Source organism: Vidua macroura, chromosome 5 (genome assembly GCF_024509145.1).
Source record: "Vidua macroura isolate BioBank_ID:100142 chromosome 5, ASM2450914v1, whole genome shotgun sequence".
Lineage (NCBI taxonomy): Eukaryota > Metazoa > Chordata > Aves > Passeriformes > Viduidae > Vidua > Vidua macroura.
The window spans coordinates 24,721,899-25,234,223 of record NC_071575.1 but is presented as its reverse complement, the minus strand read 5'-3'; the positions used below and the strand labels follow the sequence as shown (position 1 = coordinate 25,234,223).

The window sequence follows — 512,325 nt, the reverse complement described above, 5'->3', positions numbered from 1 at the left end:
AACAAAACCTCGGGCTGTGATCCTGCATTTGCAGCCGTCTGGATCTGCCTGCCTGGAGCTCCTTACAGATGAACAGTTTGGGACTGGACCGGTGAAGACGTAACTCCCTTTGTGCCGGCTGTTACTGCTGATCCCCCAAAACGCTGCCTCTCGCTGCTGCTGGTGCCACCCAGACCTCTGCCACCGCAGCACTTGGTCGCAGCAGGGCTCAACACCCGGCTACTCCCACTGATGTCTCGAGGGCGAGGCAAGAGGTAACTTTTACTTGGGGATTTCAGTGCGAGTCAAGCGCTCCAGCCAGCGTGGCCCTTGTCTCGGGGTGCTGCGGGTGCCTACGCCGGCAGACAAAAGCAGGTCAGGGAACAACCCATGCTGACCAGCCGATGGAGCAGGATGGCCACGGCTGCACTGCGGAGGATGTGATCCCCAGGCTCCTGTGGGCCATCTTTGTTTGCAAGGTATCTTCAATGTTTTGCATGATTTTTCTCCCTCCCCTGAAAAATGCCTGAATCTACAGGAAAGATGTCTCACGCTCCATTAGCATTCTGTTTGCAACATGAAGCTGAGGATACATTTTAAATGTGTCAGGGAGTGCCACGCAGGGCTGGTGGAGGTGATTGAGGGCTCAAAAGTGGGCTGGGATGGCACTAGAGGAGTATGTACAGCAGAGGGAGCAAAACCTGCTCCCGTCTCATCCCTGCTTCATTTTGAGAAGTGATCCCGAGATCAACCATCACTATATCTTGGAAAGAAATGGATCTGCCTTCAGCTGGACCACTGGATCTGCCTTCAGCTGGTCACCACGCCAGAGATGGAGGGCAAGCGTGCAGATGACAGCAGACACAGTATTTGAACGTTTCTTGTCCCTCTTTTATTTAGCTATGGCCACCCTCGGGGTTCAGCTCTAGGCATGAGTTGAAAGCCTCATATTTTACTAAAACGTGTTTCTGGTCATTGTAATTCTGCACTGCTGCCTTCTTTATGATGGAGAACTTTATCTGCTCTCCAAGGCTACTGATACTTCTGGTCCCAGCCTGCCTCCCTGCAGGGGGAGACACAAGAAGAGATGTGGAGAAGTGTTGGAGAAGTGTTGGAGAAGAGCAGAGGACAAACCTAGAGGAGCAGGCTGCTACAGGAACCAGCTTCACTTCTTGTCGTTGCATTCTGTTGCAGCATGGCTCCAGGTCAGTCGCATCAGCCTCATTCTCCTCAGCTGCAGAATGGGGGCAGATGTACCAGTCTTTGCTGTGTGAGACTGCACTGATAGTTTCTTCTCCCTTTCTTTCACCCTGGTCTATCGCATAGCCTGTGGAGTCTGTGTTAACTCCACATCCATCAAAACTGGCACGACACAGGAGCTTAAAATAGAAACCAAACCCACTCCTTGCCAGAAGAAAAGGAGAAAGGGGTCATCAGAGATGTCTGCAGGACTCACCATGTGTGGCCTGGGCATGGAAGTGGTGCCCCCGGCCCTGTGGCTGGTGGGTGGAGCATGAAGGGTGACACAGGAACATCCAAACCTGTGTGTGACATACTTAGGGAAATGCTAAAGCTGTTGGCTTCAAAGCACAGGTTAATCTGCTTGCCTTAGGGAAAAGGTGCTGAACTTGATGGACTGCTTGGCTGGTTCAGGACAGCAATTCCTGAATGCCTCTCAGGTTCAGTATCGCCAAAGACATTATAGACTCTCATCCACTTACAATTTCTCCCAAGATAGGAAAATTAATGGGTATGTTTTCACCAACAAGGACTGTTATGATCTTACATGTTTTTAAATGTTGTTGCCAAATGAAGCAACATAAATAAAACCCAGCCCCAACAGGTCCTGATCTCAGCCCCAGACTGGCTGTGAAAACATGGTGCATAGACAATGCTGGTGTTTTCTGGGCACATAGAGAGAGCAGGGATTTGCACAACCAGGCACAGCCTTCCTCTCCAGGGGCCTCCTCCTGAGTGTCTATTTCGGAGAGGACTCAGGGCACGTGACTGGAGCTAAGGGGGTACAACCCCTTGCTCTACTTCCCCACTGCTGTGAACAGATGGGGATGCACTCTGGAGATGGCCCAGCTCTCAGCCTACAACCTTCCTTCCATTCTCCCCAAAACTGAGCACCCATGCAAGGTTGTTACACCCTTTGTCATCTGGGTCCCTGAGCCAAGACCAGAGCTGTGATGTGAACATAGCTGTGGTGTGAACATATCTGTCAGGAGCCAGTCAGTCAGCAGGGCAGCTGCAACAGCCCTGGGGCAAGGCTGTTCTGCTGGAGACATTATGGTCCACTCTCTTCCTGCCTGAGACTGCAGGGGGTGTCACTGAAATTTTGAATCCTGAGAGACTTTTCCCACCTCAAGGGGCAACTCTTCTCTTTGTCCCCTTCACTTTGTGGGAGGATGGCAAGCCAGCACTGGAGAAGCACCTTTTAATGCCTTATCTGAAGGTTTTTTCATTTCTCCATTTGCATATTTGGGTCTCCCATGAACACAGCCCTAGTCTGGGTGCAGGTACGTGGCATGCTCAGCTGTGTCATGGAGCATCACGTGCCACCAAGGCAGCAGCATGCCCAGCTATGTCCGACATGGCTGCCGGGTGGTGGTGGCAGGCACTAAGCCAGGGACAGGAGGGGTGGCCTTTTTACAGCACTGGGCTGGCACTCAAAGGATCTCCATTTCTGCCCCACATATGCAAATCTTGGTGGTCTTGGTATGTAACTCCTCCAAAAAGGCACCTGGTGTTTCACTCAGGGGCCTGCTGGTAACAACCTGAGCCTATACTTAATTGCAGTGGGAGCAGCAGGAGTTACTGTTTCTTGCTGGAATTGGAGAGAGTCTGGGCTTCTTTTTCTTTTCCATTAGAAATTATTACAGATTTTAAAAGTCAAGTTTAAGAAGAAAGGCAGATGAGTTTTAAAACATAAGTTTTGGTCATCATTCCCATTTTAGGGGGCATGTGTGAGTGGACACAAGATGTTCTTTGGTCTCTCAGAGCCAGAAACGCTATGGTGGTATCACCTCCTCTTCTTTAGTGCTTCTGCCAGACCCTGCCTGTGGGGCATTGCCAGAGGTGCCTGCTGTTGAGATGCAATTTATTCCTCTTCCCTCCAAAGCTGAGGGGTCTCTGGCTCCCAGCTTTCTTGGTTCAGTGTCCATCCACTGCATTTATTTCTTTGGAGAGATTGAGCCTAAAACTGTACTAATAAAAGATTGTACAGTACATTAGAAACAACAACACCACCAACAAAAACGTAACAAAAAAAACCACCCAAAAACAAAATCAAAAATAAACAAAGAAACAAAAAGCCAAAAAAAAAAAAAAAAGCAGAAGAGAAAGGCTGTAAGCACACAGGGTGAGCATGTCCCCTTCAGTGACAACCTTTCATACCTGTTTGCCTTCACAGTGGAGCTGAAATGCAGCAAGTTGTTAATAAGGATCAGGCCCCAAATCTTTCACATTAAGCAAAGCAAAATATTTTTTTTGAACACCAGGGGAAGGTTTCCCAGTGAAATACACACAGTTGTTTTCTTTCTAAATGTAAATCAGTGAGGGAATGGGCAGTTTAATTAAAAGCAAAATTATTAGGTAAGTGCTGAGGGAATCTACATTATTTGCTGGGTACACTCACATATTTTTACTGGTGAGTCAATTGCAATTTTTAATTTCTTTCCACCTAGTAAGACTAGCTCAGACAGTAGCCACTGTGATGTGGAATATTTGGGGAATGATTTTTCCACGGATAGCAGGAATGTCTGTCCTGTGTACAAGTTGTGGATGCCCAGGCAGCCTGCTATGGTATGCCCATTAAATCTCTGCTAAGCAGAGAATATTCTGAGTTGGAAGGGACCTACAAGGATCATCATTAGCAAACATTTACTGTAGGCTACCTTTTGGCATTACCTGAAGAAAATCCTGTCCCTTGTGACAGGGATTTAGATTGCTGCTAGTGTCACCTATCCCTCCACACACAAGCCTTTTTGCAGGCAGGTGTTTTGTGGAAGCCTCCCTGCCCCTTCCCTCAAGCCCATGCGTTTCTCTTCCTCACAGCAAATGATCCAGATGGACTTCCAAGCACACCAGAAAACAGCCAGCGTACCGGGCTGGGACTATGACTGCTTATTTTGTAAAGTTCTGAGGAAAGGCCATTATCTTTGAACACATATGGAAAATATGCTGCATACTTGAGTAGGGCTGGGGTCTGATGGTTCTGTCACAGCTGAAGCTGAAAATAACACCACAAAAACCTACAGCACAAATATCCCATGCACCAGCAAGTGGGGCTTTATAGGAACTCAGATATTTTTACTCAGTCTGAACATCAGTGGCTTCCTCAATGCAGCTCATGTGATGTAAATGCCCCTTTCAGGGGGTAACAAATGGATCTACAGTGCAGGCATACAGAGGGATGAGACTTAATTCCCACTATGATACCAGATGATGCTGATAAAGCCTCAGTGGCTTCAACAGATGTACCCTGATGGACTCAGGAGTGTGGTGACGAGAAACAGGACAGATGTTGTAAAATGCTTTGGGTATCATGGATAGAGGGAAGGTGCGATGCAAGCGCACAGCCTGATCAGGGCCCCGGGGAAGACAGAGATCTGGGTCACCTCTCCTCAGCCTAACACCACATCTGATCACATTCCTCAGCTTGCTTCCCCATCAGGAATATCGCTGAAATAAACGCCCTAAAAATGATGTGGCCTCTCCATTTGAGGGGTTAAACACAATTTCCCATCATCGAGCTTTTGCAGTTGGCTCAGGTATTGTTGCAGGATCTTGGATCCCTTTCTTCTTATTAATAAAAGAAACTTTGAAATATATTTTAAAGAAAAGTGCTTATCAGATAATGAAATTCTAGCTGTGGTTGTCTTTCAAACAACCAGGGCCATGATTTAATTGGAAGTAATTATAGACTTTTCTGAAGTATAATTTTTAGGGTATTTTTCCCCCTGACATTTGCAGTGTGGAAATTAAAAATAAAACGATGTCAGAAGCACAAGATTTCAATCTTTCTTCAAACAATAATGTGGGCTAGTGTCAGAGGTTTGTCCTTGGCTGGAAGAGAAAAAAACTCACAGAATAAAATCCTTCTGGTGAAAATACCAATAGCACCTACTGGTACATTTGCTGTGCTGAGAAATTCCTGAGAGACTCCTGCTTCCCTGAGCTCACTGGAAAGCCTCCTACCTCTGCTGCAGTGGGAAAGGACACATCAGTACCTAGCTCCTGAGAGCACCACATTTGTAATGCAGGCTTTGTTAATTATTCTGCAGGTAAAGCTGTATTAAAAGGCACACTTAGAGCAAGGAAAAATATTTCCTAGTCTATACAACAAAAAATTAAATGTAGTCCTTGTATCCTGCTGAAAACAAAGTTATCTCCATACTTCTTTTTCCCTCAATATTTTCTTTCACATTTTTAAACAGGAATTTTTTCAAATGATCTGTTTCTAAATTTTACCCTGTTTGCACTTTGCAATTCCTCATCCTCCTTTGGCGAAATCATCAGTGTGTCCTCTAAACTTTGACTCACACTGTCTTACTGAAAGTGCCATTTCCAAGGGAGGGACAGTCTCTGCCAGCATGAACTTAACCTTCTTAATGACTAGTGGCATCATCAGGGCCCCGTGGGCAGAGCCTGAGCTCCTACCAGCCTGTGTGGCTCTGCTGGTACTGGTGATGCTGTGATGCCCCTGGACACATATGCAACCACTCAGTGGACAGTTTGGCTCAGCCTCCTAAAACACATTCTCCAGACTTGAAATCATTTCTCTAGGGATGTGGATGCACACGTGATGAAGCATTTTGCACTCCGAATTCTCTGCTTCTGGATCTGAAATTTTATAACTAATGCCCATTTAAAATCCATTCCCAAACACCAGTCAAAGGGAAAGGAAGGGACTATTTCAGATTAAAAGGGCAACACATATGAAAAGAAAAAGTTCCATACTTTTCCTGTATTGAATCTGCTGTGATTCACTCTATAAAGTGCTGTAGGGGGTTGTATGAGTTCTGCGAAGTGTGTTGACTTTTTGATGAGGCATTAGGTGAGGTTCCCTATCATTACAGGCTCTATGGAGTTATTAACAGGATGATTTACAAGCTGAATTCCTACTGGGCAATGCCTGCCTGGCCCCCTCAGGTACCCCACCTCACTGTTCAGCTTTATTCCACTTTGCTCTCCACCTTGAAAATCCCATTGCGTGGCCTTTCCAGTGAAGAGCAGCTATATTTCATCTCAGACATGCCTTCAGCACAAGGGAAGGGATTTCCCTCTACTCTTCAGCCTCTGAAAAAGCCTTTTCAAAGAGATGCATTTTATTATATAGGAAAAAAATGTATACAGACTGAGGTAAAAATTTTGGTCAGGCTTTATAAAACAAAGACAGTGTCTTTAAAGTAATAAAACTTTCTGTGGCACTTTGCCAGAGCTGATCTTCTATGCTATACTTCAGGGATAAGTATGGATGTGCTGACAGAAACCTCGTGGCTTCCAACCTGTGCAATGTGTAGAGCCTCAAGGGATTTTCTGGAAAGCAACTGCTTTTCCAAAGTTAAACATTTTTATCCCCCCTCCCAAAATGGTCATCAGACCAGCAGTGTTTCAAAGACAAGCACACGTGTCTACTTCCACACATTTTATGCCATCAACAGAAAATATTTGAAATTGCAGGCAAAGTTTCCAAGAAAGCAGAGATGGAGATTTTCTTTGCTTTAAATTTCTGAGTACCTTCCAGCAGTCCTTCCCCCGTCTTTGCACCACTCCCTTGCTCACCTGGGAGCCTGGAGATCTGAGCCCATGACCTGACCACTGTCTGGGGACTCTGTGTGCTCAGGTACTGTAGGCCAAGGAGTACATTTGGTACAGGCAGCGCCAGCCACAACAGAGCCCTGAGCTTGGTGGGAGCCTTCTGTCCAGGGTGGAAAACTCTTCTAGTATTTACTTATTTGGCTATGCAGTGGATATTTTCCTTTTTTCCAGCCCAGATCTCTATGAGAGCCAAACCTGGCCATGATGTCCATCACTGTTAATGCTGTACCAAAAGATATACTATTGGTGAAAGCTGGACAGAAAAGCATTGTGCTTTGCTGATTAGTCACAACCTGTGACTATCACAGCTTGAAAAATTGTCATCTTGAGGTCTTGTCTTGCGCCCCTGCTGCCCACCCTCTTCCACACAGAGAGAGAAGAATAAATATTTACTACTTCTCAAAATAACACCCAGCCACACTCACCCTTACTGCTGCAATGTAGTTCATCTAATTGAAATAAGAACATAAGTAAATTGTTTGTCAAGGCAGTTTATTAGAAAGAGATTGCTGTGTCAGGAGCTTCCTCGCTGCGAGAGATGCTGTGTTGTCTCTCTTAATATTTAATGTCATTTTAATAATATTTCCCAGTTAGGGGTGCAGGCTGATGCTATAGATTAAAGCCTGCCAAAGTGGGGAGGAATAAAAGCTTGAGGTCAGCTTCATTCCATTGAATTTTCCACCTGGAGGCTAGGCAAAGAGCAATGCTGCACTTTTGCCAAAGGACTCAACCACTACCTGGCACTTCTTTCAGCAGCTTTATCTCAGATTTGTGGATTTTGCCTTTCACTCACTCAGAAGGACACTTTAAAAGATGAGGACCACATCCTGAGGAGGTAGAGATAAGAAACCCACCTTTTTTTCCTTTGACAAACCCATTTCTCTTTACGATGCTGCTCCACTTGGGCTCATTATTCAGACAGTACCATAAACTACTGAATTTCTCCCAAGCTCATGATTGCATCTGCAGCTACAGCACTCTTGACCCTCAGTGACAAGCCTTGTTTTGGAAACCTCCGGGTTAAAGTCAGAAATGTTTTAGCCCAATGAGTGGGGATCTGCAGCTTAAGTACCAAAGGTCCCTGCTCATAAAGCATCCACTGATGCTGCCACGGTATCACCCTCCAGCCCTCACAGACCTGCCTTGGCTGCAAAGCTGCTGCACTGATGGTGCCTCAGCCCCCATGCCATCCCTCCACACATCTCCTGCCAGTAATGCCCAGCTCAGGCTCTTCCTTGTTGTGAAAGATTCCTGGTTGAAGGACCATGGAGTCAGATCCTTTTGAAGCTGCTGCATTCTTTTCCCAAACATCACTAGACAGTTCAATAATTACATGAACTTTGTAATCGGCCAAACCAGCATAGCCATCTACCTGATGTACATGTAGCACTTGTGAGTAATTTTACATCAAGGGCAGGTACTTTTGTACTTAGTGCACAAGCCTTGTGCACAAACAGCTATAGAAGGAGGGCCCAGTTATAAATAAACTGTCCTTAGTTGTCACTTTGCTGTCTCTGACTTCCCACGCATTCAAATGGTAAGACTGATTCATTTAATCTTACTCTAAAGCAGCAAGCCACAGAGTCAGTTTCCTGACAGTTGCTTTAAAAAGCGTAGCTGAGCTCCCTTGAATTGTCTTCCCTTGTATTATATTTAGACTTTGTGATTAGAGTAGCTGTCATGATATGCTTTTACTTTAAGGCAGAAGTTCAAGCCGCTTCCTGAAAACAGAGATGCTCCTGGGAGCCGAAGGGGCACAAGCGCTGGGGTTCAGCATCTGGGAGCAGAGATCTCCAGCACCACTTGTGCTGCTGGCTCCCCTGCACAACCAGCCTCATGAAAACCTGAGCTTTCAAATAAGTGCAACATTACTTACCATAATGAGACTACTGGGTAGGGTGGAGGCAGCAAAAGACTTAGCGGCTGTTTCCAAGGGTTTTAGAAATATCAGCTCAGCAATTCTTACGATCTTCCCTTCTCCCCTCCTTCCCTCTTCTCCCCTCCAAATCTTGACAAAGGCTTGGATGGAAAATCTGGACACTCCTGTCATATGAACATGGCTTTTATATGTTTGTGTCATTGCAAAGCAGATTATAATGACTACACTTCATGCATTTTACCCTAATTAAGTCAGTGGAGGTTTCAATGCAGATACAAACTCAACATGCAGCTCTGCCCTTGACAATTGCCTACCAAAGAGAATACCTGAAAGCTTTTGTTTTGCTAAATATACGATTTAATATTTTGTAATGCTTGGGTAAATGCAGACAGTGAATGCAGTAGAGTCTTCTATGTTTCTGTAGTATTGTGGAGGAGGTTATTAGAGTTATGTTGAAGGAGGTTTCCTTGTTCCATGACTTGCTTTGACAGAGCACTTGTCAGATACTGAACTGAAGGTTCCAGTCCTGCTGACCACCATCCATGATGAGGAGACCCCCAGACTCCAGCAGATTCTCAGCCACTGCTCTGATGGCAGGAGCTCTCCAGCAGCCTGGCAAATGTGACCAGGAGCTGGCAGACAGGACAAAGTCAAAGACCTGCTGGGCTTTAAGGTGCAAGGAGGGGATGGGAAGGGATTTAACACACTGAATTGAAAGGTGAGTTTCTCCCATGTGCCTTTTGTAGGATGCCTGTCTCCCCTAGCTGATCTACAGAGATTTGTAAATCTATTATTGTTTCCACATACCCTCAGAGAAACTTGTGCTTTAGGTTTAGTGTGTAGAAAACTTTAGGCCCTAGGTTCACATTCAAGTGATTGTCCAAATGTGATTGGATTACCATTCCTTTAAGAGTAGTCATATTCCTTTTCCTCAGATAAAATTGTCATGCTAGAAGTTTTCCACCATCCCTGTGTCTCCAGAGAGAATCTTGGAGACTTGAAGGTGACTTTTCTGAAAAATGGTCTCAATATAATTCCAAAAATACTTTATAATTTGGAGCCTGTTCCTCAACCTCCAGCAGAGATCAAAGAGATCCCAGAAAAAAATATTAAGCACCATGCATTCCTAGGAGCTGAGCCTTTGGCTGTAATGAATCAATCAACTACCCTTTTATCAGCCAGATATAAACTGACTTAAGGCATTTTGGAGCCAAAGGCTGCTAGTACAAGGCTGCTGGTTTAGGCTTTGTTTTCATTTAAAAGTTTGACTCCAAAGGAAGATCTTTGTTTTCAAACAGTGTTTTTTACATCTTCCTATTATTTTCACCTTCAAGCTTGCTCAGCCAGTTGGGTATGAAAAACTTGTTCTTGCTTCCTAGTGGCAAGATCATGTGTTGGTGGTATGTATGGGGTGCTAATTACTATCTGTCATTGGTATTTATGGGGTTCCAATCACTACATCACGGTGGTGCCAGGTACAATATTGAGATAAGCAGGTAAGTTATGGACTGTGGACTCTGCTCTTCCCACCCATAGTGCTTGGTCCCTTCGACTTGGAGACTTTGTCCTCTCGCTCATGCTCAGATGCAGGGCACCTGAGAAGAAGTCAGGTTTGTGCTTTGCTGTGGAACAACGCCGGCCTGTGAGCCCAGCCAGGCTGTATCCGGTACCCGTGGCTCCATCTCAGATCACATCCTGCTTCCATCCCTCATGCTGGCGTGTGACCCAAGGCACTGGCGCTGTGACTGGTGGCACTGGGAGCCCACAGAGCTCCCGCAGAGCCTGTGTCCTGCACAAGAGCTGCTGCTGAACTCTTTTCCATAGAATGTTTCCCAAAATCCAGCAAACTGTGTCAACTGGGAGAGCGGAAATCAATTGAAATGCTGCTTCCCAGCCTGTGCAGGGTCATGGAAAGTGTCCCAGTCAAACAGCATGGAAAGCTTTGATCTCTTTGGAGAAAGAAACTGCCATGAAGCAGTGGGCTGCTGGAGCCTGGCTGGTATTAATGGGAAGAATTTCTTCTGGCTACTGGCACTAAAGAGACAGTTTGCTTCTCAGACAAACTCAACCCTTTGACCAACTTGACCAAAGCTGTGGCCAGAGAGTCAGTCTCAGCCTGAGGCTCAGGAAAAGCACATGCCTGGAACTCCATTTCTACCACTACAGAGAAATTAATATGAACCCACAAGAAAGTGGAGATGAGATGAAAAAATGCAGGTCACGGTAGCAGCTAGTTCTTAAGTGGGACAGGCATAAATTTCTTTAATGTGGATATAGAAGGGGATGTATTTTGGTTTTATTATTACTTGATTGTGGGAAGCTAAAGGGAAATTTTCTCACAACCCCAAGAAATAAGTGTTCAAAACTAGTTTTTAAAATGTGAAAATTGAAAACAAGAAATTAGAAAGGAAATTGTGATGCAGGATCTGTGTAAAATTTTTTCCCCTTCTTTTTGATCAGCTCTGATGGTTTTAATTGATGTCCAAGGAGAAAGCTTGGTGATTTAGAGATGAAGAAGAAAGGAATCACACCCTTGGTAAGCTCTGCCTATGGGACAGCAATCCCGGGACATTCTGAAAATATTTGAATAAGGAATGTGCCATGAACCAACATTTATTTCCTGCTTACCCTTACGGCTATTTCCTTACCCTAAAATTTTCAGGAATGAAAAGCTGTAAGAATCAGCAATTATGCTGAGACTTTTCCTTTATGTACCACTGCTCACTCAAGAATTTCAGCCCATTACACAAATAGCAGTGATGTGCTTGTCGGGGGCCCTTTGAACCACAAAGTGCCATTGCTGCCAGCTTGGTTTCCTCAGCGGAAGAGTGGCGGCAGAGGGAGATGAAGGGATGGAGACTGCAATGCTGGGATGCCCTACCCTTCCTTGCCCCCCCAAATTGCTCATGCCCCTCCTGCTTTGCCCCCATGGGGTTTTCTGGCCTCACAACCCACCTGAGGCCAGGCTCTTTTGGGATGACTGAGCATTTCCAGATACTTGGGTGCACCTGGCATACAGGGAAGGGGCACCCAGCACCCAGTGCTCAGCGCCCAGAGCCAAGCAAGCCAGTGATCCTACCCGTGGATTGCTGAGAGCTGCTCTGTGATGCCAGGAGGTTCACAGAGAGCAAGCAGGGCTGGAGTCAGGTTACACTGACTCCCAAGGACCAGGCAGCGACTTCCCAGGGAGAATACATGCCCGTAAATATTACGTAAATATTTACGTAAATAAAGAGGGAAATAATTATAAATGAGTAATTAACTGAGCAGAAGTGAAAACGGGAAGCTGAAAGACTGAAAGAAAAGGCATGAGCTTTCGTGTAAATGCAGAGGCTTGCATTTTGCATCTAAAGAAATGGAGGAAGAAATTTAAATGCACATTTAGAAAAAAAAACATCAAATTGGAAATATGAAAAGAACCACTTTTATGAGGAAGCCTCTGAAGAGACAAAGCTATAAATGCACAATTCCAAATATCAACCATTTCTTCTTCAACAGTAAAAATCCCCAAGTAATTCATTCTGTACAGAGTTAAAGCAAACTTTTAGAAAAGCACCTGGGAACAATGCTGGGAATTGCCCACCCTATGATTTTTGCTCCTGTCACAGGGCAGTATAAGTGAAGTGTTATTTATGCAGGAAACATTGCATTCCTTTCTTCTCACCACTATTTTGCTTATAGTTGGGTGTATTTATAGAAACCTGCTCTAAGACCTGAGGCACTGCCACCAGTCTCCCAGCACCGTCCACTCAGCGGTCAGTGGAAGGATACATCCACTCCTCTCCATGGAAATACCCCTTCCCATTGAATCATAGAATGCTTTGTGTTGGAAGGCACCTTTAAACGTCATCTGCTTCAACTCCCTTTCCACTGAAAGGGACATTTTCATCTAGATCATGTTGCTCAGAGACCTGTCCAACCTAACCTTGAATATTTCCAGGAATGGGGCCTCTATCACCCTCTCTGGGCAACCTTTGCTAGTGTTTCACCACCTTAATTGTAAAAAAAAAAAAACTGTTTATCAATTCTGAATCTACACTGTTATAATTTAAAACCCTTACTCCTTGTCCTGTTGCTATTGTCCCTCCTAAAAAGTCAGTCTCCATCATTCTAATAAGCCCCCTTCAGGTACTGGAAGGCCACTATAAGGTCTCCCAGGTGCCCTCTCTTATCCAGTTGAACAACCCCAAATCTCTCAGCCTTTCCTCATGGAAGAGGTGTTCCAGCCCTCTAATCATCTTCAGATTAAGCGGAAAATGGCTTATCAGGGAGGCAGGATTTCACTTAGAGAGCTCCAGACTGAAAACCCAGTCTTTAACTTTCTCTGAAAGACAAGAAGGAAAACAAATCTAAATAGACTTTGCTCAACCACCACAAGCTACCTTGTGTACCTTGCTGACATGTTTCCAGCTGAAGGAAAATTCAGTGGGCAATTTGTCACCAAATTAAAGTCACCACTATCAAATTAATTCTGGATCCAAAAGAGCCAAGTAAATTTGATTGTACTTGTAGAAATGTATTTTGGGCAATATAAAGAACATAGGCCAGCTGCTGCTCACTTAGCTCTTATGTAGGCAACACTTGCATGGATTGCAATTGGGGACGGCTGAATGAGGGCTGGATGGGGTAATGGCACTGAGCTGGTGATGGAGGGGCTGGTGCTTGGAGACCAAATGACATTCCTCAGCCTGGGATAATTCAGAATCCCCAGAGACAGGGCAAACAGGTACCTGCTGCCTTTTTTTCCAGTTAGGAGATAACTGCAGTGACACTGTAGGGAAAAGATTAAGGCAATGTGATTGAAAAAAAAAAAAAAGGAAATAAAGTTCCTTTATGATTCCTCTACGATTCTGTGGCTCGTAGAGCGTGCTAGGTGGTGGGACTGGAAGTGTGTGGAAGCACAGCACACAGACAGACTTTATTAACTTGACAAACTAGAAAGACTGATGTGTTTTGGTACTCCATCACTGTTACTGGCCTTTGGTGAGGCAGTGCCTTTGGCCAATGCTCTTTCCAGGGAGGGTTTCTCTGGCCTTATGTATCCTTTGCCTGTTGGGCACATGAGAGCTGTGCTATTTAACCCTCCTTCCCCTTGTTTATGTTCCTCATTCCCACACAATCCATAGGCAATGTTGTATAGTGTCACTCCCCTCCCCCAAACTTTCCCTGTTTCAATTGGTGTCACCACAAAGGAATAGATTATTACTGACACTTATCCCAATTTAATCCTTCCAATAATCTGATTTTCCCAAGCCTATTTATATCCGTGAAATGACAGTAGAGTTTAAAGTGATACAAATACCTGAGCCTAAATGCTGGTACTATCCACAGCAGTCTGGTCCAGTTTTGACCCTTCAGAATAAAATGTAACCCCAAATATTATTTGATAAATCCCTTCCCAAGTGTTTGTAGTGCTAGACTGGTCCTTGATTCCTCTTTTTGACTAGCTTTTTCACATTAGAGATTTATTTTCCTATACACTAGTACCAAGCTGAAGTCCCAAAATAAGTTTTAAAACCCATATAAATGTAGAATTTCTTTTCCTTTTGTGAAATTTAATAGCTGTCTAGTGTCTGGAAATGATCTAGAAGTAAAGCTTTCATAGCAGTGCAAGAAGTATAAACCTGTTCTAATTTGTTATTGCACCCAGCAACCTGGGAACTTTTTTTATTTTCCTGGGATTTAAGGTGATCAGCCAATGTTTTCTCCCATCCCCATTGTCCTTAAGAAGCTTATTAATGCTTTACATTGAAAATAAAGACAAACCAATCTGAAAACAAAATCATCCTTAGCGCTAGATATTGTAAATGTTCTTGCTGGACGATTTCCACTATTAGTAACCAATTCATTTTAATATTGCTCCTGCTTCTTGCTAGATCTGCACAACCTCAGTTCACACGTAGCCAAGGAGTAGTTCAACCAGCAGTCAGCAGGTTTTTGTTCTTTTTTTCCCACTCTTATAATTCAGTGCAGTGACTTGTTTATATAACCAAATCCTTTTGTTTCTCCAAAAGGGACTTGGCTATTTCACTTGAGCGACAACATCCGTGGTAGGTGAGGGCCTATTTATTCCAGAGCAGAGGCCTCAGTTTTCAGCAGAATTTACATTCCAGTAATAAATATTTAAAGGAATTATAATGGAACTGAAGCAAAGAATGTCCCTCTGAAGTGCACACACACACACACACACACACACACGTGTACACACACACAAAGACATGCACACTCACAGTCAGTTAGTCTGGGGTCACTCTGGTGCAGATGGTGCCTTTGTTCAATCCCTGAGATATTTTGCTTTTTCTCTTAGGAAACTTGGCCACCTTGGACTTTTAATACCTCATTAAAACCTTATAAAATATTATGCTTTACTGTCTATATAGCAGATCACTCAAACATCTATCTCAAAGGCATTTTCTGAAAAAAAAAAAAATCTTTCTGCCTCCAAAGAAGTGTAAGAAAGAGTACAATCCATGCTGATTTCTTGATGTCCTTTCTCAGGTATGAGCTTTAGGATTTTCAATCATCTCTGTTTTATTCTATAACAGACAAAAATAAATTACACCATACCAGGGATACACAACCACCATTTGGCTTCAAATGAGTAGACTATTATACAGCAAATGAGACACTGATGTACTTTTCCATTTACAGAAGCTTGGACTTTCCTCTAAGGGCATAACATTAGATGATGTCTTAATTAATGATGGCAAAGATCGTATGTGTGACATAAACAAAAGAGATGCTTTTTAACAACAATTAAAAAAAAAGAGAAGAAAAAAATATTCAGAATCTTTTGAGAAATAATTAACTGATTCCAAAAAGTAGAATAATGGAAACCAAAAGGCAAAAGAAGGATGTGATGTACATATTGGAGTTACCTGCAAATGTCTCCCTTTGCCAACCAGAAAGTATTTATTCTATATAGTTTGCTGTATCCTTGTCTCTTCATGTACACTGAGTGATGCCCTACCAGCAGCACTACATCTGTGTTAAACTGCCTGATAATAATGCTCACTGAGCACTGCCCACCCATCAGAACCTGCTTGTCCTTTCTCAAGCCAGTGCACGTGCAATATTCATAAAATGACACATGGATCACCCACTTTGTCCACATTTACTATAAATAAATATAAATATAAATATAAATATAAATATAAATATAAATATAAATATAAATATAAATATATATGGAAAAAATAGGCATTGAGTCTTAACTGTAAGTGCACAGAAGGGCAGCTTTGCCATGAGGAGGCCTGCTACCTGCATGTCCTTTTCAAACTGGCAGACAAAAATGCAGTGGCCAATGCTCTTTTTGTTCTCACCCCTGTGTGACCCACACCTGCAGTAATCTTGGGATGGGAACAACACGCTGGTGGGCGCTTATCAAGGGACAACCATGATTATCTCTGACTTTAAAAGCCTGAAACATATAGGATGTGTGGGAGCTGCAAAAGGACCTGTGTCTCACAGTCTGACCAAAAAAGGAAATTAAAGGAATGAAGAAATGGGTGCTGGGGTAAGGGGAATTTGTCGTGGAGAGGGGCTCTCCAAGGGGAGGTGGAGGGTTACATGGGGTTTTTTTCCATTCAGTCCTGTGCCCAGGGCTCAGCAGGAAAACAGTATTTCTCCATTTCTACCCTATCTCTATTTTTTTACCTTTGGAATCTGGTTATTCTTAGCTCACTAGGTTTAATTTGCTGACCTGACATGAACATATCCATCTTTCATGTTGATCCTGGCTTAGACTCAGCAGAAACACAAGAGTGGAAAATAACCCTTCTGACAGCTAGACAATGACACTGAACCAGTTCAGGAGAAATGGAAGGTGGTCATGGGTATGTAGAAGGTCTCTGTCTACTCTGTCTACAGTAGTCCACAGTTTAAGAGCAAAAGAGTGGGTGCTTGTGGACATGTGAGTATGGACATCAAGACACCAGTGGAGAAGTAGAGATAGATGCTTTTCTACTCATCAGCTCTCATTGCTGCACTCAGCTCTCTGCAGGCATCACTGCAGGGAGGCAGCCCTGGCAAAAGATTACCTTCATCGGGAGAGACCTTTGGAATGGATCCGCTGGCCAGGAGAGGGAAGGAGAAACCTCCTGCAGGAAAGGGGAGACAGTCTAGCTCAGGAGAAGCTCCTGGGAGAGAGACAGGCATAGATGGAGGCAGGAAGGCCTCCCACTCCTGTCGCTCACCCTTCTCGTGCCAGTCCTGCTCCATCTGCTGGCAAGAACAATGCGGAGCCGCTGCCGTTTGCCCGCCGGGATCCAGCCCCTCCTGTCCTCCTCCCCAGCCCAGATTCCCTCCACGTCTTCATTTCATCTGCCACAAGTGCAGGGAGAGAAGAGCAGAGCCTCCCCCAGACACAGGAGGGAGAACAACCCTTATTTTTGGATCCCTGCTTTCCCATGAGTTTCCCTCTATTTTAGCCTCTAATATGTCATCAAAGTTACGAATTAAGTACTCTGTATGCCTTGTATTTACTATCTGATCTGATCGCTGGGAAGCTGATTCCTCTGCTCGCCTGTGGTCAGTCAAACCCAATGGAAATACCCTGCAATCCCGTGAGACTGCACATGGGAATACTGATGGGAATGAGTGAGATGGCAGCACCAGCTGCTGCCTCAGCCAAGTGCCCAGGAAACCAGGGTGCAGCTCTGAAATGTGTTCAGGGGAAACAGGAGTCCTTTGGCTCTTTGCTTTGCTGCTCAGCACTTTGTAAGGGTATTATTTTGGCTCTGCCTCCATTTTTCCCTTGCCTACTAAGTGTTTAAGAGACCAGGCTGAGGAAAGCTCTGATTTTTTCAAAATATGAAAACAATATGGAAAGCTTTTGCCATGTATGAGCCTGCATGGCATTGTGAATTTGACTCACTCTTCTCTGTACCTGGTGATGCACGGTGATCACAGCTCCCCTATGAAAGGGTTTTTCAGCTCTGGCAGCATGGACATTAAAAGCTTTTTCCTCTTGTCTTGCCTTCTGCTTTTGGGAAATCATCTGCACCTGGAATTTGCATCTCTTTTCCATATGGGAAAAGAAGTATGTTTATCCTGCTGTGGTCCTTACATATGGCAAGTCTTTCAGCTCTGGGTTACAGGCAGTCAGGTGAACGGGGTGGGCTGAGCTTCCCCACAGCAGCTGGCTCCTCAGGGAGGGAAGGAGGGCAGCCAGCGTCAGACCAGTGTTTACAGAAAGTTTAGTCTCCAGTGGATTTCCCTATTCCAGTGAAACAATAGGAGGGTCTTGTGCTGTAATATCCATGCTTCCTCTTTATTCTGATATTATCTGTGAATTCTTGCAAATAATAGATGACTGAGACCATTGTTGTTTTGGGAAGTAGGAAGATGAAAACATTAGATGGACCTTAGCAGTTTCTATAGAGTTATTCATGGTGTTTGTAGTTATGCAAGTCAGAAATGAGCAAAATACCTGTTGGAATAAGTAACCCTGTGCATTCTTAAAAACAGTTCTCTTACACCCCACTTTTAATAAGAGAGACTATCTCAGTCAAACAAGTGCTAGAGAGTTCAAAACAAAAAAGGAAAGCAAACATTACTCCACTCTTAATACCACAAGATTTTGGGAAGCAATCCATTCCAGCTCTTCCATGTATCTGCTTTAATACAGGCATGCTGATATAAATTGCATGATGGTGATTAACAAATCTTCTATCAATTGAACTTGAAGTCAAAAGAATTTTTTTTTTTTTTTTTTTTTTTCCTAAACCTGCATTAAAATAGATTATTCAGAACTCTTGGAATGAAAAGTGCTAGGTCAAAACTCACATTTTTCTAGCAAGTCTATGAAAATTTACTATAAAAAGTCACATACTGTAGAATCTCAATTATCCTGGAAGGCTTATCTGGGTTATGGCTTAAGTGTGCTATTCATGTGCTGCCAATTTGCTCTAGAAGTACAAGATGAGCTGTAGTGCCTTGCAAAGCAGCTGAACAGTTCCCTGGGCCAGATGGAATCCAGAAGCCATTCAATGGATTGATTTGGGTGCAGAAGCCCTGCAGCTTCCCTGCAGTCCCATGCAGAGCTTCTCAGAGCTGGAAGCCACAGTGCAGTATGGGTCCTCTGCAGCTCTGGCAGGACTCAGAATCTGTCTCTACATCACGTGCTCCTCATCTGGGAAGTCTTCTTGGTTTAGAAACCTTGCCCTGCAACTGCACAGAGATGGCTGTGGTGTGGGCCTGCACAGAAGCCAAGAAGGCTTTATGGGTACCAACTGTCTGGACACTAAAACCTCCTGCATCACTCATGTATTATTATTTCCTGTTACTTAGGATCTTTCCTTCTCCTCTTCTTCACCTCAAGTAAAGGGGACCTGTTGATATATCCATGGGTGTAATACCTACTGGTCTTGGTAGAAATTCTCTGGCTCATTGTACATTAACATTGTTGATATTTTTTATGCATATGCAATTAATAAAAATTGGGCAAAACTTTAAAGATTTTGCTATATTCTGGACAGATCATGAATTTTTTGTTCTCTGTGAAGTATTGTTAAGACTTGCTACCCACAAAGACTAATTACTAAGAGCAGATTTTACTCTGAAAGGAGAACTTTCTTTAGTTTGCACAGCCTTGTGTTAGAAAAACAAACATTCACAGTTAGGCAAATAGGGCCATGCTCCCAAAGGGTTTTTTTGTGAGTCTCATGGCATTTAGTGATCTTACTGATCTCCCAAATTCAGGGCAGAAGGCACTGTGTGAGAAACTTCACCTCTAGTTTTCAAAAGAAATACCTAGCTTTTGGGAGCAAATGCCTAAATGAATGCTTGAACACAAGGGTAAAAACAGAACATGCAATTTAGGCTCATCTTGCATGTGTCTGTTAATGTGGGCAAAGGTAGCTTGTAAACTGAAAGCCTGAATATGGCAAACTAGTTCAGAATAAAGCAATGTTAGTGTGAAATACATGTCCAGCACAGGGAAGGGGAGTTACACAAGAGAAGCTACTCTGCAGCAACTCCCAATGTGGATAAGCCCTTAATTACTTTTAAAATCTCAGCATTACTAAGCCGTGCTTATAATTTCTAGAGGCCTTGAGTTTCTGGAACAACTGGAGTATGAGATTCAATTGCATTCACTTCAGTGGAGGATACAGTTAAGTATCAGCACGTTTGCAGGCTTGAGGCCAGTCATTAACTAATTAGAGTATGGGAACATTTAAGTTTTTCCCATCTGATTTTGCAAAGCTATTTAGCAACACTTGCTTATGAGCTTTTATTTTTCACTCTTTCCCTTCTCCCTTCACAGAAACCAAAGAACCCCCACCAGAAGCAGAAAGAGAACTGGAAGTACACTAACTTCCAATTTCCCCTTGCTGGAGATAAAAATATTTGCTGAGTTTTACACAATTTTTTTTATTATTTTTAATGCAGACATACACACATATACTTTTTAAAAAAGAAACATATGAAAGGTCTCAGAGTGTTAACTTCCTTTGCGGCCACGCAAAGCCTCCTGTCCCAGCAAGAGATTATCAGCCGAGAAGGGTGGGGGTGGTGGTGGAACTACAGCCCCCAGAGGGCGTGGCAGGGGGAGTCCATGGAGACCAGGCAGGGAGGAGCGGGGACTCCTGGGAGTTGTAGTCCCGCGGCCCTACCTGGCAGCTGTCCCAGCACCTGTCTGTCGCGTGGGAGGCGGCGATGGCTCCGCGCCCCACTACTGCCCCCAGGCTGCTGCAGGGCAGCTGCGGCTGGCACCCCAACCAGGAACCGCTGGAGGAGGCACGGGAGACCTCTGAAGGTAAGGATCTCCTGGGATTTTCTGTGTAAGTCCTGTGCTCCATGCTAGTCCTCCTTGCCCCGTGATTTTGGCTGGGAAGCTTTGCCGTGCCGTTCCTGTGGCACATCCTTAGGCAAAGGCAGCGGAGTTTGGCTTGGCTGGCGCTGTCTGCAGAGTCAGCGTGTGCGGTCAGGGAGAGGTGCTATTCTCTCCCCTGCAGCCATGGTTAGATGTGTTGGCTCCTTTAGGTAAAGGTTAGTGGGATAAAAAATCATTCAGTCTTAGAAAAAGTGAGAGTTGGAATCCCACTGCCCTAGAGGGGCTGTAAATCTTTCTCTAGTGAATAAGGATCTTATAGCATCCAGCTTTTTGCTAAGTTCAAGCTTGCTTTTTAAGTTTTTTTTTCCTTTTAAGTTGACTTTATTGGTCTTAGTAGAGAGAAATTGACAAATACACGTTTTGCATATGTGGCTGCAATAGACTCTGCCTTTGTACATTTCCTTCTTCCAATGTATCTGCTGTTTGCTCAACTGGAGGCAACTCAAACTTTCAGGCTGTTAAGACCACTACAGTGAAAATCCTTGGAAATACTTCCATTTTACCCTGCTGCTTAATAAAACAGAGCAGTGGTGGGATAGCAGAGGGAGGAAAAATGGTTTTGTGTGCTTCCTGGGTAAGGTAAAACACTTCTGAACATTTTGGCTGTGACCATCTGCCAAGCAGGCACCTGGGAAACTATTCCAGCCTTGCTGTTGGTCCTTACACCTGAGTGTAAATTTGCCAGAGAGTTGTGGTAAATACCTTGCAAAAGGACACACTGCAGACTTCCCAGGGCTAAGTGTACATGAGATAGTAATGCCCTGTGCGGAGAGACTCGGTTCAATGACACAATTATACCCTTGTGGTCCTTTCCTACAAATAATTTACTTATTATTCTGTAGACCATAGGTTTGTTGTATGCATTACTTATGGTCAGACTGGTTCTCAGCTACTGGTGCTGGGGTGAAGTAGCAGGCAGTGGGCAGGCTGAAAACTGTGGGAGCAGAGTGGAAGTTTTTAGCTAAGTCTACTGGTGTAAGACCCTATTTAAATAAAAAAGGTGGAAGTGAAAGCAGGAGACCCTCCTAATAAAGGTGTCACCCAAGAGAATATGTGGAAGGCAGTTCTCAGTTCTGCTGGGAATTGTGTTGCCCTTTTAATGGCAATTAACTAGCTTTGCTGCTGGTCTCTGCAGAAGTTGCCAAATGCTGAACTGAACAGGCCTGGACAAGCAGGCAATTCCCTTCCTGTTGAGAGGCTTGGCAGCTCTGGGTCAGTGAGAGGTATGGTTTTGGGTGTGTGGGGTTTGCACACCATGGCATCAGGACTGCTGTCATGCAGAAAGCTGAAGATCTGGTGTCTTTCATGAATCAAACATGCAGAAAGGTTAAACGCAGTGCCCTCAGGTCTGAAATGAGGATGATGTAGCCAGTGTTAGAGGTGTTGGTAAGAAGTTCTAAACCTTCTACCAATTAATCCATTACCTTAAAAATCCTAGCAGCTGTAATGGAGAGGTCTCATGGGCTGCTTTCCAGGTGAAGTTTTTAATGTCCCTCATAGACCAATTAGTCACACTGCTGATATATTTGTAATAGAAAATAACTTATGGGCACATCTGAATTGGAATAGAAATTAGTTTATAGGGGCATCTCAATCTGACAGCATTCCCTACACATTCAAAAAACTTTCTAAAGTGTGAACAAGACTAATATAAAAACCAGAGATCATACCTGCACGCAGCCTTGCTGAGCTTTGAGTGTTTCTCTGTACATGGACAGTACACATGGCAGCATAAGCCAGGGGGTCAGAACTCCTACAGGAATGTCTCCAGACAAGTGTGACGGCTGAGGATGCCGCTGAAACCCTGAGGCAGGGCAGGCGACCGAGGAGGAGGATGGTGGTGGTGGTACCAAGCCCTGTGCAGGCAGCAGCAGTGGTGGGGGCCTCTGCCCTCTCCCTCCTGGTGCTGAAGGAGGATGGACCTCCCTACTTTACCTTTGCCCATCGGACAATCAGGCTGCACTATTTAAAACAGGCATGGATTTCCCTGTTTAGCCAACATCAGCACTCCTCCCAAATGGCAATTGTGTCAGTTTAGTTTTCCTTTCCCCATACACATCAGAAATCACACAGCATGATATGGCTAATGGGATTATATTGACCCACCTCTGCAGTTGCTATTAATATCTGAAGAAATCCCCAAATGCCTCAGTGGTAGTACAGTTGCCTGCCCATCTTTCTCTTGCCAAACAGAACAGGGTTTTTTACAGTAAGAAATTCAGTAATTACAAGCAAATTTTGCTTCTTGGTAGTGTTAAGAAGATAGGGACCAGATTATATACAGAAGAGAATATATATAGAATATCTGTTTTTGCATGGATAGCAAGCTGATTTGCAATGTCATTTAAACAGAATCCTAACAGCCAAGTCTTTTTTAAAAACAAAGAAGGCTGAAGGGGTTTGAGTGGGTTTATGTATTTTTCTTGCTGACCATAGAAACATAACCCACCCTTTCTAAAAAAAGTGCATTCAAAATTCAGCCCTGGTGCACAGGGCACTAAATTTCAATTGCTGGGTTTATGTCATCATTGCAGTTGCAGTAACTCTGTAAAACCCAAGATGAAAGGTTGCTCTTTCCACTCTGAGCTCTTTCCATCCTCCACCTTTACAGCAAAGGTTACCCTGAGCAGTGTGTGCGTCTGTCTGCTGTAAGTGTAGAAATACGTATTATTCATAACTTGCCAATGTGTATGCTGGAAAAGAAAAGCTGAATTTATAGCTATATTTCCTCTCTGCCAGGGTTTTTAAAGTTGTGTGTTTCAATGTTTCCATTATAAACCCCTGTTTTCTGAGGTTTATAACAGTCTTGAAGAGCGGAGTGGTCTTGAACCATAATAGAAAGCGTGTAATGTTGCATTTACAGTACAGCTGTAACTGCACATTATGGAGTGTAATCTTCTCCGTGTACCCTCAGTGCACCAATAAGGTTCATTGGAGTTACACATACTGAGAGAAAAACAATATTTTATGCTTGGAGTTGGTGCTCTCCATCCACAGAGCTGAGTGCATCACATGAGGGCAGAGAGAATCTACCTGCACCAGACTTCCAAAAATTCTTTGCTACACCCTTAAAATACTCATGCACCTGCGGGGACTCTATCTGAATTACAGCTCATCATAACCTCCCTTTGTCCCTAGGAATTTCTAGTGAGCTTGAGCTGCCACACACAGAGCTGGGACTCTTGAGAAGAAAGTTCCCCATACCCTGAGAAACATATTTTCTTCTTGTACTAGCCCAGCTACAATATAAGGCTAGGCTTATCCACCACTTGGTGGAAGGCATCAAGGTAGGAAGGAGGTTGGACACTGTAAACTTTAGGCTCAGATCCCAACTACAGTGCACTTTGACAGATGAATTTGAAAGGAGTGTCATCAGGACTGAAGTCTTGTTGAGACTAAGTTTTTCTTGCTGTTTCAACTCATAACATCAGGTTATTTAGTCTTCCACTTAACCTTTCTTCCCTTGGCTAACAGGTCAGCTTATTGAGTTCATGCCCTTTTGTAAGTATTGCTAGCTTCAAGCATTCTGAAATCACAGATTTACTCTCAGAGCCATGAGACTGCAGGAAAAACATGCAATTTTTTAATTGAGCAATTAAAATAGTTTAATTAGTATTTTAGCCCTGATCCTTTGAGTTTCACAGCTTCTGAGCACTTTTTTCCTAGCTTGGAGCTTGACAGTCTTTGCCCCCAGTAAAACCTGCATTTATCACAATTGCATAAATGAATAACCAGCGCTGTAGCAAAAAACTCAACTAAACCAAGAGTTCAGAAAGAGCTTGAGGTTTGGAAGTGCTGGGTTTATGATTGCATTTTTTTTCCCACTTTTTGTTTTTTTTTTTTTTCTCTCCCCTCACCAGTTATGCATGTCTGTGTTACAGCGTATCTGCTGAGGATTAAGCTGAAGGGGTTTCTGATTTGGTGAATTAGTGTACAAGTGGTCAGAAGAAAAGTCTGCAGTAAGAAAGTCCAATGAATGGGAAGGCACAAAAGGCTGAACCAGAATAAAGCTGCCCATATGTTGCATGTGCTTCTCTGGCATGTACAAGGGGGCTGCAATTTGCACATTAGTTATCTGTGCTCCCTTTCATATGGGTAAGAAGGCCTTTGGGAATATTTGGCACAATCTACCAAGAATTATTCATCATGTGATGCATACATTTAGGCAGCAGATACACTCTGTACAGGGGCATGAATGAAAATATGGCATTTCAAGGTACTTTATACTGTCCCTGCGTTTGCCCCATAGAGTGAAGGTTTGATGTGTCTTCCTGCCCCAGCTTGCTTTGTTCCATCCAGCACCCCACACATTTTGTGTTCTTACTGCCATCTGAGAATATTCATCATGGTCCTGCAGTTACTCTCATTTTGAAATGCTTATCATGGGGAACATTTTCAAAGGCAAGAGAGGCAACAGGGCAACAGCTTCCCCTGCCACATCTGCAGGAGTCAGAGCAGCATTCCGAAACCCTGCATGTAGTGATCTCCAGGAGAGTGTCCTGGGAAGGGATGTTTCTGCATCTTAACAAGTGGTTCTGTAGATGCCGTTAAAGAATTGCTGAGGAACTGGTCCTCAGTGATTCCTTTTGGTACCAGTTTGAGTTTCTTTGCAGTCAGGTTGCATTTCTACATGTGGATGCAAACTAAGAGCTTCTGGGCTTTTTGAGGTATGAGAACTATTGCTGTGGCAATAGTATTAGTCTGACTTGCTTCATTGCCACCTTTCTTCTTCCTTTTTTGCCAGTTTACTGCCTCTTCCATGCAGAGACTAGTGGCAGTAGTAGATGTAGTACCTGTTCTGGTTTTGGCATGTTTGTATAATCTAATACATTCATTTGCTCTCTCTTTTTGCTGTCTTATTCATCTCAGAGGGACAATTGCATCCAAACCCTCTGGTTTTAGACAGTTAGAGATAAGGCATAAAGGGACAGCTGATACTGCCCACAGTTCCCAGATGGGAAGAATTCTACCATTCTTGTCAGGTTGAAGGCCATAACCCATGGGCACATTCTCCATTCATATTTATGGAGTTTCTTCTAAGAGCATGAGATATTAGAAAAAAAAAAGAATGGTAGTCCTTAGGTGAAGAATAGTTTTTTACCTTGTCTGAGGTTCAAGGTTTTTGAGACTTTCTGTGCATTTCCCTTCTGTCATTTTGAATTTTGACAGGGTACTGATAAATGCATTGTATTAGTCTGTAAGTTTGTTTAATTAAGTTATAGAACAAGGTACTTCTGTCAAGTTTTTCACAGGTTTTTTGACCTGCAATCCAGCACCAAAACACAATTTGGAGAATTCGAGCCAGGAATTTGTCATCTAGAGTAGCTTTTCAATCAGACAGAGAAGGTTAGGCATTTTTCATGGTGTTTAAAAACTGAGCTTCAGAAAAAAAATTGGTAACTTCACAGCTCTTACCGTAGTATTTTTGCAAACATTTATATGTATGTCTCTCTGCAGCTACAAGACTAGTCTAGGCAGGTTTTTTTGGCTTTTGCTGTGAATGTGGAGCTATTGATCTGTGAACATAAATCCATATTTATCTCCAGTCAAGTTTATAGGACAATGAAATTATAGGATTGCTTGAATCAATCAATGTTTCTAAAGCAAACTATAGAAATATAAAGAAGTTACCAATTATTTAATAAAGTCAATTAGCTTAGAAATGCCTGGTGATGGGCAGCAGATGTTATACTAATTTCTGCTTTCTCTGGAATTTCACAGGGGCTGCAAGATCTTAATGCCACTATTAGCAAAGGTAACTTTATTTTAGAAACTCATTCTGAACTCTCACAGCAAGAAGAAGGAACTGCCATTGCTTTTGACTACAAAATCTGTGCTATTTCTAAGAGGAGTTCTTTGAAATAACTAGGATATCTCACAGCTTGTTGCTTTAGAGGGGACTTAGTACAGTGGCACTACATTTAGTTAGCATAATGAGTTTTTTAGCCTCTAAGATACTGACTGTGTTTGAAGTACCATAACTTTTAGGCAGCTAAGATTAAATTTGTTAGTGAAGTACAAGTTTGCATAATATTTTAGCTCTCCTAGAATTTTAAATTGTATGTCTGTTTCCTGAGAAGCATTGAGGTTAATATAACCAGGTTCTCACTTGGCGAAACAATTTAAGTGTAAAAGTGTGTCTTTCTGCTTCTCAGTCGGAAGTGTCATGAAAGTGGCCTCCTCAGTGTGGTTTTACAGTCACTGTGTTTGCCTTTTGAGATCCACTTTATTGGAGTGACTTTATTCAAGGTGACTCAAGAATCTCCCATGAGCTGATGGTATCCTTTTGGTGCTCCTGTCTGTTCTGAATGTAGAGCAGGATGTTTATTAGTAGGCTCTGATGCCTTGGTAGTCTGTCTGTGGGTAGTTTGTCATAGTTTATCATGCAGGAGTACAGAATCATCTGATTAAACTGCTTAATCAATCCTTGAACAGGGATAGCAATAATTAAGTCACAGATGGCCATTGTAAATCCCTCTATTCCAATGCATTTTTATTCCCAGTACGTTGAATATTAAGGTTGTTTTACATTAAAAAAAAAAACAAAAAAAAAACAACAAAAAAACAAAACAAAAAAAACCTCTTGAAATGTGCCTCTGGATTTTTTTTTTTTTTTAAATCAGTCTACCTTCTAGATGTTGAGAATTCATTTTGGCTCTGGAAAGGTTTTTGCTTTAAGATAAATTATCATCATATATACTTACACATTTTGTTACATGGGCTTTGCTAAAGCTTATACATAAACTAGTCCCTGATTAATCTCTTTTTTAAGCTGTTCTGTGGTATTTTGTCTGCAGTATTTTGTGGCTAAGCTGTTTGTAGCAGAATTTTGTTGATCAGAAGACTGTGCTATAAATTTCTATAGACACAAACTGCTATAAAATTAAAATGTAACATCTTCCTGGACTTCCTTCATCTATCATAAAGTTGGTGTGGCTCAGCTTTAATTAGATTATTATAAACCTAAAATATATGAGGTAGAATAGCAGAAGAGGAATTGAATTTGGTCATTAACAGGAGTATGTGGTTAGTCTAGCTGGTGTAGTCAGTAGCTCCTGAAATATGACACTACACTTTCCATTTGATATGCTTTGAAGACAGGTCAAAATCCTTAATGTGATTTAGGTTTACTGGGAAGGTCTATAATTGTGCTTTTTAATAAACTCTGTATTTCTTCTTGGAACAATATTTGTGTATGTCAAGCATTGCTGAGGCTCACAGCCACAGCTGTATTCCTTTGGAAGTTGAAATGCATTGTTTTGGAAGAGCATTTACAGAAAATATTACTGGACTCAGACAGGGCTGTAAGGCACGAAGGCTTCTTGTAAAACCTGCGTTGTCTGGGTGCCAGGTTTTTGTTCTTTTTCACTTGAGGAACAATTCAGCCTCTCAGACTTTGAATGCTATTGTGTACTTCCCTGTTCAGTAGCTACTGCTATGAGTGTGTGTGCAGACTGCAACCCTGGCTGCTCAGCACTGAACTCCTGTTATTTGCTGGGAAGCTCCCAGGCAGTGGTGGGGAATGAAGGGTGAGATGGGTCCCTTCAGTGTAGGTTTTAGTCAACATCTGTTTGTGATGAACGAGGTGGTGATCTGTGGATTTTAATTGCTACGGAAGAGAAGGGCGTGGATGGCACCGTGTCAAGGAGCTGCAAACCTTGGTAGATGCAGTCTTGAGGGAAGCCTTGTGGATGCAAAGTCACTGCTGCTGACTCACAGCAGTCTGACAGGAAAAGGCTCTCTTCTGCTTGTCTCTGACTTCCTCCAGCCTGCGGTTAGGGACGACTTTGTCTCCCTAGTTCTTTGATACTGTTACCATACTGGCCAGCGTGACTCCACAAAAGGAACTTGGAGGTTGGTGAAAAATATCTGTGCTATTAAGACTTAATTAGGATGATATTTGTCACATAAAAAAATTTGTAAAGGGAATTCTCAGGATTGATAAATATCTTGTTTTCATTGCTCTCTTCATCCCTGACTCCTTTTCCCCCCACAAATGTCATGTGGATTTATGTGACTCTTCACAGACCTGAGGTCCCTAACTCCAAGATGATAACTGTAAGTGCCTCTGTCTGTGACGAGGAGTGCTCCAGGTAGGTTTTGGAGTCAATGCTTGCCACCCTTCTTAATGGTCGGAGGTGCCACGTTAAAATCCCTCATCAAGAAACAGGTGATGAGGCTGTAAAACAAAACAAGTAAAACAAAACAGACCCCACCATCAACAGCAGAAAAGGATGAAAAGAAGCAAAAAAAGGCTTATGTGTTCTTTTCCAAACTGGATTCTGATGTGAGACCCTATTTTCTTTCTTAAGCATATGTTTAAGAACTATTCATACCTCCTGTCTCAGTGTGATTGGGAAAAGACCCCAGTGCTTCTTAAAAAACACATGAGGTCTCTACTTGACCTGTGTGTGCTGATAGGAGTCGTGCAGTTGATTTTAATAAGAGAACATCTGTCCTCTATGTGCAGAAAAATGTCTTTTATTAAAAAGTCAAATAAATTAAAGTGAAATTGGAATATTATTTCTTGTCTTCTACCCTTGTGGTAGAAGAAGAAAAGACAAGTCTTATAGAAAAGAAAGAAGAAAAGTCTTTTAGAAAAGACTTTGATGTATATCAATGTTTGATTTTTTTTCTTTTTCTGGAAGTCCCACAGGATTGGTTGTTAGTTGGGATTAGCTTGCACCCACTGATTAATTCCTTGTGTCACTGGTGTTGAATCTTGTTGCAGTTGTTCTTGCAGAACTTTCCAGCAGCAGCAGCAAACCAGCAGAGCTGTTATTGACCTAGAATAGCAGTAGAGTTGTTAATACCTGAAGCAAGGTTTTCTGTGAGCTTCGTCGCTATTCTGCAGAGCTGATGAGCTGGTTAACACCTTTTACTTATTCTGTAAGGATCTGAGGCTGGACAGGAATTAATGCAGTTGTGAAGTACGGAGAACCAAAACAGCAGTGATTCACTTAGAGAAGAGCCAAATCTTTTTAAAGTTCATCGTGTTAAAGACTTTACTTTTTTGATACCTATAATATTAACTTCTCTGATAAAAGCAGGAAGTGTAATAGAGTGATATTGGAGAAGCCTTGTACATTAAATCTAAGCTATTGTCTTGGGGTAGTAAGAGAAGAAACCACTCTTCATCAGGTATGTTATGAGAATCAGATTTTACAGAATTTCTGGTTCTCAAGGTTGCTATATAATTCACAAACCAAGTTTTTGCATAACATTGATTTCCTTATCTTTCAAATAGGTTGTTTAGGATGGGTGGAAACTCTGAAGCACATATATGAAAATTTATAGTTTCATAAGTGACAAACAATAGTGGACAGTTCAGGGAATTTTGTCATGGGCAGAGGTATTTACGTGCAAGCTGCTGCTTCTGTTGTTGTTGCCCTGAAGATTTTTTTGATCATGGAATGGTTACTTTAGTGTATAACAGGTTGGTGGACTTCTCCTGAAGAAGTGCTTCAAGGTGTGTTCATTGGTTTACCTTTCTAATTGGATTGGATCAGATGCTTAAAACAGGCATGAGGTTTGCAGGCAGGAAAATATGGAAGAAAGCTGAAGAATTCATATACAGTGAACAAACCATTTCCAGAACTGCAGTCAAAACTTGATTGTTGTGTGCAGGTTGTTCTAGGGACTGTGGCAGCCTGACTGTGCCACAGTGCAGAGATAGTAGATTTGACCATATTGGTGTTAAACCTGATACTAGAAATACGATGTAGGGGTAGCCAAAGTATCTCTGGAGAGACTGCTTAGTGATACCTCCAAGGGGGACAGTGCACTGAGCCAGGAAAATTTGCTGTAGCCCTCATGAACTTGAGATGATACAGCCAAGCAGTGCTGTTTGTGTGGACTCACTAGCATGGCAGATGCTGACTTATGGATCTGGTACTTCCCCAAAAAATTGGGGTTTTCTGCTCATTTGGTCCTTTTTTATATGCATTCTAGAAGTCACATTAGACCAGCTTTCCTCTAATTCCTCCTTTTATTTGTGATAGTTTAAGTTTGTTCCATTCTTACAAGGTATGACCAGCTTGGAAATTAAGTGCCAATGAAGTTTCATATTGCAAAAATGCTCTATTTTAGTTACGTTAGAGAACTCTACTGTTTGTATGTCAGGGCACCCCTGAAGCGCCTTTATATTTTTCTTCCATGATCTGTAACATGGTCAGGCTGTCTTCCCCATTTATTTTACCCACACATTCCCCAGATTCCCATACTTGAGGTCTAAAAACCTACTCAGCAACGCTGATGTCTCAAGTGGTGGATATGTAAATATTTACTGGCATGACAGTCAGCAACAGTGGGAGGGGGGAAATTGCTACATTCTGCCATTCAAGGAACCTTGAGTTCTGTTTCAGAGTGTGCAGTCGATGAGAAGAAGAAAGGTTTGCAGTCTGTGCTTGACATGTTTTTGCTCTCGGTTCCTGTTCTGTTGCAGATGTCATTCATTTAGCTGTGGAAGGTTTTATCAGCCCTTGTGGAGGCTTTCCCCTGCACACAGCACTCAAGGCTGGAGCTGTAGTGGAGGAAAATGGAGCCTGTAGATCTTCTGGCACTTGCCTCCCTAGAAATGAACAGTACCACGGTCACCCTGGCTTTGCTGGCAATCTTTCTGGTCCTGCTGTATTGGTAAGTTATAGTGGTGAGATGGGTTGCACATCAGACACAAACCCTGCTGAAACCCAGCATCTGTAGAGTCTCATCCATGAGGGGAAACTGGAAGGTAATTTCCTAGGAGGGAAACGGAGGGGGAGTTGGTTTGGAACAAGAGACTGCAATAAATACTCACAAAACTCATTATGCTTTTAGAGAGTTTTCTCCTTGCAATATTGTCTTGTAAGTGCTTTACCAAATGCTAACAAAAATTGTCTTCTAAGTTAACAACTTATTTGTTGGTTTCCTATTAATTTCTTTGGGCAGCAGGAACGTTGGTCCCGGTCAAAAAGAAACCAAGTACTTGTTGGACCTCTTCTCTCTACTGTGCTGCACACTTGTTCTTTGGCTTAAGTGCACAGACACTTACTTTAACTGCTGCTTGAATTTCCTTTCTTGTTCTTTCCACACTGACTTGTAGACACAAATCAGAACAACAGCAACTGTAATGGTTAGCACAGTAGGCAATGCAGTGAGCTGTGCTGAAAAAAAAAACAAACAAAAAAACAATCTCCCCCCTGTCCTGACAATTTCTTTCAGAAATTATATTAGCTGAACTGGGAGTGTTTTTCTGACTTTTCACTTGCATTTCTCTTCAAATCCTGCCTCCCAGTAAAATAATGGGGCTTTTTGCAATTGTATGGGTGTTCAAGAAAAGGTTTTAGGGACTGTTGCAGAAAAAAAAAAAAAATCCAGCAAAAATCCAAAGCTATCCTAGAAGAGAATAGTGATGGCACCATTAGTTTAGCACAATGGTTGTAGCAATGTAAAAGACAGATCACTTTGCATCTATTTTGTCATTCTTTCACCCTGTTGAGCTTTGTTCAACTTTATTCTGTGTTCAGAGAAGGCCTAGAGAGACTAAAAAGAGTCAAACCCATACTTGATGTGTGTTGCTGTATCAAATAGGTGGGTGAGCCTGCTTTCTTAACAAGATCTGCCCAAATAATTGCAAACATACAATTCCTACCTCCTCTGAATTTTATTGGGAAAAAGAACAGTAGCTCTAGATCATTGTTTAGCTGTAGACCTGTGCATCTCTATGAGATTACGGGGGAGAGAGGGAGGACAGAGGCACATCCACAGTTCAGAAAAGCTGCAGATCAGTTGAGATCTGGCCACCTGTGAATCATTTGAAATAGCCTGATACTTCCACATAGCTCATGTCCAGATGTGCTGAGATCTCCAAAGACCTGGAACTGATCTTGTAAATCTTAGGTACTGTCTGGTGTGTGTTTGCCCAGGGCCTCATTTTCTGGTTCAGTTTAGGAAAGGCTGTTCCTCCCCTTGAAGTTAAGACATGGTGGTTTAGTGCACATTTGGTCTTGCCATTAACAAAGCTAACTCTAATTGCAGAGTTAAACCAGACTTGTGGCTGTGGTCAGTTACTGCTAAACTGAGGGCCTACCATAAAAGTTTCAAAAAGTTCAACTTAGCAGTGAGATGGGAAATTGTCTAACAGTAGAGACACCCCATTCAGTATCTCTGCTTTCCTGGCTGAAGGTGAGTTCTGTGAAAGCATCAAGAAAAGGCAGCAGAAGTTTTATATGGGAAAAGTGTTTTATATTTGTAGCTGCCAATGCTTATACTAATCCATCTTGTTGATCTACAGATTCAAGTTTATTTTTAAGTAGCTTGTTAAATATGGATGCCTATAGATCATTCTTCCAATGGGCAGCTGGCAATGATTAAACTTGCAATGAAATAAGCTATGGGCTGTTGGTAGGTTTGCCTGGTGGCTGAGCTGTTCACATCTCTTTATCTCAGTAAAATGCAATGCCTGAGCCTGTAAGGTTAAAGTCTTGAAGCACATCTGCAAGTGTGGTAGTTGTTCAAACTTGCCAACTTTCTAATTTGAATCTATTTTTTTTGAATTTTTTATACTACCTGTGTGTTTAAACAAATCAGTAAAACTCAAAGCATGCTCACATCTTCCTTTATTCATGCCTGAAACCTTGGGTTCAAGGAATTATTTGAACAGTGTGTAAAATAGTTACTAATAGAAATGCAGGTCTCTAATTCTAGAGAATGTTTTTATTACAATCATGTTGTGTACTTGATTATCTGGCTCTTCTAGGAGTTAGAAAACAGGAGTATTGTGTATGGCAGGAGTAATAATAATGTAATAACTCTTAAGGTTCCTTTGAGGTTTTCTTTATAAGCCTTATCCTAATTTTTTAATAACTGCTTATTTTTTTTTTTTCTTTTAGCTTTTTCTTCCAGGATTGTGTCTTTTCAGAAGGGCAGTCCTGGGGAAAGGGAGGAATGAATATTTGCTGTTGTAAATTTTGTTAGCTTATGATTGATTGGGGTCATGTTGTGTCATCTGTTATGTGAGTACAAAGAACGGGCAGTTTGTCCACCTTGTTGGCTGTAAAAGACTTAGTAAGGCTCAACAGAAGGCAGTTGCAGGTAGAGGAGAGAGTAATAAGATCTAATGCACACTAGAATAGGAACGTGGTCATGGCAACATTCATGTTATTGAGCTCTTCCTTAGCACGATTTTTGTGGATGAGGGTACTCAGTGGTTTAAATGACAGCCTTGAGCTGCTGTCCATCGGCTCAGCCTCAGTCCCTGTGAGTGTGTGTATTGTAAGGCCAGCTGGGATTTGTCACAGTTCAGCTGCAGGTGGTATCTTGCTAAACTGTGATGAAACCAATCTCTTCACATTTTTGGGTATGGTGAGGTCATATGAAAGAGGGAGAGAAGAAAGGGTTGATTGGGAAAGGGAGGAAGGCTGTAGCTGCATAAAAATAAACTTACAGGGAAGATGCAAGTATTAGGAAGAAACTTGGATGATTTGATCATTTTTAGGCTGTTATTTATGGTACAATGAAGATCATCAATAACTCTTTATAACAAATTTTGTAATAGCACATCTCTGATTTCTCATGCATTGTCATCAGTGTAATATGAAGATGATGCATGTAGTGTAATGTGTCAATTTTAAATCAGTGGAAGCAACTATAACCTCTCAGTGTTTGTCTTCTACATGACCTTAGGTCAGCTCTAAGGAGAGGCTTTGTAAGGGAGTTGATGAAATGTTGGGAGTAGAAAGACCTGTGAAGCTTTCTGGGTACACAGTCTATTTGGATTTGATTGGGAAGTTGGTTTTTTGGTAATCTGTTAAATTAAGAGGCTGCTCAAGCCTCTTCACTATCCCCCATTCCTGAAGGATTTAGTCATCTGCTAGCCTCCCCATTCTTGCTATTTGTTCTCTGTAGGTAAAGGTCTCTTCTTGCAGATTTCTTATCATGGATTCTTGGATGTCTGCTACTATATCATTATTATTGTGATAGACAGGTTGCTGTTTTATTGACCACAAAAGGGCATAATATGGCTAACTACCAAAGTTCAGTAATACCAGTGGCATAACACTTAGTGCTCTTAAAAAATGTCTTGTCTGTGTCCTCTGCTGTGATTTCTTCCACCCAAACTGATTATCAGAACAGTTTCTTTTAAGAGCACTTTTTTCCTCAATTGCAAGCACTGCTGTCTCTATTTGCCTAATCTCTGTGAATCTCAGGGTTTTTTTTTTTAGGTATGAAAGAAAACCAAACTCTTAAGGGAAGAAAGAGGTTAACATTTACAAACCCCAGTGATATTCTCTATTGAAAAATACAGTAGTATATCTATGCAACATATTGTTCATTTTCATTTCAAACATATGCTGAGTTGGATATCCCATGCTTGGCTGTGGCTGCAAACATTGCTTTGTATCTTTCCTTTTGCTGTCTGGGTAGATGTTTGATAAAATGAAAGCAGGAGTTTATCTTGCTTTAAAGTTTAATGTACCATAAGCTGAGCATTATGAAGAAGCTGTCACAGCATTCAGATACCTGTGTTCAAACTGGATTATCAACCTCTTGTCTAAACAAACCTGGGGTTTTTTAGAAACATGTTCGTTGGATGGGAGTGTTTGTTTATGTTTGTAAGATCCATGTCTAATTGCATGCTTTCAAACATAGCAAAACATAAACTAGTGGTGTTCTGTCTGTTTCTGAAAAGCTAAGTAATTCAGAAAGATGTCATTTTTACATTGAAGTAATATTAATGATTACTTGTGCTAGAGACAAGTATAGAGAGACTTAGAGATTGGGGTCTCCCTAGATCAAGGTACTACCCACCCAGTGCAGAACAAGTAAATTCTGACCCAAAGAATTTGCAGTCTCTGATAAAAAAGAATGAAAACTAAACTTAATATTTTTCCTCCTCTGATCTTAAGTCATTTGCATACAGTTGGATGAGGACAGGCAATGGGGCACATGTGTTAGAGTTTATCAGTTGGTGCCATACCTGCACTAAACCACATCAGAAGTTGATCTCAGGACAAGGTAGTATTTCCATACAGGTCACTTCAACACCATTGCTTGTTTGGCATTACTTTGCATCTGTGGTTTTGGAAAGGGCTCTAAAGGGAGAGTTTAGAGGTCATCTTTCTCCAGGAAAAACTTCAGTCTGGTTTTAAGGTTTTGCATTCTGGTCATAAGGTTTTGCAGAACCTTACTGTTTGGGATTGAGTTAGCTAAAACTTCTTTTTTCTTTTTCCTAAAGTAAATGCCACCTAATACTAGATCTTGGACCAACTTTTGCCCCTCAAAAGATCACTATTTACAAAAGTTATTTGGCATCTAGAGCTCTAGGTTTATGGTCTAAGTGCAGTTATAAGGGAAGTAGATTATTCTCCCTAACACATAATACTTCTGAATAGACTCAGGGACAGGCATGTGACGTTTGCTTTGTTCTCCCCGGGAGCTTGGCTGTGGCGTAGCTTCCACGTGCTGCCGGGGTTTCGGCTGCGGGTTCCCGGACACGGCTCCATGTCTCGGGTGCGTGGGCTGGCCAGCCTCTGTTACTGTGCGCTAGGGATCTGGTAAAGAGGTAAGGAATTTGTCCATTTACTCCGTGCTTGGCAGGAACGGTTTATTGGTCACGCCGCGTGGTTCGGTGGAAAGACGCGACTGCTCCCGGCACTCACATGGGAGAAAATGGCACCAGGGTTCCGGTGGGGTAGGATTTTATGGGGGGCGGGATGAGAGAACGCACAGCCTCCCGCCCAGTAGAGGCGGCTGCCATGGTGGTGACGTCGACCACAGCGACCAACTGAGACGGGGCTGGGGTGGTTACCAGGTCCCTGGGCTAATGGGGATGCGGGATCGGGGTGACTGGCAGGGAACTCTCTGGACAGGATGGGGAGTGTCTGCAGGAGTGACTGGGGTAAGCTCCAATAGCACGCAGCGAGGAGCGAACCACCGCGGGGAGGGGAAAACATGGGGGGTGTGCGGGATTACAGAACTTGGCTATCTAACACAAATTAAAAACCCCTAATCTAAACCTGAACCCCAGGATGCAACACAGGCACTATAAAACTTGCATCCTTTCTAGGTAGGTAGGCCTAACTTTTTCACCTGCCACTGCTGCCATCAAAGGCACAGGGCTGTTAAGACCACTATGGCTGGAAACAGGCCTGGGTGTGGAGCATCAACAAACAGAAGGATGTACAGCTCTGCTCTTCTATCAGGCTCTTCGAGGTGAGAGGTTCAGAGAGGCATCCTAATGCTCAGGTGTCAAAGCCTCTCATTTTCCTTTCTGGCAGAAGGCACAGCTCTGTAGACACAGAGTGCTCAGGGGCTGGTGCTCCTGTACTGCTGCTGGACTCTGGCTGCTGGACTTGTCTCTGTCTCCCACATCCTTCTAACCAGCAAAGCCTGACCTCTGAGCTGAAATCTCAGGCTATGGTCCCTAATGAGGCTTCCCCTATTACATCCTTGTAGCTTCTCAGTTTGCAGTAAGCCCGGCATCAGGTTTACAGGGTCAGAAGGCTGGGGAATTTTGGGGTTTTTAATCTTCTGTTAACCCCAGCTGGTGTTTCTATTTTTTAAATTTTTTTCCTAAAATGGCCATTATCAGTGGAAATCATTCTGCTTCCCTCCCCTTCATTTGAATGTCCCATCAGAAAAGCTAGAAGGATCTGACTCAACAGGAAACATCAGCAAACCACTGTTGATGATAGAAGAAAATCTAAAAGATTCTGAATTGTCTTTGTCATGCAGTTTCACATCAAGCAAATCTGTAATTCCCACTAATGTGTCAAACATAATTTGATCCCACAGCTGTGCAATATATGGCCTTGTCTAAATCAAGCATCTCTAGGTGAGCTTGAGAAGGAACAGAATAAATTACTGAATTATAATTGGGAAAGGTGCCATACCACATATGACTAAATACTTTATTCCTCTGAAAACAAAGTAGATTCGTGTAGATTTGATCATCCAGAATGAAGTTCACTCAGTGCCCTGATGATGCTGCTTTTAAGTAAACAAAGTTATCTTACTTTTGGGGGAAGAAGCAGAGCAGTTTTCTCTTGTTGCTATTGCAGCTTCAGTCCCTAGGTTCTCTGGGGTATACTCAGAGGCTGTTATAACCCCTTGGTTATCCAGACAAGTGTTGGGCCTTTCATGCTGTGCAGTTGTGGTGTTGCTTTGTTGCACTGCACTACAAAACTCAGAAACTGTCTCTGCTCATTTTGTTTTGTTTTCAATTTAGGGATTACATGCCCAGCAGTGTTTATTTGAAGGCACTCAAGTGGTTGTTGCGTTTTTTGCTTTTGTGAAGGTGCACTTTATCCTAAAAAATCTGTAAAAAACTCAATCTCCAGCCTATTCATTCCTTGTGGTTTTTGTTTTTCCCTGAATTTTTTTCATGCCTTTCTCCATTAAATCCCAAATTAAAGTATAGTTTGATTTTAGTGAGTGGAGATTGGAGCCTAAATAGTATGTAAAGGCAGACCTTCAGGGATAGGATGGCTTCCTTTCACAAACCTGGTATATTTATCTGTGTTCTGCTATGGTCTCTAGATCCATGTCCAATGGAGTGAGCTGCAAAGCTGGATAATGCACACAAATAGCTCAAGAGCAAACAGGAGCTGAACTCAGCCCCTGAGCCGTCCAATTTCTGCTTCCACCTCCCATGGGGCTTGGAATGGCCTGGGTCTAGTCTCAGCTGGGTTGTGTAGGCAGGAGGGACCAGCAAGGGATGGAAGTACTCTGACTTCTCCATCAGGCAACTTCTGCCTGAGAGCCTGCTCTGGAGTTTTACTCAGCTCTTCTGGACCTACAGTTTGGTTCTAACTTTTGATCTGGTCTTTGCCTTTGGGTAGGTTGCTTTGTTTAACTTGGGGATATGTGGGCCCCTCTCAAATTGATTTTGGGTACTCTAAATTATCTTCTAGGAGCTCCTGCCTCCATCTACTGACAGTATTAGGAACATGAAGGACTTAATACCCTGCTGGTGGTGCTTTAAATGGAATTGAAATTAGATGATGGGAGAAGGCAATGTAAACAAGTTCCTCAGAGAGAAGGCTCTGCAAGCAGTGCAGCACTCCATCCATTGCACTGGGGCTGTCTCTTGCTGTGTCTTTGCATTTAATTGCCAGACTCAGAGGGGCCTCTCAGGTCTGCTGCAAAGTCTTCAAACACTGCCATGAGCTCTGCTCTTCCCTGAACCCCAGGGGTGCATACTGCAGTTCCTGTAACTGCCCTGCACTGGGGGGACTTGTTGTTCCTCCTGTGCTCCAGGGTGTGTGGATTTTTGTCACTCCACTTTCAGATAGCACACAAAGTGTCCTGCCAGCCTGCCTTTGCTCCCTCTTAAATGAAAAGTTAAAACAATTTGTAGTTTTGACAGGTTAGAAGTCCTCAGAATGCTGAAATACAGATCTATGCTCTCTTTTTTTTCTTGTCTCCTTTAACATTGCTCCCATCATTTTAAAAAATTGCCCATATTCTTCTTCACTCCTTTTTGTCTTTGCATTAGATTTCATCCATACCAATGTTTGTTTTGTCCTCACTGCTGGCTCACAGGTAATTTATGCCTTTGATTGCCATGCCTTGCTTTTCTGTAGGGGAGTTTTATATAGTATTTAATGGAGCTGTCTAAAAACTATTTTAAAATATTGACATATTATTGAGAAATTGTTTTTTATCAGTTCCCCTTGATACACCCAAAATCTTTAGATGGATTTTTCTCTCTCTTATCTCCCTAGTTCTCTTTTTGTTTTTTTTTCCCTATTGAAAACAAAATTTACTGTTCCATGAGCTCAGTATGTGCTAACTGCTATGAAGCAGCTGAAAGAGCTCAAAATATTTTCTGGTTTGGGTTTGGATATGCATTTATTTCACTTTCCCAGGAATAGCAGAGGAGCTTGAGAAAATGATGTTCCATGTCTGCCTCTTCCTTCTCTTGCTTTATATGCCATTGCTTACATTGGTGACAATTTTTTTTTAAGCTTTACTTGTTTATTTGACATGTGTTATCTATGATTGGAGTGATGTGCAGGCCAATAGGAATACGAGAGTTTTAATGAAGGGATCATCTAGCATGAGGGAGATTCTTCATTTCCATTCCTTTGGTAGTTTCTTTCCTGGCTAGGTGCTGTTTTCATGGTTCTGCAGAACCTGTGAAGTTGTTGGGGGAGCAAGGAAGCAGCAAACAAGGAAAAGGGCAAAACTTGTAATATTATTTTTTTTTACTTGGGTAGGAAAAGAAGATGGATGCCCAGCAATAGCAGGGAAAAGACTGGAAAGAATGACTGGGGACAGCGAGATATGACTCCATAAATTTGCAGATGGTTGCTACAGATTGAGGTCAAGTACATGAGGGCAAATTGAGGCTGGAAGAAAGGAGCTGAACTGAGATATGTGTTGGGAGTAGGAAATGGGGTGATGTCTGTGTGCTTGCTTATATGGACAAAGTAAAGTCTACTTCCTTGGAAAGAATAGTTCTTTTCAGCCACTAAAAACCTTGTGATGCTTTTTATGAGTTGAGGGCATCGGAAGGATGAAAAGGCAGTAGACTTTAGAGGAGATGAGTAGTTGGTAATTGTATGATCACAAGCTCCTGCTGAATGAATGCTCTTGGATGAGAACTCTTGGCAGAATTCTGAACCTATAACCCTCGTTATTGTTTTAGTTTACTTGGTGGCAATAAATCTGATGTAATCTGTGCATGCATGTTTGTGGTTTGTCATCCAAAAAGCTCCAAAGAGCTTTTATGTAAACACCCTTTCAGTAGAGCTACAACAATTGAAGAGGTTGTCGAGGCACGTGGTTTGAAATGTGGGAAAGACATGAAATAAAGCCATCCTGGGAGAGGAAGGAGCAGCTAAAGCATCTTCAGTGGAATGCATGCTAGCATGACAGACAGAGAGTTATGGTGGTCAAAAACTGCAAGGGCCCTCTTCCATCTTTAAAATATTGATATGATCTGTTTGTTCTCCAAAGACTTTAACAAATCTCAGTTTTAAGATTTTCTGAAATACTCATCATGGCTTATGATGAAGCAATCTTTCCCAAAAAGTTCTCAGTACAAGCTTCATAGTAGCAAAACTGAGAAGCTGCATATTTATGTTAGGATAGATTTCAGTGAGTGTAACCTTATTGTACTGGACTGATTAATGTCTCTGAATGCTATGATGAACTGTACTCAGTATGGGACCCTGAGTTGACCAATAGTTGCTTAGTAGCCATTCAGGTCAGAGCTCTGGCCAGCAGCTTCAGGAAAGAGCAAACATCTCTTGGTGGGTCCAGAAAGGCTTCAGATCCCCTCTTGTAGCTCGTGAAACAGGGTTGTTCTGGAGTAACATTCAGTAGCCTTCACTTCTGTGTATCTGGCTTGCTCTCTCTCATCCCCTCTTCAGAGGTAGGAATTGGTGGTACAAAGATAAAGAATCCTCAGTTTTACGAGAACTATTCCTAGATATGGCAACAAACCTTGAGTCTTTCCTATTTCAGAAGAATCGTATTTTAAAATTTGTTTGTCTACTAGAAAGTTTTAGACTTCACGTAATTTCTCACAGATTGTGTAGTTGTGTCTCTTGGCAGTTGTGTCTCTTGGTAGTTGTGTTTTAAATTTTTAAAAAGTTTAAATTTTTAGGAGTAGTTAAGTATTCAGTGATTTCACAATATATTTTCTTTCCTGAGTTGTAACTTTTGTTTAATATGAATGGAAGTGCTCTCAATTTGAGTGGAAAAGCAGCCATCTGGTGTTCTCCTAGGACACAGAGATGTTGTCTGTTATTAACTGAAAGAGACCATCAGATCCTGGGTGTCAGGCACAGAGGAGTGAGGGACCTCCCCAAGCAAGGCTGCAGAGCGAGCTTGGAATTTTAATGGTGGGCACAAGATGGTGGAAGGACTGCAGGAACCTGTGCCTTCTCAGGCCATGAATCTCATAAGGACCGGTGTATTTACAATGTAAGTATGTTCATCCTGCCAGGACTCAGTCTGGGATTTGAAAATTGGGATTTGGGTAGTTTATCCCTAACCTGCCTCCTCAGCTTGAGGAGACTCTAACCATTAACAAGCATGGTAAGAAGGCCTTTATTTCCATGGTAGCTTGGTGGCTTAGTTCCTCTTTCAGGCTTTAACTGTGTCACTGGTGGACATTTTCTATTTAATTTTTGACATTGCTAGGATTCTGTGCAGTAAAGCCTTTTTCTTCCTCATTCTCCCCCTTTTTATTTATGTTCCTGAGTGAGAGCATAGCCAAGCAGTGAGCTCAGTGCCATGGAAGCATTTTATATTTTGAGCAGAGATAAAAATCTCATTCCTTCTATAAACAAAACAAATCAACAGATGATGCCCAGGAGAACCATTTCTCTATAGCCATTTTCCTCCAGCTGCTTTCTATTCCATGCAGCTTGCAATGCACCATATCAAATACGTGCGTGCCTTTCCATGTCTGCAAAGCACAAGTTTCCTCCTGACAGTGGCAGCTTCATCATAAAAAAAATAAACAAAAACCCCACTTTTTTTTTTTTTCTTTTACAATGCTGTAATAATAAGATTACTAATAAAGTTGAGATGCTTGGTTGTTTAACAGTGTGTAATTTAGCAATGCTAGAGGATATACTGGAGGAACTCTGCAGTCACAGCCACTGCATCTTCCCTCTGAATGGGTTTGGACTATTTGTCCATGGGAGAATGAGGGACAGAAATAATCTGAGGGAGGCTGAGTGCCTCATAAACATGGCAGAGATGAGAATACAACAAAAAAAAGGCTCATTTAGAGTTTGCTGCCCTGTGTGTGCTTGCATGTGTCCCTGTGTCAGTGAGGAGATCCCCTCCAGTGCTGCAGCAGCTTTGAGGCTGGGCACAAGCTTGTTGCAGGCATGAGATTGGTGGAAGGCAATAGGAATTGGCCCCTTAAGCCTGTTGTAAGCCCTTGGCTGATGGCACCTCTTGCTTCCCTTTAGTTTGGCCATGGTGAACACCTCAAAGGCTGAGGTGGATGGCCAAAAGTTGCAGAAGTGGTGGGGTTGACACCCCGAGGTGCCATGGAAGGAGATCTTGCAAGGGAAAGAGCAGAGGGTTGTCTGGATGAAGAGCTGGTAGGTAAAGTGTATGGCAGGATCTCAAGAAGCTTGGGAATAGTCACAGGTCAGCCCTTGGCAGAGGTGTAGCTGCAAGTATATCTTATCTCAGCAGAATCTTTCTGCTCAACTCCCTCTCCTGAGACATGCTTCTGTACAGGAGGAGGGTGGCCAAGCCAGATGTTCCTAAACTGGAGCCTGGGGGAGTAGTTTCTATCCTTGCAGGGGCAGAGAAAGGTGATACAAGTTTGAACATTGCTAGGTTAATGGGCTGTCTTTTTGTCATAAAGAGTAGCCTCTGAGATGTGAAGGAACCTGGAACTAGTGGGGGAACAGGAGGACAGTAAAATTTGGCAATGTTACTTTTGGTCATCTTGATAAAGCACAGCTTAGAATTGAAGGAAAATAATGTGGTTTCACATCCCAAAAGCTCCTGAGATCTTTCATGTAAACACCTTGCAAGTATCCACATATGAATACACTGACATTTAAAAATAAACACATAGCAAGTGATTCAGGGCAAACAACTTCTAAATGAGCAACCAAACATAACTGATCTGATCGTTGGAGGATCATGTTCAGTGCCCAAAGCAACCCCCTTATCCCATCTCTAGCCAAATGACTCCTGGCAGCTAAGGAAATAACTTTGGGTAAAACCAATAGAATTTTTATAACAGAGACGTCAGCTATTGACCCTGAGTGTATTTTATGACACTGCCTCAGTTTTACCTTGTATATCTTCATTCTGGTGTTGATGTGTTGTTCTGTGTTTTTGAAAAACTGCAGTCTCTCCGCAGCCCTCCAGGATCTGTTACTGCAGCACCAGGCTGTGGGTTCACACTCATCAGCACCAGATCATTCTCTGAGGCAGAGATCATCAGGACAGGGCTGGGCACATGAGACAATTTTGATTTATCTAACTGGGGTGCAAGACAGGTAATTGATACCATCTCTGCTATGCTACTGGGAGAACAAAGGCTGTACCTGGTTTGAAGTTCACTTTTCCATATTAACAAATTTAAGTTAAAAGAACTTTTTTTCTACCAAATCAATTCTTTGTGTGGTATGGCTGAGATGGTTTTAATCAGAGGCTTCTTGCCCTAAATCTGAGTTTACTGAATCGTCAAAACACGGTCTCAAACTTGTGTGAGAACCAAGTTCTGTTACTTTGCTAAATTGCCCTGGTAAAGTTAGGGAGTAGCAAAAAAATTTCAATAGAAATTTCCCTGACTGACAAGTGCACATGAATATTTTTTTTTCCAAAAAAACTTATATTTGTGAAAGTGTTTCCCAAGGTTATTTGCTTATGTCTGAGCATTTAGGCTTGCAGTATCTATGGAGCTTGAACTCAGAGCTTTAAGGAAATGAAAGCTGTGTTATAACATAGCTGATTTTTTTTCCCCCCCCACAGAAGTGAAATATTTTAGGTGCTTAGTTCTTTTGAAAATCTGGATTTAAAGGGGATGGTTCACAACGGGAAATCTTGTCGCAATTTTTGGTAGCTGTGTCTGATTGTTTTTCTGGGTGGCACTCTTTAGGGTCAAGTTATAGAGCTGACTGTAAGATGTAAAACCATTTTGGTAAAGTTTACATGGACAGCCTGTCTCATTAATTATCCAAGGAATTCTGAACTCTTAAATAACAGCTCTAAGCTGATTTACTAGTGCAAGCCCTTTAAATTCATAGGCTGAATTTGCTTTGCATTGCTTAGACTAGCGATAAAACAGTATTGTGGGTTTTTTTCTTTGTTACCTGAGAACATTATTCTCCCACCTTTCAACTTTCACACGGACATTTTTCTGACTGAAAAATGTTGTTAAACATAATATTGATACAGTAAAAGAGCAACCCACACAGAAACCCAAGCTGCACCATAAATCCTTCTCTGAAGTTGCTCACACTGGTTATGTAAATAAAAGAAAATTGATGCTGTTTGCAGAATGTGATGATATAGGGGAAATTTCTCTTATGTGATAGAAATTGTGTGTGTCCATGTGTGCCCCTGTACCTGTCCCCCCACCCAGCTCTTTGTTGTTTTGGTTAGCTCTGTAGATGATATTGACACCAGAAAACCACCCCCGACCCCCACCCCCAGGCGGAAAATGTCCTTTCTCAAGGTTTCACAGAGTATCATTACAGTGACGGTTTTGTCTTTTCCTTGCTTAGGAAAGACCTTTTGACTGAAAAATATATTGCTCAGTTCAGGAGGAATTACTGTATATAACCAAACACTAATGACTTCCTTTGAATGTGGTGGGTTTTGGTTCCAATTCTAAATAATGAATTGTATCTCCACAAACTAAGGGATGCTTCAACCCCTGTGACTGTTGATCCCCAAGGAGGCAGCTGATCCATCTATGGGAGTTTTAATTTTAAATTGCATTGCATTTGTAAATAGCTGGTGGCCAAAATCATTATCATTGTGTTCATTTAAAGATCAGTCAGCATTTTCAAGGGCTAGGCAGTTTCAAAGCTTTCTCTGAGCAAGTTGGAGGCTTTGTCTTGTAGGCTGTGAGCAAATTGTTATAAAACACAAGAGAGCTGGTTGGAGTTTGTGGAATCATAATTAATTGACAATGGTTTTTCAAAAATGACATTTTTCAATTTAAAATAAGCTGTTAAAACAATTTAGAAGAGTGTTGTGATAGTCCCTTGACACATGTGGGGAGCTGTGGGTTAAACATATAAATAATGCTGAAAAGACTATATTTAGTTCCAGACCGATCCAAGGACAACTGAAAAATTGAAGGTCAAATAACAAAACGAAGAAAAGAAAATTATAGCCCTCCTTGTTCTGTTGTGCAGCATGCTGCTTGGCAGCCGTGAAGGTTCAATACTGAGGAATTTGTCACATACAACTATTTATGATTTGTACTTTAGGCAAAGCAAGTAAGCATGAAGTGTATGTACTTATTGACAGCAGCACATCACTGACTCCTGTCACACTGAATCTGGAGAGCTGCTCTGGAGTACTGCAGAATTTTGGGGGGCTGGATATCAAAAGATCTATGACAACCCAATTAAACATTCAATCAATCACAGCTTCCCCCCTGCTCTTGACCCTTAGGCTCTAGCAGTTTCTGCTTGGAACTGAGCTGAAGTGCAACAGGTGCTAAACGGTGGGTCAAGACCATGGCTTGTTTTACTATTTTTATTCGTACAAGCTTTTAAAACTATGGAACGGGGAGAACTCCAGTTCGCAACTAGCTTGGGAGAACTTTCAGTCTGTGCTTGAGCAGGAGTTTTTTCAAACAGCCCAAGTATAGAGCTCAGTGCTTCCAACTGCAGAGACAAGGCCATGGCTTCAACCCATCTAAGTTAACCCTCTGATGGTGGTAATGACTTTTTTCCTTCCTTGTGGAGACACCTCCTGTATTGCTGATCTGGTCAGGATCTGAGGTAGGTGCCAGCTTGGTAGGTGCCAGGTGTTCCCTTCATGTAAGAGTAGTATCTCACTTGAGTGGCTGCATGTAGCACAGGCGCTGCTGGAGCCACAGGACCACAGCTCAGCAGGTCATGCCTATTTATTCAGCTGAGGATCTGCACAATGATGGTGAAACTCTGAATGCTCAGCCTGCTGATACATTGATGGAGATTGTCAGTGATGTGATTTCTGCAATCATGTTTCTGCGATGTTTCACTTGACCTAATCTTGCCAAGCCTGATCATGCCTGCCTGTCCTCTTGCACAGCTCCCAGCATGCCCAGAGCACTTTCCTACTGGCCAACCAGGCCACAGTCCTGGGGCCAGATCCATTCCCTGGAGTATCTGCTGGCCACTTTGCTTGAGACTTGTTCTGACTGTTCTGTTTTTATTAGGTTTTGGGAGTACATGGTATAATTAATTATTTTCACAGGCTTTATTTCATTTAAACTAGTCTCCCACTAGCCTTCTTCTCCTTGAACTGCTTATGAAACCTTATTCTGTTGAAACTACAGGGTATTAACTCACTGAGTAGTGCAGTTTTCAATTGACTAATATACTTTAAATTAAATGCGTGCATTGCATGGACAATGTCTATTTAGACAAAGCTTTGGCTACCAGTTGTGTGAAAATCAAATGCATTTTTTGCAGTGTTAAAAAATTGGTGGGAATACATGTGGTCCAGCTTGGCTAGCAGCTTGTCCCAAGATGAGTGCACTCAACTCTGAAACTGCAACATTCAGAGAAACAGACTTCTTTTGCTTAGATGGAAACCATGTCTTGCATAATTTGTGTTTTTGCAATTTCACTTTAAATCTAGGCTTTGCCTGTCAGAGATAATGGGAAACAATTATTTCTTTCAATTACTAGCTGGCTGTTGTTTACATTTCCTATGAGCATCTCTCTGTCTCTCTTTCTCTCTCTTTCCCCCTCCCCTTTCCCTCTCTCTCCCCCTCTCCTCCCCCCCTTCCCTCCCTCCCTCTCTCTCCCCCTTAAAAATATTTTTATACATGCTGTATCTAAAAAAAAATTCAAAGTGGAGGTCCAGTAATTAGGGTCATTCATTTAGCAATGAGTTTATATCTTTGCAGAAACAAAAAACAAATTGGGATTGTCCTCAGCTGAAGTCCCAGATGATAAATCAGTTTTTGGTCTTGTTTCTTCAGCTCCTGAATTTATTATATACTTAATCTTGACTGTTTTTCAGAATAAGGTGAAAACTCAGTTATGGTTTAGAAGACTGGTCGAAGTCTTAACCTGGTGAAGGACCATATAAACTGAAATTGAAATTTGGCCAAAGAAAGTTGTGTAAAACACTGATTCTTGTAAATGTGTCTCTTAATAGACATGTTTTTAACAAGTGTGTGTCCATTCTTTTTTTTTCTTTCAATATTACAAGAGCAGTGACATGAACAGTGTATCTTTTCAGTAGCTCATTTGTTGTGCTATTTATAGCTTCATTTCCTTTACCTCCAACATTTACACATTATTTACAGACTCATTCTAAGTTAATAAACTTGGATATGCAAGCATATAATATTATTTTAACCACCAAGATATTAATGATTTATGTGAGGAATCCCTGGGTAAAACAGGGAGTTCAGCAGTGGCACAGATGAATATGGGTACAGCTCTAGCTTTGCTTTAGTATATAAAGTTTGACACTTGGATATGCATGTATAAGAAGAGGGAGATGAATTACTGAAACCATCATTTCCCTTACTGTTGACTACCAAAAAAGAAATTAAAAGGGAACTCCCAGCCCTCACTGTTCATGGAATGTCACCACAGCATATTTTGGAGTTGTTTTTGAAGGGTCATTAACCTCACTATCTAAAAGCAAGCAAGCAACCAGCATTCTTCTAGCTGTCAAATACAAGTTAAATGGATTCTTTTAAATTAGTTTTTGCCTCTGAAAAGCATTTTGTTGTTTATGCTTAGTCTGTAAGGGTGCTCAAATGCCCCAGTTAAGGTCAGAGCCAGCCACATCAGGAGAAATAATCTTTACACAACGTGGTATCTAGCTACGCATGCCTTTGTGATGAGAGGAATATACCTTTCCCAACATGATCGAGTAAGAAATACCTTAGCAGCATACAAGGCTTGATTATGATCTTTATTACCTTGCTGTAAAGCAAGAGCAGCACTGCTGAACTCCATGGAATTGCTCTAAATTGAAGTGTGAACTCTGAAATACAGAGCAGAATAAATTCACTTTATACACTTTAACTTGGAGAAGACAAGTCAGTGTGGCAGTCCCAGCAGGATTAACTGCATTCAATCAGTTTCAGGGCTTGTATATCCCAGCATTGTAGGTAGGCTTGGGAAGCTTAGTTAGCAGTAGAAATGTCACTGCTCTTCCACAGAATGCTCTGGTAACAGCCAAACCTCCTAAATAATCATCATCCCTACTGTTCAGTGTGTGAATGCTGGGAACAGAAGTGTTGGGGGAATCTTTCACAGTTCTGGCAGGAAACGTGTCTCTTGGAGAACAGGAGACTTTCCACTGGCGCAAGTCCTTGCTTTTCAAGACCTGTCTCTTTGCTGAGACAGCCATCTGGCCATCTCAGTGGGATGGCAGTTTGTGGTGCAGTGCTGCTGGGGGTGGGTGTTATCTTTCCAGGTGGCAAGGAAAGCCTCTCATGCTTGCATGCCATTGCCGTCGGCAGAATGCACAACTGCAGGGTTTTGAATGCTTAGATTCATTATTCAAACTCCAAAACATTGTGCAGCCTTTTAGCAGAAGTTTTTGTTGTTTTTTTTTTTTTTAATTTTGGCAAGGCGTGGAGGTAACCCTAACCCTGGTGACTCTCACTTTTGCTATTCAAGCCATAAGCGTGTCTTTACTTGCTCACAGGTTTCAAGACTTTGAGATTGCTTTTGGGTCTACGAAGCAACGACAAGCCTAGAAATAAACTCTGGTTGGGCCTCTTTATCTGTGCCCAAACTTCACTTCCTTATGCAATCATGCAATTTTAATATTGATGCTTTCGGAAAAATCCAAATAATGAGGGATTCGCGAAAAAGCTGTGAGATTTTGTTGCCAGGTTTATTTTTGTGCAGCAGAACTAATAAAACTTTAAGGAAGAAGCCTTAGCCAAGTTTTTAAAAGTAGGTTATTTTTTTATTGTGTAAAACAAAATTAAAAACAAAGAAAGAAACCCAAAGCTTGGAGATTGAAACTCAGTTTAATTTGTGTGGCCAGTGTAGACTTTTTGGTGAGCTGGAACCAGGCAAACACGTGTCAGGTGCATAGAAAACAAAGTAGTATCAGTATGTTGGCTATGAACTGATCTTGGCTTCCTCCTCCTTGCTTGCATGATATTACAATGAAAGTTGGCAAAAGGAAATACAATTGCACATGATTAGATGTTGACAGCCAAGGAGCCTGACTTTCTGTTTACAGTGGGGAAAATGAGGAAAAAAAACCTGGGGAGTAAAGCTTCCTATATGTCTTTACACAGTCCTGGAAAACATGAGCTAAAAAAATGTAAGAGAGCCTGTAATACCAATCTGATTGAAGAAAAAAATCTCCAGAATGTTCTAATGAAAAAAATACTCTGATTCAAATTGCAAAGGAAAATCCGTATTCCCTCTGTGTGTGTGCTGTATTCCAGAGCAATTGAAAAATGTATGCTAACAGGAAAGGGGGGACAAGTATTCCCCTTTCCTGGACTTTTGATATAATTATTTAGCCAACTCTGAGAGAATCTCTGCATACTCTAAAACTTCAGTCATTTCTGAAATATTGATCTGGGAAGGTCACTAAATTCCAGAGCTGGTGAGATCAGGGTAGTGAGATCAGGTGACAGGCCCGATGGTACCCACTGATTTAGTTGTTTAGACACTTTAACCAAACCATGACCTTCTTGATCCAGAGGCTCTTTGATCTAACTGTGTGAAAACACAGCTGCTTTTACTGCGTATTGCATGCTAGTGTGCATGAAGGCATTATGGGAACTTCTCGTGACACTTCTGTTAATTATTCTGGTGTCAGTTTATAAAAATGAGTATTTCCCACTGGCGGGGCACTGGAATGGGAAGTGGTCACAGCACTGAGCCTGACAGAGTTCAAGAAGAATTTGGACAATACTCTCAGGCACATGGTGTGACTTTTGGAGATGGTCCTGTGCAGGGCCAGGAGCTGGACTCCATGATCCTTGTAGGTCCCTTCCAACTCAGCATATTCTGTGACTATCTGGCGATCAAAGTCTCTTCTAATAGTGACTTCAGGTTGCTGTGACTCGTGGTGTGCAGTGGCAGAGAACCCTCTGGCTCCCAGGCTCTGCATGCAGAGACTGACGGATGCCCCATTCCCATGCTCAGTGCCAATTCCTCAATGCCTACTTTCCTCTGCACCTCTGTACCACCTGTGCAGTGCAGCCCACGGTACTGGTGTCAAGCAAACAGAGCTTCCAGTGTGGGATCCGGGTCTGCCCTGGGTTCCACTTCTGTATAAAACTGCCTGTGGTCTGGGTCTGTTCAGGGATGAACTTGTGCTTTGCTATTTTTTTGTCAAAATGTATATTTCTCTCAATTTTGGGTAGCTGTTTGGTTTTCGACATCTCTATAACACAGTGGTTCTCTCTGGAGATACTCTGCCATCAGTTCTCCACTGTCTGTGCCAGAGTCCACATGGCATTTCCTTCCCCAGCAGAAAAATAGGTATGGAGCAGAAATTAAGCCTGCGAAAGCTGTACTATGGTCCCATGGAATTATATGCCCAGATCCATATGAGATCATACACTGGAGCCCAGCTGCTTCCTGCCCCAAGTTTAAATACCGTGAGCACAATAGTAAAGCTCCATGATGTATGGATGTGACCTGGAATCACTTAGAGCAGAGGAGCGGGATGGAGAATTTATGTCTAGCCCAGGGCAGAGCACGTGGGCTCCTGGCTATTGTGTACTGTTGCCTTTTCACTTGCACACAAGCTTATCAAAATGTTTTTGCAGGCTTGCTCCAACTTTCCTGTGCAGCTTTTAACTCTTCATTTGAGGATCTTTGTGAACTCAGCAGTAGCAGGCAGTGCTCAGAGAGAGTGAGTAGTGAGAGCTCAGTTGGAGCCAGGCAAAAAACCCAGGCTGCTGCAGAGCTTGGCAGGAGCTGGGAGCCCACAACACTGTCTCTGCAGGCATGCTGGCTTGTCTCCTTTCCCCACAGGCATAAGAGTAGAAGCATTTAAAAATAAAGAGGAAGACAGTGTGGAGTGCCAGTGTTGTGTCCCTCTGAATATGATCTGAAAGTATATTCTAGGGAGGTTTAAAGCTGATTAGACATGTGAACTGGAATTAGAAATATAAAGTGCATCCAGAGAGGCATCACAACTCCTTATAAAGTCAAGCAAAAATAATTCCATGATGCTTTCTCTCCCCATAAACAAACACTTCCATGGAGACTGTCTTTGGGGTAAGCAAACCTGGCCCCACAGTACTGAGTGCTAAACTAAAGATGAAAAGATGGTTGCTGGCCCAATAATCTTGAATACATTGAAATGAAGGTTAGTTCATACTCTCTTTCATGTGTACAGTAAGCAACAAATTACAAATCCTTAAAGTATGTTTTGTGTTTAGTAGAGAAATGGTTGTGTTTTTTGAGGCAGACAGACAATACCTCAAGCTTTCATCCAAACTGAAGTAAAGAATTGAAGCACCTCCTTTTTATGATTTTTCTGTTTTTAAAAAATGCTTTTACCCACTTTGTATGTAGCATTTGCACAGTGCAGGCATAAAAAGTGATCAGGGGAACAGTCTCTGCAGGCACTGGCAGGTTTTTACAGTGTGTACAAAGCTCTGGAAGAAGCACTTTTGGGAACTTTTTCCTCTGGCCACAGAATGGTCCTTAGCTGCAGAAAAATAAATTACTTTAAGATGGGAACTTTTTATTTTTTTCATGAGTGTGTAGATGTTTTATGGTAAAATTAGATAATTGAAATGCTCTGGGTTGTTTTTTTTTTTTTTTTTCCTCCTTGTGTTTGTTTGTTTCTTGCTGTGGTTACCTATTGAGCACCAAACCAAATTGCTAAATATTTGCTAAACATAGTATAACACCAAAGCAAGACTGTCAAACATAGTCCAAATTCATAGCAAGGCAACAAGTAAATTTTTTAATTTTATTGTGAATATCTGAGGAATCAGCTGAGCATTTGTAAAGTACCTGAGCTCTTATCAGGCTGACTTCTAATGTGGTTTTATATCAGAATTTGTATAATGGAGGAGTGTGGAAGGAATTATTTCATCTGCTTAGCACTATCTATATGAAATACTCACCTAGAACAGCAGATCTAGTTGAACATTTCAAAGAAAAATAGCTTTCAAAGTATGCACTTTCTCTCTTCTAGGTTAAAAGAATTATGTAGAGGCTTAAGCAGTTAGCTGTATTCTGCCCTTTCATATAATGCAATAGGGAATGATAATTTACTTTTGTGTTTAATATTATGCAGCTGTGGGCTGGCTGTAAAGTCTGGAAACATGCTTACACCCGTATGAGAGGCGTGCTCCACTTCCACTGTCTGTTAGAGAGATGGAAGAAGTATTGCTAGAAAACTCCACAGAGTGCTATAAAACTGTGTCAGGAGTGCGTTGCTGCAGGGATCAAATAACAACCTGCAAAAAGCTGCTGTCTGTTTTTCTGGTAGGATGCACATAGAAAATAGTGTACTTTTCAAAGGAAATTTTTAAAAGGCCAAATTTGACTGGGACTGGAAAGTCACCTTGAAAAGTAACGAGCACTTTGCATTCACTTGCTTTATTACTTGTATGCAAATTGGATACACACACATACAGCAGGAAAGGTATGGCCAGAGCATTTTCTTTCACATGTGACTCTTGAGGTGTTAAATCAGCCAGCACTGTTAAATGGCTGCAGGGCAGGAAATTGGAGCTGGGTCCTGGAGCAGCGGAGAGTGAGCCTGGGCTGCCTAGGGGACTTCTCACTGGACCTAGAGGGAGCTTTTGTGGAACTCTCTGTAGCACATGGTGTCATGGCACAGTATGAGTCAAGGAAATGGATTTCAAAGATGGTGTAGTCAAGGGAAAATTGGGAGAATCAAGGAAGGAAGGAAATCAGTCAATATTGAGGTGCCTGAGCAAGTCACTGAGAAAATGGTGTTTCGGTAGAGGGTGTTGGGTAACTGTGGGGAATGCTGGTAGTATTTTCTGCTCTACTAAAGATGGAAACACTTTGTTAAATTTAAACTCGTCTAACTTTCAGCTATCTGGTTCTTATAGCAACCCTGTGAAGTGCATATGTGATATTGAAATGGATTTGATGGCTTGTGATGGAGTCTGTGAGATTAGAGTTCACTTTCCCACAATGATCCTCTCTCCCTGGGCTGCATTTTTGCATCCAGTACAGCTGTACTTGGCTATGGGTGTGCTTCTGCTGAAACCCTCCCTGGAGTTCAAAATGCCACAGTCTTGCTGGCATAACACTGCTAGCCGTGGGCATGTGTCAGCCCAGCAGGCTGTTGGTATACCTCTCCTTTCTTGGGATCCTGGTGTTAGGCAAAAAGTAAACACACAGTGGGGGCCAGGCAGGAGAGAGAGGGATGCTCAGAAGGGAGAGGGTGATGCCATGAGAGGTCACATTTCTGTAGGCTTTTCTGTACACTTTGTTCCTCCCCAGTTTACAAGCTGTGCTGGAGAAAAGGACTGATGTACAGAGATGTCAGACTGTGCCAGAGCAGAGCTGTGTTCTTACATAGCTCAATATAATGCTGTATCTGGGAAGAAAGCCTGAATTATTCACTCACTTGCATAACTGCATGTAAGAGTGTTTATAATCAAGGACTTGTGCTCTGTCCATATTTATGAATGACCAGGGCTGAATCTGGGCATAATTCCAGCACTGATACTGTGTATGAGTTGCACAACTGTTGTGAGTACATGACATTGCTGCTCCATGCGAGGCCATGGGACTGATGGGACATCTGGCAGAGTTTGTGCTCCCTGCTTTGAGCAGCTCATGTGCAGAGGGGACTGCTACTGTGCAAGCACAAAACTCGGCACACTTAGAAGTCCTTCCACTGATTTGGCCCCTGTCTTTGGCCAAAGCAGAGGTCCTTCTCCCCCAGACAATTTAACTAGTTATGAGCCACCCCTTGAATTTACCAGGATTCTGTCTCCAGCAAAAATGGTAACTCCCTTACTCCAGTTATTAACACCCTTGAGTACTAATTGTTCACTCTTTCTGACTTTTATTAATGGCATATGGATATAGTGTCTTCATTGTAGTTGATGAATTATTGGGCAAAGTGTTGCAATTAGTTTCACAGCTGCTTTGATCATTGATGTGAAACACTTGTACTTCTCTGGAGGCCACTTTAAATGGGAATCTGATCCAGACCATCATTACCAACCCCTTTTGCTTTCACCTTCAGGTGAAGGAATAAAAGCCTTGATGTTACCTTGGGAGAAAATTAGCAAAACTGCCGTGTTTGTTTCACTCACACTTCAAGATTCTGCTCCATACTGTGTTCTTCCCACACCCCAACTGGACTCCCCTCACAGGGGATCATTCACCCTCTAGTTACCACTTTGTAATGATCTAGTCACAGGCAGTCTGCTTGTTCTATTTTCCTCCTCTTCAAGGTCCCCTGTGTCAGGTGGCTGGGTCAGAGCCTCTGCTGACAGGACTAGTCCCAGAGTGGGTCTCCAGTCCCTCCTGGAAGTAATGAGAATCCTGTCAGTCCCCTGTGTCTGATTGTGTGAGGCACAAAGCAGTGAGACCTTCTTGCTCTGCAGATCCATGGTCTGGAGCAGAGGACTGCTGCTGCTGTTGTGTTCACTATCAGCCAATAGCTGCTGGCCAGTGTTCTGGATAAGGTTCTGCCTGCTGTACTGACATCCATCCAATTTGGGTAAATGCTGGATTAAGCAAGAGAGGCAGTGAGAAAATGTCATGCTGATTTCCCAGGAACAGCGTGTGATGTATAACTTCCTTGCCTCGTCCTAAATGAATTAACACTGCTGTAGAAAATGGAAAAAACCCAAGCCTCTCTATTCTTTCTCCTTGCACATACTAGGAGAGGGAATTTGCCTCCCTGACCACATGCTGGCAGGTCAGTAGATCCCTTCTGAAATTACACAGAATTAAGGATCTAAAATAATGTTCCTGTGGTTGCATCACATACTCTAATTTCACTTCCCTGCCCAAAGTAATCTTTTCTCTTAGGAAATGCAATTTCAAGTTAGTGAGCAGTTATTCTACTTTTTTCTAGCAACTATGTGTAACTTTGGACAACATGAAGAGTTTGTTTTGAGGAGGAAGCATGGTTCCCAATTGTAACATGTCATGGGTCACTTGGTCATAAAAATATTCTGTTGTTTCTCTTTTGGAGATACAACAGAGTTCCCTCTGTTGCTTCTAGAAATGTGCATATACAAAACACACAGCAGTAGAGCTCTGAAAGAACTCACCTTCCAAACTAGTTGTTTACTCAACTCCTTTTCAAGTGTATTTTTGTCCAAAGCCAGGATACAGCATGTTGTTCATAAGCTCTGCTTGAGGAGTTAGATTCTTCGTTGTTCTCCAATGGCTGGACCAGGGAATCATGGCATTGTCTGTATCTGGCAGCAAGAACACAGTCCAACCCTAAATGGTTAACTTCTTTGGGACAGTCTGTCACCAATTACCAGGAATGGTTAGTTTTCTCTTTGAAGACTAACTCTCTTTGGGAGGAAGATGGTGGCTGCTGTTTTTAGAAAGCAAAAAAAAAAAAAAAAAAAAAAAAAAAAAAAAAAAAAAAAAAAAAAAAAAAAAATTGCAATTACCTTTACTGAAGGAAGAGAGCAGCTCTAATAGGATTTTTTTATCAGACTATTTTTTTAGACTATTTGGGTATTTCAGTGATTATTACTACACTGCTCTTTTTCCTCAGGGGATGCTAGACTGTTCCAAAAGCATTTGTTAGTTTACTTGGGCATTAAAGGAGTCCTTATGAATTTCGATTTTCCTAAAGTACTTCAAAGTGTTCCTAGAGGCTCAAGCTGATTTGAACTTAACCTTTTCTGCCCAGTCTTGTCATATGTGTGAGCCCAAAGATTTTAAGCAAGAGGTCAGTGATTCTTAGTATTTTTAAATACTTTGACCCGCATTATAAGAGGAAAAAATAAGCAAACCAGATTCATTCTGATCTACTCAGGAAGAAAGAGAGGAGATGGTTCCAGTGGGCCTTTTGTCACCCTCTCCTTAACCTGCTAGCTCTCCTGACCCAACTAGAACAAGCAGGAACAAAAACCAACAAATCCCAACTTTTAATACTCATTGCCTTGCTTCTAATAGTTTTTCTTTAAAATGTCTTTGGTCCTCAGGGCACCTTGAGATCTTAATGGTTTCTTTATATAAAAGTTAAATAATGAAGCATGTGAGACACTTGCAATTGGAAAAAATATGAACTTCAATAAAGCTGGTCACACTACTTGTGAGCTGTGTATATCACACAAAAATGTGTGGTGAGATCCTCCTCTGGGACTGTTCAAAATAACTGCAGTGACTCCAGCAGTGCTCTGCTGATGTATGTGAGGTGAAAATCTGGCTCACATCCTGTATTATCTTGCAATGTGACTGTGCAGCCATAACACAATCTTATTCAGCTCTTTGGGTTCAGGGGCAAAAGAAGTGCCCATGGTTATTTTTGGAAAAACACGTCATCAGAGGGGCTCATGTGATTCTCCCTCTCGTATATTTATTTTTTATTGCTGTTGACCTATTGTTGTGGTTTAACCCCAGCTGGCACCTAAGCCCTGAGCAGCCACTTGCTCTTTCCTCCACTGGTGGGACGGGGAAAGAATCAGAGGAGTAAAAGTGGGAAAACTCGTGGGCTGAGATAAAGACAGTTTAACAGGTAAAACAAAAGCCACACACACAGCAAAGCAGAAAAGGGAATTAATTCACCCTTTCCCATGGGCCTGCAGGTGTTCAGCCATCCCCAGGACAGCAGGGCCCCAGCACACACAGCAGTGCCTTGGGAAGACAAACACCATCACTCCCAACATCCTCCCCTTCCTCCTCCTTCCCCCAGCTCTACACACTGAGCATGGCACCCTGTGTCATGGAATGTTCTTGGGTCAGTTGGGCTCAGCTGTCCTGGCTGTGTCCCCTCCCAGCTTCTTGTGCACCTCCAACCTCTTGATGCTGGGCTGGTGTGAGGGGCAGAAAAGGCCTTGACTCTGTGCAAGCACTACTCAGCAATAATCAAAACATCCCTGAGTTATCAACACTGTTTTCAGCACAAATCCAAAACACAGACCCATACCAGCTACTGTGAAGAAAATAAACTCTATCCCAGTCAAAGCCAGCACACCTACATGAATTATTTTGATGTTTGGAGACTTTGAGAAGACTATTTCAGTATTTTTCTTCCCTTAATGGAACTGGATATTTTGTATTTTCCTCTTTCTATTGTTTCATGGTGTTGGTAGCTATACAGATAAGGCATTATTTTGCACATGATGCAATACAGCTCTTGCTTTTCTTGAAAGGTATGCCTGACCACACCTCTTTTCACTTTCTAGGTGTCTCTACACAGCCTGCATTCTTCTTCACTATTTAAAATAGAAATTGGTCTGCTTGAGGGTTTTGTGGGTCACATACTTCTCATTTTCCCTGAAATCTGAGCCCTCAGACCTTACAATCAGCTACAGTTCTGACAGTTCTTTTTCCCTTTTTGACCCTTTGCTTCAGTCCCTGTGCTACAAAGGAGCATGAGGGCTATTGGTGTCCCTGATATCAGGGTCTGCTACTGATCCAAAAAGCCCCTTGAACATATTCATCCTGTTTATATGCCAGTGTCTCTTCCGATAGCGTTAGGCAGGAGGAAATTTGGAGAGTAATTTATTTTTATAAGCACAGAGCACTGCCTGTTTTCCTGTAAGGCACAAGCAGCTCTAAAAGACTGTTTGGGAGCATGAAGCAACAAGGTACAACTGGACGTTATCACCAGCATTCTTCTTTAAACTATTTTTATTTGCACACACTTTATCTCCAGCATTTCTCCAGTCTAAGAAGATCAAGCAGATGCCACATGTACAGTGTAGCCCAGACAGCCAGATGACACAGTACTGTTTTGATTTGAAAGTCAGACTTCTGCTAAGCATCAAGGGGCAAAACTTTATCTCTGCACGTAGTGCTGAGGGGTGTGGGAAGAATTCATTCCCTCTGTCAGTGGAGCTAATCTAGATTTTCCATTGCAGTCTTTAACTGCAAGTCTACTTGCTACAGGGGTCTTTTCTCCAAAGCAGCTCTCAGACCTTGCCATGAAATGGTAGATCCACCAGCACTGTACAGGTTCCTCTCCCTCATTTGTTTCTCCTCTGAAATTCCCTTGCTGTGAAGCAAGTGCAGAAGCCTTTCCTTGGTGCTCACATAAAGGCAAATGAAAAGGCTTTGTGTTCTTTTACTATCCCATGTTCTAATGAAGTGCAGTTGCGACCTTGGTCCTGTGGGAATGAAGATTGCCAGTGCCCCAAGTTACTGGCTTGCTCCCAAGAAATATGTAAACCATAAAGGTGGTTCTTGAAATGAAGAGCTTTGAAATAAGACATTGTCAGTAGATTGTAATGTAGTTAGTCATCTGGACTGACATAGGTTTGGGGTTGCAGCTTGCTGTTAAGGGCAAAGTCTTGTCCCTTACAAAAATTCTTAAAATAAAATTTCTTTTAAAAGCATGAGGTCATCTCATTCAGTGGAAAATTAGGTTCATTTGTCTTCCCTGCTGCAAGGTGTGCATAAATCAGGCTGTGTTATGATAGAGGTGCTCACTGAAACAAATTCCTAATAAAAGAATAAACATGGAAGCAATCCATCTGTACCTTCCACATTCCTCAGTGACACCTTCCTAGAAACACAGCCTGGAAGGGGACTGGTGCGGTTGATGGGGCCTACCACTTGCTAGTAAGCACTGAGAAATTAGGAGATATCTTTAAGTTAATTCTGTTTCCCAAAAAGTAAATCAGATTCCCAGTATACTTTTATTTTGTCAAGCTAATCCAGCCCGCACAGGTCTTTCCTTCAAAAGCTGGGGCACTAAAGCAATGTGGAGAGCTCCTTCCATTAGCTCAGGTGTGTGTCATCTGGTCTTGTTGGTTGCAGTACAGTCCTGAATTTAGCTGTTGAAGCTGGCAACCCAGCATGTTTATAAATACCTTTGTTAACCTCCTTCCCTGCTTCCTCTTTCTTCACTTCCAAGAAAATCCTGCTGTCAAAAAACCCACCTTGTAACATGTCCAAATACAAGCATGCCGTTCTATCTAGGTTAAATTTTGCATAGGCTTTGCCTGGGTTTGTTTCTGGATTGCAGTCTGTCTCAACCAACTAGATTATATTTTAATAACACTTGATAAATGGATGCTTATGACAAATGTCAAGAGCTTACAAGGTATTCCTTGTAAGACATGGAGGAAGCATAGGAGAGGCTTGACTGGTTCCATCCACATTTCCAAGTTACTGATCCTAAAAATTGAATTGAATACTGAAAAGTGTTTAGATTTGAGAGTGTGGTGATTGAGAAAGAAGAGAGAAGTGCTTGTCCTTTAGGGAAGAGGCGTTACTCTAAAGGAGCTTTAGCATAGAATTTTACTTCTTATACAGTGCCTTTTGCTTTAAGTCTTCTAAAGCTCAATAGACAAACCAGGAATTCTTGCAAGAGTGGGGTTTTTCCCATCTAAGGGTGGGAGAGCTTGAAAACAGAGAAATTATTTGACACTGATGCACAAGTCCACATCAGAGCTAAGAATGGACCCAAAATTCAGGCTTTCTTGGCAGTGTGCTAGCCCTTAAGCACTAAATTGGGCTTGTGTGAAGAAGGAGTAGCATGAAACTATCTCTCTCCAGTGTAGCTGCAGTGCTTCCTGCACATTGACAAAAAAGTGAGCCCTCTATAATAAATTCCAGGAACCTCATTTCGGTTGTTCTGCAGATAGTGATTACAGAATGAGGGAAAAGTTGTGGTAGCAATTAATGCCTTGTCACTGTCTGAAAGCTGCCTTGGCTTGTCTATGCCTTTCCTGCCCTGCATCATAAGGAATCAGGCAAGTTCCTAGTGGGTTTGATGCATATTTGGTCTCCATGTAAATGATGTGAACTGCAAGGGAGGATACACAGTACTCATCCAAACTTAATGCCCATCCTAGGTTGTTTTTGAAAAGGCATTGCCAGCATTAAATGGCTGCTGTTAGAGAAAACAGATTTTTCTGATATTTCACTGCCTGCTCATCTGCTGCTGCTCTGTGTAGCTTGTTTCCCCACAAGACCCCTGTGTTGAATGATTAACACAGGCATTTGTCCTGGCAATCTGGGGCAGGTACCCAGAAGAGGTGGTCTGGAATAATGATGGGAAAAGGAGGAGGCTTTGTGCTTTTTCACCTGTGTGAGTTGCCCAGGGGAGCCACCACAGACCCTCCAAGGTGTCATTTGTGCCACGTCTGTGTCCTCGCTGGCTCTTAGAGCTCTGGCACAGCAGTGCCTGTCCCTCAGCACCAAGGTGTGACTTGCAGCTGGGCGTGAATCCTGCTTCACCAGTCCCTTCCTTAGTAGGATCTGCTGGTGCACTTCCAGCCATGCCTCACAGTACTGAGAAACCTTTCAGAAACAGCATCTGTATAGGATCGGGGGTGTGGAGTGAGAGGTGGGGAGGGTTGTGTAAACCATCTCTAAATAAAGATTTGCTCCTGCTGTCTGTGGTTAATATTGATTTAACATATTTTTGCTACAACTCAATTTAGTCTTTACTCTCATCCAGCTGTGGGAGCTCTGGTTTGCAATTGCCTGTGCGATTAATCCTTTTGTGCATTTCTTTCATTGTGTGCATAGTGTCAACTCTCACCTAGCACATCACATGCTGAAAAAATCCAGAAACCTGCCTTGTTTTCATTTGCTCTGTTGCACATACACATCAGTGTTTTGGGGTTTTTTTCCCAACAAAATTATCCATGAAAACAATGCTGTAGTGTTAAACTTACATCCCTCCTTCCTTCCCCTTCTCCCACACCCTTCCATCCTTCCTAAACCCGTTAAAGGTATATATAATAATTTGGCTTTCCTGGCTTACTGCCCTATTTTTTACACAAACAGCAAGGCACAAGAGCACCTGTGGGCTTTATAAAGGTCTCATTCATCTGATGGGCTTGTGCAGCACTCGGCATGGGGAGGAGGAATACATGCAAACAGAGCAGGAGGAAATACTGAAGGTGTGCTTATGGGAGAAACTACAAGGAGCACAGGAGGTAGAGTGAGGGTTTTTTTGAGTTGAAGCCTTCTTTATGTACTTTGTGCTGACTGAGGAAGGCGAGTGCTCACCCCAGGCACCAGCCTCAACTCTGCCACAGAATGCACATTTGTGTCTGTAGATCATCGCCCCCTCTTGTCCTGTCAGCTCTGACTTCTGTCCTGTGCCTGCTGGGCAGGGACTGTCCTCTTGCTGCCTCTTGTGCTTGAGGGAGGTGGCAGTGGGACACGATGTTTGACTTCACGTGCACAGTCACGCTGGTGTGTCAGCAGTCCAACAGGACAGTAATATTTGTTGTGTTTTACTCTCCCCCCCGCTTTTTTTTTTTTTGGGCAAATAAGTAAGGGATCATATGGACAGGAAAAGCAGTTTGTGGAAACTTTCTATTCCTGTGAATATGCACATCCTGCACAGGTTTATCTTGAAGTTTGATGTTCTTTATGCTGAGTAATTAAAATAGTTTCACCTTTTTTTTTTTTTTTTGTAATTTTGAGAAAAGTTCTTGCAATTTTTTTGTCTGTCCCTTTATAGAAAGCCAAAGTAGTGTAAATTAATCTAGAACTGGTATGAAGGTGCCTATACTATCTTGTCTGTAATGAATTTACTCAGTGAAAGGTTTATGTGAAGGACAAGACCTACTGAAATTAAATGCTCAACACTCCTCCTGTATTCTGCTCTGCTCTCACTGTTTACATGTAGGTGACCCTTATTTTAAGATCAGTGAGATTCTCTTGCTTGCAGAGAACATGATTAATTAACTAAGGGGCAGTAATTCTGTAATCAGTAACCTGTGCAGTGTTACCAGCCCAGATGAATCAGCCTCGTTGTGCATCCACAAAAGCACCATAATGGACATTTCTCCTTCCACAAAGGGAGGCTGTGCTGGTCCTCCCGGGCACAGAGTCCGTTTCTGGAAGGGGCAGTGAGAGCTTGTGGTAATGAAATGCCTGAGGCAGACACTGGCTTTGCCAATGGGAAGCTGGGCCTGAGTCTGAAGCTCTGCAGAGATGTGTCACCCCTCTAGAGTGAGTTCAAACTTTGGTGGAGGAGTACTTTAATTTGAGACAAAGTGATTAAAGGAGCTCTGGATTTTTCTTCCCCTCTGCCAGAAGAGAAGCACCATGTGGCCAGGGTAGGATGTATGTCCCACCTTTTCATATCAGTGCTGCTATCATGCTCTTGGAGAAATAAACTGTGTATGATTCTGTACTGCAAGATGGTGATGTGCAGGGAGGATGAAGATGTTTGGTCCTTGATGGATACAGCTCTGCTGGCAGAGCTTTGTGTGCTCTGGTTCCCTTAGCAGAGCTCCCCTTGCTCCTGGGCAGGTGACTTGGCTATGCTGCAGTGATACACAGGGCAGGGTGTGTGGTCAGTTTTGCATACAGGTCATCCTGTAACAGTATGGATTCTGTCCTGCAGTCATACTTTTGCCACGGCTGTATGCAGGACAACAGGAAAACGGTGTAGGTTGCCTTCCTCCCACCCCAGGGTCAGGCCAGCTGTAGTTCTGGGTTAAATCCTCAACAGAAAACAGCAGAGTTAGATAATATGAGGTTGTAGAGTTTTTAAGAAGCTGTTATGTATTTTTTTTTCCTTTAAAAACGTATCAGGTAAAATTTATTTCCACAGAAGTCAGTGAAGCTCTGTTGCTATAAAATCATATTAAGAAAGATCATACTTGAACTCTGGCTTATGGTGTTAGTGGGGTTTTCCAGGTCTTTCTTAAGATTGTGTTCCTGTTGATATGTCAGTAACAGATGAGCATTTAGAATTTCATGTAGTTTAAGAAGCCTTGGAGGTATTTTCCACTCGATAAGGTCTGTTTTTGAGAACATATTGTGTTTATCACAGGTTATCTGATCACATCCCTTATAACTTTCTCAAAAAAAAAAAAAAATCAAATTCTTAGAATAAAACAGCACTGAAAAAAACCCATTTGAGTGTTTCCTATTATAGTGCCCCTTAACCTATCTGTCAAAGTCTTTTTTTCCTTGTAATATATATTTGCATAGTGCCTAAGTGCTGAAGTGCATTTTCCTGGTGTTATGGCTTGCATGAAATGTAACTCAAAAAAAGTGCAGCACACCTTCTACAAAGGCTTAATACATGACTTAAGCGCTACTTAGAGTTTAATGTAAGCCCTGTTTTGATGGGCTGAAGTAGGATACCTGCTGATTCTTTGCACAGTGATTAATTTCACCTCTGAGGTTGGAGTCGCAATTGATGTTAATAAAGGGGTGGCTTACAGGGAAAGCAGGCAGCATGAGGACAAGTGTGGAGGCCCTGCCTTCAGCTGGAAATGGTAATAAGTGTGGTGGGCTAAATTTGACATGGCTTTTTTATAGCTTGTGAAATATAGGAATGGGTATGGTTGTGAAAAATATAAATGAAGGCATGTTTTCTGCTTTCCACTGCTTAGAATGCAGTAATAAACAGCAGTAGGAAAGTCAAAGGTATGGATGGGAAAGAGAGTGTCAGGGTCAGTCTGGGAATCTCCCGAGATGCTGAGCCCAATCCCCAGTGACTGCAGGCACATAAGTCTTTCCATAAACTCATAAAACTTTAAGGCTCCATCTTATTCGGTGAATTTGGCTTCTCTATGCAAATAAGCTCAGTTAACACGTCCTTGTCTTCATGCCTCAAACCTCATTAATTTGAGGCGATTTATTTAGGAGACCAGTAAGAGATGTGGTTAGGAAAGAAGTAAAAGGGCCAAAATATTCAGCATAGTGGGTGGATTTTGTGAAAACTTTTGCAGAGTTGTAGATTTCTTTCTCATATCTATGGAAACAGGAAAAAAAAAAGATGGGAAGACTGATGCCTTCGGTAGAAAAGAGACAAGACACAAAAAGAGAGTCAGTGAAAGATGTAAGAAAGTGTTGTGTGATTTTTCAGTCCATAAAAACAAAGATGAGAAGACTTAAATTTTTAATTCTGTTTGCAGAATATAAATACCATGTTGAAGGGGAGGGGGTTTTTAATTCACTGATTATAGCTGGAAATTCAGGCACGGTCTCATGAAAGCTGAGTAGTGAGCAGAAGCCAGCACTGTGGAGCAGTTGTGTGATATGTGACAGCCAGCAGATGCAAAAAGCAAACATCTGTTATATTGCCCAGCACCCATGAGCAGCTTTGTGCCTGAAGAACAGGGCAGGGTCTGCATGTATATGTTAAGACTTTGAAATGTCACTGGCAGTAGGGAAGGGAACACATCTGAGGCTTCTTTGTCACCTCCATAGATTGGTACCAAAGTGAGGAGTGTGTACCCCAAAGGATATACAAAATAATCCATTAGAGTGCATGAAGAAAATATTTTTGTATCTCTAATTAAAAAAAAAAAAAAGGATTAATGCATCTTTATCTCACCCTTTTTCAATTTCCATTTTTGCATATGCTTTATAATGTACATAATTTGTTAATGATGTACTACATGTATATAATTTATAAATATGTACATACCATATGTTGGGGGATGTGATCAGAAATGTTGTACTCAGAAACAGAAGTAACTAATTGGTAAGATACAGTATGACAAGTTGGACAATGCATTTTTTAATGCAGATCTGCAGTGTGCTGTGGACATTACTTCTCTGAAAGTCTTGCATAGGGATGTTCATCAATCAGAGAAGCCCAGAGCTAAAATGGCTTCTTCAAAATGTTTTGGGATATGGCTGAGCACAGAGGTGAAACTGGAGTGCTGGCATTGTCCATTTCTACATCAGGTTAAAGCATGTATAAAGTAGGAGGTATTGGGAATATGATCAGTGTTGTCACAGTAAATTTAAGAAGTGGGTTAAATCACTTATTTGTTAATTAATAAGTAATATTCATGTTGCCCAAGTTATTAACGTGCTTCACCCTCAGACACTCTACCACCTCTACACCAAGGGCAAAATCCTTATATTGCCTTTATGATGCTAAAGCTTATTGCTGCTTTCCAGAAATCAGATTTTGTCAGACCTTTTTATTCTAGCAGTACAGCCAATTAACAAAACCATATCAAATGAGATTATGTGCAGAGTGGGTCTGATCCAAACCCCACTGAGGTCAGGGCTGGAACTCCTACGGTCTTCAGCATATTTGCTGTAAAGCCCAGGATACAGAGCTTGTTGAAATAGGGTGGTTGAGTGAGTCCCTATCCTTTTTCAATAGGTTTGATTGAGCTGTGCTAACAATTTTCCCCCAAATGGGAAAAAACAGATAGCAGCGTGTTTGCATACGCGCCTGTGCTCCCCTCCTGCCTCTCCCCCTCCTCCCTGCGCGCACATGTATTTAGCGCAGAGGCAGACGCGTGGTTGTGTCAACTCACTGACATGAAGCAGCATATCTCTGATAAAACTGGGACTCTGTTTGATGTAGTTACAGTCAAATGTGCTTGATTTGAATAAGAGATTTTTTTTTTAAATCTATTTTTATGCAGATTTTTAAAGCTTGTAAGGTAATGAGTCAATAAGACAGCTATTAACACTTCAATCTTTCTGATACCCAGAATAAGAGAAAGAGATGGATGAGATCTGGCTGTTGTAGATTTAGTCAGCTTTTCATGCTTCAGTTCAGTTAGCCTTGGTTTTATATGCTGAGTTTTGTGTTTGAGTAGTTCCAGATTTTTGCAAATGTGAGGTTCAACTACATGAAAACTGTTTAGGTGTGCTGAGATGTGCTTCCTTCCTCCATTTCCACCTTTATATTTCTCTCATGATGTTTGTTTTTTGAGATAATTGCACAATAACTTTCAGTAACCTAAAAAATCATGTGATAGGACTGCTGCTCATGACTGTCCTCATGTTTCTCTGTATTGATCACAGCAGGCTTGAATAATGAGCTTCAATTTTTCTCTTCAGTACAAGCCATGGAAACACTGCGTCCAACTATTTGAGAGAAAAAACCCATAGAAAACACTTGATTATATATTTTAGAAAGAATTTTTCTTTTTTTCTTAATGTATGGTCCTGGCATAAATGACAGACACTAAATCTTTTGTTTATTTTGCTTGCCCCTTTCAGCATATGATCGTAGCTATACTCTCTGGGAGTTGCCTGTGTACAAACACAGGGTGCTATTGAATGTATGAAGTGTGCCTAACATTCACATATTGATGAATACTACATGTTCAGACTCACTAATTACACATGACAGTGCAGATAATTAGGGGTTTGTGTAGGCACGCACTTGGTGGAGTGGTACAGACAGTTGTGAGTTTCAGCTGTGTGAAAATTGAGTCTCTACTCTTCAAATTACAGCTTTTGAGGGCTAAAGAAATTCTGTACACAGAGCAGGTAGGGCAAACCCAGCAGTTCACTTGTTGCCTTACAGACACTCGACAGACAGGCAGCATTCTGCTTCCTGCTGACTCGGCATTTCTCAGGGGTGACCTACAGGCCTGTGATTTGGTGGGATGCTTTCTCAAAGCCCTGTCCCCCTTTCTCAGATGCAGACAAATCCTTCATTGTTCATCTCATGCTTCCTCTCTTGCATTTCCTCTTCCTTCTATACATATTATTTCTTCCTTGTATTACAAGTGCAGCGGCCAGAGGTTACATCTGGGTGTTTCTGTCAACTCTTCTGGCCAATGTGATAGAAAGTTACTCCCTCTGCTACCTTCAGGTTCCTGTATTTGGGCACATACATGTACCTAACATGATGATTTCTTTTTTTCTTTAGAAAAAGTTGTGTGCCTGCCACTTCCCTTTGTTTCTTGAGAATTCCTGTTCAATATCTGATTAAGAGAGAGCCTCTTTATTTGGGTAGCGGAGTGTTGCTTTAGGAGCTTTGTCTTTTGACACCCATGTTTTAAAAACGTGGCTGCAGGCAGCGATGCAAACTATATAATTTTTCTCCTTTATAATGAGAGAAACACTGAAATACGTTTCTAATAAATGGGGATAATGTGATGTGGAATATGCAGCCTCTGGGTTATTTCTTGTTGTTTTTTAATTAAATCCAGAAAAGTTTGTTTTGCTTAAGATCTTTGTAAGCTGAGAATTGTGGTGTGCCATTTGTGTGCAGAATTGCTCTTCTGCTGCCTGAACAGAAAAAAGACCGCATCCAATTCACTGGCAAGGTGGGTAAGCTGGGGCAGCTAATATGGATGCTGTAATTACTGCATACCCGGAGTTCCTTGGCTTCCTGAGCTGCCATGCCATCTTCCATAAGCACTAAATTATCTTTAAGAACAAAGAAAAGCTGCCACATGCTTGCAGCATTTGAGAGATGCAACCCATTTTATCACCAGCCACAACTTGCTAATGGAACAATAGGAACCACAGCAGCCTTGGATGACTGGTCTGAGGATGTTTTGTAGGGCCTCTGAGTCATCTCCCATCTATTTGTTGTAATGTTTCACCAACCAGGTGCAGGCAAGTCCCAGACACCCTTTGACCAACATGCCAACTGCCATAACTGTAAAAAACTCTTTTTGTAAGCTGAGCCACAAGCAATTCAGATAAGCTGGTCCCCAAATTTTGCCCCACTGCCGTATACTGCCATCAAACTCTTCCTTTTTTTCCTTCTCAGATGCTGGTTTCTAACATCACAGGTCAGTCTTTTACTGCTGTGCTCCATAGCAAGAAAAGCTATAATGGGCTGGGTGCCTTTGAAAGCCTGTACTCAAGCAACCAGAGGCAAACCTGAAAAAAAAACGGCTGGGCTCTGCCATAAAATACAACTCTGTTCAAACAGACTTGCTCCAGAATAAAAAGCAGCTCTTCTTCTGCCTTTGACCTGTCAGGAGAGAAGAGTAATAACTCAAGTTAAATTTTCAGGAGGTTTAAGCCCACAGATGGCCTGGCCATAGTAACAAGTCTCAGGTGCAATACATGCTGCTATTGAATAATTAATCTTGCTTGCCTGTGTCTCCTAAAGTAGTAAACCAGTGCAGGCATGGGTGCTGAAGGATATGTGGTCTCCCCTGGATGCTCGTGTCTTGAAGGTGAGACTAAGCCTTCTTAATGTCTAGTATTATGAGCCAGTTAGACAAATGAGCTGTTTCTTGGTTTATATTGGAGGGGAAAGTTTGTTAGAGATTCACTATATCAATATGTCTTTTAGAAAGTGCTCTGTGTACTGAAGAGTGTGTTTGGGTGGCTGACTTTGAAATACTCAGTTCTTTCTGCTTTTTCCCCCTTCCTTAAAAGATGCTTTATGTTACTGGTAGTTACTGTAAGTTGGAAATGATCCTGTTCATACATCCATACATGCTCATTCATCTGTGCATCTAGAGGGCTGTATAGTATCCTCTGATGATGATGTGCTGGATTTGTAAACATCAAAATGGTTACTACATTGTGGTCTGGCATCTCTGTAACTTTGCCCTTTAATAATAATATTTCCCTGTAAGCATGAAGTTTCTTTTTTTTCCTTTCAAAGAATTACTATTTCCAGTTGTTGCATGTGTTTTTTTTTTTTGTTTTTGTTTTTTTTTTTTTTTTCAGATTTGATAATTATTTTTGATTTATTTATGAAGAGAGTGAAAGACTTGTGGAATGGTTTGTATCCCAAATACACTTTATTTGTATAAGGAAGAGAGACTTGACTTTCCTTCTAGAGGTTTTTCTGTTGTTTTTTGATAGAAGACTGCTTGTCCTGAAATATATTTAATGAAAGTGTGGTAGGACAAGGTAACAAATGCTAGATTCTAATAAACATTTCAATACTGAAAAGCCTAAATGTGTCTGGGACTGCTTGGCTAATTGTTAGCTGGCTTGGTGTCCTTGCTTAGGCTTCCATTCAAAGAGGCAAAGTATTTGTCTTTGCAGATAATCTGTGGGCAATTTCTATCCAAAGTCTTTTTGTAGCTGCCTTTAGCTGTGTGACTGTATTGCTGTGGAAGAGGCCAGTGCCATGACTTTGTCACTGATTTCTATTGGTAGCACAAATCCCTCTCTGATGGGAGAGGAGGAAAATAGTCCCTCTTCCATCAACAGTAAACAACAACTAGAGCAATAGTTCATCACTTGTTTATTTATAGACCAGAATGAGCTATGCTTCTATCTAGTTTGACTTCCTGGTTTTTAAGGCTCTGTATTTTTCTTTAGACTTTGTAGGGGGAATTTGCTGTGTGGTGTGGGGCTTTTTTGGTTTTACTTTTTTGTTGTGGTTGCTTGTTTAAGAAATAGAGAGGATTCTTCTAAAAGCTGAAAGCTGCAGTGAGTCCATTAGCTTTCCTGGTAGACTGTTTTAATCTTTACATGCCCTCAGCCCCAGGAAATGGCATCTGAATCCAGGATTTCATTTCTGAAATGTATATACCCCACTCTGTGAATATTTTGGTTTTGTCCTGGAAGATGGGGAACTGCTTGCTGTTAGAGCTCGTTCAAAGTAAGTATTTGTAGGCAGCAGTCTGCAGGCACTTCTGTTGAATATACTGCACTGACATTTAAAAGCTTGCTTTATTTTCTCTTCCCCATCCTTAGATCTCTTTCAAAATGTCCTTTGAGCTCCACCCACTACTTCCATGTTTTTCCTAACAGTACTTTGTGTAGCAGTAGTTTCCCCAATGCTCCATGTGTTGTTTCCTCACATGCACATGGTGGCCCCTTTTTGAGAGGAGGTTGTGGTGGGATGGGGATCAGTCTGTTCTCTCAAGGAACAAATGATAGGACAAGAGGAAATGGCCTCAGGTTGTGCCAGAGGAGGTTTAGGTTGGGTATTAGGAGCTACTTCTTCATTGAAAGGATTGCCAAGCACTGGAACTGGCTGCCCAAGGAAGAGTCACCATCCCTGGAGGAATTTGAAAGGCATAGACAGGGTACTTAGGTATATGGCTGGGGGTGAGATTGGTGGTGGTAGTTTGAGGGACAGTTTGGTGGTTTAGTTGCTGCATCAGCTTGAGCAGGGATCAGATGAACATAGAGAAAGCAGCAAGAGGGAATATGGGGAGGTGGGTTGTAGGGAGAAGGTTGCACTTTTTTTCAGCAGCAGTCAGCTCTCTGATTGCTTGGGCTGCCTCCTGAAGTCCTACTGTAATAGATGACCTGCTGCCTGAATTGTACCCTTAGAAATGCATGGCCAGGGTGGATTGGTCACTGTTCAGGTGAGTGGGACCATTGCTGGTGATGTTTGATGCCCAACAGCTATCAAACAGCTGTTGGAACAGATTTCTGACAATGAGTCCTATGGCCATGCCTATGTCCATGGCAGCAGGATGCTACAGAGAGGTTGTGGACACATTCCTTAGCACAGAAAATCTGGGGTCAGATTTAAGCAGCTATAATTCATTATTTCTGTTACTTGTAAGTAAGAAACTATGTCTGTAAATCCTCCTAGTAAGAGTCCTGTGGATCAATACCTCATGAAAGTCCCATTTTGTGGTCAAGCACTGAGCCACTTTTAGCTTGTCTAGGTTGGTGTCATGTTAGTTCTCAGTGTAGTGTGTAAAATGTCCTTCTGCGAGATGTTATGTGGTCTTGTGTTTCTAGCGCATTGGACTAGCCCAAGCAGATGCTGTTGGGAGAGTTGTAGTTATCATCCATACCCATACACCTGTCAAGAAAACTAACCCTAAAGCCACTCCAACTCAAAATGAAAGGCTTGTTTGACAATATTGAAATGCATTTAATTACATTCTCCTCAGTTATTTCTTCTTACACGTCTTGTTAATGGCATTCTAAAATGATAGTTCCATTATTTCTCCTAAGGATGATGTCAGGTTTATCGTTACCTCTGTTTCCCTCTTGCCCCTTTAGATTTTGGCATTATGCTGCTCATCCTTCAAATGTTCTGAATTGTGCTAGTGTTAAAAATCAGTATTGTTGGTACAGAGAACCTTAGACATTTTGTTAGGTGTATGTTATGTGATGCTACTTAATTTTGAAAATGTTCATCTTCAGCAGGATGCTGCCTTGTTTTTTCTTCAGTTATGAGTTGTACCTTTTCTATTGTATAAGTGCAAGAAATTATTTTTGGAAGTTTTGTCTGAATACTGATGCCTGTAGATGCAAAAGAGAAATCAATCAATTTTCTAAATCAGTTCATCAAGTCATCCACCCAATTCCTTCCTCACATAGCTTCCATTTTCCCCCTTTTCACTTCTGAGAATTGTTAAGGTTTGTGTTTTTTTTTTTTTTTTTTTTTTTTTTTTTTTTTCCTCTATTTTATCTCGAGGACAGGGAGGTTGCCACTGTAGGGAGCCTTTACTCCAACTTTCAGATCCTAGGCTAATGTGTAGTCATGGATTGGTTCTGGTCCTTTGCCTGGGTTGGAAATATCAGGAATTGAGAAGGATTAGGTTCTCCAGTGGGACAGCCCAAAGAATAGAATAGAACAAAACTAACTGGAACTGGTGGGACCGTAGCACAGAAGATCTTCAGCCTTGCATATTAAGCTTTCCTTGAACAGTGTTCAGTAAGGGAGCTCCCCAAGGAGGGATTGGGGATCCCAATGGATTCCAGTCCATTCTGGAGGGGAATGGTGTGAATGACATATAGCAGAGTATCATCCACACCTCTGCTGCAGATGCATCTATGAGGAATAGATTAATGTTAAAGATGGATGTTCAGAGTGAAAAACCCATCAATGGTGTATAGTAACTCTTGTGGAAAAAACATAAAAAATGGTTGAGTGTTAATTTTGCTCTGTGGGAAAATGAACAGATTTAGAGTGTGTGTATGTATGCACATGCATGTAAATATACAGATACATAAATAAATATAGAAGTACGGTTTCCTAAGGGATTCACAAGTATCTCAGCTCGAGTTAGCTATTCCTAGTGTAGTGTCAAGGTAAATAAAGCAGCCACTGTGCAGTGTGGTGTGCCAGTATGGGACTGCACCACCTTATGTGGGCCTTTTCATTGCAGCCCCAGTTCTCACTTATCACTTGGGGAAGACATTAAAAGTAAAGATTATCTTCAGAGCTCTGGTAGTGGCAAGGGAAGGTCACCTTCTTCCAGGTTGCACATGGTGTATTAGACCTGTGCACCACTGTGCTTTACATGGTTTGAGCAGATTTTGCTAATGCTTTCCTAAGTGTCTTTTTTCATATTCCTCCAATTCAAAGTTTTCTGTCCATTGCGTTTTTTTTGGCCATCATTGGATCTTCCTATCTAGCCTCCCTTACAGCAGACACTAAACTTCAACTCCCCAGAGAGATGTAAAAGTGTTTTTCTTCAGGCATCCAACTTCAGGTCTTGCAGTTAGCTCCTTGGAGACAAAGTAAAGCTGGAAATAATGATGCAGATCTGTAATGAGCCTTAAAAAGAAAAAAAAAAAAAATCATTGTTTTAGTTAGGAAAAGAAATACACAAATTCAACTGCAGTAATTCATGTATTTCATAATATCAGTCTCTTCCTCATATCTTGCTCAAGGTGGTGTTGAGATCTTGTGCTGCCTGGCAGGTGACTTCTCCGATACTTTATCTGCCTAAGAGGCCCTTTCCTTTCCCACAACGAGCCTCTTGCTTCCTGCTAGGATTTCTGTCATTTGTATCACATCTTGCTCTCATTCTCTTCTGCTCTCAATCCTAGTTCTGTTGTTAGTCTTTTTATTTTTTATAAACTTTCTAATCTCTTTTAAAACCCCTGTGTAGCATCATCTAGTGTCTTTTTTCTGCCTTGGAAAAGATCACTGATCTGCACCCAGATACTTGCAGAGAGAGTGAAGAAAACCAGCTTCTCTGGGCTTCAGCTCTCCTCTTACCTCTCTTTGAAGGTGAATTGCTCATGCTAATGACTCTAAAATTCCCTGTGGAATTTTAGTTCCTTGTGTTACTTAAAAAGTAATCGAATGACAGTGCACAGGACTTCCCTCCACTTCAGGGGACCTGATGCTAATGATTTATTTATCATTTTTGTTTCAGCAGAAGCAGCGAACCCCTGTCAAAGATCAGGGCTCTGCTGTGCACATGAAGGGTGTGAGATGTAATGGGAAGATGGTCTCTGTCTCGGTGAATTTGCAGTTGAGGCGTTGAAGTGTTTTGCTTTCATGTGCCAGGAGCGTTTGAGGCTGTTTAACTGCAGGAGAGAGGGTGAGCTGGGACAGGGGTGCAATAGCAGATCCTTTAAGAGATGCTGGGAAGGGGGTCTTTAATGGATTAGTACGCTACATTACTCGTGCAGCGGTATGTCAGATGCTAAAAACCCCGGAGTCAAAGGGACAGCCAACAGTAATAGACTTTTCCATTGTTAGCAGGGAGAAATGATTACAAATTGCATCCAGGAGCCTGCCAGATACACAGGTTGAGAGAGAACATGGCCAATAGAAGAGCAAAGACTCTGCATTAAAATTAGTTCTTCCTGTCATGTGCACAACTGCTTCACAGAGAGGGGACTGCAGCTGTCTGGATTATGGAAGATCCAGACAAGTGGGCTGTGGAGTAAGCTGTCATGTGCTGTGACACCGAGTAATGCAAATTAACTCTGTTCCAGGAAAGCCATTTCCATGTCAGCCTCTACATGAAAATTATCTGACTTGAACAAGGGTTTCTTTTATGAAGTTAAGAGAATTATTCCTAAGGATTGGAATTTGTCTCTGTCATAGAGAAATGGCCAGAATGGACTTCGAAGTGTAGTCAAAAGATTATATAATGTGAAACAAGCACTTCTTTTTTTTGATACCAAACAGCCCAGAGAGAGGAGCATACCAGATTAAAAAGTTTATTTCTGTCTGAACCATCCAACCTGCTGTTTTACAAGTAATGCACAGCGTTACTGCATTTTTCAGTGATTAAAGTAAAACACCTCTCAGTCCATTCTGCTCTGGGTTTGACATTTTATGCATACCCAGTGGTGCTATTCCTGTGGGTAGTCAGATGATCAGTCTCCCTAGGCTTGAATGGGTGATTCAGAGCTCCAGGAAACCCCAATTGCCTTTGTTTTGCTTTTAATCTGGATGGCACTTGGGAGTAACACTTGAGCCTGCTTTTTTTAGGCAGTTTTTCAAGTTCAGAGGATCTCCTTGAAGTTTGCTTCCTGCAATCCTTTCATCCAGTCTGTTTGAAATTCTGCTTTTCCTTTGGCTTTGTTTGGCATCTATTCAACTATCTTCTGTTTTGTAGGAACAATTTTCTGCCTTTGTTAGTGGCCCATGATACTTACTCGGGATGGTGATGGTGGTAGACTGCTCAAGCACACAGAAGGGTGATTGAAATAATTTCACTGTTCTTCCTGTCTCATGCCTGTGGTTGCTCAAGAGTGTTCTGCTTGTTTTGGGCTAGGGAATATGCTATACATATTCCTTGCTCTATCTACTGTGTCTCTTTATAAGGTGAGGTCACTTTATGGAAGGGATGGAATTACTTGTCTTTTCTGTGAGCTCAACTCTTGTCAGTCCACAGGTACTCGAGAAGTCGTGAATAAGATGCAAAGGAAAAAAGGAGGCTGAGTTCATTTTTTGTATTGCCACAAGGCTTTGAACCCCACTTCTGTGCTTCTTCTCACTGTTAATGTGTGCATGAGCCCTGAGGTTGGGAGGATTTTCTCTTCTTCCCTTCAGAAACTAATGTTTCTCCCTGGTGACTCCAATGCTGTGCTTTGCTTTTCATGAAAGGAGCTCCATACACCCTTTCCTTTAATTCTAGTGGTATTAAATCATGTAGCAAAGCAGAGCTCTGGCCTTGTACTATTTAGACGCATGTGTGGTAGCTACTCTTGTTCAATTCTGAGGCTTTGCAGCCAGCACCAGTGCTATTTCATGATGTAGCAGATTGTCATTTGTTCCTTGAAACAGTCTCACTTCCAGTAGTTCTTTCTATGCTGTTTCGTGTGACTGGGTCAGCCACCTGCCAGGACATGGGATCACTCCTCCAGAGGTGCTAGTGCTTCCTCTGTACTCTAAAGATTTGAAAATGAAACGTGTCTGTGTGAAGTACAATTTAATTTTTTGTGGTAGTGGGTTTTTTTTTTTGTAGTTGTTGTTATATGGAAAGATGAGAGAAATGGGGGAATGAAAATCTGAGCAATAAAGATAAACATCTTATCTCCTCATGGCATCACACTGCTCCTGGTTTTCAAGTCATGGGGAGCAGGCAGTGTCTCCATTACTAATTTCAAGTTTATCATATGCTGTCTGGTATGTACAGACATTATAACATCTTTCCTGTAATTAAGGGTCAGATAACGTTGTCATTGTCACCCCTGTGCTATAATGGATTAGACCCTGCATAAAATAACTAGATATAAGCTGAGATTTTATGTGTGCTCTCAGACTGAGAGTCAGCACCTCCTTTATTTTAAGTCGGGCTTACTTAATTATAGGTAGGTCTGCGAGCACCACAAATTAAAATTGTGTGATGCTCCTGTTATACAACTCTATTTTAAATTGCTTATTGCTTTATCAAACTCCAAGGAGCTAGGATTGAGTTTTCTGTGGTGAAATTACTGAAAATTTTCAGTTAAAATGAGCTCCATAATTTCTGAGATAAATGCAAAAGAAAAATGTTTGGTTTTATTTTGGGAATCTCTTGGGGGTTGAGGTTTTTTTAATTATCTTATTATTCTTAAAAAGTGATATTCTGATTTTTATATTAGCTTTAAAGCAGGGTTTCAATATTTGCTGAGAGGAGGTGGGCTTTTGTCACTGGATGTACTTTTTGCCTTTCTCATGCAAATTTGGGCAAATTGTAAGTGTTTGAAAAATTACAGTTAGCACACGTTCACTGGAATCTTTTCTGTTGATATATAATTTTAAGCTAATGTTTCCGATTCTGTCTTTGCTAAGCATAGTCCCACCCTCTGTATGTGTGGAGGGCTGACCAGGCAGCAGGTCCCTGAGAGCAGTTGGTTGCTCTGAGTGCAGGGACTGAGAGAAGCCTTTCTCTAGTGGGACTGTGTTGGGATGTCATAGCAGCAATGAGATTTGGGCACAAGAGCTGCAAGTGGGGAGCCTGTGCAAACAGTCTGATAGGAATGAGGTTAGGCAAGGAGAATCTGGGGTAAGTTGCTGCTTGAAGGAGGGTGAATGGATGATACAAACCAGTGTGGGACTGTGTTGGGAAGGGATCATTTGGGGAGCTCATGATAGGAGGTGATGCAGGGTCTGGGTGAGGGTAGCAGTGCAGTCAGCTCCAGTGAGAAGTAGAGGCTGGGACTGGTGGCAGGTCCATGGATGCAGAACAGGGTGTAGCCATGCTGCCAGAGGAGCAGATGAGGGCTCACTGGTAAGATGTTAGCACCCAGAAAGAAGCCTAGCATTTTGGTTTAGGAACTCTTAAATTTTGCTGTTTTTCTCTTTGAGGAAGTATTGAGAGACTCTCTGGCAGGCTGTACCTCGCAGCTCCCTTGTGTGAAAGAGAACCTGCCTCTTCCATCAGCTCTTCCATTAGCTCACTTGGCAAAGGTCTCTGCCATAGTCTAGGGTCTTTTGATGACCCTGTGGATGCAAAATGATGCAATGTGATGTATTTTTAATGAGTTTTTTTTTTTTCTTTAAATGAGAACTTGCAAAGAAAATTGCATTACAGATATGCTATTGAGGTTGTGAAGTCAAGCCCACACAAGTTAGAAAGTGCCAGAACCGAGTCGGGCTGTGGACCATTAATTGAGGCTCTCTGAGCACCATGAAATGATCTCTGGTGCTCTGATCACGTATGTCTCTGGTCGATAAGACCTCTGCCACATTCAGTGCACTAGATGGATGGTGTCTCCTTGGTGTTAACTTAAAAATAAATAAATAGAATTAGTTCATGTGCTGTGTAATCATGAGGTCTGAGCATTTATCCAGAACTGTCTCTAGGGAGGTGAGTTGTCCCTGCAGTCTGTATTGCTGCTCATTTGAGATTACAGGGGAGAAAATGCCTGGAGTTTGTTCTAGTTACTTTGTCCCTCCTTTGGTACCTGCCACATGTATGCTGATGGGCTGGTCTCAAAAAAGGGCATAGGACTGTGTTCCTCACCTTCAGTTAAGGGAGATGTCTCTGGCCCTGATGCACTGGGAGGCATTGAGCCTCTTGAAGCAATTTTTTTTTCCCCAGGGCTTTCCTGGCAGGGTGTGACATCATGCAAACCTTGTGCCAGTTGGTTCCTAAAGGCACTGAGTGGCTCTGCATGTGCTGTTGTGGAATGTGGTACAAGAGCTGAACTCTAAAACCAGTTCCCTGACAGCAACAGGCACCAGGCAAGTTGTGTGATAGACCACAAGTCCGTGGAATAAAACATGAGGTTTTAAAACAGCTGAGGTTGGTGGGCTCTAGAGGGAATGCAATGTGGGTTTGCCTGCACCCACACCACTACTTGATGTGTTGCTAAATAACATTTTGGGACTTCAACCACCACAACACTGCAATCCCTTTTCAGCCCTATGAAATAATGGGCCAGTGGCCTAATAAGTGTCTTTTTCATGTCAATGAATAGCCAGAATGGTCAGGCTCCCAAGCAGAATTTTCTCCCTCAATTTAAATATGAAACTGCTTCCTGCATCTATACAATTCTTCTTGGTGTGTAGGAATAGCTGAAGTGCATACAAAAACTGATGCCATGTTTTCTGCAAATGGAGTTGCATCACTAGGACATGAACTTGCATAACAATTAGGAAGGCTGATAAGGTTGAAACTTCATGTCCTTTTAATTGAGGTGTCCATTTGCAAAATTAAGAGATGTAATTAGTTGAAGAGAGAGAAAAAAAAAAAAAAGTAATGAAATTTTACTATTTTCTGAACACGGTGTTTCTAGCAATGCACCTGTTTTTGCAAACTTCAGTCTTCCTGGCTGAAACAAGAACATCTATGGCCTTGAGGTGGTATCATTTTCTTCTGTATGCCCCACAGTATCTGTCTGACTAAACAGGCACTTGGAAGAAACTACTCCTTAATAAAGGTATGGTGCCAGTGGTCCTAGGGAATAAAAGGATAGCTTGGTGTGTGGTTAAGGCAGCAGGGCTGGGACATGAGCTGAGCTTAGCTGTCAGCTCTGACCCAGCTGTTCCTGCAGACGTCATGTATGGCCTCATGGATGCACCAGACCTCAGATCTGCTGTGGACAATCCTCCTGGTGAGGAGACTCCTCTTTGTGGTCACGTGGGATGGAGCTCCCACCTCCTTTCCCAAGGTTATATATTGCTATAAGGAGCCAAGAGCCTCTGCTGCTGTTGACCTCCATCATTTTGTTTAAAGGTGTTGAGCCAACAAAGAAGGGCTGAAGCTGTGGATTCATGACTCTTGTTCATTTGCTCTTTATTTAGAAAAGTCACCGCCCAGTGTGAAGAGGTTGCACTCTGAGAGAGGTGATGAAATATTGTCACTGACCTGCTGTACAGACCATCTGTCTCTCACAGGGCTACTCAGGAATATGGTGAAGAGTGTTGCTTTTTCATTTAATTGGCCTTGATTCACTGCTAATTTTTTAGAACTTAAATCAAAGCAACCCCCAAAACTTTAAATACACTGTGACAACCTGAAGCCTTATTATAACCAATTTCTTGATACTATCAGTTCTCTTAAGAGACATGAAGGAAATTGTTTGACAGACCAGAACAGTATGGATTAAAAGATGATTGTTAGCAGATAGATGAGGCATAAATTTAATATTGGGCATATAATCTTGCATTTTCTGCACACTATTCCTGATGTATTAGCAAATATTTCAATGAAATAACGTCCTATGATAATTTAGGTTTTGCAGCTGGAAAACATCTGCCCCTGTGCAGGCAGATGGTGCAAGTGTGTGCAATGTCTTTCTTTTTCTTGTGCAATTGTGTCAAAATTAAGGCTCTGTGAGTGCATGCAAGTCATTAAAGACAGCAAGTGTTACATGGAAGTCCTCATTATCCCTGAAACTGTTATTACAGTCCTACAAATTCATGGTTAAAAAGTACAGATTTGTTGAGCTTGAAAATCAAATTGCAGTATTCAAATACCCTTATCCCAAACTGACTAAAGTGTCTCTTGAAGATTAAATTCAGCTCATTCTTAGAGGCATACTTGTGGATATTTGGTATCTGGTTTTGGAGGTATAATAATAATTCTATACTCTGAGCTTGATATTCTACACATCCGAGTGTATTTTCTTTCAGCAAATCTCTCCTTTTCCACCAGAGATACTGCTGGGTAACAGTAAAGGGCAATTTAGTAGCCTGTGTTGACTAAGGAAAAGGGATTTACCTTCCCCATTTTTGTCTCCTGTTTTCTGAGAGATTGTCTTTTGGGGATGGACAGCTGACTTAATTTTGTGGTTTTGTTTTGTTTTTTTCTTTCAGTGAGTACACTTTCTGGAGGTAATAATCAGCACAGGCTGTATCCTGGGATGGTATCCACTTTGGCTGCAATACTCACCCACTTGCAAGACTTGTTTTCTGTGTGTTCCTTTGTCAGAATGGGACACGATAATGATTTTCTACCTTAAATATTCTGAGGAGCAGACAAGAGGAAAGACTTATGTGATGGCAGCTCTCCAGTGACCGTGCTGCAGTATTCATAATGCAAAATTTCGCAGAGAGGGCTGAGAGCTGAAAGTCTGTAGCCAGCTTTGGGATGATGTTTTGGTGAGATTGGGCTCCCAGAGATGCTTGTATATTTTGTATATTTTTTTGCAAGATGTCATTGTAATGCTGGGGAGGGTACCTTTATTTTGTGCATTATCACTACTTTGCAAGCAAAATATGTGCCAGTGTTAACTGGAATCTGGTACGGGAATACGTAAATAGAGGCAAATAGGTAAAAATACATGGCGATTGTCTCTCGTTTGGCAGGAATGATTTCCATTATCTCAGCAAAATACTTTGTTTTCCCAGTCAGTCTTGCAGCATAACACAGCTCCCAATTCCCAACAATGAGATTAAATAACATCTCTGTGTCCCAGCTTATAGCTTTTTAGTTATTATTAGGTTGTGTATTACTTAGATGTAGAAGGAATGATACACTTTCTGTATTGGGAGAAATCTGGGGTGATTTCAACAGGATGTTGAACTGGAATCAGAATTGGATGCAGAATTGGAAACTCTGTAATCTTGAATGCTGCACAGATTGATCACCCTTAATGGTAGATGGCATAATACTACTTCTATCAGTACTGACCTGGCTGGACAGATGGCTGGTTCTGTTGGTTATATATCCTTCACAACTTATATTATTTATCTGTTTCTCTTTTTTATATTTTTTAATGGTGTTTTGTGGAGAGAAGTTAGTATTTCAGAGAGTTAGTATCTGCCCTGCTGGCCTACAGGAATGCATTTGGCAAGTTAACTTTCTTTTAACAGTTATGTTTAATATATACAGAGAGTATTTTGCTCTCAGAGGCCATCCAATGTCTTCAAGGGGTTTCTGAATCGTTTATTGATCTACTTCATTGCTGCTGTTCCTCTGGTTCTTTTTGATGTCTTGTCACTTAATTCAAAATATAATGCCAAGCTTTTAAATTAAAGGTTGTGCAGGAAGCCGTACTTGTGTAAATATTAGGGTCTGTTTCTCTTTTGAGTGAGAATGTACTAGATTGTCCAGTAAATGTTGCTGCCATCAGAGTTTTATCTGTTTCATGCCCCTCACTTCACATAGACTCATTCCTCTATTCTTCTTAAGAAAGATTAAGTGTCTGGGGTTTTATCTTTTAGGTCTTATAAAAGTCTAATTTCTTATTATGCAATTAGAAGCTTACAGACTAGTTCCCTGATTAAGAAAAAAAATTATTAATTTTTTTCCCTTTCCTTTAATGTTTTCCATATATTTCTCTTACATTTGTTAAATTTACTAGTTAAAAGTGTCTGTGGATTCCCTCCCTCCACCCCCCATTAGTTCATTCTAACACCTTTTGAAGCTTTTTAAACTTCTGGAGTAGAAAATCGTCACTGGTAAGAAGTTCCATAGTTAGTATACTTATTTCTTGGAAAAGTGTTTCATTTTTAATCCTGCCACCTGAATACTCCTTTGTGGATTTTCATACTGTATTTTAAATTTTTGGGTAATAACTCTTAATTTATTTTTTAAGCCTTGCATGATTTTAAATATATTTGTCATAACCTGCATCAGTTGTTTTTTTTCCCCCAGGATTAAGATCATAACCTGTTAGCTTATTTCTTGTACGGAAGTGGTTCCATGTCTTGGTTATCTTGGTCACCTCTTAGTATCTTTTTATTACCTCTTTTATTTCTAGGTTTTGCATTTGATTTAGCCTTTCTAGTCCATTGGCTGATCTTCTACTGTCACTGTGTACCCACAGCAACAGCAGGGGGTTTCCTGATACCAGATTATTTTTTGTGATAAAGAAAGTAATGTAGAAGTGTATTAAGTGGCAGAGTGAGAAATAAGACTTCCCACTGGTCATAAGGCAGGCTTGGAGCTGTTTCATTTAGATGTACAGCTTCTCCAGACAAATGGCTTTGCCTCCAAGGCCACGCTGCCTGTTTGCCCTTGCCCAGCTTCTAGCCCACCTTGCCCTTCCAGCAACAAAACCTGGACACTGTTTTCCCAGTGCCCTTAGGATGCAGCTCTGAATTACTGGCCAAGAGTGTGTCATGGAGTTGCTGAGTGACCAAATCACATAAATTGGCCTGTTTGAATTATCAGCCTCTTCTGGCTCAAAAGGCAGAGGTTTGTGCTACAAAGCTGTCAGATTCATGTATTGCTGGTGTTCACTGTGTGTTATACAGGAAAATTTTGCTTTTCCTTTTTTTAAAGAAGTCCATAAGTCACTCTTTCCTCTCTCTCTCCCCCACCCAAAATACTGAGAATGAGTGGAAATATTGCAGAGATGGGGGGAAGCTTTTAATATTTAAGGCTGCAGAAAGTAAGCTGTTGCATTAGAAATGGCCAAAGTCTACATGTGCAGTGTTAGATCCTTCTTCTGTGCCTGCTGCCCTGTCAGTCTTTGGCCACTTGCATACTATTTTCTTTTCTGTAAAACATCAGGTGTTTAAACAACACCCGAAATGTTGTAAAATCATAGAGTAGGGCTAGATATATTTATTGATGAGATTCTTTTTTTTCTCCTGCTGGCTTCACCCTTTTGTTGTTTTATAGCTTGTAGCGTCTGTAGCTTGACAACACTGCTTCTCTCTCCCACCTCATTGTAAACTGTCGCTCCCTACCTTTCAAAAACCTACTTCAAATGCAACTGAATAAAAAGCAGTAGAGAAAACCATGTTAGGAGGGGAAAAGAAAAGCAAATCGTCAGCTGTATGAGGCTGCCAGTAATGTTCAGAAGCTGACAATGATGAACTGTTCATCTAAGTATAAACAGTCTTCACAGTCTCTGTGTTTCTTGCCTTGTGAAAGGGTACTCATTATTTTTTTTTCCTTTTAAAATATTTGGTGATCATATAATTTACTTTGTGTAGTGTAAACCTCTGTTGCAGTCATTCTTCACTTTGCTGTACATGAAAACCAAGAGTCTACAGATCGTCTGGTGTGTGGTGAAATGAGCAGTTAACTGTAGCCCAGCCTGGTGTTTTGTGATCTGCCATGTGTTTTACAGTGAAAACATCAGGATAGAATACTGCAAAATTGACAGGTTTTCAATGACAGGGATTTTAATCTTTTTTACTGTTTACATACTGAAGATGAGGACTTTGCTATGACACAAAGACACTTCAGGAAGATTTCAAACAGCGGCAGCAGCAAAAAAAAATCCTCTCTTTGGGGATGAAAATATATCATGTAGGCTGTTTTGTCATGTTAAAGTTAAAACATTTCTTTTCCCAAGTGTATTAGCTGAGGAAAATCTCATATTTTTTAAAGCAGTTAAGTAGCCAAAAAATCAATAATATGTATAAAATGTGTAATAAATGTTGACTTCTGTGCCTTTACTTCACGATACCTTGTCATACTTGACACAATGTCCTTGCATAGACTGAATACGCATAATTTCTATTGGGCTTGTGAAAGGGTTTGAGTTTGTGAAGGTTTGTACTGCCCCATTAAAAAAAGAAAATTCTTGCTATTTAAAAATTATTAAACCTCTATCTCCTGATTATGATTTTTGTAAAATAACTTCACAAAAGAAAATTCATTAAGAAAATAAGTACTGTGCTGCAGGAAATCTCAGCAAACAGAACTGCACAACGAAAGTTGTGTCTTTGGGTAATCAAAGCTGCTGCTGCTGGCTCCTGCTCTTTCAGGTTTCACTAATTGAAGTTCATTGACTTAAATCCATTGTTTGTATTAAGAAAGGGGGAAGGGAGGAAAAAGAAAGGCTCTGGGGTTGGGTTTTTCTTTTTTCCTTTTTCCAGTATTTTCCCTGTCAACATGCCGCTGTTTCATCTGAAACAAGGGATGCATGAAGCTTTTCGGTCTGGGTTTTGTTTCCCTGTATTTTTTATATTTGTTTAATTTGCTGACTAGCAGCTCTTAAAAAAATCACTCAATCAGCATATCTGGCCCAAATACTAGGCTTGACTTGAACATACTGACAGTGTCTTGGCTCGTGGACAACTGAGACTGGTTTGAATTTTTGTTCTGTGATCTGTATAGGTAGAGGTGATGGAAGAAGAAAATAATAATCTGAAAATCTGTCTTGTTTCTTTCCCAGCAGTGCCATAGAAGTCAAACCTCAAATGCTTATTTTGATCTCATTTGTAACCTCATGTAGCTTTGGAGAGTCACTTCTGACTTACAAGACGCTCTGTGGGAAGAGGAGCAGCTCTCTCATTCCACTGCTCAATCTTGCAGGCTTGTGTTTGAGTCACTTGGTCCTTTTGCCCTCTCTGAAGCACCAATGTATTGCATTTACTTTTGTGACCTGAGGAGCTGCCAAGCAATGTAACCACATTGGCAGTTCTGTCTGACCAACATAGAAAGCTTCTTCTCCCTCTCTGAATCCAGGGAAGTCATCTGAACTAGTTACTGTGGCAAGTCCTATCATGGCAAGATCCAAAATTAAATTACTACCTTATTTTTTCCAGGTACTCCACATCTGCATTCTCCAAACTAAGCAGAGTAGGGATCCGACATCCTCCACCTCTTCCTTTCATTGGAAACCTGCTCTTTTTCCGTGAGGTAGGATACATTTTCCTTTGTATCAATCAAAGTGATGGGAAGAGTGGACAGGAGGCAGGAGGAATTGAAGGCAATCCCACAGTTCACTGGTACCACCTCTTCAAGTATGTCCCTCTGGAGAGGACAAGCAAGATTCGACTTTTTGAATGATTTGGTAGAAGCAGTTGTGTGTAAGCAGCTCTAATTCTAGGGTAAACCTGGGGGAAAGAAAATGTGTAAGCTCCTGCAGTTAATTACTTGAGCTTTTCCAAGAAAGTTCATGCCCTCAGTGAAACAAACTTAGTTATGTGAATAGAGCAGATTATGTTAACTAGCCTCAACTGGATTGTTCTGAGTGGATTTGGCTTCTACAACCTTTCTGTTTGTTTGCACTTTTGCCGATTGTACACATTTATTTTAAAGCCTTTAATGTTCCTTGCTCTGAAGCAGTAACTGGAATTAGGTACTGCTGAATGTTGTTGCTCTGTGCTGCAAATATTAGGGCTGTGAGGAAGAGGAAGTAGTGACATTTTGCTTCCAGATTTTATTCCCTTATTTTTCTCACCCATCGTCTTTCAATAGACTGCTAATGCTGTGTTTTGTTCCTTGTTCCATTTCAGTGGTATTGCTGAGGGTCCAAGATACCTCATTAATGAGGAGCTGCCATTTCTCTGGCTGGATCTTACAGTAAGATCTCTCCAGTGTGTCTCTGTTGCAGCCCAACAACTTTTCAGGAAATCTGGGCCAGCTCCAGCTGCTGCCCAGTTTTCCCTGTTAAGTGCATGGTCATCAATATCCATGCTGAGATTTGAATTATTAATGAGAATATATTGCATCTTACCTTGCTCTTCATGGTGATTGTTCTATCAATACCTAACTCATTATTAGCTAAAACCCTTTTAAATAACTGTTTTACATGTACATCCGATTTCATTTAGAAAATAGCATAAAAGGTAGACTTAATCCACTCTAGATTAATTTGAACTGGAATTGGCAGGATGACTTTAACTTACAAGGGATTCTGGTGGTATGGGATGCTGACCTGTTCACCTTCACTCTTCAGGTTTCAATTCAGCTGGGTGGCAGAAAGCCACTCATTCTGTAGCTTCTTAGTGGTGAAATCCAGATATCATTGGATAATGATTGCTAACACTTGCTGTTAGGTAAAGGTGCCTGAAGACTAAGTTATTTTGGTATGTTTTAGATAGGCTTGCCCTGTACCAGGGTAGAAGTGCAAAGGTTTTGGGAAATTACTCAAAATGGTCATATGATCTCTTAGGCAAATTTCATGACTAGAATAGCATTCATTAAGTTAACTTAAATCAGACTAATGCAAAAAATTTAACCTTGATTTTGCTACCTTTTAGGAAGAAAAATTAATTAAAGGTAGCTGAGAAATTGTATCTTGGGATACCAAAAAATGGAGTTAAGTGGTGCAAAGCCACGAGCACTGCCAGGCTTTATGTCCAGCACTCTGGCATTTCACCACCCATCCTCCCTACCATGCTATCACTGCCAGTAGGATCGAGCAGGGAGGAGCCCAGGCTCTTGGTAATTTTTCTACCTTCTCTCATGTATTTTACCATTTTCTGGATCTGTTCCTGGGGCTGCTTTCCTAGAACAGTGCCCATAGCAGAGAGCCAGTAATGGGAGCTGTGCTTTTATAATGCAAGCTCTTGTCTGTGAGAGTGTTTTCAGGGACACAAGTGCCCTCACTGCAGTCAGTAGAGGACGTTGTCCACTTTCCCTTTCCCACAGGGGAGAACCAGGGCCTGCCCATCACCCTACTGGGAATAGGGATGGTTTTAGGTGCTTAGCTGTGAGGAACACTGCTGTGCATGAGTAGGGGTTGGGTTTATTTTATATACTTTTTTTTTACAGGAAGTAAAAAAATGTTGATTTGTTCTGTTGCTCCATCTATAATATTAAGAAGTTCTTGCCCTTCCATGTTTATGCAACCATTCTCTTTCCACCAAAATAGCTGTTTGGAGAGTCTCCCTTTTAAACAGGCTGGCTCTTTCTTAGTATTGCTAATGTTGTGCAGGGAAAACACATGAGCCACACTCCCATTAAATCATCAAACTAGTGCTTTTCAACCATGAACATTTATTTCAAAGGAATTAATGAATGGTGACTAAGGGGAATGAATTGATATGTGCCGTAAGGGAATCTGCATATATGTAATTCGTACATTTCCAGTGTTGAATTTGGTCTGCAAATTAACACAGGTTGAAAAGCCCTGAACACAAGTGAGATCTGGAAGATAAAAGGAAATCAAGGCTTGCAGTCCAAAAAGTGTCCTCATCTTATGAATTCAGGCTTTTTTCCTAGAATATGATTGCCAGAAATGCAAGGAAAAGAAATAAAGCAGGAGAGGAAGTCCCTTTGACATAATAGAGTAAATCTATGACCTGGGAATTTAAGAAAAAACATTAAATGTCAAAAAATCCCACCAAGATTGTGTAAGCAGTATTTTACAATTTGTAATGGTATAAATTCAAGGGTTTGCTTGCCTTCTCCCTTACTTGAGCATAAATCACTTCTACTGAAATAAATGGAGTTTCCTGTTTTGCTGCACTGTGCATGTAAACAGAGCTTCAGGCCTCATCCTTTTTTTGCAATTCTTCTTCTTCAAATGTGCCTGAAAACAAAGGAACAGTACAAGCAGGATTTTACCAGTAGTGCTGGGTTGTAGGGTATTTAATAAGCTTTCAAAGGTATTCTAAACAAGAAAATATTTTGTTAATGAGATTTTATTTGTTTTTAAGAATTATTTCAAGGATTTCTTGAACAGTATATTTTCTTTCAGTAAAATAATAGTAGCTGTTAATATAGTGTCTCTGAGGAAGGAAGAGGAAGTGTGGAAAGTAAAGGGGCTAAGGACAGTGCAACAGGAAAGACACAGAAAAGGAGAGTTTAAGATCTGGCTTGGGGAAAACAAAGTTATTTTACTGTAAGTAACCCTTCTCTCTCACGTAAAATAAAGGGAGATAATCACACTCTGAAAGTAAAACATATCCAAGTTAATCGGCTTATCTCAGCAATGGGAAGATGGGAAATTATTGCAGTTCTGCAGCTGGGAAATTATCTGAGTCCAAGATATTAGATTAAAAATTCTTCCATTGCATGAGAACAATTTGCAGTGGGTAAGTCTGATGTAATAGTAAATATGATTAAGCTGCTTTAAAAAAGCAGCATGTTCAATTTTTTCCAATAACTGAGCAGAATTGCAGCCGACAGGCTGCTGTTTTGCTACAAATTCCTGACTGTTTGCTCACCTCTGCATGTGCTGCATTTTTCCTATGAGTCTGGAAAAACGTGAGGGTTGCTTGTGATAGCTGTGTAATGGTTGACGCAGGGGTATACACAGCATGGACTTTCACACATGGATCTGCATGGGCTTTATAGCAGCAGGATGCAGAAAAAACTAAACCAAACTCTTTCATCAATTCCCAGACTAATGATTTTATTACGTGACAAATGCTCTGAAAACTGAGAAGCTACATATCTGCATCACCCTTTCTCTCTGGCAAACACTTGACCTGTTGCTATGGCTGTGCTGTGCTTTTCTCCCCCTTTCCCATTCCTTTCCTAAAATGACAGCTATGCTGTTTTTAAATGTCATTGGCTCTGACATTTGCATGGCCCTGGTCGCCTGGTACTGTACCTGTGTGCACTGCTCCCTGCCCAGCCTCCTGGAGAGCCACACTGTGCTGCAGCAGCTTTGGGGCTGCTCCTGATGTTTTGGGGTGGTGGTGGGTGCGCGGGTTGCCTTGTTTTGGTCCTTGGTAGGTGGGATATGCAGTTGCGTGCAGCTGAGTGATGTGCTTTGGGTCCTTACAGTGGTGTGATCATGTGCTGCTTTCCTCCTATTACTCCTAGCAAGCTCCAGTGATGCTTTTGACTTTCTGTGTGCTTGCATCCCTGCCTTGCATGTTAATGAAAGACATCCCTCTCTTTAGCCCCTCTCAGCTTGGACAGGATACCCTTTGTTTACTCTGTTTATTCCAGTCTGGCCTACTTGTAGATCCTGGGCTACCCTGGAGCGGCCCATTTCTGCTGAATGGAAGTGGGGGCTGTGTGGGTGCTTTGTCTTGCTTTCAGTTTGGGATCTGGCTGGGCTCTGTTGTTTTATGCCTGATGGGTGGGAGTGGAAAAGGGGGGAGTGAAGGGAGGAAGCAGAGAGCAAACATTTTTTTTTTTTTCTTCACTACGCATCTGCCAAAAGCATCCTTCAAGCTGGATGTAAAGGAAAATAAAAGGCAGAGTCCTTGCAGGAATGAAATTACCCCATGTTTAATTTTTAGCCTAGAAAGCACTGTGTGGGTGCATAGAGAGGCTGCAGTGTTTACTGCTCTGGAATTTAATGACACAGCATTCAAACCTAAACAAGGTTGGAGGGAGGCAAACGGTGAGGGGAGCAAAAAGGGGGTAAAGGGAGGAAAAGGAGCTCTCAGGCTCTGGACCTGGATTGAATTACAAGAATAAAATGACTTATATTGACAGTGAAAGCCTACATATGGTTTTGTGTTTCTTTGTGCAGATAAACAACAGAAGAATGAGATAGGGAGTGTGTGTTTTGCAACTTGATAGCTGTTTGTGTGGAACCAGAAAGGTTGGCTGTGGCATCACCAACCAACCTGTCTCTGTCTCCCCCAGATGCTTGTGTGCGTCTGCTGTGGGCTGCTGACTGCCAGAACGGACCTCTTGGGGTGATCCAGGTCTTCTCTCACGTCCTCAGAATGCCACCACCCTAGACTGGGAGGCATGTATATGTATGTGGTGCATACATATAGATCTAAACCTAGCTATTTCACTGTCTGCAACATTACAGAAAACCTGGGGTTAGATGTGGGTCTGTGTGTATATTTCTACATCTATAAAGCCAGTCTTTCTCCCCTTTTAAGATGTATATTTTCCTAGTTTCATCTGATAGTCTGTGTTACCTCCTTTGATCAGATGTTAGGATTGTCAGATAACCTGACAATGTTGGTGCAGTGTCTCTTTGTGGGAACCTAAAGCAGGAACTCAAGACATCGAGACAACTGGCTGTCTCTCACATGACTAAATGCTATTTGCAGCCTTCAGCGAGGGCTGGACCTCAGTTTCTGAGATAAGCATCAGGTAGAGTTGTGCTGTATCTCACCCCAGCTTGTCCGTGCACTGGTGGGGGTCTCAGTAGGGTGAGCCTGTGTCTGGGGAGCAGTGTGTGCACCTCAGAGATTCTTCTGGAGAGACATGATGCCCTTGGCTTCTTTGCACTTGCCGTGTTTCCCATAAATGTGTTTGCAAGATACACCTGAATGTGGAGCCAACTTTAAATAACATTTATGGATGCTGAGACAGTATTAGGGTGCACAAAGCAACTGGTAGGTTTCATGTGATAGAAAAAGGGGATGAATCAAAACTGCCTTACTGGTGAATAATGGTGACCCATGCAATGAAGGTAGTAAGATGCCTTTGCTCTTCTGGATTTTACCATTTTTTCTGTTGAGGGAAGAAACAATTCCTTTTTGTATTATAAGGAATGGTGTACTGATGGTGTGGCTTTTTCCTAGAGCAGCTCTAACATTTATTTTTATGCATTTATTTTTGTTCATCTGTGTGAACGCTTCCCACGGATCTCAGCAGTTGCTGCTAGAAGGAGATGTAGACTTCATTGATGAGCATCATCATGGTTTTGGTATCCCTAAACCCATGCTTTGGTTGTTCTTTTTGACACACTTCATGCTTGCCTTATTAAATGCTGCATGGAGGGGAAGAGGCGGCTGGTAGCTCTTAAGTGGAAAGGGGATGATGTTGTCTGAGGCAGCACATCGAGTGAGAAGAGACTCTCTAAACATGCTTCTGGCTTTCCTCAGACTCCCAGTGTGATTTTTGGCAAATCTGACTGGGGCAAAGCTTTCTTCTTTTCTGGGTAAGCAAATCTCTTTCTTTTGCTTCACCTTGGGCCTCTTTTATCCACCTGCAAAACGGTAAAGGTGATGTTCTGGAATTGATAGGTCTACTTTTTGATCAGGTTATGGTGAAATATTTTGGACACTTCTCTGGGGCCTGTTAGACTTGGGGAGGGTGATATCACTGCTGTCTTGAATGGACTGGGACAGTCCAAGGCCAGAGGGCGTTTATATGTTTTTTTGCAATATTCACAGAGCAACTGGGCTTATGAATTAATGTCAGGCCTGAGTTCTGGCCTATGAATGAAGATATTTGAGTGAGGTGGTCCCCAAGATAACAGTGCTGAAGGATACTTCCCTTCTATGCCATCCTTGACCACTGTCCTGTGATGGGTTTTTGGTGGCAGCCGCCAAATGACTACCCAAGATCAATGGGAGCAGAGGTCAGCATCATTAAAATGACACCTGGCTCGTGAGAATGATCTAGGGACATTTGCCATGTATTATGTCTTTTGGACAGTATATTTGCACATTCATCATCATCATTTGCATGTTCCAGAGGGTTGCACATATCACTCTGGAATTTGCTATGCAGCCAGCTCTTCAAGCAGTGTGTACTGCTAAATTAAACCCAGCTCTGGCCTGACATGCAGCAGCAGTGAACCCAAACAGCTGAGCTACACAGTGTTTGGGCTGCAAGAATGGGATAATGTGTAGTTGCAAAGGTAGTAGCATACAGGTAGAGCTAGTGTAGTCACAAACTGGATTTTACCTTAGGCTCCAGATGTAGGGATCCTCATCTTGAAAAGCAGCAAAGTAGGGATGTTTGAACAGGATTCCAATAACTGTTGTAGTAAACTCAATGGGCTTTTACATGTGAGCTTAAAAAAGCAGGATTATTTCTTGGGTGTGACTGTCTTCTCTTCAGTTTTGCCTGTAGTTGCACTGGCCTGGAAGGAGAGGGGTTGGAGTAGATAAAATCTTTTAGTCCTTGAAATTAGGAAAGAAAGCAACAGAGTCAGGGATACTGTGAATAACAGCAACTCTGTTATTTTACATGAAATTGTAACTCACTCACATTACTGTCAATTTGGAGTTTGGAAGCATCCTATGTTGTTCACCTTCTTATTGCATGTGGAGAACCCCACATCCAGATATCCAGTTCTTCTATGTCAGAAAGACCAGTATGTATAATAATGGCCAGGTATCAGTTGTAATTCTAAAATTATAGAAGGCTCAGATTGGGTATTGTGAACAGTTGTTATCCATGAGCCAACAAATTTAGCACAGTCTTAACTTCATTAGCAGTGTCTAAATGCATTAGCCATATGCTCTTCAGCATATGGGTAAATACATAACAATTTATTTTCATTAGGGTTTTCTTACAAGTGCTACTAACCCAAGCTCCACTAGAAATGTTTACAGCATGACATGTCTTTTCAGATAAGAAGCTGGCTTTCAGTACAGCAAGTCATCCTGAAAGGCTGACAAGCAAGATACTTCCCTGTCCTTTCTGGGAATAGGCGGGTACAGCTGCTGTGGGTCTGATCTGCTGCATCTAGCTAGGCTTGGTTTCTGTAAGGCTTTGTATTAAAATGAATAATAGAAAGCTTTGGAGAACTGCCTGTTCAAACACATGCTGGTAAATCACTGGTATTCATTGTGTTCCTGCCTTCTGGTTGCCTGTGATGTACCTTGGATGGTGTCACCACTGGGTAGCTTTATAAGACTCATGACCTTCTGGGTTCTTCCCACTTTCCCCCTTCCCAGGCAGATGTAGAGTTGAAATAGAACTTTTCCTAAGAGGTAATGAGTGTGAAATTAGGTCATACTCATGGCCTCTAGTCAAATGGATGTGGTGATGGAAAGGCAAGGCAAGTTTGTAGAGTGGGCACTGTGCAGGGCTGTGAGGGCTTCAGTAGCTACAAAGTAGCACGGGTGTAAGTTGACTATTGTGTGCTCAGTGTTCTCCTAATTTCTCAGAAATAAATGAAAAGCTACTTTTCTTGAGAGCTTTTTATTTTGAATTTTTTTTTTTTTTTTTTTTGGTAAGCATGTCTGCAGCTTGATCCAGAAACATGAGTTGCCTAGAAAGACACTGAAGAGTAAGAAAGGACCGATCTTATCGGAGAGGTAGAAAGTTCAAAAGTTAATTTGTTTCTCCACAGCCTCAGATGTCTCGGTGCATTTCTAAATTTAGATGGTAATGTGAAACAAGAATCAAGTAGAGTTGGAATCTAATCAGGTTTTTTTGAGACTTGACTGGGTTTTCTGTTGTGGTTGGGTGGTTTTTTGATTGGTTGGTTTTTAGAAAAGAAAAATTAACAGAAAGCCTAAACAAACCTGTGTGCTTTAAAAAGAAATGTATTTCAAATTGCTGTATTTTCTTTCTGTCTTTGTCATCGTACAATGCTGATGAATGGATGAGTGAATTGGGTGAATCTTGGGTTGTCCTTGGACTTTCTAGTTGTTCATTTTGTTTATTAACTATTAGCCTTTTCTCCTGCTTAGATTTTGTAATTTTGTAATATATTATGAATTTTAGGAGATTTATAATAAGGCAGAGGGAAAAGTGAAGTGTTCTTTGGACAGTTGCCCTGGGGCAGTTTTAAATATTCAGGTAGCAAAAACAACTCACTGAACTTGTTGGTAACTTGTTTTACCTTGCTACAAGAAAATTGAAAATTATAAACAAGAGAAAAAGAAACTGAGCTATGTGTTTCAAAATATTTTCAACTATGTATTTTCATGATAAAGTATGCAAGAAAGAAACATTAAAATAATTGCAAATTAGTCTTTGCTGTTTGTTGAATTTTCATAGTTTCTGTGTATTACATCTGATGGCATTTTTTTTTCTGTGAGTCTAGAAAACTGTTAACTTTCATTGGCAGGATGATGCCTGCATTGATTTAGGTAGAATTAGTGAAAGTTAGGGTAAAGGAGCCATAAGAAGTCACATACAATGGTGAGTTGAAATGTTCTCTGCGAAGTTGAGTGGGACTTTAAACATGGTTGTTATTCCTCTGCTGAATGATGCTTTTCCTGTTCCACTCAAAAGGGAAAAAATGGGGATTTTTCAAGGAATTTTGAAAGAGAGACAGGACCTCTGAGTTTTTAAATGATGTGGTTTATTTTTCTTATCTTCTACATAGATAGGAAGGGTGAGTTCAGCTTACATTCAGCTTACATTATTTTATGGTTCAGAAGGTCATAAGACCCCTAGTTATAAGACTTTTAAAGGATTTATTGACTAATAAAACACTCTTAATAAGGATATTTATGTTTTTGATCCAATCCTTAAATATTTAGTCTTATGGACTAATGTTACAGTGTAAGTTCTCTTAGTTAATCATGTTATGATATACAAAGCTACAGTATTGTATTCTAAGCTTCTTGCTTACCTTTGTAACTACTTTTATTTTTTTCTATGTCTTAAACTCTAAACCTGTACATTTTCTTAACTTGTTTCTGCTTTAAACTACAAATCCACATTCTCGTTTCTAGTACCTACCTTTTCTAAGGATTCAGATCAAATCCAGTGTTTAATTCTAAGCTTTGGCTTACAGGCCCAAAGTTCTGAGAATTCTCTGCATTTTGGATTCCAAAAATTCTCCCCCTTCTTTTTGTATTAAGAATATTCCTTTGATATTTTTGTTAATTATCTTTTGTATGTATTGGAATAGGTAAAGTATTGTTATAATTATGATGATAATTATATACTAATACTTATACTAATATACACACACATATTTTAAATTTTGTTTTATTACAGTGTAAGGTTTAATTTATCGAGTAGGTCATTTAATTATATTTTATCGTCAATTCTGATTTTAGTTATATTTTCCTTTAATTGTTGTATGTTCTTATGAATGGATTTTGAATGATTAGATAGGTTTATGTAATACATTCCATCAAAATTTTCACACCTATGTTTACGTACTAGTAAAAGAAAATTTATTGTTGTTCTGTTTTGTAGAGTTGTATGTCTTACATTTTTTATATCAGTTAATAAACTACTTAATGTAAGAGAATTAGTATTGGTTTGCTTACTTAACTAGTACCCTAACTGATTTAATTGTTTTAGGGTTATTGTCGAGGTAAGTTGGGGTAAAAATATAGATGTTGAAAAGATGTTGAGGGAAGCCTCTCTTTGGACACACAGAGAAAGGGGATTGTGAGCCCCAAAGTCTTCCCTGATTTGCCTCTATTTACTTTTATTTCTTTATATTGAGAGGAAGCAGTGGGTGATAAGCCCAAGATAGGATAAGGGATGTTGTGGCTTTAGAGAGTAGTCTAGGAAAGAAGCACAAAGGGGTATGAATAAGAAATTGGTGATTGATGCCTGATTTTTGCAGAGACGTGAACACATCTGCCTTGATCTGTTAATATGCTGCAACATGTGGTACATTATGAAAAGTGTGTGATGAGGCAGAAGGAGGAAGAGTAGCACTTGATTTATCCTTATTTTTGTTCCACTTCTGAAGGCAATCTAGGGCAGAAGCACCTTGCAGCCATGGTGGACTGGAAAAGGCACTTGATCACAGAGAAGGGGGAAATGGGAGAGCTTTCGGGGAAAAAAAGTTGCTGGCGACCTTATACCAAAGGTCTCTATTTTAATAAAGAGTCTCATAAAGTTCATCACAGATAGAATTAGGCACCTTGCAAGTATCTTGTAGTTATATTTGTGTTTATATTTCCCTACCTCTTTTTTCCCCTCCTCAGTGCCCCAGGGAGCCATCTCTGAGACCTCATAAACGTGAGATTTCATTTTCTAATGCTATTTCATTTCCTGGATGGAGGACCTGCCACAAGAAGACCAGACCTCAAATTATAATAGCCCTATAAATAACTCCCTAAGGCAAAGAGAAAAAAGAAAGCCTTTAAAAGACAACCGCAAATGCAAAAATGGAGGTTTTGGGTTCTTGCAGAACCAGCCTAAGCAGGTCTGGTTAGAACATGGTTAATTTTTGGGTTTCCCTGTTTATCTCTTTGCATTGTTTACGTACAAAATTATATCTCAAAAGTCTTCAGAGGTCTTTGGCTTGAGCTTAATTTTCTACAGTGTTTTGATGCCTTTTGGCCTGTCTTTAGATCCTGCTAAAAAAATGGAATTTATAGGTAAAATTGAAAACAATCCAACAAACTTACTAAAACAAATACAATGATGGATTGAGTAAAAATAGTCTGAAAACGCAACTTTTTCTTCTTTCTGGGTGAAGTCGTTTTAATTCAGCAGACCCAGACAGTCTGCCTGCTTTCTGCTGGAAATCTGTGCAGAATTGGCACATCGACTAGAATAAAAACATTCCCGAGGAATCGGCGTCTTCTGTCAAAACATTTGAACAGCTCCTGTCTCCCAGAGCACAGCACTGCTCTGGAGCCGGCAAGGGAGCTCTGCAATGTGTGGTGCAGGCTTCCCCTCCAACCTCCCATCTCAAATCTACCTTTTTGCATAAGCATGGGCCAAGTGCTTCAGGTTCTATTATATTTAGGTGTGGAGGCGGTAGAGAAAGCAGTTTACAGGAGCCTTTTGCAGCATGGTTGGACCTGTGTAAAGCTGTCCTTCCTCTGTTCTCACTAAGGCTGTGTTGTACATGGAGTCTTTTAGGTTGCAAAAGATTCTCGAGTCCAACCGTTAACCCAGCAGTGCCAAATCCACCACCATGTCTCTAAGTGTCTCATCTACATGTCTTTTAAATACCTCCAGGGATGGTGACTCAAATACTTCCCTAGGTAGCCTGCTCAGTGCTTGACAGTCCTTTTGGTGCAGAAATTTTTCCTAGTGAAGGAAAAGTCGTGGAGTTAAGGTTGGAGGATCCCAGTATCTTCCTGGGTCAATATGGTGTCTGGGGACAGGTAGGTTGGCAAATCTGAGCTCCAGGAGAAGTCCTGCTGTGCAGGGATGGGACTTCTCTCCAACAGATGTCTCAGTGCCATGCCTTTTGCTGCTGCATGACTCTGCTACATGTGAGGTTACCCTCCAACAGCAAAGTTCAACCTCTGTGTTGTGTAATAACAATAATAACAACAATAATAATAACAATAATAATAATAATTTTCATTATTTGATCAATTTAAAAAGTGGCTAGAAAGAGGCACTCAGCAATTACAGTGTTTAACTGAGCAAAGTGAGATGAAACTCAGCATTTTCAGCTTGACATTGATTGCTTTACTTTTGCTAAGTAGTATCTTAGTCCCTCAGCACTGAGATGAAGGAGGTCTTGCTAGTAGGCTCTGCTCAGTATGAATAAGACTGGTAAAATCTGGCCTGCAGACAATTTACTAGAGATACTGTCTGTCTGTTATTGAGACTAATTGCTCAGGAATGTAATTGTATCATTCCTGTTACCAAAACTGATATTCCCTGCCTGACTCCAGCTAAATGAATTTTTATTTTTGCAGAATTTCTGGGCTGCTGCATGCTAAGGCATTGTGGGGACAGCAGGCAGTCAGTGTTCGAAACAAATGAGGTTTTTCTTTTTACTTGAGAGAGGTGTGTCTTAAGCAGTACTTTACTGTGTGGATGCACTAGCAGATGGTGTCCTTTAAGGCTGTACATGTGACAGTAGCCTGTTTGAATAAGTATCCATGCTAGTTTTAGCACCAGGAGGAAATTAAAGTCCAAATAAGCCGCTTCCCTTCCCCCGCTCCTTCCGGGAAGGGAGGGACCAGAAAGGTGCCTGACTTTTGCTGCTGAGAGCACTCCTCACAGTGATGTCACACCCACACACTGCTGAAACTCCACACCTTTTCTGTAACCAGGGCAGTCTCTAGCGTGCTTGTCTAAGCCCTGTCCAGCAGAAAAAACACTTATAAATCAGCGTAAAAATAGACAAGGTGGGAAGGCAAGCAACTCAATGTATGTGGTTATTTTGTACACTGTGGCACATGCCCAGATAGCAATGGTATTGTTTGGAATACAAGTGGCATCACTGAGAAATGTGATGGAAGACAATTGACGTGTGCCAGTCTGAGCAGGGAGGGCAGAGGTGGCTCACAAACCAGCCCTAGATCTGCATGGATTAGTGTCAGCACAGCAGACTTGCAGGGGATGGGCTGTGCATGTGCATTCCTAACTCTATGACTTATCCCCTGGGCCAGAAGGGCCAGATGTGTTGTATTGCATAGGCAGCATATTTAATCTGTGAATGATCATTCCTGATGGATCTCCTCCAGACAGTCCAAAAGTTACATTACTAAGCCCCAGCCTATTTTATGTAGAAGGACAAGACCACCCAATCCTTTAGGGCCTTTAGGGAAGGGAGAAGGTGGAGTTGCTGTGATTTCACATTTTATCAAGCATCTGTACCCTCCATGGACAAAATGCTTGTGTACTGGTGTCTAACCCAAGGCAGCTAAAGCCATACTTTGGTACCCAAAAGTGTTACCATAGGATTTGTCACAGGAGTTAACAGGTGTTGGTACTTCTAAATGTTGCTACAACTCCTTTTATTTAGTTATGCAAAGTCTAGCCTGCTGCACTTAATTTTGTCTTAAGCATATACTATGCTGAAAAAATACGGTAGCCTTTGGGACTCAGGTTTCTGGAAACTGAGGTTTCCCATCCCTAAAAACTTTGGACAGGGCTCTGAGCAACCTGATCCTGTTGAAGGTGTCCCTCCTGATTGAAGGGGGGTTGGACTAGAAAGCCTTTAAAGATCCCTTCCAACCCAAGCTATTCTATGACCAAAAAGTTGACAAAGTAATTCATCACAGTATGGCCATATGGGGGGGGGAAACATGATAAAATCCTTCTCTGAACAATTATAGCAAATATATGTTAAAAGGCTTTAAGACGTTTCACAGTGATGAGCCCTTTTTTTGATAGGCAACTTAACAGACTGGAACAAGTGTCAGAATTGAAGCCTCTTAATTGAAGTCTATTATATTACTGTCTTGCAAAGGTCTGAGACTTGGGTTTGTGTGGACTTACCACTGTCCTAACACAGGAGCATTCCCTTGATACGCTGAAAGTTTATCATCTGGAGAGGGGGACTTAAAAGACAGGAAGTGTGCTTGCAGATTTATGGGCAAGGAAACTGAGGGCTGTGGCTGTAACAATTTTGCCTCCCCACTCATTGAAACCAAAAGCCAAGTGCCCTCTGTGTTCACTGGGTGTGGGAGAAGGTATCCAGCAATTCCTGAGCTTGTGCAGGAAGAGGTTGTGACAAGGGCTGTGGACTGCTTAGTCACCCAGTGGGCTCTGGCACAGTGCTGTAATCAACTGAGCAAAGTGAGATGAAACCACCCAGAGTCCCTGTTGCTGCAGGAAAAGCTTATGTTACATGTAGGAGGATAATGCCTCAAAACATCCCCACTGGAATAAATAAGTACCTTAAGTTGAGAGTTCAAACCCAACTTGATTTTCTACTACTTTTGTAGTTGGTTTGGTAATTTGCATTTGGTTTAGGAAAAATAGAAATAAGTGTTAAATTCATGCTTAAAAGATTGCATCTCTTCAGACAGATTTGTTATCCCTTTTCTCATTTTCAACAAGTAAACTTGCTTTTGCAGCAGAGATTTTGACATTAAGTGTCTTGATAGAATAATAGGCATGAGATGGATTGCAATCTATTGCCTCAAGACTTTGCCAATCATAAACTAAAATCAGTTAATGCATTGAGTTAAATCTTGCTATATTGGGCAGTGTGCTAGTAGTATTAAAAATATCAATCCAGAAAATATATTGATTATATTATCTCCATAGCAACAAACAATAATAGGATAATGTTAGCTTAATAATTGTGCTTTGTGAAAACCTTTCAGAATAATTACTGCATTGTGGTCTTTTCACAATGTGGAATGCAATAATGCTTCTTCCTTGACTGCAGACACCATCAGCACTGCGTCAAGAGATGTTGTTTTTGTGTGCATGCATATGTATTCATGAGTAATTTTGCTCCGGGTGAAACAATTCAGCAGACTATTTTGGGATCCATTTTTAAATGGTCAAGACCACAAATTGGCAATTGTTTTCCGTGTGGCCTGTTTTCTCCCACCCTCTCTGACAACTGCCTACTGTAAAAAGAGGTCGTTAACATTCCTTTTCCTGCCTCTTTCTTTACAAGGCACAAAGATTTTGGCATGTAACAAAAAGTCCAGCTACTCTGTTAAGGATTTGTGGGAGAGAGGAACTCTGCTCTAAAGACACTGCTTCATATCTGTTCCTTTAATTGAATTTAATCTATCATCCTCTAGAAATGACTTGTTCTGAGGGAGCTGAGGTATTTGCCTGTATTTTAGGGGACCTGGCTCTCTTGTGCATCCTACATTGTCGTATAAATAATAACCTGAGGTTGTTATGAATATATAGAGATACTTTCCTATATGTAAGTAAGGAGATGTATGTATAACATTTTTAGCCTGAAATTTTGGCAGGAGAATCAGAGGACTGATATACACACTCTTCATCTGGATCTTGCTCTTTACTTCCACATCAACCCTGTAATTTATATCTTGAGTTAAAAAGAGGCAGTAACACAAATCCATGATGAAGGACCCAAGTTTTTAGAGTGGCTCTGTGCAAGCTCTGCTCAGCAACAACAAAAACATCTCTATATTATCAACCCTGTGTTCAGCACAAATCCAAAACATAGCCCTATTCTAGCCACTGTGAAGGAAAATAACTCTACCCTATCCAAAACCAGCACAATTGGTAAAACCTCCCAGTTCAATCCATGAAGTTTAAGCAGCTAAACCATTCTGTGTCTATGAAAGGTTTTTGGGGTCCTGGCAGTAAATCTGGAATCCCTTCTCCTTCTGGTCAGTATTTCATGTTGAGCGAGAGCTGGGTTTAGAGATCAGCTAGCCCTACTGCTAAATGTTGCGCTGGCAGGAGCTTCCCCATGGCTTTTGTAGGGTGCCCCATGCTATTCACAGTTGTATGATGGGATTGCCCCTTTACTTCCAAGGACATGAATGGATGTCACATTGCTTAGTGGTCACTCCTCCATGCCTTTTCCTATGGGACAAACACTATTGTCAGACAGATTAAACTTTGAGCACCTCTTCTAACTGCACATCATTTTATTTTGATTCTTACTTCTGGAGAGATGTAGTCATTCAAATGTCCCATAATTTGTCTTCTTACTGTTTACCAAACAGGGGTCCCCTTTCCTTTGAGGACCTTAAGAAGAAAGCCCCTGCTTTGAAAGCACTACCTAAAATAAGTGACCCTCTTGGGCCTGGGAATGTATAGACCCTCTGCTCTGTACAGGTGTACCATGTACATAAGAAAAGCAGGAGAGTGAAAAAGTGCTGACAGTTTTCCATCTGAGATGATGTCTTCATCAGGAGCTTGGTTGTGCTGTTTTCCTCTCCCGTCCCTCCAGGTGGTTGCTTTATGGGGACAATGTGATGGAAAGGTTGTTTTATATCCCTGGCAGTGGTTACTTTCTGCCAGTGGCCTGGTCTCTTAGGGATGTGGTTAATTCACAGGGATATGGAGGAGGAGTTGTTGCCCTTGACTTTGGCCTTATGCTGAGCATCTAGGCCTGCGTAAGTGTTGTACTGAATGAGGGTGCCAATTCACCTTTCTCCTTTCCCATGTGCGGATTAATTCAGTTATGAAAGGACAGCTAAATGCATTGGTTCCTCTGGAAAATATCTGGTGTTTGCAGGTGTGCAGCATCATTCATTAAAAAAAGAAGCAAGCCCAGATGGCTTAACAAGTTTTGGTGTTGTTTTTTTTTTTCTGGTGCTGCTGCAGAATCCAGCCCTGAGTGATGATCTAGAAACAGAAATGAATGGCTGACAGGAGCCAATTGAATCCCCATCTCCAAACCTGAGTTCTTCTGTTTATGAAATTGTCACAGTTGAAACTCTGACTGTGCTTCACACATCCTGTACTAGCCAGTGATCTTACTGATTGCCAGAGCTCCCAAATTCTCATTCCACTGCAGCCTCCTGTTTAGTTTCCTTGTGCTATATGAGCTCCTGATGCTCTCTGGAATCCTCTCTCCAGCCCACACAGGAATTGGCATAGTGTGTTTCTGTCTGCCTCTTCCTAATCCCTTTCCAGGGAGGCCTGATATGGTTTTCTGGTGTTTCTGGTTTTTGTGCTCAGCTCCTACAAGCTACCACATGGGTGGCTTGGGTCTTAAGCAGTGTTTGGCTTCAAGACAGAACACGAAGAGTAACTTCCCTTATGAAAACAAGGAGATTTTGCTGGAACGGTTATTTTAAAATAGGTGAAGAGTCAACTGCCGGCAGTAATGTGGCTGTTGGGGCTACAGTTTGTTGTATTCCCAAAGAGATAAAAGCATTCTGTACAGGATCTTGCAGCCCATCTCTGACCACAGTGCTTTGGGTAGGTCTGTCCTACCTGGTACCATGTCACTCTGGGAGCAGGATGAAGCACTGGGAGTGTTTGTTCCCATGGCTAGGCTGAAGATGCTGCGCTGCAGACACATTCCCCCTCCTGCCCTGCTGAATGTATGGGCTCGCCTCAAGCCTTGTGTGTGTCAAGCTGACGTGTCTGCCCTTAACCTTGTGGCTTTTACAGAGGTGCCATGTGATAGATGGGAGCAAAAGGGACCTGTCATGCCTATGCCTGGCCTGTCCGTGCTGCAGATAGCAGCATGCTCTGCTCTCCATCAGAGGCCACTACAATCTATGGGGACGTTTTTCTCTTTTCGTGCTTGAGAGCTGTATCCATACAAGGTGGGAATTAGGCAAGAGGAAGCTGAGCTTGTCTGGCCATGTTAAAATACAGAAATAGTCCTGGTATCTTTCAGTAATGTATTAAGTGGCATGACTAATTCTGTCCCATGTAGTGATCTTTCCAGGTCTCTTCCCTCGATGCAGGACTCTGTGTGCTGTTTAGTGCTTTGGTTTGGATACTGTTCTGTGTCTTAGCGTCATCACAATAAAAGATCAAAATTTGAGAGCTGCATTTGTGATTATCTTCTTTCACTTGTGATTACCTTAAGTGTATGTTTCATAGTTTTAAACTTGGTGGTCACAGAAAATTAGGTGGCATGGATTTTATAAAGAGTTCGTAAACAATGGCAGAGACCCCTAGCACTATATGAGGGGAATGTCTCTGAGGAGGCCAAGATACTGCTCACTGAATGAGTTATCTTGTGTCCCATAGATGAGGTTTTCTTGAAGCCCATCTAAATAGTGCCCACTTAGGTACTAGTGAGCAGTATGAGATGGCCCAGAGTTTACATCAGAAAAGAAAGCTTAATCATTGTCATCCTAATTCTGTAGGTGAAGGTGCAAAATTTGCACACGGATGTGTGCAATTTTTTTATTTCAAAGTTAATTTTTTTATTTCAAATGTTTGCACTCTGTGGCACCCAAGACAGACTTTGTCACAATGGGTTTGGTTAATATATTTTATCCTTTAAAATGACATTTTCATGGTCTGAGAAGGAAGGGGACACTCTTCTGAAGTGGAAAAGCTCCTTGGAGGAAGGAGTCCCATTCTTGGTAAAGAATTCAACTCTCATTTCTTTGAATGCCACCGGAAACTGTGTTGTGTGTTGCTGTGTTGTTACAGTACTCCCCAAATCTTTGTTTTCCTTAGATTTAGCTGCCATGTCTGTATGTCCTACAAGAAGTTGTTTCCATTTCTTCAAATTATGCAATGACTGTTTTACTTCTCTTAAGGAAGGCCAGCAAAGAAAATGAATAAAGTTCATTCACTGTTAGTGAGATGTGCTGAATGCTTATGCTAAGCCATCTGAGACATTGAGCTCACAGTGAAAATCCACATTACAGTGGTCCTCTATTGTACAATGAACTCCCTCCTATAGAGAGCACTGTAATTCTCTGCTTTCCTGCTGTAATTTGAGGATGCAGTAATATTAAGTCAGCAAAGGTTGTTAGCGATCCAGTGGAATTACATGTACGTAGAGATTGTGTAGGAGAGAATTACACTTGGTTTGGAAGGAAGACAACTTAGAAGACTTTTAGTGGAAATTACATACTTTAGTAAAAAGAAATAAATCCATTGTTCCTTTCTATTTTTTTTCTAGTTTCTTGACTTACTATAAATATATGTTTATCAAAGGATCAGAAACTGCAGTGAGTCTGTAAGACCTCATATGGAGCCTTTCATGAACACACATTGAACAAATTGTAATTCTCTTTGTACATGTCTTCATAATGACATGTTTTCTGGTTTGGACGAAGGCTCCTAGAAGCCTGAATAGGTGTCATCTATGACATTTACTATGAAGTAAAATAAGGGCCTAGCAGGGGTAAGTGTTATTTAGACAATAGTCCTAGTAAAAATAGTAAGTTTGCAATTATATCTCTATACTAGATATAAACAAGGTCTAAGCTAACAGCAGGTAACTTTCACATAGATAAAAAGAAATATTATTCTAGCCAGTGTAATCACACTGGAGAATTCATCATTGCAATAATCAGAGAATTGAATACAGCAGCTGGAATAATTTGAGGGTCTGGATCATTTTATGACTTAATTACATTTGTAGCTATGCATACTATAAGAGTAACTCAAGCTAATAGTTGGGTGAGGAAGAAACCTCCCTCTACTTAAAGCATTTTAGAGTTAGCCGTGCATATACGGTTCTTTTCCTCATGCCTTTCTTCAAAGCCTCAGGCATGTGATATGTCTGAAAGCTCAGAAACAGATCAAATTTGTTGTTATTCCTTTCCTCTCTCATATACTGTCTGTATTTCTGTGGCAGAGAAGGAATGTTTTTGTAAGCTACCAAGGAGGAGGATTGTGAAACCTTCAGCTTGTCTCTGGGTCTACCATTGACTTCTTGTGTGGCATTTGGCAAATTGCTTAATCTTGTGTACTTCCAACTCCCCACCTGTGACAGATTGGCATTTAACAGCCCAGAGATGTTGAGGAAATCAAGTCTCTAAAGTGAACTGAGATTGAAAAAAGAGACAAAAAGAATTAATGTATGAGACTATATCTATATGAGAGTGAGTTGGAAAGTTGAGTCAACTAGAAGTGTGAATGCAGTGTGCACATGTGAAAGTGTAGTAAATCTTTTCCATGAGAAGAGTCCCTCTTATTCTAGAAGTGACTGTAGATCTCCTTCAGGGGCTGGTGTAGATGACCTGGGTTATTCATCCTATATTTCATTTTTATAAGCATCCACATCTTGGTTTCTGTCCCCACTGTCCTGACTAAAAGGCTTCTAAAATCTTGCAACTTCAATAGTCAATAATTTTTATCTAATTTCAAGCAACATTTATCCACAGCCAGTTTATATGACTTTGATCTTTTAGTAATGTAGACCTTTATATTAAATAGATATTTTTCTCTCCCTGGTGATTCCTCCCAGTACAGTTCTAGACAGCAAGCATGTTTTCTCCCTTTGGTCTGCTAAAACGAACCTTTGGTTAGCTAAAATGGACTCTCCTAATTATGACTTGTAAGACAGGCCTTCTATTCCCCAAAGATCCTTGTAACCCTTTTTTTCAGTTGTTCCATTCTTAATTCATTCCTTTTGAATGTGGCAGCTCATCAGATTTACACGCAGCATTCCAGAGAAAGCCTATCCCAGATACTCTACATCTGTAGTTCCCATCACACTTTTTTCCATCATACATTTTCCATCATCCTTATCTTATGGTTAATGTGTCCATCCAGGTTTTTCACTTCTGTCTTATTTTCAAGCATTCGTCTACTACTACAGAAATTCTTGGAGTTAAAATAGTCTCTCTCTAAGGGCATGAAGCTTTGGTTTCAACTAGACTCCTCTGGTGCAGTTGTTCAGGACATCCAGTTCTTCTGGTATGACAATCTCAGTCTCTCTGCTTGCTGAGGAAAGGATCTGTCTTTTCAGAACCATGTACTTCACTGAAATCTGACTCCCTTTTGTGCCAAACTCAGTCCTCCAAACATTGAACAAGGTTTGTCCCAGGATTGACCCTTGAGAAAACTCTGGATTTCCCCCTTTCCTGGCTGTACCTTTTCTTTCTACTCTATTCATACTCACTTCCCTACAGCTTTGATGTTTACTGTTTTTTGGTTTTTTTGTCCCGATTTTCATCCTTTTTGGTGTGGCAATGGTTCCCCAGCCACCAGACCAAACGCATTACTGAAATCTCTGTTTATCTTCCATTGTTGCCTCTCCTAGAAATATGTTACTTTCCTAAAGAAAGTAAACAAGCAGTATATCCCATTTTCCATTCCTGTGACCCTCTTTCCATTAAGTATTTGCCATGGGGCACCTGAGGGACTGTGAACTGGGTGGAACTCCATCCAGCCATCCACTTGGGCAGTGCAGATGGTTTCAACTCTGATGCTAAAGACATATGGTGGGTTTTGCGAGGAAAGCTTGAGGACTCAGGGTCCCAAGCACTGAGAAATCTTGCATGCTGTTGAGGTCAGGCTTTCCACTGGGTGTTTGCTTCCTTGGCTCCCCCTCCCTCCAACTCTTCAGTTACCAGCTTATTAGAATGAGCCATTAACCTGGCTAATGGGGAGAAACAGCAAACACCAGAAAAGATGATGTGCTTTTCTTGATTCCCATTTGGAAACTTGACTGGTTTAAACAGTAAATATCTCAAGAAAAGACAAACCTCGGAAAAGGGTCCAAAGCCTGTCTTACTTTTGTAAAGCTGGCACATCCAGGTGGACAAGGATGAGATGAGTACTTCACTGTTGAGTGGTCCTTGGGGGCATAGAGGTAGTGCCCTGCCGAAGCTGCCAAGGTGGCTTTAAGCTGGGGTGCTGAATGGGCATGACTGAATTGTATTGTCCCATCTGATCCTTTTGGTGATATGGTTAAGGTGATATCTGGATGCCTTCTTATCCTTTGTGTGATATGACTTGAGCCCAAGAACCTTTGTCCTCTCTGAGTAGGAGAGGTGACAGAAGACAAAGGGGGCAATGAAGGGCATGGGGTAAGAGAGAAAGGAAGAGCTCATGCAAGAGGGGAAATATCCATGTTTCAGAGAGGGACTAAAGCTGTTTCTCTCAAGTGAGATAACAGCTCTTTGTTAAGGACAACAAGGACTAATACAGCACACAGAAATAACCTGCCCACTTAATTTTTATTAAAGATCTGAAAAGGTAGAAGGAAAGAAATTTACAATTTGTTTGGTATTTAGCTCAGGTAATTTTTTAAAAATTGTGTAATGAGAACACATTGTCCAAATTTTCATATGTAGATTCAATTAGTGTTCAGTTAATTAGCCTTTACAGATGAGATTAACTTAATTATATAACACTAACCTCTCTTAATAACTATTAAGGGTACGAAGGCTGCCTTTAATAAATTTAGAAGGGCTATATGTGTTTTTTAAAATCGGAAATGACACACACATAAATTAAGCCAAATTACACACAGAGGACAACCATTAATGGTAATGATCAAAGGAAACAAACTATGTACATAGCTCAGAATCAGGCTGCTTAGAAGTTCATGCTGTGTTCCTCCTCTTGTCTGCTGGCATCCTAGTGATTTCACTAGGATTATTACTGGAGCTGATGTACAGTCTGGGGTCATTCCTTCAAAGAGGGTTGGAGACAGATACAAGGTTACTTTAATTAAATGTTAGCTTGTGTTAAAAAAATCATTTTGGGTACTAGGTTATTAGCAATTTTCTTTTTCAGATGGTCTAAGGAAAAAGGATGTGCAAAAGCCCATTGAATGCTAAAAATCTGATCCAAAAATATTTATTGTCATTATGTACCGTAAATAACTGTATAGATTTTTTTATCTCTTGATATGAGATGTGCACTTGAACAATGATGCTGTGATTATTAATATCACAGTGAAACAGAGCATCCCATCTGATATAGGGTGATAAAGCTGGAGCATATATGGGACTAGTTATGGGATGTGGCATCTTTGGTTTCTGAGTCACAAGTTTGAATCCAGGGTGTCTTGGTAAAGTCACTGACATCAGATCATATCTGATACTTTTCAGAAGGGTGGAACAAAAGAAGCCTTTTTCCCTTGGTTGATCTTGCATGGGTAATATTTCCCACTTGCAATGAATTTTAATGGGCTCATCACATCCATCTCCACAGAGCTCAGTAGCTTTTGTGACATTCAGTACACTACAGAATTTGAGGGCTACCCTCATTGCATTCTCTAGGACCTGTTTTGGAGTCCAGATTTTGAGTTACTGTCAGGGGCAGGCATCTGCTGGATCCCAGCTTTGTGGCTCTCTTCAAACCATTTTATCTCATGACCCCAAAGGAACACAGCGAAGTTCATAAGCCACATCATTTGTTTTCCACTTGCAGTAAGCTGAAATGTTCAAAGCGTCTTCCATACAATCTGAGTCATTTTCCATTTGATGCCATGAGATCTGCAGGTATCGAGCAACTAAAATGAATAGGTTGGATATGCCTCATGTTAAACACCCCAAAATTCAAAGTGCTTTGCTTCTCTCTGAAATACTGCCTCTTTCTGAAAACTTTGGCTTAGTGCCTACAACCATTTTCAGCAAGGAGGGAAGATGACATTGCCGCAGATTTTTTGCTTGCTGTGAGGAACTAGCAAGGTGAATATGCAATGAGGAGGAAATTGCTGAAGTATCTGTCTTGGAGTGGCAGAGTCTATTGAAAAAAAAGGAGAGGGGATACTTGAGCAATTTCAGTCCTTTCATGTATGCAGCTCAAGCTGAATCTTCAACATTCAGTATCTCAAGAAAAATGGTTGGCACTGACCAGACTTTGCTTTGTTTGATGCAGACCCAAATCTTGTTCTGTTCCATGGGGTTTGTGCCTGTACCCCTGAGAGCAGGATTTGGCCTTGTGAGTGGTTCTATCCACAGATGCAGCCGATGATACACACTCAGAGGAAGGGGAAGAATGCAAATTCCCTGCAGGGAGGCAACTGCCAGATATGTAAACAAAGAACCTTCTGGGTGTGCAGCAGTCAGCCCACTTGAGCTGCTGTTTCCATGGTACACCAGATGCTGTAAAATATGCTTTCTTCAGGGGAAGAAGCTTTCCTACTCCTGCATTATCCTGTTTGATGATGGACTGTCCTCAGGCTGGTACCTCACTGTATGGGCCACACGTGACAAGTCCCCCTGGCCCAACCATTTTCTGGGTTGATGATGATAGCTCATCTTCTGCAGCTTCCAAAGAAAGAAAACCCTAAGTGATTTTTTTTAAACCTGGAACATCATTACTAACTATGTTTTTAATTTTTACAACTGAGTGTTTAATGCACAACAATTCTTCCTGATACACATGGTGTCATACCATAATAACTGGGTGTTTTTGCTTTTCTGTTTCTTTCTGTTTTTCAAAAAAACCCAGAATACATATGTTTCCATTTTCCCCTGATTATTCTTTTCCTAATCACCCTGTTGCTCTGTTATAATTTCTGGAATAGGGAGATTAAAGCCACTGGGTTCTAGTCAGCAGGTGCCATTTTTGAGTTTGACTGTGGGTCACCCAGTGGATAAATATAAGGAAAGGAAGAAAATATAGGTGGTCTCTACTCCTATTTTCTTGTAAAACAGCAGCTGATTTTGAGCAGATGCTTGGTTGTATCATAGATCCTAAGTACAAATGCAATTATCAAACATGGACAAGTCTGCAATAATTGGTTGAAGCAAACCAAACTCAGCCAGTGTAACTAAGTTACCAAAAGCACTTATGAGGCTTTCTGTGCTTCAAACATGACTTAGGGGAGGAGGAGGAGGGTGTTTTCAGGGTACCTGTCTACTGGAGGCCGTGTTTGGAGATGATGCTGCAAAACTGGCACAGCTGTGTGGATGTGACATATCCCCTCACTCTGAGACCATTCAGGTTCATTGGCTTTCCTTGTGGCCATCAAGAGCAAACACAGGGGCCTTTTTATGGCTCCAGCTTCCTCCAACTGAAAGGTGTACCTCGGTATGTAAGGGATACATGCACATGCTCTCTGCCTTGCCTACAGTCCAGCCAACACAGCTCCATAGGGTCCTGTGTGTGCTGTTGGCTTCTCTTTCCCAGGCCTGCTGCCACAAGACCTGCTACCAGGTCCTTACCAGGCCCTGAAGTAGGCAGGACAGCAGTGGGTCCCAGGAGTGAACAATGGAGGCTGGTAGTGGCAAGTATGTGTGTGCAGTGCTGCACGGCATGAGAAAGTGTCCTGGAGTGTAGAGAATTAAAGCTTCTTTTACTCCGGAGATGCTTTCTCACAGTCTTTCCTAGGTGCTTTTCAACTCCTTCTCTTCCCCTACCCTGCAGGCTAGTACTTCTCACTTTAGGGATAAAAAATTAATTGTGGTTAATTTTAAGCCAGTGCAATTATTTAGGAGTCCTGGAGGTGGAAAACCAGTTACTGGTTAACAGATCAGATTTGAAATGTGTTCTGTCTGACCCCCCTAATGTAGTGAGCCAGAAGCAGTTCTTCCAAGGAGCTGGCTTTCTGGAAAGCTTTTTCACTGAATCATTTAAAGTCTAGGCTTCTTGAAAATGTTAATATCCTGCTGGCTCACTGGAATGCAGCTGGTGGGTACAGCAAGTGCAATACCTATGTGCGTGCTTGCAATCCAAAGCACAGCGAGCAGGCAGGGTTCAGGCTGCAGTGTGGGTGTCCTTGCTGAAGGCTCAGGCTGGGAGGGAAGTGGGCTGGAGAGCAGACCTGATTTGGCATCGTCCCACAGGACTGGATGTTCCTCTGCCCTGCCCAAGCATTGCAGCTGTGGTACAGCAGTGCTTTGCACCCTGGTGGGGCTGTGCCCGGTGACCTCGAGCCCTGCCCTGCGTGGCTGGAAATGTCAGCTGTGTTTGTGCAGCCTGGGGCTGCTCTCCTGGGCACAGTGGTCAGAGTGTGCCCGTGGGCTGAGCCTGCTGGACCAGCCTGAAATGGCCACCTGGAGAATCTGACCCCAGCATTTCCCCCTGCATCAGTAGACAGTGTTTATAATGCTGAAATTACAGCAATTGCAGGCTGGAGTCCTGCAATGGCTGGAGTGTCTCTATAGCTAAAATGCAGGTTGGTGTGAATGTATATGTGCCTTTTCCCCTCCCATGGTGTCTCCAGGCAAAAGCCTTTTTGAGCTAGCTGTCTCCATTTGTGGTATTACAAAGGCTTTGTAATACCACAAAAACAGAAACCTTAGTTTCTGTGTGCTAACGCGTGAGGCTTTTCTGCTTACCTTAGTAGTGAAGAATTTTTCAGGTGAGAATATATATTCTTTTCAGGCAATATACGTTCTCCTCAGGCTGTCATCTAATCCACCTCTTTCATAATTTTATCTTTAGCATGTTTTCTTACACATCATCCCGTGGTTTTTGTAGCTAAAGGAGAACCTGGAGTTCTTGCCTTAAACTGGGGACATATTGTCCTGCAGAATAAAAGTATTATAAGTCCAGGATTAAAAAAAAAAAAAAAAGAAAAAGAAAAAGAAAATGCACTATAAGAATAAAAAAATAATTGAGGGACTCTATGAGAGGAGGTTTGTAGGTGGTGGCAAGTGCTTTGCTAATTTGGACAATGAGTTAGCACCCAAGGATGTTAAGTCGGATCATTTCCAGATTTTCTCTTGCTTAGTGTGGCAAAATACTCTCAAAGCATACACACATTACATGGGGTGGTTTATTTATGTCAGCAGCAGATGTATTTACAGTAGTTGTATTGTTCTAGCTAATATTCTGTGCTATGTCATAAAAACAAGAAAGATTCAATATGAGACATAAGTATTTTACTTTTTTAGTGAATTTTCTCTTAAGAATGAAAATAGATCATGATAGTCTGTCTTCCATTAATATAAATGCAGATAATGCAATCAAATGGGTTACTTCTTCCATAGACAAGTTGCAAACACAATGGAGCACAGTCCTCAAATATTGTGGTTTCATTAAAACAATTTTTTTATCGTTCATTTTCAGGGATATATTTTGCACACCTTCTTTAGATTGATCAATTTGAATTCATTTAAGACACTAACAATTGAGTATAGTGACAGGTTTTTTTAGATAAATGGATATGAATTTTCTTCAATTATGAAAATCAAAGACAGTAAAAATGGTAAAAATTTAAAAAATAAATCTGTTTACTATTCTGTGGAATATACCAGCTGACTGCCTTGTGCTGAGCTCTGACTTAGCAGGTTTGGGGCTTTTTTTGATAATATGACTAAAACCAAAACAAGATGACCTTGTCATATTCCCTGTTCTTCCCTTTTGTGTAGTAAGTCATATACTTATCCTCGTATTAATTTCTGTATTGGTTTTCCATCCATTTGCATATCTGAAAAAAACTAAGTCAGGACCAAAATGATGCAGTTAGTTTAAAAATAATAAATCATGAAATGGTAACAAAGTTTGGAGAATAAATGTTGATGAAAACATGTTTTGTGGCTGTCCAGATATTTTTTCGGGTTGGGATTTGTTTTTCCAGCCATCCTTTCTAGACTCTATGTTCATCATATATGGCCAATATTCGAAAGGTGAGGTTATGGGTTAATACCATGGTTCTCCTGGCTGAGGTTCAAAGGTTTGTGTGAGTGGTACAAACAGTGTGTAATAGAGCTTCTGCTAAGCACTTCTCTAAAATACTGTGGTTTTTTTTTTTCTTTCTTCCAGGGTTTTTGGGAAAACCACACAAAACTCATAAAAGAGTATGGACCTGTTTGTGGGTAAGCTTAGCGGTGCTGTCAGCTTTCTTCTTTCTGGCTCTTGCTCTTTGAGATTGTTGGGTGGGAGAGGAGAAAATACCAAGGTAAGGTGTTTGTCAAAATGCAGAGTGCAGTGTTTCAGTTTGGAGGACAGAGGTGGAGGTGGTTTGATTGCATGCACCAAATACTCTTGGCTTATTTTAGTTCAGCATTTGGGATTGGACTTCATTGTTCGCTCTCTTATTTTAATTATGCACATAAAGTTTAGTCCTTTTCAGAACTGTACAAAGCTACCAGCCTTCAATATTCTCTTTTCATCTGCATATTCTTTATACTTACAGTGAACAGTGGAAATAATAATTTGTCATCTTAAAAAACTCTCAGTTTATGGAACAGTATGAATTTGTTTCAGCTGTTGCTATCTATATTTATGCAAAATTCCTAAACTTAAAATACAATGAAGTACAGATTAGAAATGAGGCATTCCTCTCTATATAGCTCAGCTGTGCTATCTTAGCAGTTTGTTAGAAATAAAGAGGTTTTAAGCAGTATATCACTTCGTAGAAGCCCTTCCACATTTCCATGAATGTCATTTCTGTTCCAAGAACTAATTACTTCCCAGTTGTCATCATTTTAAGTATAAATGCAGTTGTCCTGTGGTATCTTCTATTGTTGTGGTCAGTTGGTGTTGGTAGCATAACTATTATTTCAATATATAAGTATCAGGCAATATCCACAAATTATGAAAATGTCAATTTTTTTCCCCCGTGGTCTGCAAGGAGTTTAAGATACTTGTAAGAGAGCACATATGAATGTCTGTGTGTATACATATATGATTACAAAAGATACCAATGAGCTCTGTATGCTCTTTCAGCAAAAATGCTCTAGCAGAAAGTCAGGCTCAGGCATTTGATGCTTCAGTCACAGCCACCTTGTGGCATTTATGATCAACCCTAAGGACAAAGTGCTGCAAGAAGTGATGGAAATAATGAATTCCAAGGGTTGGGTACTTGTCTAGGAGGAAATAATGCAGTGTCTTGGCTGGCCAGGAATGGGAGAAGATATTCATTAATGCTGTGGAAATTTCTATGTTGTGTAACAAATGGAAAGTGACTGAGGCTTATTATCTCTGTGACCTTTGGTGTGATGCCCTTAAATGACAATAATGTAAGAACACTGGCATTTATTTCTCAGTATACTTCCCTCCTTATTAATATCATGCTTTTTTTTTTTTTTTTCCTAAGCTGAATTTGAGACAAGTTGCTATTTAGTCATCTGCTCACTCAGCCAGGCAAGGCTATGCCATTGGAGAAAGAGATGTATAATTACAGCGTGTGAGCAGATAGAAAGTTTCATTTCTCCAATCTACTTACAGACTGTTAGGGAATGAAACTTCTGTGAGACTTGCATGGACTGCAAAGCTGGATGGTGGTGGTTGTGGTCAGCCAGGATAGTTCTGACTCTTTGGAATTCTCTGAGTAGGAAGAGTGAGCATAGGTAAACTTCATTTATTGCATGCATGGAAAAACTCCATTTTTGAGAGATCTAGGAGGCTGGCAGAGAAAAAAAAATTGCTGGTCTTTCATGTCTCCCAGGAAAACAAAGCTGGATGCAAACAATGCGGTGTTCAAGGTAAGGTTTATTTGAAGTAGGATGTTTCAAAACCTGGCTTGCAAGCTGCTGTTCAATAGGTGGGGTATGTGTCAGGGGGTATTTATCACAGTCCTGTCAATTAAAGAAATTCTTTCTCCTTCCCTATGAGTCTTCAGTGTGAGTCTTTCTGTGGTTCTTTGAAACAGGCAAATAAATGGTAGGTGTGTTTACGTGTATATTGCCAGCAAAGTATTGGATCTGGCAGATGGAAGATGATGTGGCATTTTTCTTTTCCCAGATTGAAAACTGCTTTCCAATAAGCATAAAGAGCAATGATCTTTATTTCTACAGCGGTGAAGTGAGTTGAATACAAATCTTTGGAACTGAAGCCTTTTTTTCTTCCTAAGGTCACTTGAATAGTCTGAATGATACCATCACAACTGTTTTCTTTTGTGTGTGAATTGGTTTCCTTGACAACAGGATGTCAAATCAACTTTTCAGCTTTAATCAAGTCAAAACAATATATCCCTTCCATTCCAAAAGGCCTCAAGTCGGAGAGAATTATTTCAAGTAAGGCTTTTGTAGGTCACAAAAAGCTTTTTTTCCCTTCGCTCCCGTGTGCAAATCCAAAGGAGAGGTGATGGTACTGATATTTTAAAAAGACAGACAATGGAAATAGTCATCAGTTGTGAGTTTGTACTGTGTAAACTGTTTGTTTTCATACAAAGGTGGCCCAAGATGGAAGCCAAGGCAGAAACAAACAGCTCTGGTTTGGTGCAAAAGCAGAGATGGAGCATTTCTATTCAACAGGGTGATCCAAGCCACTGACGTGACTTCTGAAGAGGTCCTGCAGCAGTGGAAATCTTTGATTTAGCTGTAATTTGGAGTACCTTCTATAAAAATGCTTCCTCTAAAATATGTGTGCTATTTCTCCATAACAAAAATGAAGTTGAAAACAATCCTATTTGGAAAAGAGTGGACTAATACATTATAAGATATGCCTTGAATATTCCCCTATTCACATAAGAATTCTGCAGGAGAGTAGCCCTGTTTGCTGTGGAACTTAGTGATTTGCACCACTCATTTTTTGGATGAATATTAATGCTATGTTACTTTATTTTCATCTCCATTATATCCAGTTGTTCCATTTCAATTGTAGGTTAATAACTACTGATTGGAAATAGGTGATAAAAGCAGACAGAGAAATAAAGAGGGACAACATATTTTGTGGAATCAGAAAAGCAACTTCTACAGTGAGAGAGGAAGTTAGTTTTGCTTTCTATATGCACTTAATATGCATTTGACTGCTCTGCTGCAATTGCATCATTATGGCTTTACAGAACTGATTTGGAGTAAAAGAAATCTGCCAAAGTAAGTAATATATTCTTGGCCCAACAATATACTACCTGTGATTGCAGAAAATATGACACAGCCCCAAGCAGGCAGTTGAGTGCCCTGGGATGAAGGAACTTACTCTGCCTTTGACTGTAGCAATGCATTTGGATGTGAGGGGAAGAATGTAAGAGGTCATTACGTAGACCTCACTGTGTATAACCAAAGAGTGAGAACAGATTGAAATTCTGTGCCATTTGTGGGGTGACACTCTTTCTTCTTGTTGTTTTCAATTTGAAATAGCTTGCAGCAGGTCAAACCCTATTCTTACTCTGCCTTGACTTAGACATTCAACTTCATCTTGCTGTGAGAAGTCTGAAGATGTCTGTAGTAGAAGCTCTGGTTTGTCAGCGTGGGGGATTGGGGCTTTCCCCTTTTGTGGATGGAAGAGGGACATGCATTTCTGGGATTTGGGCATGTGGAACTTTACTCAAAGCCTTTTTCTTCCTTTTGCTGTCATCAAATACCTTGGGACAAACCTAAGATGGATAGGGCAGGATCTCCTCCCGCAGGGAGCAGCTGATGTCTTCATCATGGGCTGATGAACTGAAGAAACAACGTCTTTATTGCTATTTTAATGTCACAAAGTTTTTTAACCCCTCTATTTCTAGCCTCATTCTGCTTTCTGTGGAAAAAGTGATTCCAGGAAAAATATTTTCATCTTTGTTTCTGAAGGCTCATGGAAAGAAATAATTCAGTTTTATGGAAAAAATCATATCCTGTTTAATTTTCTCTTTTACACTGGTGGTGGTGGGGGTCTGCTGGACTTACTACCTCTCTTGGGATACTTCCTTTATTTTGTTGTTTTAAAGAATTTACTTTATATATTTCTGCTAGAGAAAATCATACCTGGACAATGATAGGGAAAAACAAGCTTCCTGTTGCTGTTTTATAGCTCCTCATAATCTGTTACTCATGTAACAGATAGGGAATTTTGGTAGCCTCACTTGCCTGGATTTTTGTCTTCTTAGAGAGCAGTATATTTTTTGGCTGATGTCAGGTCTTTCATATTTCATCAAGATTTATTTTCTTCTCGTTGCTTTCTCCTTTATGTGTTGTGATAAGGTTCTTTGACTCTATAAAATTGTTGACCGGTCCCAGAATTGCTGATGTGGGTTAGAGTTATCTCTTTTTTTCCATTAACTACCTGCAAATTGTACAGTACAGCAGAACCCCTAACTTTGAGCACATGAGTAATCACATTAAAGTCAATGGTATTACTCAACATGCTTCAAGTTAACCAGAAGTCTGTCTACCTTGCTGAATCAGGGTCATAAAAAAACAATTGCATTTGTGCCTTAAAAATATTTTTAGTGCTGTTAGTACACATAAACTCCTAGTGCTATTGTACCTGGAAGAAGTTAATGGGGAGAAAAATATTTCTTCTCCCTCCCCACCCTCTCTTTTGATAGCACTTTGCATGTAGACAATTTAGTTGCTCTTCTGTGAAACGTGTTAGCCATTCCCTCTGAAATGGAAAATATTATTGCATTAATGGAGAGAACAATAGGACAATCTTCATGTTTTTATGTTAAACTTTCAGGAGCCTTTTTTTATCACTATGAGAATTTGTAAATAGTAATCTATTTGGTTTTTTTTGTTTTTCAAAAAAGAGCTGAAACCCAACAATAATCCTGGCAGAAACTCCAGGGCAGAATTCATGGTACAATGCTGCATCTCCATCTGAATTCCTACAGGTAAACATAATTAGGTATTGGTTATAGTTGGCTCCAGTGGTTAAATCAAGCTGCTAGAACAAGTCTTGTGAGTTACTTTTGGGTATATCATCACCAGTTTCTCCTCTTGTCTCTAGAGTTAATTGGTCCTGAAAACATAGCCTTCTGTGGGACTGAGGCCTAAAGACTTGCCCAAAAGGTGGCATACCACACTGTTCTGAGAGCTGGAATCTGTGCCACTGTTACAGGTGGAATAGTTTTTGTGGCTGCCTGATCACTATTGGAGTATTTTACATTCTGCTTGCGCGGATCTATGGGCTACAGATTATTGGCAAAATTTACAGTAAATTAGTTGACCAGTTTAATTCTAGCATGTTTCAGCTGTACTTAGGTCTCTGGAACATTGCAAATTGATACGTACTGTACTAGTAATGTCAAAGGTATTTATCAATGAGCACCTCACTGCCATGGACAAATCTGCTGTGTGGACTATGACCTCCCATGAGAACCGTGCAGCTTGAGCTTGTGTACTCTGTGATGGTTCTTGATTTGGTACTGTAGCCTCTGGCTGCCCCAGGAAGGTCCAGGGATATTTGTGTTCTATATGTTCACAGACAGAACTCAAAAGCCTATAGAAATTTCACAGTTCCAGCCCTCAGTGCAGACAAAGCCATTTGGATTGAAACCTTTGGTGCAAGTGGTAGTCTCTTCTGTATGCAAAGCTCTCCCACTCCTCTCTGAGGCTCCAGACATTGCCCTGGGGTGGCTGAGCTGCAGGCATGTGCTCACTGTTGTGCTTTATCCCAACTTTCCTCCATCCAATCCCTCTGTGACTACTGCAGCTGTTTAAGCCAATGTAAGTCAAAGATCTGATGTAATCTTTTACACCTCTGGAAAGAGAGTGTGAAATCCAACCATATGAGGCAGACAGCATTTTATGTACTCTTGGCAAGGCAACAAAGGACACTGCCTGTCACCTGCACCACGTTCCTGATGCTTGTTTCTGTGCTCATGGCGTGTGCAAACTGCTGTGATCGTAGCTCCAGCAAATGGCTGTTTGTGTAGAGGAACATCTCCTGCCTGGTATGGCTTCACTGACAGATTTGGCCAGACGTGGAACAGCTCTGAGAGACTGGCCAAAACTGTGTCAGCTCCTAAGATTGACAGTGGAAGCAGGAGCAGGCTCTTGTACCATATTTAAGCATCTGAGGAACCTGATTAAATCTTGGTCTGTTTCTGTGTGTATGCATATAGCAGCCTTGGCTAGGAGAAGGTTTCACCTCCATTTCCTCCTGCAGAAGTGTTCCTTTTTGGTTCTTTGCATGCTGTTTAAGAAGCATTTAGCTGTTGAAGCATAGTCCTTGTAAGCTTCATCCTAGGATTATTTGAAAAGTAAAGCTTCTTTTGAAAACGTGCTACCTGAGGAGTGTTTTACAGCTAATATACAGCACAGGTGATCTTTGATCTCTGCTGCCTGCTTCTTTGCTAATTAATGGTTAAAATGATAGTTTTAAAGGGAATGAAACTGCTGAACAGATTGCTTCTTATCATATTACACCTGCATACCACAATATGTCATCCTCATTCAAGGAAGGGGGGGAGGAAATATTCGGAGTTAGAAAATCTAGTTCCTTAGACACAATTTCACATTGCTCTGCTACCTTCATTATCTACTGGAGCCTGTATTTGTTAAACTTTTTAACAAACTGTAAAGTCCACCTTCTAATTCCCCCCCCCCCCCCCCATCCCTTTCTACCATTTGGAAAGAAGCAGGTGGAGAGCTTCTAAAAGACTGAAAAATCTGAAGCATTATTTCAATATATCAATCCTAGAAAGTATGGGAAAACAGCAGTGTTGTAGATTTTGCTGTGCATATTAAATGCTTTCATTAGAATTTCTTACAGCACTCCAGAAGTATTGATGCAAACCTAAAGCAGATACATGCAATATGCAATGTTCAGTAGCTATTAATGGTCTCTGACTTCACTCACTATGTATCTGATTATGAACTGCTGTTCCCAGTGTCATGCATGGTAATTTTTAAATGCATTTCTTGAATAATTTCCCCTCACACTATATGTAGAGGGAGGCAAATGCATCATGCCTCCCAACCTCTGTGTGTGTGTGTGTGTGTGTGTCCCCTTTCTTGGCAGCCTTTGAAGCAGATCAGTTTTAATGCTCAGTTCAGGAACTTCTCCTGCCTGCCTTGGTCACTTCACAGGAGAGTCAAATTACTGCCTCTCCAGGTCACTCCCTAATGCCAGTTTCCCCTTCTTTCTGGCAGCCCAAAGAAATCCAAAAGCAGCTTGTTACTGTATTGTGACTGTGCTATGAGAAGCACTGAACAAAACGGATTTCCCTTTTCCACAGATCCCTCACTGGGTCTGGAGAAGGATCCAGAGCAGAAACTGCAGATCAGCAGCCTGTTGTATGTGCCTGTTGCCTGCAAGCCTAGCATGGGCTGGAGCATCCATGGCTCTGTCCCTTTCTCATGCCACCAGTTAGGAGCCCCAGGATGCAGGTGCTGCTTAGACCCTCTCTGCCCATGCTGGGGAGCCCTTAGTGGGGCCTCTGCCCCTTAGGCTACCAAAGCATTGCACAGGAATGGATTTGGGATGTCTATTACTTAGTTTCTTAAAAATAGTAAGTAATATTTTCCTTTGTGAGGATGACTACACTTTGCCAGGTATCTACAAAGGTATTTCCTATCAAGTGCTGCCTTCAATGTTGTTCAATTGGTGCCAACGCTTTGTTGGGGTTTGTTCTGGTTTTGGTTTTTTCCATTCATGACCTTGACTTGTAGGCTCGGTGTTTATGTTTTTCGTACTTCCTTCCTTCACCCCTTTAAATATTTGCTCTGGGTTTTTCTTTCTCTTACTTCTGTCTACCATCTATAGATATATAGATAGCTCTATTCTATCTTTCCTCCATGCTCTGATTTTTATTCCTCCCTGTTTTTCTTATCCATGTTGAATTGAAAACAGTAACATGACCTGACAATTTTAACATCATTCCAAGATTTTTATGTAATTCCATAAATCTCTTCATTACTTTTTTATTGTTTTGTCATATATAGGTTTTAGTTTTTTCCCTCTCCCTTATTAGTCTGGGGATCAATTTTAGTCTACTACATTTTATTAGTAGAAAGGGGAACAAAATATCTCCTTTTTCTTTCTGATTTGGCACCATGCTAAAATTATCCTTTTTCTGTTTGACTACCTCTTTTCTTTTCCTGAAGAGTCTACTTTATGTCAGACCTGCTGGCACTGAACTGGATATGATTTCATCAGGCAATAGGCAAAAGTATACCCCACTGCACAGGAAGAAGTTGTTTTCAGTTGTTACTATGTTCATTTTTTATTTCCTATCTCAGGGAACATGGGACAAGCTGAGCCACCATTACCCTGGGGATTGTGAATCTTTCTTTCCTTCCAGTAAATTTAGTGGCTAAACCTGAAGGCTGGTCTTGAAGGAGGATTTGTTTTAGTCATACCAATAAAATTCTACAAGTATAGTTAAAAAGCTGTAGTAATGTCAAAGAAACCTCTCTTGCAGAGACACTGCAGCTCTGCAAAGACAGTTACTGCATCAGGGAAAAGACTGACCATGTCCTCCAGCAATTATTGGGGTATACTCCCATAGGAGTTTTTTCTAGTCTAACTTTATTGAGATTAAATCTTGTCTTGTCCCAGAATCTCCTCTCTTCCCATGCAAAGAAGCCTGAAAATAGTGGTCTGGATCTTCAAGCTGTTAACTTCAGCGTAGCTTCATTACAGGCATAGAGTCATGACTTCTTGAAGATCTTGGCCCAATGTTTAGGTTTTTCTCATGTTATATAACTTTAGCTTTTGGATGATTGTACCTACTGAATAAAATTAGGTTTTGTGCAGCAAATCTGAAGACATACCCAGACCTCTTAAAGTAGTTTACAGAAAAAGGAGTGAGTTGGGAGCAATGTTCTGACTCTGTAAGGTCTAGCAGCAGACATTTTATCACTCAGCAATAATCCAAGCTTTTCTGTCAATGTTGGAATCTATTTTATTGAAAAAAGATCTTGGCAAGGACACTGGGGATTTGCTGCAGAGTCTTTCAAAGTGACATTATGAGAGGATCTTGGTTCTTTGGGACCTTTTATTGTATGGAACATCTTATGAAATACTTTGTGTGAAGGGCCAAAGTAAAATGTTACCAAAGCAGCCTAACAATTTTATATGTTCACCAGCTGTCCATTTAGGCCAGTAGGAAATAAGCTATGTTTGGGGCAGGAGACAGAGAAAGTAGGTCTCCAAGTGCAGTACAGAGACAAATGTTAAAGTAGGTCAGATGGTAATGTAACATCACATGGAAAGGCATTAGTTTTTAAATATTAAATTCCATTAAAATAATTTAAATTTTTATTTTTGAAATAGAGAAGTATATTACAAAATGGGAAGATTAATATTTGAAATACCTAAACTTATTCTTACTACAAAGCCATATTTTCTCCTGTCTCAGTGGCATTTTATTTGTACCATTGGATTTTCACCAGTAGTCAAGAACAGAAGTTTGTGAAACTACCATAATTTTCATCCTGGTCATTTCCTTAGCAAAATATTTAAACAATGACACAACTTGTAAGCCTTGGAGCAGACCCCTTAGATACACCACTGTGTTTATACCTACCCATGGGACTGCTCTGGGCATTGCACTTAGTGTATTTCCCAGTCTTTGCCTCTTCTGGGCTCACCATTTTGGATACTGGATTTCTGCAGGCAGCTGTACTCGCACTTTCAAAGGCTGGCACCTCTAAAATCCACAGGCTGTCCCTACTGCCAGAGGAGTGGAAGTAGAGGATTACACTGAGGTCAGAGGATGAGGGGTGTTGCTGGCAGTACTGACCCTGCCATGCAGGCAGCACTGCCTATATACTGGAAGATCTCTGCTGGATTTAAAAGGCTCCAGGTGAGAAGAGCATAATCAATAATTGCAGATATCAAAAGTGGTGCCTTCTCGAGCTTTCCTACCTTTTTCCCCTTCCTTCTTTGCCTACAGGACACGAAGCCTCTGAAACCCCCAGACGATTGCTCATGCATTTACATTTTCATTTGCTTGGTTTATAGCAGGATTGTTCCAGCTTTTGGGAGGGGCAGCTATCAAAGATGTACAGGCACTGCCATTGTGTTTTATTGTTCCAGTCTATTTTTCGCTGTGAATGTAGGTGGGAGTTTTTCAGTGGGTTGGTTTTGTGCTTTTTGCTTTCTCTTTCTTCTAAGAATTTATAACCCTTTTATTGTCAGTCTTCAATCATTTTTGATAGATCAATATATTTACTTCAATGATGGTTCATCCTACAGTTGTGCTTGTATTTTTTTTTTGCTTTGTTTATAGGGGTTATGAATAGATTCAGGGGGTTGTATCTCTTCTATACCTCTGTTGTTGCATGAGGATCAAGTTGCTTGAAAGTGGCCCAATGCATTTATATTTAGAAGGAATGTGAGGTGTTTACATTGGTTTGTCTTCAAATTTACTGTTTTTCTCCCCTTTTCAAGTAAACTTTGAGCAATTAGAAATGCTGTTTTTTTCAGAACTGTTCTCAGAAATCTTAATCATGACTAGTGGTGTTTCATGTACTTTGAACTGTTTGGAGGCAAGGGTTCTAGTAAACTGCTCTAGCAGACTCCAGAGACTCAGAGGGTTTGGGGAGTAGCTTAGCAAGGCAGAATAATAACATGGACTCAAAAATGAGGCAGGTCCATGGGAATCCTGTGGTCTTCAGCCAAGCAGCTGTGACTGAGGCAGAGAGGAGAAATTCTTGAGTCTACATCTCACTCATATCGCCAGACAGCCAGATGTGGACCTGGGACAGCTGTTTAGTGCAGCTGTGAAGAGAGCTCACACATGTGCAGAGCAGTGTCAGTGTGATTTGCTGTGCTCTAGCTGGAGGTCAGTAGAAGGAGAGGGAGAACAGTCAATGAAGGTGAGAGGATATGGCTGTGGAGGAGAGGGCTTCATGTACTATTCCATCCTCAGGGATTTGGGTTGTTTCGTTATAAAGTGATGTATATGCTGTTTGTTATGCAATTGCCCCCTTTCTCCCACCACAAAGAAAGGAGCAGCAAAGGAAGTGTGTTTGTTACAACTGATGATATGTAGAACATGGTAAATGGAAAATAGGTCAACTAGGCAGTGCTCTCACAAGTATTACAGTCTGAAACATGATCTGTATCTTATGACTACACATTAAATATGGGAAAAAAAACCCTGAACGTGCATGGATTTCAGCAAGATTTAATAATTTAAACCAGGTGAGCATATTAGCTGTTTGTATGTTGCAATCCCCATAGTTGCCTTACCAGAGCCATGTACACCCTGGGGTTGGGTACATTGATTCTTAGGCTGAAATAATTTGCCATGTTGTGAAAGCTGTGACTCAACTACTTCTCAGCAGCACATTGTCCATTTGCAACAGCAGATTTTCCTGGAAATCATTACTTTGGAGTGCCATTGTCAGCTGTACACATCATTCCTGCTCTTCTTGTCCTTTGTGGTATAGATTTGTTCGTTGTTGTTAGTGAGGATGTTACTGCTGATACACAAGCTATCAGGTTTTTCTGTTATTTTCTTTCTTTTCTATCTCTGTTGAATTGCAGTTTCCTTTGTCTTCTGTGTGGTGCACTGAAAGAGGTTGGGAAATTTATCACGGTTATTTTTAATGGGCTTTTAGAGTCTTGCACGACACAGATTGAATTGATTCAGGAAAATTTCCTGGAGCTGTAACATTGTTCTATTAAAAATAATTTTATCATTGCAAATTTTCTGTAAGAAAATACATCTATTTTTCTCCTTCTATCCTATAACAAAACCCTGCTTTCTAATGTTTCTGCGTGGTCAGATATTAGCCATTTCCCTAGATAATTTAGGTGGGCCATGTGTACTGCTAGCATTTTTATTGTAAGGAATTCTGCTAGTGGTTTCATGATAAATACATCAAGCATTGGGAAATTACTTTTATTAGTGTACATTTAATAATGCATTAACAAAATAAATGGGTTTGTGAGTGTGTTTATCTTAAGAATTTATAGAAAAAGTATATGCTGCTATAGGTAAAAAATTAGTCTTTCCTGTTGCATTTTGTATGCTGTAGCATAAAAAAGTACATTCCCAAGAGCTCAGTAGGTGGTTACTATCTTTTTTTCTTTTGTTTAGGCATATTTTTTTTAGGCAGATTGTGCAAGAAAAGGGAGTCCCAGTGACTGTCCCCCTCATGGCTTGTCTGACAAGCCTTTCCTTCCCTGAGTAAGGCTGTCCATTGTTGGCTGGGATCTGTGTCGTTATTGCACACAAACCAAACAAATGAGTGGCTCGTGGCTTCCCACTTACGAAACCCCGCTTTCAGTTGCTTGAAGATATTTTCAGGCTAGTAACCATGACCAAGTCAAAGTGTCACTTCTTATTCTTCAAGATGGTCTATTGCATGTGTAGTTACATGAAATTCAAATTGGCTTACTCATTCCATCATGCTATGTTCATGATGCAAAAAAAACCCACCCCAGTCTATTTAGTCCTATCTATTATTGAAGAATTAAAATATTCTAATATCAAGACAGTATTATTTCAGAAATGCATGCATGTGCATTAACATAAGCAGAGCAAAGGTATTAAGAGGGATAGTGTACAATATAATGTAACTCTCTCATTGATTTAAAACCAAAATTCCAGTAAGAAGGAGTAGACTGAAAGAAAATTATGTACATGTTTATTTCAGATACATTCAAAAATAAAATATTGTTTTGTCCACCACTGCTGATCCTATTTACAGGAGGCAGATGAGCTGTCTTGCCTATAAAGAAATGAAAGATAAAGTGCAGAATTAAAACAAGCAGAAACAGCCTACTGATTTTGAATGTCTCTGTTCTGAATGCTGCTTTTGAAGATATATATGAGGACATGTCTTTTCAGCAGATAGGGATACTCGGTGTGTTCTGAGAGCCTTTTCTTTCCTCCAGGGCTAAAATGGCTACGCAAAACTGGAGAAGTGAAGAACTCCAGTCGCACTTGAGTTCTGGCCATGATAAGTAAAGCATACATGAGATGAAGCTTGCAGAAAGGCAGAGTTATAGATGGCTTTTCTGTGTACCCTGACGTCAGGTCTCGGGGAGGAAAAATAACACAAACTTCAATTTTATCATGGTCAAAAAGGCTTTGAGAGGCAGCAGTCCGATGACACAGGTTTTGTTTTAGTCACCCTGGAATGCTTGCTTATATGAGGTTTAGTGACGGGTGTGTGACTATAAACTTTATTACACTTCTGCTTGTATTATAGTCAACCTGCTTTATTGCCTGCTGTATCTTGTGATGTTGTAGTATCACAAATTATATTTAAACCCTTTGACCACCTTCCTGTCTCATTTTCTCTGTATGGTTGCACATATGCTCTCCTCCTTTTGTCTCCTGTCCCCAAAATTTTCTTGGATCCTGCGGTGTGACGCACACATGCTCCCCTGTTTTCTGGGACACAGCATCCTCTTTGGCTCCATGGATGTGTGTTCAGACAAGTCCCCCATACTTTACTAGAAAGCAGCCCTGCATTGTATTCCCCTCCTCCACATGTTCTCTCAGCCATATTATTCAATGTAGCATCACAGTCGCATCCCTCATCTTCTGCAAGTTTGCTGCTCTGTCTCCATTTATCTTGTATGAAATGGCTTTAGCCCTGCCACGGTAATGCTGCCTGTTGTTTCCCAGAAATTGTTTACCTGTCTGTCAAAGGAAGCTGCTTAAAGCTCTTAACTAGAAATCAGGATAAACATTCAGCAGATCCCTATCCCTTCCTTAGGTTAGGGGGGGTGAAAAAAAAAAAAAATGGAAAAAATGTTACCCTTGTTTAGACCAAGTAACATTGTCTGCTTACCCTCCTCAGCCATCTTGTAAGTTTTTTTCTTTCTGTTCCACTGTAAAAATGGGTAGCACTGTTGAATATAAATAATAGGCTCATACAAATCCATACAAATGAACTCTGTGTTCATAGTAGCAAGTAAAGTTTGGAGACACAGAAAGTTTGCTATCTTCCAGAGGTAGCCTTCCCTAGAAATAATAATCCAGTGTTCTGGAAAAAGTAACCTGATGGTTTTTCCCTCAAGGTATGGCAAAGGAGTAGTGAATTAAGTACAAAGACCAAGAGATGAGACTGTTCTCACGCTGCATCTCGAAAGGCCTCAGAAAGGCCAGGCACAGAAATACGCTGAAACCCACAGGAAACGCCTGCTGCACTGTCACATGAGGTCAGTCAGGCATAGCGCGCTTTAGTGAGTGCAGACAAAACAAGCTCTGGTGAAAATACCACAGTCTAAACAGAAGTAACAAAACACAGACTAATACAGCCCAACTTGGTGGGAAGCACCATGGGAAAAGATTTAGAAACATTGTTCTGGCACTCTTGCTGAGGTGAAGAGCTGTGCGGACTTTCAGTGTCAGGCGGTCATGGTAGCACCACCCACCCACGCAGGAGGAATGACTGGTTTCTTATTAATATCACAGTACTTCTCATTTCCAGTAGCATCCTGTAAGAGCAGTACCTTATTTACAGCTTTCATTTGGCATTAATGAAGTGGAATACTGATGTAGCTAATCAGTGCTAGTGGTGTGATGCAAGCACGCAGAGCGGCGGCAGCAGTGGTAATCATCTTAGCCCAGTTGGCAGGATAAAAATAACCCCTGCCGGCACTGGGAAGTGGCAGCTCCCCGGCTGTGGAGGAGCACAGCCCACGACCCTGTGGCTCTGCGCTGCCCTGGAACCCAGCTTCTGCTGCAGGCCACCTGAACAGAGAAAAAAAACAATTGCTATCCCTGTCCATCCCTTTTGCTGCTTCTCTCCCCAGCTCCTGAACACAGGCTTGAGCTTTTGTATTTGCACTTAGGTCCGGACTCAGATTGCCTCCAAAAACCGAATGGATATAGATTGCCGAATATGCATGTATAATTTTGAGGTAGTTTTTTTTTCCTCTTCGTGGCACTTTGTGAGCTTAATTTAATCTCTGTCATTTCTTATATGTGGGTAAATGTCATCTACTTCATTTCATGAATGAATTAACACAGCCATGCAGAGGCTGTTTCTCCTGCACTGCTCACTTGGAAAGGGGAAGGGATTGGTAAATCTGTGTGACACCCTCAAGTTGCTAAACCCTGGGGTTAGAGATGCTCAGAAACAGATTTCCTTTGCACCCTGCTCTAAGTTACTTGAAAGATTCTAGCAACTCTGTACATTATAATGATCTCAATCAGCCCTCCTTCACTTCGTTGTTGACATTAAATGTATTACTTTCATACCACAAGTCTCTTACTACACCTGATGAGGGAGGAACTCCTTTAAAAATAGCTGTGCTTTTAGTGGTGGGGAGAAGATAAATAATCCTGGAATTTTCTTCCTTCTTATTGATACTTCTTTAAGCATGTCAGAAGGCAGAGGCCTTCTGGCAAGGTGCGAGTTTGAGATAGCACAGAGGTTCTTGGTGTGTAGAAGATAGCATTTTTAATCCCAGGTGTATGGACAAAGAGTTGGGTGTATAACCGTACAGAGCGCAGGAAGTATGTGTGAGCAAGAATTTTATGTTACATGATATTTTTAATGCACCCAGGAATTAAATTAATAGTCCTATGTGCTTCTTTTAAAGTTTTCACAACATGGAAAGAAATGTAGTTCATTGAAAAAGGAAATGAGGAGCCATTTATTCTTAAATAGAAATGAGTGTGGCCATGCCTCTTCTTTTCATGAATTTACACAATGGGTTAGATTAGTTTCTGGATGAGGTGTGTGTATGTGTGTTGGTAGAGCTGTGCTTTGAAACTTTTCTCTGTGCCTGAGACTTCTCAGTACTACTGGGGCTTCATTTTCAGCAGCAATTTCACCTGTTTCTAGGGTGTTGTGTTTTTGGGGTGTTTTGTTTTTTTTGTTTTGGTTTTTTTTTTTTTTTTGTTTTGTTTTGTTTGGTTTTTTTTCTTCTCTTAAGTGTTAATGGGTTTTTCATGGTTTTCTAATCTGCAGATACTCAACTTGTGAGGACTTTATAAAAGCAATTTCACCTGTTTCTAGGGTGTTGTGGTTTTGGGGTGGTTTTTTTTTTTTGTTTTTTCTTCTCTTAAGTGTTAATGGGTTTTTCATAGTTCTCTAATCTGGAGATACTCAACTTTTGAGGGCTTTATAAAAGTAGTCCAGGGAAGCACCTTGCCAACTAGAGTCACAGCGCCTAGGATGCAGAACAAATGACACAGGAGTTAGTTCCCAACCTTCCCAAAGAAAGCTGGCATGAGATTTCCAGGTGTACATAGCAGCTGAGAAGCTCTGTTCTCACAAGGTGTCAACAGAAAAGAAAAAGGTGATTGCTGGCAATTCCCATCTCCTCCATACCTGACTGTCCCCCAGTTCCTCAGACGGAAAATGGAAGATGTTATTTGTTTTCCGCACTGTCACTTCAAGTTATTTAAGTTGTAAACAACAGGCCTAGAATAAGATTTCTATGTATGAATATCTCCTGTCAAATTAGGATGTGGGGCTCTTGGAGACCTTTAGCTGCTAATATAACACAAATAATACTTGTGGTACTTGACAAATTTGTCCGACTACTTTCCTTTCCTCTCAGTCCAAACTGACCCTTTCTGTGCAGATTGTGTTGGGGTTTTGCAGCTGTTCATTATATATTGCGTAGTCCTACCACATCTGAATTGCCTTTGAGCACTGAAAGGGGACAGTGCTATGACAAATCAATTTGCTGGCCTCTGAAATAATTAAATAAGTAAGGCAGGGCTTCAGGCCTCTTTTAAACAAGCATTGTGCTATTTGTTTTTATGTTTCTCTGCCTGCAATGAACGGGTATCTCTAAACAAAAGAGGCAGAGTGATCGAGGAACTTCTTTTGAGGAAAAATTGCCTAAGGAAATGAGCCTTTTCCCGCTGTATCTCTGTGTCTTTGTACACCTCTCCTTCTTCCCCCACTGCCTTTCTTTTTTCTTTGCTCTTCCCTGAAGAAAATAGTGATAATAAAAAATTCTATTTTCATATGGCTTTACAGGTGATCTTTGTGTACTTAACCAGACCACAGCATAGAAAACAAAGCCTTGCTTATTGCCTAACAGCATATATATGTTTTAAATTTTATGTGGTTATAATACATGGGGCTGATAATAGATAGGAAGATCAAAGTCTTCTGTGAATTGACAGCAGCACTGTAAACAAGGTGAAAGGGTTGCAGGTGCTTCCCACATGGATGTTATACAAAAACATATGGCCCTTTGCCATAAATTACTGTATGTACTTCCACCTTCTCCTGTGCAGCAAGGCAATGTTACTGTGGGCTTTGCCCAGAGAGCAAGGCCAAGGCACAGGAGCTGGGAGATGCTGTCAGCAGCAGATGACCATGCAGTGTGGCCAGGATGATAGTGGGAGCATGATGCTAAATTGGTCTTTCAAATTAAAAGTAGCTGATTAATCCTCTGTGTCATCTGAGAGCAAAAAACTGCATTCTGGGGCGATCCCTGTCAAACATTGGGAAGGAAGGAAAGTGATGGGCTGAAGTGTTTTAGGAGAGACTGGGCAGTCCAATGTGCCTCTTGTCTCATCGCTCCTACTTCAGCTCAGAGTTGGGCTTGGTAGGCATCTCTTGCCTTCATGGGTTATCTTCTGTGGCCCTGGCCATGGCAGGCACTAGGTGTGGGGTTCAGACACCTAAGCCACATCTCTGCAGAAAGCAACAGTGGTGCATGAGCAAACCTCAGGATATCATTGCTGGATTGCTGCTTATTCTAGTGGATAAAAGAAAAGATGTGTTTAGTGAATGACTAAATCATTGTAAAGAGGACTCCAACATCCTGGGTGAACCCTGAACACAAGGTAGTCATCTCTGTCTGTCCCATTAATTGCCTTAAGAGGGGTGCTTGTCTGCTCTTAGGAGTGAAACTGCTGCAGCTGAGTGTGGAGGGTGTTTGTAACCTCTTCAATTATCGAAGCACTTCTGATGAAGTTTGGCTTATTTTGTTCAATACCCTGTGACATAACCACCTCCTTGACCTGCAGGCCCTTTGGCAATCTTTACTTTTTTCACAGCTTCTGGGAATAGACCCATGCCCTCTGCTGAATGCTTGTGAAAGCCCTTTTGCCTGCCCTTCCTGGGGATGATGCTGCACAAGGCTGCTGGTTTGTGCACTGGCAGCCTGCTGGGACAATGGCTTCTCATCCACATTTTCATCTGCTGGAGGAAGCTCACACTGTACTTGTGCTGTTTATGTGCTGGTATCAGGTCTTTCCTACCTCACTTTCCAATGGAGCTAAAGCTATTGGTCTAAAATGTGAATTTCTTTTGCTGTTCTGGAGGGCTGCAGTTTAAACTGAAATATAGTAGAAATTGCCTCAACAAAATAACTTAATTAACCAATGCCTTGTCTATACAGGAAAATTTGTCTCCTTGTGTGGGTCATGAAATTTATTTTTGCTGGTGTGGTAGTGTTACAACTGATTTCCATGTGGACAGAGGTGCATCACCCCAAGGGTGTCATACTACATGCATGAATTCTTGCTTCTCTGCAGGAGCGGGCCAGGTATTCCCAAGTATTTGCTTTACATCCTAAAAGCCCTAGATGAAAATATTATAAAATGTTGGGTCAAGCAGTGTAATGGTACTGTAGCTAAAGGTAGGATTTCTATGTGTGAATGAGCCCTGTGGAAAGATTAACCTAGGAAAAGTTAATAAAAAACACTGTCCTAAATTATTCATGAATCCATTTGCAATGTACTTGCCCAGAGGCTTTTGTTTTTCTCAAACTCTTATTTATTAAAATCTGACAAGAATATCAGGTTTTGTTCAATAATAAATCTAAATCTATGTGAGACTAGTGATATCCTCATCCAGTAATACAGAATCAAAATGAAGTTACATAGCAGGGGTGAATATGTTATTTACTTGGGAAGAATAGATTATTGTTCAGGAGGATTTTATCTTTTACTTGCTATTTTGAAAGAGGTGAAAAAAAACCCAAAACACCTAGTTGGGAGATAGCCTCTTGTTTTGTGATTGAGACCTTGATCCTGCAAAGGATTTAAAATATATTAAAACTCAGTTAAGCATCTTGCTGGCAGCTTTTCAGGTTCCAAACCTGTGTTTGCTGAATGAAATAGCTCAGGTGATCTTGTTTCACACTTAGTTCTACTTGTCCTTTTTCCTTAACTTCAGGGAAAGTCCATGGAAGTAATGCCTTTGGCTTATGGATTTTGACTTCCAAAGTATGCCCATACACAGCCTCATCTTTTTGTGTCCTATAAAAGATTAGAAAGACTGTATAGAGAAAGTAGGAGAATGGAAAAAAGGCAGGAAGAGAGCTTTTGCTGGTTGAGAGCCGATAATGTGTGTGCTTTATAGCAATAATTCCTTAAAAAAAGGCAGAACTTATCTTAAAAATCAATTTAAGTAGTTTCTTGTTTTTTTTTTTTTTCCGCTAGCATTTTCAATTTACTTGGTGTAGAGGATTTTTCCCCTTTCTTTTACTTCTCTGCCCTAATTTATAACTGCATAAAGAAATAAGAAGCAGGTGCCTATAGCTAGAAAGTTAGCAAAGAGTAAATAAAAAAGAGCGAGCTTAGCGGTGGAAACAGAGCTGAGAGTTCGGGTGACTGGTCTGAGTTGGAGGATGATGAATAGATTTTGTTTGCATAAGCTTGGCTTGTGAGTCACTTTCTCATAAAAGCAGCTTGAGTAGGAGATGCTCCTGTCCCAAATTTTTAGTCCTGAATGCTTTCAAGCACAAAGTGCACTGTGATATAAAGACTCCTGCTGTGAGTAGCGTCCTGTTATCCCAGTGGACAGGAGCTGGAGCTTTGCAGTTTCCCAGGTTTGAAATAAACTAAAAGTGTGTCTCTGTTTCTCTGTTACACACACGTGCTTTTTCTGATGTATCATGCGGTGCCCCTTGCTGGTCAGAGTTAAGCTGTCTGGGTAGACATAACCAGCTTCTGATTCAGATTTGGAATCTGATGTCATGAAGTTGGTCCCTGTGAAAAGCTGTTTGTTGCAGGACCATCAGTCACTAACCAATAATTGTGACAAGGAACTTGCTAAACTTGGAGGGAGAAAAAGAAAAGCCAGGTGTGAGCATGAGAGGTCAGTATTAGGTGGGTTCAGAGCAGCACATGTCTTTGCCTTGAGAGCTTGAGTTGCCTCTCTAATGCCAGAAATACTGTACAAAGTACACACAAAAGTTGCATGTAGGGCATTATCCTCTTCTGCTAAAGTCTGTGATCAAAGCCCTCTTTAATCTGAGGCATCAGCTCTTTTTTATGCACCTATGAGGATTCTGAATAAAAGTTTGACTATTACAGGCTGCTACTTTTGCTGTGATTGAGTAAACTGGGAGGGGTGAAAATGGTTTACCCTCATAGACCACACCACCCATATCTAATGTTCCAGTAGAGCCTGTGGGTTGCATTTGGGAAATAAAAGTTCCTTCTGGAAACCCACAAGAGAAGAAAAGATGATGTCTTCCTTCCTTCCTGTTCTTCTCTGCCATTTTTTTCTTACAAGTTTTGGTGGTAGGGAGGTCAAATTGGACTGTGAAACCTTGCTTTGGAATCAAGATATGTCTCATCTGTTTGCCCTTGAAGAAAACAGCCTGCTGCAGCTTTATTGCCATGGGAACCCCTAGTTACTATATTTAATTCAGTCCAGGGTTTGCTTGTCTATTCAGTTGTTGCCGTGTAGACAGGTGATAAGCAATATATCGATACTGAGCTGTATCATACCAAAATGATTAGGCATGGATATTACTGTGGTATTGCAGCATCTGTGCTATTGCTCTTGTATTCTGCTATGAGCTGCCTGACCCCCCTGTGTCTGCCTCCAACCTCTTCTTCCTCTCTCCTGCTGGAGAAAAGACAGCGCTGCCTGAGTACATTTTCTGGTCCAGTGATCAACAAAGGTAGGGACTGCAAGCGACCTCTGCTTGCTGGTCATGCTTCTTCCTCCCCCAGCAGAGCAGCCAACCATCGAGTGCCTGTGGGCCTTGGCAGAAATGCTGCTGGAGAAGGGAGCTCTGCACCCCTAGAAATTGGAGGGTTGGGACAGGTCCCAGTGACTCTGCAGCATCCACAATGGTGTGAAGACCCAGAAGGGCAGACCCTGGCTCCACAAGGTCATATTGAAATGGGAGCAGGGAGATAAAGGGTGTACAGGCAGAGACACCCCTATCACCTGTTCTTTTTCTGAAGTTTTACTAATTCCCTTAGACTTGGTAAAACTTTTGTTCTCCCTTTTTCCCCCCCCCCTTTTTTCCTCCTCCCTTTTAGTGTAATGTAAGGTTTGTCCTTGGCAATGCAGAGTCTGAGATGCACTCAGTTCCAGTGCTAATAGATGTGGTGGAAATGTGCTTAACTACAGTCATGTTGGGAGGACTCATTAGAGGCAGGGCTTAGCCATGAAAAGACATTTCATGTGGCTGATGTCAAGAAATGCAATTTTGTAGGACTTTCATGATTGTTTCAGTTGGCTTCTAATGTTTTGCTCCTCTGCAGTTTGGTTTAGTGATACTACATCACTTTGCACAGAATTCAGAGTGAGCATAGAGTATGTAAACCTTTCTGTTAAAATGTTGGCTGAGTATTGATTAATCAGTAAAAGATTTTAAGCTGTTTCCTTTAAATTCCAGGTCCATGCATCTTAATCTAACAGTTGGGAGGGCTGGAAAGATACTGCTTTACCCAAGGAAATACATTTTCTCTGATATTTGTTCACTGCAAGTATATCCAAGCAAAAAGAGATATTTTAGGGAAGGAAATCGTTCTCTGTGGTCACCATCTGCTAAAATGATTCTTTTTTTCTTTCTAGGTATTATATTGGTCGCCAGGTGTTTGTGGTGGTCTCCTCACCAGACATGATCAAGCAAATCTTAGTGGCAGATTTTAGTAACTTCACCAACAGAACTGTAAGTACTTATAAAAGTTGGCTTTGTGGATGGAGTTGGTAGCACTGCTAATTTCAGCTCAGACCAGAAGTGGCTACAAGGAAGCCAGAAATAGAGGCAAAATTACAACATGGTTCAATAAGACCTGAAGCTGTATACACTCAATAAACATATTCAATCAAAGATTCTTGATACCAGAACACTCTGAGGATGAAAGAGAGTGTCCTTAGAAGAGACACACTGTCCTTGTGACTGAAGCACCAGATGAATGTTGAAGAAGGGGTTTCCATATCCAGTTTTGCCACTGACTTATGTGGAATCTTGGGAAAATCACTTACTATCTCTCTTCCTCAGTTCTCAATCTGTAACATGGAGATGGTTTGCTTTTATTTGATTATTTGCTTTCTCCCGCACATGATCTGTTTTGTGCTTTTAGGCTTCACATGGCAGGAGTAGTCTGCTTGGGACCAGGACATGCCTCCCACAGCTATTGTATATTAGTCATACCTGAAAACAATAAATTTTCAAGGCAAAGAAGGAAGTTTGAGTTAGCAAGAATTTATACATATGCTCTTGATTATAATCACCTTGGAAAGCTCATTTTCAGGAGGTGGTTAGAATAAATAAATAATGAGGGTGAATGACCAGAGTTCCAGCAGTTGCTCACCATTTTACAAGGAAATACTGCCACTGCGTGCTGCCTCGGTCCCATCCATTCCCTACTTCTCTCTGGACCCTTTGTATGCTCAAACCTGCTCAAACAAACTCACATGTATTTAGGAGGAGTTTTTGTGCCCTTGAGGAACATTTTTTCTCTGATCAGCTGTCTGTCTCCTCTGTCCCTCTGATCCTCTTTGCAACCAGTCAGTCTGTTTGTAAACTGCTCATCACCTTTGCTTGCTTCTTTTGGTACATGAATTTCACCTTGTGACTGCCTATATCTTACTTAATAAGTGCTGGTACCAGCTGCCCCTCCATTCTGCCCATGGCTCACATTTGAAAGGAAGAATTTATTTTTAGACTTCTTAGGCTGAAGTTGTTATATGTGACATATGCCTTTTCCCCATTTTCTCTATACCTGAAGAAATTTTCCATCCCTTCCCTTCTTCCACCCCAAGCAGGAACCCTATTTCTTCCTGTCTGTAACTTTCCCATGCTTTTCTTCTTTATGTTTGGTAGTAATAGACTGTACCCACTACACCTAGCAGTAACTGGTGATCAAGTAACACTTCACTGAAATTAGAAAGCTTTTCTTTGAGGGGACCCTCAGAGATTTGTTCTGCTCTTAACTTTAGTCAGCCTGGTCATTTGGATATATCTTTCTCTATATTGTCACACTTCTCAGTTGGTGAAATTTTTCTTCCTCTCCAGGCCTTTTTTGTTCAGAGGTTTCTCTCTCTTTCTTGTGGTTGTGTGTCCATCTGTCATGGTCTGTCTGTAACATCGGTGTTCCTCTCTAAAATTCAGGTAGGTTGTGTCACTATAGGCCCTCTCTCTCTCTCTCTCTCCCCTTTTCTTGTTCTTCATTAGGGATCTGTTAGGTCGAGCTGTCTCTGCAGGTTCACATAGTGCCCTTATTACTTGACTGTCCCCTGAATCATTTGTGGCTTTTCTGTACAACATCCTGCTTTATTGATGAGGAACTGAGACATAGACGGAGTGGCATCCCTGCCACTAACCAGAAAGCCTGTCAGATGAGAAAATTTAACTCCTAGCCCTCCCTTTAGCAAAATTAGCAGTTCCCCCACCCCGTGCAGGGTTGCTATTTCTGGCTTGCTTAATGTCCATGAGTCTAAATCAAATGAACTTCCTTCATCTTACATGCTCTCATCTGCTTGTTCTATGGTCTTCTCACATAGCCACAATCTTTGATAATTTCTCACTTTCCACTTTGTTCTCCCCTCTTCCAGCCATTGCTTTTCACTTATTGAAGATAAGCAGCCTTCTGTTTCTGGGTCTTTCCACATCTAACCTGGGGATCCTTCCTCCTCTAGAGTTTTCCCACAGGAAGCTCTCTCCTCTTTAATTTGCAGTCAGCTCTCTTGGGAAAGTATTTGGTTATCCTGTACACTAGTAATCCTACATGAATATAAATAATGCTGGATGGTACGTAAGGAAGGCCAGTGGAATTTATTCAGATGTGATTTGGGTTGTATGCAAATAATGATTGAAAGGTGAGAGTGAGAAAAGCACTTTCCAAGTAATAGAATTCTTTCTTATCACATTGACTGAATAAATGTCATTTTAAGACTTTTAATAGGGTTGCTTCTGTTTGTATATTTTAAAATTAGTTGAAGCAAGCTCCTCTACTTTGAGTGAAGGCTTCTATTTGCTAGTGGAGAATTCAAAATGCTAAAAAGATCCTCCTGCTTTATTTTATGAATTCCTTCCCCAGTGAAGAGTGTTTATAGAACTGACTTTGGAGTCAGTACTGTTTACAAAGCTAGGCCAATATATTCCAGTCCAGACATGGCACATACCTATTGTTTCAACCCAAAGCCTTTTTTTTAAGTTTAAGAGTATCAGCCTTTTAGGCTGAGAGGATGGGAAAGCAACTGAGACCACAGGGTTTGAACAGGTCTTAGGAAAACGCACTTGTGCTTTTCTTTTCCAGCCTCCCCATGTGCATTTCCAAAATCAAGATTTGTCCTTCATCCACCAGAGTGAATTGTGAGTTATCTAAGCTAGAATGCCTCGAAGAGAGATTATTCTCTCTGTAGCAGTTGTAGAAACTGTATGTTAACAAATAGTCACCGAGTTTCAGGATGTTCAGGATGAATTCTAAAAGCGAAGTGTAGAAAAGCTTATATTCCATGTTTATTTTGCTGCTTTTTCAATTAATTGTAAAATATATACATATTTGATTAAGAAACAATGGGAAATCAAACTTGTGAAGGGCTAAAACCAGTGGATTTATTAGTAGAAGCCAGTTAGATGATGAATCAGTGAATTATGACAGCTTTTATTAAAGCTGTCTGTAATGCGATGTCATGCCTTTGAGTGCTCGTAAGTAGGATGACCTTAATCTGGGATTGTGCACTTGTGGACTCCCTTCTGGGAAGTCATCAGAAGGCCTTTATGGAATGACAGTGGTTTTAATCTGCTGAGAGGATTCTTTTGGAAGCATCTTGTGTCCTGTCTCTGCATCCTGATAGACCTATACCATTTGTGCTCTTCTCACACATTGAACCTGTCTGCTCACTCATTATATAGACAAAGTAGATCTTGCATGTGAACACAAGCTAAACTACTCTTCATTTTATGTTTTCCTTTGATACTATATGTTTCACATCTTTACTATGGCTATCTTTAGAAAATTGCTATAAAAAGTCTTTTATATTCCCCTACCATCTTCTCTTGCTTCTGAATTACTGGTTAATAATTCTTGCAAAAGAAGTGTTTGGTGACTGCAGATCAAATCTGCATTAAGGTTCACTTCCTTTTAAAGCAAGCAACCAAGTCTAGCACACAGGCTGTTGCTGCCTTGTAGGCACAGGGTATATGTATTGTTAACAGTATAATCTCAGGAAAGCAATAATGACACTCTGCTTTCCCATTTAATTTAGTCTCAATTAACATAAGCATTAGAGCCATTCAAAACCAAAACTGTCTGCTGTAATATACCTTCATACTTGAGGCATATGAAGCCTTTTCCCCATGCTTTTAATTATGGTTGAAGAAGAAAATATGAAAATTACTTTATATACCTTCTGTCAAAAAATATGGAATTAATTTTAATTTAGGTTAACCATGGAAACCTCAGCCAGCATTTAGGCAGGGATGTGCTGGAGTAAATGATACCTTCTTCTCACTACTGTGTTGTCTCTTGAACAGAAGCTTCCTTTTAAGAGCACTAAGACCATTTTTAACTTGATTACTGTGTTGCAAGTGTGATAGGATTATGATGTTTGTTGCATTCTTCCAGGTGGGATAATGATACATAATCTGTTTTCAGATTGTTTTTAATTCTGCATTGAAATTTTTTTTTTCAATTAGTACTTGAGAATCATTAAAGTGTACTTTTAAAAATGTAGGAGCAGAATGTTAAGATGGAACAATGTGAAAAGAAACATTACCTGGTACATAATTAAAATAATTCAGATGGCTGTAAAAATATTTCCTAGAAATGTGGATTCAGTGAGCTCTAAGGCAAAGATAGGTACTGGCTAGGCTTGCCAGGAGTTGGTGCTCTGCCAGGATTCATGTGGCCATCACAAGTGGAAACTAGTGGTTGATTCAGACCAAATCCTTAAATCTACCTGCCAACCAGCTGGAGGAGAGTGACACTTTTAAATTCAAAAATCTACACCAATTCCAGTCGCTCTAAGTAAACATCGTTTTCTGATCTGAAGCTTTGCTGCTACAGTGGTACAAGCTGGATTAACAGCAAACAACAATGAGGTGGTAAAAATAAGAATAAAAAAGTACCGGGAATAGAATGTGATACAAAATCCTTGTATCCCTTTTGAAGGAAAATTGAGTTGCTTGAGCTTCTTTTCTTCTTGCTTGTCTATTTTTTCTCTTCATCTTTGAGTTGATCCACATAAGATCTGATTGTTCTTTTCACATGTATAATTTGTCTGTTACACTAAGCTGTTTCATCATCATCATCCATATATTAGTAAACCTATAAAGCTTCAGGCTTACCTAGAGCATTAAACAAATAAAATGCAACCACCAAGTAGGAAGGAACCTATTTTCTGCATTTTGTTCACTTGTGGTCCAGGATGCCTGACATATCCCTGAACTGGCTGTTCTTTCTGGTCTCTTGCTAGAAGAAAGAAAACTGTATATTACTGTATCAAAAGATCTAAATTTGATACAAGATGCCCTCCAGAGGTCCTTTCTAAACTCAGCCGTCCTATAATTCTGTGAATTTTGGGTCAGGACCTCAGTCAGCAGAAATCAACATATTAAGTTCAGATGACTCTAAACTGACTGATAATTATTAAGTGTCTCCAGAGCTGGACTGGGATGTTACAACTGGCTTCAAACAGCTCTGCTCAGGAACTGGATGGTGTACATACATCTGTGTTCTTCACCTTTTGCAAGTAAAGGATCACTTGCATGTCCCGTGCAAGAACTTTCTTGTAGCCTTCTGCCTTGACTTTTAGAGAACAGGCATCAGCCCCACTGATGTGCTGACTTTCAGTAAACAGTGATAATTCAGTTGTGTATCCAAACCCAGAGTCTTATCCAGCTTATGGACTGGGCTGTTTCTTCCATCTCTCTCACAAATACAGTTTTATTTTGAAAAATGAACCCACCAACATACTCATTTGGAGGCATGTAATGTAAAAACAGTTAAGGGATGAAAAGTTCTACAGTGTTGCCAAAAGACACATATGCATGTTGCCTTGACCCTGTACCCTTTGGTTGTTTGGTTTAGAAATGTTTCTTTTCTTCAAGTTAAACTTCCTAGGATTATTTCCGGTTGTGTCAATGTCATTGTCATCCTTTCATGTGAATTTCTTTGTTTACTTTGAAATTATTATTGTAAAGTTCAATGAACTCAGTTTGTAAACAGATGATGAATGAACTTTGCTGGAAGCTTACCTTTGCATGGGCACATGGTTTGGAGCACCAGTGACACAGTGTGACAGCAGGCAAGTCAGTACTTGGAAAATGATTCAAACAAATGAGAAAACATGGCATATATATTTTATATATAAATATATAAAATGAGATCTTCATTTTTCCACGCTTTAAAATGACCATTCAGTGGGATGGCTTAGTACACAAGTGATGATCTGGTGTGTGCAAATGGTTTGATTACTTTGATTGTGATATTTACTTTTGAATACATGCTGGGTTTTGTGGCTGCAGAGAGAAGGATTGTGCTTTAAATTTTTTCACTGCTTCATTCTGTTTAGATTTTTTTTTTCCACTCCTTCATCCTGTTTCATCTTGTTTTTTGTTTGGTTAATATAGGACATGGAAGGTGACTGGCATAACACCTCTGGAGCCAACATGTTCCATGATTAGTTGCTACGTCTGCATGTGAGCTTGAATACATATGTGTGTGTATTTATGGATGCATACAGATGCACATATATTGATTTGGGATCTCCTTGCGATTGGAGGAGAGGCTGAGTCTCTATTCCATTCTCTAGAGCTCTGTAGACATCAATTGTGCCATATCTTATTACGGAAATGTACAAAATATGCCTCTTTGTGCATGGCATGGTGTCATTTCAGTTCCTGATGCAGTAAAGCCATCATGCCTGATGGCAGGCTGTGCCTTGAACATCCAGTTGTTTGTGATACAGAGCTGTGATGTTCTTCCCTCCCCTCCCTGGCTTTGTAGGACAAATCCAAGCATCAATCCTGCCACATGTGCAGTAAGCCTTGGTCTCACTGAGCTGAGAATATTCGGTGCTTCCAAAAATCATTCTGTGCCTTGGGAGGATAAGTGAAAATGTGTCCAACCAGTGAATTTATTAAGATTTACTTTTTTTGCCTACCAGTTTCATACAGCTTCTAGATCATAGCTGGTTTGAAATCTTGTCTGGTACAGCATCAGTATAGAAAGGGAATCATGTTAGCAGGGAATGAGTTTGGCTGTATGGCACTTTTCTATTTAATATTGATTAGTTTGACTGCATATTTGTGGGTGCTGTTGTACAGCCACGTGAGCCCAGATGCCTGAATGGTTTTCCAGTGCCAGGAAGCGAAGCAAGGGCTCTTATCCTTGTTTTGGCCTGATGGTTCAGGACCACTGAGGGTAACTGAGGGTAAACAACCCTAACATCTGCTTTCTTTCCCAAGTGTGTCTCCATGGCTGTCTTCTAGATATACTAGAATACCTTTCTAGCTTGTCCAATGTATATGTAACTATTTTACTGCCTTCTATACCTCATAAAATCGCTTTTAATTCTGGATTTCCTTTTTCCTTTCCCCTTTTTGCTTTGAGAGCTTGCAGATTAATTTTTCTGAGCAATTAGATTCAGTTTTCTTTACATGTTTTAAAGTAACAGTGCATGTGCTTGTAGTAGACGCTTGACAATTAAAATAATAAATATTGAGAGGGTCATTTCTTTCACACTGTGTAAGTCTTTTTATGCATGCACAGCAAATTGTCCCTTATTCCCCATATGCTGAAGCTAATAGCACAAAACTAATGTTGTCAAATAATCACTGCTATTGACTATAAAATTAATCAGACTTTGGCTTCAGTTACCCTTAAAGAAAGGACTGTGGCCACCTGATCCTCTGAATCCCAGTTGAGAAGAGGTCTGGTTTTGTGACTAGGGCTCTAGGTCAGGATTTAGGAGCTCTGAGCTCCTTACTACAGAATTCCTGTCTTCACAAGGGCAAAGCATTTAGGAAGTGCTTTTTCACCTTAATAAATGTAAAAGAGTATCTTGGGAATTTCCAGTGGAAGAGTATCATTAGTGAATGTGAGTGCTTCAGGACTGATGGCAATGGGTTGGGATTTGGTTTTTCTGTTAATTCAAATGATTGTGGTGGGAGGGATTTTGTTTGTTCTTAAAAGAAGCTTCAGAAATGCAGATTAAAAAGTTTTAATGAAAAGCTTTTTTTTTTCCCTTTTTAAGTAAGTTTCTACTTTGAAGTATTAAAAAAAGCTAAGGTAGAAAAGTTAATATTATCAGATTTAATTGAGTGTATTTGAGGATCATCATCTCAAGTTTGTAATTTTTATTTGTGATTCCAATTTAGAACAGGAAACCAAGTGAAACCTGTGTCCTGTGAAGTAGGAGAGCTCACTTGTCTTTACCTTTGGAACACCTGGCACCTGCTTCTGCTGACCTCTGGTCCTGGTTCTGGCCAGGACAGGGTTAAGTTTTTTGAATAGCTGGTAGGGGGCATGGCCAGGACCCTGAGGTTATTCTATGCCACACCATTGCCAGGGGTGGAGGAAAGGGACTCTATTCTGGGGAGAAGGGGTTCCTTCTGGTCAAATAAACGTGGTGGAAGGAGCCATCCGGTATTGTTTATTTTCAGGATGTTTCTGTGTGAATTCTTTCTTTTCTTGTACCCTCTCACTCGTATTGTTGCTGTTACTGTTCATTTTCTTATATCACTGCTGTTTCCAGTATCTCAACCCATGATTTTTACCTTTCCTGCCTCCAGTTCCACTCTCCATCCTGCTGCAGGGAGAGGGAGAGGGTTTTGAAAGCAGGGGAGCAGGAGGGTGGCAGCGTGGTTTGGGGAATCTCAGTGGGGGCACAGAACTGGGGAGTACCACTCCTAAACCACAACTCCACAATTCATAAAGAGATGTCAGCATTTGCTTACATGTATGCACATTCTTACTTCTCATTTAATTCAGTGGGCCATTACTGTGTATTTACACAAGAATGTTTATTCTGTCTGGAATTGGGATATTCCCTTAAATGAGAGATTTTGTTTTCTCTTTGCCTCTCATAGAAAAGAGGGTGAACACAGTCTCTTCTCAAACATTTGAGTATTCAATAAAGACTTGTGGAAGTTTAGGAAGATGTAAATAACAGTACGCTGGAGTACCACAGAACAGCTTTACAGCTTAAATCAATCTTTAAACACTGACTGTAGTCAAGTCCAATTAATTTGAGGATGATCTTGTTGACTGACTTGAAGATACGCTCTAACTGACAATGTATTTCCATTGAGTGGTGACTTAGGCAGTTTGCCATTTGAGGAAGGTTTCCTGTGTTATTGTGGCTGGAGGAAGCTCTCAGCCTATTCTCCAGCAGTGGGTGCCAGACTGTAGCTGGGTTTGGAGAAAGCCACTCTTCCAGTGAGACTGATATTTTTACTGGCTAGTAAAAATTGTTGTCTAGGTAGGTCATACGAATTTGTTTTCTAAAGAGTTACGAATCTCTAATTGAGTAAACAAACAATAATATTTTTCACATTTCCAGGTAAGATTGCAAATAAAACTGATTCCTCCTGTGTGAAGGGCTGGTGGTGATGGTGGAAACGGATCGGTTACACACAGATGGAATACAAAATGAAAACTTTCTACTTTTTCTTTTTTCCAGGCATGGGTTGTCTGTTTTCAAATGCTATGGGCCATAAACCTTGGCAATATAAAAGCAATGCAGTTGACTGTAAGGAGGCTAGAAGTCTTAAAAACAAGTTTCCTCTTTCCTTGCCCCCCATGGAGAAATGATGAGTCAGCATGTTGAGACCACAGCTGATGCTGAGATGCACAGTCATGTTATTTTTCACAGGAGTTATTATGAAATGAGTTCTTTTTCAGCATGGTTCTAAGTATTTGAATCCATCCCTGAGTATTTCTCTGGTTTATTAATGGGCTGCAGTGCTGCCATCACCATGGTATCCTGCTACCTCTTCCCCTGTGAAGACAGCAAAAGCACATGATGAAATTTACATTTTTAATTCTCCACTCTCCATGCCTGTACACATAAAAATGCTTTACAAAACCATGGGAGAACACAAATGCAAGGACAATCCAGCATCAAGAAATGACTTGGGTTGCTGTGTTGCTTTGTTACTTTTTAACTCTCTCCCTCTCTGCTGTTACACTGCAGCCATCAGTGGTTCAATACCTGCTCCTAGGTAGACACCACAACACCAGATGGATTACGTACTTTACAGCACTAATGATAGTGGCTGATAATGTGTGCAAATCTCCCTTTCACTGCTTGTTCAAGGCAGTCAAGAAATACTGAATACAGCTGTACATAATTACACTTCTTTTGGAGCTAAATCAGCCTGTGAAATTTCTGTTCCTGGAAAATGGTCAAAATTAGTCAATAAAAAACCCAGCAAAACAAACAAACAACAAAACCCCACACCCTTTGCATGTGCTTAGTTAATGGTATTCTGTGACATTCTGTTGTCTAAATGCAAGGCTTCCCTGCCAAACTATTGAGATTTGAAAGGGTGGGGTGGGGGTGGGAAATACTGAATAATGAAACTATGAAGAGGTGATTTTGCTGCAGGTGCATGAAGATGTTGATTTGACAATATGAACTGCATATGCATTGTTTGTGCCATGAGGAGTTAGTGTAGGACCAAGTATGTGAGTGTCTTTATGTGTTGCAGGTATGTGAAAGGTCCCTCTTTTTACCCACTCCCTGTTTATTCTCACCTCTGTTTTCTTCCTTATTCAATAGATCTGCAAGATTTCCTTTTCTAAACAACTGAAGAGGACAAGATCAGAGTATTATTAGGTTTTGCCTTCCCTTCCCCCAGTTTTTTCTCCTGTTGAAACTTGCCAATCACTTTTGAAGCCTACATTCCGCTTTTCTGCAGCACAGGAGATATCATTAAGGCTTTAAACCCACTAATGAGGGAAATGTGCGCTGCTTGAAGGCTCCTGCAATATTAACTACATCCAATTATGTTAGGTAAATGTATGAGTATAGTCAAAACAGGATGAAAGCATATCTTTCTATTCAGGCCAAAAGCAGTCTTCTGAGCCAATCTTTCATCAAACCTACATTGGCTATTTATTTACTGGGTTTGCAGCACTTTTTTTTTAATACTGAATAATAACATTGAAGGGAAACAACACAGGCAGGAAAGAACTATCTATTCCTAGGGCTCTGTTCCTTGTTTAAAGAACATGTTTTACTGTTGGATAAAATATGTGAAATATTAAGTCTGATGAATATTTTTTTCTTGTTTAAATACATTATTGCTTCCTTATCTAATCCTGCTCTTAGCTGACTGTGTTATGAGTAGGTAGAGTGCAAATGCAGTTTTTGCTGGTCCTGACCTTTGATTTCTGTTGATTTGTTGGTTTTTTTTAAAGGGAAATTCAACTTATCCTACTTCTTTGTACATCTGCTATTAGAATATTTTTTTGGAAACTTATTCAGTTTAATATCACAGGTTTTTAACAGTCCCTCATTTCTGACTTTTGAAACTGTTACCTGACAGTAGTAGATTGGTTGTTTTGTTTACAATTTTCTTCATTTTCCTTATTTTTGACATATTGTAGGGTGTCATGTCCTTTGATTCTTGCCTTTCCCAGTCTGCTTTTGTTTAGAAGAGTAATTAGTTTGTCACTTGTTCCAGAACTGACATAGGCTCAGATCACAGCATCTGAGTTGGCCTTTTTACATGCTTGAGCAGTCAGAGTTCAGACCCAGTACTTTGCTTTGTTTTCATGTCTTTAACCACATTTGGAGTCAACTGGTCTGCTCATGTACAAAAAGTCCTTTTGAAGCATCTGATGATACAGGAACCCTCTGAAGTCTATAGAAGTGACGTTTCACAGCCCAGGGAAGTGATTTACCTGCACGTACCTGGGAATCTGGTAGTTCAGCACTGGAGTAGATGTGATATGGCAATATGTAATATTTGAACGGTTGTCATGTATCATGCCTAAGATCTGTTTAACCTGGTTGAGTGTCCTCTTTCAAAGGTGGCCAGCAGCAAAATTCAAAACACAGCAGCAGGACAGACAGTGACAGTAATCTTCCTTGTGGCTTATCTGCCCAGCCTCTCCAGCACCCTGTGCTGTGGTGACTTCCAGTGCCAGAGAATGCATCTGAGCATCATTTCTTTCATTCATTCCATTGGCCACAAATCTGTTCCCATCCCACCCCATCCCATTTTGAATTCTTTCTTTTAACTCTTATGCCAGCAGGTGGGGGATTTTGGTTTGGGTTATTATTTTTTTATTTCCAGGCGTAAGCTTTTTGTTTTGTCTGTGATAGTTCTGTCTGGGGGCTCTTGTGTGTGCACAAGTCCATTCCTCTTCAGTGAGAGTTAATGTGATACATGTGGGCAATTATTATGCTAATCCTTGCAAGATTTTGCTTTTCATTTAAAGTAATTTAAAGGTAGCATTATATCTTCAAAATAGTGGGAATAGTTCTCTCCTTAGACATTCATTCAGATATCTTAATCCATTTGCCTGCCTTTATATTTCTATTTGAACTTAAAAGTATGAAAGGTCCTTTTTTATTTTTTCTTTTTTGATATAATGATAATGTTCTTACCTAGCATAATGCTAACAACTTTTTGTTAAGATGTCTTAACTGGATTCGCCGTTTCCACAGCAAGGCCTACAACATGAGCATTCCTCCTCTGGTTCAGCTCAGAAGCTAATTCATCTTAGTTTGTATCAGTGTAGACTTTTTCAAAACCATGCAGGCTGACTTAGCGCTGAAGCAGACGAGTCCCCACAAGGGCTCTCCACCAGCTCTGTTTCAATGGTGGTTATCTCCAATAGAGGGGGAATGATGAGCAGTTGATGGGGGGTCATAGCATCTTATATTGATGCAGCTGCTTTGCTGTGGTCCTCTGACCGCAGCCTGGAAAGTTCTCTTCTACCTAGCAATTAACTGGTAGATCTGTGCTAAGTGAAAATTTCTGCCACTCTGTTTTCTTTGCTTGTGACCTACACTATGTAAGTTTCATTCTGCAAGAATGAAACCTCCACAGGAAAGGGTGTTCAGAGACTGTGCACTCCTCAGCGCTGACTACATGTAACGGAGGATCACAAGTGAAGAATGAGTTGGCAGGTATTGTTTTACTCTCTAGTGAGAATTCCCCTTTATATAGTAACCACGTATCTTGGCACCATTTGTTGTAAATAATTGATAGCAAATAGTTGGCTGATCTGAGCCTTGGGAAGGGAAAGTGCTGCTGTGTGTTGTGGGGGTGCCATGGAAGCGCCGTGCTGTGAGCACACAGCTCGTGACCACAACCAAGGAAAGTCACAGGACACTTGCCACAGCTGCTGATGAATTGTCAGCATTTAATTCACCACACTCAGAAGGGAAAGGGAAGAGGATGAAGGGTGTAAAATTCAAGTTTTTACACTGCAAGTTTATAGTAAAAACATGGCAAAGCCCGGATGAGGGAAGAAATTATGATGTCTGCTCCAGATCAGAAGGCTGAAGGATCTGCTGTATTAAAACTATACTGTATTACATTCATATACTATTTAAAGAGATACTATACTATTCTACATACTTACTTCTTACTTACTTACCTAACTAACAAAACTCGTGACACTCTGCTGAGAGTCCGAGACACAGCTGGATCCGATTGTTCATTGAACCCAAACAACCTTCACCAGAATCCAATCCAGCAATCACTTCAGGTAAACAATCTCCATACCACATTCCACATGGGGAAAACAAAGGAGCAGAGATAAAGATTGTTTTCTCTTCTCTCTGTGCTTCTCCTGAGAGACAGAATTATATCTTTCTGTCCAGAGAATGTGAATGTTACACATGTCTCACAGCTCTCCAGTGTAGTGAGCGCTCCTTACTTTGAGCACACCTGGCCACTGCACATTTCCATGTTCATTCATCTGTTTCTGGAGGCTCAGTGGTGGCTCAAGGAGACTCAATTTAGCCTCACAGACACACATTCAGCAGCAGATATAGTGAGATCAGGAAACAGCTGTCCTGCAGCAAAAGTTAAGGCCTGTTGATTATTAATTATTTACTCCTGCCAACCTCTTCTCACTGGTGTTAAGCAACAGAAACAAAAATAATTATGTTCTTTACTGAAATAATGTTTCATTCCTCTTCTTTGTCTTTCGTGCTTGCTCTTGGAGTAAAGGGTTTGGGGAAATAAGTAGTAAAAACAAGAACTGTCTTGCAGTCTTCTGCTATATTAATTCTAAGTTGAAGGTACACAAGTTATTATTTTTTTTCCCTTTTCAAGGCAATTGCAACTGACAGTTTCCCCATTTCCTTTTCCATTCTCAGTGTGTGCATTTAGATGAAGCTAAAACTGCACTCTTGCACTTTTTATGCAGCTTTCCTAAAATAATTCTGAATAATTTAACAGTGGCTCAGAAACATTCCAGTTTAACCAGTCATTGACCTTCAGTCAAGTTTAAATGTCATCAGGCCTATATTGGTATTTCATGAGTTCCAAAGAAGCTGTATTGTTGCAGAGGCAATGGTGAGCTCTATAATTAAAATTGCCCAATGTCTCCCATTACAATGTTTTCCTTTCTGTAGATTATCATTGTTTAACTGCTTCAATTAGTATTTTCCATTTAGAATTTTTCAGTCAAAATGGTCTTGCTATTTTGGAGATGATGCCTAGGGAAAAGTTAGGGTTATTTATCGATTGTGAGGAAAATAAACCCAGAGTCTATTTCTTTGGCTTTGGCTTTGTTCCCTCTAGTGTTAAGGGCTGGATATAAAAACCACTTTGAAAATTTGACCAAACTGCTTAAGTTTATAAGCCCCTGAAGAATCTGAGTAAACACAGACTCAACAAAAAATTATTAAAGGAGACTGACTTACTGCTATCGCTCTCTGCTGACAGAATTCTACAAATGACTACGAATTTCTAGAGGTCATCATGTGAGCTTTATGTCTGAAGGAGGAGAATCGAGTTTGTGACTGATTGATTTCACATGAAAATTTTCACATGAAAAGTTTTTTATTTGCAATGTTAAAACCTTTCAGGATATTATTTCCTCTAGAAATCTTAAATTTGAGAAATCAAATAGAGATCCTGTGGGGAGAAAAATGGTATATGTGATAACATAACTAAAGAATCCATTTGGATCCATTTCTGCATATGCTTTAGAATACGAAGACTGCACTAAGCCTAAGATTTTCAAACCTCTTAATGTTTTATTTTGCTCTCTAGTATCCTCCTGATATAATTGTAATTGACTGCAGTAGAAATTGATGGCATCCTATGTGGTCAGAAGTAAGAATTTAGGAAAAAAAAAAAAACAACCCAAAACCTTTGCCCTAGCGATTTCTGAAATTTCATTAGGAAATATGTGGAAAACAGAATTTTCATGTCATGTTTGATTTTGAACAGTTTAAAGCCAAAATAAAAATAAAAAGTTCATTGTAATAATTTTTTTCAGTTACAGTTTTTAGTCTAACGAAAACGTCATTTCAATTTACAACGTAAAGTTATTTTGTTGTGAGAACACCTATAAAGGTGTAAAAAGGTAAAGGTATAAAGGTGTAAAGGTATAAAGGTGTAAAAGAACCTCTATAAAGAGGTAGTTTCTAGAACTTTTTTCCTTCTTTTCTTCCAGAAAGCCCAGAGAAAGAAATTGATTTTGCAATATTGACAGTTTCTTGCAAACCTCATGGCTTTATTTAAGTTTCTCTAACCAGCTCTGGTTTTATTTTTGTTTAATGCTTGATTTGAATTTTTAAAAAGAATGTACCCTCCCTAGCTGGTGTTTCACTGTGTCACCTTACAAGTTCTTTAAGTGCCCTGGCTGCTGGATGGCTCTCCCTTGTATTGCCCTCCTTGTAGTCAAGTGAGGCAGCTCTCATTTTTTCCACTTTTTTTCAGCTCTTCCCTTTGTGCTTGTGGTAATATTTATCTTATATTGGCAGTGACAGTCACTTTTGGTTATAAAAACTTATGTTTGTCCTAGGGTTAAGATTTATTCTAAATAAAAAAAAATCAGCATGGTTTTAGACATGTCACAGAGGGTTGTTTTTTTCAGTTTCAAGATACCTTTTATTTTTCCGGCTGCTGGATGCTGGGGGTGTTCAGCATGAACCTCAAGTGTGAGAGAAGCAGCTGTACAGATGCAAAATGAGTTCTTGTGATGTGGGAGTGTGTGCTGTGCTGGTCAACACTGATGGTTGGGAACTACCACTCTCACCCACCAATAAAGCTGGGCTTGGAAGTGCAGATTCTAATAACTTGCAAGTAAAAATAACATGCTGGGTGCATGCAGTCAAGTGTGATGCATGTGCTGAGTATGGGTACAACTTGGCAATGTCACTGGTCCTTCCAGAGAGTGAAGCCTCTTTCCTTTTCCACACAGGAAATCCCAGCAGGCTGAACCTCCAGCCAGGTTACTCATTGCCATTCCATGTGGGCCTGGCTGTTGGGGGTTAACCCTCAGTGCAAGGTTGCAGGTGTATTGTTCTCATGGCTGGCACACATTCCTTCCCTGGGCACTCGATAAAAGAGACTCTAAATCCCAAATCTTGCTCTGTCCTCATGTGTGTTTGCTGAGCTCCAGCTTGTCTGTGCCCGAAATGCTGGTGCTGGCTTTTGGGGCACTGTGAGTGGGAAGAATTTGGGCTCTGATCCATCCCTCTGGTTTCATGTCATGGTAACAGTGCACTAAAACTGAAGCAAGAGTGGTGAAACAGGGCCTCTAAATGCTGCATCATGTGAAGGAGGCCTATTAGGCCACAAAGGGATCTGTGAGCTCTGTGGTGTGGACTCCACTTTGTGGGGTTTTGTTGTTTTTGTTGGTTTTAACATTTTATCTTATCCTAGAACTCTTGTTTTTAACATTTTGTTGTTTTTAACATTTTATCTTATCCTAGAACTCTTACGATATGGTGACATGCTTAATGTTTCATAATCCACACTGCTTCATATTACAAGTCTAAATGTTTAAGAATACAAAAGTAGCTAATATTGTTAATTTATTTGGATAAGGTACTGGTTGATACTCAGAGGAGTGTTTCAACTTCTCTCCTTGGAGAAATCAGTAGGAGTGATGTAAGCAACACTCTGCTTACAGGTGGTTTGTGAATTAAAGCTGTTTTACAGAAATTGTGAGCTCCAGGGAACTCATGATAAGTCCTGTAATGTTATCTGTGCACAATAGGACTTTATTATAGTTGAAATTATCTTATGACAAACATTTAATTCTAGATATGCTCAAATTAATTTGTAAGAGGCAAAAGCACAAACGTTATTTCATATAAGCCTGTCAAAACATGTTTTCATAAATTAGGATTTTTAAAATTTGATTGAAACTAGGTAATAACCACAAATATGAAATCTTGGAAGATAAAATGCTGAAAGTGTGCTGTGCAACTCCTGAGAAAGTTTTATAGCCTAGCTCTTCTTGAGGGACAAATAAATGAGGAATGAAACCAGCTACTGCTATCAGGAAAATACATTAATGTTTTGACAGATAGATGTGGAAATCTTACTATATGAAATTTGGATTTTTTTTTTCCCCTGATGTGTAAATATCCACTTAATGTAATTAGAAAGAATTGTGAAGTAGCAGGCAGGGAATCCAAATTCTTCAGCTGAGCAGGTACTGCAAATGTGATTTGTTGACATCTTGTCATTCTGCCATTACAGCTGACCCTGGAGTTTTCTTTCTGAATGACTTTTCAAAGGAAAAGTAACATAAAAATTAAAGTATTTAACCAGGGAGTGTTCTGAGTATGACTAGTAGCATATGCTTTGAGAAGGAACAGAAGAGCAGAGCAGTATTTCCTGTAAAATGTCCCCCTAACATCTGACTGCCCGTGGTTGACTTCCTAAGCTAAAAGCTGTATTCGTGTTTTTAATTTTTAATAGCCCTTTTCTTCCAGTAGTTTGATTTAAATATCATCTTGAACCCATTTTTTGTTTTTTAAACCATTAGGAGGCCTCGCAAGAAAACTTTTATTGGCTTTGTTTGACATTGTTTTGAAATTTTCTTCTTGGCTTTGGGGGGAAAAGGTGAAATACTTTTTCCTTGGGTTGTTTTGCACATATTGGAGATCATCAGTTTGCTATATTAATCCCAAATTTTCTGTTTCAAATTAGATAAATGGCAGTTTGAAGTATATTTTGCATATCAGGATGTTGTCACATGGGAAATGTGACAACAAGTTTTAGGTGCTACATGGCAGCTTGGAAGACTGATAGAAACCCTTTGAAATGTCTTTCACCTTTAGGTCATAGTTAGCTACTTAGCCACTTGTTTATTTTCAGTGTTTCTTGGTGCTTTGAGATTTTAAGCTATACAGGCCTGTATATAATTTTATTTCTGTATTGCAACACCTGAGTGGAAGAGGTCAAACTAAAATTGTCAATAAAATATGAAGTACATGAAGAAGTGACATTTCTTATATATACACTTTCTCCAAATAAGAATGTGATATTTTAAACTAAGCCATTGGTAAGCCTCCCCTTCACCTGCCTTGCTTACCTCTGCTAGTGACCAGAAGGTCCTAAGCATTTAACCCCTATCTGAGGAGCTTAATTTGGCAGTACAGATTTAAAACTCTTGCTCAGCCATAGCTAATTTCTGAGGTGTCTTGAATCCCTTGGAGCTGCTGATTTCAGCAGCTGAAATCACCAAATGGAAGCTTAGCAGTTTTGAACCTTGTCCAAGGTAGGAGATCTGATGTTTTGAGAGAGAGATGGCCTTCACGTGTGCCTTTGAAATGGGCTGGCAACTCAGACACTGCAGAAAATGTAGGAGCAATAAACATGGTTCTTTGAATCACAAAGGGGTGGAGCCAGGCTGCTCCAGTGCAGTCCCCCATGACAAATTGCCCAGAGTGCAAGAGAAAGGTTTTCATGTATTTACCTGCTGGAAATTATTTCAAGGCACACCTCTCATCTCTCTGTGACATACCCCATCTAGAAACTTACAGGTGATTCTTTGAGAAGATGCACTTGCAACCTTATTTGTTGAATCAATGCCAAATTCTATGTGTCCATGGCATTCGTGAAAGAGAAGTTAGTGAATCTCTGCAGCCTAACAGGCCTCAGACTATCCCTCCCTCCCCCTAACCTGTACTCCCGCTGTAATAATTCTTTCCTTCATTATTCTTATTTCCTTATTTTTCTTCCTATCTTTATCCACAGGAAGGAATTACAAGGTTTTCCCCCACTGTGCATTTTGTTCTGTCAGTGATTGTTTGAAAGCAGGTTACTACCATGACTTCTTTCACTCTGCTGTGGTAAAAAAGGGAGTCATCCCTGATCACACCTTTCTTCTGGAATATGTTTTGTTATGTCCATGAGAAGAAAGGTGGTGAGACCTTAAGGAAGCGTAGGACTCTTCCTACATTGCTGTCATGGCAGCTTGGACAACTCTGTGCTCATTTTGGGTGAACTTTTCCTGAGGTATCTAGCTGCATACCCAAGGCATTTGAGTCAGCAGCCAAGGGGACATGCAGTGGGATGGTGAGTGGTACTTATAATCTCTCTTGGAATTCTCCAGAAGATTTAAGGTTACTGCAGGCATGTCTCTGGATGAGCAGAGCATGGAATACAATGGTCCTGTGTAAATAAAAGATCTAGCCAATGTTCTTATAGGCATTGCCTGTCATTCCTACATATGCCAAAGACCGAAAGCATGGCAATATATGTGTACCAAAAGTTATTAGGGACTGCTTTTTTCCAAATACTCTTTACATACTGTAAAAGGAACTTTCTGGTCCTCAACCTTTCCTTTAGAAGAAGTCTGTATAAACAGAGAGGCTTTTAATAGTCTTATAACTTTATCCAATATTAAAAAGTACAGTTATGTCAGCTGGAAAGTGGATTTAAACATGTTTAAAAACTGCTTCTCAGCAGAAACTGTCTATAGAGTATGGATTCTCTAGTACAACCTGAATTTGTTTATAATACCAAAATTCTTAATTAATTAAGAGCAAATACCTTTTTCTTTGCTTTGATTGCTTTGATCCCAAATGTGCAAACTGACCACCATATGCAAACTCATGAATGCATGGACTTAATTTTGGTGTTGCTTACACCAACAAATGGAAGGTGTGACTTGCATCAGTTTGGGTCAGACTGCAGGAGGCCATATGTGTTTATTTTAGCAGTTATGGATGGTTATATTTACCTCATTGCAATGACTCGCTTTGGTTTCTATTGACAAAACCATGACTTAAGAGAATGTTTGCGGAGACAAGAACAGATGTTTCCAGGCTGCTTGCCACAGAGGGGAAAATAGCCAGTATTTGCTTGTAAACTGCGGTTGGCTGTGCCATTTTTCCAATGAGTAATTAGGAATAGTAGTTATTAGTTGCTGAAGATCTGACTTGATGACAAAAGAACCTGCTTGGAGATGCCTTTTTGTATAGTCTGATAGAGTAGAATGAAAGACAATTGCTGTAATCACTGAAACCAATTCTACCCTGTCACACTCTTTTGAAGAACCCTAATGACCAAGGAGAACCTAAAAGCTTAATGAAATAGATAATCCATGGACATTTTCTCCTCTTCTCTGCAGGCATGTTGATTTCAAATTAAGCTGAAAACTTTTACTGGACACTTTTATGAAATCACAAAGCAATATGTGCATTTTGGTATAAGTTTGGTGATTTTTTTTTTTTTCCCCTCTCTGAAGCTGTAAGATCACCTTCTGGATCACACATACTAAACTCAAACTTGCTTTAGACTAATAAAGAAGAGAGCTAATAGTCTCTCTGTAGCAAAGAGACTGTTAGCAGAGTTGGTGATCTGGGAGGGTTTTGAGCAATGTGTTTGTGGAGCAGTATCTGTGTCCATAGTTTTAATGGGCAAGGAAGGATTGATTTCAGCTGCTTGGGAGCAGCAGTGTGGGATATGTGGCATCTGAGGATTTGGAAATGGAGTTTTGGGAGGGCAAAGGAAGAGCGAGCCTGCTTTGGGAGAGACAGCTCCTGTCTGTAACGATTCCCTCGGATGTTTCATGGATGGAAGGCCCCTCACAGTCACAGCAGAGGGATGAGAGAGACCCAGTGGTCTCCCACACTGGCACACAGCGCTCAGTGGGCAGTGCCAGCCCTTTGCCCTCTGTGAAGGCTTTGGTCTTGGGGTGAGGAGTTGGTCTTGCTCCATTATGAGATAATGATTTGTGCAGAGAAAAATTTTACATGCTTTGAAGAGATGTGGCTATAACATCTGTGTATGCAAGGGCCTTCCAGATGGAAACAGCAATGAACTACAGGGTATATGACATAAATGAGCTCTATTTTGGGTTTTGAAAACATGCAATGCAGTGCTTTCCTGGCTCAGTCAAAAGCCACTGCACAATATGTCGTTGGATATCATGAATACAGGGAGAGCTGAGCATGACTTAAAACACCAAGGAAGTTGGAAGGAATATATTGTATCCGTTTACCAACAGGAAGTTTTTAAAGCTAATATATGGAGACATCTCCTCCCTTCCCACTTTCATGATCCACTTACTGCAAGCTTAGTGAGATGTATTCCTGGAGATATCTCAGGGATTTTTTTTTTTTTTCTGTTGCTTCTTTTAAGAGCAAGTGTTATGTTGATCTGTTAAGTGTCACGCCACTGCCACTGACTGGATGAAATACCATATGGGCAGTTCATGGGTTTACTGGTTCCACCTGCTGGCTGAACTGGTGGTGATGACCTGTCAGTCAAGGGGAGTTGAATGAGTAATCTTAACAAGAGATTTTATTATAATTCCTGTCTGAGGTATGGGGATAGTGTCTTGTCTTCAAGCTACAAACTTTCTATCTCATTTTTTATTAACTTTCATTTCATTTCATTAAATTTAGTTTAAAAATGCAATTTCTTAAACAGGATGGTAATGCCTAATCACAAGGGCATTTTTAGCAAGAAAAGGACATCAACCCTTTTTGAAAATAGGAAGATGAACAAGTCAACCCAGTGATGTGCAAGCACTGCTGCCTGCTCATTGCTTCTGGAACTTGCCCTTGGGAAAAAGCCATCCCCCACTAGAGCAAATACAGATAACTGCATGGCATTCATGAAGGCTAGGAGAAAGATGACCCCTCACTCTGGGAATATACCCCAAAAATTTCCCTTAAAAGGGAAAATGGAAGGAACCTGGATATTGGAGTCCCCATGGGTACTGAAGAAAGGCTGAAGGAGTGAGGAGCAAATGGCTCTCATTAGTGTGGGTTGTTGGGTTGAGATTGGGGCTAAAGTTCAGGGGAGTGTGGACATGGAATTTCAGTCAAAGCTGGGTCCTGCAGGACTAGAAGAAAGCTTACATGAAGGCGAATGCTGTTTGCTAGGGATGACTTAATGCCAGAATTAGTGTTGGAGTTACTGTTTGGATTTGGGATTTTGGGTGCTCTAGAGCTTATTTCCTTGTTGTGAATCTGAGCAGACTGAGTACTGATGTTTGACTCCTGTAAAAGTAAATTGTTTTTGATTGGTTTTGTTAGGAGTGGGCTATGATTAAGTCTAAGTTTAAAATAACAAAGTGTCTGAGATATTGTTTTTTATAGAATTTTGTTTCTCACTGTGCTGTCAAAGCATATGGAGAAGATTAGCAGCTGGTTCTGTGGAGGTGAGTGTGTTTTAAAGGTCTTTAAAAGTACCCTTTAGCTTCTTTGAAGATTCATCTCTTCACAATATTTAAAGAGTGCATGGCTGCATTAACTGCCTTCTGCTGGGAAAACTTTATCCCTCATTTTTTCTGCCAAAGAAATAAGAAGAGGTGTCTAAGGGAACATAAAGGTGCTGTTACCCTTCTTTCTGCTCTAGGCAGTCATTGCTGTCTGCCTGAGGTTCAGTCTAGCCTCCTAGTGACAAACTTGGGAAAGGAACAAATACTGTATGAATCACAGAAGGCTACAGTATTACTCCAAGATACAGGGTCAGGATATTAGTGCATGATTATGTCCTACAGATATCCATTTGACATGCTTCTTAGCACAGTTTTGTTATATATTGATTAGTTGTCTCCCAGGCATGGTATGGGCACGGTTCAAGAGAAGAACATGTACCATGACCAGAAGCAGTTTGGATATCTCCATTGTTTTTGGGAAAGGGATTTAACTTTGGGGAGAGGGGGTGTTCCGTTCCACTTGGCCTCAGAGCCAAAGATTCACTTGCCTGAATTATTTAGTAACACAGAGGAAGCTAAATTGAACTCATGACAAACAAGCCAATTACTGGGTCTGAGGGGTCATCCTGAGGAACACCTTATAAGGGGAGGGAATTTTTGCATTAATTGCAGAGATGCCACTCATCTGCAAATATTATTTTATTTCCTCTTTTAAAAGCAGTGGTGTTTTAAAGGATTTGTTTGCAAGCAAATCAATCAAATTTTCCTTGTTGTGGTTGATGGTATGTCTGTGATTGTGGGAACTCAGCAGCACTGGTAGGTACACTGCAAGAAATTACTATGCTGCCAGTAGTTTTAATGGAGCATTGCTGTACCAGAAATGGTTGATTACACAGGAGAAAGAAGCACAGAGCAGTTATGTTGCATCCTGGGATTGGGTTTTAGGGGTTCTCATTTGTGTTAGCTAGCAGAGTCCGGTGTACCCCCCACGTGCTTCCCCCGTGTTGTTCACCCCCCCGCGGTTTCTGGCCCTGTGTCCGCCGCCCCATCCCCACAATCCCACTCAGCCCGAGGCTCAGTGTCCGCCCCTGCGGTTCCCTGGTTGGTCGCTGTCTTACGTCATCACTGCGGCACCCGCACAGATTGGAGGGGCGGCGTCTGCCCTCCCTATCACATCCCCTGTATCATCCCACTCCCTCCCGGGTTCTGGCGCCATTTCCCCCATGTGGAGTGGGAAGCGCAGGTCGCTACCCCCCCACTGCAGCTCTCAGAGACAATAAAGCCTTCCCACTTTCCTTCGTGGGTGATTTGGACATTCCTCCCTCTTTGCCTCGGACCCTCGTGTGGGCGAAAGAACCCGGCAGACCCCGACCGGCACGCCAGCCGCTGCAGCATGCAGGAGAGAAGCAGTGGACCCGGAAGTCTGGGCGGGGGCGGCGCCAGAGGGCACTGGAGCTGCCCCGGACCTGGGAGAAAGAGTGCGACGCCGCACAGTTGTTCAGTATTTAGATTATGCTAGATGGAACATGATCCTGATTGCCTTTGACTTAAAGATAACCTCCTTTGCTGCCCAAAAACCAAAATACCGCCCCTGAAAATATTACAGCTGCCTCCTATGGTAATTTATTTGGTGATTTTTATAAGTTCAAGATTTTTTAGATACATCCAGTACTTTGTCCATTTGGAAAGAGATGACACTTCATCTTTCACTGAGATACTTCAGGCTCATTCTCATACCAAATCCATTTTCATTCCTGCTATATGAACCTGTAACACAGGTTATACAATTAGGAGGAAAGTGTTTGCAGAAATAATAAGGAAAACCTGATAAATGAAATTTGCTATACACTGTCAGTCATGCTGATGGTATTCCAATAAACACAAACATATTTTTGCCTGTCCAGTTTTAAAGATGCAGAGTAAAATAATTTATGGCCAAAGCTAGTTTTCCCTCCTTGCAGCATTTATATGTATGTAATACTGTGCACACCAAAATTATGTTAAGGGAGCATTACTGTCATAAAGTAGAGTGCTAAAAAGGCAATGCTATAGTTAGTGTTGTAGTTATAATATTATAGTTAACAGGCTTTTTGTTCAGTAACTGGGTCCCTCTGTGAATGTGCTGTATACAGTCTTTATGCAATTAGGAGCACTTTTTAGGGTGAATGTTTGGTTTTAGGAAGGGAATTTGCTTTCAAGACAAATGCAGTGAGATTTATATCACATCTGTTATTATCTAAGTGGAGCTTTGTCTTGCAAAGAAGATTTGTCTTATAGAGTGCACAGTTTGGGCAGCCTTCAGTTTGGGACTGATGCAAAATACTTTTCCAAGTGTTGCCCTGTAATTTTTTGTGGTTTTCTTTTTTTTTTTCTTTTTTTTTCTGTATGCTATTTAAACCTTGCTTGGAAGACAAAATTGGTCATTTCCTTGTGGGAATTGTTATTCTGCTCTTTCATTGTATTTCTGCTATTTCATTCTGAGTGCCTCAGAAATGTTAATGTATCGTTAGCATTTCTGAAGAGGTGATGTGATATAGCCACTTTATAAAGCAGAAGTGAAGGCTGGTGGTTGAAACACAGGTCTGAGAGTGTTTGCTAATTTGGGGGCTGCACTCAATGACCTGATTTCTTGGACTAATGCATTTCACAGGATCAAGGCACTTTCCCTGTTGTTGATTTCAGTGAGCACTCAGGAGCACTGCAATCTGGGTGTCAGGGTTTGAAATGAAGACTGAAGATATAAGGAATACTCGTTTAGTGACCTGCTGAGTCAAGATCTAGTGTAAATGGCTGCCCTAGCAGCACAGAAGAACTGTGAAGCAGAGGGTAGCATACAGGACTTTCTGACAGGATATTGCTTCTGCTGGGAAGCATCATCCAACTGTCTAGAGGCTCTTCTGATTCTACTGAGCCTTTGAATATCTGTAACAAATGACAGAGCGCTCCCCTGAGTGATGGTCTTTCAAGCTGCCCTTGTGATCTTCAGGAAAGATACCTACTGACAAGTTAGAAAACAGATTATTTATTTAAAGAGGCTAGTCAGAGAAAATAGTCCAAGATATTTCAACTCTGACAGCCTGTCCAAGGTTTTCCCTGTTATTGTACCAAATAGACTAGTCTATACATACATTTTAAAAGTGCCCTTATTTTGTTTTACAGTAGTCATCTGATGACAGTACCTAAGTCAATCTCTTCCTTCAGCTTAATATATACTTTTCTACTTGAAAGCTGCTCATCTTTGCTCAAAACTGGTTTGTAGTGTTGTTCCAGTGACATTAGTTTACTACACTGGATGGTGTTGCTGAGAATGTTAAACTATCCCATTAGCCTGTTTGTAATATAAAATAGGCTTCTGCATTTTACAAGCTTATGCAGTGTAGTAAGAATTTGGCAAGTGTAAAGGAAAAAGGTGTTAAGGAGAGCTGGCAGCTCCTTAAAGAAATGATATTAAGTGCAAGCTCTTCCAATAAGGAGGAAAGTTGAGGAAGTGCAGTGGAAGACCAGCATAGCTAAATTGCCAGTTCTTCATGGCTCCTGAAGAGAAGTTCTTTTTTTTAGAGAGTGGAAAGTAGGTCAGATTTCCAAGAAAAATGATAAAGAAAATAGCATGTAGTGGCAATGAAATCAGAAATAGTGAGGCACAAAATGATATTAAAGTATCCAAGTGTGTAAGAGGTTGTAAGAATTCATTTTTCATGTACTGTAGTAATGAAAGAAAGACTGAAAGGAAAGGTCAGAGGACAAAAGGGATCAACAGATGGCATTGGGGTGGTCAAAGCATCATTGGTTTGTTTGCCAGTAAAATGGATACTGTTTCTACTGATAACATGGGGAACTGTACTGCTGCTGCAGTATCCAGAAGATCTCACATGCACAAATGAATGTCTCTGTACCTCCTGGTAACCAGAGAAGTGTAGACCTCACCATACCCACCAATCTTAGAGTGTTTTTTTCTGGAGGACATTGCTGTACAATGCCTGAAATGTATTTTGGAACACTCCACTGTTGGAAGGGAAGGGAAGAGCACAGGGTGACTTCTTTGCAAGAATTGTTCTGTAATTTTGTTAATGATTTAGATGATGGCACTGAGTATGCTAACAATTTATGTAGAAAGCTGGTAAGGATGAAAGACGCTATGAAAGAAAGGGCTAAAATTCGAGGTGGTGTTATTCAGTTGAACAAATAATCTTAAAGGGAATGGTCGTAGTTCAAAGGGACATGTTCTACATATGACTCTGGGGAATAACCAGCTTTAAGGATAAAGGCCAGCGAATAACTTCCTAGGGGGTGATTGTTCAGAAAAAAGTCTGAAAGTTGCAGGCAGCCACAAACCAGTTCATGAGTACAGTGCCATGCTGTGGTATGTAATATTCCAGGGTGAATAGAGAGGAATATAGCTTGCAGAATGTCTAGGGTGCGGGAGGGGAAGTAAAATCCTTTCTTGCCTGGAGTACTATGTTGGGTCACAGGGACTGTACCTTAAGAAAGAAGTAAATCAGCAAGACTATGCAGAGGAGCAATACCAACACTGAGCAAACAGTCCTAGATAGCATAACTGATAAGTATGTATTGAGTGAAATGCTGTTATGTGGGGTAGATGGCTGCGGTATGTCTAGTGGTTGTTATAGCCTTCTGTATGTATGGGCTGCTACAAAGATAGGGAGAATAACCCGACTTCTATGCCTGGACAGCACAAAGACAAAAGTTCCAGCAGAGAGAGATTGTGCTACCATGGTAAAAGTAGTACAGTACTGGAAGAGTTTGAGAGGGGAGGTTATTGAATTTCTGCTATTGGAGGTCTTCAGGAACAATTAGGAAACATCTTCTGACATAGTATAAAATGTAATATTTTGTGCTGTGGGACTGGACATCTCCTGATTCTTCTTCCAGGCAGAAGTGTGTTGTTTTCTGATGTGCTTTCTCTTTTGTCTTTTATATCCTTTTACTCCTTGGTGAATGTCAGTGTTTTCTGGACAAGAATTTCTTAGAGGACGGGGAAGCTTTAGTAGTTTCAGAGTAGTCATTTTGGTACAGAACTTCATGGAGCAGTGCTTTTAGCTACTATATTTGACCAACAGCTGCAGCTGTAAGAATGACAGGCCACAATGTTTTAGTGAGTGTGTTCCTTATAAACAGAGTAAGGACTGGGACTTGCTTTCTAATGAACATATTTTCTGAAGACTTTTAAAATGCATGTAACAGTCTGACATACCAGCTGTCACCAGAAATTGTGTCCCCCACCAACACCGGCATGCGGTGCGTTGGCACTCATGTCACACGGAGAGGGAGTGTTGACAAGTCCTCTTGCCTTAGAAAGATAGGGAAGAAGCCAGGGTTCAGTGAAGGCGATCTCAGGAGAACACCAGGAACATCAGAATCAGAGCAGTCTGAGAAAGGAGTTGGTCCAGGATTTTTAAAGCCAAAGAGAAAATGAGTGCAGTAAAAGAGAAATTTTCTCCAGCCTCATCCATATTAGGTTGGTGTTTGGGACTGACTTGAACCTCTCTTCATGGGACAGCAGTGCAATGCCATTCCTGAGCAATCTTCCCAAGTTCCAGAGTCTTGAGTAGCTGTAGTTGCATTTGTGTTAAAATTGAATTATGTTTTCTTTCAACTTAGAAACCAAACTTGATATCCAAGCCAATGCTTGATAGCATCCTTTGTCTTCGTGATGACAGATGGAAGTATGTGCGGAGCCTCTTGACCCCAGCCTTCAGCGATACCAAACTGAAAGAGGTAAGGTGTAGACATTGCTGCTTTCATAATTTAGAAGACTTGTGCAGGCATCTGCTTTATGTAGGTCCATATTAAGGATAGGTAAAACCTGCTACTTTGTGCCACTTTATTTAGACCTGAAGAGCACATGCAGCAGAGCTTCCATATGGCAGATCATAGACTGGTGAAAATCCAAATATCTCATCTGAAGATATGATTATCTGTCTTCCTCTGTTTAAGTCAGTTTGTCCATGAAAGTGTAGTATACTCAAGGACCCTTACCGCTTCCTCTCCCCTGCCCTATTAGGAGTAAGCTTAAGTCCAGGAAAGGTTATTGCTCCCAGCTGGAACATAGCTTTTCTTGATGTGCAGAGTCAGCAACTCTCATGTTAACATAGGAACTGCTGTCAGTCTGTTTTTATTTCTCCATCTTCTTCCCCTTCCCTCCTCCTTTTATTCTTTAATCCTTTCATATAATAAAATAAGTCACTGGAACAGAATGTCATTGCCAGATAAATACCTCTGACTGAAAATAAACGTCTCTGTGCTGACCTGCTGCTAATTTTCTATAAATGTATCAGCATTTGCTCAGCCATGGGAACCCATTACCCAGTAACAAAATCCTGTTCCAGTGATACGATATCTCTTAATTAAATGTATATAAATTATTGACTGGTTAAAGTCTTCTTTCAAGGAGAACTGCAAAAAACAACCCCACAACAAAAAAAATCACCTCTTCCTTTTTATGTTTTATTCTGAAAGGGAATCATGCCTCACTCCGGTGCCCAGTCCTGGGTTGTAAAATTTTCCACTGGGCAGACGCTTGTGTTGTTTTGACATGCCGCTGTCGAGATCCACAGTAACATCTAAATGTGTCTGGCTCTCCCAGCTCTATAGACAGCGGTCGCCTAGCAACACCGGCTGTCACCTCCTTATTATGGTAAATTCTAATTGGCCGCGAGCCTGGCGGAGATGCTGATTAATCATGACTGACAATGCCATTGGTTATGCGCCCTGACATTTGCTCTGTCACCAACTCCATCACGAAATTTCAGCAAGGCAAGGGTGTTTAAATATGCAAGCGATTAGTTGCACATGGCATGGTGGGGAGAGGAGAGTTTTGCATTTTGCTGGTGGAAATTAATCTGCCTTACTGCAGGTCATCGGCTCGTTGCTCGTGGACTAACAAAAGATAACGCTGCACTCCCTTCAATTTGTGGAGAGCAACCTCTGCTGGCACCTGCCGGGCAGGCTTGGCTGAGGAGCACAGTGAGGGCAAGAGAGTGGAGCCTCAGGGATCCTGCTCTGGGGCTGGGCATATACAGCTTTGCAGGGTCTGGCTGATCCAACCAGGCTGGGAGGAGAAGTCGTGGCACTCCCTTTGCACAGCTTGTTGGTGGAGGTGGACTGCAGGAATAATGGTAGGAGGTAAAATGGAGGGCTGGCCAGTGCCTGGTAGCTGTCTTGCCTGCAAAGATTGAGATATTTATTTTTAGCCTGATAATCAGCTTTGCCCATGCTGCCTCTTCCAAGCTCTGTGGGAAGACGTGTGACTGTGCATGGGCTTAGGGTGACCTGGAAATTGTCACTTTCTCCTCCCATTCAACAGCAAGTGGGAAAAAGAGGAGTGGGGCAGGTCTTCCTGAAAGGTTCAACTTTGCTTTTCTCCCCCACGCCTTCACCAGAAGTCTGTCCATCCCTACACAGACAGATATTTGCAGTAAGCCCATGTGAGATTAAGAACCACTGTTGAATGGATGTGCTCCTCAGCCTTGCATTTCATTTTCTATCCAAATATGTTAGCAATCCTGGGATTTGAAGTTAATGCAACTTAAGTCCTTGCCCATGTGCTTTTCCTGCTGTTGCTTAATTTAGAAGCTATACCAACACTTCACAAAGGAAATTAATGCTCATTAATTATGATCTCACTTTTTAACTCTCCCATATTTGGTACTCTCTCAGAACCCCTACAGCAGCATGGAAACAAAAATGCCATGTTCTAGTATTGGCCATACTACAGAGTATCCAGCATTATCTGCAAGACATCCTGTTTATAATAAACCCTTCCTCTCTGCTGTGAATTACAAACAGAAATTTGGTGCTAATTTATTGCATAAGAACCTAGATATGATATTTTATGTATATTTATACATATTACTAGGACATTCCTTATTTCTCCTTCCAAGATACCAATTTCTTTGACAAAATCCCACACCAAAGTCTTCCACTCTGTTCACTCTGGATGACTGCCTTAACTTTGTTCCTCTATGCAGAGTCCACGGTGATGCTGGAGAGACTGCAGACCTCATGAGTGTCTTTGGAGAGTGGTTCCCCTTGAGTGCTGCAGCCCCTAGTGCCACTCCAAACATAGGCTTGTCTGTCTGGATGCTCTGAGAGAATTGGGAGCTGTTAGCCTGTGACAGAGCAATAAATGCTAACAACTCCTTGCGCTCCCCATAGCAATCACTTCAGACAAAAGATGCACCAAGGGACAGAGAGTTCAGAGACACAGGTTCCTGATATCTCCATTTCAGAAACCCAAGAAAGGACAGTTTCAGGGCTAGCAAGAGTGACAAGTGAGAAGCCACTTTGGCCTGGCTGCTGGAGGACAGGACTCAAGACAGAGCTAATGTGTGTTGCTGAGATTTAACCTGCAGTGCTCTACAGAGGCACCTGGGGCTGTAGGCAGAGGCGAGCTTTGCCCTTGTCACTTCAAAGAAGCAGTGTAATGTCACTGAGAAGTTCACTGAGCTTGAGGAATTTCCCCGTAGTATGGCAAATATCTCCAACAGCCAGCTAGCAAATGATGAAAAGGTGATTCCAGAAATTTTGAATTTTTCGAAGTTACAGGTAATGAACTGAAACTAGAGATTATAGAGTTGTTGGGTAGTGATTTCTGTGTGTCTGCATAGAATTGTTTTAGTAACATTTTTCAAGAGTTTCTGACATTGTCTCCAGCTTTCTCTTTTCTCAATTTGTCTTTAAAAGCTGTGCACCATTTCACTGTTGCTTTCATGGATTTCTTTGTCTTGGGTGTTCTCCCTTTTTAAGTCTCTTTTTCTAACAAGCATGTAAAGATTACTAAAGGAATTCACTTCAGCTGAAGGAAGGTTTGGCTCTGGATAACATGGAACACAAATACTGTAGTGGTGTTGAATAAAGCAATAGACTTGTGAGCTTGATCCTGCAGTAAGATTGGGGAGCATCCCATGTGAGATGCCACTGGAGTTGGTAGCAGATCTAATAAGCTCTTTCCAGTAAGACCCCTGAATAAACCTCATAGTGCCACTGCAGTGGGAGCACTAAGAATGAGAAATGAGAGACAGGAGGCAGGAAACCCAAGAAATGTCACTTCCAGCTCTGCCACTGACTGCCTGTGGGTGATCTGACAGAAGCTACTTAAATTCTCTGCACATGAAACAACTTTTATCTGTTAAGTGGGAACACCACCAATCACTGAAAGTTGATCCAAGATCTAATTCATGAGGAATTGGTGAATTATAATACCTAGAGTCTCTAAATAACAGAAACATTTCCCAGTGTTCCTGTCATGCTCTCCTCAGCTGTTACTTATTGAAACAAGCTGACATGTTAGTGATCTTGCTGTACCAACCTTGATTTCCTATTTAGTATTTCTTATTTTGTTCCTCTTCTTTTTGCTGTGGTGCCTATGATGATCCTGCAGTTCTGGACCCCTTGTCAGACTTGATAAATAGCTTTACTCTCTTTTACAGCCAACACCAGCAGAAAACCTATTGATTTTTATTTATTCTGATGGTGCTGCAGTAGTCTTGTCATCTCCTATCAGTATGCTAGGGATCTGTTCCTCCATTAACAAACCATTTAAACAAAACAGAACACAAAAATTAACAAAGAGAGCACAGTTAAAGTAGCATTGTCCTAAATAACCTGTGAAGTGGAGTTTGTGTTGAGGCATTTCTTTCAAACAAAGGGAGACAGAAAGCAGAGCTTGTAATAGCATGGCAGAACAGTGCAGAAAATCCTCTAGTGTCACTCTCAGGCATGCAGATCTTTCATGTCCCACTAGGACATAAGATCTGACAGTCCAGCCATTAAGGTTTCCTTGATTTGCTGTTAGTCTGTGCACATTGGTCAAAGGCATTTTAGGAGTGTCTCTGCAAACTCCTTCTGTTGCTGGACAAAGCAAGTGTGCTCACATAAGGCAAAGCAAAACACTAATGTAAAAACTGGTGCATAAACTTGAGCCTCAGGCCAATATCTTGTTGAGTTGCTCATTTTGGTAAGTTGTGCCCAGGAATAGCACAGCTGCACTCTCAGGTGGTGGAAACAAATCCTCTCACAAAACATCTTTCTGACGGTCTGCTTTTCCTGGTTTTATTCAGGGACTTGACCTCTGGAAGAGAAGCCATTCTTGTGTTAGGGATGTATTGTTTCTCCTTCTCCCTCCTTTCTAGTTCATAACATTTGTGGGACAAGAGGCCCAACACGACTTCTGTTTGCTCTCTGTGAACAGTAAAGTCTCTATTGTGTCTGCCTATAGTGAATATGATCCAGCCTTCTACTTTTTAGTTTGGATGCTAATAATAAGGGGAATAATAATACTGATAAATACTGAGGGCCACATCTAACTAGAGGAATGTGACTCTGATGCCTTTGAATAGTGCAAAGATCCACGTGCACTGTGCATATGCAGAATCAGAAGCTAATTGTTCTTATGTGCCAAATAGCATATTGGCAGGATTTATACAGCAAAGCCCCTGGCATCATGAAAACCCTAACCCCAAATGCTCTTCTTTGGCAGAAAGAAAGAAATTTGGACTCTGGGCTACTCTTGCTATTAGATAACTGTCAGATCAAATATTTACAGGGACCATATTGTTTAGATTTTTCTTCATCCTGTTACTCTCAGCCAATCTGAACACAAAGCAGCTGGGGTTTATTTGCCCACCAAGAACTGAAACTCAGGCAGGTTATGCAGGTTTTATGTTCTGACTGGCAAATCAGAATGGATGGGAAGTAACTGATACCCAAGGCAGTGTAGATCAACACGTCAAGTTTCTATACTTGGTATAGTTCACCTCCCCTGACACTACTTTTTTTTTTTTTTTTTTTGACAATCGGACAAAGATTTTGAGGTGTTATGAGACTTGAGAATGTTCCAGTCTGTGGTCTTTGTAGTTTGCAATCTTGCACTAATTTATGTCTCCCCCAGGGGAATAAAAAGTCCAAACCCAACCTGAGGTTCCAGAGTAGATATCCCCTGTAGCTTTCATATACAAATGACTGTCTTATTGACATGACTCTGTTATTATCATGCTAACAGTAAATCAAATCCATGTGCCCCCCTCTCTGTTTTCCTGGTTAGATTGACTAATAAAAATGCCTTATGGCTAGGAATGAATTGCAACAGTATTTCTAAAGGCTGGTGGAATGTGCAAAGTGCAGAGGTGCTGTGGGATGCCCTGGCCAGACGTACGTGCCCCTGATGTCTCTGCCAGCTGTTGAAAAGTGATAGCAACCAGCTGGCTGGTTACAGATCTGGTGATGTGATGAAGAATAAAAGAGAAAATAAGGCAATAAAAGGAAAATCTGAAATGATCACCATCTGTTTCAGAAACATCATACCTGTTAAAAAACTGATTTTCATTTTGTTCTCCTTGGCTGGTTCGGTTCATTGGGGGAGCCTGGACCCAGAGATTATGAAGTATTTCACGTTGGTTCAATCTGTTGAACAGAGTTATATTAATTTGGTTGAAGCTTCTTTTGAGAAGAAGTTTGCTGCAGGGGACCTTCTTTGGAAAGCCAAAAGATGAAGAAGGCTGCCACATAACTGCGATGTGCACCTCCCAAAAGTGTAACAGCTACTTTTACCAAACACGAATCTGACACCAGAGTTGTCTTGTAAGACTGTGGCAAAGCCCAAATCGACCTGGCTTTGCAATATAATTTCTCTCATATAGGCATGAGACCTCAAGAGCAGCTAGACACATTCTTGAGTCAGACTTGTGCCTTTGGAAAACATATTGGATGCTCCCGCGTTGGCCTTTTGACTGCGTTTAGTCTTGCCCATGTGTTAAGATGGCAATGTGCCTGTGCACAAAGTGTTATGCCAGTTTCACAGAGGTAGAAGTGCCAAGCAAAATGGACTTGGCTGGGCAGGCTGCATAGCTCTCAGAGTATGCTGCAAGGCTGCAGTAAGTCTTTTTTGGTAACAAGAATGTCAGAGGAGTAGGATAAGTCTGTTCTCATGTTTGTTGACATCCGTATGCTGAAGGAGGTAGTTCAGGAAGGAAAGGCAAGTTTCTGTGTGTACATTGCTGATGCTTGACATAGTTGTTGAGGCAAGACTCTGATATTAAGTTGTAGGCTGCTCTTCGTAATCTATATGGGAAAGAGCTGTAGGATATAATTCCTTTTGGTTCATGGCTGGATTGCTGCTACCCCCTTCCTCTGTCCCCCCATTTGATGTAATCAGGGAAGTGTCTGATTCCTCATATGTAGGAAGCTAGAGACAGAAGGTGAGACTTTAATGAGGGCTTGATGTTTGCCTGTGCTATGGTTTCCATGAAGCCCTAAAGAAGAGACTATTGCACTCTTGGCTACAGCCAAGCTGTGGTTAAGTCTACCTGACCAGCATGTGTCAGTGACTGGAAAGAACCCTTAGATGAATAAATTCACACAAATGTCCATTTAATGGCTTCACCACTTGAGAAAGGCCTTTCCTTGTGTACCAATACCAGTTTGCCCTCAGCAGCTTGTAGTGGTATCCCGGGTCATTTTCCAGTTACGTTTTAAGTCCCTCAAACTGAGAGACGGCAGGATAGAACTGATGCCGATGCTTTTACAGGACTTTGGAATGCATTATTCCTTCTGCCCTGGAGCATATGTAACCTAAATGTGGTGTAGTGCAAATGAAGATCATGATAAATCATTGTTTGGAATGATTAAACAGAGAGGGGGATATATTTGCCTGATATGTCTCTGTGTATGTAGCCACAGTGGGGCAAGAATTATTGGTCTGGTAGGTAACACAGCCTCTTGCATTTAGGCCCAGAGCTGGAGAAGGGCATCCCTGTAACGTGTAGGTTCATTTTGAGCAGAAAGTGCCAATATTTCATCTTCCCTGTATATAAGTGCCTAACAACACCTGCAGAGGAACCTGAGAGCTCTATCCCATTTATCGGATAAAAGATAATTTAAAATAATTGTTTCTGTTTGGTGTTTTTTTCTTAACATTTTAATGGTTTTTTACAATTCAATATGTTCCTTTCCAGATGACACCACTGATAAACCAGGCCTGTGACATCCTGCTGTGTAACTTGAAAGTCTATGCAGATTCCGGCAAAGCTTTTGATATCCAGAGGTATGTTCAACATGCCAAAAATTAGTAGCAAATTATATTAAAAAAAAAAAAAAAAAAAACAGTCAATAGCAGCAGTTATTCTAAATTCACACTTACTGTAGGAAAGATATTTTTTTTTTCTTCCCTCACTTTAAAAAATGGAGATCATAGTTTAATGGAGAGTGTGTCTGATAAAAGCCTTTTCTTCCTGGGACAGCCATTGCATACTGGAAAAGTAATTTTGGTAAAGCATCTAATGTATTTCTGGCAGTTATTTAATGAAGTTTTAACAGCTGGAAGGACAAAGGAAGGCTGCATCAGTCCCTGTCCAATCTGTTCTCTGCAGGCTGTCAATAATGTACAAACATAAGAATTGGTCTAGTATCAAATATATCCAGTCCATCACTGGTTTTTTTTTTTTTTTTTTATATATATGGGGTTTTTTCGAGCATTTAATCATTCTTACCACATTCTTCATAACCCCCTCTCATGGCATGCTAGCTTTTGGGGAAGCAACAGGATCAGTACTCCAGATGAAAATGCACCATTGATTTATCAAATGACATTTTAATATTTTCCATATTGTACTTTCTCTCATTTGTTATGCATTTAATATCCTATTATCTTTTCTGTTGTTCTTTCATCAGAGGTCTTCATTGAACTGTTTGCAACACTGTCTAGTCCCTTCTCTGAGTAGCTGCATTTCCTCTAAGATTCTGTGTAGTAGTCCAAACACATTCTTTCTAACAGGCACTATTTTTGCTTCATTTTGCTTAAACTTTGTTTGCTGGGTTGGTCAGTGCCCTCTGAAGTTCTTCATAATTTTCCCAAACTGAAGCAGCACAAATAATATTGTTTCATCAGAAGAAATGGATATTTAGGCACAATTTATTAATCTTTTTTTAAGTACATGTGCACAGGCAAGTGTGCGTGTGCGCACAGAGATCTCTTTTATAAACAGCAGAAGAGATGCTATGAAAGATACAGTATCCTTGCCTAGTGCTGTGATGAAAATTGACCTTTTCAGTCCTTCCAGTCTTTTCCATTTTTCCATTTGTCCTTTGTCTTTGAGTGGTCTTTTAGCTATTGATCCATTATAGAGTTTCACCTCTCAAGAGACACTTTGGAAAAGACCCTTTGAAAGTATAAATGAATGATGTTGACCATCTGGGAACATGATATTTCCAGTTGTTTTACCATACTACCATTTCAGCAGGTTTGATGTATTTATAAATGTGATTCTCATTCCACTGCAGTTTTACAGAATTGCCCTGGGAGCTGTTTTTTTTGGATGAAAAGACCTATCTGTAACCTCCTATGACCTTAGTTGTCTTTAGCTGTTTTGTGTTTTGTCAACAACTCAAAATTTAGTTTTTAATATTGTTTTCTCTTTCAGTACCTTGGAGAGGTAGATGATTGAGTCCTTCTGAAATTATTGTTTTGTAGCAGTGCCCCCCCCCCTTTAACATTTGAACTTCTAATGATGCTTTTTGTGTGTGTATGTGTTTGTGTGTAAGAGTTGAAGACCAAAATAAGTGAGTTTTGCATTATTTTTGTTACCTTTTAAGTATTCTCTGGTGTGATCACAATGACAGGTCACAAAGATCGTAGTTTAGAAATACTGATTCACATAATATATGCAGGATATAATGGGCCTGGCTCCTGTTCTTCTCTTCATACTTCCTCGCTCAGATTAAAACACCAGAGACTGATATTAGCCTTTTGTAATGCTCATGGAAGTACAGACATTGCTTACTTCACCATGGATCAGAGGAATTAAATTCTAAGGATATTTTACATTCTCAGTCCACTTATCTCAAAACTTAATAAAGCTGCTAAAGCCCACTAGAAAAATAAAGATGGTAAGACAACTGGATAGATGGTGAGATATGCAGGGAGCCATTTAGTAAGTTCTGAAGTGTCTATGTCATGGTACACAGATCTTTTGGAGTTCTCAAAGCACTGGCAGTTCCTCTGCAGAGGTACAGATTTCACTTGGCATCAGTTTCTCTTGATTTTGTCCACAGAGTTACATTACAAAGGAGGTATGAGGAAGAAGAAGAAGGAAATCCTTCAGGACCTTAATTTTACCTAAGAACCTCTTGTCTCTGAGAGTTCAGACTGGACTGGAAATAGGTGTGGTTTTTGCAGTTAAAAATGAGAAAGGAATGGTCTCATTTATTAGGATGCATACTAAGAAAATGCCTATGCATCTCTGATGTGTTGCATTTGATTTCTAGGTCATAACAAATTAAATTGTTTTTAATGAAGTTTTAGTGGAATTACTGAGCTGTATGAAAATACATTCACTTTGTAGGTATGGAGAAAGTGATCATTATCAAGTATCACCATTTGTCAGAATGATGGAAACATCTCTTGTTGGCAAAGCTCAAATCTAAAAGCAAAAGGAAACTTGGTGGCAAAAATGAATGCTATGTGATGTTTGTAGAAGCAAGATATTAATGGATGTAGATATTTGTAGATAGATAATAATTTGTCATTCTTCAATTAAATGCAGGTGTTACAACTGCTTTACCTTGGATGTCGTCGGTAGTGTAGCTTTTGGTACTGAAGTGGATTCTCAGAAGAATCCTGATGACCCCTTTGTTAAGAATTGCAGAACATTCTTTGAAATGTCTTTGTTTAAGCCTCTTCTCATTCTAATCCGTGAGTATAGTCTACATTTGTCTGCTTTCTCGTGGTAATTTCTTAAAAGTCATTCTCAAATTGCAAAACATGCTGAAGCAAGGGTAGGAAGTATTATAGCTGACATTATTTCAGAGGGATTCAGAATGCAACCCACAGGCCACTTCTACCCTTGAGATTTCCACCACATGCTCTACAGGTCTTGTCACCATTAATGAAACTTACTCCAGAAACTGAGAGTCCAGAAACACAATGCTCCTGGTTCATCTGACAGGAAGGTTTGTGGATCCTGCCATTTCTACAATACTTTTTTTAGTATACTTCTCACTAAAACAGCATAATTGCCCTTTGGGACCTAAGCGTAAAGTTTTTGTGCACTTGGTTTGCTTAGTAGAGATTGAAATTCCACCATAACAACCCACTAAAGAAAAGCGGTGGAAGAGTATAAACAGATGGTGTAAGTACTCCCAATTCTTTTTTGAACACTGTCTAGAGCTTGGTTGATGGCTCTGAAGGTTAAAGAACACAAGTGTCCTGAAGAGAATGCATTTATTTTAGATTAATAGATAGGCAATGCAAGAGTGGGGCATAAAACCATGTAGTTCTAAGGCATGAAAGCTTGGGCTTCATGGTGGTGATGATCAAGGGCAGTAAGAATCACAGCTGAGGAAGCCACAGCATAATCAAGGCTTTTGAGGTTTTATCATCTTGTTATCTAGACTGCACACGGTAGTATCAGGTGGCGCAGTGGCAAAGTTTCCTGTGCCCATCTGATCCTGCTGGCATTACAGATTGCACCTGTACTTGCAGCACATCAACTGTTTCCTTCTGGAGTTGTGTATCCAAATTGCCCTGGGGTTAACATTTAACCTGATTGCAAAATGTGGTTTGTAACCAATTTCTTAAGGGACAGAAATGTCCCCCTATACATCCAAGAGCAATGTGTCCTTTATTAAAGAAAAGTTTCTGTAGTGTTTGGAGTTGGATGCCTTGATTCATCTCTTTCTGCTCATTCATTAAAGTGGTGAGAATTTCCACGTTGTAGTTGCCTGTTGCCAGGACAGGGTTTATCCAGTTATTGATTTATTAGTCTTAAGTTGCTCATAAGTTAATGAGGGATTTATTAGTATATAAGACTTCACTCAGGTTTCTATAAAAGTATGGACTGGAGACCATCCCTGTGATAATATCCCACTTCCTGAATCTGTGGCCTGTTTAGAGAAGCAAAATAAATACAATCACACAATAGTCTATGTTGGAAGAGACCTTAAAAAGTCATCTAGTCCAATCCCCTGCAATAAGCAGGGATGTCTTCAGCCAGGTCAGTTTGCTCAGAATCCTGTCCATCCTGACCTTGATTGTTCCTGGGGATGGGGCATCCACCACCTCCCTGGGCAACCTTGTGCCCCTGTTTTACAAGCTTCATTGTAAAGAACTTCTTCCTTATATCTAATCCGAATTGGCTCTCTTTTAGTTTAAACCCCATAGTCTTTGTCCTGTTGCAAGAGACCCTGCTAAAGAGCCCCATCATTCATATAAGTCCCTAATACTGGAGAGTCCTAGGGACCTATATGAATTCCTGTTCATTCCTGTTAAACAGGAATGATAAGTACCCAGTTTCACGTGTGGGTGCCATAAGCTGCTAGGCCAGTTCAAGATTCCCCACTTTCCCTATGTAATTATCTGAGCAGGTAGGGGAAATAATGTTGTTGTGGTGGCTCTGTGACACCAAAAATCTGAACCAAAATCCTGAGGCATTGTGGAAACAAGCTTGGAAGGCATCCGTCTGGAAAGTGAGTCATGGCCAGCAGGACATCTCCAAAAGGGAATCCTCTTTTTCTTCCACCCTCACAGGTTGCTAAAGGAAGAGGAAGAAAGGAAAAATCAGTTTTAATAAAAGGAACACATCCCACTTGATAAGTTTTATAATATTAAGGAAGAGCAAGGGGGACAATTATATGCCCTCACAGTCTGATTCAATATTTTCTTCTTTAAAATCTCTTACAGTTTCTTTCCCATTCATAATGATCCCATTGCTACGCATTTTCCCCAACAAGAAACAAAAGGAACTGAATGGATTTTTTATCCAAACCATAAAAAATGCAATTGTCTACAGACGTCAGCAAGATGCAGCTCAGGTAAGACTATTTCTGTGATAAATATATGGATAAGCAAACGTTTTCAGGAAAAACTGGAAGTAGCATAAGCCTCTGTTTGAAAAACAAACTCAGTCTCTCTGAACATTCCAAGTGTTTTAGTCAAGATTTGATTGATTTTTAGCTTTATGTATCATCAGGCAGAATTGTTAACACATTCCAATATTGCTTCTCTTAGTATTTCTCTCCAAGTAAGGATGCAGAAAAGTTACATCTACGATGATTTCTCAGCCTAGTTTCTAGACCCAGAAGGAAGGATTCAGCCTGTGGAATTTTTTCTCATCCTAAAGTCATGTGTCATGTCTACAATACTTTTCCTCAAGGACCAGAGGGAAAAAAATCCCCCACTGAGTGTCTCAACCCAGTCTCTCCCTAAGAGGTGAAGCAGGTTTCACAGAGTCCTGTGCCAGTTCCTGCTGCTTTGGAACATGGGAAGAATCTAAATGTCTGGTTTGAGCAGTTACTGAGCTGAGATGGCTAAATAGAAAGCTAGTAAATACCACCTGAAGTGTGCAAATAAATGGCTACCCATTGTTAGCAAATCATATGTTACCTCTTTTTTTTTTTTTTTTTTTTTGACATAAGGCACTCTGAGGAGGTTTTTTGTGTTTGTTTTTAGTCACTCTTGTTTTATGAAGTATGTGACGGCACGTCCCCTTTAATGAAAGTCTCTCTATTTTTGGTATATGAAGAATTTGTAACATAGGCCTGTGCTTTGGTTCCATGATACAAAAGTTCTTCTTTTGTCCAAAACAATCAAGCATGACATGAAATTAAATCCCAAGATTTCTTTAATTTTATTTTATTTTTCCTTTTTTTTCTTTTTTTCCATTAAGTTTCATTTCATTTCATTTCATTTCATTTCATTTCATTTCATTTCATTTCATGAAATCCCAAGATTTCATTTAATTTAATTTTGTTACATTTCATATAATTTCATTTTTTAATTTCAGCTTTTAAATTTCATTTCATTTCAGTCTTTGATTTGGCATGTCATTTCCTTTCACGAAATGAAAGCTCATTTTGTGAAAGGAAAGGAAAAGAAATCTCAAGATTTCATCTAATTCCATTTTGGTATGTTTCCTTTAATTTCTTTTAATTTAACTTCATTTCATTCCATTTCATTTCCATTCATTCCATTGAATTTCATTTAATTTCATTCCTTGACTTTTCATTTCATTTTCATTCATGACATGAAATCCCAAGATTTCATTTAATTTATTTGTTTCATTTAATTTATTTTCATTTTTTAGTTTGTTTTTTATAAAATTTCATTTCCCTTTATCCCATTATGTTTAATTTAATTTGATTTTAATTATTTGATTTTAATTATTTGATTTTTCATTTTATTTCATTAAACGAATTTTCCTTTCATGAAAGGATATGAATTCTCAAGATCTCATTTCTTTAGGTTTCCTTTCATTTCTTTTCATATTTTTTCACTTAATTTTTGTTTTTTCATTCCACTTTAATTTCCTTTCATTGCATAAAGTTTCATTTAATTTCTTTTCATGGAGGAATATGGATGTGTAGTGAGAAACAAAGAATAGCAGTGAGAATTCCATTTTTGAGGTAACTGAAACAAATTTTTGCGTAACAGTTGGCATGAAACACACAGCATCCACATGAAGGATGCTGTTAATACTGAGGTGTAAGAGATGCTTCTTACCCCTCTAAGATGAAGAGTAATGCTGATGGAGTAACAGCACAGGTGAGAATGGATCCTGCCAATCTTATTCTCACAGCTTTACCCCACAGCTGCCATTTTTCAGGATAAAATGGATTTTGGTTTACCCTACATTACTTTCAGAACACATTTAAAAATAAAATTTATATTCAAATACATTGCTGCCCTTTGACTTTTTCTGCAGTGATGTCTCCCTTCTACATTTGTTGCAGTTTATCACTATATGCTTCTTGTTGTTCTTTCAGCTCACCTTCATCAGTCTTTGATTTTCTTTTCATCTGAAGGATGGTAAGCACCACTGAGTGGCCACAAACAACTTGTGATTCATAAACAAGGTTCCTGGCCCAGGCTGAGTGCTGCAGGAATATTTTCTGGCAGTGATGATATGTATAAACTGCTTGCAGGCACCTCATTTCTACTGCATAGGTCCAGTGTGAACTTTTAATGGCCTACAGATGTGGCTGTAGGTATGGACAGTTTTTAATCAAATATTCATGCCAAAGGGGTCTGCATGGAAAGTCTATTATGTGTATGAATTATGAAAAGATAAAAGGGACAATGAAACAACCTAATGTGGATTAAAAGTGGTTGCTGTATTAACTGTTATTAATGAAATGCAGTGTGTTTCTGTGGCCCTAGCACTGAGGGGATCAATCATGGGCTAAACCCTTCACTGTGCTAGACCTGGTCACTCCTTTAAACAAGGGACAGCACAGAAAAAAGCAAAGTTGTAGTGACAAGATCAGGAGGCAGAAATCTGCATAATGCAGCCTGTTTGCAGGTTACAGCAGCTGATGGACCAGAGGCTCTGGTTTCTATTGGAAGGGATATTGGGAGGTGCTGTAAGAGATAACACATGGCAGTAGGTGCCCAACACCAGGACAATGTGGGGGAAAGTGCAAGGTCCGTGTTTGCCTTAGCAGTGTATGCACAGTTCCAGGGCTGCCTGCAGACCCATCCGTCTGCTCCTGGACTTTTGCTTAGTTTGCAAAATTAGCATACGGGAGCTGTTTCAAGTGCTAGGAGTTAGACTGTTAGGGACAGATTTCTTAATGCAAATTAAGTCTCCTTTGCAGTTCAGGATTACTATTGTTCAAAAGTGACTGGAAAGTTTGGAGCATTCTTTTTTTCCCTTTTCACTGCCTGTCTTGTTACACACTTTTAGAATTTTGAATGTTTTAGATTGGTGGCACATGAGTCTTGTTACAAATATAGGCAACTAATATTTATGCCAGAGACATAAAAATGGTGTGTGAAACAGAACAAAATGTAGCTTTTTTCAATTTAATGCAGAAATTAAATCTGTAGAGATGAGGTGTCCCAGATAGCCCTGCACATCTCCCTCTCTGTGAAGGAGAATTACATCCTCTGTTCTAGGTCTCAAATGATGAAATCTACCCACTGAAACTGGTTGGAGTTTTGACGCTGAATTTTAATAAGGCCAAGATATAACTAGCAGCCACTGGTTCTTGGTGCTAATAATGAGAGCTATAAGCAAAGTCTTATGGTCTCCCTGAGGTGCATTAGGCCAATGGGTATTCCTTAGTTTGCCACATTCCTGGATGTTGCATTGTGTGCATCTTTTACTCCCCATTGATTTTATCACCATTAAAAATGCTTTGGGGTTCTTTTCTTGAGGGGAGGGGGCAGGGAGGATAAAAAAAGCCTTTGGAACAAACTGAAAAACAATGAAAAGCTCCATGACAGTGATTCAGCTGAAACTTGTCTTCCTCTTATCTACAGCTAATGTGAACAAAGAATAAAGAAAGACCAAAAAACAATGTGACAAGCAAAGTCAGCCTGTTATCATCCCTGTTCTATCAGTAAATGAAACAATGCTTCTGAATGCCTTAAGATAATCCCTTGGGTAGATAGTAATTTTACAGCCAGGTTTAGATCTAATAATAAGCTTGGAGCTTATATGAGATCTGTGATGTCACTTTCTCTCATCCCCTCAGTTAGTGGTGCAGATGTCATTTTAATTATATATTATCTTTCTGTGGTCACTTAAATAATTCCAGTCCTGGATATTCCATTCATTTGGCTTATGTACAAAAACATTTAATGCCTGTACTTTAGAAATTTGAATACATTTATTCATGGATTCAAATTATTGTAAAAGGCTTTCCCCACTATTTACAGAAGAGCAAATTTACCCAGCTCAGAGGAAACAGCACAAATTTAATGCACCACTTAACACCTACTTTAAAGAATCCAGCAAGATTTAAATGTTCAAATACCTTACCCTGATTATCTGCCCAGGTTTGAGTTTTTCCCTGAGGCAAAATATTTCCAGAGACAGGGTAGATAGACTATTTGTTTACTTCAATAAATGATACTTTGATAGTTTTTCCTTTAATAATCTGATATGCAAATTGGATTTGTGTTAGAGTTATTTTTATATCCTCACTTCTTAACCTACTGCTCGCTTCTTAACCTACTGCTTTCTTTTAAATTGTGATGTCTAGATGAAGGAGTCTTACATAGTGCTCAAAACTGAGACTCCTTTCTAAAACTGTGGGTTGAAACTAAGCCCCCTGTCAGCAGATGGAAGTCCAGAGTTTCATTTGTAATCTGAAGTAATAACAACAACTGTATTATAACAATTTAAGGCTATTGATCGTTTTTGGAAAATCACAACTGATCTGTGGGAAAATCCACTATTGAAAATAAGCATCCTTTAACAAGGAGAATTGGAGAATTCATACAGAATTCAACACATTCTTCTGATATTTCCTGGTTTTTCCAGTCATACTGTCTGCTGTGAATGCATAATTCAAGGTCACATAATCCATGCCAGTAGTGATCTGATGATGTTTCTGATGACCATCAGCTACTTCTTGGTGTTCTCAAGACAATTTGGAATGAGAGGGTGACAAAGGACAGGGAAGTATCACCAGAACTATTCAATGGCATCTCAGTTTGCTTTTCAGTCAGTCTGGCTGGAGACTCACAGACTACTTGAGTGCTTTTAATGCAAACACAGAGCAGACAGAAGGAACAACATGAGAAGAGTGGGAAGGCTGTGCTGCTGGGAGCCATGCTTCCATTTGAGCCCTGTGGTGTAAAGTCACACTGAAACTGTACAGTGGCATCAGTCCTGGTGATGATTTAGCCTCCTTTTAATTGGTGTGGCTCTGGGATGCTCTGTAGTCTGCTGTGCCAGGTATAGATCAAAAGAGGTTGTCCTCTGGTCAACAATTGCAACCTCCTCCTGCTTCCATCCGCTTTCCTGGCCAGTCATCATCCCTGATCACCAGTAGCTACAGTCAGTGGGTCTGCTTTTCCCTGGTTGCCTGTACACCTGGGCAAGCATGAGAGATTCCTAGTGAGTGGAAAAAAAAATGCTGAAAATCCTTTGGTTTTTCAGGATCTGCCATGGGAGCCTAAAAAGGTCAGAAGACTGAATTTTGAGTAACTCTGAAACTAAAGTATTTAAATACCTGCAAAGGGGGATAGGCTTCTCTTGCTCTACGGACTAGCTAAGGAAATGTGCTATAAAGAAGAGGTAACTTTTAGTGTCTTTGTGGGAAATTATGACTGGGTTAGAGTTTTAATCTCTGGTACATTGATTCCCAGGGATAAACATGCAATGATCTCCCCTAAGGGGAAGAGGGACATGTGTGTGTGTACCTGCGTTCTGGAGGATAAGCGACAATCTGAAAACCTAATTTCTGTGACACTCTATTCTTTTCTCTTCCTTCCCCAGTAGTTCCCTGGAGTCTTTCCTTTTCATGAACTAATGAACTATTTTATTCAAGAGCTGCTTGAAATGAGTTGAGCAGAGGTAATCCTCCTGAAAAAGTCTGATCCTCTCCTTGTCAAGGGAAAACTATACAATTACAAAGAAAAGTTAGTTAAAAATTTGCTAAATACTATGTACATTCCAGGAGCTATGTGTGTGTTTGAACTGTGTAAATGCAATACAGATGTTTAAAAGTAAATATTTTTCTACGGTAATAGGAGATGGGAGGATTAGACACCTTCTAATAGTGTGCAGTATTCTTGCCTTTCTAGAAAATCAAGCAAAATTTGTGTTGGGAAGAAGGTGGTGTCCATTTAAGGATAGATACTATATGGCAATATTAAATAGTCATTTTTAATTGATTAATAAAGTCAGTAAAAAAAAAGGATCAGTCTGGTCCTTTTGTTTTTCAAAGTCTGTTGCAGGGGTGCTGTGATTTTGTTCTGCTGGGCTTTTTCCTCACAGTTTGATCATCCCATTATCCAGTGCCTTTGTCAGGTGGAAGTGTGGACTTTCCAGAAAGGTAAATATGTGTTTTAAAGAAATAGAGGAATTGTGGGGTAAATATGGAGTTGAGCACAGTTCTCAAAGCTCTATTTCTGCTTCTTTTAGCAGAAGGATATAATTGCTCTAGAATATGTTAAAAATCTTTTGAACCTTAAATCTGGTGTCTGTGCTTGGGCAGCATACAGTGATTCTGAGGAAAAAAATTACTAGCATTATATTAAAAGGAATTTTGGTTATTCACCTTCTTTTAAAAGTCAAGCCATTTGCTTATGGTTTGTCTTCCTTCCTTCCAACATTTGAAGAAAAAAAAAATTTAAAAATATTTATTTTATTTTTCTTAAAGATGTAATGAGTTTTATAACTTTCTCAGGATTTCTGAAGTGGGTATTTAAACATAACAAAGCCACAAAACCTTGAATGGAAATGAACTGGAAATCCCTATTATTTTTGGGCACCTGTTGAAATTTCTTGCTGTTATCTTTCCAAGAAGGAACTGCAGGCTTACCAAATGTGATCTTTGGGTTTCAGACCTGGGCTGAAGTGTCTGGCTGAAGTTCTTTCATCATGAAATGCAGCTCTGCTGTCTCTCTGCTCAAAAGAGCTCAAGGACAGAATATGTAACAAGAGTGGTGCCTTTCTTGCCTCCCTGAGGTGTGCAGGAAGAGTTTTGCATTACTGCTGCATCTGTCCCAGTTCTACAGCTCAGAACACCTGTGAGCCCAGGGCTTTATGGGTACTATGGCCACACAAAGTTAGCAAATGTCTGCTGGCTACCTGCTGCCAGCAAGCACAAGCAGCTCTGCTTGCTGTTGCTGACCCTTTGCTCTAAGGCAGTGTTTTACTGTCTCCTTGGTCATGGCTCTAGATAAGGAATAGGCACATGGTATTATGTATATATTATCTGCCCCACTCCAGCAAACTCTGCAGCAACTCTAACAACATAATCTTGGCATCTGTGATTCTTTCTCTGATGCCTCCACCTCTCTCCATTCCCTTTTGGTCTTTCTCAAGCACTGCAGTGTATCTCCACTTCTTCTTCAGGAGGTGACAAGAACGATGTCCCTATCTCATAATTCACACATGCTACCTCAGCTACACTCTGGGGTTCAAAGTGCCATCTCCATGACTTCTTGGAGCACTGCCCACACATAATCACAGAATCATTTAGATTATAAAAGGTCTTAAAGGTTCGTTAAGTCCAACCCATAAACCCAGCATTGTCAAGTCCACCGCTCAACCATGTCCACCAAGTGCCACATCTACATGACTTTTACATACCTTCAGGATTAGTAATTGAGTCCCTTCCCTGGGCAACATATTACAACAACTGACCACCCTTTTGGCAAAGAGATTTTTCCTAATATCCAATCAAAAACCTTCTTTGGCACAACTTGAGGCCATTTCCTCTTATTGTATTACTTGGGAAAAAAAGACCAACCCCCACCTAACTCCAACCTCCCTTCAGGTGGTTGTAGGGAGTGATAAGGTTCCCCCTGAGCCTCCTTTTCTCCAGGCTAAATAACCCCAGCTCCCTCAGCTGCTTCTCATCAGACCAGTGCTCCAGACCCTTCCCCAGCTCCAGTGCCCTTTTCCTCAATGTCTTTCCTGTAGTGAGTGGCCCAGAACTGAACACAGCACTCGAGGTGCAGCCTCAGCAGCGCCAAGCACAGGCGATGACCGTGCTTCAGTTTGCAAGAACACAGACTTGTGCTAATGGACAGAAGTTAAATTGAAGCACCAGGGTGTTCATGATGATTAATCTGGTTAAGTCTTTGCCTGTCCACAGCTGCCAAGAATGATCTTGCAGATAGTACCAGGAAAATGTGAGTATCTATGCAGGAAAAGCTAACTTCACTTTCCAAGAGGTGTGTGGTGGAGGTGCTTTAGAGGGCCTTTAAAAAAATTGTAAGTTTGGCCCTTTCTGGGCAGAACAGGGAAGGTTCAGCTCCCTGTAGCAGCATTAATCTGCAGGAAGTCACTAAGCTAACAGGATGCCTTCAGAGGTAAAAGGAGGAAGGACTTAAGTGCTTCTGTCAATAAGTTTTGCGTGTATTTTCCTTTTGTTTTCACCAGCTATTGTGGGAAGTGAAGATGGACATTTGGCTTTGCCTATCTACAGCATATGAGAAACATCTTTTATTTGAGAAGGGTGGGATCTTTAGCACTGAAAAAAGGCTTTTTCATCTAGAGTGAAAATAAACTCACATGTTCAGTTGTTGGTAATGTCAAGGTTTTTAATGACTTTTAAGAATTGTGTTTGCATGGTAAAATCAATCTCTTAAAATACTGTTTATTGATAATCCAGGTCAAAAGATAGCTTAAGGACTTTTCCAAATAATGTTTGCAGTAAAATTTCTCTGAAAAACTGGAAGAGGAAAGAATTGAAAAGCAAACCTGCCTTTTCAAAGAAGCCACCTCCATCACTGAAGGAGAGATGAAAAGTCCTCTTTTTTTTTTTTTTTTCCTTCTTCTGGGTGCTGGTTATTGTGGCTATATCCTATTTTTCCTCTTTTTGATACAGAAGGGCATGGAATGGTCACAGCTCTATGTTATGTGTCCAGTAAAATAAGGTGAGCAAGAGCTCATTGTGCTTTGAAGGTGAGAAAACTGGCCTTTGTCACTGAGTTTTGTGGTGGTGTGACAAGTACAAGCAAAAAAACAGAGGATAAGAAAGCAAATGAAATTAGCAGGCTGCTTCTTATAAAGGCCTGGGTCTCTGCAATGTAGACCTGGCTCACCTCATCATAAATTTTTTCCTTTACCCTCCTTTATGATCACGAAGGGACCCTGTGCTTGCTATCCAGAGTGAGGTTCAAACATTGCAAATCCTGTTTATGCCTGTGGTAATTCCCTGTAGGCAATAACGTCAGTGCTGGCCACTTGTCCCAGCCTGATCCTGTGCTAGTAATGAGTATTCGCAGCATGCATTTCAGTGTCTGATTAAATCTTTCTGAAAGGCCATCTGTTTGAGGAGGATGTGGCATTGGCTTTAATACTTTTTATACCTAGTACTCAATGCTGCTCTTTCATGACCTTAGACATAAAGTTTGTCCCCTTGGTTAGTTAGAAACTTTCCTGATACTCTTATCAGAGAAAATAATTGAACCAGGGCTGTTGCAACCTGGTGGGTCACTGAATATATTTGGGGAAATGTTCCTGGATACTGAAGCCACAGAAATTTCATGTAACCAATGAGGCTTTGTTGTGTCCAGGGCTCAGAAAAAGGTCTCTGTTTTCTGGAAAGGGAGTAAAGCACATCCAGCTGCCTCTCTTTTATAGCACTCCGAGTAGAATCTGATGTGGTCATATATCTGTTGGTACATGCCAAATCAGTAAGCAGTCTGGCCTTTCTGCTGCATGTTTCATCTGTGCAAAATAGCCAGCCTAAGCAGTGTTAAATTTGTCTTTCAGGGTCATCTTTCTATGGGCTTGGAAGCACAGTTTCTCTTTGTGATTCTGTTGGCATAAAGCAAATCTTGCCCAGCCTATCTTTTCCTGCTTCCTGTCGTTTGTTTTCCTTCATGGTATGGTCTCAGTATTCACCCCTTCAGCTGAAAGAGAAAATTGTTACCCTGAGGTTGTGCACATCCCCTTTCTTTTGTAACTTGTCTCTCTTACTGTTCTTCATCTCTTCTTTATGATACCCTTACAGTGTGCTCCCACAAGTTTCTCAGAAGGTTCTATTTGAGGTCTCTGAAAGCCCTTACTTTTCCTGCTTCGTCTGTGCTCTGAGTGTTGAGTTTTCAAACCAGCAAGCAAAAGGAATCTTGCATTAAATCAAATAATCTGGAGATTAGCTTTCTGCACAGCAGAGCAGTGGTCTTTAATGCCAAGGTGAGATATAAGATCTAATCTTTGTTTACATGGTCTTTTTTTTTTTTTTTTTTTTTACTTACTTTTGATCTCAATCTGCAAGGGGCCTATTGACTGGGACCGGGAATTTCATATATTAATTTTACCTTTGTGTTCAGAGCAATAGCATGGTTGGGTACTTTCCCACTACAAGCAGGCTTTCCTCTGACACGTGTAACTAGAGCATAGCATCAAAATCTTAATTTAGAAAAAATCACAGATTTACTGACCTAATTGTAGTAACAGAGCTTTCCCTTTCTCTGTTGGTTTTAACAATTTCAGTTTTATCTTTCACATGTCATCCTTTTTTTTTCCCTTTTATATGCTGTTAGTTCACCATTCTTCCTTCCTGAGTCGCTTCCAGAGCTAGAAGGGGAGTTGCAGCATTTGTGGTATTAGTGGGTGATCTTTGAATTTTTCTCTTAATCTCCCTGTGTCTCTGTTTGCCTACAGTGACCTCTCTCAGCCCCACGCACTACCTTCTTTTTGCAATACAGTATGACCTTTTCCAAAGCAGTTATGAAAAAGCTGTCCCATGATATTTCATTCTTGTTCAACCATCTTGTCCATCTTTTGGTGTGTTTTGATCTCTGGAGGTTTTTCTCTTGATCTGCCTCAGCTGTTGCCATCTACTTTGCGCTCCTTTGATATTCTCCCTTTTCTGTCGTGTCTACTTACCTTAGCAGATCCATACTCCTACTTATAAGAGACACTGACAGTCCATCTTCCCAGCAGGAGAACCATTTAAATGGCCAGCATTTGGATGCCAAGTGTATGAAGTCGCTTTTCTTTTTAACTGGTGAGGAGTCAGTCTGACCATCTCCATGCACAAAGGCAACCAGCTTTGTTTGCCTGGGGCAATTCCCTTTTTGCCACCATGTCCAGGCTGCGCCAGGGGCTGCCTCTCCCTACCTGTCCGCAGCCTTCTGGAGCCAGCAGAGCCAGAGGCTTTCGCTAGACCCCGTCTGCTCATGACCTTATCTGGATTTTAAGGAGAATTTAATATTAGAGTTACTTATTATGGAAAACCACAGATTATCTGTCACTGGTAACCTCGAGGAGAGGCTTGCTGAAATGTGCCCTCCATGTCAGCTGGCTACAAGGCAGGAATCCCTGCATGGTGTTTTCTGTCTGCCTTTTGTTCAGAGCAGCCTGAACGGTGGTTGCGATTCCTTTGCCTCCTGAAAATCCACCTAGAAAATCGTGCATCTGTGGCAGACAATGCTGCCTTGCCCTGGCTTCACAGCCTGTGAGTGTTCAGGGCTTTCTCCTCTTCCTTCACAGCATCTACCCTTCATTTTTCCCACCCGCTGGGATAAGCAAGCTATATCTAAGGGAGACAGAGACTAAAGGGGAGCTGAGCACCTCCTTTCTCTCTTCAACAGAAATTTACACTTTTTAATAATGTAATCTCAATTAAAAACATACCAATTAAAATGGGCTTTTTAGTAGCTCTCTGGGGAGAGGGAGCTATAATTCACATTAAAATGTAAAGCTTCAGAAGCAGGGAGAGCTAGGTGCATTGCAAGTGCCCGAATATTCAGTGATTTTAATTACAGCGGAAACTTGATAAATTGCTTTGTGCCACAATCCATTATTAACAGCTTAATGAATATCATTGCTGCTTCTTTTAAACTGCTGCATGGTGAAAATGATTGTCAGTATTTCAGTTGTGAACTCTGATTTTTTGACGTGCCCATATATTTGCCCCTTAAAGAGAGATAAGGTGGCTGAAAGTCTGCAAGCTTGGCTTTGGGGCTAGGTGAGTTCTGCTGGCTGCAGTGTCCTGGGAGAGAGAGCCAAGTGGGAAAATGGAGCTTGGAATGACTGGGACTTGCCAGGGTTTAAATCTGCTCCATGCAGTTTAAGACCAATGTCTTTGAGCATGCAAAGAGGGATCACCAGATCATAAGGCTGCCTTTACACGTTCTGTTTCTCTGCATAATGCACATCAAGGATAGAGGGCTGCTTGGGGTGTCTGCTCAGGGCTAAAGGAGAGCAACAGTGTCACAGCCCATGGTAAAGCATGCTGCTGCTGAGCCTTTTTTGGAGCAACCAAGGTGCCAGCTGGTTTGAATTTTCCAGGTTTTAGCCAGCAAAAAGCTGACTTGAGACATGGAATTAGGCAAGTCCTTTTGGAATGCTGAAATGAGACCAGTGATTGTGCTCAGCTTTGAACAGGGATGAGACAGTTACATTTTTCTTGATGTTATTATGGCTGTAATATGCTAATGTTATGATGCTACATATTTATATGTATATTTGTAGTAAAATGGTACCTTTCCCCCACTTTTCAAAACAGCTTAAGATTTCAAGGATAAAGGTTATTATTAGGAATGACGTTATTTTAGATGCTAACAGCAGGTATAGGGGGCTTGTACTTGTGCCCCACTGAAGTGTTAAATCATGGGAATTTAAACAGCCATGGTCTGGCTTCTATGCAATTTATTATTTATTGTGGGTGTTCTGTTTTCTGTTGATCATGTGGTCAGACCAGAGGGTCACAATCCCAAAATGGGGTTACTGCCAGGTTTTGACAGAGTCTTGACAAGATCTGACTGAGATGCAGGACAGATCTCAGGACAGAAATGACTGGGAACTACTCTTCTGATTCAGAGAAGTGTCTATATATAAGATAAACCTGATTTTCTTGGGGGTTATTATTCTAATTATATTTTTCTGTAAAACAACAAAAATGTATTCATTTCACTGTCTCAGAAATGTTTACCTTACTCATGATGATGCTAACTTGCACCCTGCCAATTACACAGAACCCTTCTGAGTCACTATATCAATAATTACACATAGGATTTTATTTTTTTCTTGTGAAAAATATTTTGTTGACAGAGTAGTAATGATGCCTGTAAGTTCCTTAAGTATTGCTCAGTCAGGGATATGTAAGATGTGGGAGATGTCCTCATATTTTTGGGGAGAAAGCTTGTATTTGGCACGCTGTTAATGTTTCTATAGTCATATTTTTTTAATTTTTATTTTTAGTTTGACTTTAGGAAGCATTCCAGGCTATCATTTTTCATGCATCCCTGTACTAGCAGAGGACAAAGTGGCAGGCAGTAATATAAAATGTCATCTAATTTTTCTTTTGTTCTCTAATTCACACACACGTGCTGCTTCTGTGTGTTTATCGGTGTGCACACAACGCCTATATTTGCAAGATAATAGCTGTGTAAATATTAGAAAGTCATATTGAAACTCCATGAAGGAAAGGAGAGCAAGGGGAGAATCCTTCCTGCTACTGAGGAGCCATCTATTGGATAAAACCCATAACTGAACCGAACACCCATGAAGCTGTGGAGGATAACACAGTTTGTTATTGGTCACTGGTTAGCTGAAAATAATCCTTTCCTTCCCAGTGCTTTCACCCACTGTGTTAGAAGCCTGTATTCCTTCATGCACACAAGTCATGAGAGTCAGATATAGATGTGATTTATGTACTTTAGGTAAAAGCCAGTTTAATATAGCTGAAAATCCAGGATAAATCCTAATGTAGGGTGTAGGTGTGATCATGAATGGATAAGCTGGCAGTGGGATTGCCTGCCAGCAGTGGAAAGCAGTTGCTTGAAGAAGTGATAATGACAATTTTTCCCATATTGTTAATACAAAATATAAATAACATTAGCTGTACTTTTTTTTTTTTTTTTTTTTTTTTTTTTAGCAGTGCACGCCATTTATGTCAGTCTCAAAACCATGATTATTTAGTTAAAAGAAACATTTTTTTTTTTGGTTTCCTGAAATTACTCTTCCTTCCCTCAAAACATATGCAATCTATATGTTGTGTGATGCAGAAAGAAAGGATCTTGAAGAAACCCTGAGAAAAGATGAGGGAGAGCAGGATGTGAGCAGTAAATTCCCCGAATGGCCCCGAAATGTCCTGATGGTTCTTCAAAGTGAGTGGTGGAGCTTTACAAGAATGTTAAAAGGAGCATATGGGGCTGGAAGAACAAAGAGTAAGAAAGAAATAATGAGATTCCTGTGCATTTTTTTGAATGTGAGTCAGCTGCTAAAACAAGAAATTATTATTAATCGGGAATTACATTTAAGCAAATAAAATAGTAATCTGTGGCAAGTGGAAAAGAACAGAGGGCTGCCTGCAACAGCAGCCTTTAGTCAGCAATTTGAGTCAGCAGAAGGTCAAGCTTCTGGGTGTCAGACACTTAGCCTAAAACACTCCCTTCCTGCATCCTCCCTTCCTCGTGCAAATAACGGAGGGAGGAGTGTCAGATGGTTCAGTGGGAGGCCAGATGAGCTTTGGGAGAGACTGCATGTATGCAGTATGAAGTATGGTGGACAGCTTGCTGCTGGTTTGGGGATGGGTGTGGATATTCTCAGCTCAGTAAGAGAGAAAAGAAAAGGTTTTCTAACCAGGCGAGAGCCTGGAAAGCAGTTGGAAAGAATGTAAATAATTCTCTAATCTATCTTGTTGTTCATATTGTTTATAGATATGTCCTACCACTGTGCGTCATTCACTGCACACCAATGGTGTGACATGTTTTTACTCTACGACCAATGAAATTAGTCTTCTCAATGTTCTCTACATATAGAGCGGTACATTTGAAATAAATCAGAGCTCATTTTCTTCGCCTTCTGATCTGGAGTTCTTTGTTCCCATCCTGCTCAACAGCGTCAGATGGGTGCCTGCTCCACATGCTGGCCTGAGCTATTCTTTCCCCCATCACTCAGTTATTTCTTTTCTTGTCTTTCCACACTGTGTATTCTGATAATGTCACTCCTCCCCCTTCAAGCAGCAAAACACATGTGGGGCAGGAGAAGCTCAGCTACCACACACACAAATCCAATATTTATTGTTTGCACTGTAATAATGCTGGGAGTCATTATCAGAGTGGTGTTATCCTAAATGTTTTGCAAATACAGAATGAGGAGGTTGCTGTCCACTGATATTTGCTGCCAATGTCTCTTGCTCACCACAATGCAGAGTCTGGGAAAGCTGGATGGAACTCTCCAGCCACTGAATTTTGGGCTGCTTTCGGATCCTTCCCCAAGTGTGCGTGTGATGGAGGGAACTGTGCTAGTTGTGCTGTTGTGCTGTGACCTGGGGTGACACTGCCAGCCCAGTGTGGCAGAGCTGCCAAGCAGCAGCATGCCACAAACTCCATTACACTTCTTTACCATTTGACTGAATTTCATGGTGAAAAACTTAGTGCTTGTCTTAGATATCTGAGCCTGGTACCAGGGGAAACACCCAGAGTCAGAGACAGGTGGCCAGTCCATTAGAAGTGTAAACAGACCTGGCTGCAGACAATCCCTTGATTTTACACTGAACAAGAAGGGTTTCCAGCTCTCAAGGAAAGCTGTGGGTTTCTCTGTGGGCCCACACAGTTTATGAAACAACCAAATAGGAGTGTAATTTATTTTTTCCCACCCATAACTGTTGTATCTCTGTATCTTACATAGCACTTCAGCCAAGTGTGGCTTTTGGCTAGGATCTAAAAACCAGTCTGCTCCTGAAAGAGTTGTAAACACCTGTATTAAGATTATATCAATTTACAAGATTAAGATTATATCAACAAACAGTTATGTTCTTTCTCTTAATTCATTAACAGTTAAATTTGAAATTCAAATTTATTATCATCCCAGGTCTATGTGGGACCATATGGAGAAGGAGGCTGCTGTCTTTCAAGATGTGAGCCCTCTAGTGCCACTTGCAGCAGTATAAACTGAGGGGAGGTGGGTCACTAACAAAATCTTGGTTTTAAGAATTCCCTCCAGCTTTATTTTCAGGTTGAATTAGGCTTAATCCCTCTGTATGCTACTAATGCTTTTACTTTTGCATTTTGAAGGTCAGAAAGGTGCAAAAATTCTGAGGAAGAAACCACCAGTACCTATGCATTCTTTCTTCTCATGAATGGAGGCACTACTATGTGAAAATAGTTTTGTATTTTTCAGCAGTTTAATTTTTATGTTATCAGCATGCTTTATTAAAGATCTATTGAAAACATATATATATATACACATATTATAAACAGATACAGGCTGTGAAGTCACAGACATTATGGATGTGGCTGGTGAAATCTAATGATTTACAATATCTGTGGTGACTCACTGGAGGAGGGGAAACCTGTGCAGTGATGGAAAAGGTCCAGTGCTGGGGTGGACTGCCTGCCTGGGGATGCTGTGGGAAGTCAGGGTTTGCTGGGTTTTTAAGAACAGGTTAGACAAACAGCTGTCAGTGCTGGTTTGGCTGATGTTGCCTTGTGGCAAGGGGATGAAGCAGATAACTTGCCGAGTTCCTTCCAGGGCTCCTTCCCCTCTACGATGATGCTTTTGCCTTAAACCCTTTGAGTCTGTGTAAGTCTGTTTTTATCCTAGGTCTTAAACGGTTTTCTGAGATCATCATTAGCTTCTCTTTGCAGTGTTTTATAAGATTTGATATCTGTTGTACCGATTTTACAGATTGAGAAGCTGCACCAGCTGTAACTGCTTTACAGGTAAAAAGGGGAGTGCAGCTTAAAGCATCTCAGCCCTGTGGAAGGGGCAGTGCTTTAACCAGTAAATCATATTGGCCACTTTGCAGGTTTAGTGGCAAACTCAGCCAATAAAATCCATATCATATTCTAATTCTGCCTTACTTTTGGCTTTATTTTTATTTTTTATTTTTTAGAAGAACATTGGTAATGTGGAGAAGATCTGTTTTGTTGCCATGTTTGACACTTTTTGTTCAGGTGCCTTCATCTATTTTCTGACAAGCCTGCCCCTCCTGGGGGCAGCTTTCGTTTTGCTTTTTTGCAACGTTTTTGTAGGGACATACTTCATTCAAGTAGTAAGCAAAGGCATTGCTGTGGCTTCTGACATCAAATGCAGTGTTATTGAATGCTCAAAATGTTCTCTTATAGATGTGAACTACTGTAAAGAAATTGCATACAAGATTAATGATGATAATATAAGAAAATAACAAATCCAAAGTTATACAAAATCTTCTCAGTCTGGGGTTTTATTATAAATATTAAGATCAGATCAGACTGGCAAAAGGCTGCTCCACTTTCTGAATCAGCACCCAGCGAATTTTTCTTTTTTGCTTTAAATTTAGTCTTTTTTTTTTTTTAAGTGCAAGTTATATTGCTTTGTAAGACCTGCCTGCCCTCAGACCCTCGGCCCATTCACAATAAGAACACTGCAGTGTTTTCTTCTGTTGATATTAACAAATGCAAACAAAGGGGTTTTATCTGCCAGACTGAAGTCTCACAGCCTCTCTTGAGCAATGGCCATACACTGCAGTCCAACAGAGTCCAGCTCCTTCCAGAGCTGAGCATCACCTCTGAGAGCACCACATCCTCAACCTTCAGACACACAAATTTGAGGGCATCTTGTTTGATTTGAGCTTCTGCGAACACAAGGCAAAAGGACACTCTCTCTGGAATGTTTTGAAATTGGATGTATTGGCAGAGAAACTGGCTTTCTTTTTGTGATTTCACTGAGAAACCAAATGAAGCCTGCAAGTGTTAGATGTTGAATTTGATCCTTTCAAATAAGTTTGGCAAAGTAATAGTTTTAGTAGGACTGCATTCTGTGCTGCTTTTTCAAAAGGATCTGGGAAGCTACTGCAGTGCTTTACTGATAACTTCAGTGTGACACAGGTTTGTCTTACCTAAAAAGAGGGTTGCCAAATCAAGCTTATAAAAAGCTTCCTAGATATACATTGACTTAGTAGTGTTTGTACAAGTTTGCTGAAATAATATGAGATGTGAGCTTTCTACCTGATAGATAAGGATTCTGAAATCTGTAATTTTGAGTTTGAATCAGAGCATTTGAGAAGACCAGGAAGGTCTCTACAGTTTATTGTGATTTGTATTATGTTAGCAGCATCACATTTGCATGACTTTGACACCACAGTAAGTGCTTTACAGACTATCAACCAATTATGTCATTTATTTTGAATCCTTGATTCATCATGAAGTAGATTTTTGTGTTTCTGGGCTCTTTAGAACTCAAAATGCAGATCTGAACTATCAGAGTGGTACAAAATTTGAATATAATTTGCAGAAGACATGATTGAAATCAAAACATTAGGAAATAAAATTCAAACTGATATATATTTGGTAGTTTTCCTTAAGTAATTTTTTACTTCAGCTTGCAGAGAAGTTGAATGTTGGATTAGGTTCTTTTCTGACTCAGAGATGGTGCAACTGAGAGATGTTTTAAAAACTTTTATTTTCAGTCTTATGTGAAGGGTGAGACAAAAGAGATGTTATAATTCGTGCTATCACAATTAGAAGCTAAGAATTTGAGAATTGTCTACAAATTCATTTCCTACAGTTGAACAGCTTAATTTCTCTACCAAAAGCATAACCCAAGGGTCCCCTGGATCCCCACAGCACGGTGAATTTGCCAGAAGGTCAGCTGCCACGTCAGCCTCAGATATGAAACCACAACTCCCTGTTTAGAGTGGAGAGAGCGGGAGATATCCCTTGCCTCCTGTGAGAAAAGTCATGCTGCATCTCACGTGTGAGCGGGACATCTCTCTCCTTCTGACAGCTGCAAAGCTTGAGAGCCATGATTTGAAGAGGGGAGGTGGATTCTGGTGGCCTGGTCTTCCCCAGCACGGCGCACGTCTGTTCTTGCAGCGCGGAGTGCGCCTCTCGTTCCGCCTCCGTGCAGAGCCATTTCTCTGCATGGCCAGGTGATGCTTAAGGAGACTAATGAGAGGAATGATACGGCCCAGAACACTGGTGTCAGGAAATATACTGCAAGGTGTCTATCTTGGGGAAGCTGTAAGCGGAGCTTGTCTTATTATATATTTCAGAGGGGATGTCTGTGTCACTGCCAAGTTAGACATTCGCCCTGTCCCACGCTGCATTCAAATGATACGGTTTTTGTTCAAATCGTAGCTTTCCATTCAATTATCATTGGCTTAATGAGAGGGTCTGTGTTGTACAGGGGCAAATCAAGAGTCCATCGCATTAGCACGCCATTCTTTTGTGGCAGGAATTTGTCTCTGAGACCATTGTAACGTAACTATGCAAGTGTCAGAGGACAGGATGGAGGCTATTATGAGCTTCTGCTTTTTGTGAGGAAAATCAAACAAATGTCCCTGATGGAAAAAGGAAGCCAGCAGCTGGATGTGATGACCAAAGAATGTTTTTGTGCAGTGGCACTGAAAGTACCTGATCTGTTGTTACATTTTTTTCTTAATTTAATTTTCTAATATTTTTTTTCCTTCTGCTGTCAGCTGAAGTGGAGAAACCCCCCTGTGAATTTTCATGAGATGCTTTTTCCTTATTCCTAGCACTTAACAATCCAATTATATTTGGGTTTATGCTAGTATTTGCCTCTATTGCCATTGTTAGGTTTTGGAATCAGAGCGATTTTTCCATCCTGATGGTGCGGAAAAAAAATATGTTTCATTATTACTTGTTATAACCCTGGAAATCTTTTCTCTCGCTTGGGTTGAGGACGATTTTTTATGTGGCACTCTATATTGATGCCTAAAGTGAAGCAGAATGAAGCATAAAGAAGAGAAGCTTTGCTGAAATATAGCTCCTTCCGCTGTGTAGAATTATCTTGGAAGAAAGCTTGCTTCTCTCTAATGTTATGCTTTTTTTCCCCCTACTATGATTCAAATTGTTTTTACAAATGAATGTTGTTTTTGCAAGGTTTGTTTATGAAGGCATTGCTCTTAGCAACCCCTGCTCACCTGTGAGCAAGTTACATGGAACAGATCAGGTATCCAGTTTTTTCTGGATAGGATGACCTTAAAAACAGATTCTGCAACAAGACAAGCTTTTAAATTCCTAACCAAATATATTACGTGAGTAATAAAAAGAGCTCCTCAAAATGGCCACAGAGGCATTTCAGAGCACATTCCTGGGAATATTCACTTGTGCTGGTATTCATTAAGTTTGCTTTCAGCAAAAATTCTCATGAATGAAGTTTTATTCAGTAGTCATTATGATTATTACTTTGCTATCACAGCAATAACTCGATGCTTTGTATAAGGCTAGGACCTGATTTTGTTTAAGGCTGGAGAAACATCTTACAGGGTCTCCAGAGAGTGTATTGTCTAAATATAAGACCAGGCTCGTCTAACAGCTCATGACTGGGAACAGCAAACCCTTAGAGGGCAATGGGTTTGTTTACAAGAAAATTCACAGCTAAAGGAGGATGGATGCAGAACCATAGCAAATGTTGCACCTTTTGAGCTGCAGGAGGCTACAGTGCTACAATTCCATTGAATAGGAATGTAATTATACATTTTTATGTTATGAAGGTAGTTTAGGTGATGGTGGCTAGTCTTGCAGATAAAGAGACTGTCTCTACAGATGTGGTTCATTACTACTTTGAATTCGTTTATCCACACACTAATGAACACACTGGAACTGGACTCTCTTGGGTTTTTTTTTTGTTTTGGTTTGGGTTTTTTTTGGGCTTTTTTTGTTGGTTTTTTTTTTTTTTTTTTTGCTGTTGTTGTTTCTTTTTTGTTTTTTTTGTTTATTTGTTTGGTTTTGTATTCTTTTTTGTTTGGTTGGTTTGGTTTGGTTGGCTTTTTTTTTTTCTTTGCTTGGTTTTTTCAATTTTAGAAATGGCCTAATACAAATATATGTACCAAGGAAATCCCTGAAGCACAGGCTATGCCAAAGAGTTGGACTCTGAGTCGTGCAATACATGAACTCCCAGGATGTGAATAAACTTTTCCTTCCCAGAAAAATTAAATGAGATTTTGAGCTATTCACAGCTGAAGTCTGCATGAAGTCTTACTTCCTCCAATCTACAGGAACATAATGGAGCAGAGGTATCCTATCATGCTGGTGGGAATTGTGTCTAGGCACAAGGAAGTGTTTTCAGAGCTGCAGCTCATTTGCAGAGCACAATGTCTGTAACAGGTTTTTTGTGTGCCTTCACCTACTGGTGGAAAAGCATGTCTCCCATGCCATGGGGGCGATTCAGTCTGACTGCTGAATGTGCAGAGTCCTTCAGCAGGCACTGGCTGCTATCTGGAGCATTGATTTTTGGGTGTACCAGGGTGCAGGATGCTCATTGGGTACAAAGTGCAAAATGGGAAGGTTCTCTGGGGTGGAGGGAAGGAGCTGTTAAAGAGGCACTGTGCCAATCCCTTGTGTTTTTCAAACCCCAAAATAACCATTCCTCTGTGCCTGTAGATTGATCAGAACAGTTTGTTGGCAGCAGAGCTAAGCACAGGACACTGAGTATTTCTCCTGTTTTCTTGTCTCATTGCTCTCTTTCCCCATGTTGTGTGAAAAAATAAATAATCTGATTAAGTCGTCTGACATTTATAATTAATTACTTCTTCCTTACTCTTATCTTGTTTTCCTGTCCTTTTCTCTGGCCCTTCTTTTTTCTACTTTATCTCTCAAACATCAGATCCAAGAAATCATTCAGATGATTAATTTTTAACAGATAAATACAGTTTGCAGCATATTCTTTTCTTTTGGAGAAAAGCTTGGTCCCTTCTTTTGTCCATCCCACTGCACAAGTTGTCATGTTCTCGCACTGCAGTCACTTCTGAGTCCTTGAGCTATCATGTATTCTGTTGGTATTTGAGGAATTGAAAATCAATCACACAGCCTTATGGCTTAGGTTCAGCACAATTCTATTATGCCCACTCGCAAAAGTCAATTCAAACCTTTTGGGTTATATTTCAAAGCCTAATCAAGCTTGCTGTCCACACTGGTTGGGAGTCAGCTTACTCTTGGCCATAGGCCTGTTTATTAGAGCTTTTGTGTCAGAAACTAGTGTGAAAGAAACAGTTCTCATAACAGTAGGATCATTCAGTGGGCATTTTGCAAAGACAAGCCACCCAAACCGGTTTTGTGGTAGGAGAATGCTTACTGTTTTAATATGGTTCTGCAAATATGTTCTTAAAAATTGTTTTGTAAAAGGCTATCTTGTTACAAGTGTTCATAACTGTACTTTGTCATAAAAAGATGTCACGGTTTACTGAGATTAGATTCCAGCCCTGTCACACTAAGCTAATATAGAAAGTAATGTAGATGCAACCCTGAACTTAGATGGTGAGTTCATGCTTTGGACCATATGAACAAATGAGGATGGTCCATCCAAGCAGATGGACCAGCTCCTCCAAGCATGATTTGTGCTGCCTCCATCTGGTAGGTGCACATGGAGCCTGCACGTACAGTGCCTGTGTCAATCCCCTGATTCCCAGAAAGTGCCAAGAACTCAGCCTAAGAATAAAAGAAGCTCTGTGCAGAGCTAGCCAGTAGCAGTCCTCTGTGAAGGATACATCACATACCTCTTTGTGAACTGGGGGCAGATCAGTCTCATCTCACTGGGAAGAAAGCAATGACAGGCTGTTACTTACGGCATTTCCAGCTGATATATAGAAGCCTCCTCGTTTGGTGAAAGGCTGGTGGCCATTCTGTAGGAGCCAAGCATGCACTATAAATAGGAAGTAGCTCTCTGCTTCCATCCCCCATGGAAGGCATTGCTGTGTGACCCATCTCTCATGTTCCCTGTCCTGCAGAGGCGCAGAGATTTTCTCCAGTGGATGCTTGACGCCTGTGACTCAGCCGACTCCCTGGCAGCCGGGTGCTCGGATGTGCTCAGCCCATCTGCTGCTCCTAGACAGAACGAGGCGCCTCTGGTTGGCACGGCCCCATCTGGAAAGGCTCAGAAGACGCTAACAGAGGATGAGATAGCAGGCCAAGCTTTCCTGTTCTTGATCGCTGGCTATGAGACCACCACAAGCACCCTGTCCTTTGCCACCTACTTGCTGGCCACCAACCCAGAGTGCCAGGAGAAGGTGCTCCAGGAGGTGGATGAGTTCTCTGCAAAACACGTGAGTATGATGTGCTGGTCTGGGGCTTTGTGCAGGGAGCAAGGCAATGTAAATGTATTAACACAAGAGATGGCCTAGAAACTTTGTGTTGTAGAGAATGCTTAACCTTTAAAAAATATTTTGCATTATTGAAATCAACCAGCTGTTGTTAGGCTCTAAAACTACACTCTAAAACTTTCTATTTTTTCCTCTTTTACAAATGCTTCTGTTGTTTTTCTGGTCAATTTTATTTACTGATCTTTGTAGGAGCATAAATAGTGTTCTTACAAATCATAAACTTCAAAGTTTTGTTTTAAATGTTCATAATTTTTTTTCATCTAGGAGCAGAATATATTTGTAAGCTTTAAAAAAATTCATGGTATCTAATTCTCTTATACTGTGTTCAAATTACTTCTCCACTATCTGTATTTGCCAAGGTAATTTTTGTTTTCATTTTTGTTATTTATTTGTTTCATTCATAGATGGCAGGCTAATTGTGCCCTCATGTCTGGTGAGTTCACTTGACTTCCTTAAGGCCTGCCAAGATGTGAAGGTGCAACTTGGCCTGGAGTATGGGCAGTTTACTGGGTAATGCTGGGGGCAGAGTTGCACAGGACCCCCTACTATGCACCCCCAAGGAAAATATGGTTAATCTCATCAGTTCCTGAAAGCTGGCAGCCTTGGAAACCAAAGCGGAATTGCTGGGAGAGCTATCCTCCAGGACAAGTGTGTGATGTCATTCATATGACATCTCTCTGTAGATGGGGATGTGAAATAGTAAACATTTCCTTGAAGGTGTGTAGAAATGTGAGTGCAATCAGTCATTAGCTGGCTGGTTCCTTAAGGATATTCCACACAGGGAGTCCATGCATAGGGCCATGTCTACATGGACAAGTAGTGTGCTCCTGTAGGCACAGATTCATCATCCAGCACAGCTGGTAGTGGGGGCTGTTGGACACACACTCTATGCACCTCAGGAGTTTATTCTGGGGTAGTTAAAGTCTAGCTCTGTGTGTACCAACTTTCCCTTAGCAGTTGGTCTGGTCCAGTTCCAGTTAAAGGAGCCCCTGCACTTGGAGACTGCAGTGTGAGCCAGTGCAAGAGGCTCGCGTGTGGGTGTGATTCTGATTCAAGCTGGAGAACTAAATGGACCCTGGCTTGTGTATGGTCCAACTGAGCTGCCATTCACTATTAGTAATGTTTCAATAATAATCAAATTCAAAATGCTTAATTCTTGACTCTCTTGGTTCTCTATAAGTATTTTGCTAATAATTTCAGCTTTTGCACTGTCTAGAAGAGGTTATGAAGCTAGTGACGCTTGTGGCAGAGAAGTCAGTGCAGAGAGTGTGCACTCAAATTAATTTCTGCTCTGTACAAAGTCTGTATGAGGCTCAACTCAATTTGGTGTCTTCATCCCAAACCATGCTGTCCCATATCATATATTGATTGGAAGTACCTTTCAAATGAATTCCTGTACTTTCTGAGTTGTCAGGTTTAGCTTTAGATGGTGCATATACGGCTGTATGGCCAAGGAGAAGAGAGGGAGAGAAGGATAACAATTCATCTGCAGTCCCTGATAACAGGAGATTTGTAGATCTGATCTGTGCAGCCCCATCCTTCAAAAGATTTCCTTTTATAAACAGTTCATGATTTGGCAGGGAGGCGGGAGGGGGGCAATACACACTGCTCAAGGAGCCCATCCCAGAATAAGAAAAAGGGTGAAGCAGTTCAGTCCCCTTAGTGACTGCAATTAACTACTTTTAGCCTAGAAAATGAGATCTATGTGAACAGTTTGCAAGTTACAGGAGCAGAAGCTATTTTAGAACTGGGTATATATAGATGCTGTGTTCAGTTGTCATGCAGGAGAGAGGAAGGGAGGGACACAGAAGCTACAGGCTCAGTTAGTTATCAAGTCAGTTGCTAAGAAATTTGATTAGGTTATTGCTTGTACTCAGCACATCAGCTTTGCTCTTATCAAGGTGCTCTGCAATTTTCAGAAAGGAAGGGCTTTAGAAGGCCAAAACATGGGGAATGGTACAGTCAGATTGTTTTGACATGTGGTGGAAGACTGTTTTGATTTGCAGATATGCAAGGATTAAACACAGTACCCTCTTCAGCCAAATTTATACTCGGGTAATTAGAACTACAAAATGTCCTCTACCACGTCCCCCTTCTGTCCTCCATCCATTTCAGTTGGCTGATGCAGCATGTTTTATTGCCCTAATCTGTGGTGTGGAGCTGCAGTCTGATTTTACAGCAGCTGCTGTGTATCATCCCAGAGATGATTGTACTTTGGTGGTGGACAGAGTGATTTATATACTCATTTACCAAAGTTTATAAAGACATGTGAGAGCCATTTGAGAAAAGGTGCTATAAATGACAAGCACAGTTCCAGCTTTTTGGCACACCAGTCAAAAACACAAAGCATGGTGACCTTGTAATAGCCAGTAAGGGAGCAAGGTTGGTCCATCTGGGCATACAGCAGTATTTTGGTGGCTCTGGGTGTTGTACTTGAGGACACCCCTGCCTTTGCTGTGATTTTCATTTGTCTATCTTGCATAGTGGGTACATTGGGAGAGCACAAAGGTGATGGAGAAAGCTGAGGCAATGCTGTGTGAGAGATCCCTGGGCAGGCGTGGTGCAGACTGCTGCAGTGTGGTGCAGAAATACAAAGCTAGGTGCTGGAAGTGTCTAGTCCCAGTGCTGGGAGTTAGATACCCAGAGGAGACAGGACCATGTTATCCTGCTCTGTTGTGTCCAGCCAAGTTTGTTTCAGAGCTGTCTTGGGAGATCTCACTGCTAATCTCCACTGCACAGCCTGAATAGTCTGTGGAGATGGCACTTCCTGGCAGGTGTCCTCAGAAAACAGTGTCTGAGTGAGTCATGGGTTGTCATCTTTTTCTTTTTACCTCCAGGACCATCCTCATCTCCTTGCTAAAGGACATTTTAGGTATTTTCTTGACTGACAGCTCAGTGTCGAAGCTTCATGGTGTCTCTTTGCCTCAAAGTGAGAAGAGGCACCTGCCCCATTTTAGAGTCTGGCAGACAGGTGAAGCCTCTAGCCTCAGTTATTGTAGAGGGCAGGACACTGCCCCCCTCACCTCTATCTGTGTCTTTAGGGTGTAGGCAAAGGGCAGGCAGAGCTTCTCCTCTCTGGGGAAGCAGAGACAAAATACTGAGTCACCACACACTGCATCTTCCCATACTACTTTTGAATCCCTGTGTGTGCTCCAACTGTACTGGAAAAGACAAGCATAATTCTTCTAACACACAAATAAAAATTCAAATTATAGAGACTTTGACCTGACCCTCTTTATAAATCCCTTGGGAGTGTAGTGTGTGCCCTGTGAAGGGCAATCTGCTAAAAATAAGATGTACCTATTTGTTGCAAGCTTGTTGCTGGGTACGCAGCTTTCTTTGATAACATGAAAGCAAAATAAACAAGATGAAAAGAGAGTTAAATATGAACTAGTGGGGGCAGGACGCCTACCTCTGTGTCTGTATAAAATAATACTACTTTCTGCAGAGACCACAGATCTGGGACAGCAGAGAGGGGTCAGATCCTCAGATGGGTTAAACTGGTATATGTTTGGTATTAGTACAGGAATGGTGATAGGCATCAGCTGTGAAGCAAGCCTGGTATACCTTTACTGATATACCAGTACATACCTTTACTGGTAAGTACCAGTAAAGAAGGGCATGGGGAAAAAAAGAGAAAGGTTGCTATTTCAAGACCAGATTATTTTTACAGCGTTTGTGGCTAACCATCCCTGAACTGTTAGAGGCTATACAGTTGTGAAAGAGATGTTTTTTATCCACATTCACCAAGTGAGAAAGAATGCACCCATGGTCTTCACCTCTCAGTTTCAGTCAAAAATCCCTGTGCAGAGGTTTTAAAGAGCCCTTCACAAGACATATTTAGGAACAGTTTTTGCATGTGTGACTGATTATTTTATTGTAAAAGCAAGTTGATTTTTGTTTGTGTGTGTGTGCATTTAGCAAAATCATAGAAAGCCTGGAGCACACACATTCATTTTGAGCAGATGAACACTTGCTTCTGAGTGCCCACTGTGTGTTCTGAGCTGTTCTGTGTGCTATGTCCTAAGCCACAGAGCTTAGGGCATGAAAATTGCATCTTCCATGCTGGGGATTCCCATCTCACAAGAGACGTGGGGCCTCTCTTTTTTCCTCTATTCCCATTTTAGCATTTAAAAATGCTAACATCTCTCTCCCTTCCTTGTCCCTACTCTCAAATCTGAATAATTCACAATTATAAATTATTTTTTTGTTGTTGTTTTATTGGACTGCATAATTTTAGACAGGAAGAGTAGTGGCATTAAAAAAAAGAGTGCAAAAACATAGGTGACCAAGCTAACGTCTCATAAGAAGTTATTTGTTACCCTGAGGTGAAATGTGGTGAGTGGGTGTAGGTATATGCTCCTGATCTGTTGCAAAGTAAACATATCAGGTTAAACCAGTGAAACTAGGTCATTTTCTTGAGGGGGAAAAGCAAGCATGCTTGGGGCAGCTAAGGAGGGCAAAAGTGATATGTCTTCTCTGTCTCCATGCAATAAGGAAATCCATACTTGATGGTGCAGAGCATAGAAAAGCCTGCAGCGAGAGCTCCCTGAATTCTAATCTCACCTTCAGGAATAATTTACTGCATATTCTCAAGCCAAGCCTTGCATTAACAAAAAGGTAGATTTGGTGCTACAAGTTTTGGGGATTTTTAGCTCATATCTATAGAAAGTTGTCATTACTTAAAGAACCACAGGAAAAAAGTTGCACTGAGCATTACAGAACCTGAGATGTGTTGCTGCACTGATATGTAAGGCTTCAGGTCTGGTGAAGGACAAAATAGCAGCTCACTACTCCTTGCTGCTGATGCCTAGGAATACTTTCAGGAGCCTTGACAAAGGTGAAGGAGAGCACAGGAGTCAGGAGAAGTAAATAAAAGTGAATACGTGAAAGAGCAGCTATTACCATAAAACATTCATTGGAGGCTGCAAGACTAACTGTGTTTTCCATTCTATTTTAAAAAAGCTTTGTACTACTCTTATCACTGCTTGATATGACATTTAGAAACATCAGTGTGAGAGGAATGAAGAATGGGATAAGACACAGCATGTCTCTACTCCATTAAATTTCCTATCCACACTAAGTACTAGTGTAACAATTCAGCGCTGGTGTGACTTACCAACATTTTCACCTCTGTCTAGAGACTCTAAAGTTTAAGAAACTTCAAGGTCCTGTCATAAGCTTTCTCTATTTAAATGGAGACTTGGAGATTTTTCTTTGATATAAAGACATCTTCCTGTTCCTATAAAGACTTGGTTTTGTATAGCTTTAGGACCCAGGAATATTTCCAAGATGTTTTACTGAAGATGTTGACCAGACTGTTTCATCTGTATTCTTTCATGTCAAAAGTATTGAATGATGCTACTCCAAAGTCATTGCAATCCATAGTTTCATATATGAAAAAATACTGTTTAATTCCTTTTTAACTGCTGTGTGTAGTGAGTTGTGAATAGCCCAGGTTGAACTGGACTGATGCATAATCTCCTCATTTATGATTGATGATTTTGCTGCTGTAATTCGTCAGACATACTGGGTGTGGCAGTTGCTCATCTGGGGTAATTGTCTTCACTGACTTGAGTGGAATCATACTAAGCTTTACACTGGCTTATAATTCTATTCTTCACGCTGGAAACCTCCTTCACTAATACCTCTGCAGTCTAATGGAGATGGCTTATTGAAAAGGGATTTTGCCATTTCAAAATTTTCCCTTCCCATAAAATTTCTAGAGTGGAGAGAGGTAGGACCATTTTTTATGTTGTCTCTGTGCCTGATTGAAGACTTTGGATTTTTTAGCAGTCTATGCAGAGAGAGACTCCTTGGTAGCACAGACGTTTTCTTTGAGCATTAGTGAAAATGAGAGGTGAAAGTCAGAGAGATGTCACTGTCAGGGAATTACTACAACAATTTGCATGAGTTTGGTGCCTTTCATGCAGTATCTCAAGGCTTTGTGCTCTCAGAAGCTCGCAACTACAGAGACTAAGCTTCACTAAGGAAATATTGCTGACGGTGAAGGCTTGCATTTATCAAGGGAGTCTGAATTGTAAATAGTGTGCAGAAAAAAGTCTACAGAAGAGAGCTGCTGTTACACATTTATACACACATACACACAAAACATACAGAAGCAGGAAGCACAAACAATATCAGTTGTTGTTGCTGTTTATTCTCTTGAAAGAAATTACACTCTTTGATTTCTGTATTTGTTTAAAAAGGTGTTGCAGAGCCTCCCATCATTTATGAATGTCAGCTGTCAGCAATCAGTTTTTTTTAACAAATAGAGAGATGCTTTTAAAAATGTAGGGACTGAATACTGTTAGACTATATTTCTGCAGTTCTTCATGCTGATTTCAATGGCTGAAATCAGTTATTTATCTCAGTCCCATGGTGCTTCTGTACATACCAGTCAAAGGTTGCTAAGTTAGGAGAAGACAATAAGCCTTTCCCCAAATTTCTCCTCTGCTGTAAGTATCTAGAATATACTGATTTGAAATGTAGGATTTGGCCTCAAGAGACCCAAAGTCACCTCTCTTGGGCAGAGGTTATTTTAACTTCTAACTCTTCCAGAATGTCAGCCACATAAGCACCTTTGTGACTCAGGGCTTTGGTATCTCTACCATCTTGAGTCCCTGCTCTATAAAGAGAGGTATCATGAGAAAAGTCTTGAGTCCAAGCTTGCCAAGTGTTTGTCCACTTTGCCCCAGACCTGTTGCTAGCCTTAAATGCTGAGGGAAGCACTGAGATGGAAAAGTTTGGGCTTGGTTTTCTCACTGTGCAAGCCTTAGAAAGTATCTCTTTGCACAGGTTGCTTTCCATACCAGGCACCCTCCCAGCACTAGGCAGAGAAGTTGTCCTGGAGGCCTGTGTGGAAGATCCCTGTTGCTTGCTCCTGTGCTTTGTAGGCAGCCACGGTCACCCTTTGCCTGAAGCATGAGCAGGCAGCAAGAGCGTGACCAGCCAGGAGCCGCATGAGAGCAATTCTTCTCGCTTGCCATGTATTTGTAGTTCTTACACTTTATCTTCAGATATCTGCTCTCCAAAGGAGATAAAGACTTTCAAAGACAGTAAAGACTTTCTGGAGAGTCAGCTTATTTATGATATGCAAAGAGTTGAGTTAATCAATTGGTAAGTCAGAGTATCTTTTAGGAACGGTTTGACTTTGCTATTTTGGAAAGTCTACTGTTAGCTTATAGGAGCAAATTCCACATTTTAAACACCAGTTGTATCTTGACATTGTACTTCTTCCTTGACTTTTCCAAACCTTACTTCTTTCCTAGGAAAATCCTTTTCATAGCTGAGAATAGGTGATTCTATGTGGCCTGGAAAGAGGTGTTGCTGAAATGATTAATGTACCTTTATTTCAAGGAACTTCTTGTTGTTGTTGATACTGCAGAGTTCATTTACCCCTTTTCACCCAAGAAAAAGAAACAAAGAGAAAAGAGAAAAAAACCAAACTTTTATTTTTCCATTTGTTCAGGCCTATCAGTCTCTTGTCCATGAAGACTAATTTGTCTTTTGCTTGCAATGTCACATGTTGCTCAGTGACTCTGCCTTATTGCTATTCCTGAGCAAAACTGAGTCTCAGGTAATGTATGCTAGACAGATACTCATTTTCACCCCTGAATTTTCTTGGTATTTTGCCATCCTCATAATAATTGACCCACTATCACTGCTGCAGGGTTCATGGTAAAGAATAAATTTTTCTAGTGACATGGAACATTTAATGGTGAAGATGTTAATAATGCAGCGCTTTAAATGTGATTAGACAGATTTGTTTAAAAGGAAAGTAAAGGGAAGGATGCATCTTCCATGTCTTTCTCTTCCTTGTCCCCCTCCTTTCCCCCCTTACTTTTCAGACTTTTATGGAGAAGAGAGCATATTTGCTTTTAAGGAAAAATACCACTGCTGAGCAAGAAACTTGTTACAATTTTCTTCAGGATTCATATCCCAACTGCTCCTGTATATGATTAACAAGCTTCCTCCAGGGACAAAGTAAGCCAAATTAATACCAAAGCAATGTCCAATCAATTTTTATATTCATATCACTGTTAACCTTTTAGCTGCAGATAGTTAACATCATTTGCAGGATAGAACATAGTCCCAGGTAGAATTGGTAGATCACATTTTTGCACTGGGCAGTTGAGCCTTTTAGAAGGAAGCAAGGAGATAAGCTAAACCACAGTAAATATCACCACCGCTCTTCTCCATGACATTGAGAGGGACATGTTCTCACCAGACTAGCCATATGGTAGGAAAAGAGTTAAACAGGCCATGACTTCTCAGGAATGGGGATGCCTTCACAGGTGTAAGTGCCTGCTCTTTGAGTGGCAGCCTGTCTAGCCTTCAGGAGTTTTTCAATGTGAAGTAGGAGTCAAGTCCAGAAAGGTATTATACTAATTTTTTTTTCCCTCGTGGAAGTTAGGCACTAAAAGTTTCCATAAGTTATGTACTGTTGTATCATAAATACTTAGCAAAGAAAGAGAATAGCTAGCAATAGGCGCAACCTCAATGCAAAAAATTAGAAAAGCTAAACCATCTGGCCCTTGAAAGAACTTATAAATGAGAGAGGGTGGCTTTGGACATCTGTATCAGGACCCCACACTGTGTCTCAGCATTAGCAGCCAATTGCATTCATCAGGCAGTAACTTGTCTCCTGGGAAATATGAAATACTAAGCTAAGCAGAGAAGCATTTTCAAGCTGTATGTTAGTTAACATTCATTTGGGATGAGATCCCTCTGTGTCCCCAGACTGACTGGCAGGTTCTTCAGAGCGTGAAGATGTTGGCCCAGCCCTGGCATCCTTGCCTGCTGTAGGAATCTCCACTGAACTGTCAGCTTCTGAGAGGCTTTCAAGACCAAGGGGTAAAATCTTGCTTTAACAGCATTTACCTTGTAAGGACAATAGTGACTCTTGAGAGTTCTGAAAACGAGTGCCACTTTCACGATAAGGATTTTCCATGGGCTTGTAGTGACAGGACAAGTGGCAATGGCTTTAAACTGGAGGAGGGTAGGTTTAGGTGAGATTATTTACTGTGAGGGTAGAGAGACACTGGCACAGGTTGCCCAGAGGAGCTGTGGATGCTTCATCCCTGAAAGTGTTCAAGACCAGGCTGAATGGAGTTCTGAGCAGCCTGGTCTAGCCGAAGATATCCCTGCTGATGGCAGAGGGGCTGGGATTAGTTCAGCTTTAAGGTCCTTTCCAAGCCAAACCATAGTATGATTCTATGGGCAAAGGAAGAGAAGGAGAAGCATTGGGGAACAGTTGATAAAACAAATCCTGTTTGTGTACCTGTGCTTGCATGAGAGAGAGAGAAGGAGGGAGAGAATGAATGATGACTGAAGAAAAGGTCTTTCATCTGGAAGTTTCACACAGACTCCTGAATTGCACATATTAAATGCATAAGGTGCAAAAGTTGAGCTGAGGAGAACACATGCCTAATTTATTAAGAAACAGCAAATCCCCAGCAGCAAACAAGAAGAAATTAAAATTGTATTCATCATATTCATAGCTTAAAAATGATCTTAGCTTATATGAATGTGAGGTCAAAATAGAATTTTTCCTCCAGGTATATACATAAATTAGGAAGCATTAATAGGAAGTAACCAGTCCATTTATTTGTCAATAAGCATTTAAAGTGAAGGTTGAATGAGCTGGTGCCAGAAGGAGTGGAAACTAGTTTGCATTTCATGATTATGTAAAGCAGTTTTTGGTAGACTGAACTTCTTGTGACCTCCTCTCCCTTTTTTTTTTCCCCTTCTTTACCACCCTGGCAGATCATATGTATTTAAATAATTTCCATTTCTTACAATATGATTTTGCTACTTTTAATCAGCATCAGATGGCTTTTGTATTGTTTGCCCTGCTTCAGCTTATGCTTCTCTCTTAATGTGGGAAGAAAGGAAAGGTGGTGTTTCTGAGTGTGCCCTGGCTCTAGAAATGTGGTGGTCTCCCAGTGATATGAGTGAATATTTCCTTACTTAACCAGCTAGAAAGACTGGTGCAAAGGGAGTAGTCAGGAAAACACAAAGGAACGCAGGAAACACATCCTGTCTGAAGACTGTTCCATTTCAAATCAGTTAATATATTTTACTGTGTCACAGAACAATTTTTCACTAATATTTATTGAATGGGTCAGGCTGGAAGGGACCACAGGGGGGGCTCTGGTCAGCCCCCATGCTCAAGCAGGGCCATCCTAGAGCAAGTGGCACAGGCTTATGTCCAGATGGTTTTTGAATATCTCCAGTGAGGGAGACTCCACACCCTCTCTGTGCAATCTGTTCCAGTATCTGGTCCCCGGCACAGTAAAGAAATTCTTCCTCAAATTCAGGTGGAATTTCCTGTGCATCAGTTTCTGCCCATTGCCTTTGTTTTCCTTTTGTTATTGATGTATTTGGAAAAGCCTTTCTTGTTGTCCTTGACATTCTTGGCCAGATTTAATTTTGGCCCCCAGATGGGCCTTGGCCTTCCTTGTCTTATTTCTACTTACTCTGATAACCTCTTTATATTCATTCTAAGTGGGCTAACCCTGCATGTCCTGTGTATTTTCTGCTTATGCTTGAGTAATGAAAGAAGTTCTTTATTTATCCATGCAGGTCTCTTGCCCCCTTTGCACAATTTCTTGTTCATTCAGATGCATCACTCTTGAGCCTGGAGGAAGGGATCCTTGTAACCCCTCTTCCTTGTGGGCCCTGTTCCCAAGGGATCTTTCCAAGAAGATCCCCAAAGAGGCTGAAGTTGGCTCTCCTGAACTCCATGGTTGTAATGTTACTTATTACCAACTAATTTGATGTCTGGTTTTCATAAGACAGGTTATGGGACTTTTCCAAAATCAAATCATTTAAAGCAACAAAATCCACCTGTATGTCACTGTAACTGGTCATATTTTGAATGTTTTGGTCAGTGCCCCACAAGGGTTTCTATGCCAGCAGTCTGGCCAGAAGTGGGCTGGAATGTTGGGCTTTTAACCAAGACTGAGTAGATAAATAGATGCTTGCATGCTTACCATCCTTAGTCAGGTCTCAGATGTAGTGAGACTGAGAACTCGATTACTTTCTCAGTCCAAGGAATTATCCTCCCTGGCTGTCACTGAGGCATAGCACATTAAGGCATGATGTGCAAGTAAGTCACACTTTGGTCCCATTGACTCAATGTTTTCCACCTGTATGGAAACTGTGCTTTCAAAATTTAACAAAATATTAATATTATTTTATATGTAAAATGTTCTGCTTTTACACACATCTTAAAAAAATGGATTTCAGAAAAGACTCTGTTAATAAGCTGGAGAGAAAAAAATGTTTGGGTTTTTTTTTGTTTGTTTTTTTAATGCTTTACATACCATCAGGTTTTTAAAATGTAATACAATAAGATGATTTTGATCTTCTTCAATAGAGGTTTTGAATAAATCTTAATATCTTTTTCAATACTCCTAGCTATACTTTAAATTTAAAGGAGAAAATCAAGAAGTCAAAAAGTTCTGAACATGGGGCTATTATCCACAGCCCCTTGCTGCTGTTGTTGATCTAAATGAAGAAAAAAGGAAGAAACAAGATGTCAGAAAGTCATTGCATAGTGAACTGGAACAAAACACTTTTAAAAGCTTTATCTTTTTGGAACTTATTTCATCAAGTTCATATGCACTCAGGATACAATAAGAAGATGATTTTGTGCAGTCATGAATTTAGATTTAATAGCTTGATAAGTAGAGAACTTTGCAGATAATTTCGAGGTGCTAATCTAACCTTGCTGTGCCTTTAATCTTTTGGCATTCTGGAGAGTGTAAAAAACAAAAGCTGACTGTTTTAATATCACAGAGTAGTCATGGAGAAAAATTTTCTCCATCAGAGCAGCTTTTAAATAAATTATTACTTTTTTTTTCCCCTTTGGTGAGGAAAAATAATATAAGATGGATTTAAACAGAAGTGAATTTACTAAATGTCCTGCATCTTTCTCTCTTGTTAATTAGTAACAGTCAAACGCTCTTGTTCTGTAGACAGTGACTACAAAGGAAAGGATAAAGAACTTGGGAAAGATTCTAGAACTGAAATAATTAGGCAATTTATCATTCAGGGTAATTGGACTTGTACAAAGCAGCATTATTTACCATAGGTTTCCATTTCTTCTAACTGGTTGTGAAAAATGCAGCTACATTGATTGGGAAATGTTCTTAGTGCTTTCTTTTTCCAATATGCATTGTGCCAGGGACGTTCCGTTCAAAGTGTGGTGTTCCTCCCAGTGATTTCTTTTCCCCCAGTGATCTTCAGAAGCAGCCTTCAGCTTCTAAAACCTCAAACCAAAATTAGATTAAAGTGCCCAGTATGGGGTCAGGAATGGGAGGGAAAGAGAGAGAGGGGTTTGCACCGGGGAATTTTCACTTAACAAACGAAAGCCTTTGCTTTGTTTCAAAGAAAAAATTGCAAAGTGAAGGCACATCTTAATCACATCGGTAGCCAGCTGAGATGTTAATGCTAATTTCCAAAGGTATGTAAGTATAGGAATCGGGGGGTCCAAAACTCCTGCCTCTCAAATGTGAAAAACACAAGCATTTAAGCACCACCAGCAGATAGCTCTGATGTTGTTTCAGCATCAGGGAAGACGGGGGAGTAGTCACAAGGGGTTACTTGAATTTCACTGCACAATTTTCAGGCTGTATGGATGCCCCTTCACCCAAAGGTGAGTTTTTCCCACTGTTTTTCTAAGGAGGAGGGCACAGCTACTCTTTTGCAGTTTGTTGAATTACAGCACTCTCCCAGTTTTGTGCTGTTCCCTTCCACTCTAGAAAAGTACATCTTCACAACCAGCTTTTCTTGTGATGTATGTTCCAGAAATGTTCAAACTCCTTGGATTTTACCACCAAAGTCTCTGAATGTGTTCATCCCAAGGCTGGCATTCTACCAGACCCCTGGGGTAGTCCAGGGTGTCATATCCTGCTCCAGCATATCTTGCTTTGAGTTGTGGGTACTTTGTGGTGCTGGCATCCCAGTGTTCAGATACATGACACCAGGCTTTAGGGTAAGGAAATCAAGTTGTGGGAGAAATTATTATTTAGAAGTGATCCTGCTCAATGTGCCTGGTAGAAGCCAGCCAGCAGAGTTCCCTGCTGGGAGGAGTACTCACTGGGGAAATAAGATGATGTTTAAAAGCATTTTACTCCCTGCCTGTGATAAACTCACAATTATGTACTGCCAGGCTGTCTTTGGTGGGTGCTGAAAACATGCTTTAAGTGGCACAGCTTGACACCAGTTGCATGGGTGTCTTCAGATAGTGTCACAGGTTGTGTTGTGCAGATTTTCCTCAACGGCTCGTTATTTTAAAACTTTTGTATGTGTTTAATGCCATCTGTAATAAGAAAGTCATGACTACCAGCAATTTCCTATGGAAACTTGAGGAGCAAGAAGTAGTAGTTACCTAAAATACTGCCTATTGCCTGTGCAAGCTCAATGTATGACAAAATGCACAATCTGGGTGCAAACCGGGCATGCTTGATCCCTTGTCAAAGGAGTGTTTAAACTCCCATACCGAAAGGTGCACCTCTGTGGATGTGGCCACGTTGTCAGCTGAGAAAGATGCCAACGTTTGTCAGATTTTGTGCCATGTTGTAATTTGCTGGCTGTTTACATTGCTCACGTGGGGTGAGCTGAGCTGCCGGCTGAAATTTCAGGGCCTTTGGGTTGTTTGGATTAGAGCCAAATATCTTTGAAGTGACCCTACTTATTTACAAGAACTATGCACACTCTCCTTTTGCCCATCCCAGCAGGAACTGAGCAGCAGGAGGTGGCTCCTGCGCTCACAGCTCCATGGAACAGCATGGACTGTGGCAGTCACTCACAAAACTGTGTTTGCTGTACTGAGAGGGTGCCTGGTGCTTCTTTTCTCCTTTTTTTTTTCCCTTTTCTGATTGTTTTACTTCTTCCCTGAACACACAGCTCTGTGCAGAGTGCTGCCTTGACAAACCACTCTGCCCAAAGGTGCTGTGCACAAAACCTTGCTGGTTGATTTTGCACGGCAACAATCGCCTGCAACTTTGCACGGGGCTGTAATCCTCCTGACCAGTCCCTCTGGATAAATATAACAAGCAGATAAGCTCCATTACAGAATCAAGTGGTTGCTTTAGCTACAGGTTTCAACAATGTTTAACCTGAACAGTAACTGTCACACAACTGATTTTCTTTCTTAAGGTTTGGTAACCTGGTGCCACTTTAGCACGGCAGACTTGTGACAGCAGGAGCAAAGATACCGTATTTTTTCTAAATAGTCTGGGATATTTTAGCACTTTTAATTATTTTCACATCCAAATGGTACATAAATACTAACCACTAAAAGTACCTACAAGTCCTGTAATGTTAATAGTCATGTTTCTTCAGGAGACACAGACAATTTAAAAGTTTTGGCATGGGAAATAGAGAGCTCATAGAACAGTATTTGCATTTTCTGGTTAACTTACATCCCACAAGAAATCCTTTGCAAGATCATCTGGTGTTTCCCACATGGATTTAAGTGAAAATACAGTGATTTTCATCAGAGATCCAAAACACGAAAGTCATCAGATCAGATCACAAATTGAAGGATGTACATGCATCACCCTCTGCAAAGACAGAAATGCAAACTTTTTAAAAGAGTGCTTTGTGTACTTCCTACTAAGCACATTCCTCTTCACTCTGCAGTGGGGGAAAAAGAGATATTGTCTGAATTCATTAAATGATACATTTTAAGCTTAGGAATTTGTTATTGTGCAGTCTAATCTTGTGTACAGCCAAAGACACAGGACTTCTTTGTATTAATTAATCCGTGTATCTGTTTAAAACACAAACAAAAAACCCCAAACCCGCCCAGTTGTTTTAATTAGGTGGCGTAAAATGTCTTTCCTGACTTGAAAATGAAGGATCTCAAGAAGAACAAGCAAAAAAAAATGCTTTAGTAATCTTTTCAATTTTTCTTGTTCCATTGTTGCAAGTTCTGGTGTTCTAGAAATGTTGGGCAAAACCTTGTTTAACATATCATTTTCATATGACTCTGGAGGTTTCTACCTTTTGCTCTAATTAAACATATAAATCCTACAAACTGTATCCAGGGTAACTGCAAAGCCAAATTCTCAGTTTACGTTTATGCTCTCTTTCCTGTTCCTGAAATGGGAATGGACCATCAAGGTACGTCAGCCTCATCCTTCACCTGCAGAAGGGTTAACATCACCTCATTTCTGCTGTTATGTTTTACAAAAGAGGACTTGCAAGTGTGGTAAGGCCTGTTTCTGCTGCCCTTGTAGGACCTTAGTGAAACTGAGAATCAGGCCCCAAAACCACACCTTTGTTCTCACAGTCCAGTTATTTGAAGGAAAGGAGCAATACTCATCATGTTGGCTAGGAGCACAAAGGGAAACCAGTAATTCAAAAAATGGTAAAGAGAAAGACAAAGCAAAACATAGCACACTCCATTAACTTTTCCTCCTGTACTAATGGGAAGAGCATGGATGTTTTCTTCATGCTGTGTACTGAATTTAATATAAGAGCAATCCGTGCAAAATAATAGCTTTTCTGATAGAAGTTAAAGATGGAGTCAAGACAATTTTTTTGATTCTTTTTTTGTTCACACCACCTACTTTCATAATCTCTTTGGGACTGAAGTAGGAACCTTGATAGAGGAATGCAGATAATGTGATTAAATTTTGGATCTTACCAGAGGTAAGGTTCACCTTGTGACATAAAGGTGTCTGTCATTTAGGAAATCTGCAAAGACTTGACCCACCACCTTGGGAGGAGGTTGTTTTGGTTCAGAGCCTGAGAGCAGGGTTGTGCTTTTACAATCAATCAGGAGGCTGCTGTTGCTGGCCTCAGAGTTGCAGTTGTGCCATCAACCCCAGAGGACCAGCTGCTCTGCTTCAAATTTGGGCTGGTACTGAGGGGGAGTGAGAGGCACAGTAAACACAGAGAGTAGCAGTAAATGACAAGAGGATATGATATGTAACATTAGCCAGGCTCACTGTTTGCTTAGGTTGTGGAATGGTCTTTTAAATCAATCTTTTATTATCAGTGGAGCCTTAGCAGTGCACTTAAATGAGAGAACAATGCAAGGACACAGAGACTTCGTGCTAAGTGAATGTCTTGCTTTCTTTCCTAGCTCTGATTTTACAAGAAACACCATAGATAGATCCAGGCCACAACAGTCAGATGTGAACTTTTTAAATGTTTGGTGACCTTTGGAACTGGGCTCTGTTTTGATCCCCATTGCTGCTGTATGGGTTCATCTCACCACCAGTCCTGACATCCTACATAAAAATAGCTGGGAATATGTCATGCCCTCTTACCTGAATCTTTCTGGCAAAAATTTCTTGTCAATTTACCACAGTTTTGTTTAATCTCTTCTCCTAGGTTAATTATTTTTCTCCTAAATAAAGATTAGGATATCGCCTGTAAACCACAGTGATATCACCTGCTAGTGTTTTCTTGTATTAAAACTGTGTTCCTAAAATTATTTATGTTTTAAAAATTTATTTATATATTTTTTAGAAGTTGGACAGTATGTATGCCTTCTTTCAGAAATTCTCCTGGGGGTTTTAAGCATCCTTTGGAAAAATGTGGGTATTAGAATTGCATAGAGCATTCTAAAAGCAATTTTCCACCAGTGTGAAATCTTACTGAGCTTATCTTACAGACCTGGTTTTGCTCAGTGTGCCCTTCAGGTTTCAAGTGTTGTAGTTGTTGCAGTTAAGTGTTTCTCAGCATTGCTAGATCTTTTTGCCAATGTATTTATTCTCTGTTTCTACAGTTCTATAAATGCACAAAGATAAATTAGATGGGAAGTGTCACTCAAGTTGGGGGTTAAGGTTTTGTTTTGCAAAAAAACATTGTTACCAGATCTTTTATCAAGTCAAAGCTAATTGCCATAGTGGTTGCTTGAAACTGAATAGAAATCTGAATACTGTCCTTTGCATTTTTAGCATTTCAGGTTAAGGAAGTAGTAATTTTAATCCCACTTACACTCAGACTTTGCAGAGAAATGTGGTAGCCATGAGACCCTTGCAGATACGCAAATTCTAAGCAGTGAGTGCGCTTGCAAATGCTATCAAGCCCTCATGTGCCTCTTTATGCATCTAAATATATGTACACTTGTATATCCTTCAACACTGGACTACACTATGAGATTATAATTATAGACCAGGTCATTTTTGGTAGTACATTTTGTTTTAAAAAGCTTTTGGGAGAACACGTGTAATTACAATTAGTTATCCAAAGGGTACAACTCTTTAGTGGCTCAGTACATCTTGTCTCCTTATCCAAATCTGCTTTTCTGTCAGTAATGCAGTAATCAAACCAAGGTATAGGATTTTAACTCTTCATTTCTGCATTGCAAGAGGCAAACAGAGAATCAAATAAGCCCACATCACCATCTGGAGCGAGCAGGGTTCTCCACTGTGCTAAAAGACTGAATGCTGGTCCAGCCAGTGAACACTAGAGATCTTAACTGGAGTTGTTTGAGTCTACTGCAGGGGGCAAAGCTGTAGAAAATGGATTTACATCTGTTACAGGGTGAGGGAGGAAACAGATCTCTAACCTAAAAGTCAAGCAGGGCTTGGAAGCAGCCTGGATTTGGAACAGGGAGAAGCGGAATCACCAAAGAAACACTCAAAGCTGTTAATATGCAGTTAAACCTACAGCAGTGGTAGGGCTGGACAATCACTAGTTAAAGGTAGTTAATTATTTAAGAAAAAAATTATGAAGCATAAAATATTAAAACTGCCTGTGCCTGATGCATGCCATTGCCACAATGGCACGTGCACCTGGATTTTAAATTCTTCCCTGTTCTCTACATTTTTCTTTTGAAGTAAAGGTGTTTTTTTACTAATGATGACATAATATTTTTTGTCAAACATTAATAATAAACAAAACAAGGGTGAGAAACTCTGCTATTTACTTCCTCCAGAGGGGATTATGTCTGCTTTCTTTAAAGTGAAAATAATTTACAAGGCTTCTTAGCTCTCTCGCAAATGAATAACTTATTAAGTGTTGTGATAATTGTGCAGAGAACCCGTTATGGTAACATAGTGTAGCTACAAAGTGACTGGGAAATTGGTGCCTTGAGTCTGAAATTAGCTGTTGCAGTTACCAGGCGTCATTCCAGATTAGCTGTGCCTGTCTTGCGGGCAGCTCCTCGGGAGCCACGCGGGTAACTCACAGGCACCCACCATTCCCCTCACTGAGGAGCTGGCCTGGTGGAGATGGCTTAACTTAGAAAAAAAGACAAAATAAAAATTGGGCTGTGCTGAGCAGTTGAGCCCAGAGACAGGGTCTACTGGAGAACCGGCTCGTTGGAAACCTCAGTGGAAAATAAAACCTGCCTCCTGCAAAAGCTTGGGGATGGTGTGAGGCAGCTCACATACCCAGTGACAATTCTTGAGTACCTGGCACCCGCCTGAACTCACTGTCGACATCTGTACACCTGCTCATAGCAGGCAGAAGGCAGCATTTCTCTGACTGTACCTAAAAATGGCATTTCTCACAAAAAAAAAAAAAAAAAAAAACAAAACAAAAAAAAACAACCCACCAAGAAAACCTGTTAGTTGCGGTATCTTTGCCAAAACCCATTTACATGTTGGCTGCTTAAAGTCCCATCTGCAGTGTTGATCGCCTGACACCGGTTCACTTCCTGTCCTAAATTGCTGAAAAATCCCAGTGCATAAAAGGCTGGCGCCCTGTTCTTTTTATCCAATCCATGACCTTCTTCCTCCCCAAGTCTGCTCTGTGCACTGTTGTTTGACCTTCCTGTGGCCTGCCCTTCTGGGTGCCTGTGATAGAGCCGGGTTGGCTGAGACCTCAGGACCTGGCCCTGCAGACACCAAAACTGGCCCTTCCCCGCTTTTCTGCTCACCCTGCCATTTATAGTCACATTTCTGTTGTCATCATCTGAAATCCTCACCCCTAATTGGGAACCTTTGCTGGTTATGCATGAGTAGTTTGAGTCACCTTGGGGAGCAGGGCTATGTGGGTGTGGAGGCACATGTTTTGAAAGTGCACTGAGATCCTTCAGGGTATAAGCTTTATAAATGACTGATATTATAAATCCTGACTGCCTGATGGCAGGCACTAGAGTGGAACATTTTGTCATCAGTGCTTATTATCTCAAGATTCTTAATTAGTTTCATTGATAATTTTGTCGCACTTGAATGTTTCGAATGATTAAATATTTCAGTGCATCTTTAGTGGCAAGTCTCTCTGTTGTGTACGGCAGGACATGGTGCCGACTCCAGACAGTCAGTGATGCTCACTGTTCCTTTTGCAGCCCCTCATGGGAGCTCCTCTCTGGGTGCTGAGGTTGGGTCTCATCATGACCAGTTACAGAACCCTCAGGTGGGTGATTTGGGGGTACCAGAAGAGGGAACAGTGGCAATGCCTAGTTTTTCCTCTCAGCTTAGAATGCAGTATTTTTCCTTCACTGCCTAGTCCACTGTTCAGGTGTCCCAGCTGATCACACAGGAGTCGTTTGCCCTGTTCCTGCAGAGAAAGATATTTCAGCTAGATGGGTTTCCCAGGTTTAAAGAATTATACCTGGAGGAGGCTGCCTGCAGTTTTCTTTCCATCTCCTTCACACTTGTGCTGATGGCAGCAGGTTCCTGTGCCGTGGCTGTGGATCAGTGAGTCCCCCTTTTGCTTCTGCTGTGCACATCCTCGACTCCTGCCCATCCTCCTGGCCAGGGTGAGATGTGCCTCAGCATCTGCTGGGGGCCAGGCAGATGTCTGTGAGGTGGGTGTGCAAACACACACCCTGCACAGCCAGGAGAGCACAGGCAATGTGCTAATCCCTTGAAACACTAACCATAGCTTATTTCTAAGATAAAACTTGTCCTGAATTTTCAACATAGCATGTGGCATGTCTAGTTCATATAAAAGGAAAAAAAAGAAAAATTAAAACAAAGCACCAAAACCCTCTAAAATGCCATGTCTCATAACTATTTACTTAAGGCATAGACCTGAATGCTGAATGTGTGTTGTAAATTAATGGTATAACTATTCAATTTGCTTCACAAGACAATTTGGCTCTTTGCCTTGAGACTTGTAAGAAGATAATGTTTTTAACCTGTGGTTGGGAGGTACAGTACATACATATCATTGCTTTAATCAGATCATTGTTTTCATTTTTATTTATTTTTCTTTTTAGACCAAGTTGTAGGGTTTTTTTCAGATCCTTGTTTCTTAAATGTTTCCCATAGGTGGCATGTAATTAAACTCCAGTGGCATCTCCTCCTGCTAGGATTTAGGTTAGGGACAGATCTTTAGGAAGCACAAAACAAATAACGTGAAACCTTGTTAGAAGGTTTGACAGAGAATTGGCTCTACTTAATTTACAAGCTGATAGTTTTGAAAAATTGCCCTTTTTCCTTTTATGAATTGCTTTCTAGAAATTGTTAATTAATCATTTAAACATTGTGGGGGAGGGAGGAGCCTGTGAATCTTTTGTAGCTCTCACTCTGCTCCTGGGCTGAGAGTTCACATGTAAAGAAGCACTTTCTGTCTCAAACCCCAGCTTTTACCTAAAATAATTTGACAAGGAAGGCTGCACCCTGACAGTGTTAAGGAGGAAAGGCTCTGAGAGCAATGGCAAGTGCAATGGATGGATACTCGAGCACACGCCATGCTGGTGTGACAGTGACCTGTCCCCTGGGGAGCTCCCCAAGCTGAGGATGTGGAGTAGCTCCTTTCTCAGCTGGGTCAAAGCTCCTTCTCCCCCATGCAGGCCTGTGAGCACAGCCTTATGCTGCTCCTGTCTGTGAGGCTATTCCCATGTTGGCAGCTCCCTCCAGCTGCCAAAATAACATAAAATATGAGACCTACCTCTCAGTTCTGGGGATATAAATATGGAATAACCTTGTCAGCTCAGGGGTTTACTGTGCTGTAACCAGGAGGAGAATCTGTCCCCAGGTAATGCTTGACTAATGGCTATTGAAGGCAAAAGTGAAGTGATAAGAGTTTGGGATCAGTGCCTAGTGAGCTAATATCTATATTGCAAAACAAACTGTGGCATAACTTTGGTGATCCTCCTGCCTTAGGATTTAAAATGTTCTCTTTGGAATCAGGAAAAAACCTAATGCTCCAGGATGTATTTCTCACCTGCCTGATATAATACTGCTTCCACTTTCTATATACTCTTGCAACAATGAAATGAGTGTCCTCACTTGGTTGGCCACACCTGCTGCTTGGATGTTGATGTGGATGGTGGAGCAGATCTCTCATCCTGGTAGAAGAGAAGAATGTTGTGCGCTGCTCTCCTCACAGGGCAGGGACCGCAGTTGCTGACACCTGAGGTGGAAAGTAAGTTATCTTTTAGTAATCCTTTGGTAGGTGGGGGTGAGAGAAGCAGTACTAAGAGATTTTTTAATACCAGCTAGGGAAAAGTATACAGCATGTGTTGTAATGACTAGGAACAGTAGTGAGTCAAAAGCATTTTTAGTGGTTTATGTATTAACTCTCCTAACCTGCTTTTTTTGCACCGTCTTTTTTTATCTATACCAGTTGCTTTAGCATCTGGGTGTGGATATACAGGTGATTACCACACTGTTGTACCGTAAACAGTGTAGAAGTCATTGCTGCCCCTTCTTCCCTGTTATCCTCACTTCCAAGCTCTGTACCTCATTTATGGTCCCCTTCATATTTTTGATCTCACCATGACCCTTCATCCATGAAGGTGCTGGGCTCTGATCTGCTCCCAGTTTGGTGAGGAAGCTTTCTATGTGTCAGTCACATGTGTCATCAGAATGATTGCATAGGAAAATAAAGAAAAAATTAGAATGTTCCCCTAATGGCTGTGATCTGAAATCACACTCACTCCAGAGACCACACATAATTTACAAAAAATAAGTACCCAACTTCAATATGGATAGAACAATCCGGTCCGTGCATCTGTTTGCTGCTATTAGGAGTATTCGTTTTCAAGAGCAATCCATTATACTGTGAAGTACCTTACTTTGTTAGACAAACAAGAAAACCCACACTTTTAATTTCCTGAAGCTTTTAATGGCATCACAGGATGCAGGTACTTGAGACTGATACCTACAGCAGAGGGATGAAATGGCCTTAGCTTCTTCTTACTGCTGGCCTGAAACCAGCAAAAACAGAGCTGAGCCATTTTAAGAGGATTTTGCCAGCAAGGACATTTTTTGTAAGCACATCAGGTGCATGCACTTGGGCAATAAAGGCTATAGAAGAGAGAGAGGTCTGTGCTTTGAGTGCTCTGGATTCTCTATAACTGTGTGTTAAATTCAAAATAGCAGTCTAAAGAGTACCTTCATCAGCAGAGACTGCTAAAGGGGAGAATAAAGTGTTGTGGGAATTGACTGAGGCTCTGTCACCTCCTAGCTACAGTATGTGGGGGCTGGGGAGGCTTCAGCATTGGCTGCTGAAGTACGGCAGGAGAAAGAGCAGCAGCAAGCCGGGGAGCCGCCTGCCCACCTCGCTGTGCAGCCAGAGATAAATTGCTGCAGCAAAATTGTGAGCAGTGTCTTGTAAAGAAAACAGAGGAGCTGCTCAGAGGTTGAGGAAGATGAGCTGTTCTTTAGGGCTGTCTGGAGCAGAGTGAGTTCAGGGTGTACTAACATGTTCCAGCTGCAGCAAATCTGCAAAATGGGGGCAAGCAGGCTCATCCTCAGCCAAGCAATTATTATTATAATTTTATTATAAGTGGCTATACTTCATGAATTGTCTCTTTCTCTTTGTGTACAGACTGTTTTTGTGGCATGTGCATGGTGTGGGGATGTTTCTGTGCACATGAAGTGGTGAAGCCAGGGTTTGCTGCCATGCTTCTGCATCTTCTCTAACGATTGCTGTAAATTTGCCTCTTTTTCAACTATACAGCCAGCATTGAAATAAAATGTTCTTTGTGAAGAGAATATTGAAGAGCAGAAGAGAAAAAAGAGGGCATGGGTGTGCTTAATAAAAAAAGATTCTCTGCACTATCGCAGGTGCAGTTGATGCTGTTTAGAGCAGTCACTCATCTCACTCCAAATAAATAGTAATGACTGTTTCCTGTGACTGTGCTGTGAATCATACTCAGTCCATGCAGGGGAGTAGAAAATAAAGCTGCATGCAATCCACATGAGATGATGACTCTTGTAATATTCAGCAGTTGGGCCTGGTTAGAAGCGTTTCATTATCTCAGAATTAAGAGAGAGCTTCCTGCTGTTGCAAAAGCTTGTTTATTCTTCTGCCTTCCTTCCCTACCCTCCCTCCCTTCTTTCTTTCTTCAACATCTATCCCCTCATCCTTTCTCCCATCTCTGAAATGTTGGCTTAATGTTTCTGAGCAGAACTGCAAGGTCAAATTAGGGACAGTGGCCCTGGAAGTACATTAGTCGTTTATAGCATGATTTTTGGCTTAATAGGAGGGCGCTTGAATTTTCTTTTATCTTTTGCCCTCTGCTTCTTTTCTTAGCTTATACTCAATATTTATCAGGAAGAAGCAGAAGAAGTTGACCTTCTTTCCCATTTCTAGTGAACTACAGAGATTTTTTCCTTATCCTTGGCTTGCTCCAAAGTGAATCATTGGAAGTCTGTCAGTGAACTGCAGTTGCTGCTGTTACCTTATCCACAGCAGAGCCACCTGTAGCAAATATGTGCTCTGTGGGTGCAGGTCTGTTTGTGCTTTAGCTGGATGTTAGAGTCAGCCAGCAAATGCATGGTGAAACCAGCAGATTTCCTCCTTGACTGGAGGGCTGAGCCAGAACTCCTTGCCTAGACCCTTCAGGAGGAGGGCAACATCCAGAGCCTGCTGTTCAGGCTTCACCATCTCTGCAGAGTGGCAGTGTGGGGTGAGTAAGTCTGTGTGGGGCTCATGTGAAGCTACATCATGAGCTGCCTTTGTAACTGGTGAATTACAAAGTGGTGGAGAAGGACACCACTGCTTCAGAAACTGTGGAGGATGACACACACACCAGTTCCCAAACTCACTGTATGTATGTATTTAGAATAAGCGTGGATAATGTGTTCCTGTGTGCTGTGCCTCACTGCAGTCAGGGTTTCTGGGGCACCCCACTTGTGTGTGTCAGTTCCAGTCAGCAGAAGCACACAACTGGGCAGTTGAAGGTCCATCTCAAACCAGGTGTGATTCATAAAGCATCTTATCTCAAGAAGAGCTCTGATCAGCACATTTGACACTGAGTGGGCACAGCTAGGGTCTTTACAGGGTATCCAATTCCAGCTCATAGCTGGAGTGATGGAGGGACCTGCGTGATCCTTCCTGGCTCCCCTCCAGCAAGTTCTGAAGCTAAAGGAAGAGGTGTGATGCCTAAGGACACTGACTTACATGGACAGTGCCCTCCTGGACGGTGAATATGTGAATACTAATGAATTCATTAGACCTCCTAAAGCATCTCTGTTTTAGTAGTGTTTGCCTCAGCAGCAGTCAAGATGGTTAAAAGGCAATTGCAGCCACTGAAATACGTAGCAAAACTATTATCAGAAGATGTCATTTTTTGTAAATGTCAGTATGTAGATTTTTTATGGAGATATGGTGACAGGTAGTGAATAATTTAACATAAATTTACATAATATAGTGCAGCTGTTAATTTATGGCCATATTAGACTACAAGGTTATGTATCTAATGGTTTTTGGTCTCCTCTTTTTTTTCCTTTTTTAAAAGTTAAAACTTTCCCTAAATTGTCCCACTTTACCCATAATTCATCAGATACCTGACTTCCCTCCCTCATGCCATACAGGAGGCTGTGCATGTCATACCCTTTTTGCAGCCATGTGATTCACAGCAAACTCATTCCCATCTCCAACCTCAATAATTTTAATTCAGTATATCCCTGTTTTTATTCAAAGTAGGCCTGTGAGGGTCAAGAAGTGCTGTTGCTACTGAATGACTTGTGTTCCTCAAGGCTGAGCTCTTGGATATAGCTGGAGGCATGCATTCCTTCCCCTTCTTGGAAAAGCTGGAGATGTGCAGCCAAAGCATTCTGGTCCATAGGTCAAGGTCTCCACCTGCCTTCCCTTTCCAAAACAGAGGAGCTGGCTTCCACTCAATGCTTGGCATCTGCAACTGAGAATAATTTTTTTTTCCAAACATTTGCTTGGTAGCCTTCCATGGTACAAATATTGGCCTAAATTTTAAAGAGGTGTCCATGTGGGATGCTTGAACAGAGGTGAGGCTTTTTATTAAGTTTGTGTGACAAGGTTTTGGTAGTGGGGTGGACTACAGGGGTGGTTTCTGTAAAAAGCTTCTGGAAGCTCCCCCATGCATAACAGAACCAACGTCAGCTGGCTCCAAGATGGATCCAGTGCTGCCCAATTCTGAATCCATTAGCATTGATGGTAGTGCCTCTGGGATAACTGAGTTAAGAATAGAAGCAGTAGTCAGACAAAAGGAGTGAGAACATGGAGAGAAATGGCTCTGCAGACAGCCAGGTCAGTAAAGAATGAGAGCGAGGAGGTGTCCAGGCAGCAGAGCAGAGACTCCCCTGCAGGCTGTGATGAAGATGATGGTGAGGTAGCTGTGCCCCTGCAGCCTGTGGAAGTCCATGGGGTAGCAGAGACCCACATGCAGCCTGTGGAAGACCACGTGCCAGAGCAGGTAGATGTGCCCAAAGGAGGCTGTGACCCTGGGGAAAGCATGAGCTGGAGCATGATCCTGGGCAGGATCCATGGAGAGAGAAGCTTACACTGGAGCAGGTCTGCTGGCAGGACTTGTGACCCCATAAGGGACCCACACTGGAACAATCTGTTCCTGAAGGACTGCACCCCATGCAAGGAACCTATGCTGGAGCAGTTCATCAAGAGCCACAGCCCGTGGGAAGGACTCACATTGGAGAATTTAATGTAGAATTGTCTCCCGCGGGAGGGACCCCATGCTGGAGGAGGGGAAGAGTGTGAGAGTCCTCCTCCTGAGGAGAAAGGAGCAGCAGGAACAACGTGTGATGAATCAACTGTACCCCTCCCTCCTCATCCCCCTGCACAGCTGGGAAGGAGGTGGAGGTAGGGAGCTCTAGAGTATTGAGCCCAGGAAGAAGGGAGGGATGGGGGAAGGTGTTTTTAAAATTTGGTTTTACTTCTCTCATTATCCTACTCTGCTTTGATTACTATTAAATTCAGGTAATTTTCCCAAGTTGAGTCTGCTTTGCCTGTGATGGTAATTGCTGAGTGATTCCCCTGTTCTTATCTTGACCCAAAAGCCTTTCCTTATATTTCCCTCCCTGTCTAGTGGAAGAATGGAGTGATAGAGAAGCTTTGGGTGGACACCTGGCATCCAGATGGGCTTAAGCCACCAGGGAATTGAATCTAGAGGGGTTCTCAGGGCATAAGTGGTGGCAGGGGCTCTCAGAGTACTTGATCTCTGGATCAAGTATTTATGGACCATGCTGCTAATTCCAAGCTGGTCTGAAGCTCCGTCCTGCTGCCATTTTACCCACGTGATGTCCAGCTTGTGGGGCAGAGCAAGAAAGATATGAGCCCAACTGTACTTGATTTCTCTGAAAGTTTTCCCCATTTAGATACTCAAATGAGACTCAGGCTTTCAGGAGAGCTTTGTGCATTGAGCACACAGTGACATGAGTATGCCCTTTGAGTCTCGGAGGTCTTTGGCTGCCCCTTGCAGGATATCTAGGTGGGAGGTGAGCTCCCTTTGGAAACCTTCTGCAGAAATCAAACCCCCTGAGTGCCCAGGGCAAACATGGATGGTAGTACAAACATGCAATTCCAAAGTGAGGAGTTAGAAGTCAGTGTTCCTAATTAGAGCAGAGGTCCTCCTTGTGAGGCAAGTAAGTTTTCATCCAATTTATTGTGAATATTACTTGAAATATTTAAAAAATGTTCAGCTACAGATTTCCTCCCCTCCACACACCTCCACCATGGAGGAAGCATGATTCATATCCAGAAGATAGGTTGGCACTAGTGTGTATTAGAATAAGGTTAAACTGTGTGCAGTTCTACACCTAAACTTTCCGTGGAAGGTAATTGGGGAAAAGGGTGGATATTTATCTCTTTGTCCAGTGTAATGGAGGAAAGGGTTTGTTTTTTTTTTGTTTTGTTTTGTTTTTTTTTTTTTTGTTTTTTGTTTTCCGCAGAGAATAATAATAATCAGCTATTTTTTTTTTCAGATGTTGTACAATGTGTCCAGTTACACACCCCCTCTAGAACTGTAGCATACACCCTTTCTTATTTGCAAGCCTGTGTTGTCGTGGAGGTGGGAGGAAAGACTGGTTGTTGCATTTCTGCCTTGTTCTTGCCTTCATCATTGTGTCCCTCTGGGGGCTTTTGGGAATTAGAAAATCCTACGCAATTGACCTCAGGGACTATGTCAGTTCTGTATGGAATCACAAAAAAAGCCATGTCCTTTGCCAAGACAGGTAAAGCCCTAAGAGCGGTGTGACCACTGTTTGTTTTTCTGCACAGTACTGTGGGAAGTGGTTGGTGTTTAAAAAACAAGAGAAGTGTCATTGTGCTCTACTGTCTTACAGAGGAGGGGAAAGCAAAGGAAACATTTTTTACATACAACAGGGTAGTTCATGTTCTCTAAATTGAAATATTGTTCTTTTAGTTCCAAATCTCCAGCAGACACTGACTTCTTATCTCCCCTCTTCCAACCAAGAAGCCAGTTGCCGCATTTTGCCGAGGTGGCTTTCCATATGCTTTGTTTCCTCATGGAATATGAAGCATCGTGTGCTCTGTTACCTCTCTGACTCTGAAGTATTACACCCATGGCCTGTCCCCCAGGCTCTGTGCAGAGGTAAATTGTGCCAGTGGAGCTCCTCAGACCTTCTTTTGGAGCTCACCACGGTGTGGTGATAGCAAGGGAATGTCTATTGGCCTCTCTGGGACAGGGTCTCAGTTAAATCCTCAGTGTGTTCCTAATTGCTCCACCTTGCTGTACCACCTCTGGTTTGAGCTTTTCAACATAACCACACAGCAGAGAGAGCTGTGGTTAAATAAGATATCCCTGCCCCACATGTCCATTGTGTTTCCAAATCTCCCACTTCAATAATGTATTAGCTTGATTCATAGAAAAACAGGGGACCAAATACCTACCTCTCTTCTCATGTTTCCCCAAGGCTTCCAGGAATGAAAGGAATTAGCACACAGACAGCTGATTTCCCTAGCACACCACAGAGCTGTATTTAGTGTGGCCTTAACCTAGACTGGATTCCCACTGGACACCATACAAATGTTTAATAATTGATGTCTCTTTTTAAAAATCAGAGAGGGTGAAAAGAGGCTGATCTATCCCAGCGATTAACTGAAGAATGGTAATGGATTGAAGAAGCCTAAATTCTTCCTACCCTCTAGTATCTCTTGTCAGGAGCAGTAAGCAAGCCCCACATTTTTGGTACAGAGTTGCTCAGTGTTCCTGGAGCACTAATGGGAGTATGAAGTATAGGACATCCATGAGTCACTGTGGGTCTCATTCAAGTCAAAAGCATAAATAGCACTTCTCATATATCCATGCTGTGTCAGTCAAAGATACTGCATTTCCTTTCCCCTTTGCCTCTAATAAACATCCGCCGACCTTAAGCTGCTATATACAGGAAACAGCCTGTTGGTTATTGTGTAAAACTGATAAGGTCCCCTGGGGTGCTTTATCTGTCTCTGTTGTGTGTATAAATTTAGCTTCAGTCATTGTAGGTTTTGTTCTTTTACCCTTTTTCCTCTCCTCCTATTTTAATGCCTGCTAAGTAAACATGGCATTGTGGATAAGGGGATAAAGTAATTATCTAGCATAATAAGATCAACACTCAGAGACTTAAGATTCCATCAATACTCTTTGCCTTTCAGTTCTTTTGCCTGCATTTTTCTTGCAAATAATGGGTTTCTCTCTTTTGAAATGTATAACTGTTATTTTTTACAGTACCCTACCCACACCCCCATTTCATGCAATTGTAAACTGCAGCAGACCAGAGTGCCTGTCATTATGATTTTGCTCAAAGACATGATGGTATTTACAGCAATACTGTATTTCCTCTCTATTTATGGCAGGTTGTGAAGGTTTCTTGCTCAGCACGGTGCTGTGAGATGGTACCCAGAATTATCTTTTCATGTAATGCTCTCAGGAGCTGGAGTTCTTGGAGTTGTAGAGCAATTAACACTCTTAATACTTCCAGTGCTGCTTAAGGGTTTGGTGTTGGGAGGGTGGAGCTAAGGTTTGGATTTGTATTTAGGAGAGACCTATCTGTCATTCCTTACTATTGGTACACAAGCCAAAAATATGACCAGGGGTCTTTCAAGGTGTCTCCAGCTTCTGGGTGTGATCTCTGTGGTACAGTAATATTGTTCCTTTTGCTTGGAGTGTGCTCCGTACTGAAAGCATGCTGGAGAGCTGAAGGTTATGTCTGGATGCAGTAATCCTTTCTTACTCTGCAGTCTGTCGGGGGCTGTTTGAATTGAGTTGTCCTGAGGTGACTCAAGTTCTTTTTAAGATTCACTTACAGACTTCTGCTATCACTCATCTTCCATTCAGGAGCTAGTGAGCCTGATGCCCTGGAGTATGTCTTTTGTGTAATTCCTTCTTATGCAGCTCTGAGGTAAGCACATCTGGGTGCGTTTTATGCTCAGCTTGTAAAAGTACGACTATTTTGACAGGGTGCTGGACAGAGAAGATTCAGGACAGACATTTTACCAGCTACTTCTTAAAAGCTGAAGTGGTAGCTGGGGAGACAAACAGGTATTCATGCCTTGAAAAATCCTTGTCTAGCTCTCACTAGTTACACACCTCATGTGTGTGGTGAAGTGGCTGTGGCATAACCATGAGAAAGGTTTTGTTTAGCTTTTGGTTAGCTAAGTAACCATGGTCCAGACAACAGGACAAGTTAATTAACTGAGCACTACTCTAGTTACTCGGGTGAATTTCATCTCTCACTGACCTTTCTGCTTCTGGTGTAGTTTGCATTACTCTTAGCTGGCTCACAGCTACCTCATCTGGTACATCCACAACAGTAGTGGCCTTAACTGCAGTATAGAGTTTAAAAAACTTGGTGTGGTTTTCAGAACAAAGGAGGTAGAATCAAATAGTCTTTAAAAATTGTATGCTAAAAAATCCCCAAAACATGCTTTTAGCACCTTTCCTTATTTCAGCTTCCCCAGGGCAAGGGCTATACCTGCTTTAATATCGAGAGACTTTGGAAATCTGACTGAACACAGGATCTTCATGAAAAGGCCAGATAAAGTCTTCACAGCACTGATACTTCACAAATTTCCCCAGCAAGGTGGTACTTGCATTTAGACTTGCAAGGCAGTTGTTGGATATCTTCCATAATGTTTGGATGAGGAATTTGTCCATGCTAGCCAGGGGTGAGGAACTTGCTCTGCTTTCTTCAAAGATGATTTTGTCATGAGTGGTACATAAAAATGCATTAGCACTTTTTGTCAGTAATGAACTTCCTTGTTCATTAGGTTAACATTGGCTGCTGTCACTAGTAAGTACATTTTAATGAAGAAGAGAACATTCTGAAATGGTGGAAACCTGGCACTCTTGGGTCCAATTCACAGCTCATTGAAGTTGGTGAACAGACAGACTCCCACTGAATTCAGGTCCCATTCAGAGTGAGGGCAATTTACCCTGGCTGAGGACCTGCCCCTGGTTTCCCCAGTGGCTACTCAAGTGTAAAGTGCAGCTGCTGCTGGCAGGTTTTGTTTCTTCCATTTAGAGTTCTGAATACATTCTGCATTACTTTTTAAGGCAACAACACAGCAATTGAAGTCTTGTTCTACCTCCCCAAATTAAATAATTCTCTTACATCATTTACTTCCACTTGCTGGTTTGCTTTCATTTGACCTGCTAACCATGTCACACAGCATTAACTTTGTAAATGCTGTCATGGACTTGGTTTGAAGGTTTGTGCCAGGTCAGTTGTAATTCCCTGTTTTTCTCTTGCATGCCAGAACAAGCAGAGAAATGTATATCATGGGTGCAAGCTCGAGTAAAATGAGCTTTGATAATTTGAAGAGTTCTGCGCTGGTAAAATAAGTGAACAGGTTCTTGGCTACTGTCATATTTTAAATCTACTCTTTCACTTGTAGTTCCCTCATACCTGCTTTCCACTCCTGTTTCTGGTGTTTCTGATTTAAAAAAATACCTATTTTTATAGAAAAAGCAAAACAAGTCTATTGACTTTCCCAGTAAATAGTTCTGGGTAAAAATTCCACTTGTTGCTTTGTGGAAAAATTACGGATGTGTTTTAAAAAGCCCCTTCTTCATTATTTCCTTCTCTTCTTAAATAACAATTGTACTTATTTTCATACAAGCCTTCTTTTCCTGCATGGTACATTTTAATAAATTACACATCCCTGCTGCATGGGAACCAGAGAGCAAAGCAGACTTCCTGAGGGAATGTCACTGCAATCCTTATTCCTGTGATTATTGCTACAGTACCACTGAGAATTTCCACCCTAGATCTGGATTTTATTGTAGCGTATGATGTTCAAAAAACCTGATAGGACATTGATTCATAAAAGCTTACAGTGTGTTGTTAAACTGACAAAACAATGTAGATTTTAGATTGTGTATTGATGTTAGAGATGTTGACTCTTTTCCTAACACAGGAAAAGAAGATGGGTGGGCCATTGCTCTTCAGTAAAACAACACTGAACTGATTAGGACCCTCAACAAGTACTTGGATTTCCAGTGTGTCTTGAACAGATTTAGAAAGTTTAAGAAGTCGCAAGAAGGGAAAATGCAATCTTAGATTTTTAGACTCCTTTCTTATGAACCCAGGAAGAACACATGGGTCCTCATAGCATGTGTGTGCACGAGGAAGCAGACACTCAGAATCTCATTTGAAAAGATCCACAAAGCTCCTTCTCCACATACACCAACATATTGTGGATCATAGAAGATGTCCCAAGCCTTCATAAACAACTAGAAACCTCTATTAAAACATCACTAGCTGCAATTATAATGGATCACAGGAAGAAAGAAAGAGATCAAGATCTCAAGTCCTGGCAGTAGCAGGGCATTTGTTAAATAAAACTCATCTTTAATGATCAAAGCTGTTATTAGTACATTGGTGAGTGCAGATATCTTTTTAATGGTTTTCATTTTCACATTAACCTTTAAAAAGTGAGTGAAATCTTTCTAAACTAGAGTGGGAAATTATATATTCACAGCTTACCAAATCAGTGGAAGTCATAAAAAGAGGGCCTTTTCTGAGTGCTAATTTTTCTGAAAAATTAATTTCCAGGATGCTCCCATTCGGCAGTAGTTGAATCTGCCATCACACAATCCAAAGTGGCTTCCCCAAAGCCATCAGTTTATGCAAGGTTTCCTTTGGATTCCCATTGACAGCTGCTGCAAAGGATTCTTGCTTAACTCTCCAGGCTCATGTGTGTTTTTGTTGCTCTTTTAGTACAGCCTTGACCTCCAAGGTCTTCAGATAGGAGCAGTGCACCTCACAGTTGGAATATGTTTTCCTCAAGGATATTATATTGTGGCTCTTTTATATGAGTGGGTTGAAGTTAATTTAGGGAGAGCAGGAGTAGAATGAAAGGGAAGTTTCCGTTTCCTAAGGGAAAATGAAGTGAACTGTGCAATCTTAACAGTTTGTTTTAACTCTTGCCACGATCTCTGGCTTTCTCTGAAGAAAATCCTTTGTCTGCTGGCAGTGACTGCAGAGTGGTTTATAACTTCCCATGCTTTAGCTTTGCACTGTAAGAGCAGTGGCACATATAGGCAGTGCTGTGGGCAAAACCTTTTATGTTGTGATGGGGAGTGTTTTCTCCTTTAAAAATGTCAAGTTTAATACAGTGATGCAAAGGAGCAGGGCCTCCATTAACCCTCCCCAAAAAGGAATGATCCCAAGATCCTACTGGTTCTTTATTAGAGCAGTGGGGTTTCCCCATAAGGCATCATTTGTTATATTACTTCCACCTTGTAAATTACATTTTTGTCTCCTTTTTTTTTTTTTTTTTTTTTTTTTTTTTTTTTTATTTTAAATTATGCTCTGGGGAGATAAGGGGAGGGAAGGGACAAGGTGTGCCTCTGAATTGGTGTTTAGGGGGTGTGGGGAAGAAAGGAGCATAGTGAAATACTTCCAATCCAAACATAGGGAATAGAGCAGGTTTGATAAGGAGAAATTGTCCTGCAGAACAAAAGAATTTTAAGAGAGGTTTTGAGTCAACTGCATCAGGGTTATTTTTTCATCCAGATTAAGTGCTTTTTTGGAAACCTACTGTGTTCACACCTTGATTTTCCATGAAGTTCATCCCCTCTTATATTCTTGGAAGGGATCACATCACTTTTTTCTTACTTGACTACAGACAAAAAGACAGTGATGTTTCATGCTAAATGAATGAATGCCTTTTTTGCCAGTGATGAGATCTCTGGTGATGAATCTGACATTCCTCTTCCCTCTTATGAAAACACACTGAGGTTGTTGGGCTGCTTAAGGACTACTAAGAATGAGGACACTGATTAGCAAATCAAAATGAAGGAATGGATGTCTTAAGCCTGAAAACATTTCTGAACAGCTTCTTTAGCCAGTATCAGAGTTCCTTCATACTTCCTTTTGCAAGCAGAAATGAAAGCAACAGGGATAAAACCTAGCCAGGCTTTTAGCAATATCTGTCTTCATAAGATGTTCACATGTGTAAACATGGGCACTTCCTTTCTCCTTTCCTGGATACTATTAATACTCACTATACTAGATGTGATACAGTGATGTAAATGTCATATAAATCAATCCTTGTGCATCCATTGTTGATCGATTAGATGACAACTGTTAACTATTTAGCTGGTATTTTTCCATTGATGTCATAATTTTGGAGTCCAAGTTCCTTACAAAGTGTAAATTATCTCACTGACCTCTACAAATGCCCAATTAAATTGACTTTTTTCTGTATGTGTCACTAGTTTCAAAGGAGCTATGCTGATTTGCACCAGTTGAAACTCTGCCCCAAAGCCTCAGGCGTTCACAATGGAGAGGGATGTGTGGCCCAGAGGCAGAGGTCTACCATCTTTGCTGAGGCAGGCTTTGATTTTAATGTATCAGGAAGGTTTTTGAGGTCTTTTAACTACTTTTAAAAATCATAGTGTTGAAATCATGAAGTTTAACAGTCATATTCTTTCTTTCTTCATTGTCATTGAAAACAATGAATACTTGATCTTTGAAATCCTGCTAAGGCAGGTAAATTGTAATTAATCATGAGCCATTCATCAACAACTAATTATTCAATTATATTAAAGATAATCTTGTTTTCAGTGAATATCAATCATTAAATGAACAATTATTTATTTCTAATTCATAAGGACAACACTACTTCTTCTGTAATTGCAAGTGTCATGAAATGGCCACAACATAATAAAGCATACAGCCTGCCATACAGCCTCCATATTAAATCAGAATGTCATATTGACAGATACTGGGGCATTGCAAATAAATCACTTTTTACAGACACCTTTTTCCAATTGAAATAGCTGGGATTAAATGAGAAATAAATACTGTCTGTGTCCTAGTTAAGCCTGTTCGGAAAAGTCTAAAGAAGTGAGCTGTTAGTTAGCAGACTGGTAATTACAGATGTTTAAAAATAGATACTCAGCTATTTATGCTGTCTGAAGTATTAATAACTTTATTTACCACTGGAATAAAGCTCAGCTGTGAGAGCCAACCCCATATGACATTTCCATGTGGTACAAGAGGTGGCTCTAATAGTTGTAACTGATGAAGATTTCACCAGCAAATTTTGTGGCAGATCTTGTGCTTGCACGTATGTACAAATAAAGCAATGGAGGTTTGAGAAAGAATTATTGTGCAAAACAAAAATATGCAGCTTATTCATTATGCAAATATTGTAAAGAAGATGAGACTAGTTTGTTGTAATATGCTGGCAAACAGGAAAATAACTCCAAAAAAGTCTTGTAAAGGACCTTGTAAGGTTTTGCAGTGGGCCATGTTCAAGCTCGGGCCATGGCGCCATATGTTGTCTTTATGAGCTTGGAAGTGGTCAGGGAAAACCTTGCTGCGGGCTGCTCTGCAGATCCTGCCTCCTTCCCACTGCTGTAGTGCCAGGTTGGGTGCTACCAGAGGCACTGTATCTCCTCAGGGGGAAAATGGGGCTTAAAAATGCAGCTTACAAAGATTTTACAGAAGGTTGTAAAGTTCTGGTGGCGTTGGACCTCACCTTGCTAGAGATAAGAGCCCACTCCATGGTGGGAGTAATAAGTAGGATGAATTAATGCAGGATTTTCAGCATTTAATAATTTGGAGGCTCAGGGGTTCATTCAGGTGAGAGGAGCTTGCAGGTCTGAACCCCCAGAGCTCCCTTCCAGCTGTTTGGTGCCCACAGCAGCAGCTCCATGGGCACAGACGAAGAGGCCTCAAACATCATCTATTCAAAAGCTGGTGCCAAGGATCTTTTAATTCCTCTGTGGAATGGAAGTAGACATACTTATCAATGCTTGGCTTTGCTGCTTCGGCAAGGCAAGCTGTTTATATTATTAAAAGTTAGGGTTTTGAATTCACAAAAGCAGTTTTTTCCCTGTCTCATTCAATCTTTCTGCTGCAGTATTTTCGGTCACTGAGCAAGGTCTGTGTGTGTTGCTCATGGAGAGGGTTGAGGGAGCAGAAGAGAGGGTTGCAGGAAAGGGAGGGCTGACCCTTTTCCATCCACAATCCCCATCACCCCAAACTGCCCTGCTTCAAGCACAAATAGCCAGATGCCATGTGGAGCAGCACTGTGCTTTCCAAAAGCCATACAGGACTGGTGTGCAGCACACTCCTCGCTCTGTTTGAGGGTCCTTGCAGGACTTGGGGAGTTCAAACTCACCATTTGGGTTTGAGCTATCAGAGCCAGTGGGCTCAGCAGCAGTGTAACCACTGGCAAAGACAGGTCTGGGAGGAAGTCGCTTCTTCTGTCCATCATGTTGTTTTCCATGTTTTCCAGATGAGATGAGATTTATCACACTGTTAATGAGGACTTAGTGCATTCTCTGCGCCACGCTGCTGTAGTGGCAGGGGTACGTTCTGGCCCCAGGGGCAGAGGGTGCTTCTGCATCCAGCGTTGGATGTGCATCCACTCAGATTGTTGAACATTTTAAATGCACAAATCTGTTTTCTCACTCCCTGAAGCTAGTCAGAGCTAAAGCTCCCACAGAAAGAGCCCAGGTGGTTGCGATGGGAAAAGACTGCCTGGCAGGACTGCAACTGTCCCTCCACTGACCTAGGGAGAGTCCCAGAGACCTCTGGCAGGAGGCCCATCACACCCAGCCCTTCCTCCTGGCAGGAGGAAGGTGCCAGCAATGACATTGTGTGGGAGCCTGCATGCAGCTCTGGCTGTGAGCTCTTGGCAGTCAAACGCTGATTGTACGGCTCCAGTGGGAAGAGAATAAGATGTCAGGGGGGGTTAACCCCTGTGTCTTGAGTTTCTAGAGTATGTAAGAAGTCATGTAGCTGTAAAGTTAATGATTGCTGAGACGTCCCTTAGCTCTCTGCTCTACCTGATGCATGTCACTTTGGTGCTGTCAGTGTATCAAAGAACAACATGGCCTTTGTTTGTTAGATTGATATAGCAGCATGTATTTTAACTGCTTAATCAACAGAAGCTGTAAGGAGCTTTTCCCAGTAGCTGCACCCAGGTGGCATCTAAGTGATTCATCCTGAAAAAGAGAGACGGCTGCCCAGCAGAGTGGCAAGTCAGGACGCAGACCCACCATTTCACAGCTTAGTTGGAGGAAGCAAGAGCTGGAGTGGGTAACAGAGACAGCAACATCTTCAGAGTCAGGAGAAGATGTGGGCCAGGCTTTTTGAGCATGACTGCTGCTCTTACCCTGTGCCAGCTGGCACTCAGATCATCTGCAGAAGCATATGTTTGACCAGCCCCCCTGCCAGGGGAAGGTGGCACCTTGGGCTGGTTTAAGGAGAACGAATCGGGAAAGAGCACAGTGAGCAATAGAGAAATTTCCTTTGTCAGTAGGAGGTTTTTTTTTAGTAAACTCTAAGCTGAAAATACTGTTAGCTTTTGATTCAACTTTGGCATGCCCTCAGGTCTGACCATGGCATCCGTGATTATAGAATCACAGAATTTAGGTTGGAACAGACCTTTAAAGATCATCAAGTCCAACCGTAACCCTAACACTGCCAGGTACCACTAAGCCATGTCCTTAAGTGCCACATCTATTAAATATGTACATGGATGGTGACTTGACCTCCTCCATGGGCAGCCTGTTCCAATGCTTGGTGTCCTCAGAAGGACCATAGGAAGCATGCTGAGAGTCTTGGTGTTCCTCCACCTCTGAACAGAGAGGGAAAGGGAAGTGGTAGTTGGCTAATGTTACTTGAGCTCCTTGTTTCTTTCTTAACTTCTGACTTGCTCTAAGACCACAGGCTGTTCTTGTGGTAAATGGTGCATGCTTATATTTATCTTAATGGGTGTTTGAGATTGTTTCAGGTAAAGGGCATTAGGGAAGAGAACATATTATTACAATTTTAGTATATCTCCTACGTTTTTGTGACATTGTGGAAAGTTCATGGTAGTATCTCAGCATCAGCCTACACAAATAGAATTTAGCAGTGGTATTTTCAGTCATGGGTGCCTAAAATTAGTCTCCTAACTCTATTTAAGCACCTAAATAGGTGCTTAAGTTTGTTAAAGGGACCAACCACCAGCAATCTCCACCAACGTGAAAGTGAGCTTTGCATGCTCAGTGTCTTTAACACACACACAAAAAAATTATGATGGCTGTACCAATCTGGCATCTCATTCAAAGTTTGAATATGGTATGTCATAGCTGATTTTGCATTCAGCATCCAACTGCAAAGAAACAATAGCTGAGTGTCAGTGCAGTTTATGCAGTTATCAAAGTTAGTGCTTCTTTGAGGCTTCTGCATGTATCATCTACTCCAAGAAATATAATTCACATGTTTAGCAGTCTTAATGTAAAAAATACTGTGTATTTTTGAATTAAGCCAGGCCCTGAAGTGTTTTCTGATTCTAGTATCACTTATCTTCCCCATCAAGGTGCACAGCGGAGAGGGGAGCCAGGCTTTTATTGCTTGTACTGTATTCTAAACACGCACAGGCGTACACACACATCTGTATCTTCAAAATCTGCCAAAAGTATTTGTTGTTGTCTCTAAGAAGGAGTAATGCTCTCCTGCAATGTGTAATTTATAAGCACTAGTTTTTGCTTCTTCTTATTATAAAAACAATTCATCTCATTGCAGAATGTGTGCTTAATTATAATTTGCTAATGCCCTTGAGTTTTTAAAGTCAAATTTATTGCTCAAGTGTACTGTAGCCAATATAATCAGGTGACAAAGCAAAGGAATTAGCTTAAAGAACTGTTTTTTCTAGCACTGAATTTGTGATCTGTGACCTTACACAAAACATTTTACCTTTTTCATGAGTCAGCTTCCCCATCTGTTTTTTTTTAAATGGCTGGAGATTAATAGGTGAAAGGTGCCATATTTTTATTTTGTTAAGCACCAGAGCAGAGGATCCATTCAGCACATTATTTATAATGTACATCCCTGCATTTGAAACACCTCATCATATTTACACTTTTAATTTGGCTTTACTTTTGCTATCATTGCTAAACATAAACCACCCACACAGATTAAGGACACTGGTGCTCATAGTAGTCTAAGTTGTATCAGTCATTCAACCTAAAATTAGTGCTAAAAGCAGTGAGTACTACCAGTGGTCTTGGGGCTCCATCACAACACAGCAGTGTGGAGAGTGAAATCCATTTTTCTCTTGGCTTCTGGTCCACACCAAACTGACATGAGCCTACTCGTGCAGGGCCTGAGGCACATGAGCTGTGCCCGTTTGGAGTGTGGGTCTTGTCTTTACTCCTCATCAGCTCCAGCGACCCTTTATCTGCTGTGCCAAGGGAGAAGAAAAGATGGGGATGCTGTACACAATAGAAAGGAGGGAGGTCAGCTTTTTTCTCCAAAGATATGAGCTTTCTGTACTTTGTGATAGCTCCAAATCACATGCTAACAAATCAGCACTGCTGCTTCTGCTGCAGAGGGCTGTGGAGGTCATGTCAGTGACTGCTTTCAGAGCAACCCCAGGAGCATTTGAGCAAACGTTTTCTCCAACTGTTGACATCTTGGTGGCCTCAGAAAGCTGGCCCCCTGTGGCTCATAATGGGATGGTGGCTGGATGAGGTGGAACAGGGCATTTGAACAAACCACTGTTACTTTTCAGTTCTTGCTTGCATTCCTGCTTAGCTATGTATGTACCATATCACACCATGCATCTACATCCTGTGGGGCGTTTGTAGTTGATAGAAAAGTTTGTAGTTGATGGGAGTATGCAAAGCAACTCCAGTATTTTTTAAGCAAAACTGCTCAGAAAACTTTGTTTTACTGCCTACAGCATGGAGATTTTTTTTTTTTGTTTTTTTTTTTTACAGCTGTAGTATGAGTACCACTTGGAGAATAATGTATGCCCCAAGGGTACACATAAACTCCTGACCCTGCTTAAACTGTGTGGCACACAACCGTGGGCACACGTCAGCAACATTTGTGTGCTGTACCAAGCCCTGTGTTGTGACACATCATTCATGTCCAGCAAGAATGTTGCAATCACTGGACCTGATCGTTTCCTGCCAAATGGCAAACGCAGCCTGTCCTCCCTATAAATAGAGACCTTTCCCACTGCACTGTAATCCCAGTGCCAGCACCAAACCATACCTCTCCACAGTTCCTTCAAACCATAAAAAAATGTTCTCCTGCTTTCTTTCTGGCATAAAGCACAGTTTGGGAAATCTATTAGGGCTATTAATTTTGTTTCAGGGAGCGCAGGGGTGCTAGTGTTTTATTAACACAGTAGCTCTGCTCAATGGCAACATCTGGTTTTCAGTGAGGTTTCAGGGTTGTTTTTTTTTTTTTGCTCCATTTTCCAGCTGTGTTGACTCAAGTCAGAAGGCAGTCAGCCACTTGTGAGACTGAGGTCTCCAAACACTTAAAGAGCTGAGATATTCTTTGAAACCCCTGGATCTTGGAAAATTAGGGCAGAATATGACAATACCAATTTTTCCTCCAGAGGCTTGCAGCATTCACAGTTCTGATTCCAGCCAGGATCAGGAAATTAAAAATCACATGGAAACATTTGCAGTGTTTTCAGGGTGGCTGTAGGTTACATCTCCACAGAGGAAAAAGTACAGGAGGGAGACTTAATTTTCCCAGGCCATTTGTTTTATGTTGTTCATGTATCCTGAAAGATGATTTACCTTGCTCGAGAAAATATGTAAGTCAAAAGAATAAAATCTAGGTTTTCTGCAGCAAAGAATGGAAATGCAGCTTTGGCGTTAAGGCATTAACAATTCATTAAGCTCACCTGTGTCCCAGCAGTGGGGCCAGCATGAGACAGATACTCTTACAGCTGACACCAGCTGCATTTCTGATGTGTGGTATAAATCCCATCCCTCTGGGACTTCTGTTAGCCAGCTGTGGCTACCTGCCTGTGGCTTGAGCTCCAACGTGGCAGGCAATGAGTGGCCAGAAGGACCTCCACGTTCCTCACCAGCTCTCCTGCTCTCTCCTCCAGTGCAGCCTGGACCCCAGACTTCTCCTAGCCCAGGAGCTGTGGTTCCCTGCTAAATCTCAGAAGAAGGCTGAGGTACCTGAAAAGCTGTGAATACTGGCAGGGTGGCTTCCCTGCCACCTCATCCACCTTTGCTTCTGTTCTTGCTTTCTTCCCTCTGTCCCATAACACTCACTTTGAATTAATCTCTCCTGTTTTCTGCTGCTGCAATCTCTCCTTTCCCTGTTCCTGCATTAGTCAGCTTTCCTTCTCTGGCAGTGTTTTGCCCCCTCTTTTTCACCTCTCAGCTCCCCATGCTCCATGTGCAGGAGGAAAACAGCAAGCCATGCAATACAGCCTTGTGAGCCATGAGTAATGACAGAATGAAAGGAAAAGGAGGGAAGGCAGCCTTAATGCTCAGCATCTGAAAATGAAATGTTTGCTTTTTCTGCAGTCAGTTTTGTTAGAGATGCGCAGGATTCCTTGTTGCTGTCCCAGCAGCCTGACTGAAGCAGGAGGCTGTGACAGCTTGGGATATGGATTTTGAGTCCAGACTCTACCTCTGTGGTACTGCCCAAGACCAGAGGAGCTTCACTGATGCAGCAGAAATTTGACTGGTGCAAAGCTGACCTAGCTGGCAAACACAGCCTGATGCCTTATATTTTAAGTATTTAATGTTGCCCCAACTCTTACCCCATTCTCAACTCCCCTTTTTTTTCCCCTGAAAAAAAAAGCCTAGCCATAGTGAGGAAAATCAGTCTGTGAAACAGGAACCGTTGAGTTGTTTTAGGGTTAAGTTACAACTGTATTCGTTTTTTCCATGCATGATTTTTCTTTTTTTTTTTTTTCTTTCCCAGACTGCTTGAGTCCTAAATTCCCCTGTAAATCTGCTTTCTGTACCATCAGTTCTCAGAACAATGAACTCTTGATATACCTGATAAGAGTTAACACGAAAAATGAATAAATCATTTGCTACTCCCTTCTCTTTTTTGCTGTAACTGGGTGTTGGTCTATAAAATGAAGGAAGTTACATTGAGCAGGAAGTTTAAAAATGCTTAGACAGATGTCATTAAAAAAAAATCAAACTTGGCTTCCTGCCAAGTGTCTGTAATTAAAATTATTCTTCTTAGTGAGAAAAAAGCAGATGCAAAGGGAGGTTTCCTGTCTCTCAAAGTAGGAAATACAAATAACTGTTAGTCTTGCCTTTGTGTGTGCATGTGTGCATGCATATGTGTTTGTGTTAGTGTATGTCGTGGTGTGGGACTCTGATGCTTATTTCTGAAGTGCCTTGTGATAGAAAACTTTAGTCAATACTGTGTGGATGGGTGCTTTATTATAATCTATGCTCTTTTTGGTCCTGTTTTTAAATTAGATCTTTGTTGGAAAATACTGTATATAAATTGCCCTTTCCATATTCCAGAAATGGCTGGTCTTACAGAAAAGAACAGTGCATTTCTGTGTATGGTGTTGAAGGGAGAACAGGATGTGGGTGGGTGTACACATGTGTATATAGCTATACTTATCTATACACATCATATAGCTAGAGCTGATAGCTATATTAACATAGAAATCAATGCAGTTGGTTGTGCAACTTTTTAGCATACGTGGAAGTATACAAATATATAACTGCTTCTATCAACATAACTTGTTTTCTTCAGTACAAATGTCTTTAGTTCGATGCCTTTAAATTATATTTTTATTTTGTTTCTTGTCTGATACACAAATTCTAAACCAGTCTCTTATTCACATTAGGCAAGTCTACCATCAGGAAATATGCTCTGTGGCTCTTTTCTGTTGCCACTGTTTGAAATGGGACTGATTTCTTTTCTCTCCTATGCAGAGATAGACTTACAATTTACCTAAGTTGAAGAAATTACATCAATCCGTTTACCATGTTTTTTCAGACGTTGCCCTGAAGTTTGTAGTTTTCTTTTTTCTTTAAAAAGAAACAAGCTCTTTTTGAGGAATGGCAGACAAGGTATGGGCACATGTTCCAATGCTGATCCACACGAACAGGCAGACGCTGGTGGAGCAATACCCCTCGGCAATAGCGAGGGCTCCTACCTATTTGTGTAGTGTGTGTTCCATATTCCTATCTGGATGTGACATTGTTTGCTGCTTTCAGCAGCCTCACATTTACAAAGGACAGATGTACTGTGTGGTTCTTCCACCAGCACTCGTAACCAGCTTTAGTTATTGTATATCTGCATTGAGATGTGCCATAGCATAGATACGGTTCCCTGGCAAAAGTGTCCTGGTAATATTGTTTATTCTCCTCACTGTTTTGGGTTAAGTGGGTCCAGGGAAAGGGGTCAGTAGAAGTGTGCTTGTACTGACATGGAGTTTTCCTAATTTATTATGCTGTCCAGTGGTTTTTAGGGGACTGTGCTTGAATTTGCCTTCAGTTCTGAAAGTGAGGTGTAGCCCCACCCCCGTTGTACCAATCAGTCCATATATTGCTCTAATAGATATCAAATGGCATATCAATACAAACATGCTGCATGCTGTACAGATAGCACAGGGAGGAGGTGCATGTGTGCAGGGCCCCTGTCTCATCTTGAGCACATGGAATGAGGAGTAGGAGACAGCAGATAAGATCCCCAGTGTGTTTTGGGTGTGATGATAGATTGGCATCTCTCCTTTTCCATGAGACCACAACAATACATTGGAATGGCTTAATTTTGCTGCTCTTTTCTTCAGGACTCCACAGCCACTGAGCTTCTGTTTGTGGGCTGACTGGACTCAGTGAAATGAGTTTCCTACAACCCACAAGAACCACTACTTCCATTGATAAACCCTGGCTGACCTGAGTATCAGAAGCTGGTTGGCATGCTGGTGAGCGTGTACTGACCTTTGTAAACAACTCGTCCATGATTTTGGCATCTTTGAGTGCTCCTGGAAAAACTTCCCTTGGAACAGATAACAGAACTCGCTTCTGTACTTTGAGTTGCCAGATTATCTGGCAAGAGAGCTGCTAAAAAGAGGTTCTGAGAACAGCTGAAAAAGAGCAAGTACATGCCTGCTGCAAGAAATAGAGCAATTGGTACCCACTGAGCAAGAGTAGTGGTGATCTGAAAACACATGAGAGGAATATGGACATGTACCTCCTGTGGATGTTGCAGTGCTGTGAGAGACAAAGAGAGTTCTTAATTGCTCAGAGAGATATAGAGGGGCTAGTCAGAATGGACAAGACCTAATGTAGGCTTTGGAGGTGAGATCAGCTTACAAAAACTAAGCCCAAGAACGCTGTTGGAAACTTTAGCAACAGCTAAGCTTACAGCTCTTTCAGAAAAGGGAAAAGTAACATTTTGAACTCACAATCCACTTTATAGCTCCAAGGCTATAGGTAATCCATCTCTAGCAATCCTAGGATGTCCTCAGTAAATACATGTTGAAAAATAGCATTTCAACAAACTTTCATGTGTCCTCTTTGAAAAGACATTGCTGTTTCTGTTGAAACCCAGAGATCCTGCGAAAAAGTAGGGAAGGTCAAATGTATAGCACCAACATGAGAAAATCCTGGTTGCTCCTCCAGTCCTGACTATACTCTTCTAGAGGGCAGTTTGCCTAAATCTAATCTGGTTGGGTTTACAATTATGCCTGGTATTCCTGGGATAAAACTACCAAATGCAGTTTTCAGAGGTCCCAGGCAAGTAGCAGGAGAGGTTTTATTTCTGCTTCCCAAGTGGGAAGGTAGCCATGGCAGGATTAAATGGCCTAATCTGTGGCAGCACTCACATTTCCCAAATTCTCATCTGATGCCCTACTCTCCTAATCAGCAAATGTTTAAACTCTTTCTTTACTTTAAGCTGCTGAGACATTACACAGAGGAGATAAGGCAGGCTCTGCTCTTGGCACTGATGATGTTTGCTCCTGCCTCCCCTTGTAATGGTGTGGTGTGTCTGCATTTGGGGATATGAGCTGGGAGGTGAAGGCAATGGGGAGTTTTACTTGGGCCAGGCAGAGGAAGGACTGATTCTTCTTCTACTAAGAGTGTCAGATAACATACCAATGGTTTTCACTCTTGTGCTGCTCTGCTGCAGACATTTTGCAAGTGGAGAAGGAAAGCAATGCGTTTTTTTGTTGGCATCTTGACAAAGCATATTCATGAGCATGACTGCCCATTGAAGACATCTGTTTGAGTTCCCAGCCCAGGATAGCAAGCAGATCTGGGCGAAGGTTTGGGGCTGCATTAGGTTCGTGATATTTCACACACATTAATCCAGGGACAAGCAGCAGATGCCCTGAGCAGGCCTAGCCAGTGCTTTCAGCTGAAATGTGTGTTTTGTGTCCAGCACATTCTTAAGGAGCTCTTTTGAGGAGTTCTAAGTAAACAATAAATCTCTCCACAATGGAATTCATACTGAGTGAATTATCAGGGTTAAAAAAATAATCTGTTGCTTTCAGCTCTTATCTTTGTTTACCGTATCGCCAAGGACAGTGACCTGCCTTTGTGCCCTAATACCGAACTGTCAGCAAGAGAGACAGGAAGTGCTGCCTCCTCTATAGGCTCAGCATATAGGCTTAATGAGAAGAATAACATTTCAGCAGCAGCAGCTGTTGGTTTTGCTCAGTTTGGTTTATTCTCTTTTGTTGTCTTACTTCAGCAAACCTAGATAATCTTAGAGAAAGGCCTTTGTGCCAAGTTTCTGAACTCTAATTTAGTGACCTTCAGATATTTAAACATTATTAAGACCAAGTCAAGCTGACAAAAGAGTCTATGTTCTTTTCATTTCCCACCCAGCTGAGCCTGTTGCATCCTGGGTGGAGCCTGGTTGTGCACAGCACTCTGAACACGAGCCATTTTTCATCTTGAGAGAGCAGGGAGTGCTCCAACCCCAAGCAAAATGCCGGCTCCATCCCTCACAATAGTAATGTTGGGTTAAAGGGAAGCCCCACCACTCCTGGGACATGTGATAATAACTCCCCTTACTGAAGTAAGAAATGCATGATGGAAAAAAATTTAAAATAGGAAAGCACCATCGAGGACAGAGCAGAGACGCGCTGGTAGCGCACACACGGTGGCGTGGCACTGCCTTGTCCCAATAGCTGACCCTCTGGGTATTGGGGAGCAGGGGACATGAGAGCAGCATGAGCCTGCCTTCTACATCCTGACACTGGCTGCAGGAGCCCATCCTGGTGTCTGCTCTGGGAGCAGTTTTGGTGCAGTTCCTCTTCCACAAATCTAATAGCAGCAGTAGTTTCCCTGCATGGTTCCCAATTCATCATTTGAGGGGGCAGAGGTGCAGGGAGAATTCCCATGGATCCTAGCCTCTATTTGGACCCCAAGGACATCATAGCTAGATAAATCTTGAGTGCAGATCCCTTAAACTTTAAATTGCAGCTATTTTTTTCCATGTAAAGGTAGGCAAAGAGTGTGTTCCTTTGCTGGTTTGTTGCTGGTGTGTGGGTAAGCGTACAACACACATTTACAACCATTTTCCCCCAGCAACTGCACATCGTAAAGCAAAGCTTTAATGGTGGGTTAAGTTCACTTCTTTATTTACATGGAAGGAATGTGTAAAATTTCTGTTCTAGTAGTCTGTCCACAATTTTGTTTTCCATTCAGGATTTGCCTTTATGTCATATAATATCAGCATTACCTTCGGGGCTTACCTTACTCATTACTTTTTTTTTTTTTTTAAAGAGCGGGGGATTTGTTGTTAGTACCATGTAACAATCAGGCTTTAAATACAAGCATCATATGCTGCTGTTCTCTGAGCATGCCAGCAGTATCCACATGATTAGGGTTTATCAGTCTTATTTATGAAGAGTGGTGGAGGAGAGGAAAAGACTTCCCCAAATTTGCTTGGAAAGCTGCGTCAGGACTTGACCTTCTGCTAGCAGGCCCTGTGGTTTTGCCACACAAGGGCTACTCCCCACACTCCTCCTGCCCTCACAATAATGTGCCTAGAATTTGACCCCGTATTTCCCACTGTCATGTTGGTATCAGCTGGAGATAAATGAAGCCTTTTGTTAACTTGTTCCTTGCTTTGCGGGGTGCTCTTTTCTTCTGCTTTAAAGAAGAGCCAGTGGTAATGTGGCACTGAGGCAGACCTATATATAGGCACTGTCAGCATGGTGTTTGTAATATACTGGCCAAAGCATCTCTAGTGGCAAAAATGAGACAAGGCTCCATTTTAAGGAGCACAAAAAGGAATTTTCTATCAAGTCCACTGGAAGCAGGGAGCAAGCTGTCACCTTTCCTGGCTCTTCAGCTCCCAGCCTGTGTAGTACCAAGGAGGAAAAGCGGTGATGTGCATATGCAGAACACAAAAAAAGTCTTCCCACATCCTGACCTAGATAAATAGGACTTGGAATGAATTTTCTGACTTCACAGCAGTGACACTTTGCGTCTTCTGAGACTTGAAGAATATAGATATATATTTTAGTCATTTTTATGCTGCTTCGAAGAGGTGGATGTGTTACAGAAAGTACACATGCACACGTGTCCATGCACATGAAGAGAGGCCAAAAGTACTAATACCAATCTCCCTTACTGTGCCATAATGTGAAGTAGGAAGCGAATGTGTTAGCAAAAACAGTGGGTATGGACAGAAGTGCAAGATGCTCTGGCTCTTCCGAGCCATGTTGCAAATACCTTGGGAGCTGAGACAGGAAAAGCTGTGAGGTTGCTCAGAGTTGTGCTGGCAGAAGGCAGGTCGAAGTATGCAAGGGGTGCAAAAGGGGATCACATGCACTCACAGTTTTTATCAGCACGTTTCTTATCAGAGGTGTAGCTCTGGCAGAATATAATCCCAAGTAACCTGCTTTCCAAAATCTTTTCTTTCATATTTGAGCCAATTTTCCCCCAGAATTTTTTGGTGTTTGTTTGTTTGTTTGTTTGTTTTTGTGTGAAATAAGTATTATATGACTGGGACTATGACTTGGGCTGCCAAAATGTTGCAAGGTGTGGTTTAAACCAGAGCAGCAAAGTTGGAATAGCAGCAACATGCCATTGGCTTTTTGATCATCCTGCTGGTTCACTAGAGAGTATTGTAGATTTCTTTATGCACATAGAAGTCAAAGAAATAATAAGCACCCTTCATCCATCACATAGTCTCTATTTATACATCAAGGTAGGTGTGAGTAGGAAGAAGTCCTGGGGTTTTTATTTTTCTTTTTTTTTTCTGCTAATTTAATTTTTTTTTCTGTTTAATTAATTTTCTTCATTTAGAGTCATGCAGCTGTCTGGGCTTCTGCCACAGATAAGTGGATCTTCATCTGACAGCAACAACCAAAATTTATCTTTCTTTTCCCTCTCTCCCCCTCACTTCCTCCCTTCCCCACCTCCCTCCCTAGCACTCAGCAGAAACAAAATGCTATATATAAACTCAGCACAGTTTCCCCCCCAATTACTTTGTCTGCATGTTTCAATTTCGTTCTGTGTCAAGCTTTGCCAAGGTACCAAGTTTGGCATTTTCAAAAGGGAGTTGGATGATTAATCCTTGAGGCCCCTCTTCTAGTAACACCCCTCACATAGTCCCAAAATGTGTGCTACTGTACTGTGGGTACTCTGAGGGGCAGCTCATATTTGTCTGATGTTTATTCACATGAAATTCCTGGTCTTGTAGATTTTTTTTCTTTCTTTTTTAAAAAGTCTGCGTGATTCTAGCTGAGTGCTAGCAGCAGATGGCCAAAGGGAAGGCAGGGATGGCTCATGGTGCTCAGTAAATGGAATATTACCAGCATCCTGCCATCAGGCTGTGAGTCTCTGTTATTTGTTTTGTATTCTCTCAAATCACTCAACACTGAAGTCAGGTGTATAACCAAAATCTCATATTTCATTATTAAAACAAGAGACAACCAGTAAAGAAAAAGGGAAAAAAAAAGGTTTCTAGCTGAAGAGGTAAGACTGAGAACATGAATCCCAGTTCAGAAGCCAGAAGGCATATGAAGTTCAAAATACTGTTATTTGTCATAAATCTCATGTGTTTTCTAGCAAATTTCAAAGTATGTTGGGGCCTTACTCATAATGTTTGAGCGATCAGGATTGGTAATATGCTAGCTGCTCTTGTGTGTGTGACAGGTCCTTTACAGAAAAAGCCTACAGCTGAGTTTTGTCTTGGTACTCAGAAAATCCCTCCCCACAAATTAGCCCATCTATAGATATCTATAGTTCTTTGTGCTTCAATTCATGATAAAAAGGCAGAGTATACCATCCCTTATGAGGTATTTTGTATGGGTAAAATTGGTAGTGAACCCCCTGCAGAACAATACGTTTTATGCGCTTTTCTGGCTTAAAAGCACTCTTTTGTGTTGAATGATTCTATCAAATGTGTCAGTTTGTGGGTGCTACCTTTGTGACTCAGTGGTGTCCAGACCAAGTGGCCTCCCTGTCAGGGCTGGCTCAAACCCAGCTGGGTGTCACTCTGTTGGCCAGATTCCCCTGTACCCCAGAATTTTTGAGACTTGATGTTTTTGAGTTTTGAAAAATAAGAATAAAGGATAAAATACAGTGCATTAAAGTAATACGGTCGTAAGTGAAATGACAGCACAGAAGGGAGCTGTTGCAAATTTTTAAAATAAGGGTATTCTTAGAAATACAGAGGTAAATGAGTGATGTGGCCAGGGACTGAGACAGGAAAGGGTCAGGTTTAAGAAGCAAAAGTATCTTTGAGAAGCAAGAGAGAAAGAACAGCAAATTGGTCTTCACACCAGGACTGTTGTGGAACTGTGAGGTAATAAATAAATAAAGGCCAAAGCAGCTTACTCATAAAGCAGAAGAAATCGTGAGCAATACTTTCCATTTGCCTTCCCTGTAAAGCCTTATATCATCCTAAAACGTGCTGGAAATGACCTTGTTCAGACTACAAATGCATTCTGTATTTTCTCACTCCTGACCCTGTGACTTCATCCTGCAGCTCTTTGAGTTGTGCTTTTGTTCCTCCTCGTTTCCATGCGCTCACAAGGGCCAGTGAGTCAGCGCACAAGGAAGGGCTGAACTACCCCTGGCAGCACATGGTGCCCCCCAAAACACCTGCACTTTCCAGGCTCTGTCCTCAGCTCCTGCTGATGTGAGGACAGGTCCTCTAACTCAGGGATTCACATCTGTGCTAAAGGAGACCATGAAACAGATGGCCTCCTGAGCTGAATACTGTTCTTTATGATCTCTTCTCAAATATGGATCTTCAAATGTCAGAAAGGCCCAGGCCTCGGTTTCTTTTCTTGTCTTTTCTTCAGTTTTTGTGGATAACTTGGACACTGATAACTGCAAAAAAATTTCAGATAAAAAATTAACTTTTGCATTTATTTCCTGGGCTTAAAGACAGGAAGGCTCTCCTTGGGGAGGATCCAGTGGAGTTTTTCCACTGGAAAAACTGGCCTTTTTTTGATTGGAAACATTCCCACAACTTGGGTAGAGTTTGAGTGTCATTACAGAGGTCCAGTTGGCCCTCAAATAACCTACTGTGCTTATCAGTGTAATCAGGACCAAGTCATTGTAAGAAGTAAATCATAAACAGATGGACAGTCATGCCATGCTGATCTACAAACGGTAGAGGAGAGCAAAGACACAAAACAGCACCAGAACATCACACCACAATGGCTTCACTAAATCTAAGCGTGAACAGGCTTAGGAAAATTTTGTGTTCCCAGATGGAGAGTCGGGGAATAAAAGGAGAGAGATCTTTGAATAGGCATCTGCCAGGATTCTTTGCAGACAGCTTTATCTGAACATCTAGAGAAGTTTGTCGTATGTTAGTGTCACAGTAGCAGATCCCCTGCTCACAGCCATCTCCCTACTGAGCTTGGGTTAGTGTATTTTGGGCTGACAAGTCATGTTTTTTTCAGAGATCTTCGTCATACACTGGAGGAAGAAAACACGAAAGCCTTTTCAAGTGCTATCAAGTTTTTTCACATCCCAGTTGTAAATTGCTTTGTTGTACCCAAGGCAGTCCGTGCTTTCTAGAGGGGGCAAAAGAGGAAAAGACACTGAATAGCTTTGGTTAGAAAATACTTTTTTCCCCTTTCTTTGTGTATTTTTCATATTTTCAGTTAAACTGTGAGAAGTTTCAACAGGAACAAACTTTGTCTTTCTGCCCTGTAGAAAGTCCACATGCTAAAATTTGGAGCTAGCACTGGATGTGCCCTTTACCAGTAAATTTTACCTGTATTAGGATAGGAGGTGTAGAAGTCTATGGCAAGGAATTGGAGCTTTGGCACCAGAAGCACTTCTTTACATTCTGTGCTTTTAGTACCATCAGTTTCTCAAGGACAGGCTGAACCTTGAGTTATGATTTTGGCAGCTGAAAGCAAACAAGGCTCCTTTTCGTTTAAGTCCTATTTAAATACTGTGCAATGGACTTCTTTCTTTTTTGGTCACTTTAAGTCTATGCATTCAGAGCAGTATTTGCTAATTTATGAACAGGAGTCACACTGCAGCTGAAAAATAAAAATCAGGCTAGTTATGAAGACTTGAGCTGATTGGTGCTCAACTCTTAAGGTTGTAAATTGAATGGTCTCAGTTTTCAGCACCTCTGCTGGGCCCTGTGTGTAGGGGAGGGATTATTTATCAGGAGCACCTCACACACACATTTGGAAGATGACCAACTAATTAATGTTTGCTAAACACTTTGCAAGCCTCAGGGGAAAAACAACTATGGAAAAGCAAAGTCTTGTTATTGTACTGCACTTAATGTACATTAGATGTTTCCAAGGCATCAGGCATTGCATAAATGTTGTATGGTATTAAAACTGACCTGGCCTTGTCAGGACAAATGATAATTACGCTGAGTGATGAGAGAATCTTGCTGTTTCTTTGCTATGAATGTTTTCCTGTTTACTAATTCAGAAAAGGTCTCATCCAACAATTGCTGAAGCCAGTGACTTAAGCAGCCACTGGCTCAAGAAGGGCGAACTACAGAAATAATTTATTTTGTGTAAAGCTCTAATCTCCTCATAGGTTGGACTGTGCTTTCCAGAACATATTTCCCCAAACTGCATGCCTGGGGCTGAGTCACCTCTCAGTCCATGAGGCTGTCATAGGGATGAAGAGCAACCAAAAACAACCTCAGTGCGTAGACCATAAGATGGCCTCTATTTGCAGGATGAAAATTCATGCTGATATCTTTTGATATAAACATAACATGAGGAAATAAACATTTGATTAAACTAAACACACCGGCCTTTTATATGCAAGGCCTTAATTTAAAGCACTGTCACCTCCATACAGAAAATACCAGCTGGAGCAGGAATGATTAAATTAAATCATCTGGCTCTTATGTGATACCATGAATGTCTACTGAGAGGGGAAAAAAAAATCCCTCCTCTTTATTCCTGTAGATCTGCAGCAACCATCAAGGGACACTTCTGTAGCAGGAAGGATTAAGTCTTGCACGAATTTCAGTGGTTAATGTGCTTTGGACTGGTGACATGCCCTTCGGACAGACCTACCCCAGTTTTATAATTCTCTTTCTCAGCCTTTTGGGCCTCTGGCAGTCCTTTCTCCTGTTTAATTTCCTCCTTGCTTCCCTCCCACTGGGATCCTTCACCATTCAGCATTTCTGCCACCCAAGTAGAAATTTTGATTGTGTTAGACAAGTACAGAAAGAGAGACTTTTGAGCCTCGGTGGGCTGTGGAGAGAACCTGGGGCGGATTTCCTGGGGGTTGAGTGCTTTTTAAGGAGGCAAGAAAGAGGCATTCTCTGTGCCTCTGATGATCTTAGCCTGCTGCAATGCATGGGCAAGAATTATACAACATCACAAATAGCTGGAGCAAGGCATGCATTGCATACAGGTAGGGAGCTGCTTCTAGAGGGGTGGTGCTCTTCCCCACATAGCCTAAGTAAAATAATGAAAATTAGCATAGTGAGACTATGAAACACTGCCTGGCCTGGCAGTATCATCACACTGGGGAACTGCACCTTCCTTTGTGGCAGCAGAGCGCTCCAGGCACCCAGTCTCACTTAGAGTTATTTAATAAATTTTCATTAGAGGGCACACACTTCTCTTGGCAATGTGGGACTAGAGGAAGTTAACAAATTAACAAAATCAAAATAGAAACAGATTGTTTTCTCCTTTCTTTTCATTCATAGTTTGCCTCATAAAGTATTTCCTTAGAGATTTTCTTATTTTTTTCCTGACTTTCCTTTTTCTGGATCTTCTACCTGATGGCATGCGTTCTGTTCTTGCTGATCACCATGTGTCAGCAGTAATGTAGGTGGAAGAGAATTTCTGACTGTTTTGGTTTCAGGTTTTATGTTTATCTGTTTGGCTTTGGGACACTGTTCAGTTTCAGGAAGTATTTTTATCTCACAGAGGACTCCTTGTGAGCAGTGACGCTACAAAGACCTTGTTTTAGCACCGTGGAAGCTACTGGGGGTAGTGCAGGTCTGTCTTCTGTCAGGAGCTGAATTCTTTGATTCAAAAAGCAAAGTAACATTAAAGTGAATTGACATTGGTGTAACCTTATACCTTCTGGCTCTTTCCCCAGCACTATTTGGTGCATCCTTAGAACCGCATTTTCCTCTCTCTTACACTGATACAGCCCCAGGGAGCTGCGTGGATTTGCACCAAAGTGATGGAGAGAATTTGGCTGCAAGGTCTGTGTGTAATGTGGTCATCAGTGCAAAACTGGTGTGCCAGCCTTTCCCACCAGCTCTGAACTCAGCCTGCAAATCAGTACCTTCTTCTGTGAATGGTCAGTTGGCTTGCATGGCAGTGAACCAGAGAGAGGTGGAGTTTTAGAGGCGAGGGTGACTGGCAGGTGGTTTGAACAAAAAGCTGTAAGACTAAATTTATCTGGCACTCACAGTCTTTAGGAGGAGCTGGGAAGAATTTGTTTTGAGGTGTCTGAAGCACTGAATGTTGTCATATCTTGAGATGTGCCTCAATGAGCAAAGTAACTTTGTCAAACCTGGTGAGCAGCCACCAAGGGTGGGGGTCATAGCCTGACAAAATTCCATTTGAATAACAACCCAAGCAAATGACAGAGGTGGCAGGTAACCCACATGGAACAAAGAAATAAATGGAAATCTTAGGAGTACGTGTTTTGGATAGTTTTTTCTTGCTTCTGGGGAAAGATGCAAGAAAGGATGGAGCTGAGAGCTTTAATGTTGATTTCTGAGAGCATGTGAGAAGGCACAATGTGGATGGCAGAGGCTCTAGTGCTACCAAAGTGTGCTCTAAGGATTTGCGAGGTGCTGGGCAGCTCAGAAAGTCTCTTTGTCTGGAAAGTCGGGCAATCTGGAAATCAGGTTTGTTGTCCTATTTTTTATCCCTGAACCTTATCCTAAACTCTATAGTCAAGAACTTAATATTTTGCTAGAAGGTTCTGTAGGTCTCTGTCACTGGAAGTGGCCAACAGACACTTGGTGATTTTAGGCAGGCTTTTCTCCATCTTAAGGCCATGATCTGTCTCTCAGAGCAAGTGGGGCTCTGGAGCTTCAGGGTCCTCTTTCCTGAGTAGCATGGGCTGGTTGTGCCTGGTGCTTTGGCTCGGAGACACATCTCACCTGGCAGGTGCAGACAACAGGGAGGGGGAATTTGCAGTAAGTATTGCATGAGGAATGCCTTAAGCATTTTTTAAGTGTTTGGTCCAGGTTCTGGGGATGAAGCTAAGAAATTTTACTTCATCAACTTTGTCCCTGTCCTGCTGCCTGAGACTGTAGGGAGGCTTTAGTTTGGTGCTTTACAGAGGCTTTCCAGCACATTGCTTTCCAGCACGTTGTCATGGAAGTGGTCAAACACGAGACAAGCTTTCTTTAAGCAAGTTAAAGATAGATTTCTGTTAATCCATCCCACCCCTTTTTATCATTGATCTGCATTTTGAGTGCAGTCCAGTCTCTAGCCTTTCCTTTCCTGATAAAGTTGTTGGCAAAGGTGTCATGGGGCAACCCTAATTTAATTTTCTTGTACTTCACATTCTTGCATTTCTTCCCCCTCTCTGAGGCTGGGTGAGGCACACAGGCTCTAGTTCTGTTAGAGTATGAGCAGCTCCTAGAGGCGACAAAAGAGAGGTCAAAACCAGCTGCAGATTCTTTGATCTATTGGCAGCTTTGTACCCCTTGGATCAAGAAACATTATTGACCTGTTTGTCAATGGCTGTGTGTGGTCTGAGTAGCCCTTTTGGCAATTTGAAAGGGAGTTGGCTGACACTAACTGGGGGTGATGCTGGCTTTTTTTTTTTTTTTTTTTTTTTTTTTTTTGATTCCTATCCTATTGCTATCCAAAGTCTGCTTTTTGGGGGAGAGCTCATGTGGGCTGTGTAGCTATGCGTACACAGATAACTCATGGATCTGCATCTGTGCTTAAGCAGATCTGCATGTCATCTCTCTGACCTGGACTTTGTCACAGCCACACCTGCCCATGAGACATTGGATTTGGATTGCAATTTCTCAGAAACCTCAGCTGGTTCAGTATCAGGCCATGACTCAGCAGTGCTCCTTGTGAGGAATGTGGTCTCGGCAGGCTTTTCTGCTTCTAAATTGATTTCAGGTGCACATCACACTGTCAGCTGCACAAAATTTTCTCTGATTTTTTTTCATTTCTGGATGCTGAGCATCACTAGAGCATGGCCAATAGGATAAGTGGAAATCTCTTATTCACTGATGTGTTCTTTGAATTACCATTCCCAAAACAGAGGTAGTAGAGAAGGATGATCATCAGCTGCTTTGGGGAAAAGTTAGTGTCTCATCTTGAGCTGTCACTGAAGATGGGTTCATACTGGACGTTGTATGGAAGCAACTGAGGTGCAGGCATATGTTCCCTTCTGCTGACTTGGCTGTGGTGACACCAACTACAGCCAGCAAAGAAGAGCCAGCAACTGGGAACAGTAACATCTCAAACTGCAGCAGAGATTGGCCAGACCGCTCCTGTCAGCACTTGGATTCCCTTGCTGTTCATTGAGGAATTAAAAGTTAACTGAGGGCGGTGGTAAAAAATAAGCTTGCCTGCCTAGAAAATGCTAAAACCAATACTGAAAAGCAGAGGTGGATCTGAAGGTAGTTATCTCTCTTGGAGTTTATATGGGGATTAAAACAAGCGTCATCCTTGTAGCACATAGGCAATTTTATAATCACTGCTGGTATTTCACCTCAGGGTACTCCGTGGGAGGAAGAATTAATTTCCCATTTTTTCTAGGTAATGGAGGCTTGTGATTTTCTGCCAATCATAAAGGAGAGTCTGTGGCCAAACTAGATGCCAGAAGTGATTGAGTAGTCTGGGATTGGTAAGGGTGTACCACCTCACCTCCAGAAACCAAACTAGGTAAACATGCATGCAAAGAAATGCCACAAGATGTTACATGGCCATTTCACTTCCACATCAACAGGAAAAGACACTACAAGGCTGTGCAAAGCATAAAAAAAAAAAAAACTGCTGTGCAAAGCAGTGGCTGCAAAATTAAAATACAGGATGTTATATTATATAAAATCCTCCCTCTCACCCCCCATCTCTTCTTGTTAAAGACAGAAATCTTTCTTAGTGAAAAAAAAAAACCACCTCATCTTGAGTACAAGGCAATTTAGATTTTTTTTTTTCCAGGGGGTTAAAGTGGCATGTTTGCACAACACCACCCTCACCCCAGCAAACCTGCCAGCAGTTGATAGATATAAATAGGTTCATTTAGGGAGAAAAGCATATTTATGTTCCTTTGAAATGTGCTTGGCTAAGGGCATATTTTTAAGAGAGGGAGTGGAAAAACAAATGGAAAATATTTTCTTTGAAAGGGAAAAAAAAGCAACAAACTGTCCTTCCTAAATAGAGATGCTTGGCTTGTGTGTACTTTATACAGCTGCAGGTCAGACCTTGCAAACTACTAAATTAGGTCCAGCTACTTTGATGCTAAAAGCATGAAAGTGCCAATAATTAAATTGCATCAGATGTCGGAAATGACTGATGTGTCTGTCATTCTCATGATAGCAGAGTTCACTCTGCTGCCATTTCATTGACCCCTCCTTCTTTATGTAAGCAAAAGGAATTTTCTTCTAAGGAAAATCAGCTGCTTTTGCACCTTTGTTTTGTTTTCTGAACTGCTAATCCCCTGAAGGTATAGAAGCTATTTGAATGAGCAAATCAAAGCTCCAATAATTTAGCGTTATATTATTCGTTGATGTATGGTTTGATTTAGTGGCTACTTATTATATCAGGTTACCATATAATTATCTTAATTATTGACTCCAGAAGTAAGTAGGGGGATTATGAGAGAGACAGGAAGGCCCAGTGGAAAGAGCATGGTTCAGAGAATCAAACACATCTCGGTGTGCTCTTGGCTCCACCACTCATTCTCTCTGAGCCTGGACTCTTCTCTCAGCCAGCCTGTCTATAAAACCAGGAGGGATTGCAGAACAGGATTCAGATGCTGACTCAGGATTCAAAGAGATGCAGGAGAGCAGTATAAAAAGGCAAGGGGAAAGTTCTGAATGATAATTGTAAAACTGGCAGAAAAAATAAAAGAATGCACACCACAGCACGCATTTGCATTGAAGTGTGGAGCATCTCTGTGGGCATGGCGAAAGGGAGTTGTGCCATGAAGACCTGAAATTTGAGACTGCATTTCCAGCTTCTGCTACTGATTTGCCGCACAGAATTAGGCAGCCCTCGGATCCCTTTCTGCAAAGCAAGGGTGATAAAAATCATTCTCCCAGCTTTGGTTTTAGCTATTGGAATTATTGGAGCACTGTTCCTGTCACAGCCATCAGCCATAGTTCCAACGTGGCTTTTAGGCTCCTAGTCCTTTGTCTGATAACCCGGATAACCACTGACCTAAGCCAAAGGTTTCAGTTAGCAGGCACCACCACAAGATAAAAGCCACACTGAAAGGCTGTAAGTGCAATCCATATTTCCTGTATTGATAATATTTGTCATATACTGACAAAATACTTCATCTATTGACAAGCTGAGTTGCATCTTTTCCCCTGAGAGAGGAGCACACACACTGGTTCTACTCAGCCTGTGCAAATTGCTTTCTCTGCTTCTGCTTTTCTTTCCTGAGCCAGAAAATAGGGATAATAGAATGTATCTATTTCCTTCCTAGAAAAGATCAGTTAATGTGAAATGGTGCACAGTGGCTTAGTGCTGAATGAGTGGGATACCCTAATCCAGCAAGGTATCCTTGTTCTATTGTATGCCTTTTCTGCGTACCATCTGGAGTTGTTCTCTGCTTAGTATTTTCAGTATGTACCATATGTTTTTGCATGAAAATTCAATAAAATATGCATTATACATGAAAAGTGCTGTAGTAAATAAAGGAAGGATGGAATCCAGTCCCCTTTGTGAACGGCAGGGGCCCCAAATCTTCATAAAAGGTTTAGTCTAGTCTGACGTCTGTGCTTTTCTCCAATTTACTGTGTCAGTCTTTAGGAGATGCTCTAATTTAAAACAAAACTGTACTTTCCTGATGCAGTTATTCAATATACTTTGGCTGCCCTCTGCTGAGAGCACTGAATAAAACAGGGAAGATGCCCTTTTTCTAAGGAAGGTAACTGTGGAAGAAATTCCCTGTTTGTCCGTCGCATCAGTGCTGCTGTTTGCTGTCTCTTGTTGTCTGTTTGTTGCCAGTCAGAGGACAAAATCTTCTGAGCTACAACCCTGTTGGGCTTTTAGTGCCCACTATTCCTTGTCAAGGGATGGATGGCTTTGTAGGATTGTGAAGATGTGGGCTCAGGCATTGACCATCGTGAAAAATTAAGCAGCATTAAGCAAGGGCTGGAGGAAACAGGTTTCTCCACTCAGGCACTATTGCAGTCCTGCCAGGTGGGATTTGAGCTATACCTCAACACCTCACTTCTTGGCAGAGCAATTTACCACTGTGTGCTGTTCCTTATCGGGGTTCCAGCATCTTCCAGTGCCATCTCCACCCCTCCACAGGCATCACAGCACCAGCACTCTGCTTTATTTCTATAGCTGGGAAAGTGCAGAGGGGCAACATTAGCAAGAGTAACTGAAGGCCTTGCTGTTTCTTGTGAGCAAAGTGTGAGCCTCTTGCCCTTGGGAAGAATAAGGGTCCTGTGCAGATTTTGGTACATGTGTAAAACAATAGCTCTGTTACAGCTATTGATGTTCTCTGTAATGACCTGCTTTTAATACTTCCTAGCAAGTTGATTTATTATTATACCTTCAGCTGGGCCATGCACCAAAGCGTTTTGATGATGAAAGGAATGTTGCACACACATTTAATTACTGCCCACATTTTTGTATAATTTTATCATTTACTGTTTTAGATGAGACATCAAGTTCTTCTACAGGAAAGATGCCCAGTAAAAAATAGATGATTTAAAAGCTAATCTGAGATGAGCTTGGCACTTACATGTGAGAAAATGTAATTGTTCCTTTTGTCCTGCCCTTTCAGATGGTCCCTGATTACCAAAATGTACAAGAACTCCCTTATCTGGACATGGTGATTGCAGAGACGTTGCGCATGTACCCACCTGCATTCAGGTATCTTTTTTTTCCCTTCTGATTACTCAGGATAGCTCCCTGCCTCTATAAAATGGAAATCTGTTGTAGGAAGACCAATGGTCTCTCAGTCTCTGTGCCAACATCAGTACTGGTTTGTGCATTTGAAAGATATAATGTGGCCTGTTGAAGGAAAGCTGGATAATTCTGGTATTTCTAAAGCACATTTTTACAGTGAATTGTCCAAGCTTGCTTCCTCACCATTCTTCACATCCCCCAAGGTTAGAGGATGGAGCCATTTTGGAGCAGGTCTGGCCTTAGAAAGCCAGAGGCTGCTGCTTCCATGTGCCTCAGGCTTTGGGGATATGCATCAAAACCCATCCCTATCAGGGCCCTGTTGGTGATTACAGCCCTGATCTGTGAAAGGGTTGCACAGTCTGAAAGCTGTATTTTACACGTGTGTTTAACTTTGGCCCATTTACACTTAGCACTGCCTTGTACTAATGGAGCTAAACTAATGGTAACATCCATTAACTTTTGAAAGTTTTGTCCTAAATCACACATGACTTATTCTATTGTATTAATGAACTGAAAAAAAGGGAGAAAGAAATTAGAAAACTGTTTGATTGTTAAAGTTCCAAGTTATCACCAGCATAAATACAAATATGAAGAAATACAATTTTTCAAAGTGATCAGCCAGTTGCAATGTTTCTCATGAAGCTCAGGGAAAAATCCAGATGACTGGAAAGAAGCCAAAGCTGAGCTTGCTGTGAGAGCTTTTGAAAAATTTAACCCATGACTGCAAGCACCTTAAAACAAACAAACAAAAAAAAAAGCTTAAAATCATATTCTCTTCTATATGTTCACCAAAATTGGAAGTCAAGATTCTTTTCATGGGCATCTGCAGGATTGTTCAGAGAGTAAATATCAGAGATCTACTCCTGGGTGAGATGATGGGGCTTTACTGTGTTATACTTGGGGTACAAGTGGAAACTGTTTTGCTGGTTAAAGCAACAGGGGTCTTTGAGTTTGGGCTGTATCCCTGGGAAACAATCCATGTTTGTCAGATGGGAGACAGAACAAGAATGGAACAAAGTTCTTCTGAAGTTTTGCTTGGTGTTGTCAGCACTGTTTATTGATCTGGCTTTTACTCTGATGGATGTGGAATGGATAGGACAGCCCAAGCCACTGAAAAATGTTAATTGCCTATGACAAGGATAATGCTGAGTTAAGTGAAAAATCAGTAGCAGCCAAGTTTGTTATAAAATGAGTTGGTTTCATTTTTTTAATGGACTTACCATCCAGAGAACCTTCTCCCCCAGAAGTCATGTTTCCATTATCACCAAATTCATGTAAGAATGAGAATGATAACTTGTCAATGGTATTTGGGGTTTTTTTTTTTTGTTAGTTAGTTAGTTAGTTAGTTAGTTAGTTAGTTTGTTTGTTTTGTTTTGTTTTGTTTTGGGTTTTTTTGCATGCCAGTATTTTGTTCCAGGTTTGGAGCCTCTGTTATTTATTTGTCTATGAGAAAGGGAGATGGGTGACAGCAAGGAAGGAATGTGTTTCTGTAATGATACCAGACTGACAGCCCTGAAGCTGAAATCTTTGTTCAACTTTTTAAGCAGAGTGTGGGAAGCAGCAAAGGAAGCTCCTGCACATTGCCTCTCCCCTGTATTTGCAGGCGGTGGCAGGGAATAGTTCCCAGACTGAGACAGCAGGGCACCCACCTGGGTCTGGGCTGATTTGGGATCTGTAGTGACCACCCAAGCACCAAAAGATCTGGATCAGAACCTACCACCACACATGCACACCCACACACAATCTTTTGTAAGAATCAAGCTGGGCTTTGGCAGGCAGCTTTTCTCAGTCTTGTCATGATGAGGTTCCTAAGGACACCTCTGTCACCTATCACCACAGGGTGGGAGAAAACAACAGTTTTGTTGTTAACATCATGCCTACCTTTGATGAATATATGTGAAATGTGATTTTCCAAGGCTTGTGAATTGGTTGTATTTCCAGAGTAGCAGCAGCAGCAGCAGAACACTCAGCCCTAATATTAAAACTATCCCTTGCTAAGATTCAGGTGCTGCACCAACAGGGGGGAGCTTCTCAAATAAACAAACTCAAAGCTATATTTACTATCCTTTTTTTTTTTATGGAGGCAAACCAGCACACTCTTTCTACCTTTCATTAGAGATGACTGACACATTTCATCAGCAATTTTCATTAAAAATTAGTCTAAATCCAACATCAACAATAAAATTGCATTTTAGGAGTTAATGCTTTGGAAAACAGTACACAACCAGAAATGCTTTCCTGTGAAAAGGGCAAAAGTCAAACACCTGGGCTGGAGCTATGGACTTCTAAGTGAAGATGATTATAACCTGAGAAGACACTGGCATCAGCAACTGTTGTTGTATTTATCTATGAGAAAGTGTTACCCCAGAAATTGGTCAGATGAAGATAGATACTTTTATAGATCTCTCCTGCTGTGTTTTTAACCTTTATTAATCATCTGAGATGCATGATGTTGCAGATTCACTAGGGAAGCAACTAAAGACTGCGAAGTGCTGGGGCAGCATATTCCAGCTGGAGCTGTCATTGAAACTGCAGTTGGACACCTTCACCATAACCCTGAGTTCTGGCCAGAACCTGAGAAGTTCATTCCTGAGAGGTATGTGGAGTAATGCTTTTCACCTTTAGTTTGAGGTCCTTACTTGGCCTGTGGGCACAGAACTCCAACCTGTCCAGTGCAGGCACCAGATTCTGCTGCTCTTTCACAGCCACAGTCACCCATTATTCATCCAAAGCAGCATTTCCACCAAGAGGAGCACAGTTTTATTTAGACCATAAAAACATGTTATTTCTACTAAATCAGACAAGTGATGATAGTGGTGTATCCCACAGAAGGTGCAAGGTTTGGTCAAGGCTGAACTGGGGCAGAGGTTTTCTGGTAGTCACTGAAGTTTAAAATGCAGGATTTTAAGTTTCTACATCAAAAATACAAGAAATTTCAGCATGGAAATATTTAGGATACTTTTATATAACACAGACCTGTTTCCAAATCAGATCCTGTGAATAAAGTTGCTTCTGGCTGCATAAATTCTGAAGTGAGACAGTATATTCACTGGCTTGGCTGTATCTGGGAAACTCATCCAGCTCCTCACTGGTTTGGAGCACCCTTTTTATCTGAAACATAACAATGTGGGTACTCTGTGAGTGAGGAACCTACCCCATCTCCCACTGGGAATTTGCTCTCTGTCTGTAAGTTAGGATCCTTGGTTCTTGCTTGGCAAGACAGTTTCACATGGAGCTTTTATATCTTCAGTGGGTAGGGGGAACCCTGTCAAGCTGTGGTTTTGTACCTGCCCTGTGTTTCAGGTGCTGGGCTGAGCTTACAGGGAGAGTTTCAGCTGATGTGGTGCTGTGTGGAAGCACAATTTAGTTTTGGGGGCAGCTATATTTTTAAACTGTTTAGTGGCAGATGCATTTTAAGCTACCGCTACATTCAGAAGTTTCCTAAGAAAAGAAGTGCCTGCTCCATAAACAACAGGGTGTGAGGCTGGCAGCCCAGAACCATCTTTGTGGTGTAGGTGGGTTTGCTAAATACTCCTTCTGGAACAAATCTAGGCATATGCTTCATTAGAATCTTTTGACCACGAAAAAGACCAATGCCTGGGTTAGAGAAGCCCAGAGATTTTGCTGGAGAGGAATCTTAGCAGCAACTGGAAGTCTTTGCATTTTTAGCGATGCTTATCTAGAAATGCTTTCTTAATTGTTTATTCACCACTTAACCAGTAGTATGAAAGGGTAAAATGGTTAGTAGGTGCTGCAGTCCCCTTGACTCACACAGTGCTGTTTGGTATGAATCTGAGATTAATTCCCTTTTGAACCTTCCCTGAGAAATGATCCAAAATTACTAGCACTCTGCTCAGCTTGTATAGTTGGTAATGTTAGCAAGAATTAAATAAGAGCATAACAAAAAATAAAATAAAATAAAATAAAATAAAATAAAATAAAATAAAATAAAATAAAATAAAATAAAATAATTCAGCTACAGCTTCCCACCCCCCCCCCACCCCCACCCCAATATTTCATTTTAAAATTGGCAGTAGGAGTAAAACAAGGGAGACTTTAAATTTACCAGGATGATATATGGGGGTGAGCGAGGCAAGAATTACCTGAACCTGTTTGCACGGGATAGGCAACTGTACTTAGTACATGAGTTAATGGTCCTTCAATCTCAAATTAGGGGTCTCTGCAGTACTTTTTGGAGTAGTGGCTCAATCTTATTTAGGTTTTCAAAGCATATCACCATGGATGATTATGTCATGGATGGAATTAGTGGAAATACACATTTTTTTCCCAAAGCTCCAAATAGCCTGTATTACCTCTCATCTCTTTCTACCGTGCATGAGTTCTCTGGACCTTAGCAGTGTAAAGTTCTTGGAAACTGAATCCAAAGAGATGAGAAATTTTAATTAAAGCTAGATTTGAAGTAAAACTCATGTCTCCATGTCCTCTCCTGAAGTCACCAGCTGACAAAGGCTGATGGCATAAGTCAATTACCTTTTTACTTAGGATGTCAAGACATAATCTATCAATAGTCCCTGTGACCTGTCCATTAAGATCAATTGAAATAACCAGCTTTTGAGATTTAAATTAAAGACATGGATTCGAGCAAAAAGCATTTCTTGAACTGCTTTCCATCTCTGCACCTTCTAGGTTTACAGAGGAGGCCAAGAAGGAACAACATCCCTTTGCATACCTGCCCTTTGGGGCAGGACCCCGTGGCTGCCTTGGCATGAAAATGGGTTTGTTGGAGACAAAAATTACTCTGCTGAGGATTTTGCAGAAGTTTCGATTCAAGACCTGCCCAGAGACTGAGGTTTGTACATGCAGAGGCTTAAAGATCACACTTGTTATTTTGAGGGAGTTGACAGTGTGTCTTAGGCAGGACAACTGGTTTGCCTTTGTGACTTCTCTTCATTTGAGAAAACTGCTAGAGACTTCCATAATAAGGAGAGATGAGGCATGGACTGCATGTTTTAAGCAAAATGTGATTTCAGATATATAATTTTTCCAACAAAAGGACTGTTACACAGCCCTGCCTTAGTGGAGAGCAGTATGGCAGGACCACAGGCAAAATGTCACAACTCATGAGAATGTGTGTACATATTTCACAGGATCTCAGCACTTTAGTATATGCCTATTGCTACAGACATTGCACCCAGCTCTAGAGTTTACAGAGTTAATTTCTTTCTGTTCAGATCTACAGCATTCCTGGGTAACCACTGCTTCAGCCTCTGGCTGTAAATTCTATTTAATATTATACCACCACAGCTGACTGTAAAACAAGTACGTTACAGCTTCCACAGTAATCCTAGTATGAACTGGTCCTCCAGCAAAAATGTCTGTCTGTATGTGGGGGTGTCATACACACATAAACAAACACATACAACTGCACATAAGATGCTCTTTTCTCTTTCAGATTCCTTTGCAGCTCAAATCAAAAGCCACACTTGGACCAAAAAATGGAGTCTACATCATGCTGGAATCTCGCTAAAAGGGAATGTACATCCTGAAGCTTTCTGGAATGAGACCCTTTGTTAGTGAGTCACTGGTAAAATTATTTTTCAAAACTCCAAGGACAGGTAGGAGCCTAAGTCCCACTGATGGTCAGTAGGTGCTTCCTCACTGCCTTCCTGTGGGGCAGCCTCCAGTCACTTTTTAAAATGGGCTCCACAGTCTTTTTTGGACGTTTTCAAATTGCTGTGAATAGTATCTATAAAGAAGCATCCCACTTTCATTTGCTTTTCTTCATCGCACTTCTTTTCACTTATCTGTGAGAATGCTTTCCTCATGCTCAATTTCCACAATTTACAGTAGATTTTAATTTCAATTCATTGTGTGACACATCCTTCCCATGCACTTGTTAGTCCCTAGAGAAAACCCCAAAGGCACCACAGTTACAGCAGAAGGTCTGGGATGCAGTGCATTGGATTTTTCATGAACTCCACTAACAATCAAAGCTGAGGCCCCTGTACAATGTTTAATCTCTACCTGTGTCTGTAAAGCCAGAGAAGTTGCACCTCCTCCATGCTTTGAAGTGATTTTAAATACACTTGGATTAACAATTTGCACTTGGCACATTCCATTGACATGACAGAAGAAGAATGAACCGGTAAAGTTCCAGCAGCTAAGACCAAAGAAATGAGGTGACAGCCATTTTTCTGGCTGCTGAACTGCTGTTGGAAAGGCAGAGACAAAGAAGATATTAATTTAAAGCAAGCAGGAGGACTGGAGGAAATTTAAAGGTAATCAGAAGGTGTTGGTACCACATCTGCTTTCCTTTCCAAGCATTGCAATTGGCACCATCACTGTCTAGCTCCTTGAATCAAGGAAATTAAGAGCATGCATGCACTAGAGTTGGTGGCAAAGGAGTGGGATCCAGGATCATCAGACCCAGCAGCTCTCTTGACTCCTGTGACACTGGAGCAGGTCATGTCCCGAGTGCCTCACCCCCTCAGGAAGGAACTTGTCTCACTGCCAGCTGCAGCAGCCCCATGGACCTTTTTGAGCTGTGTGACTGTGCACGTGCATCTTCCCAGCCAAAACAGCCGTAGCTTCCACTCCTCACGTTCCCTCTGTCCTACTCCTCTGCAAAGCCTTCACCTGCCACACAGCTAGTGTTGCACAAGAAGGTGGAAAGGGGCACAGCTGGGCCAGCTGACTCCCACTGAACACAAGGACATTCCATACCTCATGGCACCATGCTCAGCACATAAAACTAGGGGAAAAAGAAGGAAGGGGGATGACATTCAAAGTGATGGCATTTGCCCTCTCAAGTCACTGTTATGCCTGCTGAAGCTCTGCTTCCTGGGGTGGTGGAACACTTGCCTGCACATAGGAAATGATGAATGAATTCCTTGTTTGGTGTGTGGCTTTTGCTTTACCTATTAAACTGTCTTTATCTCAATCCATGAGTTTTCTCATTCTTAAAATTCTCTCCCTCATCCCACTATTGGGGTGTGAATGAGCAGCTCAGAGGGGCTGAGCTGCTGGCTGGGGTTAAATCACAACAAAACTGTGAGAAGAGATTGGTGCAGTCCCACAACCCTTTTTAAAAATTCATTTATACTTATATTTTTTCTTTTAAATTTTTGTATATAACAAAAATTCTTGCAGCACCATAAAAATAAGGAGGCACTTTTGGTTCTTTGCAAGTCTTGACCTTCTGCCTGCTTGACACAGTCGGCTTGAGGGTTCCTTAGGGTACAGCATCTCTCTTGGTGATGTGCACAGAGAAGTATTGCAGCAGCAGGAGGAAGAGACTGACTGCTCAGCTTCACTGCAAGGATGGAGCCATCTGCTCACTGATGCCTGGCTAGGTCCTTGAGTTTCTCTCCAGCAAGCATCTTTTGCTGCCTTCCTCCCACATGCTGCCTGAACACTGATCAAATTACTGGATCTTGTTCCTCAAAGACTGTCTCTTCCTCTTTCATGTAATTTTTTTTTTTTAACAGATCTTTATAGGCAACAGTGGTGAAGTACTGACTGGGGGAGTTTTGGAATTGTTCCTTTTTCCTTGGAGCATTTCTAGAATGCTAAACAGAAGTGCCCTGTTACAGACACACTGATTATATGAATTGCTGATGGAGTGATTGTTATTTATTTGAAAAGCAGCATGCTGTATTTACTTTAGTTTCTACACGTTATGCATATTTTTTCTCCTCCTAGAAATAGTGTGCTGGAGGCTGATTTACTGTGTAGCTACATATACCGTTGACAAAAAGCTGGATGGGCCTTACCTAAAAACTTCCCACCTACCAGAATGAGCAGGAAATTTATTACATCTGAAGTCATCTGTCAAAGACTTGTTTGTATTCCTTACATGAATCAGAAAGTTGTCATGTGCTTCATTTTTTTGATAAAATAAGCCAAGCCTAAATCAAGCTTTTCCCTTTCTTACCCATGCTTTTGTATAAATTCTTCTTCCCAGTCTCTGCCTCTGCAACTTAGGTGGTGTGGGTGGAGCACTTAGCAGTGAAGATTGAGGCAGAAGGCATGGAGTACCTCAGCCTTCTTCATGTTCTGGGTAACCAGAGCTCCTGTTTCCTTCTAGAGAGGGGCCACATTTTCCCTTGTCTTCCTTTTATTACCCATATACCAGTAGAAGCTGTTTTTAGTGCCTTTGACATCCCTGACCAGATTTATTTCTATTAGGGCTTGTTTAGCTTTCCTAACCTGATCCCTAACTGCTTAGACAATTTCTCTGTATTCCTCCCAGGTTACCTGGCCTTGCTCCCACCTTCTGTAGACTTCATTTTTGTTTGCTCCTTATTTATCCATTAAGGTCTCCTGGTATTTTTGCCTCACTTCCTCTTCATTGGGATGCATGACTCCTGATCTTGGAGGAAGTGATCTTTGAATTTTAACAAGCTTTCTTGGGTTCCTTGTCCTTCCCTTTAATCCTGACCTGTAAGGTCTCAGTCAGGTCCTCATCCATCCCCAGGTGGAGCTCCATGCACTACACCTGGTCATTGACAGAGGATGACACCCCCCTTCTCATCTCCTCTGTCCTTTCTCAAAAGCCTGTATATTTCCTGTATATTTCCATTCCAGCACTCCAGTCACAGGAGCCATCCCACCATGTCTGTGTGAGGCCAGTGAGATCACAGACCTGCTGGAGCGCACATCTCTAACCTCATTTTTTATTTTGTATGCTGCATATACTTGCAGAGAGGCATTCAAGTAAGGCTGGAGTGGCTGGAATTCCTTTGTTCTGCTCTTCAGGTGCTCTCCTACTGAACTATGAACCCTCTTCAGGCTCTGCTTCTGGCCAGCATCTCTTGCTGGCACTGGCATCAAACTGGTATGACTGGGATGCACTGGGGTGCCTCTCCACCAACATAATTTCAAATATTGATGCCACTGGAAAGAAAAACAGTCCTGAAAGCGGCTGCTGGTGTGCATCACATTTTACAGGCTTGGAAAATGAACCAAGAGTCTTTCTCAGCTGCATCCACGTTGAACATGTACAGTATGTGTTCAAGTAAACTCACTTGAGTCTGTGCTAAGAGTCTTTCAACCACTCTGCAGGCTTCTGGTTAGGAAGTGTTGTGTCTTTTCACCTGTCAGTTTGTAGCACTATGGAACAGAGAAATTATTTTTGCATTTGAAGTCAGCTTTCTGGAAGTGCATCAACACTTGTTCTACATGCAGGCTGAGACAGGCAGATAGAGAAAAGAGAGACAGATAGGAAAAAGGCTGCCTGCTTTCCAGTAACCCAGGAAGAGCCCCAAGCCATTTGCTCCTTCTCATTAAGGGTTGGTGATACAGTCACCAGATACTGCAGACATTGTACCAGGACACTCAGTGGCGCTGGACCTCACCCTGGCTGTGTGAGCTCAGCAACACACCTACAGAGTGAGCTGTGGCAGGAATCAGTGAGCTTCTGGAAGCACACATTTCCAGGAAAACAAGGCACTAGATTGCCAGCAGCTGTCCAAAACAGAAACTGGTAATATCACTGTAATCAGGGTGTGTTTGTGCACCTATATAACATAGTCCCAAACCAATCTTGAGCAGAGCTGATTTTAGAACTAATTAAAAAAAAAACAAAAAGCAAACAAACAAACAAAAAAAAAACTCAAAAAAAAACACAAAAAAAAAAAAAAAAAAAAACCCAAAAAAAAACCACCACAAAAAGAAAGCTACCAAAAACCCCTCCAGAAGAAAAGCAAAACAGTAACAACAAAAACCCCATCCCCAGCACTATGTTTATAACTGCAATAGGAAAACATAGCTTTATATCTTAAGTAATGGTACTATTTAGCATTCTGGTACAACATGCTTCAGTCAACAGCAGTTGGGTCTAGGGAGGAACAAGGAAACTGGTTTAAAATTCCTTTCCTCTGAAACATCAAGTGTGTTGTCTTGCATTGCTGAGCTGTGAGTTTGTTTAAAATCGGGCACGTCTGTGTTACAAAAGGGTTTTAGTCATTTTCTGACAGCTGATACGAAGCAAAGGCTGCTTGGTAAAGGAAAGCTTCTATTAAATATGTCTTCTGGCCTTTGTAATGATGACAGAAAGCTGTCAGTGTAAAATGGTATTTTTAATGAAGCTGCTGATAGAAAAGAAGTTTTACAGTTTTGTGCTTTAAAAATAGTATTCCTAGAAAAACAGAGTTGGGTGGCAGAAATTATTATGCTTCATGGATTGTAAATTGGGACTTTCTATTTTTACCTGACATTAAACTGCAGAATTTCCTCTCTGTGTGAGATACTCCAGGCAATGATCACCTTCTCATTTCCCTTTGTTAAACATCCTGGACATAGCTTCACCTGATACCAGACTCTTCCACGTGTTTATGGCAGAAAGCAGGGTAAAAGAATTTAAAGCTGATTTATAAACTGTCTGTCACTGCTTGGTCTATACTGGCCCCACTCACTTTCTTCTGACTTTGAAAACTCTCATGTTTCTAAGATGTTTTTCTCCCTGCACTGCAGGGGGCTGTGGCTACTTTCAAGGAGGGAGCATTCCCTCAGTTACTAGGATTTCTGCATGCAGAGATGAATTTGTGATGGACCTGAAGCAGGAAGTGCAATGGAGCTATGGAGGCCATGAAGTCTATCCCTTGTACAAACAGGGAAGCACCAAGTTATGCTGCCCATGTAACAACCATCCCACCTGCATCTTCTGCTGGATGTACTCCAAGTTAAGCAGCATTTTTGCAATTCCCACTTGCCCTTTGGCCCTAAGGCAGCCCTGAGCACTGGTTCCTAGAAGCAAAGCTCATTCTCCAAGGCCAGCAGCACTGAGCACACCACAGTACCTGGTATCTGCCATCCACCCAAGTTCCTCTCACCCACCAGCCCCTACTTGGCCAGGCTGCAGGTATCCAAACCAGATACTGCCACTCCCTTGCTGCCAGCACTTAGACAGTATTTTGGCACCCACATCTCAAAAAATCCAGTCAGAATATCAAGACAAACCTGGCTCCAGGTAACCCTCACCAAAGGGTGCAGTGAATTGCCTTTGGCTGGCTGCCGGCCCCCTCCCCAGCGCAGCAGGTGGAGGATCTGGGTTCATAAACCCCCACGTTCTACACCCCACTGCTGGCACAGCAAAGCTGTTTGGCTTCTGCTGGCTGTGCCGTCTGCCTTACCAGGATGGACCTGTTCCCGAAAAAGGGAAACACCCTTCACAGCTTATCTTTCTTCTCACATGGCGTGGGTGTGAGTGACAGATTATTGCACTCTTCCTGCTCAGTTGCTTGTCTTAAGTAGCCAAAAGAGATACTCCTCACTCAGAAAAGAGGTTCATATTACTTTTTGCCTAAAGTTTGGATTTAATGCAAACATCTCTTTAATCTGTTCATTTCCAAATGCAACCCAAACAGCTGTAGAGGGAGTCCTACTGCTTAACAACAGCCTCTAAACTCACAAGTGTATTGAAACATTGTGATTTCAGTATTGAAAGAGAGGAAACCACCAGAAGGAATTTACTGGTTTGAGTACCTGTTTATTTACCGTACACAAGAATGTTACCCCTGCACTTTCAAAAAGTGGAAAAAACATAGCAATTTTTCTCTTTCTGTGATAATGGAGAAATAACAGATGACCAAATACAACAACCAGGCATTTTATTCGCTGTTTTACTTACACTCATACACACACAAGAATCAAGTTAGAGGTTTTAAAAATACAATAAAAAAAGTCAATAAAAATATTTCAACTTTTTGCCTGAAAAAGAATGCTTGTTTCAATTTTCTGGCAGAAGATTAACGTGACTTTAGCTATCTTAATTCTTACCTGAAATTCTGCTTATGTTCAGAGGAAGAAATTCATACAACCAGTATTCTCATTTGCCATTAACATGTAGATGAACATGGTTTTTGTTCTGGCAGAAAAACCTTATTCTGCACAGATAGGAAATCTTTCCTCCATAACTGTTATCCTCCTCAATGAATGTACTATTTGCTGACAAGCTCATTTGCTGACATGAGATTTATCATTTATGTTCTATTACAAATCTTTCAAAAGAAATAATACACTCAATTTGCCTTTCCCTATTCTGTGTTTCACTGGGATTAAACACAAATAGGAGTTCTTTTCCTTTAGGTATCATGTTGCTATATTTGCAGTTTACAAAAAAAGGGGGCTACACAGCCTTAATCCAGCTATCATGGCCAAGCTCCTGGCTCACAATGCTGAAGTAATAAAGAGTTACCCAGTGAACACCTGTCAATCATCATCCAGAAAAGTTAAAAAGAAGTATGGAATGCAGGTGAAGATAAGCTTTTTTAGGTCATATAGAAAGTATTTCTTAAGGCTTCTTCAGCACATTGTAGCTAATTAATAGCTACTTTAGCACATTAATCCTATGATAAAGTATCTATCTATGCATCAGAAACTTTAATCTTAAAAAAATACTTGATAGGTCAAGTTTTTTGATTGCACACATATAAGCTGACTGCTCAACACTATCTTCTGATAAGAATAATTAAATATGCAACCCAGTCTTCAGATTTTAAAGGTTTCAGCTCTGTGGCTGAAGATGACTTCCCAGGTAAGCATATTTTTTCTTGAAAGAAGTCCAACAATAGCTTTATTACACAGGAAATTTGTGAATGTCCTGCATCCAAAGAGGCAGAACACCTAATGAGAGACAGTCACTCACCATCCTTCCCAACAGCTGTAAGGGAACCATAAAGTTCATCCACAGAAAGAAGGTACTGATAATCAAGCAGGACAAGCAGTATATATCCCTCCCAAGTATGGTATGAAATAACAGTGTGAGTTGCCTCCTCTGCTTCCTCCACAGCACCTGCCAGCACTCTTGTGTTTGTAGGCACAGTGAAAGTCATGAAAAACTTGTGTCCTCAGACATAAAATACAGTGTTTATTTGATGGAGTAAATCAACTGAGTCACGCAGCACCAAGCAACCCCTGTTATGCTTGTATCTTTGGTAATTGTTTTAAATGAGAAACTCAACAAGTGAAAATAAGTCTGTTCTTTTTCAACAAGCAAGTTTAATTTTTGAGGTTTTGTTGGTGCAGACAAAAAAGAAGAGTGCTACTAAGAATTTATGCAATGAGTTGAGCACAGATTGTACAATCACATTTGCAAACACCTGAATGTCTACTGTTACAGGAGACAGATTACTAAAAAAATGTGTTTTATCCAGTTTTGAGTTAAAAGATAAACAGGCAGAGGGATAGCGCCTCTGACCAGTGAGCACATATAAAAATCTATCCTGAAACAATAACTAAAAATTGTTTAAACTTGGCAGTCGTGGCCAATCCTCATGCTACAACCATCAGCAATTTCTTCTAATAAATTCATGAAAGGCTCCCATAATGTAGGGTATATATGAAAGCTGCTACAAATAGGATACAGAAACAAGATTTTAGGAATTCTAAAACATCCTCTATGTCTTTTTATGCCTTGTTTTCTATTACACAGAAAAGACAGAGAAAAAATGTTTCTGAACACTCACCTATCTGACCACACAGCTTCTTCAATATCAATTTTTCTCTCTTAAGCCAAAACCAAAAAACTGTTTAAACCAGTTAGACATAAGAATGACAGGTTTTGCTGCTATAGAAGTCTTGCTGATGCCTGGTATTCTATGAGATACTCTGGATAAATCTGCTGCTTCTCAAAGATGACAAAGATAGAAGGGTTTGAAGAGTTATTCACACAACTGTCATAGAATCTTTGGCTGTCCTTCATGGGAGGCCGAACATAATGAGAACTACCAAGAGCGAACTCCCCCACCAGCACTCGTGCCAGAAACATGGTCTTGGTGTTTGAATCTGCCCCACAGTAGTTGTCAGAATAAGATGCATCCCTTGCAAAATAGCTTCCTGCAGAAGAGACACCAAGACAGAGTTTATAAGACACTAAAACAGCAGGAACAAAGTGATACTGTGTGAAAATGAATTAATAAACAAATCCATTAAGCAATTAATGAACAGCCTTTCCAAAGCCTTCACTCGTCCTCTATGTCCCTCCTAGTGGAAATTACCACTATGCAATTTTTAGTTTTCACAGCACACATATTAAAATGTTTAAATGTTTAAACCAATGTTTAAAACATTATCATAATCTTCTAAAGGATTTCCTCCTGACCCTAGATGTCCACCTCCCCCATTATCACCACATTTCCTCTCCTGGCAGAGGCTACTAATACTCATCAGCACAGTTGGACTTGATGATCCTTGTGGGTCCCTTCCATGCTCAAAATACACTGTGATTCTCTAACATTTCTGAGAGTTACAAAGTATTCAAGCAGAAAGGTGTGTAGTCAGCCAGTCAGCCTGTCTCAGCTATTCCATTTGATGTGCTGGTAATTTCCTGTACATAGGACAATATAGAAGGATATAATCTGCTAACAAGGCAAAAAAAAAAAAAAAAAACCTGTAACCAAAATGACATTTAGATTCTTGGGAAAAAAAAAAAAAAAAAACCCAGGCTGCTTTTCTACAGGAGTTGGGAGAAACCGGAACAGCAGTAAGCCTGGAGTCTAGCAGAAACCATCCCTACAACTAACCTCTCCTAAGTCTGTCTTTTCTTGCAAGTACTTAGGAGAGCAGAGGTCAAGGCCTTTCAGAGTGCCTTAGCTCCAAAAGACCCTTGTGAAACTCAGCTCTGTTGCCCACATCATGACAGAGAGAAGCCCAGGACTGGCCAAGTACCACCTTGTAAACTTTACCCCTCTGCAGTGAGTACTGAGAATTTTATAGCAAGTCTAGGATTACTGAAAGAGCTGAAAAACAACCTTTGCCATAGACTGTCCCATGAAGGCCGCAGATTCTCCAGTCAAAGTTTTGTTGACAGATGGCATCAATGTCTTTTTTACTGGTCCCATGAAATAAAAATCGCTCATCTGCAGCCTTTCCACCATTGCTCTTCTGCATTAGGTCCTTCTGCCTGAAATGAGAAGCAGAATCTTTGCAGTTTCACAGTGGCTGTCTCCACAGGTTCCAGCCACTCCAAAACAATTTTACACAGAGTATATTCTGAAAATCTTTACAGTAAGGCCTAATTTGGGCATACAAACATGCTTTCACATTATACATAAATGCTTTAACTACAAATGTTTTCCTTCATTCACTGCCTTTGAAGAGAGAGGGAGGAATCACAGTGTTTTTTTTTTTTCCCTGAACACAGGAGTTTACATTGAGGCCTGCCCTCCATGAGTTTTGCATTTAATTTTGAAGGCTGTTTCAATTTTGACCAGCTGCAAAACACTGTGCTAGATGTGACTCATTACCAGCTTCAAGGTTTCACTGGAAGGAAGCTGTCATGGACACAGGCCTGCCAGAAGTCAGAAGCAAGGATTCCTCCCACACAGCCCTGAATCTGACTGTTCTAAGCTCCTTGTCTTGACTGAGTTTTGGGTTTGTTGATACCTCTTTATCTAAATGTTGATATTCGGTAGGTATTTCAGTGGGAGAGTGGAGTAGAGGCATTTCAGGAATGCGTGTTCTATCTTTAGCACAGCACGTACAGCTAACTGCAGAAACAATAAATATCATGCATACATGCCAGAGCAGTGTTTTACACTTACCATTGATACAGTTCCCAGAGGGATGGGTTCTGAACTCTACAAATCTTTTTGATAGCTGCTTTGGGCATTGTGCGCTGGAAGTCCACTTTGACTTTCTTGTATTCTTCAGAAGAACAGTCAAGCTCAATCAGCTGCAAGGAGAAGATTGAAAAGTTACTTTTGCATGCTTTTGTGCAGCTACTCAACCCCTCTTAATATCTGGGTCAAGATATAATTGCATGCATCAAACAGTATCTAAATACATAGCAGAAATTAGCACATAAATAAAAAAGGAATTGAGAATTTATGTTACAGAAAACCAGAGGATCTTTTTTAGTTTATCCTCCCTACAGCCAGTGAACACAAACTGCACTGCCTGTTGTGTTTCTAAATCAATTGAAAAGGCTTTATTCAAACAATTTTAGGGAAAAGCATGGTCACACTACTAAAAGTCAGTTCTTTACATGACAGTTCTGAAAGCAAGCAAAGCTTACTTGCATATTTTCATAGGAACATAAAAATGTCAATGTCAGTCTTATTTCTTAGTGACAACTTGTTGAGGATTTGCATTTTGCAAGTTAGTGGTTTCTGAGCATCAGAAACACCTTTTCTCTAGGTACATTTACTAGAGTTGACAGAGGAGCTGGTGGAAGCAGACAGGAAGTCAGAGAAGGTATGCCACACATATATTAATTGGGTGTGTTACAAAGATTAACAAGTTTACTCCACTGGAATGAATAAAATAATAATAAACGTAATAATAAAAGATCCCATCCTGAACAAGCTGCCCTGAGAGATTCTAGAGTCTCTCTGGAGATATTCAAAACCCACCTGCACACAATCCTGTGTGACCTCCTCTGGGTGAGCCTGCTTTAGCAGGGGGGTTGGTTTCTGTGATCTCCAGAGGTTCCCCCTTCCAAGCCCAACCATTCTGTGTGATTCTGTGAACTCCCCTGGTTTCAGCACCTCTCCATAGATATACAACAGCCTACAGCTAAGGGAATGGCTACTCTGAAGTTCAGAGACATCATTTACCTCTGATGCTTTCAGCACATGCTGGGACTTCAAAACTGTGTATTTTGGGAACCATTACCAGTCTTATTAACTCAGCAAATTTGCCAAGCCAAGGGATTAACAGTAGCAGTGAAAGTCCTTGCTGCCACAGTTTTACTGCCACCATTTGTTTAAATCTGGGTCTAGTTTCACCTCCAGTGTAGTATCAGGTTTAAATTAACCAATACCTCTGTATTACGCTACACAGAAACAGTCATTTACAAAGCCAGATGAAACACTGAGCTTGCGATGGAACAAAACTTACATGACAAAATGACAGAAAGCAAAAACGAAAAAGCTCCAAACCTTGAATCCCAGTTCAGGCAGAGCAGATTTGTCCCAGTGAGCTGGAATGTTCTTAAACCCTTCTGTATGTTTAACGCCCCTGTAGATTATAAGACATTACAAACAGACAATTAAAATAAAAACTAAACATGACATTTTATGTACATATTATACTAAACATTTTTGTCAAGCTTAGGGAGAATATAGGCAACTGAACATATTCAAAAATATTTCAAAACTGTAATTTCTGTTCAGCAAATGAAAATATTTGTTCCAAGTCATTGTCTCAAGACTTATGTCAGAAAGCAAGATGCCAAACAAGAAAAAAAAAGAAATATATACTCTAAACTAAACACATAAGGATTTCTCTTGCAGAGCTGAATGCATATATAAAAGCTCTGCTACACCAGGAGTGGTAAATACAAATGCATCTAGTATCACATCAGTATGACAGAAACATGATAGATACAGCCCTCCCCTGTACTTCCACCCCAGTTTTAATTAGCTGCTCTTTTCAGTGTTTAAGCAAGTGTGCTGCAAGGGAATGTGCAAAAACTGGCTGTTACATGCAACTCTATCTCCTTGCAGGCTCTCATATTTTGCTCTACTTGTAACAACTACTGCTTTCCTTTCAGACTGTCTGGCTGCTCTCAAAAGATTTTTTCTGAACTTACACATAGCTTTGAAAATTACTCATCTCAGAAAAAGCTAGTACACATAAACACACTGCTACATGTTGAATTATTTCCTATGTTTCTGCACTTCCTGTGGCCAAGCCCGAATTTTCTTCACCACAGAGGTTCCTGAGTTGACTGAAAACTGCTGGCCAGGCTGCAACACTGCCCTGGCTAAACATGGTTGCAGGAAAGGTATGTCCCTTTCCCTTTCCCTGTCTTTCACAATTGCCTCAACAGCTACTTCTTCATCCTACTCGCACCCATGGACGATTCAGCATTCACAAAGCACCAAAGCCATCACCTCAGAATGAGTAGTTGTGGTTTACCTGTCTTTTATCTTTTCCACCTCTGCCTGAGAGACAAATTTAGGTCTTCTGCAAATCTTCCTCTCTGTTTTGTAGCGAAGGTTTTTCTGCATCATGGCTGGGAAAAAAAAAAACAAACAAACAAAATACTATGAACAATCAAAGATGTTTTTGATTTGTTTTTGACAAACTACAGCCACGTTTGTCACTAAGTTGTTTTGTCAAAAACATCCACAAAAAAGCTCCCTCCTCCTCATTTTGCAACCGAGACACTTCTTTCCTACATTTAGTTGTAGATTTCAAACCCTGTAAACAGAACCCAACATCTATCACAGACCATTTATTTTTATTGACCACCAAGAGAAACAAGTCACAGTCAGTACCAGCCAGGACAATGAGGCCTCATCTTCAGAGCGAGATACACAGGAAAACAAACGAAAAAACCTCTTGACACCAGCAAGCCTAGAAATTAGGTTCTAAAAGACACCTACACTGCATATATTAGCCTAAGTTACTAAAAAAGCCCAAACCTTAGAGAAGGGGTTGATTCACTGTGCAATTTTCACTTCTAAGCTGGATAAGTTTTCCCAGCACTGCTTTTGATTGAATCACAAACAACAGATAACATGCCCTTTCTGGTTTTTTGGTTTGGGGTTTTTGTGTTTGGCTTTTTTTCATGCAGAATGAGATAGTAATGAAAAGCTGGAGATAACTACACCAAACTGACATTCCAGGCAGGCTGATTCCTACCACTGTTCTACATAATTTTTGAAAAGGATGCCAGGAAAGGCAACAGCTCAGAGAGGACAGTGGCATCACAAGTGGCTTATATTTCCTGAACTCTTGGGAAACACTTCTTCCTGCTTTGACATTGTCAAGGTATTCTCTCAGCCTTTCCAGACAGGATGAAAAGAAAATATGTGCAAAAATCTTATAATGCTAAGGATTGTCTGGACCCTACACCTTGTCCAAGTGTTTATTTTTCTGCAAATCAGTGATTAAAGTAGAGCAGAAGCTGGCTTGTCAAGTCTTCTAGAAGTTCCTCACCATTTGCGTTGGTGCCAGCATCAGTGTCATACTTGGACTTTCTGGCAGGCATTTTGAAACCTAGCACAAGAACTCAAAAATAAAAGCTTTGAAAGAATAGAATGCCACTCTGCTTATGTGAGCAGCTCTTATCCTGAGAACTTTGATACAAACTCTGTCTCTGTAAGCATTGCAATTCAAAGTCCAAATTTCTCTCTTCTATCTCCTGTAATAAGGTAGTTCAGAACGACAAGAGATCTGGGAGGGAGGCACAAAACAGAAATACAAAGCAAATGCAACCTACACACAAAATTTATTTCATATTCATGTCTTCCAGCTTTGAAGGTCATCTTTGGAGAACTTTCATACAAGTAAGCTTTCTCCAGGTCATCACTGGAGACAGTAGCAGCTGAATGAAGATCATCCTGTCATGGCAAAAGCAGAGAGAAAAAAAAGTTTCTCCTGGTCTGTTATAGACAAGCAAGTCTAAAAACCAACAACTCTCCTATGTATGGTGGCTGCAGGATATATCAGCATATGAGAAATCCTTGATTTAGAGTGACACATTCACCGACTAGACCAAGAAAGATGGCAGAGTACTACTGGATCTTTAGAGAAGGAGGCTTTTCTCAGAACCAATGGGAATCTATTATTAGTGTGATCCTATCTGACAGGACTGACTGAATAGTTACCTGTTGATAATATTTGTGACTCACCAGTGATCAGTCCTCTACCTGAACAAATCAAAACCACAGGGAAAAGACCCCATTAGGCCTTTAATGTCCATCTGTACAGTATGAGTGAGAGGAAGAGGGTGACAAAAGAACAGAAGGATGTAAGCACTGTGCACTTTTCAGTAGTTCTGCACTTCTCACACAGAGTTAGGAGTCTCTCCATTTCTGCACACTTACTTGTTTTCCATACTCCTGCCACATGCCATATTCATCTTTCCAGTACCAGATCCATTCTGTTGTAAGAATGAAGTGAGGGGGTTTGGTCACAGAGGAAGCTGTAGAAAGACGTCTGACTTTTTGGAACTCACAGCACATGTCACGAAAACAGATACTGAATGGGACAAAGAGCCCTTCAGTAAAAGCACAGTCAAATCTATTAAAAAAAAAAAAAGGAGGAAAAAAAATCAGAACTGTTTGTGAAGCTTTACTCATAGATTCAGAAGCCCACTACAAATTTGCAAATTAAGTCAATCTCACCCAAAAGCAGAACACAAAGGTGCACTTTTCACTACAATGTGTACTTTGCACCTTGCACTTTTCACAACTCTGTATGCTATGTATGTTTGTACGTATTTTGCATTACAGTATTATGTCTCAGATTGGTTCTATGGGCAATAATCATAACTCACTCCTAAATTAGTGAGTTACATAAGATGAACAGAAATAGTGGAAAACAGGCACTGCCTTCTTGCTGATCAGCTATATTCTAAAGAGAACACTGACACAACTTAAGAAGGGCTTCAAAGAGCCTGTAACATAAGAGGAACAGGTAATTTTCCAGCATGGGATGTGGCATACTGGTATGAGCCCTTTCCAATACTCTGTGATATATAACCAGTTCCAAACTCTGAAAGGTATTTCCATATTCTTCACATGCTCTGGTCCCTCTCTCCAGGTATTCTGCATGTTCCATGATATGGACTGTGAGAAAAGGGGAAGGGAGGGGCAAATCTCATGCAAAGTGAGGTCAGTAGAAGAATGTCAAATAAAATTACTTATGTAATGACTACATTAGAATTGCAGCAATTTATAGCCACTAAGGATCTGGTGCAATACAGCAAACCCCAAACATTATAAATTTTTATAAGAGTTTATACCTGATGTTTTTTGGGTCACAATATGCATCTTCTATTTCTTCCATATTTATGAAGTCCTTCCAGGTATTACCCTCAGAATACTGCCATCTATACGGCAAGTGAAAATGGTTTCTGATACACTTTTCTGCAAAAATTAAAAAAAAAAAAAGAAGTAGGAGATGCATTATTTTGACAGGCTATGAGAGAACTCCAACATTTCAGGGCTGTGTACCCAGCTGGGGAAATCATCAAAAGGATAGCTAGGGAAAGTGTTCACCTATGGCACCATTACAAACAATAGTTCAAAATTTTTTCAGCATAAGCAAGCAACACTTGAATTTTTGGGCTTAGGTAGAAGTTCAGTTTCTGTACGTACTACCCTCTCTTTGCACATTAAAATTGTACAGATCATTCTCAGTTTCAGAGACAAAAAATGATCACAGGCTCTTACAAGGCTATTATTTAATAAATAGAAAAAAAGTGTATTTATGATTAACCACTAAATCACAAAGTGGCATTACTGAGGAAAAATCCAAAGCACAGCAGTGCTTAATTTTAAGACAGGAGAAGGACTGTCATTATTTAACTTCAGATGGTAACGAAGTACAACACAGCCATTTACTCCCATTTCTTTCAGTGAGATGGGGAGAACGGGAAAAAGGTAAATCTGTGGGCTGAAATCAGAACAGTTTAGTAACTGAAATAATACACAATATAGTAAGTGTAAGTATATATATATATAAATATACTCTCATATATCTAAAATGAAGCTAACAAAAAGTGAGAAAGGAATAAAGCCCAAGAAGTACAAGTGATGCACACTTGGCTTTTTGTGGATGCATGATTGGTCACCACCCACTGACTGATGCCCAGTCCCTTCCCAAGCAGCAATCAGCCCCTCCCAGCCAACTCCCACAGTTTATATGCTGAGCATGATGTTCTAATGGTATGGAATAGCCCTTTGACAAGTTCAGGTCAGCTGTCCTGGCCATGCTCCTTCCCAGCTTCTTGAGCACCTCCTCATTGACAAAACACAGGCAGCTGAAAAAATCTTGACTTTGGGTGAGCACTACTTAGCAACAACTAAAGCGTAAGTGTGTTACCAATGTTAATCTCATCCTAAATCCAAAACACAGCACTGTACTGGCTTCTAGGAAGAAAATTAACTCTGTCCCAGCTGAAAGCAGGGATGTATCCACCACTTATTCCATACTATTTACACCATGTCTAGGTCCCATACCTTCCAATACAGTTAACAACCATCACCTTTCCCCTCTTTTGATAAATACACAGACATCGTTCCTTTAGTCTCAAAGTCCTTTGCCCTTCAGTAAGTCTCCGAGAGATCCAGGCTCCACAAAGAAAAGCAATGGTAGCAGTGAGCCAGGTATCACAAATGTTACTCAGAGTTCGAAGTGTCAGTGTGCAGTTACTCCTCAACAGGAGTGAAGGTGACATCACCAGTGCACATGTGCATAAACCCGAGGCAAATTTCCAAATTTCCAGAGCAGAACAAAAGGAAACTTAACTACAGGGAAAGTCAAGGAGAAACTGCACCACACAGTTCATATGAGGAGGTGTTTGGTACACAGGTCAAGAACATCAAGAAAAAAAAGGATGACAAAAAAAATCAGTAAAAACACTGGCAAAGCAGCCTTGTTCCTGGACACCTGGGAACATTTTGAAAGGGAGACAGCTAAGACAGATGGAACAGGAGTACTAGAAGAAACAATGGAGAATGTAGAATTCAGAATATCTTTTATATCTTTCCTATTTGGAAATGTGACTCCTATCATTCAGCAATCCCTTAGGTAAACACAGGTGGAGTAGCCAGTCTTCAGCACAAGCAGATTCCAGAGCAAAACAAAACATCTCCTTTGTTTGGTGTGCCAGGTCAAACACTTTCCTAAGCAGTCAAGATAGCAGTGTGATTTAACTAAACATAAGCATAAACTCACAGAAAGTTTCCCCTTTCTGTGAAAGATGTCTACCATTTCCTATTTATAACAACAGAAAAACAGTCTGGACTTGACACAGTATGCACTGACACTTGAGACAACCTACCTTTAAAGCCACAACTTCTGTACAGATGATGTAAACATATCTGTTCTGATTCATCCTCCTTTGAAGCTGAGGAATCCCGTCTAGTGCTGGGTTTTCCATCTAGAGGGGGGAATTGTAACTATTAATACACTTCATATCAACAATGCCTCTTAAAAGTGCGCCTATCCCTAGAGAAGAAGCCTAAAGGCAATATTTGTAACTACCTAACTGCACTCAGCTCCAGAAAGACAAAGAAGCCTTTGATAAACTTGTATACTCCAAGTCCCTCCATGTATCCATCCTTTCTGAACTTGATTTACCTGTAACTGCTGAATTCCTCAGATACAGACTTTAGCTATCACCACAAAACAAGAATAGAATCCAATGCCTTTATGCTTCCAGATGGACTTGAGTTAACTATGCATTGCACACAGCTGATCACACTGGCAGCTATAAAATACAAAGTTTCAAAATCTGATACTTCTGCAAAATTAAAGCACATTAAGGAAAGGAAGAAGGAACTGCAGGCAGAATAGCAGAGATGAGCATACACACTTGACTTCTCCATTCTGTTATCCCTTTTTTTTTTTGCCTGCTAAACTATACTTAACTCACAATTCTAAAAAACTCCAAAAGAAAAGTGCAAACAAAATACTACACGTCTAAGAAATAACTAGGATAGTGCTGTGAATTCTTGTGCTAGACAATCTCTACATTAAAGACACACAATTAAATCATTCATAATCAGACAACCACCACTCCTATTCTTAAACAGGCCTCTGCCTTACCGTATTTTACCTAGAAAACTCCAAAATTATAGAGCTCCCTACTTCCAGTTCCTGTTATGCTTTTCTAACCCCAAGTTTAAGAATTTCATAAACACCAGCACTCTATTTCTCAGGAACCTCTCCTGACTGCACTTGTCAAGACAAAGATCTCTGTCAATGAGATAGGTACAAGGTCCTTCCTAAAACACCAATCAAGATGTAAATTCACTTTTCTTAATGATACCAATGAAAATATTAAATTCACTACCATGACTCTTCTGATGTATTCAAAAGATGATATTATTTACCTTTGCATGGTGAAGATTTGGCATCTTCTATGTCATGCATGTTTCTGTTGCCATTTTTTATGTCATACATGTTTCTATAAGTCGAAGGTAGTTTCTTAATAATGTCGGAGCTCATCCCCTGTCTCTCCAGTTTCTCAAAACATTCTGTATTTAATAAGTCATGCGACCGTTTGCAGCTGCTGCCAAATCTGCACTGACCCCGCAAAAAGTACTGGCAAACATGAAGTTTGGTGCAGGATGTTTTAAAGGAACAAGATCCATGAAGTCCATCACCTTTGTTATAATGCATGCAGACCTTGGGAAGGAGAAGAAAAAATGAATTTAAACATCAAAGTACAATGTGCTCATTTAGACTGTTCGAATCCATGATTTTTAGTTTTTTTATGGCTACAATGTACATATATTTGCTTTTGAAAGAAACATTTCTTTTTTCTTCTTGTTTTCCAGATGACTGCTTGATAGCTTTTCCTTTGCCCTGCTAATATTTAGAAAGATCTTTCAACAGATAACATTCTTACAGACATTCTCCAGATGGGACTTAGTACTAAGTCACACCTCTAGTTTTAGAATAGTTTTGGAATCTTTTTGACCCCAACTTGATGGTAAGATATACTGGATCTGGCTGGGATGGAGTTAACTTTCTTCATAGCAGACCATACCACACTATGTTTTGGGTTTGTGACCAAAACAGCGTTGATAACACATCCCTTCAGTCTGTTTGGGTCAGCTGTTGTGGCCATGCTCCTTCCTGGCTCCTTGTGCACCTCCTTACTAGCAGAGTATGGGAAGCTGAAAAGGTCTTGACTGAAGGTAAGCACTCAGTGGGTTGCCAACATGATTTTCATATTAAATCCAAAACACAGCCCTGTTCATGATACCAGTAAGAAAATTAACTCTATCTTAGCTGAAACCAGAACAGATAAACACCACACAGCCTCTCACTCACTCCCTCCAGGGTTGAGGTAAACACAGTTTAATACAGCATAAAAGGAAAAGGAGATAATAATGATGATAAAACAATAGACAAAACAAGTGATGCACAATGCAACTGCTCACCACTCACTGACCAAAGCCCAGCCAGTCCCCGTCAGTGTGCCACCACCCCTGGGCCACCTCCTCCCCCATTTCACTGTTCAGAATGATGTCATATGGTATGGAATATCCTTTTGTCCAGTTTGGGTCAGCTCTCTTGGCTGCATTCCCTCACAGCTTCTTGTGCACTCCCAGACTATGGGCTAGCTGGGCAGTGTGAAAAGCTGAAAAGTCCTTGACTTAGAGCAAGCACTGCTCAGCAAAACCTAAAACATGAGTGTTATCAACATTGTTTTCATCCTGAATGCAAAACACAGCATTGTACCAGCTACAAGAAAGAAATTTAACTCTATTCCAGCCAAAACTAGGAAATAGCCTAAACTGGCCAAAGGAATATTCCATGCCACTTAATGTCATTTTTAAAAAAAAAAAAATAATAGTGAGGAAGGGGACAGAGGGAAGGTGAAAGAAGGGGGAGATGGGTCCTTCTTACAAGGTAACACTTTGTCAGAGACTTGTTGGGCTCCAAGGTAGTGAAGCAAAGGTGGTCCTTTGCAACACTTCTCCCTGCTGTCCTCCCCTTGCTACACTGTCTTTATCTCCATTCACAGGTTTTGCCACTTTTTTTCTTCTTGTTAATGCTCACCTCCTCTGCTTGTGATGGGGGAGTGAGGAGTGGGTGAGGGACTGTTCAAGAGCTTAGCTGCCAGCTAGGGTCAATCCACCACAGGTGAGAACAGAGGATGCAGATTTATTTTTAGATTTGCATTAAGCTAACTAAATTGACACCTAATATCTCCGTCTCTGTCAAGCCTCTTCCATGGTGTGATGCTCACTGAAACAACAAGGCTAAGAAGCTGTTACAGTAATACTCACCTCTGGTAAGAGGGAAGCGTCATTTTGAAGCAGAAGCTGGCAAAGTTCATCGTGGCTTAAATTCTCAAGTCCATATTGCTTTAGAACACGGAGATTGTGGTCTGAGTGGAAGCTGTGAACAAACCTGCATCCCTTCCTAGAACTCAAGAAACCCAACAGCAAAATGACTGGCATTATTTTGACACCCCATGGGCATTACATTGAACAGCTGGAAAAGCACACCAAATTAACTAGTTTCAGAAAAATCCACACTGCTCTTCTATAAAGCCATTATGTGATTTGCAAAGCAGATTACATCATTACTCTGAGGATAATTGCCACGCTACTTCTGATTCACAGTCATTATAGCCTTAGTGCACTCTGACAATATTGGCATTTTGGACCTGCAGCTCACAACCACAAAACCACCAAAGCTCCAGAGCATCATCCCCTCTCAGCCGATGAGTGCATCCCCCAGGGTCCCGCAGCACAGGGACCTGCGGGGACACTCAGCTTTAGTACACTGCCCAGGGTCCCGCAGCACAGGGACCTGCGGGGACACTCAGCTTTAGTACACTGCCCAGGGTCCCGCAGCTCAGGGATGTGCGGGGACACTCAGCTTTCCCCTGGCACAGCCCTGCCCACAGACAAGGAAGCGCCAGGGTGATGAGCCGGGGAGGAAGTGCTGCGACCCAAAGCTGTGAAACAACCGCCCGTGTCTGCCTCCTTTGCAACAACACACACACAAATAAATAGAAGTGCTCACGGGCAGTGAGCATTTCCGACGCGGAAAGGCCTCTACTGAGAGCTCCATCCCCTGAAGGGGCACGTCGTGCCGAAGGCCGAGCCCCCCGCGATGGCGGCCGCCCCCCCGCCCCTCACCTGGCCAGCTGGTTGCGGCAGAAGCCCTTCAGGTGGTACTTGCAGATGTGCAGCTGCCCGCACTGCCCCGGGCAGCCCGCGACGTGCTCCGGGCACAGCCGCACGGGGCTGGTGGCCACCACCACGGCCACCTCGGCCTCCGCTGCTGCCGCCGCTCGGCCGGGCCGCCGCACCAGCGTGAAGCGCTGCGCGTCCCGCAGCACGGCCGCCAGCTGCTCGGCCGAGGGCCGGCTCGGCAGCCGCCGCCGGAGCTCGCCCTGCTCCAGGCAGCCGCCGCTGGCGCACAGAACCCGCAGCGCCTGGATCGCCAGCGCCATGGCCGGGAAGCCCCGCCTGGGAAAGCGACGGAAACGGAAACGAAAGTGAAAGAGCCCGAGAAGGGAGCGGGACCGCCTCGGCCCGGAGTGTTCGCTCTGGCCCCGCAGGGGAGCGGCTTGCTGAGGGTGGTGCGGCGGCGGGGAGCGAGGCACGGGCAGCGGTACCGGGCACGGCCCTGCTCCTCCCTCCTGTGCCTGACTTTTAGGATGTATTGACCGTTTTCAATCACATGTCACCACAAAAGGATGGCAGCTGGGGAGGTCACACATTTCCTGTAGGAAAAGTGGACTCGGGGATGAATGGAGCATCAGCCAGGTGAATTAACCTTAAGTTACAGGGAGAAGGCTGATGTGTGAATTCTTCCGTCAAAAACATCTCAGTTAAGGTTTCTGACCTGTGCCACTTTCCTGACGATACATCGTGGAGGCTGCTCTCACACTCCTTTCAATATCTAAGTTAAAAGCTCGGTCACGGTTACACATGTGGACACAGTACCCTGCCCTGCTTGCAGTGCTCATAGTAGCACCTGCTACACGGTGGTACACCACTGCTTCTGCCTGCACAGCAGCCATGGCACCAGTGTGGCCAAGCAATGTCCTCATCCTCTGGGAAGTCACAGACTCTTTAGAAGGGTGCCCATCTTTTAATTAAGTGCCTTTGCCTGGGTCATTTTGAAACTCCTGGTTGTGCATCACAGTGTTATAAATGGATGTGATTCGTGCTAACAAAATTGTAATTATATCAATAATTTGGGAAAATAATTGGAAAGGTGTATGTGATTAGTGTTATGAAGCAGATGGGTTTCTTCAAGAATACATGTGGGAAACAGGGTGCAGGAGTTGGATTCGGCGTTGGGAATGGAGGAAGTCAGGAACTGACTCCCGAACCAAAACTGGCATAAACTGAAGTTAAAAGACAACTCCCAGAGCAGGATCGACCTTGAATATGAATAAAGTTGGGACCATTCCAGACAGGGAGTCTAAAATAGTGGTCTTATCTATGAAATAAATAAGGTTTAATTGGAACATAGTGCTTATTTATATAACACCAAGCTCAATGTGCACGTGCCACCTGCCAGGTTACCCAGAGACCTTTGGCCTTCCTCCTAGAAGACCCCCGAAGAGACCAGAAGGCCCCATAGCAACAATGGGAGCATGTGCCATGCAGTAGAGTGACACAGATTTCAAGAATCGAAAATAGGAGGAGATTTATGGGAACTAATGATGACTATGTATCAGCACACAGTATATGTTGTGTTGGGATCCTTTTGCCTTCATACATGAGGCAGGGTGGGAAGCCCTCCCCGTACCCCGATCGATCGGTTTTTGTTTATGCTTTATCCAAACCACTGCCAAATTTCTTTTGTAACTACTGAATTATATTTGATCGTATTATTATTTTATACCTCAATTAAAATTGCTGCTAAATTTTAAATCTTGTGGTTTATTTAAATTGGACATATAGGGACCTCATTTATAACAACAGTCACTCAGAAGCATGCTTTAAATGGTGGCAGAACAATCAATGATGCCAAAGTGCCATCATTTCAGTCAGACTAGCAGTGGCAGGCATGGGGGGATTCTCACTGATGGTGGTTCTCCTTGAACAAAAGTCCTGCCTCCTTCCTTCTTTTGCCAGTCCTGTTCTGTTGTGCCTTTCCCCTTGTCTTGTCTTACTTCCTGCTTGCCCTGTGAGATCAGGAAGGAAATGACAAAAAGTAGAATCTAGACAAACTCACTGAATGGAAAAACAGCTCTACTCAGCCAGAGTACAGGTACTGGTTCACAGAGATCTATCTGTAGCTTGCCTGTGACAGGCCATCAACAAATGTTTAGAAGACAACATGAGAGACTGGAGTGTCAATTGTTCTATGGAAGTAATTCCATAGATTGGACTGTCTTTGTCATCCTTTCTTCCTTAGGACAATCTTTCCTTAAGGGGCAGACCTGCAGATGGTCACATTTGTCACTGGCGGTCACCTGGTGGTAAGGCACTTTAAAGAGAGAGATCACACACCACTGGTAGTGATTGACAGTATCACAGAACAGTTGAGGTGGACAGAGGCCATAGGAGGTCATCTGGTCCAAACCCAAATCCAGCTGTTTCATCACTAAAAGACAATATGGGTGGAAACCTCCTAATTTTGCTGTTTTGTCTAATCATCTCAAATTACTGGATAGCTGTATTAGATAACTGCCCCATCAGTAGGAGATGTCTTGACTGAACCAGAACTCAAGGAACCCTTTAGCATAAAAAAACATTGAAGCAGCATTGTACTCGATAACTCTAATTCTCCCTAGCATCTATTTACTTTTTCTGACCCAAAATCAATCCTATCAAACCAGTTCCCAACTTTTTACATATTAAAGGTCTGTCCCAACATCACTGTGCTGTCCGGGTAGCTATTTCAACTGTATCTTTCTTTCAGACTTTCTTTCTTCATGCATCTGAAAAACCCCATTCATTTGGCAGAAATATGGTAATTTTTTAATGATAAAATTGGTATGAATGACTATGCCAATGTCAACACTATATTGAGAGGAGTACCAAGAAAGAAGAGCAGTATAAGATCAGGGTTGGAGGGATGATTTCAGGTAGATTTACACAATTGCAATTAATTCCAAAGTGTTGGTGTGTGTATCACAGGGAAGTTTACATGGCTGTTCCTGCTCTGCAGGAACTCCTGAGTGAGTTTTTTTTTGAGGCTGTGGAGTAGAGCTATCATTCTGTCTCTTTCTCATGGAGAGCAAAAATAAAAGTATGAAAACAAACAATGACTGATGCAGAGAGAGGGTTTGCAGAGATGCCTTTGAATTACAGCACCTTCCCAAGTCTGAATTCATACCCAAAATAAATCATAGCTTATTCTTTCTCATACAAATTTCTTGTAGTTTGTTTTGTGGCATGTTCCTCAGGAAGAATAAAAGTACCCCTTTGATTTGATACAACTTCCCCACCTATGAATTATATATAAGCAAAATTGTACTTTCTTCTTCAGAAGAAGAATTATCATCTAACAGAAAAGTCAATTTTCATTTGTAAAATTAAGTGCCGTTAGACATGAAGGGCACATAAGGCAAGTGGCTCCTCTTCACCTCTCAAATACTGTAATTAAAGGTAAGGCTGTTTTCTTAAATGTCATTGTAGCATAATTGCATATGAGTTGTTCTACCTACAGTAATGACTGCTGTGCACATTGCTCCTGAAATAAACTCCCTCTAAGCAGTTCCTAAAGCTTCTAAACAGCTGCTGAACTTAGAGCACGTGGGGTTTTAATAATTGTGGGACTTCAGGTACTGCAATTTCAATGAGCCACCTTTGTTAAAATCTGATGTATTGTGCTATGAAAACTTTACTTTAGAAATTAGCAGATGTCAGTCATTAGACTAATATCTTTATTTTTAGGAGCAGTTTATGGATAATTGTGTTAATTTGAACTGTGGCATCATTTCTTAATCTTATTTGCATCAATATTCAAAATGTAGTAATTTAATGATTTTCCTGTGAATTTTCATATGCATCTTTAAAATATCCATTGTTGTTATGGTGTACAGTGCCTCCACTTCCCACCCCATCCACATGTTTCAGTCTTTCTCCCAGCTAGCATGGTGAAACTCCTAGCTTTGTATTGTCTGTCATGGGAGATGATGTAAGGAAAATGGGCAGAAGAAGACAGAAGTGTGATATGTTTGCTTGCAGCTGTTTTTGGTTGCCTGTCAACCTACATTTAAACACACAATTGAGGGTTAATTGTTGTCCCAGTGGTGGTCTGACAACATGGTTAAACACAGCTAAACTTTCCATTCTTTTGTCTTTAACTGGTTGGTTTATTATGGCTTGTATTTGCTGTTTATCAAACACATATAATTTATATATGTTCCTTTTCTGGGTTAAATACAGGTGTCCCACCCACCTTCATCAAAATCAGTTAGAATTTTATTCCAAAGAATTGGTATGTTGGGATTCCACATTTAATTGGTCTTTGCTCGGAATTGTTTTGATTGTTTTATCTGAAGTCCATGCAGTCTTTGGGCTTGTACTTTGGGCTTGGAATCAGTCCCATCAACCTATTATTTCTGTGTACTTCTCTAATTTCTTCACTTAGCTTCACAGCTAGTGTTTCTGAAATCCATACTAATTGACAGCATATGGAGCTTACAGCTAACATCCCAAGAGTCTCCCACTGACATGCTAACCTAAAAATCAACCATCCAACAGGTAACACATGCACCCCCAACTTGAAAGCAAGTAACAGGAAACTCAGTTCTGATGCAGTATGTGAATAGCACCAGACTGTGGGGCTGTTGGCTGTCCCAGGGATCTTGCAGCCTCTGCAAAGAGCAGAATAAATCCTCATTTTTTGCTCTTGCCTTAGGATACAAATGTAAACGTATATTTTCACAGGCAAACAGTATAGTTTGGGCAGCATCTAGGATGAATTGTCTGTTTTATAAGAATAAACCAGCCTAATATTATATGCAAAAAATGTATTGTGTATAGTTTAGTTCATTACATAAGTTTCAAGAGGTCTCACTTGTGAAAATAAAAAAAAAATTGGGGCTAAAAATTCACAGTACAGTTATTGATGCTGTTATTTGTCACTGGCACACTTCTAGTCTTATTCTGTTGAACATTTTATTACTTGGTGCCAGTTTAAATGTCTGTTTATTGTGTAAGCCTTATGCTTTTTTTCTTTTTTATACTCTCAAAAAGGCAATGTATTCACATATACCCATAATCTTGTACACTGGCTTTTTCAACCTTTCAGAAATCTCCTAAGAAGCCTCTTTAAAACTACAGTGATCCTCAAATGAGCAGTAAATTGGCCAAAGTCAGAAGCCTATTGATGCTCTCACAGGAGCTTTTCCTGCATTTGCCACTGTATTATCCACTGTCTATATTATCTACAGTTTTAACATACTAAATCTCAATTTGTCTGTTAATTCTTCCTTTAAGCATTCCACTTTCAGGTGGGAGTTATCTTCCTGTTGACAGATAGTGAACAGCAATTCTATTTTCTTTAATGTAGGAGTTGTCACCAAACCACTTATCTTTGTATCACAATGATTTGCTTATCATGCATGCAGACCTAACAGTTCATCACTTTTTCAAAGTTTCTTGTGAGTAAAAAAGAAAAAGTAACTTGTCAGGGACCAGGACGGTTACTGAATCCTATCACATTTCATTCTGCACTGCAATCAGCAACAATACAGAAGTTGCCCTCATCATGTGATGTTTCATCCTGTGCTGGACAAAATATGAAATTCCATTGGTAAGGACTAACCTCTATCAGCTCTATGAAGAGATAGGTTCATGACATCAGGTAATATTTATGAATGAAAATGCTACGTCTGCACATAGTAGCTCAAAAAGCCCTTGCTATATTATGGCTAGATGGTTGATATTTTTATAAGGCCATACTGATGGGGAACACAAGACTGAAGGGATCCTCAATTCTTGCCACTCATATTCATAAGCAGCTAAGTTTTCAGATATCTATTTCAGAAACATCCACAGTATAATCCACAGACACCCTGAGCCTCATAAAGCTCCTCATGGCTTTGCAACAAGTGTGAGACCTGGAGTGTCTGAGCACACCAAGAAAAAAGCAGGATCTTTGTCACCATAGGAGAAGATAGACAAAAGATTTCAAAAGGATGAAAAATCCTATTTTCTCAGACATTCTGCCCAAAGCCTTTGAAGATGGCAGTCAACTGCATATGGGAAAGCAAATATTGAAAAAAAAACCACCTAAAAACTGCTTTTGCAAGAAATCAGAAACTTTCAGCTTTGTTTTCCAGCTGCTAGTCCCTACTTTTCATTGAAACTTCCTTATTGCAGTGAAAATTCTCCAAGGTTCTCTTGTGACTTTTTCTTCTATGAGTTCATTTTCTTTTCTCTCTGTTCATCAGCTAAATTCATAAATGTTTGTGCACTGATACATCACCCAGGATGTCACAGGGTATTGATTTGGAGATCAGCAGCAGTTACTTGTGTTGGCAGGGGATAAACAGGAGGAACAAAGGATCTCATCAAAAGCAAGCAACAATCAGGTGCTTTCAAAAGCTTCTTGCAACAGTGTACTGGATGTGTAACTAATGTGTTCATATTGTCTTAAATATCTGCCTAAGATTCACAATTCAAACAGAGGCTTGGTAAAGGGAGACCTCATTGCACATTATATTCAAGAGTGTATAGTTTAACTGGAAGTTTAGCAGTGAAATGGGAGTTTATTCAGAGATATTCATCAGATAAAGGACATTCTGCAGAAGAGTACTTCCAGTAGGACCAAAGCCAATATGATCTGTAACTGCTGGTGTAGAAAAAAGCATAATTTCAGAGGAGTCTGCTGCATTTTTGGTCCTTTTTGTTGAATGATGACACGTGAGAGAGGGTTTTTTATGTGTGTGTGTGTTTTTTGGTTTTGTTTTTGGTTTTGCTTTTTTTTGTCCTGGGTACCCATTCCAGCTAGCAAGATAGTCTGGCTAATATTAATTATCTGTGGTTGATCTGTGCAAGGCAAGTGTTCTACGTGGACACGGAGCAAGCATGGCTATCAGCTGAATTGCTTTTAGCCCTTTGTTTAACCCTCTTGCCACACAAGGGCAATCTACCTATGTAGTACCTTATAATTTCTGTATAAAAATACATTCTGTGTATTTCTGATGTAACACCTTCAAAAGACTCTGAAAATAAAAGTAATATGTCTACTGAAACGTAGCACTGGAAATACTGCTTTTGTTCTGCAAGAATTGTGCTACTGTATGTTAGCAAGTTTCAAGCTCTATTAAAAAAAGAGGAACTGATTTGCAATAAGCTTTATATTGAGTCATATAAGTCTTCTAAAAGTAGATTTATGATTTACAATTTCCTAGCATTCTCATGGGAACTCCGTACTTGCAACAGTGATTATTTTAATCAAAGCTGATGATGTTTTTTCAGGCTTATTTTCCTTTAATTTAGTTTCCTTTCAGTTTCCAAGTTATTTCTGTTCTATGTAATTTTCTCAAGCAAATTTTTTTTTTCATCAGTATTTGTGTTCTGAGATAGCAAAAGAAAGAAGTCTGACAGGCCACTTGTGGGATTTATTATCACTGATGCCTAATATTTAACTGTAGGTAAATAGTAATGAGTGAGAGTCTGGTTACTCTGAAATGACACACAGAGGGAAATACAGACATCTGGATTTTCTGCTTTTAATTTTGCTTATTAAAAGAAAAATACCTTATTTCTCTCTTTCCTTATCAGTATATAAAATTATTGCTTGATCTTGCACTACACATATCAAGATTTTTATGTTATGTTTGTGTTAGAAGGCACAGGGCTGCTGAAAATGAATGAAAACATGAAATATGGAGAGCAGATGTACCAACTCTCTGGCTTCTTAGCCACAGGGATCTTTCAAGCTCCAACTGCATCCCATTACCAGCTGGAGTTTCCACAAAGCAAGATCAGCCCAGACCATTTTGCAAAAGTCTTCAAAATATTTTTGGGGAAAAATAATTGCTGCTTTTAAAGCACCTCTGGTGAAGCCCCTGATTTTTTTTTTTTTTTAAAGGAAGATGAAACTATATTCTACAGTAACAGATTAGTAAAAAACCCCAGTCCTTCTGTCTTGGTACACATGAAATCTTCTTCAAAAGGATATCAAGATTGCAAATAAAGTAATCAAAAAGTCAATTACAACAAAAGTTAATTGCAACATGGCAAATTAAGTTGACTGGTACAGCTTTAATTTGCGTTGTGGCACTATCATGACATGATAACCAGCAGTTTCTGCTACAAGGTTCTTTCTTTCATTCAGTACATAAATAGGCAGTGCTCTCTTAGTGACTAATCAGCCAGTGGGATTTCAATCCTGACTGCATCCCCAAGCCTTATCCACTACATAGTCAGATACTTCTCTCAAGAGAGAATTGTTAACCTCTTTATAGATTTTTCTATGCTTCCTCCCTTACAACATGCGAATGCTACATAAGGACTAAAACATTTATAAGTGCATTGTGGTGTGAAGACAGTTTTTATCTCTACTTTACAGGGATGATGGCACAATGAGATTAAAATGGAAAATACTCACTAATTTTGTGTATTTGATCTGTTATACCCAAGAACTCCTGTTTTGGAGAGTTCAGCATTTGTGGGCAGTTTGTGGGGTCAGGCCAGCACTCTGTGACTACACTTGCAGCTGGTCCTGCTCAGTATTTCTGCAAATCTGATGGTGGGGTCTCGAGTCAGAAGTCCCAAAAATGAGGAACACACAGTAAGTGACCACCTGTGAAAGTTTGCTCAAAGGGACTTGCCTCGCATCATTTGGGAACTCTGTGGTAGAAGCAGGCTCAGAACCCAAACCCACTTCTCCAGGGTAGCATTCGAGCTGCTCTAACTTTGAGAGCATCCTCTCCCTTCCTTGTTCACCAGGCAGTTTATAACTTCTGCAACAGATGCAGCAGGGTTTCTGCATGTGAGAGTCTCATTTACTGAGCAGGACCACTCAGTATTAGGGCAAAATTTATTCCATGCACATTAAAAAAATAGGGGCCTTCAAAGGAAAATGTTAAAATATGCAGATATGGAGGAGGAAAGGGAGATGATTATGTTTTGATTTGATATTTTCTGCCTTTGGAGTACTCCCATATTCTCCTGGAAGAGGATCCCTCATGCCTCACTTTCAGATGCCTTAGTTAACCAAAATAACATTTGTAAAAAACCTAGCATAAAAAAAAATCCCTTCAGTCTGCCACCTGCAGTTGTTGTCCCCTTGCTTCACTGAAGAATTTTACCAATATTTTCTGCAGCAGAGAAGTATTCTGAGTCCAGGTGAAATCTTGGCTTTCACTGTAGTCTTGGGAGATTGGGAGTGGAAAGATGGCATTAGTCCTTCCCCCTCCATTTACTCCCTTCTTCCCTTATCTTTCAAAGTTCAGTCTTCCTTTCCACTGTATTTGGCTTCTATTCTTCTTGCCCCTTCAATCCAAGATATAGTGGTCCAAACTTCTCATCCCCAATCCCACACTCTTCAGCCAGGCCTCACAAAAGTATTAGTGCAGATTCTCATATGAATCTCAGCCTTCCTTTTATCTTCTTGTCAAACAGGTTCCAATCCTCTCTTCTCAAATCCTGGTTAAATCTCCTTCTGGCACCTCTCCCCATGATTCCACTGAACACTCTGCAGTTCAGAGCCAGTGTCTGTGCAGTCACTTTCCAATTACTATGACCTCCAGCTCTCAGTCTTAATTCCCAGCATCTTCTGCTCCTCTCATTATCAGTCACAGTTTCCTTCCTGGTGTCCTACACAGCAATCCTTACTACTGTTCTGGCACTGCTTCCTCCCAGATATATTCCTTCTTGTGCCTGTGTTCCAGTCAAGCTCATTCTGTAAAGTTTCAGCACTGTCCAGATATCAGTAAAAGATAAAGGTGATTTGAAAGAGCAGGAAAAAAACAGTTCTTGAACTAGGAGTGATCTGTGAGTGTTTCTTTAACTGTACTGTGACTGTGACACTTCTTGCATCCAAAAAACAGCATAAATAGAGAGTCCTAAAGAAGAGGTTTTTCAGGACAAGGCCATTCTGCTTCCTATGCACTTAAATTAACACTGAACAAATGTTCAGTGTGAGACACACAGTGGCATGAAAACATAACACCTCCTCCATTATATCTGTCATTATTTGCATTTACAGACCTTTTTCAACATATATTTAGAATCAACCTTATCCCCCAAGTTGTTATAAGTCCCTGATGAGGGATGGAGTAAAGTTTGACCTCTTAGGGTGTGCATGTGAAATATGTAATGCTGCTGCTGCACTTAATTTAACTGAGTAGGTGCTGTATTCCCTGAATCTGAAAGTTGTTCAATTCGTATTTTACATGTAATGTTAAGAGGTAATTTACAGGTAATGTTAAGAGCTTGCCTTAAAATGAGGTAAGTATGGCAGGTGAAAAATATAATTTGATTTGAAGATTGATGTGGCATGTTTGTCATTCTCCTGTGAGGTATTGTGTTAACAATGTAACTTGCAGGCTGCATTCTCTGGAGTCCTATTTATATTTTTTTTCTGGAAGGTGTTTGACATCTTTTTGGGGAGCTATAATGCAAAGCATTACCTCTTACCACTCATTAATCAGGAGTTCAGCTTGTCCAGGCATGTTAAGCCTGCTCAGTTTTAAGTTAAAATATGCTTCTGATTACATGTGAATTTAAGATTACAGCTGAATGTTTTCTAGAACTGGGTCCCTTCCTCTAAATATCTTTGAAGTGATCTTTAAAAATGTCTCTATAAATCAAAACCTCTCCTACCTTTATTGAAGATTTTTATGTATGACTGAATTATGCACTTGACTGCCCAACAGCTTAATAACAAGTCAGGATCCATAGCTTGTCAAGGATTCCTTGTCTTGATTTTTAAATTATTTTAAATTTTCTTGTATCTTCTTCTTCTACCTTTAGTAGATGCATCCCATAATACACAAGTAAGCTAAACTCACCGAGATCATGTAGATGTGGTTTTGGGGAATTCCATGGAGGACATTTTCAGGACATACCTAAGACAAGGTATGGTGTAACTCCCAGGCCTCTTGCTTTTTTGTTGAATCCAATGATAATTTAAAATGCAGGCACCTCAAATGGAATTGGAAAAGAGTGTGAAGCCATTGCTAAATGACAGTTTCATTTGAAATTTAAAATTAAAAACCAGTCCACTTTGGAAAATCCCCTTTCAAAAAGGGTTCCAGGCCAGGAAACTGTTTTACTGACATGTGTCCTACCTTACCATCAAGATACAGGATTTCTTTATCATCAGTTTGTAAAAATCCCCAAAGTCTAAGTACTTCTTCAGCCCTTTCCTGATAATATAGGAAGCATTATTTGCTAGTCATAGCACTTTATGCCCACATCACTGTTTGCCTCATCAAAGCATAAAACCCCATTATTTGGGACAGCTGTTTTTCAGTCACATTTAGAGTTTAGTAGTGACAAGAATTTTATTTCTAAAGAATTTCCTTTACTGCTCTGCAGTTCCTTAAGGGGTATATTTAAAATCTAGAATTCTGGCAGAAATCTGATGTCATTTTATTCATTCAAAGACAGAATGTGCTGGATTTTTGTTTTGTTTTGTTTTTTGTTATATGACAATTATAACACCAAGAATGGCTATTAATAGTTTTTGTATTCTAACTACTTTGACTCAAGAGCATTTGATATATTTTTACATTCCCAAGTGAACTTTGACAACTGGTTACCTCTCACAACTGTTTATTACCATCTTCCTCACAACTTTACAGCTTCCTTCATTTTATATGACCTGCTTTCAAGTCTTGACTAATATTTTTCATCTCAGCCCTTGTGGGAAATATCTGCCCAACTCTCTGGTGGGAGTAAATTTAGATGTCTGTCCCTGAAAATGGACATTCTGTCAGAGACTCAAACAGCTCTGCTTTTGGTGGTTGCATGCTTAAATCTTTTCTTAACTTTGTGGTACCGGTCATGTAGTATGGTAGTAACTTCCATGAAGGTGATGTGAAAATGTGATTCCACATTTTCCTTTAAGAGAAAAAAATAGGAACATATTTGCTTTGTAATGGGTCTGCGTGGGAAGCGCAACTGACCTTCCTGTTGCATGTGGCAGAATTTGGTCCAGCCTGCCAGGGTACCCTATTTATAATTATTTAATACAAAAGTACCTGCAGGAGGAATAGCTGTAGAAAAATTCCTATGTAATATTTCATATTTTGGTCAAAAGCACAAAATATTTTCTCTTTTTAATTTTGAGGAGGTTAATGCCAATATAATGCCAGTTGGTTTTTCTAATTCTTGGTCTTCTGATGAAATCATGCTTTTTCTGTAAAAGATGGTGCAGAAAATGTAACATTTCCCACTCTTTTTAAGTGGAAATTCATTTCTTTTATACTGTCTCATACAATTTCTGCTTATTTTGAAACTATAAATGAAATAAACAAGTTTCATAGGCCTTATGACATCTACAGTCTATAATCCTGTAGATTGTTGCATTTGATTTCAGGTGAAGGTCAGCTTGTATTCTAAAAGTGATGTCGTATTCTTTTAATGCATAATGTCAGTATTTTCATTGATAATGACTTGTTATTTCTATCCTTAATGGACTTGGGGATCTCAGCCTGGCCCGTTGATTTACTTCCACCACTTTTTCTTATGGGCATATTCCTCCATTGCTGGTAATTCCCAGGGGATTTAAAGATAATTTAGGACCTGCTTAATGATTAAAGTTGATTTTTCTTCCTATTCAACAGCTACAGATGCAGTGCTTGAATAGATGCTTACATGGTTTGTCTGACTGAACCTGGATGTATGTTGTCTTAAAAATGTTAGAACTCTGTTACATTTATTCTGTTTGATTCTATATATCTGCTACAGGTCTTTAATTCTAAATAGTTGCAGATGCTACAGCAGTTAGTATATATCTCTCCAGCTTTTCCAGACACTGACACAATTGTTTACTTCCATTCTTTGTAGCTGAAAAGGCTCTGTCACCTAGACTTAATATTTTTCAGCTCTCATCTTTATGGTTTTGGGGGAGTGGAATTGAAATGGAGTGTTGAATTAATCCTGTGTGATTCTAAGTGCCTATTGAATCTGAAAGCATGTTTCTTCCACAAATATCTCAGTTACTTGGAAAATGGTTAGTTTCTATTTGGCTTCACCAGTTTCATTATTAAGGGTTATTTAAATACTGTGTTCTCCTTTCTATCTGCTTTCTTTTTTAGGAAAATACTTTCATTTTTATCCTTTATCAGGCTCACCTCCTAATCATCAAGTCATAGAATGGTTTGGGTTGGAAAGATCTAGAGTAGAACTCTTCCCATTATTCACTGTTAGTTTTATGAAATACTGTCATATTATTCCCATCTTGCTCTGATAGTTTTCTGCTGAAGTATTACTGTGTTTTATTTATCCCAATATTTGACAGCACTCACTATACCTGTAAATGAATCAAAATTATTTGTTCATATTTCACTTCAGAGTCTTCTTTTAGTTATGGCTGGTTCTTGTTTTTTTCCCCAATGCACTTTTTGTTATTAGTTCCTTGTGCTTCTGTTGTGGTTTCTGGTTTTCTATCTCAACGGAGTTTCCCATCAGAAATTCACTTCCTTTGGTTAGATGAAGCCAAAGAAGAAGCTCCCTGAGAAGCCTTGCTGACATGAGCATTTGGACCAATATACTGGGTCTAGTTGTAAGATGGTCTAGCTTTAGATGTGGTTTTCCATTGAAAAGCTGATCTGCCCACTCATGCAACTTCACCCTCCATGCTGCTCTTCCCTTTTTAAGCCCTAGAAGAGGTAATTCCATGCTTAGACCTAACCTCTGCAATAATTTATCCAAATGTCTAATTTTATGACGGTAATTATTCAATGATTCTTAGTGAAATCTATTATAGATCTAATGTTAGCCAAATAAATAAATCTTCAGGTTAGATCATAACTTACAATCCACATTGAGTTGGCCTCCAATGGGTTATGCAAATGTTTCATATTTAGTAGTAAGGAAGTGAGTCTGATGGAGATAATCTCTCATTTCAGGCTTAAAATTAAATTTGTAAAACATTTTCAGTATCTTTTGTCTATTTCAAGGTAAAAAGCTTCACACGTGAGATATACTTGGTGATAATGGTTAGGCAAAAGCTCTTTCAAAAAATGAGGCCCAGTAAATACCTATAAAGAGCTCTTTAGAGAATTAAAATGCCAAAATGACATTCTTTTGGTAACCAATTGCAATGCTTTATAAGGTAGACAAAAAATTAAACCAAATCAGGAATTCAGGGAAGTATGTGCAACATTGAGGCTGGCACAGCAAGTTTCCCCTTATTGTAGTGAAAATAATAGTGGTGTCAACCTCTGTTTCCAGAAATCATCACTGATCCTTTGGCTTTGGTGGCTCTATACCAATTTCCACCAGCTAAAGTAACAATACTATAACTCCACCAATTACAATAAAAGTCTATATTTTGCAGTGCAGAGAGTTTCCCATTTGTAGAATTGTTTGAAAGGCAAGTGAAACATCTGAAATTATGATACATCCTCATCTTTCGGTATTTGAAATAATAAAAAAACTATGTGTTTTTATGTATAGACTAAACTTTTCCAGCACAAGTGGGAGACTTTTAAAGTCAGTTTCATAATCTGATTTGCTAATATGATGATATGATGCTATAATTGTTTTTTTGTTTGTTTGTTTTATGTTTCCCTTTCAGTTTGTTTGGGGTATTTTTGTATGTGTTCTATACTAAATTATCTGACCAAAATCATTATCTGACCAAAATCAGTACTGAGGCTAGTAAAAAGCTGCTTTTATTCCCTTTTTTGTGTTTGTTTGAAGGTTTGATTTTAGTTGTTTTCTTTGATTTTTTTAGAGGAGAGTTCTATTCATATTCCAGGCCTGGGAATGTGAATTCAGGGATTTTATGAGTTCACTAATTTGAAGTTCAGACTGCAGACTCATTCACTGTGAGATATTCATGCCTAGATTATCATTGCATACTACATGTAAAAAAAGAGGCCTCTCCATGTGTTGATCCCTGTTCTTCCTGCATAGAGCAAAAGCTTCATCCTTGCTGCAAAAAACTTCCCTGTTTCTTGTGAGCCTTGAATGGAGCATAATGGCAGAGATTTTGAAGTTCACTGCTCAGCATGGTTAGACTCAGGAGGTGAGCACAACCATGTGATTCCTCAACTTTTCCACTTGCAGGGAGACAGTATCTGTGGTGGTGTAATTATTGTGAATCTACACCCATGAGGATTCAAGGCAAAGGTTGTTACAGAGCTGCTTGGCCAGAAGAGTTGTGGCAAAGGCATCTGACAAGGGCCAGAACAAGTATGGAAACACAGAAATTCTCTGTGGCTGTCACATTCAGGATATTTTTTTATGAAGTGCCCTCTGTTTTGAGGGGTCTATTTGGGCAGTTACAAATTTTCTGGTGTTAAAAAAACTTCAAGCAATCTACAAATGCTGGGTGAGAAAACTTGCCATTTCAAGTTTTAAATTTCTTTAGGAAGGACAAGATTTGTTTTTAGTCTATATTTGAACAATGCCTCATGCAAGAATCTTTATGCTTTCTCAAACTCTCTGACAAGTGCTGTAATACACTATTTAGTTCTGGGTTTTATTCAGGTGTGAAAATGCTTCTACTGTACCATCACTGTGAGGTATCTTTTATGCTAAGCAGAGATAGAAGAAAGTTCTGAAACTTAAACAATAAATCTGTTCTTTGAAGTTTATTTTTAAAACATGGAGGAAGGAGAAGAGCTCGATGTTGTGGTTTCTAATGGATACTTAAATTTTTTTATCAGGCACATCAATTGTTTGAGGCATTAAGATGCGAAGAGTAAGTTCTCTTTCTCAGACTTTTATCTGGAATCCATCCTCCCATTCAATGCAAAAATCAGACAAGGATTTCTCCTCTAATAGTATGATTTAGTAGAGTTCATGCTGCCAGTCTTGGCTGCACTGTGATGTGTTGCGGACTGAGCAGTGAATGTCAGCTGACACTCAGTCCTCAGCTGCACCTTCCTCTGCCTCTTCTGAACACTCACAGGGAGGTAGGCTGGGCTCTTGCTCTAAGACTGTGTTGGGACAAAGAGTCAATGCACAAATGGGCTGCAGAGTTTAAAACTCCCCTATGAGGCAGCATTTGCTCTTGTTCTTATGCTGTGTGTTTGTGCTGTGTGTGACTCTCTCCCATTTCCTCTGAAAACAAACCTTTTGCTGGCCTGCCTTCTGGTGTAGCCTCTCATATGAAACAAGAACTTTCTGACAGAGCAATTTGATTTGGGAAGATGGATCATTTTAGTGGTGGTAAAACCATTAGCTTTCATCTCTTGACCTTCACCCTCTTTTACTGTGCCCAGTCAGCAGCTACACACCCTCACCACTGCTTGTGCACTTTGGGAATTTAACTTAACTTATTGCCATAATATATTTTGTTGCTGATTTGGGTATTGAGAAGCAAAGAAGATAAACATTAAAACATTTTTCCTTCCCTTTTCCCAGGCTCAACTGCACTCCAGACACATCTCCTCCCCTCTTGTTATCTCCACAGGTTATACTCAGTTCCTTTGGTGAGGCAATAAGTGGCACAGAGGTTTGGGGTCAAGACATTGTGGTTTCTCTCTGTTGCTCCCTGTTTCTCACCCTTTTCTTCCACTGCTGCTTCCTTCTTACTAATTTTCTCTGCTCCACTGTGGTCACTCTGTGGGCCACAACCTCTTTGGTGTTGTGGCTGCTCAGTTATGGAGAACCTCCAAGACCTCCGCCTTTGCTATTCCCTGTTTGCCTCATTCCCTTGTTTCTCTCCTTGTCATATTCCCTCCTTGTCCCCTCTGCCCAAGTCAGACCAGAGAAGTGGTGCAAAATAGAACCTGAAGGTCAAAAGAAGACATACATATATATTAATGTATTTCACTAAAAAAAAAAAAAAAAAAATATCCTGAAAATTTTTAGTGCAAATTTTGAAATCAGCAGAAATGGTTGATGGCTTCAAGTTGCTTTCATTGAGCTTTCATAACCAGGCTAGTTCTTGACTAGGTTCTTGGTTGAGAGAATATACATAAATAATGTAACATCAGTTCTGTGGCATATGTTGAGGAAATTCTTCAAAATGTGCCTCTGAAAGACTTGGCTGGAAAGAGCTATGGCACAGACTAGATTTTGTCAGCAATAAGAAGCACTGAGCTGAAAAATACAGAGTTCTTTTCCTGTAGGATGCAACAGCATGTCTTGGAGCTGCTCAGAAAGTGTTTGGCAGATCATCAACTACAGCTGGTCTGAGTCTGTACTGAATGCTGTAGTCAATGCTTTAGAGCTGGATATGGGCTACAAACAGGAGCTTTGAAGCAGAACTCTGAAATTCCTTCAAACTCTTCTTTTTAGGTCTAAATTGGTCCTCTCCTTACACTGAACTAATAAGAAGGTTCAGATAAAAGCTCAGCATCCACTGCAGCCTGTGTGGGACAGATGAGGGATGTAGGGTTTTGCCTTAGATTCACCCTACCAAGATACCAGTGACAGATTTGTTAGAAGGTGCCATAGACAAAAGGAATCTCTCCCAATGCTTAAAAAACACATGTTTTGGACAATAGTTAAAACATTTAATTTTATTTATATCAGTATAAATCACCCTCTTTTGTGCAGAATGAAGGGACATGCCAGCAGTTTACTATACCTATACTCTCAAAAAAATCCCTAGGCAAAACACTTCCCTAAAATCAGCTATTTAATGCAGCCCCTTTGCCAGCCCTTTGCTCTGGGAACTCAGTCTTTCTTTCATTTCCGAAACCAGACAGATTCTTGTCTTGTGTGTGGAACTGAATTTCTAGGTAAGTGTCCAGGTTTTTTTTTCAAGCTTGCTTAAGGTGTGCCTTTTTCTTCTTTGGTATGAATTCACTGGTGTAAATGGTATGACCATTCAACAGTACCTTGCCTATACTTGTGCTTTTTAGACATTGCAAAGCATTGAGGTGGCTGTAGGTGTTCTGTCAAGGTATCAGTTCGGAGTCTGAGTTAGAAAAAATAATTTTAAGTGAAGGCAATTACTTAAAATTATGGGGAAAATATGTGGGGATCTTTACAAAGCAGATTCCTGTCTTTAATTTCTATAGCCCTGTGCCCCAGGAATCTGTGGCCACCATTGCAACTAAAGGATTGACATTGCCCATTCTGGTTTTGGAATAGATTTGGATCAGATTATTCAAATACTTATTGCACTGTACTCAGAGAGAAATATTCCACTGATTTCAGTAAGTTGCTAGGATTCCACCATATAGTTGTCAAGAATTAAAAACCCTTCTGCAAATGTTGACCGTACCCTATAACATACTTGCCTGAGGCAAAATTCCCAGCTTAGAACATTTACAGTCAATGTTGGATAAAATTCTTCCTCACTAATATTTATGTATCCTGTCCCTCCTTTGTATTTTGAAACATGATACACAATAACCAAGTATTTAATGTGTAAAATACTGATATATTGATTATCATGTTTACAGCTTTGAAATAATAATGTAAATTTTAATGGGGGACAAAAATCTGCAAGGCAACAAAACCTGATTATGGTTTTCTTTAAGAAATATAAATTAAAAAGGAGGCACTAAAGATATGTTTCTGAGTGATATTGTTCATGCTAAACTGGCTGAAAATGTGTCAATTTGCACTGTTTCTTAAACAATCAGATTTGCTTCTGGGACTCACAATTAGTCTGAGCATTTATGTATGTTCATATACAGTCATATGCTAATCTATATTAGAAAAAAACTCTAAACTTTTTTCAACTGGCTGTGAACCAAAGGGACTTAAACACATGCATTTAATGTAGGTCAGTATTTTCTTGGGCAAATTAGAAGTTATGTTGACTAAGACTCGATGTTACAATAACACATTTTCACTTTATAATGTCTTTAAAAATGTATTTGTGATGGTGTGGATAATAATCTAAAAGTTGTAGCATTAATGAAACTGTAAACTTATTAACAAAAAGTAATTTGAATTTTAAAAACTACAATGTCAGAAGTATTTAATTTAATTTAAATATCAGCTTCTAATAATAAATCCATTTTATTGTGTTATTAAAAATATTTTACTCTGTAACTAGAAACAACACTGAGTTGTTTCATTTAGTTATTTTAATTTATGCTCAGAGAATTATTATTTGTTTTGAAACATACAATATTAAAAATATTGGTTCTTTTAAACAGGATTCAAGTCTCGATATCTAAATAATGGTAAGTCTACAACACCTATATTCTCTTTCATTGTTGAGTGTTCCAAATATGCTGCAGAAGGCTCTGTCAAACTCAAATTTGAGAGTGTCTTTTGCTTTTTACAAGGTGTTCTAAAATCATAATGAACAGTTTTCTGAAAATCCACATTTGTTTCCTGTAGTGGCATAGTGTAGCATTTTCTCTGCATAACTGCTTCAGAAATTATGTGTAATTATTTTTGTCGTGTCACTGTTACTGAAAGGTATCTCTGGCTTCATAAACAATGTTACACAAGTGATACAAACATCTCTGTATTACAGACTATAAAACTCTCCACCAGCAGTAACACCCTTTATGTAAACATCTTTTGTAAATTAAGCAAATGAACCTTGAAACATTTGACAGAGTGAGTTGAGTAATGTTGCCTGTGTGAATTGTCACAGTGACCTCAAAGGAGTGAGAACTTTCTCATAACAGTAAAAGGTTATGGTGATGCCTTGGTGCCTGCCAAAATCTGTCCCAGGAGGATGTGTATTCTATAGCATCACTGTATTTATTTAGGATGAGCTGATTGACAACATTGAAAGAATCAGCCTGGTCTTTTCTGGATGTTGACAGCAAAATGTTCTTGCAGAGCTTTCCTGACCACGACGTGCTGGGCCAGGCTTTTGAAGATGCTCTAGAAGTGCTGCAGCAGCACTCTGACAGAGAAATGCAGTGTTCACCAGGTAACAAACACCCTTCTTCTACTTCATTTCCCAGCTCCTTTTTTACAGGAAAGCACCTCTTGAAACATACAGGTGGAGGAGTAACTTACCAGGAGTGGGTTAATGGGATGTTTTGTGAGGATGAAAAGGAGGAAAATTATTTGGAGGGTTTCCACCCCTTCATGAGTACTGCCCAGTGTGGTGAATATCTTCCAGGTCACAGCACAGGGAAACTGTTGGACTGGCCCTATTTACCCTCCTCCCAGCAGCAGGCCAGGTGCATTGAGCTCACTTTTCCTATAGTCAGAGGATATATGACTGCTGTGCAACAGCCTTTTTCCAGTTTAAATGTTTTTAACTTCAAAATGCCCTTCTGCTATGCCATGAATCCCAATGCAAAAGAAAAAAAAAAAAAAAAGCAAGCAAGTGAAATGAATTTCCTCATTTAATTTTTTTGTGCACTAATATATGAACCTTAATTATTTTAATGCAAGAATGATCGTTTGAGTCTGGATAATTAATAGAAAATTGTTTTTCTTGGCTTCAAGAGTTGTATACTTTACAAAACCTACCATGCAAGGAAGCTGTAAATTGTTCCAGTTCTGGCAAGGTTTTGGTAACTAAATTACTATAAAATTTAAAATTTGTGCTTTTGTTTTTGGACTGTAAGCAGAAATGCAAGGAATGGAAAATAGGAGGCTACATCACAAACCCTCTAAGCCCAGAAAAAAATACCTGCTTCTTTTGTGTGAAATGCCTTTCATATGAGGAAGTTGATTTACATATTATCTATTATAAAATTAAATGTAAATATGACCAGTAGGGCTGTATCTTCAGCTGTTGTTAACAATTTTTTAGCTCCACTGCACTGGTAATTTACACATGCTGGAGGATTCACTATATATAATTACTTGCAATCTTCTTCTTTATATATATTGTTAGGGCTGATGGAGTTATTAAACTCTTGCAATGCAGTGCTTAGTCTGTCCCCAGCTGCACCCACATTTCCACTTGCAATAGATGTACCCATACCCTCCAATATCTTCTTATGATCACCTGCAGTGGGTAATTTTTTCAAATGTCTTTAGTCTGGTGTCCTACTCTCCTTCTTTTAAGTATCACAAGTTCTTGGGTTCCTTCTGTGTCATTCTTCCAGGCACTGCAGATGTTCTGATGCTCCTTTACTTCCTTCACCATTGGAGACTCTGACTTGCATTGTACTAACAGCCTGCAGAACTGCCTGACAGTCCCTTTTCCTTTCTAGGTGTATTTTTATAGTCTATATCCAATTCACTATGTCTCGTGGTCTGTATGGCCCTCTGTTATCCAGTAACCAAACAATTTCATGATGCTACAAAATATCTGACATTTTATCTTTAAAAAATTGCTTTCCATTTTTCCATTTCTCCATGTTTATGAGGGCTAACAAAACCAGCCCAAGGGTGTGTACAGCAGCAGCAGTACAGATTTTTCTGGATAACCTCCTGATGTGGAACATTTTGGCTCTGGACACTTTATTATCTAGAAGGCAGCCACAGGATAAATGCTTTTTGACAGGGCCAGCACATGTCAAATTATTTGCTGTTGTGGTTTTCTTTATTCCTTCTTCTCTCTTCTTTGCTCACTTGGTTTTTGCTCCCTTCTCCTGATTCCCAGGTTATAAAAACTGTCTGACTGTGATAAACCACCACCATCACCACCTCCGAGCAAGTCCCAGTTACTGTCCAGCACCATCTGTGGAGGAGCAAGGGTATAGCTGGAGAAACGTGATTGTGAGTGAACTCATTTCCAATAATAGTCAGACATAACTGGAAGACTGGTTGCTCATTTGGGATTTCTGACACAAATCATTATGTTAACACTAACAGATATTTGGTCTGGCCAGGCATGGTTCAGATGAAACTGCCTTGGGAAATATTTGCAAAATGTGATTAATAATGTCTTTTCAGGAGTCAGCAGTTTGCTTCTGATGCTCTTCTGTGGTTCATCATATGACATGACAACTAACAAGCAAACCTACTAGAGAACTAGTTTTAGGACAAAAGGCTTCTTTGTGTTACCTGGGAGCAGGCAGAGAACAACAACTTCCAAATCTGATGTAGCTTCTGCCACTGTGAAAAAGAACCATGACTTTGGTTTCTCCAACAGCAAGACCAGCATTATCTGAGCACAGCTTCAGCCATTAGAGTCCATATGCATTCTTAAAAGCACTGGGAGTGTGGTGTCCAGGAGTGATGGAAAATTAATATGGCAGGGGAGATAATTTCAGGGAAACAGATCCCACAAAAGCCCATTTTCACCCAGCAGATTAACAACAACACAGCATGGGAACTACAGAGTCTGTAGGGGCTACTGTCCAGGTGGCCCTTGTCTTTTCCTAGCTCTGAAAGCTGCTCCTGCTCTGGTTCCAGCAGAAGGGTTGAAGTCCAGGGTGAGGCAGTTTAGCTGTTTTCCCTCTCAGCTTCTCCTCTGGACAAGAATTCTTGTCCCTGGATAAGAATTAGTGCTGCTTGTTACTGGTACACTACACTGAGTGCCTTCGTGGCTGAGAAAAGTCTTCCATGGGTGAGGTGATGAAAAGTTGCATTTTGAAGGCTTCAGGCAATTAATTAGCACAAACTTCTTTTTATTCAGAGAATGTACTCTATTGGTAACTTTTTATTGTCTTAATTCTTGAAGAACAGTACAGCGGATTTTTATACAGATGAGACTGTCTACCATACGCTGCAGAATACTCCAGAAAGTCAAGTGATGCATGCTGCTGCTGGCCAGCCAAAAGCAGGGAAAGGTTTGTAAAAAGATAATATCTTGATATGTATCTTATGTTACTTTAAAAAACCTCTTGGCAAATCATGCTTTCTCCTTTACCTATTTTTTCTAAAGTTTCAACAGGGAAAAAAACCAAACATTTACTAGTGACTAGGACACAGCTGCTAGTGTTCAATTTCCATCTGCTAAATCTTATAAGATTATAATAAATGAGAAATCTATTATTAAATCATTCCACCATTGCTTAGCACATGGAAAATGAAACCAGAAATATGTTTCACTTCAAATCATTTAGGATGAAGTCTGATGCATAGAAGTAAATCTAGCTATCAATAACATCTTTATCCATTTATACCACTTATTTTATTTCATGTAGCCCAACAAGCAGTGATTTTCTTAAAGGTTTTTTACATACATGAATATTTTTGCATGCCAGAGTTTATGCCTTTCTTAGTTTACTTTTCAAATCACCTTTCAGCTTTTGTCACTTCCAGTGTGGATTTTTATGGCTATTTTTCTGCTCCTTCTGCTTGACTTGAATTGATATCTATTTTGCAAGAATTGGTTGTGTGACATTGTCATTGCAGTACTTCATTTTTTTATTGCATTCATTATTTGGGTTTTTAGTGGGGAGGGACTCAGCATCCTTTCTGTGATTGCTGGATGAGATTTTCACAGCTTCAACTCTGAGCTGTTATACCTACTTTTGACCATGAGGCCTTTTTAAGAAGCTTCCTGATTTAGCTGGTTTTTTGAAATCCCCTTTTCTCAGCTTTAACCACATGGTGTCAGTTTTTGGTGTTGTCTCTGCCCATTGATGCTGAACACTGTGGTCTCTGTTGCTTAATAGCTGCTGCTACTACTAGTACTACTACTACTACTACTACTACTACTACTACTACTACTACTGCTACTGCTACTACTACTATTGCTATCATATACTCTTTGGGATGGTGGGAAGAGTAGTCTCTGTTTCTCAGTTTTCTACTTCAGATATCTGAAATTCACCATTGCAAATGAAAATCTTTCAAATACAGAAATGTTGCTTTTCCAAGTCTTATCCAGTGTTGCATTGGGGAATTCTACCTGTCAGTATCTGATTTGACCTTCAGTAATTACTGCTCTGTTAAACTTCATTTCCAGTTTCCTATTTCTTTTACACAGTCATCAATCTTTTTTTTTCCAGAAGACAACCTGCACATATTTGCAGAGTGATTAACTATTCTCATGGGGTCATTTTGTGTCCTCTTACAGATTTCTTTATGTCCATGGTGATATTCCTGCCAGATACTGTGATCTGGGATACTATTTTCACTATACTAAATTAATTTAGTCCTCCTAGTTTCTTGTTGAGACATAAGAGGTTTTCTGTACACTAGCAAGTAGTGCGGCTTTTTAGGAATAGATCTGTAGATAAAACCATCAGCACTGAGGGCCCAAATACTGTGTTTAAAGTGTTTCAGAAAATTTTACTTAGGGCAGTCTTTAGGCTGGTCATAAGTTCTGAAGGGTACACTGATGCAGATATGCTTTTGGAAAGCAGCTTTTGAGATAGGTTTCCGCTGAAAAGAGTCCAGTTCAGTCACGACAAAACCATTCCATGATCTGAACTAATGCTCAGTGGAGTGGAGGCAGTCAAGAGAGGCACTTCAGAATTGAATTGGATGCATTCAATTCTGAGACAATTATGTCGCTTCAGGACAATTCAGCACTGAAATCTAATGCAGATGCTCCAAAACACCTTCTGGAGGAACCTGCTTGTCTCCAATCACCTCATAAGAAACCTGCAAGTACTCATCTGCTGGCTTAGACTGAGGTTTCAGGTTTAGGGCCTGAAAATAAACATGACAGGCTTATGTATTGAGATACAGTACAAAGATCTCTTAACTGACCCCATCTCAAACTGGTGTGTAGCACTTTGGGGATAACAGCTGGGCTCTGGAAACACAGCTGCAGGAACACATAAGAGCAAACTAGCCCTCTCCAACAAAGACTTCAGCTAAAGGTGATGTGTCTAGAAATAAAAATTTGGACAAAAATGACCACTGAACTAAGAGGCCAAACAGCACTAAATGAAGTACTGCTGCAGACATGGCTACATTATCCTTTTCCAGCAGAAATATGGTCCATAGTAAATTTGGTCTTGTTTGTTCTACCATCAGTTTGTAGGACATTTCAGGTTGGAGGGGACTTAAGGAGGTCACCTACTAAGATGTGTCCACTGTGACAAGGCAGTGTCCTTCACAGGTTTCCTTTTAAGCTTCTTAGTAATCTATATGTATTTCTAGTAGAATATGTACTTCCAGCCACAGGCCAATTTTTACTTAGATAATGAAACTTTATTAATTTTTTTGGAAAGTACCTCTGATTTCAGGCTCTTCTTCTTCCCAGTCTGACTGCTACTTCTCTCCTCTTTCCTTATCACCAGATACAGAGTTACTGTTATCCCTGACAGATGTCTTGGCTTGACCTCAGTGTTCCTTAGCAACTGTCACTTTTCCCCTGTTCCTAGTTTAAAATAGCCACACAAGACAAGACTTTATGAACTTTAGGTACAGCTGCTTATTTCCACTTTGGTTAAAGTGGAAGATGTTCTTCTGCATAGACTCTCTCTTCTGCAAAATGTTCCTCTTTGTCTGATAATTTAAATTCTTCCTCCTTACAGCAGCTGCTTGATCACCCTTGGCTTTGGGAAGGGAACTAGAAATACTTCATAGAGGAGAATCCACAAGATATATGTGAAACTAAATAAGCCTCGCTAGGAAACTGAAGTTTGAAAACTGAGCCTGTGGAGAGAAGCACTTAGTTAACTGGCAAATATTTCAGTAGCAAGCTTGCTTTTTTTTCTGCATGGGAATGCAAACTGGAACTTCTGCAGATTTTTACAATATCACAGGGTAGTAGAAGATCGAGCTCCTTCTTGACTATGTGAGGTTTCTGGTTAAAAACTAACCTGCTTTTCCTGCTCACCTACTTACCCTTTTTATATCAGAGACTACCTTGTATCCCCAAAACATTTCTGAAACAAACACGACAAAACTGAGCCATCTCACAATCTCTGAGTTTTGAATAAACAGGGAAACCATTTATTCAAAAACATTCAGATTGGCTCTCCAGAACCTCTTTCCTGCCCTCTCTGAGGATGTAATTCCCTGCTGTGAGTTCCTTGAATGTGCATCTGCACAGCATGTGTCTGCAGATCGATGCTTCTGAGACCTACCACATGGTGAAGTCACCAGATATTTGTCATGATCCCCACATAACCTGTTCTTGAAGCTCTAATGACCAAATCCCCTTCTGTCACCACAGATCTATACACCCTTCAGAACCAGAGTGTGGTGCTGATAATGTCAAGGTTGTGTATTTGATCCCTGTATGAGCTATTCACTTAAGAGTTGGAACTGATGATCCTTATGGGTCCCTTTCCACTCAGACTATCCTGTCATTCTGTGTTGCTCACAGATCTCTGTGATCCCATTTGCTGCTGCTGGTTTTCCACCGAACAGTTTATAGTGATCTTTTCATTTGGAACAGCATAGTAGGTTTAGCTATGCTTTTGCCTGTAAGACCCATTCCAGGAAAAAGACAACTGCTCATCTTTTAAAACAAGCACGAGTTCTGCTCTGACCTTTTGTGATTTATTTCTTAATAGGTAGAAAAAAGCTTCGACTATTTGAATACCTCTATGAGACTCTCTATGATCCAGCTATGGCAAACTGCATCCAATGGGTGGATAAGCCAAATGGTGTCTTCCAGTTTGTCTCCAAAAACAAGGAGAAACTTGCAGAACTGTGGGGAGAAAGAAAGGGAAACCGCAAGATCATGACTTACCAGAAAATGGCCAGAGCACTGAGGAATTATGGAAGAACAGGTGAAATCATTAAGATCCGTAGGAAGCTGACATACCAGTTCAGTGCTGTTGTTTTAAAGAGACTTGCTCCATCTTATTTTTTGGGGAAAGAAACAATTTATCATCCCTACATTCAGTCTAATCAAGAATATCAGTGTGCAGATGACTGGACCAGTTACAATAATTACATGTACAACAATGGTTATGCATTACAGCATGCTAACAGCTAGACTTACCTGTCACATGAACAGGACTTTACTATCCAGCAATACTTTTCAGCACAGAAACTCTTCCCTCTATATAGCTTTTCCTTTAAGATATCATACAAACACATGAAGAGGAAGGGTTAAAAAATTATATTGGCCTAGTTTTTTCCCTTTTGAAGTTAGTGATAAACAGTCATTGCCTGTTGAAGAAACCTAGCAGCTATAGAACACATTCTGTTCTGCATGATGCTAATCAAAGGAATTACTGTCGTTTCAAGCTGATATATTCAAGAATAGGATCGAGGCTTTTGTCTGTTAGTGGACATCAAAGATCCCATTGTGACAACACTCACTGGAAGTTTTATGCATATCTACAATCAGAATTTAGGTGATGTTGTACCATGGTTGCTGCATCCCTAAGCTAGAAAGGGAAGAGATTTGCCAACTGCATGAAGCTGCTGTCTGCTTTTTTCACCCATGTTCTTTATAAAAGGACGTTTTCTGAGTCAGCCTGGCTGACTGATAGAGTCCACATGAGGGTGCACCTGTTGACCAAGTTGTTAATCCTTAATCACTTAAATTAACATATCTTAGCACAGATCCTGACATGGGGTATTAGGATTGCCAGGTGCACATTTTACTGTTGGCAGTGGATTCATTGGGACTATGAGAGAGTTAGTAAAGGATTGTGCTTTTGATTAATTTTTCATTAAGTTTTGTGTGGTTCTTCCCCCACTAATGTGAGGAGCTCCACTTTTATCCAGCAGTTCTGTACTGACCTAAAAAACATAGCTTTGCCATTTATTTTAAGTATTATAACTTTATAAATAAAATTTCACTTCTCCAGCTCTTTTTCTAAATGGGAATGTAGGTGAAAGGCTCAATAATTTTGCACTCTCTTCCTGGGGAAGAAGAACTAAATTTAGGCAAAAAGAGAGTAGTGGACCCTTATGTCAGGATAATATCTATAAGCCTACTTTTTCTCATACTGCTGTTACCTGATCAACTTGTATCTTCATATGAGTTGTCTTTTGTGCTGAAATATTTCCATTCAATTGTGTTCAGTTCCAAGTTCTTCATTTTGCAGTGTGTAGGTCTGGATATTAATAAAGACAAAAAATAATTTCTGTGGAGAGGTATAAATGGTGGGCTGATATGTTTGATGAAACCCATTGACTTTGATAGTTTCCCTTTGCTCTGAGTCCTGTTTACTTGTACAGGGTTGTAATTTTATGTAGTAGACACAATGCAATGCACTCTGCCTGAGAAAAATTCAAGGTTTAGGGTTGGTATTTCGGTAAGATGACAGATGTTTGCTCTTAGAAATATGAAATACGTTCAATAGCACTGAAAAGAGACCCAGACTTTAAGTCGGGGGGGTTGGACCTCGGTGGAGTGAGCGCTGCCTCTTTGGCATGGGCGGTGGCTCTGGACCCACAAGATGGCACCAGTGGACAGCTTTTCACACCGCGGCTGTGACACTTGCAGGCCTCCAGGTCATTTGTTCTCCCTATGTCCCTTTAGGTTTTTTTTCCTTCCCCACCATGTTTAGTTTTTTCATCTTCCTGCAGATGCTGCAGAAGCAGCACTGTGCCTTTGGAAATCACCACTTGTCCAGTTCCAGCTGTGGCAGACGCAGGAAGTGTTGTGACACAATGGTGACACAAAACCCACAAACTAAAGCAGATAGATTATGCCAGCAGATCACAGATTGGTGCTGACTGCCCTGGACAGTGGTCAGTTCTACATCTGAAGCTCAGTGTCTTCTCCAAAATAAATCTGGCTCAGCTAATATGGCTGAGGGTGATGCATGAGGAAGAAATAAAGCTGATCTTTCTGATTTAGCCTTCAGGATTCCTGCAAGCAGAAATTACAGCAAGAGCCTTACAGACTGTGAAGGAGGCAGAACTAGACCACTTCAGCAACATATTTTATCTACCCCATCTTGCCCAGCCTATGCAGCACTTACATATGTGTGTGCTGTTCAGTAGACCAAAAGCAGGTGAGACAATTAGCTTCCAGATGAAAAATAATTTGTTTTCATTTAGTTTGGCTTAAATTAGACTCCAGTGAAAGTTTTTCATTTTGGCAGAACTTTGAACACCCATCAAGTACCTGCCTCCACCTGGTCAGACACCAGATGTGCATTCTGGTGGCAGATGGGTCAGACTGCCCTGCCATCCCACGTGCAGAAGGAGGAGGACAATGTCTTATGGAGGACATTGATTTACCCAATCCACACTACTTACAAGCTGACATCTATCACATCACAGACCTGCATGGGTTGACCATTAGTGCATTGCATAGTGAGTGTAAAAATAATGGAAAATACTACAAACAGCAGTTAGCTTTTGTTTCCCAAGAAACTGCCCCATGGATTGTTGAAGCATCCTAAGTGCCACATGTAAATCAAATTGTGTATTATTATTTTGTTTTTGTTTTTGTTTTTGTTTTTGTTTGGTTAGTGAGAGCTGCCCCTTCATTCTTGGTAACATCTAAACAATCATAGATTAATTGCCTAATAGATGACTGACTGCAAACACTCACTGCTGTATCAAGGTAACACTGAAGCTCAAGCTGGCTGTTCAGACTATTTTCTAGTTATGTTCCATTAATGGCAATTTTCCTACTTTCCAAACTTTTTTCTATGGAGAAGGTCAAAGCAAAAGCCCATATTGTCTCTAAATTGTAGGAGCAGATTCCTACATCCATGACTAAGCTGAGGGCAGTGAGACTGCGTGTGCCTGCTGCTGTCTGCATGAACAGATTCCATCAAGAATCTGGACAGAGTCTGGGATCAGAAAACAAAATTTGCATTTTAGATTTTTTTTTTGAACAATGATCTTCAGTTTTTCTTTCACTTTGCATTTCAGGCTGAAATATTTCCTGTACTATTCCATTAAACATTTTGGTTAAGGTCTCACATATATTACAGAAAACCTGGCAAACTGAATAGCGAGTGCACCGTGCAGAAAAAGCCCTTGTTGATAGTGACAGCAGAGGGCGTTTGTCGAGAGGCATCGTTTTCTTGGGTTTCTTAGGTCCAGAGTTCACTGTGAGTTACCAGCAGACCTCCTGCAAGTGATGCTTCCCAGGCACTTCACTTCCACCTGTGTGAGGACCTCTGCTGAAATCTACCACCGTTCTAGATCTTATTTCACCAGCCTTTAGCTGTCTTACCTGCTGACTTGCTGTGAATTTCTTGTGGCGTAATTTGGACCAAAAACTAGCAGCAGTGCCTATGAACCCATCCATGGTTTATAAATGTGCATCAACCAGCAGCCCAGTGCCTATCTTACGATATTGTCCTATCTTTTCTTGCATCACCTTCACCTTCACTGGTAGATTTCAAAAGTCTCTGTAAAAATCCTGATATCCCCATGGAATCTGCAGGTAGGACAGGGTACACATAAGGCACAGTCAGATGTGAATGGATCAATGGCAGGTGAGGAAAATTCCAGCATCCAGAGCCTGTCCTGCAGCCAATAGTCAGGCTTGCCATGTGCTGATCCAATTTTCTGCTCTTTCTGAGGCATCAAAACAAATAAGTAAAATAATTGAGAGAATCCAATCCATGCACTGAAAGTGCCCAAAAGAGGAGTGAGCAGTGCCCCACTGACTCATGCAGCACACCTGGAAGCAGCACAGGCTTTTGTGTAACTCAACAGATCACATGAGATTTGAAATGTGGGATCATAGAATCGTAGGATTGTTAGAAAAGAACTAGATCATCAGCTCCAACCCAGCACTGCCACATCCACCACAAAACCTTGTCCCTAAGCACCACATCCAAATGTCTTTTAAACACCTCCAGAGATGGTGGCTCAACCAGTTCCCTGGGCAGCATGGTCCAGTGCTTGGCAACCCTGTCAGCAAATAAATATTTCCTAATATCCAGTCAAAACATTCTCTGGAACTGTTTGAGGTCATTTCCTCTTGTCCTATGGACACCTTTTTTGCCTGAGCAGAGCATTTCTTTTGCTTTTTCTAGTGAAGGAAGTTGTATTTAATTATGACAGTTGGGAGCTCCAGGCCAGGCAGTTTTGATACTGGGCATACATTTTAAAATACTCTCCCAAGGCAACCCAGCACCTAAGAGGCACCAGCCACCTTGTTAGGAAGTCACACATTGAACAGTCAGTGTTGATACAATGGATTATAAGGTGAATTACAGTGCAACCAGGCTGTATTAGCAAGATGCCATCAAACTGCACGCAGAGTGTAAACTGATGGACGGAAAAGTAAATTCCTTATTTGACATTCCAGAAACACATAACCTGAGCCAAGAGTTCAAGAACCACAATGAAATAAAAAAGACAGACAGCTGCTTGTTTGTCAGGATATCTCTGTGTAGAATTAGAGGCTTTAATTACATATGGGGAATATTAATAACAGTTCAAAGTGGAATGTAGCTAATCATTACTGTAGGATCTCCAAACAGAGTGATGGTGAAGCCATACAAGATTTTCTTTCAGAGGAAATGAAAACTCAGCAAATCTATTTAGAGTACTGGCAGTGTGTAGTAGTCTGAGGATCTAGGTTGGCTTTTCTGCCTCATTACAGTAAAAAATTCAATCACAATCAGAAGACACAATTCTTTACAGGTTTGGCTAACCTCTCTAGTCATCCTGAGATCCAGAAAACACAGAAGATGGCTTAAAAACAATGAGAAATAATAATAATAATAACAACAACAACAATAATTAGGTGGCTTGTCTTCTAGTTTTTAAGCTTTTAAATGTTATGTTTACAGTCTGTACCCAGCAATGTTGAGGCTAACACTCTTCAAAAAGGAACCAACTTGGCAGATCTGAGATTGCTGGAAAAGCAGCACATTTGAAGAGATGCAGAATAGTGAGGAGAACTTCATCTTCTATACAGGCATCAACATGCTTCATAATGAGGCAAACTCATCCACTGCAAGGGGTTAGTGACTCACAGAGAGGGATGAAAGAATTACTTCTCCAGGGCATATGGGAAGAATTTAATTCCTTCTCTGATCTCTGTGCAAAAAAGTCACTTTTTACATAGCTCTGGCCTACAGAGCTGAACTATTTGCCAAACTTTAAATTTTAACTCCTGTTGTTACCTCAGTATTTTTCTTCCTTGTGTGAGTTCTTGTTCCTTGTAGGTCTTTGAGAAATACACATTTCTCTGGAATAAGCATTACATGATTATACTGCCAGTGGTCAAAGTGGCAGGAATTCTTTATCTAAAGAAATGTTTTCATGGAACAGCTCTGCAGGATTTTGACTGTTGCATGTGGATATTCTCAGCTCAGTCAGAGAGAAAGAGAAAGGTTTTCTAACCAGGCGACAGCCTGGGAAGCAGTTGGGAAAGAATGTAAATAATTCTCTAATCTCTCTTGTTGTTCACATTTTTTATAGATATGTTCTGCTATGGTGCGTCATTCACTGCACACCAATGGTGTGAGATGTTTTTACTCTAAGACCAATGAAATTAGTCTGCACGATGTTCCCTATAAATAGAGCGATGTATTTGAAATAAATTGGAGTTCATTTTCTTTGCCTTCTAACTTGGGGTTCTTCTGTTCCCGTCCTGCTCAAAAGTGACAGTTGCAGGCTGCAAGTAATTGGCAACATAAGTCTTTTTGATTTCTGTATTGATTTCTCTCAGATACAGCATGCTTTAATTTCCAGTGTTACCTGTCAGTTTGATTTCTTCTCATATTTTGGAGTCCCTTGGTAACTGTAATTCAGCCCTTAGCCCGCCCTCTGATATGGTGAGGACAGCAGCACACAATCGATAGCAGACCTGCTCCTATTAATCTTGTTCAGTAAAGGCCTGATTCTCCTTCTGCAAAGGGCAGAAGGACAGTTCACACCATCTTCAGAGTAGGCAGGAGAGTGTCCCAGGCACTAATGGCTTCAGCAGCAGGTGTTCCAGGATACCTACATTAATCTTCCCCTTTGCTGAGATTTTGACTTTGCCACCCTCTACTTGGCTGAAGTCAAATATCCATGAAACCTGACCCTCCAGCATAAGGTGTGAAAGGTGTTGCCACCTGCCATAAATCTCTCCATTCATTTTAATGGCAAGAAAAAATAACAACCAGTTCTCTTGAAAAAATGACACCTTTAAAAGTGCTTAAAATTACCTTAAGCTCTTATAATAATGATCTTTTAATGAGACTGGAAGGAAGAAAACTAATCTACCATGAGGAAGGTGAATTTCTTACTTTCCAGTGGCAAAGCTCTGCCACTCTGATGTTTTTTATGCTTCCAGATATAGATGTTTGGTTTGGGTCAGAGAAATGACTCGTCAGCCTGAGACTTGGGCCAGAACCTTTTGGAAGCTCATTTGAGAGCCACAGTGTGCCAAGGCCATGAATGCCTGCACTGGGACTGGACATGAACATGTGCCTTCATCCTACTGTGTCCTAGTTAACTTTTCAACAGCAGCTGTTAAAAGATATTCAGAGGCCTGGAATGCAACAGTACTTCCCAGGAAGGTAGATTAAGCTTCAGTCCTACAGGGATTTCCATCTGTAAATCTTAATTTTGTATGGTGGAAAATTCATGTAAGTCCTTCTAGGCACAGGCTTGTACAGGGGACACCCACTGGCTAAATGCAATCCAGCTGGTCGGGAGCTCAAGAAATATGCAATGTAAATGATTACATGACCAAACATGACATTTATTTCATGTGGATTTTCAAATACTTGGAGTATACATATGTGTCTAACTCAAGCACTCAAAGTGAAGTGTTTAAAATTTTTATATATTTGCATCATTTATGTTGATTAAGACAGTACATATGCATGCACATCAAAGTTTATGTGTGATTCTTGGACACCAAAATGGTGAATAATTAGATTTTCTGTATAGATTGAAACAGAAAGAGAGAAAGGCATGGACTATTTGAGCCCTTTCTACCCCTTTAATTTGAAGGGTAGGCATCGGCTATTTGAGCCCTTTCTACCCCTTTATCTATTTGTTGCTGTTCAACTGTTTGTGTTAGTGGTTTATCAGATAGGTGAACTGTAGCTCATGAAAATAATTTCCATATTGTACTGCCCTTTGAGTTTATTTAATTTTATTTATTTTTATGATTTACCTATGTTGGACAGGATCTGGGGAAAGGTGCAGGAAAGGCTGTCAGAGTTGGATGGTGAGGATAACGTGCCTTGCAGTGACACCACTTCTTTGGTGCTATTTGGTAGCTGCAGCATTGCAGAAGGGTTGGAGCTCTTACCACTTCCAGAGGAGTCAAAAGTGTTTAATCAGAGCATTTCAAAAAAGAGGCATGCAAAGGCTTCATATACTGCTTTGATCATGATCTGAATACTCCCAGTTGATTAATTATTTTGTTATGACTAGTCTGGTCTAGGAGTCACAAAATCAATGTTTCAAATTCCAAAAGGCATTGGAAATTGTCTGCTCCATTTAGGGACAAGCACATTGTATGTGCTCAGACCCAACTCCATGAGAATGAAGTTTATTAAAAACTGGTGTTTGCATTTGATTGTTTCTTCAGCTTAATGCTCTCAGGAAGCACTCTTTTGGATAGGAGTATTTATTGCTCTTTGGTTTTCAGCCTTTTTCTCTCTTGCCCAGTACCACCACATGTCATGCTCCTAATACCTTGCAAATATACTCAACTAGGTAACAGAGAAACAATGCAGACTCTTGCCAGTTGTCAATCATATGATCAAAAAGCTCAGTACTGTATGTCCCAGGTCAGTGATGAGTTTACATCCAGTCTTTTCTGACACTTTCTTACTCTGGATACTAAACAGAGTATTTAGATGTGAAAAAACTGGAATCAGAGCCTTTGTCACAAACTCATGAGCTGAAGTCCTTCACAAGTTGCTGCAGAGATCAGTACTTTTTTCGTCTGGGCCAGGTAGAAGCAATGTCACCTTCACCACTTTACCCTGCAATGTGACTTCAGTTGATCTTGACCCACAGCCAAGATGCTGAGTGCTAGCTTTATGATTCAAGCTTTGGCATGCTGAGATGGGAACAAAAATGTAAGACTTCAGATTACACTTTGGCAAGGTCTGTAAAATTCAGCACTAAATCCCTTTAAATCCTTTTGGTTAAACCTTCATTTTTTAAAAGTTATTGACCTTTTGATCACCAGAATGAGTTGCTGCTGCAAATAAAGGGCATAAATTAGATCAGAGTAGATATGTTAATATTCCTTTCATGTTCTTTGTATGCCATTTAAGATTTAGCTTTAAAAGATGGGTTTTCTGACATGTACAGAAGAATTTGCTCTGCTATCCTCTTTAGGAAAAATGTGAGATGCCAGCTAATTGACAAGTTCTGTTTGTAGGGAGCTGAGAGCTCCATTAGAAGCCATTGTCCAGGAACCTTGGGTTTATTGTATTTTCAGTAGGAAGGACAGATAGGATGCATATTAAGCTCCTTAATTTTGCTAAAGCTTCATTTCAGAGGTTTGGGAACACAAATATCTATGGGAAGGAAAGATTCCCCTTTTGGTATAAAGCAATTGTGGCAGTGTTCTAACTGTGTCCATGAGCTCATGTATATGGCATTTCTGTAAGGAACCTTAGGCCAGTGTGAGCTCAGCTCAGTGTACTGTTAACATAATTCCTAACGCCTTTCCCTCCATCCTTTTCCCTCCTCTCTGGTCATCTCCCATATTTTGGCCCTTTTTAGTCCCACATTCCTGTACTTGCTAATGTTCTTTCTCCGCAGTCCTTCCAAAAGCTTCTAGACTCACTGTCTACCAGCCTTCAATGGGATGGCCTCATGTCTGACATTGGATGGACCTAGGGAAAGTTTTAGCATGCCATTGATCCAGGACAACTCAATGCTCAGTGTGCTAGCAATGCTACCAGATCAGCTTTTCCCTTTTCCAGTAACTGTACCACATATCTGTGTGTAAGGCACACCTCATCTGTTTCCTCTTGCAAGACATGAATGTTTTATAGCTTTGTATAGAAATTTTTCAGCAATGAAAATAGAAACACTGATGTCAGTTCTTGATAAGTTGCTCATATCAAATCACATCCCACTGGTAAGCTGGCATAGCTCTTTCTTACAGAAGTATTATGTGAATGGATGCCCAAAATAACATTTGGTGTTATTAGGAGTATCAAGGTCTCATCTGTAATAACAATAACTACTAAAAATCCTGCAGGAATAAAACAAATGATGGTTCATAAATAAATTTGAAAAATTGTGTGAATTTCTTTTAAATTTCCTTGTGCGACTTACTGAGATTGTTGCAACCTCATCATTAAATGTCACTGGTAATAACATAAACTTCAGAAAAAGCAATCCTCATGAAATTTTCAGGCTTTTTCTCCAGCTACAAAAATTATATAAAAGTAATTTCTCAAATGCTAAGATAAAGAGTCCATTACTTTCTTCCACAGTTTCTCTGTAAGTTTCTCTGAAAACATTTCTTCTGCCACCTAAAAGTCAGCATTTGCCACTATGGTAGCAGGTAAATTACCAAGCAGGATTCAATTCAGTTGTTAGGAAAAACTGAGTGAGTGTGAGGGCAGTGAAGCAATGCAGGAAGTCTCCAGGGAAGGAACACATCCTTCAGCCCCAGAGGTGGTCAGGTTAGGAAAAATCCCCAGGGATCATGCAATGGTAGGTGATTTTGCCTTAGGATAGGGACTGCATGAAACAATCCTTTGAGATTCCTTGTAGCCCTATTTTTTTTTACAATTTTATGTTACAGAATTTGCTGTTGCAAATAATTTCTAGGAGTAATAAATAATCTTAAGTTATAACTGCAGGGTAGGAGCAGTTGATAAACATTGAAACCTGTAAATACAAGAGAAAAGGTGTCAAAACTTATTAAAAGGATTAAATAAATGACTACTGTAGTGCATTTAATTAAAATTTAATTAAGTCCAGCTGAAAGAAACTGAAATAAAATTCTGAGAGGACCATTAGAAACTTAGTGGTGCTTCTGTTTACCTCTGATCACCCTTTGATATATATGTGTAAGTATTCACATGACACATGTACATATGGATTGGGATCTTTATTTGGACTGGGTGTAAGGGCATAGCTGTATGAACATAGGTACTGAGTACCACCTTTGGGATGAACTTCTCAGGTCAGAGGCTGGAGGAAAGAATTTTTGGGTAATGTAGGTTCTGTCCTACACAGATATGCTAAGATCCTGCTCTTCTTGGCTGTGCAATACATGCAGGAGGAGGCTGCCTTGAGTCTGGCAGGGCTTTGCCTGCTTAAGCACAGTTGGGAATCAGCTGGGGATGAAGCCTCGGTCATTTGGGAAGGCATCGCTGGGCTGAAGCTCAGAAAGCTAACAGATCCTACTTGCATTTGACAATTTAATTTCCACCATTGATCTCTGGAAGTGATGGTGTGCTCTGAATGAATGATTCTGGTGCTCAGAAATTATGAGGCGAGCCTTGGCAGAGAGGGGAAATGCAGCATACCTATGTGGTTCACAATTCTTTCTCATTCAAGTGTTTGCAAGATTTTCTAGAAGGGGAAAGAACTTCAGGTTTTTGCCATCTTACTGTGTCCTTGGCTTCACACACAATTTCTGCAACAAAATCCCCATGCATGGAGAGTTATTCAGTGCTCACCTCAGCCTCTAGCCTGAACTGTGACTCTCAGTTTTGACTGAGTGGCAAGTCCTGCTCTGAAACTGCTAAGCAAAGAAGGCAATTGTACGTTCACTCCAGAGCAGGGAGCACGACCTTTCCTTCATATACCATTGCACGTGTTACAGCTGTGACAGCTTCTCACACTGGGTCCTGCATTAAGCACAGGCAGGGAGAACTACCCTGCAAACAGTTGCTCCAGTCAACATACTCATTCCCATGGAGGGTCATTAAAGCCAATTTTCCAAAGGATTGTCCTCAAGGAAGTAAAACTGGCACTTGAAACAACTCATTCTCAGAGCTCTCTGCAGTTCTACACTGTGCTCAGAGAAGGGACTGAATAAATTTTGCAGAGCTAGCAGGGAGTAAATTCTCTGTGCCAGACACAGACAATTTTAGAACCTCATCCTTGAATTTTTCTTTTTTTTTTCCCCCCATCCTTAGATCCTAAAGGGCAAGGACATTGATAGGCAGCAGTTAGGCACAGAACTATGCCTAATCAGGCAGTCTCTATGTATTAGATTTCCATATACAAATTCATAAGCAATGATGACATTTCAAGGGGTTTTCTAGAATTTCCATAACCTTTCTCTCTGTATCTGCTGTGTATGCTAATGGAGACAGGAGTACATGAACTATAACAACATTGCTGCTCTGAAATTTTGCCTGTGGTCCCATCCATCCAGCCATTAGAGGCATCCAGAAATCCTAGAGAAATATATAAAACTCTCAGAATCCATCTGTGAAAAATTATTAGAACAAATAAGTTGTGTCAGAGAAACTGTAGATATGTGAGAAGCTCAGTTGTTCAGGAAGGCTTGATAAAATTCATTGGATCTCGATCAAATGCAGGTGCAGTAGCCTTGCAGTGCCAGGAGGAAGAAAGCAAAGCAGAGCACAGCAGAGAGAATGGGAACCTGCCAGTGGCTGCTGCCTTGCTCTGTGTGGGGAATGAAGCTGTGCCATGGCACACAGATAGCACTTTGCTTGAGGAGAGTGGGGAAGAGAGATCAGCCAGCCCATGGCTGAGCTATGGCAGCAGCTGAGACCAGAACATTCCTTTTCAATTGAATTTTCCTGGCATGCAGTTTCTAATGCTTTCTCCCCTAGAACTGCAATGAAAAATCAAAGTGGTTTTAATATCTTCCAATCTGAAAAAAAAGAGGAGACATTACCATGCCATTCCATTGCTTTATTGGCTTATGGGAAGAAAGAAGAATTTCTTTTGATCCCACACAAGAACAACCGTGTCTGGTTCTCATTGTGAATTCAAAACCCATGCACAAGGAAAAGGAAACCAAACTTGCTGTAGCTCTATCCAGGAAGGTCATACAGGCTCTGTCCAGATTATTGCCTGATTTTGCCAAGAAATGCTTTCCAACAAGCTCATCTCATACCTAGTGGAGTGGAGTAGGTCTGTTCTGATGCAGTTTTGATTCACTTCAGTACTGCCATGGATTTATCCCAGTAAAAAGTTTACTGTGAACATAATAATCCATGGGTATAATTCATTAGTAAATTAAGCATTGATTCCACCTCTTGAGACACTGAATATTGAGTTTCTCTTTCTTTTAAGTTCTTCTAAGTGTGCTCCTTCAATGTAGCTCATCTCAGCCGCCTGTGGTCAGCATTCCAACAAAATGGAAGGAAGCATGAAAGCATGAGTTTATATGTAAAGCATGTATGAGAGAAGGCAAATAGGGGAGAGAGAAAGAAAAGGAGAAATAGAAAGAGAAAAGGAGAAAAAGAGAGAACAGGTGAAAGAGAAAGATGGAAGGAAGAGAGAGACAGGAGAGGAAAAGAAAGAGATAGAAATGTCAAGCAGGAGGGGTCTACTCTCTTTTATTATGTCTACCCATGTTTAGTTTCTGAATTTTGTTGATTAAAATCTATTTTGCCTTGTTATGAAGAAAACACCTGGGCAAAAAGATATCCTTTAAAGAAACACAAGGACTTTCTGTAAGGACACATTATGTGTGTAAAGTGTTTGCTTGTCACTGTATTGAATTCTTATCTAGGCATTATATAAACTGTTTCCATAGGGCACAGGTCTTTTTCATAAAATCCCACCCACTCAGATACCATATTAAAACAGGCTATCAGATTTCTTTGGCATTGTCTCATTCACAAATCCCCCTTGGCTTTAAGCCAATATGTCTATTTTATCCAAGTAAAAATAGATGCTCCTCTCAGGTTTTGCTAATATTCTACCTGGAACTGAAGTCAGACTGCCAGATCTAGAGTTACCCAGTTTTCTTTCTGGTTTGTTTAACAATCACAACATTTCTGTTCTTTCCCTTTGCCTATTTTCCAGCTTCTGATATTTACAGAAGATTAGGCTTTCTTCTGAACATGTACAGAAGAATTGTTAGAATAATTTTATGCTATCACCTCTTCAACAATAGCTTAGGCTTCTTTTTTTGTTATTATACACTTGTAAGAATTAAGAATTGCCAAATTCTAAATCTCTTGCTGTTATCCTCTTGCATCAGTGCTGTTCTGTGCTGTCCTTCTCTACTAAGTCAGAGTTTTCATCTTTTTTCCCTTTCTCTTTTTCTGGTGTAAGAGGACTAGGATGTAACTTTCGTGCAGGTGAGAGATGAGCTCAGCTGGGACAGGAGTGAGCTGGCAGTCTGAGTCAGAGGCAAACCTCTGAGCAGAGGGATCCTCCTTGCATCACCCTTGCTTCCAGGAGTCACAGGGAAGAGGGGAAGTAATCTGTCACTAATCTGCTCTCTCATGCTAGCTTAGGCACTCTGCAGGACAGGCTGTGGTGAGGGGGCAGAGCCAGCCACTGCCTGTCTCTTCCTCCCCAGCTCCGAGCTGGCCCTACCAAAGGCTGCTCTCCGAATCCACGAACACAACTGTCCCTGCTGTGTGCAAAAAGCTTCTCCTTTCTCTGATACCTACTCTGAATTAGACAGCTAGAGAAGTGCCTAGTTATACTTTTAATAAGTGCCAAAGCTGCAGTGATTATTCAAGTCTTGTCAGAGCCTCTTGGCTGGAGTTATCATCAAACCTCTCATTAAATAGAAATCCTGTGTTTTTGGCACAATATGCAACTTCTAGCTTGTAGCAAGGAAACAGCTGCCCTTCCTCCAGAGCTCTGGCCATAGCCAGCAGTGGGGAATAAAGAGATAAACACAAATTAAAGAGACCTTTAAAACAGCATGTGGGAAAGCCTAGGGCTGTTGCAAAAGCTTGGACCCACTCCTGTTTTATCTGACTTCAGATATGTCCTCTCTGATTTCCAAGAGCACAGTGACTACTATGCAAAGTAGCCCTTGCCTGCGGCTGCCCAGACAGTGGGTGCCTCCTGCCTTGTGATTCCAGGGATAGTATGAAGACTTCCATCGTGCCATCACCTTGACATCATCAGGAACAGCAACTGCTCATTCTCCTTGTGATATATTACTCCGAAACAACATAAATGTCAACTGGCTGCCTGCACATAATGCACTGGGAGAACACGGCATTGCCCTGAGCCTCCCGCTTCGTTCTGGGCCAGCTGAAGTGCTGGTATCTTTAAAAAATTAAACAGAAGTAGAATATTGCAATGCAACTAATAGTCAAAATCAAATTAACTTTTTATTTCTTGTGCCACCTCCTCTTTCAGACTGCTAGGAGGATTTTCCATACATTCTTACCTCTTGGTGCCAGCCAGTTTCACATTGCTTGTGCTGGTCCCGGTCATTGGCATAAAGCTGTATTCATTTGTCTCAGAATTCTGTCTGAGAAAATGGTCCTAAACAAAAAATACTAAATTCTGTTTCCTCCCTCACTGCAGTGGGTGTCTTGAAACACTGTTTCATTTTGAGGAAAATGGTTTATAAAAAAAAAAAAAGTGATATTCAGTCTTTGTGTTGTCATCAAAGGGAAAGGGAACCCATGGCTATTCTTGAATGACAGAACTGTCTTTGACAAAAAAATGTATAGAAATACTAACATTAAATAGGAATCTTTGTATTCTTCAACAGAGTTACTATTTTTCTGTAATGACTTCAACAATTTTGTAAAGATGACTTCTTTTCACAGAAACACGTACTTGATACACCATAATTATCCTAGTTTGAAATTGCATAAAATGTTCATGATAAATCCGGCTAATTTGAAAGGGTGAATTTAGGAAAACTGAAGTGTTAAAAGTTGTCTCTTAAGTAGGCATAACCTGTGTTCTAGTATTAACAATACACCTATTCCTTTTCTTCAGTTCCTGGCTGAGGTGGTGGAAACAGATTTGTGATTGTTCTCAGGACAATTCAGAAACAGCAGATTAGAGCTGAGCCACCAGATTCAGAGATTAATTCTGAATGTGTGGCTATCAGTTTTAAGAGAACTATTTCGAGGACTGATTTCAGTATAGCCACGGTACCACAGAGCTCTGTACAGCCTGCAAAACCCCTCCAAATATCTAGCTAACCTCCTGTATGGATTTTGCAGCCTGTACTGTATTCCTGCCTGCCACGGCTAAATCTGCTACCACTATCCAGTTTAAATACAGGTAGGTGTGCTTTAAAAAGGCAAATTTACATGGCAGGACCTACAGTGCACTCTTCACTAGAGTGCAAGTTCTTATGTTGAAGTTAGTGGACCTACTCTTGCAAACCAAGTTATTCACACACTTGATGTGTTCACTTGGTGCTGATATTGTGCATGGGGCTCTTTTTAATACATGGACAGAGACAGCATTTTGCAGAGCTTGTGCATATCTGCAAATTTGAGTAATATGAAAAAGTGTACTTACCGTGCATAAAACTGGGATGTTAAGGCTTCCAGGAATAATGCTGGAGTAAGAAGTATTGCCTGTTATTGTAGTCTTAAGAAAAATATTACAAACTAACGGAAAAAATACTATACTCATGAAATGCTCCCATTGCACAGAAAAATAAATTTTAGTAATAGCAAAAGATTAAGTTGTAAAGATGTCTGCATTACACCATGTGTTATACAATATTTTGTGGTTCTGTTATATTTTCTGTCGAAGTTGTTTTTCTTTTTGCATTGCAACAGGGTGTTATTATTTTATTTTGTGGTTTTGAGTTCCTGGGCAATTGCTCAATGTCAAATGAGCCTGGGGAATTGGGCCCATAATGCCCTGCAAGAAACTTCATTTTTTGTACCTTTCTTCTGGCACCATGGCAGCTGTATTTACCAGAATAATTTAGCAAGCACCGTTTTATCGTGATGCTTCAAAGTAACAGCAACCCTCTGACAGCTGCAGCTGTTTTCAGACCCTGTAATGAAATGGAAGATGAGTCAGACTGACACTGTGCCAAGGGATACTGCCAGTGCAATACAACCTCCGTGATAGCTCCAGTGAGGAAGGCAATGTCAGTGAAGAGGAGGTGTCTGGAAAGATTGAGCCAAAATATGCCTCACTGACAGACCTCGAGAAAGGAGCTACAACCCCCAGAAGGGAAGTTGGTAGGTTTAAACCTGTTCAGCTGGGTTAGGCACTATCAGCTTCCCCAGCTGAATGAGCAGACCATATCTGCTGCACAGTGCTCACTGGAGAATGTGCTTGAGGACGACGTGCAGGTCTGCTTGTAGCAGAATCAGTGTGTTTGAAGGGCCCCACTGACTCAGAGATGCATCCTCCAGTGCCTTCTTCCAGCAGCTTCACTGCCTAAAATGTTGTGAAACAGAAATCTGTGGGGACTGGGAAGGTGAGACATATGAATTGCATTAAAGTTGTGGACTGCACATGCAAGGTAGCAGATTCTGAGGTGGAGACTTTTTTGCTTCAAAGAAAAAGAGAAGGAAAAGTTTAAAAAGCAGCTGGGATGGATTATTCCATCAATAACAGAACAGCATATAGGGAATTAAACCCATCAAAATCTAAAGGCACAATCCAGTAATCTTTGCTATAGAGAAAAATATCAGAAAGCTATGAGGTTTTGTAAGATAATTGCTCAATTCTTGACATTATAAGCTTTTATCAAGTGGTATGGGCGACCTGTTAAGCGACTCAATAAATGTAATCTGAGATAAATATGCAAATGTCCAAAGGGCATCCGAGATAGGGATTACTACAAATTTAGGTATTATGTTGGCATTAAGGAGGAGAGAGAGCACATTTTGATCCCCTCAGTCATCTCAGTAAGCACACTTTGCTCTTTGATATGCTCTTAGTTGCTAAGTAAAATAGTATTTAGTGTGAGCTTGCTGGCTCCTTTTACTAAATAGTGACAAAATTAAGGGCTAGTATTATTTACAGTAGACCTTTCCTCAATAAGTTCATCAGTTTTTCCATGCAAAATGCTAAGGGCAGAAAGGTTAATTTAGTGTCTAGGGCAGGATTAGAAACTAGCTTTATAAGTATACAAGAACCCTGCATTGTGTCAGAGCCCACTTAGTCTCCAATGTTTGCTAGTATGAGATCCCACAGACAGAGGGTTAAAATATTGTTTAATATTTAAATAATTAAACAGACAAAGGGTTAAAAAAATTTTAAGTCATTTTCTGGCTAACTATGGGCAGCTGGATGTCCCTTGACATCTGGAAACACAGTGGCTGACACACACTTATTTTTTAGTGTAACTGTGGATGGAACTATTTAGACTTCTGAGAAATGGGCACCTTCAGAGACAGCAGAATTTTTTTTTGACAGAACTTTTTCTTCCTTTGTAAGAATCAAGAGCTGGCCTCCCTTGCCCTCTTCAAGCACTAGGAAATTACATCCTTACCTGGAAGGTAGAAGAGTTTCTTTGGAGTATGATGGATTTTTGCATTCTCTTTGAATTCCCAGAGGACTTCTTTCTACATTCCCAGCAGCACCTGCACCAGGGAGCACTGCTGGGTTCAGTGGGATCAGTTCCTGGGGAGGAGCACACCTGTGTGCAAATGTGTGCTCTTACACCAGAACTGTGTGATGACTATGGCTGACTGAACTTGTTGGTTGTATTATGCTGCCTTACAGTGGAGCTGTTTCACTTATTCAGTCATTCATGTGGTCTTCAGGCTAAATATCCCCTTATGCTTTTACCTCATTTTGTAACCCAGAGAGGCTTAAGTTATCAACAAAATCACTCCAATCTCTGGTACTTTATGTTGCTTTGAAGTTTTCACTATTTGCTCCTTCTCCATGCCAAATTGCCAGTTCATGTTCTCACTCTCCCAAACCCTGAAGGTGCCATAATCCAGACTTCACTTTCTGTGCTTGCATCTGTTTCATCCTACCTATCACAACACCCAAATGTTTTCTTTCACAACTCCCTCTTTTTCTGAGACCTCTTACAGAAACAGAATTACATCTTAGTTGCAGTTCATGAGTCTTTCTGTCCTGAAAAGACTAACTCTCTCTGAATTAAGGCCATGTGTGCCAGTACGCACAGACATCTTATAGACATCTGACTATCAGGACAAAGACTGTCATCCTGAGAATTCTACAACTCCCAAATCAGGATAAAGCTGACCTGTGTGGTGTGCCACAGACTTGTGTGGCAACAGGGAGAAGAACTCAGGATGTTGACTTTCTAAGCCATTGTATAAACTGCTCTATTCCTGAGGATGCCATGTCTATTCCACTTGTTGGGCTCAACATCTTTAAGTGATGAGGAAGCCAGAGGCAGACTTCTCCCAGTTAAATTATTTACATTATCACTGACGAATGGAAATGGAGATTTTCACACATTTTCCTCAGTTCTGTAGGTACGAACATTACAGCAGAGCCTGGATTCTTTGGGGTGACAATGACAGAGGACAGAATTAGAAAATCTGCTCTTCATATTCTCTATTAAGCAGTATAAGCTGTCTTGGCATACCTGCTTATTTTCAGTCCATTTCGGTGTTGAGCACTGTCCAGCTGAACTGGCCAAGATGCCCATAGAAGTGGTCTATGAAGAAGACTCATGAGGAAGAAACATTGCACCAAATAGTCTGGGACTCTGGCTGGTGCTTTTTGGGCAGGGAAAGGGCTGGACTGCCATTGTCTGCCTGAGAAGTTTGTACAAGGACACATTTTCAACCATCTAAATGATCAGTTTACTGCTGATACATTTCAAGCAACAGCAATTTTTTTTAAATTTAACTCTTGGAAAAAAAAAGTTTGTCATGCACGTTAAGATGCCCGTAGATAGCACACAGTCTTCCTGCTTATGCAGTTCACGTTCAGGGAAAAAAATCCTGTTGAAGAAATCCCGGAAGGGTAATTTAGCTGGTAATAAGAAAGCAGTGATGGCATAGTGCACAAATGCTGTTCAACACTTTTGGGCTTCTCATGTGTTTGTATTGTTATGGTTCCAGACTGCTAATACCCTAAGCTTCAGGCTCTAACTTGAGCAGGAAGGATTTATTTTTGGAAGAAGAATTTTTCCCATAGAAGAGTGCCTGCAATACCATCTTTTTTTTTTTTTTTTTTTTTTTTTTTTTTTTAATAAAGCATACAAATTAAATTTAAAAATTGCCCTAGAACATCATTGTGTCTTTGAGAAAGGAATAGTCAGACCCCAGACTGTAAAGTCTGGATACTGAGATGCACTGCACTGCCAACATTGTGTCCAGGACGAGGAGAAGAGATGGAGCTGAGGGGCTCATGTCTGCACAGATGAAAGACTTTGGCTTACACACAATTCTGGGGGTGCACAGTCAAAGCCAGGGTGAAACACCAGACTGAGCTGAGCTGCTGTGGCTGCTCAGAGAGAAGCTGCACAAGCTCTGGGGTTTGGTACACAAGAGGCAGCTGAGAGGAGCTCCTCATTATTCCCCTGAGGGGAATAACACATGAGAAGCCTTACTTTTGGGTATCCAATGTATTGTTGCAGCTATGAGCCTAAAAATTTCTCATAATTATTAATCCCCGTGAAAGATGCATTGGGAAGGGCTCTCTGGGTGTCTTCACTGGAGCACTGACATATGGGCTGGTCACTTTAAGGGGTACCATCATCAAATTCCAAAATATGAGCTACCTTATCCTAGAATTCCCTTCTGCATTGCCCTGTAAACCCCATTTCATAAGTGGTGGTGCCTCAAGATAGGTGTCTAGTGCCTGCAGTTGTTAAGTCATCTGACAGAGATGGATTTGGCACTGAGGACCGAAGCACTCTGCAGGGGCAATGGAAGGCTGTGGTGGATAGCAGAGGGCACTCAGATGGCTGTGTGAGATCATCTCTAAGCAGCTGAACTGAGACCTGTGACCAGAACTCCACTGACTCCATAGCTGGGAAAGATGAGTTCAGATGCAGAAGCTGGCACTGCACTCAGTAAAACTTAACCACAAGGGATCTCACCCCAAAGGCCAAAACAAGTGCCTGTTCTGAATGTCATATGTGCAACCCAGGGCAAAAGTGAAATCTATCCCCCTGGGATTTCTCTTCCAGGTTTTAAAGATCCAGGAAGCAGCGTATACCTCAGACTAGGAGTTAAGGACAACGAACAAAAATCTCATCTCTGGGCTCCTGTCTTTGATCCAGTACCTCGCGTGGATCTTCAAATACCATTACTTATCTGTGTTTATTCCTTTATATATAAAATATTCTTTCTAGACTATTTTAACTGGACTATTTAGCCTACTTTCACCAGGCTGTTAGTGAAGCTTAATTAATGCAGTAAGTCCTTACTAACTGATTCTAACAGTCTTTTTTTTTATTTTCAATCTTATCAATGCATGTAATTTTTTGAGTTACGGCCTATCTTTAACATTAATGCTGGATGATGTCCAAAACCTTTGAGTCAGAATCTTTTATACACAGGGTTTCCCCCAAGGAAATCTCCTCATTATTTAAAAGACATCACTAATATGCAGCCCAGTGCTGACTCAGAGTGAAGAGGTTACAAAGACTTTGGAGATACTAGTGCAGAGAGGCACTGTGTGTGTGTTAAAGCCAAAAGGTGTTCATAAATGCAGCTAGGGTGCTGCCACCACATTCCTGTCATTCAGCCATTCAGATTAAGTGTGTCACTCAAAAGATGACATCCATTAGTGCAGAAGGGGGGTATGTTGTTCCTTTCATCACATAATTACTTAGGAAGAAGGTAAATCACCAGCATCTGTCAAGCTCAAGGGGAGCTACAAAGCTCCGAGGGTTGGCCAGGCTGACAGAGCAAATGAAAAAAGAAACTGAATAAACCTTGGCTTTTAGTGAGAAGGTGAAGGCCTTCACCAAGGCAGAGATTCATGGCTGATTGTTGCAGATTTGCTTTGAGTCCTGCCTTTCCAGTCGAGTTCCTGCAGGCTGTGCTCACTCTCCTCAGTGAACCAATAGGACCCCCCAGTGGTTCACTGAAGTTTGAAAGGAATTTGACTTCTTTCATCTGATACAAAGGAAAAAAGATTTGGATAAATTAAAAAAATCTCTCCATGAAACAGATGTTTTTGGAATTAAGAGACCAGTATACAACAATTCACATGTATCTCTATTATCTTCCAGAACAGGAAGTGGATGTTTATAAACGGTGGACCTTGGACACAACGAGGATATAAGTTCCTGTTAAACTTAGCACTATGTGTGTGTAGGTTGCAGCTAGGAGAGATAGTCCCACTCTCCTGCCATGTGCTCCCTTTTCCTCACGTCCAGTGATCACAGGCCTGATAGAGGAATTGCTTCAGGAGGCTCAGCCAGCAGAAATAAAGTGCCTCCTGCTCTGAAAGAACAGGATCCACTCAGACCAATTAGCAGAACTGACTCATCCTGCACAGCTCCAGCACAAGGAAGGGCAGGAGGCCTCCTGCCTGAAGAAGGAGAAAGAAAGAAGGGAAAGGAGAATGGGCCCATCCTGACTGCAGCAGTCCACAGCATCACTGGGTGGTGTGTATCAGGAAACTATACCATGAATATGTCAAACAAATTGGCCAAGGGTATTATAGGGTTATAACTCTACTGCACTTATGCTAAGAACAAGTGTTTTAATAGAAAAAAGATAATACCAGCCCCAGCACTTGGCATCTTTTATTCCATCTGTTCATGTGCAGCAGTATCTTTCAGGCAGTGCAGATAGTAATAATATATCATGACAGCAATTAAGATTAAAGTTCCACTGTGCAAAGTGGAACTGATGAACACTCCATGAGTTCCCAAAGAAAGAAAAGAAGGTGTGATGAGAGCTGTGGGCTAAAAGAATGGGATATCAACCCCAATCTCCCAAGACAGAACTAAGGTATGTCCCAGTTAAGGAAGCTGCTTTGGATCTTTTAGACACCTGGGAATTGAATGTATTTCTGTTAAGTACTTTCATAGGATTATTATAATGCAAGGGTTACCTGAGATGGTGGTAATCTGAACAAGAACAGCCACTTTCACAACATTTCCAGGCTATCAAATAGTTAATGCCAAAGTTTTCAGCCCCTTCATAGTGGGATTTGGACATTTTTCTTTAAATGTTAATGAACTTTGGCACATGGGTTTATATCATTCATTCTGCGTAGCTTATATATATATCTACTTCAATGAATTTGTAAAACTTGTAAGTCTAAAAAATTTAAATTTCTAAAGGAGAATAAATATAATAAATAAATTAAATTTGAAAAAAAGGTTTTTTAAATATCAGTATATTTCTAATACTTTCATTTGGAGGCCCTGTGCAAGCATTTCCTATAATGGAGGGTGTGCATCTTTGAGTACAACAGGTACCTAGAGAATATTGGAACTGGAACATGTTAAAAGTAACCAGTAGGGAAACAGACCTGGAAAAAAGAATTTGGGAAAATCTGTGCTATTGCTGAGCTAGTTATGGATTTCAGGACTTTTTAGGTCTAAATACCTACAACCACGTTTTTGATATTTTTCAGACTGCTAATAAGACAGATCAAGTGAACTGAAAATAATTGAAAATTAATTTCACCATTTCAGTGGTGAAATGCTATATGCATATCAGAAAACAACAAAAAAATTGCAATTCTGAGAGAGGAGCCAAGATCAGAGGCCTTGGTTTTCAATGGTGAAGGGAAGTTTACCTCACCCCAGGCTTCATTGGCCAGAGCTGGACACACCGTCCCACAGCATGGGACACCATAATCTGCTGGGTCCAACCATGTGCTCCTTGTAAACTGCTGAGGTAACTTCACATGCTTCATGAAGAGGTCAAACCAGGGCCAAAGAAACCTCTTCTTGATATCCTGCATCAGGCATTCTCAGTCAGATAGATTCCAATAAACTGAAGCATGTAAACCCGGCATGGGTCTTGCTTACCTAGGTATAGTCAGGTGAGGAGCTGCTCCCAGTTTCACCTGTGGAAGCAAGGAAAAAAACCTCTCCCTTTGTATGGAGACCTACAAAGTCTCCCTCCTCTCCTGGCTGCATGGTCGTCTTTCAAATTTCCTCCTAAAACCAGTGTGAAATAAGGTCTGCCTCTCTTGAAGAGCAGTGGCAAAGTTCCCATCTCTTTTCCTTTCTTATCCTTTCCTCATCCTAACATTTTCTGACTGATCCAGCCAAGCAGTTGACAGAAAGAAGCTGTTCTCCTTCCTCCTCCTGCTGTCCTGCCTGCTGCCCTGACCTAGGGACCAGCTCTTGACTTTGGTGCCGAGTGCCTCAGAGCTCTGGGATTTACTGTCAGAAAGGAAACACTCTGACTGCTACAGGACACCACAGGGCATGTGTTGCTTACACAGTAATGTCACCCTCTGGGTCGTTGTAAGGCAGAAGGTAAAGCTGGCAAGTGGTGTTTATCTGTCAACGACATCTTGTACATGCCTTGAAGTGTCTCCAAGCCGACTGCCTTGGAAAAAAAAATCCAGTATAGGCTTTAGAGTTTAATCTTCCTGCATCTTGCTAGATAGAGTAAGGCCCCATTTGTGGATGCTACATCAATATAGAAAGTATTTCTTAACAAAGGTCATGTCTCATTTACATGGAAGAAAAGTAGAGTGCATGATAGGGTAGGAGAGTTTTTTTCCTGGCAAGTCTACAGTGCAAGGATGTGATTAAATTGGGCTGGCCAGGTAAATCCAGGTGTCTTTCATCAGCACTAGGAAGTTCAGCTAAGATACCAGACAAAAAACAATGCCTTCACAAATTAGATGGGGACTTAAAAGGTAACAGATGTTCTAAGACACAGCATTCTTCCCTTGCAAAAATAGAAGTTCTGCATTTTTTTTTTTGGTTGTGCATTTTTGGTTGAACACTTTTAGCTTTTCACTTTTAGCCAGCATGGTACAAATTGAAATAGTGTATTTTTTATTTTTCGTGGTAGAAAAGAAAAAATAAATCAGCAAATATCAAATACCACTGATAGCAATAGATAAATTCATCCAAAGCTATAATGTCCTACATATGATTGCAAAGAGCCCATGTGGCAAAGGCAGAATTGGAGCAAAAAATGTCATCACTATGATGCAATTCTGCTGCAGACATGGAGTGTTAAGGAAACTTTCCATTCTTACCATCCTTTTGCCATACAGGAGGGAATTTGGGACTGGCATGGGGCTTGGATACTGTCAAACCTTATTCCAGTGTCTCCCTGGATAAATGTGTTTATGTGTTCCTCCTGATGGGAGGGGAAGCTCATCTGCTACTGCTTTTTGTCCTTCATCCTTCATTCTTGGGCTCTGTGTGACTGTTTCCCAGAGGCTCCAAAGCTCCAGATATTAAGGCTGATGAAGAATTGTTTTCTGTTATATTAGACTTCAAAACTCTTTATTAAGAACAATCCCAAGATGCTGTTTATTTTTTAATATAAACACATATTAGTGAACTGGGAATCCTTTCCTGTTCTCATCTACACTGGTCGTTTTTGCCTGGCATTCCTATTTCAACTGATCAGCTTTTCTCAATATCAACAAAACTTCTAAATGGAAAAATTCTAAATGGAGAATCACAAGTTGGAAGGGATCCATAAGGATCACAAGGTCCAACTCCCTGTTCCTCACAGAACTACCTAAAACTAAATTATATGGCTACCATTTGGTTAAATACTCTGGTGAAAGATTTGTCTCTCAGGACTTCTGGGAGTGTTCTGATCCTTTGGCTCAGTGACAAGATGAAGATTTTTCTCTGACAACAAGCAGACAGGCACCTAATGGAATAGAGACTGAAGTAAGTGAGAGAGTTTAGTCCTTGAAATAGCAGCAAATATGGAGTTATTGATGCAGATCTAGCAGCTGCAACTGCAAATACAGCTCTGGTGTTTGACCAAGGGAATTTATTAAAAACAGACAGGAGAGAATGATTTAATTATCTGATGCCCTGATTAGCAGCCATTTGGAAAATGCTCAAGGAGCTGAAGAGAGTTAAAATAGTCATGCTTTGGAAAGAGACCACAGAAGATTAATTGAGGCAGGCGTGGAAGGGAAAGGCTCAGAGAGTTTCACATGTTTGGCCCCTGAGGTGGTGAAGGAAGAGGGCTTATGGTGGTACACAAAAGGCACACTGTGCTGAGGATAAATTTTGTTCAGGAGACATTCACTTTTTGGGATGGGTAAAACAAGGGCATGAGGCAATGTGTGCAGGGAGAAGAGCAAGTTATGAGACGGGACATTTCCATCCAGAGACATGAGGCAGCCTGTGCAAACAGGGGTCCTATAGCAATGGTGTGAGTTAATGAAAGGATGGCTGGGGATGCCAGAGCCTTTAGTTCTACCTCCTGTGGTACAGAAACAAGAGGTGATGGGCTAGAAACAAGGTGGAGCTCAGCTCTTTCCACCTCAGAATTTCTGTGAAGTCTTGGGTCATTTGGTAAATATGTGTGGCTGAGTCCAGAGGTGGTTCATGGCCCTCTCACTTGCTCAGAAACCACATGCTCAGCACAGAGGACTTAACTGCTTCCTCTTCTGGTTCAGCTCCTTCACAAGGTGAGTTGAGATCAAATCAGGTGAGTGGTTGCCATACACAGGGAAACAGAGCAGGATGGCAAGAAAAAATGGTAAAAAATTTAAGCTTCATTAAATGAATAGAGAAATGCATTTAGTAACAGAGAAGGTACAAGTTGTGTGGATGGATAATTGTAACCATGTTTAGACATCTCTGTGATCAAAGAAGCATAAGCTTAGGAATGACCACCAGGCATTACTTTCTGTTCAGTATTTCTCTTAAAGCAACCTGGACAATGGTTGACCAAAATCAACTCATCAGTTCCATGCAGTGATAAGGCAAGCTTGATGAGTATCATGCACTCTGCCAATGTGGAAAAGAAGTATAAGAACGGAAGTCCAAGTAGCACCAAAGTACTAATTGTTGCACAAGGAAGATGGGGTCACAATTGTGACCGTATTTGTGCAGGGAGAAAAATAAACTGAAATTATTAGGTTGTCTTAGATCAGAGTGTGAAATACCTGTAGGTGCTTGAAGCAAGGACTCATCTGGGAATTAGACTGAAACAAAAAAAAAAAAAAAAAACAGGGATTACTTTCTTAGGAAATTATCTACTTTCTCTGTCACTACAAGTGCTAAGGTACACTGAGATACCACAGTCTAAATCTACCCCAGCAGCACCTTCTATAATACCTCTAAAATTTACATTACAGGAAATTTGCAGCACAGGAATGTTTTATCAGAGTAAATGAGAACATGACATGAAATGCAATTAATTAGGCAAATATAATGTAAGTGTAGGAAAGAATGAAAGGATGAGCAAATTTTCAGATGGCTGCTGGTCCACAGTTTCAATTTACATCATGCAGCTGAAGAGCCTTTTCCTTGCACTCACAGCTGGCCCTTACAAAACAGAGACCTGTAGAAGCACAGATCTTTCCATTGGCTACAAAGGCAAATATAGTACTTCACTATTTTTTCTATTCATAACCAATCTTCCTCCCTTCCTGCCTACCAAAGGTTATAGAGCCAATTTAATTTTTCTGCCTATGCCTTTACCTGTAAATAAAGCAGGGCTAGGGTGTGATTTCAAGTATTGTCCTATGATTGTAACCCTGGGAGGATGGTTAGATGTACCCTTTTGGACCAGACAGCATTCTCCCACCTACACCTAACCACAACTTAGGCACATCCAATAACCATTCCCTGTACAGATTTTGACTGCAGTCTCATAATTTAAGGATGGAGAGGAAGTTTTCCTGTGCAGATGAGAACAACACACTTTCACTTGGTCCAGCAAATATGATCTCAGTACTGACTTATTTAGTAGCTTAAAGGAAGACTATGAATAAGATTCTGTCTTCCTGAATATCCTTCTTCCTCTTGCTGTAAAGGAAGCCCTTAAAGGCTGTAAGGATAAGCACCTGCCACCAATCCTTTCTCACTGTGAGATTGCAGTGGAGGTCCTCTCTAACCCATCAGTACTAGAGTGTGACCATAGTTTAATCCTGTTTGTATTAACAGGAATCTCCAGAAGCATAGTTCTCAGCACCTCTTGGCACATGATGGGTGGAATGCAAAGCAAAATATCTTTGCATCTTACAAAGGGCCATTGAGGAAACACCAGGCTGGAGAGCATCAGCAGCTGCTCCTCATCCCGCTCTGGTTCTGGCCATCACAGAGTTGGGTGCCTAGACGCGGGCAGAAGAAAGGGGAACAATAAAAAGTGATCTCTGCCATGTTATTAGGTCTGTTCGTACTACTGCCAGCCCACTCCCACAGAGGGACAAAACCCCCTGTTACCTTTCTAGGGCAGGGTTCTTTCCTTGCCAAGGACAGGAATTATCTCAGTGATATGAGCAGCTTTACTTTGATAGTGGTGTGAAATAAAGGAGGAAGATAGCTTTAATACTCCTTGTTTAAGTTCTTGTAGGCAGAAGTCTTGCCTATCTCTATATTCTACAAGCACATGAATCAGTCAAATGATAAGCACCACATTGAGTAGAGCAGAAAAAATCAGATGGTAGTCTTTAAAAAAAGGAACAAAATGCCCATCCTTTATAGGATGTCTATAAAAAGACTAAATAGCCAGGAAAAAAACAGTTTGCAGAGAAAACCCTCATGCACTGGCCATAGAATAACCAGGCGCATGACTGCTATTACATCTTCAAACCCTATTCAAAGATGTAAGATATGTTTTCTGTAACATTTGGCTCCATTCATACACTGAGCAGTTTTCTAGTAGCTTAGTTCTTATTGATACCTGATTAATGGTATGAACATGTGCATCAATAGCATGAAACCTTTGAGGATCACTTCATCTATTGTGCTAATTATTACACTTCTGTCTCAAAATCCTAAAAGAGGATAAGAAAGTAAATCCTAGTACCCTCTGCTTCACTTTGTGAATCACTCTGACCTGCCTTTCTCTGCCTACATGTTTGTAGTTTAAGTGGGAGTCTAAGAGGAGGGCAACCCAGTGGCTCAGTTTAGTGGTTCTCTGTGTGTACTACAGATAGGATTTCCATTCCTTCTGTCTGGTTTCCTGGCTTGGCAAAGGCAAGCAGTGTTGGATCTCCTGGATGAGTGGAGAAGAGAATATCTCAACTCTCAGCAGCAATCTCCCCAGTTAATGAATTATTTATGCTGAAAGGAACATTATAGTCTCTACCAATGCCAAAATGAGAGTGGCTACAGGGAAAGGACCCTAGAAAGTGTACCATATGTAAACAGAAGGGAAATACAGAGTATCTTCACTGCTAAAAACAGGAGTACAATAATACTTTTCGTTAATACTGAGAAACGCTCTACTTCTCACTCTGTCTTTGCACACCATGTTCTCTTGAAGGAAAAAAATGATGCTACACTGCAGGCACGCTGCTTGTGCCTACTTGTCACTTTTATGTTGTGAGAAGAGGCATAAATGTATACAAGCATTTCTTACAGGTTTTGCAGGCAGAAGGGGCTCTTTAATAGCATGGGAGTCACTTTTTCAGCCTCTGTCTGCGTGTGCATACGTGTCTGCAAGTTACAGAGAGGGACGCAGAGAGCAAGCTGTGCGGCTGAATTTAGAAAGTTATAGATGTTCTCATCAGCCCCATGCAATGCAGCAGAGATTCCTTCCAAAAGCCAAGGGAGCAGAAGCTGCAGACAACAGATGTGAAGGGTTTCCCATAACTGTCAATTTTCAAAGTGTTTGCATTGAAAAGAGAGGAGGTGCTATTTTGATTGATATTTCAGCCGCAGTATATAAAGCAGAGGAATTCTTCTTACCCTCTGCTTGTCACACTGATCTCACACACTCTCCGCTGGACTTGGGGCTACTACTTGCTGCATCTGAAAGGCTGAAACTCTCTGGGAATAAAGAATCCTTGTAACAATGCCAGAACCCACCAAGAAAGATGGTAAGCATGACAGAACATTTCCTGAGCATTTCTTAATTACAGGAATTATGAGTATGCGCACACACGAAACACCTTTTGGACCACCTTGCAGATATCAGCCACAGATGATACTAAGAACAATAACCATGTAACATCACTAAATCTTTAGAGATCACTGATCTTTTTAGACTAAGAAACGACTTTCAGGCAGGGCTGTAGCACAAACTGTTTTAGACAATAAACTATGACTTTGAATGGATACTGAGGAGCTACTTGATTGGGCAAATGCTGTACATTTTTTAAAGACTACAGGATTTCTGTAGTGCAATTTGTGGTTTCTCTCTTCTAAGCTATCTAAACTCTGGAAAAGAGGGAAAAAGCATTTCTTAAGATTTAAAGAGTCAGGACACTGATACGTTTTTCATTCAGTTTTCTAATATTTGTTGAATGGGAAGGATGTGCTTATGAAACAGTTTTATGGTTCTGATGAAAATATATTCTGTACATCAAAATGCATAAGTGAAGAATGTAGTAAGTAATTCTGTACAGCTCAAGTTGGAATAATGCATTTTGCCACATTACAGAAATTGTTATTTTGTGTTTCAGAAGGATAGTTACAGTCAGTAATATTGGCCCCTTCTGTGTTACTATTAAATTCATAGCAAATAAACTGATACATAGTCTGCTACTGAGAGACTGAATTGTCCATTGGGGACTGAGGAAAAAGGTGAAAAATATTAAGGGTCTATTATTTAATAATTTATTTAAAAGCTAGTATTGATTTTTCCATAATTTTGAAAATTTAAGTTAAATAAGCTTCTATTTACATTATTTCTATAGATCTTCTTGTGGTTTTCTTTCAAATCTGTATGCTTTGGTAAGAATTTTTGGTGATTATTTTTTGACATTGACTATATAAAGAGCTCTTGCAAAGCCTTAATATGCAGACTGTATGTGCTTTTCAAGTATTGGTGAATGAAAGCTATACACACAGCTTCCCTAATGCATTCCCAATTGCAAGACTGAATTTAATCTTTAAGGTAATATTTAAGGTATGGAAAGTATAGAAGTCATTATATATAGCATTTATTTCCCATCAGTCTTGAAAGAACTTCTTGGCTGATGTGTGTAGCTTGAATAGGTTTGTTTTAGTTAACACTGATGTAGTAGTAGCATTGGCTTTTAACAAGTTTATGAACATTTTACAAGATTTATTTGAAATATTTCCTGGCTTTGTGGAAGGCAAGAGCAGAGTAACTGTCAGGAAAATTACTCATTTTTGGCACCTTCTTCAGCTGGGGACACATGAAAACGAAACTTTTTGCACAACTGAGTCTTAAGCAAGCAGTATTGACAGACCAAAATGATCACTTTACTTACTGGCCCTCCTCAGTGCTCGAGGACAATGATAGATGAAATATCCTTCTGAAAATAGCTACACCAAGTGCACGTATTAATACAAGAGCCTAATCCTCCATATCAAACCTAGAGCCAAGCCCCTTCTAGAGTGTCTTATTTGTAATTCAAATTATTTACACATGTATTAAGTGTCCTTTTTATTTGATCTGTTATTTGACTGGGTATTATACATTTTAATCAGAATGCATTCTGTGCCTGTCAACTCAAAAAAAACCCGCAACCCTAAAATATTTATGCACTTTCAAAAGATATGTGCTTTGAAGAAAATTCATTTGGAGGCTCATGTTTCCTATTCTGTTTAAAATTAGATTGTTTCAGAGATGTGATCAGTGCAGTGATTACTAATGCAGCTCCATGTTTGTGTTACAAAATAAGTTTAGCAGCTCTGAACAACATTATGGTGACAGTGGAACAAATGTGATTTTTAATGAGTCAATATTCACGACCTAAAAATTATCAAAGCATTCTGCCTAAATAGAATTCACAAGGAGTACTGAGCTCTGGAGAATTGCTAGGATTGGGTTGTACGCTGGTTGTTCCTTATTGCAGCCAGTTTCTTTGCAGCCAGGAGGTCAGAGGAGTAACAGGTTTTTATTATTGTACTGCAGGGATCAGCTACTTCCTAAAGATTTTTTTGTTGATCAAGAACTCCCCTGAGCTGTTGACAAGTACTTGTATTGTAAGTGTGAGTACCTACTGTGTTAGTGTCAGGAGAATTTGGTACCAATGATAGTACAATACTCCTACTCATACAAGCTCTACTCGTACCAGCTCTACCAGTAAAAATTCAGAACCTCACATGACCATCAAAGGCCTGTTCTCATGGTAATTTCCAAAGCATCAAGGGTTGAAGAAAATTAATCCATAAAGGTGAACCTTGGACTGACTTATTCTGGAAATTACCACTGGAAGGACTGTCTGAGAAGCCTTTGGTGAGCTTGTTGAAGGACTACAATAGAAAACAGAGGGGGAAAAAAGAGGCCTAAGGTTTGTACATCATATGGGCACCTAAGCACAGTTCTTCTGACATTTTCAACAGAAACAAGCTACTTGAATTTTCCCATACCCCTTATTTGCATGGATCCTGCAAATTAAAAAAAGCACACACAAGCAAGTAGTTGAAAAATCAGACACTGGCTAACATTTGAATGTTTAGAAAATCTCAGATTTGTGTGTTTTTATCACTGCAGTCCATGAAGTATGTATCTTAATTCTTCACAGACAGTGCTGTAACAAGCTCCCAGGCTTTTTTTTTCAGGCCAAGTGCTCTTTGAGCTATTCTAAGATTATTAGATTAACAAAGTGAGAAAATTCCTGACTTGGTGACAGTGTAGCCTCACAAAGCACTCTTAACAAATAGGATCACCAAATTAAACACACCACTCAGCTTAGAGAAGGTTGCTGGAGAGCCTCAGCCTGATGGAATTTGTCACTGTAGAAACAGGCTTCCATGACTAATTATTTAAGGCCTTTATGGTACTCCTAAAAAGTAAAATCCTATCTAAGATCAGCTGTAGCTTCTTTGTAGTAGATGGTCACTGGTTGTAGGACAGTTTTGTTTTAGCTGGCTCAAAATATATGTGCAAGGTGAAGTTTACATCCATGGGTTAACTGATCTCAGTGGATGACTGGGGTGTGACTGAGTTGCCAAAGGCCTTAACCAGTGCATTTAAATTTAACAGCCTTTAGCTTTCCTGGTGACTAATAAAATAACCCTCCCTCATATAATTACTTCCTACAATTTATTGCAATCACTCAGTCAATCTTTCCTCTCCCCGCTTTCCCTTAACCAATACTCTTAATAAGAGCTGCTCATTAATTAGGTGCCCTTTTAAGCTGTCACAGGCCATGGCATTTAGACACACTTTTGTAAAAGTGCCAAGTCTCTCAAGAGCAACCTTTTCAAACTATTTGTGGGCATCATCCCACAGAGACAGGTGCAAGTCTGTCCCCAGTAGGCAGCTCTGTAAATTTGCCTTATTTATTCTCCCCAGTCTAGGAAATAATGCATAGCCATGAATTAAGCAACCATTCCGAATTTTGAGCCAAAGCATTTATCAACTCTCTGCCAACTTCATTTTCTAAGTGTTTGCAAGCTCTGCTTGAATGATGCTGCCTGAGGCATCCACATTTTGGCAAGGAATCAAAATTAAAAACAGTGTGTCTACTTTAGACAGAGTTTCAGTAAAATTTTATTCAATCTACAAATAGCATAGATGTAAATGTTGTGAAGAAAACTACGTGCATATACTGTCTGTTAGAAGAAAAATCTGTAAAACATGAAGCAATTTGTGAAAGGAGGCAAACAGACATAAATACCACTGCAGACTGCTTTGGAGGTATGGTAACACTGCTCTCCATGAAGACAAACAGTGGAAACAGCCTTTACTTCTATTTGCTTTTCAACAGAATTAGATTTTTTTCATTGTGAGATTTTTTTTTCTATCATTATATTTGCAGTATATTTACAATATTCTAAATAATACAACTGTCTGGTGTATCAAGAAAACAGTCACTGTCAAACAAGTCACTTAGTCATATAAATCATATAAGTAGGTATGTAGAGCAGCATTCCAGTGAGAAAATAATGTAAGCATGAAGGTTAAGAGGTAATTAAAGTCAGATTTCTTTTACTATATTTTCAATGTATTTTCAAGGTTAGACAATTTTTCATAGGTGAAAAAGAAGCTGAATGGGAATTCTGCTTCACTATACAGATTTGGCTTGTGTCAAATTAAAACTACTGATGGAAATTTTTCCTGAAAATTCAAGATCCCAGCATGTGAACGTTTTTCAACATTGTTTGGTGCTTTCCATACAGAAGATTGGACCTGTATAACCATTCTATATGGCACCACACTGGGTAGTGCAGCTGCTCTCTCCTCGCTGCATGGTGATGCAAAAGAAAAGCATACAGACATCCATCTTCTGCCATCATCAGTGGCCCCTTGCAGCACTGACTGTAGAATGCATTCCCATTATTTTTAACTTCCTTCATCCTCAGTCTCAGAGCCAAACCACACTCAAAGTCAGGCCCCTGTGTATCATTTGCAAAGCTCCGTATTCAAATCGCAGGTAAATGAGTTTTGGTGGATGACGAAAGAGTGAAACCCTAACCCCTTATCTTATTTTCCCTCTCAATTCTTTAGAAAGTTTCTCTTCATCACCTCCAGCTAATAAATTTTAAGCCCTCCACAAATGGAAAGCAAACTTACGCCTCAGAGCTGTAATCAGATCCCTGAGGGTGGGCTGCACTCTCGCCCTGCGCCCCATGGAGTAGCTCCTCCTGCACAGACTGTGTGGTATGCTGGGAGCTGAGTTGTTCTTAGACTGCCTTTGCCCTCCCATTGCTAACTCCTAAGTGTGGCTCCCACACTTCCTTCTGAGATACCAGAGCATCTCAAATTCATGCTTTGACCTTCCGCCTCCATCGCTGCTATGTTTCAATCAAATTAATTTAACTGAAAACTCACCATGATTTATCTTTGGGCTATTATGTTTTGGTTTATTATGGTGTAAATTGAAGGCACTACGGTAACGTTTTTTTGTTTATACAATGCATTGACTTCCATACTGCTGAAGGAAGATAATGCAAGATTGATCTGGCTTACTTGCTGTTGTTCTTGAGTTGAAAAACTCATCCATCCTGTGTGAAAAACAGCACATCTGTTTAAATTTAATATTGTCACACTAAAATGAGAAGCTCATTGAGTTTAGGAGGAAAGCAGGGAACCGCCTTTCAGTGAATATGAGAGCACTTTGTACTTGGCAAAACTGAATTTAGCAAACACTGTCTTTGTGCCTCCCTATACTGCACCTGTTGGGAAGATAAATAAAGGCCTACCCTGTTCTTTCCCCTCATACCTCCTAAATATATCACTTTAAGAGAGCGCCAAAAAACCCAACCATGCTACAGTACTCCTCTGTTCCATGAAAAACTGAATGAGTTTTTTCATATTAATTTCAGGGGACTACCAAACAAGGTGGTTGCATAACCAAACAATAGCAGAGAGATTTGGGGGACTTCAGCTGCAAAAACATTTGTAGCTGCCTAACACATCAACAGTCCTTGGAAAATAAGTCATGGAATGTATTTCATGTTTCATCAGGGGGCATCCAGAGTGTTCCTTAAAGGAGAAGAGCACATCAAGTTTGAAAAATAAATTAGCTGGGGAAATTTCCCTTGGGATAGGGATGAATACTAGACTCATCATTCATGGGAATGATGAGTCTAGTATTCATCCCTATCCCAAGGGATGAATTCATGGGAATGATGAGGTTCCAGTAAATTAGAGGTCGTAATTTAATAACTGCTCTAGAATGAAAACAAGTGACTTTGTCCTGAATGTAAAACGCTGTAAAATGAAGGACAAGAAAAGCAAATAGGATCGTTAACTTAGTTGTAAGTACAGTTTTCTCAGATCCACTGCAAGCAGTTTTATCTCTTGAGTTTGAGAAACTTGCTCTCATCCACAAATGAAGTGCTATTTCTGAAGACTTCAAACAAAGGTTTCTCTTTTTCACTCCAGTTAGAGGATCATTAGTTGAAGCCATTTTTCCATCATTCCACCATCGTTCACTTTATGACACCAGGAGGTTTTGTTCTTTTGTTTTGAACAGTTGCCGGTGTTTTAAGTGTTAGGGACAAGAGGAGTCACTTGAGATGAATGTCCATGTTAGTGCATTGAAAGTGTTGGTAACTTTGCAACCCTACAAAGATCCTAATGGTCTTTACACTGTCACAGAAGATCTCTGGGTTAGGAACCAGATACCCAGCTGGAAGGATGCGCCAGTGAACTCGGTGTTCCCGCCCCCAGCGGTGTCAGCTGCTCATTAAAGTCAGAGGTGCCCAGTCTGCTGCTACTCAGCTGACCAGCCAGCAGTTGCCTAAACATAGGTGCCCTACTGCCACATAAGATGTCCTGAGATACACAAAACACCCATCTTGGGCTGGCAGATATGACCCAGGACCTATGGGAAGCCTGCAACACCATGGACTAGCAGCTAGGAAATAGATGGCCACCCTACAGGATCTGAGTGGCCTTGATCCCCTGTGTATATGCAAATTGAGCCATAAACAGGTATTCTACAGTGAACAAAAATCTAATTCCATCGATTATAACGGCAGCTTGGACTCCCAGCTCACATCATAGACACATTCATGTGCCTCCCTTTTTCTGAGCACCATAATGATAATTCAAGGCTACTCTACAATTTGTTCAATTTGCTGAAGGAGGGCTTAAGGGTTTTCTGCAGTGGGTAATTTTGTAAGAAGACAAGGAGAGAGATACATTCCATTATTATTTGCATGTGATACTCAGATGCTCTTCCCCATAAATAAGGGAATACATTAGGCTCGGATTACCTTGAGCAGAGAAGAGGGCACCCTTCTATAGTTTATAATCTGCTTCATGCATTGATAAAAATAAAATAATACCAATGAAAAAAGGTTCTAGTGCCATTCTTTTGTTATTTTTAAGAATCTGATGCTTTTACTTGTTTTATTTTTATAAGAAGGCATCAATATATTTTATTTCATGGCTGAGTGTCTTAATCAACTCAGAATTAAATTGTTGCTCTCCTTTAATGAGAGGAAACAGAAAGCTGCACTCCTGTTCAAATCAATAGTAATTCATCTTCATCCTTTTTATCCAAGTTTACTCTCACTTCCTCCAGCAGCTTCATGCTGTTAGATGAACGATTGGTTGCATCAGTGATATTTATACCTATGGGCAAAAAAGTTTCTGAATATTTTACAAAGTGTTCAACAAAACACATATAGATTTAGGAAACTCCAAGAACTCCCATTTCTGGAATTTACTCTAATTATTTCTGTGTAGTCTTAGCTCCTAGAGCTCACTGAATTAGTAGATGTTCAGCCAAGATGAAGCAGCTTAGAGAAGAGAGTGAATTAAAGTAAAACTCCAGTTCTGTGTCCAACAGGATATGATGTCCTAGGAAGCCATTCTAGCAAGCATGCTTTGGTGAAAATTTCTGTTAACCTTCACCACTTCCTGGGATGCTGGAGAGACAGAAAGTTACTCTGCATTCGAGAAGTCTGAAGATAAATTTCTGCTCAGAAACCTCTCAGACCCTGAAATATGCAGCCTACACCAAATGGAGTGGTTTCTCTCTGACTTCCCTCATCCATTACCTGTGCTTGTATTGCTATCAGCATCTTCACAGGAGTCAGTGGGACCTAGGCTAAGGTGATAGGGGATGCCTTACACCCACATGGCTCAGAACAGCCTCTTCTGAAGACCAGTCACACCCACAACACCCTCTGCTGGTTGGCCAAGTGTCTTTATGTGTATTTTCAGTTCAAAGTGGCAAAATAACCTGTGGTCTCTGCTGCACTTAGCCATGGTGGTGTTAGATGTCATAATACTAAGATATTGCATGCCCTGCTTTTTCTTAGTGCTAGGTGGAGGTTAATTCAGGACATTAGATCTCCTGGACTAATGTTGAAGGGCTGCTGAACAGAAAGCCAAATATGACAGAGTCTCAGAAAAATTCAAAAATTAAAAAAAAATCCACCATCCTAAAAAAATTGCTTTATGGAGTGAAGTTTACCACAGAAATTTTTGTTTCAGGAAAGGCTGTCACAAATATGATGACGTGTAAATCATTGCAAGTGCAAGTGATTTTTCTGCCAGAAGGTGGGAGCATGGTTGGGTAACTCATTCCAGAGTTTAGAGCTCCTCCACGTGCCCTCTCCATGGTCCCAAAAGTGTACAGAATGTGCAGCAAGAAGGGAGTCCTGCTGTATCTTACAGCAATGATCAAGACAGTCACTGCTCTCCTTCCCTGGAGATTAGGAAATAGTTCTTACATAATTTGCTCTCCCTGGCCCTATTACTAATTGAAAATAGCATGTGATCTACTTCTTAGGGCAGTTGTCCTTATATGTGATGGCTCCAGCAAATTATTTTGATCAGGTGATTATTACGAAAAGTTCTGTTCTAATTTAATTCTCTGTAGGCTCAAATGGTGGTTTTAGGAAGCATTGAAAGCATTGTTCAGTAGTAGCATGATGCTTCCTGAGATGGATCTGTATTAAAATACACTCATCATGTCTTTGCAGGCCCAGAATAACTCCCTAATTTTGGTCATACGTGCCAAGAGGAGGTTGTGGTCAATCATAGACAGAGATGGAGATTCCCTTTTCCTACACATTTCTGTTAAACTCTTAGCTCTGTGTATATAGACATGAACTGCAGACAAATTTGCTTTGTGTACTGAACTGACAGGATGGAACAAGAGGCAGTGATTGAGCAAAAGCAACTCACACAATGGCACAATTAATTTTTCTCAAAGGGGAGTCATGCTTTGCTCAGCCAGCCTGCAAATCTGGTCCAAAAGCCTATTCCAGATTTTTCCTTCTCTCAAAGCCCTGAAGCTATGACAAAATTAACTGATTACAAATGTAGTTAAAACTGCAAGAGACCCCAAATGAAAAGTTTATTGGCTCAGCTGGTGGGAGTGGTCTTACTCCTTGATACTCACCTACTCCAGTGTGCTAGTGGACTAGAAAGAGCAGCAAAACAACTCCTGAACAGCTGTTGAATTCCAACTTCCAGGTATTTTTGTGTTTATTTTTATAGCTCATTGCTACAAGATCTTCCCTGTGGAAAAGAAATGCACCAGTTATGTCCCCTAGAACCAGTTCCAACACTAAAAGGAAGAAAAACTTGCTCTAATCAGTCTGAGCTGATTGAGTGTGTGTGGTGGGACCTTTCACTATTTTCTGGACTGAAATGAAATATCTCAAACCATTTGCACACCTCGATGTGCACAGCATTGCATGTCCATCCCTTTTCAACAGTTTTCTTCATTTCCAGTGCCACTAAATCATTGTTCCTGTAAAAATTACAGAAACCCTTACTCTGGTGGTGCAGAGAATATCTGTGGCTTGAGACATCTAGGAACAACCACGTGTGAAATGCCATGCAGGTGGAATAATTTATAATTAATATCTTCTGAGTCTCATCCTGTGATACTCATGTAGATAGAGATATACATACACAAACTGTAGCATGTTTGGTATATTGTGTTTTTATAAGAACATAGTATCTAGGACAAAAACCTTATTTTAGACCCAAAGAAGAGTGTAATTCCAATGGAGACTGTGGCTGCCACTCCCCCACAGATGCAGACTTCAGTGAAGGCACAGAGGGTCAGATGCCTGATGACATTTTTTCCATGGCATTCCCTCCAGCCTTACTAATCTTTCATCTAAGCTTTCCTTAGCCCTATTTTTAAAGGGGAAATCTGACCTCTGTCCTGTGCCCCTTTTTCTTTGCCCTTGTTTTGTATTTCCATGTTTTGCAATGAAGTTTTCCCTCTTACCCAACAGCTTTTTAGCTGGAGAGAAACCATTTGCCATGAGCTGTGAGTGTAATTCACAACAGCATCTTAAATGCATTTTGCTGTCAGGCTGTGTAAGAGTTTTCTCTCATACATATCACTTACTGATTTACTGATGCAAACCCTCACAGTTTGTCTGCAAACATCCTGCTGTGTGCAAACATTCCCGAAAGGCAGAGCTAAGTGTTTAGGTTTTTTTAAAGTGAAGGCATATAATTCTCACAGTTATCTCCATTGATGCAGGATGAGATTGAGAGGTAGAAAACATTAACAGTAGAAACACTGAGGGATGTTTGTAATTTCATGTGTGAGCACCCACAAAGGGACATACATGATTTCATGTAGGTCTCCTAAATTTTCACCCACAGAAAGAGTCCTTTCTTTCCACAAGTGCAAAATACTCCTAAAGGTTTCTCAGTACAATACTGAATCTCTGGAATCTAAGCAACAATAAATATTTACATACCAACAAGCTTACAAAAAGAGAGAACTCTCTAAGTCAGTACATAAAAATCCCAATGAAGAATTAAGTTTCTGAGTTTTAGGTCAATATCTGATTCTTTTAGTGTTTACTACCAGAAATACTGCAACTCTGATACAAAGCTTTCCTGTATTGCCAGTTTGGGCTTTTTTTTTTTTTTTAATTCTTCCAAACTTAATTACAAATCCACTTTGCTTAGCATCTACTGGGACATTGAAACTCACAAAAAGTAGTAGCCTCTGAATTTTGTAGGCTATAGGTTTGAGTTACCCTTAGCAAACTAAAAAGTGGGTGCTACTACCTTCTTTTTCATCTTGAGTGAGGTGTTTTCCACAAGTGTGATGACTGAAAATAAGCACTGGGTAGAAAATTCAGGGTGGAACAAGTAATGGATTATTAGTGATTAACGACTTGGAACAATTCTTAATCATGTAGGCGCCTGACAGCCCTGAGCCCAGGCTCCTGTTACAATCCCATTCTGTAAGGTTCTGCCTCTTGAGAGGAGGCTGAGCTGAAGTGCAGATGACAGGAGAGTGCTCTTATCTGAAGGAAGTCTGAGAAGACTCTTCCTTCTTGAAAAGATCACAGAGTATCAGATTATCTGTCACCCACTGTCAAATAGAGTTTAGCAAATGTTTTTCTTATTTGGTATTTGGATACGGTCGTGACAATGTTTAGACCCAGTTGCAGCATATATTACTCTGACAAAGAGCTCATAACAAGCTGATAGACTAAATCCTTGGCAAATCCCAACATGTGAGTGTCTGGTTTTGCCCTGAACGTCAAAGAAAAGTCTGATCAAAAATTATGGAATGGGAACACCAGCAGGATTTCATTTTAAATTGCTGAAATGTTTTAGTCTGAATTTTAGTGAAAATGAAACCCATCAGCATGTCTCAAATGTTTCCTTGTAACTGACTGAAAGAAGACAGATTGCATGAATTCATGCCACCACGGCCTTATGCCAATGTCATCATTTTCCCTAAGGGTCAATCTGCCTGTGTGGAATGATTTCCCACTGTCTGCACATAATCACATGACTCTGAGGACTACTCTGGGTGCACTGAACAACAGGAGACAGTCATTTGTGGCACTCACTACAATTATGTAAAACATCAGGTCATACTGTGATTTCCATAAAACAATGATTTTCTTAATTCACAGTGAAATATTTCAGGAGAGCTCAGCAAAACAACCGTGTTGTGTTTTGGGTTGAGCAAGACTCAAGACATTTTTCCAAACTGGTAAAATGCTTCCTCAGCTGGTTGGGAAATTATCTGGCAATCTGAAAGGAAGTTCATTACTGGTTAAGTACTCATCTCTTGAAATAAATCTTTCAACTTTATTGCTGACTTTTATCCTATAATTAGAAGTGCAACTGCCATTAAAAGTGTATTGTTAAATTTGAAGAATAGATTACTTTCATTCTTAAGCAGCAGTTCTGTGGTTTCTGAAGTTTTTTATCCAATAACCTTGTCTACTTTATTACTTTTTGAAGCTTTCAGGAAGGGTGTTAGCATTAGTCACTGTACTTCTATCTCTGGTATCACACTGTGGTGTCTTTTGCTTTCAATTTGCCTTTGGGAATGTCTTGAGATAAATGAAAATACTTGCTTCTAGAGAAAAAATATTAAGGAATTATTGCAAAGAAGGATAGGAAACTGGATATTGTCATATTTTTACAGTGGGATCAGACTATTCTGATGAATGGATTAATTGATTTTGGTACATACATATCAAAGATTAATTAGGTTTGGGTTATTTAAAAGAAGAATTTCCCACGGCTGGAGTAGGAGTGGAAAGAAAGAAATCCAAACTACGCCGAGCTTCTGCATTTTCTGTTTACTCAGTGCAGCTCAGAGCATGGGAACTCACCTGGCTCGCTGTGGCTGGGCTGTCCCATGTCCCTGCAGGTCCTAAAGGGCTGAATGTCCCCTGGGACAGGCGGATCCCTGTTTTTTCCCAATGGTTTTTCCCAGGGCAGGGATCTGACCGCCCCCTGCGGGGCAGGAGCAGGGACAGCGCTGCGCCGAGCGAGGCCCCAGGTACCGGGGGAACTTCCTTCGCAGACCTGAACGCGGCTTTTTAAATACAAAAAGGAGGAGTAAATATTCCCAGCTGGGCTGGAGAACGGGGCGAGTGGCTCTGCAGAGCTCCCAGCTGCAGCCCCTCCAGGAGTCTGTGCCTTCTCCTCAGCCTGAGAAGAGCAAGGGCGTTTAGGGATGGCACTGCAGGGGTAAACCTGTGAGCTTCACCAGTCCAGCTCACTGGGGTTTCAGGACTGCTTTTTTGTTTTGTTTTGTTTTGTTTTTTTTTTTTTTTTTTTGTTGTTTGTTTGTTTGGTTTTTTGTTTTACAATGTAAAAATAGGAGTGCTGCTTCTGTCCTTTAGACATAAGCACCCATCTTGTTGGCAATATTTGCACAAGCAGTTTTCTCCTTTCTGGAGTCAGAATCGTGTGGAGCACCGTTAAAGAATGGCTCCGGTGACTGAGAACTGGTAGGTGAGGAATGCAGAATTTCAGGAGCTGTGGATCATCTCAGGCTCTCATTAAGTTCATAGTGTAGAAACTGAGATGATGCCATAATAGAGGAAAATTTGAGGCTCTCTATCGTTTGTAGGAAGAAGCTGATTTTGTGTGGGATTTCCACAATTTTCACTATGCACATTTTAGGAGGAAAATGCATAATAAGAACTTTTTTCAGGAACATTCAGTATTGCGTATACCTCATTGTATAACAAGTTTTGCAGTGACATTTCAAAATAGAATGTTTGTATTTCCAAATGTGGAAATAAAATTTAACACATCAGGATGTGGAATAAATGATAAATCAATGTCACCATGAATAGTCTCAGGCTCTGCAAGTACAGTTGTGCTGACAAAGCCTTCTCATGAAGGTGTAGTAATGACTGTAAACTGAACTTGTTCACATTGTTAAACACTGTAACACATTTCAGCAAAACCCTTTTGTCTTGTAAGTGGTTAACAAGCAGAACTTTATCTACAAGATTTTGCACGCTAGATAGCATCACAAAATTTTAGTCTTGGAAGTCAAAAAACCCCACAAATTGAGATTTTTGGTTTGGTATGGTTTTAATGATGAAATAAATTAGAAAACTGTGATTGCAAAAATACTCAGTGAAAAAAGGTTTAGTCAAAAATTTCAACAACATTTGGCACTCAAATTGTGGTCTACTGGTAGTCAGTGAAGTGGGAGATACCAGCATAGATACTATTTTTTTTCTGTTAGCTACAAAAGTGCTCAGGAACTAACTTTTATGGTTTTTTTTCTTTGATATAAAGTAAGAGAAGAACGATATCACGGAAATAGAATGGAATTCAATTACTCCATGCTGGTGCCTTGTGGACTGAGTAGGCTAAAAATGAGTTTAAGAATGCATGGGAACTTGATAACCAGACTATAGCCACTAAACCTCACCTATCCATCTTAAATACTGTCAATGCTTGACAGCTTTCTAGATCACTGTTACAGTACACATGAAATTTTGAGGCTGAAAAAGAAGATACTTAGAAGATTATAGACATATAAACATATATTTTATTAAAGTACTTTTGTTCAAGGTCATGGTTACAGTGTTCTTTAGAGATTAATTCCTATGTGAAAGCATAAGAAATGAGTGGAAGCTTACATATAATCAGGTTTGTTTTAACAGCATCATTTCAGAAAAGTTGGAACTACAAGGAAAACACTCTAAATAAGCAATGATTGTTTTATGCACTTCTATAACTATGAATGAACTGTGAAGGAAAAATCTGGACTCAACAATTACACTGCACTCCTCATGTGGATCTATAAACTACTTCTTTGGTGTCTAGTCCATTCCACAGAATTCCCTATTACCAGATTTTTGTTCCAGTTGTTCATTCAGTTTTTCAGCCCTCAAGTCAGGGAACATTGTTACATTTAGCATGTGACAGGTTGATTTGCTCTGGTGGCCCATAAAATCCTTTATAATGGAGAGCATTTAGATTAGTCCTGAAATGGGACGACTCTCAGTGAGTTTATATGCTGGGACTAGTTATTATCCTCGGGCTTGTTTGGGTTTTTTGAATTTTAATCTTATGCCAAATTAAATTTTTAAGCAAACTCTTTGTTAATTTTCCTTCTTCTTCAGTCTCTACCTAAACAATGCGTCACTAGACTGTGACACTTTTAGCTGTTGGACTATAAAATAACTTAATCTTCAGTGAACATGTTGATTTGTTCACTTTGTTACAATAAGAGGGAGTATTTAACAGAAGGTTGCTGTTTTCACCTTTAAACACTGTCACAAGTCAAACCCATCAGTTTGTCTTGTACATTCCATCACTAGAAGTGGAAACAGAAACTAGAAATACATTATAAATGTATCAGTTTGGCTCTATCACACTATTGGCCACAATAATAGTCACTTGGCCAGCCAACTGAGCACCAATAAGCCACCAGAGCTTTTTTACTTCAGTCCTTTAGAACAAATCTGCTTCCAGGACTTAGGACCAATGTCTGTTTAGAACAGTTTCTCTAGGTATATTTTAAAAATAACAATGTCCATGGACATTCATAAAATAAGGTAATGGTTTCAGCTGGTATTGTAGTTTCTTGCTTCTACTCAGACTGGGAATTGTCTGTGGAAGTTGCACACAAATCAGATAGTTTCTCAGTGGAGAACAGGCTCATGAGGCACCAGGCAGACCCTGCGTGCATGACTGTGCTCAGATTTTGCAGAATGATAAGCATTCCTCTCTTTTTTTTTTTTAATTAGTAATAATTGTATTTACTTCAATTTAAGTCCAATTGAATGCACTTCTATTGATTATAAATGATTTTGAACAAAGTCTTCTCTTTTCCAGCTTGTTTTCTGGAGTCTGCTGACAGTACTGTTTCCCAATGAAATGCTCCACATGTTCTGATAATCTCTATAGTTTGTTGAGTAAATTCCTGTCTCTCAAAAATTGAGGCTATGGCTTTTACCCACATCACTGATGCCACTGTGATTTGGCTGAAGTGTCACAAAAATTTGTCCAACCATTTTGAGCCGTTTCTCTTCTTCAGAACATCTTTTTTTTCTGGGAATATAATGAAAGGAAAAAGCTTTACTGCTTTTGTCTGCTGCTGATCTGGATGTGAGGTGTGTCAAGCAACTGTTCCACATCCTTAGTCCTTCTCTGGACACCTATTTTCAGTGGAGCATCTACCTCAGGAGAAAACCTGGTGCCACAAGCACGGTTCTCATGTCCTACTGGGGCTGGGCGCAGGGGACAATCCTCACACATGACAACTGCACAGGGGCTGGGGTGAGCCCTGCTCTCTCCCCAAACCAGCATTTTGTCTATTTTTGTCTGACTAGCAGAGTCAGCACTTTAGGAATGCCTACGTAACAGTTATATTGGTCTGTTCCCTGGAGGCTGGGTCCACAAGATGAATCCACCTACTTAAATCTGACACAAGTTGACAGTGACAGGTCTTTGTGACAAAAAGCATTAAGTGACTATCCTCATGTTGTTTGACATATGAGAGTCTCTTTAATATGTTGCTAAGACAGATATCATACCTGTGTCCATGATGGTGCAGCAACAGTCCTGCTTTCCTTTCCAGGTAAATGGGGGATAAGTCCTCTGCTCAGACTGGGTGAGATCCTGAATCCCTTGGATATTCTTTGCTGGGTTGTAACTGATCTGTATAGAACTGCAGGGAGAAATTAGTGCAGGAGACTTTCCTCCTCCTTCCTGTGAATGTTCCAGCCCAATGACAGTGAAATGCTATCTTTAGGCTTTCTGTAAGCCCTGCTTTAATGATCAAGGTAATTTCCTTTACTTACCTAAGGTAAAAAAAACCCCAAAAACCACCCACTACTCATTTTCCAAAATGACTGAAAGTTCTTAAGCCTACCCAAAACAAAGCTGATCATGAGTACAGAGCTGAATGATGGACAGGCTTATCCAGCCAGACCTCATTCCTAGTATGCTTGCTGACAGGTTGTAGTTCTTGAATGCTCTGAACTGCAGGTGTCCAGGATACTTTGCTTTCAGCACAGCAGTAGAGCAGGACCTGGAGACTGTTTTAGAACCATCATAATATCTCATTATGATTGCACTCCAGTGTGAAAGGTAATATATGTGATGTCAGGGAGTTTCTGTGTTTTGTGCTGCCAGAAAAGCCTGTGGAAGTGGGAATCCAGAGCCCTTGAGAACTGGCCACCACACACAAACTGACATCCCTATGTCAGTTCCCTGCCATAGCTTCTTCTGGCTGTTGCAGGTCAGATGCCTGTGCAATCAGACCTAAAATGGAATTGAAATTTTAAATAATGACAGCCTCAATTTAACATGGTTCTGAAATATTTTCATAATTTTAGCACATCAGTTAATATAATGGAACTTTAATCTTAATTATCTATATACACAGCAAGAGATTTTAAGTCTTATTTATCTGAAAAACTGAACATTATAAATATGGAAAAGAGATGGAAAATTGTTGGTAATGGGTCAAGTTGCATCTCCTGCTGATTTTCAAGTATGCATGTGTGTGTATATAATTATAAATTACAAATAAAAATGTCTTGGCTCTAAGTGCTCATATCCTGTGTCAAACTGGATCCTGAATGCATCTCATGACATGGCTGAGGCATGAAAGCATTTCTGGAGATGTTATCTAAGTGACAGTTGTGCTTTCATTTTATTTGCTAACTACACTTAATACACTATCTTTTCTGAGTAGCCATGTAGAGAGGACTGCTGAGTTCAATCCTGTCCCTGTTGCAGAATTACATCTGGCCAGGTGCATTACCAGTTTCACAGCCAATGACTAACCCAAGGTCTGTGTTTAACACAACACAACCCACTGAAATACAACATTCTTGGTTCTCAAATAAAGAACTGCAAAGAAGAGACCTTTTGTTTCGGAAACTCTGAATCAGAAGTTAACTTTATTTGTTCTGTAGAAGGTGCACTTGACATTATGGTGATAATTCAGTGGTTACTGGACCCTCAATAACCCCTTTTCCCTTTAGCTCAAGAGGTATCATTGCAACCCAGTGAACTGCACTTCTCCAAAGGGATTGAGGATTGTGTGCTGGAGACTTTCTCCACCAGCAGCGCCCTGACAATGCCTGGACAGAGCACCATATTAGGCAACAGGCTGTGGGGAATGGCATGTGGGGACTCCAGGGAGCATGCCTCCTAGGGAAGGAGCACAACCATAAGCTGCTGGTTGAGAGTGCAGAGCCCTGTCCTGGCTGACAAGCCTGTTGCAGAGGTCAGCCAGAGAGGGCTATCATTCTTTGGGGAGGTGGAAACAAATCAGAGCTATTAATGGTTTTTTTCCTGGCTGTCCTCAGGAATGGAACTGTAAGCCAGGCATGACCATGAAAGGGGCTGCACATGGCCAAAAGATTATGTTGAGGTTTCTCCCGTGTCTCTGCCACCCACAGTGCCTGGAACTTTCCCCTTTTCTTTTTTCTTCCCACATTATACTTCAGGTCTCTCCTCTGAGCTCCATTCTTGCCTCAGTTTTCTTAGCAGTAATCTGAACAGCCTTGAATTATGGTTTAGGAAACAAACCACTCACTTCTTGGTCTGGCTTCAGTCATCATCCTATCACAGAATTGCAGAATAGCTGAGGCTGGAAAAGACCTTTGGAGATGGACCTTTGGAGATAGTCTAGTCCAAGCTCTCTGCTAGGAGCAGGGTCCAATAGAATAGGTTACCTGTGAGAGTGCTCAGGTTTTGAATGTCTCCTCTTGTAGTCTGCATGCATGAGACAAGGTTTAGACTATAATAATAATGTTTCAGGTCTGGTCTGTGCCGTAGACTTTGGTTAACATCTGTGCTGGGTGATGCAGGACTTGTAAGATGTGTGATTGCTGAGCAGAATTACTGTGTTGGTGAAGCCACAGAATATCTCTCAAAAAAGAAAAATTCAAGGCAAGTCCCTCAAAAGTCTCATAAGCCTTTCATCTAAGAGTGGAAAGTGCTATATTTGTTGAGTTTTTAATTATAAGTTTGTAACTCTTACTGGTGAGCCAGGGAGGATTTTCTAATCCAGTGTTCATAAGAATACTCCCTGTTTCTAGCTATTAAATTTCACAAGGAAAATTATACAATCGATAATTTCCTGCTATTACTTTTCCATGCAAGAAACATGCTTCCATACCACAACGATGTCTCAGCAGAAACAGTGAGAAATATCATGGTAGCAAAGCAAATAGGTTCCAAGACATACTCTTTGTGGTACAACTTTCATGTTTTCACATGAAAATTTTTCATATTTTTCTAGGCTGCAAAACAAAATTTGTTTGTCAGTAATTAGACCAGAAAAAAAATTTCTGTGAACCTATGTAAAGATATTTCATTATTTTCACACTCTGTGTGTTGGTCTTTAATACACTTCCTTCCACTCTGTGTGGTGGCTGCTGTTATCAGAACATACAAGACAAGCTCTTTCCTTGTAGCAAGGGATTCTCTTTGGATCCTCTACAAGGATTTGCTGCTGAATCTGTGTATGTGACTGGAAGTTCCTAAACCACATCAAATTCACACACTCAGCTTAAAATTATATTTGCACTAAAAATATTCCTCCCTTTTAAGCATTAAAAGGATTTATTAGGAATGAGAATTGTGGTTTTGTTATATCTAGAACTGTGTAAAGGAATAGCCTTCCCAGCATTTCTATATGATGGAGATTGCAATTTTTTTCCTGAAACTGACCTGAGGCTGGGTCCCAAGGGTTAATGTCCATAACATGACAAAGATTAGTAAAAGACATCTACTCGTACAGTTCAGGTTTTCAAACCTTTAAATCTTTGCTTTTTATAATTAGTTAAACTGTAAGTCAATGCTAGTGCCAACAAATATTACTGTTTTCAACCTGTCTAGACTCCTAAAGTTTTTAAATGTTGAAAATAAGCTTCCTTTTCTGCTTTAAAAATATATTTTAGCTAGTCAATTTGTTTTTATGTTTTTTAGATGGGAGAATATGTAATACCAAAAGGATAACATTTAAATAGGATTAAAAGCCTGGTTTCTGTATCACACATTGGAAAGGGAAGTGATTTACATTAAAAATCATCATTGAAAGAAAGAAAACCCAAACAGACTGCAGGTCTTACTCCCACAGCTAAACTGTGGTGGTTTTTTGTTTTTACTTTGTGCTTGCACTAAACATTGAACTCTAGATCTAATGGTGTGGTTGAAAATGAGATTAAGGTCTCTGGATTGACTCTGTGTAATTCCCCTTAATTAATGGATCCATTATACTTCACAGTTAAAATCATATCTGATATTATTTCAGTTGGTGGAAATTTTGCTTAATTTTGCACATGAGTGAGAGACCTTATCACTCTCTAAAACTACCTGAAAGGAAGCTGTAGACAGGTAGAGCTCAGACTCTTCTCCCAAATAACAAGTGATAGCACAAGAGGAAATGGCCTCAAGTTGCACCAGGGGAGGTTGAGATGGGATATTAGGAAAATTTTCATCACTGGAAGGGTTGTTGAGCACTGGAACAGGCTGCCTAGAGAACTGCCCTCAGCATCCCTGCAGGAATTTTAGAGATGTGTAGATGTGGTTCTTGGGGATGTGGTTTAGTGGTGGCTTGGCAGTGTTGGGTTGGACTCAATGATATTAAAGATCTTTTCCAACCTAAATGATTCTATGTTTTTATGAATATTATCTATCTCCACCCTAAACAATTTCACTAACTTCTCTTTGCAGAACAAGAGCTTTAGATCTCTGACCTTGTCACTCTGAAATTGTCACGTTGCGTGCGTGAAAGCAAAATAAATATTACAAATGCATTTAAGTATTAAAGAACTCAAAGCCAACAAATGTATACCAAATGTATGAAAAATATTTGCTTGTATTTGAAGTTCAATATCTGCCTTCTTTCCTCATTTTTCAGAAACTGAAAATGAAAGTGCACCGCCACCTCCAGGTTAGTGTAAAGAATGCTGATGCTGTGGCACTAACACCAGTTGCATGAGACTAGATACTGCATAGCCATAATATGGTTTGTGTTCATTTTCTGTTTGAAAATAAGAGGACAGTAAGAAAAGTAAAAAAGCCTGCCCAAGTAAGATATCCTCACTTCACTTTGCCTTAATACTGATTTTTCAGACTCAGTTTTTGTTTGTGAGTGACTAGTTGTTTGCTTAATATTGCACATGTCCTTCAGAATACAGGTAAATCATGGCTGCTTAAATTATGTGGATAAATTATGCTGTCCTCTTTGATGCTGGGCAGCATCTAATTACCAAAATACTCCCTTTCATTTCACCTCAAAAGTACACTGTGAATAAAATCAAATCAAGCATGGGATTAATTTCACTTCCTTGTAGCCCTTTGAAAATTATGTATCATGTCTAAGTAGTTCAAAAGCTCCATCCGTGACCAGTGGAGCACATCCTGGGTCGTACATGCTCATCAATGGGCATTTCCCAGGTATCCTGTCTAAAATGTCACTAGATATCCACGTGCAGGCAATTGCCCTGAGGAGTCTGATTGATTGGAGTGGCTGGGTTGCAGGAAGACAAAGTTAGGTGAAGTGAAACTCACTCTTAAGGATGAGGGCTTCAGGTAAAGCTGCAACTTTGCAAAGAACAAGAGTTCTCTTTAGTGGGAGCTGGAAAGATGGGCAAGCCTTTGCCTTGTGCCATTGAGTACCTTCAGTTATTTTCTCAGATAATGTAGATATATAATGTAGGTATACCTATATATAGATATCTAGATAGATAGATAATGTTGATATATAGTACATATATCTACAATATGTATGTCTAATTTAACCCTTTGGTGAGTATTATTCTCTGTATAGTGACCTAAACAGCAATTCCAAACAGAACAAATACCCTACAAGTGTTAAATCTGCCTTTACTGTCTTGATAACTGGCATTTTACAAGCCTGATTCAAGATGTCTTTGTTTCAACAATACACACTTTGATTTAAAAAAATGACAAAAGTATCATTTGCCAGAAGGAGTTCATGGTTAAATCATCCACATATTATTTTTATGTGATGAACTCTTTCATATTGCATATATTTGTAAGGAAAGTTAATTGGTTTTTAATTAATAATATTTTACTCAACCATGAAATTTGTACAGTTAATATTAAACTAATTAATTTCACCCTTAGGGTCTTACCTGATATATTTTGTACTTGAATTCATGTTTTTAATCAATCTTAACTTTCAAGCAGAATAGAAATGAGAAACAGCTTTTTATATACAGAAAATAATATAATCTTTGAAGCGTTACATTAAAAATATCTATTAACATTTCCAAAAAATTACCATCTTCCTTTCTATTTAAAAGCACAGGATTAAATACAAAATCACTTTTATAACCTCCTTTCTTTTCTTCTTACCTGTTCTTCTTCTGAAAAAATAAGTAGGGTGTCATTAGGCCGTTACGTTAGGCACAGACCAAACTGGGATATTTTTAAAATGGACATGTCAGCTTAGAAATATCCCAGTTCTGGCTTCCTTCTCACTTCTGGCTTCCTTCTGCCTGACTCAAGATGCTGTCATCTTGGATTATCAAGTGCTAATACACAAAGAGGGAAGTTGATCTCAAGATTCCAAATTTTATAACTTAAGGATAGTTTATTGGACATAACCAAGCATCTTGAACTGCACCAGGAAATTTTTGGGAAGTCACTGTGAGAGGTCTTTCCAGATCTCAGTGTCAAGGCACAAGTGTGTAGCACTTTGACTGATGAAGTTTTCAAATAATATGTAGACATACTACCATCTGCCAAGATCAGTGACATCTCCTGATCCTAGTTCTAACTGGGAAAAGAAAGTGTTTCTGTAGCAAAATTCCCATTAAAAGGGAACATCTGGCCAAGATGGACAACCTGACAACTGGAGCTTGGGAATTTAGGGAATCCTGACAGAAGCATCCATGAGTCTGTCACACTACTAGAATGTGGAGTTTCCTTTTAAGTTTCAGCTTTAATTTTCATAGTTACTGTGGCTGCACACATGTGAACAAGAAATCAGGATAATCAGAGCATCAGCTGGCTCTTGCAGATGTTTTCTCCATGGAAAAAAAATTATCTTAATTCCATCCTGACAATATTAGTCTATTGACCATCACCCAAAGCCATGTTCTGTCAGGCAGTTGACAGGTAAGTTTGCCACAGAAAGCCATTGTTCACAGGCAATAGGATATTGTTTATACCTTGAAGACAGCTCACTTCACATGATTTGACAAGATTCTAGATTGAATGAAGAAGGAAACCAAAACCAAAACAATCCTATCAAATACTGAAATAGAGAAAGTGTGGAAATTGTTGTTTTGTTTAAAGCACAGTCTAAGTTTTCTCATACAGATGAGGTCAAAAATAATTCACATTCACCTGCTTGGAGTAGAGGACAGGCTGGCAGTTCTGATCAAGAAAACTAAATACAAGTAGTCTTGGCAAGACCATGTTGATAATGATGAAGATGATGATAAAGAATTAAAGAATAGCCTCAATACACTCTCTCTGTGCTTTTTCTTAAGAATCAACTGAGTGGCAGTAACTCCTGTCTGATCCAATTTCTTTCCAATTAACAATGATATGTAACTCATTTCAAAACCTTTTGCAAATTAGCCCAAGAACAAGAGACTAACAACTGCTAAAAAACCCAGCTTTTTTTTTTTTTTTTTCCACTGAGTCCAGGAACATCAATCTTACATGACTTGTTCAAAATATAGAAATAGCATTGATATGCACAGGTTGTAAAATGTTTTATGAGATTGCAACTGTATATTACATATATGCATATATCAATCATTAATGTTGTTTTTCCAATACTAGCAGAACCTGCATTTTTTAATGCTGTATAAGTCTTTCTTTTTACTTTAAGATCCTCTCAAAACTATACTTGTACTTCCTACACAGAACAAAAAACACCACAGGAGGGTGGAAATGAAAAGGGTAAAGGTAAGTCTGAAACCATACTTTAAAAATGGGCAGTAAAGAAAACTAAATGCTGTTCTGATGCTGGATTGTTTGAGCTTTAATTTAGAATTTTGGTGCTAAATTTCAGAAGTGTGATATGAGGCTTCCTAGATCCTTTTTCTGCATGACTTAGCCAGCCCAAGGAAATTATGATACTCATGAATATCTTCAAAAATCCTGCAAACCAGACTGATACTTTAGCAACAATATTTATATTGACAGTTCAATTAATGGATCAAATTACAAGTGATTTACATGAACAGAAAGCTGTGTTTAAATGAGCCTGGCTGTTGCCCCTGACCAAGCTTGCTAAAACTCAGATACTGTGCACATTTGTTGCTTTTAAATAAAGTGGACAATGTCCTACTGTCATTCTAAGCTGTTTCTGTTCTACCACAGAAACTTGATATTTTACCTTTTAGAAAGCCCCACAGATTTTTTTCATCTGAAGTTAAAAAACTCACATTCATCTTTCCGTCCTCATTGGGCAGATGAGTTCATTACAGGTTCTGAAAAGTGTGTTTGAGGACTGTCTGCTGTGAACAAATACATAACTGTTCTACTAGCAATGCGTGCAAAAATCAGCTCCAGTTTTAATATATATTTTTGTGCTGCTGAGATTAGATTCTAGCTCTGTTGTCAATTCTTCTGGTTAGGAGGCTATGTTTTGAGGGAACTGGGCCAAATTCTCCTGCTTTTTGTAGGAGTCCTGCCAAAATAGAAATCAAACACCCCACCAGGTTATTTTGAAAAGAATAATCTCTTTTTTTAAACTTAATTCTGATCAAAGGCTAAAGCAGACCAAGATATGCTTACAACTGATGCAATGCTTGCTTTTCATCTGGCATGGTTATGCTTTTTCATGGCAAATCAAGAAATGGCTTGCTTGAAAATGTATTCTGGCTTTTGGCATCTTCCAAACAAAATCCTCTCTTTTAGACAGACTGGATGCATACTTGATACTTGCACATTTATTTGGCAAAGGCATGCGTGGCTATTTTTCTCAGCAGAGTCAAAATATAAACACTAAGAATGTGTGATTCAAGTACCCTTTTGAAAATAAGAATGTTGAACCAGGCTTCAGTGCATGCTATTTTGCCAGTTATCCTTGCATTGAGCAATTATTTTGACACACAAAATTTTGTGTGAGTAACCAAATCTGTCAACTTGGTAATGGAAATGCAGTTCAGAAATAATTTGCATGCCTAATGATAGGAAAAGATGTGAAAGTCTTGCCTCAAGCTATTCCAACAGTTAGTTCTGCTTGCTTTAATTTGGATATGAGAAAAATGTTTGTTCCCAAACTGAACATGAATGGTGATTTCCTCACTGCTTACAAGCCTACATTTCACTGAATAAAACTGAAAACATGGTAGGTAACTTATCCAAAACTCCTATTATCCTCTTATACATTGCTATGTTTCTGTTTTGAATTTAGTGAAGGAGACAAGTATTTTCTAGGAGCAAAAATGTTCCTCCGAAGAGAAACCTTTCAGTTCCAGGAGGATTTTACTACCAAAAAATATTGTTTGAGATCCTACTATGGAGAATTTTTCCAGTTTCAGCTCATTGTGGCAGCCGTTGCTTCCGTAAAGATTCCAATGAAAGTCTGAATATTAATAGATAGATGACCTGCCATGCTCCAGTGAAACTGTCACCTCTGCAAAGCAGAGTAGATGTCATTGCCAGACACTTGGTAGTAATACTTCTAAAAATTAGTTACAGTGCAGTTGTTCCTATCAGCTCTTGTTTTATTGTAGAGTATCACCAAATAAGGGAAAATGTATTTTCAAACATGTTCCTTCAGGTTTGTGTAACAAGAAAAAAAAAAAAATCTTTATAATGGTGAGCATAATTCACAAAAAGGGAACAGGTTCCATTCTTCCAACCTGTCCAAAATCATTTGCACTTGAAAATGAACAGTTCAGCAAGGAAATTATGACAGAACCAGCTAGATGTTAACTTTTATATAAGCTATATGTAAAAGACTTTCTGCAGCTTCAGAAGTAGCAGATTTGGGTACTTCCCTGAATGGAAACAAAATGGGAAGCATTTCATATCTGAATTTCACAGCAGTTATGCAATACTTGTGTGCCAGCAGCTGTGACATGTTTGCTGATAATTTCTGAGATAGACTGTAGACACTGTAGGAACCTGAAATGGGACTGTGCTGGAACCTGACATCTAGGAAAGCAATCTTGGTAGTCCATGTACATCCCATAGTCCATCTTTTTCACCTCATCCTTAGAAAATATTAACAACAGACGTTAGGAAGACAAAGTATACCTATCTGTGTGTCTGTTTTACTGTTCTATTTCTTTTTAGTACTTATTGTCTGTGTGAAATTACATATTTATATTCCTTTGTGTTCATTGTAAAGTTATGAAATGAAAAACAGTGTGGTATATTCTTTGTATCCCATGGTTATTTTTCCGTAAATTAGTCGCTCAGAGCAGTAAACATAAAATTTTCTTTCATAAAATAAACCAGTTTTAAAATATCTATAATAATGTTGTAAAAATTCAGGATATATGTGAACATCAATTTTATTTTCGGAGAAAAAAAGTGAATCAGCACAAATCCTCCAAATTTACTACATTGTCTTATATTCATTCAATTTAAATGCTTGTGTCTTTGTTTTTAATTTTAGTATTATTTTACAGATTGAATGTGTTATAATTTTGTTCCCACTTGCTGGAATAATAGTAAAATTTTAATATAAATTTGCTCATTCCTTTTTTTAGGTCCCATCCAGCCATTCAGAAAGCTACTAAAATTTCTGTATATTTTACTCATACCTTTTCTCTAGGTTTCTTCCAACCATCTACTAAAATGTTCATTGCATGTGTCATCCTTGTATTTTCCCAGGTTTCACTTACCCATTCATCTCCCTACTAAAACTTCCCCTCTGTGGGTATGTACTTCATTTACCATTTCCAAAGTGCCAAGTCCTCTTGATGGGACTGCTGAAAATCAGATTGGTAATTGAAGTCAACTAAATTGGAAACTCTTGGTCTTGCTGTGCTCTGTAATTTCAGCATAAACAGTAGAATGGAAAAATAAAATAATATACAATAAATAGGTTTTTGACACTCTTGCACAATGTTAAGTTTGTCAACAATGCAGCTGATGGCAGAATAGCAGCTTCCATTTTGTGTGGCATGTTTCAGATCAGGGGAAAAGAGGTATAAAATTCTTGATACCAGCAGCTCATATATAAATCAGTAATTACTTTATTTTGGGCATATATTTCTATATTTGCTGTGCCAGCAGTCAGAAATTTTAATATTAAGGTTACACTATGATTAGCTTCTTTGGAGATATGGAGAGTTCTTTCATCCAATAAGAATCTATTCCTGATATATCTCAGTCTGCTCCACAGTTAATGTTATCATTTAGAAACAAGGAAAAAAAACATAAATACCCCCTATATGTTAATGAGAGTGTGCCACAGACAAAGAATAAAGATTTCTATGGAGTAATGCATCTTATCAGCCTACTGTCAAATGAATCAATTGATTTCCCCATACCAAACTCTTGTCATGCAACAGATTGAAAAATATATTCCATTAAAAGTTTACTTGCAGAAGATAATGGTAGTGAATTAATGATCATAGTTCTACTGAGAATATTTTTGCTATTTTTGTTATCTGCAAATAGACTTTATTTTAGTATAAACAATCATTCATCACAGAAACTGAACTGGCTCTAGCTGCTGAACCAATAGTCAGTCCATTCTGTCCTAGAAGCCTGAGATAGAAGGAATGATGGATTGATAATTACCCATTTATCAAAACAATCCCTCCAGCATGTACTGTTTTCATACTCTTTCCATTTCTAAAACATTCAACTAGGCTTTCATGCTTATACTTCTGACATGTTTGTTTGTTTCCTTGGTCTTTGATGTTAACATTTTGTTTGAAAAATTAGAGATTACTCTGGAGAAATTCCAGCAATCCCCCTGCAAAATTAATAACTTCTTTTTTAGTTTTTTAGTTTTTTAAATGATTAAATGAAAGAGAAATCTGAGTGGTCCTTTCATAACTTGATTATCGTACATTATCATGTAGGATTCATCACATCAGATGTTTTATGCTGGTCTTAATTATATTTTTCAGTCAAATGGCTCTTTGAGCTATCATCAATCACAATGGCAACATCATTGACAAAAAGAGCTGAAAGTATATTTAATTCTTTCATGAAATATGGAGAAATATTTGCAGTGGAAGCACATAGCCTTGCATCCATTTAGTTACTAATGCAGTATGTTAAAACATCTGACATGACTTAATCATTACTGTGCTTTTACTAAAAATCAACATTTTCAACAGCTGCTTATGGCATTGGATGATGCAGGTCATGAGAACTCTTTCATTATTCTTTTTTTTTCCTATCAATAAGAAAAGATATTTGCAAGATAACACATTAATCCTTCATGTGTAGGCAGACCTTTTACAACTCATCCTCCTCCCAAGGGATCTTTAAAATAAAGTTTGATGAATCATTAAAAAGGAATGAGTAAAACGTTATGGCGAAGTAGACAAATTCCATTAACAGACTTTTAATTAGCATTCAGTGGTTAAGCAAACCCAAAAATTCAATATTGCCAGTGTTTATGAAAATGCAACTAAATTTCATATGTGCTTTTGTCATAGTTATGACATTTATCCTTGAAAAAATATAGATAAATTATAACTTTAAGGTCAAAATCAAAGGATAACTTCAGATTTAAAATTTCATTATGGAAACACAAATACAAGATATAAAAAAATAAAAAAAACCAACCCCCAAAATAACTATCTTTAAAGATGTGGGTTAATATTTTTCCAAAGTTGTTCTTGTTTAATTTTGTTCTCCATTTTGAAGTGTTCTACAGATTATTTTCTGATCCTGTATAAAAACATGTTATCTTAATATAACTTATATATTAAATCCTAAATATATCTAGTTTATTTTTATCTTTCAAAGGATATTTTGGTTATTTTCTTACTTTTTTACCATTAGGCTTTTAAGACACTAGGACCTTTTTGCTTATTTTTATCAAAGCTGATCTTTGAGGTTTCTAGTCAACTAAAATTCAAAGAGACTCTTGTAAAGATGGTTTTACCTTATTCTGGTTTTCTAATAATTGTGATTACAGTATTTCTATTTAATGCCAGTTTCATGTTTTTCTCAGGCTTTTGATTTTTATAAATATAAGCCTCAACATATTCTATAGGATTAAACATTTTTAAGTACCTGAGTAACAACTGTTTGTAGCAATTTAATACCTCATGACAGTCAGCTTTTAGTGTGATCAAAAGGAAAATCCAGCATGGTGATAATAGTTCTTTCCTTATTTAAAATCATTCTCCTGTTAGTATGAGGAAAAACTGAGTTGCGTATTCCTTGCACTTTAATATTATAGTATAGAAATTACAAAGTATAAAATAGAGGGGGCTAGTTTTAACTTTTTCATATCTTGATTTAATAATGCTGAATGCATATGTGGTGCACATTTTAATTGCAGACGTGGTCATCAGAGAAATGACATCTTCCTCAGGTTAGATATGTGATTCTCCTTCATTTCATTGTGGCTTTCTTATTGTAATTACTGTGGATTACATCTCTAACAAACAGAATCACTCTGCAGCTCTCATATAAACTCATGATTTAATCATAGATCACAGTCCACATCTCATTTTGTTTTTTACTTGCTTGAAACATCAAGGTTTACCATTTCAGCTACTGAATTATGCAAAGCTTTCCTCATCAGTTTGAATCTTCCATTGTGAATGCTCCTGAATATTGCAATTTATTTCCCTTTCTTTTGCAGGTTTTACATTTTCATGTAGTTGTTTTAAAGCAGATGATCGCCTGTGCTTTCAGTTTCTTCATGTGCTTTTTCATTTGTATTTCTTTTCACAGATGAAGATGACACTTCAGTTAGTACTCCACCAGCAGGTTAGGACTGTGATAATGCTTTGAGTGTGTATGTATGTATGTATTTTTCTCTTGAATATTAATGAAGAAAGAGTCCAAACCAGCAGATTGAATTAAAAAGATACAACTTAGAAAAAATTTTGAAATGCCCTATATTTTATTAATATCTGTTCAGAAGTACAAGACCCTTTATATCAGTTAAGTCCCTTTCCAGTCCTGTCTTGAGGTCTTTAGTAGATCTCCCAGTGGTAGGTAAAATATTGGTTAGTAGATCCAAAAGTGACTCCAAATAAATAAGTATACTGTTTAAATAATCAAAATACTGTCCCTCAGATAAATATTGAGGAATGGAAATGCCTCTGTTACCTGGAACTACACAAGTCATAGAAAAAACATCAGTGTCATGTAACCATTCTAAAGAAACTCTTCAACAGAATTAAGCTAATTTAGATTTTCTAGAGAAAAGTGGGGAAGATTTCTGGTTTTTTTTTTTTTTAGCTGTTCACTTTTTTCTGGTATTCAAGTGGTTCCTCATGGATATGGTTCCAAATATTTAGTATAATCTTCTTGTATGAAGAATCAGTGTTCTTAAAATCCCAGTGATCTGAGGTCAGTTAAGCTGTGATCTCTGAGCTGGTGTCATCTAAATTGCTCTTCCCTTTCAGATGGGATGTCTAAGCCAGCGGAAAGAAAAGATTCAGGTGAGACCTCCTGAGAAACATGACAAAACACTCCCAAAATTACATAATAAAAATACTGTTTAGACTTTATCTTTAAAAGATAATACTTTATTTTCATTGTTTAGAGAGCAACAAACTATAGCTGTTGAAGTATCAAAGTACCAGGGCAAATAGGTTTCTAGCAGCTAAACCAGGAGTGAGAGAAGGCTGTGCTGCACAGAACAGGACATGTATTTGACACATACATACATACCTATCTATCTATATCTGTTTCTGTATAGATAGATACATAGCTGTTCCATTCCTCCTCAGCCTACAGGAATTCCATTCCTACATTCAGCCTCACCCCAATCCCACACGCAGGTCCCAGAAGACTGTAGGAGAATGGCTTCTTCTCACACCTCAAAGGACGGTGGAGAAAACTTAGCAAAATCATCATAACCTCTTTCTTCCTACCCTGGCAGGTAACGCACACTGCACCCACTCTCGTGGTTTCAGGATTTGCAGCCTCTGGAACAAAATGAGCAGCTGGTACTTCAACCATGGTTATGGAGCTGGCATAGCCGCCTATGCCAGCCCGCGTCAAATCCACCGCTCATTGTTTAATAAATAGGAAAGTGTTAATATCTAGAGGTGATGATAATATTTAGGTGTTCCTTTATGTGGTACCAAATTAATGACTCTGTGTAAGCTTTTTTCCATTTATTAATATCCTTTTTCCATTTCACCCAGTGGCATGTTAGGTTTGTTGCTGCACGTGACCAGATCCTGCGCTATCATCACTTCATCCTCTTCCCACCAATAACCTTCACTTGTTCTCATGTTGTTTCCATATATTGCCATGTTAGAGTGGTATAATCTAAACATTTAGATTATGGAGAGTATATATAGATATGTATCTATATATATTTGCATTCATTTATGTCTGTGTAAATAATTTCATGTATGTGTGTATATATGTGTACATACATGTGTGTATATACGTGAATGTCTTTACCTGTGAGAAATATTGTACAAGCAGGCATATACAGAGGTGCTAGGCACAACACCCACAATTGATTGAAACACAAAGACTTTATGGCAAAGCTATCTAGCATTTTGATACCTTTTTAAAAGTCATAATGAACTTTAGGATAATAAACCAATTTGTTTGCATTTTCCCATGGTTGCCATGAGCTGTGTTGCATTTGTGGGTGGTAGAAATTTTCATGAGTTGAAAAGGTTCCCACATCAGTAATCACTACATATCAGAAAGACTATTGTGACCTCTAACTTTAATTAGTTTCCCCTCTGTACTGGCAATAACTCCTCAAAAAATGGAGATGTGGCATTTGGACTGCAGATTGGAATATGAGACATGAGCTTTACCTTTTTGCAGAAAGTGAGCAGAAAACAGACAGACATTCACTGCCTTTCTCACCTTGTACTTTCTGCTAGGAATCAGTTTTGACCATGGTTTTACACAAGTTGTAATGGCATAGCACAACAGTTTATCTGGCTGTCCAGATAAACAGAGACCAGAAACACACAGCTGGGAAGAGCACTCATTTGCTGCTTCTCTCAGTACTCTTGTTCCTTTTCACTTCCAAAGTCCCAGTTTCCAGAAGAGAAGCTGCTTTGTCGGAATATATTTCACAATCATTTCCATCTGACAAACTACTTTTTCCATAAAATATCTCATAAAATTCACATGGCAGGACATGGTATTGACAGATTCCCAAATTCTCTTTCTGTCATAGCAGAAAAGAAGAAAGTTCAGAAGTTCATTCCTGCCCTACTTTGCAGACATAGAAGAAGAACCAGTACAATGCACTTAGTTTGGGTTGAGAGAGATCCACTGAAACTGTGCATCAGATGTAGGGATTTTTGTGCTTCTAGCTGTTTGTGTTTTCAGAACCTCCATCTCTTCTGAAAAACAAAGAGCTGATTTTGTGCATCACCTCTGTAAAGCACTCATGGTTGAATGCTGGTGCCTTTCAAGTTGCTCAGTGCCTGTCCTGGCTGATCAGGCTCTCTTCCTCCCTAGTTTCATTTTTTGTCATCACAGAGGTAGTGTTCTTGCAGGAACTGCACACAATGTGACAGCCAAGCAATGGATGTCAATGTGAACAAAAGCTTACATGCCTTTCCGGACATCTGAAGAGAAAGATGCTAGGGCTAGAGAGTTTAGGAAGTTCAGGTAAGTGTACTTTGGAGGGAGTAAAACACCCTCAGATGATTGATATTTCCCCCTCTCTCTGCATCTCAGTATGGTCTCTTGGAGAAGGAGCTCCAGAAGAGTCAGAAAAACGTGACGACGCCCAAAGATCCACTTTATTCATTGAGAAACCTCAGAGTGGGACAGTGAGTGTTGGTAAGTGCCTAGGAACAAAACCAAAAACCACTCCCAGAGACAGAGGCTGAGCTGGGAATGGAGTGTGCAGATTCTGTGGCACTCAGGTTCTGCCCTCAGCTGCAAGTACTGCCTCTGGTTTTAGCTGGATGTGAACTTGACTCTGAAGGCAAAAGCACTGTATTCAGAGAAGCAAACCCCGATTGTTTAATTCAAGACAAGCTCAAAATCTAATAATTTGCTGAGCGTAATGGTAAGAGTTACAGTTTCTGGGGAAGAAAGCTGGTTATTTTGGTACTGTTGGCTGTACTGGTATTGATGTATCAAGAAGATCTTATGCAGGGTAGCAGCAGAAAGCTTCCAGACCCAAAATCATTAACCTCTGTACCACTGCAGCACTTTCACAGTCTGTGTGACTCCATCTGACTCTTAATTTTGTGGTAAAACACACGGCAGCTGAATGGAGCAGAAGTGAAAGGAACTTGTACAGGTGCAACTGACCAACCACATGCTTCTCAACAGCTGCATTATTCTTTTCTCTTTCTGAAAGGTGGGAATATTACATTTATAGCCAAAGTAGAAGCCAAAGATCTTCTCCGAAAGCCAAATGTTAAGTGGTTTAAAGGAAAATGGATGGATCTGGCCAGTAAAGCGGGGAAACACCTGCAGCTGAAGGAGTCCTTCGAGCGTCACACTAAGGTGTGTCTTCACTTTTCCTTCTTATGGGAGCAAAGCTCCAAAGAGAGCTTAAAGATCAGTTTAAGACAACAGGTAGAAGTTCAAGAGCAGTGGAGTCTAACCCTGGCTTCCCCACACAGATTTCAGTGGTGATCTCTGACCCTCTGCAGAAGCAGATTTTCTGCTCTCAAAATTTTCTGATGCCATTTCTGGGTTCCAGTTTCTTTTTAGAGCCCATTATTTGAGTTGTTTCTGGTGCATGTCTGAAAGACTCATGTTTTAACTTCTGCTTTGTGCACATGCGTTCTCCACATTAACAAATGACTATGCTTGATTTTTAGATTCATACATTTGAGATGCAGATCATCAAAGCTAAGGAAAACTATGCAGGGAACTATCGCTGTGAAGTGTCTTACAAGGACAAATTTGATAGCTGCTCTTTTGACCTTGAAGTCACTGGTAAGGTTCCATTTGTATCTGTAAAGATTAATAGGGATTTCTTTCTTTCTTTCTTTCTTTCTTTCTTTCTTTCTTTCTTTCTTTCTTTCTTTCTTTCTTTCTTTCTTTCTTTCTTTCTTTCTTTCTTTCTTTCTTTCTTTCTTTCTTTCTTTCTTTCTTTCTTTCTTTCTTTCTTTCTTTCTTTCTTTCTTTCTTTCTTTCTTTCTTTCTTTCTTTCTTTCTTTCTTTTCTTTCTTTCTTTCTTTTCTTTCTTTCTTTTCTTTCTTTCTTTTCTTTCTTTTCTTTCTTTCTTTTCTTTCTTTCTTTTCTTTCTTTCTTTCTCTTCATTTTGTTCAGACCCTTTAAATGAAATAATACTTAAAGTGAATGTTTTTAGCATAGAACTGAGAGAATTTTCTTGCATCTGTAATTTATTGTCTAAATGAACACTGGAATAGATACCATGTGAGACATTTATCCAAAAATTAGAAAAGCTGGCAGGTAAAACCAGTATTGAACTCAGATCAGGCTCTGGCACACAAAACCCAGGGCTTTGTGTGTGTGCTTAGAGGTCAGCAAGGTGGGGGAGGCAGCCTGGCTCCATCCATTCACTGTTTGTGGATCAGAACCATTTAATCTGATCCAGGCAGTCCCAAAGGGGTTCACACAAGGGGGATTCCTCCTTGGCCTGACAATAAATGTGAGTCTGTAGCTGCAGAGGAGACTGATTCTGTCTCCTTCCTCTGATGCTGAGCCTACTGAGAGAGCACAAGATGCCAGCACGGGAGAAAGCATAGGAAGTGAGAAGACAAAAAGGCCAGAGCCTGTGAATAAGGCAGGCAGGGGAATGGAGAGAAACCTCAGAGAAACAGATCTCCTATGCAGAATTGCAGAAAGTACTTCAGAGAAATGGTACACTTAGCACTGAGCATCTTTGCAGATGCCAGAACCTAATGCCAAAGGGGAAGCACAAATGCTGGTCATTCAGGAGGAAACTGAACAAATTTCATATTCCAAATCACACTGGTTACATAAATGATTCAAACTGTGTTTTTAATTCCTATGTTGCCATTATTTTATAGAATCTTCCCAAGCTGCTCCATCCATTGACATCAGATCTGCTTTCAAAAGAAGGTAAACCTCAGTAATCCTATCCAGCTCCTCAGTAATGGACATTAATAGCATACACAGAACTTGTGTCAGACAATTGTATCAAGTACTTTATGAAACTGTTTTTGTAAATATAGATTAAAGAAGTGGGATTTAGAGTAATTGGTGGCGGTTAGAATGAAATAGTTACAACACATAGATAGTACATATGATACTAAGTACCCCTACTATGAAATTACAAGTGTCATCAATTTAAAGAAAGATTGAATATTTAAGTCAATTAAATATATGTTTCTTTGGAGGTTTTTAAAAATTTATTTTCATTCACTAAAATATTTCCTGAAAGCTGTCAGCCACAATATGAAAGCTCCTGGTCCCAATCCTGCATTGATTAAAAGCAGAGAGAAAATTCACAGTGATTTCAAGAAGTCAGAATCTGGCTTTGCTACCTTACAGTAAACAGTAAATACCATCAGTAAGGCAAAACAACAAATAGTATAGTACAGAGAATGTAAGATAGAGCATTGTGTCTTAAGGTTTGTTACCTTTCTGATAAAGTAGCAATTCTAACCAGTATAGGTGTCATCTTTTTGTGATGAAATACATAAAAAATATATAGAATCCAATACTTTACAAACAGATAATGAATGCAGTTTGTTAACTTACAAGTAAAGCTGTAATTCAGAGATAACTGCTTTTATTTAGGGGGCTTTAATTCAAAGATAAATACAAAAGATATTACATTCAAGGTGCATTTCCTTCTTTAACACATTTTAAAAAATGCAGTAACTACTCTGCCCAAGCAGATGAAGATGTCTCAGTATTTTCTGATTTTCTAAGTAATATCTTGCATGTAAAATCTTGATTAAACATTGGCTTCATTTCAGTTAAGATTTGCACTATTTTTCCCTTTTTACAAATATTTAGGACATTTCTTTTGTCTGTATGTGCTCTATGATAGTTCTGCTAAAGATCACATCATAGAAAGAAGTGCACCTTGATAGGACTGTGATTCTATCTGTAAAAATGGACAATGTACTCTTTTATTCTTTTTTATAACTGTTTTCTCCCTCCATTTAGAGAAAGGTAAAATCTTTAAGGTTAAGTACTTTTCAATCAGTATTTGACAGAACTATGCATTGTTAAAAGCATCACCCAGCAATGCAAATCTTTGTTTTGTATTCACAGCAAGAGATCAGCACAAGCCCTTTGTTTTGTCCACTACAGAAACTAAAAACAAAGCTGGTTGTGTTGACTAGCTGCCATTTGTTTGTGTTACTGAAATCTAACACAAACCTTGGCAAATTTATGTACTCAGTTACAAAAATTTGCCATCGAAGTATAAGAAGAAGCAATACAAACCTTTGTGTTATTTTTCACAAGTGCCTACAGAAACATAATCCATGTGAAAAAGCATACAAGTTTGTGTTGATTTTATACAATTATTTGTGTTTCTGGACAGTGTTGAGTGTATGAGAAGTCTAGAGCATTTGCAGTGAGTGTTGTCTATGTCTTCCTGTATTAAACAAAGATTTGATCTTTTTTTGTTAATAACAGTGGTGAAGGACAAGAGGATGCAGGAGAACTTGACTTTAGTGGTCTCCTGAAACGTAGGTGAGAACCAAGTGATGCAGTGAGCAGGTGTGGATTGCAAACCATTAGGTTCACACACAGAAACAGTCAGGGGTAGCATTAATAACTCCTTCAGAATTTCCTGACCCTTCAACTTTTGAATGCTTCTAACTGTTTTTTATTCTCATAGTTTAATATGCAAATGTTCTCTTAATCTTGTGTGCAGAAAAGAAACCTCAGATTTGAGTGCACTGGGAAAAGAAGTGAGCCTCAGCCTAAAGAGGCCAATAATGTTTAGTTCACTTGCTACTTCTTTTGTGTTTGCATGGAAGGCAGAGGGGGAAAATTTCCTACACAGGGATGAGCAGTACAGAAAATTGAGTCTGGTGCAACAGTAAAAAAACCTGCAAGGGTTAAATTTATTTCTATGGGTACATCCTCACTTGATTTTATAAGCATACTGGTATGAAAAAAAAATCATATATCATGTTTTCAAGTCATAGATATTGGTATAATTGCAGCTTTTTTTAAAATATGTATACACAAATGCTCAGTCATGTTTTGTTTAACTCAAATGTTTTGATGGAAAAAAACTGGGGTACATGTTTCTCCGATTTGCCTTGAAAATCTGGTGTTATGATAGTTATGACTATAGTTACCTCAGATCTTAAACCCAGTTTAGTCTTTCACCTGATTAAGACTAGACAGTAATGCATCATCTTTTAAAATCAAGCAGAGAAATTCTGTAAGCCATTGAAATCAATGGCAGCTGATCACAGAGAACTGGAAAAGGAATTACATCCTTTATGTCATCTACCACTTACTCTGAATAAGGAAGATCTGTATTATTAATTACACTAAAAGGTCACAAAGGGCTCACTGGCTATGAGGGTGAGGATAGCATTTAAGCAACTAAAACACACAGGAAAAGCAGAAGCTGAAAGCAGACAAAGAATTACCCAGACCAATTCCAATCCACCAGGTCTTTGGTTTTTCAAACTTCTCATCCCTAATTAGGACCTTCAGTTTGTCTTTGCATCCTACTAATCAAACTTGCCATGCCAGTTCTCATGACCGCCTGGTGCTTCAGTAGTAACATGAGAGATGCATGTGAGAGTTCTTGGTGTTTTTGTGGAAAGATAAATGTGATTTATGAGACATTATCACTTTAATAACAATTAACTCTTAAGATTTGTAAGATAAATACTGTACAGCCTTATAAACATGGAATATCTATTGTGTGTTTAATAGATAAAGCAAATATTTCATTTTTAGACACCATTATTTGACTATGGTCAAATTGGTTCACCTTGCTTCAGGCCCTGAAATGCAACCTCATATTTCTGAGCTTAATTGAATGAAATTGTTAATTAAGCCACAGTGTGGATATTAATATCCATGTGTGTGGATATTAACATCCATTATTACAAAGACAAATCCATGGCTATATTTTAATTTTTACAACAGGTAATGTTGGAGGTGCATTCTTTGTCTTTTTTTTTTATGGTTGTATGACCAAGAAAAGACCTAGAACTTTTCCCTTTTGGTTCATACTATTTGAAACATGTTTTTTTTTAAAAAAAAAAAACAACAAAACTAAATGCATACAATCAATATACTGTCTATTTTCTAATTTTCTGGCAGACATATCAAGTCTTATCTCAGTAAGCCACACCATGACTGGATATGCTTTGTCAATGCAGCGGATCAGTAGCATCATGACATTCCAAGAGGCACAAGATCTAAAAACCACTCAAATATTTAGGTCCTCGTTTTGTCGTTTTTTTTGGGTTTTGGGCTTTTTTGTTTTGTTTTGGTTTGGTTTGGTTTGGTTTGGTTTTTTGGTTTGTTTTTTTTTTTTTGTTTGTTTGTTTTTTTTGTTTTGTTTTTTTTTTTTGTGTTTTTTGGTGTTTTTTTAAAAATACATCTTGCAACAAAATGCAGAAGGAATCTCACTGAAATGGCAGCATTCGCTGTACAGTCACCCTCTGGAGAACATGAGCATGAATAAAAGGAATAAATTATAAAATTACATACCTGAGATTGTCTAACTTAGATTGCTGTCTCAGAATTACTGTATTTGAAAGACTACTCAGGGAGAACCTCTCTTCCTTTTTAAAATTACAGACATATCATGAAAATTAATAAACTTCACAGACTAAACAGCAATGTGGTTTCCATGGTTTCTCATCCAACCGTGCAAAGATTCTCAGGGATCTTTAGTGTTATTTCTGTATATATCAAAGAAAATCCTCTCTTTGACTCCATAAAGCTCAGCTCTAACAGTGCCTCGCTGCAAAACTTGGTATTTTTTTTATTTCTCAAAAGTTTATTTTCTTGCTCTGGTCTCAAAAGTACTGATTTTGCAAATTTAAAATATCCTGGTCTGATCCTAACGATGTTACAGGAGGAAAAATCTAGATTTCTTCTTCAATTCCCATATTATTCTAGCAGTTCACTTTTTTGAGCTAAATTGTCAATCTGGAAAAATAGAATTTTGTTTAAGATGCTTTCATTGTTCTATCATTTAATGGCTACCATTGAGAAAATAATTATGCTTCTCTTTATTGGTTGTCTTAGCCTGGAGTTGCAGATAGTAAATACAGTATTGAAATTTCTGTGTAAAGGTGACTCCTCACACAGGCCTCTGAACATATTTCCTGCTCTTAAGACTGAGATACACATGGAAGTGAACAGATCCATCCTTCAAGTCCAAGTTGGTGTGCAAATCTCCAGTTCCTATTCATATGACTACTTTAAGTAATGCTGAGAAGCACTGGTGTGACTATAAACAGACGCAGATTCCCCTGCATTTCAATGTCCTGTCACCAGTCATCCCCAATAGCAGCTACAGGGACTCAGGGTTTGAAAACATTTTTATATAATTTTGAAATTTACAGATTAGGCTCAGTGGTGCCATCATAAATTTTGATTGATTCCACTCAAGTTACAGCAGATAAAACTGATTTAAGTGGGATTAGCCTGTATACTATTACATTTTCAAGCTGTATTTTTTTGAAGCATTGAAGCAATATAAAAATTCTTATAACTGATTGTATCAGAAATGGACAAATTAAAACTTGCATTCAGATTCTGCCTTGAAGAAGTGTAAAGTAAGGAGTGAATGTCATTCTGAGCTACTCCACCCATACTGAGTGAAATAGAAAAAAATATGATGGCAGCCTTCAAATTTTGGTCAAAACATTTCTAGCCTCACCATAGATTCAGCTTCATCTATTTTTTACAGCGTGATAAAACCTCACTAACTCTTCTCCCATAATTTTATTTTGCTAATGTCAGGGAGGTTAAGCAGCAAGAGGAAGAGCCTGAGGTGGATGTGTGGGATCTCCTGAAGAACGCGAATCCCAGCGAGTACGAGAAGATTGCTTTCCAGTACGGCATCACCGACCTGAGGGGGATGCTGAAACGGCTGAAGCGCATGCGCAGGGAGGTGAAGAAGAGTGCAGGTACGGATGGGGCTGAACATTCCTGTGCTCGTTAGTCACACGCAACCATTCACCTTAAAAACCCAAATGTGCTTCACTTCCACACAAGGGAACTTTCGCACTATAAATCATTCCTGCAGGGAATTCATCAGAGGGCAGCTTTAGTCCATGGTGGAAGCGTAAACACCGTATCCAACTCAGTGCTTACCTAAAGCATCCCTCCTTCTCAGACAAACACTGGTTCCATCTGGAATGATGTCCCCCAGGTGTGTGGAAAGGTGTTACCTGATCAAACAATAAAGAAATTAGACCTCGTGTTGCCATCAATATCTTCTGCTCTAAACAGAGGTCACTCCAAACACATGCGGGTGTCTGCTCCCCATAATCTCATTTTGCACTTAATCTCCATTGCTCAGAAATCCCAGCTGTACCACAGACCCTCCACCCTGCACTGGGTGAGGACATTCAGGCCCGTCTTTCCCCCATCAACCCTACTGAATAGTTTGAGAAGTGTAATTACACACAGAAATATATATACCCGTGTGTATAAAATACATGTATATGCCACAGAATATGTTTGCACACACACATAAATACAATGCACTGCCCATTATACTATTGTGGCATCTGCTTGTTCTGGGACAGCATTTCAGAACTGGATGCAGTATATACATTTACTGTGTCACTGGTTTCCTGGAGGCATCCTTTTTATGGGGGTGAAGTCCTCCACAAATCCAGCTGTAATCCAGCTGCCTGATACACCCTCTCTCCTCATCCATTACCTCACATCATAACATATGTTATGGTAGTACACATTTATTTTTATTTATGTATTTTATTTGATACATCTAGCCAGTCCTATTTGGAGTACAGTCACACTGCAAAGTCTTGAAGGGATGTCAGCTTGATCTTGGTTAAGATAACCAGATGTGAACAGCTTTGTGCTTATTCTAGTGTTTCTAGATGATTCCATGCAGACCAGTGTGAGAATATCTCGTGATGCATAACATTGTGTGCATGTAGTCTGACAGTTTGACCAGATTTGTGCAATGTCATTTCAGCATCCATGTTCTTGTTTTCTGATCTCATGTTAAAATAACACTTGACTTCCAGCTTTTGCCAAAGGCCTCGATCCTGCATACCAGGTGGACAAAGGAGGCAAAGTAAGATTCATGGTGGAGCTAGCAGATCCAACAGTGGAACTCAAGTGGTATAAAAATGGCCAAGAAATACGACCAAGTGCAAAGTAAGTGATTTTAGCATATATGAGCAATAAAATGGATACACAAACCCTGTCCCTTGACAAGTGTGTTGCCTAGATCTATCTCTTTGCTCAGGCTGCACCAATTTTACTGCTGAATTTCATGAGATGTGAAGAGTATGCAAATGATGCTATGTTGCTCAGGACCCAGAAAAGTACACTGTAGGCTAAATGTAATATAGATTGTCTCCTTTGTCTCAAGACAAAAGTTTTACAGATCCTCAAAAAAATGTGGTGCCATTTTCTACTCAGTAGTTTTCAAAAATGAGGAAGCAGTGCCAGTTAATAAATCACTTGTCCTTGGTCCTGTGTCTGGACACAATCTTTCTACAGTAATTTTGTGTTAAGAGCAGAGATGTTGACATCACACACTTACTCACCCAGCTCATAAACCCCAGAAAAAGGGGTGTGAGTTTTATCTCATCTTCCACTATTCTGTTAACACCCTGAAGTCAACAGCCTGCACCATCACTCATGAGCAACAGGTCTTGTGTACACAAGATTCTTCACCTGTACCACCTGCACGTTGGTTTATTCTCTGGCTTTTCCTAGAAGTACTTGAGCACATGTAGAGCAGTGCCTAGAAGTTGAGCCCAGTCCTTTTTGTGGGCACAACCAGCAGAAAACCCTATTCCACAGTCAGACATACTTGAGGAAGATGTGCATAACAGTGCAATGTTTCTCAAATGGTTCTCAGCCTCACAAAGTCCTAGACAATTTATCATCTGACCAGTTTAAAAAATATAATAATTAGCAAAAGGCCTTTTAAAAGAAATTAGGCAGATTTCCTTCATTCTGTTGAAATCAATAAAGGATTTTGGTTAAAATTCATGATTGACAAAAAAAATGGATAATGGAGTACCTTCTCTTTAGCCCCTATATCTGGCACGAGCAATTCAGAGGTGTTTTGCAGGCAGTTCTATGGATTCCTCTCCAGCAGGAGGGGCTGGATTGAGTGCTGCAGTGCATTTCTACCAGGCTGCTGGAGCAGCTGTCAGATGCTAACGGGCTTTGGTCATTAGAAACCTGGAGCAGATCTAAACTGGTGACATAAAGGTGAAAGGCTCCATATCCCATTACCAAAACTCCATATCCCATTACTGATATCTTGTGCCATCTGGCCTACCAATAATATTAACCTCTTAACTTTGGCTATTATTACACTTCATAAAAATGTTGGAATGAGTGATGGTGTCCTCTTACTGGTTATTTTCAGCTTTACTCATCTAGAGTTTCAGACTCCATTTTATTTGCCATCATTTGACTCCAACTTTTTTTTTTTTTATTTTCTTCTTTTCATACCACCCAGACCTGGGATCTTGGGACAAGCCAGAGGCAGCTCATTATCACTCTACACCACAGCTCTTTTTTTGCTATAAGTCTATGACAGCTCTGTTGAAACTTGGAACTTGCTTCCAAGGACAATTTTCCCTGTACTGTGTATACCTCAGAATTTTTGCATCCAAAAATCCCTACAGAACTTTATACATAAAACAAGAGGTCCAGAAGTTTTGCTAATGTGTCTTCGCTGCATTCCTGTCCAAATAGATACATTTTTGAGCACAAAGGCAACCAGCGAATTTTATTCATCAATAACTGCACGATGACAGACGATGCTCGCTATTATGTAACAGCTGGTGATGAGAAATGCTCCACAGAACTGTTTGTGAGAGGTAACTATGTCAGTTTAATGCTGTTTCACCTGCCCTAAATTTCTGTGACTTTTTTGGCTGCAACAGAAATTATCAGGGAGGATCTGGTTTGGTATATTTTTGAATTTGCATTAGCAGCTGTTAGGATCACCTGGTATTTCTGTGATCCCTGGCCATTGTTTTTTTCCCATCCTGTAGTTAGCAGCTTAGTGAAAAGCCTGAAATGGGGATACAGTCAACTTGCTACTGTGCATTGGATCTAGTGGGGCTGTGATGCCCTTCAAAATTTTAAGCCATTTTGGTGTCAAAGCACTGGCTTCCCTTAACACCACACTTGGTACCTGAGGACTCTGATATGGTCCAAGTGCCCTCAGGTCAGCCTTTCTAGAAGCCAGCTTTCATTCCATTTGCAGTGATTTGAGGGAAGACTCTATCAACAGTTATGAATGGGAGGCCGTATCTTCACTCTCTTTGCTCCCATGGTGCTGATTATCAGAGCAAAACAGGTATTAATATGAACAAATGTCACTTTCATTGAGCAGATTTTCTACTAGCATTCTAAAGAGCAAGAACTTTTCTGATTTAAGGCAGAAAAGGCTGCACTGATACTCATATTAGAACTTGAAAGTAATACTGACTTCTAGATGATTTAGAAAATCTCTTTCTCTTGGTTTTCCTTCTCAGATCGTAAATCTGTAATTTTTTTCTTTCCAAAGATCCTCCGATTTTGGTGACCAAAGGCCTGGAGGACACCAGCACCTATGTTGGTGAACGAGTAGAGCTGAGCTGTGAAGTGTCTGAGGATGATGCAAATGTGAAATGGTAAGACACACCTTGAACAGCTTCCATGAAAATAAAACCCAGAGGCTTTTAATTGTGGGCAAAAATGTGGGCAGCTTTTCCTAAACCAGTAAACCTGGAAATGGTTAAGAAAATCTCAATAAAACCTTATTCAAAAATGTAACAACACCAAAAATACCCTTATACATTCATGGATGAGTTTGTTTAACCTTTTCTAGTGCCTTATAGTCTTGCAAAGTCGTCTGTGGGAATTTCAGTCTATGGAAGTCTTGCACAGGACTTCCTTTGGAAAAATAAAAATTCTTTCCTTTCCATTAGGTTTAGAAATGGTGTAGAACTTTCCAACGATCCTAAATCTCGATATCGAATTAAGGTTGAGGGTAAGAAGCACACTTTGGTCATAGAGGAAGCTGCCAAAAATGACACTGCAACTTACTCAGTAATGACAACTGGAGGGCAATCAGAAGCCAAGCTTTCGGTTGACTGTGAGTATCATCCACCTTGCTCTCGAATTCATATGCCACAGTGTGCTGGCATACAGAAATGAACAATTTTCTTGCCTTTCCCTGCGGGTTGAAAAGGAGACTTAATTCCCATAGCAATTTTTTTGCCGTGAATCTCCAGAAGAGTGACTTGCCTTTAGACACTATTTCCAGCAGCAGGCCATGAACTAACTCTGCTTGTTAACTTCCTGTCACTCCATTAAGATGGAAAACAAAGCGATCCATCCAAAGGTAAAATAGGTCAACAAGGTGAACTTTCAAGGGAAGTATCTGCTTTTCTTCAGTCCTTTCAGGTTTTCACAGGAAAGCCAAACCTAAACACAAGCACATGACTCTATAGTCCTCTCAGCTTTGGTTGTGCAATATCCCTTTAAAGTGCTTGTGTCTTTAAACAAAACATATCTGATCCATCCTCTGAAGTTACCTTGCATTATGCATAAATGTACATTTTATTTGTAATACTCATGCTGCTCTTGACTATTTTTTACAAATTGGCACCCTGATCAATTCAAGCTGTTTTATTATTAAGTTGGAAATTACTCCCCCATGGCTACTGAGCTCCATCATCTTTCTTTAATGCATCTGCTTCTGTGTTCCTAAGTGAGACCTCTGAAGATATCACTTGCACTAGAAGACCAGACTGTGAGGCTGGGACAGGAAATCCACTTGAAGTGTGAGATATCTGAGAATGTGGAAGGGAAATGGTACAAAAATGGACAGCTGATTGAAGCTAGTGACCGTGTAAAGCTTTATCACAAAGGAAGGTAAGCCTGTTGTGTATTGTCTTGGCTTTTGGTGGAATGACACTGTGGAGTTGTGGCAGTATGTGAGTTACCTCACTAAAAATTATCTGCTAATCAAGCCTAAACTCTGTCTCTCAAGACATCTTTATTTCTGTAATTTTAAAAGCCATGTCTCCTTGCTTCCTTTAATCTTGTGTATTTTGGCTGTGGAGGACAATAATCAAATCCTCAACACACCTAAGTTCAAGCTACTGATTCTTCTTTCCATTGCTGTTGCTGTTGGTATGGGATATTAAGCAGAAGAATAAAATTATTGTTAGACATTATTAAAATATATACAACTCTTTTTCACTTTCCTTTCTATACCTCTTATTCTCATAGCTTCTGTTTGTATGAACTCACAAAGATAGTCCAACAAAAGTCAGAGTATTCCCACAATGGGATCACCTACAGATTTTTTCTTGAGCAACCAAATTGCAGTTGAATGGCAGCAGCATAGAATCCCTGTGTAAAAGACATTACACTCCTGTATTTTCCTTGTTCTGTGTTCAAATAAACAATACTAGAATTGGTTACTTTATTTGGTGGTTCTTTCAATAATATATTGTAAAAAGCACACAGTTTTTAATCGCCTAAACTACCACTAAGCAACAAGTAAAGGATTTTTGGTCAGTAATTTTACTCACTTGCACAGATCTCCTAAAATTTTCACAGATTTTTCCTTATAGCTTCAAGCAGTCTTTAAAAATAATTTACATAGACTTCTTTCTCAATTCTTTTACAGAATCCACAGATTTGTTATACCAGTTTCTGCTGTTGATGATGAGGGGGAATACATGTTTGTGCCAGATGCCTACAACATTAATATTCCATGCAAAGTGCATATTGTGGGTAAGTATACTGCACAGTGACCTGTATAGAACATCTTTCTGGGACCTTTGGAAATTAAAAGCAGTGTGAAATACCCCTGATGACAACCACTTTGTATCCTCTGAGCAGGCATCCACCAGAGAAAATAGACCTGCAGCTTTGGCAAAGTGCAGTTGAGCTGCTGGGAGAGTCCTTTGCCTGTGCTCAGGATCTGCTCATAGTTTATGTGCTGGGGGGAGCTCCTGGGGGAGGCTTCTTGAGGCTGAGTTCCTAAAGCTAAACCACTATGAAGAGTTTGTGCAAAAAACCTGCTGCTATCCACTTCTCAGATGTACACTGCTGTCTTTAAGAACTGGCTTGCTAACATTGCAAAATGTGATTTAGTTTGAAAGGGAGTAGTAGAATAAGCACATATTTACCTATCCATTAAATGCTATCTAGAGGGAAAAATTCTTCTGCCCAGCTTTGATTCATTCAGCAAAGCAGAAGGCTTGTTAGTGATCCCAGCCCTTCAAACAAAAATAAAACAGGGCATTGACTATTCCCACAGCAATGCCTCACCAGCTTCTAGCTACAACCAGCAACTTGAAAGTCAAAAGAAGAGCAGTATAAATGACCAAAGTTACAAAAAGTATTGGTGGGATTTAGAGAGAATGAAAAGGGAAGTGGTACTAGAGGGGAATGACCACTGTTATATTTCTAATATGTTAAAAAAAGTTGCAAGAGGATATTTATCAGTTGTTCTCCATACACAGAGTACATAACAAAAGAAGTTTTTGGTTTCCAGAAAAGGATTGGGGTTTATAAATTTTTAAACTGCAAGGACAGTGAAGGATGCAGCGTGGTTAGATGTGCCATAAAAAAGCCCACAACTGAAATTCCCAAGAGCCACTTAGAGGAAAACGCTCTCAGAAGTTAACCTGAATATACATAATTCTGCCTCAGGGAAACAGTTGTGGGTTTTTTCATATCGTCTTATTATTCCAAAATGTCTATGGTGCCATGATTTCTTTTACATCAGGCAACTATTTTCTCAAATATATTTTTCTTCACAAGTTTTCTTCAAAACAAAGATCAGTTGCTTAAAAATACCAAGAAAATAAAACATAGAGCATGTTTCTGTGTGTTGCAGAACTGTACCAGGTCACTGAGCTCTCAGAGCAGCAGCTACATGTCTAACTTGGACAATCTCTCCTTTTTCAGATCCTCCTAAACTTCACCTGGATGGTCTTGGGGAAAATAACACTGTGACAGTAGTGGCAGGAAACAAACTACGACTTGAGATCCCCATCACTGGTGAACCACCTCCAAAAGTCTTTTGGAGTAGAGGGGACAAGGTACATTGTCATTGTAGAGGCTTCTTTAGCTGAACAAGGAGCCTTTTCCTTCAAAAAATAATCTTTAGCCTTTTGAAGGCATAGATTTTAATGGCAGAAAATTAGGGAGAGATGCCCTATATTTAAAAATGCTCATTACTCAAAAAAGAAGGGTAAAACAGATAAATATTATTTAGTATCTTTTGGATCTTTTTAAGGAAAGCCTGAAATTAATAAGAAAAAAAATTAGTTTACTATTAAAAAATAGTAGAGGAAAAGGATATATGGGATGCAGAAGAACAGTTGTGAAAATTTACCAAATGGCTACTTCTTCTATGCATTCAATGCCCAGAATGGCTGCCACGTTTTGGCAGGAAGCCATGATATGGTCTGGTTTTGGAAAATTAATGATAAATTCTAATGGAGTTCAAGTCTAAAGTGAAACAATAGGCAACTGGGGTCTTGCATCTGGTGTCTTAATGCAAAACTTTTGCTTAGATCAATCCCTGGCTGTGTAAATACCAAAACAGTGGCTTTTCACATTTAATTTTTCATTGTGTTATGTAGAAGCTGGGACATGTTGCCACCACTGCAAATATCAAACCTATCTGGTCAAATCTGTGACCACTATTTTTCAAATATTAATTGTAATGTCACCACTGTGGTCCTGTCCAAACAGGGATTTATTCTAGGAGAGCTCCTACACATATTCCAAAATATGCGACAGCATTTGAAATCTGTGAGGAGAAACTACTGACCATTACAATCACTCTGACCTTTAAAGTGAATGACTTACTTTTGATCTGACTTTTGGAAGAATCACCTATTCTTTTTCCATCAAATTAATGATATGTGGTGTTGGCAAAAGCGTGTTCTACCTCGAAGGAGAAGCCTAGTGCCTCATCCTTTGTGATGCAATGGCTTAATTGAGTAGTAAGTTAGTAGTTACTAGTAGTAGTAAAATAGCAGTTACTATGTTTTACTTACTTTTGTTATTTTGTCATTATTCTCATCATCAGGTGACTAAAATGCTGAAGTTTGATGTGGTTTTTCTTACAGTTGCTTTAATATTTTTGTTGAAGTGACCTGTACTACTTTCAAATTTTGATTTTTGAATATTTTGATTCTCAAATCCAGAAAATATGACTTTTCCCTCTGCTCTCTGTGGTTCCTAGATGGTCACAGACAGTGGAAGAATACGGGCAGAATCATACCCAGACAGCAGCTGCCTGGTCATTGATGCAGCTGAGAGGGAGGACTCAGGTCCTTTCAGAATCACTTTAAAGAATGAGGCTGGAGAGGACACAGCTCTAATCAACATTAAAGTGGTTGGTAAGTCATGTGAAACAGTCCCCATGAGCCATGTCTTTTATCACTGCGGTAGAGACTCAGGAAACTTCCATTTTCTTATTTGTCCCCATTGCCAGGTGTGGAATTGGGATGCAAGGGAACGAAGGCTGGGTGTTACTGAAGGGAGTAGGAGCTTGGAAGGGATTTAAGTAGAAGTTGATTATTGCTGCTGCCAGGGGCCAAACTTCTCTGATTGCCTCAGGCTGCCCTTATCACTCCTGGTTCTCCACTCCCCCTGTGGCTGTGGGCTCTGTCTTGGCACATGCCTTCGAGGGCCTCTCAAGTGTCTCAACAGTGCAGAAGATCTTGGCATTCATCCATTCCTAACTACCAGCCACGATCCACTAAATTTCTTTTTCCTGCTCTCTCTCCTCATTAGGAATTCTTGTTTCACCTCAAAAACTATTTAGATTTGTTTCTTATTTGACATTTTTAATTTCAACATATGCAAAAAGAAGATTTTTTTAAAAATAATATTTACTTTGTTTACAACAGATGTTCCTGATCCTCCTCAGGCACCAAATGTGACTGAGGTGGGTGAAGATTGGTGTATTATGACCTGGGAACCTCCAGCAAATGATGGTGGATCACCCATTTTAGGTACATGCTATTTTTTTTTGGTGGTGACTCTCTAATACAGACAAAAGAAGCAGACACGGAATAGTGGATGCAACAGGATCGGAGTTTAGCTTAGGCTCTGAAAAGTGGCATTGGGAATATCCAGTAGTTAGAATGTTCTACCTACTCTTTGACTTTATCAGATACCTGTTTTTCTAATGCCTTGAGATTTGTCATTTTCTATGTTGTTGCATTATCATGTCCCCTACTTGAAAGACAACCTCTTATAAAACCAAACTTGGCATTGTTAGTAGCCTGTTTGAATGTTAAAAGAAATTGCAGAAACAATTTACTGAATATCTTTTAATACACCGAACCAAGAGGAAAGTCAGAGGGGCCCAGAGGTCAGTAGAACCAGACCCTTTTCCCTAAACACAGCAGTCTTCTAAGTAAAGTAAAAAAAAAAGCTCATATATGGCTATGAAAGCAAATAGGTGGCCTTCAGATAGCTCGCAATGATGAAAACTATCACTCTGAAGCTAGAAGGGAATATTAAGGTGTATCCAGGTAAAAAATTGTCACTGGGCAGTCAAAAAATAGACCGTTTATTATTGACATTTATGCCATCTTTTATTATCATAAAATCTTTTCTGGTCAAAAGGATATTTCATTGAGAGGAAAAAGAAACAAAGCTCCAGGTGGATGAGGCTGAATTTCGAACTGTGTAAGGAAACAACTTTTGAGCCAAAGAAAATGATTGAAGGTGTTGCTTATGAGGTCCGTGTGTTTGCTGTCAATGCCATCGGCATGTCCAAGCCAAGCATGCCTTCCAAGTCCTTTGTTCCTTTAGGTAAGTAACCAAGAGCAGAGCTAGGTATGCATTTGGAAAATAACCATTAATATGTTATTAAAATCACCTAATTATATTTTTTTTATTAGTGTGACAGCTAGAAGGCTTTGTCATTCCCACAGTGACAGGCTAACTCAGTGGCCTTTTCATAAAAAGAAACAGATTTTCAAACTATTGTGACAACCGCAAGTCCCTTGCGGTCTTTTCTGTAGATCAGCAAAGGTTCCCCCCTTGCTCAGCAGCACCTCAAGAATGCAGAGGAGGAGGGAGGAGGGGGCTGTTACAGGTCCAGCATGCTCCCTTCCTGTCAGAACATACCTGCTGAGATAGAATACACTGCTCCCAGCTTCTCTGCTCTACCAGCCACAGCTGCTTGTCCTCCTCTCTCCTCAGCAGGAGGAATTTATCCCTGGGTCAGGCTGTGAGCAGACATGGGATGAGGTAGCTGCTTTCTCCTAGCATGGTCCTAATTGGGAAAGATGTGCCAGGGATGATGGGAAATCATCCTGGCCAGCAGGGTAGTCTCTCACCTGGGATACTGAACTAGAGGAACACAGACCATAAACATAAACCTTTAGTGGTAACACAGTGTTTGGCCTTCTCCCCGCTTGCTTCAGCTGTTACCAGCCCCCCAACGATGCTGGCAGTGGACAGCGTGACCGACACCTCGGTGACAATGAAGTGGAGGCCACCAGACCAGATTGGGGCGGCAGGGTTGGACGGCTACGTGGTGGAATACTGCTTTGAAGGAAGTAAGTGAGAACACCTGGGGTACCTGACTCACAGTGAAAGTGGGTGAGACTTTCTCCATTTTTTCTCTACAGGTATCAGGTGCTCTGGCTCTCAGGCAGAGAATAATCAGGCAGAAAACCTCAAGGAGCAGGGTTTTGTTCAGGCTTCCTTTGGTTTGTATTCCAGATGCCACCCACTGACTGTGGTTCAACATATCTTGCACTTGATTTGAAATCCAAATCCAAAGCCATATAATCTGCTGTAGTGTACCAAGTACCGTGCTAATAACTCCCCTCTTTCAGATGCTAAATGAGAGTCAGGGCAGTAAAGAGTTCATTGGTGGATGAAGGCATAGGAAATAATGAATGGCTAAAAGTGTGGCCCAAAATATGTTCAGGCTGGCTGGGTTTCAGGGACAGGAGGTCCTCAGTGTGGTAATTCCTATGTTGACATGTTACTAACCAGCTATTTCAAGTGCCAGCTGCTAACACTGAGAACAGCCTCTCCAATAGTTCCTGTAGAAGTCATCTAGGCATGCAAAGTCCATGTCTAGATCTTTAATTTCTCCAACATTTCAGTGCAGTTTTGGGGATCTTTAACTATGTCCATCTAAGAAAAAAAAAAAATATAAGAACTGAAGGAGGAAGATAAAGAGACTGAATTAACTTTTGAGAGTAAAATAAGAAGGAGCAGGGAAATAGAAATGATATTTTACAACCAAGAGTCTTTGGTGATCAAGCAGCAGAAACCTAGTCTTTTCCAGCACATTTTCTCCTGAACTTACATCAAATGAAGCCTATTTTCAAAAAGTAAAATCCACTAGCACCCGGGTAAGTATCAAATAGCCTGGAGTGGTATGTGCAATACCCAGCCTCTGTGGACCAACGTATCAACTGCAGCAATGTTGTGGATGTGGATGAAGGGGACACAGTTATCTTCAGCTCCACTGCTGTTGCTCTTAACTGTGCTGTAAATCAAGCGAGGGGTTGAACACCTATTTCCACAAAGGCATTTATTTCAATGAAAGCTTTTCATGAACGCAGTCCATAGCCTGGAGACAAAAGGTAGAGGACAGAACCTGTCATTCATGCTGTCACATGTTTCAGATTCAGAAAATCCAGGAAAACAGTAGGTCATAAATGTGGTCAGGTGCCACGGCATCAGAGTACACTCAGCTCTCTCTCAGGCAAGTGGGAGAGGGTGTGAAGAAGAACCACTGGCTTTTCTCAGGAGCACTCAGCATCTTGTAGTATTGAGATGAATATCTTTAAGGAGCAGGACTGCAAGAAGCTCCGAGACCTGGAGAAGAGTACCTGAAGGCAGACACAGCTGGAATGGTAGGAAGGGTTTTCCTTGTATATTGGGAGGGAGCTGCGGGAACAGCTCAGAGCGAGTAAGCATGCAGTCTTCCATCAAGACACAGTGTTCTTATTTTGTTTCCACTGCACAGGCCAGGTGTAGGGGAATATTAAGGGGACTGTCAATGTGAGGACTTCAGTGTATGCTGTATATCATGCTTTGTCTAGCATTGGGTAGAATGGAAGGGAAAAGTTAAAGGTGCTTGACATTAGAGTATGTGATATCCAAATTAGGTGATAAGAGAGGATGAGAAATACAGACAGGTTAAGTCAAAGTATGGCTTTGAAAAGGAATCTTCTAAATCTGTCTTTAAAGGGCTGTTAGACAGAAGAACATTGTATATTTGTTAAATGGAACAAATTCTTTACTTTTTTTTCCAGATAGGTTTTAAACATGAAGATACAACAAAATGACAGCCAAGTCTGTCATTTTACTGTTACCCACCTCAGTTAAAATACAATGGGTACAATGTATTTTACATAGTTTTGAGTGTTTATGTATATCTATATATACCTCCTATATATGCATATACATCTATATATACACAATTGACATTATGTATATATGTTATTAAAATGCTTAGTAAGGAGCAAGATAAGTAGAAAATGCCAATTTTAAAATGTCAATTTTAAAATACCAATTTTAAACATCATGTTATTGGATTATTCATCTTTTTCTCTCTGTTCAGTTGTTTTTTCCCTTTCTTTCAATATCTTAGTGCCTCTTTTTTCTCAGCCCTATTCTGCCTCAAACTAATTTTTTCTGTAATGTTTAATAACTTTTTAATTTCAAGATACTTTTTATGACTGTCTCTATTCATTCTGCTGCTTTTTTCTCTTAGTTATCTGTTTGTAAACTCATCTGTATTTACATTCTCCATTCTTTCATTGTTGTCACTGAAGTAGTTTTCAAGAGGGCTTTTTAGAGTCTTCCTTAACATAGAAATCATTAGGAGAAATCACAAGCTGACAATAGGAAAACAAAAAAGATACATATAAAGATAATTTAGAATAATAATATAAACATTGGTTTGGCTTTGCAAAATTGGTATTTCCCTTTAGTCAGAACCACATAACTTGATCAATGTGGTGGATTCTTGGAGTCCTTAACTATGTACCACTCCATGTGTGTTACTGAAATGGAGCCTCATCATGAGTATCCTGATCCAACATTGCATAGGTGTGAATAACATGAATATTGAATATATATATATATATAGAGAGAGAGAGAGAAGCCTAGTTTGCAATATCCAGCTTTGGCCCTCTTGCTCTGGAGATGTGGAGCAGACTAAATCCTATTGACACAGGAGAAGTCAGTCCCCAGTAAAGTGTGCTGCTGATGGGTTCTTGTGGGGCATTTGGAGAGCAGCGTCGGGAGCACAGCCTGAGTATCCTCCATGACAAAATGTTTGTCTGCTTATAACAGGCTGTTGTACCTGCAGATGATCTGTTTTTATAGCCAGTAAGTATGTACTTCAGAGAGTTTCTGCTGGCTGAGATTCTTTGCCAGTGTACTCATCCAGGACCATGCAAAAATACTAGAATAGCATTTTTATTATCCCAAAAATAACCAGCTCCAGGATTACAGGAAATCCAGGGCAGTGATAACTTTGTTCAGGAAATAAAGCCTTAGGGTTTACATCATATCTGTCATCATCCATGGGTCTGGTCTTCTTTAATCTTCTATCTATGTTACCTTTAGCTAAATGTGTTCTCTTCCTCTGTTTCCTCCAAGTTTTTTCCAAGACTCTTTTTTTTCTGTCTCTCTTACTCAGAATTTATCTTTGATTTTTTAATCTCTTCTACAATGTATTTTCTTCACCTTCTACACTTTCTCCCATCATCATTTTGTTTCATTTCTCTTTTCCAAGTGTTCCTTTTGTCTCTTTCTTTTCATATTTCTAGGGCTATTGTGGGGCCCAAAAACTCACAGAACTTTATATCCTACTCTTCTTTCATCCTTTATCTTTCCTGTGGGCATCACATATAATTGTTCTGTGATCTAGATGCCCTCTTTCCATCTCTTTTCTCCCTGCAGTCTCCCTAAATGTGGGTTCTCTAAATCTGTAAAGCCCAGCATCTATCTTTGCATACTTACTAACAGGAATTGCTAACCACTGACAAAATGCTCCATCTGTGTGAAAGTGGGTGTCTCTGATTAATTTTAAAGATGGATTCTCTCAAGGTATATCGACAGATCTGTCTGAGGAATTGGGGGAGCCACCTTTTAACCTGGAAGGTACAGTATTCCACAAAGGGTATAAGTCTTCTTTAATGAAGGAAAAACTCTCTTCATAAAAGTAAAGATAAATTCCTGACAGTGAATTTTAGGGGCAACAGTCTATGGAATTTTCTGTAGTATAGGTGTAAGGGGAGGGGGAGTTACTTGGGAAACAGTCATTGATTGAAATCCTCTTCTACTTGAAAATGAAAACTTAATTCCTAAAAGCAAGACACTCAGTTATGAAAGTGTACCACAGCACTATGCTCTAGTTCTGCAGGGCTCTCCAGTTCATAACAGTTCTCTTGTCTTGCACTCCTGTGCCCAGGTGCCAGCAGTGTTAGGGCAGTCTGTGCTGGGAGGACGGGGTGGATGAGAAAGTATGGTTTGTAATTGAAGCTGTTCAAAAGACTGTACTGTTATGATCACTCTATGAACTTCATGCAACCACCTGGGGGTAGGATCAAAAATCTGAGAATGCTGTAATTATGTGAAGAATTGAGACACAGCCTTCCTTTTTTTTAGGGCATGAGGAGAGATGGCATTTCATTGCAATGTATAAATATTCTATGTTTCTCTTACTTCTCAGTTATACTTTCAAGGGTACTCAGTACTGGTTGAAATTAATTGCAAAACCCATTTCTCTTCAAGGAAGCTGTTAAAGCAATGATGAGTGCTTTTGGAAATATATTCCTTGTCCCTCTTGTTTTATTCTAGCTGAATTAAAGAATCTAACCAGTTTTCTCTCTGGTACACTTAAATTATAGACATATTCTAATAACATTTGTATCATTATATAAAGATATATAAATATATGAATATACAAATACATAATCAGCAGAAACCCTTTAGGGTTTAAAACATTCTTCCTACATATGAAAATGCATCTACATTTTGTTACAGCATAATTAGAAAAACGAAATAGAACTATTCATTAAAATCTAACTAATCTATGACTGTTCTGTAATTTTCCTCAGCCATGCTGTGGATGTATTTATAATTCCCTATTCTTTGGATTTGTCCTCCTCCCCTCACTTCCCTAAACCAGCTGATGAATGGATCGTGGCTAATCCAGAGCTGACAGACAAAACGAAGTTTACCATCAATGGCCTTCCAACTGGCTCAAAAATCCTTGTGAGAGTAAAAGCTGTCAATGCTGCTGGTGAAAGTGAGCCCAAGTACCACCCACAGCCTATTTTAGTCAAGGAAGTGATAGGTAAGATCCTGCTGCCTACACTTACCCACAAATACATCCTGTTTCCATACTAATACCTTGGGGTTTTTTTGAGGCTAATACTTACTTGTTATTGGTAACTGATGATATGGCCTTTCAAAGCAATTTTGTGGTGGCTAGAAATCATGAAACTGTCTTTAAAAAATTTCATAATTTTGTTTCATTTCTGAACCTTTATTTCTCAGTTTTTCAGGGCTTTTTTTTCTGCAGAACTTGAACCTGATGGTACTTTTTTTTTAGTTCTTCTAAGCTTCCCACCAAATTCTACCATCGTAGCATTGATGTTATAAAAGCTGATGGTGTCCTGAATGCAACAGTGGGGGACCATGAAATTTAAGACATCTCACTCGTTAGTCATTTCTTAGAATTTTAGACCACACTGTCTCCTTTTTATACTGATGCACACCAGTGCTGCCTTGGTTAGAAAGGAAGATAAGTGCTCAACACAAGCTTTTGTTTTGTTCAGAACCTCCAAAGATTCGTCTACCAAGACACTTAAAACAAACCTATACTCGAAGAGTTGGAGAAACTGTGAATCTTGTTATTCCTTTCCAGGTAAGAACTAAAAACAATGACAGAAAAATATTTTTGCCTTTTTTTCCCTTTTTAAATTTTTTTTCTTGATACCTCTGCTTTTTAAGTGATTTCTCTGTAATTTTGGCCAGTAAGCTAAGTTAAGCACATGTGGAAGCACTCTGAAGTACAGAGTTGCTTGAAAGTTTTTGGTTCAGCATCTCAAACAAATTATTTTCAGCCAAGTAATGAATTGGGTAACTCAGACAGACTGATTGGTCATCTGTCATCCAAAGGATGCTTACAGATCTTCACAGAAGACATTGCACATGAGACAATTGCACAATGCAAAGGGGTTGCACTGGAAGCAGTTAAATATGGGTATCAAGACTGGAACATCAGCATTTAATAGCTTCCTTGTCAGGAGAGGAAAAGTGAGGGGAAGAGTGGGCAGACTGCAACTGTTAAATCCTTGAGATCACAACTGTAATAAGACTATTTCTAAAATACATTGCATGTTTTCCCACAGCATCGTGTTAACCTTCATTCTCATACCTTTAAACAGCACCTGCCTCTCTCCTTGCAGGGTCCTTCTTCTGAATAAAATAATTCATTTCTATTTCATGTCTGCACATTTTAAGATACTGGGTTGGCATAACTCAGCTTCACAGAGGCTGTTAAAAGCCTCATAAAAGCTTGATCAGCAGTACACTGCAAGATATATTTCTCTTGAGAAATTAAAGGAATATTTTATGGTTATTCTCTAAGATAAGATGTTCAAAATGGTGTGAGATTATCCCTTTCAGACAGTATTTGCAAACTGTTTGCCTGTGGAAGGAAAATCCCATGGCAAAGCAGGTGAATTTCACTCTACTTTAAGTACCTATATTGGGCACTTAGACACACAAAAAATGGCATACAAAAGAGATCAATCCAGCCTTCCTAGCAGCTATTACAACTTCCTTTGCAATGAATGGAGAGAGCTTAGGATCCCTGGAGGTTGAATCTATTACTTTCTTCTTTCACTGGCAATATAGAGAATGCAAGCATTTCCAGAAATACTTTGTTCTACATTTTCTGTGGGTTATTTTTACTCCCTTTTCTTTCAGAAAACTGTAAATTATTTGTCAAATTTAGCCAGAGTGACAATTGTCCAATACAGCCAGAACTTGCAAATATTTTCAGTCTCCTGGACAAAAAAAAAAAAAAAAAACAAAAAACCCACAAAAAAATAAATTATATTTTAGGTGAATTTGTATGATTGCATCTCTAAATGGTATATAATTTAAAAAATAATTCTGTTTCTTTCAGGTCAATTTTTATTTCCTGTCTGGGAAAAACGCGAAATAAACCTGTTTCCTTCTCTTCCCTTTTCTCTCCAAAAAAATCATACGAAAATTGTTTCCTGACTCCTTGCAGGGAAAACCAAGGGCAAAAGTGTCTTGGGAGAAAAACGGTTCTCCGATCGACAAGAACGACATCAACATCCGCAACACGGAGCAGGACACCATCATCTTCATCCGAAAGGCAGAGCGGGGGCACTCCGGGGAGTACGACATGAAAGTGGAGGTGGAGAACTTGGTGGACAAAGCTACGATAGATATTCAGATCGTTGGTATGTTTGGAGAAACAGAAATAAATCCAGCTGTTCCAAGGCTACAGGAAAATGGGAATGCCGACATCTTTCTTGGCGGTGATATCTCTCCACGTCCAATTATTTGGCTGTAGATTTGTGGTCCCTCAGGAAACCTCCATACATGATAGCATTGTTGGAATATGTCAATGTCTTTTTTTCTCTGTTAAGCCCCTCACATTCTTGTCTATCCAGGATGCAAGATTTTTCCTGTTGAGTGGTACCCATAGACAGTAATGGTAGCAAATGCATAGCAAGTTTGTCACAAATGCAGTGTGGAAGAAATCCTAAATCCTAAAAAAGAAAGTACGAAAGGTAGGAAAGACAGACAAGAAAACACATTTATTTTTCATTTTTACCATCCATAATAGGCAAAACTGGCAGCACAACTTTATTAAATGTATTGTAATTCTGACATGCCTTCTCTTTGGAAAGTTTTATTTTGCAACCACATCTTTCTTTTGACTTTTTTTTTTTTTTTTCGTAAGAAAGAGAGAGAAATCAAACTAATTGGAAGATGTGTGTGGGAAAAAGATAGAGAAAACAAACACTAGAATATGTCATATTTTTTGTTGCAGATCGTCCAGGCCCACCAGAGGTTGTGACTATTGAGGATGTCTGGGGAGAGAATGTGAATTTATCATGGAAGCCACCAAAAGATGACGGCAATGCTGCCATTACTGGGTACACTATTCAAAAAGCAGATAAGAAGAGTATGGTAAGTAATAAGGAGATGTTTAAAAACTGGATATACTCATGAATTCTCCCTTTTAAAAACAGAAAGCTTTACATGCTTAAAAGCACGTAGTCGGACAAAGCACTCATTGTCCAACATTTGTCAACAAATGCTGATTATCAGCATTTGAAAAATCTCTACAGGACCCTCTAAAAGCTCTAAAAATCTCTTCTTCACTAAGCCTAGAAGTAGAAATATTTTCAAATTATTCCAAAGAGAAGGACTAAAACTGGGAAAGATAGGTGGATTTGAGAGAAGTAATTCTGCATTTTTCCTTTGCCTTAGGAGAGAAAATAAAACCTTAAAATATTAATTCTGAATTCAGTAGGCTGCTACCAGTACAAAGGTTTTCCATTGCTGCTGTTTTCAAACCTGCAATGTCACATTGTGTAAGTCATTGCCATTCTTTACTACCCATGGCAAAACAGAACATAGGTACTTCTGTAACCACTCTGAGATTTACAGATGAAAATTGCAATACAGAAATATTTATTATTTTCATTAAACTAACAAAAATTGTACACTTTCTTAAAAGATAGTGGGAGTTTCCTGGCCCCAAGTTGGGCAACTCCCTGGGGGCTCCCCTGGCAGGGGAGACCCTCCTGGAGCAGTTCTGTGTCAGGAATGAGAGATGCATTGGACTTTTTCAGTCTTCAGCTTCTGTTTATTGTTATCTTATCAAAACTTCAGCACACTGTCTGCACCAGACTCTGCGTGCAGGAAAAACAGCACAAAAATGGCTAACAATCTCTTGTTACAAGGCCTTTTAAGTCTAATCAAAAACTAAGCTACCCAATTAAGAAGTGGCACCTAAATTATTTCCCTTTCTAACCCAATAACTGACCCCTAAAGACCCACAATGCGGATTTTTCTACCCAATTACAAGACACCACCTAAACCCAAGAAGAAAGAGGAAGAAGAAGAAAGAAGAAAGGAACACAAGACAACACCCTATATCCTCCATCTTGAACCCATCTATAACATACTAAAAATTCTAAAACCTAAATTTCTCACCCATGTGTCATACTATACTACTGTCTACAATCTCTATAATCTATTTCACACTTTTGTGGTTTCTAGTTTATTTTGAGGCTTAGGAAGTTTTCTCCATGAATGAGGGTCAAAATCAGTCCCCTGGGGGTCAGGACACCCCAGAGCAGACAGAGAAATATTCCCGGTGCCCTGAGTTTCCACAAGATTTTAAGATTTCCACAGATTTAACATTTACTGCAAATTCAAACACTGGAAATCTAGGGCAATATTTAGGGAGCTTCCTTCTCCAGAAAATATTTTGCTGTCCTCTCCTATCCCCCATATTAATATGTTGGTCTCCATGATGGCATGATGGTCTGATCAATACATTCTTCTTATCTTTTTTTTTTTTTTTTTATCTTTTCTCCTTCTCTTGAGACTGTAAGAAGATATGGTCTTTGGTACAGTGACCAGAACAATATCCCCTCTAAATTACTGTAACAACAGCAAGCAGCATCTAGGGTTCAGTGTGAAATAGATCATTCAGGTCACTTTCCTCACCATATCTGTGGTGGTGCATTTTGCAATTCTGGCACAGCTGGTCTTCTGCAAAAAACTGTTTTCCCAAAGGAACTTTGGCTCTTAAAGCTGACCAAATATTAATGCAAACTGTGGTACAAGGAACTCAGGACAAGTTCATGTTTAGAAAAGCAAGAAAACTATTTAGGGCAGAGCAAAGAAAAGCGGAAACATTACTGTGGTCATATTGCACTTTATATTAATTGCATTTTTAGCATTAACCTTTTTCATCTCAGACTGTTGTTTAGGTATTGTGTAATAAGACAGAATTCACACATCCTGTTACTGCTGCAAGACTAAAGCACTAAAACCCACTTACCCATCTTGGCCTTTAGATATCAGAGGACCACAAGCACAGAGCTACATTTCTCATGAACACTCAGCCTGTGATAGAGCGGGCAGGTTTAGTGCAGTGGCCTCTTGTGAGTGCATATTACTGCAGAACAGCACATGCTACTGCCTTCCCACAGGAATGCAGTTTTGTTATCTGCAACTGTGCTTTCTCTGTCAGCAGTGTGGATTAGGAATGAGGGAGCCTGCCCTGCTCACACAACACAGCCTTTGTAATACTGCAGTTGCTAAAATGAACCCTTCCAGCTGCCAGTGTAACAATTCAGTAGGGCTCACCTTCTGTTCGACCTTCACTGCTCAGCAGTGAGCTCTGCTGTACTGCCATCATCACTCATTTCATTATTAATTATTGTTAGCTGCATTCTCTTCAAAGAAGAACCTACTGCCAGAAGCTTGATGATCCTTCCAGTGGATGTCTAGGCAGTGTGGGGTGCTGGGGGGAGCTCACCCTGTGTGTCTGTGTTGCCACAGGCCCTCAGCTGGGTAATAATTAGCATTGACTCTATGATTGTAGAAGGTTGATCAATTGTTTCATTAAATCATTTTATACTACATTATACTATACTTATTAAGAAACTCAGTAACCCTTACTGCTAGTCTGATACGGCCTTGACCTAATTGGTTAATCCATCCAAACACCATCCAGTGTCTAATTAAGAAATCACCTTTTGCTACACAAATCTCCATGACACATTCCACATGCACACAACTGCAGGTGCAACAAGTGGAGATAAGAATTGTGTCTCATTCTTTTCTCTGATTTTCTCACAGCCTTCCCTGGGAAAATGCCTGGGAAAGTCTGTGCCTGCTCTCTGTGGCCAGAGAGCTGCTGCCCCATGTCTATGCCTTTCAGGAGTGGTTCACCGTGATTGAGCACTACCACCGCACCAGTGCCACCATCAACGAGCTGGTCATAGGCAACGAGTACTACTTCAGGGTCTTTGCTGAGAACATGTGCGGCCTCAGCGAGGATGCAACCATGACCAAAGAGAGTGCTCTGATTGCAAAGGATGGTTAGTTAATTATCCATGCCTCATCAAGGGGGAGGGAGGGATGCTCAGAGGCTGGAAGGTGACTAGAGGTAAAAGCCATATCTCTAAAGCATTCAGAGGCACTCCCAGCCCCAAGCCGAGGTCCAACAGCAAGGGCATTTCCTATTCAGACATCTTGGTTTGTCCACATAGCTCAGAGTCACTGCTTTTAATCAGGACTGGGACATTTCTCCCATGATCTGACATTTTCTATGGTCTTGGATCTCAGACTCATGTTACCATTGGCACATATGCATTGACAAGAGCTGGAGAGGAGTAAAGCAGCTGCTCTGTTAGAAGCAGTGGGTCACTGCCTTCCTCTGGAGACTTGGCATCAGCTGTGCAGGCACTCCCTCCACTTCAGGCAGGATGCAACAGAAAAGCATAACTCCTGCTTCACTTCTCTTGAGGGTGGGGTTGGGAAAATTCTGATTCTGCAGTCAAAAATCCTGACAATGTCAGTTGGAAATGGCACTGTAAACTTAAGAACCACAACTTTCCTATGGAAAGGAAATTCTAAAAACAAATAGCTTACAAGGAGAAAATCAAAGCAGTTTGCCTGAAGGAAGGAATACATGACTGCCATGATGCAGAGGACAGACAACCTGTACAACACACACAGCCAGGCTGAAAGACTCTGGAGTCATGAACAAGAGAATGGCTCTAGGAATTCTTTTTAAGCACTGCTTACTTGCCCTTCTCATGAGAGCAAGTATCAGGCCTAAGCTGCACTGAAGTCAGTATGAGAGCTTGCATCAGCTTTCAGTGAAGCAAAGCTGCATAATGATACCTGTGCACAGGAATAGATGTCTGTTTGTCTGGACACTTTAAATGCCAGATGAACGTGTGGCTGAAGAGGATTTGTTGGTGGTAATCTCTATTGCAGAGTGGAGATAAACTGGCAGTGAGAAAATACATTTTACTACCATGTTTTCCTTGTTCAGAAACTGCATCCATTTAGGTATCAGTATTGTCAGTGCACTGTTCGAAGCAGAATGAAAAATAGATTTTCAGATACAGGGACAGTTTATAATCAGAACAAACTGAAAAAATTAATTGGTAGCAGAGTGAACAAGGCTTGCCAAAGACAGGCATCCTGAAGTACACGGGTTAGGATCCATCCTGCTCTTTAGCAGGGCACACAGGCACAGACACAGAATGAACGTGATTTGTGCGCCACCTGCACAGGAAACAAAGAGAAGCTTGCAGAATCAATGCCATAACGTGACCAAGGGCTACAGTGACTGTGCAGATCCACCTCCAGCCTCCCCTGCAAGTGCAGCTACTGGAGTCACATTGGTACCTAAAGCAGTGCAGATCAGAACTAACTCTCTGTAGCCATTTAATGTGCTTGGGTGTTTAGCTACCTGCTAATACTCTTTTTATAAATGTTTAATTTTCCCTTCATAGGTAAAGTCTACAAATACCCAGTTTACGATGACTTTGACTTCAGTGAGCGGCCACTGTTCACTCAGCCCCTGGTGAACACGTTTGCTGTAGCTGGTTACAATGCCACCCTGAACTGCAGCGTCCGGGGCAACCCCAAGGTACAGCACAGCTCTGACAGCAGTGCTTAAAACACCAGAAAGTTTAACCTGACAATGAAAATTACATGCCACTTTTACCATTTAACTCATGAGCCAGGCTGAAGGCAAACAGACAGGTGTGGGTTCTAACGAATACAAAAATAAAGAAGCTGCTTACCTGTGCTACGGGCACTACAATATTAAATGCACAGGTAACTCAGTGAAGGGGCAGAACCTCAGGAAAAGGCTGGACTTTGCTGGCATTCTCACTGACAACAGCTGTACATTTAATATATCAGTAAAAGTTGTTACTAAATTAAAGCCATAATTATTCTATAAAGAGCTAATTATTCTCTAAGTAAGCACACTGCAGGAATGCTCTGGGTGCCACATTGTTTCTCAGACCCACTGCGCAATGTATCTTGCACTTTCTTTTGACTTGTGTCTTTCTGAGATCTTTTTTCTGGTGTGAGAAACTGAACTGGCCTTGTAAAATGAGAAAACCAGAGTGCTGTTCGCACTTCACCTTCACAGTTTCTGACTGTGCAAATTACTGTGGAAAAATATGTTTTTCCTATTGCCTTAGAGTAATTGGATGTCAGAAGCTAATCATCAGCTGTTTGCTATAATTACACAGTTCTTGTACTGATAACAGGTTTGTACTTATGACTTTAATTAGGTGATAAGAACTGCACTGAAAAAAAAGTGTTAAAAATCAGATGTATGATGCAGACAATCTTTGAGTTAAGATTTAGTTTCCTTTCTATCACTACTTTACCTATTTTTTATCATTTCTGGATTACTCAGCTTTAACTGAACACCACAAAATAGGGGATAAAATATTTCAGTTCAGGTTTGTGCATTTGGACTTTCTTTTTGTTGTTGTTGTTTGGTTGTTGCTTTTTTGTTTTGTTTTGGTTTTTTTCACCTTAGCCCAAAATAACGTGGATGAAAAACAAAGTGCTCATAATGAATGACCCAAGGTACCGGATGTTCAGCAACCAAGGTGTCTGTACCTTGGAGATCCGCAAACCCAGCCCCTACGATGGAGGCACTTACACATGCCGAGCAGTCAATGAGCTGGGAGAGGCAGAAGTGGACTGCAAACTGGAAGTAAGAGGTAAGGGCTTTAAAGCATTGCAAACACCCTCTTTGCCTGAGCACTGTCTACAGAGATGAAAGGATGCAAGGCAAGTGCAAAAGGGAGTTCAATTTTCCTGGATTAAATCAATATCTCTGTTAGGACTAAATAATAATGTTTTCTTTTGTTCTGTTTCCATTAATAGAAAATTTTTATCAATTTCAGGTGGTTTAGAATTAACTGGGATACCATGAATGGCAACAGGACTTGGATAGGATGCCTAATGAATAATCTCAGAACCATATTTTTCAGAAAATTACTTCCTAGGAGAAGATAGGGTCATATTTAGCTGGACTAATTCCCACCAAAGTTTTAGTTTCAACTGTGGAATAAACTGAGTGTTGCTCAAAAAATTATTCTGAGGTTATAAGTAAGGAAAGCTGCTTAAAGCCAGCTGATAGGAAGTGTCTAACTAAGGAATTCTGAGGGAATTTAGGTGACATCAATATGGCTTTAATTACATTACTTCCATCATGTTAAGTCTATAATGAAAACCACATTTAAAATTTTTATGGATTTCATTGTGTTTATTTTGCATTTCAGTTTCCATTTTCTGTATTTTCTGATGTATCTTGTCCCACAGCTCTGATTTGCCAGCAAGAAGACATTTCAATAAATGTTTGGTCTATGTTAAGTAGAACACTTAAATAATGTAATGAAAATATGAATAATATATTTTCTAGTTTTAAGATACTGTCTTTGAGATGTCCTCATCCTGGAACTAAGATTGCTTTCTTTAATCAAAAGCAAACTTTCTATTTCACAGCATAACAGAAAACTTCAACACCTGAGAAGGTTGCTTTGTCTATTTTTTCATACTGAAAAGCCAAGTTATGTTGCTAAGTGAACACAGCAGCTGAAGCTTAGCAAACCAGGACAGGCTCAGTGTTTGCTCTAGGCAAATATAGCAAATTACTCTTAAACAGCCAGAGTACAAAGACATAATTACATCTTCTTTCTTTCTTCTATTGACTTACATGTTGATTTATCATCCTCTTAAGTTTCCCAGACTGTTTGTTCATTTAGGAGGGCTCCCCAGATGACTGCTCACCATGCTGATGCAGAGCAGAGACCTGCGGATTTCTGACTCACTGGAAATGAATTGCAGTGTGTGCGTGTGTGTTTGTTTTCATATGTACAGCTTTAAACTAGTTCAGCTTTATTCCAGCAAGTCAGACTACCAAACTCTTTATTTGTAAGATTATGAGATAAAATTGAATGTTGTCTGAATAAGGATAACAGGCTCAAGGCTCTGCTGCCTATCTGGTGAACATACAAGCTACGGTGCTATTACTATAGATAGGTGGTTTGACTTACTAGTAAGTCGTGCTAGAGAGCTCTATGCCATGAAAGAGTATTTATTGTAGCAAGCTATGTTTCCTTACACTGGCTAGAATTACTTTTAGCCATCCATCTCTGACATATTGGAGAACTTAAATTTACCGTGCCTATATAAATGCTCAGCCCCAAAAGTATCTGAACAGCCTAGAATTTTGGAGTGTGCATAATATTGGAATATTCTGGCTATGAATATTATCAGCATGCTACAATTTTCTACATTTTAGCCATTTTCTTACACAATTTTAGGTGTAAAATTAACCCCCCTCCCTAGTTGTTGCTAAATGTAATGCTCGTTTCCTGAAAATATTTTAGTGATACATATAAGCACAATTAAAATAATAAAAACTTATTCTGTCCTCGTAAGAGGTTTTTCATGTACTGACGTTATTTCAGACATACAATCTTTTGTTCTTGGTTTTAAGTTTTGCTGAGTGAATTGAAAGATGGCAGTTACGTGACCTACTCAGTACAATTACACATTTAGTGGCTTTGTTTTGTAAATGTGTTTGTGTAAAAAGTCATGTAATAGATGACTCTTTATCATCTGTCTTGAAAGATAATAACATATGCAGAATCTCATAACAAAAAAATACTGTATGTATCTTTTGAGTTTGTTGAAGTAGACCCCTAAATTTGGCTCTAAATCTCCCATTACAAGCACTAAAAAACTGATTCCTTATCAGCTTCACTGAGGTCGATGAAAAGAATTAGATAAGGTGCTGTGCTTCTTTTATCATGGAAAAAACATCTTTGGAGAACCTTTATCTTGGAAGTGAAATAAAGGTTGGTGATCACTCTAATAATAGGTTGGTGATAGCAAAGTTGCTGTATAAGAAATTTTATTTTTAAAAGGTGCAAAGATCAACTGGGAAAAATTTCAAATGCAAATAAATACCACTATAAATATTCTAATTCTGCAGTGATCTATCATGGAGTAATTAACCCAGGAGAACCACTCAGCTTGGCGGGGGATAATCAGGTTTATAATGCGCGTACTCCTCTGGACATTCCATTTCATTCCCACCCTCTCTTTCCACATGCAAATGCATTTTCTGCATGCAAAGTGTGTATTTCTTTGCTTTTTTCGATTAAACTAGCTGGAGTCTCATGGCATACATCGTCTATGTCACATGAGAAAAGAAGGCCAAATTAATCAAGAAAATACCCAATCATATGGGTATTTAACATCAGAATTACCAAGGTTTTAGACAAATTTCATAAAAGTACATGTATCTATAAAGAATGTATTTAATGACTGTGAATATGTTAGACCACAACACTTAGATCTTTCCAGGAGAAAGAAATATGCATTTCAAATAAACCAGCTTTCAGTTAGTTTGTAGAATTACTGAAAGACCAGAAGTATCATAAAGTCATTTGCTGCACTTAAAAGGCATTCTTTATAGCAGATTACTCTTTGGTTACAAATTATTGCTCAGAATGATAATCCAAGCCTGAACTTAACCTACCAATTTTAAGGATGAAATCTTGATTCAATTACTTACAAGTAGAAAATTTTGCTTGATTTACTTCATTTCTTCTAGAGCTTATTTTATTCAAGTACATTTGGATTCAGAAAATTTGACTCCTTCTATAGAAATGTCTTTTTCCTTGCAATCTTGATTCAGATTCAGATTGCAATCTTGATTCAGATTCAGAATATTAACAGTGCAGTTTTAAAATGACAGATGCCCAGAAACTGGTCTGCAATGTATTATTCATCCAGATTCATGATTTCAGTCCTAAAACATGTTAGGAGATCAGACTGGATAATGTTTCTGCAGCTTTTGAACTACTGAGGTATTTTTCTTAAAAGGCTACAATAGGTAAAAAGTTCAGTGCTTTTATAGACATACACATAGATAAGTGTATATAAATGGGTGTTTTATAAAGTCAGAATGTTTAATTAAAGGTAAGGGCTCCTACAGAATAAATAGCATACTTTAGTAATGTAAATATGGATATATGTCAAAGTACATACTATAGTGCACAGGTATGTAATTAGTCTGTACTTGATTATTTTGCCTTACAGAGTTTCAACATATATATATATATTCTTCAGTGTTATGTGTGTGCCTTTTTTTTTTCCCCCTGGTGGAAAATACTACATATATATATATATATATATATATATATATGTGTGTGTGTGTTAGCTTCTTTGAAGCTACATTTGGAAACTTTTATCATAAATATATTTTGGTTCCAATCTATACTTGTGACTAATTAGAGGTTTTTATAGTTACTTGTACCTATTAATCTAGCTTTTACATATTAATGATAATTTTGAAGTGGAACTGGTTCCCTACCTTTTACTCTTCATGTGCTTCTTTTCCCACATATTTTACATGACTAAGGATTAAATTATCACTTTGACATAATTGTAATAATAATTTCACTCAACATTTTCTCTCCACTTTTGTGTTTGCAATTAAATTGTTACTTCTCTTTCTCTCTCTCCCTTAGTTACACAGTAAGGATTTTTGAATGTGTATTGTCATCTAAGGTAAGCTTTCATATGGTTCTTGCATATGAAGCTTATGTCTGTTTATACGTCATACAATGTCTGCCTAGTATGGCATGATTTTCATTATGTCACTTAATGAAAATGTCTTTATAAGTTAGCAGCATAATGGTTTTAAGGCATACAAATTCAGATTTTAGTAATTGCTTGTTACGGTAATTCTTAGTAGTACATCCCATATCTTCTAATGGTGCATGTTTCAGTGGAATTTAACAGTGCATAACTTAGCATGATTAATTAGCACAAATAAAATGCAAGTAATAAAAAGAGCATTATGTATTTACAGCAAGTTATTTTTTATAGGAATATGCCTCTACATAAACAAAATATTTATTCCAGCGTTAACTTCTTTTAAAAAGGAATGATTCATAGCACAACTTGCACTCCATGAGCTGAAAGAATGCCAAAAAGCATGCTTTTTTTTTTTTTTTTTTTTTGGTCTGTTTTGTGCATCTTCCTAAGGTTGGGGGCGAACACTTCTGCCACAATGATGACATGAAATGAGACAGCACAGTCTCATAATCACTAGTAACTAATAGCATTTTAATTGAATAATCCTTGTGTTAATAAAGGTTATAAGTTCTTAAAAATCTCTACTTGGCATAAATGTTGTATGTAAGTATCAGCTCAATTGCATTTAGCTGAAGCATTCAGAGAGTGTTATCTTCACCCTGGCAATGTACTTTTGCTTTAAAGCTTTTGGTGTGTTCCAGAAAAAGCTCAGAAGGTAAGTGCAGCTATCAGTGGGTGGCTTGCAACCTGCAGAACACAATATTCATGGAGATTTGTAAAGGGAATAGTAATGGTATATAGCTTTCTTAAAGCAATTTACACCCTTTGTCTGGAGAAAGGGCAGATTTGAAAGTTTTTAGCAAAATATTTATCTTTCTCCCACTGTTTCTTCCAAACATCATCTGATTTCAATGAAACTAATAGAAATATTGGTGTTTACTTTCCATGGCTTTTATATCAGTGGCATGGGGCATCCACAACCACTATGAGCAACATGAGCCAGGGTCCCACCACTTTCACAGTGAAGAATGTCTTCTTTGTATCTAATCTACACCCACCCTTTTCCAGTCTGAAGCCAGCACCCCTCGTCCTGTCACAACAGGCCCTTGTAAAAAATCCCTCTCCAGTTCTCTTGTAAGTTCCCTTTAGGTACTGGAAGGTGCTCTGAGATTTCCCTGCAGCCTTCCCTTCCCCAGGCTGAACAGCCCCACAAAAAGTGAAATTTTGAAGTGAATTTAAAAGCAAATCCAGAATGATTCCTCAGACTTCCCCAGCAGATGAAAATTTCAGTTTTCATCATCTCTCTCTCTGGAGACTATATCTGAAATCCTGGCTTTTTAAATATGATTCTTTCACAGATGTCATCCCACTTGTAATTTTCAAGCAACATGGTAAATATTTTGCTAAATACCTAGGAACCATTTTAAGACCCAAAACTAGAATAAATTTAATATCTCTGCATGTTTTCCACAACTCATCCTGGTCAGTGTTTTCTACATTGCTCCCCCTGCACTGACTTCCATCTCTGACCATGCTCCACCCAGTGCGATGGAAAGCCAGGAGAGTTATTTGAAGTGAAGCTTATCATAAACTGTTGCATGTGGCAAGATAAATGACTGAATATATGATACCCTAGAAATTAAATTCACCCTGCACAAGAGGACAGGAAAGGTCTGTATAGTACCAATTAAATAATGGCTAGATGTCATACTGGACTTTTGAGCAGGGCTGAATTTTACCACATCTCAAAGGGACTGACTAAAGCTTGTCACTTATGCCAGAGAATAAAGGTGCAAAGCTGTTGCTCCGGGGACCTTCAAACTGAAGATTACCTGTTTTCCTTGTTTGTAGGTGGGCTTTCCTTCTTCAAGCTATTAATGGATGGAGTGCCTCCGCATATCATTGACTCATATATGCGTGAAGTGCAGGCAGACAAAACTGAAGGGAAGTGAGAGTCCGTCCACAGTGCTTCCTCCCACTGCACTGGAAGCTGGTAGCAGAATAACAGCATTTTAGTTCTTGCAACAACAGAAAAACATGTGCGGTGGGGGATTTTATGACTTTTTTTTTTTCCTTAATTGTCCTTTTGTTTTCCCTACCTGCTCTTACTGAAAAGAAAGAATACGCATGGATTGCTTTGAGGTTGAAATGAAATGAACTGAAGACAACACACATTTTGTAATGTTCAGCTTTATTTTCTGTTTGATATCGTGTTCTGTTTTTTAATGAGGAAAGAGGGGAAGCTGTGTAACAAGCATAAGGAGGCAGTCAGTCTGTACTCAGTGGTACAAAGCATATCTTTCTCAGACTGGAAGTACATGGATTAGCCAGTAGATGTGCAATAAGATCCTTGGAATACATACCTCTGATAATGTACCTTATTCACCTGAGAATTGTTTAACAGAATATGGTTTTACTATTATGTAACTAATGCATATGTAATTAATGATCATTTAAGCTGAACATATCTTCCTATAGAAGTTTTGATTTCCTAAATCCAACCCATCAGTCTCTCAACTTAAGTGAAATTGTTTTATTTAATGTACAATAAACATGAAGTGTTTAAGATCTATTAAGTTCTTGTTTACTTTTTTCTGTCTCATTTTACCACATTTCTTGTTTTATTTCTACTTACAATAAAGCAGGAACTTGTGCCCACCATGTGGAGTGGAAAGCAGTATCAGCAGTCACCTAACCCAGTGTGCTTATACCTTAAGATACATGACACTGAATGTGAGTGGAGATAAATACTACCAATACATACAACTTTTTATCTGTGCATTTTTCAATACTTTAAATGTGATAAATGCCAGCCATGATGGCTTTCACCATTCTGGATCCACTCCCTTTCCCCAGTAATTCATGGAGCTCTTGTAGCTATCACATCAGAAAAGGGACTCAGACATAGCACTGGTGAGCTCACCATGCATGGCAAAAGTGCCTGAGATAAGGTGGAATAGCTATATTTCTTCTTCAACTGCAGCATCATTAACCTCCAAGTTCTTTAGGAGAGGGGGTGATTGACCCTGAGTCTCCAGCAAACCCTGAAACATGTGAGACACAAGGTCACACATATTTTGGCCAGTTCCCTATTGCCCTGACATTTATTTACAAGTTCTCACTCTAGCTGTACAAAAAGGGCAGGTTATGTGCTCACTGGCTAATGACTGATCTCCAACTAGGGTTTTTAAAGATAAAGGCCTATTTAGACCAGAAGTACATTACAAGATGTTTATTTGATGTCAGCGCATTTTCAAACATTCAGCAGTCAGTAAATATGCAATAATAAAAGAATGTGTTACTCTGAACTGCCACACCTAAAGTGGTGGTTTTGCAATTGTGCTGCCACTTCTTTTGCTTTGAGGATCTGAGTGCATTTTCTCACATTGTTCTGTAAATCTTACTCTGAGAGATGATAGATAGATAGATAGATAGATAGATAGATAGATAGATAGATTCTTTTTATTTTCTCCCCTTTTTTTTTTCTTTATGATTTCTTCTGCAGTGCTATCTCTGCAGGGAAACAATTCTGCATTCCCAGTGATCCTGGACACCCCTCCATACCCCACCTGCATTTCACTCTGCTCCTGCCAAAATCAGTCCTCTCCTATACATTCATTCACACCTATACGTGAAAGAAAGCAACACATCTACTAGGAAAATAATTTAATACCGGATTAATAATTCCTGTTTATTCTGTATCTCACCAGTGAATTGAGACTACTTCCATCTATTTTGAAGCACAGAAAGCTGCAGGAGAAGGTCAATTTGATTAAATGCCACAGAGGTTTAAGCATTTAAGCACACGGCCCTCATTTAAAGTAGTATCAATCTGTTATAGTCAGCACCAAAAGCTACAGTTATTGTGAGTTTGTGCTTGTCAGTAAGCCCAAAAATTAAAGCACACAGCTATCTGCACTTTGTATGTATAATATGTGCAGCTTCAAGGTTACATTTATCTGCCTCCTCAGTCTTAATATCCCACACATAATAACCCGGAAGCCAGCACAACCTCAGCTTCTGCGGGCTCTCTGCGGATGGAATTAGCTACTCTAATTTCTCCCAGATGCCAGCGTTGTTAAACAACAAGCTGAACTAAGCTCCTTTTCCCTGTGAGAACAGTAAGCGTCGTACTCGGCTGCCCTCAATTCCTCCCCCCGTGCATCGCCCAGGATTTGCCATTGGCCGTCCCTCGGGCTGGGGACGCACCACGCCAGCGGGAAGCACGGGGCACCGGGCCGTGGCTGGGGCTGAGAGGAGGGGCATTAACCTGCTCTAAATCCAGAATACACCGAGCAGCCACCGCTCTGGATTAGGAGTTAACCGACTTTCAGAGAAATGATTGGATGGCTTAGGACAGGACAGGGATTTCTAGTGATTTAAACAGGCTGCAGAACCTCATCTGGAGAATAATAGAAGGTGAAGTTTTGGTTTATGACAATTTGCCCTAATGGGAGTCTCCAGGAACGATGTTTAGTGGATGTAATAGTGACCAAGTCCAAAGAGTTAGGAAAATGCTAATGAAATCTGCAGCTAATATCAGCGTAGGAAAATAAAGAGGTGTCAAAGACAGCAACTACAGAAGAAACAGCTTAGAGGGAACAGAAGCAACAGAATATCATACTGTAGAAGAAGTGACGTAATGCTCCAAAGAAATTTCTCCAAAGCTACAGGGATTTCCAGGTAATTAGTGAACCTGAAAGAGACCTAGGAGTAACCTAGGAGGACAGCAAATACATGTAAACACACATAGACAGACACACAATTATGAATCAAAGTTAATTTTTAAATTTTTAATTTATTTTTAATGAAGCCAGAAGAAAATATTTGGTCTTCTCTTGGCTTCCATTTGCTTTCTTTGCCCATGGAAGGTTATTTGGCATAAAAATGTAGAAATACAGCTCCATTCTCAAACTGGTATATGTGGATCTTGATACGGGCACTGCAGGTACCCATTTGCAATGAAATAGCACAGCTACTGCCAGCACACTTTTCCCTTACTGAAAACAATCTCACAAATATAAAGGAGAGGAAGAAAAAAGAGACAAGTGATCTTTAAAAGATTATTTAAATTGGGATATACTGTTAATAACGTCTTTATGGAGGGTCAGAAATTTTAAAAAGTATTCCTTTTATAAGAAATATTTCAAGCTTCCTGGACTTCCTTTTATGGGGAAAAAGAAAAAATGTATTATTGGTACCTTTTACAGAGCATTGTGAAGAGACTCTTACTTTATGAAAGTCTTCTGTTGCATTTTGAGATTCTAGAGCAAAAGGCATTCTATTTTAAGCACAGTGTACTTACTGTCACTTGACTTTCATATCCTGCTTTCCTGACTGACAGGTAAAGCTGCTGCTTTGGAAGCAAAACTGTATCTTGAATGCTGAGGAAGCACTAGAAGACTAAACACACCGGACTTAAAATTCTGTCTTCCCTTATTCTACACTTTGTTGATGAATACTTTTGAAATTAGAACAAACCCCTCCCCAAGCCCAGTGATGAATTCCATAGGGAATCTATTTCTTCCTTTAATGTGACCTTTGTTTTTTATGCCAGTTACTTTTCCCTCCACTTCTTTCCCTAGTTTCTCTTCTTTTCCTCCAGGTATCCAAAGAGCAATCTCTCCATAAATACCAGTTCTATTATGCTCATTGACCACAGCGATGCACAGGATATTAAAAGAAATAGTTTTACCCTCTTCCAAATGTAGTGATTCCAGTGGACTGGGGAACTGACTGTTTGAGAATCTGTCAGATTTCCCTTTTGCCTTTCTCCAGCTGGCTGTAACTGGACCTTTCTTTACTATGCTATATGTTACCTTCTGTTCTGCTAGCAGTTCCTATCCCATCTGCTTTGGCCTCTAATGACAATTGCTGCATCATACTGTTTTCAGTGATCTGTAAATTAAATCAGCTGATGAATGACATAGCACATAGCACATAGTGGGATTCAGAAACCACCATTTAACATGTGTCAAGCATTCCTGACTCTTGCAGTAGAGAAACCTATTCAAACACATAATAACTTTATCAGTTGAAGGCAATCAGTTCACTTTGAATAACAGGAAGTGGCTCTGTCCAGGAAATTGCAGTGTCTGGACAGAAAGCTGCACCCTCTGGCTCACAGTGGAGTAACTTAAAAAGATAATTTCTGGTACTAAGAAGATGCCATTGCAGGTTGTATTTTTCACTTTCTACTTCAGCTACACAGCTTTTCCTTGGCCTCACTCAGAAACCACACACCTTCCTGGAGACTCGACTCAGGGATACATCTAAAATCCTTCACACGACCAATTCAAATAATTTGATGTGCCAAAATTTCTCAAAAGGCACATTTGCTTTGAAGCACCTTCTCTAAGCAAGTCAAGGATGGGAAGTAAGTCGTGTGTAACACCGTGTGCAGCTGCTCCATAACATGTTAAGACCAGAACTCCTCAAGCAATGGGTCCCCTCCGGGAGGTGGAGGGATCCTTGGGTGATGCCATAGGATCACCTCCCTGCAGGCACGGCTGCCCTGTCCTCCTGGCAGCAGGGAGGTCACCTGCTGCTCAAACCCTGCCTTTATCCTTTGCTCCAGCAAAAATCCTTCTGGACACCAGCTGCTTGCACCTCCACTGTGGCCACTATGTGCATGATAAAACCTGTGAAAGGGAAGTAAGCCGAACGAGGCAAATCACGGGTGAGAGCGGCACTCATTCATCCCGCCGCGATGAGAGGTGCGCGCACGGGCGCCTCTCCCCGGGGACAGCACCGGCCCTGACCGCCCGCGGCCTGCGGAGGCGGCGGGACGGGCCCTGCCGGCAGCACCCCCGCCCCGACCGAGGGCTTCCCCGCCGCCCGGGCATCCCCAGCCCCACAGGGCGAGGAGGGGCCAGCGGAGCCGTGCCCGCTCCGGGGCTGGGGCCGTGAGAGCGCCGCGTGTTCGGGGCGAAGGAGCCAACGCCGAGCCGGGGGCGAGGGCGTTCGCCACGCGTTGGCTGAGGTGGGGGCGGCCGTTCCCCTCCGGCCAAGCCGCTGTTGGGCGTCGGCCTCTTCCGCCGCCGCCCCCGGCTCGGCTCAGCCCCGCCCCGAGCGGCGGCGGCGGCTCCTTGACCCCGGTGCCATGCGTCCCGGTGGTGCGGGCATGGCCGTGTCCTGGGCGCTACCCGCGCCCCTCAGCCCGGCGCAGCTGAAGCGCCTGGAGCAGCACCGCTACAGCGCGGCCGGGCGCTCGCTGCTGGAGCCGTGGCTGCAGCCCTACTGGGGCTGGCTGGTGGAGCAGGTTCCGCGGGGGCTGGCGCCCAACGCCATCACCATGGGCGGCCTCCTGCTGAACTGCCTGACGGCGCTGCCGCTCATCGCCTGCTGCCCCAGCGCCACCGAGCAGGTACCGCCCGACGCGGCTGGCGCCGGGCGCGGGGGCCGCGGCTCGGCCCGGCTGGTGCCTCCCGACAGTGCCCGGAGCCGGGGGCCGTGCCCGCCGCGGTGCGGTGCCCTGTCACTTCGGGCTCTCCCGCAGCGACACGCGTGGCCCGCCCCTTGGCAGGGAGGGCTGCGGGGTTGTCCTGAGGAATCGGGGGAGCGGTGACGCGCAGCTCACCCTTTGGGGCAGCAGGGGTCAAGCTGGAGATAGGTGTTAAGGCTGGAATGCCAAAACGCTGTAGGGATCACGTGGAAGGACGAGGTTCACTGGCCACAGGGCGCCGTGGGGCTTTGGTGTGGTGGGCACTTGGCCTGCAGTGCACGCTGCCTCCCCCACGGCCCATCTTGCATTCCATGTGCGTGCCTCTGGCTGGGAAGGGAATGTCCCCCTCCTCAAGAGTGTGGTTGTCACACAGGGGCCGTGGACGTAGAAACAACAGCTGGTCATGATTGAGGGTGCGGGATGTGCCCAGGAGCAGGGCAGGGCTGGACCACGAGACACGGCTGATGCCGCTTGGGCATCAGAGCTGCGGCTGGGTTGGGTGGCAGATGCGTTAGCTGACAGCTTCTCAAATGTATCCCTCCTTGTGTGGGAAACATTTAATGCTTTAACTTCTGGAGGGAAAACAGGCTTGTTAAGGTGGGCTGGTGCTACTCTCACTTGACCTGCAGTGCCTACAGTTTCTCAGTGAATTTCAGGAGCGCCATCAGAGCTTCCCAGCCTGTTGCAAGTTTCCCATTGTAGAGTCTTTATGGGAGAGTAGAAAATAGCAGGGGGAAATTGCTTTATGTGGATACAATACCTTGAAAGGTGGCCATTGTTTTTCTTGTGTTCTGATGGGCTTAAATTCTAACAGCAGAGGTCGGCAGTTGGTTGGGAATTTTTTAATACCATAGCTTTACCCTAGTGAGTGTTCTTGTCAGAAGAACATTTCTTTTTCTCTAGTTGCTTTGTCCTTAGTGTTAGCAGAGGTATTTGTGGCAGACATATCAGGAAACTGATCCAGACTGAAATTAGCTTTGGTTTGGTCTCACCCTAATCACTCCCCCCCATACACATCACCAGGTAGAGGCACTCAGGCAGTAGAAGGGAAGACAGAGATGACAGTGAATGGTTGGAAATTACAGACGGTCTTCTAGTCCCACTTTCAGAATTAAAATGCTTGTGTACTGCTACCTTTAGCTTAGTTTTGTGATGAAAATATCAGTTGTACCAGCTATGTGTCTGAATGCTCATTTTAGCTTTTTCTCTTTGCTGTTCAAAACTAAAAGCAGAAAGTAAATTTTACTTAAGTTACTTTTCCTTTGAGGATTCTTGTACAAAAAGAAAAAAAGTTGAGTTGCAGATATCCAGGGAATTATTCCTTCCAGGAAAACTTAGGTTGCATTTTAGGAACTTTTCTGTTTGAACTGTTTAATTTTTTTTTTTTTTAATTGTGGAAGCTGGATTTTATAAAAAACTATAGTTTGGACTATACTTTCATGTTCAGATATCAGTATATCCTTTATAAACATGCAGTGTGGATCTAGCCTTATCCTATTGTTTTGTTTGTTGCCTCTGGTCTGTGAGAATAGCCCTGATTTTCTCTTGTTGCATCACTTAGAAGCATCATTCTCCCTCCAGCTTGTTTAATGACTCATCTTGTCTTCCACCTAAGCTGAGGTCAGGTTTCTGGATGGCTTTTTGAAAAAGCTAAAACTGCTGCAACACTGACAGGTGCTGCATGCACTGTTGTAATACCTCCTTTGTAGTTTTGACTGGGATGTGTAGGCTGGAAGGGATCGGTGCAGCTGACAATTATGTTAAAGACGGTTGAAATCACAGACTGAACTAATACTGTGGTGCACTTCAACAGCACCTCTTTCCATCATGAACGTGCTGTGATCACCTGATGGACAAACATCCATTGTTTATAACATTGTTATAGTCTCATAGGTAGGAGCACTGAATAGGAGACTTGGATAAAGTAACAAGCAGGTTTGAGTTTCGGCGTTGGGGGTTTTCTTTGATTTCGTTTATGTGTTTTTTTTATTCCCTAACCAATCTTAGCCTTTATTGAAAGCACAAAAGTCTTGATGTTTGTACAAACCATCCAAAACAAGTAAGACTGGTAGTTGAAATTCCTCAGAGAACAGCTGCTAACAGATGCTTAGAAAGGAGATCTTTCTCCAGTATATATATATATACACCTTTTCAGCTGCAGAAGACTGGTTTAGCAGTCTCTTTGCAAGAGATTCTGTTTGGGTTACTTACTAGAAAGCAACTGATAGATCTCTTTCCCCACAGACACTTTCCATCTCATGATATTGCCTTTTGAATTAATTGTTCTGAACCTGTTTGTACTTTCCGCTTCCATTTTGTTCTATTACAGTGATTTCTGTGATTTCATACTGCTTATTCCCATCCCCAGTGAAATTGTCTCAAACCACAAAATGCTCTTTTGTTCTAACATGGAGCCGTTATTTCCCTATACACTATCCTTTTTATTTTCATCAGTATCAGTAGTCACTAAAAGCCAGTTTGTTACTGACTGGCACAGTATGTTTTTGAATTATAAAATGTTGTCTGCTTCAGTAATGTTTCCTTGCCTAGCAGGAACATGGATTTTGTATCACTGTCTCCTGTAAGTGCATGTTTCGACACAAGCTTTCTTATTTACAGCTAAGCCATTAGCAGGTTGTGCCCCTCAGGCATTAATGTAACCATGATCCACATGCACATTTTTATTTTCATAATCTCTGTAATTTAGGACAGCAGTCCTTAAAAACAGTATATAGGTGTGGTGGTGGAGAGGACACCACCTGCACATTTCATGTTCTGTGGAGCACTGAAATATTGTTTTCACTGTGTCTGCAGCCTGGGTTCTGTTCCTATTTTTTCTTTTCTATTTTTTTTTTTTTTTGACACTCATTAGGAAATATTGAGGAATGAAAACTCTTGCTGACGTTAAGTGAGAACAATGTGTATCTGATGCATTAGAATGTGAAAGGAGCACTTTTTAGATGAGGATTTGTATTTCATCCCCACCATAAGAATTGTTTTGCTCTACTGCTGGCAGACCACTCTGAAGCAGCTTGTCAGTTCATAAGGCTTTGCAGGGGAATCTTGCATATCCTTCCCCTTTCTGAGGAAAACCAGGAAGAAAACATCATTATATTCTTAAAAAGGAGAAAGGAAACTTTGATCCTCTGCTTTCATGGTTGCTTGTGGAGGGGTCTAGCTTTGGTAATCCTTCAATATCAGCCACAGGTCTCTCTAAAATCATAGAATAGTTGGGTGGAAGAGACCTTTAAAGGCCATCCTGTCCAGCCTCTCTGCCATCAGCAGGGACCTCTTCAGCTAGACTGGGTTGCTCAGAGTCCTGTCCGTTCTGACCTCGAATGTTTCCAGGGATGGGGCATCCACCACCTGTCTGGGCAACCTGTGCCAGTGTTTCATCACCCTCCTTATATTTAGTCTAAATCTGCCCTCTTTTATAAGGTCTTTTAATTGTAGAATGGTCTGAAAAGATAGTTATAATCATTACAATATAATAACTACAGTTAGCATGCACTTCTGTCTGAAATTCTATTTGAAAATTAATCTTGTAGCACTTACAGCGTGATGTTAGCAAAGAACTGGGAGTAGAGGAAGACAGGAAGAGAAAAGGATGGATTATGGATTTGCTTTTTGGGCAGTGATAGGAAAAGGGGACAGGAGCCCAAGCGTTCTCCTGCAGAGAGCTAAGGGAAGGAAGGGAGGCTTGTGGTGGTTCAAGAAATGGTGTAGTGAGTTTATAAAAGGGTGTCATACCTTGCTGAAATGTGCTGTTTAGAAAGCCATGTGTCTAGGGAGACCAAAAATTAGGGAAGGGTCTGAGTGCCTTCACCTGGCTCTACTGTCAGGTGTTTGGAGGGAGAGGAACATTTGTGAGATGCTGTCTCTGCCTTTCTCTCTCTCTCTCTCTTAAAAAAAACTTTTAAAAGAACAACAGCAAACCCAAACAAACAACTGAACCACCTTTAAAATGAAAGAGGCCTGCCAGAGGGCAGATATTGACAGGTGTGATATTATGTAAACAGCGGGGACACAGCTGAGCTTTGTGGGAGAGAGAGTAAAGTAGAAAAGAAGTTAAACTGCAGCATGTGTCTGGAGAGGGAGAGCATGGAGGAAAAAGCATTGCCTGACTTGGAAAAGAAATGTGAAGCACTGAGTGGAGTGGGAAATTCAGCCAAAACCCACAAGAGGGGAACAGATCAGTTGTGAATGGGAGGAAGGAGGTTATTTGGCATGCAGTAAGAAGGTACAGGAATCCTGACACAGAAGGATGGGAGCTCAGACAGGGCTTGTTGGAGAGACGAGGATGCTAAAGGAATGCAGAGGGTCCTTGGTATGCATGAAATGCACTTGGACTATGTTATGATTATCATTTTTTTCATCCATGCTGTCTTCCCTGCTGTACTTCAGGTTTTAACAGCCCCTTCCCTCTTCTTGCTATTAGTACAATTGCACAGTGCTTTGTGCTGAACAGAAGCATGGGAAATGATCCATGTTTAGCGGGTGGAGGAGGGGGAGGTCCAGTCAGAACGTCTCCCTCTATTCTGGATCTGATCCAGAGATGTGCCACGTAAACTAGGGCAGCACTATTGGGCGTGGATTGAGGAAGTGAGATTATGGCTAAACGTGATGAGTAATTAAGGAACTGAATCTTTAAATACTGCAGAATCTTGGCCTGTTGAATTCTCTGGCTTTGAGAGCTGTGCTTGAAAAAATTTCTAGAGGTTTCCCTGACACATGTAGTCTTTTGCAGATGTCTGTGCTCTTTTGTGGGGTGGAATCATGGGAGCAGAAGAATGCCTGCTGTTCAACCCCCATTTTTTCCTGATGGAGAGGCATGTCACACATACCTGTCAAACACTACATGTACATGGCTTTCTTTGACATGCTCTGGGTTAGCAGATGACCAATTCTACTGTATCCAATCTGTGTGTGACAGGATTCTGGGGTTGTAGTATCTTCAGACACCCCTTTGAATTGAAGCAGAGAAGCATTGCCCTCTTCTTCCCTGTCTCCTCCCCCTCAGGTTTCTGTTCTCTTATAGTTCTGTGAGAATAGTACCTAGGTCTGGCCAAATAATACATTTGCTTGGGCAGGATATAACTGTGGGCAGAGATAATAAACACCTCATCAGTGAAAAGCTGATGACTACTGGGAGCCTCCTGACCTTTCTGCTTAGCCATGTCAGCATTCTCAGATGCTCCCACTTCTCTAATTTGAAAACAACTTGGGTCCAGTGTGGGAAGCCATCAGGGGACATCCCTGAATGGACAGCCAGGGCACTTGAGAAGGGAAAGGAGACAGCAGCAGGAGCTAGCTGTATTGGGAGGGTAGATAGCAGAGAAAATCCATGGTTATTAGGAACCTTTAGTGATTTGGAAACCTGTGTTTTATCGATTAAAACATTAGAGCATTCATTTAATCTGCTAAATGATAGTTGATCACAAGTGAATTTTGGTTCTTACCACTCTGGGTTAGATTTGAACTCATGGCTTAGGGATGAAATGCTCCAGCTAGTGTTTCTAAACTCTCTGACATATGCTATTCTTACTAGGATCTTTTTCCTTTCTCTTTAACTGTGGGGGATACTGATACATCTGCTATAGGTGCTAATGGATACAGATGGTCCTTACTGTGGGAAACAGATGAAAATGATCACCCTTTGTCCAGATCAGCAAGGGGCAGACAGAGTGCTTGAGGGATTCTTGCTTTGATTTGTCCCAGTAGGAGCTAACCCAAACAGACTTGGATCAGCCTGAATGATCATACCTGTACCATAACTTGCAACTGGAAAAATGCTACTGTTTTGTCAAAAAGCCCTAATAGGAGAAGTTTCAATTAAAGCTGATGTATTTGTTTATTTTTGCATATATTGTGTTACACTTGCTTTGTGAGAAGCATGTAGATCTCAAGCTATCTTTTCATAATTAATACAAGTATGTCACCACAAGGGCACCTCACACTGCAGATGACCTTTGTGGCACTCGACAGAAGTATTGCTGATAAAATTGGCAGTGTTTTTCAAACACTCCTTTAAAAGACAGCAGTGCAACCAGTGATTTCTCATGGCCTTTCTGCTCATCTGTCTAGAGCTGCTGTGTTTGAGATTCTCTTATTCTCCATGCAACAAAGTTATTCTGAAAGCCAGTGTATGTACTGTGGTAACTTTAGTATGTGGATTATATCACAGCTAAAATTATCTCAGCTTCAACAAAGTCCTAACTGTGCTTTTATGTTCTGAAGTACCTGAGCAATGACTGACAGCCTTCTGTTTTTGAAGGGTGGAGAGCAAGCCACATTCCCCCTGCACAGTGTGAGACCAAGTGAGCTCGTGCCATGAGAGACCCTTGAGTTCTCTGTGCCTCCATGGGGCTTTTGGTGATCCTCAGACCTGGGGTAGCCACAGGCACCTCCTGTTCTTCACAGGTTCTATGCTTTCCCTTCATTAGAGGAGTGAAACTTTTTCAAAAGATGGCTAAGCATTTCCTCTCTGGTTTAACCACATCCCCCAAGACATCCTTTGTTACATCCTTTGTGTAACTAGACTAAAAGGGAGAAGAAACCTAAGAAACTCAAATAATTCCATCACTAAGCATCAAACATTGCTGTCATCACTTGACCTGGATTTCTATAGTGTGATCTTTGCAGGAGTTATCAAATATCAGTATGTTAAATGTCCATTGGAATATCTCCTCATCCTCTTTCACCTGCTTAAGGCTTCCTACATGATCTGTGATAACAATTTTTATTTGTTTCCATGGATTAAGGAAGGAGACAGCCTTGCTAGTTTTGAAGAATGTTTTAAGTTTTTTAGATTTTCATTTGCATACAAATCCAGAGCTTGCACCTAAAGTGAGTTCCTGATTCTTTGACTGTCTTTTCCTTCAAAGCTGGGTGAAGCAGCCAACCATTTGATTTTGATAAAAGTGTATCAGCCAGCCTGAAGTACATGAGGAATTCTTAAATAACAGCAAAAATGCTATTCACAACTGCACTTTCCTTAAGCATGTGGCTGCTTAGTGTGTTTTGTGACCAGTCTGACTGGAGGCATAACTTTTTTCTAGCTCAAGACAATGAGTATAATGATGATGAGACATCAGAATGTCTGCAGGAGCAGCTGCACCTCATCTGCATTCTTACTGATGCCTTTGAACTGATGGATGGCTGCCATTTTCCCTTCTTCCCCAGAAGTAACACTGGATTTAGTTGAGTGCAGACAAATCTCAGCACACTGAGATCTAGTCTATTGTCTAATCTGCTTAATAGCCTTTGATGGTCTCAGGAAATACATGGGCACATGTTGGCCAATTTGTGCCACAGGAGAGGAGTTGCAGAGGTGTAGCAGCACCACAGCAGCTGTCCCTAAGCAGGGAGTGGGAAAGGATTCAGCTCTGTGACTGCCTGTGGGTGTTCGCTTGTTTAACCTGCAAGTTGCATTTCCAGTATTTTTGCCTGACTTTGTTTTCGTGAGCATAACTTCTGAATGCTATGGGGTACCTCTGGAAACTGCATGAGGCAAAAATATTGCCTGTGCTTTATTCCAAAAGTGTTCTAAATAATTTTTAACAAAACCTAATTCCTAGACAAAGCCAGACTGATTGTGCATATGAAAATAGTGCTTTTGAAAGGAATGTCTGCAGAACAGTTCCTTTGAACCTGAGTGCTGTTAATGTAACAGCTTGGTTTGAAACTGATGATGTACATTAAGTAGATAGTTTCTCCTTCATATTTAGTGAATTACTTAATTTTTTTAAGTCCTGTCCAAAGTGCCTAGGTAGAAAATTTTTGTGTGTTGGAAAAAATATCTTTCTCTAAAGGCTGAAGTCTTTATTTAGTAAAAAACATAGTAGGTTTTTATATTTATATGTTGTAAATATGAGCAAATCACCTAAGTGTGTGACACAAACTGCTGAAAGCTTTAGTAAGTGCATTGCTACTACTTTCTTATTTAAAGATGATTTTTATAACATTTTTCAGCGCAAAGAATGCAAATAATGACAGAAATACTGTGGGTTTAAGGTAGAAAAGAAGGTCAGTTGATGCAGAAGAGAGGCTAAAGTTCTGGGTTTGTTTTTCTTTAAATACATAGAAGGATCTGTGTTCCACTGGTGTATCTGGAGTAGTTCATGACACTAGTTGCTACAATCCATGTAGAAATTAGTGCCAGGTGTTTGGTTTGTCCATTAAGTAACAAATACACAATATAGTACAGTTTTGTGGTGAACATTATTTTGCCTTTAATGAAACAGATTATCACCTAAGAAACTGGGAACTACCTGGTGACCTTTTCTGTGAATCTCTTTCAGGCACCTTTTTGGGCATACATCCTGGGTGCACTAGGACTTTTTATCTACCAGTCTCTGGATGCCATTGATGGGAAGCAAGCCAGAAGAACAAACAGCAGTTCTCCCCTTGGAGAACTTTTTGATCATGGTTGCGACTCTATTTCCACAGGTAGCCTTAACTTACTGTCACCCATTCTAGTTTATGAAAGTTACCTGTTTTCAGTAGCAGCTGATTAATCACAGAATTGTTGAAGTTGAAAAGGACTTCTGGAGATCATCTAGTCCAAACCCCTGCTTGTAACAGGGTCTTTTAGGATAACTTCACCATCTCCTGACCTTTTCACCCCTGGCCAGTAACAGGGGGTATTTTAGAAGTTCCTTTGGCAGATGTTGGATAAGATGTATTCTGCTTTTACTTCACATGCTCCACTTTAGGAAGGAGTAAGGTGCCAAAATATCAGGTTGGTAATAGGGCATCCAGCCTGGCACTTAGGAGAAAGGTAATTTATATTCCTTAGAAGAAGTAGTTCTAAAAAAGTTGGGAGTCCTTAAAGAGTAAGCCTTGTTCAGTTTCACTTTCCACAACTGAGCTGCTGTTGGTGCCAATGCCTGTAGTTCCGTAAAGCTCAGTGGCTGAGACAGTTGCTCTGGGAATTGGTACCTTTTTTATGTGTCACTTCCCAGAGAAGTGCAGCTGCCAGTCTCCCTGAGCTTGGCCCTTCAGCTGAAGTTGTTGGTGTTGCAAAGAACACAAGATGACAAGGCCAGGAGGAGGGAGAACAACCACTGTAGGCTAGAGGGCAGGGCCCTGCCTTGGCAGAAAAGGAGTGCTGTGTTTTGTTTTCTCCTGCCAGGACTGCCCCTGAGGGTCAGCTACTCAGTAAAGTATCAGTCAATTTTTTTTTTTTTTTTGTTTTGTTTTGTTTTTTTTTTTTTTTTAATTTCTCTTAACTTCAAGCAAAGAGGATATATGACTAACATATTCATTTCTGCTTTTCAGTATTTGTTGTCCTTGGATCCTGCATAGCAATCCGACTAGGAACAAATCCTGACTGGTTGTTTTTCTGTTGTTTTGTGGGACTGTTCATGTTCTATTCTGCTCACTGGCAGACATACGTATCAGGCATACTAAGGTTTGGAAAGTAAGTAGGTATCGTTAGAAGTACATGTGGCTTAATGTCTGAGACTGCTAGCTCCTTGATTTCAGTTTCTTCTTGGCTTACTCCCTGCTGTCTCTTTTTCTCACCTTCTTTCTCATCTCCCTTCCAGTCTAGCAGACTTGTGTTTTACCTGACAAGAACTTGAAACTCTGCATAATACCAAACACTTGTTCTTTCAGCAGCTGATTTTAGCTCTATATGCTTTGTTTGCATGCATTTGACTCTTTTTTTTCTGCAGATTTGTTGTCAGAACCCATACAAGCATCGTGCAGGCTCAGGCCAGAGAGGTCTTGTTTACATTGCAGACAAGTGCCCTGTGTAGGAGTAGGGACAGAGCAAGCATCTGGCTACCTCCCTTTGTAATCTCCCAGCTGTAGAACAGTTTCATCCCCAGGGCACTCTAAACCAAATGCATTTTAGAGAAATTCCCCTGTTAATGTGTTTCCCTTTCATAGACATTTTCAGTCTTCCTTGGAATGAACTCTGTGCACCCATTGCATCCTCAAGGAGTTCAACAGATCTCTGGCAATGCTTGAAGAATGTGAGGGCCTTTTTAAAATCTGGCTTATGCTGGCTTTGATGTCCTTTAGGTTTTGAGTTAGGTCAGTTCTAGAGACTGCTGCAATGCTGTTCATGACTTGATAGAATTTTTTTCTGTTTCACTGCAGGATAGGAGGCAAAGTCATGACATTAATATAGAAAACAATAATTTTAGTTTAACTGCTAATAGTGCAGGGATTGCTGCACCTCCTATACCTGTGGTAGTGCCTGGCCATGGCCTTTTGCTGGTTTTAAGCAACAAGCTTCACTTCAGTATAATTACTTCTGAAAAGAGGAAAAGGTCTGAGACATCTGTGGCAGCAGAACTGAAAAAAAGGGATACATGAAGGCTGTCCTGCTACTGCCAGTCACTTGCTAAATCACCTGTACATAGTCCTACTTAGCTCTGCCCTGCAAGAAGTGCCTTAGCAAATCAGCAGGCACACAGGCTGGTGACCAGCTATCCCTGCACAGCTGCATCAAATGCACCTGTCTCTGTGATATTGATAAGAACTCTTTTTGATTTGCTGGTAATGCATTTTACCACATTATTACATTTACCACTGTAATTCTTCTGCCTGCCTGCACATCCATTTGTTTTTAAAGGACATCTTGTGCTGTAAACAAAAATAGGTGCTTTACAGTGATGGCTGAAATAGGACACTTTCTGTCCATGACAGTAGGCTGCTTTGAAGGGAGCTGGACTATGCTCCCATGAGGAGGCCATGAGCTCTCGCCTTTTGCAGACATGACTGCTTTTCTGTATCTTTTATTCTTGCAAAAAGCATGAGAATTATTTCCCCACATTGGGAAGGCACTGAGACTCCTTTACTACATAAAGATTTTGTTAAAAACTTGATGACTTCTACTTTAACATAATGATAGTGCATAGTACAAACAGCTCAGAATGGCCTGGTGTTCCATAGTTACTGTTCAAAGTTAAACAGACACAACTTTTCCATGAGATAACTTCTGTCCAGTGAAAACAGGTCACATTTTTTTTCAAGGCTCCCAATTTTGTTTCTCTTAAACATAAAGAAGAAGGCATTAGTATAGTGCTCTAAATATGATGGTACATAATAAGATGGAAGTTTTCACGGATGCCATTTCTCAATTAGCAGCACATTTTAGAAATAAATCACAAATGAGATTCCTAGTGCTGATGTCCAGGAAGGATCAGAGAGCTGAATAATGTGACACTCACAGGTTGTGGAATACTGTACAGTATCTGAGTAAAGTTTTTGGACTCTGATTTGGGCTCTGTTGCCACCAGCAGTCTGAGCCACTGTAAAATTAAGTGTTCAACTTTGGCACAACTTCAAGTTTGAGCCTCCTCCCCCCACCAGCAACAACAAAGGCAATGCAGATTAGAAATCCTGGTGTTAATAGTACAGAGTGCAACCTCTGGACACTTGCACATGGGTGCTTTTGTATAAGGTAACCGACAAGTTCAGCAATGGCAGGGCGGATGTAACACTTCATCCCTGGCAGACAAGGAAGAGCCCACTCCCAGCCCCACTGTCCTGTGACACTCTGTCATTGGACCTCAAGCCACTTCATGAAATGGGCAGAAGGTGAAAAGCCTACACTGGAGTGGCAAGCTGGATGGTTCACCTTACAGTCCATTGAGCACTATAGCAAATAAAACTGAGGGAATACAACACTTCTGGAAGGACTCCCCATTCTCTTGGCTTTAAGAGACGATGAGCACCTCAGCTTATCATCTAACTGCAGTTTAAACTCTGGATCCTCTAAGAGTCACAAGATTGTGATGAAATTTAGCATATATTGTCACCATCTTTCTGATGAAAGAAGAGAGTTTTAACTAAGATTATCAAGTTCAGATAGATGTTTTCCATTACCCAAAAGCTGATTGCTATCTTCTAAAAATCCACTGCTTCCTGTGCGGATAGGTCATGTGCTAAGTAAGGAGCAATACACATTGGCCATAATACTTTAAAACAGCAAATTTATTCCAACTGCTAAAAGAAATCTTGAACATTCATTATCAATGTTTACTGGTAACTTTAGTATGAAAATAGGTACCCATCTCAAAACTTTTGGTACCACAAAAGATACCTTTGATATGCACTTTTTTTTGGTCATTATTTTAATTATTTATGTTAACACTTAGAAAGTACTGATTTTTTTTTTTTTTCTTTTTCTTGAGTCTCGGCTTCATGTGAGGTTTCATCAATTTAATACAAAAATAGAGTTGTCTGAGAACAAAAAAAGGTGAAATCTGTAGTCTGGACTTCATAGGGCTTACAAGGCAACCTTTCCTAAAACAGCTTTTAGGGAGGAAAGCAAGATAGCAATTACATGTTCTCAGAAATATGGCAAATGCTTACCTATCCACTGACTCAGTCCTCCCTTGTTTTGCAGGCTGTATCTGTCAAGTTTTCATGATATGAAGCTTAAAGAAATCCCTTCTTTCCCAGCCTGCTTGTTATATAGTCTCTGCTTTTATATGCTGTGCTTTTAAGGGAAATGTTTGATTGCATTTACTATGAGCTTACCTTAAACCTTGATTTGACACTTACACATCAACAAATCTGTAAGTTCATACAGAATTCTCAAATAGTTAATAGTATATTCATTAAAGAGTCCCCCTTTCAAAATTATATGTAGCTTGCTCCAGAAAAGGAGTATAGCTTTAATTTTAAATCTTAGCCAGAGATGTGTGCCTCCATATAGAGTAGCTTTCTCAGTCAAGTAAAGTAATATTCTATATATACTTCTATCATTTGAACTACACTTACAGCAAAAAGTCCTTGAACTAAATCTCTTTTTTTTCCCCCTTCACAGAATTGATGTCACTGAAGTTCAGATCACCATAACAATGCTGCTCTTGATATCTGCCTATGGAGGACCAGGAATATGGGACTATAAGGTAAGTGTGTTAAGTGCTCAGAGTTCCTGTTGAGTATCTTGTCAAGTGTCCACAGTTCCTGTGGTATTTGAAGCTGCTCTGTGCAAGTACTATCAACATCTACTAGTTGTGTAATGTTGTTTTAGCTTATTGTGTAAGTGTAGGTTATTTTAATGCCATAGTTAACTTAGATCTATTGGTGTGACTCCCTGTGCACAGATCTATAGCTACATAGAGGAAAAAAGACCCCATCTGCCACATATAAACTTCTGACCTGGAACTAGTATTCCACACATACTTAAGCTTTAGCAAATAGGGTTTTTTTTCTGGTTTTATATATTTTGTATATTTTATTGTAAGGCATACATTTCAGTTAAACAATTTATCTTAAAATTTAAGGATTAAATGCTTCAATTTAATGAAACTTTGGGATGAAGCCAGAGGGTTTTGGTTAAATTATCCATATTTGTGTCGATGCAGATGTACTGATTTTTAAGAATTATGTCACAGCTATGTAAATGTAAATATTTATATTTAAAGCATTGTTTTCTATCCCAAAACTTTTCCATACCTTTGGCTTTTATTCTGATCTTTAAAGATTGCACTTTAGTGGACAGCATCAAAAGATCCTCAACTTTCTAGGGCTTTTACTCAGAAATTTATAGTTCTGATTGGTTATAGTGCAAAAAGCTGAGACGTACTTTGCCATACTATTGATAACCAGTAAAAATTCACCTAAATATAAACCACCAAGAAATGAAAACTAGTTCAAAAGTTTACTCAAAAATTAAGGAATGTTTAGCTAAACTTTTTTTCCTTTTCCCAGCCTTTTTTATTTCTATTTTCAAAAAGCTTGTTTTCATGTTGGAAAACAAAGTAGGTGCATTAAACTTAAATTATGATTAATTTTTTCTATTAGAATCTGTTGTAGTTATGCTGTATCTCAAAAAACTATATATTCAAAAAATACAGTAAACGGTTTCTATTTATTGCTTCTTTTTTAAATCCTCTGCTGCCTTTGGAAGTTTCCTTGAAACTGTAATTGATTCCAAGAGGTAACTGTTTAATTAAAATTTGTATCTGGAGACTATTCATGATAGTCTCATGGTATGCAAAGATACAGCATACAAATAACATGCCAAAATACACAGCAGGCAGATGGTGTTTGTTTTTCCTGTAGATCAGTGTTGTTTTATCCAGTGGAATAGAAGGAATTATCCCTCTTCCTGCTCCCATATAATGGTGATTGATGGCAGTAGTCTCTGTTGTGTTTTTGCTTGTATGGTGAAAATATTTGAAGAACATATTAAGGAGGAGCAGACTAAGATCTAGCTGAATTTCAAGAACAGAACTTAAGTACTCAGTAGTGGAGTTTAAGCATTACAAAAGATACTTGTTGTTTTCTTAGTAATGAAACAAATTTTAAACACTGTTGTCCTGAACTTGTTCCCAGGAAAATGAGGGTTCAAATAAAACATTTGTTTAGTAGGTAAGAGTGTCTGCTTTAATCGCTTCTTAAAAAAGGTGTTGTGTGCTTAACTTCTAATATCTTTCTCTTGTTTTGTTGTGGTTTGTTTTTTACTCTTTTTTTTTGTTTTGTTTTGTTTGGTTTTGGTTTTGTTTCTTTTGTGTTCTGCTTAGGTCCCTTTGCTGGGCTTAGAACTGAAGTTCTTTGCAGTTATTGGCATCCTGTGTGGAACAGCACTTTCTTTTTTCAATTACTTCCGTGTCATCTTTGGTGGAGGGGTTGGAAAGAATGGATCTACAATAGCAGTAAGTTGCTCTAAAAATTCAAATAAGGTTTGAATAATTTATGCCCATAATTTATTGTGTTTCAGATGATCCATAAGGGTTTTATTTGTTTAAGCATTTAAGCAGACAGGCATGTGAATGTTAGATGGCTAAAGCAAAGTTCATTATCTACCTTCTCTCTGCCTGTTACTGGATTTCTTCTCTCATGGGAACCAGCAGTGAATTTTCTTTAAGAATTGATTAGTGGTCACTGCAAAGGGTACTAAGAGCAGTGGCATAATACTAATGGATTTTGACAAGTTTTGACAACTCTGGTTTTGTTTAATGGGATTTGAAATATAAATATAAAACCTGGACTTTACTGTGTGACTGAAGTTTAAGACAATTTTTCCATCCTTTTATATCTTAGGGAACAAGTGTTCTTTCACCAGGCCTGCACATTGGACTGCTTATCACACTGGCCATTACAATTTATAAAAAGTCTGCAACTCAGCTGTTTGAAAAGCATTCTTGCCTGTATGTCTTGACATTTGGACTTGTGAATGCCAAAATCTCACAGAAGTTGGTGGTAAGTCAGTCCTAAACCTCCTAAAACTAAACTGGTTCTTGGCTTAACACTTATTGGATCAGGGGACACTGTTTTCCCATTTTGCTTTGCTACTGTATTACCAGATTCATTGTGATCAAGATTCTGAATTAGACTCAGAGAGATTATGTGTGACACTGATGAAAACATGTATTTGCTGTTGAATGGACTGGTTAGGACTTTCAGTTTTGTTTAACTTATTCTTAGAAATGCACTTACTGTCTGTCATTAACATCCTTACTGGGGTCTCTTAAGCCTTACTAACAGTGCTGTGACTTCTTTAATTATCTGAAATAAGAATTTACTGTGATCATTAAAATGAAGAGAGAAACTTTTCTGTCTCTATTCTGTCTTTTCGGTCTTTGTCTTTTTTGTTCATAAAACACTCCTTAATGGATTAAAAAAAGCTTCCTTACTACATATTTACTAACATCAGTAATCCAGCCAGATGCTTTTATTTTTTCTTCCAAGGATGACATTTTTCAAACACTAGAAAACAGATATTCTACAGACTTTCTTACTAAACAGTGAGAACAAGTGTTGCCACTTAAAAAATGTCTGCTTCCTAGGGAAAGCCAATATTAAAAAAAAAAAAAACATAGTATTTGTTTTCAGTAATACACTTGCATCATCTTACCTTTTGAATAGAGTGCTGGAAAAGTAGAGAGTGGGGAGCCCCTGCATATAGCTGAAATGCACAGGTATAGATGTAACTTCCAAGAGGACATTGCTGGGCAAGAATGTGATGCCTTTTTGCTGGTAGTTACACCAGTCTTGCAGGGATGCACTTTTTAGTTTTTTTTTTTTCCAAACATAGGTGGCTCACATGACAAAAAGTGAAATTTGTCTTCAGGACTCTGCATTTATTGGGCCAGGACTTCTATTTTTGGACCAGTACTTCAACAGTTTCATTGATGAATATATTGTTCTGTGGATAGCATTGGTAAGTGTTTTATGCTTTTTGTTTGGACCATGCTTTAAGGAATGGATTGAGAATTGTCCCTGTCATTCTCCTCTGCCATTTCTGACTTGCTCACATTTCTGTTGTCACTGCAGAGGGAGTGCCAGCGTACCAAGTAAATAAGTTATTGGGAGCTGATTGGCTTGCTTTCCTTAGAACAGAGAAATGAAAGTAAATTTATAAATCTCTCCTGATTTATGATAGATGAGATAGCTTTAGTCCATATGGTTTTTTTAAAGTCGTTCTGTGAACTGCAGACAAATGTTTTTTTATCAGATCTTGTAAGTGTTTAATGCTGTTAGTATGTTGGGGTTTTGTGATGGCTTTATTTTTAATTCTAAACTAGACCACACTGTAGCTGTATGTTACAATGATGTATTTATGTTATGCTTGTGACTTGGATAAATTCTGATTAAAATATAGCATATTTATAGTAGGGACAACTTTAAAAAGTGATTTTTTTTTAACCTGTTCTGTTTTGTTCTTTTGAAGTTCATATCCTTGTTTGATATGCTGAGATATGCCAGTGGTGTGTGCCTACAGATTGCCACTCATCTTCATATACATGTCTTCAGAATTTCATCTCATCAAGCTCCTGAGCAGGTTCAAAACCATAATGACTGATTAAATAGGTCAAGGACAAGAGAAGAAGCAGTTAGGGGAATGAAGCAGCCTCTGTGTTTTTGGGAAGACAGATTAAGCTTTTTGAAGAAAAGTTTTGTGAGAAAGTTCACGGTGTTTCAGACATTACCAGATGTTAGAATTAGTAGGTACAAAGTTCTGCAGATGCTGTTGTACTTTTGAACCAGTATGGATTTCCCTGTGTTTCAGACCACAGATACTACATTTGAAAATGTTGCCATTTCCTGTTAGGTAACTTTAATTCTGTACTTCTCTTCTGGTGAATGTAGACGCAAACCAAGGTGCTACCAACCAGAATTCGAAGAGGAACTTCATGTCTAATCTTGTAGCATTAGGTTCTAAAATTTTGTTGGAACTGCTCTGAAGTTGTTGTTAGATGTACCAATGAATTCAATCCTGCATTATTAAGACTGGTAAAATGAGGCAGCCATGACCTAAAAATCACTCAGTCTCTCCTCTGCTACTTCTAAGGAACAAGCTGTTGGATCAGTAAATAAAGGAGGTACAGCTCAGGAATTTTTTTTTTTTCTGATCCAAAGTACTGTTATGAGTGCCTTTAGAATTCATGCATTCTCTAGTATCTAAGTACAAAACCTACCACATAAAACTTTAGCTTGCACTTTCTTTCAAGGCCAGTTTCTGGTTCTGTGGTCATAGTAAGGTCAGTCTCATTGTACTTCATTCTTAGCTAAACTACAGGTAGCTGTGTAAGGAGAGTTAGACACCCTAACTTGTATCTGTAAGCCTATGCAAGTGAAGGACAAAGTTCATTGATAAACTCCAATGCCTGTGGCTCCAGCACTGCAGCCTGCCCTTCTGTATTTCCCTCTCTGGTCTTTTTGCGATCCCTGTGTTCATTTACCTTACAATTGATCCTATTGTCTTATAGCTACCACTCTACTATATCCAAACAAAAGAGCACAAAACGGAGCCATAATGTAAAATTCTCCAAAACAGGAACTCAGGCCCAATATCAGCTTCTCTCTTCCTTTAAGAACAGACCCACTGGGTAACAGAATATATCTAATAAGAGGGCTGTTGCCATTATAGAAAAGCTGAATTAAAGTAGCTTATTATCTGTATGAAAAAATGATTACTTGCACACAAATCCTATAAGCTTAAGCTCTTTTCAAGAGGTACCATTTGAATGTGGTCTATGTAAAAAGCTGTTGAATGTAAGTGTGCATTACTCCTTCCAGTTGCTAATAGGTACCTGAGCTTCTGAGTTAATGAAGTTCTTCCTGAACTGTCCAGTAAAGAATGCCATGGTTTGTTTTAAAAATACCACCACTGCAGCTTCTTACCTGCTTATCAATTCAAAAGTACTTCCCGAGGCATTCAAGGAACTTTCAAAGTGGTGCATTGTCTGCTGGTCTGGAAGAAATAAAATAGCATCCACCACCCTTCTGCCTAAGAGGAATATAATTATCCTTTTGAGGGATAACTGTAACAGTTACTGCCTGTTACAGTTAGGACTAGAACTCGAAGTGACTAATATCAATTCAGAATGAATCCTACTACTCCTGTTTGAGGCTGCAAATGACACAGCATCTGCACGTGAATTTAGCCTGAACCCATGCCATGATCAAATAGAAAAGAAGATGGTAATGACCATTTTACTTTGGCTGAATACTGTAAGCAAATTAACCTCCTGATGAAAAGACACAGGGTAACATCTTAAGAATGAAATGAGTGAGTTCTCCACAATGGTCAAAACTGTATGCTGGGATAGTAGGTATAAGTAGTTTTGAGGATATGATTGGGGTATGTGGATGATAGGAAACTAATGCAGCAATCACTCAGAAAGCCAGAACCATGACTCAGTACTAACAAATAAAACCAGAAGCAGGAGGTAATGCTAACCTCCTATTGAAGATCTGAAGCAGAACCTGTCGCCTATTGCATAGCCTCCTGCCATTGGCCTTAGAGGGCTGAGATTCAATAATTACAAACCAGCATTGTTACTGGTTACCCACGAGAGGCCCATATCGCTTGATGCATCAGTGCAGAAGTGTAACTTCCATGTTTGCTCCTGTCCTGAATTCCGGCAGGGGCAGAACAAGAAGTTCCATACTCGTTATAATCAAATAGCTGAAGTTACTGCAAGACCATTAGGACTCTGACCTAAAACAACGCTACTAGGCTGAGAAGAAAAATATGGTTTTGAAACACATTGTTGTGAAAACATCACATTTTGTGTGTGTGGGTGTGTGGATGGGTTTTTTTTAATCTACTGTTGTATCAAATCAAAGCATTAAATATGTTGGCAACTACCTAATTTTTAAAAGTAGATATTCAGGTGTAGTGGTTTTCTATAAACATGCACACTAAGCCAATTGTTTAGTTTATACTTTCTTAGTAATGAGATACGTGAAAGATAAATGCTTTACCCTTAAAACTCAGGCCTCCCTAAATTGCTAGTCATTTGGAATTGCAAAAAATAATATTCCATCTCAAAGGCTTGTAATTGCCTGTACTAAATAAATGAGGTAGATTTCTTCTAGCAGTGGTTCTACAAAAAGTAGACCCCAAAATGCATAATGGTTAATTATCATTACTTGAGCTGATACATTAAGCTCATCATTTATCTAAAAGAAACCCATTTTCTGGACAAATTACAGCAGTTTAGAAATCTCTTACTAATACAGAGATAGTACAATGTCTAGACTAACAAAAGAGTTAACAAAAATTACTTTAATTTACCATAATACACATCATTAAACAATTCTATCTGAGCTATGTCATACCCTGTGAATTTTTATAACAGCTAATATATCAGCAGACTAAAAGGCTGAAACTGAAAATTTGCAGCTTGTTAGAAATGCTTCTATTTGCACAATGTGCCTAAAGGCCTCAAGTTATTATGAAAACCCTGGGTAATGCATGTTTCATTAATTCTTCCCCTTGTTACAATTTGGTATTAGAAAAAGTGAAACAATTTAAACAGTCCGATGCTATTGGAAGTAGATATGAAATTTTTAAAAATCAGCTGAACAGACAGTGAATGGTTTGGGGTTAGTACTGCCCCCCAGTAATAAAAGTTTACTAAGATATTTTCTTAAAACACAAACAGACAAGATTAGAACAATCTAGGAAAGAGTTTAATAGGAACCTTGAAACATTTAAATCTCAACATCCTTCTAATGCCTGTACTTGTATCGTGTTACTTAGGTACAAGTTGCTCCTCCACTGAGCCATCAGAATAACATGGACTGAAGAGACTTGCGAACAGTTGCCATCTCCTGCTGTTGCTGTCACAAGAAAAGGAGATAATGTTGAACAAGTTCTGTATCGATATGATTCCTTTGAATTAAATGAACGTCAAATGAGTTTTAATTGAATGTTCTGTTTTTGCATTTAACTAACTTTATAGATCTGATACTTACCGTGTCCATCATAATCTTTTTCTGCAACATTGCCATTTCCTTGCGAAGCTCATTTTGGGCACCAGCCAGAAGATTTTCATTGCTCTTCTCCAGCTCTTCCATGCTCTGAAGTTAAGGATAATATTAATTCAGAACTCCTCAATGTCAAGCAGTTAATTTAAAACAACCAAACAAACCAATAATTATTCATACTACAATTTAATTTTTACAGTGATCAGAGATAATTTATGAGTTTGTCACAAACTTGGCAGAGGAATCATACTCCAGTCTACATTCCTATTTAAACAGTATGTACCCTGGGAAGAAGACAGAACCCTCCAGTCAGCCTCTGTGAGGTCTCAGCTACTTTTTCTGCATTTCAGTTAAGATAAAAATTCTACAAGAGGAGATCGAACAGACATCTGTCAGGAATTCTAGGGGTTCAATATTATGACAGCCTTGTGGAATTTGAAGTGAGGAGTATAAACCTCACTGCGTTTCTTTGCACACTTCTCCCCAAATAAGCCAAATAAAACTCTCTGGTTATCTTCTCTTTTTAACATACAATTACACTTAACCTCTGTGTGTGTCTAGTTACATTTTCCTTAATTTGTATTTATTTAAGCTTATTTGAGCTTTGACTTCTACCTTTTGATGTTCTTTGAAGAGAAAAATCAAAGTAATACTTGACCGTCTGTTCAGTTTTTCTTCTTTGATGAAGACATTTTTGACATTTTGGAATAATTATTTATTAATGCTTCTGTAATATACTCAGTAAATTCTGACTATTTTAAACTACGAGTTGCTCCATTTCAGATTTATTTTTATCAACTACCAGGCTTGGAAAAAACCCAAACCAAACACCAAGCTTATCATAACTGAAATTTCAAAACCAGCTGGGAAATAACTTGAACTGAAATTAAGGTTTGTCAGAAACTGATAGACTTGAATCTGCCCTGTATATTGGGGGCCATGCAGCTGGTGAACCTGGAGTTCTGGGTCCAGTTCAGACTTTTGAGGACAAGAGAGACACAGACATACAGGATAGATTCCAGCAAAGGGTCATGAAGATGATTAAGGCACAGAAGAGTTTCTCTTGTGAGGAATGCCTTTAAATAAAAAAAGTAAAATTTTTGTGTAGTTGTACTCAAAACAGTTTTTTTGCTTGCTGTCTAATATATTAGACATTATATATAGATATTATTTGTTAAAGAAATACCAAACAACTTGAAACACTGAATTAGTATAGCTTTCTTAAGTGATATAAGGATCAGCTGCTTTCCAAGAAAAAGATTTACCTTTAAGAATTGCTCGTAGAGTTGCTTAATGGTTTTCAGTCTCTGACTTTGAACTATTCTTGCCTGTTGAAAAACTTTTTGTTGCTGACGAAGCATATTCTGAAGCAGAAGCAAAAGAAAAACATAATTCCATCTGTTGTTAAGTAGAGTGCTTGGACAGCACATTAGTTTCATTTTTCAGAATCAGAAAATCTGCCTTTGTTGGAAATCTGTGACTTGTAATATTGATCTCTGTCTGGAGAAGATACCCTGACTTTTATTAACAAAAGTAAGACTGAAGACTGGATGAAGCCCCAAGTCACCTCCTGTCTCTTGCAACCTGACTTATCCCTGTACAATACCATGAGGATTGCTATGCCCCACAGCTTCTTAGGGTATCCCAGAGGAATGTGCTACCTAGGGAAAAGCAAACCTTGCAAATGTGTTGGAAATACAAACACAGCAACAGCACAAGATTACATTCCATTGCATAGCTCCTATCCTCTTTCAGTGATCAAATTATCTTACATTTATTATATACAGGAATATTTTTAAGCAGTGTATGCTAAAAGACAACTACTTTCCTTAATTCCTTTGTTCCCTGAACCCAAAGACTATGGATGGAGAGAAACAGCACATGTCTTTCTTCTGGTTAAATGGTCTTTGCTTTTCTCAAGCCATATGCTGGCCCAGGGCATCACTTAACAGTGTGTTTATAAACTTGCAATAAAGTTTATAAATGCACCTCTCTTCCCAAACTTAAACAATCACATATTTATGTTTAAACTACATAAAGTGTTTTTACATTTCTTGAGTATCAAAAGAACAGTATTTTCCTCCTCCTGAAAAATACAGCGAAACTTACACCATGCCGGAAACTCACCGCTAGTTTTTCTTCCTGCTCCTCTGCCTTTTGGACATCTACATCCCATTGCTGAAATAAAGTCAGGAACTGCTGGGAGAACTCATGATTGAGCTTCTGCCTATAAACAGACAGTCTGTAAGTATGACAAATTCTACAGGGAATTACAAGGAAAGCTAAGGTTCAGCATACACATGGAATAGAATAAAAGTTGGCATAGATAAAGAAATGGGCTATTTTGACATCTGACCCCATTTAAATACTGTATCTTTTGAAAAACTGAACACACACATATACTAGTGGATGTGGACTATATCTATAGAGACAGCACTCCCATAAAATACTGGTTAAAAAGAAATTGTAACAACTGTTCTTCCTAATAGTTCCAGGTTTTCTGAGATTTACTATGTTTTCCTAATTCAATGAAAGGTGGTTGATTTAACTCAAGGTGTTTATATTGCAAAACTGATAAGCTCATTTCTTAAAATTTTTCCGTACAACTTTCAAATACAAATAAATATAGAACAACACCAAGACAGTTACAGGTATTACTGACTTTTAGTTTTTAGCTGTCTCCTTTTTCACTTTGATATCTCTGGTATCTGATTTAGTAATTAAATATGCCTTAAGAGGGGAGAGGAATGTTAAGCAAGGTCAAAATTATTTACTTTTTTAACCAGAATGGTATTAAAAGTTTTACTGAACATTTTTGAATTTTCAGGTAGAAACAGAAAATTCCAAAGTGGGACCCCCCCCCTCATTGTGTTAAAATACATAATAACATTATGTATTGTTATGGCAAGGTCACTTGCCATAAAGATAAAAGTAAGCCCCAGTTTTTAATGTGCCTTGCTCTCAGAGTTCCAAATCCTAAATTTGTCTGTTCAAAATAGAATCTTTTAAACTATTAACATCAGATTAACAAAGTGAACACAACGGGAGGCAGCAGAGGCCCTGAGCAGATATTTAACATTAGATACAGTACTTGCTATTGCAAGGCGACAGACCAGCTATCCATTCTGTGACCCAGAAGGAAATCTAGTTCCACAGGCTTGGAAACCAAGAGTAAAGCTCACCTTTGCTCCTGCTGCGTTTTCCAAACATGTTCAATCTTCTGGTTACTGGTTTTCAGTGAGGCTTTTGTATACATTTCTAATCGTTTCCTCTTAGCTAAGAGAGCCTTGTTAATGTCAGCTGAAAGCCAAGGAATATTTAGAAATTAGGCATACTGGATACATTGTGCCACGTATTAAAAAGGCTGACGAGTTACACTTTGAAGAAGCAAATGGGGTGTGTTCTAGCGACAAGAAGCTCCTGTGATCTGCTGATGTGGTGAGTGTCCCTCAGCCTGCTGGTGGCACTGGCGTGAACGCTGCTTCCTTATGCCCCTCACACGCCCTAACCAACACCTGCTTGAGAGTCATATGCAAATTTCTTCAATTTCAGAAAAAAATTAAGGTTAGTATGTGGTTACTATCCCTGTAAGCATACTGAATAAATTAATAAATATTTTTATACTTCAGAGAGACAGTACTTTTTAAGTATTAATATAAGTTACTGTGTTTGTTTCACTTCAATTTAGATTTGGAGATTTATCAAGTCACAGCTTAAGATTAATACAGTAATTTATTTTCCTTCTCACTGTAGATTTCAGGAAACATCTGTCAAACTTTTCTAATTTGCTGAGGCATCTGTCTCTGCTAATGCCAAACCTACAATTTTGTGCAGGCAGCATCCTCTCTGATCCATTCATTTTCCCTCCTTCTATCCTTCCTTTCTTTCCTTTTTTGATTCTTATATTACATGCAATTGTAACTTTTTAGCATTGAAATCCTCCTCTTATCTGAATTGCCAGATCTGTAATTCTAATATGTAATACAAAATATGTAGTTTTGTGACAGCCAAAAGTCCTAATTTGTGGATTAAGGAGTTACTCAAGATCCTCTTTCACTGTAAATTTGATATGCAAGTAATGACTCTGTACAGGTTTATTTTATTACATACAATGAAAGTATTATTCAGCTATTGAGTGTGTAATGCTGGCATTAAGATGGTTTCTCTTCCTTTCAGGGCTTTTTGATGTTTGCTTACTCTGTGTTGGGTATTGCACATTCTTTACAAATGTTAAAAGTGTTTTTTCTCTATCCTATCACTGTAGTTTAACTAGGTAAAGCCACCTGAGGATCTGATTATGACTATACTAAATCCTGCTAAGTGACACACACAAATTGCTCATCACTGGATGACTGGTATTACTTACCCTCCTTATCTGGCTGTTCTAGAAACTCATATTCCTTCTGACTGCTGAAATTCTCTTACCTGCTGATTCCCTGTTCTCTAGATTCCTGGAAGTATTAAGTACAGACTGCTCTCTCATTCTGTATCACAACTAAACTGTACTTCCAAAATTGCTTGTCTAGAATTAGAACTGTTTGTTCTCTTTTGCTGCTTATATTAACATATACATTTCCCTTATTTCTCACTTTTGCCATCCCCAGAATCCTCAATGTCAGTGTAGCAAAAAATTGAGTGAGAACAACAGCAAACTGCTATTGTCCCTTTTCTCTACAATATATTTATTACCTCTTAGACTTTATCTGAAAATTGGAATTGATTATCCAAAGCACTCATGCATCTTTCCCTTTTCCTTTGTAATTATCTACACTTACAAGCTGTGACTTGTTTATATGCAGTTATTCCCTCTTCTTCTTTCCCTTTGCTCTCCTTAGATAGAACTTTTTTTTTTCCTGAAAACTGGCTTTATTCAGAAATGCTGAAAAGTGCTACAGAGACTAGTCATTTTACATAAGTCTTGAAAGTTATTTTATGGTGAGTTATTACTGCCAACTCTGCAGCTATTTTTTATTTATTAGAATGCAAATGTACTTACCTCCAAATCTCTCCAACATATTCTGTACTTCACCCCTACAAAATAGTGTTTCAAAATTTTATTTACCCATTTTCTGACTTTAGACCTGTTGAATATGCTTAGAACTAATTTTATTCACATGCCTATTATTTCTAAGCAGGAACAGAACTGCCAATGCCAAAAGACAAAATAATTTTACTTCTTTTCTCCTCTTATGAGAGGTTTCTTTTTCAGACTAATTTGCTTAAAAAAAAAGCTAGAATCTATTAGCTGACTCCCCAGTAAAGAGGCACTATTAGGCACTTAATGGTTGTCAAGTAAGGGCAGTCAGTAAATAAAATTGATTGTTCCCTATAACAAAGAAAACAGAATGGGTATTTGGAACACCAAATAAAAACATATTCATCTCAGTTAGCATGACTGGCACAGTAAAAAATCCCAAGGCAAGTAATTTTAGAGTTTTTTTTACAGCATCTTCAAGATGGTAACACCAGTGTGTAAGGCAGTGTTATAACACAGTAAAAACAGTAAATTCAACCTAACAGTTATAATCTGTTTGAAAACTCTTTTAGCATGTACTTTTTTATTACATTTACATTGTCCATTAATATTAAATTTTATAAGATTTATCTGTAAAATAATTTTTATGCAATATGTGGATCATTTAAAGTATTGGTAATATCTTCAAGCAACTAAAATGAGAAGAAAAAAATTAACAGAATTTAATAACATTATCAACAATTTAGGATAAAACAACTAATACTTTAAAAGAAACAGATTTTAAGAACACACAAATATATCAATTTTTCTGCATGTTCAAAAGAAACTGAAAAATTACTGTTTACATTTTTTTTCCTATAACTACTGTATTATCTGTCACTTGATTTTTTAAATCAAATACTAAAAAATTCCCAAACCAAACTCAAACAAAAGCAAAAATAAGCATAGTGAGTAACTGAAGCTGGTATCTATTTAAGACCTGCTTATTTAGGAAAAGGCCCCCAAACATCTAACCTTACCCCACATCATCTGGAACCACATGAGTAGTCACCAGAGGTCTTTTCTTTCCATGCTTGTCCATTACTGGTATGTCACCTTAAGAAGGAGTATAAAAATGTTTACAAAAATACATTTTATGTTGGTTGTTTGAGTTATTAAAAGTCTAATGCCATTTCCCTGACCATGCCTCACGGTCAGTTCCCATCAATAACACAGGCAGCTCCCATAACTCTGAGTCTGGAGCTGACAGATGGTGGTGAATTATTCTGAAAGGCCAGATTGGAGCTGGCACTGCTTTGAGTTCTCTACCCTGCTCCCAAATAGTTCTACTTTCTCTGTCCACTACTGAACCATTACTCACAACTCTCAATATAGCAATCATCAGAAAGCTAAAAATAACACAAAAATTTATAAAAGTCCAATCTGAATTTTACTGTAAAAAATGTACTGAAATTCTGTACCTTTAAATATCTATTTGTGAGTTTTCTTTTTATATTATTTTGAAAATTACCAATCAAAATTACAGAGTAGGAGCCTGGTGGTCTTTGGCATTACAAACATGCTGTGCTCAGTCCCTGGCTGAGTCAGAAGTTCTTCCCTTCTTTTCATAGTCACAAATGTGATAAAATTCACATTTTACAAATGTCCTAAAAAATTTATATAAGCACCTTCTCTAATATCTTCCTCTGATCCACTCAGTTCTTTTCTTTCCTCCTCAAAGTCAAAAGTAGGTATGGTCTGATCTTCCTGTGCTGGTTTACCAGCCTTTCCTCCATGCTTTCTTCCTGATGGTGCCATGGTGAGATCTTTTCCTACTGAGACAGTATATTGTGTGTGTGACATGACTTCCTCCACAATAAATTGAAAATAAATATGTTTTCATGCTTACATGGACCTATTATGGATATCTCTTTAACAGACTGCGCCTGTAAAGACATGCAAGCAGTCAAACTGGTTTAGTTTTGAGGTATTCCACAGCATTACCCATCAGTGATGCTTTTAAAAACATGTTAAAAAATGTCAGGACTATTAGGAACATACTTGATTCTGCTGGAAAAAAAAGATAAATTATCTGTTTTCTTAAGATGTTTGCCAGCTTAGCTTCCATAAGGTTTATTACACATTTTGTCATGTTCAGTACTTCATTCCCCAAAAGCTATGCCAATTCCTGTCCAAAACAGAGAAATGATAAACCATAGAGAACAATGTGATTCTACAAGACATCCCACACTGTAAAGTCAAATATACATATGCTTATGCTATTTTTTAAAAGTCCTGAGCAACTTCCAGGTTCCAATTTATCTTTCTTTATAGCTATTACACCGCTGCATTCTGTAATGTAAGTAATGCCATTTCTACACTGGCAAACATTTTACACATATATTACTCTCTTAAAAAAATTATTCATTTATTTACTTTAGTAAACCTCTCATTCTAGACACAATCCAACACTGCTAGAAATATCAGTAGGTTTTCCACTAGCCAGGGTAGAGACAGACCTAAAAATTAAGTTCACACATGGAAATTGAGAACTCCATTAAAGATCTTTTGAATTTCAAGGACTGTGAGGTCCCCCAACATTATCAATTCTCTCACACACCTCAGTTTCCTATTTCTGTTTTTGTTGGGATTTTTTTAGTTATTTTTCAATAGCTGAGAAAATGTTTTTTAATTCGAAATTCCATGGATCTGTACAAACATGGCCACACTATGCTGAGGAAAGAGTACTTTTTAATACCAAGCTTTTTCTGAGGTTGATGCTTCTCTTCGTAGTAGATAGAATTTTAGATTTTACAAGTGTCTTCAACAACAAGTGTCTTTACTGACTGGAAAATCAAAAGCCTTTGTATTAGAGTTATCTTCAAATGAGAGAAAATTGTCAAGACTTAATCTGCTTTTCGACTACTGCTTGTTGAGGACATGATGTAAAGGAGGAGAGTGCTGGTCCATAGTGCCTGGCTGTACCTGTCCCTGTGCTGCTAAGGCACTTTAACTATGAACTGCAAGCATCTATTTTGTCTGACATACAGACACTTTCCTTCGTACTAAAACTCAGTTTACAAAGTAGAACTTCTCAATCCCCCTCAGCCAGGGGTAAAACAATCCTGCCACCTCACAAGCCCAAGCAGCCCCCGCCCATCCCGTGTAGGTACCCATTTTAGCCGATCTGAGTGTCTTCAATCCATAGCTGTGTATTTTAACAGTGATTTTTAGAGAAACCCACCTCTTTTTTTTTCCACCCTACCCCAAAAAGACATTAAACAAACCGGTGCTTGTGTGAATTTCCTGTGCGGGGCTTTTCACCGTGGTGACCCACCTCAGAGCAGCAAGGGAGACTTGGCCCCTCAGCCTGAGGGGACGCACAGGCAGCAGGGACAGCGCCCCTCGCACCTCCCGCCGCAGCAGAGAGAACCTCGGCGGTCCCAAAGCCCCGGGGCCCCCGGCAGCCCTCACGCCGCTCCCGCGGCTCCGCCGCCGGGAAAGGGCGGGAAAGGGCGCGGCAGGGACGCGGCGCCGCCGCCCTCAGGAGCGGGGCCGGGCACCGCCTGCGGATCCTCACGCTGCTCGAAAGCTTCGTCCCGCTTTGAGAACGGAGCCGTGCTTCAGATTACTACTGAATCATTAAAGCTGCAAGGTTTTTAACGGAAAAAATAACAACTTTTGACGTAAAGATTCATACAGATTCCTGGCTAATTTACCAAAATGTGTGAGCTTTGGTTGACTTTGAAACAGAAACGGCAGACAAAACTTTCATCACGTTTTAGTTAACTCGAAAGCAAGCCAAGTATCTTACAATACATATGCACATACATTTTGTACAACATCCGATTACAAAAAATTAATGCTTTTTGAATACTGCTAATACAATTATGTGAAGATACACCACCAAAATTTTCTGCTTGAAAAGATTCAGTACCCTTTCCCACATAAAACCACACTACTCCCATTTCTCAGCAAAATACAGCGCCAAACCCTGTGAAATTTAAAAACACCACAGCTTTGTATGTCAGTACAAATATTGTTTTATGAAGTGAAACACTGCTCCCCATACTTTTCTACTTTGAAACAGTTTGTTACCCATTCATATAGAGGCACTTTTGCTTTTTGATTTACAATGCTTGTAAAATATTTTACCTTGATCATTTTCCTTTGATTACAACCCTCTCTTTGTAATCAAGCCAGGAAATAACACCATTTCTTTCTGTATTCTTTGGACTATAATACACCAGATATAAAACATCTTCCAAACAAACCATTACATGTTGTTACTGTGTAATTTTTTAGTAGCATACCTTTCTTTCAAATCCCAAGTATACACTACAAATAGGGAGATGAATTGTCACTGTGCTTTAAAGAATGTCAACATCTATAAAGGTATTCTAAATTTAAATGACAAGTTACGTAATTCTCAATTTTCCCTGGAGGGCTAAAAAAAGCAGCAATGACAGAAATTTGCAAAATGCTTTGGAATGCAAGATCAAGGACTTCTTAAGCTGATCCCAAAAAACTTTTCCTTCCAACATTTTATCTAGTTGGCAACATCCACTGCAATAAATGCAGTTACATTTGTTTAGGTAACCCTTTTTATAAAAAAGGATAACATGGCCATGAACTAAGAGTTGTAAAGTAAGATCTGTTGAAAACTGCCTATGTACAGATGTTCTGCAATTATTTTTTGTTGTTATTTTGCATTGCCACAGCTCCAGCAGCTTTTATATCATGAAGAGTACTGCAGAGATTTGAATGTAGGTGCATGATTTTTTTTCTTCATATCAATGTAGTTAAACAGCAAACCAGAAAAGACACTTATGAAAGAGACATTTAAAATGCTTAATCACAGCTTGAGGTAGACTGATCTCCAAAATAAAGCTCTTCTACACTTTGATTCGTTCATGACCAACATCTTTTTGGATCCTTCTCCTTGGAAAAATCTTTCGTTTAAGTGCAATTAGCTGAGGAGAGAAAAAAATACAATATGTAGTTCTCTGCTGGGCTAAAGGTCCACAGCTGGTCACGTTTTGATCCTACAGACTATCAAATCTGTACCACCCATGGTAAATACTCAGTACTGAACTTTTGTTTTTTACTCCAATTCATCTATTAGATGTGCACATTTCCACTAGACTTCTCAATGATCAGAATACAAGCAGAAAGTGAAAAAATACACCACGCCTTTATTCTGATTATTTAAAAGGTAATTTGTGTATTTAAATTAACACCAGGCTGCATTCTATTTTTAAAAAAACAGCACAAAGCTAGCATCTTAAAATGGTACTTAGATTCCTAACTGTACCACTGAGTTGAGTATCCCCTTCCAAAACCAAATTGCTAATGGAGTTTTCTAATATATAAAAAAGGCTGAAAATCAAGGGATAGAGTCATGCAAAAGTTACAGGTGGGAAAAAAATAATAATCAAAAGCCAACCTTTCAAGAATTACACCCTCTTCATCAGACCACGGAAAGTGTTACTTAAGGCCCCAACCTGCAAAGAATTACCCACATGATTTGTTCCATTGACTCCCTCTGAGTTTAGCAGGACTAATCACGTTCAAGAAAGCCATTTTAAGTTTGCAGAAGTCAAGGGTTTTTTTCCCCTTGAATCAGATTCAAAACCTTTTGAATTCAGTAGAAGTCTTTGCAATTACTTAGGGAAGAGATTTTGATAAGGCCTTTAAGTAACTTAAGATCCCCTTCCGCACTAATTTTCCTTCCTCTATGTTAACAGACCAAGAATTTCAAAAACAATTTCTGAATTTGAGCATCCAAATTTAACACACTGGTGATGGACTTCACTGTCACAAGGCACCTGTGAAGGCACTCTCCTCCTCCCCATACAACTCTCTTTTCAAGGAATCTCAACATGGTGACTTAAAAATTAAAGCAACCTGATCATGAGTCATGTAACATCTTTACTACTTTTATGAAGGGAAAATTCTAGCTACTCTTCAAAACTTATTTTAAAAATCCATCCAATGTTATCCTGAAGTCTTTTATTTGGTAAGAAGACATTAACTTTACCTGTTCAGCAAAAAATGAGATGACTGTAAATAGAATAAGTGTTATTAGAACACAGTGGGTCCAGAATTTGAGCTTGTCTCTATATGCCCTCCTGGACAAAGAAAGAAGGAAACAGAAAAACAGCTTAATATATCATAAATTCAAATATTTAAAGAGTTTCCACAAAGCATGCAAAGAAAGTTTTTTTCAGTTCTTAAAGAGTGACTAAAAGGAGGACATAGGCTCTCTCTTCATGAAGAACCACATAGAGAGGATAAGGGGCAACAGCTACGAGTTGGACTGGGAGAGGTTTCATCTTGATATAAGGAAATCTTTTTTACAGTCAAAACAATCATTTCTGAAGCAGTCTCCCCAGAGACAGGGTAGAATCTGCAGCACTGGAAGCTTCCAAGATATGACTGCTCAGGGTGCTAGATCATAGGATCTTTTAGGTTAGAAAAGACCTCAAAGATCGAGTCCAACTGTTAAGCTAACACTGCCAAGTCCACACCTAAACTACATCCCCAAGTGCCACATCTACTCGTGGCAGCTGTGGTTTTGCAGTCACACTATATCCTTTTTGACCAAACTGCAATTCCCTTATGTGCTATCGTTATACACCTGTAGCCAGGACACTTGAGCACTGGCAGGAGATAGTACCTTTTCCCATGAAATGCTGGGCCAGATTTCATAATCTTTCGAGGACCCTGCCAACCTGGGCTGTCCTGTGATTCTGAAAATACTTTGATTTCCACCAGAACTTTAGCCTGCCTTAACGCACTCTGGTAGAATCATCTTTGGCTACAAACAAGACAAAACAAAGTGTCTTTTTGAGCTTTTTGATAGAGGGTCTCTAAAAGGGAGCTGATACTGTGTCTACTTCTCTAGCACAAATTTCTAAAGCTAACTGCTGAAATGGGTTTGGCCCCTGGTCCCTCCACCACTACTACAGCAGGGCTTGTAGCATTACAATCACGCCTACAATCCTTCTGATTCCTTCTAGAGTTCCTTTAATACTTTCTATTTTCTTATTAACAGCTATTTCTCATGATTTGCTGATCAGCAACAGGCTTACTTATGTTAGTCTTGTGTCATTTTTGTCACTGTATCTGTCAACATTTTGCTTGTCTTCAAGTCAACTACTTCAATTTCTTCAGTAGTTATTTATAATATGGCAAGAGATAAGCATACACCAAAATTTTACATATTATACAAAAATGAGACACACGTATCTTTTCTGAATTTATCCAGATGGTTATTGCTATATGATGGATTGAAAAAAATCACTTAGAAATATAACAATGGTTTTGGGGTTTTTTTACATTTAAAGAAAGCCAGAATTCCTGTTTTATTTTTTAAAAAAACCAAACAAAGGAACAAACCAACAACTTTTGTTTGCAGTAGGTTAGGAACAATTGATAAAATATTGATGACAATTTAAGCACTGGAAAAACCCAAATCCTGCAGACCTCATATTCTAGTCCATTAAAATATCACCACACTATTTTCACTGTTAACTCTTTCATGACAATACTGAGGGAAAATCAGCTTATTAGCAGTATTTTAGGTAATTATATATTACTGCACTACAGTAACTTGAAAAGGACTTGTGGAACATACCATTCTTGGAGCTCATGCATGTGAAGGAAACGATTCCGATATTCTCTTGGCAGTTCAAATTGGGAAGGGATGGGAAACATCGACTCATAAAAATCCCTAAGCACTGCTTTCACTGTTTGTGCATCCTTATGATTGTGATCAATATTGTCATTTAGGCAAACAAATTTTCTAGGAAACAAGATGACATTGTTGGAATATTTCCTTGATAATATGGGAAAGGTATTGCCAAACTAGTAACACGAACATAATCCTTTAAAACAAAATTGAAACCATATCATTTTTAAACCAAACAGACATTTTTTATTGTTACATTATTTAAAATTAAATTTATTTTAATTGTAAGAGCACTAGGATTGACAGCAAGTCAAAACCTCAGAAGAATCCAGTGATAGGCCACATTTCTAGTTATATAATGCTGCCATCTAACGGGCACTAGAATGTGCACCATCCCAGAGCCCATTGAACAGAGCATTACAATCTGAGTAAGGATTTTTATATCTATGAATTATCATGAGTAAAGTCTCTTAAATAACAAAGTGAGTTCCACTGTAGGAGGGAAACATACAAAATTATTAATATTTTAATGTGTATGCTGAATTCTTTAGAGAGATTGTATAAGACAGGGCACAGCTTGATCCCTAGGCTTTGGTTTACTGAGAACATTATATAAATTGGTCCGTCAAATCACAGACTCAAAGCTGGACCTGTATAACCAACCAAAATACAAAAAAACAACAATTTGGATAGAATTTACATGGAAATCACTGTGACCAAATTAGCACACTCCCAATAATGGCCCCTGCAGAGAGCTATTTCTCACGTAAAAAACATGGAACTAAGTTACTGCAAATAACTGACACTAAAGCATCAGCTAGTGTGCCACACTGCTATGTACTCTTGGCCACTCTGACCTGGTGCTTGACAACAAAAATTCCCCTTCCCACGTTTGGGCAAGGCTATGTGCTTTATTTATATTGTGAGATACAAGACCCTACATTTTCCCCAGAGGCAGAAATCATATCTGATGACACATGCCTTGTCACTGCTAACCTTTGTAAATAAGCAGTTCTGGTCAGCTGTATTCTCTATAGTATGGTGTGCTCCCCGAAAGAGCAAAGTTCAGACTTCTACAGGAATCTGGAAATAAGCAGAACTCTGGAGCTTGTCTTTCAGCCCACACAGGGAATTAGCACTGAATGGCAACGTACTGCATCTGGCACAATTGGTAACCTTGCTCTAGACAATTATGTGCAGGGCATAACCAGGCATTCAAATTGCTACGTTTGAGAAGGAAAAATATGCCTCTCCAAAAACGAGCAGGCTGTATCTCCTGTATCAAGTAATACTGTGCAAAGCAGCTGGTTATGGCAATCATGGCTACACTCTAAGCATTTTGGGAGTTAACTCTGGACTATCCCTGACCTCATCCCTTGGACTGGCAGCTCATTAGCCCTGGGAATGCAGCTGTATTCCTAAAGTGTATATTCCTGTTTAGCTTCATGGAAAAGAGATACAGCTTACAGACTGAGAGGTTGCTACACACAGCAAAGTACAGGATTGATGAGGATATTAGCCCATATCTAATGGAAAGACTGTTTAAATTCATCCAAAAGGAACCAAACATGACATTCCTTTGGATATTCCAGAATTAATGCCTAGACAATTAATGCTCACTTTGCCTTAAGGGTGCAAACCAAACACTCCTGGGACATCAGTAAGTGAATGAGACTTTTAGTTCATTCCAAGACAGGCACTAAAAACCTGTTTTTGGAAACTGGTTATAATTACTGGTTTGTATGCAAAGAGAAGGAAATGGCATGCCTACATAACTGTGCCAGATCTCCTTTGTTAACAAGATATGACTACAGTACAGCACTGTACTTCACAGGAATAGAGCCCAGGTAATCGACTCCTTCTCACTTTGTGAACACTGAAGGTGAGAAACTTAGGTTACTCAGGCCTCTCTGAGCCTAACATGACTTAAAATCATCCCAACCTTAAAAAAAAAAAAACCTCACAGCCAGCAGACAAAGAAATAGAGAAGGAAAAGGAAGCAGCAGGATGAGCTAGAGGACTGCCTACTTTTCTTTTAAAATTGATCATTGTGGCTACTGGAATGCAGGAGTTATGTGGCCAGAAGGCACTCTTTGAAAGAATAGCAATAGATACAAACCACCTTCAGCTGTAAAATGCCTCAAGACTACCTTTTCCCTTTCTGAATAAATAACCCAGCAAAAGTGTTGAGAGGAAAGTAGAAATTTACTTTTTATCTACAAATATAACTCATGCTATAGCTTTACAGGCAGCTGAGATCACCCAACAACTTTCTGTGACCAAATGAGGAGGCTTCACTTTCCCTGGCCCAAGGTACCTGGTTCTACTTTTCTCCTTGCTCTGCCTTTTGACACTTGTCAGACCTCTTCTTGCAGCCAAACACATTAAAGTGGCAGAAAACTCTGGTTTTCTGAAGACAGAAGCAAGATTCTTTCCATGTAGTAAAAGAGCTTGAAAGCACAATGAATATGCAAAACTGATTTAGTGACAAAATAATCCATACCTAACTCCTAGTATAAAATACCTGCATACAGCAGGTCAAAAAGTTATTCCTTTAAAATAAAATTGCCTGCAATATAAACTGTATGCCCTCTAAAACAGCAAAAATGAAAGCTTCAAAAATAGCTGAAGTTTATTTTAGATAAATAAAAATGTAACAAATAATTGAGATAGCCCCTGGCATAACAGACAGAGGAGTCAGCTTCAGTCAAACATAAAAAAAGAAACACTTTTGGTTCAAATTTGTCTTACCCTGGAACACACAGTTTAGAAATACATTATAATAATTTATCTTTTAAATACAAAAGAAGTTCAAAGAGTCAAATTAGAAAATTAAAACCATCTCACAACTTCACACAAAACACAAAACAGGATACCTGGGATTTTTTCGTATGTCATCCAGCTGACCAACTACGTGAGAAACATTTGTGCGAATCATTTTGAAGGCAATTTCCTCTTCTCCCATGATTTCAAACCTTATTGTTGAAATAATATTTATACATTAATAAAACAACCTAAAGTCTGGCTCAATCTTATATTTAACATTATTGAGCAACATTTCTAATCTGACTGGCCAACCTTCATTAAAATTTGCCATTTGCTTTCTATCAAGACATTTAAATTTTTCAGCTAATGCTCTTGTACAGAACCACTTCTTTGTGGATTTATTAGTAGCCACCGATCAATCATAGAATTCTAAGAGAAAGCACATAAAATATGAACATTTGACTCCAGGTAAACAGTCTTACTAGTGGTAGATACCACACCTATATTTTTCACTTCACTTATCTTTATATAAGAAAGCACCCTGAAGGCTTCTTCAAGTCTCACCTGAGACTCTCCTCCACTTACAAAGCTCACACCACTGTCACTCCTGCATCTCACAGGAAAGGTACAAGGTAGTTAAGACTAAAATGCTTTTTGTGGTTTTTTTTTTAAGCTTTAGTAGAATGAAGGATGAAGTACATGTACATCTTCTAGGTACAGGAAGGCTGTTTCCTTCTTTGTATGCCACTTGAACTGCACTCACTCTCTAGCCATCCAAACATACTCTGGCTTGCTATTGTACAACACAAATGAGGAAATGGCCCAAGATGACACAAGTAACATGGAATTATTTGGTCCACTAAGCAAACTATGAAAAAACCCACATCACTCTGCACAATGAAACATACATAAGTTAACAACAGTATGTTTCTTTAGTTCCACTAGGCTAAGACTTGTTAGCACACACGTGCAATCTTGGCTTACGTGTGTATGTATCCTTCCTCTATGGCTTTACAACACTAAGCATCTCTTTTCACAGGACTGCCACAACATACCTGTATTTGTTTTTGTCTTTGTAAGCCTTACGAATCCTGTCAGTCACAGGTTTGCAATTAGTCACTAGGTTTTTGGTTACTGGAGGCTGGAAGAAAACACTGTTTAGATTATAGATTACTGAAATTTACAGAGTGTTATAAAGGTGTATTTTGTAAGAAAACTTGTATCACAGCTAGAGCGGCCTGCATATTTTACTCTCTTGGAATCAAAAGCAATAGTTTTGATATCAACTGTGGAGGGAAAAAACAAAACAATATTGGTACATAACATCACCATTTCCTATTTTACAATTTTATTTTTCAGCAAAAACATTGCAACTTCATTCTCAGTAAAATACTCAAAAATTCTAACTTGACAGCTGCCTGATATTCCTCTGACAAAGGCCACCAGTAAAACTGGCCAGGCAATCTCTGTACAGCAGAGATTTTTGGATTTTAGGATGTTTCTTGAATACATGGGTTATAATTCAGTTAAAGACTTATCAGAAAGTTCTAGTTAGAGGGGTATTGGGCTTACTGGCCTTTTGGTTCACAACAGTAAATTTTCTGAACAAGGATGACTTTTTAAAGCAATTATAATAACAGCCTAAATCTCAGCTTTTCTCTGCTTTTAAAGAAAATGAAGGGTTAGTAAGTTAGGAAGCAGCCTATAAAATTTTCATTTTGTAACAGTCACTTTGTGTATATACGAAGTAGTAATTTTTGTAAATACTTTCCTTCTAGAAATCAAACCAGCTTTTAAAGTAAAGTAAAGACATACTCAGGAATGAAAATAAGCATCTTTAAGATCAATGCTTCTTACCAGATTTGGATCATAATATGCTTCCTGAGTTGGAGGAATAACATGGATCTGAGTGATGTTGGCAGGGAGAGCCTTAGAGCAGTTTATTAGCATTTGTTCTAGACCCGTCAAATCCTAACAGAAAGAAAGGTGGAAAAAAAATTTTTAATCCTACTGATTTTCTCACTGACATAGTTCTAAAAATGCAGGCTGCACAGATGTATTTAATGTTATCAACATAACAAACTTCCATGCTACAGTACACAGAAGTAGACTTAATATTCAGCAGACCCCATTTCAGTAACTGCTAAGTCAGTGGGACTCCCTATAAAGTAAAGCAAACGCTCAGTACAGAGTTTAATCGAGACCAGATAAGGCATGACAAAGTCATTTTAATTTAAAATTAAAAGCACACCTTTTCTACTAATGTCAGGACAGTACAGAGTTCCCAAATCAACACTGGCATATTAAATTCTAAATCAAGCAAACAAACAGAAGAGTTAACTGCAAGGACAGGAGGATTTTCTGATTAAGGTACAGGCCAGGAATACACTAAAGCAGGGCCAACTACGCCAATGATTTTGTGGCCTGTGTCACAAAGGAACTGTTTCACTGGTCTGTGTCATATCCTCTCTGTAAAGAAAAACCATCAGACTTTGTTCTCTACCTGTATGTTTAAGAATGCAACTCCTACAAAAATCATGTCTCTGTTTATGAGGTTCCTAGAAGAACAGAAGCATGAGTCTTTGTATATTATCACACTATTTACTAGTATGACTTCCTTGCTATCCTTTTTCTCAGTTCTTTCTTTAGGCCACAAGTTCCTCAGGGCAAGAACTATCTTTTGCTATGTGCAGAAGCTATAGTAAGCACAGCAGGATCCAACTCTTGGCAGTGAACTCTCTTTTAGACAAACTCACACTGTTTTCTTGAACTCAGAAAGCAGTGAGCCATTTTTCTGAAGCTGCTAGAACTCAGTTTAATCACAGACTCCACAGAAAAAACAATCAAACAGTAAGTAGAACACAATGTTATATCTTCCAGGTAAAATGTTACTGATGCTACAAGGAAGGATAAAAATTTGACTTGTTCTATTTTAACCATTTTGGACTCTAAAACTGAAGCTGTTCTAAAAGTTAATCAGTAAGGAAAAAGTACCTGCAAACTTAACGGTAGTTCATGGATCCTTGTGGCCAGAGTGCGAATCTCTCGGTCAGACAAGATGCCTGACTGGTCTGTATCAACCTCATCAAAGATCTGAGAAATGTTCAGTGGCTGAACTGCACTCATAAGATAGTAGAAATATGAAAAAGCGAACTGCATATCTTCAGAGTGACGCACTTTGTGAAATGATGTCTTGTCAAACTCCTCAGGAAACCTAGATAATGAAAATTCATTTAGCACACTAATTTCTTGAAGAAAACTTTCCTTTACCTAAAAATAAATCCTTACCCAGAATTTTGAAAATGCCTCAAAAATCTCATTGTATCCCAACTATAATGTTGTAATAAATTTCTTATTTCCTTTCCCAAAATATAATTTTAATGAGTAGCCATTAACACAATAGAAATGGCTACTGCAAAACAACAGAAAGGTAGAACTTACAACAGCTTTACATTATTCCAAGCAAAACCACACTCACATATCCTGGAGCTCTTGCATAACAGTACGGTCAATCATGTGAGGCATGTGAGCAGGGACTTTACGAGATGTAAATCCAAACTTGCTGTTTAACAGCTTATTTACGTATCGAAGGGAATCAGCAAATGTATCTTTCAGCTGCCTTCCAAAATGTTTACCTTCAGTAAAGTATGACATTTGTTTGAGTAATGATTCTTTTTCCTAAAGAGCAAGACAAGCATAAATCTAGGTTACATTACTGAAAAAGTCAGAAAACACTAGGAAAAATGACATTTCAGCCAGCTGCCAACTCATTTGAAAACTGAAAGAGAATATTTTAATATTTTTCTTCATATTCCTTAAATCTTCCTTTAAAAATAAATAAAAGAAACTTTTCCTTAAAGCGTTCATACTTTGAGGAAAACTACTCCATAAAAGGCTGCCTTAACATTTGTGCTCTGACACCTCACACACACTTAGAGCCCTATTTGGCATCAGATTTATTTGTAATACTGCCTTTTTTTGCAGATTTTTCATCTGTATTTGATAAATTTGATATAAAGATTTTTCATGCAAAGTTCAATCTCAGATGAACAGAGTTTTTTTAAAACACAGCACTTTTCTATGTGAAATAGGGCAAAGCAGCTGCTACCAACTGAAGCACAGTATCTTCTCTTCTAGAGTTTTTCAAAACTGCCAAAATTCTTTGGATGGAAGCAGAGGAAATTTCCTATACATTTTCTTGACACAATCTAGATAAAGAGTTTCTTTGCAGACTTTAAATTTAACTTCTAGAATTTAATTATTTATCATTATACCTATTTTCTGTATTTTTAAATATAAACTAAATCCATAAATGTGTAAATGCAATCAAAACAAAATTTAAGCTTTCTATCATAGTGCTATATGTGTCTGAGCAATAGCCCTGTGACAACATACAACGAACAAAAAATTAATTTGACCAAGAAAATGTAGTAGAAATGAACAGAAATAATTATTTGGCTTTTACCACCTAGCTAAGAGAGGTTCAGATAATAAACAAGTCACATTTTATGCGTAAAAGTATCTTTCAAAAAAAATCCCAGCATTTGCCTCAAAGGCAAATCACATTTCAAATGAATAAATCACATTAACAATATTCCAATAATGCAGAAAGATGCAACTATTCCAGTAAGGAATGACATTAAGATACTCACGTCAAGAAGGTCTTGGAAATATTTCTTTTTCTCCCATGGCAAAAAGCCTTGGTAACTTCCAGCATAAGACTGTAATTTTCTTCCCACTAGCCCCTCCTTCATATTTGCATCCACCTGCTCATGCTCTTTTACTCCTTCCATCCCCTGTTTGCCTTCTCCAGTATCAATATTCCCAATATGTTTTGATTTCTGTGTTTCCCTTAATATGAGTGCATTCAATACTTTTTCTCGAGTTTCATTCTTTTTCCCCATGCTCTGGGAGGGAAGTGTGGCTTTCGGCTGTACTTTATAAATATCTTTATTTCTGCTCATTGTCACAACAGTCCCTTTTGCTCCCATAAGCCTCGAAGTAACTTCTTCCTTTGCTTTTACTCTTTTTATTTTGCCATCATTTACATCTTTATAAGGCTTCTCCCAGTTGCTCTGGTTCTTCTGATCTTCTGAATGATTATGCATACCCTTTTTTCCCAGGCCTACAATACTCTTCGCTGTGCTTAAAAAGTGGAAAGGCCTCAGGAGAGCAGCCTTTGATAGGTTATATCCTTTCTGAGTTATATCACCATTTAGTAGTTTTAAGTCCAGTTTCTGCAGTGCTAGTTGGACATCTTCAGGAAGAAGAGACACATTTACTGATGGGATTATCAACTCTTCAGGTACACTCTCTTTTGTGCCATTTCTACGTCTCCTAACTCTTGGAAAGCGTTTTTCTTCTGGAATATCCTCAAATATCATTTCAGCTTCTGGTACTGAAGTTACACTTTTAAAATCAGAGTCAGATTTTTGCATGGAAGTTGTGTTCTGTTTTGGTTCCTCCCTAGTATCAACTTCAACAGCTATTTGCATTTTAAACTCTTCATCATTTTTATTTAGGAATGTAAGGTTAAAATAGATCACAGTTGTGTTCATGCCACTGTGCATGATTAGGTGGATAGTTTTCCATTTGTTAGCAACTGAAGCATGTCGGATAATTGGATTATCATTGTATGAACCCTCAATTCCTTTCTTGGCTATTTCACTGAAGCTGAAGTAGGGCAGACATTCACCTTTGGGAATAACATAGTAGGTCTGATTAAGCTGAAGCGTCACCTTGTACATCTCTTCAAAGTGATCTGGGAAAAAAAATCCCAAACAAGAAACAAAACAAATTTCTGTCAATTTTCAGCATAATTTATCTTTCACTCTTTTTTTAATAGCAATATGCCCAGCTACAGACACTATATTAACAGGGAAACAGCTTTGTGAAAGAACACTTACTCTAGTTTCCAGCTTCTTGCTCACTTATCTTCAGTAATGGATGACTAGAACATAGTCAGATATACAAAGCTACCAGACACTCCCATGCTAATTCTAAAAACCAGTATAATTCATCACTCTTTCAATCTCTACCTGAAAAGCCTAAAGCGTCTTATTATCCTGTCACTTAAAATTAACTATCAGTCATAAGTAGCTTGCCCATATTACATTTTTGCCACATTTTAGGAGAGTAATGTTACAACAGCTAGAGTTCACGGCTACAGCGCTGCATCTTGATTTGAAATTTTCAATTTCAGATAGGCTGAAAGGAACTTCTCCCTCCCACAGCAGAACACAGATTAATTGTCACCTCCCAGATGAACAAAACCTCACTGCTAGCAATAGAATCATGAGAAATACATTTGTCCCAGCTGAAATGCAGGGGAGCCTCTGCTCTTCCAAACAAGAAAAATCTTCTCCTGCATATACCAGACAGCACTTTAAATCACGTTGTTCACTTCTTGCTAATCTTTCATATGCAAATGAACTTCAGACAAGTTCACTTGTGACTGAAAGCAGCCTTTGGCAAGAGCCCAGAGCCAGACTTGAACTCACACCGTCAGCATCAGAGAGGTTCTTGAAACTTCTTAACTGCTATAGGCATCATCAATTCAACTGTCCTTAGTCAGGTAAAGATACTTGTACAGGACACCGTAGCCCAGTCGGAGAGTAATGACAAACTAGGAAAGGTCAGGCAATTCAAGAGAATCCCCACAGGAAATCCATCAGCAATGCTTTTTACATACCCTGGCCACAGTCACCAGCATCAAATCCACATGAGAGGACATTGCAGGCCTGGTCACAGAATTTGTCTGCTAGCCAGGAATTAGCACAGCCTTGGTTACAGTATGAAACACCACTTATTCCTGCTCCAAACTGCCATGGTGGGCCATTCCCGATACCTCCAACTGCACCTCCACCAGCAACGTAGCGATTGCCCCCACTGTTACCTAGAGAAAAGAGAGAAAAACAAACCCAGCAGAAGTAAGAATTTCAAATAACTGAAGAAAGGCACATTAAGGCCACCATGTTAAAGCTAGACTGAAGTCTAAACAATCATCAATGAAATTAAAAAAGGGCAAATCCTAACTAGACTTCTGAGAGTTTGTGCATACTGTAGATTTTTCACTCAGTGTAGAAGCTTAGGAATCAAGTGAAAAGGTTATCCAAAGCGCCAACATATTTTGTCTTAACTTCAAAAAGGCAGGCAGAAAACTGATTTACTACTCCTTGTGCTTGCAGCCTTGACTTTGCAGTCTCCTAGAGAGGTATCACTTCCTCAATCCAGAAGTACCACTTCATCTTATTACACTGCAGTATTGAAAATTTGATCTAGGAACTAATAGTGCAGCTTCATAATCCATTATACGGATTATGAATCCAAATATATAACACTATATATTAATATATAATAATTTACATTTCAAAACCCCTCCATTCAGCTAATCAAATTTGATACCTAAAGAAACATTATCCTATGCCCTATTATTTCCTGTCATTTTCCATTAAAAATTGTAGTTTGCAAGAAATAAGGTTTTTAATCCGTAAGTCAACTTTTTTTATTACTAAAGGAGGCAAATACTGTAGTTATATGAAAAAGAAAAATTACAGAATTATTCCTGTAAGGAAAAACAAACAGCTCACTTTTCCTAAATTCAGCATTGCTGTCTTACCAATGCAATCACCTCCATCCCAATCACATGCTGAGTTATTACAGGCTTTATCACAGTAGCCATCTTTAATCCATGAGCCAGGACATCCCTCGGCACAGTTTGGCACAGGCCAAGTCAAGTATACCTGGAACAACATTAAAGTCTGAGACAAGGACTGGCAAATAGAAGTCAACTGAGCTTGTTTCTTTGAATATGGAGACTTACAATAATGTCTCCCTGTGTACAGTGCCTTAAGATTTCACAGAATTTTACAAATAGAATTTAAACCCCATTGTCTGTGAAGTAAATGTTATCCTTTCAAAGGGAAGGAAGAACTGAAGAATTCCCAAGGCCATACAGCAAAGCCGCAACAGCCAGAAATGGAAAGCAGGACTTCCCAAATCTACTACTGCAAACTATATTCCAATGAAAACTAGTATCTTCTCTTTTGTCAGATAGGAAGGGTGAACTTAAACTCTGAAATAGCTCTGCAGTTCACTCATTCTTCTGACTCAAAATGCTTCTTCATTACTAACCAGTCATGAGATATGCAGCACATGTTGAACATAATCCCTTGAAGCATCTCATCCTCTATGACTTAAATAATCCTAAGAATTGGCAGGATAAAAAAAAAAGTGTGCATGTGTGTGTTCTTTCAAATGACAAGGCATTAAAAACCCCACACATTTTCCTTTAGACTTTATTGTTTCAAGATTTTAGTAGCATATTTCCTACAGTAACGCTTGCTGATCAGGTTATCACAAACAATAGTGCACCTAAGCTGACTTCATCATCATAGCTGGGATAAATAACTAAAGAACAATACTAATGCTGAAACAATATGGTTTTGCAGTTATATGCCTCCATCCTTAGAGATTTAATACAACTAAAAGCCTCCTTAACATCTCCAGGTACTGAAACAGTTATTTTAATGTAGCTTAAACTAATTTTGCTCAACCCTTCTGTATTTGTATGCAAGTGTGCACATCTGCCTGCATAAAATGTTTAATTCATTGGTCTCTGGTGCCTTGTGTACCCACTGCTTTAATAGAAATAATAACATATAAATCTTCATTTTTTTTTTCCTCCATGTCACTCCTGTAGATCAAGCAAATGGATGAACACCCTGCTGGCAGGCAGAGTGTTTATGCATAACTATTGCTAATGTTTCCTCAGCCTGCTTTCATTCCTTAAACTCCAGTTGTTGATAATGGGTTTGTTGAATGACTAAATTACTTTACACTCATAAACGTGGAACAATATCTATTATTTTAGCAAACAATTATATATATATATATATATATATGATTATATACAAATAGGGTAAAGATATTATGGGTGTCTGAACAGAGGCAATTAATGGTTAACTTCAATTTTAGGACCACTTCAAATGTCATCTAGCCTCAGTATTTCCACAGAAAAGTCAGTTCTTGTTTGTTTTGAGTCTTTCCCACAAAACAAAAAAAAAATTGCAAGGAAGGAAGACTGGCAACTGCCAAACACCACATCAGTCTTACCAGTGCTTCAATAGGAAGTAGGAGAATTAGAGAATAATACTGAAACTAAAGTGAATCCTGACAGAGGAACCATTACAACCACCCAAAAGTAGAAGTGAACAAGAAAAAGAGTAACGCTACAAACATAGCAGACATACAAATACAGAGAAGTCTTCCACACCCTGAACCTTAGCCAACAGTTCTCTAGTTAAGAACAATGAACCTTTATAGATAAAAGGGGGAGTTAGTGCTCTCCCTTTCCAAGTAGCATTCCTTTGACTTTTATCATTAGAGTAAAAAAGTTCCACTTCTGCTAAAATACCTTTTCATAATGGCTTACCTTTTGACCTTTAGAGTGACTGTAAAAATCGTCAGGCCAAACATCCTTCCCAAACATAACATCATCATTGAGATAAATAAACTTCTGAGAAAGTCCACTGATACGATGAATATGACTTTCAATAGCTGGTGAACTGAAGGTAGGCAAGTGACTCACATTCTGAAATATTTCCTAAAACAAGAAAATCCCCAACAACCAAAAACTGTTTCAGTCAGGCACACAAATACTTAACACTTATCTACTAAAAAAATATATCAAGAATGAGGATAGATACAAAAGAAAAAATATATTAAAGAAAAAAAAAGACTTGAGTATCTCTTTTTCCCCACATAAAACCATTTTCAGTTCTTCTGCTCAACTAAGAAACTGCACCTGATTGCTCACAAAGTCACAATCTTTCACACACTCCTCTTTCAGAGAGTACTGGACCAGGCTCAGAGTACACATTTATAATTCTCATTAATTTCAGGCTGCACAAAATTTCTAGCAAACTCAACCTATTACAGCATTCAAATAGTCAGGATTGTTCCATCTTTTTCAAGTAACTTCACCAGCAGACAGCAGAAGTTGAGTAAGCACTTTGGTTGTGCAGAATTCCTAAGGCATGTCCAGATACCAAAATTACTCCTCAATTTGTAATATGGTACTAGAGAATTTGGTTTCACTTATTCAGAAAGCTTGAAGGATTCCTCTTCTCTTTTTAAATAACATTTTGAGAATGCATAGCTACTTTTTTTGTAGCCATCTTCCTGGTTCCAGTAATTGTAATCCATCCTGTCTCAACACAAGCTTATTAGGTTAATACTGGTTCTGAGAGACTGTTTAGCGATTCAGATTACATTTTCTTCTCCCCTGGTTTTTATAAATAGACTCTACAAGGAAATTAGACATGGGTGTACTTTAGCTGAAGCCTTAATATTTGGAAGAGTTTACTAAATACAGGCTTGATATATATTCAGCTATCTGTTTAGCCCAAATATAAAGACATACAAGATAAAACCCTGGATGAGAGAGGAAAGAGGCTGTCACTTCTTCGAAATAAATGCAGGCTATTGCTGCAAGAGGGTAACTGCATTTCAAATCAAAGAGGATATCTTTGCTGGCCCTTTCACAGTGGTAGTTTTGTTGAATTTTACCTGATGTGTCACTATAGTTATTCGAGGATTATCCAGGTTAAGCCAGGAAGGAATCTGCCCATTGGTGACGATGAAAATGTGCCGTACCCAAGGGGCGTGTTTTTCTATTGATCGCAAGGAGTACCGCAGCTCTTCATTGTCCTCGAAGCGGCTGGCGGAAACATCTTCATCCTGCTTGGACTACAGAAAGAAAAAATCTTCTCAGATTTTAAATAGAACACTAAAGTTCTGATCCAGCTAGGTAAGGACAGTGTGCTTTGGCATATGGGTGCATAAACACTTCAGGACTTAGAAATTCAGAAAAAAAAAGTACGTTGATAATAACCATTATTCTTATAAAGAACCACATTCATATCCATATTATCAAGGCAAACAATACAGTGTTCTGACATCATTGGTTGACCACCTGGTATCATTAGGATGTCTACTGACCAGGCTGAAAGAAATTCTTGGAGAATAAAGCAGAAAAAATACCCCCTCCTGCATTTCAAACCAGTAACACTACCTTTCTGAAATCCAGTTTCAAGTACATTGCATCATGATCCGTATATAAATGTCACCTAATATACATATACTGGAAGTGTCATGACGTAGGTACTCTTCAATTACCCCCTGCTCTATTATTTTAAATAATTTAAGCAGGAGAAAATGAACAGAATTTAGCCTAAATAATTTAGCCAAATAGTTAAATGTTTACATATATTTTTATTAAATAGAAAGCGTTTCAGTAAGAAACTTATCAGTCAAGTAACAGAATTAGGTTTAGGACACTGGAACATGTTTCTTTTCGCATTTATAGGAGCTTAATGACCTCTCCTAAAGCCAACAAGTAAGGCTGTGTAAAAGGCTGTTTCATCTGGACTTTTCTAAAGTCCAGATGAAACAGAAAACTCAAGAAAATGGTTGAATGTTTAATAACGACCATTTTCACTGCAGATTCTACACGCTGTATATAAGTTTTCTAATATGTACAGTAACACAGCTTTCACATTTGGAAAAGAGTAACAACTGAAAACATTTTAGCAGCACCAGTAGCCATTGGCTAGGTACCCATTCACAAAATAAACTGTAATTTCAACATGGGGAAATATAAAGTTTGAGCTCAGGGCTGGTATTAACCTGGAAAAATTCCCCAAAAGTCCCGTCACAGGATACAAAGACAGACTGCAAGCCTTTCAGGAGTGGACACACCAACCATGCCACTTGACATTTACTGTTAAAAATTAGATTCTAGCAGGAGGAAAAACCCAAAGATTACAGAATATCTTATCTTGAAACAGACACCATGTTATTTAATTTCCTGCTCTTAAACATCCTTCATTGTATCAAAAGCATTTAAAGTAAACATCCTTTCCTTACTGACATCTGTATTTCAGGACTTCAAAATTTTTGAAAGAGAAGCCATTAGCACTTGCTCAACATTAATGATGCTCCAAAGTAAAAAATGTTTAAGAAATGTATTGGGAATGAGATGATCATGCTTGTTAAAAAAACCCTCTATCTCCCCACACAAGAAGCCTGCTTATCTGCCAGTCAGGATCAGTTAAGCCTTTCAGGACTTTACTACACACAGCTTTATCAGAATATGTGTGCAGAGGGCAACATTTTTTACTTAGTAGAGAACAGGAAAAATTAAATTAAGTATCACACTGTTTAATCCTTCCTTCCCACTGATTTGAGAACTGGACAGTGTTCTTGTGATGTCTTCTTACAAGCGAATAAATATTTCATTCTTAATACTTCCAAGCTTTGGGAAAAAAATCCCATGTTCCTTGTCATTGACTAGTTAGCCTCTACTTGCAGTTTTGAAAGTTGTAGCATTTACCTGCTGTAAGAGAATTTACCCACCTGACTGACAGAGCTGAGGTCCCACAATAAATAGGCAGGATTAAGCATCAATTCTTTCCCATCTATAGTCATGTTCTTCTTCACTTGCTTGCTCAGTTCTTGGAAACCCTTGGGGTTATTCAGTTGCAAGAGAGCCACACTGGCTTCTGAATAGAGCTGCAACTATAAAAGCAGAGAAAGCAACTCCAGCAGCACTCTTCCATCTTTTTGTATTATTTTTACTAGAGTTACTTCGAAGAATGACTGGTAAGCATTGTTTTTAAAGAGCTACAATTTCGTAAAAACACAAAAGTAAGTAGTAAAATGGGAACTAAAAAACATTTAAAGATACAAAACATTATGCTTAATTTTGACTTTGTAAAGTAAATGTCTCTTTACACAATGATCCAGCAACAGTAAACGTTTTCAAGTTTTAAATATTTTGTAATGAGTAAATGAATAGTAAGTCCCCATCCATTCTCTGTCACTCCAATAACAAAATTCATGTTTTATTATGTGACTGAAAGAATTGTCCTTTTTTTTTTTTCCATCTTAAACAAGGAATGATCTTCCCAGAAAATTAGGGCACTGATGTATCGTCACTGTCAGAAGTGTGAAACATTCAGAATGGTTTACAGTTAGTTCAACCTACAGCTCCGAAATCTGAGATACAAAGGGATCCAGAGCTAATCCATGTGGGTCTCCAAGTCCTTAGTGCTGGTTGCCAATATGCTGCTAAGGTCATTTCTTAATTGTGGACTGTTTGATCTGTTTGCTGTTTTTATCTCTTGCCACCAGTAAGTCTGTATATCAGATCTCGTAATGCACAGGATCAGGGGCTTGCACTACACACCCTAACAGCAAGTATAGTTTACAGATCACAAGGCATCAAAGCAGCTCCCTAGGAATATGGCATAACTCAATAAATGTTGTGTTTACCATATGAAGCAAGATGAGCAGACCCAATCAGGCTAAAAGGACTGCACTTTGATTTTCCAAGTGCATGCATTCAATAGCCTAATTAAGAATAAACACAGTTAATCATTAATATTTATTTCATGCTATGCTTAATGTTTGTTCCTTCAGGCAATGTAAGACAACCACGTCTACCAAATTTTCAGTGTAAATGCAATTCATAAACTATCAAATTTAAACAATCACAGCAAAAAATCACAGTTCCCTTTGTAACAACTCTAAGTGATTTTATTTTTTTTAATTGAATCTGACCCTTTCTGCTCATTTTAAAACAACACTTGTCCCAGAGTTAGCAGCCCTTCCCTTAGCAAGACCAGCTGTTCCACTTGTGACATTTTAAAGCTGTTGATGCTTTGACTCATATGCTATTTGAGATCTTTCAATCTGACTTATGAGGCCTGTCATTAGAAAAATCTGATAAATCTCAGACCTTTCAGGGAATCATCTGAACTTATGGGTGGAAAGGATGGCTTCAGTAGCTGAATGGCTGAGGTATAGTTACGGACTGCAGGCAGTAACCTCCAAAAATATCAGCATTGAAATGCTGCAGATTGCAAAGCTGCCAGCACTGGGTATGTGCTTTATTTAGCAATACAACAGTGTCACACAGTCCCTTAGAATCTCTCTCATAAATCATACATAGAACAAACAAAAAATATTACCATCTCAGAGCTTTGAAAGCATGTAAGAACATTTAGTTTCTCTTTAACTTGCTCCCAAACTCAGCAAAGTACTTGTACTACAAACTCCTACTTAGATTTATTACAAACACTTACCCCCCACTAACACAGCATATATGCTGTAGTTTTTAATTTGTAATAAATATTCCAAGCATATACAGGAAGCAGTGTAAAAACATGTTCCATTTCTCAGCATCAGAGTTTAGCTAACCCCTGCAATGAATAGATCATTTTTATTACATCAAAGTGGGTTTTTTCCCAGTAATACCTTTTGAAGAAATGAGTCTCTTCCTAAGCAGTCTATCAATAAAGTTAGACTACAGTGAAGTTATCTGGTGAAATAACTAACTAGCTTACTTGCTATATCTGTGTGATCATAATACCATCTCTTGGAGCCACCTGTTTGCTCCAGAAACATGATGAGCAGCAGTAACAATCCCAAACCCCTCATCCTCAAGTGAGGACAGAAAACATCCAACGTCACTGTGCCTGCAGTTTCCCATGTGAATTTACTTCCATTAGTAAGACAAGGTCATTAAGACATCCCTAAGTTTCTAACATAACTTGTCTATATTATGGATGTGTGTGTGCATGATTAAAGGATAAGATATTTTGCAAACTGGGAGATCTACAAGCGCTTAGTTGTCCTTGAAGCAATCAGGATATTAAATCTCGAAGGAAAAATCAACTCTCTCCAAAAATTTTGTACACTGCTCTGTACAATTTCAGTGAAAAACTGTTAGCACAACAGCCTCAAAAAACCCAAAAGCAAATAAATCAAGTTCTTAAACAAATGTAGTTTTTAAGTTACAAGCATCTCTTTAGGCTAAACAATAGTCTCCTTTAGAAATGTAGTTAAGGTGGCAAGCAGGCGGGAAGTGAAATGAAATATTTGGTTGTTCTTCACATATAGGTCTTAAAGAAACAGCTTTAGGTCTTAAAGGTAAGGTCTTAAAGAAACAGCAGCCATCAGCTACACAACCAGAGTAACACCTCCATCTAGTGGCTTTCTAATAAAAACAATAAACGCTGTCAAATATCAATTTTATCTGTCATAACACACAACCTACAACAACAAATGTGACCAGCAGACACACTGCTGCTCAACTTTCACCTTGAAATAAACTTCCATACCTTTACATTACAGTGCAGGCTGTAAGTACCAAAAAAAAAAAAAAATCTGTACACTCTTAACATAATTCACCTTGAAAACAGGTCCATTATATCATGAATCTTCACATTTAAATCACCTCTAATCGAGCTGAGCTGCTTTGCTCAGATATTTAGATTTTGAGAAGAACTATCTGGTCTAGATGAAGTAGTTTTGGTCCGCCTTGGATTTAGAAGTAATTTCAACCAAACTAAAGCAATCCAACCGAAACAGCATTACCAACACACAACACAAACGCACCAATAACTACACTCCTCTCTTTCTCACCTTTCTTCCCTTCTAATAGCAGCATTGCTCAAAGCTTTTATTATTATTTCTTTACTTGTGGTGTTGAAGTAAGAAACAGCCACTTAAAGTATACAGATCAGGAGTCATCTATGAGACATAAGTTTTAGACTTACGAGAGTTCAAGCTCAGGTGCAACTTTCTTCCTCTCCACCAAGCATCACTTCAGAGATTCCAGAAATGATAACAAGAGAGGAATTGCTACAAAATGTCAGTGGAGACTGTAAATAATCAATCTTTTTTCCACTTAACTGTAGCAATAACCCAGCATCTCCCTTTGGTAAGAAGAAAACCACACTTGGCTGTGTTTACCATTACTGCCTACCTACCATACCCACTGAAAGAAGAACTGACTCTCAGCTCAGAACCCACAAAAGGCTTCTATGGAAATAACCACATCCACACTTGATGTAAAAATCTTTATGCATGAGAATAAAACATTTCTTACCTTCACATACATAAGTTTCTTCATAACATACATGAATTGCTGCTATCAAGAACAGAGGACTGGTTGGGAAAGAATTCACTGCTATGACCACAGAGGGTATAATAATCCTGATTTAATTGCTCTAAAGCATTCACCAGGAAAAGAAACACAGACAGCAAAGATGACTGGAAAGAAAACCACAGAATATTGTGGATACCTGAGAAAAAATTGTGTTTATACAGATAAACACAATTTGTATCTGTATATATAAACAGTGGTTATATCTGCCTAACCAAATTGCAGAAGAAGAACTCTTAGGAACAATCACAGTGGCAATGTTTACACACAGATAACACATCAAGGAAAAGGGAACCAGCACAAATAGATGACACATGACCGATGACAAATTCAAAAACACAACTAAGACAGGGTATGGAAAAATCATATAGAAAGATAAGAGGCACAGGATGTCACTTCCATAAAGACACACAAGAAGAAGCGAAACATATCTAAGACACCTTCATCTGGACAGCAATGAACCATATGAATATCCACTGTTATTTAACTGCTGTGACACTAGAGATGTAAAGTCAAAAGAAAATACCTATTTAAGCTTAAATAAGTGCTTAAAAACTCTCTCTATTAATCTGTTTTAGGGTAGAAAGAGATGTACAAATGCATTTACTTTGCAAGGTTTCTGCCATTAGCAAGGCTCAAAGTGAGCTAACACAAGTTGAGACAAGAAACAAGAATTTCAGATTGCATTATGTTGGAGTGTGACCAGCCTATGAAAGGAATTACACAAGATAACATCTGCAACAGAGTGCATGAGTTGTTAGCCCAGCCTACCAAAAGAAAAAAACAAAAGAAAAGGGAAAAGGACCTTATGTTCATTTGAGCACCAAGAACAAGCCACAAAGTGAATTAGCCCATATTACAGATGTATATCAGACTAATGGAAACAAATTACCTATGGATTGCCATCCCATTAACCCTGCTAACTCCTCCACTTCCACAAACTCCTTGGCCTCAATCCTTTTCACCCCGAATCACATCTCTCTCCAGTACAAAAGCCAGTGGTTTTACCACATTTCTTAAAGTTCTACCTATCCATTAAACCTGACTGTAACTTTAACAGACGCCCAAATAGCAGGGGAGAACAGAAGGCACTAAATGGCAGTCACACAAGTTGTTTTCTGTTGCCTTGCAACTAGGTCAATCAAAGTGCAACTTGCTTAAGACCCTACAGAGCATGTGGCAGAGAGAAACGCAGGGTTCAGTGCTGTTACTGTTAAGAGAACTAAGAGGGAAGAAAAAAACTAAGAAGCTACATAAACAAAATTCTTTCACATTTAACAAGCTAGTGATCTAGAATTCTACAGCAAGAAAACAGCCCCCAGCAAATGGCTGAGAGAAACTGATCAGGCTGCCTTTTAATCAGCTGCAGGCTAGCAAATGTAATGCCTAAGAACTTGCAGTCACAGAATGGACAATTGGTCTTTTGCAGGCAACTCTTTGAGTCACTAATTGCTACTCTTCACTACTCAGGGAAGAATCACACAAAAACCCCCAGATGACTCTCAAGAAATATCCTAAGTCTCCTAGGTGGATGAGATTCCATACCTGAGCCATTCCAAAAGACCAGTACAGCTAAGGCACTCTTTCCTACAGAGCCTTACCAGTTTTACTTTAGAGGCCAGGCTCTCCGGCAGTTTTGTTCGTAGCTGGTTTGTTTCTTTGAATGTAGCTGGAAATCCACTAAGAAAGGCCAAGTCTTGCATTAATACCAGACCTGGAACTTCTTTGTCTGTAGTCTAAAAACAAGAAAACAAGTTATAAAGACCATTTTAAAGGTAGAATAATTCACATAACAATAAGGGTTGCTCTGAAAGCTTTCACTTTTTACTGCATGTGAGTTATGAAAAGAGAATAGTACAGAAACATTCTAAAAATGTACAGAATGCTTAACACATACAAAAGCTAATCCACATATTGTCAAAGTACATACCAAGTAACCCCTCCATACTATCTGTTTGCTGTTGTCTTTTAACATTCCAGAATGGGCAGCTTCAACTAGAATACATAAAATTGCAAATCAAAAACTTCTTCCAGTATAAAGTCACTTCTTTTCTGTATTGAAGTAACCAAGAAATACTTTTGCAAATTAAAGATATTTGACTATTTATAGTGTGAAAAACTGTCTTTACAAGTGGTAAATAAATCTTGGTGGTAAAATAAAGAACAGTGGTTGGATGAGGGGTCAAGCACTATATATTAAACAAAATATGAAACTCATACCTGCTCTACAACCTAAGATGTTAAACACATGAATAACTTTGTTTTACAGTTGCCAATCCTTTGAACAAGGGCAGAACTTACTACACATTATTCAAACTAGACTTCACAGCAATTAAAAGAGGATTTCTAAAACTAATCTTCCTCAGTCTAAACCCCAGGCTCTTGAGATTATCAGAGCAAGACAGATATTCAGATATCAAACCTGTTTTGCAATAGCTTTTTAAAGCACAGAACTCTAATCATCTGTAATCAGTTGTCTGGGAGGTAAGCAAACAGTATCATTAATGTCATCATTCAGAGAAACAGTTTAAGGGCAAGAGAGAGACTGAATGACTTGCTAAAGTCAAACAGAAAACCAGCATCAAAGTAGTACTGGAGAAAAGAAAAAACAACCCCAAAACTAATTCACAGCAGCTTAAAAAACTTGCTCTAGAAAACTGGATGGAATCTGACAAAGAGCTTCTTACCATCCTTATGGCTATCAAAAACAATTACAGTCACATTGGTGGAAGGATTTTTTGGTTTTGCTACAAAGAACATATTGGTAGCAGCTTGTAAAGCAGGATGGATGGAAGGCAGGTCTTTCAGTGTGACGTTGGCAGGCAGAGCAGGATCCAGGACAAGCATGGGCACTTTGATGCAGTGTGTCAGCAAACACTCCAGCTGCTTCTCACTACAGCAAAATACCAAAGGCGTATTTAACACCACTAAGAAAACTGAAAAGAAAAATCAATCTTGGATGCAATGGAAAAAGTTTTTCTGAATTCTGATTAATTGTAACATTTGCTGTGGCAAGGGGAAATTATTGACAAGCATGCTTGTTTTCCTGCAGAAGGCAAATATATGACTGGTAGTGTTTAGTTCATTCCCATAATTGTTTTTTCAAAAATTTCCAAGTTTCCAAGATTTCCAAGTCTGTCCACAGAAGAGACCTTACAAAAAAAATCTCTAAATAACAAAAGGACAAGCCAAATGACTGGGACAGACCAGGTCCTGTTGCTTGCTGGCAGCAGAGCCGCAAGAGGCCTGGACCCTCTACAGACAATTACTTGCAGTGCCACGTGACAAATGCCAGGTGAAAGCAACATTGAATTTTTAATGCATGGAGTTTTGTGATTCAAAAGCATGAATTTTTTTTGATACTGAGAACAGGAGCTAACCCTAAACAGTGACAGGGATATGCATTCCAAACTCCAGAAACTGTTATCAGAAGCTCATTCATATATGTCACAATAACATTACTTTTATTCAGCAAATATATTATCATGCTGTCAACTCTTCAAGTGACATAGTAATGCCTGCATAGGCTATAGAAAATCAAACCACCCCCCCAAGTCAACATCTGCTTTCAGCTAGTAAAGAGTAGAATATAATTTATTCCAATTTACGCCCAATAATCCCAAAAACTCACCTCTTCTTTGTTGGTTCTGTTGCATTTTTTCCAAGGATTTCCCTATTACGAAGTTAAAACAAGGATATTAAATAACACTGAATTGACAGTAAGGAATTAAGTCTAATTGCATATTGTTAATTGAGTCAGGGACACATTGGCAAAGCACCAATAACCCAGAAAAAAAGCTGCCAAGGCCTTGCCATTGGCCTTACCAAGGCAAGTTACAGACTGACACATGTCCTTCACTGCTCACGTGCAGTGTGGAGCTCAAACATTCATGGCTGTGCCGAGAATTGTGGCAGCAGGACTCTTTCTACTAGCAGGAATTTATGCGGTTATTAGCTTACTTATTAGTATTACTAGGCTACTTAACAAAAGTGAAAAACACTGGTAAGAAACCAGGATGAAGTGACCTGAAACTAGGTTGACTTGATTGTTTTGCCTAACATAAATATTCTGATAAGGTCTATGAAACAGCTCTTTTTATAGCAGCGCTCATTGATTTCAAAGGCCATGAAAAAAAATTGTCTACATAGGAGGGAACCAGGTGTCCCTGTAGACAGTAAACATGGTATAGACACCAGTCTTATTCATAAGCTTAATCTCAACTTTCCAAATCAGTGCTACTGATTTGCAGTGCAAGAAAAAAAAATATGTTTTTCCCTTCCTGAAACAGGAATCATAGCATGAGTGATGACAAAGATAAACCCACTAAAATCAGCTATATGAGCTGGTAGGAAAATATTAGCATAAATTTGAAAGCTTTTCAGAGCAGAGACTGTGTATGTTTAAGGTCAATGAATTTCAAGTTCAAATATTTCTTTGTGTTTATGTAACAAAGAAAAGATCAAGAATTTCCCTTGAGATCATACTTTCAGTTGAACCTAAACTCCAAGACATAGCATGCCAAAAATCAGATCAATCCACTAACTTGTGGACTTCTCATTATTCTGAATTTATTATTCCCTTAAAATACAGACTTGTCCTTCCATTCAGCATATTTACTGGCCAAAACAGATGATGTGAGCAGAGCTGCTTATCAAAAACTAAATTAATAGTTACAAGACATAATCTAAGGTATCTGCAGCAGCCTGTGTTTGAATGCTTAGACCAATAATTTTGCAGAACTCTATAGCACAATCTACAACAACAAATGCAGCAATACATATCTTTGCTTCCACAGATAAAGGCCAACTCATACCGTTATACCATGCATAAATTATTTTCCCCTTTCTCAGATTCAGTATTTGTGAGACTATGAATCTAACTAGTCTAAAAATAAGAACTTAAGAAACACGCTTAAGATTTTATGAAGCCTATTATTAAAAGAAATACCAGGGGGATAGGGAGAGATAAAAGAGATGAAGAGAGGTTATATATTTGAGGCATAGTTTTATTATTATTTACAAATTGTTACAGAAATCAATACAAAATGACACACACAACAAACAGTTTTCCACATGACATTTCACAAATTCATGACAGGACTGCCTTAATTATTATGCTTATCTTAAACAATTTTCACTTGACAGTTAAAAGTAGAACTGAAACAAGGTTTTGGGAATAATTAAATGAAAATGTGCTTTTAATTTACATATTGAGTAACATGGGAAAAATAACAACAAAGAAAAGTAGTAAAGCATTAGACTGCTGCTGTCAGTTAAAGGGAAAAATATCTAAGATTATTACCTCATTATTTTCTGTTCTTCCTCCATCTGTTCCCTGACCTGTTGCAATTCTTTGATCAGTTCCACATCTGTGCCATTCACCCAGGTGTACACCACATCAATTGGCATAGGTAAACAAAGCCTACATAATTCAAAGGAAAGCTATATGAGCTGTTTAATATTACATTACAAGTGTTTGTGGCATCCTACAATAGCAGTTTCTGTCTAACAAGAGAAATACTTGGTGTCTGGGCTGCAAACAAGACAAAGCAAAAATACTCTCTTTAGCTATATATATATCATGTCTCAATTATACACAAGCGTTTCACAAAACAGCACAGACATCAACCAAAAGGACAGAAAGTGGTTTTAATGGTTCAGTAACTAAAGGAAATCCTAACTTTATGCTCTAAATTTCACTGACTCAGACTCATGGCCCACCTCCTGCAAACCCATCAAATGTTTTTCAAGTCAGTACCATGACCTGAGTACATTCTTAATTCACAAACTACTTCAGACAGGACAGCATGAAACATAACTTAAATTACACTTACTATTATTTAATTGCACAGAGCCAGTAAGATCTCAGCAGAACCAGGTCTCTATCCTAGGAATGTCTCTTAGATTATATTAGCAGGGCATTTCATAAAACAACAATCTAATCTGGGTACATGAATTCAGACTCTAGACACAGCAGACAAATAAATTATTGACACAATTGAATACCCTGAAGCTGTTTCTGGAGAGTTAATACTTCCTAGCATGCATAAGGCAGAAGGAAGGAGTTTTTCCTACATTTTTTATGATAATCTCATCTCCAAGACCCATAGCTTTGTGTCAGCAGCTACTGCCATAGATGAATCGGAGTCCCATATAGCAGGAGGATACCCCAGCTCTTATTTTCAAGAGTTCCAGTGTCAAGCTATTTAATACTTTCCTGAACTGTAGATGGCCTAGCAAACATTGGAAAACATCATCCTGTGACCCCATGGATCTCAGCATTGAAGATGTTCTCTCTCCACCCACTGCACCCTTGCAAAAGCATTCAAAGAGAGACAGAGCTTACAGGCAGGTGTTTTGTCCACCTGCCCTTGCACAGCATGCCATGCAGAGAGCCTGCACCCAGCTTTGTTTTCTACTGGCTCAGACTCAACAACTGAAGCACAAAATTTATCAAAAGGTCAGCCAGGAGCTCGTCACAGCACAATGGGCAGAAACATTTCGTTTGCAATTTATTGATGTTCCTAACTGAGCTGCAACACTCAGAGGATAATGGTGGGGTATTCTGAGACAATTTGAACATCTCAGCAGCAGTGCTGCCTTCCTTAGCAGCACCACCCAGAAAGTCTCTCACATCTGCAGGAGGCTACCCTTCTATCCAAAAAAAGTCGATTTACTGAATCCATTTACCCTTCTATTCAATTATTTCACTTTTTTTCTCCAGAGATACCTTGTAAATGAACTGGAAGTTAGTTATGTTTTGAACTACAACATCCTCCAAAGGAGTAGAAATTCAATGGCAGGAGTTCTTCCAGCTTTTCTACATTTGTTGTGATCAGTTAAATTATTGGTTTGACAGTCCCTGGAATGCTACAGCTCAGAAAGGAGTGTTTTAGGTAGAAGCACCCGACTCAAGTCAGCGGATTTCAAAAGTGTCCAACCTTCAGCCTTCTGGGCAAAGTGCAGTGCTCATTCACCCACACTTCACTAAGAACATAGTATATTCAAGAGAACTCCATCTCTTTGTATGGTATGAGGCAATTTTGACTTCTGTGAAGCCTCCCTCCATTTTACCTTTTCCTAAAAGTGTGTCTCTATGCAGTAGCACATATACCTATGTAATTTCCCACACTATGCCACATACAGTCAAAAGCTAGTAAATTCCACAGAGGAAATGCATTTTTGGTCAGATGCAGGCATGTCAATTCAAACAACCCTGGCATGGTGAGCTCATTCTTCATTACCAGTGGCAATAGAGACAGACCAGTTAAAAAAAAAAAAAAAAAACCCAGTGAGTCGTTTGTAGATCCACTAGTCTAATTGCTCAAAAATTATCCAAATAGTCAATAAATTTCCTTAATGCACCTTTACAGCACACAGTTTCAGAAAGTAATATTTATCAAACATAATAATAAAGATATCCCAAGTCAATTTGTTGTTTCCAACTAACACTGTAGAAACTTAAGCTAATTCTGTTAAGTCCGTGCCTTTCTGGACTTGGCCAAAGCTTTCTGGATGGTTTTATAGCTTCCTAAAGTACACTGGGAGCTTATATTTTCAGAAGTATGTATTGGAATTCTGCTGTAAAATGGTTTAAAATTAAGAGGAACAGATACTACACTTCAGTGGTACTGTTCTCAAACACTATTTTAACATTCAGAGTCTTTTGCAGATTGTTGAAGTTCAGAGAAGCTCAAAAATTCTCTCTCAAATTCTGCAGCTGTGTTTCCTTCATATGGATTTATACATTCCGTCTTCATCAGAAACACCAGTCTGTCAAACAGGTTAAGCCCAAGGCGACCTGAGTTAATTTACTATTTACAGCCACCGTTCTAATCAGCTATTTCCCCTCTTTGACACGACTATCTTATGGTTCACTAACAGATGTGACTCGAAGGTGCAATTGGATTCCAAGTGGGAATTATCTTAACACCTTTCTACAGAAAATCATCACTTTAGAAAATTCCTTGGAGACTCCCAAACAATTTATTAAAGTTTTTACATTTTTATCTTTACAAAGTGCATCTGTTTTTACTTGCAAATCTAAAAACATCCATAGGATCCTGCTTGAAGACAAAACCAGACCCACCAGTCCCGCAGACAGGACAGGGGGAACACTTCCTGGCAGGAACTTCTCATACCCTTGATGTGTTTACATAAGAGAACCATCATCACAGCTGAGATTGTAGGTAGAAGACAAATTTTGTCTCAATAACCACTGTTGCTGAAGGAGTACAGCAGATTTTGGATTTCTCCCAAGCTACCATATGGTGATCTCCAACCTTGCTGAGCCTCTTTATGAACAGTCGAAGTTTAAACTGCTCATAGTAAACCTCCCAGCCCTCCTGCCTGTTCCAGTTCTGTAATTATGCACTAACAGTAACTCAGCTGTTCCACTGCTATTTCTGCTCCCTGATTTGTGCATCTTTTCCTCTCTTCAGCCTCACTCAGCTCAGTTAATGGCTGGTCAGCCACTGACAGCTCTCACTTGCTGCATCATACTGAAATCAGGCTGCATATTTTAAAAGTTGGGGATTATTCCTTCACATCTTTCCATATATATTTTTGAGTTTTAAACAGGATATCCTGGAATAGCAAAGTTACATTTTACAGTAAGTAAACTATACTTACTGTACAGTAGTAAGTACTATACCGTACTTACTTACCATTTGCAAAAGTAGAGTAATAAAAAGCAGTCCTCATCCAAAACACTCATGCATGGAACTCCATTATTTAGTTTCCTTTTCTCTCTTTTTATTTTCATATCAATACTTAGTCTTCAAAAACGGGTTTGGACAAAGTGCCTTGGTAAAAAGCCCTGGAATTTCTAGTGCATTCTCTCAAGCTGTGTAAGAGCCTGAGCAATATAAGAAGCAAGCTTAGCAGCTGATGTGGCTACCTGAAAAGTGCCACAGTTGGGATGCCAAGGGTTTGCAATCAGAAGGCAAAACAACCAAAAGCTATTGCTAAACTCCAAGGCAAGACCAGAAGTCTGCCTTGGTCTGGTAGAGAACAGTGTTCAATAGGTGCTGCTGCTGATGTCATTGTTTTTGTGTGATCAGCTTTTTGAGTTTATCATCATTAGGAGCTTGCCCATATACAAATTTGTCTACAATTCACAGTGAGATGTTTTCCATAGAAGTTTACAACTTCTACAGGAAGAACAGAGAATTTAACCTGCATAGGCCCTAAAGAAAAACACAACTCAAATTCAGTTGAAGGCCCACTAATATTTCCCAAAGGCCCTGCAGCTTTTACTTTCCACAAAGCAGTATACCTGCTTAATTTTCTAACCAACAAGCCTCCTGTTCCCCAAGTCTGAATATTTTTCTCTAGCACTAAAATAGGAACTGATTAAAATCACTGGACAAGCTAGATTAAATCTGGAAGTCCTCAGTTTATGTGTAGCTCTATATGTTGCATTGACACCAGCCTAAAAACTCCACCAAACCACCATTGATGCAAATGCCTGCTACAAGACAGAATCCATTACTGCATTTGTGAAGTTTGATAATAAAAATTAATTGAACCCCTGACAAGGGACATCTAAAAGTTAACAAATGCCTAAAAGTATGCCTCTACCAAGACTTCTGGTTGATCTGAATTTTCAGAGGAAGTTGGTAGCTGCACACAAATATCACAGCAAACCTCCCTGTTACACCTGACATAAGATTGTTAAAGGCATATGGGTGAACTGGAACAATTTAAGCAGCCATCATGAAAAACTTAAGCTTTTGCTCAGGCAGACAACAGTTCCTCACCAGGCACTGGATGTTCTGCTCACAATCCTCAGAAATGAATGCTAGCAAAGGAGTGCTTTACACAACCACAATGAAGTAAGGCAACACTGCAGAAATGGAAGTGACTATATCTACACCACAACAGTAAGATTCGTGATTTTGTTTTGGAAAAAGTCAATGGCTTTATAAAAACACTCCAGTTAATGATCACAAAATCAGGGATTTTAGCAGTGACAGGATCAAACAGCCATGTTTCATTTCAGTACTGCTAAAACATGTAAACATTGAGCTATTCATCCATATGAGCTGCATCACTCTGCTTTTATCTGTCATCCATTGGAAAATGGGGGAGAGGAGTAGGAGAAGAGACTATAAAAGTTCCTAGTATTCACCAACACCATGCAATGAATTTTACAGAGTTATCTCACACCAACTGAAGCGTGACAAATTCATCTGATCGTTTCTACTGTTCTATGATGCAACAAATCTCAAGGCAGATTAAAGCTTTTGCTTTCAGGGTTAGTTTTTATCCCAGTCAAGTGTATCAATATTAAGAGTCTGACGATACCTGCTAATTAGCTTTCTTCCACCCACAACTCACAGTCCACTTACTCCCTGAGCAACAGACCCCATGCCCATGGCTACTCAGATATGAATGATGAAACCACAGGAAGTCATGTAGCAGTTAATACAACTGAAAAAAATGACCCATATGACTTGGTTTCCAACTTGCTGTGAGAGATTCTCCCATGCACTCAGCTTTTAAAAGCTTCTTACTAGCTTTGTGATTTCTCTGCTAAATAATAATCCTCATAAGACATCACAGAAAACATAAGGCAATTTAAAAATAACTTCTGAATATTGAAATGTTAAGCACATAGGAATAGTACTTATGTTTTCCTATCTTAACTTGGAAAACAGATCATTGCCTCTCTTCATTATTATCATTGTCATCATTTTGATGTTTCGTTAGAGACTGGATGAATTAAACACATTCAAAACATAAATTTATTATATGACTAGAGCTTTCAAAAGCCAATCTTCCAAACTAGGAGATTATACTCTAACTAAGCACTCACTAAGTTTAAAATTTGCTGCAGATTTGGAGCCCATACAGTAAAGTTCTACTCAACAGTATGTTACTTAACTAATATATTTTATTTAAATATTTAATTAGAAAGTAAAACGTGCAATAGTGTCAAGTGCAGGTAAAGCTCACCTATTCTGAAATGATTTGCCAGCGACATTGTCTCTATATGAATCAAACATAACATGATACTGGTCTCTACTCCACTCCAAGACAACCTACAAAGGAAAAAAAAACAAAACCACTTGATGTCACCACCTGTTAGACACTTAATTTTCACCTTTTGAAATGTTTAACCACAACCAATTTCATTCATATCAATCTATGCATTCATGAACAACTGAGCAGACCACAATCCCAACTAAATTATGACACTGAGGCAGCAATCAGACCCAGAACTGAAGAGCATACTTAATTTAAACAAACTTTGCTTTTCTCTGCAACAAAAGGATTACATTACTTATGTACACTCTTTTTAAGCTACTTTTTTATTTAGGTCACCTTCCCCTTGTTTCTTAGCATTTAAAAATTCAGGAATGTTTTCCCAAAACTGAGACCTAAATCAAATACACTTTGATACAAGCAGGAAAGCCCTAACACACACACACCCCTGCACAATTTTGTTCATCTTTTTCAATCTTCATACAGGATACACTGGAAGTACACACACCTCCAAAATCTGAGCTTTGCAAACAAACAGCCACGAAAAAAACCCACAGTTTTTCAACAATAAAAGTGGTAACTATGGCCATAACAAAGAAGTCCAAGTATTTTGAGATAGAAGAAATATAAAACATATACATTCTCCCCTGAGATAAACTTGATATGACATCTTTTACAGTGGAAGTCCAGCCTTGAAAACTACAGTGGCATTTTGTGCTCTTTTAGAGTTGAAGGCACGGTGGCTGAATTTACTGGGATAAGTACATATTTTTATGTACTGGAGAGTGAAAAAACCCCAAAACAAACAAATGAAAAGAACAAAACAAAAAGAAAGAAAACCAGAAAAGCATAGTACTTCTAGTACTTACTTTACACCACTCTCCCTAGATTTATGTGTTATTATCGCTTATTTCTTGCATTGTGGGAACCATGAAATATACCATTTCTCTAAGGTCACTTTCAAAACCATAAACAAACCATCCTCCCTCTTAAGAGGTTACACATCCCTCTACCCTCATTGCCACTATAGCAAATTAAAGCCTTCCCTAGAGCAGGGAAGCTCCATCATGTGCCTGGGTGACAAGAGCCCACACGCAATTCCTGCCAGAGCTGAACACAGTCTCTTTGTTACCAAGATCACATCAGCACACTCCATTCCCCTCACACAAAGGACACATATTGCCCAGGTAGGCATAAAAATCTCCTCCATGAAATACCAAGGTCAGGAATTGTCATAAAAATGTACACTATTACACTTTCTTAATGCACAAGTCATTAAGTCCTTCTGCCAAATGCCAGGTATAATATAGTACACATTGGAAGTTCATATCCAGCTGGAAACATTTGCTCCTACTGATAATGACATACTGACACGTTGTGACTGATCTGTGTCTAGAAGAAATACAGAAGTATTTCAGTAAGATTATATTATATGAAGAATATGTCTCTGCAGAAGAACAATATTAACCATTCCAGCCTTTTTCTTTGTCTTTTGTGTAACTATAGCCAAAAAAAAGAGGACAGATCTCTTAGGAACACATAAGAAACATGGTTAAAAAGTCTTCCTACCCAATACATTTTTTCCCTGCAACTGTTTCCTCCTAACACATTATGTATGCATCATGCAATAATGCCTAGAGGCTGTTTTACTTTAACTTTACATACTGGAATTACAAAACCACCAGGGGAACATTAAAAAGCAAGGGGAGAAACACCGCCTGTTAGGAGATACTGTATCAGACATGATAACAGTGTCTCTGGCATGTGTAAAAGGCTATAAAGCCCTTTACAAAGCACAGCCACCTACGGAAGGATGGCCAAGAAGGGTATATAATCAAACTGCCCTAATACTTCAAGCTCACCTTACAAACAGGGAACAGCACTGACTTAGGCCTGGCTGCCCTGTATGTTTTTGCAGAAAAATCTCTCACTTATGTTCACTGCCCTAACATTTCACTGAGCTCAAGGTTTTCCTTCAAATGAAGCTAATTTTCACCTTCTGGCTGTGAGAACATCATTACCAATCTCAAATTATTGGACCTAACCATCCATTTTTACTCCACCACTAATACTGGTATTAGCATGAACCTAAAAAATCAGACCTAATTTTGCCTACTAGAACACAAAAAAAAAAAAAAAAAAAAAAAGCTGGCTCTGGGGGTGGGGAAAAGCAGAACTGCAAATGCTGTTCAGACACCAGGGTCTGATAAGCACTGCCTTATGCTGCTTTTTATTGCTTGAGTTTCCTGCAGATGGCTAAAAGTGGTTAAACTGTTAATTTCTAGAAAGATTTCTTGGTTTCATTTTCCGAACAGCTTTACAGTTTTTTATTAGTTGCTGCCTTGCAGATTCTGTACTGAAGAAGAGAAGCATTTCCATTCCCACAATAGCTGTCAGAAGAGGTCTAACAGTGTTCATTTCCACAAGCCTTGTCTCTCCTAAGTCACTGAACTACCACTATTTACAAAATACAAAGACAAAGAGCAAGGTGCATGCAAACATCTCTCCCCAGGCTTATTTATCACCCTTGGAAGGAAAGAAAAAAAATTGCAGGTGTTTAATTGGTGTTTTTCAGCTGTTTAAAAAAAATATACTGGTCACTTTTCTTTTTTCTTCATTTATATTTTAGAAAATCTACTCCTACATGTATCTTCCAGTTCTTTTGCTCACTCTCTAAATTGTATCTAAGCTTTCCAAGTAGCTTTTAAAGGGCTGGAAGCAGTAAACTAAGATTTAGCAGGAAAATCTGAGCAGTGATTTTGACTGATTCTTACAAAAATCAGCCATAACTTGGACAACTGAAATATTTTTTAAAACCTTCAGAGTTCTATGATATCCTAAAGTTGTGTTTTAAGTCCTCATTCTGAAGAAATGCAAAACTATGTCAGTTTCACAGCAGCATGAAAACTACATCAATTCATGTTGATACTCATGAACAAATAGGTGACCCATGAGTACTTTACAATTACTTAATTTGCTGATGCCTTTGAAGTGTTTCAGGAACTTGTGGTCTGCACAAGACAGCAGAGATTAGTACTTTATGTAAAGATGTATTAGTACACAAAATAAAGTTTTGATTGTGGTACATGCAAGAGTTTCCAATAATACTCTTTATGGTTCTTTTTTTTTTTTTTCCTGTATCTGAAAGAGCTCATCAAATTAAAACAGAGAAGGAAAGGAAAAAAAAAAAATTAAAGCCTAGGAATCATGAAATTCCAGTCTGTTTGTATTGAATATTGCCATCCTTTCAGACTGACAAAAATACTTGATTTCCCTGATTCCTCACTACATTAACAAACACTGTGCTGAAGTAGGATTCATTTTCTTCTCTCCAGATCTGTTCAGTGATGACTTACCAAATCGACGGGACAATGTGAAATGAAGATTTAAACATTCAACACATCTGTGTAAAATCGTATCTAGAAGAAGTACAACTACATCGCAGCATTTACAAAACAATGCGAGCGAACTAAGTAACAAGGAGCGAGCAAAGCAGACTCTGCTGTGCAGCTTGGAGGGAAGATACATTTAACTCCTTAAACCCCGGAGAGGGGAGAGATTCTGTCACTCCCAGTCGACACTCGAAGGTGACATACAGCACAGGCTTTTTAAGACTCAAACAAAAACACAGCGCTAACAAGTCACCTGATGGGGGAAGTGGAAAAGAATTGCACAAGAGCAGCGAGCAGCAGCTGCCCGAGCATGCAGGGCTGTGCCACCTGTGAGAGCCCAGCTCACCCCCGAGGGGACACCCGGCGCGCTGCCACCGGCGGCGCTCCCCGCAGCCCAACAGGTGCGGCCAGGGCGGCGCGGGAAGCGGCCGTGGGCTGCGGGATGCGGGCAGAGCCAGCCTGTCCCCGCGGGCACGGCGGCCCTGCGGCGGCGCCGCTCGGCACGAACGGAGCACACGGCGCCGCGATGGGCGGGACCTGTCAGCCGCAAGGCGCCCGGAGAGGGACCTCGCTGCTTGCGGGACAACGCAGCTGCCCGGCTCCCCCGAGGAAAAACAGCCCCAAATCCCCCCGGGGCCGTGCAGCCGCGGGGCTGCGCCTGTCTCGCCGGCACCGCTCGGCTCGGCACGGAGGGAGGGAGGCAGGCAGGGCAAGGGGGACAGCCACGCCGCGCCGGCGCGGCGCCGTACTGACCTCCCCGAACTGCAGGGCGGAGACGATCATGAGGACGAGGCCCCCGAGGCAGAGGCAGGGCCCATACCTGTGCGACAGGCAGGTATAGGTCTGGCGCTGCAGGAGCTTTAGCAGCATGGCCCGCCGGCGGCCGCCGCCCCGCACGGCCCGGCCCGGCCCCACTCCCCGCGCTGCCTGCGCCGGGCGGGGCCGCCGGCCCAGCGCCTGCCCCGCTTCCGGCAGCGCCCGGCGCCGCCTGGCGGTGGCGGAAGGGCCGCGCTGAGGGAGCGGCGCTGCCGGCCCTCACGGAGGCGGCGACTTGGCTGTTCCATCGCTGAGGGCTTGCGGACATCACGCTGATACAGCCGAGCTGCGTGCTGAGATTTAATTTATGCAGTCTTTGCGTGTTGTGGCGCAGAAATGAAGTGCGGGGATGGGTTTGTGGAATGAGAATCAGCAGATTCCCATTTAGAGAGGGTTACTGATGGATTTCTTCAAGAACACCTCTTGAAGAAAAAACATAAGAAACTAATTAGCGATCAGTAGCTGACAGCTACTCTCTGACAGCTGACAGTCTGGATCCTGCCATGAAGTCCAGCCACCTGCATAGGACGGACGCTGTTGTCATTGCTGCTGTCAAGCATTGATCGGGCAGAGGCACTGCTGGTGGCCAGAGCAGAGTGACGGGGTGTCAGAGGCCTGCAAGAGGCCAAGCATTGTAGCACCCATCTCTGTAGTCTGTGCCTTCATCAAAAGGCCTTCTATGTATTTCTTAAAACTCCCTGTAGTGACTTTTTAGAGTCACAAACATCGTCCATCGTATATTTCCTGTGGGAAGCAACAATGCCTGAGCCTTTCCAGAACTTTGTCCCAGTATATTTACACAGTGGTGGTCCGAGAGGACTACACATAGTTTAAGAATGTCCAAGAGGGCTCTCTGGCACATCTCTCCCAAGCCACTGAGCCCTTCTCCTATTTACTTTTTAGTGTCACAGCATTTGTCTTTCATCAGGGTGAGAGAAAAGCTGATGACCTTAGAAACAATTGGATGGGTGAAGGGATGGGTGTTCACGTCTTTGAAATGGGGCTTAATGTCCCTCCTGACTTAGGGCAGGTTTGCTGCAGAGCACAGACAACTTGGCTCCTGGAACAGACAAGGGTCTGCAAGAGCCTGAGTTTCTGAACTTTGGGATAAAATAGTAGGTTTAAGGTGGGATATGTGGTAGGTGGTTCTGGAAGGCTGTACCTTCCCTGTACCTCAGCCAGTCGGGAGAGGAAGAGGGGAACACACGGCCGGGAGTTTAGGATAAAAGGAGGCTGCGCCCTCCGAAACCTCAAGAGAGCAAACAAACCCCGCGGGTGTGTGCCCCCGTGGGGCCGTGCCCTTTATTAAAATAAAGTTGCAGGACTCTTTGTTTCCTTTTTGGACATAAGCCATTTGTGGATTTTCCTGACAATGGGCCATGGGACAGGATGGCGAATTCACCAGGGGTTACCTGAAGAGCCTCAGAACCCACCTCATAGTGCTGTGTTCTTCCTCCTTATGGTGTGTTATCAGCCTGACAATACTTATTTGGCCCTTCGTGATAACCCAGCCTTCCAGTCTTGGTACACAGAAGACTCTGGCTAAACTTTTCTCTCCTTCATATGTTCTCACCCATGTGCTGAAGTATTATCCTTGGGGAATATAATCTTTGCATATTCCCTCGCCTGCCCCTCCTGCTCAAGCACTGTGCTATTATTATTAAACTATTATTACTCAGCTATTATTACTGCCTAGCAGCACCTCTTTACCACTGCCTACAGCACTGTGCCAGCAGTGATGACTTGGTATTCTGAGTCAGCAGACTGAGGTTTTCATTGAGAACTGAGGTATAGCACATATGCAGATTATGAGAAAAAACCCTATTTATGGTCAATAAAGTCTATTTCTGGTCAACAATCCAGTGTAAATGCAGAAATGAAACTGAATGTGCTGAAAAGATGAGGCTGAGAGATATATCACCAATGTAAAGCAAAAAACCAGTCAGGGGAAGTTGAATTACTTCAAGACCTGGATTAATAATTAGTAGAAAATGTGAGATGATGCATTTATACAGACTAATAAATACTTCCATATGATACCAATGTGATAAAGCCATTAAAATTCACATAATCTTTAAATTATTGTATAAAGTGTCAGAAAGTATACCATTAGACACAGAGATATAAAAAGGTGCTGAGCAAATTGTGATGGCACCAAATCTGTCCTTTCTTGTAGAATACTTAGATTCAATGAATATATGTTTAAACTGAAATAGGTGCATGAAAAGGAACAACCAGATCCTTCTTTCTAAAAAGACACTAAAAGGTTTTGACTTGTTCACATCACAGAAATGGAGATCAGAAACCTACTTAAACTAAATGCAATACTGTCACAAGGTTAAAACAAAACACAGGAAAACCCAAAGCAAACAAAACAAAACACAAAAAGGAGACAAAAAACATGTTCTGGAATATACTTCAAACAGGAATAGCAAGAATACCTATCAAACCTTGAGAGACAGCCTAACCAGCTTGTGACAGGCACAGAGCTCTTCACTCCAGATGTTCCCCTATTTTCCATTTTGCCATGGACTCATGGACTCTCCCCATCTCCAGTCCATCAAAGTTTTAATTATTCCAGATGAATGAGGTTGTTTGGTCTGGAGAAGAGGAGGCTCAATGACCTCATTGCTCTCTACAGTCATCTGAAAGGATGTTGTAGTGAGTTAGGAGTTGACCTCTTCTGCCGTGTTTCAAGTGAAAGGATGAGAGGAAATGGCCTCAAGTTGTGCCGGGGGAGGTTTAGATTAGGCATTAGGGAAAAAAAAAGTCACTGAATGACTGGTCAGGCACTGGAATAAGTAGCACAGAGAGGTGTTAGGGTCACCAAGACTTTGTCTCTGGAAGTGTTTAAGAGGCATCTGGATGTGGCACTTGGGGATGCATTTTAGGGGTGGTTATAGTGGGCTGATGGTTGAACTACATGATCTTTAACATCTCTTCCAACCTTTATGATTCTGTGATCCTGTGAAAAGCATGGAATAGGGATGAAAACAAGGCCACCCTCAGCTAATTAATGGCAAGCTATTAAGGAACACCTATAAGATGCAGGCTCAAACACCATTTGAGACAATCTGTCAAAATTGCTGGGATTATTCTAAGTCTGTCACTAGAAATTATTTCCAAGCTTAAAACCAGAAACCAGATCAAGGGCCTTGTATCCCTTTGCAGCTGTCTTTGTGGGCATGTGTCTGAAAGGAGCAGGGCTTAGGCCAAATTCTTCTGTTTTCACATTTTATCTAGCACACTGCTTGTGCAGTTCTCCAGGTGAGAACTTTATAATTGCATCCAAGAATGGAATACTTGACTTTCTCCATTTCTCTCAGTCACTGGAGATGCAAATGAACACAGGTATTCTGCTAGGAGCAATAAATTCCACTAGATGGCAGGATATGTAAAAAATAGGTGCTGCCATTATAATCCAACATATACTTAAGGGCCTTGCCAAATCGTTATCCATGTAAACCACTGGGCTCTTGGCATGACCTGCTTGACTGTTCTTGTATTTGTGTTGACTCAAAGGTGCATGTAGCAGCACTTAACACAAAGGCATGCCTCCTGTGTATTATGATGTAATCTAAATAAGCAGTCAAATAGTTATAAACACACTTGATCTTGATTTTCTGCAAGTTGCCTTCACCAATATTTTTTCGCTCTTAGAAAGCTGAATTTTTAATGTTTTTCTTACTGAAATTAAATGTTTCAAAGAAGCTACTTTGAAAAGGAAAGTAATATTTACTTTCTTTCAACAGGAATAGAGATTCTGTAATCCTCAAAATCTTGAGGAAGGCAGAATTTCTTACTGGACATAGTAAACTTGTCCAGTAGTAGCTCTTTCCAGGTGTTTCATGTTCTCATGTGCTGGGAAAGGAGAACAGTAAGAGCTAAACACCCGTAGAAACAGTGTAATTATCTTTGGTTGAGACAAAAGACCAGAAATAATCAACCAAGCATGTCAAGCTTTTCTGTTAGCCAAGAATATTATTCACTGGACATTTCATGAATCTTGTTCTAAAGAAAAGAGAATTAACATCAACATAGGTTTCTAGTATTCGTCTCTGTATGATCTCTTTAATAAACATGAATTAAACTTGTAGCACTTCTATGAGGCAAAAATTACTGACCACGAAGGTAAAGACAAAATTCAGCAAGTTTGATGCCTGTTCCACTTGAAGTGTGAATTTTCACAATACAGGAGATAACTCATAATACTCTGAAGGCCCAGCAGTTCACTCTTAGGCGTTTTGGTTTCATTTGTGAGTGCTCTAAACTTCTGAGCATTCAGAGGTGTCTTAAGTCAGGCAAGTAAAAGTTCAGAATAGAGGGGTAGTGGGACTTGCCTGTGGAGAATTTGTCACTGCTTTGAAGAGCTGAATAAGTACTCTCTATGGAAAGGAACTGAGAGATAATAGGGCCTTCTAGGACTTCTTTCCCTGCCACTCCACACTCCCAAAAAACTATAATATCTATGCTTCTGAAATTTAAAGCAGTAGCCTTAGGCATACTGGAATTAATAGCTTGGTATAGCACTGTGAATTTGGTAGTACCACGATCCATCAAATACAATAATTAAAGCATATTAGTCACTCAGAACATAAAAGAGTAAAAGACAGTGGCTGAGCAGTGTTCTATCCTTCAACACATAATTTCATTTTGACTTACCATTTATAGAGCTTTTAGGCTTTGGTGAGACTCAATGCCAGTGACATTACCTCTGAAATAGAGATTGAATATAAGTGATCAGTTTCTGAGAGACACTGGTAGGCCTTGCTGCTGTGTCTTGTAATGGATTATCTCTTAATCAGTCTAAAGTAATTTTAAACTCATGAGCAAATGCATTCTAATTATATGCAGCTAGTGGGAGTTTTCACTTAGTACTGCTGCAAAAGTGGCGATTTTAAAACTGTGCTCAGTATTTCAGTACTTTTGAAAACCCTCAGATGTTCAGCTCCCAACCCTCTGGACACATATGCAAGAAACATTTATCACTTTTTACTTGAAAATTCTCTTCATAGAATACATAGAATATAGAATTTTTTTTTTTTTTTTTTTTGCTTCATATCCATTTCTCTACTGTACCCATGTCTCTACTGGAAAAAAAAAAATATTTCTGAAGCACCAGTCAGTTCCTACCCTTTCCAGTCCTTTTTATTTGTGCAGATACTGGAAAGAATATTTAAAATAATCTGAATAGCATGGCTGGTAAAAATGAGGTATAACTAAAGAGAAAACAGTAGTATCTCAGAAACAGATGAAAAAGCTGTGCCTAGAGAGCAAAGGACTGGAAAAATGCCATGTGAAAAATCTCTGAAAATGAGCATCTAGATGAAGTTGAGGCAGCATGTGCACCTGGCAGCAAAATCAGATTTTCTAAGCATAATATTCGCCAGCATTTTACTCTGAAAGATCTGTTATTTCCTGCACACTTCAAACTAAAATAATAAATGCTTGCAGAAAAACCAGAAGAAACCTTTTGAAACTCTGCAAAATCTGGCATTTGCTCTCGGTTTTGGTTGGTTTGGGGCTTTTGTTGTTTTCGTTGGGGTGTTAGGTTTTTTGTCCTTGGTTTTCTTTATAGCAATCCCTTGCTTTTTAAAGAGATACGCTTTTAGCAATGGTAAAATAAAATTTAAATAGACAATGGTTTTCAAACCAAATCATATCTGTATGTCTGTTTCCAAAGTCCCTAATGAAGTGGATGAAATATCCTGGAAAGTCTTCCCAGGCTGTAATTTAATGTTTTATGTATATTAGCAAATATATGAATGTAACCTTGTTTTATAAATACTAAATTTCATCATTCTTTTTGAAAATATACACTCAGAGTTCATTATCCTTGATATTTAACTATCATTTTAACTAGAGTAGAACAGAATAAGGTAGAATAGAATTTCTCACAGTGGTCTGCTTCTATGAAATGTTTGATTATTCTAAAGGTAAAAAAGTTATTATTTTTTACTTTAACACTGGAAACACAGAGCCTTTAGTATACTGGTGAAATTGTTACATTATAGTGATGGAATTTGTTTCTTTTGTTAATCCTGCCAGGTTGTAATGGCACAGAGAACAGACTGTATAGATTTGATGGTTGAAATGGGCAGGGTACTCTTTTAAATCCACTCAGCAGCACACAGCAGAAAATAGTGGAGGTGCATTTAATGATTTACATGAAGATTTTAATGATTTTAATGATGGTCAGTAGGATTTTGTGGCTGTATCAAATAACATGTGATTTTTTTTTTTACATTGCAGTAGTGAGATGGAGACTCAGAACATTAGAAGAGCATCTAATTTTGGTTAGTTAGCTCTCCATCATTTGGTATGGATCACAGTATCAGATAGAAGGATTGAATAGTTAAAGGACCTCTTTAGGATGAAAATTTTCCTTTGATGCTTGAAAATATACTTTTATGTTTAAAAATGCTTAAGAGACTACATAGAGAGTAGAGTGGGAATTATCACTACAATACTTTTTTGAAAAGCCATACTAGCTGTTCTTCATATCTATTTTATTTCAGATCACAGAGACATAGAATTGTTTAGGCTGGAAAATACCTCTAAGACCATCGAGCCCAGCCATGAACTGCTGCTTAAGAGTGCGAAGGAGCTGGTACAGACTAGACACAGGTATAGTTCATGATCTTCCCTTTGGGACTCCCAAGCTGCACCAACTGTTCCTCAATCCAAAGTTCCTCAAACAAATAAGAAGCAGCGATGCTCCACAGGTTATCGCAGTGCTCATTGCCAGCTACAAAGGTGAGCATTTGTTTATGCCTCAAGATACTGTTTTCACAGCATTTTTACTGAACAAGAACAATCCTTCTGCCTTTTTTCATGTTATTTGTGGTCATTAACAGATTTGCTATGCAGCACGAACCTTTGATATTGAAGAACTATGAAGGACATGGACAAGAAAGGATGGAAAGAACAGTTTGTTAAAACTGAAAAGACAAAATTGGACACAATATTTAGGTTTTGTAAAACTACAATTTACTAGGTATGTCTGTTTGTTACGTATATATCAGCTGGAATCAAGCAGTTTCAACATAAACAGATTTCACAATATTCCCCTGAAGCACACGTAGCAGCTCCCTCTGGCCCTGTTAGACCTTGGTGTCACCTGTGGTCAGACACAGAAAAAGGAAACTCATGAAAAAAGCAAACAGTAATTCAGCTAGCAATGTGAAAAGCATGATATACAGGAAGAAATAATCGAGTGCCCTATATTTAACAATATGATGTACTAAAGGTAGACAAACCAACACCCCTAAATTGTGCTGGAGAATCAATATTAACATAGAAATAGAATCTGATTTTTCAGGAATGAGTACTCCCCATTCCCAGGAGGTCTTGTGTTGGATGTAGCTACATCATTAGCCACTTTTGATGTGGAGAAAAAAAGATATTTTTGACACATGTTCCTAGGATTGATCAAATTCTCTCTGTTTAGAGTCTGATTTCATTAATCCCTTTGCATTCTAATTTGACTCAGGTCATGAATTTCATTACTTTCTCCTAATCTTCAGCAAGCAACTTACTGCCAGCTAAGAAAACTGCAAAGGTATTTCTTTCAGATGACAAGGCCACATAAAAAGCTCCCATTTCACTTTGAATAATTTACTTTTCACTAAAAATGTGCTTCTACAAAAATGTACTGCCAAAATTCTCAAAATATCAGAGCCAAATTCTCCTACTAACTGCTTCAGCATGTTCACTACCTTATTTTTGAGTGAAGGACAACAAAGCCACTGGAGAATGGTTCATCTGTAGCTAAACAGTCTCTCTCTTGCTCTTTGTAGCCCTTGTCAGTCTACAGCTTATGCATTCTGGAAACAAAGATTTTTCCCAACAAACATTTTATTTGAAAAAAACATGACTCAAGAAGTAACTGAAAATACAGAGTGTAATAGTAAAAAAATACATGTTTGAGAGCTAATCTTCTCTAGAAATTCTGGAATAAACCTTTTCACATGTCGTCATTATTGCAAGATATTAATCTGTCCTGCACCAGAGGAAACTTCTATTAATTTTTGGTTTGTGTTTTTGTTTTTGTTTTTGGTTTTTTTGGGTTTTTTTTTGGTTTTTTTTTTTGTTTTTTTGTTTTTGTTTTTGTTTTGTTTGTTTTTTGGTGGGGGTGTGTGTGTGTGTGTGTGTGTGTGTGTTTTGTGGGTTTTGTGGGTTTTTTTGGTTGTTGTTGGTTGGTTGGTTTTGGGTTTTGGTGGGTTTTTTTTGGTTGGTTGGTTGTTTTTTTGGTTTTTTGGGTTTTTTTGGTTGGTTGGTTGGTTGGTTGTTTATTGGTTTTGTTTGGTTTTAAGGTTTGTTTTTGTTTTTATTTTGTTGTTTTGTTGTTTATGTTGGGTTTTGTTTCTGAGGTTTTTTTGTTTGGTTTCGTTTGGGTTGGATTTTTTTGAAAGATGAAATTACACAATTTCAACCCAGCAGTTACTTCTCTTCATTCTTAAGGAATTTGTCACTTTTTGACTTGTCCAATCTTTTTGACAGCTGAGACATTTTTTATCTGAATTTTGGTTAGACATTTAGATATAATCTAGCTATCTATAGAGGGAATCCAAAACAAATGGAGCAAAATAAACCATCTCTTAAACAGTAACACCTGAAAACTGCCTTATAACTAAATCACATTAACTTTTAGAAATATTATCATCAAATGCTTCACAGCATAAGGCCTCACAGATGTTGTGGGTTGTTACTATTGTTACTCCAAACTTCCTGTCAGAAGTGAGAATAGTTTACACATGCTTTTATTACTGAGAGAAGGTTACAGATACTGGCACTCAACCAAAGAGGAAAGGAAGAGATACCACAAACCATCTTGAACTCTTCACACAGTAATCTGAAGAAGTTACAGGTAGTGTATTTGATTCCTTCTGTAATGCATTTCTGGGGCAACCTGTGTTAATAAACCAGTTATTAACCAGTTGTTAATAAAAGAATTTAGGCATTACATTCACAAATTAAGACTGCTTTTTTCCCTAGTGCTTGTGTGTACACAAGCAACAGATCTCAAGAAGTAGCTGAACTACATCTCTCTTGCTCTCATTCCAAAGTTTTACTGCTTAACATAGGCAGTTAAGCAGTAAAAGTTTCTTGTCTCACTTGTTCTTCCATCCTTCCGTCTTCTAGCAGGTTCTTTACCGAATCAGGGAAGTAAATGCTACTGTAACTATTCTATACAGGTTCAATGTAAAAAACATGCAGAGATATTAAAAACCAGTATGTTTGGGGAAGGAGATTATTCTAACTGGGTCTTTCATGTTACAGGTAATACCATAATGAATGAGTTTGGAAAATACAAATATTATAAAGAATACTCATATATAATAAATCTAAAATCCATGGAAACCATATTTTGAGTAAAGCAGGAGAAAAGAGGACATGCAAATGCCAACGGCATAGGCTATTTTAGATTTCTTCCATTATTATTTCCTTACCTTCATATATTTTCAAATCACTGACATGGATGTGTTATTATTTGCACACCTTGACATATTTATTTTTCTAATAATTCTAATTTGAAGTAGTCTGATCATTTTGTTAAATCACAGAATTATAGAATAACAGAAGGGTTTGGTTCAGAAAGAACCATAAAGATGTCCTAGTTTCAACCCCACTCCCATGGGCAGGGACACTTTCCATTAGATGAGATTTCTCAAAGCCCCATCCAGGCTGGCCTTTAACAGGGCATCCACGATTTCTCTGGCCAACCTGTCACAGTGTCTCATCAGCCTCAGAACAGAGAATTCTTTCCTAATAAGTAATCTAAACCTACCCTCCTTTGTTTAAAGCCATTTCCCCTTGTGCTGTCACTACAGATCTCAGTAAAGTGTCTCTAGTTGTCCTTCTTCTAAGCCCCATTTAAATAATGAAAAGATGCAATGTGTTATCCCTGGAGCAAAATAAATTAAAATACATAGACTTTCTTTGAAATATCACACTAGTGTTCTCAAGTCCAGTAAATAAAATTACTCCTCCCATGTTTGTGAGTAACCTGTATTTGTTACTCTGTGCAGCTTCTAATGATCTTTAAAGAACATGCTTCTGATAAAAAATTATTAAAGATCACTACTCAAATTCTACAATAAAATTATAAAGAAAATGAAACATAACGTGAGCTGCAATAAATGTTTGCATAACAATGAGAGTCTTTGCTAGTGATCACCAAACAGTCAATTGCCACCTGCTTGAGCCAAACGTGTCCATTTCTTTCACTCCAAACAGTGTTCAGGCACTTCAAAAAGTCATGTGAATAATGTAAATACTCAACTCACACTTTAGAGTAATTTATTTTCTACTTACAAAACTAAAGTAGTACAAGGAACTTGCAGAACTGTGGATGGAACATTTTTCCAACAATGTGACTTAAATGTTGATGCAGTAAAATAAAGTGAATTCCATCCTCTTTTTGCAAAGAGACCAAACCAAAATATTAAATGACTGATATACTAAAAATTAAAATTCTACTGCTATAAATAGAATTACCATCAATATGTTTCTGCTGTTCATTTATTTACCAAAGAGATTGGATTTATTTCCTGTATTGTAATTCTTTAACTTTCTGTTTCAAGATGAAAAAAAGCCCAAGATACCTGATATTGAGGCATATTTAAACAGAATTTTTTAAACCAGCATATTAAGACAGCTCAAATATTAGTTCCCTTCCATTATTTTTGCACCTTTAACATAAACAGAAATAAACCTGTTCTTCCAGTCAGAAGTTTCTGTCACTTTAATTTACTAGGTGGCAGATTAGCTGTGGAAATGTGAAGTATGGATTTGTGGCATGGTGTAAACTATTGCACTCAATTTATATGTTAAGAGCAAGAGCAACCTGCTACTGCCAAGAAGAAGGTTGTCAACTATCTCCAGTCTTAGTGGTAGAATAATTTTTTTTATTATTTTTCTGTACTTGCATTAAGGTATACTGTCCCTAGCCCTTTTATTTAATTTCTATCTGTTCCTAATACCTTCAAAGGCATGGTAAGTACTCACCTTGTGTGCATCCAGGGAAATGTGCACTGAAGGCAAGACCCTCAATACATTCTTGGGGAGAGAGGCGGAGTATGCACACACATGTCATTGTAGCAGAATGGTGACCTTGCGTTTAGATATTGGTTTGGAAGGCTGATAGCTACAAACCATCAAAGGAAACAGAAACATCTTTGACAGATTGTCCACGGCTTCATGTTAAACCAAAGTGAAAATGCTGAACACGGCATGATTTTGAATTAAACTATGGTTTCCCTCTAAGCATGTGGAAAAGTGAATCTCAGGGAAAATTTGTAAATCAAGGCTACATTATTTGTTTGAAACAAAAGTCCAAGGCGGATGAGGTGTCTTCAGGACTCCGGAATGGGACCTGCACAGTTTCTGACCCGGTTTCTGTGACCCCACGGCCTCTCCCCGGCCGGCGAGCTGCAAAGAGCCCCTGCACGCTCACACTGGATCCATTTTTAGCCCTTTCAAAGACAACTGTGAAGGCACAAGCCGCCGGCACGACCCGCAGACCCCGGCGAGCAGTCCCCGGCAGCATCTCACCGCCCGCCTCCCTGCCCCGACGGGGCGTGTGCGGCCCGGAGAGCCAGCAGCGACAAGGACACGGGCTGTGGCGAGACTTTCTGCGGTCAGAAACTCCCCGAAGCGCTTCAGGTACCGCCAGCGGTGAAAGGTGAAGGGGCCCACGGCTGTCCTGGCTCCCCGCCGCCGTCAGGGGCGCGGAGCGCAGCGGAGAACCGAAAGTGAAGGGAAGCCAGCGCCGGCGGGGCATCCCCGGTGCTGCGGACGGCGCAGCGCCGCTGCCGGCGGGGCAGGCACGCGTGGGTGAGCGCGGATGCGCCCCGCCAGTCCCCGCTCCCGGGCCGTCACTCCAGGGCGCTGCCGCCCAGCTGCCGATGCCCCGGGCGGCGATGCTGTGTTGCATGCCCGGCGTGGCTTTCGTGCCCGCTTTGCTCGTTAGCTGGTCCTCGGCCGCCTTCATCATCTCCTATGTGATCGCCGTGCTGGCGGGGCACGTCGAGCCCCTCGTCCCCTACATCAGGTGAGGCGGGGGCGCGGGGGAGCGGCCGAGGTGAGCGGCCGAGGTGAGAGGCCGCTTGTGTGCGTGTGACCATGGGTGGTGTCTTGAGGGGCTTCCCGGAGGGACTGTAGGGTCCCCAGGGGAGGAGAGGCAGTGGCGGTGGGGCCTCCCGGTGACAGGGCGACACACTGGGCACTCCCGGCACCCATCACACCTCTAGCACCTCTGAGAGCCACAGGACACAGACGCTGGAGACACGATGGAAAGGACATGAAAGTTTTCTGCTGCAGCCAACGCAAGCCTGATCCTAGAAAAGCTTTACGATTACGTGGTGGAAGCGTAATTTTGTATAACTCCAGAACTGGGCCAAAGTGCACCAGACGATGACTGGACTTGAAGCCCTGTGATGGCTTTTGCAGTACACACATTCCCACAAACATGCATTTTTAATATTTCATGATAGGACCAATGGGTTTTAAAGACTTCCCAAGAGATGCCTGGCATCTCTTTTCTATAACCTTTATCATTTAAGTGTGATTCTGTGTAAATCATTCTTTATGAATGGTTTATGTTAATATTTAAATCTAAACTATGAAAATGTTAGTATTTATCTCTCAATAGATTGAAGGTTAGCCAGAAATCCAAGAGTATCTCTGATATACAGAAAATCTAAACAAGGTTTTAAAATATATCTTTCAAGATGCATCTAGACCTAATTCTTTGAAGGACTTTTTGGACATGCACAGTTTCAGAATACTGCTAACCTGATTGGCACATACAAGAAAATTTGATTGAAAATTAGGGTTTGTCATCATAGGCAAGAGCAAATGACACCACAACCCACATGAAAGCTGAGCTTCATTCAAACTGAGCCAGAGAAAGTTGGGCTTCATGTTTATATTAGCAAAACTTTTTAAGACTCTCTGCACAAATCTGGAAAGCTCTTGGAAAGCCTTGTTCTTGTACTTGAACAAATACCCTACTGCTCATCCTTGATTACACACAAAGCTTTACTTACACAAAAGTGCTTGTGATCAGTGCAATTTATCCAGTATTAACTAACAAAAATAATTAATTTGATATAACTTTACATGGTTTGTGTTCAGAAATATTTTGAGATCCTGTAGTAAGAAATTTGGCAAATTATATTTCTTATGTTGAAACCATGTCATAGAATAAAATATATGAGAGAATGGGATTTTTATGTATAGTTTTATTTGCAGTTAAATTTTTGACAGCTCAAGTATCTCGATTGTGTCATTCCTTCTAAAAGGGATGGACCAAACATTTAAGTCACAACTGTACAACTCTAGTGAATGTATCACAGCTACCACAGTTACATCAACTTAATGGAATAGCTCCCAGCAGACATTGTTCTTATCCTTTAGCTATGGAATCATCATAAAAGTCCACATGCCCTAAAAAACCTAAACAAAACAAAGACATAAGAGGTTGCACCAGTGATTCCCACTCACAATTCAGTCCCTCTGCATTTACTAGTAAAGCTTTTTAAAAGTCTTGTTTATGTTGCACCACATTTGGACTAAGGATATACATTGACTATTGGTGAAGCTTCTGCAACAATTCTAAAGGCACATGCTTTAAGCATGAGCACTTCATAGAAGATGCACTTGGGATTTATACAAGGTTTTCTTCTAAGTACTCAGGACAATAGTCATACCATATTCATATTCTTAATTCGCAGGTCATTGCTTTAGCCTAAGAATATGAATCATGTGATTGAGAATGTGATTTAGTAAAACTAAGAGTGTTAAAAAAGAGGAAGAATGTTGCAACATTTCAGTTGTGCAATGTCTTAAAATGAAGTATAAAAATTAAATAGAGGTCATATGGGGAAATTCCAGTTACACAAAGGACAAGAATACTGATAAACTTTAGTTCAACGTTTCTGTAATTCCTATATGCATTCCTCAAGTACTCTGTGTGTGCCTTGAACTAACATTAATTTTATTTGCTTACAATGTAGCAGCTGTCACAGTGAGAAAACACACCTAAATTTGTCATTGAGGCTGTGCTAATGTCCCATCAAATAAACCATATAAATACAATTCTTGGTAGATAAAATGAATATGATTTTGTGTTTTCTAGCAGCTGAGTCCCAAAAGATGACAAGGTTGTGCCAAAATTAGTCCTGTTACTCACACTGCTCAAAATCCAAACCAATTTGGATGTGCTGGGATGGCTGTTTGCTTGTTTGAATTCTCAGTGAAAGAGTAAAGGAAATTTTCCTGAAAGCATTTGCTACCAGTTGGTACTTCTGGAGAAATCAGAATCCCTGTAGGTGGAATAAAATCTTCCTATTTTAAAAATTTGGGACTTCAGTTTGAAGAGAAATAGTTCATGATGGCTCTGAAGAAAATTCAATGATGATGAGTCTTTTGGCCCTCAAATATTTATTCCTTGTCTCCTTCACCTTCTTGTCTTTCCACTCTTCAGAAGACTGTTTTTAAAATTCTTCTGCATGAGATGGTGACACAAATGCTGTCATTTTCATGTGGGGTTCCTCATATTTTCCATGGTGGTAGAACTCACCTATGCAACAACTCAAATAAGTGAGCACATTTTTGTTTCAAATATGCCATTTCCTTTTTTATTTTTTATAAAAAGGAGGGGACTGTCACCAATACTTTTTTTGCTAATCTTTTTTTTCAAAGCAGCAGACTTAAAAAAAAAAATCAATATGAATCCAAGTATTCATTTAGCTTTTTTTAATGCAAAATATAGCATTAAGAAGATTGTGTCTTTAAAAGTCCAGTGCAATACTTTGTAAATAGATTGTGATCTAATAGTCCTGGTATGAATTTTCTTTACAACATAATCTAAGATTGTTGAGTTTAAAAATCGACAACAGCAGAAATCACCTGTAAACCTTTAGCTTGAGAAAATACTCTGATAAAAAATGGAGTTCAGTGCAATTTCAGGCTATTTGCTTTGCTCCTACAATGTGTTCCAAGAACTTCAAATGTCTTTCTATGTGTGTGCCAATTCCATTCTCTTCTCACCTAAAGCCCTTCAAAAGCTTTGAAGTGATTACAGTCCTGTACTTACCACAGAGTGGTTTCTGATTTGAAAAAGTCCTTGAAGATTGTCACAAGTGGCCCATATTTTAAATGGACTCCTTTGTCGTGTTAATGAAAACACTCCAGAAACAAAAGGAAAAGATGAAGTCCAAGGTTTAAAAATGGGCTAAATGAAACATGAATTAAGATGATTTTCAGGTGTGTCAAACAAACAAACAAAAACACTTAGTTTGCTGTTTTCATCAATTTCACTGTCTAAGAGAAGCAAGATTAATACAGACTACAAGCTGGAACAAGTCTTCAGAAAGCATTACAACAAGAAAATTCAGGTGAATAGGGATTCCCAATGCCTAACAAGTTGTAGAAACTTGTCTAAAAGCTTGGTCCTAACTTTTGTCTGAGAATTTGGCGCCAATCTAGTAAAAAGAAAAATATTAATTTTCTCTATTTTTTTCCATCAGCTTTTCGTAGAAAAAGATCTTACCTTTATCCTAAGCTTCCTCCTAATGCTGACAAATCATCTTAGCAACTTTTGTTAAACAAATCCTTCTATGACATAGAAGGGGTTGGAGAGCAAACACGAATTTCTAAAATAATCAAGTCATTTGAGATGGTCACACTCTTCTGTCCTGAACTTAACAAAATTTTCAAAATCCTTGAGAGTGATTGCTAAAGTAGAGAGTGCTTTCTTTTTTTGTGTGTGGAGAGCATTCATGCTGAGGTCATTTTGGCTGTACTCAGTGGTAGCTTCAGAATTGTAGCACTGAAAACTAATCCAGCCTCAGAGTCGGAATGAAGAGTATTCATCTTCTCGAATGACATAAAAAATATCCCTAGCTAGTACCTACATGTCCCATTATACGCAGCATCAACATATGGTGGAAAAGACCTCTGAGCTTACTGAGTCCAACCTATGACTGAACTCCACCATGTCAACCAGACCATGGCACTAAATCCAGGCTTTCCTTTAGCATTTCCAGGGATGGTGACTCCACGACCTCTCTGGGCAGTCCATTCCAATGTCTAAACACCCTTTCTTTGGGGAATTTTTTTCCTAACATCCAATTTAAATCTCCCCTGGCACAACTTGAGGCCATTTCCTCTTGTCCTATTGCTTGTTACCTAAGAGGCCAACCCTCACGTGGCTACAGCCTCCTTTCAAGTGGTTGTAGAGAGTGATAAGGTCACCCCTGACCCTCCTCCAGGCTAAACACGTCCAGCTCCCTCAGCTGCTCCTCATTGGACTTGTGCTCCAGACCCTTCCCCAGCTCTGCTGCTCTTCTCTGGACATGCTCCAGCCCCTCAATATCTTCCTTGCAGTGAGGGGCCCAAACTCACAACAGCAACTGAGGTGTGGCCTCACGAGAGCCAAGAACAGGGGAACAGTCACTTCCCTGGTCCTGCTGGCCACACTGTTGCTGATACAGGCCAGGATGCCACTGGCCTTCTTGGCCACCTGGGCATACACTGGCTCAATTTCAGCTGCTACCAACCAGCACCCCCAGGTTCTTTTCTACTGGACATCTCTCCAGCCACTGCTCCCTGGCCTGCAGTGCTGCCTGGGGTTGTTGTGGCCAAAGTGTAGGACCCAGGCCCTGGTCTTGCTGAACCTCCTGCCACTCGTCTTGGCTCATCAATCCAGCCTGTCCAGATCCCTCTGCAGAGCCTTCCTACTCTCCAGCAGATTGTCACTCTCACTCTAGGAGAAAGGTTTGTTCTTAGAATCCTTTCTCAGTGTCCACTAAATTTTAGCATTAGCTAAAACCTTTATGTGTTCACATATCTGATAGTAGAGTTTTTGGGTGCCTCTGTTCAAACACACTATCCAGCCTCTTAGTCCTGCCCAGTAACTGAAAACTTAACTTACACTCAAATTATGTAAAGATTGAAGAACTAGATGTTTTTTATTGGCTTGACCAAGAGAACCTGATCAAGTAGATATCAACTGGTTGCATGTTAAACAAGAAAAAAATAGACATCAGAGAAGAAAAAATAGCAAAAAGAGGTGGCCAAGATCATAGTACTGCTCTTTCAACAGAGCACTCACCTTCCATAGAAGAGTTCTGCTTGAGGGGGCTTGAACCCACATGCTTCCAGGAGTATGTTCATTCTGTGAGGAAAGGACATTCTCTGGGGTGGATGTTTGCACTCTGGGGTGGATGTAGGGAAAAGAGGAAAAAGGACTCTGTGGTTAAGGTGTTCCATTTTCTACAAAACAAATGTTTTGTGTACTTTATGTCTTTCATATATATAGACATGCATGTAGATATGTATATAAATTCTATAGATATTCTCACACTTATGATCACTCTCTCTGTTCCAGTGAACTTCTAATTATTCCCTGTAAGAGTGAAGTGTTTCATCAGAAGAGACTTACAACACCTTGGAGATAGAGCACTCTTAGGCTGTATCTACATTAGTAAATTAAACAGTCGCTAAGAACATTCCTGGGCATGGAACACAATTTCTCTCATAGGGTTAAGCCCTTTTAAGGAAATTAAACCAAATTCTCTCACATCTTAAGATAGTGACTGCCAGTTGATATATTTTACTCTATCACAGTGTTAATTCAGCAGATAAAAGAAACATTAATTCTAAAATGTCATTTATATAATCATGTCATTCATGAGGAAAGTACAGGTCTGTCACATCTTTGCATGTTGCATACAGAAAAAGAAGAAATGAAGTTCAAAGAGTATGCTCTCAAAATATGCTTTCCTTTTGAAAAGAAGGATTCTCTACTACAAATGGTGCAGCAGAAGATGAATTGCCTTATACACACAGCAGCAGTTCACGCAAGTTATATTTCTCTTGGGATTTCAATTGTCTCATTTATGTTTCACAGGTCTCAATTAACTTTTAATTTGTCTCTCTTCCTGCTTTAGCGACACTGGAACTAAACCTCCGGAGAGCGGTGTCTTTGGCTTTATGATTAATATTTCAGCACTTCTAGGTATGTAAAAGTATTTGGGTTGACCAGAATGAAGAAATGAGAATTAATGAAAAATGCCTGCTTTAATTACAGAAATGTATTCAGTATTCTGCAGAAAAACTTCTCCACAGTCAAATGGCAGTATCAGGTAGATGTAAGTAATATCTGGAGAGCTGGGTCCTCAGGAGCAGTTAGTGCAGGCTTAGAGGCACTTGAGTCTCTTCAGAGCACCTCATCAGTGCAAAATAGTCAGTACACTGGTAATAAAAGTAGAACATAGATGACATGACTACTCTGCAAAAACTCTGATGTAGGGAAACTTTAGGTTCTAAGGTGCTGCAGTAAAGGGAAGAACAGTGTTGAAGCAACACCTGGCTTTCTCCACAATGTGCCTACTTCTCTAGAAAAAAACTGATGTGAATCAGGAAGTTTGGCATTTTCTATTATCTTTTAGAGGATGGAGGATCAAGAGCTGTGAATCTCTGTATGATGGCCTTAAGGCAAAGTCAACATATTTTACCTTGTAAAAGAGCCTTGTTCAGTCACAATTTTGGAGTGTTTCATGTAACCTCATTGTGCCTGGGCAAAGTTACCTGATTTCTTTTTCCAACTGTAGATAGGCTGAAACTGTGTTCTGCATTTTGGAACTGTGGAATTCAGACTACAGCTTATTATATCCTGAAGAGCCATGATTTCCTAATTCAGTACAGGTGTATGCCAGGAGTGAACTGCATATTAGGGCCAGGCATGCAGTGACTCTACAAAATTCTTCAGACCATCATAAGGAGATGTAGTTCTGGCACAAGATTGCATCTCAGAGCAGAATTAGGCCTCCTAATTCCAGCTTATGGTTCTTATCTCCCTGTAACATTTGTTCCTAATGTGGAATGACAATGCCTCTGTGCCCAAAACACCCAGGAGAATGGGATTTAAATTAGTGCTTTTCTTGAACTGATGTGCACTTAGTTCTAGACAGCAATAATATGCAATTTTAAGACAAAGATAATGTTGAAGTTCTATCTGAAAGTTCATCTGAATTAACTTCTTCATTCCAGCAGAGTTATGGTAGTGTTATTTATTGTATTATGATTATAATTTTATTCTGCATGTCATGTGTTACAGGAAAAAGTGTTAAAATGTAATCAATATGTGATCATTGAACAAACCATTTTTTTGGGTTTTTTTTTTTTTCAGCTTCAATTACAATGTACATCAGATATTTATTAATAGAGAAGCAAAATGAATCATCACATTTTGTTAGGTCTTCATGCAATATGCTTACATTATGTGTGGGCTTGATGGGCTGCACTGGAATGGGAATTGTTGCAACTTTTCAGGTATGACCATAAATTTCATAACAAAAATGAAAATAAAATAAGATTGTTTTACCATTAAAAAATTCAATTAGATAACAGTGATTAACATTATCCCCATATGGACCCTTGGAAAATGGAGTAAGAATGCCTTTCTTGCTCTTGCCTTTTTTCAGTAGCTTTTCAGCAACAGACTTGTTTCCTCACTATACAAGAGAATTTTTGCTCCTGCAGTTATGCCATTAAGGAGTTTTCTGTGTGCTTGTCTTATAACAGGTCTGTACTGTATGGATTTTTTTGCTGTAATTTTTTTTCTGTGAAAACTTGAATGTAAAAAACTTTGCTATTCCAAGTTTAGTTTGCTTATAATCAGGTAGGGCAGAATAAGTCAGACTAAAAAAAAAAGCATCTGCATTTTTGGCTGAATGATGGCACACTCACTAGCAGAAAGCTTCATCCTAAAATCAAGTTAAACTTAATTGGCAGGTGGCTTGAGGTATTGCCTTAAAATCTGTGGAAATAGCTGTATTATTTCTTTTAAAGGATGGTCTACCTTGGAACATTTCATTAAATACTATTGTGCTCATAAAATGACATGATGACATACACAGAAATTGAAAAATAAAGATTTTTGGGCCTTCAACAGCCAGTACAGTTTTACATGTAATGGAAATGGTATATTCAGACAAAAAACCCCTCTGCCTTAGGATGATAACTTGCTCTTTTTAGCTTTGCATCCAGGCAGTGTGTGTGGATTGCAAACATCACAGGTACTGTAGTCTATTCTAATCATATTTTACCTTAAAATATCCCTGCTCTTATTGACAAGATTTATATGTGGCACAAAAAAATGTTGGATGATTCCTGACTGAAATAGAAAACAAAATCTGCTTCAATAGGGAAAAGACAAATCAGGAATGCAAAATAATTTGTGAGTCAGGGATGCAGAAACTTTGATCCTAAGGTTTCCAAGGGATTCCTTGACAGTTGTAACACTAGTTCTTATCTAATCTCTGTTGTGTCTCATTCTCAGTTCATAAACTCCTTCCTCACTTAATTTCTATTTCCTCTACTTTGACCCTGCTTTCCATGTTAAGTGCAGTTTGTAGAAAGGGTTCTGAGCATAAGAATCTAATCTAGCTAAGCATCTGATCTAGCAGATTTTCAAGCATCCTTAATTGCCCAAGAAGCTGGAAATGGTGGTTTGCAAGCCTTCAATCTTTCCACAGTATATGTACAACTAGTGAACAGTACATTCTGATCCCTATTTGCCAATAGAATAGCTGAGACATGCGGAAGATGTAAGATTTGCTCAAGGTCAGGTGATGTTTCAAGTCAAGAGATCAAAGCAAAGCTGGAATTAGAAATTATTCCCTTAGCATTCAGTCTAGTTCATCTAATCAGTATGTCATGCAGAAAATTTATATTCATGTGCACTACCTGCTAGTTTCTTCCGGTAATAGCAGCTAACCATTGTGCTGATCCCCTTTCCAGGAGCTGGCTGTTCCCAGTGTCCATGATATAGGAGCTTTGGTGGCCTTTGGCTCAGGTGTTTTATACATCACACTTCAGTCTATAATCTCCTACAAGTCCTGCCCACGATGGAACACTTACTTTGTGTGTCACATAAGGATGGCCATATCTGTCATATCATGCATTGCTTTCATTACCAGTATCCTTTACAATGTATCCCATGGTTTTCCCTTTATATGCTCATGGTTTTCCTTTTAAGTTAAATCATTGCTGATAAAAAATAAAAATGAGGTCACACTCTTTACTTAGGGCTCTCTAATGTGCGTAATACAGCATGCTGAGAGACCATTAATAGCGTAAAGATGAGTTGTGGGAGCTTCTAAAAATCTTTATCTCTTATTTCAGTGGTATATTTAAAAACAATGTCCAGTATTCTTCACAGAATCGTACAGTAGTGAAGCTAGAGCAACTTTCCAACCTCCTTCACTTGAAGGAAAGTAGGGAGGAAAGTCTGAAAAAGGGAGCCACTGCTTCTGCAATGAACCAAACACACGGAAGTTAAAAACACGGGTGGCATACAAGCCTAAGCTGATGATTTTGATCATGCTGTTTGGTTCTTCTCCTCAACAGTCGCCTCTCTTAAAGTCACACTGCACAACTTCCTGGCTTTTCCCTTGGCATGCTATAATTAGAGTAATTTCACTTATTTTATTGGCCTTGGGTGATCTGCCAGTGCTGAAAACTGATTGCAGCAGCTCATCACATGAGTCAGCCAGATACAGCCTGCTTTTAGTTCGAGTAGCTGTGAAAGGGCTTTGGAAGAGGGCCTCAGTCCCAAGGGGAAGTTGTACAAACAGATCAAGGCACTAATTGTGTATCACTGGAAACCAACATTGTTCCACTTCCAGCAGTGCAGGACTGTGCTTCCATAGTTCTTGATCACAAATGTCATCTAAGTTTTGGAGTGTCTGCCTAACTGTCTATACTCTGAAAGAACCTACAGAAACCTTCATTTTGTGCAGAAATGTGTTTTGATTGCTGTTACCACTTGCCTTGTAATAAGGTGTTTCATTTACTTGTATTCTTAATACCTTGATTTGATATTCTGGTTGTTCAGGGTCTCCTGTGCTACAGAAGGGGAAGATGATCTGGGTGGTTTTTGGGGTTTTTTTTGTGGTTTTGTTTGGTTTTTTTTAATTTGTTTTGTTTGTTTGTTTGCTTGTTTTTTTGGGTTTTTTGTAAACAGACATTTTCACATTTACTCACTGATACTGTATAGTTTCCTTTACACTGTTTTTCTCAGTGATTGTGTTTGCTTCAAAAATTTCCATGACAAAAATTGATTGGACTCCAGGTGAAAAGGTAAAATCTTATTAGGTAGCCAACTTACCTTGTGTGATATTATTTGGGAAATGCTATTATATTTATGTTAAAGCACTACAAACATGTCAGAGACTTCAAATAGCACATTATCATGAACAGATTTGTGCAATGCTGGCTTCCAGTCACTTCTTCATTAGAAAGATGTCTGTGGTGTGAGTAAGAAAATTTGTCATGGGTGATAAATCTTGAAAGAGTTAGACTTTCATTTTGACCAAGAATTTGCAAGGTTCCCATAGAAAAAGACTGTAAAAAATCTGGAAATTAGTTGTTCTGCTTCCTTTTATAGTCAATTTTCTTGAAAATGAACTTTTCATATGAAACAAAAAGTGGGCCAATTTAATTCTGTAGTTTTTGAGGTTTTTTACAACATTGGTTTTCTCACCTTTTTTATCATTCTTTATTAAACAGATACTGTCATAAATATTTGGAGTCTGACCTAAAACATACAAAAGCTAATTTTAGGTATTTGAATTGATTTCAGAGTTTTCAGAATGACAACTATGAAAACTAATTTTTCTTTTTGGGCAAATTTTGCTAAAAGGAGGTATTAAAAAGAAAGGTTAAATAATGCAGAGAGTATATCCTCCTTGAAGAGCTTAATAAGAGCACACTTAGCAAATGTACCTCAACCAAACAGTGGCAAGGCAGCTGTGAGATAAACCTTTGCAAATTAGACAGTCTTAGTAATATCTTCAGGGGGGTTGTGGGTTTTTATATGGTGCAGAGATGAAAAAATGGTTTTACTGAAACAGATGGCATATTTGGTGACGGCATGTTAAGAAACACTTTGCATTCTGTTTGTGTCATGTGACATAGGTTTTCTATGACAGTTTTAAAAACAGAAGTCTTGTCAGGAACTGTCATTAAGGGTAGCCCTCCATTGCAAAACATGGTAAGGATTTGCTCAGAATTACTGAGCTCAGTGGGTCTGAGTGAAAGCTTGGAGGATGGGCACATCAGTAATCCTAACGTAACAACTGAATGTTTTCAGGCTTATATTCAACCTTTGTTTTGATACTGTGCTAATTGTAGTTTTCTTCTACTGCCTTTGATGGTACTGCGCACGACTTAATGTAACACGTGCAACCTCAATAAATTTACTTACCGTTCTGTAAAAACAAAATGTGAATTGACTTTTATACAACAGGGATAAATCATAAATCTTACTTGTTGAATTTTCAGAAGGAAATGTCTATATCATTCCACCCATATTTTGTTTAGCTGTTTAATCTGAAAATTTGTTTTATGTCTCATTCCATCAGGATTATACTTACCATTTTATGAGTGCAATCTGTGAATGGACAGTGGCCTTTGGTTTCATCTTCTTCTTTTTAACATTCATTAGAGATTTTCAGGTTGGTATCTACATATTTTAGCAGTGACAAAGTGCTATGACTTATATAACAATACAATAGAAAATTATCATTCTTTACCTGGATAGATGCATCAAAGCTATACAGAAACAAATTTACCAATCACAGAACTGTTTTCTGTCTATATAATGAATATTCTCCCCCTTGATTATAAATCATAAAATTCAGTTTAATAGTTCAATGTGTCTGTTCTTGAAAATTAGTAACAGTCAATTATTTATCAATCTGTTTGTAGAAAGAGGCCCTCTAAAGGTGACATAATAACAAAAAAAATGATGCAACTAAAACTTCATTTCTTTCTGCCTGAGGGATTTTAAATAATAGTCCAAAGCATTTCAATCATTGATGTTTTACATATTTTGCTATATGTTTCCTCACAGTGCAAAGAATATGAAATACTTTTTGGAAAAGTATTGACACAAAAGCCTTCTGGTTTGGGTAGCTGGATTCAGAATTAGCATATATTTTGCTAACCAATAACAAACATTTCCATGTCTGTTTAGTTTTGACTTAGTACTGAATAGACCATTGCTGTAGGGCTTGTCCTTAATTAAAAAAATTAAATTAAAAAATAACAACATAAAAAAGCTAGGTTCAGCAGAAAAAAACCCACTTCTTTTGAAAAAAAAAATAGTTGTTCAAAATTACACAACATATGATATTAAAGGTATATAATTACCTTCTAAAACTGACAGCATTATTGAAGCACCTTTCCAAAATGTATGCATCATTTAATGCATTGTTTTTGGGGGGAGGTATTTATTGCCAGTCCATCACCCTCTGATGTCTGTGTATATGATGGCATCTCTTTTATCAAAGGTCAGACTCTTCCCTTGGAGATAGAGATTTGCAGGACAATGCAGTAATTCTTAGAATATTTATCAACAGTCCTTAGTTGATAATCCTGCTTCAGACACATAAAAACTTTTACTAAATATAAATATTATGAAAATAAGAGAAAGTGATATAATTGTTCACATGGAATTGTGCACATTTTAAATTACGGGCTACAATATAGCATGAATCCAATGTTAGTGTTTGAAAATGACAGACAGATTTTTTAGAATTTTGTCATAACCAGTGCTTAGAGAAAACCAAACTATTAATTCAGAAAAAAGGTCCTGCCACACTCAAAGAAAAATAAGATCATTTTTCTAATTTTCCCACAGAATTTTTTCTAATTTTCCTGCAGTATTTATTTCACTTTAACACTTTTTTCTTTTGTTTTGTTTCATCTCCTTGTACTTTATATTGCAGAACTGTAAAATTAAATTATCTTAAGCTGATCTTGCTTTATTTTTCTTTTAGAGACTTTCTTTAAGGATATCAACAGAAATACATGAAGAATCCTGATAGTAAAAGATCAATATTTTATATCTATGAATATTCTAGGTTTCTTTTTACTTATAGAAAAAGTGGCAGATGCACAAGGATTGATAAGGTTGTATTAAGAACCCATGCCATTAACTCCACACCAGCAACCACTAAAAGATTTTAAAAACTCGTAGCAAGGTTCCTCCTGCCTTTTTGCAATATTTTGTAATTTTTACATAGTTTGGTATATTAAAAATACTGTAATAAAAACAATATCTAGAAGCACTAGGAAATCACTCAAGGACTTGATCTCCTCAGCTCTTCCATTTTGGACATATCTGTACTTTTTAATTTGCTGTAGTGTGATTGGTAGCATTAGTTTTAAACTTGAGAAAGTTCATTTTGCAAAGAGGGAAGTGTAAAGGCAATGGAAATCACTAGGACTTAATTGCCACTCTTAAGTTGCAAGGGCTGGAGAAGATGGTGAGAGCAAGAGTGGGCATCTTTGTTTGAAGAAATTTAAAGTTAGTAAATGGCAACACTATGCTACATATTTCTGATACTGGGCACTGTAATGCAAATGCAAATCCTAAGAGAAATTTAAACTATATTGGTTGAAAAATGTTTTCTAATCATCACTGCAGTACATGTTATAAAACCCCTTTTTCCTTTTTATGCACTGGTGGCCACAGGAAACAAAAGATGGAAGTGGGAATAGAAAGTAAATTTACATTTAAGCATGATGTAATAAAGATAAATCTTATTGCAATTTCGTTAATATAAAGCAGAATTTTCCAGCCTGTGTTTTAATCTACAATGGAGTGAAGAAGGTCTCAAAAAAAGAGAAAGAATGGAAAATAAAAAGAGGCAGTAGTTTTCAGGTACTTAGAAATAAATGTATGAGTATTATATACATAAAACTGAATTAAAAAACAAATCTGGAGAGCATCTGTAATGAAGATATTTGCTGCTATAGAGTTACTTCTGTAATGAAAGACTTGGAAAGGAACTAATTGAGAAGTCAGCTGTTACAAGTATCTGCAGGCCAAAGGTTTCTCATGGACTGATTCACCACCTCCATTCAGTGCATTAACCACTTGGTTGTGAATTACATTCTCTGAAAATTACATTTTCCACACTCCATCACAGTTTATGTAGTAATATTGATGATTTTCAGTTGCTAATATCCACTAACTAATGTGTGTTTCAAGAGTGATGTTTTTAGTCATCTGTTGACATTTCTTTTAATGTGTATTTTAAACTGAATTAAATTCAGCTGTTTCACAACTTAAAGAGTTGACGTTTTATTTATAAGTTCTTCCAGATAAAAACAGTAAAAGTGTTTGTTCTTTACTGGAAGATTTGCTTTCCATAGTATTCAGGTTATCTTGCAGAGGTTTATAGCTTCAACCAAGTTAAAAATCAAATATAGTACTGACTAAAGGAAGGACCTTGTGTCTTGCTGATTGGGTATCCTGCAAGGGACACATATTCCTTCACGTGAAGATGATATAGGAAATGTGTATCAACCACAAAAAGTGACATCATGTTATTTTCAAGGCTCTGTTAAGAAAAGACCATATTTCCTAGTGCATTGTGTATTAATTCTTTTATTGCTTTTTATTCTTAACCTTCATAAAGTAAAGTATAAGAAGCAAGAAGTTTTTATTTCAAATGATAGCCAAGCTTTACAGTGTAAACAGTATCCTAAAAGGAAGAACAAAATTTCAGAAAAAGTGGCTGAATCAAGATCACCTTAGTCCCCAAAGTCAAGAGGAAAATTCAAGTACTGAATTAAATCCTTCCCATTTTCCTGAGCCTTATATTGGTACATTTTTATATGAGTTACATTCATGACCAAAAGAATGCACCAATCGTGCACCTTTTATTAAATCTGTTAGGCCTAAGAGCTCAACTTGCATTGACATGCAGATAGAGGCAATGGATTATTATTTTTTTTATTTGTGCAGTGAACAACTATTGAAAACACTTTTATTATTCTCTGGCTCCAATCAGATTTTCAGTCAACAGCTTAACTATTTTTTTCAGCTGAAATGAGAGTTGACAAATTGCAAGAAATTGTCAAAATAATATTCTAGCAAGGTATAATTTAGCTGTGGCTGACTCTTGTTAAATACTGCACTTTAATTTTTACAGGCATGTGATCTCTAGAGGTTAGCACAGATAATGTCACAGCACATTTCTGTTGCTTTGCTACAGGTCCTTTTTTCTATATTTTCATATTTCTTAGCAACAAGAAATAGCTTTTTTTTGTTGTTGTTGGAAGCTATGCTAGAAATATTTTCATTATCTACTCTGCATGATGTTCTCTATTTGTCAGTCCATCAGGAGTGATTGAGAAATTCCTTTTGCATAAACTCCAGTAAATCACATGATACTTGCTGTTATTTTTAATGGTAATGCTAAATCATTCTACTGATTCCAAAAGTGCAAAAGCTGACTTTTCTAGATTGTGCAGCTTGACCTGCAGATGAAATACCACTGTTGTGGTCTCTGTCACAGTTCCAGATCATGTAAGGATGAAACTCTATCAACTAAAAATACCTAAAACCCACTTTGTCTTAGGACACTGTTACTTGCTCTGCTTTGCCTTCTAATGTGCACTAAGCCAGTGATGACCTTATCATTGGCTTTTCTCATGAGGCAAACTAAACTTTAATTTCTGGTCTGCTCAGTTTGCATACTGCCTTACCTGTGACAGCAACATATGTTTGACAGTAGTACAATAATCTTGACGGCAAGGCATTTATTTCTTGCTCTTAATACTGGTAGCAAAACTTCCAAGCAGACTAGAGGGATTATGGCAACACATCAGTGAATTTTGGACATTCCAGCATGAAGTTTGTAAAGAGGTTCAAGAGTTTGGTATTTTAAACTCCTCTGTAAAAACAGTCTTAGTCTCAATATTGACCACATTTTCACAAGCCTTCAGGCTTTAGAGCATCTGTTTGAAGACTGCAGAGGGTGTTGGGTGGGTTCCCAGTGGTTTACAATGTCCACTGGAAACATTGTCTCTGGAAGAGGCTTGGAAGAGCTGTTCTCCTCCAAGAAACAGTGAAAGGCAGCATGGTGCATCTGTTTTAAGAAGGGTTAATGTTTGTTTCCTTGGAAGATGGGTTAATGTCCATTTATTTGGGAGAAATGCGGGCAAGTAGCAATAGGCTTTAATCTATAAATTCTCTGTAGCTTTGACTAAAAACTGGTAAAGCTGGGTCTGTCTTTCACTGCATTTGTGTGTGTGCCAGTGCCATGGTCACAAGTGCAGACACAAGCAGTACTGGCATGATGAAGCCTGGCAGTGGTCAGAGTCCTGCATCTTGCTCCAATACACAGAAATAAAAATACATGCTATATTTTATAAACAACCACAGTGATTTGATGAGCTTTGGCTATATTTTGGATTGGTAATATAATTCAGAAAGAGTGTTTCTCCCATCCTAAGGAGAAAATAGGCAAGTCCTACATGTGGTATCTGTATTTTTCCCCGTACACAATAGATGGCACTAACAGCCCACATGATTTGGGTTTATTTCCCACGTTCAGGCAAGCAAGTACAGTAGTTTTGTAGGTAGCTTTAGCTGATTTTAATAGTCGTCTAGAGGCCCAGTTAAATGAGTTTTGTATTGTGCCTTTGTGGAAAACAAGTCAGATCTAAGTTTCTTTGTCATCCCTTCCTGCCTTCATCTAAGTAAATATGTTTTGCTACTGCCGTGTGTAGTCTCATAGCAACTTCAATTTTGAATTAATTTGTCTAAGTCAAAGGAGCCACTTGCTGCAGTTACCACTGGCACATGCTGACATCCAGCTCTCATTACTATGCCACTTCTCTTGGGAAGCTTTCCCTGCCCTATCACAAAGAAGGTACATTTCACTCAGTTGCTTCAGTAGAATCCTGTCAGTTTGCAGTGGGGATTTAGAAGACAATATAGACCTTGTTTTCATGAGACAACAATATAGAAAGAACAAGATTTTAATATTTCAAAATTGCAGCCCGTCTGCACCCAGAAAAAGTGACATGCCTGGTTGTAAAAAAAAAATCAAAGGTAGCTGCTGTAGCTATTTAAAAATGCACTTTGTATGTAAAATGTCTTTTTTCCACTTATTTCCTTGCCTAACAAAACAGTTAGCATTGTCTTCTGTGAAGTGTAGCAATAATGTAGGCTTTCAAACATTATCTTACCTGGAATGATACAAGTTAACATTCACAGTCTTAAATAAATTATCATGAGCAGCATGGATGATTCTCTAGAAACTCCCACCAAATGTTGTATGGATTTTTAAAAACTAAATATATAAAGCACTCTGACAAAGTAGGAGTGATTAATTATTGATAGACATCTTTAACACAGTAGAACTTTCTTACTCCACGATCACTCTCCCAACACACACTCATAAAACTCATTATAGGTACATTTCAAAGACGGTTTCTCTGATGAACACCTAGACTTTCATCATGAGACCTGAAGGAACATTCTCTGTAGCTCTGCTTTTATTAGAGATATTGGCAGCTGATGGATCTCCATGCAAAGAGGTGTCTTTCCTTCCTCTCACACTGCATCAGGTGGCTGAAACATATTAGATGGTTCGCAGGGAGGTTTTTCTTCTGGTTTGAATTATTCAAGAGGATTTTTTGATAATAAAATAATTTTGGGGAGTTTTTTCCTTTAAAAAATTATAAATAGAATGTGTGCTTATTTGAAATTTCAGTGGGATTACATGTAAAATCTTGTCTATTACTTAGAAAGGATTTCAACATAGGTTTTGCTCTTCAGGCAAAAATGTAACGTTCAGAAATTCCACCAGACGAAATATCCCTCTTTTCTTAAAGAGATCTATTTAGCCTTTGAGGATACAAATTCAATAGGAGATAAGAACCTTCACTTGAAGGAAAATTGATCTTCTTGACTTTAATCAACTAAAATCAAATTACAAGGCTTCTACTGACTTTAAATATTAGTATTTCTTCCTCTGCTGAGCAAGTGCATATGTTGTTCACAGAGCCTGGGGATATTTCCTGAATAGATCCTAGTGTCAGCAGAATAATCTCAGGGATGAATTTGGAAAATAAGTTATCTCCCTGTAAGCAGTTTGAAGGAGACATCAAGCTCTAAGACTCTGCTTGTTCTCCCTCTGCTCCTTAAACCCAGATTGTTTTCTTACTGAAGAAACACGAATTGAGAGTGCAAAGTGAAGTATTTAGACCTGAGTTCTCAGAACCAATATCACAAGTACAATAGGATATAGTTCTGCTTAAGCCTCTAATGACATTTAATTTGAAATTCACTGCAACTGTGTGAAGATGGCACTGTGACAAGATCTGAGACATCCCCAAGTAGTTGTAACAGTCTTAGAAGCAACTGAGGAAGCAGAATCCAAGCTTCAGCAAGCATTTGTTTTCTCAGGATTGTGGAAGCTTTCCATTGGCTTGGCTTCCTCTGGGTTTTGGGGGCACGGAGATGGCGCCATTTCTTATTTCTCCCTTTGTCCTCTGTCCTTCTGTGTTACCTAATACTCAATTCACACAAATTTTGTTGGCAAACAGCTCTCCCAGTATGTTAGTATTAGGATGTGGTTTCTGTGATTCTGTTCCAGAAATCATCTTTCTTCATGACAGTCAACAAATTAGCCTTACTTTCCTCCATTTTGTGGTCTCAGTCTGATGTCTGGGGAATTTGAACGTATGCAGGTAGTAAGTCATGGGTGCTCTCTGACCTGACTGCAGACCAAAATCAACTCTCAACTGAGCTCCTGCCTACAGCTGGCATGGCTGCTTAGCTTAAAAGTATTTAAACCAAATATTTGGGGTAATTATAGTATTATAGCAGATTTTAAAGGGTGATTGCCAGTGCTGTCAAAGGGTGAAGCTGACATTTTTTCAGTACCCCTCCTTGCCAAACAGCTTTAAAATTTGAATACTATTATTGTATTAACATAGTTCTTTAGTCTTGAACTGAATTTAAAACATGCTTACTGTTTAGGGTAGGCAATACAAAATCCTGATCGCTACTTTCCTGGAATTTCAACCGAAAAGAATGGTACAACATTATATAATCATGTTTTTTAAAAATCAGCTTGCAGTTTTACATGGCATCTTGTGTCTGCTTGTGGCAGCCAGAATTGAGCATTGCCATTGAAAACAGAGAGTCATGGCAGTATATTCACTCCAAAAATACCTTCTGGTTGCAAAAATATTTAACAATGTTAAGACTAAAGAGGAGCGAGAGGAAACTAAAGAAAGACAGGATTGGAAAATGTTCATTGCCCTGTCAGATAAAAATTCACCATGGAAAAATGCACAAACAGACAAATAAAAAACAATTGCTTGAGTAAAAATGCAATCCTGCAGATCACTGAGTCTTCTTGAGTAGGGCTGAAGGATGAAAGGGAATTGACCCTCAAACCACACAGTTAAATTCAGTGAGCAGAAAGCACTGGGCATCAGGCGTTCAGCTCGGGACCAGGGACAGATAAATTTCTCAGGGATTTCTAGGAAGAGCAGAAACTCTGCCTTTGCGCGTAACTCTTTTGGAAAAGAGGTTTAGAAAAAAACAGAAGTCTCAGAAACCAAAATCCTAGCAATACTGTGGATGGGTTATTGAAACCATCCCATAAATCACAGTAGCAGTTAGACAGCAAGGCAAAACAGGAATTAGTGATGTCTTTTCTTTCAAGGGCAATTGAAGATGGGTCTTCATCTGGTCTGTATAACCCTGTTGCAGAAACAGCAGTTCCTGGGTGTTTGGGGCAGTTTTGTCAGTTACTCTCAAGGCTCAGAAACAGGGCAAAAGATTGGAAACTGAGGGAATGGGTAAGAAAGAGAGGAATCCCTGTATAAGAAATGAGGGGCAGGAAAAGGTAGGGTTTTGTCTCAATGTCTGTGGAAATGAACATGACACTTATCTCTGGCCTCAGTGGAAATAAAGAAATACAGAGAGACCCCTTTATTACCCCATAAAGAATTGCAATAAATGACATCAAATTACATAGAGGAATCAGGAAGCACTTTTATGCCATTTTCTGGATACTAAGGATCAATAGGTATTTCCTTTAGTGGGTTTCTTGGGAGTCAAGTTGTATTGAAACCACAGTCCCAGGACCTACAGAAGAGGGTCCTGCTCACAGGTTGCAGGAGGAGGAGTTCCCCTTTCTGTGGATTTTTAGTGCAGAATTTGGAATAACAGGAGGTTGTTCTTGCTTATAAAGGTTCCCACATAGCTTCTGGTGGGAAGACACCAGATTGTTTGGCAGTCCCACAGGGAATACAGGGGAGATTTTTGCCAGCAAAATCACAGACTAGAAGAGGAACAGAGTCTCTGTAAGGAAACAGTGAGGAATGAACTACACAAGATGGTTGTGGTTATCTGCTTTTGTCCCCAGTGTCATGTAGAAGACTCTGAGTAGGGTGTCACTGTGGGTGCAAGGAGGGTTTGCTTGTTGAGATGGGTTCTTCATTCCCAGCAGCTAAGTGATGGCTGAAATACATCTCAAAGAAGCATGGGAAGACTGAAACCTAAGTGGGGAGCCCTGTGCTTGTCATTGAGATTAAAAAAAAAAGAAAAAAAAAAAAGAAAACCAGTGAAATTAGAAAGACAACAGATGCAGATCTACAAACCTCTGGTCAGTCTAATAGACAAGTACCAGTCTGGGGAGACAAAAAGGGAAGAGGACTATGCTGATGCAACTGGAAGAGCCTCAAGCTAAATGATCACCCACCAAATAATATGTAATGAAATCTTAAAACATCTGTTGATGATCAGGACAACAGAGATTCCAGCAGAAAAGGGTGAAGACGGCTCTTCTTACCAGTGTTTACACTGGCCTGCATTAGCATCAATCAAATGTGCAGTGATAATTCACCCAACGAAGCCTATGGATTTAATGCTCATCTATGAAATATTCCACACAACAGACAGTTCTGTTGGTCTACTGCTAAACCACTGTTTAACAGAAAATATTGCTAATCTGAACCCACTCCTTAGTGTATGTTTGTTGCTGCCCTTATCATTTCTTTTTGGGTTGTTGTGAATTTTCAGTATCATTTTCTTTAAACAAGAGAACACGTTATTCAGAAAGAGCCAAACAACATCTTTGTAATGATTATGAAATCTCCTATAGAGCGTTTCCTGTTAATTTTCATAGTGTTTTGAAGAAAATTCTTTTGAAGGCTTTTATAGGCTCTTGTCCAACATATCTGGGGAGTCTGTTTTTCAACATTTAGTTTTACTCTTTAACATTTATTTATGGCCACTTCAGTGCCTTTAACGTCCTAGGATTGTAAAATATTTTTTTAACCACCTTACTGATCTTAGATTTGCACAAATTTGGACAAAAGCCAGCTGATTCAATAGTAATTAAAGTATAATCACAAAATTGTTCCTAAAACAACTTTGTCTACTGCTGGTGTTCTGCTTTGCAATGCTGTGTGTGAGAAGCCAGCTTTGTTTGGGCTGCTTACAGCCACACCAGATACTCTTTGTGCAGGGTACAGGCAGCAAACTATAGAGGCTGAAGTTCACAGCAGAGATTGCAAACAGGATATGAATTCCAGTGCAAGTTCCTTTCAGAAACCTATTCATTTTTGTCACCTTTTTCCTCACTGTTTTTTTTTGGTTTTTTGTTTTTTTTTTACTTTGTTTTTATACCTGTTTTTTTTTAAGAATTCCAGTTGGTGTCATCTTTTCCCCCACTCTCTTAGCTATGAGTGCCTATTAGGGCTGCAATATAAGATTTAGAACAAACTGGAGTGATTTAGGCTTCTGGTACTTCCTGGCTGCTTATAAAAGTCAAAGTAGCTGGGAACTTCTTCTATCTGTATTTACAGCGATGGGAGCTTTTATAATGTATCCTCTTAAACTTGAAATATAAATGGAAGTGTCTGTTCCCTTGAGATCATGTCCTGTTTGCTGATGCTTTTTATTCTACATATTGTTCATGGTAATTCTTCTGCTGATGCAGTAAAAACTGTTTCTCCTTTGCCTTTCAACTCTGCCTATAACACACTGCTTTGTACACAGCTCATTATTTCTTTACATCTACAAAGGGACAGTGCTGTTTCAAATAGGGCAGGAATGGCTAAGCCCATCATCCCTGGTATCCCCACTGCCCAGTTATCCTCAATGCAGTGTGTCTTTTTGTAGGTCATAGTTCAGCTGACATCTGGCATCCCACAAGGAATGAGAGGATTCTTTGGGTGAAATGTTCTCAATCAGTAAATACTTAAAGGTAGCTGGAAATTGAAAGAATATGAGGGGTGTCCTGCTAAGTTAGACATCTGTCTGTAGGATATTCCATAAGAAGGCCCTAAGAAAGAAAATTATGAAGTGAGAAACTGTTTGTATAAAGGATAAGTTGTTCAAAAATTAGGTATTGTTATTAGTTCTGAATTAGTTCCTCTGATGTTACATCAAGCCTTATTAGCCTTCTTTTAGCAAAAAACTGAGGTTGTTGCTTAACTTTCTGGAACAAGACATGAATTCCTAAATTCCATTGTTTTTCAGAGGCTGTGGTTTGATTCCCAGAACCAAAATGAATCTGATTCTTGAGCTGGCATATACCTTTAAAGCATTCCTAGATCAGAGCTCTGAAAAGAGAGGCTTTGGTTTCAAAACCTCTTCCACATTAATGGGTTCCTTATGAGTGATAATGGTGCAATTATGAGAGATGGAGAATCAGACTGAGCAGTTGCCCATTTCATGTTCATTGGAGGGGAAGGAGTAGACGTTGGGGGTCATGGGGATGAAATTTGGCCTAAGGAGGAAAATAAAATCTTCTAACCATATTACATGGCATCTACCATGTTAAGAACGCTGTTTACAAGAGCCTTACTCATTCAACAGCATCAAAATATTGTGGAATCTTTCCATGCTGCTTGAATTTAAATCACATTTTGTTCCTGCCATGCTCATCTGCTCAATGCCTTTGAGGGACATTTGTAGAAAAAACCCTACTGCTTACTGGTTTGGGCTGGCAGCAACTTGTGAGGCATGTAATCA

The 512,325-nt window shown here is 40.0% G+C and overlaps 8 protein-coding genes and 1 long non-coding RNA gene across 19 annotated transcripts; 6 read left to right on the top strand and 3 right to left on the bottom strand.

Moving 5' to 3' along the window:
• Positions 1–9,204: 9,204 nt before the first annotated feature.
• Positions 9,205–19,120, top strand: LOC128807658 (uncharacterized). The gene is made up of 3 exons (XR_008437230.1): positions 9,205–9,401; positions 11,144–11,219; positions 18,596–19,120. It is a non-coding gene; the product is annotated as an uncharacterized LOC128807658 (long non-coding RNA).
• Positions 19,121–30,940: 11,820 nt separating this feature from the next.
• TBXAS1 (thromboxane A synthase 1) lies at positions 30,941–260,513 on the top strand. 5 transcript variants are annotated; one of them, XM_053978547.1, is made up of 13 exons: positions 30,943–31,154; positions 83,961–84,054; positions 111,412–111,464; positions 132,945–133,041; positions 160,553–160,669; positions 167,905–167,993; positions 170,491–170,639; positions 172,626–172,756; positions 195,038–195,352; positions 254,124–254,212; positions 256,707–256,844; positions 258,896–259,058; positions 259,662–260,513. In XM_053978547.1, the coding sequence occupies exons 1-13, from the start codon at positions 31,057–31,059 to the stop codon at positions 259,734–259,736; spliced, it is 1,608 nt and encodes a 535-aa protein (XP_053834522.1). In that variant the 5' UTR covers positions 30,943–31,056; the 3' UTR covers positions 259,737–260,513. The 5 variants fall into 5 exon arrangements, with proteins under 5 accessions (XP_053834523.1, XP_053834522.1, XP_053834526.1 ...); XM_053978548.1 differs by lacking the exon at positions 160,553–160,669 and having other exon boundaries at positions 30,941–31,154; XM_053978551.1 differs by lacking the exon at positions 195,038–195,352 and having other exon boundaries at positions 30,944–31,154.
• A 5,288-nt stretch (positions 260,514–265,801) lies between these two features.
• Positions 265,802–281,105, bottom strand: LOC128807635 (protein mono-ADP-ribosyltransferase PARP12-like). Of its 2 annotated transcripts, none has more exons than XM_053978142.1 (12): positions 280,774–281,105; positions 279,913–280,054; positions 278,005–278,299; positions 276,951–277,049; positions 274,908–275,031; positions 273,988–274,183; positions 273,381–273,501; positions 272,072–272,168; positions 271,090–271,168; positions 269,752–269,882; positions 268,960–269,111; positions 265,802–268,045 (listed from the first exon to the last, which is right to left on the bottom strand). In XM_053978142.1, exons 1-12 carry the CDS (start codon positions 281,088–281,090, stop codon positions 267,777–267,779), a joined length of 2,022 nt encoding a protein of 673 aa, XP_053834117.1. In that variant the 5' UTR covers positions 281,091–281,105; the 3' UTR covers positions 265,802–267,776. The 2 variants fall into 2 exon arrangements, with proteins under 2 accessions (XP_053834117.1, XP_053834118.1); XM_053978143.1 differs by having other exon boundaries at positions 267,953–268,535.
• Positions 281,106–300,399: 19,294 nt separating this feature from the next.
• On the top strand, positions 300,400–307,369 carry SPIC (Spi-C transcription factor). The gene is made up of 4 exons (XM_053978808.1): positions 300,400–300,541; positions 302,177–302,292; positions 303,200–303,308; positions 306,942–307,369. Exons 1-4 carry the CDS (start codon positions 300,436–300,438, stop codon positions 307,367–307,369), a joined length of 759 nt encoding a protein of 252 aa, XP_053834783.1. The 5' UTR covers positions 300,400–300,435.
• A 28,571-nt stretch (positions 307,370–335,940) lies between these two features.
• MYBPC1 (myosin binding protein C1) lies at positions 335,941–405,127 on the top strand. Its single transcript, XM_053977405.1, has 34 exons — positions 335,941–336,018; positions 356,164–356,196; positions 359,151–359,192; positions 365,118–365,153; positions 365,798–365,833; positions 368,061–368,165; positions 368,695–368,843; positions 369,164–369,281; positions 370,343–370,394; positions 371,928–371,984; positions 375,243–375,409; positions 376,502–376,634; positions 378,198–378,322; positions 379,018–379,123; positions 379,421–379,587; positions 380,207–380,369; positions 381,133–381,239; positions 382,422–382,555; positions 383,710–383,866; positions 384,380–384,484; positions 385,104–385,292; positions 385,910–386,044; positions 386,117–386,197; positions 389,553–389,621; positions 390,652–390,819; positions 391,304–391,392; positions 392,770–392,965; positions 393,562–393,701; positions 396,475–396,634; positions 398,063–398,199; positions 399,112–399,298; positions 401,581–401,639; positions 403,124–403,163; positions 405,045–405,127. Exons 1-33 carry the CDS (start codon positions 335,994–335,996, stop codon positions 403,142–403,144), a joined length of 3,648 nt encoding a protein of 1,215 aa, XP_053833380.1. The 5' UTR covers positions 335,941–335,993; the 3' UTR covers positions 403,145–403,163; positions 405,045–405,127.
• Positions 405,128–410,016: 4,889 nt separating this feature from the next.
• Positions 410,017–430,765, top strand: CHPT1 (choline phosphotransferase 1). Of its 3 annotated transcripts, none has more exons than XR_008437059.1 (9): positions 410,018–410,559; positions 418,938–419,085; positions 419,917–420,058; positions 423,425–423,509; positions 425,130–425,261; positions 425,650–425,808; positions 426,644–426,769; positions 427,280–427,553; positions 430,601–430,765. XR_008437059.1 is itself a non-coding variant. In XM_053977255.1 (9 exons), exons 1-9 carry the CDS (start codon positions 410,296–410,298, stop codon positions 430,643–430,645), a joined length of 1,212 nt encoding a protein of 403 aa, XP_053833230.1. In that variant the 5' UTR covers positions 410,020–410,295; the 3' UTR covers positions 430,646–430,765. The 3 variants fall into 3 exon arrangements, 2 of the variants coding, with proteins under 2 accessions (XP_053833231.1, XP_053833230.1); XM_053977255.1 differs by having other exon boundaries at positions 410,020–410,559; positions 427,280–427,390; XM_053977256.1 differs by lacking the exon at positions 427,280–427,553 and having other exon boundaries at positions 410,017–410,559.
• On the bottom strand, positions 430,431–439,274 carry SYCP3 (synaptonemal complex protein 3). Of its 2 annotated transcripts, none has more exons than XM_053977257.1 (9): positions 439,119–439,274; positions 437,470–437,616; positions 436,822–436,897; positions 435,824–435,858; positions 434,010–434,127; positions 432,955–433,054; positions 432,093–432,191; positions 430,816–430,920; positions 430,431–430,680 (listed from the first exon to the last, which is right to left on the bottom strand). In XM_053977257.1, the coding sequence occupies exons 2-9, from the start codon at positions 437,597–437,599 to the stop codon at positions 430,627–430,629; spliced, it is 717 nt and encodes a 238-aa protein (XP_053833232.1). In that variant the 5' UTR covers positions 437,600–437,616; positions 439,119–439,274; the 3' UTR covers positions 430,431–430,626. The 2 variants fall into 2 exon arrangements, with proteins under 2 accessions (XP_053833232.1, XP_053833233.1); XM_053977258.1 differs by having other exon boundaries at positions 437,470–437,613.
• A 272-nt stretch (positions 439,275–439,546) lies between these two features.
• GNPTAB (N-acetylglucosamine-1-phosphate transferase subunits alpha and beta) lies at positions 439,547–477,535 on the bottom strand. Of its 3 annotated transcripts, XM_053977253.1 has the most exons (22): positions 477,387–477,535; positions 473,212–473,297; positions 467,555–467,674; positions 465,884–465,925; positions 464,940–465,145; positions 464,183–464,247; positions 463,854–463,988; positions 458,658–458,819; positions 456,810–456,989; positions 455,674–455,844; positions 453,859–453,982; positions 452,932–453,135; positions 450,893–452,001; positions 449,719–449,918; positions 449,235–449,454; positions 448,098–448,211; positions 447,296–447,381; positions 446,351–446,449; positions 443,421–443,588; positions 441,822–441,912; positions 441,228–441,285; positions 440,668–440,754 (listed from the first exon to the last, which is right to left on the bottom strand). In XM_053977253.1, the coding sequence occupies exons 1-21, from the start codon at positions 477,501–477,503 to the stop codon at positions 441,238–441,240; spliced, it is 3,747 nt and encodes a 1,248-aa protein (XP_053833228.1). In that variant the 5' UTR covers positions 477,504–477,535; the 3' UTR covers positions 440,668–440,754; positions 441,228–441,237. The 3 variants fall into 3 exon arrangements, with proteins under 3 accessions (XP_053833227.1, XP_053833228.1, XP_053833229.1); XM_053977252.1 differs by lacking the exon at positions 441,228–441,285 and having other exon boundaries at positions 439,547–440,754; XM_053977254.1 differs by lacking the exons at positions 440,668–440,754; positions 441,228–441,285; positions 441,822–441,912; positions 443,421–443,588 and adding an exon at positions 445,795–445,924.
• Positions 477,536–489,337: 11,802 nt separating this feature from the next.
• On the top strand, positions 489,338–503,552 carry DRAM1 (DNA damage regulated autophagy modulator 1). Its single transcript, XM_053977816.1, has 7 exons — positions 489,338–489,504; positions 495,410–495,477; positions 496,651–496,793; positions 498,264–498,441; positions 499,546–499,604; positions 500,888–500,980; positions 502,307–503,552. Exons 1-7 carry the CDS (start codon positions 489,359–489,361, stop codon positions 502,349–502,351), a joined length of 732 nt encoding a protein of 243 aa, XP_053833791.1. The 5' UTR covers positions 489,338–489,358; the 3' UTR covers positions 502,352–503,552.
• Positions 503,553–512,325: the final 8,773 nt, after the last annotated feature.

Excerpts from the sequence above, each read along its gene's own strand:
- TBXAS1 (XM_053978547.1), top strand. The coding sequence starts at position 31,057 with ATGGAGCCTGTAGATCTTCTGGCACTTGCCTCCCTAGAAATGAACAGT. Across the intron at positions 160,670-167,904 it reads GCGATACCAAACTGAAAGAG|ATGACACCACTGATAAACCA; the intron begins GTAAGGTGTAGA and ends GTTCCTTTCCAG. Across the intron at positions 254,213-256,706 it reads ATGTACCCACCTGCATTCAG|ATTCACTAGGGAAGCAACTA; the intron begins GTATCTTTTTTT and ends ATGATGTTGCAG.
- LOC128807635 (XM_053978142.1), bottom strand. The coding sequence starts at position 281,090 with ATGGCGCTGGCGATCCAGGCGCTGCGGGTTCTGTGCGCCAGCGGCGGC. Across the intron at positions 274,184-274,907 it reads TGTGACCCAAAAAACATCAG|ATTTGACTGTGCTTTTACTG; the intron begins GTATAAACTCTT and ends TTTTTTTAATAG. Across the intron at positions 269,883-271,089 it reads TGCCTGAACTGGGATTCAAG|CTGATTGAGCTTGACTGTTC; the intron begins GTTTGGAGCTTT and ends TTCTCCTTGCAG.
- SPIC (XM_053978808.1), top strand. The coding sequence starts at position 300,436 with ATGTTCTTGCAGAGCTTTCCTGACCACGACGTGCTGGGCCAGGCTTTT. Across the intron at positions 302,293-303,199 it reads ATAGCTGGAGAAACGTGATT|AACAGTACAGCGGATTTTTA; the intron begins GTGAGTGAACTC and ends TAATTCTTGAAG. Across the intron at positions 303,309-306,941 it reads CCAGCCAAAAGCAGGGAAAG|GTAGAAAAAAGCTTCGACTA; the intron begins GTTTGTAAAAAG and ends ATTTCTTAATAG.
- MYBPC1 (XM_053977405.1), top strand. The coding sequence starts at position 335,994 with ATGCCAGAACCCACCAAGAAAGATG. Across the intron at positions 391,393-392,769 it reads ATCTTGTTATTCCTTTCCAG|GGAAAACCAAGGGCAAAAGT; the intron begins GTAAGAACTAAA and ends GACTCCTTGCAG. Across the intron at positions 398,200-399,111 it reads GCGTCCGGGGCAACCCCAAG|CCCAAAATAACGTGGATGAA; the intron begins GTACAGCACAGC and ends TTTTCACCTTAG.
- CHPT1 (XM_053977255.1), top strand. The coding sequence starts at position 410,296 with ATGCGTCCCGGTGGTGCGGGCATGGCCGTGTCCTGGGCGCTACCCGCG. Across the intron at positions 425,262-425,649 it reads AGAATGGATCTACAATAGCA|GGAACAAGTGTTCTTTCACC; the intron begins GTAAGTTGCTCT and ends TTTATATCTTAG. Across the intron at positions 427,391-430,600 it reads CTCATCAAGCTCCTGAGCAG|GTACAAGTTGCTCCTCCACT; the intron begins GTTCAAAACCAT and ends CGTGTTACTTAG.
- SYCP3 (XM_053977257.1), bottom strand. The coding sequence starts at position 437,599 with ATGGCACCATCAGGAAGAAAGCATGGAGGAAAGGCTGGTAAACCAGCA. Across the intron at positions 432,192-432,954 it reads AGCAGGAAGAAAAACTAGCG|AATATGCTTCGTCAGCAACA; the intron begins GTGAGTTTCCGG and ends CTTCTGCTTCAG. Across the intron at positions 430,681-430,815 it reads AAAAGATTATGATGGACACG|CAACAGCAGGAGATGGCAAC; the intron begins GTAAGTATCAGA and ends TTCTTGTGACAG.
- GNPTAB (XM_053977252.1), bottom strand. The coding sequence starts at position 477,503 with ATGCTGCTAAAGCTCCTGCAGCGCCAGACCTATACCTGCCTGTCGCAC. Across the intron at positions 465,926-467,554 it reads GAAGAACAGAAAATAATGAG|GGAAATCCTTGGAAAAAATG; the intron begins GTAATAATCTTA and ends ACTTCGTAATAG. Across the intron at positions 449,455-449,718 it reads ATGCAAGAGCTCCAGGATAT|GTTTCCTGAGGAGTTTGACA; the intron begins GTGAGTGTGGTT and ends TTCATTATCTAG.
- DRAM1 (XM_053977816.1), top strand. The coding sequence starts at position 489,359 with ATGCCCCGGGCGGCGATGCTGTGTTGCATGCCCGGCGTGGCTTTCGTG. Across the intron at positions 496,794-498,263 it reads GAATTGTTGCAACTTTTCAG|GAGCTGGCTGTTCCCAGTGT; the intron begins GTATGACCATAA and ends TCCCCTTTCCAG. Across the intron at positions 500,981-502,306 it reads CATTCATTAGAGATTTTCAG|AGACTTTCTTTAAGGATATC; the intron begins GTTGGTATCTAC and ends TTTTTCTTTTAG.